This window comes from Gopherus flavomarginatus, chromosome 2, assembly GCF_025201925.1.
Source record: "Gopherus flavomarginatus isolate rGopFla2 chromosome 2, rGopFla2.mat.asm, whole genome shotgun sequence".
NCBI classification, from domain to species: Eukaryota; Metazoa; Chordata; order Testudines; family Testudinidae; genus Gopherus; species Gopherus flavomarginatus.
This window is the reverse complement of record NC_066618.1, coordinates 212,848,968-213,336,912: the sequence shown is the minus strand read 5'-3', so window position 1 is coordinate 213,336,912 and position 487,945 is coordinate 212,848,968. Positions and strand designations below refer to the sequence as shown.

Below are 487,945 nucleotides of genomic sequence, written 5' to 3'. Positions count from 1 at the left end.
ATTTACATCTGTTTTTTCTCACTGTAGCTTGTTCCTGGCTTGCTACCAAAAACTGTTGATGTTCTATTAACACTGCACATGTACCACACTCAGGAAGCCGCACAGCACTAACCTTCTGGATGGGACACAGAAAAAATGGCTCCACCTTTTCGCCAAATTTGGGAAGGAGCACAGGGCTAAGAGACTATGAATTCTAGACTCAGTCCTTCTCATGACTAGTGTTCAGAATTCTACTGATGGACTATTTTTTTTCCAGGCTAACTGCAGAGGAATGCTTCAAAAATATGGGAAGATGTTGTTTTGGAGAAATTAATACACCAATTACATACCCAGAAAAATTGGCTGAGGACAAAAATTAATTGATATTTGGTCACCTTTTACTCAGACAACATACATTCACATGCAAAAAGCCCAGTGCACCTCTCCAATTTCTTTAAATATTAACACAATAGACTTGCCTGTTCTGTTCAATATGTGTAATCAGAGATTCCACTCAATTTAATAAAATCACTAGAAACAACATGTCATAAGCGTTGTAGTTATGTCCACTCTGTAATATGGTAACACTGTTAAATAGAGAGATCTGATGACTGTATTACTGTATAAAGTCTCTTTAAACAAAAGCTCATGATTGTAATTATGATAGTTTTGTTTCTGATATTTACAATGCAAAAATTTGTAAACCTGTTAATACTTCCTAAATAAACAAACAATAAGAAGAGAGAATTCTGTGCTCTTCACAATCTTTATTATTGAGTAAGGCCTTATACCTCACTGAGGAGTTATACATGATGGGAAAGGAACCCGAACCTTTAATATGGCAAACCCAACCCTCAGCCATTTAACCACACTAGTTCTACAAACAACTCTATCAAATTTTGTACTTGGGTATGCAGTCTGTAAAATGTCGCTAATCCTGCAAATGTAACCTGCTGTCTCAGTTTGCTACAACTCATATGTCCTACATGAGAGGCTGGTTTGCATAAGATAACAGCCTTCTCCTACTATCAGCTAAATTACTCTCAGCTCAAGTGATGAGACCTAGGATTCTGTGCTGAAGGCACCACTTTAAAACTGTGATGATGATGTGTGACGAGGGATTGTTGCAATTGTACATCATAGGGTTTGTTTGCCTTTTTAAAAATAAATAAATAAATAGGAAATTACATTCAAATTAAGTTAAAAGAATGTTAAGTTTGCCAAGTCAAGCACCTAAAAATTAGGAAATGCCTTTAGAAAATGCCAGAATTAGGCCGGGTTGCTTATTCAACCTTAATTCTGACCCTTGCACTATGATACAGTCTTTAATTAGATGACCACATAATATTTTTTTCAATGCACAGAAAAGGTTTTTGCTAGGGTGGCCAAATTGTTCACCATCTCCTCTTAGTTTGTACTTTGCTGTGCAATTCTTAGAATATATATCCTTGTTTACTTTTCATCTTCTACTTTCCATTTGCAATCACCATTCTGTATGCTGATGTTGCTGGACAAGATTTGGCATAAGAACTTGCACCATGAAATTTGGCATGCAAAATCTGACATAAAGAATGAAGCACTAAAGCAGAAGTATCTTTTGCCTCATACATCAGGTTACCAATCTACACGCTGTCAGACAAGCAAACCCTATTCCTGGGGCTCACCAGTCTCTACCAAGGTCTTAAATGGCTAGGATATATCATAATTTGGCAGGTTGTTGCATGCATCAACAACTGATATATTGCCATTTTTGCTGAGTGCACAATTTAGGCCCTATTCTGTGGGCTGAGTTTCTCACCTGCCTCATTTCTCATTTAGCACTTCAGTTATTTTTAGGGGCAGTGGGGAGGGCAGATGTAGTAGTCCACTGGCACTAAAAATCATTCTTTAAAAATCTACGTGCTCTGTTACACTAACTATTCTGCTTCTCTTTGACTCAGACATCGCTACTGAATCTCCACAACTGGGAATTCTGTGGAGATTTTTATTTGCCTGAAATTTGACAGGAATATTTGGTACAAATTTATGGGAACATGGAAGTTGGAAAACAGAAATATTCTAACATTCCCCTAATTTTTTTTCCTAGATCATGGCTACTACTGTCTAGTCATAAATCAAAGCTAAATATGAGGGAGAGGAAGAGATTATAAGGACTTTCCTTAACAGAAAGAGCAAATATCCTGAGTAGAATCAGTAGTCATTGGAAGTCTATATGCTACTGTGCTTTTACAAGAAGTATCATTTTATATAGTACTGTCTCTCCCATCTGCCACTTTGTTTTGTATTTAGTTGGTTATTTTATTCAGTTTTTTATTTCTTGTTGGTTTTTGTTTTTTGCTCTGTTCTCATTTACCCTATCTCATAGACTCTATCTAGACCTTTTTCTGGGCTATCTATCCCTGATCTAGCTTGGCCTTCTCTGGGCATATTTGATTTCCATTTGTGTTTGATGTTATATCCCTTTTCATTTGGAAAGTCAGTTCAGGAGTTTCACTGATTATCATTCACTTTTATTTTTGCCATTTTATGACTGTGTAGTTGAAAAACTAGAAAGATTGAACTATTAACAATTATTTTCTTATCATATTGGAAACTAGCCAGGGAGATTAAAATACTTTTGTGAGCATAAATTAAAATATAAGTACTCTTTTAAGCAAATGTTTTTTGTTAATTTTTAATGAAAGAGATCAGCCTGGTAGTGAAAGAAAATAAAGATTTGATTGGGAGTCTGGACAAAAGCTCAGTGACTGACTTCCAGCATCATGCAAAAAGAGAGCTTGCAGGAGGAAAAACTGTCTCTGTCATGACTGAATCCTGCTCCCAAAGGCACTGCAGATTCTAAAGCACCAAATAAACATGATTTAGAGGAACTATGCTAGTATCTACAGATGATAATCAGTTGTCCATTGTTACTGTTATACCAATACAAAAATATTTTCCTCACTAGAAAAAAATGTAATCACATTTTCTAGGTTCATATCCAGTTTTTGTTTGTTTCTATAAAAGCAAATTCACCTAATTTCTGCTAGCAAAACAGTAAACACCACTATTTAATTGGCAAAATGATTCTGTTCAGCACAGCTCTCACTATCAAAGTGAGAGAATTTGGGCAGTTTGCCCAGTCTATCCCTATGTTATTCCAATGTATTAATTTGTTGCCATAGACAGAACTCTGGTTCATATTTCTTTTACAAAGATTTTAATCTATTATTCTCTGCTTTTTAGGGGTGGAGGGGGAGGTCAGGTGTAATAGTCCACTCTTTCTCTCTTTCATATTTTGCTGTTCACAGTATCAAAACAGTACTTGATTGCTTGGAGCGCTTTCTAAATTTTCTATACCCTACAGGGAATTACTATTTCGAATGATGCACCACTAGCAAAATATCTGAATCCAATGCCACTTCACTTGTGGTTTTCAATCAAGCTTATCCCTTATGAAGCAGAAGAGTATACAGCAGTATAACCCAATTATTTTGAGCTACCATAATTACCCATACCCTGCAGGTCTGAACTGAAATAAAAAATGGTTACCTGTGCTGGATTTTATTTGTACATTTCAAGAAATAGGAAGTTTAGAGTAATACTTCAATTATAAAGAAAGTTATCACAGACTGAAAATATAGGAAAATAAATATCTTGCACTAAGAAAGGCTGGATCTGAATGCTCTGTGCAAGATTTATCAATTGCTATTTCAAAAGTTCCTTTTTGTTGAATCTTCATTTAGTCAATATAGGTCAAATCTTCCATTATTTATTAAGGCAAAACTCCCTCTGAAATCAATGGGAATTTTCCTTGAATAAGGACTGAAGAAATTGGCACTAGGTGTTGAGGATGATGGGATGCCAATGCTAGACAACCAGAAGACAAAGATGCTTGTTAATCTTCCTAGCCTTATATTTGCTTTAATATGCATATTATTTTCCAAACCTTAAAGAACCAAAAGCATACTTTAAATTCATTTTGCAGTAACTAAAAATTGTTCTTATTGCTAAAATGCAATGATATATACATTTGTAGAGCAACCTTAATATACAGTTTCACGATATGCTTTCCATATAGGCAATATTGCTACCCCACAATGTTCAAAAATCATAAGGCTGGCCTAAAAATTATTAGGTTTGTCTAAAAGAGTGGTTTTCAACTTTTTCTCATTTGCAGGCCCCTAAAATATTTTGAAGGGAGGTATGGACCTTCTGGAAATTTTAGACACAGTCTGGGTACCCCAAGGGGTCCGCAGACCACAGGTTGAAAATCACTGGTCTAAAATAAATATCATGTTTTCTGGTCTGTCTTGTTTTTAAAATTCCCCCCTAGTCCAGCCCAGTATTGTTGGGCCAATTACAGTGTTTACTTTCCCAAATGCATAGAGTAAAGTGACTCTGGCTGCCACTGCAGGAACTCTTGCTGTCTGCCTGATGGCATAGAGCTTTTAGCTTCTTCCCAAGTCTCTAAATACTAATTAATTAATTAGGCCTGTGCCTATATTCCCCCACCTCTCACATCAGTTCTGCCCTGGAGCACCCATATTGCCCCTCACCCTTCAGTGCACCTCCTGCACTCAGCGAGTGCTTCAATATCCTCCCAGGTCTGGAGGTGCAGCTGCAGGAGGGTCCCCTTCTCAGGCCTGTCGGGGAGGGGCAGTTATCCCCCCCTCCTTCCCATATCTGGCGTTGCAGGGAGGGAGAGAGAAGGGGGGAGCAGACTGATCCATTTTTCACAAAGGGCAGCATAGAGACTGCTCCTTCCTTCCCAGTTCCCTCCTATGAAAATGGCATTGTGAGGGAGGTGGGGAAGGCAGCCAATCGGACTGCAAATGTTTATAACACTGCAAATGTTTAAAAAGAGCACATATTATAGAGTTGCCACCTCTGAAATGCAGAATAAACACCAAATGGTCACTTACATCCCCAGCAACAAAAAGAGTCTTAGTGCTGCTGGCTATGGCTAATTATTACTAAAACGTTTTAAAGAACTATTTTATACCACTCTACACACACACACACACTCTGTGTATTTTTTTATTTTATCATTTTTCTTTACTTATCTTATCCTAACAGTCTGCAGTCTGAATTATTGGGGTGTGAATTGTAGGGCATTCTACCATATCCCAAGTGAAAAAAACTCAGCCACGTGGCAATCTTACCATAAGTATGGATTCACAGTGACAGACTGATCCTTAGCCCAGCACCCAGCCTGAGTAATTGAACATGAAAGGAAGAAAGGAATCTTCCCCCAGCCTATGGAGCAGCTGCTCTGCTGCCCCACAGCAGCCAAAGCAGCTCTGAGGACTCAATAATTTCCAAAGAGGAAGGGTAAGGTCACTAGGTTCAACTGCTGCCAGGGAGGATTCAGCAGAGATGATATGGTTGATAATGATCCAAAGCAGTGCAGACCAACGCATGTTCATTTTCATCATCTGAGTCAGATGCCACCAGCAAAAGGTTGATTTTCCTTTATGGTGGTTCAGGTTCTGTAGTTTCTGCATCAGAGTTTTGCTATTTTAAGACTTTTGAAAGCATGCTCCATACATTGTCCCTCTCAGATTTTGGAAGGTACTTCAGATTCTTAAATCTTGGGTCGAGTGCTGTAGCTATCTTTAGAAATCTCACATTGGTACCTTCTTTGCATTTTGTCAAACCTGCAGTGAAAGTGTTCTTAAAATGAACAACATGTGCTGGGTCATCTGAGACTGCTGTACCATGAAATATATGGCAGAATGTGGGTAAAACATCAGGAAACATACAATTCTCCCCAAAGGAGTTCAATCATAAATTTAATTGATGGAATTTTTTTAACGAGCGTCGTCAGCAAGAAGCATGTCCTCTGGAATGGTGGTCGAAGCATGAAGAGGCATACGAATGTTTAGTGTATCTGTCATGTAAATACCTTGCAGTGACAACAGTGCCATGTAAATGCCTGTTCTCACTTTCAGATGACATTGTAAATAAGAAGCAGGCAGCAGTATCTCCGTAAATGTAAACAAAAACATATTTCTCTTAGCAATTGGCTGAACAAGAAGTAGGACTGAGTGGACTTACAGGCTCTGAACTTACAAAATGTAGATTTTTTTTGTTACATAACTGCACTCAAAAATTTGGGCCAGCCTCGCGCACGGAGGAGAAAGGGGGACCTCAGGCCAGCCCTGCAGGCAGGAGGTAGAGACAGCTGGGGGATGGGGGCGGTGTGTGACTTGGGTGGTGGGGGTCCTCGGGCCAGCCCCGTGTGGTGTCTCGTTTTCCCTTTAAGAAAATATGGCCATCCTAGCGAGGTCAGGTTTTAGTGTTTCTTTTTTTTAAATCAAATGAAAATAAAACATAACACCAGCCAAAAATAACAAACGCAAAATAATCTGTCAGTACTTACAGTCTCTGAACCAAAATGAGTTTCTTAACACTTAGCCACTTCTTGTTCTCAGAACAATTCCTTCTGCAGTGTCCACAACTGGAGTCAGTATTTTCTTCTGCTAGTTATTTTCATTTACCCTGAGTGAGTGGGCATGTGTTACTTCAGCTGGCTACTTTTTCTAGATGTCCACAACAAGCAAAGAGCCAGTATCCTCCTTGGTTTGTTTAGATGTCTTCCGTTCCTCCTTTAGGACTGATCTTCGGAGATTATGATGATGTATGACCTCAGTGCAACTGGTAGAGCTGTTACACTAACAGCGAGTCAACCACTTGTAGTGGGGATAACAATTTGTCATTCTTCTCACAGAATTCCTTCTGCTCTAGTTTCCTTGCATACACATCTTTGTGACTATTTAGGGTTAGCTGTCTTTGGTTCAAGAAGTATGTTGGATACTGGCACCAAGATTTTTGTCCTTCAGCCCACGAGTCTCTGAATCAGCAGTTTTGATAAAGCATTGGTTACATGCATTTGTCCATGTAACAAAGGATCATTTCCACCTCTCGAAATAATTCTCAGTGGTGTTGGTGAAGATTTTGGCAACTGGATGGACAGGTCTCTTCAACTGGATGGACAGGTCTCTTCTTGCTGGTTATTAGACATTTATCAGAAGATGTCAGCAAACATTAATTTCACTGTATACACACAAACTGACAAAAATGTATCACTAAAAATCTAAATATATGGGTAGACAAAGTAAGAAAAATGCTGCTTTAGAACTTACTAATGTCAAAATCCAGTGATTTAGACTTTGGAATTTGGCTGGTTACAAATGGACTAGTGAATGAATAGTAAGAACAGGTCTAATTTTTTATTTTAAGGATATTTACTTTGTATATTTTAACATGTGATGTAGATAATTTGTGTTAGTGGTTTGTAAGGCTTCAACTTTTTGAATCTCAGTACTATTGTAATTAAATCACCTGACCCCCGTAATTTCCCATAACTGTGAAAATTTAAATTGATAAAAACTGAAAAAATGCTTAAAATTCATAATTTCATGCAACTGTGAACATTCAAATTGATACAAATCCAAAAAAGTGCTTACAAATAAAATATTATCGGTCAAAAATATAAAAAAAATTGAATTCTGCCAAAACTAGTTGTTTCCCACTTTTGTACTGTTTACTCTATCAGTTCCTCAAAACCTTGCACGTTACACATGAAAAAAGAGCTGCACAAGTAATTTAGTTCCAGAGAAATCTATTCAGCATTGGTAGGCATGCATAGACACAATCCCAGAATACCTAACTGCATAACGAGAACACAGTCTATTTATCACAAAAGATATTCATGTTACATGACTCACTACATTTTAAACCTGACACAATTAATGACATTAACAATGAGAAGATGTTTTCCAGATTTATTGTCTGTAACTAGACACACTTTTTAGATTAGTTCAATTGAAAGAACTCTTGTAGTTAACAGTATAATTTTTCACATAGAGTAATTAGATCAGTGACTAGGACAGGAAGCACTTTGTAAGTTATAGAACAAAGTGTAAAAAATGTGGAACCTGCTTTTGTTATATTAAGAATGATATTGAGTTTAAAGTTAACAATCCAAGAAAGAAATATATGCAGCAGACGTGAGAAACATGGCATGTGAATCTTCTTCACTATTTATAGTCACAGGCAAAAAACGGTGAGGAAAAATTTGATCATCCGATATATATTTTATTTTCTATTAGATGGCTCAAATTTGAACCCATCTGTCCACCATTTGTCACCTAATGGCAGCTCTTTGAAGCTTAGCCATTGTTACTGTATTTGTACTTGCAATGAGATTCCCTTAGCTAAAGCATCACTTTAGCTCTGGTCAGATGCCAAAATAACAAAAGTTAACCACAAAGCAGAGACTGAAATGAATTGTTCACAAGCTTATTTTCACATTCTGTGGTTTCCTTAAGTAAAGCTTCATGTTGGCTAATTTCTTGGAGAGGTTAAAATTCCTGAATAATGTTCCAGCTTTAGCTGGATTTCTGTGGAAGGTCATTACAGCTGGTCTATATTAGGGAAGATTGCCAAGATTTTGGGACCAAAGACATATATTATTCCTTAAGATTTATGCCACTGTTTTCTTTATAATTATCAATGTTTTGTGTAATGAAACATGAGCTGTCACCAAACCTAGGACAGAAAAACTGGAAATTACTTTTTGTATATCCACTTTTGCAGATTTTCAAAATCCATTAAAATAAATGAAAATTTTCCAGTTTAGATCAAATTTCACTAATTTTGCCTGTGGAAAAAATAGCACAATTATTAATTCTACTACAATATTTTACATTGTACAGAGGTTTGAAAATTTCTCTTAAGATCATGAATGAAATTTGTTTGTGGCTTCATTATGAAAGGTTGCACAGGTCTAACAATGATCATGAAAGGCTGAATCCTCAGCTGCACCCAATAACCAAAGAGCTGTTTGTGGTTTCCAATACTGGGGCTGATTCTCTGCCATCCTATATACTCACTCTAAGCTACTCTAGTTTGCAATGGCCATCTTGGGTCTCATCTACACTCAGGAGCTTTGTTTGCATTGAGATGATGTGCACTAGTTGGTGCATAATACATAAGCTGCACTAATAGCATGCAAACAGGGCACCTGTGCCTTCTATCATTCTGTATCATTGTGTACACATGGCAAGGCCTTGGTGCACACTATGCATATGGCATATCAGCTGGGTATCGCATGATCCTTTGCTTTACTGTTGAGCTGTGTGCATTCTGGGACTTTTCTTGCTGTGCATTGTGGGATGCACAGTATAAGCCAGGTGGAAGTCAGTGGAATTCTGGGACTTAGTGGTCAAACTCCAGAAATCCTATGATTCCACTCTCTCCACCTCATGCTTTCTTTCTTTCTGGGTGGACAAGCATCACTTTTTAATTGCTGTTGACAGGCATGGATGCAAGAAAGCTCTGCACCACAATGCTAGCAGGTGTGAACAAGCAGAAGTTCTTTGCACTTTACATGCACTTTGGGCAAATTTGGTTTTGGAAGCCAACTGACCCACCACTGAGCAAATGATGTGACTACCACAGAGACTCATACAACAGAAAGGGGGAGGATTTCTCTTTCCTGCTCCAATGCCTGGTTAACCACAATGGCAAGTGTGGCAAAGTTCTGTCCTTGACTCCTTGTGTCCTGCATTTCCTGGCAGATTTTGCTAGCCTCAGAGGCTCACTGTGACCCTCCATGTAGCCCTTCTCTCTCTCTAGAGGTAAGGGTCACAGCTTACTGAGCCATTTTCATCATAAGCCAACAAGGGAGGTGAGGAGAAGCAACCCTCCCTCACACAGTCTCTGTTGTCTCTCAGTCTCAGAGATTAATCAGGGAGGGGAGGGAGAAGTCCAAGCCCACCCTCTACTCTAGGCTCCAGCCCAGGGTCCCTAAAATTAGCAGCTATGGTAGCTGACTTTTTGGAAATAGGATGTGTACAATTCCCTGGGCCACTTCCCCACAGCAGCCCCCACTCAATATCTCCTTCACTGTTACCTCAGGGCCTCCTTCCTTGCACCTGATATGGATTTGTACTGCTTCATTCCTATAGCAGATCCCTTCTGTAATTCCTAATACCCACATCTCACTGATTAACTGGGAGGCTTTTAACTAGTTTCAGCCAGGCCTTGATTGTCTTCAGGTGTCCCAATCAATCTAGCTACCTCTACTGCCTTCTAGAAGGATCTTAATTGGCCCCAGGTGTCTTGATTAACCTGGAGCAACTGCCATTTGGTTACCATGGTACCAGGGATTTGTTTAGCCTGGGGCTAACATACCTGTTCCACACTGCTTTACTGTAGCCAGCTAGCCTTGCCCCATCACACAGGTTTATAAACATACATGTAGGGAGGTCTGGAAAGGCCCACAATGCTAGGATCTTTCAGAACACACACTTGTTTATCTCAGTGAATAATGGAAAGCTTGCCCTCAGGATCACCTAGCTAATTCTAGAAGACCTAGATTCCCTGGCTAATGAATTTACAGGTCAATTGGACAGAAGAAATTAAATGTTTAGCTATCACCTCAATAGTTTCAGAATCAGCCGTGGAGTGGTGCTGGAATGCTCTAGAATGGAGCTCTTTTTGAGAGCTGGAATGGTGTTCTGGAATTTCTGACAGGGGCGCAATGAATAGGAGGGGTAAGGGGCACAGGCCTCCCCCATTGGCTGGCTCTGAGTGGAGACCCAGCAGTCACCATCTCCCCTCCCACCCATGCACAAGACAACAGTGCGGATCTGCTCTGTGGACAGGAACCCACCACCTATGCAGGAAATGATGGGCTGAGCTGCCCACAGCCCCACCCAGCAGGGGAGCCCCTGCTGGCTTTCCAGTACTGCAGGCATCAGAGGGAGGCCCTGGCACTTCCCCAAACTCCCTGCCCTGGATGAGGCAGCAGCAAGGAAGGGATTGCAGCCCAGATTCTGGGGCTTTCCACAGGGGTGCAGGGGGCCCACAGGGCTGCATGGTACCTCTCCCTGCATTCTCCGGGTTGCATCCTGTCCTGGCACTAGGGTGACCAGATGTCCCGATTTTATAGGGACAGTCCCAATTTTTGGGTCTTTTTCTTCTATAGGCTCCTGTTACCCCCCACCCCATCCCCATTTTTCACACTTGATGTCTGGTCACCCTACCTGGAACCAGGGGCCCAGATGTGGCACATCTCAGAACTCCCTTGGCTCAGCATGTCCCCTTCTCTTCTTTTCCTGCCTTACCTATGGTCAGTGTTGTAGGCACTCCTGTCTTCCCTCAAAATGGGGGAGAGCTTTTACTGCTACACAGGCAAAAGGATCCTGGCAGGAGTAGAGTAGCCCCCCCTCCTCCCTTTTGCTGCCTGTGATCAAGTCAACCCAGGCATCCAACTGAGAAGTGAGTTCTAGCACTTCTATTTTTAGGACTCAGGCACCATGCAGAATGATAGTTGAATGTGCATTTGGCCATCTCAAAGGTAGAAGGCACTGTCTTATGACTAGGTTAGAAGCTGCAGAACAAAACTTGCTTATGATAAAAGCTGCATGTTGTATTTTGCACTATATTTGTGAGAGGAAGAGAGAAGTTCTTAACAATAGGTGGGAGGCTGAAGTGCAGAGACTTGCTCAGTGGCATCCAGGTATCCGCTAGAAAGTGTAAACTTTCAGGGCAATGCTATCAGGGATGCCTTTTGTTCTTACTTTGAGTCTGGGGCCTGAAAATGTGCAGCTGTATTTGTATAGGCTAATAACACATTGCAAAATAGAAGATACATGTTTACATGTCCCCTCAATCAGATTCATAAGATCTTGCTCCTGTGCTGTGGGCTGAGTCTGGGGCTCTGAATCAGGATTGCTGCCTCCAAGGTCACCCTCTGGGTTCTAGATTCCAAAGAGATCTGAGCTGTTCAGGGAGATCGCTTCACTGTCTTCCTCGTTGTCCTTCTCCCACAATGAATCCTGTGGCACCTTATAGACTAACAGACGTTTTGGAGCATGAGCTTTCGTGGGTGAATACCCACTTCCTCAGATGCATGCATGCTCATGCTCCAAAACGTCTGTTAGTCTATAAGGTGCCACAGGATTCTTTGCTGCTTTTACAGATCCAGACTAACACGGCTACCCTCTGATACTTCTCCCACAATGAGTCTTGCTGCTGCTTTTGCTTGTCCTGCACAGCTCACATCTCCCCAATGGTGATGGGCTCTGTAGTGGCTATAAGTCCTGCCCAGCTCCTCAAAAATGGGACCGGTCAAATGTCCAGCACCAGATTTTCTTCTGTCATCCCTGGGGTCTTTGTACATTTGCCTGAGCTGCTCAGTTTTATAAGGCATTGAGAAGCATCCCAGGTGAGACCCTTTTAGCAATCAGCCTCCACAAACTGTTTCTGATTTTGGTGGCTGACTTCAAGAGCTGCCTGCACTGTTACTTCTCCCTAGCTAGTGAGGAGATCAAGAATCTTACCACAGCTCCAGGCCTGTTGTCAGGCTTCTGGAGTGATATCGCAGTAATGCTGATACATTCAAATCTAGAAGTAGAAGACCCAATCCTGGCCTCGTGCTAGTTTTTAAAGGCGGGGGGGAAAGACATCCAGTCAGCTAGACCCCAGAACAGTGGAGGGCACACAGATGAACACACAGGTCAGCCACAGACACCCACAAAAGCAGTGTGGAGTAGCAGCTGGAGCACATGAACAATAGGCCACACTAACTCAATACACATCAAATGTAGTATACTTTGGCCTGGTCTACACTATGCATTTATACCGAATTTAGCAGAGTTAAACCGATTTAACCACGCACCCATCCACACAATGAAGCCCTTTATATCGATATAAAGGGCTCTTAAAACTGATTTCTGTACTCCTTCCCAACAAGGGGAGTAGCGCTGAAATCGGTATTGCCATGTCGGATTAGGGTTAGTGTGGCTGCAATTCGACGGTATTGGCCTCCGGGCAGTATCCCACAATGCACCATTGTGACCGCTCTGGAAAGCCATCTGAACTCGGATGCACTGGCCAGGTAGACAGGAAAAGGCCCGCGAACTTTTGAATTTCATTTCCTGTTTGGCCAGTGTGGAGAGCTCACCATAGGTGACCAGGCAGAGCTCATCATCACAGGTAACAATGCAGTCTCCTGAGAATCGAAAAAGAGCTCCAGCATGGACCGCACAGGAGGTACTGGATCTGATCGCTATTTCGGGAGAGGATTGTGTGCTAACAGAACTCCATTCCAAAAGACTAAATGAAAAAACATTTGAAAAAATTTCCAAGGCCATGATGCAGAGAGGCCACACCAGGGAATCAGTACAGTGCCGTGTGAAAGTTAAGGAGCTCAGACAAGCCTACCAGAAAACCAAAGAAGCAAACAGAAGGTTCGGGGCAGGGCTGAAAACATGCCGCTTCTACGCTGAGCTGCAAGCAATTCTAGGGGGGGACCGCCACCACTACCCCACCCCTGTCCGTGGATTCTGAGGTGGGGGTGGTAATCTCAGCCATGGCTGAGGATTCTGCGGACAGGGAAGATGAGGAGGAGGAAGAGGAGGATGAGCTTGCAGAGAGCACACAGCACTCTGTTCTCCCCAACAGCCAGGAGCTTTTTCTCACCCTGACGGAATTACCCTCCCAGCCCTCCCAAGCCACTACCCCACACAATGAAGCCATGGAAGGGACCTCTAGTGAGTATACCTTTGTAAATATAAAACATGGTTTAAAAGCAAGCGTTTTTTAATGATTAATTGGCCCTGAGGACTTGGGATGCATTCGCAGTCAGTACAGTTACTGGAAAAGTCTGTTAACATGTCTGGGGATGGAGCGCAAATGCTCCAAGGACATCTCCATGAAGCTCTCCTGGAGGTATTCCAAAAGCCTTTGCTGAAGGTTTCTGGGCAGGGCAGCCTTATTCCATCCTCCATGGTAGGACACTTGACCACACCATGCATGTAGCAAGTAATCTGGTATCATTGCATGACAAAGCCTAGCTGCGTATGGTCCCGGTGTTTGCTGGCATTCAAGCAACATCCGTTCTTTATCTCGCTGTGTTATCCTCAGGAGAGTGATATCATTCATGGTAACCTGGTTGAAATTCAGGAATTTAGTTAAGAGAACAGACATGGCCATTCCTACTGGGCTGTTTGCTGTTGCTTAAAAGAAATTCTTCCTTGCAAGTAGCCAAGCAGGGGGAAGGGGCGGGGGGTGACTAGCGCTGATCTTTTTCGCGTTTGGCTAGCATGGATCTTCCCTGCTACCAGCCATGCGGTGTTGGGGGAAGGGGGTGTTTAGCAGTGATCTTCAATGATACCAGCCACACGGTCGGGGGATGGGTAAAGCAATCATCCCAGAGAATTGGATGCGGGGGTGGTTTCTGCTGCTGCATGTTAACTGGAAAGAAGCAGTACTGAATGGGCTTTGCTTGCTATTTGGTAAAGGAGGGCGCTGGATATATGAAGGCTGCAGAAGCCCAAAGACAATGGCTTACCATAGCCTCATGCAAGCCGAATTCTGCTGCCCGGACCTGCGTCTGTAAGATCTCTAACACCAGAGCCGCAGGCACTCAATATTAAGATGCAAAATAGGACCCTGTAGTGAAATCACATGTGCTATGTAAGGTGAATAGTGTTGTTCACCGTGAAAGAGTATAAGCATTGTTCTGTAAAATGTATCTTTTTAAATACTTCTCTCCCTTTTTCCCCCTTCCTCATGCAGCTGCAAATTTTTCAAGCCTCCCTACTCCATCCCGAAGGCTATCTCAGATAAGGCGGCGGAAAAAAAAAGACGTGAGATGAAATGTTCTCGGAAATCATGGAAGTGACCCGCAATGAAAGAACTCATCTGAATGAGTGGAAGGACATGGTATCAAATTACAGGAAAGATGCCAGTGAACGTGAGGACAGGAGGGACGCTCAAGATGAGAGGTGGCGGCAGGAAGATCAGAGGTGTAGGCAGGAAGATCAGCGGTGGCGGGATCCAATGCTGGGGCTGCTGCGTGATCAAACTGACATCCTCTGACATCTAGTGGAGTTTCAGGAACAGCAGCAGGGTCACAGAGTGCCACTGCAGCCCCTGAATAACCACCCTCACCATGTTCCATATCCTCCTCACCCAGACGTGTAAGAACGCATGGGGGGAGGCTCCGTGCACCCGCCCACTCCACCCCTGTGGACAGCCCAACCAAAAGGCTGTCATTATTTTGAAATTTTTTTTAGTGGCATTTTCCTTCCCTCCTATCCTCCTCCCAAACCACACCCGGGCTATCTTGTCAGTTCTCTCCCTCATTTTATAATGAATTAATAAAGAATACATGATTTTTAAATGATAGTGACTTTATTTCCTTAAGCAAGCTGTAATCGAAGGGGGAGGGTGGGTTGCTTACAGGGAATGAGTCAATCAAGGGGCGGGGGTTCATCAAGGGGAAACAAACACAGCAGTCACACGGTACCCTGGCCCATGATTAAACTCATTTTCAAAGCTTCTCTGATGTGCACCGCTTCGTGGTGTGCTCTTCTGAATAGCCCTGGTGTCTGGCTATGTGTAATCAGCGGCCAGGTGATTTGTCTCAGCCTCCCACCCCACCCCACCATAAAGGTCTCCCCCTTACTCTCACAGAGATTGTGGAGCACACAGCAAGCAGCAATAACAAAGGGGACATTGGTTTGGCTCAGGTCTGAGCAAGTCAGTAATGTGCACCAGTGCACCTTTAAATGGCCAAATGCACATTCTACTACCATTCTGCACTTGCTCAGCCTGTAGCTGAACCACTCTTGACTACTGTCCAGGCTGCCTGTGTATGGCTTCATGAGCCATGGCATCAAGGGGTAGGCTGGGTCCCCCAGGATAACTACAGGTATTTCAACATCCCCAACTGTTATTTTCTGGTCTGGGAAGTAATTCCCTTGCTGCAGCCGTTTAAACAGAGTAGTGTTCCTGAAGACGCGAGCATCATGAACCCTTCCTGGCCATCCCACGTGGATGTTGGTGAAATGTCCCTTGTGATCCACCAGTGCTTGCAGCACCATGGAAAAGTACCCTTGTGGTTTACGTATGGGTGCCCTGGTGCTCCGGTGCCAAGATAGGGATATGGGTTCCATTTATCGCCCCCTCACAGTTAGGGAATCCCATTGCAGCAAAGCCATCCACTATGACCTGCACGTTTCCCAGAGTCACAACCTTTCGTAGCAGCAGCTTAATGATTGCTTTGGCTACTTGCATCACAGCAGCCCCCACAGTAGATTTTCCCACTCTAAATTGATTCCCGACTGACCGGTAGCTGTCTTGCGTTGCAAGCTTCCAGAGGGCTATTGCCACTCGCTTCTCAACTGTGAGGGCTGCTTTCATCTTGGTATCCTGGCATTTCAGGGCAGGGGAAAGCAAGTCACAAAGTTCCATGAAAATGACCTTACGCATGCGAAAGTTTCGCAGCCACTGGGAATTGTCCCAAACCTGCAAAACTATGCGGTCCCACCAGTCTGTGCTTGTTTCCCGGGCCCAAAAATCGGCATTCAATGGCTAGAACCTGCCCCATTACCAGCAGGATCTCCAAAGCACAGGGGCCCGCAGTTTGAGAGAATTCTGTGTCCATGTCCTCATCACTTCTCGCCTGGTTTTGCAGGTCCTAGTTCAGCATAGACTGCACAATAATGCGCAAGGTGTTTACAACATCCATGATTGCTGTCTTGAGCTCAGCAGGGTCCATGCTTGCTATGCTATGGCGTTTGCACAGTTCATCCAGGAAAAAAGGCGCGAAACGGTTGTCTGCTGCTTTCACAGAGGGAGGGGTGAGGCTGTACCCAGAACCACCCGCAACAATGTTTTTTGCCCCATCAAGCACTGGGATCTCAACCCAGAATTCCAAGGGGCGGGGGGAGCTTGTGGGAACTATGGGATAGCTACCTACAGTGCAACGCTCCAGAAATTGACACCAGCCTCGGTACATGGACGCACACAGCCGAATTAATGTGCTTAGTGTGCCCGCGTGCACTCGACTTTATACAATCTGTTTTAAAAAACGGTTTCTGTAAAATCGGTATAATCCTGCAGTGTAGACATACCCTTTGAAACAGGATTCCAGAATTTGCACTGAATTGGGAGCTAGCACACTATAAGGGTTAGTGTCACGGGTACACAGGCTTTTTCAAGTTTTAAGCTTTGTTAAGTATCACACAGCTGTGTTGATAACTAGGGCTGCTAAAAAGCAACAGAGTCCTGTGGCACCTTAAAGACTAACAGATGTATTGGAGCATAAGTTTTTGTGGGTCAGGTCATTCTTGGCCGGGGGGCTCATCTGAGCCCCAGGCAAGGAGGTTCTGAGGGATCCCAGCCCAGGCAGGCCCCTCTGCTCCCACTCTGATCCCCCATCAACCCCAACTGTGATGCTGGCTCAGCCCAGGCAAGGTAAATAGCCACTGCCCAGCAGGCCGGTGAGTGTGGCTGGGGTGGGGGGGGGCAGGCAGGGTGTGGGGAGTGGGTTTCTGGGGAGTGGCTCTGGGCAGTGGGGGTCTGTGTGGGGCACTCCTGGGCCCCAGGGGGAATGAAAACAGCCCAGGTCCCTCTCCTGCAGCATTCTTTGCTTCCCTGTAGAAAGTGAAGGAGAAACAGGGGTGTGTGATTGGGAATGTTCATGGCATAGTTTGGGGGCATTGCCTCCCCATAGAGGCAACGGGTGGGGGCCACATGGGGTGCAAGGTCACATGCCACTTCCCCCCCCCTCGTTTCTGTGAAAGCAGAGTTGCTGCGCAGCCCCACTGACAAAAGGAGGTGTTGCTCAGCTCCCTGGACTTTGCTGCTGGACACCACCTTCTGGGTCCTAGTGTTGGTTGAGCTCCCTTCTTTGTGCTGGGAGCCATCCTTCATTTTGTACAACAGTGAGTTGTGGGGCAGGGCAGGGGGAAAGAAGGGGGTGGGATAGGGAGGAGATGGAGCAGTGGGAAAGAGGCATGGGATTGGGAAGAGAAGAGGATGGGGAAGCAGTGGCAGGGGGAAAGAAGCAGTTTGGGAAGGAAGGGGGTGCGATGGGGAGGAGATGGAGTGGTGGGGAAGGGGATGGGGAAGAAAAGGGGATAGGGGAAGTGGGAGCCCAGCATGCAGATCCTCTTGGCAGCAGCTGGGGCTCCCCTGTTAAGCAGGCCCATCAAACCCTCACTCTCACAAGCCCCACCTCCCCTGCATCTGTACCACCCCGATGAGCCCCCCGTACACCTTCCCCACTGACCCCCAACCACCTACACCTAGACTCTCACCCAAATGAATCCCACCTTCCCTGCACCCAGTCCCCCCTCTCCCACTGAATTCCAACCACTTTCACATGGTCCCCCCTGCAGACTCCCATTGCCCCTGCACCTGGAATCTCCCTGTACATCCAGATCCCCCACTGAGCTGCCTGCGCCCAGACTGCCCCACACAGAACCCTCTTACCCCCACCTACCTGGACCCCCCCAACCAATCGCTGCCTCCCCAGCGCTACACTTGACCTTTGTTGACTTACGTCAGTCATAGCACTCTTCCACCGCTGCGCTCCTGCTTGATTGGCGCTCTCTGTGCCCACCACATAAGGGCTGGGCTGGGGGGGGTGGATATGGGCCAGAGGGTCTCAAAGGCAGTCAGGGAACAGGAAATGGGGGTGTTGGATAAGGCGTGGGAGTCCCAGGGGGCCTGTCAGGGGCGGGGGTGTGGCTAGGAGTCGGTGCAGTCAAGGGGGTTGGATAGTTGGTGGGGTCCTGGGTGTGATTAGGGGGCAGAGGGGTCTCTGGAGGGGGCGGTCAGGGGACAAGGAGCAGGTGAGGTTGGATAGGTCATGGGTTTGGGGGGGCCTGTCAGGGGGCGGGGGTGAGGAGAGGGGTCAGGGCAGGCAGGGAGCAGGGGGAGTTGGATGGGTCGGGAGTTCTGGGGGGTCCTGTCAGGGAGCGGGAAGCAGTTGGATAGGCGTGGGAGTCCCAGGAGTCTGTCTGGGGGTGGGGGTGTGGATAAGGATCGGGGTAGTCAGGAGACAGGTAGGGGGTAGGGTCCTAGGGAGGCAGTTACATGGGGGGGGGGTCTCAGAAGGGGGCCATCATGGGGCAAGGAGCAGGGGTGGGTTGGGAGTTCTGAGGGGGGCAGTCAGGGGGCAGGAAGTGGGAGGGAGTGGATGGGGGAGGGGTGGGGCAAGGGCAGGGCTCCCTGAGTGCGCAGCCTAATGCGAGGGTCGACAACCTTTCAGAAATGGTGTGCCAAGTCTTCATTTATTCACTCTAATTTAAAATATATTACTGGCACGCAAAACCTTAATGTTTTTAGAAGGTCTCTTTCTATAAGTCTATAATATATAACTAACCTATCGTTGTCTGTAAAGTAACTAAGGTTTTTAAACGTTTAAGAAACTTCACTTAAATTAAAATGCAGACTAATGGCCAGGACCTGGGTAGTGAGAGTGCCGCTGAAAATCAGCTCGCTTGCCATCTTAGGCATGCGTGCCGTAGGTTGCCTACCCTTGCCCTAATGAAATGTGCTGCACACGCCTATGGCTGGGGCACTCTCAGGCCACCACACCCCCCATGTGGAAGGGGACACAGGGCTGGGGATTGGGGCATGGGAGCGGGTGAGGGCTCTGAGTGGCTTTTACCTCGAGGGGCTCCCCGGAAGTGGTGACATGTCCCTTCCTCAGCTACTAGGCAGAGGCGCAGCCAGATGGCTTTGTGCACTGCTTCTGCCCATAGACAGCACCCTCACAGCTCCAAATGGCTGTGGCTCCTGGCCAATTGGAGCTGTAGAGCCGGCAGTTGGGACGGAGACAATGCGCAGAGCTGCCTGGCTGTGCCTTCACCTAGAAGCTGAGGGAGGGTCATGCTGCCGCTTCCAGGGAGCCTGCCAGCCCCATCACCCCCAGCAGAACCAGCGGGCTCCCAGGCTGCACACTGCCACCCATCCCCCCTCCCCAGCATCAGTGGTGATCCTGGGCTGCTCCCCACAGAGCACCCATGGCATACACACCCAGACCAACCCCCTCCAAGCACCAGCAGCACCCCAGGCCACTCAAAGATTTTGTCAGGGTTATATAGTACAAGTTATGGACAGGTCATGGGCCGTGAAGTTTTTTTTTTTACTTTTACTAAAAGTACTCATGACTAAAATGTAGGCTTAGTGATAACCATTGAAACAGAATTCTCAGACAACTATCTGCCACAATTAGAGATAGTAAAACTGCTTGTCTCAAATTTCTGGGACCAGAAAGTAGGGAACTATCAACATTGAAGAAGAGTGAAGGTGGCTATTTTAGTAAGATGGACATTACACTGTCTGAAAATTCTCCAACAGTTACTATTTGATAGACATATAAACATAATGACAAATAACTGTTTTTATAGCAATAATGTACTAAATCTCCTGAAGAGTCCAGGTTTGTTCTATATCCCATCCCTCAAACCCATCTTAACCTGTTGGACTTCTATAGAACATATCCTTGCTATCCTTTCCTTTACAGAGCAAAGCAGGATTTAGCCCAATATGGAGTTTAGGTTTAATCAAACAATGTCAATTCTGCCAATTCCTATACCTAGATACATATTCTCTCTTGTCTTTTTTAAACCAAAGTGAAGAGCTCCCCCTGCTGGTTATGACTGATATAAATTACATAGAACTACTGGAAAACTATTTGCTGACAGTTAACAATGGTAGGATAAATTATGTGCTGGGCTCTGTGTCTGTCAGGGAGGTCGTGGAAGTCATGGATTCTAAGACTTTCTGTGACCTCCATGACTTCTTCAGGGGCCAGTGTGGCTGACCCCAGGGCTGCCCAAGCAGCTGGCTCCAGGGCCAGCTGCACAGGTAGCTCCCAAGATAGCCATACCAGCCACTGCTGGAGTGGCCCTTGGGACAGCACACCAGCTGCTGCTCTGGTGGCCCCAGGCAGCAGTCCCAGGGCAGCCTGAGCAGTCGCGATCCACCAGCCCCGGCAGTGGTCCCTGGGCAGCCAGCCAGAGCAGCCACGATCCACTGGGAGTCTGGCTGGAGCAGCCACAGTCTGCTGGCCTTAGCAGTGGTCTCTGGGCAGCCAGCCAGAGCAGCCACGATCCACTGGGAGTCTGGCTGGAGCAGCCACGGTCTGCTGGCCCTAGCAGTGGTCCCCAGCTGGGAAGCTGGAGCAGCTGCAGTCTGCAGCCCAGGCAGTGGTCCGGACAGAGCAGCCATGGCCCCAGGGAGTGGTCCCTGGCCAGCCAGCCGGAGCACCTGTGGTCTGCTGGCCCCAGGCAGTGGTCACCAGCCAGCTGAAGCAGCCACAATCCACTGGCCTGGGGCAATGGTCCCCAGGCAAAGCAGCCATGGTCTGCTGGCCCCAGAAGTGGGATCTGGCCGGAGTAGCTGCAGTCTGCGGCCCCCAGCAGCTGGTGCCACTGGCCCCAGGTGTCACTCCCCAGCAGCACCCCCTTAGGTTCCCCCATCAGTGTTCCCCCCCAACCTTCCTCCAGCAGTGTCTCCCCCCCTCCTCCCAAGATTTAATCACAGGTATTTTTAGTATAAGTCATGGACAGGTCAGGGGCCATGAATTTTTGTTTATTGCCCCTGAGCTATCCATGACTTTTACTAAAAATACCCATGACTAAATGAAGCCTTAATTACCTGTGCAGAGCTCATTTCCTTTAGAACTTTACACATTTTCTGTGCCTCTTATAATGATCTACATGAACCTCAACCAGATGAAAAAACATGCCTAACAATGCATTTAGGTCATAACTCAAGGCCTGAAACATGCTAAAATTAAAATTCTGCTCCATCCCTTCTAGCTCTTCCAGCAACCCTGACAGTAGTAGAACTGATGGGCTAAGGCAATGGGGAGTAAAATGTTAGCACATAAGAACGGCTGTACCGGATCAGACCAAAGGTCCATCTAGCCCAGTATCTGTCTACCGACAGTGGCCAATGCCAGGTGCCCCAGAGAGAGTGAACCTAATAAGCAATGATCAAGTGATTTCTCTCCTGCCATCTGTCTCCATCCTCTGACACACAGAGGCTAGGGACACCATTCCTTACCCAATAGCCATTAATGGACTTAACCACTATGCATTTATCCAGTTCTCTTTTAAACGCTGTTATAGTCCCAGCCTTCACAACCTCCTCAGGTAAGGAGTTCCACAAGTTGACTGTGTGCTGAGTGAAGAAGAACTTCCTTTTATTTGTTTTAAACCTGCTGCCTATTAATTTCATTTGGTGACCCCTAGTTCTTGTATTATGGGAATAAGTAAATAACTTTTCCTTATCCACTTTCTCCACATCACTCATGATTTTATATACCTCTATCATATCCCCCCTTAGTCTCCTCTTTTCCAAGCTGAAGAGTCTTAGCCTCTTTAATCTCTCCTCTTTGTATATTATTGCTCATATTACATTTTCAGCAAACTAAAATAGAGTAATCAGATTCCAAAATAAAAGTTAAATAATTAAAAACACATCCTAGCAATACATGAAATGAATGCAAAAATAAAATAATTAAATTGAATTAAATTAATTTGATGCTAATAAATCATAGATAAAGGATTCAGATTTTATGTTTCTTTTAATATCTAATTTGGTTTCCCATTTCATTCATGTGCTTTGTTATATTGCCATTTGGCCCCCTTTGTTCATTTTATAACTTTTTTTTGGTAGTTCAGGATTTGCTCGCTTCACTGGGATAATAGAGGACAGTGTCTCACCTAGTCCAAAGTTTGGTCTGAATGGGGTCTTATTCAAAAACAAACTGAACACTTTCTTCTCCTGCATCTGAGTAGCGAAAAACTAAGACAAGCTGGGAAACCCTGGACAGCAATGAGAAATTGAGAAGACCACATTTAAAAAAGTCTTGACTGCTACCAGGACAATGAAGGGCCATGAATTTGTCCAGTGTGGTTTAAATTTTGAATTGTATTTTGCAGAACCTTCAAACTTTCAATCAAGTCATGCTCGTTTTTTGGGCAAACTTTCACACACACACACACATACCCCACACATAGCCTTCTCTCTTCTCTCCCAGGGAATTGAACAAGGGCCTGTAGTCTCCATGGTTACCACAGTATACAAGCTGGGAAAGTGGCTTTCCAATCTCTATGCCCCAGTTCTGAGGCCCCAGTCGTATTTTTGTCTCTTTCAGTGCCTGACTAAAAATATTTTAAATCTTTATATATTTACTCAGAATGAGTGATATAAGCTTAGGAATGCGTGTGAGAGTGACATAGCATACTAATGAGCGAGCATCACACCCAATGAGTGAGACTTGACATGTATGGACCTATGGTAGCAGTTATAAGCTACTATTCTCTTAGAGAGGACATGTTCATGATAGGATGTGAAATGCTGGCCATTGACTTGAATAGGGCCAGGATTTCACCCTAAAGTCACATGCCAGCAACAGATTTTCTCTGTAAATTTGGATGATTAATTTAATGCTATTGTTGGGCCACACTGTAATAGCTTTCTTCATACTGAGTAGCATCTTACTCTACATCAGTGGTTCTCAACATCAGCATACGGCTGCAGCCCATGTGACATCCTCAGGCCATACAGGTAGTGAATAACTTGTGTGGGTGCGGCCTACATAACACAATGATAAATAGGCTGAGAACCACCGCTCTATATAATGTGCCATTTATTTCAGTGGAACTACTGATGAAGTAAGATAACACTCAATTTGAGAAAAGGTATTGCAGTGTGGCCCAAGACCACAAAGAAAGTAATGGTAACCTGGTGAAGATAACTTTATAATCAAGAATGCAGAAACCTTGTTGAGAATATATTGCACAATAAATACTCTTGTTTGTGTAAGGCCAGGAAGCCAGATTGTTTCCCCAAACAAACCAACGCATAAGGGACTTCCATTCAAATTGCCCCCATCCTACACAAAGTGGTTGAGTCAGCTGCTTCAGCAATACTGTCTCTGCATCAATGGGGCTACTCAGATGTGTAAAGTTAAACACATGCAGATCTCTATACAGGATCAGGGCCCTGCTGCAGGCTGATATGTATTCAACAATGGTTTACAAAGTCTTGAACAAACTTTTTCAGGTATCATACTGCTGTGGTCTAGTTGATAAAACATTAGATCTGACTCAGGACACCTGGCTCTGCCACTAGCCTGCTGGGTAAGGTGACCAGATGTCCCATTTTTAAAGGGACAGTCATGTTTTTGAGGACTTTTTCTTATATCGGCACCTACTACCCCCACCCCCATCCCATTTTTTCCACAGTTGCTATCTGGTCACCCTACGGCTGGGTGATTTTGGCAAATCATTTGAGGCTAGATTTTCAAAGGTGTTTAGGTGCCTTAAGGTGCGGATAGGTGCCAAATGGGATTTTCAAAAATGCTTAAGCCAATTAAGCACATAACTCCCATTGAAAGCAATAGGAGTTAGGCACCTAATTTGCTTATGTGCTTTTGCCTCAGTTTCCGTATCTGTGAAATGGGAACAATGATTCTTACCTACTTCGTAAAGTGCCTGGAAATCTACTGATGAAAAAATGATATAAGAACTAGGTATTATTATTTATTATGGAACAGAAGGGTAGGATTTGTGCATCTATCCTACTGCCTTCTGCATTTCCTAAAGAAACCTGGGATCAAATGAGTTTTTAGACTTCCTCCTCTCTTCTCAATATATAAGGTTATACATCTCTTCCTTTAAGGAATTTGATGCAAAACCCTCCCCCCCCAAAACAAACAAACTGTAGGTGAAGACTCTTTTGTACCTTTTCTCTCCTTGGGAGATGTATCTCTTTTTTCCACTTTCATGCATAAAGCCTTAAGGTCCTTTTAAATGACACTACATAAAATAAATTTCCTTTTCTCCCCACAAAATATTTTTTTAATATCCGAAATCACATAGTTAATATGAATCATTTTTACCAAAAGGTAATTGGTAATGAGGCAAACTTCTCTGCACTAAAGTCAAGTATAGTTCAAGGAATGTGAGGAAAGGTAAAGGGCTCAAGCTTCTGAGTTCTGGGGCACTAGGAAGCCCTCCTGCACTTCATGGTGTCAGTCTCTAGTCTTTAGTTTCGGGTTCAGTATTTATCTGACTTGAGCCTCTTTGTCCACTAGATTGTATACCTTTCCATATTACATATAGACTCATAGACTCTATATGTAATATGGAAAGGTATACAATCTAGTGGACAAAGAGGCTCAAGTCAGATAAATACTGAACCCGAGTATATTCATTAGCTTTCCACCAATCAACATTTAACATTGCAGATACCCAGTTATCCATGTACCAAACTTTCATAATTTTTTTCCATTCTCCATTCTGTCTTTATAAATCATTAACATATCAGCATTAAACTAATACATATTCCTTATTTTCTACCATTCAGCAATTTCCCTCATATTTTGGTAGATTAATCATTTATATAACATTTACATTTTTATTTAATATGAAATTATGGGGGATACCATGCCCTTAATCTCAGCATGGCATTATCCTTTTCAAACATAGCTTTTCAGGAGAATTTTTTTCAAAGCTCCTCATCACCCCATCAGGTTTGTAAATTATTAAAAGGCCTACTCAGTAATTTTACCCATGGCATTTTTGATGGGTACTTTTTATGTTAGAGCCTTAATAATCAATTGTTCCTTTAACAGTAGGCTAACATCTTCTGTAGTTGATTTAACTAGAATTACTAATGTTAAAAATAAAGGTGGACATTTTGTACACAGATTACAGCCTTACTAATATGTCTTTCTATACACTTTATTACCATTTTATCTTTAAAGTATTCCTCCTAATTATAAAATGTTAAAAAAATATAATTGTGGAGAAGCTAACAAATTAAAGATTTTAGGAGTGGTCATAGAAGTAGGGACATACTTAAAACACCACTGAATTCAGTTTGACAGAATATTTTTGTGAGGATAGAACTTAGAATATGGTTATTTATTTTTAATTATTACTTTATTGATCAATAAAAGATACTGTGTTCCTCTAAATATTCCAACATTCAATTTTTGTATGACACATAGCCATTTCTCTCATGCAGTACAAAGAGAAAAGTGCCAATCCTGCTTCCAGTAAAGTTAGTAGTTTTGCAAGTGACTTTAATAGAAGTATTGGGCTCAAGAAATGAAGATGAAGAAAAAAGGTCTAAAACAAGCACAAATGTTTTGGATGGTGTCACTGTGCCTTAGTGGGTCACAGCTGAGGATGCTAGATTCAGGACAAACTGCTGAGAAATAGGGCAGACTCATGCCAAATTGATGTTATTCTGTTGTTAGATATACCAAACCAGAAACAAAAGTAAGCTTCTGTGTCATCACACTGGTTGAAATCCAAAATACAGGCATCACAGCCCTTGTTTCAACCTTCCAGACACTAAACTATTATAATGAATGGTTATTGAAAAACAATTTCATCAAACAAAGGGTTCTTCTGATCTCAAAAGATCAGCCACATTCCCAAGTCAATATATAATTCAGATCTGACTCAGTAATCATGCTGTTGCCAATCCTTTAGTATCTAATATCTAAAGGTTTATTTATAAGAGAAAAAAAGAGTTAAAATGGTTAAGGAAATTATGCACACACACAGTCATTGCAAAGTTCTTCTATCAAGTTTGAAGCAGTGATGAAATAAACTGCTAGTTTGAAAAAGTCTTCTCTGGAAATTACCAAACACCTTGGGGGTCATCAGTCCTTGTTTAGCACTTCCTTCCTCATTAGAAGTCCAACAAATAGCCTTCCGAGGGAAGTAGTGGGGGCAAAAGACTTTCCTGGCTTTAAGACAAAGCTTGATAAGTATATGGAGGGGATGTTATGATAGGATTGTTAATTTGGGCAATTGATCTTGAATTACCACCACACAGGTCTGCTCAATGGTCTGCGGGGAGATGTTGGATGCGATGGGTACTGAGTTGCTGCGGAGAATTCCTTCTTGGGTGCTGGCTGGTGACTCTTGCCCACATGCTCAGGGTTTAGCTGATCGCCATATTTGGGGTCGGGAAGGAATTTTCCTCCAGGGTGGATTGGCAGGTGCCCTGGAGGTTTTTCGCCTTCCCCTGCAGCGTGGGGCACGGGTCGCTTGCTGGTGGTTTCCCTGCAGCTTGAGGTCTTCAAACCATTTTTGAGGATTTCAATAACTCGGTCCTGGGATAGGGGTTGTTATAAAATTGGATGGATGGGGTTCTGTGGCCTGCCTTGTGCAGGAGGTCAGACTAGATGATCAGATTGGTCCCTTCTGACCTATGAGTCTATGAGTCTATAAATGAAGCAGGAAATAAAGATGTTTCCAGGGTCTTTTATATCCTCTCCCATCTAGATGGAATTTTACTGTCCCAAACAAACCCCCAGAACAGTTTATGGAAAAATACAGGCACAAGAGGCTAAGAACCCTTTGGCCAGAATGAGTTTTTTCTGTGGCCCATTGTGAGAGTTAATTGCCTTAGATGGGTTATCAACACAAAGCTGTCTGGCTTCTATGTAGATTTGACCAAGTGGGTGTTACCCCAGGATCAAACACATTTGAAGTATTGGTTCATAGTCAGTATTCATAACTTTAGATACAAAAATGATACATCCATACAAATAGGATAATCATATTTGATAGATTGTAACTTTTACATTGATACTTTATATGACGTACTTTGTATAAGATTTGTTGCAATTGTATAAGTGGTATATTCCAACCATACAACATCACAGATGGCATGAGGAAGGGGTGGGTTTCTAGGTTCACAACAAGGCGGGTAATTACAAAATATGACAATTGGAATAGAGATTTCAAAATCAGAGAGAAATATCTTTCTCAAGTCTTACTGAAACACACAACAAAATGCTTCGTCATAGGACAGCTCCCTTTAAAAGTCTCCTTACAATTACTCCAAAATGAAGTATCTTTCCAATGTGTGAGACATGGCAGGTCTAAAGAAATCCTCAAACGCTCCCTCTGGTATACATAAAAAGGACTTGTGAGAGCTATTATCAGGTTTCACCAATACAATAAATAATCTTGTCAACAGCACTGCTAGTGACATGGCGTATCTAAGTTTTTATGTATAAATACAATCATGTATTTAAAAACTATGGAGTCAGAACATTTAACAAACATTGAATAATTAAGCTTATGAACAGTCCTTTGAGGTATAAAAATGTATTAGATAGATATGGGTCTGCTTCACTCACAACTGCTACCCAGCAGCTGTTTAATGATAAAATAGTTCAGGACCGAAAATGAAGAATATTGTATTAAAATTGAATTGTAAAGGTAAATGGACTTTTACATCTGCCTGGAGTGTGTCACAATTCCAAAGGTTTCATGATAGCTGAGAAGGTATTTGTTTTTCCTTGACCGTTGGGAATGACAGCTGACATTCCATGACACTTGCAAGACAGTTGCAGCTCTGTAACAGATGAAGATGACGTTTGGAAATAACAATTGTGGCTCTGTTGGCAGTTGGGAATGAGAGTTTCACGACAACTGTGGTTTTATGGGAGATGGAAAAGATAGTTGTTCTCTGTTGCAGCGGGGAATGACATTTAGGTGCTCATGAAATTTCACAAGTGTTTAAGCATGACAAATGTGAATTGTTAAGTAAACAGAAACTCAACAGCCAATTAATTCAGTCTCTTTCTGCATGTGGAACTTCTGTGAGTTGATCAGAATTTCCTTGACTATGTTTATTACTTTTTGGGTACTGTCAAGGTTTCTTTCCCCACTCTGAACTTTAGGATACAGATGTGGGGACCTGCACGGACACTTCTAAGCCTAATTACTAGCTTAGCTCTGGTATACCGCCACCACCCAGAATTCCCGTGTCTGGGGCACTCTCTGTTCCCCCAAATTTCATCCCCTCCCTGGGGTGCCTTGAGGGACTTCACCAATTCCCTGGTGAACACAGATCCAAACCCCGTGGATCTTAAAACAAGGAGAAATTTACCACTCCCCTTCCTTTCCCCCCACCAATCCCTGGTGATTCAAGATCCAATCCCCTTGGATCTTAAACAAGGAAAAATCAATCAGGTTCTTAAAAAGAAAGCTTTTAATTAAAGAAAGAAAAGGTAAAAATTATCTCTGTAAAATCAGGATGGAAAAGGCTTTACAGGGTAATCAGATTCCTATAGACCAGAGGGGCTCCCCCTAGCCTTAGGTTCAAAGTTACAGCAAACAGAGGTAAAATCCTTCCAGCAAAAAGAAACATTTACAAGTTGAGGAAACAAAAATAAGACTAACACACCTTGCCTGGCTAATTACTTACAAGTTTGAAACGTGAGAGACTGATTCAGAAAGATTTGGAGAGCCGGGATGTACCTCTGGTCCCTCTTAGTCCCAAGAGTGAACAACAAACAAACAAAGAGCCCAAACAAAGACTTCCCTCCACCATGATTTGAAAGTATCTTGTCCACCTATTGGTCCTCTGGTCAGGTGTCAGCCAGGTTTACTGAGCTTCTTAACCCTTTTACAGGTAAAAGAGACATTAACCCTTAACTATCTGTTTATGACAGATACAATTCCCAGCTCTACCACAAAATTTCTGCATGACCATGGGCAGGTCACTTAATATCCTCCAGCTGCAGTTCTCTGTTGCTAAAATGCGAATAATATTTCCTTCTTTCATCCTTTGTCTCAGGGCTTAAATTCCCAATATTTGTTTCCTGGCACCTCCCCACCCCATTTGAGGTTTAGTGCTTTAGCCCACAAGGGGGGGAGATGCCAGGGCTCAGGGTTTCAGTCCCCACAGCTCTCACCAGGGCTGTAGCACTGAGCCTTGATGCCTCCCACGGGGCTGAAGCCACAAGGCCCAGGCCCAGGCCACAGTGCTGAAGCCCTGAGCCCTAGCTTCCTTCTATGGGCTTGAAAATATTTACTCTGGCTTTGGTTGAATTTAAACCCTGCTTTGTCTGTGTTGTCTGTTTAGACTGTAAGGTCTCTGAGGAAGGCACTAATAGGACTTGTCTACATGAGAAGTTATACTAGTATATTTATATCTGTATAGTTAAACTGCTGTAGGTATAATCCTCCATATGGACACTCATAGGGTACATCTACACTATCTAGTGGGTAGTGATAAATCTATTGGGGATCGATTTATCGCATCTAGTGTAGACATGATAATTGATCCCCGATTGTTCTGCCGTCGACTACGGAATTCTACTACGGCGAGAGGTGGAAGTGAAGTCGCCGGGGAAGTGGCAGCGTTGGACTCACTGCCATCCTCACACCAGGTAAATAGTCCTAAGATACGCTGACTTCAGCTACGCTATTCGCGTAGCTGAAGTTGTGTATCTTAGGTTGACACACACACCCTTTGTAGACCTAGCCATAGTCTAGAACAGGGGTCAGCAACCTTTCAGAAGTGGTGTGCCAAGTCTTCATTTATTCACTCTAATTTAAGGTTTTGTGTGCCAATAATACATTTTAACATTTTTAGAAGGTCTCTTTCTATAAGTCTATAATATATAACTAAACTATTCTTGTATGTAAAGTACATAAGGTTTTTTAAACGTTTAAGAAGCTTTATTTAAAATTAAATTAAAATGCAGAGCCCCCTGGACTGGTGGCCAGGACCTGAGCAGTGTGAGTGCCACTGAAAATAAGCTCCCGTGCCGCCTTTGGCACATGTACCTTAGGTTGCCTACCCCTGGTCTAGTATAAGTGGCTTTTTCTGGTTTATCTTAATTTGTTTTCAAAGCCACCTAACCTAAATCAGTAAAAGGCACTCATATCAGAATAACATGCCCACACAGAGAGCTACACTAACATAACTACTGGTTTAAATTCACACTTTACTGTCTGTATACTCCTATAACTTCCCATGTAGACAAGCCCTTTACTGCGAGCATGAACAATGCCTAACCCAATGGGGCCTCAAGCTGGACTGGTGCATCCAGGCACTACTGTGATGTATGTAATCAGAAATGAAAAATTTCAGCTTGGTGAAATGGTTTTCACTCTGTGGATTGACACTCAATCACTATTGATTAGTTTGAGTGATCATGCAAGTCACGTGGTGTTGAGTCTGCTCCAGACACTTCTGGTGTGAATACTTTGTGCATGAAATTTTAAATACCATGGACACACACTATGAAATTAATTTCCTACCAGTGTATATGCTCGTAAGAATGCCTTGGTGACACATTCGCAGAAAGAATCCCAGAATAAGGTGGAGAAGCAGCGTGAGTGAAACAAATTAATGAAACTATGAGCGAGACTCCAAGAAAATACTGAGCTGTGCATGACAGTTGTGTCCCTCAGCCAGTTACCAACGGCAGATGGGGATCAGTGCAGTTTGGGGGTCTCAGGCAGTTGGGATCGTGGGACACTGAGCAGTTGGGTGACAGCAAGGGGGGTCCCTGGCACCTGGGATACTGGGACACTCCGTGGTTGAGTGACAGGTGCGGGGAGGTTCCATGGTAGCTGGGATTCCGGGACACTCTGTGGTTGGTGACAGTTAGGGGAGTGGGCCCTGGTAGCTAGGATCCGGGGACACTGCGGTTCGGTGCCACTTGCGACTCGGGCGGCTTAGAAACAGGAGTTCGGGCTCGCGCATTGCGTGGCCCTGAGAATTCCGCGAAGAGCCGCAGGAGGAGCCACCTCCCTGGGTGGCCGCATATTGCGCAAGCGCCCCGGGCCGTTGTATGTTTCTGTAGCGGGCGGGGCGGGTCTCTGCGGCGGCCTGGGAGCCCTCAGCGCCAACCTCCAGCTCGGGGTGCGGACGCTTCCGCCTAACCCGGGGCTCGAACCAAGCCTGTGTTGTAACAGCGACAAACAGGAAACGCCCTGCGATTCCCTTACAAGGGCATCTGCAGCTCCCTCTCCCCTGCCCCGCCCGCATGGTGGAATGCGGTGATCGCACAGGACTCCACCATCACATCACGGGGGGGAGGTGCCGACCGAACCAACTCTCTCGGGCGGGAGTCGTGAGCAGCAGGCTCACTGCGGAATAACCGCACTCTCCTCCCTGGTGTATGCGCTGCGGCAGCGCCCTGGGCCTGACTGACGCGTTCTCCCCGCTAGTGGTGTAGCCCGGGTCCCCTCTCCCCCCCCGCTGGCCGGGCGGTGGTTCGGTCTTGATCGCGCTCTCCGGAAGTGTCGAGGCAGCTGGAGCAGCCGCCGCTTTCTACCAGTCCCGTCCCGGCCGGAGTCTCCGCTGCAGCTGCCAGGTGAGGCCGCGTCTTGCGGGCCGGGGTCTCCTGGGTCCAGCGTCCCAGAGCTCGCGCTGGGCGGGCGGGAGGCCGGCCCGTGTCCGGCTGCCGCTGTGGGCGCTGGCCGGCAGCGGGTTGTGAGCGAGGGGCAGGGCTGGGTCCGGCTGCCCCGCGGTGGGGTGGCGGGGAGGGGGCAGAGTCGCTGCCCCTGTGCCGGGTGGGGGCTGCTGGGTGGGTCGCCGTCGGGCTCAGCGGCCCCTGTTGGGTGAGGAGGAGGCTGCCGGGGCCGCCCCGCCCGGTGGGCGTGGATGGGAAGGGCCGCGCCGCTGACGGGCCGGTGCGATCTGTCCCGGGCTGTTCTGAGCTGGGGCCGGTTTCACGAGAGCCTTTCCAGCGGCACCTTGCGCTGGGACTGCGCCTGGGCCTCTCGGCGCGGCTCAGGGTCGCTGCCTTTGGCCGAGCTGGCTGGCGCGCTGGGGGGAAGCGGAGCCCCGGTAGGAGTCTGAGCTGGGCAGCGCCCAGGGAAAGGGACTGGCAGGAAATGGCTGCAGAAAGCCATGGCAGGGCGCCACCCCCAGCTGGTGTAATGCTGAGCTCTCCAGTCGCTCACACTGTTTGGTGGCTGAGAAATTATAAACTTGTGCTCCGCAGCCTCTGCGAACAGGTTAGATTTTACCCTGTCCCTGGTATCACGTGACCCCGGCTACCTTTGGACTTCTCAGTATAAGAAATTTACACAGTTTGGAAACTCATGAAATAGCTCGGGTGGAAAGAGGTGCAGACAGCTAAACGTTACTACATAAGCTGCCTTAATACATCAACCTTGCAAAACTTGTTTGGGGTGAGTCTTATTCTCTTTTTGTTTTCTTTTCCAACAACTTAGTAAAGTAGTTTTTCTCATTTCAGTTATCATGGGACTCAGTGGGTGAATAGACTTTGTGCCTGGATGATGATTCTCCTATGATATTGAAAGGCTGACATTCTGTGTTTTTCATAAATGGAAAATGTATAAAGGTAGCCAGAGTAGTTGACAAAATAGCTAATGGTGAAAATGAGGGATGTGTGCCCAGATTAAGAGCACATACATTAATTTATTCTTCTGTAGGTCATATTTTAGCAGTGCATCCTTTGGTCATGATTCATGTTAAAGAAAAGTTCCAGTATGATGATATAATTGTGACTTCCATTTTCTAGCATGTGTACAGCCACATTGTCAATCAGAAGAGCTAAATAAGTTTAGAAGAGGAGTGATGTTATGTTTCTGAATAGGTAACACACAAAGGGTCTAGGTATTAGCTTGAGCTGAGGCATTTATATTGCCCCCATCTGTGCTTCACAATCTTTAATGTATTTATCCTCACAGCACTGCTGTGAGGCAGAAAGTTACTGTTATCTATTTACTATTACCATCCAAACCGGGCACTGAGTCACAGAGAGGCTAAATCACTTGCTTCTGCTCTAAAATATTTTAACTGGTTTCTTAATTTTTAGACCAATGTATGCTAAGATAATCAATCTGTGACCCTCTGTTGACCTAGGAAATTGAGTCAGATCCTATTCCCATTGACTCCACATTTTTAATGAGCCATTCTTAAACATACTGGAGGCTATACAAAATAAATAAAATGTGACAAACATCCTCTTTAAATTTTTGAAGTAAAATAAACTGAGATCATTGTGAATACCCACATGAGTAAGAGTTCAGCGAACAAGGCCACAACAACAGGGCTGTTTTGGAAGTTGATCACTGAGAAAGTAATAGAAGAGGATAATATCTTAATTTAGTAGTGTTCCCAAATAGTAGGGTGATGAGCATATTAAAACATAGCATTCAGTCCTTGACCTTCGTGTGGAGACTGCTATCCATGTTTCCAGTTGTGACTGGTAAGTTTCCTTGTGATGGGAATGCATATCACCAAAATGTTTTTTTAGCACCTCCCATGTTGTCAGATAGCTAACAGAAGGCAGTAATCTTTGGTCACTACCCAATCATTGGTTACTCCTTGATTCATAGCAGTACTATAGAAATGAAAAGCTTATTACCAATCTCCTAAACTATTTAGTCACTAGGTTTTACGTTTTTTCCCCTCTGATGTGGAGGAGTAAGAAGTTTTACTGTCCTCCTCTAATTATTTATATTCTCGTAGATGAAAGCCTGTGTTGTTTCACAGGTCTGGCAGCTGGGCCAAGTAAATCCTATCTGTGCACTCTCCCTTGTACAACTAATTAAGTTATTGCATGCAAATTAGCTGAAAAGTAATGGTGGTGATTGGCTGTTACCTCTGATATCACAATCTGGACTGATGGACACCTCCCCTACTGCATCCGTACACTACACAGTCAAAATGGCAGAGAACTTAAAAATTGGTAACACCATGAATCCCAGTGATGATTTAACCTGGTGAGCTCTCAACCATGCTTGTAGCTGTTTCCATCCCTTCACACTGACTCGGCAGACATTGTAGACTTCAGAGTGACATACGGACAGACAAGTGATAACCCTGGAATATCACTATATAGATGATTTTTATAGTTTTTTTCTATTAACCACATAGTATGGTTAAATGATCACCATAGCTTTAGTACAATTGCTGCACTTGTTATCTTTTAGATTTATCTGCACCAGCTTTCAGAATTTTTTGCAAAAGTCTACCTAAATAAATGTCATCTTGTGTGAAGGCCAACAAACTCTCAGAGAAATTACTACTACAGGTTAAGTCAGGCCTGCACAACTCGTAAAGCAGTGAGGGCCATATTACTCCAAAGAAGACAGCTGAGGGCCAAAACCCAGTGTCCCCTGCCCTGCGGAAACAAGCCCTCCTTCCCCAGTGCTGCCCTGCTGAAACAGTGGTATTGAACCTTGGTAATATGTCATAGCAGGCTCCTAAGGTAGTATAATTAAGGTAAAAGAAAAATGACTTTTTGCTAGAAGTAGAATAAGATCTCTTCCCCCTCCCCCCCATTTTGTAAACAATTGCCCTGTTGAGTGAATGAGGAAGGTGTGGAAGGCAGGCACCTCCAGACAGCTGCAACCCTTGGAGAGGGGATGGGAGCCAGATCAGATCAGGCCCAGTGCTGCTACAGAGATGCTCACCCAGATGTAATGGGCCAGTGGTAGCCACTCCATAGTTCAGACTGATCCTAACTTACAACTAAGATCCATTTTTAACTTCCATGTAACTTTTCCAAAAAATTACCAGATCCCCTGAGCTCTCCTAGGCCAGGTAGGATTTGTCTGGGAGGTTTGGTAATTCAGGTATTTCAGAAATATCCATCATTCCCTTTCTGAACATTTTCTTAACTTCCTATCCTCAAAATGGCTTGGCCCCAAACACCAGCTGTCTGGCTGAGTCGGATGGGGGCCTCTGGGTGTTGCTGGGGGATCACAAAGACCTGTGTCATATTGATAACATTGACTCTGTAAATTATTTAAACTGCCCTTCTGCTGAGTCCTGGCTCTGTGGCAAGGGCTGCTCTGCAGGGGAAGAGGTAGGGGCCTGGATAGGGTGGGATGTGGCTAGGATTCTTGGGGGCAGGGCAGGCGGGATGGTGAAGAACAGGGAAGAATGATATAGCTGTGGGGTTGGATCCCTGAACTGTTCGTTTCTAGACTGTCCTGCCTGTGGGTTTTTAGGGAAGCTGTTGAGTATTTGTAAATGAGATTTGTTGATGGGCTTTTAACTGGGCTCCTCTAAAATTTACAGCTTAACTCTTCAGCTAACGAAGTGGTTTGGATTTATGTGCAATATGTCATAGTTCTCTCTTCTCTAACGTGTGGATGAACATTTGGTTTAATCCTGTCCTCACTTTGCCTTTGAACTGCTGGGGACAGACTTGGCTGCACAGGTTCTCAAAGTGTGGTGGGATTGAGTCCATAGAGGTGGGTGTGTGCATGTGGGGCTAGCTTCTTCTGACTGCAAGATAGAAAGAAGCTAAATATACATTTAAATGTCCTCCTAAGGTGGCTTTTCCACGGAAGCAGTTGCTGCAGTGACGACAGGCACATGAACCCATGAGGCAGTCCCTGTCTTAACCAGTTTTCCACACTATGAAAAAGTTGAAGAACCCCTGATCCAAACACAGCAGCCTGTCTGGTCCTGGGATTAGCAGTGATTTTCCACCCCCCAGAGACTGTCAAGCCTTAATGACCCAGTTTTCTTTACCACCCTGGGACAGTTACTTGAACATTTGGTACTGTTGGGGACATTCTGCCATTTTCCTCTCTCAGTTGCCTCCCACTGCCCACCTGCTCGTCTCCTCTGGCCCTCCTCCCCTGCTGCTGGCTCACTTGCCCCCTGCCACTGCCCACCAGCTCACCTCAGCCCCCCGCCACTGCCTGCCTGCTTGCCTCCTCAGCCTCCCTCCCCTGCTGCCACTGCTCGTCCGCTCGCCTCCTCAGCCCCTCTCCCCTGCCACCAGCTCACTTGCCTGGCTTCTTACCTTCTGCTACTCGCCCCGCCTCCTGCCGCTGGCTCACCCTCACTCTCCAGCCTGCCACTGGCCGCTTCACCAGCCTGCCGGCCAGCCAGATGGCCATTAGCTTGCCTACTCACCCCTCTGTGGGCTGCACAGTGAGCCCATGCGGGCTGTTGTGCAGGCTTGGATTAAGTCCTTCTAAAAAGTTCCTAAATGGTTCCCAAAATAAACAAGATCTAGACCATTCAGAGCTTCATGTTTAGGAACAGACTAAATCCAGTTTAGTTTTATGGCAATACTGCATTTTTTTTTGCACTGACATATATTCCTTCCCTTTGGAAATAGTAAAATCAAAACCAGGATATAGTTATGAATCTAAGGAGGGTGGCTTTTGTAAGATCTGATGAAAATATTGGATTGTGAGATCTTCAGGGCTGGGACAGTCATCTTTTTCTATTTCTATAGTCCCCAGCACAATGAGGCTCGGGCTTTTAGGAGCTACTGCAGTACAGAAATTTATGATATTGTATAGCAACTAGAATTCTTTTGATACTCTTAAAGCATCATTTCTTGGTCACAGCTCTTACATAATCTCACTCCAAGTAATAAAATCTTTTGGGACTTCTCTGTTTTAAACAATAGATAATTACAAATGACCAGTTTGGGAATTTAGTAGATGAGCATTTAGGCTGGTATTTACAGTCTACCAGCGATCAAGAATATTGAGTGGAAATGATTCTTGCCCTACAATAACATTGCATATCTCTTCAGGACAAGTGAGGGCTTGAGAGGCAATGGACAAAGTAAGTGTACACTGGGGAAGGCAACTGTTGATGCTCTTGCTCTAATCAGTTTAGAAACTTACCTAGGTGAAAAATTTACTAAATGTTTCTAATCTATGTTCTGCCAAAGATTCTTTTTGTTATATTTTGTTCTGTTCAGCGTCCAGTATTCCAACTTGTTTGTAGAAGCCCTCCCTCATTTTCAACCTAAACTTAACCTATTTTAGTTACTAAGTGTACTTCCCTCTATGAAACTGAATCTGAAGACCTGACCCCGTTGAAGTCGGTGGGTGTCTTGCCATTGAGTTCAGTGGAATTGGGATTTCACCCATCCTGTGTCCTCTTTGCTGACCCTGAGCCACTCTGAAACCTGAGCTATACTTGTCTAACACTTCAGACTCTCATAAATTAATCCCTCCAGCTTCCTAAAACACTTTTTTGTTACTTTTCCCTGAATATCCTCCAGTGTGTTGATATCTTTCTAGTAAAGCGGTGCCTAGAACTGAACACTGTTCTAGACATGGCTACACCAGAATTTTGTATAGATGGGCTATTACCTTGTGAAACTTAATATTTCTCTCTATGCAGTCCAAAATTGCTCCTGCCTTTTTAATGCCATATATCAGCAGTTCTCAAATTGTGGTCCGTGAGCTCCGTTCAGGTGGTCTGCGGATAGTTTCCTGTAAGGTGCCGCCTGGGCAGCAGCACACAAGAGAATGAAGGGCCACCCACCTAATTAGCAGAGCCACGCTTGCATAGCTCCACTAGTTAGGTGCCTGGACCCTGGAGAAGATGCATGTAAGCTGAGGTGGTGGCCTTGGGGAGAATAGGGAGTAGGTGGGAGAGGGCAGTGGGCTGAGAAGAGGGGTTGGGGGTGGGGAAGAATTGGGGATGTGCAGGGCTGCCTCGGACAGAGAAAGAGGTGACTTTCCCCAGCTTCAGGGCTGCGGCTGCTGGGGAAAGACCCCCGCCCCTCCTTCCCAGCCCCAACTCACGAGCTGCTGCAGCAGGGGAGAAAGGGGACATCCATTGCATTAGAAAGGTGATACTGTGATACTAAAATATGAATTGTGTGCTTTTATTTGTAGAACAAAGTGTTGTTTTTTTATATAGCATTTTTATCCAAAGCACTTTTCAGTAGTTAGTTAACAGTATAAACAACATTTAGAAAGATCTTTAAGTGGTCTGTGGGGAAAAAGAAAACTTTGAGAACCACTGCCATATGTGACTGCAAATTCATGTTGAATGCACTGTCCACTATCACCTCTAAATCTCTGTAGCAAATTTCCTGGTGCCTTACTCTCGCTGAATCTGCTCCTCTCCCTCTACCCCTTAAGGTATAGAAGATTGCGAAGTAAAATGTTTCCAAATTGAACTATATTTGTGGGTGGTAGTTTATTTTTTCTCCATGGATTTATGTCTAATCTCTGTAGTAATTTGTTTTTTCTACATGCACAAAATAATAGACTTGTAGGAGAGAAATTGGCAAGGAAGTCCCTTCTGTATGTTTGATTTGCATGGCCCTTTTCCTTACAGTATAGTCTCAATTATCAGAGCACATTGAAGAACTTCAGATAATTACGGGGATTGTCATTCTAACCAGTTTTGAGGGCAGCATGACCTTGTTCTGGGTAGCAGTGAATCAAGAGTAGAGATTCGGATTATAAGGATGAATTGTTATTGGCTTGCTACCTGAAGTGTGTCCAATTTAAAATTTTAAGTCTTTCTCTTGTGTCTCAAAAGCAGATTGTTAGCTTATTAGCTTAATGGTTTGTAGTGAACTGTTACTTCAGAAATAAAATGGATTTCCTGACATTCAATCTAAAATTTTGTTTTTATTGTACTCTGAACACTTGTTTTAGGGAGATTGTTTTGTGACTGTATAATGAAGAGCATTGCTGGGTGACTTGCAGTTGAGTTTTGTTGGTTATTTTTAGTTCAGGGCATAGCAGTTTGTTTTTTGTATGTCGGAAGAATGTTGTATATGGAACGCAAGTTTTAAAAGTGGAGAATTAATCAGCAGATGAAATCAGTAATGCTATTTGTAGATATACTGGGAAGACTATAACCTATGCAGTGGCCTCTCTTTTCCATCTGGAGGCTTGGTAAAGCACTCACTCGCTCTCTTGGCTTTAAAGCAAGGTAAAATACTTACTTGACAAAGTTATGATCTTTTAGATTTAACTTGGTGGTTAATTACGTACTTTAATTCTGAATGCTTGCCAATGGCAGTTACTTAGCTGTATTTAGTTAACTACAGTTCACTTTTAACATGAACTAAAATTGTGCCCTTCCTTTAATTGCCTTTTATTTTGGATAGACTGACTTCTCCAAGGTCACTTTACAAGCAGTCTGTTTAAGGAGTCACTGAGACTATTTTTTTCTGTGACTCATTGACCAGCTCTTTTCAGAGGTGCAGTTAACTTTTAGAAGTAGCTTGTTTTAAAGATCAACATTTGATGATGTAAATTAGCCAAACCGGGATGTTGCAAGTAAACATAGGCTGGTAGTAATGGCTTTTTGGACACTTAATTGCAGGTGTTTAGGCTGAAGCTCATAATCAAAGAGCAAAGAAATTTATGGCATATAACAAAACCCAGTCTGGCTATGATGCAGAATTCTGTGGCACACTAAGTTGGCACCTTGTAGTTCGCTTTTGAGATAGCTTCAGTTTTTGTGAGAAAATTATTAAATCCAAATCTGGGTTGATATGGACAGTAATATAGATTAATGGGACACGATCAGCTTGAAATTTTTTTACATGAGCGGAGTTAAAAATAGTTTTAGGGTACATCTACTCGAGTAGAGCTGCCAATTTTTGTGGCTTTACAGTGGTTTTGTTGCCAAAACGTTTCTCTAACATATTGCTTGCTGTGTGAAGGATGAAACTAACTACATCGGGGCAAATAGGGAAATAGGTAGCACTCTTCATAGTCAGTCCGATGCCCAAAGTAAATAATCTGGAAAAGCATTGTTACTCTGTTATAGAGTTAGGTGTAATAACTAAGTGTGTTTTTTTTTTTTTTAATTTGACAAATCTCTTTAAATATTTAATCTTCTCTGCCAACAATTCTTATATTTTAACTAAACAGTAAGGCCCTGATTGTTCAGACAGAGCTGCATGGGCAGGCCTGAAATCAACAGGATATACCCTATGGGCATAAAGGTCCATCCATGCAGATCCAATTGTAGAACTGAGGCCTTAGTATTTCAGGCTAGTGGATCAGTTCCAGTATCATTAAACTGGCTTAAAAAGTAAATATTTAAATCACAATTGAATGGATACCATAAACTTGAAAGCTTCACTTCTGTCTGAATTATTTTACTTAGTGTTAGTTTACTTGCACATTTGAAAATACTTTGTGTAGTCAATTTCACTGTCGCCCCCCCCCAAAATTTTATCAGTTTCCCATTTCATACTTGCAATATTGTTGACTTCCTTTTTTTTAAAAAAAGAAAAAGCGTATTGTAAAACCACATAGGCTTAGGTAGTTTCAGGTACTACACTACACATTAAAGGGACGCAATCTCTAGTGCATATTGAAAAGCAATTTCATAGTTTAGAATGCACCTATTGATATGCTATATTAGTTCAGGCTTCTTGGTTACCTAACAAAACTGCAGTGCATTGTTTGTTTTGTAACTAAGCCCAGACTCTCCCCCTACACTCAACATACACCAGACCAGGGGTCAGCAACCTTTCAGAAGTGGTGTGCCGAGTCTTCATTTATTCACTCTAATTTAAGGTTTTGTGTGCCAGTAATACATTTTAAAGTTTTTACAAGGTCTCTTTCTATAAGTCTATAATATATAACTAAACTATTCTTGTATGTAAAGTAAATAAGGTTTTTAAAATATTTAAGAAGCTTCATTTAAAATTAAATTAAAATGCAGAGCCCCCCGGACTGGTGGCCAGGACCCGGGCAGTGTGAGTGCCACTGAAAATCAGCTCGTGTGCCGCGTTCGGCACGCATGAAATAGGTTGCCTACCCCTGCACCAGACCCTCTGCTTAATGATGCAGAAAGGACTTTAAAACACACACAACTTGCCTAGGATGCTGTGTTTTTGTTCTCAGCTGCCTAAACCAAACAAAAACATAAGACTCTATCTCTGGTGTCAGATTGCATAGGAGTCTTTTATGTTCTTCAACTAATATAACAAAAATGAGAATCACCTTTGCCAGATATTTGGGCTTACTTGTGAGCTCCTTGGCCCCACTCAGGCAAGGTAAGCAGACTATAATTCTAACTGTCAGGTTAGCAAGGCCCCCCAACCTGCCAAATATACCAATCTGTTTAACCCCTCACGGCTTGAATAATATGCTGAACTACCGGGACATAGGTACTGGGGATTTCTTTTCAAGGACCAGCTTGATGCAGTCTACTGTCAGCCCAGAAGGGTTTTCCTCTGAACCCCAAAGGGCCAGTACATATCATCGCAGTTAAGCTTCTAATAAAAGAAAATACAACAAAAGGTGGATGGTAAATTTATGGATCTATGTACCTTTGCACATTATTCAGAATTCAAACTTTTTTTCAATGAACTGTGATGTAGTTTAATACACAACTGTAATTCTTAGACATCTGTTGTTTAAATTTAATTTCCTACACTTTAGTCACTGTTTTTCTCCCCTAGAATCCAACAGCCATCATGTCTAGCAAAAGGGCAAAGACCAAGACCACTAAGAAGCGCCCTCAGCGTGCAACCTCCAATGTGTTTGCAATGTTCGATCAGTCACAGATTCAAGAATTCAAAGAGGCCTTCAACATGATTGATCAGAACAGAGATGGCTTCATTGACAAAGAAGACCTGCATGATATGCTCGCTTCTCTTGGTAATGTTTATTTCTCCAGCTATCTATTTATCTGATACTTGTGGCCCCATCATTATATTAACTGAGCATTATAAAATGGCTATATGTGCCTATTGCAATCATCATAATAGCATAGCTGTTAACTTTTTATACATTTTTGAGCTGCTTTATGAAAGGTGTTTTATTCTGTTTAAAATTGACAAATAAAATTGGTTGGATGAATAAACACATTATGATGACTATCGAAAATATGAATACTTTAATTGTAGGAAAGAATCCAACTGATGAATACCTGGATGCTATGATGAATGAAGCTCCAGGCCCCATAAACTTCACTATGTTCCTTACAATGTTTGGAGAAAAACTAAATGGCACAGATCCAGAAGATGTAATCAGAAATGCTTTTGCTTGCTTTGATGAAGAAGCAACAGGTAAGTAGGTGAAATATCAATGCTGGGTTATCTGCTTTTGAATCTTCATTAAAAGGATTTCTTTTATTCAGCCATGACTGTAAATATATAATGAATTTAAGTAGATCATTTGAGGTTATTATGGGCTTCTAAAAACTTGTCTACATGGTGCTTTAGTGCATGTCTGCAGGCATTTAAATCCCAATGCACACCCCTTTGTGCATTAACTGTCCCATGTGAACTCTGCTGGTGTGCAGTAAAGCTCCATTTGTGCACATTTAATGTAGTACTGCTGGACTTCACGTTAATGTGCACTAAAAGTTCCCTAGTGCACATCAGCAGATCCATTATGAGCCAGTTCGTGCTTCAGTGTGTTGTGCACTCTAGAATTTACACCCTTCAAGTCATGAATATACCCAGTATACAATTTACTGATGATCATTACTTATTTATTTTGCAAGATTAAACATTTAATGTAATTTTTTCATCTCTGCATCAGAAATGGTGAAATATTGGGCTTAAAGACTGTTAAACCTATACAGTTACTTAAAATTCATCTATCAGAACCCAAAATATTGAAAGATATCTTAAATTTCCTATAACTTTAAAAGCTTAGAACAGTAGTTTTTAATGGGTTAATGGAACACCAGTTGCCCGCAAAAGGCTTGCTGGTGGTCGGTAGAGTTGACTCCAAACACTTGCTGGCTCCTCCTTTCCTCATGTTAAACTGTATTTAAAAGAAAACTAAAATGTATAAAATATCTAATTTTTTATGTAAGAAAAAGTTGTTGCCATAGCAATGTTTGATCACCAATAGGAGTGGGAGAGATGGCTCACGTGTTATGGGAGGCTGCTCAAACACAAGCTTTATGATGCTGTATTCCATGCTGTGTCAGTTTGGGAACCTCTGGCTTAGAATTTGGCATTGAATTGATACTAACATACAACTATATCTGAAATATTCAGATTTCTTCACATCATTGGCCTTGACATTTAAGTTAGGCTATATTCAGCTCCCATTCAATATGAGTGGGATTGTATGCTCAACAGTTTTAAGTAGAAAATGTTTAAGACAAGTGAATACAGTCAGTTAAAACAAACCTCCATCTAGAAATGTGTTTTTTCTTAAGACTGTCTTAAATCTGTTTGTTTCAACCAAAATATAAACTTGCGTCTTTCCAGACAAACTGTTTTGATGCAACTTGAGTTCACTTCTTGCCATTGAATTTCTGGGATTATGATGTGTGGGAGGGAAAAAGCTGAGAGGTTGTCATGCAGAACGTACCAAATCAGGCCATTCATCCAAGTCTTATGGTGGCCATTACCTTAAGTGTCACGGGGAGTTGGAAGGTGTAGAGGCTGTCATAATCCTGTTGTAGCGCTCCAGCTTGACTCTGAAGCATGAGACTTGGATATAATCTTAGCTTGCATAATTAAACATGCTATTTTTTCTGCAATTAAAATAATCCAGCCCTGTTGTTAAATGCAGCTACAGTATTTAACATTGGCCTCCTGCAGTCTTACATTCACAATTGTCTTCCTTCTCCCTGGAGTTAATGCTTAAATGGGCTTGTAAATATTTATTCTGTCTCTCTTAAGCAATACATGTGTGGTGCTTATTTATAATGTGATTACTTAACTCCAAACTAGAAATTCTTTCTATTTGAAGATCCAGTAAGAAAACTTTTTTGGTTTATCCTGATTCACTGTGCACATTATATTCCAGGGGTCATTCAAGAAGATTATCTGAGAGAGCTGCTGACAACAATGGGAGACAGATTTACAGATGAAGAAGTAGATGAGCTGTACAGAGAGGCACCAATTGACAAAAAGGGAAATTTCAATTACATTGAATTCACACGCATCCTTAAACACGGAGCAAAAGACAAGGATGATTGAACAAAGTTTCAGACACCTGCAGCTAGCTCTAGTTTTCACTTGCGTTTATTTTTGAGGGTTTTTTCCTGGTAGAGCCTGTTGCATGCATCTAGCTTTTACAGCTTTTGCCTTTCTCAGTATATTTATCTATTCCAGGCCATTCTGGCACACTTGCACCTGTGTAATCAAGCTGGATGTGGGGGATATTGTAGTGTAAAGAATCTGGGGACAAAGATCAATGAATTTGAAGGCCCAGGAAAAAAGTCTCAATGTTTCTGGTTTAGCTGGATTTTTACATTTTTGTAATAAAAATGTCCTTTTGAAATAAAGATTGCTATATAAATAAAATACCTCAAACTGTTTTGTGAAGTGACATTTTCTTGTTATTAAATGTTTTCATATTTAAAAGCATCTGTACCTAATCTTGATATCTGGATAAGACTCAAGATGTTACAGTAAGTTTATAAAATGTTTGCATCAAGTACTGTTTCTTTATCCTTAAGTGAGGCAGTGATACTCAATTTTATTATAATGTGAAAAGTACTGGTACCTAAATTTTAACACTCACAACTAATAACTTGAGTCTCTGAAGGGAAGTCTGGCTAGTGTTTAATGTAGGCATAAACAGAATGAGTGGAGACGACTTGCAGTTGAAAAGCAACCACTTCTCCTCCCTGAATTGTGCTGCTGATGTAAACCGCTTTCATGATTTTTCTGTGTCCATGCTGATTAGCCCTTATTTATTTTCCTTGAAGAGTGAGAGCATTTGGAAAATTGTAACTTGGAGAACAGGAATACAGAAGATAAGACAACCATGATGCTGATGTTTCAAGTAAGAGGAGACATGTTTATATTTCCATTGTGCCTACTTCTGTCCCCTCCCCACCAATAACTTGTTCTAGACTGAGGTGTCTGCACTACCACTACTGAATGACTGCATTTTAAAAATGATATATTGTTGCTATACAGGCCCCTGGATTTCATGTGCAACTGCAGCATGATCAGAACTCACTTTTTCTTCAGCTACCCACTCTTAAACAATCGTGCTGATGTTAATAAGGGTCTTCCTTGTGTGATGAAGTTATCAGTTAAGTACATGTGCTGCTGTCATGTTCTAAAAAGTAGGGTGCAAATAGATGATTAACTATTTCATTTCTTGCGTGTGCACAGCCCCCACCTCCTTGCAGTTCTTGTAGGTCATCTTTCCTTAACTACCAGTTTGAATGGATTACAATCTGCTGTCAGTCCCCCCTACATTAACCTGGTCCCAGGACTGTTTGTGGAACCCATTGCACTCCCCTTGTATGAGGGTTAGGGGAGAGGGGGTTGACTTCTTGATGTCAGACATTAGGAACCCCAACACCCTTCCTCAGTTCCTATAGGAGATGTCGTCATTCTCCTAATTCACTTCTAATTCTGATTTATCTGGGAATCAGACTCCCTATTGAATGATTACATGCACTGGTCACCTGCCAAGTTGCAATAAAATATTTTTACAACCTAATCTATCCACTGGCTCATGGGACAGCTCTAGTGAACCTGAAAAAGGCCACCTACCCAGCTCAACTTGCCGCAGAGGGAAAAATTCCTTTCCATTCCCTAAAAAGGGATACACATGATACTCACTCACAGCAAAGCCTAAAAAATCTGCTTCTACTCTTAATTCCTAGAAGAGAGAAGATTTTTCTTTCCAGTGCAGACTAGTGTCTCTTCTCTTTACCACTCCACTCCTTGTGTGCATGGGAGCCAGTACAGCTTCTGCACCTTTCTGCCTGCCTACCTCAAGCCTGTAATGGGTGAAATCTTTAAAGCGTCAATAGGTTTTCTTTCCACTTCTGGCCCCCCCATGTCTGAGGCAGGGTGGGGTACTTGTGAAGTGTCAAAGTATAGTACTGCCCTCTAGCTACTTGTAGAAGCTCTGGACAGAAGTACTTAAACCTTTTGGTATTCCACTCCTCTAAGGCGTTATTCTTGCTAAGGGTTCTTAAGTGGGGAAGGGGGAATGTTTTAAGATGAGCATAGCACTGTGAAATAATATATGAAACGGCAGCTGTGGACATACCATATAGAGATTCCTTTCTCTAATATTGCTGGTGTTTCTAGCATGGTAATTCTCGGAGATGATCTGTTTCTTCTTTGTAAAATATGTAGTTTAAAATAACATTCAATAGATTTGCCTCAAATTTTTCTAGGGTGGCCTTTTCCCCCTCTATGCTTTAATTAAAACCAGTTATTTCTACATTTCCTAGTGTATTTTTATTCAAGTTGTAACTGGCCGTTTGCCTGTATTAATTGCTTTTCTTGATCATTTTGGGTTTGGTTTGGTTGTTCCTACTACTTGGGTAGTCTTTGTTCTTTAACAACATTGCCATTACAGACTACCCAGCTCCCTCTTCCTCCCCAGTAGCTGTTTTCCAATTGTCACAGTGCTCTTCAGCGTGATTGCTATAGTACACCCTGCTGGAATATCAGTAAGACCTCAGAAGCAGCACATTTTTGAAAAGCCATTTACCAAATATGCAATAAATTCTTTCCTACAACACCCTGACAGAGATGTTGCAGTTAGGAAAAGCAATCACCCAGACCTTAAAGAAACAACAGCAGAAAACGCATTTAAAAATAATTTGGTAACATTAAAACTAAATAATAAAACAACAACCTTGGCTAGGGCATCGTCCTTTCACATTTAAGCAACCCTCTGTGTAAATAAATATATAGAGCATATAACTTCACAAAATATAGACCTCATTATGCTTTCTGTTGTTTGTAGATGTGGAGGCTTTACCCTAAGTGAGTTGAGATCCAGATATGTTTTCTTCTATGTGACTTTTCTCTGCCACATATAATAATGGGTGTTTTTCTTAACAGTGGGTCTCAAAACTTGTCATATGATGGACCTCACACCTTATGTTTGAATTAATATTAGAAATTATTAATATGGGAGATCACCCCACACTAATTTAACCATGAATTCCTTGAAGTCCAAAGGCTAAACAGTATTTTATACAATTGTGCTAAACATGCTCACAACATAAAAACAAGCAGTCACTATACCCAATACATTAACAAAATATTCATGAGCATGTGATCAGTATACTTACAAATAGGCCAGACTTGGGGAAACGGGCAGCTCCAGGCACCAGCACACCAAGCACATGCCTGGGGTGGCAAGCCACTGGAGGCGCTCTGCTAGTCGCCGCAAGGGCAGCAGGCAGATTGCCTTTGGCGGCATGCCTGCGGAGGGTCCACTGGTCCCACGGCTTTAGCGGACCTCCTGCAGGCATGCTGCCGAATCAGCGGGACCAGGGACATCTCGCAGGCAAGCTGCCAAAGGCAGCCTGCCTGCTGTGCTTGGGGCGGCAAAATATCTAGAGCCGCCCCTGTGAGGAAAACCATCTCATTTTGGTGTACTCCAACATGATCAGGTTGGCTCTCACAAAGAACATTCAGAGTCATGGCTCTATACCCTTTGCTAACTTGCAAGCTTTAGCAGAAACTTAGTCCCAAACAACTTATCCTTGCTACTTTCCTTTCTCCAAGGCCTTCCTTTCTTATCTCTTTTCCTTCTTGCTGACCAACACCTTTTTCATTGCATTTGCATTTATGTAGGCTTTACTTTTAAGATAACATGGGTGGGAAGATCCATTGTGGCTCCTTTTAAGGCAGAGGTATTTTTCTTATTTAAAACCAGTTGCAGTCACTGCTAGCAGTCAGAGGCCTTTTTAAAATTTCCTTAGCTCATTCATTATCCTTTGAACCAGACATCCTCCCTACTCCATTCCTTCTGGCCTTATAACATTATTTTCAAGGCTTTCTATCTACTTGCTACCCGTAGCCTTTCTTTACAACACACATATTTCCTTAACCAAACTTCAGCTAACTCTAATTCTTTAATTTTGTATTTATTCTACACCTTAGCTCCTGATATGTTCCATTTGGTAACAAGTAGGTAAAGAACCTGTGGATTTCTCTCGTTCAATTAACCAAGATTTTGAAAACCACTGCCTTAGAATTAATATTTGTCAAGGTTCTTTATATCAAACTGAAAAGCACACCAGCTACCACCTAGTATGTTTGCCCACTTCATAAAGTGCACAACTTATGCTGTAAGTTCTCTTATGCTGTGATGAATATTGCTGTGATGCCATTCCCTATCATGGGTTTTCTTATTATAAAGTCCTGGTTGCCAATATTCTCATACAACCTGCATTTTGACAAACTGCTGCTCTGAATTTTCTAGAGCCCATTGCAAAACAATGGTTTTCTTGCTCATGCCTTTTATGCCTCCCTTTCTTACAGTGTGCATAAAATTTTGTATGTACAAACTGTAAGCATCTCATCAGGAAGACATTTGTCACTAAGGAGGAACTTCCAGCGATGTCGCTGTACTACTCATGCTGTCCTTCTGAGTTAAAGTTTGCCTGGTACCCATGCTGTAATGAAAGAGACTGACCAGCTTGCAAGAGGGCACAATACCATCCCAAGTCAAGGTTATCAACATAGGCAGTGAAGAGACCATATAAGACCATCAGATGCTTTTGTAACAAGCTAGCCAGGAATGTCTAGACAGCTGAAGTTGGATGCCTGGGGTCATGAGGATGTCATTACTAATCCACTTCCAAAAATAAAAAATAACTTGTTCCATCACTGAAGCAGAGTTTGAAACACTGACAATTTTGGTTTAGCATTGTGTAAGGAGTTAAAAAACTTGGAAGACGTAACACCAGCTTAACCTACTCTGAATTCTCCCATAGTGCTCCTATATAATGGTCTACATATTCCGCACAAAACTATGTTTCTGGTGAAAGGTTGTTTGGGTCTTTTGCAAGCTGACACACACATTTTATTTAGTAGAGGTTTAAATCTGCACTGACATATTAGTGCTCCATGAAGTCCCATTGAAAAGTGCAATGATTTATTTTATATGACAAATTTACCCTGAGTCTTTACATCTATGAAGGTCAATGTATTCAAAAAGCCAGTGAAGCTTCATGGAAAAATCTGAAAAGCATTCTGTTTAGAGATAATGCTGGTGATAAATATTTCCTGTATTTCTTTCTCCCTGATTATTACTGGGACTATGTACATGAACAAAAGATCTTTGTTCCTTAAGGCTACATCTGTTCCTCCTGCTAATTCTGAACTTGAGTTAATATATTCATACATATCGTGCTTACAACATTAAAATATTTGACAAACATTAAATCCATTGTAATACACTATAACAACAAGTTACCATGTCATAGAAATGATAGCATTATTTTGAGGTAGTGATGTTTTGTATGTGGTGAAGGAGGAGGAAATCTGTTTTACTGCAGATCTGAGGACTAGTTCTAGGTTGCTGTCAGATGGCTGGGTTCAGCACCATAAATTAAAAGGAGAAAATGTGACTAACAGGCCAGATTCTCAACATGGAAATCAATGGTGCTATTCTTGGTTACACCTGACTCAGTGTGCCATTTTGGGAGGCTGAAAATGGCCAGCAGCATTTTCTTTTAGTGTTGCCAGAAACCTATGATGAGGTAAATCCAGAAAGGAACACTTAATCAGACACGACACCGTTATCCATTTTTATCTTACAACTGTTGCTTTCTCTAATGGTAAAAATGGAGCAGTTAAGTGGGAAAGAAAGACAAATATACTACGTAAAAATACAAAAGCAAATTAATGGTTAGGTAAACAAACAGCAAGTGTAAGAAATGTCTTCCAGTTTGTGAGCTGATAATTCATGAAGTATATATTTTGTAATGTCAACCCTATATCACCCCACAAGTGGTGTAATGATTTTGAAATGGCCCCACCAACCAACAAAGCTTCAGGGGCACCATTTCACAATAAATTTTGAACAAAATAGTCTAACCTTTATCCTGAAAATCTAATTGAATACACTACAGTATTTTTTACTTTTTATTGTTTAAACAAAAAAAAAAAATTCAGTCCTATTGGCTCCAACCAAATTTTTGTTTTCTTAACTATTGTTTGGATATATACTATCAAATATGTATGAACACTTATTCAAGACACAAGGATAGGCCATAATCTGCAAACATTTGGGCATGTGCTCAACTTTTCCTTCATAGTAGAAAAGTTAAGCATGTGCATAAGTGTTTGTAGGATTAGGGCCTAAATCTCTTCTTTTAAGCTATGTCTGTCCTTATCAATTTACACTTCTTTACTTCTGTAAGATTTTCAGATTTTTAAGACCACAGATTTTATCTATATTTCCCTTTAAATACTGGTATGAAAAAGGTGTAACAGGCAAAAAAAAAAGATTTGATTGCAAAAAACTGAGGCAGAAAAACAATAAATGGAGTCACTGCTCAACTGGCACTATAATAAATGATACAAAATAGAAACATCAAAGGATAGAAATTATGGGGAAACCAACTTAAAAGTCACATTTCAATCTGATGCTTTTTAACTTACTATTCCTATACATAACACTGAAGATTAATATAACTGAAATGCAGTAGAAAAAATAATTAATTGTTCTATATTTTTTCAGGTTTTTTATTTAATGTATTTGACAGGATTTAGAGTCATTTTCATTGTTTTGTTGATGATCAGTTACACTTTTCTGTTCCAAGCACTAGCACATTCCTGTCATTGCCATTTGCTGCTCTGGTTGAGCTCATGTTCCCATTTTCCCCCAGGCCTTGCAAAGTAGTGTTTGCTAGCAACACAGCAGGCAGATTTACTTAGTTTGGGACCAGAATAGTGTCTGTCTTTCTCTCTGGACCCTGGGCTGGCCTTACCATGAGGTGAACTGAGGCGGCCGCCTCAGGTGCCAGACAAGGGGGCAGCGCCACTAGGACCCAAAGTGTAGAAAATTGTGTCTGCTGCTGGTGCATATGTATTCTCTCTGCTCTAGATGCACAGAGATGGTGGAGTGCTGGGCTGGAGGAAGGAGGGCACAAGAGACATAACAGGCAGGCAAAAGAAAAGGTGAGAGGGAATAACAGAAAGCAGCAGGAGCTGCAGGGAGAAAGAGGAGGAGGAGTCTCTTATGTACCTCTCTAGCACCCCGGACTGATTAACACCAGCTTCTCAGGGTGCTTCCTGTTTCCTGCTGCTTTCCTGAACCCACTTGAGGAGAACAGGCCGTCAACTGAACTAGTAGGAGCCAGTTAGGCCCTTAAGACACTGATATTTTCCCTCACTCAGGCCTTGCCACCAGCCTGCTTATTTGTCCCCTTCAACTGAGTGTTCAGAGTCACTATAGCTGGTACAGAACAGCAGTCATGAGTGAAAGAAGAAAACACCCCTCTGGGGCAGCATTCAGAAAAAGAAAGCAAGCAAAGGAAGCTTTTCTACCTAAGCAGGAAGGAGCTCTCCTGAGCTACATAGAGACAAATGTTCACAGTGAGCCTTCCGGCCCCAGTGAGGATGTGAGTGGTGAGGAAATGCCTAATCTTCCACTTAGTCAGAGTGCAGGTGACCTGGCAGCTACTGCAGCATCCATATCTCCATCTCAAATGGATGTAACCACGCACATTCCTGAAGAACAGTGTAGATCAGAGAAGAGCGTGGTGGAGGAGCAAGAAACAGCTGCTGCTGAGTTTAGTTCCTTAAGTCTAGATGATCCAGGACTGTGAACTCACTTGAGCAGTAGCCTGAGGACTTCCTTGTACTGCATGGGCCACAGCAAGTGAAAAATGTCATGTTCCCCAAAGACAATGAAAATAGAAGTTTCCATCCAACACATTACTGGCGTGAAATCCTCAATGATGACAAAGTGGAGAGCCCATGGCTTATGTACTCAAAAACTCAGAATGCTGCATACTGTTTTTGTTGCAAACTCTTCCAATCTAATGTTCCAGCCACATTGGGTTCTACAGGAACAAAGGACTGGAAAAATCTGGCTAGAAAACTGACATGCCATGAGAAGGCAGCAAATCACCAGAGAGCATTCCATAGGTGGAAAGAGTTTGAGATGAGACTAAGGTTAAAGGCCACCAAAGCATCAAGAGAAGATTGCATGAGTCTCTTTACTGGCAAAATGTTCTGAAAAAGCTCATTGCCATTGTGAGAATGCTTGCTACCCAAAACCTAGCACTGTGTGGCACTTCAGATCAGCTATATGTGCCAAACAATGGAAACTTCCTTAGAATTGTGGAGCTGATGTCTGAGTTTGATGCTGTACTCCAGGAGCATCTACAAAGAGTCACCACCCAAGAAATGTCCACACACCACTACCTTGTAAAAACAATTCAAAATGAGATCATAGAGTTACTGGCAACAAAAGTCAAACAGAAGCTGTGACAGAGCTGAAGTCAGCAAGATATTACTCTGTTATTCTGGACTGCACACCTGACATCAGCCATATGGAACAAATGACTTTAATGATGTGTTTTGCAACAATAACAGAACCCAGTGAAAATGTCCCTGCAATGGTGACTGTCAAAGAGCATTTTCTAGAATTTATTGACATTGATGATACTACAGGAGCTGGTATGACAAATGTGCTTCTTAAAAATCTAGAAGAGAAGGGAATTGCAATAGCTGATACGAGAGGTCAGGGCTACAATAATGGTGCCAACATGAGAGGAAAGAACAGAGGAGTGCAGACAAGATCCGAGAGTTAAACCCTTGAGCATTTTTTGTCCCGTGCAGTTCTCATTCATTGAACTTGGTGGTCAGTGATGCAGCATCAGCTTCTAGTGAGGCTGCTGAATTTGTTAATGTAATTCAAAGCATCTATGTATTTTTCTCTGCATCAACTTATTGATGGCAAATTTTGAAGCAACATCTGGGACCATCCTCTCTGACACTGAAACCATTGAGTGCCACAGGATGGGAAAGTCGAGTGGAGGCGATAAAGCCTATCAAACACCAAATTGGGAAGATAGATGATGCCATAGTTGCCATTATGGAGGATAATGCTATGACATGAACTGTTCATGGGAGAATAGTGGCACAGGGATATGGAATCACCAGAAACATACATAACTTCAAATTTCTGTGCGGCTTAGTGTTGTGGCATGACATACTGTTTGAAATAAATGTTGTAAGCAAGAGACTCCAAGGTGTTGACCTTGATATCTCTGGAGCAATGGAACAACCGGACAAAGCAAAGTCATACCTACAGTCTTACCGGTCAGATGGGGGATTTCAAAATGTTCTGTGGACTGCACAGAAGTTGGCAGAGGAACTTCACACTGAAGCTATTTTCCCACCTATTCAAGAATACAAGAGTCACCGAAGAAGAAGACATTTGATTACGAGGCATGGGATAATCCCATACGAAACCCTAAACAACAATTCAAAGTTGAATTATTTAACCAGGTGCTAGATTGTGCAATACAGTCAGTTGAAGAACATTTCATGCAGCTCAAGGAACACAGGAGTATATTTGGGGTGTTTTGTATGATGTTCCAAAACTCCCTCACTATACCTGAAGAAGACCTGCACCAGCAATGCAGGGCACTAGAGAGAGTGTTGACACATGATGACATGCGCGACATTGATGTGAGTGATTTAGGTGATGAACTGAAAGCCCTTTCAAGATACATTTCAACAGGATCAACTCCAAAGGCTGTTCTGGAGTATATGTGCAGAAATAAGATAACCACCCTTTTTCCAAATGCTTTTATTGCTCTGTGCATACTTCTAACACTTCCTGTAACAGTTGCCAGTGGAGAACGCAGCTTCTCCAAGCTGAAGTTAATAAAAACACATCTACGCTCCACAATGACACAGGAGAGGCTGTTCGGCCTTGCAACCATCACAATAGAGCATGAGCTGGCCCAGACTGTGGACCTTCAGGTAGAACAGGAAGAAGGCAGAACTGAGACCTTTCAAAGTTTTGGCCCAAGCAAGAGGGCATGGGGACATCATTTGAGCTCCCCACCTCAGTTGCCAAAATGTTATGGGCCAGCCCTGTCTGGACCGCTGTTGCACAGCCCTTTTCACTCCTCAGGCCTCAGCGCATTTCCTGAGAGTCTTTGGGAGCCCGTTTCAGCTTGGATCCCTTACATAGAAATAGGGAGGACCTGGAGCACAGAGGACTCCAGGGGAGCTTTCTTCATTCCCCAGATCCTTGCATGGAAATAGGAAGCATCTGCTAGCAGCAGCAGCATAAGCATCCTTACACAGGGCCCCTCTGTGGAGTCCCAGAGGAGACATCCATTAGAATCACTCTTCTCACTCATAACTTTCAATTTTTTTCTTTCGGACTGAAATATTTCACACTGCAGCACTACTGGACATAAACAAGGCTCCTTGACACATAACCCCTACACCCCTATTTAATATCATGGGTACAATGAGACATCTGTGATGTTGTACAATAATGCACTCTGGGATATCTTTATTGAACCAAAAGAATCCTGATAAATTTCATAAATAGGGTATGATGGAGGGTTAAAATATAGCTAGAACATTTTTTGTTCAATGTCCATCCAGATGGTATTCTAATAAAAAATATGGGATCAGCTAAATTTTCATTGTATTATCATTACTGTAAATATCTGATTATCATTTATTATTATTTAGTAAGCATTGACAAAGCACTCAGCAAAGCTAAGTAAAGTCCTATACATTTGATATATTCTTCAGTGCAACTCAACCTGTCACTGCTTTTTTAACCACTGATTTCATGTGAAAAGTTTTTAAATATTCTCTATCAACTAACTCTGCATTTCTTTTTATAATTTTGCTTCTGTTTCTTATGTGTATCATTGCCATTATTATTTCCATTATGCAGTTTTATAGCAAGTATACAAATCAATCGTCTCTCCCTGCTTCAAATCTAAATTCACAATGCATAAGTGGTCATTGTGGGTGGAATATTTTCATAAACTCTTCGAGGTTCACTGCTCCAGGCCAATGGGAGTGGCAGGAAGCGGTGCGGGATGAGGGATGTGCTAGCCGCAGCTTCCCGCCGCCCCCATTGACCTGGAGTAGCGAACCACGGCCAGTGGAAGCCACGACCGGCCATACCTGCGGACACGGCAGGTAAAGAAACTGGCCCGGCCTGCCAGGTTACTTACCTTGGCGAGCTGTGTGCCAGAAGTTGCTGACCCCTGCACTAGGGGATGATAATGCATATTACAAGTTGTGGGGGCCCATGAACTACCCTTCAAGGTTGGAAATTCCTCTATTAGGGCCATGGTTGTGCAGGTTTGCAAGCAATTAACATTGTGATTTCCCCACAGGTGGTTTCCATAAGCAAAGTTCCAGAAATAATAGCTAGATTTCAGAAGATGGGTTTTCTGAACTGCATCAATGGCACCCACATCCCTATACTTTGCGGACAAAAAGGGATGAATCACTATGTGAACCAAAAAGATTCCTGTTGACTTGTTCTGCAAAGATTAATGGACCACAGAGTAGGTATTCATGAATAACAACATAGGAAAAAATGGAAAGGTTTATGATGCTGGGGTGCTGAAATTAAGATTATACCTGAAGGGGAAAGAAGGGACCTTATTCCCCAGAAACTATATGGTGCTCTACAGTGTGTGAGTGCCAATATTTTCAGTATGTAGACTTGCTACAATTTAAATAATTTTTACCTAATCAGCGATGTAAATGGACATTTCAGCAATAATCCATTCAGTTTACATTTTTTTCTTTTCTCTAAAAGAGAAGTACAGTAACTCCTCACTTAATGTTGTAGTTATGTTCCTGACAAATGTGACTTTAAGCGAAACAATGTTAAGCAAATCCAATTTCTCCGTAAGAATTAATGTAAATAGGGCGGGTTAGGTTCCAGGGAATTTTTTTTCACCAGACAAAAGACTATATATATATACCTACACACACACAGTATAAGTTTTAAACAAACAATTTAATACTGTATACAGCGACGATGATTGTGAAGCTTGGTTGAGGTGGTGGCATCAGAGGGTGGGATATTTCCCAGGGAATGCCTTACTGCTAAATGATGAACTAGCACTCGGCTGAGCCCTCAAGGGTTAAGGCATTGTTATTAATGTAACTTCACACTCTACAAGGCAGCACAAATGGAGGGAGGGGAGACAGCATGGCAGACAGAGACATACACCGTGTGTGTGTGTGAGAGAGAGATATGCTGCATTGCTCTTTTACGTATGCTGACCCCACACTAAGTACACTGCCTTTTTAAGTAGATCAGCAAGTTGAGATGGCAGCTGCTGCTAGGAAGCTCCCTCCATCCTGAGCCCTATCGTGTTTCCCCCCTGCTCTATGGAAGATAGGGTAAGCGGGGTGCAGGAGCAGGGGAAGGGGGACACCCTGACATTAGCTCCCCTCTTCCCAAACCCCCACCCCCTGCCCAGCAAGCAGGAGACTCTGGGGAGCAGCTCCAAGGCAGAGGGCAGAAGCAGCACATGGTAGTGAAGGAAGGGACAGCTGAATTGCTGGCAATTAATAGTCTGCTGGGCAGCTTCTGCACAGGGAACTTAAGGGAGGAGCTGATGGGGAGCTGCCAGTCAACCCTGGTTCCAAGCCCCCACCAGCTAGCTGCAACAGGCTGCTCTTCCTGCAAGCAATGGACAAAGCAGGTGGCTACCAAACGACCTTAGAAGGGAGCATTACACAACTTTAAGCATGTTCTCTAATCAGCAATGTGACAAGAAACAACGTAAACCAGGAGGACTTTAAGTGAGGAGTTATTGTATTATATATCAAGACACTGATTTATTAAAAGAATCTTTATCAATCGCTCATGGATCATCTTCTCCTGTTTATTCATACAATTAAGTCTGGCTTCCTTTTTCTGCCATTACAGCTATCACTTTAATAGGCTGTCATATATAGTCATGAGAAAAGTTTAATGATGCAACGGATGAAAATGAAAGAAGATGCAGGAAATGAGATATGATAACAAGGTACGTTACTGGTAATGTATTTTTCTAAAATAACAATAATTCAGAATTCATTTTTTTATTATTCCTATTTTCAACATTGTAAACCATTTACAACTTCCTCACACTCAGACTCCTAACACTCTGCCACTTGAGTATGTAAAATGTAAATTAATCCAGCCCTTGAGCACATTAGAAAAATTCCAAAAATGCAGAAGCATTTGGATCCCAGACTAACAACTTTCCCTGAACACATTTCATTCCTCAGCTTCAGGAGAGTACTTACATTTGAACCAGTCCTACCACTTCTTCAAGGGGCTGCATTAATGGGATCATGGACTCCTTAAAGGCGATTGCAGAGGGGGGAAATGAGTTTGTGCCTTTTTTGTTAGTTACTTTTATGATGTAAGGGGGTTTCTGCTTATTTTTTACTTTAGAAATATTAGGAACATCATCTTGTTTATGCTGGGGATCACTGTTGGGAGACCCAGAGATGTGAACTGGGATCTTCATCAGCACTTAAATTGAGGGATGGGAGGAAAGGTTGACTCTTTATCAAAGACTTTAACAAAGAGGTCTTATCTTCCATACCAACAAAACAAACAAACAAAAACAAACAAACAAAAAACCCTAATAATAATAAAAATCACTTGTCCTCTCAGCTAATGAGGTTTCATTATTCTAGTGTCTGTGATGTCATAAACCTGCTAGTTCTCTCATCAGCCAGGAAAAACAGGGTAGATAAGACCTGAATTTTTAACATAAAACAAAAAAGCAGAAAAACATAAATTTTTGGAGGAAACCTTTATTCAAACAACATAAAACCAAAAAAAAGTTATAGCCCCACTTTTTCACTTCTGCAGGTCAATTTTAAACCATGCTGAACTTCAGTTTTGGCTTCCAACCACTAAAATCTGGCTCCCTTCGTTTTCTATAAGGTTTTCATTTGGTATCACGGGTGGGTGGTCGTTTGGCCATGCACGTCACAGCTTGTGCCCCTGTGAATCACATGGCTCAAGCTGCTGTGCGGAGAGTGTGCGGCTAAGAGCGAGTCTAGGTAGGGTTCCCAGGCATCCAGTATCTAGACCGGAACCCACAGTCAAAAAGGGACCCTGGTGACTCCGTTAAAAGTCTGGGTCGTTAAAAGTCTGGTTGACTGCCCATAGCGGGGCTATGGCAAGCTCCCTGTCTGCCCTACTTCTATGCGGCTCCTGGGAAGCTGCCAGTGTCTCCCTCCAGCTCCTAGGCATAGGGGTGGCCACAAGGGCTCTGCACGCTGCCCCTGCCCAGCCTGCTGGCTCCACAGCTCCCATTGGCCAGGAACTGCAACCAATGGGAGCTGCGGAGGTGGCACCTGTGGCTGGGGACAGTGTGTAGAGCCACTTGGCCACGCCTCCACCCAGGGGCCGGAGAGAGATACTGGCAGCTTCCTGGGAACTGCTTGAGGTCAGAGCCACCTGGAGTCTGTACGCTGCACTGCCTCTCATGCCCCAACCTCTTACCCCAGCCCTGATCCCCCTCCCACACCCAAATTTCCCTCCTGTAGCCTGCATCCCTCCCACATCCCAACCCCCTGCCCCAGCCCTGAGCCCCCTCTTGCACCTCAAACCCTCATCCCCGGCCTCACCACAGAGCCTGCAGCCCCAGCTGGAGCCCTCACTCCCTCCCATACCCCAGCCCGGAGCCCCCTCCAGCACCCTGAACCCATCATTTCTGGCCCCAGTCTGAAGCCTGCACCCCCAGCCCAGAGCCCATACCCCCTCCCACACGCTAACCCTCTGCCTCAGTCTGGAGCTCCCTCCCATACTCCAAACCCCTTGGCCCCAGCCTCCAGCCTGGAGCCCCCTCCTGGACGCCAACTGCCCCCATCTCCAGCCTCACTCCAGAACCCTCACCTGCTCTTGCACCCCAACCCCTTGCCCCAACCCAGTGAAAATGAATGAGTGAGCAAGGGTGGGGGAGAGCAAGCGATGGAGGTATGGAGCGAGTGGGAGTGGGGCCTCAGGGAAGGGCCAAGGCAAAAGGCAAGAGTGTTCAGTTTTCTGCAGATAGAAAGTTGGCAACCCTAGGAAGGGCACTGGTGCAAGCCCCTAGCATAGCAAGGCAGCTGTGGCATGCTGCACCCCAGGGTGGCTGAAGAGTAGTAGGGTTCTGTGGTCAGCCCCCAGTATAGCCTGTAAGGCCTGGCTGTGTTCAGGGTCTGCCCTGGTGTCACCAAGGCCTCTGAGGTGAATGGGGAAGCTACAGGGTTGGAAACTACCCCATGTGAGAGCCAACCCAGCCCTCATGCGGCCAACTCTAGTAGGTGTGTTCCTGGGTAGCCAAACGGCTCCACTACTTTACTTACAGAATCAGTTGCTGCCCTCACAGTTAGAGAGCTGAGTTTGAAAATGTGACCTGACTGCAGCTCATGGGCTCCACATGGGCAAACAACAGACCCCCACCATTCCCTTTATTAAAAAAAAAACAACCTCATGATTTTAAGCCAGTCTCCTGATTTGGCAGGGAAGGCTGACTCAAAACAGCCTTCATGCATGTAAAAGGTTGCTATAAAGAGGAGTGTGATAAATTGTTCTCCTTAACCACTGAGAACAGGACAAGAATATTATGGGCTTAAATTGCAGCAAGGGAGATTTACATTAGATATTAGGAAAAAACTTCCTAACTGGAACAAATTACCTAGGGGCAAGTTGTCGAACCTCTGTCACTGGAGGTTTTTAAGAACAGGTTAGACAAACACCTCTCAGGAGTAATCTTAATACTTAATCCAGCCCCAGTGCAGGGGACGGACTAGATGATTTTATCGAGTCCCCTTCTGGGTTTACATTTCTATGATTCTGAGTTTTAAACAGGCGAGATTGGAATAACACCCGCTCCCCAACTGCAGGGGGCGCCAGAGCAAGCGGGGAACCCTCGATCGCCCCCGTGAGGCCGCTACCGCACCTGTCAGGAAAGGGCAGCACCGCCCCGCCCCGCCCCGCCCCTTTCCTGCGCTAACTATACGAGTTGTGCGCGAGTGTGCTACAGGGCGGGGTTACCTGTGTACAAGTCCTCGCTAGTCCCGCCCCATGGAACGCAGTGAGCTCACCAGACTGCACTATCACAGCGGCGAGGGAGGGGGGGTTACGGCGCGAACCATCTCTGCCGGGTCGTGAGCAGCACAGTTACTGCGGAGCAGCCGCGCTCCTCTCCCCACAGTGTGCGGCGCCACCCCCTCTCCGCGTTGATGGTTTAGCCCCTGTTTCCCCCGTCCCTCCCCCGCTGGCCGGGCGATGGTTCGCTCCGGGACCGCGCTCTCCGGAAGTATTGGGGCAGCTCGCAGCACTGCTGGTTCCTGCCAGTTCCGACTGGACCTGAGTCTCTACCGCAGCCGCCAGGTGAGGCCGCGCCGCGGGGGCCGGGGAGCCGAGCCGAGCCCGGTGACAGCGCTGGGCCTGGCCTGGGCGGGGGGAGGCGAGGGGCCCCTTCCCCAAGGCTCTGGCGGGCCCCGCCCGGGAGCGGAGGGCAGCGCAGGGCCGGTCTCCGCGCCGCACCCCCGGGCAGGGCAGGACCGGACCCCGCCTCGCCTCGCCCAGGGGAGACACCAGGGTCCCTGCGCCTGGGGATCAGGCCCTGGCTCGCGCTGCTGCGCCGACTGACGCGGGGCCCTGCGCTAAGATCCCAGGCGAACCCGGCCTGACCGCCCACGCCCTGGGGGCCCGGACAGCCCGGAGCTGGGGCCGACTCCATCCCGGCCAGTTGCCCCTCCAGCCGTGACACCGCCGGGAGGGGGCGGAGGGAAGCCGCTTGTAGCCTCGTTTGTGTCTGTGCGGAGAGACGGGTCTGAGCCGGGCAGCGCCCGGGGCCTGGGAGCCCCGGTCTGTGCGTGTGGGGAAAGGGACTGGTAGGAAACGGCTGCAGAAAGCCATGGCAGGGCCTGGGAGCCACCCCACCCCAGCAGGGGTGATGCTGAGCTCGGCAATCGCTCGCACTGCGCCTCGGTTAGGTAGCATTTTTTAGTCCGGAAGGATCCGAAAACGGTGTATAAATTGTATCTACATACCCAGGAATTGGTTACAGTCATCAGTGCAGCGCAGCTGTAGGGCACGTGGTCTGACAAGAGTGAGAGAGCAGTGATGGAAGGGAACTAATGGAATAAAAGAGCAGAAAATAGGAGAGGTAAGACAAGGAAAGGAAAAACAAGTGTCCCATTCAAAGTGGTGGGTCTAGTAATTGAACTGAAGCGCTGACTTCGGAAGAAGATAATTCAAGCATTAGGAAGTTGTACCACAGGGTGAGATTACTCAGAGATAAGAGCCATGTAAGTGCCCCATATTCTGTCCCTTATGTTCTTTCCAATTAGTGGGACATTGGCATACTTTGACCTGCTTCCCAAATGGAACTGTCCTTTTTATTAAAGAGTTGAGGGTGACACTTTATTGATGAAAATACAGCGACCAAACTGAGTGTTATTTTTTAGTCTGACTGTTTTTAAACTTGAGTAACGTATTCATATAGCACCACAAACTACTATTTGCTGTGGAACTGTGGAGTTGAGCTGCTGAGCATTTTAAGAGGCAGACTGCTGATCAGTGCTCTGTTTGTTCCACCTAGTCTCAGTTAGTGAGTAAAATGCAGACCGCAGACCACAGACCACTCCTCATTCAGACTGTGCAAGCACATGGACCTAGCTGTCTTGAGAGCCTCTGGGTTTTATAGAGCCATGTGAAAATCCAAGCCAACCGTACATGATGGGGAAGAAGAAACGGGTGCAGCCCCAGAGGCTTACTATTTAACTGCTTCTCCTTGTGCCTTTTTGTGCAATCTTTCATGTTAGGAATAGCCCCTAATTAGTGGGAAATCGTCAAACTCTGAGGAAAGCTCCTCAGTTTGCCACACAGGTGGGAAAACTTGTAAACTTTAAATCCATGATATAGCGACTTCCTTGTTAACCTTGGGTTTAATTTTTTCCATTTACAGTTTCACTTAGAATGTAGTGAGGTGTTGCAGTTATATCAAAGAACCAGGTTGCAGATATAACTGTAGTCTTCAGAAATTAGGGCAAAACACAGTAACTCCTCACTTAAAGTCATCCTGGTTAACATTGTCACGTTGCTGATCAGTTAGGGAACATGCTCGTTTAAAGTTGTGTAATGCTCCCTTCTAAGGTCGTTTGGCAGTCGTCTGCTTTGTCTACTGCTTGCAGGAAGAGCAGCCCGTTGCAGCTAGCTGGTGGGGGCTTGGAATGAGGGAGGGCCAGCAGCCCCCACTAACTCCCCGCTCCCCTAAGTTCCCTGTGCAGCAGCTGCCTGCAGTTCAGCTATGTCCCTTCCCCCACTGCCATGTGCTGCTCCCACCCTCTGCCTTGGAGCTGCTCCCTGAGATGCCTGCTTGCTGCGTGGGGGGAGGGGGGAAGGAAGACAGGAGCTAATGTCAGGCTATCCCCCTGCTCTTGCACCCCACTTACCCCATCTTCCATAGAGCAGGGGGGACAGGCCAGGACTCAAGATGGAGGGAGCTTGCAGCAGCTGCCTATCAGCAAGCTGATCTAATTAACAAGGCAGTGTACTTAAGGGAAATGGGCATATCTCCCTCCATTCCTGCTGCCTTGTGTAGAGAGAGAGTTAACCCTTGAGGGTTCAGCCAATTGCTAGTTCATCATTTAGCAGTAAAGGAAATATCCCACTCTCTGACTCCTCCACCTCAACCAAGCTTCACAATCATCATCACTGTGTACCAATATTAAATTGTTTGTTTAAAACTTAGTGTGTGTGTATTGAAAAAAAATTTCCCTGGAACCTAAACCCCCGCATTTACATTAATTCTTATGGGGAAATTGGATTCGCTTAACGCTGTTTTGCTTAAAGTTGCATTTTTCAGGAACATAACTACAATGTTAAGTGAGGAGTTACTGTATTCAGGGGCGGCTCCAGGCACCAGCATGCCAAGCGCATGCCTGGGGCTGCAAGCATGGTGGGCGCTCTGCCAGCTGCCGCGAAGGCAGCAGGCAGGTTGCCTTTGGTGGCATGGCTGCAGAGGGTCGGCTGATCCCGTGGCTTCGGCGGACCTCCTGCAGGTGTGCTGCTGAATCCGCGGGACCGGGGACCTCTTGCAGGCAAGCCGCTGAAGGCAGCCTGCCTGCTATGCTTCGGGCTGCAAAATACCTAGAGCTGCCCCTGACTGTATTTGGGCTTCTAAATAAGTGATCTGTTTTTCTTTTTAAGCAATGAGCATCCGGCAGCTTAGGGTGAAGTTCATTTAGGCTATATCTTCACTGCATAATTAACCTGGCTCTTAATTAATAGTTTACCATAATTCCCCTCCCATGCACAAGCAGAAAAAGCTATAGTCTTCGGGGGTTTTTTGGTGCTTTCAGCCTGAGCTAGCTGCATTCACTCCAGCTGGTAACTTGCATACCTTACTATGAGGACACTGACTAAACCACTTGAGTGATGATAGTCCTCCAGTGCCTTCCCAAAATGCCTTGCCAGAATTCTGTCCCCGGCATGCCCAGAAGGATAGACAAATTCTTCCACAATTCATTAGGAAACAATCATAGATCACTTCAGCTTAGTGCAGCCCCAAAAACATGGAATTGCCTCCAGAAGTTGTCTGAACATGTGGGAGTGCAGCACTGCTGAGAACAAAGTAATTCGGATAAGGCTTTGCAGGAAGGCTACTCACATTTGGGCTAATGAAGCTAACCTGGCTTCTCAGGGATGTTAATCACTTGACTCAACTCTGTTGTGAAGACATAGAGTACTGTTTTGAACATTTGGTTTTGGGAGATTAGTAAACGTGCTCTAAAGAGGACTTTTCTCCTAGTTCATAGATGAGTGGTTTATATATTATTTAAATGTTCACTTTTAATGACAGGCACATCTTGTGTATTAGAATGACCACAAGTTTTAAAAGAATAATTTTTAAACAAAAGCAGTCATGCTATTCAAAGATACATTAGCAAGAATATAACTTGTGGGGCCTTGCTGGCTGGAGGTCTGGTAAAATAATAGGGGAGAGGAAAAGGAGGCAACTCCTATCCAAGTCAACACTTAACAGGTGCAAAACTTAGGTCCTCTAAAGTTTTCATGCGGATGAGTTTTCTCTCCGCTAACTATCTACATTTCCAGTGCAGATATAATCTTCCTTCCCATGCAAGCTGTCCTCCTGTGGACTTGGTCAAGTATTTAGGAGCAGAGCCTGGAGGCTAGTCTACACCGACAAGCCACGGCAGCGCTTTAATGTGGCTTGTGAAGTCACGGCAGAGCTCTCCTAGTGCTGTTAAAAAAACCATCTCACGCCCCTGAGCGAGAAAGTTGCAGCGCTCAAAAGTGCTAGTGTAGACAAGCCCTCACTTTGATGGGCCTCAAGGTCTGTAGGAGCAGAGCTTCCTTTCTGCAGATCTATGTAGTACCCCAGTTAAATTTTGGAACACATCTTAAGGCCATGCGTGGAATGGAAAATTCTAAACAAAAATGGTTACGCTTAAGCTTGAAAGTGTTTCAGTGGAATTCAGTTTACACTTACCCCTCCTTCCCAAAAATGTGCTTTTCAATAATAATGCAGCTTCAAAAAAGTTTCCAAATGTTAGATCTGGAACCTATCAGTTAATGGATCCAGCCAATTCCTTTTTATCCTTAATCTCACCCACCTTTACTTACCATGCTTATTTGACTTCAACTTTGCCCTTAAAGTTTTCAGAATTTACAAGCTCTAGTTACTCTAAAACAGGTTTTTAACATCAAACCAATTATTTTAATTTGTAAATATATTCTTCTATTCCACCAACCTTCCATCATATTAGAAGCCATAGAGCTTCATTATAACTGATGCACCTTGGAAATATATTCCTTCAAAACTGTCATTCTACATTTAATAAACTTTGATAGGATACATTCTACGGCATATTTTATTTCAGAACAAAACAAGAGAACAGAGTTAAGGCTGGGTTTGTGTTGTGAACATATTGATGTGATAGTGACTTGTGAATGATTATATGGCATTGGTAAACCGCTTAAATGTCTTAGCACATCATTTCCAGACTGTACAACTTAAACAAAAAAACTCCAAAATGTTGACTCCTCTCATAAAAAGCAAGCATGATATTTTTTAATTTTCAAACTGAAGTCTTTTAATTACTTTTTTGTTTCATTTGTTTTCTTGTATTTTTCTCTTCTTTCTCTCCCCTCTTTCCTGAGGAAGAAAAGGGGTTCTGATGATGAGTTGGGGAGTAGGGGAATGGTAAACCTTATTTCATCTGCTAGCAGTAAACTTTAACTGTAAATCGTCATTACAGCTGTTATGTAAGTTCTAAGTTTGTATTTCAGTGAATGTATTTACTTCCCCCTCCAGAATCCAATAATCAACATGTCTAGCAAAAGGGCAAAGACAAAGACTGCCAAGAAGCGTCCTCAGCGTGCAACCTCCAATGTGTTTGCAATGTTTGATCAGTCACAGATTCAAGAATTCAAAGAGGCCTTTAACATGATTGATCAGAACAGAGATGGGTTCATTGACAAAGAAGACCTGCATGATATGCTCGCTTCCCTTGGTAATGTTCTCCAGTTACAAAATTGTTACTTTCTGGTTAACAGTTGTCTCGGATAAGTCCAGTAGTTTGAATTTGTTAAAACTTCAATATGTGAGAACTGTGTTGTGAAAGATGAGTAACTTCTAAATGTATAACAGTGCTCTTCAATTTTAAGAAGTGACTTATTTACTTGTAGGAAAGGATCCCACTGATGCGTACCTAGATGCCATGATGAATGAGGCTCCAGGCCCCATTAACTTCACTATGTTCCTTACAATGTTTGGTGAAAAGTTAAATGGCACAGATCCAGAAGATGTAATCCGAAATGCTTTTGCTTGTTTTGATGAAGAGGCAACAGGTAAGTGGATGAAACACCTCTCTTGGGATTTCTGGTTTTTCTAGTATTGTTCAAGCCTAACAATATAATCTAAATTTGATACATAGGTGAGGATCTGTTTTGCTAACGGGCTCATCTTGATAAAATGTGGTATGGCACAGGGACAGTTGTCCTAACTTTCATGTCCTATCAAATTATAAGAAACTGATATATCAAACTTGGAGTGAAGATGAAGATTGTCCTCTTGTCTATTTCTGTGTGAGTATTTGCATACCAGTATTTGTCGCCTACGGTGGGACTTCAAGGAAGAACATGTAACTAGGCAATATGCAAACTCCCCAAAATGGAGCGTGAGATGTAACAGCCTGAGGAGGAATTCACCGAAGTAGAAGGCTAGGTGGGCAAATGTCAATTTCTGTGGCTTTTAAAATGTAACTGAGATGGGAGGCCTTTAGTTTGAAGGTAATTGACGTGGCCCGCTCTCCAGACCCATACATCCACGCAGTATCCAAGGCTCTTGTTCAGGACCTGTTGCATCTTAACTACTGTAATCTCCTCTTATCTAGTCTTGATGCCAACCACATTGTCCCCTCCTTAAGTCCACACAAAATGCCACTTTTCCTGGTTTGGCACTCTGACTACATCACCCTGACTGTGAATTCCCTGGTGTCTTGGAAAAAGGTCATTTCCATTGTCGCAGAATCACAAATCCATGGGGCCCAGGTTGAAAGAAATGAAGAGGTCACACCTGTCAGCTACTGTTTCAAGATTTCTGCTGATTCAGGCAGATATTGCATTGGTTTGCAGTCTTTTCATGGTTCAAAGTTATCTTTGAAACTGCAAGTCTAGAAACTTTTATTTTTTTTAATGACAGTTGAGATTCTGGAGCACAATCCAGTAGAAAGGGGTGAATTCCAGAGTATTCACTATACTTGGCAAATATAGTCCTATAAGCCCTGTGGAAACTGGGGTCAAGCCTTTTAGCTTGTTTTGAAATTACATCAGTTTCATACCACAGGTGTCATTACACATGACCTTATCTCACAATTGTCTCCTGTAGCATTTTTAATCTCATCTGTGGATATGCCATCTGAGCCTATCAAAGTGTATTGTCCAATTTCAAACAGCTATTTTGAACCTATATTTTTAGCACTTTTTGCCTTTTCAAGGGATATCCCCTTCCTGCTGGAGCTTAGGTAAACAGCCCTTCTTTGGTAAGGTCTTTTCAGATGTTAATTGACTTTCTCCCTCCCTGAGGAAATGTCTCAATCTTCTTCTAAAAGAGGAAGTCTGTTCGTAGAGGAATTATTTTCTCTCCACAGGTAGTCTTTCTTATTCACTATACCCACAGTTTAGTCTGTATGTCAAAAAAGAGAGCATATCAATAAGAACAGATAGACATTAACAATACTTCTTTCTTTCTTTCTTTCTTTCTTTCTTTAATCATCGATTGGCTTGAAAGGTGCCTCTGGTTCAGCCCCCCTCCCACCTACTGACAAGGTTGACTTCATTATCTGTAAAACATCCCTGATAGATCAGTTTTAGGCCTTGTCTACACCACAAAGTTGCAGCGCTGGTGAGGGGGTTACAGCGCTGCAACTTAGGAGGTGTACACATCTGCAGGGCATTACCAGCGCTGCAACTCCCTGTTTGCAGCGCTGGCCGTACACCCGGTCGAACCTCGGGTGTAGAGGATCCAGCGCTGGTCATCAGGTGTAGACACTCACCAGCGTTTTTCTTGACCTCCATGGAATAAGCAGGTATCCCAGCATACTTGAGGAAGCCTCTCTGGTAATCAAGCAGGTATCCTTCCCCGCGGTGTGCTCTTGCGTTCCCCGAACCCCCCCATAAGCAGGTCTCCTTCCTCGCGGTTTGCTCTTGCGTTCCCCGAACCCCCCCACAAGCAGGTCTCCTTCCCCGCGGTGTGCTCTCGCGTTCCCCGAACCCCCCTCCCCCCCCCGCAAGCAGGTCTCCTTCCCCGCGGTGTGCTCTCGCGTTCCCCGAACCCCCCTCCCCCCCCCGCAAGCAGGTCTCCTTCCCCGTGGTTTGCTCCGGTGTTCCCCGAACCCCCCTGCAAACCGCGGGGAAGGAGACCTGCTTACGGGGGGGGTTCGGGGAATGCGAGAGCAAACCGCGGGGAAGGAGACCTGCTTGCGGGGGGGTTCGGGGAACGCGAGAGCACACCGCGGGGAAGGAGACCTGCTTCCCCGCGGTGTGCTCTCGCGTTCCCCGAACCCCCCTGCAAGCAGGTCTCCTTCCCCGCGGTTTGCTCTCGCATTCCCCGAACCCCCCTGCAAGCCGCCCAACAGCGCTGCAGTGTGGCCACATCTAACACCACTTGCAGCGCTGGTTGCTGTAAGTATGGCCACTCTGCAGCGCTGGCCCTATACAGCTGTACTAATACAGCTGTAACAACCAGCGCTGCAAAATTGTAGACGTAGACATACCCTTAGTCCCGTCTTGAATTGATTCCACAATCTCCTTTAGCATCTTGCTCCATTGCCTAATTGTATACTTTATTTTTCTTGACATTTAACACATCTTTCCTCCTGATAGTTGTGCCCTTTTTGTCTTCATTGACTAATAAACATAAATGTTCTCTATAATATCAGTTCATACATTTTTGACCATTATGTTGTTGCCTTTGACTTGTTTTATTTCCTGAGGTCTGTACTTTGAACAATGTGTTATTAAGAAACTTATAGTTACCTTGAACAATTTTCAGCATTTATCAGTTGTCTCCATCTGCATGCATATGTATATATTCTGGGTTGACTAACTACTGTTACCTCAGTTCTACATTCATGTAACTCTGTGTGATGAATAATGCCAAGAAAGTATACAAAGGAATGGAGTTTTTAATGGTGTGAAACTAGAGTAATGCAGTTGTGACCCAGGCTGACTTGATATAGCACATCATCTTCCCCATTTGTTTTTCTCTCTTCTTCTGCAAAACATGTCATATCCTTCTATACTGTAGTTGTATGTACTACTACTCCATATCTCTCCAAATAGCACCAGGAACCAATCTAATTGTACTGGTAAAGTTTGTTCCTGTATTCTTAGTTCCCCCAATATCTGCTTTGTCTCTGATAGTGTGCCCCAAGATCAATTCTAAATTAGTTGGTTTTATTCTTTTATTCCATCTGCCTTAGTGAGGCTACTTTGTGGTATTCTGTCAGTATCCTGTTGAATCTCATTACCTTTGCAAACTTTTCCTAGTTTGGTAGCACTGTTCAGAGCTTTAATCTGTTACAAAACTATTCAGATGGAAGAATTCAGTTCCATGTAGATGAACCCCACCACCAAAAAGTCCTGCACTCTTATGACCAATAATCCCTATGCCGTCTCCTGTCACTCATTTACCTCTAAATATTCTACCAGTTCTGGGATGCTAATCTGTGTAGTCATCTCCTTCGGTTGTTGTTCCAGGTCTGTGAAGTGCTATGATCCCATCCTGTGAGCATCTGGCCCTGTTAATTTGGATGTGGATAATTGAAAGCTTCTCTCCTGCTGTTTTTTTAATGTAGAATATTGGTTTAAACTCTTTAACATTGCGACACCATACAAAGACATGTCCATCACTCACTGGTTGCTTTTGGTCCATTCTGCTTGTCTGGCTTTCTGTCCTCCGGTCTTCTCTGATCTCTGCTCACTGAGGTTCTCTAGTCCCTTTCTAAAGCATCGTTCTCTGCAGAACCTGTTTCTTCACATGCTGGTTGTTTACTCCTTAATCATTGTGGTGTACAGCTGTCTTGCACAGTCTAATAGTCCTTCTTGTAGCAGTCTGTCAGCTAATTTGTTTGACTGGTTTGTTTCCAGCTAGAGCTCAGTAACTTATCCTTGCATTTGAGGCAATGTAGGTCTCTTATCTTGACATCAGGATGTGGCCCATCCTCTGCATTCAGCTGCTTCTGCCATTTTTTTCCCCACCCTCCACTTTTTTGTACTTTCTAAACGTCTCTGGGATTATTTGCAACCAATGGCTCTAGTAATATCCATTGATAAGTTAACCTAACTTGATTTTTAGTATCCAAGTCATCTTAGTCATTTTATCTCTGTATTAATAATTTCCTTGTGTTCTGCTAATCTCAATTTATCATAAGATAAGTAGCTTCAGTTATCTCCTTCTCTGGCCCATTTCCCTTCTTCCAGTTCCTCATAGCAATATTTCCTGCCTCCTGATTTAACTTGCTCAGGCTGTCTGCAGGTCTCCTCAGTTATAAACCCTCCTCCTGGACTTGTGCCACATACTTTCTGTATCCAAATGAAACCCCCTTTAGCAACAGAACTTGACAGCAATGAAAAAGCCAAACTGCTGCTATTTAGTCATTAGAGGAAACTACTGGGTGTATTTGTGCATCTGCTGTAAGGTAAAGTTAAGAAGAATACAATCCCTTAAAAAATGCAAATTGCACAGTAAAGCAACAGTGACCTTATTTATTCCTGCCTCAGTTAGCAACGTCTTGGTGTTCTTCCATTTTAAAAATCGGTTTCAAGTGCCTGTATTTCCATGTACTATATCTTTGTAAAACAGTCCCTCTTTTCATGAATCCTTGTAAATTGTATCAAAGCAACTGCTTCTCTGGAATTTGAGAAGATTAGTTTATGGAAGTTTTTAATCGTGTCATGAAGAGCCATTCTGGTCTCTTGGGGCAAGTACACATTTATTGTATGCTATAAAAGGCAGATACATATCTGTTGCTGTTGGCATGACTGTTTATCCTATTGTTGACACATCTTTGCATTTGAGGAAGTACAAAATATTCTCTATCCTGATTCCTTGTATATATTGCATTCTAGGGGTCATTCAAGAAGATTATCTGAGAGAGTTGCTGACAACAATGGGAGACAGGTTTACAGATGAAGAAGTAGATGAGCTGTACAGAGAGGCACCAATTGACAAAAAGGGCAATTTCAATTACATTGAATTCACACGCATCCTTAAACACGGAGCAAAAGACAAAGATGATTGAACAAAACTGCAGACACTTGCATATAACTTCTTGTTTTCATTCATGTTTATTTCTCAGGGTTTTTTTGTTTGCTGGTAGAACCTGTTGCATGCAGTTTAGCTTCACAGCTTTTGCCTTTCCATGAATTTATGGATTTCAGACCATTATGGCACACTTGCACCTCTGTAATCAGACTGGAAATGGGGGATTTTATTGTAGTGAAAAGGATTTGGGGATAAAGATCAATGAATGTGAAGGCCAAGGGAAAAAGACCTATTTCTGGATTTTTACATTTTTATAATAAATATCATTTTGAAATAAAGATTGTTATATAAATAAAATACCTCATTAAACCTTTTCTTGTAAAGAGGCTTTTCTAACAATAGATGGAAGCATTTTCCCAAGTTGACAGTTATATCCACTTTTGACATTTTAGTTCAGAATTAAAATGCTAAGCAGTGGGTTTACAACTTGTAACGTACAAGTCTTCATTTAGGCGTTACCATTCTTGCACTTAAGTTGGGCAGTGATATTACATTTTGTGTAACATGGTGAGGAACCTCCTTTATTTAAAACTCTGGTTCAGAGCAAAGGAATGGTTCCAATCTTGGAAGTCAATTTGCTTGGCGTTATGAAAAAATCCTGGAGTTGTGCCCAGTGTTAACTGTACAGTATTTAATCTGGTAACTTTAGCTTTTTGTAGAATATGCTAGGCTTTTCCAACGGGAAAATATGTAAATGGAAGATTTTGGCTAGATGTGACCAGAACACCTGTTTCATGCTCCTTACAACGTCTGCAGGAGTGAGCCTTCTGGCAAATCTCAGACCTATGGTGGTACTAGGTTTCTTTTTAGTTGATGATGAAAAATGTTTTCTCCTTTTCCTCTCTTCTTGTCATCCTCTCTCAAAATTGTCTTTTGGCTTTGGGGATGGACAGAAAGTGTGAACTTAACTAATGTTTCTCTCTCTGCTTTTACAGTGTTATTTCTGCCTCTTTGGGGCAACTGGGAACATATACATTTGCTTTCAGAATGAAAGTTTATATTGGAAAAAGAGCTTCTGCCCACTTGCCAGTTGGGAGACTTTAAAAAAAAATAAAAGGCAAAATTATGGAAAAATATGACATGGGATTGGATTTATTCATAGCTTTGTGTTTGATCCTAGGCGTTCTGTAAATTTTAAGTTTGAAGGGTAAATTTTCTACCCACAAAGATTCTATTAAAAGTTCCTATAATTTCAGTAGACAGTTCTGGTAAACTTGATTCTTTCATCTTTTTCTTTATTTAAAAAAAAGTGTGTGGGTGGGGGGAGTGTTTATAACAATTTTTTTTATCCAAAACAACTTAAATAATTGGTATACCTTGGTGCTAATGTTTTTGTTCATTCTTGTGCCACAGCGTAGGGCATATATCATCATTTTATCCATTATTCTGCACACTTAGCGGTCACAACTTGTGTATTAGACTGTGTTGCCTTGGGATTTAGCTGCTTGTTGGCTTTAGTTTGTCGCTACAGCCTGGTTTTTGTGTAGAAGGTTGGATTGTAGCATTCCAATGTTACTATATTAGGACAAACCAAGTGCTCTTTAATATAGTAGCTTCCTAGCAAACATAACTTTTGCTCATGAGCTTTGTACCTTAAAATTAGGAGGGATGCCCTTAGGGGAAGCCTTGCAACTGGATCCCTCCGAGTGTGGGGGAAATTCAGTATCTGAATCGACGATGCATAGTGCTGCCCTGTCTGACTGGACCAAACTACTGAACTGAACACTTCTCAACTTTTGAGGGAAGGTCTAGGTATGAATTTTGCAACATACACTAAAAATAACTTGTGTACATCTCTTTTTGTTGTAATATGCATAACAGTAATAGCAGATTCAATAAAATATCCCCACCCATCTCTTTGAGATTTCTTGAGGTTCAGTTTTACTGTCTAGGATAGCTATGAGAATGGAGGCCCTGCTTTATTTACCACATTTCCACTTGTTTTTACAGTTATTGGTTATACTTTTGGAAGTGAGGTTACGGAACTGACCAGTTGACATTGGCTGAGACTGTTTTGCTGGTTCTAGAAAGGTTGCTGCTGTGAACTGAATTTTGGGAGAAGATCCATAACTAGTTTTGTTTAGAGGTAAGTTTGTGGCATTCTAACTGAACTGTCTTAGATTTCAAAGCTCAGTGAAAATTTATGATGCAAATGAACTCATTTTGAGCTTGGTGTTAGTTTGCATTTGATACGTTAGTATATTGAGATGGAGTAGTAGAGAAACTGCCTACAGTGAGTAGTCTTAAGAGTTATTGGTTCTGTTGATGTTTCATATAGGAAGCATCTCTTAAACTTTCTACTGGTTTGAAAGTTGACTAGTTTATAGTGCAACTGCTGTCCAGTGTTCACCAAAAAAGGCACAGTGCTAGAATGTTAACAGGGAGTCTGGTGGCACCTTAAAGACTTAACAGATTTATTTGGGCATAAGCTTTTGTGGGTAAAATGGAGATGCATCTGAAGTGAGGGTTTTGTGCTGCCGCCTCCCCTTCCCCCTCCCCCCCACGGAAGCTTATGCCCAAATAAATCTGTTAGTCTTTAAGGTGCTACCAGATTCCTCGTGTTTTTGTGGATACAGACTAACACGGCTACCCCTCTGATGCTAGAACGTTGTGAACTTACTCTGGTGGAAAGTGCTATATTTAAAGGTCTTGTCTTTGAGGGGTTTTTGACATATACCCCCAGCTGATTCTAGCCTGTGTGTAGGATTCAAGTATGGCCACTGATGTAGACTGGCTGCTGTGGGGGGTGTGTGTGTGTGTTTTGTTTTGTTTTTTTTACTAGCAGGTCTAGTTCAACTAGACTAGGGTTAGATACTACACTAACACTCCCTCTCACTCATGGTAATTGATAGCACCAGCAGAGCTGCAACAGAAGGATAATGTCTCAAACTACAGTGGGCACTTGTGATTTTAAAGATGTCTAGGCAGCATGATCATGACCTAGGTGTGGGGATTTTTCATTCCTAGTGTAAAGAAAAAATTAAACCAAAATATGAATGAATCTCACATGCATGAAATTCATATAACAATTAGTGATTTCACATGAGAAGTTGTCTGTAGCATCATTGACCCAGCCAACATTTTTCTTGATGGTTTCATTTATTAATCCCATTATATGAACAATTAGATAAGCCTGTGAAGAAATAATGTTGAATGTTTTATTGTATTAGGAAATAAATGCTGTTTTGAGTACATTCTAGCAGGATGAAAAACTCCTCACTGACTTTTTAATGTAATTTCAATAGCCAGTGAAATGTCCCAGAGCTCTGCCCTTCTTTTGGAGTTTGACCGCTGCATGGTCATTTGGTTGGTTATCCTTTTGAAAAAAAAATATTATCACCTGTATATGGAAATAATGCAGGACAGCTGCTCCTGCTCCAGCAGGCAGGAGGGGAGATGGGACAGGAGAAATAAAGGTAGGAAAAAACCTGCAACATAATGTCTCGAAGAAAGTGAAGTAATAGAAAAAGGCTAACGGAAGCAGTGAATGAGACACATACTAATGCACAGAAGGAAGCCTAGAAAATAAGGAGAAAATGGAAAGAATATAAAATCCAGGTTTAATTCTTTCATAAAAATCTGTGGAATTTGGCTGTTTTAATGGTGGTGTGGAATCTGAATCTTACCATCTGATTCCTTACAGAAAGTTTGTACTACATACCCTCTACAGTTTAAATGTTTTAGCACCCTCATTTTCATTTAAAACAAGTATTATTTTTGACTTTGAACAACATTTAAAACTATCACTAGGTGGCACTACCATTCCTAGTACTAACTTAGCTGTACAATATAATCATTACCTCAAGTAATGTAAGGGTACTGGTGCTGGACAACACATAGAGAAAGATATGGTCTCTGCCCCAAGGGATTTCCAATTACAGCAGAACTAATATCAGGATTTCTTGCCATGTACTGAAAGTTCACTCTAAGTTTAGTCTTTAGGGGAGAAGAAAGTGTTAATAGAATCACAGAATGTCAGGGCTGGAAGGGACCTCAGGAGGTCATCTAGTCCAACCCCCTGCTCAAAGTAGGACTAATCCCCAGTCAGATTTTTGCCCCAGATCTCTAAATGGCCCGCTCAAGGATTGAATTCTCAATCCTGGGTTTAGCAGGCCAATGCTATGTTACTTAAAGTAATGACACACTGGCATTTAATTTCAAAAAGGAGAACTATGCAAAAATGAGGGGATTAGTTAAACAGAAATTAAAAGGTACAGTGACTAAAGTGAAATCCCTGCAAGCTGCATGGACGCTTTTTAAAGATACCATAACAGAGGCACAACTTAAATGTATGCCCCAAATTAAGAAACACAGTAAAAGAACTAAAAAAGAGCCACCGTGGCTTAACAACCATGTAAAAGAAGCAGAGAGAGATAAAAAAGGCATCTTTTAAAAAGTGGAAGTCAAATCCTAGTGAGGAGAAAGGAGCATAAACATTGCCAAATTAAGTGTAAAAATGTAATAAGAAAAGCCAAAGAGGAGTTTGAAGAACAGCTAGCCAAAAACTCAAAAGGTAATAACGAAATGTTTTTAAGTACATCAGAAGCAGGAAGCCTGCTAAACAACCAGTGGAGCCCCTGGATAATGGAGATACAAAAAGAGCACTTAAAGACGATGAAGTCATTGTGGAGAAACTAAATGGATTCTTTGTTTCAGTCTTCACAGCTGAGGATCTTAGGGAGATTCCCAACACTGAGCCAGCTTTTGTAGGTGACAAAACTGAGCAACTGTCACAGATTGAAGTGTCACTAGAGGAGGTTTTGGAATTAATTGATAAACTCAACATTAACAAGTCACTGGGACCAGATGGCATTCACCCAAGAGTTCTGAAAGAACTCAAATATGAAGTTGCGGAACTATTAACTAAGGTTTGTAACCTGTCCTTTAAATCGGCTTCGGTACCCAGTGACTGGAAGTTTGCTAATGTAACGCCAATATTTAAAAAGGGCTCTAGAGGTGATCCCAGCAATTACAGACCAGTAAGTCTATCGTCAGTACCGGGCAAATTAGTTGAAACAATAGTAAAGAATAAAATTGTAAGATGCATAGAAGAACATAAATTGTTGGGCAAAAGTCAACATGTTTTCTCTAAAGGGAAATCGTGTCTTACTAATCTATTAGTTCTTTGAAGGGGTCAACAAACATGTGAACAAGGGCGATCCAGTGGACATAGTATACTTGGATTTCCAGAAAGCTTTTGAAAAGGTCCCTCACCAAAGGATCTTGCGTAAATTAAGTTGTCATGGAATAAAAGGGAAGGTCCTTTCATGGATTGAGAACTGGTTAAAAGACAGGGAACAAAGGGTAGAAATAAATGGTAAATTCTCAGAATGGAGAGGGGTAACTAGTGGTGTTCCCCAAGGGTCAGTCCTAGGACCAATCCTATTCAACTTATTCATAAACGATCTGGAGAAAGGGGTAAACAGTGAGGTGGCAAAGTTTGCAAATGATACTAAACTGCTCAAGATAGTTAAGACCAAAGCAGACTGTGACGAACTTCAAAAAGATCTCACAAAACTAAAGGTACGTCTACACTACAGGATAATTCCAATTTTACATAAACCGGTTTTATAAAACAGATTGTATAAAGTCGAGTGCACGCGGCCACACTAAGCACATTAATTTGGCGGTGTGCGTCCATGGTCCGAGGCTAGCATCAATTTTTCTGGAGCGATGCACTGTGGGTAGCTATTCTGTAGCTATCCCATAGTTCCCATAGTCTCCCCCGCCCCTTAGAATTCTGGGTTGAGAGGCCAGTGGCTGATAGGGCAAAAATCATTGTCGCCGGTGGTTCTGGGTAAATGTAGTCAGTCATTCCTTCCTCCAGGAAAGCAATGGCAGACAATCATTTCACGCCCTTTTTCCCTGGATTGCCCTGGCAGACGCCATAGCATGGCAACCATGGAGCCCGTTCAGCTTTTTTTTTTTTTTTTACAGTCACGATATGTGTACTGAATGCCGTGGACAGAGGCGATACTCCAGCGCTACACAGCAGCATTCATTTGTGTTTGCATGATAGCAGAGACGGTTACCAGTTGTTCTGTACCATCTGCTGCCAGTGTAATTTGGCAATGAGATGACAGTTATCTGTCCTTCTGTGCTGTCTGCTGCTATCAGGGGTGCCCCTGGCTGACATTGGCCAGGGGCGCAAAAGCAAAACTGGGAATGACTCCCTGAGTCCATGCCTCCTTTATGGTTTCTAAAAATAGTCAGGCCTGCCTAGAATATGGGGCAAATGTACTAGAGAAGCAGTGTATCAGAGAGCACAGGTGCTCCCTGTGAGATCCCGCAGAAATGATGAGCTACATGCCATTCACGGGGGGTGCCCCTGCAACAACCCCACCTGTTGCTTCCCTCCTCCCTCAACCTTCCTGGGCTACAGTGCAGGGTCCCCCCCATTTGTGTCATGAAGTTGTTATAAAGAATGCAGGAATAAGAAACAGTGACTTGTTAGTGAGATAGGAGGAGGCAGCCTCCCTGTGCTATGACAGTCCAGGCAGGACATTAAGGAGTGCGGGGGAGAGGAGCCCAGCATGCCGCTGCTATGATAGTCCAGGCAGGACAGAATCTTTTCTTTACACAGGAAAGGGAGGGGGCTGATGGAGCTCAGCCCTCAGTGGCTATGATGAAGACAGTTACCAGCCATTCTGTCCCCTCTACTGGGAATGACCAGGAATCATTCCTATTTTTACCCAGGCGCCCCTGAGGCCAGCCAGGGGTATTCAGCAGTTATCAAGCATGTACCGTCTGCCACCAGGGAGGGAAGAGGAGCGGATACTGCTCTTTACTGCCGCAGCATCGCGTCTACCAGCAGCATTCAGTAGACATAGGATGACATTAAAAAAAGTCAAACTATTTTTTTCCCCTTTCTTTCATGTGGTGGGGGGAGGAGGTACATTGACGAGCTATTCCCTGAACCACCCCGGCCAATGTGTTTGAACCTACAGACATTGGGAGCTCAGCCAAGAATGCAAATACTTTTCGGAGACTGCTGGGGACTGTGGGATAGCTGGAGTCCTCAGTACCCCCTCCCTCCCTCCATGAGTGTCCATTTGAGTCTCTGGCTTCCCGTTACGCTTGTCACGCAGCACTGTGTAGCCTGTAGATTTTTTTTTCAAACGCTTTGGCATTTCGTCTTCTACAACAGAGCTTTGATAGAACAGATTTGTTTCCCCATACAGCGATCAGCTCTAGTATCTGCTGTACGGTCCATGCTGGAGCTCTTTTTGGATTTTGGACTGCATTGCCACCCGTGCTGATCAGAGCTCCACGCTGGGCAAACAGGAAATGTAATTCAAAAGTTCGCGGGGCTTTTCCTGTTTACCTGGCCACTGCATCCGAATTGAGATTACTGTCCAGAGCGGTCACAGTGGTGCACTGTGGGATACCGCCCGGAGGCCAATACCGTCGATTTGCGGCCACACTAACCCTAATCCGCTATGGTAATACCGATTTTAGCGCCGCTACTCTCGTCAGGGAGGAGTACAGAAACCGATTTAAAGAGCCCTTTATATCTATATAAAGGGCCTCGTAGTGTGAACAGGTACAGCGTTAAATCCGTTTAACGCTGCTAAAATCTGTTTAAACGCGTACTATAGACCAGGCCTAAGTGATTGGGCAACAAAATGGCAAATGAAATTTAATGTGGAGAAATGTAAAGTAATGCACATGGGAAGAAATAATCCCAACTATACATACAATATGATGGGAGCAAATTTAGCTACAATGAGTCAGGAGAAAGATCTTGGAGTTATCATGACTAGTTCTCTGAAGACGTCCACGCAGTGTGCAAAGGCAGTCAAAAAAAAAAACGAACAAAACCAGTATGTTAGGAATCATTAAAAAGGGGACAGAATAAAACAGAGGATATATTATTGCCCTTGTATAAATTGATGGTGCGCCCACATCTTGAATACTGCATACCGATGTAGTCTCCTCATCTCAAAAAAGATATACTGGCACTAGAAAAGGTTCAGAGAAGGGCAACTAAAATGATTAGGGGTTTGAAGAGAGTCCCATATGAGGAGAGATTAAAGAGGCTGGGACTCTTCTGCTTGGAAAAGAGGAGACTAAGGGGGGGATATGATAGAGGTATATACAATCATGAGTGATGTAGAGAAAGTAGATAAGGAAAAGTTATTTACTTCCTAAAATATAAGAGCTAGGGGCCACCAAATGAAATTAATAGGCAGCAGGTTTAAAACAAAAGGAAGTAGTTCTTCACACAGTCAACTTGTGGAACTCCTTGCCTGAGGAGGTTGTGAAGGATAGGACTATATCAGCGTTTAAGAGAGAACTGGATAAATTCATGGAGGTTAAGTCCATTAATGGCTATTAGCCAGGATGGGTAAGGAATGGTGTCCCTAGCCTCTATTTGTCAGAGGGTGGAGATGGATGGCAGGAGAGAGATCACTTGATCATTACCCGTTAGGTTCACTCTCTCTGGAGTACCTGGCATTGGCCACTGTCGATAGACAGGATAGTGGGCTGGATGGACCTTTGGTCTGACCCAGTATGGCCGTTTTTATGTTCTTATGACACAGTTCACTTGTACGCTGTTATGCAGTGTGTGTATCCATTTATGTTTGCTAAGGACCAGATTTCTGAAAGATCTTTAGGGTGCATAGTGTTTTGTTTTTTTTTAAGCTTAACACTTTTGAAAATCTCACTAGGTGCTCATGTGCAGATTTAGGGGGCCTAAAAACCTTTGAAAATCTTTCCTTATTTATCTACTCTGATTTAAAATCTTGAAGCATTCTATAGATATGGTTAATCTCTGACTAGTAAGGACAAGACCTACACCAGGTGGGAATACGCTATCTCTCAGCTGCCTACTGTGAGATTTCTTACATCTTCCTTTGGAGCATCTGATACTGTTCTCTGTCTGAGACCGCTTACTGGACTAGAGGAACAACAGATATAATACAGGATGGCAGTTCCTATGTTCCATAATTCTTAAATATTTGATGTAATTAAAGCTATTTATCTTTAGGGCTACAGGTTTGTCATAGCATTTGTGTCCTGGATAGTGTGATTTTTGTCCATGATACTTTTATGGCTGTGATTTCATTAGGGTGAGCCCTGACCTGGGCCCTTCTGCATCCCACTCCAGGTTGGAGCAAGCTATTTGGCAGCTCCCAGGACAGGGTGAGGGAGGCCCTGTGTGCATGCTGTGGTGAGAGCCAACAGGCTGGAGGGGGGAATGAGGATCACCCCATGAAATAGTACCCACTGCTGTAGAGTGAGTGCACTGTAGGCTTACTCTGCTGCACTGCCCTGGGTCTCTCCCTGGGGACTGAACCCAACCCCTCACCCCAATCTGGTCTACCCCACTAAATGGCACACTTGTGCCTTTATACAATTTCCCCTAACTGCTCCATAATACATAACCTGAAATGTTCCAGGTGTCTCTAGCACTTATCTGCTCTGATAATAGGTGCTGGAGAGATTTATAAAATGAACTTCTGCGGGCCAATCCAGTGAGCTAGTATTCATGGTATTCAATAGTATTGTATTGCTATGTAGGAGACCTTGTCTAAAGCCTGGTCTACACTTCAAACGTACACTGTCATGGCTATGTAAGTCAGGGGTGTGAAAACACCACATGCCCTAGGTACATAGCTATGCTGCCATCCCCCTCGCCCTCCCCCCCCGCCCCTGCTGTAGGAACAGCAATGTGAACAGAAGAGGGCGTCTGTTACCATAGCTAACGTTCAGGACCGTGGGGTTCCTACAGCAAAAGAAAAACTTTCCCCATGTACTGCATCTACCCTAGAAGTTTGCTGCTGCCAATGCTACACGGTTTAGACATAGCCTCATGCCGCTGGTTTTGTCCCTTACACTTCAGGCTGGGAGGGGTGTGGTGTGACTTGAACTCTGCTGAGTTCTTCCATCACTGTTGCCCTGAAGTTGTATTCAGCAGTTTTGAGTTGCCCAGAAATAAAACCTGGCCAGGATTCCCAGGCAGAAGGACAGTAGTTGTAATCAGTAGCCAGAAGGCAGGCATATCATGCAAAGTAGCCATAAAGGAGAGGGATCCACAAAGCTTCAACAGGGCTGGCAAGTCTGAGTGAGTGGTGGACAGCTGCAAACTTTATAGTTAACTCATGGCCATAAAGACACCTGCAACCATGAGTCTTCTCCCCCAGTAGCTGTAGGTCAACATGACATTTGAAACTCTTGCCAAAAAGCTACAATGAGATATTTGCACAAACACTGCTTGTTAACCCTCACTGTGCTTCTCTGAAGTGATATCTGCACAGACTCCTACCATGGTCCTCATTCACCTTCGCAACCCCAGAAAGGTGTACCTAAATGACGAGCTTCAGAAAATCAGTTTTGTGTAAAAAAGCTAAAACTGACTTGTAGTAAAAACATTTTTCTAAATGACACGGAAAAGAGATTGAATTGTATAACCTTCAATTAATACTCTTTTGTATTGTTTCCTTCTGCTGGTCTTATCCTAATTTAGGTTGTGAGGTAGAGAAATGCTATTGTTACATTGTGCTGTAACTAACAAGTATCTCCCTGGCACTACAGTTTAAAAAAAAAAAAAAATTTAAGGAAGAGTGCCAGTATTCTATTGTTTACACAAGAGCAGTAGCAAGAATCCTAAGATGTATTTTTCCATAATGGCTAACACAACCATTACAAATAAAGTTAGTATTGATGTCCTCTTTAGCTACCAGAACCATTGTCTATCCCTCTTAGGTCTTTTCCATGTTACAACTTGTTGGGGTTTTTTTTATTATTGATTGGACATAGTAACCACAACCAGCTACAGGTAACAGTTTAGTTTTCTGCCTTCTCAGTTGTCCATGCATAATTAGGTTTGTATCAATATTCTCTGGGAAAACGTGGCCAGCTAGCTCATGGTACCTCTCCCAAGCCCAGGATGCCCAGAAGACTTGTACACAGCAGCACATGCATTCTGGGATGTTCTACTACAACTAGAACTGAAGGAGGACTTAGAAAACTGATTACACGGTCCTGTCTGCATGGCAGAAACCCACAGTGCTGTTCCTGTTATAAGAAGGCAGCCATAGGCAAACCATACCTCTGCTAAAGGACAAAACTGCTAGTTTATAAACTGAGTTTTTACTGTGTGGCGTGCAGAGGCAAACTGGATTTAGAGCCCACCATTACAATTTTAACCAAAGTTAGAATCTCATACAGATCACCAGGTTGAAGGCAATCGGATTACACAGGAGTAACGGGTTGCACAGAGTAACTGAGGGGCTATTTTGGCCTAGACAATCTTTATTAGTACGATGATGTCTGGAAAGAGATTCCTTGCTGAATTTGCAAAGCTGGATGGGACATGCTCCTCTTCTCCCACCATACCTCATTTTACTCACGCTCATTCTTAGCAAGAATTTTTTTTTTCATCTATGGATGGCTTTAAAAGCACTAAGATTACCTACTAGAAAAGTTCAAGGCACATGAGAGAGTGCATCATTATCAAAATTATTTTTTCTTCCTCTGAAACCAACTTAACAGCCCCAACCTGCAATGCTTATTCAGGCAGTAGGGTCTGCTTAAGGACTACTCTCAAAGGGGCACTTCAGTCTTCTGTGTTCATTTCCCATATTTATCTTTACAGTGCCAGTATAATTCCTTCTCATTCCTGCCTTCACCATTCTAGACAGTATCTATTATCCAAAAAATAAATGGTCAGCTGGCTGAGTTCCAGCCTTTAGTCAATAGTGTATTTATTGACATTCCTACACAGTTTGCCCATTTGTCTCTGTGTGGAACTTGAGATTTGTACTCAGTGATTCTCTTACATTTGTTTGTTAGACATATAGCTGACACAAGAAGGCTATTCTAGCTATCTGCATACTTAAATAATTCTTGGATTTATTTCAAGTTTTCTTTCCCAGATACTAAGCGGATGAGGGTGATACCAGAACTTAAATAGAACCAAAGAGAGATCCTATAAAAATATTTCAATATACTGCATATTTTCCTCTCTGGAAAATAAACCAACAGTGTATGAAGGTATTTGCAATATCGGTGCTTCTTAATGATGCACAGTCACTTATTTCATTGAAGGCATCAAATTGGTCTGTCACTTATTTAAATAATTAACTTTCAGTATAGAAAATTAAATTGCTTAAGATTACAAAGCTCTTTGAACAATACTTCTACAGTCTTGCTGTTTTCAGTGCTTTTCTGCCCTGGCATTTTGTATGTAGTCACTCAGAAACCATGAGATATTTTTTAAATAGATGGAGGCCCTGTACAGTACTTTGCACAGGGCAGTCTTATATAGTATCCTACAGTGTGCAGAGTTACTCTAGCTATATAATAATAGCAGCATGAGATAGACATTAAAAGCAAAGAAAGAGACATTATCCTGCATTCTTTAGTCAAGAGTGGTTTGAACTCCTGAAGTGGGTTATTTCTTTATTGGAGGAAAAAAGAGAGCAGACAGATTCAGGATAATTTGCTTTAGTAGTTTTGTATATTATGAATAGTCTGGGCATAGCTCCTGTTATTACCTTGAATCAAAATAGGTTGACAGCAAAGGCAGTGGCAGTGCTCACAGTTCACACGTGCAGATCGACTTTCAGAACTCCAGACTGTAAGCTCCTCAGGGCAGTGATTGTCTTCCTCTGTGTTTGTAGCATCTAGCACAATGGGGCTTTCAGACACTGCTGTAACAGAAATGAGAAGTAATAAAGGTATCTGTATTTGAAAAGCTTTAGCCGGTTTCTCTCTCTAGCCACAGTCTTAATAGGGATAAGAGTGTCCAAACACAGATTAAGTGAGCAATAGCTATTCAGAACATAAGAACATATGCACTTTCAGTCACACCCCAGCCTATTTGGAATAGCTTTCCTGTGTAGTAAAACCCTAACTCATTCTAACACCAGGATTGGAAACAGTATTGTGACATATTTTAGGGTATGGCTACATTTGGAATTTCAAAGCGCTGCTGTTGGCACCACGATTCTTTCATCAGCCTTAGATCAGGCTCCAAAGAAGCCTTTGGAGTGTGAGTGTAGTCAGAGCGGTGGTGCTGGGAGAGAGCTCTCCCAGCGCTGCATGTAAACCACATCCCTTACGGGTGTAGCGTGCAGCGCTGGGAGCCGCGCTCCCAGCGCTGCTGCCCTGACTACACTAACGCTTTACAGCGCTGTATCTTGCAGCGCTCGGGGGTGTTTTTGCTACAAGTGCTACAGCTGTGTCAGTAAAGCTGTACTGCTGTAGTGTCTAGAGTGGTTCTCAGCCTGTGGCCTGCATGTGCCCCAATTAGCACACAGCTGTGGCCCAGCTGTATGCTAAAAAATTCTAAATTTAGGCGCTGGTGCTCTGGTCTGGCAGCAGGCAGGGCTGGCTGAGGGGGAGATACCATCTGGCCGCCTGCAGGTGCACTCCTGCCAGCAGGGGGCTGGTGAGCGCTGTAGGGGGTAGGAGTGTGGGTCTTTGGGCAGGTTTGGAGGGGGCCTCTGGATAGTGACAGGGTAGGGGTGCTGCAGCACCCCCAGATTTTATGTGGGGCTCCACTCCTGGTCCCATGCCTCAGGTCCAGGCTGCTGGCCTGCGCCAGGGCTGCGATGGAGTCCGGGGTGCCAGCTGCCCAGGGCTCTGCTCCTGGCCCTGCTCTGTGGAGGGGTCTTTGGGCAATGGGTGTTAGGCATAGGGGATTGTGGTCGGTTTTAGCTATGGGGGAGGAGGGAGACACTATGGTTCTCAACCTGCAGTCCATGTAACACATTGTGAGCTGCATATGTGGACCACAATGATAAATAGGTTGAGAACCACTAGTCTGTTAGAATAGACACTTCCTACATCGACAGAAGGAGTTTTCCCTTCAAAGTAGATAACCTGCACGTGGAGAAGGAAGAATTCTCCCCTCAGCTAGCTGCATCTACATCTGGGGTTAGGTCAGCTAAACTGTGATGCTCAGGGGTGCGAATTCCTAAGTACCATAGCTATGTCAGTCTAACTTTAGTCTAGGCCTCGACTGTGGAGACAATACTGGCATAGCTATGTTGGCGTACCTAGGCTAGCATAATCCTGTAGTATAGATTTATGTTCCCACTTCCTGATCATCTCCCAGCCTGGATGCAAGCCTTCTGAGTTGCATAATAGCAGCTATGAGCCTAGTGAGGTGGCAGCATGATCTTTGGCAACCAGCTGCAAGTATTCCCCAGATATTCTGCACAGAAGACTGTAATGATGCATGATGTGTGTGAAAAGGAATGCTGGTATGGAGTTATGCTGGGTATAAAGAATGTTAAGTTTTGTATGGGGCAATTAAGGACCTGTGTGGCAGTGTATGCACATGGCACAGATGGGGGTACACTGACACAGCGGTTACAGTCTTCCAGATTGTCCTGGGTCTCACAACAGTGCAGCCCAATTGCCCTAGTCAATAGGTCCCGGATAGCATAAGGAAGTTCTGTTATGAGTCAGAGGGAGGGGAAGTAGTAATAGAAACTGGTGGGGCACAATAGGATGAGGTGTTTGAAGAGGGGGCAAATTTTAGATTGAATAAGGAAGCAAATTCTTTATGTGTGGCTAAAGGTAAAGGCTGAGAGGAAGAAGGTAAGTTTGGTGGAGAGAGAAGTTTATTATTTGTATTACTGTAGTAATGGTATTGAAAAGGGAACAAAGATTGTCAGCAACTTCTGAAATCAATGAACAACGGGAATTAGGCTGCAGCTGATCAAGAGAGCAAATCAGGCTAGAGTGTCTAATGGGATCAAAGTTTTTGAGAGGACCGAGAGATAGATGGTAACTTTCCGAGTGGGGAGGCAATAAAGAGAATGCTCAAATATAACGGAGGAGTGGGGGAGGTGAGAGCATTAGCAGCATAGGGAGCCCAGCAGGGAATGATCAATGATGTAATTAAGGGCATGGCCTCAAACAATTTGAATAGGGGTGAGAGAGAGTACACATTGAGTGAGACTAAAGAAGCCAAGAATGAAGACATAACATCATATCATACTGAGTTTCAGTTAGTTGATTTGGTTCATTGAGAGAACTGAGTTATTTTTACTTTGGTGTTTTGCAGCCAATTTTAAAGCTGTTTAGCATTAAAAATCTGACAACCTTTGTTAGGGCAGCTGTAAGCGACAGGTTGGAAATCAGATGCTTAAATACCTAAAGAACAGGAGCACTACATGAATTCCTGGTGTCATCCATTTCAACACTAGAGCATTAATAAGACAGCCCCACAAGGAACAAATTAAAAATAAAATTAATATTGAACCAAATCCATATTAAATTGTCAGGTAGTGTTTCTGTGTCTCTCTTGGCTTTGCAAATTAACAAAATGTCTGTGTAATAACAGCTCTTTCCTTTCTTTCTAATCACCCCTCTCTTCCCCTCCCTCATGTCATTTAGAGTCACATCCCTGCCCCTTACTCTTGGAGTAACCCCTTACTCTGCATGTAGTCCCACTGATTTGAACTCAGATGGTATAACTCACAGGGCAAGGGACTAGTCCATATGAGGAAGGACGGCAGAATCTGGATCTAAGTGATTAATTTGTTTCTTGTGGCAACAAGTAGCTGCTTGGTGGTAGGTTCCTTACATGAATAAGGAAGGAGAAGTAGGATATTTAGGACTAAATTATGGTGACCTGCAGGCGCTTGCTGGAGGCAGGGACTCCTACTCTCTCAGCACAGCTGTGCAGGAGGCAACTATCAAACGTCTTCACACACTCCCAGAGCATAAGATGGGAGGAAGGCTAATACCACCACTGGTGCTGAAAATCCTAAAGAGGGATTGAGGCTATGAACCTAGAGAACCAGTTAGTTCCTACAGGTCCACACTGGGGGGGGCGGGGGGGCACATTCTGTCTTAACAGTGATGCTGCTGCTCAGCACCCCCCCCCCTTCGGTGCACCTGATGCACCATGGCCTATACAGGAACAGTCCTTCCTCCACTCGTAACGGGTGCTGAAGGATCCCATGCACCTCGGTGGCTTTTTTATCTGACACACACTTAGGCCATGTCTACCCTACACAGTTTTGTTGACATAAGGCAGCTTGCATGGACCTAACTATGGAGGTGTACCCCCTGCAATGCTCTTCCTGCTGCTTTAACTTGCCTGCTATACCAACATCATAAAACCACCTCAATGAGAGTTGTAGAGCTTAGGCAGACGTAGTTAGTGACTCAGTCACTGTAAACGCTGTGTTGCCTAAGTTGCCTCTAGAAGGTATCCCACCATGACCGCTCTGGTCACTGTTTGGAACTCTGCCGCCCTGCAGCCAGGAACACAGGTGACCACCCCTTTGCTGCTAAAGCCCCAGGAAGTGTTGAACTTGCTCTTCCCGTTTGCTCCGTGCAAAGAGTTCACTTAGCATCTGTCCAGCTGAGCATGCTGGCTCCTGCATGGAGTCCACAGGAAGTGGTGGATCTACTGGGTCTCTGGGAAGAGGAGGCTGTGTACGCACAGCTCTGCTCCAGCTTCAGGAGCTTGGTCAGGGTATGGAGGAGAGAGACCACATAGGGACACGCAGCTGTGCTGTGTAAAAATCACAGCTGCAGCAGGCGTAGCAAAAGGCAAGGGAGGCAAATAGTCATCTCTGGAGCAGAGCCACAGACATGCCATTTCTATGAGGAGGGAGCTGGGGTTAGGATGGTGGTGAATAGTCATCCCCTCCCATCCCCTCATTGGGCTCCTCTTACAGCCTTGCGTTCATAATGCACAGCACAACACTGAAGAGCCATACCGGATCCATGCTGTCTGACACGGAGGGCTGGCTTGCAGGTTACCAGGGCAGTTGAAAAGCAGTTGGAAACCAAGTAGGATCCCATGGAATGATGGAATTGAGAAACTGGACTCGTGATGCTGAACCTGCCCCCCATGAAGCATTGCAAACCCTTCCCAAAACACCCTGCGGCCAGCTGCACAGTGGGATAGCTACCCACACTGCACTGCTCTCTGTTAATACAAGAGCTGCTACTGTGGATGCACTCTGCTAACACGAGCACAGTATGGACAACAGTGGCTGTCTGTTGATGTAACTTAAGTCGACTTAATTTCGTAGCGTAGACATAGCCTTAGTGCTACCCAATATAAGGGTTTCAGGACAGGTTCTGACAAATTAATCCTGACAATGTCCATCAGAGGTAAACAGGTAGGTAAGTATAATTCCCATTTTACACATAGGGAAACAAGATAGAAAGCCGCACAATGATTCCATGAGGAGCTGCAGTTAGAATTCAGCAGTTCCTGGCTCCATGGCCTAGGTGGAGACAGCTAGTCAATGGCACACTGTTTCTGATGAGAAAGGAGAATGGCTGATTTACACAGGAGTCTCTTTGGAAAGAACAGTGGAAGGCAGGGCTGGCTCCAGGCACCAGCCGACCAAGCATGTGCTTGAGGGGCACCTTGGGGCGGGGCAGACCTCAGGGTTTTTTGTTGGTTTGTTTTGGGTTTTGTTTTTTTTTGCTTCGTTGGGGCAGCGCTGGAGGGGCTTTTTTTGTTTCGGGGGCTGGCGCTTGGAGGGGGCGGGGGCTTCGGGCAGCACAGCACTGGGGGGGTTGGCGGCGTGGCGCTCACGGGGTGGGGGAGATGGTAAGGGGCGTCGCTCTTCTTTTTTGCTTGGGTGGCAAAAAAGTTAGAGCTGGCCCTGGTGGAAGGACAGGCTTGATGATTAATGTGGTTTTGATCAGATATTACAGTTTGAAAGTTTGCCTGAACGGAGCAGTAGCAGTGGAATGGTTTCTGTATTTAAACTCCCTAAAATTTAAAATAACCGTGTCTGCTTACACAAAGTTTAAAATGAGAGTTCAGTATTAGTCCATTCCTCTCCTAAACGTTCTCCCTTTTCTAAAACTTCTCACTCGAATATTAAGACACTCATGTGTAAAAAGAAACTTCATCAATCATTTACTTCTGTTTATTCACACTATTAAGCCAATATCTTTTTATTTTGTCATTACAGCCGTCCCTTTAGCAACAGATTGCCATATACAGGATAAGGTCATAAAAAGAACCTTAAAGATTAAATTGATGAAAGGGAAGTGAGGCACAGGACCTGAGATGGGAAAAGTTATTTTTGTATGTAATTATGCTATAGTCCTATTACTACAGTATGTTCTCTGACAAAATTCATAGGTAGTGAATGTTGTATAGTTAAGATTAGTTAGAGACATCCCTGATAACTCCTGCTTTCATATAACTTTCTCAGAAAGCCTGCTTTTCGGCAGAAGCATTCTGTGTTTGGCCTTCACCCAAAAGAGAAATCTTTTTTCCCCTTTTACCTAAAACTCTTTTCTGACAGATCTTAGGTATTTTTTTTTAGCTATGAACTTTTGTGGCTACATAGGACAAAACTTATGCTAAGTGTAGAATGATGATATCTACCTTATTATGGTAAACTAGAGAGAGGGCTGAACAAAAAAAAGTGGATACAAACTCTGGATCTGGGTTCAGATCCAGCTTCATAGCTTGAATCTCTTCCTCTTAAAAGGAGCTTCACCTGAACACCCCAAAATGGGGAATAACTAAGGTGACCAGATAGCAAGTGTGAAAAATTGGGATGGGGGGAATGGTAAATAGGCACCTATGTAAAAAAGGCCTTGAATATTGGGACTGTCCCTATAAAATCAGGACATCTGGTCTGGTCACCCTAGAAAAAACTCAGATGTGGAGTTTGAAAATTACTCCAAATTCAAAAGTGTTCAGATAAAAGATTTTGGTTCTGCTCATTAGAGAGAGATGTGGACAGATTCTCCCCATGTCTCAGGATTGGGGGAGTGCACAGTTAACTGAAAGCCACTTTTGTGCACCCCCTCCCCGTTGGAGTTACATCAACCACTCTGTGACCACAGGCAAGGGTCCAGACCATTAAGTTTGGATCTGGAGTTCAGATCAGAGGTTTCAAATCGGGGGTTTCGGTTCAGGACTCTACACACATAATTGTGTGGTTTGGGAGTTATGTAGGTTCTTCTGTGTTATGCGGCATTTCATACAAATGCATAGTGCTTTCTACCCTGATAAAGCGTGGAAGTGGAATCAATAGCACAATCAATATTTAAGGCCCCTGATCCTGAGTCAGGATCTGCTAACATGGAACATGTTGTTCAGGCAGAGTCCAAACAAAGTTATCACTACCAGATCCTGATTCAGGACTGAGGCCTAGGGGAAAAAAAGAAACTCTTACCTGTTTCTTTAAAAAGGATAATAGAAAATTAAATGCAAAATTAAGTGAGGACTAACCACCACCACATGCAAGCAGACCAGGCCAAAAAGGCAGAACCTGTGCCTGACCTAAGGATGCTGACCAAGTCCAAGACTCACAGAAGGAACGAGCTCAGACTCCAGGGGATTGCATTCAGGATCTTGTTATTTTTCAAAGATCTGTATCTCTAGTGTGCTTTGAAAAGTTAAGAAATTTCTTTGCTAAGCCTGTTTTCCTTGCTTGCCTGCCACATTGCCCCTAAAGGGTTAAACTACAAACAAGAGCTCCTGCAGCCAGGTGGACTATGTGGGGGAACATGGCTAAGCAACTGGGGGCTCAGGAGGGATGAGGCACTGTTTCCAGAGTCTAAGGCAGGCAGGCTGTAAGGTCCCACTGCCCAGAAGGCCATCAGCCACAGAGTCTGCAGCTGGGGTGTGTGCCTGAGACACCCAGAACTAACAACAGTGTACTACTAGTCACTGCCCAGATCCAGGTACTGGTGTGGGAGCTCAGTAGCATGTGGAGTCCGAAGGTAGGGTTGATTCACAACAGACCAGTGTCTGCTCAGTGAGAGGGGCAAGACCAGAGTGTAATAGCCTGTCATTATTGTGCTGAGCAAATTTAGCACTGTGATTTCCTTCCTGCTTTCTCTTTCTCCCCATCTCCTCTGTTGTCTCCAACAACAGAAAGCAAAAAGCCAAAGACACACCCATCTAGCATAACTGAGATGTCAAGACCATTTCACATCCACAGACATTCCTACTGAACATTACAGCAGGGGGAGCAGAGACCCATGTGGTTAAGATTGAATAACTGTTTCTGTTCTAACTCCCTGTTTTCAATCATGCCTAATTTTCTTAAATACTTAATTTTTGCAGTTGAAATTTTTCCAGGTTTGTCCTGTGCCTGAAGGAGATTTTATTTTTGCTTAAGATTGGACTAAACAATTCCTCCACTTTTGAGAGCAAGTAGAGGGGATGGGGCGGGGAGGAGATGAATACCTTCCCATTTAAAAACATTTTTATAATCTTTTTTGGATCAGCATTGATATTTCAAATTTGGTATCTAAGGAGCCCATCATGAAAAAAAAAATGCTTCTTAAGAGTTCTCATGAAATTTAAGTTTGATTAACCTTATAAACGCTGCATGTCACACATGCACAGTGCAGTTTTCACACAGGCCCTGATCCTGCAAAGACTTTTGCACAGCACATATTTAAACTTTATGCACCATGAACTGTCTGACTGATTTCAGTGGGACTATGCACAGTGTGCAAAATGTAATGGTGCGTAAGTGTGTACAAGAACAGGGCCTAAGCTTGTAAAGCATGCAGCTAAGGGAGGCTCCACTGCACATACTCTCATGGCTGGTTAAGCTGTTTTGTGTAGTGAAAAATGTACTGAAGGTGTAAAGAACAGCTACTCACTTTCTAAAGATACACAATTCTGAATACAGCTTTAGATACCCACGTGTGGTACTGTGTGTATTCCAGATAAATATCTAAATCAAAATAAGATATGAGAGCAATACAACAGTGAAACTAATATAAGTGTCCTTTCTATAAGGAGAAATTATTTTTAATGTGCTATATCCATCTAACAGACTCAGGTGATTTGGCTTTAATGTGACATTAGATAGTGTATGAATAGACAGTAAGGTGTTTAAAAATGACTGTTTTTTCTCTTTCCCAAATGGCATGAATTTCAGTGGTCTCCAGAAAGTGCTGGAGATGTTCCCAAGCACAGAAGAATAAGCTCCTAAAAGAGAACATACAAAAAATCTGAGCTACGTTGTTTGCATTGTGCTACATTCTGCTCTCATTTACACCAGTGTAACTCTGAAGCAACTCCATTGAAGCCACTTTGTATTTACACCAGTATAACTGATCTGAATACAGCCCATTATATTTAAAGGTCAGGTATGGAATGAAAATAGGATAACTGGTAAAAAGTGAACTAAGCTGCCATGTCAGTGACTATGAAAAAGAATGTACGGAATCTAACAAACTATTTTCTCCTTTTTCATATGTCATGTTACATCTTAAATCTATTCAGAAACTGAAACTGGTGCAGAATTTGGCAGGTCATTTGTTACAGGGCCCATCTTTCCTGAAACACATGATTCTTGTGCTTTTGGATCTAGACTGGTTTCCTATTAAGTCAAAGAAAATCAACACCTTAAATTCTGATTTAGGGTATGTCTGCATCTACAATTTTGCAGCGCTGGTTGTTACAGCTGTATTAGTACAGCTGTATAGGGCCAGCGCTGCAGAGTGGCCACACTTACAGCAACCAGCGCTGCAAGTGGTGTTAGATGTGGCCACGCTGCAGCGCTGTTGGGCGGCTTCAAGGGGGGTTCGGGGAACGTGAGAGCAAACCGCGGGGAAGCAGGTCTCCTTCCTCGGTTTGCTCCAGTGTTCCCCGAACCCCCCTGCAAGCAGATCTCCTTCCCCGCGGTTTGCTCTCACGTTCCCCGAACCCCCGTGCAAGCAGGTCTCCTTCCCCGCGGTTTGCTCTCGCGTTCCCTGAACCCGCTCCCCGCAAGCAGGTCTCCTTCCCCGCGGTTTGCTCTCGCGTTCCCCGAACCCCCGTGCAAGCAGGTCTCCTTCCCCGCGGTTTGCTCTCGCGTTCCCCGAACCCCCCTGCAAACCGTGGGGAAGGAGACCTGCTTGCAGGGGGGTTCGGGGAACGCGAGAGCAAACCGCGGGGAAGGAGACCTGCTTGCAGGGGGGTTCGGGAAACGCGAGAGCAAACCGCGGGGAAGGAGATCTGCTTGCACGGGGGTTCGGGGAACGCGAGAGCAAACCGCGGGGAAGGAGACCTGCTTGGGGGGGGATTCGGAGAACACCGGAGCAAACCGCGGGGAAGGAGACCTGCTTGATTACCAGAGAGGTATCCTCAGGTATGCTGGGATACCTGCTTATTCCACGGAGGTCAAGAAAAGCGCTGGTAAGTGTCTACACTTGATTACCAGCGCTGGATCACCAGCGCTGGATCCTCTACACCCGAGACAAAACGGGAGTATGGCCAGCGCTGCAAACAGGGAGTTGCAGCGCTGGTGATGCCCTGCAGATGTGTACACCTCCTAAGTTGCAGCGCTGTAACCCCCTCACCAGCGCTGCAACTTTGTGATGTAGACAAGCCCTTAGAGTGCCAAGTAATCTGGAGTCTACTTGTCTCTTTCCTTATGCCGTATGGCCACAGTTGAAATTGGTGCAGGTAACTGATCTGGAGCACCATTCACGTAAGTGGGGACAGCTGCCAGGGCCTTTTCTGAGAGGCACAACTCTACTTTGGAACTCACTCCCCTTGTCCCTAGTCTCATATAATCCTAGTTTAATTGACCTTCTGGCCAGCTACAAGACTTATTTGTTTTCTATGGCTGTGAGGGATTGGGAGAAGGCTTGTGGGAGAGTTTAAAGATCTTAAATAGGTTTTCTGCTCCTGTCCTGGGTTATTATGTATGAGAATTATTGGCTGAAAGGCAGTCACTAGATTGAACTATCTAAATATATTTTTAAAATAGATCAAGGAGCACCTAGAGAAAAAAGGATAGGTGCTGCTTTTTAGGAATGAGTGTCAACACCAAAAATCAAATGTTATCCAGCTCTGTTTTTCCCATGAAGGAGACAGGATCCTTGTAGATGCTTCAGGGACCACTTTGTATTTCTTGTTTCATTCACACATGCTTTTTAATTTAAAAATGGTGTATCTGGGATAGGTGTTTCTAACCTTTTTGTCCCTGTTTAGCAATTTTTAAGAGACTAGTGTGACTAGGGCCTTTTAAAAAAATAGTGGTGCCTTGATGTGACTATGACACATTGAGCCAACTCCTACCTCTTTCTTTTTGTGGCCTCCTTTAATCACAATCAGAGTAACACAGATCACAAGTAGGGTTACCAGTGACCAGTTTTCAACCGGAACAGCCAATGGAAGAGGGACCTTGGCAGTTCACTGACAGGGCTGTTAAAAGTCTGGTTGGCGCAGGGCTGGCTGGCTTCTCCCGACCTGGCTCTGTGAAGCTCCCCACAAGCAGTGACATATCCCTCAGCTCCTAGGAGAAGATGTGGCCATGGGAGCTCTGTGTGCTGCCCCGGCCCCGAGCACCAGCTCCGCAGCTCCCATTGGCCAGGAACTGCAGTCTGTGGGAGTTGTGGAGGTGGCATCTGCGGGTGGAGGCAGTGCGCAGAGACACCTGACCATGCCTCTGACTAGGAGCTGAGGGACATGTCGCCATCTACAGGGAGCCACCGGAGATGAGTGCCATCCTCACCCCCTCCCACACCCCAAACCCCAGCCGTGAGCCCCCTTCCACACCTAAATTCCCTCCCAGAGTATGCACCTCAACCCCCTGCACCAGCCCTGGGACCCCTCCCGCACCCAAACTCCCTCCCGAAGCACACACCCCTCCCCTGCCCCAGCTTGGAACCCCATCCTGCACCCCAAACCCTCAGCCCCAGCCCCACTCCAGAGCCCGTAACCTCAGCCAAAACCCTTGTCCCCTCCTGCACCTCAGCCCCTTGTCCCAGTCCAGTGAAAATGAGGGAGGCTGGGGGAGAGCGAGCTACAAAGGGAGAGGGGTATGCAGTGAGCAGGGCAAAGGGGGGATGGAAGGGGCAGGGCAAAGGTGTTCTGGTTTGTGCAATTAGAAAGTTGGCAACCCTAACCACAAACAATCAGACAGTTTACTGTAATAATCAAAGTTATGGCACAACAACCACTTCTCAGATGAATTTTGAAATGGAACCCACAGTATAAGTGGCTAATTTACCCTGTTTAGGATTTCAGCCAAGAGTCAGGCAATGTGGGCACTTTACTGCTGAGTCAGCCATTTTATCTGCTGACAGTCTGCCTCTCTCTCTGAAAAGCCAGTTCACTCCCACGGCTTCCCTTCACAAGCAAGAGACATGTCTGCTTCATCCCTCCCTCCGTCCCTAGCCAGCTGACTACTCCCTCTGCTGAGCCAAACTGTATTCTCCACTGGCTAGCCTATTCCTTTGATTGCTAAATAGCAGGAGCTTGTCCTACATAGTGACTGATTTTTACTGAATCTGAATGACTGGCAAAATTAAAGTTTTTAGTTTAAAAAAATGTGTCCTAACTATAGAAGTAGTGTAATAACTGGGACTTTATGTAGGATTCTAAAAACCCCAGTGATACTAGAAACTACAGTCACTCTTTATCTATCCTGTTTGTACAATCATTCTAAATAATACAGTAAATCTAAAGAACAGCCCTATTTTCAAGAGAGATTCAGCGTGGAAGGACTAGAGAGTAAAAAACACTCACTTGCAGATGTCTTGGCAACACAGCTGAGGATCTTGACAGAAACCTAAAGAAATACAATAGTATGGAGGCAAGGGATGCATCTCCCTAAAAGTCCCTGATCTGTATATAAAAACAAACCCAAAACTGGATCCCAGCCCCCTCCCTCCCTCGCACCTGCCACACCCCAAAAAAAGTTAAGATAAAGTTCTAAAGATGGATTACTGGAAGAAAATACATGAACGCCAGGAAAGTCTGTTTAAAGATTTTTTTTTAAATATGAAGATTTGGGAATCTCCTAACTCTGCCTTGTCCCCTTATTTTCTCATATGGCGCACAGTCCACAATATGGATTTCTCTCATTCAGAAATGTCACAATTAATTTTCAATATTTTGTCAACGTAGGTAAAGTCAGAGCCTGCTGAATGCATTAGGAGACTGAGCTATTCTGTGGCTTGTGGCTATTATTTGGTCAGTAGATGGGGTCCAGGGTTGAGATCTGATTTACGGATGCTAGATCTCAGCCCAAGGAGAATTAAGATAATGATAGTGGTACGTGCGTTCCGTACAGAGAGTAAACAGGGTAGATATGACTGTACCAACTCTGTTGCCTTGGCTATGGAACTTCTTGGAGTGGAATGCCTCATAATGGTGAACATATAGGGATTGTACCTAGCAAGTAGAATGTGAACATATTGTGGTCTCTTGACCACATGAGAATGTGAAATAGTGGAGGAGGCAGGTTTCTGGTAATTTTTTAAAAAGTATACAACTGCAACATTATATTGAAGTTAAAAGACTATTGAGGGTGCAAAGTCAAGCACTCAAAAGTTAGGAAATGCCAAAATTAGTGTTATTAATGCAGCAATAATTCAGCCCTTTTGTGCATATGCTTTATGATACAGTCTTTAATTACATGTTCATATCCTATTTTTAATACAGGAGTCCTGCCTCTTTCAGTGAATCAGTACCGGTAGTTATTCCGTATTTCTTTTTTATCTTTCACATTCAGTGGGTGGCCCCAGGTCTTATTTAACACACACCATCCAAACCCTGCACTGAATGCAAATGTGTTCATCTTCCCATGAAAATTTCCATGTACTCACACCACAATATCTAGGTGCTTCACAAACATTAGTTCATTTTCACAACCTCCCAGGAGAATAGGTGGTATTATTACCCTTTTAATTATAGTGGGAGAATTGAGGCAGAGAGAGATTAAGACCAGTATTGTCAAAAGTATCCACTAATTATGGGTAAGGCTAAAATTTAGTCATGGGTAATTTTAGTAAAAGTCATGGACAGGTTACAGGCGTCGTTTGCTGTCACGCAGGCCCAGGTGACACCAAATCCCTCTGAAGCTTTCAGTCCTGCGAACGTAGTTCTGAAATGGTATGAGAACTTCCAGAGATGACTGGCTCAGAATCCTTTCTTTTAGAAAACAAACTTCAGTCAGGTCTTTTGAAGTCCTTTCCAACTATAGTCATGTCTTAAAGATACAGTAAATTACTCCACCAATTTTCTTTAGTGGGGTGATCAAAGTCAAAGCAGACTACATGAATTTTATAGTACCACTGAAACTTATTTAAAATTGACATAACCTTAGTCCCAGATTTGGATAACCTTAGTCCCAGATTTGGACCTTAGCGTCCAAAATATGGGGGTTAGCATGAAAACCTCCAAGCTTAGTTACCAGCTTGGACCTGGTACCTGCTGCCACCACCCAAAAAATTAGAGTGTTTTGGGGCACTCTGGTCCCCCTGAAAAACCTTCCCTGGGGACCCCAAGACCCAAATCCCTTGAGTCTCACAACCAAGGGAAATAATCCTTTTTCCCTTCCCCCCTCCAGGTGCTCCTGGAGAGATACACAGACACAAGCTCTGTGAATCCAAACAGAGTGACTCCCCCTCTCCGTTCCCAGTCCTGGAAACCAAAAGCACTTTCCTATTCCCCCAGAGGGAATGCAAAATCAGGCTAGCAAATCCAACACACAGATCTCCCCGATTTCTTCCTCCCACCAATTCCCTGGTGAGTACAGACTCAATTTCCCTGAAGTAAAGAAAAACTCCAACAGGTCTTAAAAGAAAGCTTTATATAAAAAGAAAGAAAAATACATACAAATGTTCTCTCTGTATTAAGATGATACAACACAGGGTCAATTGCTTAAAAGAATATTGAATAAACAGCCTTATTCAAAAAGAATACAAATCAAAGCACTCCAGCACTTATATTCATGCAAATACCAAAGAAAAGAAACCATATAACTTACTATCTGATCTCTTTGTCCTTACACTTAGAAACAGAAGATTAGAAAGTAGAACTACTTCTCCAAAGCTCAGAGAAAGCAGGCAGCCAGAAAACAAAGACTCAGACACACAATTCCCTCCACCCAAAGTTGAAAAAATCCGGTTTCCTGATTGGTCCTCTGGTCAGGTGCTTCAGGTGAAAGAGACATTAACCCTTAGCTATCTGTTTATGACAAAAATTAAAAACAAAAACAGAAAAAAACCAAAAATTCACAGCCCCGTCCATGACTTTTACTAAAATTACCCCTGACTAATTTTGGGGTGTTCTGGGGGACTCCGGGGCTGCAGCTGCTGCTCTGGAGAGGGGGCTGTGGGGTGCCTGCTTATGCTGAAGGGGGTGGGGGCGATAGGGCCGCCCCGGGAGGGCAAATGGGGCAATTTGCCCTGCGCCCTGCAGGGGCCCCCACGAGAGTTTTTCAGGGCTACCGGAGCAGGGTCCTTCACTCACTGCGGGGGCCCCAGAAAACTCTCTTCTTCCGCTCTGGGTCTTTGGCGGCAATTCAGCAGCGGGGGGTCCTTCCGCTCTGGGACCCACCGCCGAAGTGCCGGGTCTTTGGCGGTGGGGGGCCCCCGCCACGGGTCTTCGGGGCACTTCGGAGGTCCCGGAAAGTCACGGAATCCGTGACTTCTGCAGCTGGCAGGTACAACTCCCGGAGCAGCTTGGGAGGCCCTGGGGCCAGCTGCATTGACCCCCACAACACCAGTGGTCCCGGGCCAAACCCGCCCCCCAGAGGATTCAGGGGGCCTGGGGTCTTCAGCAGTGGGGCCCCCTCCGCTTTGGTGATAATTCAGCAGCAGGGGGTCCTTCCACTCCAGGACCCGCTGCTGAAGTGCCCTGAAGACCCGCGGCGGGGGCCCCCCGCCGCTGAAGACCCGGCACTTCGGTGGCGGGTCCCAGACCAGAAGGACCCCCCACTGCCGAATTACCACCGAAGCGGAGGGAGCTCCACTGCCGAAGACCCCAGGCCCCCTGAATCCTCTGGGCAGCCCTGGGGGGCGGGTTTGGCCCAGGACCACTGGTGTTGTGGGGAGCCGATGCGGCTGGCCCCAGGGCCTCCCAAGCTGCTCTGGGGGTCAGTTGTACCTGCCAGCTGCAGAAGTCACGGAGGTCCCGGAAAGTCACGGAATCCATGACTTCTGTGAGAGAGTCGCAGCCTTAATTATGGTGCCCAACTTGAGATGCCTATGGCCTCATTTTTCAAAATATTTAGCATTTTTCCAGCACTTAATACAGCCAAAGCACAGCTCCTATCAACTTCAGTTGTAGTTCTGAGTGCTAAGTTCTTCTGCTAATCACACCCCAGGTGTGTCTCACTGGGCACCCACAAAATGGGGAACACACAAGTAATGACTACCTGTGAATATTTTGCTTTAAGTTACTTGCCTGACATCACACAGGAACTCTGTGGCATAGACAGGAATAGAATCTAATTCTCCCGGGTGGCATTCAAGTGTATTAACCATGAGACTCTCCTTTCTCTTCCTGCAATCCCCTGCCTCTTTCACTACACACCATCCAACTTCTATAACAAATGAGGTAAGGGTCTTACAGACAACAGCCTTGTTTACTACACATTGCCAGGGCAGGTCCAGCCTGTGCACTGAATGAAACAGTGGTCCTGTGGGAAAAATAGCACGTGGTCATGGAATTAAAGGGGGCTGAATTAAGTTTGCACAGGAAATTAAGGTAGCACTCCTGCCACCCCAGCAGATGTCTGGGGAAGAGGAGCTGTTGCTGTCATTGCCACCACTCAAACAGAGGATTCTGTGTGGGAGCCACCCCTGAAGCAGCAGTCTTTGGGGGGCAGGTCATTGGAAGAAAGACAGGAAGCCACCCAGAAAGCCATGCTTAGCACAGTGGTGTCAGTAAGGATTGATCCTTACAGAAGGCCTTATTTCCCTACAAGTCCAACCAAGGCTCTGTACCAGGGGGCTGCACAGGTCTGGCAGCAGAGGTGCCAGAATGGGGGCAGCCAAGGGGCCATGGCCCTCCCACTTTTAAAAGGCCTGTCCTGTCCATTTTTTGCCAGGGGCCCGGCCCCCTACCCTTCCTCTTCCTCCCAAGTCCCGTCCCCTGGCCAAGCCAGAAGCTGGAGCCCAGTCAGGGTAAGAGTGGCCTGGGGACCCCAGGCAGCTGCAGAGAGCCACAAATCCTCCACCTGCCTGGGGTGTCTGTCCCCACCCCCCCAAGAGCAGTCCCTATCCCATATACCTGCCCCAGAGCTGGGTCGGGGTAAGAGCCATGCAGGCAGCTGTGGGGAGCCATAAACCCTCCGCCTGCCCTGGGCAGGGCACCTGGGGGATGGAGTCACAGGCCAGGGGCTGTTCTCAGACACCCCAGACTGTTCTCAGACACCCCTAGGCAGCTGCAGGGTCCTGGCTTCCCTGGCCCAGGTCCAGCTTGGCTGGAGGCTACGGCCTTGGGGGGGAAGGAAGAAGAGAAGCAGAGCCTCATTCCCCCCCCCACACACACACTTTTAGGAAGAAGCCATCACTCCCGTCTGGCAATAATAAAAAAAATCCCCATTCATAGGTTTGGTTGTGCGGGTTTTTTTTGGTGCTACAGTTCCCTGATGCAGATAAGGCCTGAATCAGTCATGGCACTGGTGATTTCCCCAGCCTCCTGTGCAGCGCCAAGGTCTTGAGGATTGTTCAGGGCATTTCAGGATCCTGTCTTACAAAGGACACTTGCATGGACAAAACTTATCTTCAATGGAGGAGGAAAGAACCTCCCAGCACTACCTCCCCAAAGAGCTCCAATTACAGGTCCTGAAAGGACACTTTTAGAATTGTGTAATTCAGTCGATCCAATGGGGGTACTTATAAGCAATTTAAAACTTTTACATTTAATTCAATTACTGGTAAGCACTAAAATATCCAGTGATACTGCACCAATCAAATTCTGCAGAGGCATTTTTACTGCTCTTTGAAGTGCAGCACCATTTCAGTTCACCAGCAGGCCCCTACCTTTCCTGGGCCTGAGTCTTCTCTCACTTATACCAGGGTGAAATAACTGTGTAAAACCGGAGTAAATTAATCAATACCTTATTTTTAATTCCTTAAGGTACTGTTTCCGTGTCGTTTTTCAGCGTGACATGCAGCAGACACAGCACTTTTGCTAATTAATGTTCTGTTTGATTTTCAGCCCTTCCAAAAAGCCCACATTTCATTCCTGTCAATAAAGCAGGGATCAGCAACCTTTGGCCCGCAGCTCGCCAGGGTAAGCACTCTGGCGGGCCGGGATGGTTTGTTTACCTGCCAAGTCCACAGGTTCAGCCAATTGTGGCTCCCATTGGCCGCGGTTCGCCGCTCCAGGCCAATGGGGGCAGTGGGAAGCGGCGGCCAGCACATCCCTCGGCCCGTGCCACTTCCCGCAGCCCCCACTGGCTTGGGACGGCGAACCATGCCAGTGGGAGCTGCGATCGGCTGAACTTGCAGACGCGGCAGGTAAACAAACTGTCCTGGCCCACCAAGGGGCTTACCCTGGTGGGCCGCGTGCCAAAGGTTGCTGATTCCTGCAATAAAGGTTCTCCCAACCATTTTCAAAAAGTAAAAATTGTTCATGGGCAAAATTCTCAGTTGTTGCAAATTGATGTAGCACCATTCAAGTACACCATTGAGAATCTGTCCCCATGTCCTAAGGATGGTAGCCCTGATTCTTATAGGTTGGTATGTGCCATTGAAAACAAATATATTAATTACAGTGATTGCTCTTTATAGCAGAGGAAGAGGAGGGATTCTGAACAAGCCAGGAGAACGGTTGCAGTTTATCCAATATCCTACTGGGAGATATTGGCAGAGCTTCACTGTAATTAAGCTCCTGAAGTGTCTCAGCCCTGTCACTGATGGGTGTAGCTGCAAACATCAGAGGAAAGGAGATCTGAGGAGACATCAGGGTGGCAGCATCACCAGAGTTATGGGATAGCGTGTACCTAAAAGAACCTGATTCTCCCCTCATTTTTGAGTGTTAATTGGGAATAATAGTTGAAGTCAATCGAGTTTAAAAATTATGCACAATCAAAATCAGGCCCACTATGTCCACAACAGCAAAATACAAGATACAAATGTGTCGTGTCACTAAGCTCTGCTCCACGGAGTGTTTGTGAGAAAGTAAACACGAATTTAGATATTTAACTTTAACCAATGTTTGCTTCTCTGCCTGTTTTCCAGTCTGCAAAATGGGTATAGTGACTTGCCCAATGACATGCAGTAAGCATGGCCAGAAACAGAGCCTCTTGATTCCCAGCCCATTGATAAATCCACCAGACCAGAGCTACTCAAAGGATACAAGAATATTAAGAAGCTGACAAACCTATGGTCCAATCAGGATTACTCATGTGAGTCAAGGATCAAAAGGTTGCAAGATTATTACTGAAAATAAAACTATATTCATTTTTTTGTTAAACCAAGGGCAGATTCTCAGTCAAGGAGCTCTAGCTATGGAACAATCTTCCAGACATCAGACCAGTCCAGAGCATGACCATCTATATGAAATACTACCAATCTCTGTTACAGGCTGCCCCACTACTCCTCTATGCTCACCAATCAGTTGCAATTGAACTGAACTGCAGGGTCCAACATGTTTCCAAGCAAATTGGGTCTGGTCTGGGCAGAGCCTGGTCACTGTTCCTAGCTCTGCGTCTGTGACACATGCTCCCAGGTTCAGACATATTGTCTGAGCCCTTTCTTGCAATGTGGAACTCAGCATTCCGTACTCTGGAACCAGTGCCTCAGGCCTCTCAATCCCCCTAGTCACTTACAGGTGCTCCCTCAGAATCCCACTTAGCCTGTGGTCATGCTAGTTTAACCCCTTCAGAAACAACATGGCAGGACAGCAAGGAACACAGGCTAAGCAAAGGAATTACTTAACTACAATCTCTTTACTCTTAAAAAGTAAGAGAGCTACATATCTTTGAATAAACAAAAGTCCTGAGGCACCCCTGATCTTACCCCTTCTGAGAGTCCAAGGTTTATCAGTGTTTCAGTCTCCGCAGAGTCCCTCCTGCTCTCTCTCTCACTAGCTAGTCCTGCTTATAAATAGCAGTGAATGATCCCCTGCTCAGAGAAAAAAAACCTTTAAATATAGGTTCTCTTTTGTTGCCAGGTGCTCAGATTGAGCAGGTGCAGATATTGTTCCATTGGGTTGGGCCAGCAGTTGTGACACAATCAAAGCTGATGGCCCTAGACTGTTCTGTGATGGTTTCTCAGTGACAGTCCTAGCCTCTTTCCTGGGCAGGGCACCTGTCTGGCATGCATTACAGTAAGCCTGCCTTAGGCAAGGTTAGATGTGTTTAGCACATAAGACTAAATTCAGTTCCTAATACAAAATGGAGGCTACAAAGCTAAAAGGAATTCAAAATATAAGAGAGATTGTGATGAAAACCTAGTCAACTGATGGACAGATTTTGTTTCCCTGCCCTTTGTGCAGTTTACACCACTGCAAAGTGAGTGCAAATCTTTACCATTCTGAGGCCATGGCTACACTAGAGAGTTGCAGCGCTGGTGAGGGGGTTACAGTGCTGCAACTTAGGATGTGGCCACACTTGCAAAGCACGGCCAGCGCTGCAACTCCCTGGTTGCAGCGCTGGCTGTACACCCGGTCGAGCCTCGGGTGTAGCGATTCCAGTGCTGGTGATCCAGCGCTGGTCAGCAAGTGTGGACCCCACCAGCGCTTTTATTGACCTCCGGGGTATAAGGAGGTATCCCAGAATTCCTGTCCACAACAAACCGGAAGAAAGGGAGAGCTCGGAGTTCAGCCAAACTGCTTATTTAAAAAACAAACACAGCTCCTGCTTGCTGAACGAGTGGAGGCAGGCAGGGGAATTACTTTGGAATGTTCACAGCTGTTTGCTTGAAGAGAGAAACAGCACGCTCACACGGCAGAGGGGGAAGTCCATGTTGAGCAGATGCTTATCTGGTCTGACGGCTATTTAGGTGTACATAATTTGCATTTAGTGAATGAGAGAGGGGTGGGGGAAGGGGGTCAGAACTTTTAAAATGATTGAAGGTAGGCACTGTGTGTCTTCCAGTCCTTAGAACTTGCAAGGCAGGGAGCTGAGAACAGTGTCAACTCCAAAAATCCATTCTGTCTGTCTCCTCCACACTCCCTGTCACACTCCACCCCACTCCCCTCTTTTGAAAAGCACATTGCAGCCACTTGAATGCTGGGATAGCTGCCCACAATGCACCACTCCCAACAGCGCTGCAAATGCTGCAAATGTGGCCACACTGCAGCGCTGGTAGCTGTCAGTGTGGCCACACTGCAGCACTGGCCCTACACAGCTGTACGAACACAGCTCTAACTACCAGCGCTGCAGAACTGTAAGTGTAGCCATGGCCTGAAATTTAGTTATCAGAGGGATAGCCATGTTAGTCTGGATCTGTAAAAGCAGCAAAGAATCCTGTGGCACCTTATAGACTAACAGATGTTTTGGAGCATGAGCTTTCGTGGGTGAATACCCACTTCGTCAGATGCATGTAGTGGAAATTTCCAGGGGCAGGTATATATATGCAAGCAAGAAGCAAGCTAGAGATAATGAGGTTAGTTCAATCAGGGAGGATGAGGCCCTGTTCTAGAAGTTGAGGTGTGAAAACCAAGGGAGGAGAAACTGCTTTTGTAGTTGGCAAGCCATTCACAGTCTTTGTTTAATCCTGTGTCAAATTTGCAGATGAATTGAAGCTCAGCAGTTTCTCTTTGAAGTCTGGTCCTGAAGTTTTTTTTGCTGCAGGATGGCCACCTTAAGGTCTGCTATAGTGTGGCCAGGGAGGTTGAAGTGTTCTCCTACAGGTTTTTGTATATTGCCATTCCTAATATCTGATGTGTGTCCATTTATCCTTTTCCGTAGAGACTGTCCAGTTTGGCCAATGTACATAGCAGAGGGGCATTGCTGACATATATTACATTGGTGGACGTGCAGGTGAATGAACCGGTGATGGTGTGACTGATCTGGTTAGGTCCTGTGATGGTGTCGCTGGTGTAGATATGTGGGCAGAGTTGGCATCGAGGTTTGTTGCATGGATTGGTTCCTGAGCTAGAGTTACTATAGTGCGGTGTGCAGTTACTGGTGGGAATATGTTTCAGGTTGGCAGGTTGTCTGTGGGCCTACCTTCATGCCTTTAGCTTCCATCCCGGGCACATCATACGATCCATTGTCTACAGCCAAGCACTGAGGTACAACCGCATCTGCTCTAACCCCTCAGATAGAGACCAACACCTACAAAATCTCCACCAAGCATTCTCAAAACTACAATACCCGCACGAGGAAATAAGGAGACAGATCAACAGAGCCAGACGTGTACCCAGAAGCCTCCTACTGCAAGACAAACCCAAGAAAGAAACCAACAGGACTCCACTGGCCATCACATACAGTCCCCAGCTAAAACCCCTCCAATGCATCATCAGGGATCTACAACCCATCCTGGACAATGATCCCACACTTTCACAGGCCTTGGGTGGCAGGCCAGTCCTCGCCCACAGACAACCTGCCAACCTGAAACATATTTTCACCAGTAACTGCACACCACACCACAGTAACTCTAGCTCAGGAACCAATCCATGCAACAAACCTCGATGCCAACTCTGCCCACATATCTACACCAGCGACACCATCATATGACCTAACCAGATCAGCCACACCATCACTAGTTCATTCACCTGCACGTCCACCAATGTAATATACGCCATCATATGCCAGCAATGCCCCTCTGCTATGTACATCGGCCAAACTGGACAGTCTCCACGGAAAAGGATAAATGGACACACATCAGATACTAGGAATGGCAATATACAAAAACCTGTAGGAGAACACTTCAACCTCCCTGGCCACACTATAGCAGACCTTAAGGTGGCCATCCTGCAGCAAAAAAACTTCAGGACTAGACTTCAAAGAGAAACTGCTGAGCTTCAATTCATCTGCAAATTTGACACCATCAGCTCAGGATTAAACAAAGACTGTGAATGGCTTGCCAACTACAAAAGCAGTTTCTCCTCCCTTGGTTTTCACACTTCAACTTCTAGAACAGGGCCTCATCTTCCCTGATTGAATTAACCTTATTATCTCTAGCTTGCTTGCATATATATACCTGCCCCTGGAAATTTGCACTACATGCATCTGATGAAGTGGGTATTCACCCACGAAAGCTCATGCTCCAAAATGTCTGTTAGTCTATATGGTGCCACAGGATTCTTTTCTGAGATTTAGTTGCATTTTATTCCCACTTGTTGCACTGGTGTAACACTGACACAAGGGGCAGGGAAACAATAACGTAGACTAGAATCCTTTTTAGCTCAGGAGGAAATGTCAATGGTACAGATTTTACCTAGCACAACCACAAATGAAAAAGTGCTAATTGTTCTCCGGGAATGGGCAGGCTTGCAGGGCCCTCTGTCTTCCTGGCTGTAGTTCAGATTTACCAGTGACAGTTGCAGAGAAAAATCAAGAGTTTTTTCTGCTCAACATAGATCCTAACAATGTCTCAGAAGAAACTGTATATGGGGAGGTCCACATTTTCATAAAAAATAAATCCCCCATTGCCTCTAATAATCCTAGCGACAGGCTTTCAAAATCTGAATTACACTTGCTGTAGAACAGAAGTGTAAGCTTTCAGGATCTAAAGCAGAAGCTGAGGTAACCACTTCAGATGCTTTAAAGGGTGTATGTGCATTCTGACCTGAACTGCACTTCAAAGGCAATGAAAGCCAAGTGAAGATAAAAAGGAAAATGAAAAAGATTTCTGTGATCACTTAGCCCTGGAATTTCAGTAGTGGGGAAATGGCACATGCTTAGGATGAACCAGACTTCCAAGCTTCCTTTAAAATATCAACTCGCTGAATGATAAGTTGATATTTTAAAAGAAGCAGTGAAATCAATATTATTTTAACCATTTTAGCACATTCTTTTCATACCATGATACTTCATCAAACACTTTTGTTCCTGATCACAAAGATAATTTATAAATATTTCGGGGGGTGGGGGGAGATGATTGAATGAAGGTTAAATATTTTCTACCATATCATAGCCTGTATTCTATGTTTGTTCTTTGCTTAGGTCCTAATCCTACCAATACCTATGTATATGAGTAATTTCATACGCAACGTGTACCATGTATGTAATTTACTCTATATGAAATTTCAATAAAGTTTTAATTATCAGGTTTTAGTAACCTGTTACATTTACATATTAACACAGATTCAGTTATTAGTATTGTGATAGAACCTATGATAGACCCAGTAATGGACCAAAGGCTCCATTGTGCTAGGCACTGTACAAATACTAAACAAAAAGTTGACCCCGTCCCAATTAAACCAGTTTTACTGCAGACTGCAATTTATGGAAGCCATTGCAGTTTTCCTGCTATACCTGTGTGTGTGTGCATCTGTCCAGGTTCTTAATCCTTTAAAAAACATTTAATCTTTTCAAAAAGGAGAATTTTTACATTTTAAATAATCTCAAGGCATGTGTATGCACACACCTACAAAGATGATTTAAAAATCTCCCTGATCCTGCTGTATCTCTTTATTCACTGCTTCTCCGTGCTATGTTAGAGCAGCCCAAAGGCTATTCTAATTAACACTGGGCTGCAACCGCTATAAGGGTTTGAAAATGCAGCCCAGGATCAATGCAGCAATATGAGAATCCTTGCCACAGCCTTTTCCCTTTCCTTTCCTTCCCCTGCCCAAACACACACATGCCCCCCTGCTAGTCTGGCAGCATGCTGGAGTGCAGGGGAAGAAAGGAGCTGAGAAGTGCAGGTGAGTAGTGTCTAAAGTCCTTATGTCAGCTCTATATCACAAGAAGGTCACCTTTACGCTGGGTCAGACTAACTTACTCTAGGATCACATTATGTCAGCAGTGTGGTCCAAAGCATCTTGCCCAGTGTTTCTGACCCAAATACCAAACTGAGGTTGTATCAAACGAGAACAGCCCTGGTTTCCTAGCCATGTTCAATAAACAACGTTAAAATGTAAAAATTGGTAGGTCAATGATGCCAAAAGGTATTTACATGTGATGAATATTTTTTATGGAACGAGGTATTACATAGAACATAAGAACAGCCGAACTGGGTCAGACCAAAGGTCCATCTAGCCCAGTGTCCTGTCTTCCGACAGTGGCCAATGCCAAGTGCCCCAGAGGGAATGAACAGAACAGGTAATCATCAAGTGATCTATCCCCTGTCTCCCATTTCCAGCTTCTGGCAAACAGAGGCTAGGGACACCATCCCTGCCCATTCTGGTAAATAGCCATGGATGGACCTATCCTCCATGAATTTATTTAGTTCTTTTTTTTAACCCTGTTATAGTCTTGGCTTTCACAGCCTTCTCTGGCAAAGAGTTCCACAGGTTGACTGTGCATTGTGTGAAGAAATACTTCCTTTTGTTTGTTTTAAACCTGCTGCCTAATAATTTCATATGGTGACCCCCTAGTTCTTGTGTTATGAGCAGAAGTAAATAACACTTCCTTATCTACTTTCTTCACACCAGTCATGATTTTATAGACTTCATCATATCCCCTCTTAGTCATCTCTTTTCCAAGCTGAAAAGTCCCAGTTATTACTCTCTTCTCATAATCTCTTCTCTTACGGAAGCCACACCATACCGCTAATCATTTTTGTTGCCCTTTTCTGAACCTTTCCTATTCCAATACACCTTTTTTGAGATGGGAGTGACCATATCTCCACACAGTAGTCAAGATGTGGGCGTACCATGGATTTATATAGAGGCAATATGATATTTTCTGTCTTATTATCTATCCCTTTCTTAATGATTCCCAACATTCTGTTAGCTTTTTTGATTGCCACTGCACATTGAGTGGATGTTTTCAGAGAACTATCCACAATGACTCCAAGATCTTTCTTGAGTGGTAACAGCTAATTTAGACCCCATCATTTTACATGTTTAGTTTGGATTATAATTTCCAATGTGCATTACTCTGAATGTAACAACATTGAATTTCATCTGCCATTTTGTTTCCCAGTCACCTAGTTTTGAGAGATCCCTTTGTAGCTCTTTGCAGTCTGCCTGGGACTTAACTCTCGAGTAGTTTTGTATCTGTGATGTGTCATTCCATATTCTTTATGAAAATATGCTTATGACATGAATATGATGTAATCGATATACTTTATGACAGATGGCACGTGAGATATCATTAGAAAGGTTATGATTTACTGAATGCGATTATCCAATTTGTAACCCTGTATCAATATTGACTATGTATCTGTAGTCCAACTATGTGACTTTGGGTGATGCCCCCTGCTAACACTTCAGGTACAACAACAGAAAAGCCAGACAGGGTGGATGGCCCATCAGCAAGGACAATAGATTGTGAAAAGCTTGGCCTTTCTGGACACTCCACACTGCCAATGACTCATGGACACAGAGTCAGTTGAGTCAGGTGGTCTTGTCACCTGATACTAAAACATTACTGGAACGTCTTATAACTTTCCACTGTAAGGGAAGGGGTGGGGGTCAAGTTTGGGAAACAGGATTCCTGCCTTATGAAAATCCCATTTAAGGGTGGGGAGGAAGGAAAACAGGACTTCTCCTCTCCATGGCCTGTCTGCCCAAGAAGACTGAAGGCAAGGGGGGAGTTCAGACTGAGACGGGTCCAGTCTCAAAAAGGAATATAACTGGAACTTTGAACCACAGAAACTTTGCAATATGCCTGCAACAATATCTAGGGTGAGAAATACTATTTGTAACCAATTTCTTTAGTGAAACTAGCTTAGTTTTTGGGTTTGATTTCATTTGCTCAGTAATCTGCTTATTGGCTGCCTGCTTGTAAGATTCTGCGGAAGAGCAGCAACTTTACAAGGGAGCATTGCACAAGTTCCGCTTCTCTGCCTCCTCTCCCTCCCTCCCAGCACTCACCCCATGCTTAGGACTTTCTGAGAGGGAAGGGCAGAAGCGGGGACCCCCGTGTCTCCGCTCCTCCCCCCTCCCTCCCAGAAAGCCCTAAGCACCGCAAAAAAGCTGTTTGGCGCCCTTAGGACTTTGCGGGGAGGGATGTGGTGTGTTCTGGAGAGGAGGTGGAGCAGGGGTGGGAGGAGGTGGGCCTGGAGTGAAGCAGGGACAGGAAGACGTGGGCCTAGAACATTCCTGCCAAATCCGAGCCTGTTCTCCAGGGAAGCTGATGCTGCAAAGGTGCTTCCTAGTGTCCTTGCCTGCAGCAGGCTGTACCTGTGTGGGGTAAGCCGAGGCACTTCCCAACCACAGTACAGTACTGTAAGGTATACAGTATAATGCCTTTTGTCTGCCCCCCCAAAATTTCCTTGGAACCCAACCCCCCGCATTTACATTAAATCTTATGGGACAATTTGTTTAACATTGTTTCACTTAAAGTTGCATTTTTCAGGAACATAACTACAACATTAAGTGAGGAGTTACTGTATGTTGAATAGAACTGGTCCCAGTAGAGACCCCTGGGGACACCACTATTTACCCCTCCGCAGTTTGAAAACTGACCATTTATTCCTACCCTTCGTTTCTTATCTTTTAACCAGTTACCAATCCACGAGAAAACCTTCCCTCCTATCCCATGACAGCTTACTTTGCTTAAGAGCCTTTGGTGATGGATCTTGTCAAAGGCTTTCTGAAAATCTAAGTATACTATATCCACTGGATCCTCCCTTATACATATGCTTGTTGACCCCTTCAAAGAATTCTAGTAGATTAGTGAGGCGTGATTTCCCTTTACAAAAACCACATTGACTCTCCCCCAACAAATTACATTCATCTATGTGTGTGACAATTTTGTTCTTTACTATAGTTTCAACCAGTTTGCCCGCTACTGAAGTCAGGCTTACTGGCCTGTAATTGCCAGGATCACCTCTGGAGACCTTTTTAAAAATTGGCATCACATTAGCTATCCTCGAGTCATCTGGTACAGAAGCTGATTTAAATGATAGGTTACAGACTACAGTTAGTAGTTCTGCAATTTCATATTTGAGTTCCTTCAGAACTCTTGGGTGAATACCATCTGGTCCTGGTGACTTATTACTGTTTATCAATTTGTTCCAAAACCACCTCTAAGAACACCTCAATCTGGGACAGTTCCTCAGATGTGTCACCTAAAAAGAATGGCTCAGTTTTGGGAATCTCCCTCACATCCTCAGCCATGAAGATTTATGCAAAGAATTAATTTAGTTTCTCCGCAATGGCCTTATAAGTCTTCAGTGCTCCTTTAGCATCTTGATCGTCGGTAGCCACACTGGTTGTTTAGCTGGCTTCTTGCTTCTGATGTACTTAAAAAATTTTTTGCTATTGAGTCTTTGGCTAGCTGTTCTTCAAATTCATTTTTGGCGTTCCTAATTATATTTTTACACTGCATTTGCCAGAGTTTATGCTCCTTTATGTTTTCTTCAGTATGAATTAGCTTCCACTTTTTAAAGGATGCCTTTTTGCCTCTTACTGCTTCTTTTACTTGGTTGTTTAGCCACAGGGGCACTTTTTTGGTTCTCTTATTATATATATTTTGTATGTGTGTGGGGGGGTTTTAATTGATCTTAGTGTAGTTCTTGCTGTATATGTGGCATCACAAAACTCACCATCATTGGCATGCTTCCCCCCTACCCCCCCAGTCATAGAAACCAGGCCTACCCTGGCAAAATTCAGAGGTAATTCACTACTAGTGTAGTTCTATTAATGGTAACAGTGATGGAAGCTATAGCATAGGTTAAACCCTTTTTGCCATGGCATCTAGGCATTTCTACCCCCATGTCCTGCTCAGAGATGGGTGAGATGACACAATGGTGAAAAACCTGAGTATTGCCCACCCTACAACTTCCTCTATTACTTTCCCAGGTGATGCTGTTCCAATAGCGGTTATGCATCCAGTGCCTAGGTGCAGAGAGACCAGTGACTGAAAGGACTTGCAGAGTGAACTATTTTCATACCTAGAAGTGGTGCTGGTCATGTCTGCGGCACATATGGTGGGAAAACATTCACAGAAAAATGTTTCCCCATTATTTGCCCAGCCTCAGTGACTGGTGTGGACATGGTTTTTCAGACAGGAAAATAGACATGGCAAGATTTAAGGACTTTCCAAGGTGGCAGGAACAGAATTCCTAGTCTCCTAATCACTAGACCATACTTCACACGTTTACACAAATTCAGGTGTTTGAGGCCTTATTCTGAAAATTGCTGCCAACATGACTATTGCAAGTAATATTGTAAATACCAGATAAAAGCCTAAAATTAAGTTGATCTGAACTGAATCCCAGATGCCAGTGTGTAATCTGTCAGAGGATTATATCATACTCTTGTGGTTGGACACACAGAAGAACCTCAGAGTTACGAACTGACCAGTCAACCACACACCTCATTTGGGACCAGAAGTACGCAATCAGGCAGCAAAGAGGAAAAAAAAAGAAAAGCAAATACTGTATAGTACAATACTGTGTTAAACTACTAAAAAAAAAGGGAAATTTTAAAAAAAGGTTTGACAAGGTAAGGAAACTGTTTCTGTGCTTGTTTCATTTAAATTAAGATGGTTAAAAACAGCATTTTTCTTCTGCATAGAAAAGTTTCAAAGTCAATGTTCAGCTGTAAACTTCTGAAAGAAACCCCATAACGTTTTGGTCAGACTTCCGAACATTTCAGAGTTACGAACAAACTCCATTCCCAAAGCGTTTGTAACTTTGAGGTTCTACTGTATTCTTCTCAAGCTATGGCATTATGATCATAATCATGTTAAAAAACCTCTTAAAATACACTCCTCAACTGGTACTTGATGGAGAGTAATGCAGATTTGATAGTTTGGAGCTCAGAGATGGGTAGCTGCTCTGTTAAGTCCCAAACATTAAATATCTGGAAACCACTACAAGGCAGAATCAGATAAAGATGCCTAAAATAACCCTTTGTTTTTTGTGAAACAGCAAGAGAAGCTGGATGTCCTAATTGGCTTTCAAACATTAACTTTTATTTACTTTAAAAGATGCCAATATTCTTCTATCCCTTGGCACTTATGGGGAATGGGGAGAATTTCCTGCATGCTGAGCACTGAAACAAAAATGCAACAGCATATAGTTTTGGAAGCTCCCAAACTGCTAGCAGCAAGGGGTTATAAATAACCTCTCCCTTAGATGATAGAAATAAATAGTTATGAAATATATTAAAACAAACTATATACTCTTTGATCTGTGTATGAATAGAGGCTCTTTCTCTATTACCAAAGATGACATCATTAGAAATGGGAGACTGAAATAAATGGCTTGTCATCAGTTATCTATCATCTTTGTTTTGTAAACTTCACTTCCTGGTCTGTTATAATTTAAAAGTGAATGCAGGCTTTATCAATTTCTTCAAACAAGTTCTCCCACATTTTGACAAGGGCAGGATCAAAACAAGTTGAGGTAACAACTAACAGTGTTGTACAGAAATCAAAAGCCTGTTATTTCATTGCCAAAAAAAAACAAAAAACAAGCTTATTTCTTTTGGGAGGAAAAATGAGTCAACCTCAAACAGTGTTAATAAATTACCATCATCTGCATTACAGCTGTAGAATTCCTACAGTTAATCTTTACTCAAATATATTTTAACAGCAAAGCAGCACAACTGAGGCTTGTGTACAGATGGCCCATCAACTCTATAAAAAGACCTGCTTTTGAGTAAGTTACAACATGGTTGTCTCCTGACACAGTTTAAAAAAAAAAAGTTATATTTTGCAGTGACATGACAGTATTCTAGCAACACTGCAGAACTGCACAAGACAAGGTTAGGTCTAATCTTCACTGCAAGACAAAACTATGTTTTTACCATGGCATCAAGGGATAACTCTTGTAATTGGGTCCTATGTCTGCCATTTGTAAATTGTAGATGAGCCTATAGACTGACAGTGAAGTATTCCATCACCTTGTACTCTTGGACATCCTCTCTTTCTCTTCCCCAGTACAGCTCAGAATTTCTCTCTCCAATATATTAGTCATCTTTTATATCCTTTTGTCTATCCTGCCAAACAGTTACATTTTATCAACGTGCTGATCAGATCCATTCAGACTAGGGAGACTAATTTAACGAGAAGGGCAAACTATCTGTAGGAGCATAGGACTAGAAGTCTTGGAATCTTGCCCCACTGATTGAAGTCAATGGCAGTTTTGCTATTAACTTTGACTTGGCTAGGATTTCACCCAGGATTCTAACACCACTTCTAACACTGGGCAAGTAACTAAACCTGTCTGCAGCGGTTTTTCCCCTTGTAAACTGTAACGTACACTCCTAATAGGGTTATCATACCATATGAAATAGTAATAAAACAGTTTAATCTACGCTAGACAAGCACCTAACCCATTTTCACTAGCACCTCAATTCTGAAATCAGCCTGGTTCATTTTCCTAGTATAAAACCTCCCATAGACAACTGATATACAGAGGTCCATAGTTCTCCAGCAGAGGACAGTGCAACACATGTACAACATGAGGTTCATTATTTCTGACCATTTCATTTTGATTTAAATTTTGTAAAAATCCAATGGTGTTTCTATACATGTGTTCAAAATAATATCCTCTGAAAATCTTCTTGGCTACATATTATTATAAGAAGACAGCAATGAACAGTGATGAAACATTATCCTCTAGAATCTGTTTTATATTACAAAGTTATAACATTTTCATATATATAAAAAACTTCTGTACATGCAACTTAAGGATATGATCTTAGCTCTTTATCCAAGAACTTCTACCATGCTCACCACCTAAGCACCTCCTGCAATCCACACGCTCAATCATGTAAATAGTCCTTCTAAGTTCTACTCCCATGAATAAAGATTTTGGGTAAAGCTTGCCAAAGTGGAGAAAGTCTTATATGCAAGCTTAACTTTATACACTGAGTAGTGCCAATGTGTTCAGCAGAATTACTCACAGTGTATAAAATTAAACATGTGCTTAAGTCTTTGCGGGATTTGGTCCTAACTAATCGTTAGCATCATTGATACGCTTATGGTAATTTACAATTATGGTTTATACTTCTCAACAAACTAGCCAGAAAGCATACATTTCCCATCATTACAGAACCTATTCCTATGCAAACATCTCAAAATACCTTGCAAAGTCAACAAAAGTAGTTCTTCCTAGGAATGAGGGTCATTTTAAATTCAGGTATTCACTTGTAAATATAAAGTACACTGATCAACAGTCTATGGTGGTAGCTGTACCAACACATTGTTGCAATGAAACAGACAATACACATACACTCTATGGCCTTGTCTACACTACAAAGTTGCAGCGCTGGTGAGGGGGTTACAGCGCTGCAACTTAGGATGTGTACACACCTGCAGGGCATTACCAGCGCTGCAACTCCCTGTTTGCAGCGCTGGCCGTACACCCGGTCGTGCCTCGGGTGTAGAGGATCCAGCGCTGTCATCAGGTGTAGACACTCACCAGCGTTTTTGTTGACCTCCGTGGAATAAGCAGGTATCCCCGCGGTGTGCTCTGGCGTTCCCCAACCCCCCCTCCAAGCAGGTCTTCTTCCCCGCGGTTTGCTCTGGCGTTCCCCGACCCCCCCCCTCCAAGCAGGTCTCCTTCCCCGCGGTTTGCTCTGGCGTTCCCCGACCCCCCCTCCAAGCAGGTCTCCTTCCCCGCGGTTTGCTCTGGCGTTCCCCGACCCCCCCTCCAAGCAGGTCTCCTTCCCCGCGGTTTGCTCTGGCGTTCCCCGACCCCCCCTCCAAGCAGGTCTCCTTCCCCGCGGTGTGCAACAGCGCTGCAGCGTGGCCACATCTAACACCACTTGCAGCGCTGGTTGCTGTAAGTGTGGCCACTCTGCAGCGCTGGCCCTATACAGCTGTACTAATACAGCTGTAACAACCAGCGCTGCAAAATTGTAGATGTAGACATACCCTATGTATTAGTTACTCTTTCCCTTGAGTGGTAGGATTTACCACAAAAAAAAAAATAAGCCTTCTCTTTCATGTACACCCACATAGTTTTACTGTAAGGTAAGAGTCAACCTATGCTGTTTCATAGCATGTTAAGATAGCATTAATAAAACACCCAAGAAAACAAGCTTCTCACCTTAGTAGTATGTTAACTATCTTTATTAGGACTCTTACATCACCCATCATCTTGTATACGCTTTAACATCCTTGTTCAGTACAAATTACATGTGTCAAAATTTTAACCTCTGCAGTTTAGAACTATTCTAAAAACAGTCTACTCTGCTTTGGCTCATGAATGAGAAGTGTACCCTTTTAAACAGCAAATTTACTTCGAAATGCCTGCTTGGTAACATGATATTTAATAACACACTGATTCATTATCAGGCAATGAATGCACTGTTTTGTATGTAATCCTTACCTAGGATCAGATTTAGCCCTACATTTTAAAATGAAATACTAGTGCTGCTACCCCAAGTGCTAGACAAAACCCACAATCTCTAAAACCACACCTGGAGGGCTAGTATTTTTTGATTGCTAGAACAATCACCGCTTTAAGGATATGTACACGCACTGCTCACAGATCTTTTGGATTATTCAAATTATGAATGCTAGATATGACTTTATATATATGTAACCCCTTTGGGGTTTAGAGAGCATGGCCTCTTTAAATCTTTTTCCTAAGGGGTAGGGGGAGCAGTGAGAAAAAGGGAGGGAAACTCCAGGGTGTGGCTTTGCAGCAAGAGAGAGAAGGGCTACAGCAAGCAGGCCTCATAAAGGAAGCAGCAGAGAACCTGCCTGAGGCCTGGGAAGGACAGGGTGGCTGAGTGGGGACCCCCAAGGACAGGAGCCAGGAGGAGCTCTGTGCCAGGGAGGAATCGCCGAAGGAGGACAGGCCGGAGCTGGACCCAGTATCATGGCTGCCCAGAGCTGCATGGGGCTGTGAGTACTGGGGCTTGTGACTCTGCATGGGGAACAAGGAGCGAGGCTGCTAGCTAGTTAAGTGGGGAGGTGGTCACTTTGTGTGGCTTTGCAAAGACTGGCAGAAGAGGGCACCGGAGGGGGTCTGTTGAGCAAAGTTTACAGCCGCCGAAGACAACCAGGAGCACCCAAGACTCCTGAACTCTGTGTGCAGACACATTGCTCGGTGTCTGCCCTTCCAGACTGTGCTACCGCTGGGCCTGTGGGGGCCTTGCTTTGGATGCAACCCTGTTTTATCCATCCCCCTATATTTCCTTGTCTTGTTTTTCTCCTCTCCCTCTGTAAATAAATATTTCCCTTTCTTATATCCATTGTACTTCTCCAGTGGGTGGGAGCATTAACTCTGGGGCAGTTGGAACAGATGTGCCTGGGGTGGAAGGGATAGTGTTGACTTTGCCTAACTACACTACAATCAAGAGTACAGGGCTTTGTCCCCACTACGACTGACAGCAGGACAACTAATCAATGTTAGTTCTCCTATGATAAAAACACACCTTTCTTGGCAGTGAAGACAAAGCCAATGAAAGTTCTTTTCAAATAAATGAAACATCAGGACACAGAAAGTACACCAAATACATGTATTAGCTTTATTTTTCCCCCACTATGAGAAGGGCCAGTGAGCATTTAAGGATGTCTGAATTTAAATGCTACTAATCAGTGTTACAAGGTGCACTCACCATGGTGGTGCCTCCTGCTGGCCATCCTGGGAATTAGCTCTGGCCAGGCATTGCACCTTCTTCTTGCCTCTCATCCAGTGACCCCACTCATTCCAGGAACTGCAGCCTCCTTTTCATGACTCATCCCTCCAGGCAGGTCATGTGGGTCTGCCTTCCTAGACCAAGTTGTCCCAGGCAGACCACTCTCCACTGCCCGGTACTTGCCACATCACCAGGGACTGATAGGGGAATCTGGGCCCTCACTCTACTCCCGGCTCCAGCTCAGGGGCACTCTGGTTAGCAGCCAAGATCTGCACTATTTCTTGCTGCTGTTCCCCTGAGCCTTCTCCTATCTTCCTGGCTTCTCTTTGGGCTTGCCAGCCTCCCAATTCCCTCCTCCCAGGGAGCAACTGTGGACTACCCTCTATAGTCCCAACCCACCTCCCTGGGAGTGACTATAACCTACTTTTCTGCAATTCCCTTTTGCTTTCTGTTCCTGGGCTTTACACGGGCCCCTCATGTTCTTGCCTAGCCAAGCCTTATTTAACCAACCTCTGCTGCTCCTCCAGCTGGAGCCTGGGTCGTTAATTTGGCCTAATTTACCCACTCAGGGCCAATGTGGGAAGTACACCCCATCACAATTAGAGATAAGTCATTGTGATAAATATGACAGCTTTATACATCTCTGTGTTATTGTTCAGTATTTATGTTTGAAGCACAAATGGTCTCTCTCTACTGGGGAAAATTTTCTAATCAATCTGAATACTGGTTCAGCTAAAGCAATTTAAAAACCAGTCATACTACAGCGTAGATCTGGTTTTATGAAGCAAGCCTAGAGGTCAAAGTTAGTTACAGAAGAAATAAAAATAAATTTACAGTGTAAGTTCTACACACAAAACAGGATTTGAGTTAAGCAATGCCTCACTCTGACAGATGGTGCAAGCAGATTCAGATCCAGCCTGGGACCATCCTTCTCCATTTCAAAGTCTGTGTCCTCCAGATGCTCTCTTCTCCTTGCCCGCCCCTATCAACATCGGGAAGAAGGGGCCAAGTTATGTCACTTCCCCTCTTTTATATTTTCTTCTTGCTGGAAAGATCTTTGCTGTTACATGGGAATCAGGCAGTCCCCATTGCATACATGCTCCAAGAAGTCTTTGGGATTGCTGTTGGCCCATTAAAGGGACTCTACTCTCACATCAGCATTTCTGGCTGGTCCTTTGTTGCAATTGAAAGGTTGGCTGTGGACATCTCAACATATTTCCAGTCACACACATAGCAATGCTTCATAACGACACAATGATAGCACACACATCCAACAGGATATTAACCTTCAGCAGATCAAGACTTTTAAAACGACACTTGGAGGCATACTTTGCATAAAACAATTATATGACAGTGGTGAATATGAGGGTTCCAAGGTGCTACTTTGAGGTACAGAGCATCACAGTAATACTAACAATATACTTTGGGCATTTTCTCTCTCTCGGGAATTACAGCATATGAAGACAGAGGAAACAAGCCCCTTCGAGCTTACAGCAGAAGAGGAAGATTCTCCAGAAGCTTTGAAAAATGTTATTTGTCAAGAAATCAAAAGAATTCAAACTGTCAAATGACACCAGTTCTGGACAGAATTCTGAGATATTGGCAGCAGAAGCCAGGAGAGACGAGTTGTTTTGGCATGAGATGAATCTTCTAGTTCACATGATGTGCCACCAATGCTCTATCACAGAGGGTGCTTTCAGAACTACTCAAGCAAGTCAAATTTGGTACTTGTCAGAGTTGTATTGAACCAAGGAAAGAAATACTCTCTGATCCGATTCAGAGTTTATCATGTTCACCTGCTTCTATATCCACCAGAGCAAGCATGCCCTCCAGCAATTGGTCCTGGTGCATTGTTTGCTTGAGGGGGAAAGAAAAAAAACAAAAACAGAAAAAACCCAACCCCACACACACACACACACACGACAAGAAACGTCATAAAATAGTAACATTAGAGAACAACCAATCTAAGGGAGGGGCACTTCAAAAAAGGAGATGATCACACGTTCCACAGATATTCTGTGGAAGACTTAATTGCTAAGGATGCAGTTTAATCACTCAACATGCCTTTCTTCCTACTTGAGTAAAACAAATCTTAAAGCAAAGCCATCTTGTTACACTGCAGAAATATAATAACCTCATGATATTGCATTTTATCAGCTGATGGGGGGGGGGACAGAGAGAGACAGAGAGAGATCTTATGTATAAAATAGGTTCTTCTCCTGTCCAAGCTGCTACAAATTATAAAGCCCTACAACCTTCAGAAGTAGAATCAGCAAGCTATGCCAATAGCAAATTACAGGCAAGATTAGAAAAATACTGTGGTGCTGCAATTTCATTCCATGGACAGCATGGATAAGGCAAGTCTACCATTGTTCTATGCTGCGCAATAACATCAGCTGGTTCTATCCAAACAGCTAGTAATCTGAGGCAGGAACGCAAGTGACCCAAATGTCTCATGGGTGTCCTGGTGAGTGAGCTTGATGAACAGCTTTCAAATGAACAAGTTGGTTTGTATAAGGCCACTTCAGTCCTTTACTCTGAAATAGCCAAAATGAAAGCATCAGATCATTATCAAAAGCCAGGCAATTTCAGTTTACAGAGGTCAGCTACTTGTGTGCAGGAGTTTGTCCTTCAGTTGACAGATAAAGAGGCATATAATTCAGCCAGCAATGAGTATCATCCTTCAGAAGACATTCAAAGAAGGTGCCTCAATCTCAGAGTGCATAGTATTTAACAGTTCCAAAGTTACCACATCGTGGTACATAAGTCTTGCTGCATAGCTACACCATAAGTTTCGGTCCCACAATTAATTGACATACTACATCTTCAATTATGATGAGCTGAGGTGGTTCAACACTAATGCTGCAAAAGCTGGAGTAGAAAGACTCTTTAGGGTGTTCATTCCAGATGGAATTCTACCACTTCATGCTGGTGGAAATCTCATCCATGAAGGAGAGGATAATGTAGACAACATATGGATGGAAAGAATATCTTCCATTCAATGGCTAGAGTGGTTATTACAAGAACAATCTGTACAGAGTCCAATATCACAAGAAATATCACTGAAGTGTTGGAAAGTTTAAAAACAAAAAAACCCAAACATAATTCTGGGATGTATTAAAAGGAATGTTGTCAGAATTGCTTCTTGTCAAGTATCAGGAAGTAGCTGTGTTAGTCAGTATCCATAAAAAACAACAAGGAGTCTGGTAGCAACTCCTATTAACTAAACTAAAACGTATTAAAGAAAAGAGAGCATTGGTTAAAAGATCAGTATACATAACAGACATGAATATAATCTTGAGATTCAGATTCAAAGCAGAGATGGTGAGCTTCATAGATGCAGAGTTCTTTCAGAAAGAGAGTCTATAAGTTATAGTCCAGTGTTTATATTCAGGCTGGTCTAGTCAGAACTGGGATCTCAGTCCTTATGATTTAGGCTTCCCCTGCATGAAACCTCAAGCAGATCTGAGATGACAGGATCAGGATCCAAGTGATTTTTTTATACAGTTTCAGGCCTTCTTTGACAGCTCGGAGTCCTTCTGCGAACAATAGGCATGCAGAAGGGTGGGGAGGGATAGCTCAGTGGTTTGAGCATTAGCCTGCTAAACCCACAATTGTGAGTTCAATCCTTGAGGAGGCCATTTAGGGAACTGGGGTTAAAAAGCTGTCTGGGGATTGGTCCTGCTTTGAGCAGGGGTTTGGACTAGATGACCTCCTGAGGTCTCTTCCAACCCTGATATTCTGTGACAACTTTGAAGAGGCCTCATTTCCTAAGCACTGCTGGTAATTATTCACACAGATTAACATAAGGCAATTGCCTGTTTTTCCACCATTCACAGATGATTTGCTATGCATGTCAAAGAGATGAATAAGGCCATAGCCAATGTTTACAGTTCATTTAAATGTTAAAATGTCCTTTTGATCTCTGAATTAACAGAATATAGCATAGACAGAGAATGTTTGATTACATTGTTGACCTTTACCAATATATATGTGAAAAACAAATGTCTCCTCATATGTCTGTAAAGACTGAATTTGAGTCATTTATCCTTCAGGATGCTTAACCCTTTCTGGTCATGTATCATGACCTATAAAGGAAGATTGAAAAAAATGGGCTTGTTTAGTCAAGAACTGAAGACAGAGGACATAACCTTTTATGTACTTTAAAAGGGTAACATGGTAGCTGAGCTTTGTAACTTTGTCCTCACCCACAATTTTTTTAGGGACGATTTATACCTTCAAGTCAGCAGCACTGCTATGGGTACCCGCACAGCCCCAGAATATGCCAACATTTTTATGGCTGACTTAGAACAACGCTTCCTCAACTCTCATCCCTTAGTGCCCCTCCTCTACTTGCACTACATTGATGACATCATCATCATCTGGACACATGGGAAGGAGGCCCTTGAGGAATTCCACCAGGATTTCAACAATTTCCACCCCACCACCAACCTGGACCAGTCCACACAAGAGATCCACTTCCTGGACACTACAGTGCAAATAAGCAATGGTCACAAACACCATCCTACACCAGAAACTTACTACCACTATACTTACCTAAATGCCTCCAGCTTTCATCCAGACACAATCCATTGTCTACAGCCAAGCCCTAAGATACAACCGCATGTGCTGCAATCCCTCAGACAGAGGCAAACACCTACAGGATCTCTATCAAGTGTTCTTAAAACTACAGTACCCACCTGGGGGAGTGAAGAAACAGATTGACAGAGCCAGAAGGGTACCCAGAAGTCACCTACTACAGGACAGGCCCAATAAAGAAAGTAACAGAATACCACTAGCCATCACCTACAGCCCCCAACTAAAACCTCTCCAGCGCAACATCAAGGATCTACAACCTATCCTGAAGCACGATCCCTAATTCTCCAAGACCTTGGGAGACAGGCCAGTCTTAACTTACAGACAGCCCCCCAACCTGAAGCAAATACTCACCAGCAACTACATACCACACAACAGAAACACTAACCCAGGAACCAATCCCTGCAACAAACTCTGTTACTAACTCTTTCCACATATCTATTCAAGGGACACCACCATAGGACCTAGCCATACCATCAGAGGCTCGTTCACCTGCACATCTACCGATGTGATATATGCCATCCTGTGCCAGCAGTGCCCCTCTGCCATGTACATTGGCCAAACAGGACAGTCTCTGCACAAAAGACTAATTGGACACAATCAGACATCAAGAATTGTAGCATACAAAAACCAGTAGGAGAGCACTTCAATCTCCCTGGACACTCAATAACAGACTTAAAGGTGGCTATTCCTCAACAACAACAAACAACAAAAACTTAAAAAACACACTGCAATGAAAAACTGCAGAACTAGAATTAATTTGCAAACTGGACACTATCAAATTAGGCCTGAATAAAGACTGGGAGTGGCTGGGTCACTACAAAGAATAATTTTCCCTCTGTAGCTACTCACTCCTTCTTGTCAACTGTTGGGAATGGGCCACATCCATGATTGAATTGTCCTCATTAGCACTGACACCTCCCCCCCCCCCACCACTTGGTAAGGCAACTCCCATCTTTTCATGTGCTGTATATTTATATCCACTTACTGTATTTTCCACTCCATGCACCTGATAAAGTGGGTCATAACCCACAAAATCTTATGCCCAAATAAATTTGTTAGTCTCTAAGGTGCCACAAGGACTCCTTGTTGTTTTTACTGAAACAGAGTAATACGGCTACCTCTCTGAAAAATGATTAAAGGTCTAGAAAACATGAGCTATAGGGAATACTGACAAAAATTGGGTTTGTTTAGTCTGGAGAAGACAGAGGGGACATAACAGTTTTCAAGTACATAAAAGGTTGTTGGAAGGAGACCTCTTAACCTCTGCAGATAGGACAAGAAGCAGTGGGCTTAAATTGCAGCAAAGGCAGTTTAAACTGGACATTAGGAAAAACTTTGTAGCTGCCAGAGTGGTTAAGCACTGGAATAAATTATCTAAGGATGTTGTGGAATCTCCACCACTGGGGATTTTTAAGAGCAGGTTTAACAAACATCTGTCAGGGATGGTATAGATAATATTTAGCCCTGCCTTGAGCACAGGGGACTGGACTAGATGACCTCTCAAGGTCCCTTCCAGTTCTATGATTCTATGTCACTGTTTATCCTCATGTCAAGTGGTAACATTACCACTTGACAGCACCACATCATGACTCCTCTTAAAGTAGACATAAGCTTTCAAATGAGGTATAATGCATAGAGGGAGGTACACTAAATCAGCCAGATTGTAGTGTTTGTTGCTTGCCTACAAATTCTTGAGCTATGCTGAAAAACTGTCAACAAGGATTCCAGTTAAAATCGTGATGTTGATATAGACTCCTATGTTCTACTATAATACAAAGTGGATTTAAAACCAACAACAGGTTACACACAGAACACAAAACAGCTGAGAGACTTGTCAGTAGTAGACAAAAGTGGTCACTAATATAGACCCAGAGACCATAGGTTCCATATTTCCTGAGGTAGCCAATTCACTGACCACATTTTATTTTTTAATTCCTGAAAATGACCACCATCTAGTACAATTCATTATCCTAAATGAGATTAAAGAAAAATTTAATTCACTTTAAGAAAAAGTCACATCTGAATTTTAGTGGAGAAATTACCTTTCATAAACTTCCCCTATGGCATCTATGTGGCTTTTAATCTTTATGTAAATAAATACCATGTGCACAACTGGCTGATAAATAATGTATACTTCCAAAAAGCCTTTGACAAGATTCCACACAAGAGGCTACTACAGAAGCTAAATAGTCATGGTGGCCAGGGAGGCAAAATATTTTCACAGATCAAGAACTGGCTAAAACCCAGAAAGCAAAAAGAAGGATTTAATTAAAAGGTCAATTTTCATCAAGATTCCTTACTAGGTCTTCTGTTATTTAATACGTTAAAGATCTGGAAGAGTGGCAAGTAGTAATTCACAGATGATGCAAAGTTACTTAGGATTACTTAGAACGAGAGGACTGTGAGGAACTTCAGAGAGACCTAAATAAGCTAGGTGAAAAACCCTGGCAAATTAAATTCAGGGTTGAAAAATGCAAAGTAGAACCCAGAGGAAAAATGTTAAACTACTCATACACCTTCCAGTAAAATTGTTTAAGTACATCAGAAACAGAGAGCCTGCCAATCACTGGGAGCACTGGATAATTGAAATACTGAAGAGGCACTCAAAGAAGATAAAGCCAAGGCAGAGAAGCCTAAATGAATTATTTTTATCCATTTTCAATGCAGGGGATGCAAGGAGATTCCCACACCTGAGCCATTCTTTTTAGGTGACAAATCTGAGGAACTGTCCCAAATTGAGGTGTCAATAGAGATTTTGGAACAAATTTAAACAGTAATGTGTCACCAGGACCAGATGCTAGCCACACAAGAGTTTTGAAGACACTGTGGCAAATTGCCAGCACTATTATGATGGGTCTCACGCTGTCTGTTCTTTGGGGGTGGGTTCAGGGCACCATTTCTTGCCCCTGAATTGGAATATTAACTGCCCCAGTAGAGTGTTAGAGGAGAGAAGGGGAGGGCAGGGGAGAGGGAGGGACCTGGGCCCACCCTCTATTCCAGGCCCCAGCCCAGGGGCCCTGAAGATAGTGGTAAACCATTTGAACTGACAGTTCCTTCCCGGGCTACTTCCTTCTCCTGCCCTTCAGCTTGTGCGGGGGGCTTCCTGCCCTCCCTCTGTACTAGCCAGGTGCCCCTTTACCTAGGGTCTTGGACTTCTTAGCCCACCACAGCACTTCTCCAAACTGTTCTCTGCTCCAACACCAATCCTTTCTGTTCCAACTTCCACACTGTCTGATTGAAGCAGGGGGGTTTTATCATGTGACTGACTGCCAGGACCGGTGCTAGGGGTTTGAGCGCCCTAGGCGGACGGCAATTTCGCTGCCCTGTGCGCTGGTCCTGCGGCTCTGGTGGAGCTGCCGCAGTGGTGCCTCGGAGGGTCCGGTGCTCCGCGGCTCCGGTGGAGCTGCCGCAGTGATGCCTGCGGCAGCTCCACTGGAGCCGCAGAGCACCGGACCCTCCGCAGGCACCACTGCGGCAGCTCCACCGGAGCCGCCTGCCGCCCCCTCCGGCAAAACGGCGCCCACCATTTATTCTGGCGCCCTAGGCAATTGCCTAGGCTGCCTAAATGGTAGCACCAGCCCTGCTGACTGCAAGTGCTCTAATTGGCTTCAGGTGCTCTAGTTAATCTATAGCAAACTTTCTTCCCCTTACAGGAAATAAGGCTCCCTTCTAACCCTCTCCTGCTGCCCTCTGGCCATGCTGTATCACAGCACACAAATATGAAATTTCAAAACTATAATTGTGGTATGTAACTTATTTAAATCAACGTCTGTACCAGCTGACTAGAGGATAGTGAATGTGACACCAATTTTTTAAAAAGGCTCTAGAGGGGACCTTGACAATTACAGGTCAGTAAGGTTAATTTCAGTACCAGGTAAATTGGTTGAAACTATAGTAAAGAACAGAATTGTCAGACAGATGAACACTATTTGTTGGGGAAGAGTCAACATGGCTTTTGTAAAAGGAAATCATAACTCACCAACCTATTAATTCCTTGAGGCGGTCAAACATGTGGACAAGAGTAATCAAGTGGATATAGACTACTTGGACTTTCAGAATGTCTTTGACAAGGTCTCTCACAAAAGGTTCGTAAGCAGTCATAGGATACAAGGGAAGGTCCTCTCCTGGATCACTATCTGGTTAAGAGACAGGAAGCAAACAGTAGGAATAAACAGTCAATTTTCAGAATGGAGAGATGTAAATAGCAGTGTCCCCCAGTTATCTATACTATAAGCCGTGCTGTTCAACATATTATGAACATGATCTGGAAAAGGGGGTAAACAGTGAGGTGGCAAAATTTGCAGATAATACAGAATTACTCAAAATAGTTAAGCCCAAAGAAGACTGTGAAGCGTTATAAAGAAATCTCACTAAACTGGGAGACTGGGCAACATAATGGCAGATGAAATTCAGTGTTGATTACTTTGCATTTATGCACATTGGTAAACATAATCCCAGCTATACATACAAAATGATGGGATCTAAATTAACCCTTTCTTTACAGCAATGGGCAGCACAGCCATCCATTATACCAGGAGGAGGAAGCTAGATGATTGTGATTGTGGAGCTTATTTCTGTTCCCTTTTCCAGTGAGGCCTCCCAGCTAGAGTTGCCAGGCATCTGGTTTTCGGCCAGAACACCCGGTCTAAAAGGGACCCTGGCTGCTCTGGTCAGCATCACTAAAAGTCCAGTCAGTGGCACAGCAGGGCTCCCTGCCTGCCCAGCTCCGCATGGCTCCTGGAAGCAGATGGCATATCCCTGCAGCCCCTAGGCTCAGGGGCAGCCAGGGAGGCTCCAGACAGTGCCTCCACCCCGAGCTGTGGGGGCAGTGCTTGCGGCCAGGGGCAGTGCACAGTGCACAGAAACACCTAGCTGTGCCTCTGCCTAGGAGCCCACAAAGACATACTGGCTGCTTCTGAGAGCCACCTAAGGTAAGCACTGCACAGAGCCTGCACTCCCTCCCATGCCCCAACCCCCTGCCCCAGCCCTGAGCTCCCTCCCACACCCAAATGCCCTCCCAGACCCCACACTCCAAACCCCTCAGCCCCATCTTAGAGCACCCTGCTGTACCCCAAACCCCTAATCCCCAGCCCCACACCAGAGCCTGCATCCCCAGCCAGAGCTCTCACCCTCCCAAACATACCCCAGCCCTCTGCACCAGCTTGGAATCCACTCCCACACCTCAGCTCCCTGCCCCAGCTCAGAACCTCCTCCTGCACCCAAACTCCATCTCAGAGTCCCCACCCTGCACCCCTTCCCACCTCAAAGCCCTTACCTGCCCCACCTCAGAGCCCTCACCCCCCCACATACCCCAACCTTGAGCCCCCCTCCCACACTCCAAACCTCTAACCCACTGCCCCCACTGGGTGAAAATGAGTAAAGGTGGGGATAGCCCACAACAGAGGGAGAGAGGATGGGGCCTGAGAGAAGGGGTAGGGTAGGGGGAAGGGTGTTCGGTTTTCTGTAATCAGAAAGTTGGCAACTCCCAGCTGAGTTCTTCTGGGCAGTATCCACTGACCCCTTAGATAGCTCTGAGGAGCACTAGGCACTGTCAGTAGTTCTCTGCTTGGTGTCCCTTCTGGTTATCTGATTTTTACCCTGACCACCACTCCTGTCCCTGTTTTCTCCTTCTCAGAAATCACTGGTAATCTGTGCCTATTAGTTCCTCCCCCTTAGTTTTGGGTGGCCAAGAGCACCTGTCCTGGTAGTACTAATAATATACAACCCTCTAACTTCTAGAACAAGAGGAAGCAAGGGCATCTCAGTAACCATGATAGGCACACAACCCTGATTTATTTTCACCAAATGGCATTACTTGTTTTCCATATACTCATAATGTACAAATTAATATTTAAACTACTAACATGTTAGCAACTCCAAAGCCAATAAGAAACTAGTGAGTGAGAACATGTCTAGCTGTTATGTGGCATCTTCTAAAGCAGGGGTTCTCAACCTTTCCAGATTACCATACCCCTTTCAAGAGTCTAATTGGTCTTGCATATCCCAAGTTTTACCTCCCTCAAATACTACTTGCTTACAAAATCAGACATAAAAATACAAGTGTCACAGCACCCTATTACTGAAAAAATGTTGACTCATTTTTACCATAATTATAAAAATAGTCTACTGGAATATAAATACTGTATTTACATTTCAATATATAGCATACAGACTACAGTAATATAAAGTAGTAATTATATGAAATTTTAGTTGATACTGACTTTGCTAGTGGTTTTTATGTAGCCTGTTGCAAAAGTAGGCAACTATCTAGATGAGTTGATGTACCCCCAGGAGATCTCTTATTTATATTTTAGGATTACCTGGGAAAGATGTGCAAAACCCCAGTTATGAACTCAAATCTCTCAGCTGGGAACAGGAAAACATCAAACAAAAAATCTCATGAGTCATCACCAGTGCCTCAGAAGTAGTGTTATTTTATTTCAAGTTAAAAATACCCACTCTTGACTGGGTCTCTTGCTTTCACACTCTTAGGGGATAACTATCTGAGGCATGAATGCTTATAAAGCATCTTGAATTTTAGCTACACACTTACACCTCCCTCACCTGAGCCACAAAATTAGTCAATTAGTATGTTTTTTAAAGCCATCCACCCCCTGTGGCCAAAAAAAAACAAACGTAAGATCTACACAGCTAGTGGGAAAGGAAGCTGATTTCCCACTCCCCCAAGCTGAAGCTGCCCAACCCATCTAGTAACAACAGGAAAGTTTGAATAGCAATTTTGGTTCTGCAAACAGGTGACCCGCTCTGTTGCTGCTTTCATAGTTACACAGCATTCACTCCCTAACCCAGGCACTAGCCTGCACTGCTTGTCTCCTCCCCTACTCTCACTACACTGGCCCAAGCCTCCATGAGTCAGTATGTCTGACTGTCGCAAGGCCCTTCCCCGCTCGCTTACTCACTCGTTGCTCACAGTCTCTTTCACACAGACATACCGGATATGAGCTACCAATCTCTTTGCCAGATTGCCCTAAGTTACATAAAAGAGAACCACTAAGAAGGCAGCAGCAAACACTAGTGCCTTGTTAACTGAAATTGCTCCAAAGCCACCCTCCCCATTCCACATATGTCCCTCATTCAGAACGTCACCGCTCTTTTATCTTCAGCAATGGCAGGGTAATTACTCTATAAAAAACAGCTACAAGGTGTTTGAGGACATTTAAAAAAATACTATTGCTTCCCTTTCTGCATGAGGCGCGCATGGGCTTTTGTACCTAGCTGTAGGCTGCTGGACCTAAAGTAAAGCCATGGTTCCTGGTCTGTTTCATTGTGTAATTTAAAACCAGGTTTCCTTTTACAACCTAAACTATGGGGAGCGCTCCTTCCTTAATTCAAACACTCTTACGTGGTGTTGAGAGTGAGTGCACAGGGGCTTGTTTGCTTTCCCTGCTAAAGTTCAAGCAGAGGATAAGCCCGTTGAATTCAGCGCCTCACACGTTTTGTCAATTCTTTCATTTGTCCTGATCAAACAAAATCCAGTTTTGGAACCGATGAAGGCCGAGCACAAAGGAACTCCGGGAAAGCAGCCTTCCTTATTTTACGAGCTGGAGCCAGCTCCCATTTCAGTCAATAGAAAGACCTCGGGGGGGGGGGTCGAACCCGACAGGAACAGCTCGAGCTCCAGCATGTCTCATCTGAAAGAGTCAGACTCACAGCAAAATAAACTGTTGCTGAAACCACGTGATAACGAGAGGGATGAGTCGAGCTGTTTTTTTAAAAAGCCACGAGCGAGCATGTCTCATTGAAACGCCCAGCAAAGCCTATCAAAAAAAGTGAAAACAAACCAAAAAAACCCTTTAAAAATCGGCTTAAAATAACCCCATCACGAGAGAATCTTCTCTCACGCGGGTGGCCCTGACAAACCCGAATTAAGGGGGCTTTTGTGCTCGTTCCTCTAAAATACTAGGGGGGGTGGGAAAGAAAGAATCCCAAGGCCACCAGATCCGCGCTGGACAAGGGTCTGGCTTATTTAGCGGATGAGCCCCTACAGGCGCGTCGCGCCGTTTCCAGTCAAGGCAGCCACAGCTGGGGGCCGGCTGGGACTGCAGCGCGCTGACTCCGAGCACGCCACGCTGCGGCGCGCGCCGTGATTGAGAAGTTTGGAAGCATGTGAGGATGACAGTGTGTCTCGGGCTCCGGCGTGCCAGGAATTTCGAAACTGCCCTGCAAGCCCATCAGCATCAGAACAAGGCGGCTCCAACCATAACAACCCCCGAGCAGAAGGAGCAAAGAGCCTTCAGGCGTCTTAGTTATTTTTTCTTTTGGGGGGGGGGTCCGTGGGGTGGGGAGGAAGAGCAGGGCTTGTTCAATGCTATGCTAATCTTTTAAGCGCTCTTTTCTTGCGCTACGCTGCTTTTCTTTCTTCTCCATTCTCTTCACACTAAGGAGTGGGTGGCTCATCCGGCAGCAACAGGAGGAGGCTAAGTCAGGGGCAGCTGTCAAAATCCCCCTCTCCCTCCCCCTTCCCAGTTTAATGATCAAACGCCTGGCTAGGAAGAAAGGCAGGAACCAGAAGGCGCAGAGGCTCTGCCTGCCCTGCACTGTCACATCACACGCTCTGTTGTGTGTGTGAGAGTATCCCGCTCCCTCCCCTCCGCTGACAACCGTCTCCGCAGCCAGGGAGGAGGAGGAGGAGGCAAAGCGTCTATTGCTCTCAGTTACTCTCTCACTTACTCATTGCTGAAAGGTGGGCGGAGGGTACCTTTCCCCCTGGTGCCTTTTCTCACGTTGACAAGCTGGGGCCCAGCATCGGAGGGGGGGGGGGGGAGAAGAACAAAGAAAGAAGAGGGAAAGCACCAAATCCGGACCAACCATCCCAGGCAGAAGGAAGCTGTCAGCTCGCGGTGACACAACACACAGCCCATTGAAGCGCCCTGGGTAGCAGCCACGGCTGGGAAGGGAGCCCTCTGCCCGCCTTCCAAGTTGCAAAGCGGAGATTGCTCCGCAAGCAAGAAAAGGCGACTTGATTTGTGCGTGGGGTGCCCGTTGGGTAGCAAGCCTTGCCAGCTGGTGCAGTCCGGGGCTCGAGACCACGATGAAAAGTAAAAAAGGTAGGGGGGGTGCGTGTGAGTGTGAGAGACAGTGATTCCTCAGCGTGCTGTTGCTAAACCTGGCTGGGAAAGTGAAAAGCATGTTGCTTTCGCCATATGGAAATAACAGGCGTGTGGTTTAAACTTCATTGCAGTTTGATTTGGCTTATTAAATGAAGTGGAACCGGTTTTCTTCTCACCCTCCTTTTTTTCTTTCTAATCTGGTCCTTTTCCTCTTGTTGAGCTTATGTCTGAAATGGCAGTTGATAATGTTTCACTTCCAGACAAAACATGAGGGGCTGTTTGGACGCTGCTTTCTCTCCATGCTGCTTGGCTCCCTGTCAAAAACCGGTCAACTGCCTGCTTTGTCCCCAACAAAGTTTTATTTTCGCTTTTTAAAACAGCCTTTTTCTTCCCTCTTTCCTCCTCCCTCTCTCTCTTCACTCTAATTTCTCCAGTCCAGTCCCCAAGGATGGGACTGGAATTGTTTTCACAACTTTAAAAAGCAAATCCCAACCCAAATACAACTCTCTGAGCAATTCAGTCTGAACAACGGGGTGGCGGAGCTCTTTGTTTGCGAGTTAGGATGGGGAAAGGGGACAAAAGTGGGGGGCTGTCGGAGAATTTAAAGTGAGACTTTTTAAAATCGATCTGCAGATTCATCTCCTGCCTTTTTATCAAAGACACTTTTTTGGGTGGGGGAAGACGAAAAGTAAAGTGATTTAAAAACTAACCCACCACGTGGCGGGGAAGCAGCAAAAAAGACGTTTGAAAAACTTTTCATTGGTGTTACTTACGTAATTACCACTTGAACACTTTATAATCATGGGATTGTCGATATTTCCATCTGTAGTCCTCTAAGTATCTTGAAAACTAAAACGTGTCTGCAAAGAATTGGAAAACATTTTTAAAACGTTACTGCTGTTAAAAAAAAACAAAACCTTTTCGGATGTTTGTTTCCTTGTCAGTTCCCCATCTCCCCATTTTTAAGTGGCTAATCAGTAATGTATATTAAGGATTTTTGGTATTTAAAGACCTTTAAATTATCCAAATAGTGAGGGTTAAAAAAGGAGTACTGCGCATGCTTACTACTCTAGAGCAGTGTTGTTTTTCCTACTACACTCTCTTGTGGTTCAAGGGTCCAGAAATCTACTTCGTTGTTAATGTTCCTGGAGCCATTAGAGTATGTGTTTTTATACACCTATTAAGCACCTTCTGAGTTCTTGGTGTATAATTTAAAGATGTGCTCTAATATAGTTTGTAGTTCTCATAAGTAATCTTGGATTATACTGATTTAAAATAAAACACACAAAGGAAATTAAGCCGCAAAGGCAAACTTTAGACAACAGTCAGTGCGGAACCCGTTTACACTCTCAAAAAAGCAAGGAATTCAGAGTTCAAACCGAAACTTTGTATTTATATACCCCCCTCTCCCCCGCCAAATATTTCCGTGTTCTCCTAACTGGGGTGATTTTAGATAACACGTGTTGCATACCAAGCCCGGCCCTCTGTACCTAGAGACAGACAGTTACAGCCTTGACTCTAGATTTTCCCATTTTTGTAGATTTGTTCAGATTGTTAAGGTTACTGGAGGTATATGGTTTTACTGAATTATTTAGACTAGTTATTTTAGAACATTCCTGTGCTCTCTATTTGCACAGTAGTGGTGATGAGTTGGTTTCCTGTCTGCTGCTGCTTCCATTGTTCAGATTCCTCTCCCGGAGGGCAAGCTACTGGTTGTCTAAATACCAACTTCACGCACTTCCAACTCTTATTGTCATCGCCCCCAAACTAAATATGTGTGAAAAATGCTGAGGAGGTTACCTTGTCTGCCTATGTATTTCTCTCTGTGTGTAATCTGCCTTGTGATTTGGGAGTTCTGCACTGAAACAATGAAAGGCAGCATATTGGAAGGCAAACCTTTGAGACAGAAAACCATTGCTTGAGAGTTTATGTGGCAGAAATTAGGAAGTGGGAAGAAGCTCACAGATGCAAAGAAACTTTTCAAAGAAGTTAGGGCAATGATTTTTGTTGTTTCCTTTTTAATTAAAGGTTGGGCTTGCAGTTTGCATTTGTAGCCTGTATTTTGATACTTCAGTTTCAGAGCATGACCTGATTTCAGATTTCATTTGTTTTCTATAGTACAGCCAAGTTAGCTTACTTTGTGGAACCAGTAAATCTCAAGCAATGCAGAGGAAAGAAAACTGGTTCCTTCCAGTTGTAAAATCACATTTAAAGGAAAAGGAAAACTTTTCTAATTATCTGCTATGGAAAATTCCCTTACACATCCCCATAGCTCCTGTGTCTGATCTGGTTAATTATCGATACTATTTAACCTGATTATTTAAAAAAATAATTCACAAACCTTTAACTAAAGTTCCTTTCCAGATTGGTATATCTTAAGTTAAATCTCTGAAACCTCTTCCATGGATGGCAAAAGTTTATTTCCTAAATAATAATAATGAATGTAGCTCTTATAGCAGTCACACTGCAGCTTTCTCATGTGCCCTCCTTCCATGTCCAAACTTAATTTCCTCACCCACAAAAAATATCAGGGTACACTTTCATCTATAGGCTGGTATGTTTGTACATATTAATGACATATTCATACTATCTGTTATTTCTGGCCTACCCAGTCATTTCTGTGTTCTTTGTGGTGTACCTGCTAAGTTTGAAGGCTATATGAACTTAGGTTGCCTCTACTTATACTATCTTGCTTTTAACCATCCTCACTTATCTACGTTAAAGTTCACCTACATACATATATACTTATACATATATATATATAATCATCTCTCTAGGCTAACAGTCTCAAACATATGTATGGTAACTTGCATTAGCCCAGCATACAGGATGTGGCCTTGCATTACAGCCAAAAATATTCTTAATACAAATTTATAATCCTATTATGATAAAACAAATAAACCCATAAGAGAAGATACATAAGAAGGTAGGCTAGCCCTATAGATTACACTTGTAGCCTCCAGTCCTGCAAAGCTATAGCCCTGTTGAAGATTATGTATATGACTATGTGTGGTCCTAGTGAAGTCAATTACAGGAAGATTGGGGGCTTTTTAGATTGGAAATATTATCCAGATATAGACATATAAAACCCAACCAAAGAAATTCACAGAAACATAAAAATGGAGCTAGATTATCCATGAGGTGATCTAATCTATTCCTTCTGCCAAAGGAGACTGCCTTGCAGTATACTCATTTAGTTTCAAGTGATTCAAACAGTTGGTTTCTACTAGTTATCTTGAGAAGCTCTGCTACAATACAATAGGATATTTTTTCCTGATATTCAGCCCAAATTTTAATTTGCTTAACTTCATTCTATTTCTCCTAGTTAAGACCCAAATCTATCCCAAATAATTCTTTCTCCTTCTTGGTGTTCATACCTAATAAGTACTGATAGTTTTTTCCATATTAACTTTAGTTATCATTTTGAAAAACTATGCACATAATTATTTTTTTCTTCATCAGATTTGTCCCTCCAGCCCTTTAAGCCGGGAAGCTTTAACTGAATTCTTTCCTGTTATTTAGTATCATCCAGGTATTGAGGTGCTCAGAATTTTATGCAGTGTTTAAGGCATGATCTCCCTAGCAGTGAACAAGAAAAGGACTGAGGAATTCTTTGTCCTGTGATGTGATGTAACACAGTATGTTAAATTCTCTACATGCTGCCAGACTAGAAGCTGGGTGCAGGTAAATCAATTCACATTATATAAAAGAAGGGGGCCTGCCGATCCTACAACCTTTAGGAGTAGTCCTCGCTGAAATCAGTGAAACTATTTTTGTATGAATAAGGACTGCTTATCTGAGTAAAGCTGATAGAGTTAGAGACAGGGTCACTTCTTGTGTCTTAGGCCCTGTTTACATACAAACTGTGCACTAGTTCAGCTTAAGTAGTGCGAAACACTCTGTAGACATTCTTGCATCAGTTTAAGAGTGGCTTATTTCAGTTTAAACATATAATCAACTGAAGCTAACTTGTAAAAGCCTGATTTAAACAGAAATAAGTGTCCACAAAGGCTTTGATACAAGTATAACAGAATTAGTTTTAAAATCACAACTTAAAATAAGATGGAGGTATTCTGCATGTAGACAAGCCCTTACTCTGGGGTGCAAATAACAGTAAATGGTTCAGACATGGAGCCTAGGTGGGAAGCCTTTCAACTGTGCCCTACTAAAAAGGAAACCAACAGCATATAGTCTGATTACTAACAAAAAGAAAAAACAAAGCTGAGTTGCAATCAGCACGAATGCTCTAATGAAAACACAGGTTTTGACAGCAACAACGTGGCTTCTGCTCTCAGAGTATCAGCTGAGATTGTATGAGATCTACAGCCTTAACTTCCTGTTGCTACAGCTTCTGCACATGCCGTTGGAGATGTTTGTTAAGGGTTCAGAGGTCTGGTGCTCTTTTATTTAAATGAGAAACTGCAATGCCGTTTGTTCCTGTTTAACCCAAACCTGTTTTGTGTCATAAAATTGAGGAAACATGTCTCACACTAAGTAAGCAGATCAAAGGGCAGACTCCAGTGTTGTTTCATTTATTTTTTTTATTACTGCGTTACAGTTTGGAAACTTACAGTTGTGAAGGACAATTTTATTTGATTAATTTTTGAAAAAAGAAATGTGATCTCAGAAAGATTGCATTTTCAACAAATATTTTTGGTGGGGTTTTTTGAATAAATTTTTATGTCAAATTTTAGCAGTGGGTAAAGAGCAGCAGTTCCAAAACTAAATCTTTTTTATCAAAGCAGAACTCTGGTCTTACTGTTTTGAAAGAAGTTTTAGCATGGAATGTTTACTAAACCTTGAGAGTTTAATCTCAGATGATTTCTATATAACTGCACTTATGAATGTAAATTTACTCCTCTGAGTAGGCACAGTGATTGCACCTCTTTGGTTCCTGCTTTGCACCATTGGTGTGCCTTCAGCTCCTTCTTTTCCTGGCTCCCATGGTCTCTGTTTTGAAAACTGTCTCTGTAGCCTAACATTTTATTATCCTCTTTAAAAACGTTGCCGCGCTGATTTTTTAAATCTACCACAAGCAAAAACGGAAATGTTTGGAACATTAGATAAATTCATAGATTCCAAGTCAGACCTTCTGTATAGCACAGGCCATAAAACTTTCCCCAAAATAATTCCGAGATCAGATCTTTTAGAAAAGCATCCAATCTTGATTTAAAAATTGTCAGGGATGGAGAATCCACCACAACCCTTGGTAAATTGCTCCATTGGTTAATACTCTCACTGTTGTTAGACATTTAAAAACACTTTATTTACAGTCTGAATTTGTCTAGCTTCAACTTTAAACCATGGGATTATGCTGTAGCTTTCTCTGAATTCTGTAAACTAGTTTCAGCTAGTCATACGTCTACTTTACAGTTAGTGAGCTGCTGCATAGAGCCATCATAACTTACTTTTCAAGCAAAATAATATTGTAATGTGAAGCTGTTAGGGTCTTGGTAGATTTTTTCCCCCCACATGAAAATACCACATACATGCACTAAGAACTAAATCAAATATACAATTCAGAATTTACCTTGAGTTGGTTATTTAAATTGCATGTCATTGTTTTTGTACCCTGACTGGATAACTTATGTAACTAATCATCATAGTATGAATTGTATATTCAACTGTAACATTCAGAGTGTTGGTTAGTTACATAAATCATCCATCCAGGGAACAGAAACAATACTACACAAGTTACTTAAGTAACCACCACAGACTGAATTGTGAATATTCACAGAGTATTAACAAAAAATTCCCTGGATAAATCTGAATAATTGCAAATGACAAATTCAAGAATGCTGTGATTTGTTCATAAATAGAGATAAGGCAAAACTTATCAAATGCTCAACTCCGTCACACCTATGTGCATTTCATAGGTATCTGTGAAACTACTATGCAAAAACTCACAATTAGTTCTCTCTCTTTTGGGTCTGACATCAATTTAGTTTAAGTTCTGCCCATATGAAGCCTTTCTGCCTGGTTTTTAACTTTGCTTGCTTTTATAAATATGCAAGTTTCCTTTCTTTTTTAAATAAAATGGATGTTCAAACTAACTTAAAAGTGATTTAGGGCCTCATTTTCCTTTTGTCATTTCTAGAAAATGCTTTGGAAAGCAAACCTATTGTGAGTCAGAAAAGCTTCTGAACTGTGCTGATTGAATCTAGTGGTATCTGTGATTTAGATTTATATATGGTTTGTAAGATTCCTAAAATTTCTGGTGGAATTAAAGTACTTAAAGCCAAAGCAAAGTTTCCTTTATGGATTTCAGTGCTATTTGTTTTGTTTCCTCAGTCACACTGTACACTTTGCTGAAGAGCGGAATTGCAGACTGTTGTTCAGCCACAGAATATTTGATTGTTTACATATTGTAGTTCCAAATTATTAATAATATGGTTTACTGAATTAATTACAGAAGACAATGTCTAAATGAGATTGAAATAAATTCCTTCTCTATGGGAGAAAAATGTGCAGTAAAACTGTAAATCTAGAGTTCTTGCAGTAAACATATCTCAAAATCTGAATAAGTACACTACTTGAAGTGTGAGGGAAAACTATAAGGTTCTAAGCATAAGTAGTCAGGGCAAAGTTGAAGTGTGGCATGTTCTCCAGAAAAATAAATAATAGCAAATCTATACTACCGTGTGGCACTATTTAGGCACTTACTGTTACCTTGCTGTACACTTTTTCCTCAGTGAGTGAATTTTGTGTCACTTTTGAAGAACCAGCCACAACTTGCTTTCTGTTCTTTTCCTCTGCCATTCATTTTTTATTAGTAGTTCTGGAAAGCGCTGTTAAAATTTTAAACCTATAAAGCTATCCTTAATCAGAAGGAGATGCACCACCATGTTAAATTGTAATTCAATACAGCCAAGGTTTAGGTTGGGTGTATGTTTTGAAATTCTTGTCTATTGGCTTTTTGCCTAGCCATGAAACAGCCTTGAAGAAAAAAGATTGTTGGAGGCATACCACAGTAGCACCTTTTGCTGACCAACATTTGGCATGATATTGGCATCAGATGGAAGTTACTTATTGCATATGACCAAATAAAAGGTTGCTAAGGGAACCAGTAAATGAGGTTGTGTGGAGAGGTATCCCCTAGGAATAGGTAGTTGGTGCTACTTTTGTTACAGTACACATCCTCTAAACATGAGGCCTGGTTTGACTCACAATAAAGGCTCACAACATCTGAACTGGCAAGGAATTGTCCACTTGTTAATGCTTCATAAATTAAAAAAAATGTATACATTTCTCTATATAATTATATACAATATATTTACATTAGGAAGCATATATAGAGAGGGAGAGAGATAGAAAAGTGTTGAAGTGAAATGCTGTAAATAAGAAGTATTGAACTGAAGTGACTATTCTCACCTTTTTATTACTGTAGGTGTAGCTGCAATATCTGGCAGTGAGACGGAGGATGATGACACCATGGATGTTCCACTGGATCTTTCCTCTTCCACTGCCTCAGGCAAACGGAGGAGACGTGGTAACCTGCCCAAGGAGTCAGTGCAGATTCTTCGGAACTGGCTGTATGAGCACCGATACAATGCCTATCCATCAGAGCAAGAAAAAGCACTATTGTCCCGACAAACACACCTTTCTACACTACAGGTATTTTTAAAAGCTCCAGTTAAAATAAAAATGAGCCTTTGTTTTCGCATCTGAAGTTACCTACTTTCTAGTCTCTCTAAAAACGTTCATACTGCAAATGTAATTTTCTGTATGTGTTGTTACTGTTTGTGTTGTGGTAGCACCCAAAGGCACTGACTAGGATTAGGACCCTGTTGTTCTAGGTAGTGTACAAACATAAGCTTACAGATGATGTCCCTGATACTGTAGTGTCTTATGCACATGCTTAATTTTGCACATTGTGGCTAAAGTGACTTCCAAAAGTTAAGTATGTGCATTAATCTTTGCATGTAAGCAGAGTGATCAGGGTGATAAGCACATGTATTAACAGTATAATTTTCTTTACACTATTAAAATGGTGACTTTGGGTCTAATCCTACAAACACTTGAGTATATGTAACTTTTATTTATATGAGTCTTCATGATTCATAAAGCAGTGGGACAAGTCACATGGGTAAAGCTATTCATATGCATGAATGTTTGCAGGATGAAGCCCTTATTTGGGAATGGCGAGTCAGATGATTTGGATTTTGTTCTAGACTCTGCCACTGAAACATGTGTGACTCTGGGCATGGCACTTAGCCTTTCTGTGCCTCTCTTTCCTCCATTGTAGTATGGGTAACCTCACAGGAAAGCTGAGACACTTTAGGGCTTGTCTACACTAGCGAGTTTACAGTGGCACAGCTGTACTGAGGCAATTGCACTGCTGTAAAATCACTTCTGTAGCTGCTGTCCTGCCAACAGAGCGCTGTCCACACTGGTGCTTCTGTCAGTGTAACTTACATCACGCAGGCAGCGGTTTTTCACAGCCCTGAGCGACGTAAGTTATACCAACAAAAGTGATAGTGTAGACAAGCCCTTAGTGCATGAATGTTTGTGTATTTTAAAATCTTTGGATGGAAAGTTACATAGAATTGCAAAGTATTACTATTAGTAGTAAATTTAAATTTTTTATCTTTATAGATCAGTGTTTTGATATAAATGGTGCAATTAGTTAAGTAAAATTTCTTTAATAACATCATAACTTTATATAGAAATACTTTTTTTTAAAAAAGACGTTAAGTCATCTGTTATTGCCCAGGAAACTGGCTTGATATTTAAACAAGGATGCATTTCAATGAGGTAATTCATGTTATGTCTGTTGACACAGTCAGTTGAGCAGGAAAAATCAGTAACTGTTTGTGGGAGGAGTGGCTCTTTTCAGAGAGAAAAGGTTTTCCTGTTGTTAATTAACCTAAATGCAGAGAACAATAGGTAATAGGTTAATATATGTTCAGAGTTAAAAGCTGAACCTTTCACTTCAGGCTAGCAGTCTTTTTTTTTTTTTTTTTTTTTGCAATGGAGAGAGAGTTTGGGGAAGAAGAAAGAAGAGAGGTTTTTACTAGGTGTGTCAGAACTTGTCGATCAGTCTCTTTTGTTGTAGAGTTAAGGAAACTGCTTGGAGGGATTCATTAATCTAACTGAAAGACTGTAATGGCATGTAGTGCGGAAGTGAATGAAGGTAGAAATTAAGATATCATTATGTTCCCAGGTCTGCAACTGGTTTATCAATGCACGCCGCAGGCTTTTACCTGACATGCTGAGGAAGGATGGCAAGGATCCAAATCAATTCACTATCTCACGAAGAGGAGGGACCAAGATTTCTGAAGGCAGCCCAGTGGAGTCTTCCACAAGCACAAAAAACTACATTCCACTGTTGGAAGAGAACTCATTTCTTTCTGGTACCACAGGACTAAACAAGGCTGTCTCTTCTAAACCTTCTTCCCCAGGATCTGTTTTGGCTCGACCTTCAGTGATTTGCCATACCACTGTAACTGCATTGAAAGATGCCCCTTTCCTTTTGTGCCAGCCAGCTGGTGTAGGCCCGACCACTGACCTGCAGCAGACATCAGCTAGCAGATTCACAGACAACCCTCTTGAATACCACGAGGATGCTTCTAAACTAGGACCTGGTACAAATGCACAAAGTGGCCTTTTTAACACTCCTCCTCCTACCCCACCAGACCTCAACCAAGATTTTAGTGGATTTCAGCTTCTGGTGGACGTTGCACTCAAAAGGGCAGCAGAGATGGAGTTGCAGGCAAAACTTATGGCCTAATCCCCCTTTTTTTTTTCAGGCAGGAATTTAACAAATATGTGATTATTGCTGCCCATGTGATATCAAAAGACTAACTGCATTTTTTATTATTAATCTTATTTGCACAAGGAATTGCTGAAATGAAGCTTCCTGTCACTGAGGTGGTCTTCAGTGAAATATGGTCATTCCAAGAATTATAAACTTAAAGCTACTGTAGAAACAAAGGGTGTTTTTGTTTGTTTGTGTTGTTCTTATGTTTCTTAGTAGGTTTTTCATAATGTGAGATGGTTCCCAAGATCATGTGATTTTTGTTTTTGTTTCTTTCAGACTGTGCAATATCTAGTAATGATGTAGACTTCTTATCATTCCCGTGTGGAACAGAATATGCCAACATGCTGTCTAAAACAAATGTTCAGTTTTTTTTAACAATATGAACCTGAATGATTATGCTTTTTTTCCACGATATAATAAAATATTTTCTTTAAAAATGGATGCATACAGTGTGTTTTGTTGAACAGAAGCGTCATAGGAGACACCAAGTTATGCTCCAAATATAACTTAAATAGAAAGAAGCCAGCATGAGCTTGAAAATAATGCCTTCTCTCTGTGTCGATCAGAGACCTGCACAAGAAAATTATGAAGTTGTTGTAAAAAGGACATTTACAGGGATGATGTGGACCAGAGCTACCTGACAGTGTCCTCTTGGGCTGAGCTTTTCAAAGGAGCCAAAGGGAGTTATGTGCCCAACTCCCATTGACTTTCAGTGAGAGTTGGGCACCTCTCTACCTTAAAAATCCTTTAAAAATCCCAGCCTCATTCCTTAAATATTGCTGAGTTGATGTACGTGACAGCTCTGCGGAGAACATTCTCTTGAAGGTGAACTGAAAAGAGTAGACGAGTTGCCTTTTTGCTCTTCATTGGTCTTTTGTGATGTATGGAGATGGCCTCAGAATTATTTTCCTGCTTCTTTTCTTACACTAGTAATATCGGGGTTGGTTTAGCTGTTTTGTCAGGTATCACAATAAGTTGAAATCTGACATGCAGTTTTCCCAGCCTGGAAGAGAGACGAGGGATAAAATTTTCAAAAAGAGACTTGGACTCCTAAAGGCCAGATTTTCAGAAGTGTTGAGGCACCTTTCTGCTTAGGTGCCTAGTGGAATTTACAAAAGCTACTAAGTGAGTGAGGAATTTAGGATTCTTTGTAAAATCATACAAGGTGCCTAAATGTCTTTGAAAATGCATTCGAAGTCACTTCTGAAAATGGGACTTAAGCTTCCAAACCACTTACCTGTTTCTAAAAAAAATGTACCTTAAAATTTGCAGCTTGGATTTCAGTCTATTTGAATGTTGCTGCCCAACTCCAGTCCTCCAGTGAAAAAACTAACCATCCTTACCCTGAAAAATCAGTTCCCTAATAATTCTACTGTGTTTTGGGGGATGTCAAGGGGAGGGTCATTGAGGACATCTTTATATAACTAAAACCAATTTGTTTTTCTTTTGGTGCTTTGCAGTGGACTTTAATCTTTTGGAGATAGTAGTCATGTCTCTATCCTCCTGAGTGTTCTTTGGCTGGAAGTCTGGAACTCTTAAAAGCTTTGAACTCCATTGCTGCTTTAACTTTATTTATTCTGCCCATCTCTTGCTCTCCATTCACTTCCATATTAGGGGTTACATGTGCTGCACTTTTTAAAAACAAATTCAATGACGAGGCAACTCTTTTGGTTGCAAATATGACACCCCAAGGTCATCTCTTATGTTGTATGTTTAGAAAATACTATGTTTGAAGGAAAATAGAAGTATTTTGTATATAGGTAAAACTTGTAACTTTGAGCATAGGCAGACATAGCTGTATGCACCAGGGAGAATGTACCTTGTTTTCACATAACAGCATTTTCAGGTTCAGAAACTTTCTACACTGTTGTTGTTTCCGAACCTGTCTAGACACAGTTCTATCTCCTTTGTGCTGTTTTTATTGGAATAACTTTGCAAAATGTTTAAGTCCAGTTTTATAACTACCTGTAAATAAGGGTATTTCTTCATAAGTGTGAGGTTGACTCTCAGAAGGAAAAATCTGATCATAGATTGTAAGGTCAGAGGAGTGATCATGTAGTCTGACCTCCTGTATAGCATAGGTCATAGAACTTCCCTGAAATAATTTCTAGGACATATCTTTTGGGAAAACATCCAATCTTGATTTAAAAATAGTCAGCGATGGAGATTCCACCACGACATTTGGTAAATTGTTCCAATGGTTAATTATCCTCTCTTTTATGTCCAGTCTGAATTTGTCTACAACACCCCACCATTTCTCTGCTAGATCGACAAGTCCATTTATATATTTGTTCCCTGTGTAGGTACTTACAGATTGTAATCAAGTCACTCCTTAACCTTCTCTTTGTTAAGATAGATTGAGCTCTTTGTGTTTATATATCTCTATAAGGCATGTTGTCTAATCCTTTAACCATTCTCGTGGTTTTCTCTGAACCCTCTCCAATTTATCAACATCCTTCTTGAAGTGTGGGCACCAAAACTGGACACAGTATTACAGTAGTGGTTGCACTGGTGCCAAATATAGAGGTAAAATATCCTCTATACTCCTACTTGAGGGTCCCCTGTTTATGCATCCTAGAATTGCATTACCTCAGCCACCAGGACCCCCAAATCCGTAAGGGAGGAATTGTTTTCCAATCTTCTATATTCTGGGCATTGTCTGAAATGGTGCTAGAGGCTAATTATTTTGATGATCTTTGCTCTGAAGTTTTATGTAACATTCAAGAGGGAGATGGAGTTTGCTGCTAACTATCTTGACTCCCACGCCCCAGGCATTGGGAAGGAGAAACTGACCTCAAGCAAAAAATAAGCTACATTTTTTCTGAAGTGTGTAAACAAGCATCCATTTACATAGCTTTCCCGTGTTACAGATTACTTCTGGCTGCTGCTCGGGTGTTATGAGTTGGAGGAGGGGTGAAAAATGGGTGGAAACAAGACCATAAAAAGACAGTCTTTTCTGAAATCTTTTTTTCATTCCTTGTCCTTTGAAATGGGAAGTTTACTCAGCAGACTGACTTCTGCAGTTCCACTAAAATAGCAACAAGCATGAAGGTGCAGCAGGATGGGGGAGAAAGCTCCTTTGGTCATGGCTAAAATAGTCTTAGCTGTGAAATAAGAATGGTGGCTGTAGGTCTGATTTTCATTTACCCATATGTCATGGGATCAGACTAATAATCTCTAATGAATGGTACAGGTACCATTCTGCGGACTTCTTGAATTTACAACCGATTTTATTTGGGGCCAAACTTTATATATTATTGGTATTAAAGCAGGAGCTAGATGCCGTAGTCAGGAGTAGAAGCCCTTTGTGTTGGGTGCTATTTAACCATAGAGTCAGGACTCTCCCTGCCCTGAAGAGTTTATTTAATTTGGAGGTAAAAAATGTGACTCATTTTGAAGTGTCCACCAAAACAATCTCAAAAGGAAGTTTTATTTACAGTTTGTTGTAAATTAGTCCTGGTAAGCTCTGGGAAGACTGGAACAGTGGCGATGCAGTCACTGCGGTATTAGGCAGCAAAGGGACTAAGATGACTTCAGAACAAAACTGTGGAGATAAATTTGGGGTATCGGATGGAGCCAGAGTTCAAAACTGAACATGAGTCCCAGCAGCTAATGAGTAAGCCTAGGAGAAGTGTGCCAGCCACTCAGCCTTGAGAGAACAAAAGGAAAGTTTATTTCGGGAAACCACATTTAAAAAACATTTTAAAAAAAAATGAAAGGACAGAAGCAGCTTTGACAGTTTTTGCTGCTGGGATAACTGATGCTAAGGCTAATTAAAACAAAACTGTCAAGTACTGATCTCTACCTAAAATTCAAGCGGCACAACCAGATTGACATTTAGCACCACTCACAGAACCCAAGTAGAGGACATGCCACAGTTGTTTACCACGTTTGAATAGAGAGCAATAACGTATCATCTGCTGGAACAGAGTAAGTGACCTGAGAGGCACAATAGACCTATGCCAATAAAAACAGCTAACTCACAAATTGCTCAAAAGCGAAGAAAACGATGTTGCTGAATACGTACAGCTTGAGTGACTATAGACACAGTCTGTCTACTATGCAGAAATGATGAAACTAGACTCAGGAATCTTCAAATTGGGGCTGGTAGTACCACAGCTGCTGCTGTACTCTTAAGTTTAGTTCAGTGCACAGGCCTGGGAGCTTGAAAGCATAGCAGCCAGTTTCATGTGCTGAAGGGAGATAGGCTAACTGCCAGCACTGCACTCTCTTGTTGGTGCTAAGGGCTATCCTCATCCCACTTTCACCATCCTTCCCTTCTACCAAGCCGCAAGCGGGGGTGGAGCTAGGAACTGGTCTAACTCACTTGAAGTCAGATCAGCTTGTTTACAGGCTGCTCGGTGGCACTGACTCAGCTTCTGGAGTGCTGCCTGTGCGCCAGCAGAGCATGAATTGAAATGGGAGAGCGAGAAGTAAGGGTGGAGTTGGTACCATATTTAATGGGAAGAGGTTTGAAAGAGAAAGGAAGCAGAACTTGGGATCCGGAGGGAGCACAATTGGGTAGGAGTGGGGAGCATAACTGGAATATGTATGGCCTTGAGAGAGGGAAAGAATACCCAAAGTCTGTAACCAAATGGTGTAGGGATGTACTGCCTAGGTTGTATGTGTACAATGAACATACTGAGTATTATTTATACCTATTGTGTTTATGTCATTTACAGTTAGCAAATTGTATAACTCAAAAGTTTGTATTGTCAGATTATTGGTCTGCATGTTTCAGCATTCGCTGCTGGCTTTCTGCAAATGCAACAAACATATTTTGATATTAGCATGCAATTCTTTTAAGATCCATTTCAATTTTTTCTCCATGCTAATGACCATTTAAATCCCAGTGTGTGTTACATTTGTTAACCTTTTCTCCTTGTTTTTGCTAGATGTCAAGCCCACAAACACAGCCTATGTTCCTGGTGCAGAATGTTACTTGTCTTAAGTCTGTTTACTGAGTTCCCACATTCTTATGTCTTCATCCTGTTTCACTGGTTTAGCTGGATCTTTGCCTGTAGCTCCAGTATTTAGATTAAAAAGAAAAAGGTTATATTACCCACTGTCTAGTGCAATGTCACTTAATCCTTGTCCCATTCTTGACATAATAATTACATTCATGCATGCTGTATAGTCTCCACTGTCCACTTGAATAATCTGTTCCATGTCATGACTGGGATTTCCTCACAGTTCTGCAACATATTGACTTCCAGTATTACACAAAATGCTGCTGGTTATGTTGCAAACTCAGATCTCAGACCAGTTGTATCCAAAGGCTCACAAAGGTTTGTGCCAGACTCTCATGAAATTAATGATTTCATTGTGTTTCAATTTGAAATTAGATGTCAATCAGCCATTTTGCTTGACACACACTTTGAGATTTGGGATTCATTTGTCAGGGGTGCAGTTTTGCCAGCTCCAAGCATTCAAAAGTCAGGAGGCTATTCCCCCCGCCAAGTCATGAAATTAGCTTAAAAATTATTACATTTTTAAAAAATAAATAAATAAAAAAGGACTCTGCCTTTTTCATTTGCCTTCTTTTTTTGAGCCTTTAGGGTGTAGCTGGATCACATGTTCAAGCTTTTCTCCACACCCATGAGGACTAAAGGCTTGCTTTGTTCTTTAGAAGGAAGCTGAGATTCTTGCAATCACATGACTCCAGGAACTAGGGTTTAAGGGACCCCCCCCCGGCCCCCACAGAAAATATTGCAAGATTTACCATCCAATCATGAGAGTTTTCAGCACTGGGTTGCAAACCAATGAGGATATAAACTGAGGCAGGACTCTGTAGAAACTCCTGTGACGTAAAAGTTCAGAGTTGCACAGCTCTACAGTTAGGTTATACATATACAGCAGCCTGCCATAGTGAGCCTTGATTAGAAGGCTCACACAGTATGGATCAGATTTAGTGTGTAAATCAGACTTGTCTCACCAGCTAATCCCATGCTCGGAGGGTGGGCAGAGTTGCTGCCACCCTTCTTTAGTGTTTCCATCCAGAAAGAAACACTTAGACCCAGATCCTGCAAATACTGGCACACACACTTATCTTGGGGAACAGGGGACCACTCACATGTGTAAAGTTTCTTTCAGTGATTCCATAGGAGACCCATAGCGATTGGTTTCTGAACAGATGAGTTGAATTAGGGCATCCACTGGCTGTTCTGGCCATGCCCCCATATCCCTTTGGGGCTGCCTCTGCCCCTTGGCTGGTCCTTTCCAAAGGAGGCTGATGCTGCTTTTGGCCACTGCAACCTCCCCATCATTGCCCAAAGGCTTTCCATCAGTGGGACCTTGTCCCTGGGTTTATGTCAGTGGAGTCCAGTACAAACATAGGCTGAATCTGGCCATATAGCACATGTAAGCAACTCAGGCTTGGTCTAAATTACACAGGGTGACATAAGCTATCCTGTGTCTATGCTACCAGATCCCTTCTGCCGCCATAACTCACCTGCTCTGTCGACTGAATTACTCCACGTCCAAGAGAGGCCTAGCACTTAATTCAGCATAGTTAGGTTGATGTAGTAGCAGTGTAGACACTGCATTGCTTACATCAATTTAACTGGCCTCCAAGTGGTGCCCCACAATGCTTCACTGTGAGCACTCTGGTCACTGTTCTCCACTCCACTGCCACAATACATATAGTAATAAAAATTATGAAGCTGTGCTCCCTTCCCTAAAGCACTTACAATCCTGGAATTTAAAGATGGGGCGTGTGGGGGGGGGGGAAGGTATGATGTATATCCTTCAAGTTTGCCCCCACTTCTCTCCCACAAGTGGCTCTTCATATCTGCAAAGGGGCATCTGTAGCATCCCGGGTGGGGCTGCAGCCACATGGGGAACTGTGCTCATATGGGTCATGATGCATACATATAGTCCTTGGAAGCATGATCACCGCAAAGTGAGGAGAGCGGTACTAGAGGACGACCCCTCACCAGTGATTAGTCTTTGATTCATGTGACTTATGGACCATAACATTTGATCATCACATTGCTCATTTGTAGCAGCATTCTGTTGTAAGTTACAGATGCAAAACTAGTTCCTGGTTTGTTTGGTGACTGAACCTTTAATGCGTTGGGTATAGGACTTCAGCATTCTGAAAGTTGTGGGAGGGAAGGGAAAACTTTATGGTAATTTCCAAGAACCTGGATTTTTTTCAACCAATATATATTAATTAGTATTATAATTAAAGTGCATGGTTGAATTCCATCTATTTCTAGGCTAGGAGAAATTAGTTCTATTTGACACATTCCAACTTGCTTTGTAAATTTGTCTGGCTGCTCTCGAGATTGTAGATACTAGACACACATTCACTGTCAAGATGGCAACTGTTGTATTTCATTGAGTAAGCATTCAGCTATTTTGCCAGTCCTTGTTATTTCACTTCCTTTTCTAGCCCACAGTGTTCTGATTGACCTTGTGTTAAGCAGCTCTTATTTTTTCCTTTTGTATGCCTAATATAATCATGTGGTTGAATACTTCCCCCTATTGTGTCTCTCTTCTGTTTTATTTCAGAGTGCTTACGTAATATTACATGTAGTCTTTTTAACTAGTTTAGCTCTTATTTTGACTATATTTGTGTTGTTTTGAAAGTCATTAATCCTTGTGTTCTCGCTAACAAAAAACAGCCAATCCCTACTTTGCTAGAAAGCAAACATAAACAACCTAGTGTCCATATTGTATGAAAGGTGATTATACTGTACATGAGTATCATAAATTATTAGCGTTGGAAGGGACCTCAGGAGATCATCTAGTCTAACCCCCTGCTCAAAGCAGGGCCAATCCCCAGATGGCCCTCTCAGGGATTGAATTCACAACCTTAGGTTTAGCAGGCCAATGCTCAAACCACTAAGCTATCCCTCCTCCAACATGTGTGGCCTTTTTCTAACTTCTGCTTTGGTGTTACAACAAGGAACAGTTTAAAAGCAAACACATTAAGAAGGGCTAGGACTGGTAAAAATGCACTAAAAAACTGCCGACTTTTATTTTGATCAGTCAACTGTTTAAAAACTGGTTTGTGGCATCGTTGGTTTCACTAAAAAAATTATTCATCTGGACTGCTGAACTGCATGCCAATTTTTTATTCTGTTGTGATTTGCACCAGACATATTAACTGTCCCAAATAAGGTATGCAGTAGAAATTCCAGTGCCAAGCTTGACTAAAAGGTTAGTTCAAGTTAACGCTACTGATGTCAGCAGGTAGGTGCTGCTGTTATTCATGGTTCATTTTAACTACAGCCAGTTTTCATTCAGCTGAGGTGTTCTGAGCGATGTGCTGCCTAATTTTAACAAAGGGCTCCCTCAAAAAGTTCCATAGTTATACATGCAACATATGATCAGTAAAATACTTCACCACTATCAGAAAAATCCATTTATTCCATCCCAATCCCCACACTCTTCCTACTGACAGATCTAGCAATCCTTTCACTACCTTCTTCAGCCCAGTCCCTCTTGACCCACTGTACTTCGCCTTCATGAGCTCCTCCCTAGAGAGCCGCTACTCTTCGCAGTTCCTCAGAAGAGCAGCAACTACAGTGGCAGTAGATGGACTATGATGCAATGGCTGGCCTTGGTTAGACAGGGAGTGCATCCCCATTGGTGGACAGTCAGGAAATAAGTCCCCTTTGGTTTTTTAAGTAAGTGGGTAGGCCTCCTTTGACTTGTGAAGATCCCCTTCCACCCCCTCCAGCTCAGGGAGAAGGCCCAGCTTCTCCCCTCCCCTGGAGAGGGGGCCCAGGGTTCTTTGGGCTCTGGACTGAGGTTGGGTGAGCATGCAGACTCCAGCTGCAGTAGCTGCAATAGATACAAGACTTCCTACTCAATGCAATGGCATCTTGCTCCATGTAGTGCATGTGCTACTGGCGTGGCAGTGGTTGGTGTGGAAAATGCTACCCACCCACCTCAACCAATGGGAAACTTGAAGAGCCGGGCTGGTGGTGATTGGGACAGCCCCAGTTAAACGAGGGGAGGAGACCAATACACGAAGGGGACGCAGGAGTGCCCCTCACTGGCTAGCTTGGGGAGGAATGGAGCTGATTGACTCCTTGGCAGCTCCTTTCTTTAATTTAAACCCTAGCCTGGCTTGGGGACACAGGGAGCCTCTTTTTGCACAGTCCCAGCTGTCCCATCCTGTGCTGGTAGCCTTAGATGGAGCTGTGTTTTGAAGAGGCTGCAGGTTTGACCGATCGCCTGTTTTGGGGTGAGGAAGGAATGTATAGGTCAAATTGGCAGCAGCCAAGGGAGTTTTTCTGCTTTTCTTTCAGTGTCTTGGAGATGCAGTGAAGTTAAATGGGAACATTCTCTGCTGGAAGAGTCTCTGCACCTTGAAGTCTTTAAACCATGATTTGAGGACTTGAATGGCTCAGACACAGGTTTGTTACAGGAGTTGGGTGGGTGAGATTCTGTGGCCTGCATTGTGCAGGAGGTCAGACTAGATGATCATAATGGTCCCTTCTGACCTTCCAAGTCTATGAGTCTATGAGAACAGGATTAATAATTAGTGATAGTACTTGGTAAAGATGTTAGTTCATTGCAACTTGTGGCCGGTTTGCAGTGCAATTCAAAGGAAAGTAAAAGCCCTGGGATATTACTGGTGGGCCTTATGCTCATGGGGCAGGGCAAGAGCTTGTGGCCTTTGCAGGCCCTGCTTTTAGTACCCTCATGGGGTGGCAGGACTCAAAGAGCAAGCTGAATCCTAGTGGTAGGCTGAGATGAGTCTACCTCAAAGTATGGATTATATGGTAGAAGACTCGGAACCCCCACTGGAACCACTAAAAATACCTAGAAGGCATGGGTGACAGGGCAGGTAGCCCCCACCTTGTGTTAAGTTTGGTAAAGCTGTGGCCTGCCACTTCAAATCTGTCCCTTGGTTTGTTCTTGTTCCTGGCCGTGTTTACATTAATACATGTGCCTAGAGTTCTTTGGTGAGGGAAGACAAGAAGCGAGGTCTCTTGCAGCAGCTGCAAGAGTCACTGCACTCAGAGCATGCTGTAAATGTTAAGCAAAATCTGCCCGCTTTAGAGTGGGCTGCAAAACAGCTGTGCTTCTACGCCCCTTTTGTAATAGTCCCCTCTGTCCCATTGTCATATCATGGCTGCACAGAACCAGCTGAAGGGATGGATTAGAAACAGGGCCGGTGCAAGGATGTTTCGTACCCTAGGCAAAACTTTCACCTTGTGTGCCCCCGTGTCCCGCCCTGAGCCCCGCCCCGCAGCAGCTACCTCCCTCCACTCTGAGATGTCCTCCTTGCGGCATCTCCCCACCCTCCACCCTGAGGCAGCCCCCCCCCCCCAGCCCCAGCTCACCCCTGCTCTGTGCACGAGCACCCAGAGCACACCATCGCAAGCCTGGGAGGCAGGAGACGTGAAGCAGCCACGGCGTGCTCGGGGAGGAGGTGGGGCGGGGTGAGCTGGGGCAGGGAGTTCCCCTGTGTGCCATCCCCTCCCCCTTACTTGCTGCAGGCGACCCTCCCTGCGCTCCCTTCCTCCAACTCCCTCCACCTAAATGCTGGTGGTGACCAGGACGGCCGAAGATCTGACCGCCGTGGTCGCTGCCCAAGAAAATGTCGCCCCCCCAAATCCCAGTGTGGTCGCCTAAATGGTTGCACCGACCCTGGTTAGAGAGATGATTCTTTTGGCTGCTCCACAACCAGTAACTCACTAATTTAAATACATAACATTTATGGAAGTGGGGAGAAGGGGCATTTTGGCCCCTCTTGCTGGATATTTCTTTTAGTCTTTGCAATCACTTTGCATCAATTTTCAAAGCTAGCTTTAGCATGAAAAGGGCTAGAAACTTCTTCATTTATTTATTTATTTAAATGAAAGCTAAGATTCTCTACAAGGACAAAAAGATGGCTCTGGTAACAAGGGATTTTTCAACTAGTACGTTAGAGTGTGTCAGGCTCCCTTAGTGATTCCCTGAGAGAGTTTCTCGGGGCACAAAACAACACTAGGGTGATTCAGACTATTCTTGTTTAAATTCCTGAGGAACAGAGCTCAGCATCTCTCTCACTTCCCTTGAGAATCTCCTTTTATTCCCAGCACTACACCCCCACCATGCCATTGAGCTGACAAAGACTGTAAGAGCTTCCTTTCAAAGCTCATTAGCACTGCTTCTTAAATGGGCAGTGGGGTTGCTGTTGAGCAATTGGAGGCACTCTCTTCACCTAGGGACTAATTACTTCTGTAGCCTTTTCAGCTGGCCTGGGAAATGAGACTACACATAAACTGCTAACCACAGGTGCTGACTTTTGTTTTTAACCGGTGAGTGCTCCTCTCTGCTCCTGGGCAAGTGGCAGTTGGGACCTCGGGGAAGAGGCTGAGGCCATGTCTACATCTAAAGTTTTGCAGCGCTGGTTGTTACAGCTGTATTAGTACAGCTGTATAGGGCCAGCGCTGCAGAGTGGCCACACTTACAGCAACCAGCGCTGCAAGTGGTGTTAGATGTGGCCACACTGCAGCGCTGTTGGGCGGCTTCAAGGGGGGTTCCGGGAACGCGAGAGCAAACCGGGAAAGGAGACCCGCTTCGCCGCGGTTTGCTCTCTCGTTCCCGGAGCCACCCAGCAAACCGCAGGGAAGGAGACCTGCTTGCTCTGGGCTCCGGGAACGAGAGAGCAAACCGGGAAAGGAGACCCGCTTCGCCGCGGTTTGCTCTCTCGTTCCCGGAGCCACCCAGCAAACCGCAGGGAAGGAGACCTGCTTGCTCTGGGCTCCGGGAACGAGAGAGCAAACCGGGAAAGGAGACCCGCTTCGCCGCGGTTTGCTCTCTCGTTCCCGGAGCCACCCAGCAAACCGCAGGGAAGGAGATCTGCTTGCTCTGGGCTCCGGGAACGAGAGAGCAAATCGGGAAAGGAGACCCGCTTCGCCGCGGTTTGCTCTCGCGTTCCCGGAGCCACCCAGCAAACCGCAGGGAAGGAGACCTGCTTGCTCTGGGCTCCGGGAACGAGAGAGCAAACCGGGAAAGGAGACCCGCTTCGCCGCGGTTTGCTCTCTCGTTCCCGGAGCCACCCAGCAAACCGCAGGGAAGGAGATCTGCTTGCTCTGGGCTCCGGGAACGAGAGAGCAAATCGGGAAAGGAGACCCGCTTCGCCGCGGTTTGCTCTCGCGTTCCCGGAGCCACCCAGCAAACCGCAGGGAAGGAGACCTGCTTGCTCTGGGCTCCGGGAACGAGAGAGCAAACCGGGAAAGGAGACCCGCTTCGCCGCGGTTTGCTCTCTCGTTCCCGGAGCCACCCAGCAAACCGCAGGGAAGGAGACCTGCTTGCTCTGGGCTCCGGGAACGAGAGAGCAAACCGGGAAAGGAGACCCGCTTCGCCGCGGTTTGCTCTCGCGTTCCCGGAGCCACCCAGCAAACCGCAGGGAAGGAGACCTGCTTGCTCTGGGCTCCGGGAACGAGAGAGCAAACCGGGAAAGGAGACCAGCTTGATTACCAGAGGCTTCCTCCTTCCACGGAGGTCAAGAAAAGCGCTGGTAAGTGTCTACATTGGATTACCAGCGCTGGATCACCAGCGCTGGATCCTCTACACCCGAGACAAAACGGGAGTACGGCCAGCGCTGCAAACAGGGAGTTGCAGCGCTGGTGGTGCCCTGCAGATGTGTACACCTTCAAAGTTGCAGCGCTGTAACTCCCTCACCAGCGCTGCAACTTTCTGATGTAGACAAGCCCTGAGTTGGGGAGAGCCTCAGGGTGGAGTGGAGGGCAGGCCTTCAGAGGAAGCAGCCGAATGGGGTGAGGCCACAGTCTGGGCAGCGGGGGTCTACAAAAGTTTAATCCAGCCCTGCGGGTGCTGCTGAGCACCCACTGTTTTATTTCGGTGGGTGCTTGAGCTCCAGAGCACTCACAGAGTCAGCGCCTATGATTGCTACAGTGGCACAGAAGCAGCACTGTAGATACACACTACAGCAACAGGAAGGGTTTTCCTGGCACCGTTATTAGCATCCATGTCGCACTCCCCATCAGCACCCGACCTGGGGCCGGGGAAGCTAATGATCCAACCAGGGGACCAAATTTGGTGAAGAATCCTGGTCATGTGCCATCTAAGGCACCTTGTGCATATGCTAAGAAGATCAATCTAGATGGACAGAAGAATTCTTCTGTCAAATTAGCGCTGTGTAAACCACAGGGGAGAGGATTTTTCACATCCGTGAATGACACAGCTCGGTTGATCTAACTTGTTAGTTTAGACCTGGTCTGAAGTAATGTCCATGCTACCATAGGGTGGCCACCTATGCATTCCTGGAATACCAGACATTCCAGTACTTCTGGAACAGCATGGGACTGCCAGGACGACCTCACACACACACACACACACACACACACACACACACACACACACACACACACACACACAAAACTCCTTAGCCTCCTCTGTATTTCTGAGCTATGTCGTCTTCCGCCTTCAGCTACTGGCTCCCCTACACTGCACATCTGTCACCCATTGGCCAGTGCTGCTGTCAGGTACTGCCCACAAAACACTGATTAGCTCTACTCCTGAGTTCTGCCCTGCCTCACACCTATTGGCCAAGCTCCCCCAAAACTGCCCTCTTCCTATTTTCATTGGTCAGTGTTCCTTCTCCACCCAGCTTTTTGAAAAAGATCCCTTTAGGCCAGATGCCGTTTTCTTTGGCAACCTTGAGCATTCTCCTTGGCCAGCTTCTGTGCTGTTACCTGCCAGTCAAGGCTATTGCCTGCTGTGATTGGATGACACGGGATTGCCTGCTGAGGGACTGGAAGCATATGTTTCAAAATGGCTTCCCTGTCCAATACTGGACATCTGATTCTGTCTCTTGAAAAGCTGGACTGTCCAGTTTAATACCAGATGAGTTGCCTGCCTAAACTGTAGTATTGGTCACTACAGTAGTATAGCTATAGTAAAGCAATGGAAGGATTTTTTCTGTCAATGTAGGGGTAATCCACCTCCCTCAGAGGTGGTAACCATGTCAGTGGAAGAAGTCTTCCATCTCTTTAGCCATGTCTACATTGGAGGTTAGGTCAGCTTAACTATGGTGCTCAGGGCTGTGAATTATTTAACCTAACTTTTAAGAGTAGACCAGGACTAAGTCTAGCTTTGAACTTTGCTGAAATAGCCTCCTAGCGTAGGTGCAGCCTTGGAATCAAACATGGGTCATTTCCATACTAGAGCACCAGCAGAAATTTAGCCCTTGGTGCATTGCTTACTTTTTGCAATTGCTAGGGAAGGCCCTCTTATATCTCATCCAGGTGGAAAATAAACATTTTAACAGGCACACTTAATGATAAAAATTAACCTGAGGGACTTACCTTGTGCGTTTCAGTCCTTTAAACTACAGCCACTAATTACTGCATCAATAAAAGCTGTTGTGGATTGGGAGACATGTCATTGAAGCTGATGGGTGTAACTGCCGCCCTTCATTTAAGATAGCTATAAGAAAGAGGTAAACTCCTTTATGAAGCAATAGCGACCTCCACTCTGACGATAGGCATGTCACCACACAAAAAAAGGGCATATGTGAGACTGCTCAAGAAATTGAACTCTGTGGGAGAGGGGATTGGTTGGATAGTTCTTTCGAGAGAGAGAGAGAGAGAGAAAGCAAAGCAGGCAAAAGATCCCAGCAATAGACACCAAGAAGGACCAAAAAGCCAAACACAGAGTGAACAAGCACTGAGTGTGTGTTCCTGAGAAAAGCCTAGAGATAGCTCTTTGAGTGCTGGCTGTAAGGGCGCTGGAGAGCTGAGTAAAGAAACTAGCTCCTGTTTGTTGGATTCCTCCCGAGTTCAGGGAAACAAGACTTTGCACAATCTTTGTAAACAGGACTGCATCAAAGATACTTGACTCCATCATCAATTTTGCCTTCTAGTGGTAGCAACTAGCAAGACCCCAATATTGGCTAACTGCCCAGGCCAATAGGGATACCAATACAATGTCTGTGTATGTGTTTGGTGGGGAGGCGCATTTTTAAGTAGCTTTATTAAAAAATTAAAATGTAAACAAATTAAATACTCTATCCAAGAAAAATTGCTTAGTTAACTGTACTGCTCATTTAAATTTATATCCCTAAGAAATGTCAAAGTCAGGCAACACTTAGCAGTTGCATGAAAAAAACTTACCGTATAAACTCATTCATTAGTCAAATAGTTTTGATAAAAAAGTGACGCATCAAAGGGCGGGGGGAGGTCGGCTTATAAACGAGGTCTACACCAAAATTTGATTATTTTAAACTCTATGGACTCATTGAATAGCTAATACATTGTCTTGTTTTGTTTACCCGGAGCATCTGCAGGCATAGAGCTCCTCAGCTCCCTGTGGCTGCGGTTTGCCGTTCCCAGCCAATGCGAGCCACGAACTGCGGCCACTGGGAGCTGAGGGGCTCTGTGCCTGTGAATGCTCCAGGTAAACAAAAGGTCCAGGCCCACTAGAGGCTTTCCCTAATGGGTCAAGAGCCAAAGTTTGTCAACCCCTGAAATATAGGGTTGGCTTATGAAAGGATCATACAGTTTTTCCTAATTTTACCTAACCATCCTGGGGGGGTCAGCTTATAAATGAACGGGCTAATGAATGAGTATATATGGTACATGTAAAAATGAGCTATTATGCTACCATTGTAACCTGACCTTGATCATTTAAAGTCTCATTACCACACTGCTGATCTGAATTACTATACATTTAAGCAAATGTATATATATCAAAAGTGACAAAAATCCTCTAGTCCAAAAGTAAATAGGTAATATCAATTCTTGAAACCACGTACTAATACCTTGCAGCTAAATGGTTTGGATTTTCATATTATAGCAAAGATGATAAAATTGTTACTGAGTTCCAGTTTCTGTTATTTTTCTTAATGCTGATGACCATAATGATTCACAGTCCAATTGTGCAACCATTACTCAGGTTGGTGAGCACCGACAGGAGTAATTCAATTGACTGCAGTGGGATTGCTCCCAGAGTAAGGCGTGCGCATTTTGGCCCTTTGGCTGCATTTTTTGTCCTGGGAGTCACATGCATTGCCGGTTTCATGTTCGTGTTTAAATCCCCATGACTTTTGACATTTGGAGATTTTTGCAGTTGGGTGGGTGGATGTGATGGTAACAGACGAAACAATTTCACTGAGAACCTTGAGAGCTGCCAAGGCTGCATGGAAGACTGAAAGAGAGCAGCAGCTCAGCAACAACACCCTAGCAGCACAGACCCAGGTCAGAGAGCTTTAGGTCCCCTGAGAGGTATGAGCTTTCGCTTCCGCCAGTGTTTTAAAAGTAAGACTGTTAAAAATGTGGCGGTTGGGGTTGGGTTTATAATGGTCAATGTGGCCACTGCTGTATTCAAAACTGTAGTTACTCTACATCTCAAGCACAGCTCCAGTTAGCACTAAACCTGGGAAAAAATAAGTTATTTGGTGTACAAACCCATGTGCATGACACTGGACTGTTCATTTTTTTTTTAATTTGCATTTTAACCACCTTATGAATCTTGTTAGAAGACCAGTGCTAACCAGAATACATTCTTACTCATTTAGTCATAATGCCTCTTCCCAGCCCTTTTGTGCCTGAGGGATACATTGTTGGTTGATCCTATGGATCCTTCATTAGCTAATTATTTGTTACCTGCCTGGACTATGCAGAAATGTAGACACCATTCATTATACATAGAAGCAGCCACTAAACAGAGTACAGGTTTTTCTTTGTTCTTCTGGTTTTTTTAAATTTCCCTGTTAATCATTAATCTATGTCTGATATACATTACTACCGTCTGTGCTATACCACAGTAATTAAAAACGTAATAACTAAAACAAGTCTGGCACAGAGCTTTTTCACTACAAAAGAAACAAGATCTTTGCATTGTCATATGCTGACAATGAAACTATATTCCAAATTTTCAGCTGTGCCTCACTCGTCTCTCCTGTGTAAAGATACCAAAGTGTGTATATAGAAATCAGAGTTATGTCTGTGTTTGACAACATTGCAATGTTTTTGGTTATCCATGAAGGACAAAGCTGGCAGAGATCAGCACTTTTGGATGAGATCCCTCCTCTCTGGTTTCCCTAAAGGGAAGTGGTGGAAACAAACCTATAACCAATAATGTGCTGTGTGTAAGATCAAAGTACACGCCGCGATGGTTAGGGGCTGAAACATTAACCAGACCTTGGGAAATTGTCTGTAGTTGCCGCTTCATGTCCTCAGCAGCACTTTTGCAAATAGGGATACGAATCATCATATTACTGTGTGTGGAGAGGGCACAGCAGCGTTTGCAGCCAGAACTACTTGTTGTGGTACAGAAAAGTGTCTGGTGTGCTGTACAAACAGCAGTAATTAAAAGGTTTGTTCTTTCCTGTAAAGAGCAGCAGGAGATCTGTCAGATGTGGAAAGTCTCCTGAGTCAGAGTCTGGCTTTTGGTTCATAGAAATCATAGGCACATACTGTACCTAGTTTTGTGGGGTTTCTTTTTTTACATGTGCCCCTGCTTTAATAAACTTAGCTCACCTCCATGTGGAAAACTCACCCTTTTAACCCCCCAACCCCCTCCTTTTTAAAACAAACCTGAGCTCCCAGAGATCAAGAACAAAGATACAGCAAACCACCAAACACTGCTGAATGCGGGGATGTTGTAATCATCTTACTACTCCTTGAGCTCAAATTACATAGCTTTTCAAAACCAGTAAACAGCTTTTGTTGCCAGCGGAGGTGACAGTATATAAATCTTAGGCGCACACTTGGGAAAAACAAGTCTTTTGCAACGTTGTGTTTGAACTTTGAAACCGTTGTGTTTAGCTGATCTATGGCAGTGTTCAGATGGGCAATGTGGTGCCCAGATATCACTGCAAATGTTTTCTCCCCAGCTGGAGGGGATCCAACATGTACGTAACCACAGCCACTCACAGCTGTAGAAATTGTCATTCCCTTTACAAACACTCACACCTTCAGTGGGGCTCTCAGATTCTGCTTACACTCAGCAACTTGGCCATGGGCCATAAATGTCGCCTCAGGTTCCTATACTGCCTGCATGTGTAATATATCTAAAAGCATTAACTCACCTGAGTCCCACTTTTAGCTTTCTCAGCAGCTACTAACTATGCCTGCCTCACTAGTAGGGCTGTTTAGGAATTAGTCCCTTCCATTAATGGAGGAACAGCCAGGTTTAGCCTCCTTAAATTGTACAATGTCCTTGTTCTGGACTAGCAAAATAATTTTTGGTCAGTAGTGCTTCACTTGACGTTGTAAGATATTGTTGTTTGCCCACAGCCTCTGCCAAAGGACTAGCTCAAGATTGTTACCATATAGATAGACATTTTATTTAGATTGTAAATTTGTTCATGCATAGAACTTTGTCTTTATACCGCTCTGTAAGCCCTGGTCTACACTACGAGTTTATGTTGAATTTAGCAGCGTTAGATTGATTCAACCCTGCACCCATCCACACAACGAAGACATTTTTGTCGACTTAAAGGGCTCTTAAAATTGATTTCTGTACTCCTCCCCGATGAAGGGATTAGCGCTGAAATCGACCCTGCTGGGTCGAATTTGGGGTAGCGTGGACACAATTTGACGGTATTAGCCTCTGGGAGCTATCCCAGAGTGCTCCATTGTGACCGCTCTGGACAGCGCTCTCAACTCAGATGCACTGGTCAGGTAGACAGGAAAAGCCCCATGAAATTTAGAATTTCATTTCCTGTTTGGCCAGTGTGGAGAGCTGATCAGCACAGGTGACCATAGAGTCCCAGAATCACAAAAGAGCTCCAGCATGGACCGAACGGGAGGTACTGGAGCTGATTGCTATATGGGGAGATGAATCCGTGCTATCGGAGCTCTGTTCCAAAAGACGAAATGCCGGAATATTTGAAAAAAATCTCCAAGGACATGAAGGACAGAGGTTATAACAGGGACCCTCCAGCAGTGCCACATGAAGCCTACCAAAGAACCAGAGAGGCAAATGGCCGCTCTGGGTCAGAGCCCCAGACATGCCGCTTCTATGATGAGCTGCATGCCATTCTAGCAGGTGCCCCTACAACAACCCCACCTCTGTGCTTCCCTCCTCCCCCACCCCTCCTGGGCTACCTTGGCAGTTATCCCCCCATTTGTGTGATGAATTAATAAAGAATGCATGAATTTGAAATGACGATTTTATTGCCTCTGCAAGTGGAGATCAAAGGGTGGGAGGGGAAGGTGCTTGACTTACAGGGAAGTAGAGTGAACCAAGCGGGGGGGGGGGGGTTCATAAAGGAGAAACAAACAGAACTTTCACACCATAGCCTGACCAGTCGTGAAACTGGGTTTCAAAGCTTCTCTGATGCCCAGTGAACCCTGCTGTGCTCTTCTAACCACCCTGGTGTCTGGCTGCGCATTATCAGCAGCCAGGCGATTTGCCTCAACCTCCCACCCTGCCATAAATGTCTCCCCCTTACTCTCACAGATATTGTGGAGCACACAGCAAGCAGTAATAACGATGGGACTATTGGTTTTGCTAAGGTCTAACCGAGTTAGTAAACTGCCCCAGTGTGCTTTTAAACATCCAAAGGCACATTCTACCACCATTACGCATTTGCTCAGTCTATAGTTGAACTGCTCCTTACTACTGTCCAGGCTTAATGGGCCATGGGAGCATGAGGTAGGTGCGACCGCGTGGTGCTGCCGACTGGGAGAGCAGCCTGAGGCAGAAGCCTCCAGCTCGCATGATATTCCAGGCAGTATTGAATCTCCATTAGCTGAAACTTGAATGACCTGGAATCATTCCCATTTTTGTCCAGGCTCCTCCACCCAACCTCACTGAGGCTGGCCAGGAGCACCCACAGGACAATGACGATGGTTGGCAGTCGTATTTGCACCGGCTGCCATCCATAAGGCAAGGCAAAGGGATGCTGCTGTGTAGCACTGCAGTACCGCGTCTAGGGTGACCAGATGAGAGGAAGAAAATATTGGGACACATTGGAGAGGGGGCCCCCCTGCCGGAGGGAAAAAAAAACAAAACAAAACAAAATGGAGTGTGAAATATCAGGATGTCTGGTAACCCTAACCATGTCTGCCAGCAGCACCCAGGAGACATATGGTGACAGTGAGCTGAGCGGGCTCCATACTTGCTGTGGTATGTCGTCTGCACGGGTAACCCAGGAAAAAAGGCAAGAAACTAATTTTTGCCATTGCTTTCACAGAGGGAGGGGGGCCTGACGACATGTACCCAGAACCACCTGTGACAATGTTTTTGCCCCATCAGGCACTGGAAGCTCAACCCAGAATTCCAATGGGTGGCAGAGACTGTGGGAACTGTGGGATAGCTACCACAGTACAACACTCTGGAAGTCGACGCTAGCCTCGGTACTGTGGACGCACACTGCCGACTTAATGCTGTTAGTGGAAACACACACAATCAACTGTATCAAATCGATTTCTAAAAAATTGACTTCTATTAAATCACCCTAATTTCATAGTGTAGACATATCCTTTAGTGTCTAGCACACTGTTAGTGCTAGACTAGTAATATGTTAAAGAGGAATAATTACTGGGACTGCAAATAATAATATGCAGCTCTTATAGGACTTTTTGCATCAGTAGATCTTAAAGCACTTCACACACTTTAATAGATATATCTTTACCTGTGCGGTAGGAGCTATTACTATCCCACTATTACACATGGAGAACTCAGGTCGGGGGCTAAGTGACTTACCCAAAATTGTACAGGAAGTTTGTGGCAGAGCAGGGAATTGCCTTGTGGCCACCTGTGTCCTAAGTTAGTGGCCTAACCACTAGATCAGCAGTCCCCAAACTGTGGGGGTGCACCCTCCTGGGGGGTGGGCATGGCTGGGGCCCAGGCCAGCCCCCATGGGGGAGGAGCACAACCCAGCACCGCTCCTGTCCCCACATCCAAGGCTCCGTTCTCTGCCCTGGCTGCTTGCACTGAGCCTGACTCCTGGCCTCGACCTGTGGCTGGGCCTCCACCTCTGCCCCACTTCCAGCTGTGGCCTCAGCTTCAGTGCCTCTTATTCCTGTCCAAATCCCCAACCCTTTCCCCCAACCTCCCCGGAAGTGCCCAGACCCTGAAAAGTTTTGGGATCACTGCACTAGACCATCCTGCCCCTCAAACGCGTACATAGATAAATATCTCCTCCAAGCACAGCCATGTTAAATTGGGTAAAGGACTATTTGTAAATGCTTCAGGACAATGAACCAGCAATACTTTGCAGTGTGTAGCACAACATGGCTCCTAGCCTAGTTGGGCCTTTTGAGTGCTACTGTAAAATACTTCTGTAGAACTGATAAATGAAATTGTTTTCAATTGTTCACTTTATTAATGTAACTTCTGTTCACCATTCACTACACTTGCCTACACTGTAACTTCTGTTCCATATTGTAATTCAAACCCCATTTTAAAACACTCACTCCATTTTGTAAAAGCTTCCTCCAACCTTCATTTTTGCAAACCCTGCTGTAATCTTATTAGTTTAGTTTAGATGTGTGAATGAGGTATGTATGACTGATGGAATCAACCTCCAGCCCCAGCCTGTCCTGATGAGATAAAGTTCAAATACCAACAGCTGAAGACTAGACAACAGCCCTAAACAAAGTAAGAAGCATCCACCCTAAAAAGAAAAGAACAACAGAACAACAGAAGGAAGATCAAAGCCAGGTCCAAGGCTGAAAGTCAGGCCTGCAATTGATGGGTGATCAATCTAAACCCAGAGACAGTGTGACACAGCAAGACCTATAGATTTTGAATCCAAACTAAAAGCCTATAAAAAAAGAAGGGTGAGATGAGAGACTCTGGGTAACATTCTGCTGCCAACATGGAAGAACATCGGTGCCTGCCCAACAGAGATCCAGCTCAGCCTTGTGCCCAGCTTTCCCGGCCAGTTAGCTGCCACAAGCTACGAACCCAAGCTGCAAAATCAAGCCATGAACTTAAGCTATCTTCAGGACTGGTAACTATGCAGCAGCTGCAGGATACCTGATGAATGTGGGTGTGAATGTGTGTGTGTATAGGTATTAGGTATAATGTGTGTGTATAAGAATTAAGATATTAGTTATTAGTCATAAATTGTTATCATAATAAATGTGGCATCTTTGTCTTGTCCCCTTTAATAAGATCCTGCTGGTTTTTACTGGTCTAGTATAATTGGTACAACACTTCCCACATACACTATTTAAAGTTTGTTTTTAATTCCACGTTTGCTTGCATGGAATACTGTGGAATTTTAATTCTGTACTGTTGAAAATAATGTTCTGGGGCACTAATGCATCAGTGTGATGAAAGAAAGTTTTGATTATGTTAAGACCCTGGTCTGGTCATATTCGTTTTATCACGCTCATAAAGGAGTGACTGGATTTCAGATGCTGTCGCTAAATATTGCTAGGAATAAACTCATCAGAACTAGATGGTACCAAGAGAGGAAGGCATGCATAAATTAGCTGCATAAGATGCTACAGAACGTTCCAAGTATTCTGCAACCAAAAGAGGGCATTTGGAGCAGGACCTATGCTATAACAGCCTCATTTGGGATCAGTAATTTCTGGTCCCACCTGTGTTGAATTATTGCTACCTGGAGGTGTATAGTCAGTGCTGCACTTGCAGCAATTTCTGAATTAGCATGACTAGAGGACACAGGCTAAGACATGTAGGTTTTCTGTTGCCATGGCTCACTGGTATGTGAACAGGAAAGGGGACATAAAGGGAGGTTCTGAAATAGCAGAATCTCAGTTGTTGATTAGCTGGATGTTAGTGGGACTAGCTAGTTTTGTAGCAATGATTGCATTAGGAAAGTCCAATACTTGGCACATTAGCTGTGTGGCACCTGTTTTGTGCCCTCAGGTGGATGCTGGCTCTTCAGATCATGTTTACCATTCATGGCATGAGGCCACTGCCCATTAATTTTAACTTACGTGCCCTATTGATTGGAGTATTCAGCACATAACTCTAAAATTTTCAGTTTGAAACCTTTACTGCTCATCTTCAAATTGACACAAGCACAGGTTTATGATCAAAATATACTTTGCAATTATTAAAATCTAATGACAAATGTCATCTACATTTTGACAGCCATTTTATTTTAAAAGTTCATCCCTTTGTCACTGAAAATTTTTTGTTGTTATTTTTATTTTGGCACAGGTACAGCCAAATATACAGTGTCTAGTGCCTACTCGAGCTCCCGCTGGGAGAAACTAATGACAAACAATAAAAAAAATCAGTAACATCACTATTCACGCACATTGCATTTTTCATCTGTCTGAAGTGCAAAGTGGTTTGCTAGCGTATGGCAGAGTTCCTAGCTGTACATACATTTCTGCAGACATCACTGCTGTTGGTCATGAGGCTTTTACAAAGAAAGATGTAAACTAAAGGAAGTTGCTTTGTCAGCTGACATATTAGATTAGAGAAATATTAAATTGTAATTAGAGTCTTTTGGAGTGATACAAGCAATGAATGACACAAACCACTTGGTTTTACATTTTTGATCTCCAAGCTATTTACTAAGTGGAGAATAAGGACAGTGACCTTGTTCCCTTGCATATGATTGTGGCCTGAAATGCAGGTACTGTAAAAAAGCGTTTCTGGTTCACTTGGAAATTGATGAATGCACCTCTTCCATTGGAGGAGCTAATATGCATCATCGTTATAGCAAAATCAAAATGGTAATCACACAAGAGTTCTCCTTTCTCTTACAGTAGTGTATAGTAGGAGTAACTTCATTAAAGTCAAATATTGGAGTGAAACTGGATTAAAACTGGTATGAGATGTGAATGAGACCCATTCTGTCTACCTCAGTGGTTCTCAACCCATGGCCCGTGGGCCACCAGCAGCCCAATCAGCACATAGTTGTGGCCCATGTGACATCCTCAGGGCCATACCTATAGTATATATATTGTGTGGATGAGACCCACGTAACACACAGAGAGCTGCATGTGTGGACCACAATGGTAAATAGGTTGAGAACCACTGGTCTACCTGAATCTCTGCTACAGTTTTGGTTGGCTCCAGCACTATTCTTCTCTTCTTGGCCTAAAACTGGAGTGTACTGTTACTTGTGTTTAACAGCCGCCACATTCCATCCCAACGGCAGCTGCACTTCAGTAGGGTGTGATGAACTCTCTGTGTAGTAGAAGCCTACACAGATTTGCAAACATGCTGAACGTTTGCAGCTCCCATTGACTTGAAGGGGATTTTTGGGTGCTCAGCATTTCTGATGCACTTTGAGGCTCGCAAAAGGCACATCATCAATCAACCAACAATACTATAAGCATTACACTGGCATTGATGTTTTGGGAAGCTGAAATTTCTTCAGTAAAGCAGCATGTTTAAAAACTATTTTTGATGGCAAAGAAACAAGTTATTGAAAAATGGCTGAAACAGAAAGTTCCATCCCTGCGTACAAGGCTCAAGGAGCTTCAGGGCTACCTGCCTTCAGCTGTGGTTATAGACCAGTGGTGACAAACAGTTGGGTCACAAATGAAATTGACGCAATTCTCCAGTGCCAAACTTAATAGTGCTGTTGTTATCCATTCTCTGCCTTCCAGTGTCTCTCTCTTCCCCTATCACTACGCTGCTCCCTTCCTAAATCTGTCCTTGGAAGATCTCTGCTTCAGCTGTTCATACCAGTGGAATCACTTCCTGCCATGTCAGGTGGCCATTTCTCTCCTGGTGCCAGCCATGCAACCGGGCCTTGTTGCATCATACCTCTTCGGTATATAATTTATGGCCCATCGCTGGTACCAGTTTCCCCATCCAATGTCAATTATTCAATAGCGGGATCAGGCATCCCATCCTCGGGCATATCAACTACTGTAAATCTAGGATACATGAAGCTGGGCAATCACTTGCCATTATTGTCTACAGATTAACAAATGACTCAATACTGTTTTCTAAAAGGTGGAAAACTTTTCTACCTAAGATATCCCAGGCATTGTTGTGTACTCGGTTACAGTGTGTTAGAGAAGAACTTTATGAATGGTCTAAACCCTCCACCATGCACTGGGCTTTTAAAAGCTTTATTTCATTTGTTTGCCTAGGTTTTATAAAATAAAAAAGGAATGGTTTCAGCTGTATTACAAGAGCTGCAGTAGTTCAAGAATGATCACATTCTCATGCAGTTACCTCAGGCAGCCTTTCTGAGCCCCAGTAACAATAACATTGTAAAATGCAGGGCACATTATTTCAAAGCCAAAATATTGATACAGGACCCCTTCCAGGTCTCTCTCCAGAGTTCAATGAGAGAAGGAACTGGTCAAGTTAATACTTCCCTAGTTAAAATAAGTTATTGTATAGCAAGCTATAATATGTGAAGACAGACTGTAAAAGGAGTTCCTCCTTATTAAGTATTTAACATTCAGTCCCCGTTGTTATACTGTTATGAGCCCCAAAATGGGTTTTTACCTCAGCAAAGATTTTCTCCAAGTGACCTTTCTTACTTTGTGTGGTTTTACATATGATACACTCAGCCTATTTTTCACATTCTGGCCTGATCCTTTTTCTTCCGCTCAAGGCCCATTCCTTTCCCTATTTGAGTTCTCAAATGTACCGTCCACAGAATGGCAGCCCCCATTAGAAGCTCTGAGAGGCTGTATTGTTTGAATCCTCGAGAGGCTCTAAAACTCTCAGATATTTCTCTCTCAGTGGAGCCGGCAAAGCCAATAATTGCTTCCTTTCTGTTTGGATTAAAAAGGCACCCAGCCATGGGGATTGTTCCCTCCTGGGTGAGAAGATGGAGGCCTCACTAAGAGTCACACAGAGCAGCTTATGTCAGTGCCGCAGCTCAATTTTCCCACCTGGTTTTGCTGGGTGGAGCTAACTCACTGAAGTCAGGATTTACCTGATACAGCAGCACAATAGATAACAATCTTGCATTGGCAGAGGGATTAACACAATGACCTAATAAAGCTTTTCTGTCTCTAATTTCTATGATTATATTGTTACTGGATCAATGAAGAGAACCATGAAAAACAATTACCAGGAAGCCCCGTTCCTTTCCTTGGTTTCTTTGTCTTTGCGCAGACTGTACATGTGTCTCACAGAGAAATACAAGACCTGCTATATTAATTTGTACTAGTGAGAGGCTGTTGAATGAAGATCAGTCTTACGCGTGGGAAAGTCTGACTGTCCACTGAACATGCCAATCACATCATGATTAGCATCTGAAATGCAAACAAATCCTACAGAATAAAATAATAGCATCTACCTTTTTGCTATACACAATATCCGAGCAAGAACACAGAAGGGAACTGGGAAGCCACCTCTGTCAGCACAAAAGCATCTTAAAAAGAGAGAGAGAGAGAGATTGAGAGAGAGAATGTGTTTGTGTCACCTGCAGGTGCATGGAAGGACAGATTTTTTATTGATGCAAAACACACACACACAGTCTTTTTAATGTGGGTACTGGTATTTGGGGAAATGTTAATTTTTTGAAACACAACCTTCTCATGACATGCTGGTGAGCCTAGCTCTATTTGTGTAGCACGTGAAGCAAAGATTTTCCTAGCAAAGATGCATTTTTATTGACTAGATGAACAGCTGCATTAACCCATGACTTAGTGTGCCAGTTAAGATAATCTGCTCTTTGCCAGGGGTTGTTACATTGTCACTATTCTTTCAAATATCTTGAAGAGGAAGAACAGGAGGCTGTATTGTGTTGATTGAACACCACCAAGCTTAGTTACAATATACAAGGAAGCTACAGGTGCCAGTTTTCACCCAACACTGTTCCTATTTATAGCATGCCACAGTGCCCAATTACTCATAAAACACAAAAACTACAGGAGTTTGCCTTGATTGCATGTGTCACTTTTCTTCTGAGTGAAAAGTGTGACCGTTCCAAACAGTTAAGCACAAACCAACAATGCTTGGCAAATAACCTGATATTAAGTCACGCTTGCAGGAAGTAATCATAATTTGGTCTTGAAAAATAGGCCAAGTGTATTGCTAGCACAGATTGTATTCACCTTGATTAATCATGAGGGTGGGGTGGAAATAAAGACCTTGCAGAAGGGATCTGTACATTCTCCCTCTGGAAAACAGTTTGAAAATATCTGCTATTTGGTGCATTCTGGGCCATTTTGAATGCAAAAAAGTCTACTTCAGAAGGATTTTAATGAACCTCAGGGATATTACTTCTAGTAGAGACAGTTTAGCTGTATCCAGAGGGGACTGAATTCTGTCAAAGAAAGGGAAATTCTCTCCATCTGATGGGTGGTAAAGCTTTAACAATGGGTCCCCATCTATCACATCATTGACACAAACCTCCACTGTAGTCTTCCTGTGCTTAGACACTGTCTCTTATAGAACACAAGAGGTTAGTGTGGTTATACCGTCTGAGGGTGACAAATTAAAATATAATTGGCTTAACTAGTATAAGGTATGGTACATTGTGGAGTACAGACATGAAATTAAAATAATTATCCTCAATACACACCTCTACCTCGATATAACGTTGTCCTTGGGAGCCAAATAATCCTACCATGTTATAGGTGAAACCATGTTATATTGAACTTGCTTTGATCCACCGGAGTGCGCAGCCCTCCCCCCACCCCCGGAGCACTGCTTTACCGCGTTATATCTGAATTCGTGTTATATTGGGTGGCATTATATTGAGATAGCAGTGTACTGGCTCCACAGCCTGATTTATTTTATAATGTTGGCATTCATTTGTAGTGTTATGAAATACAGATGATAGGCTTAGAATTCAGATGGGCATTGCTTTAAGAATTACAGAATATCTTTGTCACATATACTGGACAAAGTTCATTCTGGTGTAGGTGGACAGAATTCCACAGAAAGGAATTCAGCTGTACTTGCTTATGCCAATTTGTCTCAACATGTTTTCAGCCACAAGTGAAGGTAATTACAGCATGAAGGGACCCGGTGTGGTGAAAAATAAAAATAGGGCTTGTCATCACTTCACTGAAGTCAATAGCAGAACTTCTGTTGTCTTTGTGGGGCTTAGCCCCATGTAGCTTTGCCTTTGAAAATATTTCTAAGGAGCCAGGCCTTGAGCCTGGTAACACTTACATATGTGAGTAACTTTATTCATGCAAATATTTCCAGTGAGTTCAGTGGGATTCTTCCTGTGAGTTGAGTTACTCATGCAAAGTCTTCGGAAGATCAGAATCTAAACCTCTGAATACTTAACAGTAGCACTCTGGTAGTTATGCTTTTATACTTGACCACATAAAATGAATCATTTTTACAGTTATGGGATTGTGAATTTGCATTGAAAACCCACAGCTCTTACAAGCAGTGCATTAATTATTTTATTAATTTGCTCTTTTTTTTACATTATGGGAAACATTCGTCTATTTACATTTTTCTGTCTACACACAAACTAGATAGATAATCCTATGAAAAACCAATTCATAAAGCCATAAAAATGCACTCCACCCCTTCGTCTAAAGGCTTTCAATTTTGTTCCTTTTTTTCCAAACCAAAAACACTTTTAAAATCACATTTGGGAATGCAGGTAGGCCAGTGATTTACATTCCAGTTGTTATTTAAAATATGCATTTAAACATTTTTTTTAAAAAAAGAAACAAATTCACAAAGATAAAATTTAAATTAAAGTGATAGTGCACATCAGAACATTAAGGGAACACCAATAAATAAACTGAAATATATTACAAATAAGTTATTTCTATTTACCTTTTCAAATATTAAAAATCTTTAATCCATTTCTTCATCATTCTTTACAAAAAGATTATGAGAATTTTATGGAAACATCTGCAAAAAATATAATAAATACTTTTTTTTAACCTTTCAATGCAGGAGACAAACACAACCTTTTCTTCTTTTAAATTTTCCCCCAAGGAAAAAAAAGCAACAATTTTATACCAAATTAAGTGGAATATATTCATTTTTAGTTTATATCTGAACAGATAAGAATAAAAAATAATTACAACGTACACTAAAATAAATGATGTAACAATTCTCTGTGGTGATATGTAATAAGTGGCTAATTAGTGGCGTTCTAGGGGGCAAAAGTAGTTTCCATCCCATATTTACCAATTTCTAAATTGGGTGTATGCTTCAAATTTTGCTGTAAAGCTAGGCAAATGTTATAATGGCGTGTCCACAGTCATTAGGAACCAGCAGGCATTCAACTAAGAATCAATTTTAAATACATACCAAAAATATCATATGATGTACAAATACAATTCATAATGTACAAGACTAAAAAGTCTTCTATCTTCTTCTATTTTTTGGAACTCACTATGGCATGACCTTTATATAAATTTCTGTAGCCCCTTCTTAATCTAAGTCTTAACTCTTCTTTCAGAAAACTTCAAATCAACTGAAATGTAGTTATGAACCTGCATCCTCACTTGAATGCTGCTTTGTACATCTTAGTACAAATGAGTTCCAAATATTTTTTAATACTTAACATGACTATATGTCCAAAAGTGGCAGTTGGCACTATATATACTGCAAACACTGTGATCTTTCATTGCTGCTAAAAGTTAAATGAAGTGGGTTCTTTTCAAAACTAGCAAATACACTGGTATTCAAATACTTATAGGGCCAACCTTTCAAAGCTCCCTTAACATGAAGCACTCAGTGGGGTTACACTGGATTTCTGATTACTGTAGTTAAAAGTCTTTTAAATATTAAATTATTAGCCCTTATCTTGTAAACCACAGCAGTAAATATTTGTGCCCTGTTTATAAAGACATAGCTCAGATATCAATGGCTTTGAGAGGTAGCAAATTCTCTAGTGGCTTTACAATGTTTTCATGAAACTATTTGGTGCCAGAACCTATTACCTCTCCTAATTTCTTGAATGAAATTAAATTAGCACCTGGCTATGTTACATTAAAAGAAGCTGTTTGGCATGATCTTAGATGTATATTTTCAGAAAGTGCTTAACTTTCTGGTGAGAATTTCAAATGTTTTAAGATGGGAGCTAAACAGTTAAGGCTACCATGCACTGGAGTTGTCATAGGTGGAATGTGCACACTGTTAAAAGAATAAGGGCATTTACAGCCAACTTTGGTTGGATGCAAAGTGCACATTAGCCACCACTCAGTGGACTCTGTTGCTGTACCATTTCCAGGTTAGAGAGAAAACATCTTTCTTTCTTGTAAGGGTCACACCCTGCCCGGTGCTATATGGAAGTCCAAGTGGGAGAAGAGATCATAAGAACCCACCCTGAGCGGGGCAGCATTCTAACCCAGAGCTGAAGAGAGCACTAACAATGAGGCATGGCTACTATGCCAGAAGACACACAACAGTCCCAAGAGGGCATGGTCTGCTGACTATGGGGCATAGCCAGGTGGGCCCGGCCAACTAGCACTAACGTTGCCTTCTGCAGCATATGCCAGTTGCTCATTTTCAGCGACATACCCAAGACATCCTATCCTGTGCCGGCACACTGGCTAGTGTCACTAATGCACAGCCAATACCTTCCTCCATCAGTGCAACTCCAAACAGCAAGGGCAAGATTTTACCCTAAGTATCAAATAAATTGCTGAAGACTAGGGAATGCATATTGTACATGATTTCAAAAGCTAGTGTAGTGAACAAATATAGGCTCATTATGGTCCCACTGCATCTGAAAAATCCTAATGTTTGAAAAATGGAGTATGTTATATTATTAAAAAAGGGACTAAAGGAGAAACTTACTCCCAGCTATGAACCATCTGATGGAAGCAGTCTGACCTGAAGCTTACTACCAGCTGTGTAGAAAACAAAACAAAGTCTTGCTTTGAAAAACAGCATGGATTCCATTTACAGTATTTCAGTAACGGGGTGGATGGGTGTGAAATCTGATAGTTTCACTAAGATTAAGACATCAACAAAACCAAGCTGTTTTTTTCTTTTTTTTCTTCTCTTTTTTTAAAACCAATAGAGTACAATACAATACGATAGGAACTGACAATACAGTACAGTTTTCTTATATTCTTATATAAATTTTCTTATATAAAATTCTTAATACTTTGACAAAAAAGTCCCTTTTTATATTATCTTCAATGATCATTTCTTCTTATCTCCTTTCCTTTTGCCTTTTTATTGCCTTTCAAAATAGATGATTTCCCTGGAAGATCAAATTTACAATCTTCTGCTGATCAAAATGTTTAAGTAGTGATTGACGAAAAACAAATGAGGCAGTTTGTGCAGCTGTGAGAGTGTGCAGGTATCTTTTGACAGGATCTTTTCTGTCCCTCACAATCTCACCTGCAGGATTTACCTCTCCCTCCTTTGCACCACACCACAGCTATCTCTCCCCCTACCTCGCCCTTTGTGACATCTTAAATTCAGGTGAGATATGATTCTGAGGTTTAGAATAAAGTGCGCCATCTGCTTAAAAAATAATAGTAATAAAAAGAAGGGAATCCGAGCCATAGCTCCTTTAATCTTTAATGAGGAAGACAGCAGAGTCCCAAAGGATCACCCTGTGTTACTGAATTTCCAAAATACTCTATAGTTTTATATTGCTGTACACCAGGTAACATACTAACTTTAGATAAACTAAAGATCATGAATGAGTTAAATGGTGTATTTACTATACAGGTGTGTGTGTATGTGTGTCTGTGAGTTCTGTATTTATTTCTTAAATAGAAAGGAGGATTGTACTCTCTTACATGAGGCAAGGTGGCAGCATCAATACATGTGACAAAGCATCATAATGACATGGGCAAACCTTTAGAAAGCAACAGTTATTAGAGGACATCTCTTGGAGGATCGACAACTACACCACAAAAGTGGAATTAATTGGGATCATTGTAGAGGGAGAGAGAGAGAGAGAAAGAAAGAAAGAGGGGAATACAAATTCTTAATGGTGGCTCTGAATAGGGACCTACAGGAGCAGATTATACAAGAGACTTGTCTTGCCAGTGAGAGTCCTCCTGGTGGGATCCCTTCATAGCCTTGTCTGGGCTTCGGGGATGTAAATCTCAATGCTTTCAGCGCTCTCAGTGGCGGAATTCTGGCGGATAGATGTGGCTCGTTTGGCAGCCATCAGCCGTTTCCGGGCCTCTTGACGCTGTGAGCTTTCCAGAGAACGTTCCCGTATGAGTGGCACCTGACCTTTCGCTGGCTTCTTTGGCACTGGAGGAGGGACCCTTCTCTCCTGATCAAAGCAGAAGGTTAATGACATTATACAGCTTCTCAGGGAAAGCTTGGAAAAAACTAGGATAGGTCAGTAGTTAGAACACACATTTTACCTAAGGTTTGTTAGTTCTTATCTGCATTTTTTTCTTCATTGAACTGGCTTTTGTATTCAAGGGTTCATAAAAATAATGTAAGCTTAAAGCAAAGGATAGTATTGATAGCAGAGCTAGTTCTCCACAGGTACGATGTGTATTAAACGCCTGGCGCTGAAAGGGCCGAAGCTCCCACAGCTAACCACTTAATGCGGTTCCCATTGGGGAATCCAGACTCCTCGTCCTGGTGCCAGGGATTAGAAAGGAGAGCATCTTAAACAGAACTTTGTAGCACTCTTTAAGCTAATACAGTTTCATAAACCTAATGTATAAATTCTACTACGGAATTAAAAAAAAAACCCAACTCCTATCAAACTCTTCGGGTTTGTTAATAAAATTAATTTACTATAGCAGCAATCCTGTGTTACAGAAGTGAAATACACAAATGACCTTGTCCCTTACACACAGTACATACATAGCACTAGATGGGCTTACAACACTGAGATTCAATGGATATATATCACACAGTAAATGTAATGTAAACTAGCAGCTTGGAGTTGGCGTACCACAGTTAGAATAAAAAACATGTGCTTAGTGGTGGCCGATCTTGGTAATAGCTCAAATAATCCATACTTTTCATGTCTTACTATAAAAATTCTTAAAATTTAGCACCATGCTGAATGAGCCTTAGGAATTACAATAACCTACAAACTGAAAATGGGTAGGAATTTTAAAAAAATCATCGAGAGAACATACACTAATCGTCACTTTGGTAGTCAAAGATGCATGGTTAACAAAGGGGAAATTTATATATTTTTATATATATAAGGATGGCTTTAGAAAAAGTGTGGATTCAGTTCTGAACTTCAGGCAGCTATAAAGTTTTTGTCAAGTCAATTTAGATTGTCTTTTAAATTACATCCCCTTCCAACTGTGAACATGGTTTCTGAGAGCAGGGATTTTATTACTACAAAGATTCCATTCTAGCCTTTAGTTTGCGCTCATGTTGATGACAACAGCCTTCATTACTTGAAATGCAAAGCTGCCTAGTTACACTTATTCACACTTTGCTTTTTCCTCTGCATCTAAAGATTAATCTATGCTGTTTAACAAGGGCCCAAGGGGGGGAAGACAGAGGCAAATGCAAAGATCAATTCCATAGGAAGTTTTCATTCTTTCTTTCTTTTTAAATAAGGAGATGAACAGTTTAATTTAAAATCACAGTTAAATGAAACAGGAACAGAGTCAGCGTAATTCTTTAAAGTGCATATCCTCTACCTTCCTGTTGTAGATTGTAAATACATACGATCCTTTCTTCATTACTGCTTAACTTCTTCTAAGCCTTTATAGTCTTCCTTTTGGTGGGAATTCCTTGAAATGTTTTCAAGGAAAATGAAAGGGACATATCTAGTAAAACGCTCTTTTCTTCATGCTGGAGACTGAACACATTCTTTTGCATTAGAAGCTAATGAAAAATGGTACATTAGCACGTGTGCACATGTGTGTTTGCAGTTTTACAGCTCCTTCTCAAGGAAGACATATTAAATAATAATTACCTGACTTCTGTATCGTGGCCTCAGAAAACAACCAAGGGCCACCCCCAAATAAAACACTAATGGTATTCCTCTGATGGTTTGGAATTAACCTGGAATTTAGCACTCCTAATTCAGGAACAAAGGGCATGATTTTTTAGTCTTGTTTGGTGGGAATAGGATGCTAACAGAACTGTATTTCAAACCTTCCTGCTGGAAGATTTGTGGAAATTTGTATTATTATTTGTCCAAAAGAAAATGCCACTTTGCTTGTCAGAGCTATTTTTAGGGGCAGGTAATCCAGACATCAGCATCGGCCACCCAAATGTATATATTACTTGAACAAGGCTATAATATAATATATATATATATAATGGTACACTCCTTGCTTCCTTGCCTTTTTGGTGTATGTTATATCCCTACCTATGTGTCATATTCATGAGCCAGTGCCCATTTCTGAGTCTAATGAGGCTAATGGAAACGCAGCTGTAGAGTTAGACAGCAGCAGGAGAATAGCATTAGATTGTAAGCTCCTCTGGACACAGATCTGGCTTTAAGTGTTTTCCGTGAAGTTTCTAGCTCACTTATGGGTTCTATAAAATAATCAATTATGACAACAATAGTTTTGGAGAACTGTATTGTGGCTCACCCAAGGTGCTGTTTGACCAGCTGATCAGATGTCCTGATGGTAAGGATTAAAAATAAGGATACGTGCCAAACCAGAATGGAAAAAGAAACATGGCTCACACTTGGAAACCTGGTAGTCTCTTTATGGCAACAATGGAAAACTCTGTTAAAAATAATTACCAGTGCTACAAATGATTTTTGGGCTATCTTGAAAAAATAACATTACCAGCAAAATGAACCTGATTACAAGAATTTCCATTTAAAAACAAAAGAAAGCAAACAAAAAAGAATGGCATGGAAAGGTTACCATGCAACTTGTAGGAAGTTTGTTTTTTAGGTCTGTATGACGGCAGTTGGTTATCACTGTACTTATGATCTGGTTACCAAAGTCAGTGATGATTACACTACTTCCCTAGTTTTCTCAGTAACAAAGCCTAGAGTGTGCAAGTAAACTGAATTCTTGCTATATGCAATAATATGCACCATAAATGTGATTTATTTAAATTTAAGAATCAATATATATGGCAGTTCCTTCCAATGACTGATCATCTAGTATGATTAAATGTAAAGTTTAACAACGTACTACATTCCCATTATCCAATTCACAAAGACAGTTTTGGTTTTAAAATATGCCTGAAACATAGCCTGAAACATATTACAGATAATATCCCAGATGATTATTATGTAAACATTGTTATTACAGTGAAATGAATCTGATATGAGCTTCATTGCACATTTTTAACATCTGTACACAGAGGACTATTTAATTTGTCCAGTATTTGTGCAGGGTTTTAAATGAAGCATACAAAATCTACATTGTTCTACCTTCTTGTCATGAGGATCCATCTGTTTCCAATTATTGGCCTTTAACTGATGAAGTTCATCAAATTTCATACTAATATTTTCTATGGACAACTGGAGCATATCCCAAAACCCTGCTAAATCCTGGGAGGTCGGCCTTGGATGTGCATTAGGATTCTGTACAACAGAAGAAAAAAATATTTTGGCTTTAGTATCTTCTAATGTAAAGCATTTGTGCAAATGGCTATGCATCTCACCAGAAAGCAGTTTACTTAGATTCAGATGATCAATGAGATACATAGAAGAAGTTAAAAGAACCGAGAAAAAACACTTCTTACTAGTATTTTTACTTATAAAGATTTAGGGCTAAATTCTGACAGGTGTGCTCCAGAAACCCTGTGCTTTCCCCTGAAGTCAGTGGCCTCAATTCTGGCTACCCATCAAAACATGGGGAAAGGTTGCTTTCCTGTCCAGGAGCAGCAGAGTGGCAGTCTTCGGCACAGCCCAGGGGTCTAACATGGATGAAATCCTGGCTGCTCTGAAGTCAATGGCAAGACTCCTGTTGACTCCACTGGTGTCAGGATTTCATCCCACATTTCTGCATGTGCATCTACTGATTCAAGAGGGCATTAATTCACATTTGTATAGTGTTTCAATGATATTAAGGACTATGAAAATACTACATTTTAAATAAATGTACCCTGGACAGATTATTTATATTCCTGGCAAAAATAATCTTTGCAGAGGGAAATAAATGGGGAAAGAGAATATGGATGCACATTAACCCTACTTTTGCAGGGCACTCTTTTGGAGAGAGTTATATGTTGAACCAGAATCTGGCCATTAAAACTTTACGTGTGCCACTGGCTCGTAAGATTTTGACCTTCCAGTCAAATGCTGCACACTGCTCTGGTGAAGTCTGTCTGACGGATCTCTTTAAATGATTTAAATAAAATAGACTGTTGGATACACTGGTTTACAGCTTGATTTTTCAGAAGTGCTGAACATCCACAACTTCACTTGAGGTAATGGGATAAGACGGTTACTCACCTTTGTAACTGTTGTTCTTCAAGATGTGTTGCTCATATCCATTCCAATTAGGTGTGTGCGTGCCGTGTGCATGCTCGTCGGAAGATTTTTACCCTAGCAACACTCGGTGGGGCGGCTGGGCGCTCCCTGGAGTGGCACCGCTATGGCGCTGGCTATATACCCCTGCCGACCCAACGGCCCTTCAGTTCCTTTTTGCTGGCTACTCCGACAGAGGGGAGGGAGGGCAGGTTTGGAATGGATATGAGCAACACATCTTGAAGAACAACAGTTACAAAGGTGAGTAACCGTCTTTTCTTCTTCGAGTGCTTGCTCATATCGATTCCAATTAGGTGTTTCCCAAGCCTTACCTAGGCGGTGGGGTCGGAGTGAGATGTTGCAGAATGCAAAACTGCTGAGCCAAAGGCTGCGTCATCTCTGGACTGTTGAACCAGAGTGTAATGAGAGGCAAAGGTATGTACCGAAGACCAGGTAGCTGCACGGCATATCTCCTGGATGGGTACATGAGTCAGGAAGGCAGCAGATGAAGCCTGGGCCCTGGTAGAATGTGCGGTGAGGTGGCTTGAGGGAACATGAGCCAAGTCATAACAAGTACGGATGCAGGCCGTCACCCAAGATGAAATCCTCTGGGAGGAGACAGATAGGCCCTTCATTCGGTCTGCCACCGCGATGAAGAGTTGGAGCGTTCTACAAGAGGGTTTTGTCCGCTTGATATAAAATGCGAGCGCTCTACAAACACCTAGAGAGTGCAATTGTTGCTCCCTTCGTGTTGAGTGTGGTTTTGGGAAGAAGACCGGAAGGAAGATATCCTGGTTGACATGAAAGGCCGATACCACCTTAGGGAGGAACGCCAGGTGTGGTCACAACTGCACCTTGTCCTTGTGAAACACAGTATATGGTGGGTCCACCGTGAGAGCTCGAAGCTCGAAGACTCGTCTGGCCGATGTAATGGCTACGAGAAAAGCTGTTTTCCAGGACAGGTATAGTAGCGAGCAGGTTGCTAGCGGCTCGAATGGGGCAGACATAAGTCTGGATAGAACCAGGTTGAGGTCCCAGGTTGGGGCGGAGTGGCGAACCTGAGGGTATAGGCGCTCCAAGCCCTTGAGGAACCTAGAAACCATAGGGTGCGAGAACACTGAGCGGCCACTCTCCCCTGGGTGGAAGGTAGAAATAGCCGCCAAGGGCACCCTCAATGATGATATTGCTAGGCCCTGCTGTTTGAGAGACCAGAGGTAGTCCAAGATGGTGGGGATCGGGACCTCGGTCGGAGTAACGTTTTGTGTTTTGCACCAGCAGGGGAAGCGCTTCCACTTGGCTAGATTCGTGGCCCGAGTGGAAGGTTTTCTGCTACCCAGGAGTACTTGTTGTACTGAGGCAGAGCAATGTAATTCTGATTGGCTTAACCACGCAGCAGCCATGCTGTGAGGTGAAGGGACTGCAGATCTAGGTGGTGAAGTCTGCCGTGGTCCTGAGTTATGAGGTCTGGGCGAAGAGGCAGGGTAACTGGGTTGGCTATCGACAGGTCGAGCAACATGGTGTACCAGCGCTGCCTGGGCCACGCTGCAGTGATCATGATTAAGCGAGCTCCGTCTCTGCAGAGCTTTAGCAGAACCCAGTGAACCAGCGGGAACGGCGGAAAGGCATAAAGCAGTTGGTCTGTCCACTGCATCAGGAAGGCATCCGAGATCGAACCCGGGGAGAGACCTTGGAAGGAGCAGAACATCTGACATTTCCTGTTCTTGCGGGAAGTGAAGAGATCTATGCGGGGAAATCCTCACTTCCAGAAAACAGAATGGATAACTTCCAGATGAATCGACCACTCGTGAGACAGGAAGGATCTGCTGAGTTGATCTGCCAGAGTGTTCCGAATGCCTGGGAGGAAGGACGCTACTAGGCCTATTGAGTGGGCTATACAAAAGTCCCAGAGCTGGATGGCTTCCTGACAAAGGGGGGAAGACCGTGTCCCTCCCTGCTTGTTTATGTAATACATGGCCGTTGTGTTGTCTGTGAACACTGAGACACAACGGCCTTGCAAATGCTGTTGAAATGCCTGGCATGCAAGACGGACTGCTTTCAGCTCTCAGACACTGATGTGCAAGGCCAGCTCCTGAGATGACCAAAGGCCTTGAGTGTGAAGATGTCCGAGGTGAGCACCCCAGCCGAGAGATGACGCTTCCGTTGTCAGGGACATAGAAGGCTGGGGCGGATGGAACGGCATCCCTGCACACACCAGGGAGGGCGTCAGCCACCAGTCGAAGGAGCGTATGATGCTCGGGGGAATGGTGACTATCATGTCTATGGTGTCTCTGCTCGGGTGGTATACCGAGTTGAGCCAAGTTTGGAGGGGACGGAGACGTAGCCTGGCGTGTTTGGTCACGAAGGTGCAGGCAGCCATGTGACCCAGGAGACCGAGACATGTGCGAGCCGAAGTAGTTGGGAAGTTCTGCAGGCCTTGGATAATCGCTACCATCGCCTGAAACCGAGGCGAGGTATTCAGGCTCTGGCGAGATTGGAGTCCAGAATGGCCCCAATGAAGTCTATCCTTTGTGTGGGAACCAGAGTAGATTTCTCTGTGTTGATCATCAGGCCTAGACGAATGAATAGGTCCTTGACGATGCCCACATGATAGGAGACTTGTGACTCTGAGGTCCCTCGGATGAGCCAATCGTCCAGATACAGAAAAACGTGTATCCGACGGCGGCGGAGGGTGGTGGCGACTACAGCCATGCACTTTGTGAATACTCTTGGGGCTGCAGAGAGGCCAAATGGTAGGACTGTAAACTGGAAATGCTGACAGTTGGCCACAAACCGGAGGTACCGCCTGTGAGGAGGATAAATGGCAATGTGAAAATACGCATCCTTCATATCGAGAGCTGCATACCACTCTCCGGGATCCAAGGATGGGATGATGGTCCCCAGAGATACCATGCTGAACTTCAACTTTATCATGAACTTGTTGAGTTCTCGCAGGTCTAGGATAGGTCTGAGACCTCCCTTCGCCTTCGGGATTAGGAAATAGCGGGAGTAAAACCCCTTGCCCCTTTCGTCGTTTGGTACCTCCTCTATGGCTCCCATGGCAAGGAGCGACTGCACCTCTTGTAAGAGGAGTTGCTCGTGAGAGGGGTCCCTGAAGAGGGATAAGGATAGAGGGGTGAAAGGGGGGGGGGCGAAATAAACTGGAGGTGGTACCCAAGTTCCACTGTGCGTAGGACCCAATGATCTGAAGTTAGGAGGGACAACACAGGGAGGAAAAAGGAGAGGGGGTTGGAAAAAGGAGGGAAAGGATCCTGGAATGTAACTGGTATGCCGTCCTCGGGCGTAACTTCAAAAGTTAGGTTTTGGCCCCGTAGGTGGTTTAGAGGGACCTTGATTTTGGCCTCCCTTGGGATCCTGACTGTCGTCTACGGCCAGCTCTACCCTGCCTTCTACCAAAGTCCTGCCTTTGTCTAGGCAGAGGGTACGGGCAGTGAGACTGGGGACGGAAAGGCCTGCGCTGAGTCACCGGCGTGTGCATGCTGAGAGAGCGCATGGTGACCCTGTTGTCCTTCGGGCTTTGTAGCCTAGGGTCCGTCTTTTCAGAAAACAGGCCTCGACCATCAAAGGGCAGGTCCTGTATCGTATGCTAAAATTCTGGCGGGAGGCCTGACACTTGGAACCATGAAATACGCCTCATGGTAACTCCCGAGGCCAGAGTTCTGGCTGCAGAGTCAGCTGCATCCAACGAGGCCTGGAGCGAAGTTGATGCCACTTTTTTCCCCTCCTCCAAGAGGGCTGCAAATTCCTGACGGGAGTCCTGGGGAACTAGCTCCGTAAACTTGCCCACCGCCGCCCAGGTGTTGAAGTTGTAGCGGCTAAGCAAGGCGTCCTGATTCGCCACCCGGAGTTGGAGGGCCCCTGCAGAGTACACCTTACGGCCCAGTAAGTTCATATGCCTAGCCTCCTTCGATTTTGGCGCCGGAGTTTGGCGTTCCCTCTCGTTGACGGATTGTACAACAAGGGAGCAGGGAGGAGGATGGACGTACAAGTACTCGTACCCCTTGGAGGGCACCATGTACTTGTGCTCAACTCCCCTGGCAGCGGGTTGAATGGAGGCTGGAGACTGCCAGATGGTATCAGCATTGGCCTGGATCATCTGGATAAATGGTAAGGACACTCTTGTGGGGGCATCAGCTGACAGAATATCCACCACCGGGTCCTCTATCTCCGGAGCCTCCTCTGCCTGGAGATTCATATTGAGCGCCACACTTCTCAGGAGGTCCTGGTGAGCTTTCAGGTCAATTGGAGTAGGGCCCGTCGAGGATGTCCCTGCCACCGCCTCCATCAGGAGAGGACGAAGATGAAAGGCCAGGGACAAGGGGGTCCTGTGGGGCCTCGTGGACATAGATGCCCTCTTCTCCCTTGGTAACTCAGACTCTGGTTGGGGAGCTGGCACTTCCTCCGTAGCGGGAGGAGGGGGGCGGCTGATGGTCGCCTCCGGCACCCAGTGCTCCGATGCGGCAGAGCGAGATGGGGCTGGAGGCACACCATGGGCCTGGTGATATGCCCAAGGCATCCAGAATGACCACTGATGGGGGCCTTGATCTTGGGTCTGGGTTTCCTGGAAGATCCTAGTGGGCACATACAGTCCTGTGTATTTGAACTGTCTGCCTGGGACGACACGGATGGGTGGCGGGATGGCCAAGGAGGAGCTGAAAAACCCTCTCTGGTTGTTTTTGCTTTATGAAGCCCTGGGGATCGGTACCGGGAGCCATACCGGTACTGGGAACGAGATCGGGACCTATGACCGGAGTGGTGCCAGGAGGTCGACCAGGATCTCGAAGCTCGGCATCTGGATCAGCTGCGAGACTCGCGGTGCCTGGAGCTGGATCGGTACCGAGAGTACCGGGCTGGCGAACGGGACGCTGATCTGCACTGCGAATATGACCGGTATCGAAGAGGTGATTGGTGCCGGGACTGCGAGCGGCGTCGGGACCGGGATCAGCGACGGGACCGGGAATGCCGGCGGGATTGTGATTGCGAGCGGTGCCGTTCTTCGGTGCCAATAGAAGGTGGTCTTATTAGGGCAGGCTTGTCCACAGACTGTATGACCTACACCGGCGGTGCCAGGGGTTGAGGTAGAGCAGACTCAGTCATTGCGATGAGATCCCTTGCCGTGGAGAATGTCTCCAGTGTGGAGGGAATCGTGAGCTCAACCACTGCTCTTGGCGGGGAGCTTTCAGGGACCGGACTCGATGGCCCTTGCGGGATCGGAATCGACGGTGCCAAGGTAGTCGGTGCCGTGACAGGAGTAGGTGCCGGGCGGTCCGATCTATCCAGGTGCTTCGGCTGCGGTGCAGAGGGCACAGAAGCAGTGGAAGTCTTAGGCCTCTTCACCCTTGGGGAAAGAGAAAAGTGCTGGAGATGGTTGGTGCCGAGGGGTCTTAGCGGTGCCGGCGCGATCCGGTGCCGAAGAGATGCTTCTGGAAGTAGATTGTCCAGCGCTCCGTGCCGAGGGCGGAGGAGTAAGAGCTGCCTCCATCAGGAGCTGTATGAGACGGAAGTCCCGCTCCTTTTTTGTCCTCGGCTTGAAGAACTTGCAAATGCGGCACTTATCGGCGAGGTGAGATTCCCTGAGGCACTTAAGGCAGGAGTCGTGAGGATTTCCTGTTGGCATTGGCTTGCGACAGGCCGAGCATGGTTTGAAACCTGGTGAACCCGAACCCCTCTTAACTATATACACTAACTAAGTAAAGAACTACTAAAAAATAATTGTAAGTATAGAAATTTCAACTATATACACAAGAATAACGAGAAAAACTATGAGTAGCTAGGGAAGTGGAGGTCAGCTAAGCTGTGCTCCACTGTTCCAACGACCGACACGGGCGGTAAGAAGGAACTGAAGGGCTGTTGGGTCGGCAGGGGTATATATCCAGCGCCATAGCGGCGCCATTCCAGGGGGCGCCCAGCCGACATACCGAGTGTTGCTAGGGTAAAAATCTTCTGACGAGCGTGCACACACCTAGTTGGAATGGATATGAGCAAGCACTCGAAGAAGAACTCTGGCTGCTCAGTGCCTCTTCAAATCAGACCTGTCCTGACACCCAACAATTCTGTATCTAATTCTGTAGATTATGGTTTTATGTCGCATTGTGTTAACATATCTTTCTCCAGCAAAAAATAAACCAAGTGTTGTTTATGAAACTGTTTCCCTAAAAAAGGAGAGAAGTCCTTGGGGCACCTTAGAGACTATCAAATTTATGTGGGTATAAGCTTTTGTAGGCTAGAACCACTTCATCAGATGCATGGAGTGGAAAATACAGGAGCAGCTATAAATACATGAAAAGATGGGAGTTGCCTTACCACATGTGAGATCAGTCTAACGAGACAATTCAATTAACAGTAGGATACCAAGGGAGGAAGAATAACTTTTGTAGTGGTAATGAGAGTGGCCCATTTCAAGCAGTTGACAAGAAGGTGTGAGTAACAGTAGGGGGAAATTAGTATTGGGAAAATTAGTTTCCTCTGCCATGTACATTGATCAAACTGGACAGTCTCTATGCAAAAGAATAAATGGACACAAATCTGACATCAGGAATGATAACATTCAAAAACCAGTAGGAAAACACTTCAATCTCCCTAGTTACCCAATAACAGACCTAAAAGTGGCAATTCTTCAACAAAAAAAACTTCAAAAATAGACTCCAACGTGAAACTGCAGAACTGGAATTAATTTGCAAACTGGATACCATCACATTAGGCCTGAATAAAGACTGGGAGTGGTTGGGTCATTACAAAACCTAAACCTGCATAGAAAGGATAAAGGTTATATTTCTTGACCATTGACATTATTAGGTAGGCAACCTGAAATAGTAACGTTTACATACACGTATATGGGAACAAAATACTTTTTCATTCTTCATGTTAATAAGAGAAGGACTAACTCATGCAGAGCTGATTTCCGTGGCATCTTGTAATTTAGGCAGATTTCTAATTTAGGTCCTGATCCTCTGAGGTGCTGCTTCATCTCCCTTTGTCTTCAGTCCTTTGCCACAGGATTGAACCTCTGATTACAAAATAGAGTTCAATATGGCATTTTTACAGTTATATTCTTCTCTTTAAGGCCCTGATCCAGCTCTCTTTGAGAGACTCCTAATGACTTGGATGAGAACGGGGTCAGCAAATGTCACATTAAAATACACACTATCCCATAATGTCAGCTTGGCATGATTTAAAAAGTGTTTTTGTAATAATGAAAAACAAAATCAGTTTATCTGTAATTTGGAGCCAAGGCAGTCTGATCTCAGTCTGATTGGATGTTTTAGGAAGAGAGCTTAATAACAGGATGGATAGTGCATTGGAAAGAGAGCCATAAGTTCTGCGTTCCATTCTCTGCTCTGGCCTGAACCTTTCTGTGCTTCAGATTCCTCAAGAGTAAATTTGGGATAATTGTCCTTATGTACTCCGCAATGGTGAATCATTAAACATTTGATAACCAAGGGTTCTTCTGTTTAGCAGACAAAGGTATAACAAGTTGAAGTTGAAACTAAATAAATTCAGACTAAAAATAAAATGAAAATGTTTAAGAGTGAGAGTCATTAGCTATTGGAACAACTTATCAAGAGTCATGGTAGATTCTCCATCACTAGACATTTTTAAGTCAAGATTGGCCATTTTTCTAAAACATATATTATAGCTGAAACAGGAATTAATTTAGGGAAGTTCTATGGCCTGTGTTATACTGGAAGGTCACACTAGATGATGACAGTGGTCCCTTCTGGCCTTAAAATCTAAGAATTACTGTATATACTAGTTCATAAGCCAAATGTTTTTGGTAAAAAAGTGATGTATCAAAGAGTGGGGGTCAGCTTATAAACATGGCTTTGGTCTACACCAAAGTTTGATGATTTTAAACTCTATGGAATCATTGAATTGAATTTCTAATACATTATCATTTTGTTTACCTGGAGCGTCTGAAAGCATGGAGCTCCTCAGCTCCCACTGGCTGGGAACAGCATACTGCAGCCACTGGGAACTGAGGGGCTTCGTGCTTGTGAACGCTCCAGGTAAACAAAATATCCTGGGCCACTAGCGGCTTTCCCTAACGGGCCAGGAGCCAAAGTCTTCCAACTCATATAGGGTTGGCTTATGAAAAGGTCATACAGTTTTTGCTAATTTTACCTAACCATCATGGGGGGTTAGCTTATAAACGAGTATATACAGTAGTGTAATACATGGTTTGAAATCTTTGATAAATGCAAAGTATTATCAACATTTTAGGTATGTGGTATACAATGTATTGTGCATTATTAGGGATAGGCAAACTGATTCTGAGAAATTAAGAACTTTCTTTTGCCTCTTTGCCTTTTTGGAGATTTGGAAGAGTTTGATCAGCTTCAATTATTCATTATTTTTCATTTTTGCAAAATGCTACACTTCCTTGGTTTGGAGGCAGATGGGCCAAAATTCCATAACAGATATTGCGTTATGGCACATCTGTCCAACTGAAAGCAAGCAGCACTGGAAATCCCATGAGAAATTGTCCTCCCAAAAGATTTCCAGTCCAATTTTGAAGACTCAAGAGGTCAACTCAGTTTTGAAAAGCATCCAAACGTTTGGGCACTTATCTGAAAAGAATCCAAATTCCAAGTGTGAAATCCTGCTGCTGTAGAAGTCATTGGCAAAGCTCCCATTGAATTTCATCCTGAGCCTTTTGAGTTTCTCTCTTTTTTAATTATTATGGGCCTCACACTGATCTCCCACTGTTTTGACACTGGTGTAACTCGATTAAATTCAATGGATTTACATTGGTTGGAGGAATCAAGCCCTTTATTGGAATAAATTGCAGATATTCTAATCTAGAAAAAGCTTTATACAACTTAAGGCATAGTGACTCACAGAGTAAATTTCTTAGCAATAACAGAGGCACAATCATATCTATAATAAACATTACATACCAGATTTTCTTCACACAGTTCTCTGAACTGGTAAAATTTCTGGGCCATAAGAAGCTGTGCACTGCCCACTGCAGTTCGAATTTTCCCTAGAACTGACAGGAAAGCAAAGATAAGTCAGCACTAGTTAGACACTGGTTAGACCAGCACCAGTTAGACCAGTGCCCTTCTGTAGTGACTGAACCATATATACCAATGAAGAAGTTATGGAGTAAACATCATTCATTTTTTAAAAGAATGTTACCTCTGACTCATGCATTCTAAAGCAGCTGATAACAGTTAAGTCCAACTGTACACTAGAAAAGTTTTGCCAGGATAGTTATACAAAAAGTGTTTTTTCTGGTATAGCTTATACGGGATCCCCAAATGAAAACATTGGTGTAACAGGGTGATCTGCCCTTTTAAAGGCCGGGGGGCTGGCGATCAGCCAACCCTGTTTGATTATCAGACCCAGTTGGGAAGGAGCCGGGTCATAATTACAAAGGGCTGAGAGCACTCAGTTGTGGGGACCTGCAGGACAGAGGCTGGCTCTTGTGACTGTCCCTGGAGTAGAGGTGTAGAGTGAAAGTTCTCTGGGCTCCTGTGTTGGTCAGGGGAATAGCTTTGGTTTGAGTTATTTGGTGAATTTTCTGTTTGAATTAATGAACTGTGCAAGCACACTTCTATGCTTGTATAACCACATCTACACAATAGCTTTTGCTGATATAGAAATGTTGTGAAAAATCACCCCCCTTTCTGAGGCCTGGGCTACACTAGCGGGGGGGTTCGAACTAAGATACGCAACAGCGTAGCTGAAGTTGAAGTATCTTTGTTCGAGTTACCTGGCTGTCCTCACTGTGGCAAGTCGACTGCCGCGGCTGCCCCGTGGACTCCACTTACTTCTCTTGCCGAGGTGGAGTACGGGCGTCGATTAGAGGATCAATTTATCGCGTCCAGACGAGAAGTGATAAATCGATCCCCAATACATCGAACACTACCCGCCGATCCAGCGGGTACTATAGATGTACCCTGACATTGTTATACCTGCCAAAGTTTCTAGTGTTGACCTGGCCTCACATGCAGAATGGTAAAGAGCTTTCAGAAAGTGTTACAAATGTGTAATTAATCATGTGCCATATTGGGGAAACACGGCTTCTACCAATACCTCTGCTGTTTCTTTCAGAAACAGAGGGCCCAGTTCTTGGGTCTGGCTGACTGCTGGCTGGTGCTGGTCCCAGGAGGAGGGAATAGTAGCTCTATGTCACATTTACAACCTCCACCCTGGTCCTAGGGCCATCCAGTCACCACTGCAACTTTGAGCAGCTTCAGGGCTGCTCTCAGTCATCCCCAGCCACCTATGACCCTAACTGGCCATTTCAGTAGCCAACGCTCACCAGAGCATAACGGTGCTCCATGCCATGCTTCCCCCAACTGCGTCTACTACATTGGTGAGCCAAAGGAAGGCAGCGTAGGGTCACTATGGCAGCTTTGCACCTCTTGGCGATTCCTGCACACTGGTCAGTTAAGTCAGCTTTATGGTCTCTTTGCACCATCAGAGTGGTACAATGAGTTATAGTAGACCCGAGAATCCAGCCCATAGTATATGGTTTTACAACAGTCTGGATGAACTTAAATTGGTATTTACCACTTAAGTAATGAAAGACATGAACAACATTCATTCTGCTTTGATTCGAACCATTAATATTAAAATAATTATTGTAGCGCCCGGAGGCCGCAACTAAGATAGGGCCCAATCGTGGTAGGCAGTGTACAAGAACAGAAAGAGAGGCAGTCCCTGAGGAGCTTATAGTCTAAATAGACAAGACAGACAATGTGAAGTAGGGAGAACTGAGGCACAGAGAGGTGAAGCGACTTGCCCAAGATCGCAGGTCAGTGGCAGAACCTAGAATAGATCCCAGTTCTCCTGACTCCCAAGTCGATGCCCTGTCTATGGACCATGCTAAACCCCTATAAATTCAAACACAGTGTTGAGGAGAGCTCAAAGGAGGAAAATCCCTTCCACACTTTGGGGTTGTAAAATCCGCTTTAAAGAACTCAGCCCACTCAGCACAGGCCAGACTTTAGAGGTGGCTACCAGAGCACTGCCACAAAACCATTTAACACTGAAAGACTGTTCTGGGTATTCACAAACACAGAGACACCTACTAAATAGGGACAAAACTAAGTTATGAACTGAAGTAGGCTTAAGTGAAGCCAGCTATACAATCACAGCTCCATGCTTTATCCTTTTAAAGCTGATTAATGTAGCACAACAACTTAGCCAGGTGGAAGTAAAGTTGGACATAGACTACACTGTAAATGTAAAAGGAACAGTAAAATAGTCAGAGGGGTGTTTGGGGAGGAGCCTTTTATGGATTCTCCCTTCAGAGCCCTACAGAAAAGAACGCCATGCACACACAAGCACAGTTCCAAGCCTCCCACTTTGCTCCCAGAGCTCAGCGCTGCCAGGAAATAGCTCTGAACTGGAAGATTCACTAAGTGAAATATTTTCAGCATGTTGTACTGGGAATTCTACTTACAACTGTCATTATTGTTAGTAAAGATTGTGTGTCTAACTCCCTGCGCACTGTGCTGAAAATGCACCCCTTGGAGTGTCTAGTCATTTATGCAACCCAGTGTGCAAACCACTCAACTGAAAGGAACTTTCAATGATGGGGAGGAGCTATTTTGAGAGCTTTCATGTGGTTCCCATTGTTATGAAAACTCTTCCCAGTGTGTATATTTCAGAACAGCTGCCTTCTCTGGAGCTTGGCCATCTGATGCTTCACAACACAGCTTAGTAGTTGAGAGGGGGGAAATGGTCCCTCAGCTTCTCAGTAAAAAGTTAAGATAGAACTTTATATGAAATGTACATTGATTGCATGGAGGTAATGTTGAGGTCTGTTTAGAAGTGAATTTAAAATACACTTTTGGTGGGGGATGCACCCTTTCCTTTTTGTTTTTAAAGAATACTTAAGTTTAATATTCTAAAATATCATTAGATAGAACTGGGGGGAAGGAAGTTCTTACCCCTGGCTGCCTATGACTGGCTAGTTCCTGCTGTATCTAGTCAAGTGTCACTGATTTTCCTAACCCTCGAAAACAAGCAGTCTATTAACATGTTACCAGTCAACAAGACCAACCCTGTCACACAAGTTAAAAAAAAGACTTCAAACAAAGCACCCGAAAGACTGAAAGGAATCTCCCAGAAGGCAAAAAGTCTTCTCAATAGCTAAATACTGCCTTATAACACTTGTTGCTTTTTGTTTTCAAGGCAGCATGCCCATTTCACTGACTCAGTCAAAATCTCTAGTGCCAGAAATGGGAGGGTTAAGGTGTACTGTGGTAAAAGAAATAAAAACACACTCATGCACTTTTCTGGCTAAAATTCTGAAAGGCTCCATTCTTGAATACAAGTTTGGGGACAAATACTAAGTGAATAACAGAAAGTGACAATATATCAGAAAATGACAGATGGAGTTTTAAGCAGCACAGGGAGGTGAGTGCAGGAAGAAAGTAGTATATATTAAAACATTAAAACTGACAACTTTAGTTCATAATGCTACAAACAAAATTTACAAAGTAAGCAAACAAACAATCCCTCCTGTTCATTAAATCCATCAAGACGCAGTCATAACAGACCACAACCACCATATACTTCTATTCCTAATAGCCTGGACATCCCTCCCCTCATAAAACCACTTCTTGTCCTTGCCTATGTGGGGAGAACTGCCCATCATAGCTATTGAGAAAAAGCTATCCCATTATAGTTATTCTCGAATAACTCCCCCATGTGGACACTCTCTTCTGGGAAAAAGGTGATTCTGCAAGCAAAATAATTATTCTGGAATAAAATCACTTTTATTCCAGAATAAAGTGTCTATATGGGGGAGGTACTGTGCAATAGTTATAGTGAAATATTTAATTTGGAATAGCTAACCTAGTCAATTTCCCAGGGCAGACATGGTCTTAATTTGGTAAATTTGCAGAGTGGTCTAGTACATCAAGCACTGGGCAGGGACTCAGGAGACCTGAGTTTTATTTCCATCTTGGCCACTGGCTGCTGGGTGACCTTGCGCAAGTCACTTCACCCCGGTGTGCCTCATTTTCTCTCTCTGTAAAATGTGAGTAATGATGCTGACCTCCTTTATAAAGCTCTTTGAGATCTACTGATGAAAATAGGTAGGTATTATTTAAAGCCATACAGACTATAAACTCTTTGGAGCAAGGACCATCGTTTCTAATGGTGCCTAGTACACATTTTGGATGATATATAAATAAACTCAGGGGCAGAGGAGGGAAAATCCACCCCTCCCATAAGACAAAAAGTGATTGCAAAAAGTGGAGTTTGGTACACATTGAAAGGAGTTTGCCTGCGTATGTATCAAAGGGTAACAAGAAATAGAAAAAAGTGACAAAGTAGTAAAATTGAGGTGATGTGGAAAGTCATAATATGATGAGCTTTTAAAAAATATTATTTGACCTCTAAACACCAGCCAAACTCTTTGCACTTTGATTATGATGGACCTAACAAAGTGTCTAACAAAGAACAAAGGAACCACTTTGGGACTGTGGTAATAAAATGCCACATAAAATATGAACACCTGATGTTTACAGTGTTGTTGTAGTCCTGTTGGTCCCAGGATATTAGAGAAACAAAGAGGGTGGGCAAACTTCTGTTGGTGAGAGAGGAAAGCTTGCCTCTTGCACCAACAGAAGCTGGCCCAGTAAAAGATATTATCTTACTCACCCTGTCCCTCTAACACCTGACAGCTGGATAACAGAAGACAGAAGACTGGCTGACTGCAAGGATGAGCATCAGGAATAAGGGGAGGGAACAGTGGCAGAAAATAAAATGGACCAAGACTGAGGTTTGTGTTGCAGAAGTTAGTTGTGCACTGTGCATGTGAAAGAGAACCCTGCCATAGAGATGGTACAATCCATCTCCCAGCCAGGATGAACCAATATTTAGCCTATTTGTATCAACAGACTTGCATTTAAATAACTCAAAGCATGACAAAAGCCAGGAAATTCAAAGTTAATGCTAACACTCCTGTCCTTAGTCAGCTATTAAGGAGAAAAAAGCTGAATGAAACAAGTTAAGGACTGATTCTACAACCTTACACTGAGTAGCATTTATTATTGTGAGTGATCTCATCGAAGATTAACAGCAGTAGTTGGGTTTGTAAGTGCCACTTAATATGAATAAGCACTGCAGAATCAGGCCTTTGGTCCTTTGATTTTCCTGGTTTTTATTAGTGTGACTGACAAGTTTTCTAGTTACACCTCTACCCCGACATAAGGCAACCCATATAACATGAATTTGGATATAACGCGGTAAAGCAGCGCTCCAGGGTGGGGGGAAGCTGCACACTCTGGTGGATCAAAGCAAGTTTGATATAATGCGGTTTCACCTATAACGCAGTAAGATTTTGGGGCTTCCGAGGACAGCATTATATCGGGGTAGAGGTGTATTGTATTTTGTAGCCTGTGGATATTTCACTTTTCTTTAAATCTTTGTACCCTGGCAAGGATAACAACTGGGACCTGGCTCTTCTGAGACTTTGGGAAATAAGCTGGTGTAGAGGGAACTAGTTGGGGAGAAGAGTTATAGAAAAGCAGAGTACAGGAAAGAGCCAGGGAGCTGTAGGAATAACTGATGATTTTATTTGCTCATAATTAGTACTACAGGAATACATCTGAGGGACAAGGAGAAATCAATGTTTAGTTTTATTTTCTCATGCATAATCACTTGCAGAAAGAAGAGTCACTCCTATCTCTCCCCAACCTTTCCTTCCTTAGCTTCACATTTCATGCTTTATTTAAAACAGATTACTAAAACTTTGCCAGTCCCACATTAATTTGTCACAGTTTGTTGCCTTTGCTTAGCAGAGACCTTAGATTTGAATACAGGGTTACTGCACATTTGAGGTCAACTTTTATGTCTAGACAAGCCCAAAGGGGTACAGTAGACAGGCTAAGTGATAAGATTGATGATGGGCACACCTTTAGTTAAGTTCCTTTGTTTTCTCTCTTAGTCTTTAGTTTGTTGGGTCTGACTCACCTCTCCATTTCACCAGTATTACACCAGTGTACACCTGCCTAAAACCCAATACTTGTGGTGAATCAGACCCACTGTTTGCTTTGGATGGTCATCTGAAAGTTTATGAGTCAATAAGCTACACTACTTCACACGGATTAAATGTTTCTTAAGATTTAATGAAATCAAATTAATTTTCAAATTCCTTTGAAACTCCACATGAATTCAGTAAATGGCCCAAGGATTGTAAGAATGCTTTTGTTTGTACCCACAACCAGCTGCAAATGTGCCTTGAGATCATATCTCTATTGATAAATAGTGTGAGAATGAGAATCTGGCCCACTGATGTAAGGTTTGTCAGTTTGTTGTGTGGTAGGGTCGGTTAAAGGACTGATACAAAGTCAATTAAAATAAATGGAAAGAATCCCATTGACTTCAGTAGGCTTTGGATGAGGTCCTTAATACATGGTTATGTTTGGATCTTTATTTCCAACTCTTTCCTTTCATAAAGAGAAAGCTCTAGAATCATTGCTGAATTCACAAAATAGTAAAATATGCTGAAGGAGTATCAGGTGTCCTGACTGTAAGAGTGAGTATACAAAGATAAAGTGGTATTAATCTGCCTACTACACATGCTACAGTTTTATGAGGAAATGTTTTCAGATCAAACCAGCAAATTCCATACAATAAGTACTTTACGACAAGAAAGTGGGGGGAAAGCCATATTTATGTATACTGGTATTTCTCCCTGGAATGACTGAAACCCTAACCTGTGTTTTTATACAAAGCAGTAGACTTCATTCCTAGCTAGAAACACTCAGTCCCATCTGGTAGATTCATTCCCAGTTAGATAATACCAAACGTATCTATGTAACATACAAACTACTGTCAAATAGCAGCGAGCCGTCTCCCAGAGACAGCTGTTTCACACAAGGGCTGCATTGTCTGAGAGAAGCTTGTATCATTTTACTTCAAGTGCTGACAGAACAAGCATTCTGTCAGCTGCCATGGCACTGAAGAAACCTCGCTCACTGCAGATTTTCATTATTTTGTTATCAGGCCAAAAACACACTGCAGACTGTCAGAGTTGAAGGTTGAAAACAAGAGATGCATTCCTTGCTCTACTTACATTTTCTCAATTACAAATTTCCTCCTTCTCTGCAGAGTTTGTGTGTGTTTGTATGAAAAAGACATGATTTGCTTCTGAGTTTCCAACAACAAGCTTTTGTTCTCAGCATGAGTGAGCTGGCTACTGTAGCCCTCACCATATGCTTTTATTTGGCTTCAGGTAGAATAGGAAACTCTGTCCTGCAGTGGAATGTCAAACACAATGTCCACAGGAAGCAGCTGTCACATTCAAGAATCGCAGATGACATCACAAAGAACCCAGTAACTCACTAATGGTTGTTAAACAAGGTTGATCCTTTTACCCCCTGTAACCTACACCAAAACCAGGAAGTGCCAGTTAATAAAGAGGCAGATAAATAATCTGCAGGATATATAAAATGCAACTTGTACTGTACAAGGAGGCAACAGTAGAGCCTACATAACTCCCACCTTACTCACCCCAAATTAGAATTTTTCCACTGATTGCTAAAAATTTAAAAACGTTATAATTAAAAAGTAAAATGAAATACATCAACAAACTTCTCACTAAAAGCTGCGTATAAATTAGCCTTACTAAATTCAATTTCCCCACTTGCCCTAGATGAGTAATTGTTTTGATGGGCAAGTAAAATATCATTAGGTTTTTTCATTATCATCAGTCATTATGGTAACAAGCAGGCAAGTATATTTTGTGATTGGACTGATATTTATTTTTCCCATATATGTATGTGTGCACACACTTTTCACTATAACCCCCACAGCCTAGTTCATGGGTTGTATCATCTGCATACCTACAGGGGGTAACTGTTCCATTCTGGCATGTGTCCTGTGCAAATAAACACTAAATACATTAAAGATGAAACCCAACCAAAACCCTGAATCCAAACACACCCCAAATGTGGGAAGTTTGGATCTGCTGCTGGAAGTTGTGGTTTGGGCTACAGTTTTTTGGATAGGTGGAATGGGTAGTTATATCCTATAGTTAAGGTTTTGGTGACACTTTGTTAGTAAACAACTGAAAATGGGTTTATATCTTGCCAAATTACAACCATTTGGTCTGAAATTCCCCATGGCTGGTTTCTACATTGGGTTGAATAGTTTCAGTAACAATAGTTCAGCCATTTCTGATAATGAGGCTAGTGAAAAATAAATAGGTTGCAGTATGAGTGTGCCAAATTTGTGTGTTATGTGCCTTGTACTCACAATGTTGTGTAATATTTTCATGTGCAAAATTAGAGGCCACATTCTGTATATATACACCTAGTGTGTGACGGTCACAGAATATGGGAGCCTGCAATATCTAGAGGACCAGTTCAGTGGCCAAAAATTAGCTGTGCAACTCCCATTTAAGATAAAGTTTATCTTATAATGAGGAGCATTTACCCAGAAAGCCGTGACTCTTGACAGCATCACATATAATATAACCCAGAAAAATGATTTCATATGCCAATCCATACACTGTGGATGTATATCTAAATAAGGCCCATGCATGTCATCTATACAAATGTACACAGGACAGCTTAATTTTCATCCACAACCTCTTAGGAACATGGTATCCACGGAAACTATTATGGCCTGACTTTCAGAGCTGATGAGCATCTGCAGCTCCCAACTTCAAATGGAGTTACAGGTACTGGGCACTTCTGATAACCAGGCCTATCATCTGATTATTGTACAGATAAATGGCAAATGGCCTTATCAAACCTCATAGGAGTCAATGGAAAGACTCCTGCTGACTTTAACAGGCTTTGGATCAGGTCTGAAATGACTATTTCTAGCAGTGATATTATTGTATTCAGTTACTTACTGTCCTCAGGTAAGTTGTTTTCCTGTTCTTCTCTCTCCATCTGTTGGCACCAGCCCTCCATACGATCTCTTTCTGCTTGAAGAAGCTTCAGAAACCAGTGCCCATCTCTGTGACAAACTGACCTTTGAACAGCCTCCAGAGGATCTTCAGTTATAGAATCAATCCAGGGATCCGGAGGAGGTAAAATTGAAGGATCAAAATCTGTATCAAAGTCGTCATCTACTGCACATGCATGATAATGGTTTCCTGAACCCTGTATGCTAACAGTGGAGGTGCTTGCATCTCGGGAATATTGTCTTGATATTTGCCCAGTGCATGTATTGTCTTCCTGAGGGTCCACTGATATTTCAAAATTCTCATGGAAGTCCAGGTCTGCTTGCACAGCTGCTGTTACACTATTAGATCGAGTAAACCTGCGGAAGCTTCAAAGAACATAAAAACAAAATGCTTAGTGTTAAAGAGATTTTCCGAGACAAACATTCCAATGATACACTGGAAATACAGTAACAGAGGATATTCTAAGATTCTGTCTCTCCTTGCAGAGACTGAGGGAATGGCTGTCCCTGCTATAGATTTGAAACAGAAAGACCGATTTTTCTTGTTCATAATATTTATCGGCATAGATTTTTTTCTTTGAACAAACATTTCCCCCACCCCCGCCAAATTATGATTTGAAGTTAGCGCTTGTGATGGTTTTTGGATTGACAGGCCTGGAGACTAGGTCAAGACTTTCAGAGATAACTATTGACTTTGGGTGTCCAATTAGACTAGACACTTTAAAGGAGCCTGATTTTCAGAAAGTGTTGAACTTCCATTCTCTGAACTTCCATTCCTTTAAGATGTCTCAAGTTGGGCATCCAAAAACTGAGGCAGCCAAAATTATTAGTGATTTTGTAGAACTGATAAATAAAATTGTTTTCAATTGTTCACTTTATTAATGTAACTTCTGTTCACCATTCACTACACTTGCCAATACTGTAACTTCTGTTCCATATTGTAATTCAGACCCCATTTTAAAACACTCACTCCATTTTGTAAAAGCTTCCTCCAACCTTCATTTTTGCAAACCCTGCTGTAATCTTATTAGTTTAGTTTAGATGTGTGAATGAGGTATGTATGAATGATGGAATCAACCTCCAGCCCCAGCCTGTCCTGATGAGATAAAGTTCAAATACCAACGGCTGAAGACCTAGACAACAGCCCTAAACAAAGTAAGAAGCATCCACCCTAAAAAGAAAAGGACAATAGAACAACAGAAGGAAGATCAAAGCCAGGTCCAAGGCTGAAAGTCACGCCTGCAATTGATGGGTGATCAATCTAAACCCAGGGGCAGCGTGACACAGCAAGACCTATAGACTTTGGGCTTGTCTACATCACAAAGTTGCAGCGCTGGTGAGGGGGTTACAGCGCTGCAACTTAGGAGGTGTACACATCTGCAGGGCACCACCAGCGCTGCAACTCCCTGTTTGCAGCGCTGGCCGTACTCCCGTTTTGTCTCGGGTGTAGAGGATCCAGCGCTGGTGATCCAGCGCTGGTAATCAAGTATAGACACTTACCAGCGCTTTTCTTGACCTCCGTGGAATAAGCAGGTATCCCAGCATACCTGAGGAAGCCTCTGGTAATCAAGCTGGTCTCCTTCCCCGGCTTGCTCTCGCGTTCCCCGAACCCCGAGCAAGCAGGTCTCCTTCCCTGAGGTTTGCTGGGTGGTTCCGGGAGCGCGAGAGCAAACCGCGGCGAAGCTGGTCTCCTTTCCCGGTTTGCTCTCTCGTTCCCCGAACCCCCGAGCAAGCAGCTCTCCTTCCCTGCGGTTTGCAGGGTGGTTCGGGGAACGCGAGAGCAAACCGCGGCGAAGCTGGTCTCCTTTCCCGGTTTGCTCTCTCGTTCCCCGAACCCCCGAACAAGCAGGTCTCCTTCCCTGCGGTTTGCAGGGTGTTTCGGGGAACGCGAGAGCAAACCGGGAAAGGAGACCAGCTTCGCCGCGGTTTGCTCTCTCGTTCCCTGAACCCCCGAGCAAGCAGCTCTCCTTCCCTGCGGTTTGCAGGGTGGTTCGGGGAACGCGAGAGCAAACCGCGGCGAAACTGGTCTCCTTTCCCGGTTTGCTCTCGCGTTACCCGAACCCCCCTTGAAGCCGCCCAACAGCGCTGCAGTGTGGCCACATCTAACACCACTTGCAGCGCTGGTTGCTGTAAGTGTGGCCACTCTGCAGCGCTGGCCCTATACAGCTGTACTAATACAGCTGTAACAACCAGCGCTGCAAAATTTTAGATGTAGACATGGCCTTTGAATCCAAACTAAAAGCCTATAAAAAAGAAGGGTGAGATGAGAGACTCTGGGTAACATTCTGCTGCCAACATGGAAGAACATCGGTGCCTGCCCAACAGAGATCCAGCTCAGCCTTGTGCCCAGCTTTCCTGGCCAGTTAGCTGCCACAAGCTACGAACCCAAGCTGCAAAATCAAGCCATGAACTTAAGCTATCTTCAGGACTGGTAACTATGCAGCAGCTGCAGAACACCTGATGAATGTGGGTGTGTGTGTGTGAATGTGTGTATGTATAGGTATTAGGTATAATGTGAATGTGTGTGTGTGTGTGTGTGTGTGTGTGTATAGGTAATAGGTATAATGTGTGTGTATAAGAATTAAGATATTAGTTATTAGTCATAATTGTTATCATAATAAATGTGGCATCTTTGTCTTGTCCCCTTTAAAAAGATCCTGCTGGGTTTTTTTACTGGTCTAATATAATTGGTACAACAACTTTTGAATATCTTAGCCTGAAGTTCTCTATGCACTAAGCAGGCATAGCCAGAGAAATGAGAAACCATGCTTCCCCGGTCAATATCATCACCTGTAGATGCCAGGGTAGTTCAGTGTCCATGTACATTCAGTCTTTGCCTCTCTGCTGAGATTGCCAATAAACTATGACCACCAAATTAATTACATAAAGCATTTTTATGACAGAGTGGGTAGGGAAAAGTATTTTCAGCATAAATATTCTAATATTCTAATTTCTAATTTACCTCAATCATGAATAGGTTAATTTACTTCTTCACGAAAAGTCATTATTGCCAACTATCATAATTGTATTGCAAGTCTCACAATATTGTTTTTTTAAGGGATTCTGGGATTTTCTAATTTCCTCCCTCAATATCACAATCTTCTGCCGATATCCGTAACGTCCGCCATCTCCCGTTACTGTCAGCAGGACTAAAGACACAGGCTACCTGCAGCAAGATGGTCACCACGTCCTAAGATTTGTAAATGATAGTGAAATTTCCCTCAGCAAATAAGGCCTTCATCTCCTATCATTTCTAATAGGGCTAAAGTCAGGCTCTTCTGAGGGAAGAAAGCAGCCGTTTAGTCAGCACGTAAGGGCCAGATAGGAGATGGGAGAATATGGAGATACAAGGAATGGGACTGTTGGCGGAGGAGAAACAGGGAGTGTGTTGAGGAAATAGTACAGGAAAGTATGGGGAGTCAGAGAAAGGCCGGGACAGTAGGCAGACTGAGGCTAAGTCTATACTGCTTACTAGTGTTGATGACGTACGGTACATGTACCTACACACGGCAGGGAAAAGCAGGCTGTGTTCGCAGTGCAGTGTGTAGCAACACATGTCAGTGAAAGACTATAGCAGCCTGGAGGTAGCGGGTAAAGGCTTCAGCAGCTCTCTGCCACAGGAGCCTCTCACTGTGGGGAGGAAAAGGGTCTGGTAGGGGAAGGAAGTGGGGAAACCCCCCCGCTACAGCCTTTAACTGCTGCAGGAAAGGGCACCAGAAAAAGCTGGTGAGCCTTCTCCTGCTGCCTCTCTGCCAGAGTGTTTTCCTGTGGCGGAGAAAGACTTCAGCAGGAGGGAGGTAGTGGGACATTACATAGCTGAAAATAACAATGTAGAGAGGGAGGCACAGCTTGGGTGACCAGAGAGCTGTGTAGGGTATGTACTCGAGTACATACCCACAGCCTTCTCAGGCACATCTTTACTTGCCTAAGCCATGCCTCACCAGGTACACTGCTATTTATACTCATGCTAGGGGGGCCTGCGCATATGTACACTCTGCACTCCCAAAAGAAGCACGCAATGTAGACATACCTTGAAAGGGGATGCAGCAGGAGAGCTTGAGGGGCAGGAGGCAGACAGAGAGGGCACAGAAGAGTGTGAGGGGAAGAGGCAAACTGAAGAGAACAAAGAGGAGTATAAGGGGCAGGAGGCAGACTGAAGGGTTGCAGGAGGAAACTGAGTGTGTTGCAGGAGAATGTGGCATGGCAGAGATGGTGAATCTGAGGGGCTGTAGATTGTGAAGAGAAACAGAGGGAAATACAGGGGTCAAGTGAATGTTGTGTGTAGGTGAGGTCTGGAGACCTGTGTGGGAACACAGAGGAAGAAAGCAACTCGGCAGCTGCCTAGCCTACCCCTTTAGGGAGGAGAACAGAGACAGGCAGAATAAATAAATAAGTAAAAAGGATAATATTTAAATTAACATAATTAGGCTTCAGAGTGAACATCCATCTGCAATGAGTACAGTTCATAGCTCTTCACATAGCTAATTCAGGGGGTCTCCAATTGTGTCTGTCTGAATCTCCGCAAGCCGGCTGCACAACCTGCAGCCGGTCCGTTCCCAAACTGCGCCAAGGGAACAGCTCTACGCGCTCGTGCTCCACACCCTTCACTTCCTCACCCTCGTGTCCCGCCCCGATACGAGTGGTGGGACCTCCTGCCACCTCTGGAGGGTGAGGAGCCCCGGTGGGTCAGCCTCTACTCCACCCTGGTCCCAAGGCCCACTGGAGATATCAGTTGGCGGCTCCTCCATGGGGCCGTGAGCACGGGCGTGTACTTGGCGCGGTTTACCCCTGTCCCGGACACCTGCCCCTTCTGCGGCGTGAGGGAGACCCTGGCGCACGTTTACTTAGAGTGCGCCAGGTTGCAGCCCCTACACCGGCTCCACATTGCCATCCTATTACGTTTCTGGTTGCACTTTTCCCCTCACCTCCTTCTGTACGCACTCCCTATCCGTGGCCCCACGAAGTCCCGGGATCTCCTGGTCAACCTCCTGTCTGAATCTGCATTAGTTTACACTTGGTTCACAATCTGACAGTAATCTCTGCAGCCATAAATCCTTTTGCACAGCTCCAGTGATGCAAAGTAGCCACAGAGCCTCACCCCCTTAATTAGCCTGAGTTAAGCCAGGTGTACACCTGCTCTATTGTGGGAGAAGTGCAAAGCAGCAATAGTGTACTGGTGAATCCAGCCCTTAATTTTGTTTAATGTAAACACAGATTTTGGAGTACAAGATGGCAATTGCCTCCTGCTTCTCACTCCCTTTCAAAGAAATGATCTGCTTTCCAAGCTGCTGTCAGCGAGCCCAGTTTGAATGCTACCCTTCGAAGACCATGGCTCTATTTTCAGGCCTAGTCTTCTACAGGGTGGGAATGCTGGAGAGGCACTAGGCTGAATTCAGACCTCATTTTCATTTGTTCTCATTTACATTCTCTTCTGATTACTCCACTGAAGAGTTAGTCCAGATTTACCGTATGTAACTGAGAGCAAAATCTAGTCAAGTGTATTTAATCCCTGGTGGAGTGACAGATGGGAGGATGGTGAGAGAGAATCTTGCATCGTTTAATAGTGACCAGGCAAGGAGCCTCACTGACAGACTTCAAAGAGAATCCTCTTTAATCCTACTGGAGTAGAAGAAGAATGGCTATTGATATGAAGCTTTGAGAGAGGCACAACAAGATGAAATGGGAGTTGGGAAGGGCTCCTCAATACTAAAACTGATATATGGATTATGCAGGAAATTATTAATGGTATCAGTTGTCTTCTCAGTAAAACAGATACGTCTTATCTGCATCTGTCAAGCTTATTATAGAGAGACTTTTTTTTACATCATACAATGTTTTAATAAAACAGCTGCTTTTGTACACTTGCTTTGAAACAAGGTTGTTAGGTGATGGAAAAGTCAGTTATCCAATTAAAGTTTTACATGATAGGCTCCATTTGCACCGACAAACTACAAAATATGATGTAGACAGATCTCTTCAGTTTTAGGTATTTATTTATTCTTTAATAAGCAAAACTCTTTCTTCACATTTTCTCACTTTATATTTCTTATTATTTCCCTCTTCCTAGAGTGCCCGCCCCCCACAAAAACACACACTCTCCCCTTTCGGTTGTTCAGTCAGGATCCACAGAAAGCAGAAAAATAAAAATAAAAAAGCATTCCTCTTCTAATGATACTTAATATCATGGGACAGCAATCATGGGGGAAAGCAATTCCTTTAATATGGACAGCACATCTTCTCCAGGCCCCTCAGGAAGTCTCTTGTGATTTCAGCACAGTTTGTGTGTCTTAGGGCTTGTCTACTCTTACAGCACTGCACCAGTGCACCCGTGCCCCTATAGAGCTTAGTGAAGATGCTACTATGCCAACAGGGGAGCTTCTCCCATTAGTGTAGGTACTCCCCCTCCTCAAGAGGTTATAGCTATGTCAACAGGAGAAGCCCTCCCATTGACATAGCCCTGTCTACATCAGAGGAAAGGTTGTTGATCGGGAGTGTGGATTTTCCACACCCTTAAGCAACGTAGTTATACTGACATAAGTTGGTAGTGTAGACCAAGCTCGAGTTAAATGCTGATATGATTCTACCTTAGCATCTGTGCGAACGGAATGACTATTTGAACTGACTTTCAATACACAACAAATCCCACAGGTGAAAACATCAAGCTCTGCTTACCAGGATGACGTATTGCCAGAGGCATCACATTTTCAAACTTTCAGGAGTACATCCTTCCTATTTTCAATATGTGCCACCAAACACAGACTCTGCTATAAAAGAGAATGGCCTAGTTTTGCTTGCCTTTGTTTTTATCTAATAAAACAACGCTACGTGCTTGCCTAACAGACTATTCTTTGCACTGGACTGAGTAAAGATATCTGCCTTCAAAAGAAAAACGACTTGTCAACAGAATACAGCATCAGCTTAGAATTAAATAACTCAAAGCTCTGTCACTTCAGCGTAGACACTCACTACAGCAATCAGAGGGGTTCTCCCCCTTTGCCATAGTTAATCCACCTTCCAAGGGCAGCCAATCCATGGATGGTGCCATAGCTAGTCTTCCCACTGGGGAAGGGAATGGTATTGGTAACAACTGGAATTTAACATCCCTAGCAAGCGAAAGGAAAACTAAATCTGCCAAGGCATGTTCTGCAGAAATAGGTAGCCCAGCATCACAAAAGAAAAGACAGACATAGGAGTCAGCATGATATACCAAACAGTCAAAGATTAGACTCTTTAGATGAACAAATATTCTCAGGGAAGCAGTTGTCACAAACACACTTGAATTCTCTTACAAGCGATTATCCACTAGAATATGAGAATGTGTGCCACTATGAAGAAATTCCAGAGTATGAAAACTTGCCTTTCATTCACTCTTCTGATAAAAATCCATGCTTTGAATGGCAGAATTCCAGCAGTGTGGTGGAAGATCATGATACAAATGTACATGGGGTGGAAGAACCATATGATGCTACAAGCAGCCATTCAAGACATGTCAGGTAATGTAGGAGGAAAGTGTGTGTAAAATAGATCCAGCTCTGTGTGCTTGATACAGACAAGATTTTAATGTTGTTTGAATGGTGAATTTAGGAAATATGCTTGTTTCATTATGTGTTGGCAAAGCAATATAAACTGACTATCAGGAAGTTCAGACTTGAAATTAGACAAAGGTTTCTAACCAGTAGAGGAGTGAAGTTCTGGAACTGCCTTCCAAGGAGAGTAGTGGGGTCAAAAGACATATCTGGCTTCAAGACTAAGCTTGATAAGTTTATGGAGGGGATGGTATAATGGGATAGCCTAATTTTGGCAATTAATTCGTCTTTGACTACTAGCAGTAAATATGCCCAATGGCTTGTGATGGAATGTTAGATGGGGTGGGATCTGAGTTGCTACAGAGAATTTTTTGGTGGGTGTCTGGCTGGTGAGTCTTGCCCACATGCTCAGGGTTTAGCTGATCACCATCTTTGGGGTTGGAAAGGAATTTTCCTTCAGGGCAGATTGGCAGAAGCCCTGGGGGTTTTCTGCCTTCCTCTGCAGCGTGGTGCATGGGTTACTTGCTGGAAGATTCTCTGCACCTTGAAGTCTTTAAACCATGATTTGAGGACTTCAATGGTTGAGACACAGGTTTGATACAGGAGTGGGTAGGTGAGATTCTGTGGCCTGCATTGTGCAGGAGGTCGGACTAGATGATCATAATGGTCTCTTCTGACATTAAAGTCTATGGCCATGTCTACATCTAAAATTTTGCAGCGCTGGTTGTTACAGCTGTATTAGTACAGCTGTATAGGGCCAGCGCTGCAGAGTGGCCACACTTACAGCAACCAGCGCTGCAAGTGGTGTTAGATGTGGCCACACTGCAGCGCTGTTGGGCGGCTTCAAGGGGGGTTCGGGGAACGCGAGAGCAAACCGGGAAAGGAGACCAGCTTCGCCGCGGTTTGCTCTCGCGTTCCCCGAACCACCCTGCAAACCGCAGGGAAGGAGACCTGCTTGCTCGGGGGTTTGGGGAACGAGAGAGCAAACCGGGAAAGGAGACCAGCTTCGCCGCGGTTTGCTCTCGCGTTCCCCAAACCACCCTGCAAACCGCAGGGAAGGAGACCTGCTTGTTCGGGGAACGCGAGAGCAAACCGCGGCAAAGCTGGTCTCCTTTCCCGGTTTGCTCTCGCGTTCCCCGAACCACCCTGCAAACCGCAGGGAAGGAGACCTGCTTGCTCGGGGGTTCGGGGAACGAGAGAGCAAACCGGGAAAGGAGACCAGCTTCGCCGCGGTTTGCTCTCGCGTTCCCCGAACCACCCTGCAAACCGCAGGGAAGGAGACCTGCTTGTTCGGGGAACGCGAGAGCAAACCGCGGCGAAGCTGGTCTCCTTTCCCGGTTTGCTCTCGCGTTCCCCGAACCACCCTGCAAACCGCAGGGAAGGAGACCTGCTTGCTCGGGGTTTGGGGAACGCGAGAGCAAACCGGGGAAGGAGACCAGCTTGATTACCAGAGGCTTCCTCAGGTATGCTGGGATACCTGCTTATTCCACGGAGGTCAAGAAAAGCGCTGGTAAGTGTCTATACTTGATTACCAGCGCTGGATCCTCTACACCCGAGACAAAACGGGAGTACGGCCAGCGCTGCAAACAGGGAGTTGCAGCGCTGGTGGTGCCCTGCAGATGTGTACACCTCCTAAGTTGCAGCGCTGTAACTCCCTCACCAGCGCTGCAACTTTCTGATGTAGACAAGCCCTATGATTCTATGAATTAGGTTGATGGAAGAATCGGTCCATCACTAGCGCTTCTGTCATCCGACCTAGCGCTGTCTATACCAGGGGTTAGGTGAACTTAATTATGTCGCTCAAGGGTGTGGATTTTTCACACCTCTGAGTAATGTAGCTGGGCTGACCTAACTTTTTAGCGTAGACCTGGCCAAAGAAATACAAAGGAATTAAAATGAAAAAGCCTGTAGGTGGAAGACACTGCCTTTGTGCCCAGAGCATACATATACAAACTGCCTCAGCTCATGTTTGTTTATTCCTGAAAGTAACTTCTGTCCTCCAGCCATTTCTAAGATGTTCTATTCTTACAAACTACTATTTGTATCCAAAACCTCTCTGCTTATTTAATTAAAATTTCATGCTGCATACATGACTGCACTACAGCAATACAAATAAATAATAATATAACAATAATAATGCAGGAGAGTTTCTACAGCTAATGTGCAAAGTTTACAACATCTTTATGCGTACAGAGCATTCACAACTAGATAAGTCTGTCTGGAAAAAAAAGCTTCATAAATTGCTGACTGTTAGAGTAAGGATCTAAAAACATGAACTCATGGACTTGCCTCTTCCCCTGCTTTTAGATTCTGTGCTTTCATGCTCGTTTGTGCCCTGCAGGTATAAGGTGTAATAATTACAACTTTGGCAAACAGCAGCAGATATCTGGCCTAAGGTGCAGAAAACCATGAAACCGCAGACTGGATAAACCAGTACGGGGCACAATACAGTGTCTGTTCTGAACAGCAACAGCAGGGTCATTCATTAGCATTCATCTCTCTGCTGCTTCTCTGTGTTCCTTTTGAGAAACGTGTTTACATTTCTACTGCAAGAGGCTCCAAAGCGTCTTACAGATGGCAACTCACAAAAGCAGTTCTAATAATTTCAACTGGCTTCATTATGTACCTATCGGTTCTGTTGCTTCTTGTATAGTGCTTGCTTGCCAAGGTTATGGTGATGCTAACTAAAAAAAGCAAGTTGTGGAAAAGGCCAGCAGATTCAATATCATTGATAGGTATTGTAATGGCAGGATCCTGAAACATATATCTTCAAGATTCATTTCAAACATAGGTAATAGACTAACAGGTCTATCAAGCTATGGAATCTTTTGTTTGTAACTATCTTTCGTCTAGTCCTCTATTGTTGTTCTACATTATTACAATCTTTTTAAATTGTTCAATGAAACTTTTTCCACTGACAGAATAAGTGGGGACAAACAATACTCCAGATCAGAACCAAGTCAATATGAATCCTAGCATCTTAGCTCAAGTATAGCTTGGAGATGCCTCACCTAAGGATCTAAGATTTGAGAAACTTTGACTTGCAACAGAGAAACAACAGACTACAAACATACAACAACAAAATCCCAATAATTTGCTGGCAGATTAATTTTTGTGTTAAAGTGACACAAGCAGGAACCCATGTAAGTTTGTTTTAATGTTAATGCAAGAGCATCTAAGCTACAGCCTAAGTGAAAAAGGCAGCATAGGAAGGATTGTGCTCCACAAACTCACAAAAGCCAGAGTAAAAAGAGGGCTCTCTTTCTTTTCTTCTCATAACATTTACAGTGATCGTAGAGGTCTTGGTCGATTTTTCACATTTTGCTGGAAACATTTTGCTCTGTAATTTAGACTCGTTAGAATATGTTATTGTTCTATTTTAGTCGGTTAAAACCAAAACTGAGATACTATTCCTTAATGTGAAATAGTCTCAGTCTACATAGTAGATAAAATCTAATGTACTAGACAGAGCAGAAGTATATCCAGGAGAAGAGGGCAGCTTTCCCTGGCCAGGAAAGGTGGGGAGGCACTTATGTGGGTGTTAATACCCCTGTTTTGCCCCAAGACAGTACTCTTGGTCTATGAACTATCGCTGCATGTCTCTAATAAACCATTTATGACAGGCTTACATCCAGTGAACCAATAATAGTACCAACTTAGAATGTGAATGAGAGGTATGATAAGGGCAGACCATAGAGAGAAAGATGGGAGACATTGGGGGGGATACCATGGAGGCCTATATCAGGATGGAGGGGACAATGTGAGGGTAACAGAGACAGTGAATTACCATCGAGCAGTGAGACAGGCACCCAGCAAGGATACCACAGTTGAATCAGTCTAGAACAGTACTAGTGGGGATGTGTGACAATGCTTAAACCTATTCAGAATGGCACATGTGAGTGCACTGAATAGCTTGTGCTTCAATTCGTTTGATACAAGTAGTTGAAGCACAAACAATTCAAGTCTCTGGTGTAGACAAGGCCCTAGAGGTGGTCCTTTCAGGTGAAGATCGAGTCATAGGTGAATGGAAAGATCAGGAGAGGAGTGAAGAAAATGTAGGACCACAAAATAAGTGTCCATGACCCTGATCCAGCCTATAAAAATGAAGACAGCAGTTCTGAAATTTCTCCTTAAATGAGTGGGAAGCCAGTAGATTCATCAGAGGACTGGGGTGATGTAGTTAGCAATGACGGGGGAGAAGGGAAGGATGAGGGGTGGGTGAGTTACTGCAACCAGTTCATAAGGCTACACATGATCTTTGGACATATGAAAAGGTGGACAAGGCATCTATAATTGAGCGACATTGCAGAGCTGGGGCTTGGGAGCCAGTATGAAAGAATCATAATAATAAAGGGGAAACAGGACACAGGGTTGGATAAAAAAACATAACAGATTTGGACCCAAGGCATTTTGTATATGGACAACGATGCAGAGATAAAGATGGGCAAATTTATAAACACAGGTAGTGTAGGAAGAGAGCTACGAGTAAAAGATGCATTCAAGGTCATGTATAGTGGAGATGAATGGAAGTCTGAGGCCTGCTCTACACTTAAAAATTAGAACAACCTCCGGCACTCATGGCTGTGAAAAATTTCATGCCGTGAGTAATTAGGTCAATCGAATGGTTAGGTCAATCTAACTCTTGGTGTAGATGCAGCTAGGACAATGGAAGATTGTCTCTTGGAGAAATGGATTTATTATAGAAAAACCCCTTCAGCTGATGTAGGAAGCATCTACACTATGGTGCTGTAGCTGTGACACTGTAGTGCAAACACTACAAGAGGAGGAAAATGGAAGAGATAGAGCTGTGGGTTGAGGATGCTCCCCTTGCATGAGCACTGGCCTGCTAAACCCAGGGTTGTGAGTTCAATCCTTGAGGGGGCCACTTACAGATCTGGGGCAAAAATTGGTCCTGCTAGTGAAGGCAAGGGGGCTGGACTCAATGACCTTTCAAGGTCTCTCCCAGTTCTAGGAGAGTGGTATATGTCCAATTATTATAAAAGAAGCAATTCTGGTTTTTGAGCCTTTTAGATGGAGAAACTGAGACAAACCCTCCTGTTCACTTGGTCCAGACACAGAAGGTGAAGGAGGAGGAGTCATTAAGGAAATAAAAAGAATGGAGAGGTGAGGTTCATCAGCATCAGAATGGTGGTGAAGATTGAGGGTAGTAGTAAGATGACCAAGGGGGACAAAGTAGATAGAATGAAAGAAAGGGCTGAGAAATTATGGACTTTGTAGAATGCCACAGGGGAGGGCTCCTGATGCAGAGGGAGGCCAATTTTGTTGCTTCATGACGTATGTTGATTTGGCTGGTGCACAAAGAAAATAATTCAATTAATATATTTATCCTTTTAGGGTCAGCCTTCTAGTGTATTTTATCTTTCAGTGTCCTGGAAGAAGATTTAACACATTTATTTCTTTATCACGTATCCATCTGAAATGGGTTCTCTGTTTTTCTGCAGATGTTGTGGTTTGGGGCCAGGAAGAATGCACTCCATTTACAAGTCTATTCCTTTAAGAGATATTCATTAAAAGTCCCTCCCACTGTGTTAACAAAATGCATAGGAATCCAAATCGTGATGATAAGCCCTTTGTGTTTTGAGTGCACTCATTTTCTGACTATTAGGTTGCTGTCTTTTATCAGTCAGTTCATTTCTGGAAGTACATGATGGATTACTATTTACCATTCTGCTCAAAACAGCAGCAGCCTCAACTTTATCAGCAAGGAATCCTAAAACACAGCTGTCCTTAGGTAATGCAGAAATAATGCTATCTCAGTATAGACCTTGACAGGAAAATCCTATCTCTTGATTTTGCTCTCTAGAATAATAAAAACAGTAACAGAGAGAATACTGCTTAAGTACGGTATTTACTATCAGTGGTTGGCTTATTTTGGACACTTATTTCTTTTGTCCTTGGGGAGGAGTTAAGTGGCTGTCATCACCTATTTAAATGTGCTAATTTACTTAACACTAGAAAAGCAGTGGGGGGTGGAGGCTCAGGATGCATATGTAAAGGAATGTCTTCCAGAAAGAGATGTTTTAACAGTTAACAAGGACCTTGCTTAGCAACAGCATAACAAGGTCACTACAGTTCACATTTCCCCTCTGAAGTCCCCTTAACCTTTTAGAACCACAGCAGAAATGCTCAGGTAGAAGATAATGACAGTCTGGTCTATTTAACAATAGTGTAAGCAATAGGTGATTTGGTTATTATCTCAGCAAATGCGCAATAGTCAAATATAGAAAATTAGTGCTTAATACTTTTCTGACCCACTCTCTACTACTGTCAATGGGCCAAATCCTACAGACTGTAGGATGGTGCCAGGCCCCAGTTGGAAGTGGTTCATAGTTGCTTGGGGGAGAGGGAGTTCTCCATCATGGAGAGTCTGCACAGGGGAACTCTCCTCCTACTGCCTGGAATGAAGCAATGCTTCACAGTGGCTTTATGTTACTGCACAGTGGCTTTTGGGCAGTGTGGCCCATCGAATCACAATTACTCCAGCCAAAACTCCCCAGTGAAGGGGGATCAGAGGGACTGTGTCCACCTCTGCAGCCGTGGAAGTAGAGCACCTCCGCTGGTGCTCCATGTCCTGAGAGGAAGGAGAAAATTCTGCCCCTCACCCAACCTTCATATAAAACCCATTGAGTCAGGTTTGTGCAGGGATCAGGATTTGCCTTATGTGTTTGGCTGGTCATAGATGAAATGGACAAGGTAAAAGTCCCTTTGACAATTTCTAGACAGAGATGGTCCCCTGAAATGTGCTCCAGGTGGGGGGAAGGGAAGCATAAATGCCAGGGGTGGCCTTCTTTATTTTTATTTCAAGCACTAATTTAATAAACAACTCTAGAAGAGATTCACGTTTTATAAACTGATGTTTTACTTTAGATACCGCAAAACAGTGGGTTAAAAAAAAATCTCACTGACAGATAATTATTCAAAATTTTATGAGGAATACTTGTAGCACCTTAGAGACTAACCAATTTATTTGGGCATTTAGTTATTTGTTAGTCTCTAAGGTGCCACAGGTACTCCTCGTTCTTTTTGCTGATACAGACTAACACAGCTACCACTCTGAAACCTGTCAAAATTTTATGGATCTCTAAAGTACATAATGTTTTTCATTTAACTCTCCTACCACTCCTGAAAAATCAGCGCCTGAAAAAATATGCGACACAATGCTGAATCATACTCAACTTTCCAGTACAGCAACCCAACAACAGCCAATCCAGAAGGTAAATTTTATCATGATTGCAGGCACTCAGGCACTTCAGCTCCATCCCCTGCTTAACCTATTTGTTAGAGAGACAAGGCGGATGAGATAGTATCTTTTATTCGACCAACTTCTGTCTCTTTCACCACCTTATCTCTCTAATATCCTGGGATTGACATGGCTAGAACAATGCTGCATATTACCTATCTGTTATCCTCTTGTGAACGAGTAGGGGGATAGAATGTAAAAGAAGCCAGCTTTTAGCTTGTACTCATGTACCCACTAATTTAAAGATGGTGCATTTAATTCTAGACTATCAGATTCAATACTAGCAATACATATTGTCATTGTATTGGTCAACAGGGCAATAACACAGTATTATTTTTGCAGTATTATTTTTAAAGTGGTTTACAGATATTACTTTATAATTAATCCTCATAGTATAGGCAAGAAAATATTACTATCCATCTTTTACTGATAGGGAAACCGAGGCAGACGAATTAATTGACTTGTCAAAATCCCCCCCGAGATCAATCTCAAATCCAACACTAAAACTCAGGCCAACCTGATTCCCAGTCCTGTGTTCAGACCATTAGACCACACATCTGTGCTCAGCTGCCATTCACCTATGATTTCAGACTACAGTGTTATACTGAGAGAGATAATATCAACAGAAATTATCTCCTATGGCAAGATTTATATTATTTTTAAGTGACATTGTTTTGTTTGTTTATTCTTTTAGAAAAGATTTTCATAATGTTTTTATACCTTTTAAATTTTGACATTCCAAATGAACGTGCATCACTTTTAATGTAATTGTAAAACAGGAACATAATGAATTGTGGAAACATATACATGTTTTACCTTTGTTCAGATCTACTCTTTAAAATACTAAATATGATAAAAACCTCAAAAGGATGCTGTCTGCATGCCAGGCTCTTGGATATTTGGTCTCATTGGTGTGATTTTATTTGAGATATTTCTGTTAAAGGCACGAAAGAGAATATTGTACATGAGCATTCAGAAAATCAAATGAATGTTTACTCACGACTTCTCCTCCTCTACTTGAACACCTATGGATTGGAACTTACTGGTTGCTTTATTTTCACCTGGTTTGGTGGATTCTTCAGCGTCATCAACCTGAAGAAATAACCAGATATAAATTCTACTGTCTACACCAGGACAGCTGACATTTCATAGCTCTGTTTAAAGGTCTGGTTAACAACAGCAACAATAACAAAATTAAAGCGACCTGCCACAAAAATGTTTCCTTCTTTCTGACCACAGTTGAATTTCCCTCTAAAGTTACTATTATTTGAGATTTGCGTGAGTAGTAGACCCGGATCAGTGAAAGGTTTAAGGTGCAATATCTCTCAAAACATTTAAGGGAGCATCTCAACACTGTTGCTTGAGACAGACAAGTTCACGGGACACTGTGACAGTTTATAAGTAACTAACATTCCCACCGTATTTTCAATATGCCTGTCACACTTTGTATAAGGAATATTATTACTTGTAATCAGTATAGGTCAATATTTTAGGGGAAAATTTCAAAGTCACAAACAACTGCCAGTTGTGCCTTTGAAAATCTCCCCCTTAATGGCTACTGCAATACAGTATTAAGTTCGAAGGTATTTTACTTACAGCAACAGTTATTTTAAGAATGGATTGGGAGATCCGTAGACGTCCTTTTAAGATTAAGGATTACAATACTGTTGTTAATTCAGGTTTCCGCCAATGTAATCCACATAGATTTTTGTTAGTATTCCAATAATTTTACTTCTAGCTTTGTAATTTTTTCCCCTGTAGGATGGTCTTTGTCAGCAGTAAAGTCGTTCACTGAAATGAGGGACACAGGGCTAGACTGTGCCATTGCCTTATATGACTGATTAGGGGAGTAAGCAGAATTAAGGGCTCCCCAGCTTGCTCAGCCTATCTGGATCTTGGTTTCAGGTCTAGTGCTGACCTGTGGTTTCAGGTCTAGAGCACAGGTCCAGGTATCTGGAGACTCTCTCCTGCAACCAAGTGGTTAGGGAGGAACTAATGGTACAAGGGAAGCAATAAGCTGCATACTTTCAAGGGCTGCAGAAATTTAGGGCTGGTCTACACTACCACAGTAAATTGATCTAACTTACGCAACTTCAGTTATGTGAATAACGTAACTGAAGTCAACACAGTTAGATCCACTTACCGCAGTGGCTACACTGCGCTGTGTCGACAGGAGAACATCTCCTGTCGACTTCCCTTACGCTTCTTGAGGAGGTGGAGTGCTCTCCCATTGATTTAGCCTGACTTCACCAGACCCGCTAAATCAATACTTGCTGCATGGATTGCAGGAGTGCCAATCTGGTAAGTGTAGACACGTCCTTACTCACCACACCCCTGAGCGTAAGGACCTGGTCGGCTACAGCCTGGGTGTGCAAGGCTCCAGGTGACTGACACTTTCATGCCATCACCTGGCAGCCACAGCCAGGGCTGGTTCTACAGTTTTCGCCGCCCCAAGCAGCACACCGAATAGCCACCGGGGGCGGCAGGGACAGTCCGTGTGCCCTTAGGGCAGCAGGCACGTTTCCACGGCGGCGACAATTCGGCGGCAGCGTCTATGTTTAGCTAAAGCCGCCACGGACATCTAAACATAGAAGCTGCTGCCGAACTGCCACCACAGTGGAAACGCACCTGCCGCCCTAAGGGCACACAGACTGCCCCAGCTGTCCACGGCGGCAATTCGGCGTGCTGATTGGGGGCAAAACAACAGGGACTGCTGCCCCTTGCAGAATGCCACCCCAAGCACCAGCTTGGAATGCTGGTGCCTGGAGCCGGCCTTGGCCACAGCACAGCCAAGATCACTGCACTGTAAATCCTGGGAGACGAGGCGAGCCATGAAAACCTGAATGGCAGCACCCACTTTGATGCTGATTGGTTCATGTGCCACTATTTAAGCATGGAGGGGGTCCCAGGAAGCTGTGTGTGCAACAAGACCGATCCCTGACCTGCTGCTGAGACAGAACCTGCCTAGTTCCTGCTTCCATGCCGCCTTCTTGATCCCTGTTTCCTCGTCTTGTTCCAGTCCTGTCCCAGCCTTGCTCCTGCCTTGAATCCAGCTAATCTGGTTCCAATTCCTGGTTCTGACTCAGGTTTGAATTTGGTCTCAATCTGGTTCCAATCCTTGATTCTGTTTACCAGTCCCTGACTCCTGCTCTGACCAGTAGGCCTGACTGCCAATAACCCAGTTTGTAACAGATTGCACAGACCGTCTCTGATCCCCCCCATGGACGATGCCCCAGTAGTTAGATGGAAAGGATGGGCCTCCTGCTGCCTGGCACACCACGCAGGTCACCAGATCCACAGAAGCAGGTTGTCTGTCTCAGACTGAGGTTCAGGCTCTGCGGGCTCAGGTGATGCAATTTTGGGGAGAAAAGCAAGCCCTCTGCAAATCAGTGGGTAGCTCACAAGACAAGAATTTATATTCCAGGCCCTCTGCGAAATAGTGAGCCGCTCGCAAGAGAAGAACATTCCAGGCATGAATGGTGGCTCAACCACTCAAACAGGGGCCTGTGGTGCCTCGACTCAAATGCCTTGACGGAAACTGCCAAAAATTCAGGGGATTCCTTAACTGGTGCCATCTACTTCAGCTCGTTCTCTGAGCATTGCCAACAGATCTGCCTATGCATCGGCAGCGATGAATTGTTGGATCTGGGAGCCCATCCCAGGCAGCATCAATCCCTCCCTTGAACAAATCTCAGATTGTGGCATCTGGCAAGTGGGACCACCCCAGCTTTGACCTCCCATATTCCTGATAAATACCAATATTATGCTGACATTTTTCAAAAAAGAAATCTAGACACACTACCTCTGTACTGGGATTATAACTGCCCCATTGACCAAAAGCCCCGGGTGAAAGTCTGTTATGACTGAATTTATGCAATGTGTTGATTACTTTGTTTTGAACCAAAACCGATATTCCTTGCCTCTAATATAGAACTATTGGATCATGAGCAATCTGTATAGATTATTCACCACAGTGGACCTAGTGCATATCTAGATGGGGTACAAGTGGGAGACCAACTTCTGGACCCGTTATGGCACTTTGAATACTTGGTAGTGCCATTCAGACTAACTAATGCACCTACAATCTTTTAACACTTTGTTAATAATGTGTTCAGAGAAATTCTGGACCAGTATGTAGTAGTCTACCTCAATGATATGCTTGACTTTTCAGAAAACCATGAGCAACACAAATGCCACCTTAGGTCTGTCCTGGAGAGACTACGACATCATGGCCTGTATGCAAAATTAGAGAATATACCTTTGACCAAACTTCCAGAGTTTTTGGGGTACATCCTCTCCCCAGAAGGCTTTAGAATGGACCCCCCAGACTGATTAAGAATCAGGACCAAGAGGCAACATTTCATGCAGGACAGAATAATTTATGTTGATGGTTGCATATAAGTTCTGCAGTTGGAGGTCCTGTATCACAATAACCTCCTAGCAGGCCATTTTGGGTGCCTCAAAACCCACTGTCCAGCCTTCTGCTTCTTTTGGTGGCCCTGAATGTGGGATGACATTGGAGTTTATAGTCACCTTTGTGACCTGTGTACCCATACTAAGGTACCACACCCCTGTGACACCAGAAACCCCATCCAGGCCCTGGGCCGCTGTCAGCATGGATTTCATTGTAGAACCTCCTGAATCTAACAGCTTCATGGCAGTATGAACGATCGGGGATCAGTTGACCAAGATGGCACATTTCGTCCCTTGTGACCACTCGCCCTCAGCCAAGATGACCGCTCAGTTCCTACTAGTGCATGTCATTCACCTCCGTGGGTTTCCTGATTGCATCAGATCAGATCAAGGACCACAGTTCATCTCGTGCTTAAGGTACAAAGCCCTCCGGTTACTAAATGTCCACTCCTCTGAGTATCACCCCCAGACGGCTGGCCAGACAGAGAAGGTGAATTAAGTATTATAGCAAAATCTCTGACGTTTAGTTAACTATCACCAAGAAGACTGGTCCACCTCCTGCTTCTATGCTGAATTTGCATACAACACCGACCATGCCTCCACTGGGCAGAGCCCCTTTTTCTTGCAATTACAGGTGTGATGGATTGACATTATCCTGTAAAATCCTGAATTTTATAGAATTACATTAAACTTTACTGAATGAAGTTAAATCTTATTGAAATATGCTTAATATCTTTGGAGTTCATTGTATTACAAATGCAAATGTTTATGTACTATTGTAAGATTGTATGGAACTTCTTTAGTACAAAGACAAGATTAATGCAATTTCTGGAAGTTCACAGGTCATTTTGGAACAATATGGGTGAAGTGGGTTTTCTTAGGAAATACTTTGAGATGAAGGGAATGCAAATTCTCTCCCTTGTGAAGCGAAACTTGGGGAGAGAAACCTTTTGTAAATTAACTGATTCTGGAAACTCCAGTTCAAAGACTCCTGAACTGTACAAAAAAGGAAACTGAACATGTTATGAGTGTGCTTAGTCTGAGCTGAAGCTATGATAAATATTTAACCACAAGGAATTCCCTAGGGTAGGGTATTAAAAGAGAACACTTGCCAGAGACCATGTGAGAATTGGAATGGTCTCTGGTAAACTTATTAGAATGGGTTTAGGTCCTTTTGTTATTTTAATACGTTTTCTCTTAATGCTTTGTATCTTAAGAAAAAAGTAGGCTTGCCTAGGAAGAGCTGTGGGGTAACTTACAGCTGTAGCAACCGCACTGTATTTGTTTCTCAGGAGAAAGCAAACAGGGATCCTTGGGCAAACTGTTTTTGCAGGGAATTATACAGTGAAGACAAGGTAACTATCCAGCCTGGATATACCTCGGTCACGTGTCTCCATCCAAGAGAGGCAACAGCTGGGGATCTGAAAGCCAAGAGTGGGTACTCTTGCTGAACCCCTGAGGGGACATACAGACACAGTTGCCCTAAACTGTGCCAATGGGTTCCCCCTGCAATTCTACCCCGTGCTACTGACAGTCTCCCTGAACTCAGCTGGGGTGGACTTGGTTCGGCAGATTTGCCACTGTCAGAAAGAAGGAAAAGGGCTACCTTGAGGATGTTAAGGCGGCCTAAAATGGCACATAAAGCACCAAAGACAGGAAGCACCAACCTTTCCAGTAGGTCAAAAGGTTTGGCTATCTGTCAAAAATCTCTACACAAACAGGCCATCTCACAAACTAGACCATCAATTCCTTATCAAATTTGTCAGAAAATCAATCCGGTTACTTTCAGGCTCCACTTACTTAGGTCTCTCAACCTGCACCCTGTCTTTCATATTTCCCTCCTAAAGCCATACATGGAAAACCCATTCCCCAACCAGATGCAGCCGCCGTTCTGCCAGTTCCGTTTCAAGACCATGAAAAGTGTGAAGTCCATGCCATATTGGATTCCAGATTGAAATTAGGCAGGTTGTGGTACCTCATAGACTGGGACAGTCCTGAGAGCATGCTAGTAAGGTCTACACCCCAGAACAGGTTGAGAGTTTTCACAGGGAACACCCAGATAAGCCTGGCCTAGCGTTGATGACCCAGGGGACCTGAAGCGGGAATGATGTAAAGATCTAGTGAACTAAAGCCTGAGTGTGCAGGGCTCTGGGTGATTGACGCTTCCATGCTGCCACCCGCCAGCCATGGCAGATCCATGAGCAATGTGAACCCTGAGAGACGAGGCACCACTGGAAGTACTGCCCACGGCAGACCCAATTGTTCTTCTTAACCTTTGAAGATAGGGCAAGAAACAATGGACTTAAATTGCAACAAGGATGGTTTAGGCTGGACATTAGAAAAAGCTTCCTGTCAGAGTGGTTAAGCACTGGAATAAATTGCCTAGGGAGATTATGGAATCTCCATCATTAGGGATTTTTAAGAGCAGGTTTAACAAATACCTGTCAGGGATGGTATAGATAATACTTAGTCCTGCCTTGAGTGCAGGGGACTGGACTAGGTGACCTCTCGAGGTCCCTTCCAGTGCTATGATTCTATGATTCCTATGATCAACAGAAAAACCTCTTCTGTCACTGTAGGAAACATCTACGCTATGGTGGCATAGCTGCAATGCTGAAGGTGTGCCACTGTAGCACCAGTAGTGTAGACACGGCTTCTGTCACAATTTGATCCATGGGCTGCTCCCAATTCCACACCACACGCAGCCTAAAGTCTCAGCCTTGCCCATAGTAATTAGATAAACCTAATAAGACCAACATACTGGAAATCTGTGAGAGACCATTCATGTGCAAACTTCATCTTTAGGAAAAGACTAACCACTTTTTCCAGGGGGAGGAGGGTTGATCATTTGAGAACACTGCCCTATTTGCTTGCCATTTATTTTCCCTGCAAAAACCAGAGTTGAGTCTTAGCTGACTCCAACCCAGACTGTCTTGTTCTAACAGCATGAATGAAAAAGTAGATAGTGATTATGGGTATGTCATACCTCTACAGTCATTATCTTAAGGGATGCATAAGATAGATTAATAAAAAAACTTAGATCAAATCTAAAATGGAAATATATAGCTTATTTACATTTCTCTTTCCCCTAAGCTTCAACTGAGTGTGGTTGGATTAGTTTTCTTGTTACATTTCACTAGAGGTAACAAAGTTTAATTTATTTTAAACAAGGGCAAATCAGAGGGATCTTATCCTGTGCTCTTGAGGCTGAGATAACAGCTAAGTGGAACAATGCTGCCTCATTCAAATGACTAACAGTTGTTTCCAAATGCATGAATAAGCAGTGACAATTCAGCTACGCTGGCTGAAAATATTTTTCTGGTGATAGTGCAGTGTAAATCATTGTTTTACAGATTCTCTTTCAATGATATCATTGACCCCTGCTGTGATATGATTAGTCTGTGCTCATGTGTGCAATTTAACAGAGCTGAATAATAAGTAGCAAAAAGACTCAAGAAATCCTTACATCTGATATGTTTAAAATTAATTAGGAAAACATCACCAGCAACAGAGAATAATTAAATACTACTGAAATGTCTACAGTCACCTGATAGAAATGGGTAACTAACCAAAAAAGGGATTCAAAAGAGAAAAAAATGGACCACTCCATAAGTAACAACACCACCAACAAAAACAGACGCTTATCTGCTACTATACTTTACCTGTATTCCAATGGATAAACATCTGTTTTTCTTGAAGTGATCCTTCTTTCTGTCTTCTACACCAACAGTGGCAATGGTGGTGGTTGTGGTGACAGTTGCATTATTGTTGCCTACATGCTGACTTGCAGGGCCATGGATCTGTGCATTAGCAGCCTCAATAGCAGCAGTTAGGGCCTTCATACTGTCCAAGCTTTCTGTAGAGTTACTAAGTCCAGACTGACTGATGATATCACCCCTTTGTCCCTGCCCATCCATGTATGCATCTTGGGCAGACTCTGTGCTGCTTTGGGCTGTGATGGAAATAAACGGTTTTGTGGTGGTTCTTGGTGGAACAGGAGGTGGTGTCTTCTTATACGTGGTAATGCAGGATGACACTGGAAAGAGTAAGAAAGATTCTGACATATTTTGGTTTTCACATTTTAGCAGCAAACCAATGGGGAAAAGAATGGATTCCAACCATGCAAAGGTCAATCTGTATGGGGGTGGCGTGGGGGCGGGGGAGAAGGTGAGGAGGGCCCTGTACATCAACAAGCCACAGTAGGCTCCAGTTAGAGAGCTGCATTACCCTACTTAATACTTCTACTCATTCAGATGTGAATCACATGATTATCAATATAGGGGTCGGAAAAGACACTGACATCTAGTCCGTCCTCTGCCAGTTTATTATTTCCTTCACTGGATTTTTCTATTAATTTGTGTCAGTCAAGTTTTTAAATGAGTCAAGCAATGGGGCTTCCTCCAAAATGGCATGGTTTTTAAACAAGATTAACAGAGATTGGCCCCCAGACACTCACTCTGGCTAAACTGTATTATATGCAAAGTTTTACTGAAGCCAGGTTTTCTCTCTCTCTAGGTACTCTTACTATACTTATCACAGTGGTATCAGTATACTACATTAGACCCTAACTCCAGGTGTAGAGGAAGCAAGGTCAATAGAAGAATGCTTCTGTCGACCTAGCTACCGTTTCTCAGGGAGATGGAAAAACTCTTTCCATAGCTATAGGTGCATCCATGCTATGGGATTATGTCAGAGTAGCTATGGAGCCACAGCAATGCCACTACAGTGCCTGTAGTATAGGCATGGCCTAAGAAAATCAAAGAGCATCGTAAGTTAAAGTCTGTTACCACTAATCATATGAAAATGTATGTCTATGCATCTGAAAACAATAGATGTCTCATTCTTTGCCAAAGGTCCTCAGGTCTCTTTGAAATATTTATTAAACATGAAAAATAACTGTAGAAGCCACTTTAAAAAAAAATTGCCAACCATTATCACAGATTTCTCCTGTGCTAATGACAGCCCCAATTTTGCAAAGATTTATGCACTTCTTTAATTTTACACACTGTGAGTAGTTCTATCAGACTGTGCTGTATTGGGGCCTAGAAAGAAAGACCATGGTTCATTGGGATTCTGGGGCCCTGCTTTTCAGAAGGTCAGACCACTTTTATTCAGGTGTCTGAATATGAATTTGGAAGCTTAACTTTAGGTTCCCCCAGGTTTGAGAATTATGGCCTGTGCATACAAAATTAAAGAAATAAATAAAAATCTATCCTCAAAGGCCATTTGGCTGCTCTGTATTAATGAAATCCTGGAATGCTCTAAAATGAGAAAAAAAGCTTATTAGGAACCAAAACCCAATGAAGCAATATTTTATTTTATTTAAAAAAAAATAAATACAGGCATTAATCTGTGCATAGTTCAGATGCAAACATCTTCATATACATTCTTATTAACAACAGTCACAAGACAAGACATGACTTATCAGAGCCTCTTAATTGGCAGACGATTTGTGCCACCCACATAAAAGGTAACTGTACTACAACTGTTCTGCTGCCTGTCTGCACTATGTGCTTGTTGAGCCAGAAGCCATTATGATATTAATCTGGCTAACCCAGATCCACACAACTCATATCTTTTGGATGGCTGTATGAAGGCATTTTCTTTGCTGTGGAGTAAAAGGCATCACCAGGTCACGAAATCACACATGGATTTTTTTTTAATGGATTCCAATATTTCTGATATGTCTGCAAATATAAAATTCTCCATCAGTAGATCCATCAAGCATATGAAACAAGGATGGAAAAAGAAAAGCTCACTGAAGTAGTTAGGGTTTTGAAAGTGTAATAAAGCAAACTGTGATTGGGGCTGGTCTTCACTATGGGGAGTTCAACGCTGCTGCAATCGATGTACCAGGGGTCGATAAAGTGGAATTAGTGAAGACATGCTAAATTGACAGTAGAATGTTCTCTGGTCAATGCCATCCAGCTCTCTGAGAAGAGAAAGGGAAGTCGATCCAGAGAGCATCTCCCATTGAAGCAGCGCAGTGAAGATATTGGGGTAAGTCGACCTAAGCTACGTTGACTCCAGCTGGAGTGGAGCTTATTCACAGAGCTGGAGTAGTGTAACTTAGGTCGGCTTACCCCTGTAGTGAAGACAAGCCCTGATTTGTGATGTAGCTGCGAGAAACAACAAATTCTTTGTAGGATGGAACTAGTGTGGGGGAATGAATAAAAACAAGCTCCTAATATTTTAAAAACAGTGCATTTAGTAATTTCCTATGTGAACTAAGGCCTGGTTTAAACAACCCATGAAAGGACAAGTTGGTGGTGCTAAAGAAAAGGTAACAATTTCTGAACAGGACAGAATATTGTACAACTCTTGACCAGTTCTGGAGCAGCCAAAAGCAGCATGGCATTTATGATGCAAAACCTATCGATATTCAGGAGAGTTAACTGCTGTTGATGAAGCACATGCAGATGGACTTAAAAAGAATGATGGAGAATGTGGTTTGTATACTGATGAAACACATCTGCACCAGAAGTGACTGAGCTGATTAATGGCCAGGAGAATGTCCTTGGAGTGTTAGGGTATGGCTATATTTGGAATTTCAAAGCACTGCCCCGGCAGTGCCGCGGCAGCGCTTTGAAGTGTGAGTGTAGTCGGAGCGGCAGCGCTGGGAGAGAGCTCTCCCAGCGCTGCATGTAAACCACATCCTTTACGGGTGTAGCGTGCAGGGCTGGGAGCCGCGCTCCCAGCGCTGCCACCCTGATTACACTGACGCTTTACAGCGCTGTATCTTGCAGCGCTCAGGGGGGTGTTTTTTCACACCCCTGAGCGCGAAAGTTGCAGCGCTGTAAAGTGTGAGTGTAGCCATGGCCTTAGTGGCAGTACTTTGGATGATCCCCCCTGGAGGCACAGCAATTTGCACTTTCCTGTATGGAGTGAATTTGATCCATTAAATAATTAATCCTCATAACACCCCAGCAAGGTACATGTAATTTCCCCTATTTAACAGATGGGGAAACCATGAAAAACCTTGAGGAGAGGTCTCAAATGGGGTAAGAGCCTCCAAAATAGAAGAAAAGCAGTAATAACACAAGCTGCCTCATCACTGGTCACTTCACCCTAAAAAAGAAGCCAATATCTACTATATGGTGGTATCTACCAGCAATCTGGACACTTCCTGATAGCAGGTAAGCATCTGGTTTAGAAGTATGTTATTCCACTGCTCAATGCATCCAGTGCGGAAAACAGTTCACATTGTGAGGAAAATGCCTGCACCTAGTTAAACACAACATTGATCTCGAGAGGAGCAAAGAATCGAGAAGTCACACGCTGAAATTGTAAAAAGAAACAGAAGAAGAAAAAGACGAAGTTGTTTTAATAAGCCAATACATAGCCTCAGTTTCCTGGAGTCACATGGCACATACTGAGCAAATCCAGGCAGAGTGCAAGTCATAAAAAAGCCCCAGGCACTTCATTACTGGAAATGAGGTAAGCTGCTGCCACTCCTTTGCTGAAAGGACAACAAAACAATCCTAAACCTGCAATCTGTAGCAGCTGCTCTCTAAATGTCAGAGCTGACTGAGCCCTTCAGAAGTCTGCAACATAACAAGCAAATGGACTTTGTTCCTCATTGTTCTTCCCAATCACTTTCAAGAACCTGGCAACTTGTGATGTGGCAACCGGTAGGGTCTAAAAAGGCATTTGGCTTTTACGTTTGCTACCACATTTGAATATTAAAAAGGTGTTTAAAAATACTCAAAAACCTGGCACTCTCTGCCCAGCCTCACTGGGGCTGAGCGTTCGGTCAGTGCAGGAGAGCATGATGTCGCTCTCCTGGCCATTCCAGGAGCTGTGTCAGTGGGGGCCAAAGAGAATCCCTCCCTGCTCTTCTCTGTCAAAAAAGACCACTAGGAAAGTGGGCTTTGAGGGAGAAGGTTGCACACTAGTGGATGAATGACAAAGACAGGAAATCCTTCACTCAAACCCAGAACATTACTATGGTTTTCTAGATACAAAGCTGTTTTTCATATTATCGTATAGGGCCCACAGTCTGCAAAAGAGTCTATTCTTTCCTTCCAGGGCATACTTAGGACCTGACCCAACCAGTGAAGTCAGTGCAAAGATTCCTGCTGACTTCAGTGAGGTTTGGATCAGGCCCATCATTCTCACTTGTATTAATGGACTAACGAAAAAAGTCCTAATCATTAGTTTTGCTCTTTTCCTATTTTTGTGGCACAACTACTTGTGATATTTTGATCCCAAATACCTGGTGGTACAGTTTTTTCCAAGGTGGGAAAAAAGTGAGAATGTTTCTTCTATTAGCTAATATTTCTGAAGTGCTAACTCACAGGACAGGAATTTGCAACAAGGAGTGTCAACCAGAAGGAAGTCCAATGGTTAAAAAAAAAACCCCAGGCTTGCTTAATATCAAGACTTGAATTCAAACTTTTCATTGTAAGAGCACTTCTGTTGTTTAAACAAGCTCATTAGGAAGATGAATGCTAGGGAACAAACACGAACACGCAGTCACAGGCTTGCTGTATAAACCAGTGACTGGTGCGCTACAAAACCCACAGGCAGACAGATCAAACTGTGCAATGGGATCAGTTTCAGACAGTATTTTGGACAGCGAATGAGACAATATGTAAGCCATGCAATTCCTTGTCTAAGTTGACAATTTCATATAAGCATGGTTAGCAAAAGGAAGAATAAGAGAATGCAGATTTAAAGTTAAGTAACTAATAGTCACTCTCTCATGGGGAAAAAAAGCAATTAAGTCCACAATTTACAGGGTGCAGTAAAGGGGTTAATCAGTACTTATATAACACAAATTATTAAACTATAAAGCAAACATAGTTACTTGGCCACATACCCTATAGACGGTGGCCACTTTTCTCATTTAACTATTGTTAAGTATCTGTACTGTATTACAGCAGTGCCCATATATCCCACTCAGATGCTGTACTGCACGTGGGTAGATAGGGACCCATTTGTAAAGATCTTACAAACTAAAAAACAAGCCTGAGCCTCATAATTCAGATTCGAAAACTCCCCAAATTCTGGGGTGTTCAGGTATAGGCTTTTGATTTGGCCTGTTACAGAGATAGGACCCAGACATGAAATTTGGATTACAACTAAGATGTTCACCTCCTTCCCTCCTACCCACACTCTACCCTGTTCCATCCAAGTGTGGGGGAGTGCTTGGAACTGGAATTTTGGTTTGGGCCGATATTTTATATACTTTTGTTAACACACAATGTTTATGCTTTCTTAATAAAAAAAATTACTGATTTCTGGATGGCAGATGGCTGCTGAGACAGCAAAGCTTTGCAATTAAAAACAAAATTGAAATAAAGCCTTCCATAAGAAATTCTAAATGGCCTGTCAGCATAATATCAGTGTCAGTAAAAGGTATCATCCCAAATGAGAACCACTAAAGCCATCATGTATTCTGGGTATGTCACATTTTTTCCATATCCATGCATTGTAAAGCCTAGTGCCTTAATTATCATGACCTAACCCTCTACAGGATTTGGAAAGAGACAAAATTTGAAATTAGCAAATGGTAGAAAGCTGAACAGATTATCTGAAATAGCTGTAGTATACATAATAAGTCACAGTATTAAGGTCCAGTATCTCAGGTTCTTCAATGCTTAAAAGCAAGTGCTGCTTCTCCTAATGAAAAGCTGGTACCATACAGCAGCAATTTCTAGCCCTGCAGGGAAGCAAGAAATGAGACCAGAAACTTGTCACAAGTATAGGGCTGAATATGGCTAACCTGAAACTCAAACTATACTGAGCAGAAAAGATGAAAATATTTCTCTGGTACGTTTTTTCTTTTCTAAGCTGTTTGAAGCTGCTGTGATGTTCAGAAATTTAATCACTGTCCCTGTGGAGATAAATTAGTGTGCGGAGTATAAGTGAGGCCATGAAAGGAGTCTATGTGCAATTTATTACATGGATATTGCTACTATCTAATAATTACATATAAGGAATTATATGCACACAGTTGGCTCACAGGAATCATTCACTTGTTACTGAAATTTAGCCCCCTTGCGCTGGAACAGAGCAGAAGGTTAACAGTACATGGCAGACATTACACAACAGCTGTAGGAGAAGTAAAGAAGCCCATGCACAACTGAAACTGCAGGGGGAGTTTTATGTAGACTGAATGTAATTACAGTATCTAAATTACAACTTGGCTAGAACAGAGTATAACACCTTACTCAAGAAAAAAATGCAATGTAATCTTTAATGGTTTCAAGTAGTTACGACTGATTTTCTCTATCTGAAGGACATAGATAAAACAGATCTGTAACTGTGCATGGTCAAATCTAGAATTCATCTCTGAATGAAAAATGAGCATATTTGCTTTAACATACTGTCTAGTGAAGTAACAAAGGAGATGAATGGCACCTGTCTCTGCTTTGACCTGTGCCAGCCAGTAATTGTCTAAGTAATGCTAAACTATTTAGAGACAGTGTGTTTCTACTTTTCACAAGGACTGTATGGATAATATCAAATCAGCCAGTAACCTACATACATCAACGGGCAACTGAATGGGAATTCACTCAGGCTGATGACTTATCAGTAACCTTTGGCTACTGGCAAACCATCTGGAAAAAAAAAAGCCCAGAACGGCAGAAACACAGAACCACTATAAAACAATAATGTGGCACTCTTCCAGACAGATTCTCTCAAAGGGAAACTGGTTTAAAACCACTGTGGCAGGTTATTCACAATACAAAACAAACCTCTATGCTCAGTGAAATCAGGGTGTGTTGGGAAGGGAAGAAAAAACAGAAGACTATTATTTCTATTAGTTGACACAGGTATGAAATCATTACGCAAGGTTGCAACAGGGGCTGGTGTGTATGGAATCCAGCATTACTGTCCTATTTAGTCAGTCTGTAAATTATTTACCCTCTCTTTTCATCTTTACAGTGTTAAACTGAGCTAATCAGGGAAACACTGTTTGAGCTATAGCTTAGTCCAGTGAGCTTTCTTAATTCTTTCCAAACTTAAATACCTTCTCAAACCCCCTTGATTTATTTGAAGAATACAAGAGCAATATATGAAATATTCGATGAAAAAGGGTCCTTGAAAAGTATATTATCCTACAGAACTTAAACGTGGTCACAAACATTACAGTAAGAAATTGAAAAACTTTTTTGAATACCATAAATTTGTTCTATGAAAAAAAGTTTTTAAGGTGAAGAGAAGACACTATATTAAAAATGGCAGTTATCACTGAAGTTGATGAATGTAATAACCTGGTTTTTAAAGAGATCAGGTCCTTTTCCTGTACATCTTCTAGGAGCTGCATATCTCCAGCAAAACACTTTATTGGACACTGGTATTCTATTTATGTTAAGTTTTACTACAATGCACATAAACACCAAAGAGTTCCCAGCATTTTCTATCAGGTAATATTGTCAATAAATTGAAATGGGCAAAATTTTCAAAGTATGCACAAACAGTATTTGTGTGAGAAAAACCTGCATATGCATATACCCAGAGCCCATGTTCAAAATAACACAGCTTTGGATAAGATTACCAGTTCTTGTACTGCTTTGCCACTTTCTGGTGAAAAGTTTTAATGACCTCTTTTCCCCCCACTTTGGACCAATGTTCCCTGTAAACTGTGCGTCCACACAGCAGGCAGGGGTGGCTCTAGAAATTTCACCGCCCCAAGCACGGTGGCAAGCACGGTGGCGGGGGGTGCTCTGCCTGTTGCCAGTCCTGTGGCTCCGGTGGACCTCCCGCAGGCGTGCCTGCAGACGGTCCGCTGGTCCCGCAGCTCCACCGAAGCCGCGGGACCAGCAGACCCTCTGCAGGCACGCCTGCGGGAGGTCCACTGGAGCCGCGGGACCAGCGGACCCTCCACAGGCATGCCGCCGAAGGCTGCCTGCCTGCCGCCCTCCCAGCGACCGGCAGAGCGCCCCCCCGTGGCATGCCGCCCCAAGCACGCGCTTGGTGTGCTGGGGCCTGGAGCCGCCCCTAACAGCAGGCTTGTAGCTGCTATGCACATCACATGGTAGAAACATGGACCGCACCTGGGTCTCCCTCTCTGGGCCAGGTCCTCAAACAGCTGAAACTGTTGTGGTTCCTTAGCATTGGCGGCTGGAAGTAGGATGGACCCGAGGCTCACGAGCGGGCAGGGATAAAAAACGGGAGAGGAGACAGGGACTCTTGTGGGGAAATTAGCCATAGCTGACACTAGGACTCTTTGGCCTGGTCCACACTACAGCGTTAAATCGATTTAAACAGCGTTAAATAGATTTAATGCTGTACCCGTCCACACTACGAGGCACTTTAAATCGATTTTAAGGGCTCTTAAAATCAAATTCTGTATTCCTCCCCAACGAGAGGAGTAACCTTAAAATCGATATTACTATATCGATTTAGGGTTAGTGTGGACGGAAATCGAAGTTATTGGTCTCATTCTTTTACTGAGCTACCCAGAGTGCACAGCTCCGGAAATCGATGGTAGCCTAGGACCATGGACGCACACCACCGAATTAATGTGCCCTAGTGTGGACGCGTAAAATTGATTTTATAAACCAGTTTTATAAAACCGGTTTTAATAATTTCGATTTTATGCTGTAGTGTAGACGTGGCCTTTGTTGGTAGGGGTGGCCAGCAGCTGGTTTTTCTGCATGCTGGAGGTGGCAATCCTGGGGCTGGACCTTTTTTCAAGTACTCAGCACCCACAATTGAAGCCAGATTTTTAAAACAGCTCAGCACCCAAACTGGTTTTGAAAATCTGGTCACTTATGTTGACGCCTAGATATGAGCTGAGCTCTGATGGTGAGCTAGCACGTTGAGTGCTACACTTTTTTGAAAATCTGGCTGTGCGTGTCACAATGGGAGATATTTGGGTGCAAAGCACTTGAAATTAACCCCTATTTAGAAGCCTAAATGGGAGCAGGACCCTGTTGACAATCTGACCCCAACTGTGGTTGCTGAGCACTTTTGAAATCTAGCACACACAAGCACCTGTTTCTATGCCAGAATACCCATTCTGAGCATGCCAATGCAGATTCTAAGTGCACTTACTTTATTGTATACATCTATATTTTTTGCAGGTGCAACTTAGGTGCCAGTTTAAAATTTTTTACTCAATATGTGCAAGAAAAGATTATGGTATTAGCCATTTTCACCCATGCCCCCATTTATACACAACTGGAAAGAATACTTAAAACGTATAAGGGGCCACAGTCAACATACTGATAGCCAATGTAAATCAGAAATAAGTTCAGTGAAACTGGGTAATAGACCTGTAAGTGAGCTCAGAATCAGGCTCATAGTTTACTAAACTTGTCATAAAAGAAAGCACTGAAGGTCACGACCTCCTTCACAGTTCAATTAAGGAGCAATTTTTTTGTTCTTGATGTTCTTCTGTTATCTCCTCTCTACCTGATGAATGTTGATGAAACAATCAAAGCTGCAATTTCAGCCAGTCATTTTAGAAATAGCTAGGTCTACCAGCAATAATTGGCCTCGGTGCAGGAAATACTATTCTATGGCCTATGTTATTTACACAGGAGGTCAGACGAGAATGGGGTTCTCAAACTGGGGGTTGTGACCCCTCAGGGAGTCGTGAGGTTATTATGTGGGGCTGGCAAGCTGTCAGCCTCCACAGCCAAACTCCACTTTGCTTTTATTAATAGTGTTTTAATAAAATGTGTTTTAATTTATGAGGCGGGGGAGACATACTCAGAGGCTTGCAGTGTGAAAGGGGTTAGTAAACAGTACTAATGTTTGAGAACTGCTGAAAAATCTATAGGTAATGTCTTTGCATACAGTCACAAGAATTCATGTGTCTTTCAGATACTAGATTACTTGATTTAGCCAGTTAGATACCACATGATCAAATTACTCACAGATAATCAGGTTGGATAGTAACATATCTGTCCATCTGTGTTTTAACTACATCACTGCAAGTATGGACTGCACAGCAACCATCTTTAACTGGACTATTGACACTTTAAAGCAGTGGCCTCCAACCTTTTTACGCACAAGATCACTTCTGGAATTTAAGTGCAATCCAGAATCCCACCACTTCCCCGAGGCCGGGCCCTGCTCACTCCAGTCCCCTCCCTCCATCACTTGCTCTCCTCCACCCTCACTCGCTTTCACTGGGCTGGGGCAGTGGTTTGGGGCACTGGCTCTGGGGCTGAGGAGTTTGGAGTACGGGAGGGGGCTCTGGGCTGAGCCTTGAGCAGGGGGTTGGGGTGCAGGAAGGGGTGAGGGGTGCAAGCTCTGAAAGGGAGTTTGGGTGCAGGAAGGGGCTCTGGGCTGGGTGCAGGAGGATCGGGGTGCAGGAGGATGTTTGGGGTGCTGGCTCTGGAAGGGGGCTCAGGGCTGAGGCAGGTGGTTGAGATGCAGGCTCCTGCCGGGCAGCGCTTACCTCAGGCAGCTCCCAGACAGCAGCGCAGCAGAGCTAAGGCAGGCTCCCTGCCTGCCCTCAACCTGCATTGCTCCTAGAAGCAGCCAGCACATCGCTGCGGCCCCCGGGGGGTGGGCAGTGTGGCTCAAGGCACCGCCCCCACAGCTCCCATTAGCCACAGTTCTCTATTCCCGGCCAATGGGAGCTGTGGGGGCGGTGTCTGCAGACAGGAACAACATGCAGAGACCCCCTTGTTCACCCCAGGGGCCGCGCTGCCGCAAGAACATGCCAGCTGCTACCAGGAGCAGTACCGGGCCAGGGCGCCTAACTGCTGCGCTGTTGGACTTTTAGCAGCCAGAGATCATGATCAACTGTCAGAGGCTCCAGGATCGACCAGTCGATTGTGATCTACTGGTTGATAACCACTGTTTTAAAACATGATTCTTTGCTGAATGCAAATGTTAACAACTGCTCCTTCCTCCTCCTCAACAGAACAGCTCCATTTGTGAATTCAGAGTAATTACTGCAGACGTTAGCAACAAAACAAATGTTTACTGTTTTTTACTCCCATTAGCCCTGCAGAGCCAATTCAATTATGACAGAATGAGCATGATTCTATTTTATTATGTGCATCATGAACAGAATTGTTTTCAAGGAGATGGTCTATCCATTGTTTGAGCACCAATTTAACTAAACTGGTTTAGAAACCAAATAGATTAAATTGGTCCAAACCAGTCTCTTGCATGGATAATTTTATTCTGGATTAGGCTATTAAAAATTAAACTAAATCAAAATAGGGCTGAAATAAAAGTGCCTACACAAGAAATGTATCCCAACTGGACTCAGTGTATTGGTTTCTAAATGGACTCAGTTACATTGGTACAACTTTTGTGTGTTGACAAGCTCTAAATTCTAATAAATTACACCTGTGCTACCCCACTGAAGTCTGTACAGGTGTAAATTAACTTTTATTACTGATAAAAACAACAAGGAGTCTGGTGGCACCTTAAGGACTAACAGATTTTATTACTAATGGCAATGAATGAAATGGAAAGAATCCAGCTTGACTTTTAGATCCCAGGCTCAGTTTGCAGAACGGGCATACGTTTTACCTGTAAATTGAACACATTTGATCCTGAAATCTCTGAAACACAATAAAAATGAGGCCATTTTTACAAATTTGCTTTTCAGAGTAGAACCTCATCTTAGAGAAGTTATACTACATGTGATAGATATATTTATATTAGATACATGCAGCAAACCTAGGAGTGTGTATTGTTCCACAAGCATTGTATGTTTGTCAGCATTGAGGTTGTTCAGATATATGCCATCATGTGCCAGCCTTGCCCCTCTGCCATGTATATTGGACAAATTGGACAGTCTCTATGCAAATAAATACGCAAATCAGACATCAAGAATTATAACATTAAAAAACAAGTAGAAGAACACTTCAATCTCCCTGGACACTCAGTAACAGACTTAGAAGTGGCCATTCTTCAACAAAAAAACTTCAAAAACGGACCTCAACGAGAAACTGAAGAACTGGAATTAATTTGCAAACTTGACACCATCAAATAAGGCCTGAATAAAGACTGGAAGTGGCTGGGTCACTACAAAAAATAATTTTCCCTCTGTTGATATTCACCCCTTCTTGTTAACTGTTGGAAAAGGGCCACATCCACCCTAACTGAACTGGCCTATTAACACTGAACCCCCCACTCAGTAAGGCATCTCCCATCTTTTCATGTTCTGTGTATTTATACCTGTCTCCTGTATTTTCCACTCCATGCATCTGATGAAGTGGTTTTTAGCCCACGAAAGCTTATGCCCAAATAAATTTGTTAGTCTCTAAGGTGCCACAAGGACTTCTCGGGTTTTTTTTTGAGATAAACATAATAAACAAGTTATTTAGCATAAAGTATGTAAGATGCAATTTAATATTTTAAGTAGCTGCCTATATTATTCTTAAGCAAACTACTTGATTATGTTGAAAGAGAGTTTTCCTAGGGCTTCTTCACAGTGCTGAGCACTTTGGCCATGATCCAGCAATGCTCGTAAGCACCTGCTTAACTTTAAGCATACGAGCAATCCTCTTGAAGTGAATGGGTGTAGTTACATGCTTCAAGTTAAGCACATGCTTAAGTGCTTTGCTGGATCAGAGCTACAGTGCTCAGCACCTTGGAGGATCAAGCCCTCAGTGAGTTGAGTATGTGAGGATCTCCATTTCTGTTTGGTTTGGGAATTTTATTTTATAATGCTTCATATTAATTAATAGGTTGGTCATCATTTAAAAAAGAGTTACTTAGATGCCAGGATGAGGAAGGACTGCCATTTTCTAATCAGAATTATTCTGGAAGAAAATTCTCCAAATGCCAAAGACAAGAAAATAAAGCTAACATAAATGAAGAAGAAACAGTAGTTCAGATAGGTCCTCAGACGGTGCAAATCAACATAGTTCCATTGAAGCTGATTTATACCAACTGAGGATCCATTTCTACATATTTTATTGTAAGTTTAGTATGAGTTGGGTCAAGTAAATATGCTCTCTTTATTTTTCTTAGAATTAATAGGAATGATAATAAAAACAAAATATAACAAGCAGCATTTTGGAAAGCAACTATCACATGTGTATTGTGTAATAGGGTTCATTCAAACAGAGAAGTATTGACTTGTTTCATGTTGTTCAGTACGTCTGTCATTTTTGGGGTGTTCCATACAGTGATCAAGAATGTCTAAAACAAGCATTTTGTGTGTTCATTTTTCCCAGGAGAAAATGAAATGTTAAGGTTGCCTGCAGAACAGAAAAGAAAGAAAAGATGACAAATTGGAAGTGAACTAAGTGATTTTTGGTGGCAGGAACCAGACATTGGCACCAGAGACTGGGAGAAATCTGACACAGCTCAAAGGTTCAGTCCCTCTGCAGTTACCGATAACCTTATCAATGAATCCACTAAAAGCACAGTTTGCCATCCTCAGTCACCTGTCTGGGGCAGTTCCTTTATCAGCCAAGGGAGTAGTTGGTCAGATCACAGTTAAATGTAGTCATTTGCAAAGAGGAGGAAAACTAGAAAAGAAGCATAAGGCAAGAAAATATATCTGTTTTCACTGGTTTGATTTTGAGAAAAATAGCAAACTTTTATCAAGACTGAGGAAAATTAACTTTGTCCAGAACTGGGAAAACAGAATTGTCTTTCTGACAAGGTCTGCGTTGGAGCACTCTGTGTGGTTATGTTTATTCCACAGAGAAGAGAACAGGCAACTGAAAATTTATGCATCTGAATATCTAAAAAAGACCATGATGATCTTCACATCCTAAATGTACATTAATTAGTTACCACCTCATTAAGTAGGATAGTTGAAGTCACTATGAGTGATCTCATTTTATTTTTACATACAACAAATTTGATGAGACCCCTAGTTAATATACCAACAAATCAGTTTGAAATACTAGCCCAGTGTGAAAAATTCCTAGTCATCAGATTGAATGTCATCAGCACAAAAGACGTTATATTGACATCTCATTTACTATCACCCCAGGAAACAGATAAGACCATTTCCATAACTCACAGCTCAGAGATCACCTATTGTCTAGAATCCTGGGCTAACACAAGGGAGGTAGCCACTCCCTGTTGTTTCAAAAAGTAAAAGACAAGGAAGGACTGGGGTCCTGGGATACATGAAAAGAGAAAGGGTAAAACCAGCCTCAACAAGAGCTGTGAAAGAGATTTTCGTTTTTTTTCTAACCCCCACAATATCCCTGAAGTAATGCATGTAAAATGGGTTATGCATGGGGGCAGGGGGTGACGGAGGAAATTCTAATCCATTGCATGTAAGAGACTTCAGACACAAAATCTTGTAACTTCTATGCAGGCTACATACTCAGCATCAGCTGCCTGTGATAATGGGCTGCCAGCTATACTTTATCTACCTTCATAATTTTTTAAAAATAATTTCAGTTTCACAACAAAGGAATTTTACATTTTGTCAAGATGATGATCATGGTGCCCTGAAGTCTGAATGTATCGCATGTCATTCCAGTGGCAAAAACCAAGGTATATTACCATAGTTCCCAGCATTAGAAAGTAGAACCATTATAGCAGAGAGACTGTTGCTGATTTGATTATATATTTCTCTCTCTCCATGCTCCCTCCCCACCCCGTCCCAACTTGCCCCCAAGATTCAACTGCAACTTGTCTAAAGCAAAGATTTAGGAATTTTTATTTAAGGTCTCAGCCTGGATGAACGCTGCCCCTCATTACCCCTACCCAACACAACAGTTTTAGGATTTCTGAAATTTATACGAATATAGGAACCTAAAGATACATTTTTGTGCTGCATAATTGAAAATTAAGGCTGGGCCATCAGTTAAAAGATACAGCCCCTCTCCCCAATAAAAATACATTGAATGTTGACAATTTGAACTAGTTAGACCATTTTTAACCTCTGGAAACAATTTTGGAGATCACAAATTCACATGGAATCTTTGCAAACTCCTGCAAAATTAGTCTCACAAATTCATAGAATCCCATAAACACTTGTAACACATTCTCCTAAACTGCAAACTGAGGGCTTGGCTACACTAGAGAGTTGCAGCGCTGGTGAGGGGGTTAGAGTGCTCCTGAGGTCCCTTCCAACCCTAATATTCTGTGATTATCTTGCATAACTTAGGATGTGGCCACACTTGCAAAGCACGGCCAGCACTGCAACTCCCTGGTTGCAGCGCTGGCTGTACACCTGGTCGAGCCTCGGGTGTAGGGATTCCAGCGCTGGTGATCCAGCGCTGGTCAGCAAGTGTGGACGCCCACCACCGCTTTTATTGACCTCCGGGGTATAAGGAGGTATCCCAGCATACCTTAGAAGCCTCTCTGGTAATCATGCACACTCCACTGCCCTGGGCTCAGCTGACCCCTCCTTTAAATGCCCCGGGAATTTTAAAAATCCCCTTCCTGTTTGCTCAGCCAGGTGTGGAGTGCAATCAATCATTCAGTCAATCAGCGACCATGCCTCCACGCCCCAAACGAGCCCCAGCATGGAACAATTCCGAGCTGCAGGACCTCATCAGTGTTTGGGGTGAGGAAGCTGTGCAAGCACAGCTGCGCTCCAGAAGGAGAAATTATGATACCTATGGGCAGATATCGCAGTCCTTGCTGAGAAGGGGCCATGAACGGGACGCGTTGCAGTGCAGGGTCAAAATAAAAGAGCTGAGGAGTGCTTACTGCAAAACCCGTGAGGGAAATCGCCGCTCAGGAGCTGCCCCCACAACCTGCCGTTTTTACAAGGAGCTGGATGCCATACTTGGGTGTGACCCCACTGCCAATCCGAGGACCACGATGGAGAGTTCAGAGCAGGGAGAAGTGGGGGAGGGTGTAGAGGAAGCCGACAGTGAGGCTACTGGCGTGGAGGGAGACACCCCGGAGTCCCAGGAGGCATGCAGCCAGGAGCTCTTCTCAAGCCAGGAGGAGGCTAGCCAGTCGCAGCAGCAGGAAGTTGCTGGTGAGGAAGAAACTGAGGAGCGTGCTCGGGGTAAGCAGATTTTTATGTTTTGGGAGAGGAGGGTTTGGGTTATGGCTGCCTGCATGCATGCCTAAACGTGGAATAGCCCATTGATTTGCTCTATCACGTCTCTGTAATCTGCCTCGGTAATCTCTTGAAAAGTTGCAGCCAGAGCGTGCACAATGTGCTTTCTCAAGTTTATCGGGAGAGCCACCGTGGTCCTTGTCCCGGTCAGGCTAACTCGTCCGATCCACTGTGCGGCGAGGGGTGGGGGGACCATGGCTGCACACAGGCAAGCTGCATAGGGGCCAGGGCGGAATCCACATTGCTGTAGAAGACCCTCCCTCTCTTCCCAGGTAACACGGAGCAGTGATATATCTGGCAGTAGGAAACCCTGTTGAGAATTTAGGGATACTTGAGTGCAGGGCGCCAGGTTCGCGTTCCCCCCCCAGCCCCGCGGTGCGTTCCAGTCTCCACACCCCCTTCCCAGCAGGCAGCCAGCCCCGCGGTGCGCTCCAGTCTTCCCCCCCCCCTTCTCAGCACGTAGCCAGCCCCGCGGTGCGCTCCGGTCTTCCCCCCCCGCAGCAGGCATCCAGCCCCGCGGTGTGCTCCGGTCTTCCCCCCCCCTTCCCAGCAGGCAGCCAGCCCCGCTGTGCGCTCCAGTTTTCCCCCGCCCCCTCCCAGCAGGCAGCCAGCCCCGCAGTGCGCTCCGGTTCCCCCCCCCCCCAGCAGGCAGCCAGCCCCGCGGTGCGCTCCGGTCTTCCCCCCCTCCCAGCAGGCAGCCAGCCCCGCGGTGCGCTCCGGTCTTCCCCCCCCCCCTCCCAGCAGGCATCCAGCCCTGTGGTGCGCTCCGGTCTTCCCCCACCCTTCCCAGCAGGCAGCCAGCCCCGCAGTGCCCTCCGGTTTTTCCCCACCCTTCCCAGCAGGCAGCCAGCACAGCTGTGCGTTTCCCGCCCCCTCACCAGCAGGCCGGCAGTTACGCAGACCGCCCCCCCCGCCAGCAGCTCGCCACCTCCCTGTTCACTACTGTCCCCTGTGCAGGACACCAGCTACCTCCTGTACCCAGTGCAGATAAACCCCAGTGACCCATCGGTTAATTCCCCCTCCCAGGTGCACTCGGGGCAGAAACACTCACCCCATTGCTCGCCATGCCTTAGCTTCCCTGGCCTGTGTTATGTGAGGTATGTGGGAAGGATGCTACAAAAAGTCTAAAAACTCCTTCACTGTGTGATAATAAACAATGTAGCCTCTGTGTATTACATGTTTCTATCTATGTTTTTTTTAGTGACCTTGACTAATGCAGCCGGATCACCGGCCTCATGTCGCTTGCAGAACTTGAGAAAAAATCCCCGAAAATCAAAAGAAGAATTGATCAAAGCAGTTATGATTCACTACAACAGAGAAAGTAGGAAGACACAGGAATGGAGAGAGAAAATGTATGAATGGAGAGAGAAAATGTATGACTGGAGGCAAACAGAAAGCAGGAGAAAGGAATTGGCTATCAAAAAAACCTCAAAGCAGATGATAAGCCTCCTGGCTCGCCAAACTGAGTCTTTCGAGTCTCTCGTAGCCATGCAGGCAGATCTGTACCGTGGTAACCCACACCCCTCTCAAAGCTCTCTTTCTTGTTCCCCAGTATTTGCACAAAACACCTTTCTCCACCAGCCAGTTTCTTATTACCCCCAGCTGCCCCCAACACCTGTACGATCACCTACCAGCCCTGATAACTATAATTCTTACCCTGTGCACTCCACCCCCATTACCCTGCAGCATAGTAATCCTGAAGTGCAGCAGACATTGAACAGTAATCAAAACAGGACATATTCAAACCTCTGAATGTACAGTCCACCACCCTAACCCCCCTGGCCTTTTATGTACTGTACTTTGAATAAAGGATTTTATGGCTTTTACAATACGTTTTATTATTGCAGGAAGTGGTAAATATTGTACCCCAAGGTAGGACAAAGCACAGCAAAGGCACCAAACATTACTGTTGGCTCTCAGCATCAAATTGCTCCCTTAAAGCATCCCTAATCCTTGAAGCCCTTTCCTGGGCCTCCCTAGTAGCCCTGCTCTCTGGCTGTGCAAATTCATCCTCTAGGCGTCGAACCTCGGAGGTCCATTCCTCACTGAATCTTTCACCCTTTCCTTCACAAATATTATGGAGGGTACAGCACGCGGATATAACAGCAGAGATGCTGCTTTCCCCCAAATCTAGCTTCCCATAAAGACACCTCCAGCGGGCTTTCAAACGGCCAAAAGCACACTCCACAGTCATTCTGCACCGGCTCAGCCTGTTGTTGAACCTGTCCATGCTCCTGTCAAGCTTCCCTGTATACGGTTTCATAAGCCATGGCATTAAGGGGTAAGCGGGGTCTCCAAGGATCACAGTGGGCATTTCGACATCACCTACTGTGATCTTGCGGTCTGGGAAAAAAGTCCCGGCTCTCGGCCTCCTGAACAGGGCACTGTTCCGAAAGATGCATGCATCATGCACCTTTCTAGGCCATCCTGAGTAAATGTCAGTGAAACGCCCACGGTGATCCACAAGCGCTTGCAGAACCACGGAGAAATACCCCTTGCGATTAACGTACTCTGATGCCAGGTGGGGTGGTGACAGAATAGGAATATGCGTCCCATCTATTGCCCCTCCACAGTTAGGAAACCGATTTCTGCAAAGCCATCCACAATGTCCTGCACGTTCCCAGAGTCACAGTTCTTCTTAGCAGGGTGCGATTAATGGCTGTGCAAACTTGCATCAGCACCATTCCAACGGTGGACTTTCCCACTCCAAACTGGCTCGCCACCGATCGGTAGCTGTCTGGAGTTGCCAGCTTCCAGACTGCAATAGCCACCCGCTTCTCCACTGGCAGGGCAGCTCTCAATCTTGTGTCCCTGCGCCGCAGGGTAGAGGCGAGCTCAGCACACAGTGCCATGAAAGTGGCTTTTCTCATCCGAAAGTTCTGCAGCCACTGCTCGTCATCCCAGGCTTGCAGGTCGATGTGATCCCACCACTCAGTGCTGGTTTCCCGAGCCCAAAGGCGCCGTTCCACGGTGCTGAGCACGTCTGTTACTGCCACAAGCAATTGAGTGTCTTGAGCGTCAGGCGTTTCAATATCATCGTCTGACTCCTCACTGTCACTTTGCAGCTGAAGGAATAGCTCCACTGCCATGCGTGATGTGCTGGCAACATTCATCAGCAAGGTCCTCAGCAGCTCAGGCTCCATTTGTAACAGAAATCTCAGAAATCGCGCTACAGACTCGCAATGCCGCCAAACTGCTCGGAATGTGTAGCAAAGCACCACAGGGCGTTGGAACAGGAAGCGGAAAGACCCGCACACTTCTTCCCCTTCCCACAAGCCACAGCGCCAAAATGGGAGAAGGTGCTCTGTGGGATAGCTGCCCACAATGCACCACTCCCAATAGCACTGCAAGTGCTGTAAATGTGGCCACACTGCAGCGCTGGTAGCTGTCAGTGTGGCCACACTGCAGCGTTGGCCCTACACAGCTGTACGAACACAGCTGTAACTACCAGCGCTGCAAAACTGTAAGTGCAGCCATACCCTGAGATGAGAGGAAGACTGACTCAGATTTTCAAATAAAACACCTTTTCTTTCTCCCCCTTTCTCTCCCCACAACTTTCAGCGCTGACTCTTTGCTTCTTCTTCCTGAGTCCCACTCCTAACAGATCCCACTACCTACAAAAATGTATTCTTTCTCTAGGTCTGGTGTCTCTTCTGCAGTCAATATTTCATATTCTGGGACTTCACTGGCCAGTGCTGCCCCAGAAGACAACCTTTGACACTGGCTGGAAAAGTCAGAACACATGGGATTTAAAAGAGAAAGCATCCTTACGAGTCTGGATCCTGTGCCCAAATCTGTTAGCCATAACTAATCACATAATCCAACATTTCTTTTTACTTTCCTACAGAAATTATAAAACAGAGATTACAGTCAGAATATTGACAGATCTGGTAGAATACTGCAAAACAGTGCTAGCCAACACTGATTCAGAATGGAAATAGCTGTCCTATTTGACCATGCACACACCTTTTGTTGTTTGTCACTTGCAAATATTTGTGTGACTTGAATTTTTGTTTGCATTAAAGTTTTGGGAATGGCTGTTCTTCATCTTGAGACCTATATGCATGCGAACCCTGGCATGAGTTTATTCACTATTTGTTATTCTCATCCAATCATGGAGAGGAAACATTACCATAGTTAGATGACCAATCACAGAACACAAAAGACAAATAGTGAACAGTTCATGAATAATCCATAGACTAAAATTTGTTTGTATAAACTGCTTGTGGACTAATTATGAACAAATAGATTTGTAAAAATCAATGAAGCATCTGAAATCAGGGAAAAGGGATACATTGGCAATGAATGTTAGTCACAATGAATAATTCAATCAGCTCAGGTTAGTAATAATGATCATATAATTTACATTTGTCTAGCACCTTTTATCATAAAGGATCTGAAAAGATGTACACACCACATGTATCAATAAATCACAGTAGTGTCACCCACTGCTCAAATGCAGTCATGTTTGGGCACCACACTGAGGCACTGGTTCATTAGGGCTTGTCTACAGTAGGAAATTTACTTAAATAGTTATTCCAGAATAATTATCACTTTCAATGTGGATTAAGCTAAATTGGACAAGGTACTCTTATTCTGGAATAAGTGTTCCCACAGCCACTTATTCTATAGCTGTTTCAGTAAATTTCCAAATGCAGGTAAGCTTTATTGATGCAGAGGGAAGGCTGCAACTTAGTGAATCACCAACCCTACTTCTTGCTGCTACCTTTGTTTTGTAGAGATCTCCCATCAAAGTGCTAACCAGCTTAACTTTGTTTAGCTTTTGAAATCTGCTAAGAGCAATAATTCAAGATGGTTTGGCCAAAATCTGGGTCAGGCAGGCTTTTTGGAACACAGGAACGATGTAGATGAAATCAGCCCCATCCTAGAATTATCAGGGAACAGAATTATTAACAACCTCCAATATAAAACAATTAGATAGTCATACAATTCAAAGGTAATTTGCCACAGTAATATCTGTATTATTCTGTATATAACACTGGTGTTTAATTAATGTAGTAAATTTTAGGAGTGAAATTCATTTCATTTGAGAAGTGAAATTTACTAATGCAACAGGTTTCAGAGTAGCAGTTGTGTGAGTCTGTATCTGCAAAAGGAACAGGAGTACTTGTGGCACCTTAGAGACTAACAAATTTATCTGGGCATAAGCTTTCGTGGGCTACAGCTCACTGTAGCCCACGAAAGCTTATGCCCAGATAAATTTGTTAGTCTCTAAGGTGCCACAAGTACTCTTGTTCTTTTTACTAATACAACAGAAGTGAATATTTTTAGAAGAGCATTTTTCCTGACTATATCCCACTTTATCCCATTTAGTTGACTTTTCTATACATGATACGAATGTGCGGTATATTAGCAACCGACTAGGTCATCGCAGCTGCTTTCTCTGAGACTGGAAACTTGCTGATTTGACCTGTTCATCAAACGCATCATCTCAAAAGGCCAAGATTGTTTTAAACATTTCCTTCCTGTTTTTCCCATTTCTGAATATTTTTTTTTTAAAAATACCCTGAACTACAGAGCCAGGTTAAAATATAAAAACATTCTAGGACAAAACCTTTCCCCCTCTTGGTTTATAGAGTTTGAATTTAGCTGACCCTGTTTGCAACCATTGTTCTTCCAGATGTGATGCACGTATCCATTACACTAGATGTGTACGTATGTTTCATGTGCTGGTGCCAGGGAGTTTTGCCTAATGGTATCATATGGGTGACATGTGTGCGCTCTGCTGCTCCTTGTGCTCCAAGATGAGGGTATAAAGCGTAGGGAGCCCCCCCACCCCTTCACAGTACCTTCATATTGGATCCTTAGATGAAAGACTCTGGTGCTTTGGGGGAAGTAGGGCAGATTGTGTAATGGATGTATGCAACATATCTCAAAGAACAACAGTTAAGAAAGGTGAGTGTTTTTTCTTCTTTGAGTGACTGCATATGTACATTAAATTAGGTGATTCACAAGCAGTTTCCAGTGAAAGTGGGGCTGGAAGCCTCACTGGAAGAGGAACTGGAGAACTGCTTTCCCTACATTAGCATCTTCCCTTGATGTGTGAGTAACTGCATAAAGTCTAGCAACAGTATGGGCTGTGGACTACATTGCTGCTCTGCAAATGTCTACAGTCAGGACCTGACTCATAAATGTCCTGGATGCTGAGTGAGTTCTGGTTGACAATTTTTCTGGAGGAGTAACATCCTTGGCATTGTAACACATGGTGATACAGCAGGTGATCCATTTGTACAGCCGTTGTGCCATCACAGGATGCCCTCTCATTTGTTATGGGTAGGAGATGAACAGATGGGAAGATACAGGAGGGGACTTTGCTCTGTCTAGATAAAATGCCTGGGCTCAGCGAACATACAGAGTCTGGGACTTTTGCTTTGGAAAGCAAACCTGTAAATAAAGAGTGGCTGAGATTAAAGTCAGATATTACTTTTGAAAGAAATTTAGGATGTGGCCTAAGCTGTTCATTGGAGAAAAGAGCATTTGAAGGATCTGTTACTAGGCAAGCAGCTCTCCTACTCTCCTCATGGACATGGTGGCTACTAAAAAGGACCCCTTCACTGAAAATTGTAACCATGAGCAGGAGGCTAACGGCTAAGTTCAAATACGATTGGGGAGTAGGGTCCCTAGAGAAGGTGTGAAAAATCTATCTACAGCTTTTAAGAACTGGTAGTCACTGGATTAGAGAAAACAATTCTGAGTCTGCGGCCAGGTGCACTTTGATGGAGCTCATATCAAACCTGACTCATTAATTAACAATTAATGCAAGATCTTTTGAATCACAGTCTGGGTAGGGGACACACTGCAGTTAGTTGCTGAGTTAGAGAACCACTTCCTCTAAAGGTAGAAAGCCCCTGTAGAGAGTTTCCCACTATTAAGCATGGCATTCTGGACCACTTTTGAATAACGTGCTTCCTCAGGGTGTAATCAGGAACTGGGCCATGAGGTATAATGCCTGAGGATTCTGGCCCAACACCGACCTGTGACCTTTTGATATCAGGTGCTTGACTGGAGCTAGGGGAAAGGTTCCTTGACTGATAGTTCGCAGAGGTCCAAATACTGCAATTATCTCGCCCACATTGGCACAGTGAGTATCATATTGTCTCAGTCCTGCTTGGTTCAGCTTGAGGATGACTTGGGAAAGCAGCAGTCCTAGGAGTAGTTATAGAGCAGGTCTTTGTCCCAAGAAAAAAAGAAACACATCTGAGATGAAACCTGGGCTGTGACCCGCCCTTGAACAGAACTGGGAGCATTTCCTATTCTGACGGGATGTGAATAACTCCAAGAGTGGACACTGATCTCAGAATAGTCATGTCGAGGGACTACTCAAGATCCAAGGTGAAGGATCTGCTTAGCCTGTCTGCTAAGCCATTCTGAACCCTCAGCAGGTATGATGCTGAGTATCAATGAATTAGTATACAGAAGCTCCACAGCCTGACTGCCTCCTGGCACACGTTGTTTGACCCACCTCTCCCCTCACCCCAATTGACATAGAACAGTGCTCTCCTATGTCAGTAAGTATTTGGACAAGTCTGTCGTGTATGTGGGGCAGGAATGGTGACACTCTGGAGATTGCCCCTAGCTCTAGAATGTTTGTGCGTAGTCCTGTCTCTTGACTGGATCACAAGCCTTGAATTGCAAGTCTCCTGGATGCACTCCCCACTCCACAGCTGAGGTGCCTATCACTAAATTCTTGGAAGGAATTGGTGAGGAGGAAGGAACTCCCCTGCAGACGTTGTCTTGGCTCATCCACCAATCCCAGGAGGATAAAACTTTCTCAGGGATACATACTGGTCTTTCCAGATGATATATGTAAGGGTGGTACACTGACTTGAGCCATGCCTGTAACGCTCTGAGATGCAGCCTGGATGTGGGGTCATGTAAGTACATGCTACCATATACCCCAGGAGCCTGAAGTAATTCTTTAGTGATGGTTCTTGAGGGACATGCAGAGGTCTCATATAGTTAGGAAACGTGGTAGCAGCAGAAAGGCCCTAACTACGATTGAATCTGGGACAACTGATGAATTCCATTCTCTGGAGGAGTGCTAGGGTCTGTTTCTCTCTGTTCACTGTCAGGCCTAGGCATGAAAACAGGGGGAGAGTTCAATGAATAATTTCTTCCATCTGCTGATGGCAATGGCCTTGCAGCAGCCAATTAGCTAGGTAAAGGTATACCTGGCCATTCCAGCAGTGGAGGAAGGCAGCTACCACTGCCATGCATTTTGTGAAAACCCTTGGTGGAGACAATAGGCCAAAAGAACTGTAAACTGGAAGTGGTTCCCTTCTATTATGACATTTTGTGTTATGGGGAAATAGCTATGTGGAAATATGCAACCTTCAAGTCAAGGGCAGTATAATCTCCTGGATATAATAAAGGGATAATAGTTGTGAGGGAGATCATGCAGAAATGATGTAGTTATTTCAGTTCCAAAGGTTCACAATTGGCTTGAGACTTCCTTTTGCTTTGGCTCTTGGGAATAGAACCCAGTACAGCCAGTTATGGGGCTGGCAGGGTAGGGACAATTGTGCCTGCACCAGGCCCACCAAACTCTTGATCTGTTTTTGCAAAGATGACACCAATCAAAGCAGTAACGATCCCTGGAGGATGCCCTGGATTCCCGGGAGTGGGAGACTTAGTAGTCCACTTTATACTCTGAAGAGTCTGAGTACTCCACCAGGCAGGGAGGCATGATACCAGACAGCGTAATTGGAGATCGGGACCAAGATCTATGACTATTCTGTGGTACTGGCGGCCACATTGGGGGCTTCCTGGTTATGGTACCATGCCCTGAGACAGAGTGGTTGCCATTGGTCTCAGAGCCAGCTTAATGATGGATGGATGTAGTAGACCAGACCAGAAGACACTGGTGCCATAATGGACACGAACAGAAAGAGCAACATAATGCACCCCATGCAACAACCTTGGCAAGACGTTATCAGTCTGAGTAATTGGTGAGGGCCATACCAAAGGGCTGATGAGATCTTTTGCAGCTGCATAGGCCTCCAGGATGGTCAATACCAAGACAGGCCTTTGCCCCACTGTGATCAAGAGCGATGGTCTAATGCCTGCTCTAAAGCAGCAGCTGGCCTCAACAGTTCTGGCTTGGTAACTGGATTCAATGGCTCTGCTATGATTAAGCCAAAGTGGTACTGTGGGGCAGTGAGTGGAGGAGCACTCTACTTCAGTCCTGAAGTGGATGCCGTCCCTTTCTTTGGCTTTGGAGGCTGAGAGGGCTCTGAGTGCTCATGTCTTTCTGAAGAGTGCCTTGATGAAGGGGATCTCCTTTCTCTGCCTCTTTGTAAGGCTGGGAGAGCACTCCTGGATGGGGAGAAACTCCTTTCTAATTGACTAATGCCAGGCAAAGCGTGGCTTCCATCAGAATATACCCAAGGCATTCTTTTCTTAGCTTCTTGTTGACCCAAAGCTTTGGCAAACTGGACACCTGGCCCTGATGTGATCCTCATCCAAGTATTTCATACAGCAAGAATGAAGGTCACTCACTGACACTGGCTTGTGACATGCAGAGCAAGGTTTGAAGCCAGGGGACCTATGCTGCCCAGAGTTCACTGATTGACCAACCGTGGAAGGAAGAAAGAATGAAAGAAAACGGAGTTTGAGGACCCAAAAATGAGTACCACTGGCTAGCCAAAATCAATACTTGCATGTTCACAGAGGAACAACTGACAGCACTTGGCTGCCACTGACCAGGGATGGTAAAGAGGAAGGGAGGATGGGGTGGTTCTCAACCTATGTACCATTGTGGGCCACATATGCAGGTCTCTGTGTGTTATGCGGGCCACATCCACACAAAATATATACTTCCTGTATGGATATCCCATGGGCCATACATGTGCGCTGATTGGGCCGCAAGCAGCCCATGGTCCGCAGGTTGAGAACGACTACTCTACCTTTTATAACCTCTGCTCAGAGCATCAGAGGCACCCGGGCACAGGTGTAACTGCCCCTATGAATACAGCTAAAGAAAACTCTCCAGTATTGGAGCATGAGACCCGCACACACCTAGTGTAATGGGCATATGCAATCACTCGAAAATGAAAAGTTTCTTTTCTTTGTTTAAAAATAGACACTAAAGATGGAAGGGCTGAGCTACAACCTTTATTTTACTTCTGTGCAAACCACAACTTTATCTTTATATGTGCTTTAAAAAATGTATTCAGTGAGTGTTTGACTCTTAAAAGAATAAATAAATGTTAGCAGGCCAGTACTCATGAGCTGCTTTGCAGTGATAAATCAGTGTGCATGGACAAAGATGGCAGAGATGAGCTTCCAAGGGTTTAAAATATTTTTTTATATAAACCACAATGAAAAATGCTATTTTAAAAATTATATGAAATATCCTGAAAGAGGGTATCCTTTAACAAATGCTGGTGGTAAATGGATGATCCCTGGGGACTTCAGAAGAGGCCCAAGTCTGTAAAATGTTTTACGTTTTCAAGATGGAAGGCACTACATTTCTGTATATATATGTTGTTGTTATAGTCAAATATTTTTGTATGCTATAATCTGCTGTGGAATGCTTTGCAGATTCCAAGGGCTTAATTTTCCTCATATATTCCAGTATAAATCAGGAATAAAATCCATTGAGGTCAATGGAATTACAGTGGTATCATTTAGGAGAATCAGGCCCAGTATCATCTTGTTTTTTGTTTAAATCTGCAGCTAACTTTTAAAAAGCTACTCTTTACATAGAACCTAGCTTTTCACAATGTTGCAATTTACCCACATCAACTGAGAACTGAAAACCCATGTGAATGCACAGCTTGCCATGTGGGATATTAGGCCTGTATGACATGTTCAAATCAGTGCATAATGAACACACGTCTGTCTGTGCAACTTTTTCTGCATTTCTGCAGATTATATGGAGGCAGAACTGAGTAATGATTGTTACTGTGTAAATATAATTTTCTAATCGCAACAGTCTGGGCAGTTCTCAGTGCATTATCTCTCTGAAATACAGTAGGAAAAACTCACTGTACAGTATACAGTATATATGACCGCAGGCCTAGTGGGGCACTGTTAGTATACGTACAGTGAACAGGCAGTCTACAGACCACTCTTTCCGCACTAGTGCTTGTGTGTATATGCATGCACATCCCCCCACTATTCAAAGTGAATCTCTTCCTGAGTTTTGTCTTTTTCCTTAACTGAAACTGCAGTGTAAGTTTTCTCCTGAGCTTGACTTTGTCCTTTGAGTTTCTCCCACCAAGGCCCATCTGTATTTCTGCCCCTAGTTCCACCCTTCCCCTCTTTAACACATGAACTCCTCTGTACCATAGATTAGAGCTAGTGAGACCTGCCATCCAGGCACAAACCAGTATGACTCAGAAGAATACAACTGCCTCTCCCTTCAAGTTCCTGACGTTTCACATCCTTTCAGAATGGGCATATGGAAAGGTCTTTAAAAATCATTAAATCTTTGAAAAATAAGACAATTTTCTTCTGTCATATAGAAATGCATGTGTGTTACTCTTGTTGCTTGGCCAATTTGATTTGCCCCTTATTCCTTTAAAATCTGTCCCTTGATGTTTTATTTTCTGCAGATCCAGACAGCCTGTCTGTCACAGAGGGCAAGAGGGAGCACAAGTTTTACTAATACATCTTACTCACTAAGCAGTTCTGCCATAATGCTGCTATGAGGCCTAGAATACCTAGCAATTCTGTGGTCAGAGGATCAAATCTCAGCAGGGTTGTCTTACTGTCTATGGGTCCCTTTGAACGAAATCTTAAACCCCCCCCCCCAACATCCTGTCTGCTCTGGGTGGGTATTAAATAGAGAAACTGCTGAGCTTCAGTTCATCTGCAAATTTGACACCATCAGCTCAGGATTGAACAAAGACTGTGAATGGCTTGCCAACTAAAAAACCAGTTTCTCCTCCTTTGGTTTTCACACCTCAACTGCTAGAACAGGGCCTCATCCTCCCTGATTGAACTGACCTCGTTATCTCTAGCTTGCTTGCTAGCATATATATACCTGCCCCTGGAAATTTCCATTACATGCATCTGAGGAAGTGGGTATTCACCCACGAAAGCTTATGCTCCAAAACGTCTGTTAGTCTATAAGGTGCCACAGGATTCTTTGCTGCTTTTACAGATCCAGACTAACACGGCTAACCCTCTGATAAATAGCCCTTGGCAGCTTTGTAAGAGTAGAGGTTTTCTCTGTTGTTGGCCATGTCCAAAATTTACACAATTCTCTGTCTGTAACCTTCTAACCCAGAGTGGCTGCTTTTTGTATGTCTGGTACTTTATATAGTTTGCAAAGTTCTTTAGGAAGAAAGGCACTAATATTAATATGCTATTAATCTGGAAAGCAACGCACCACCAGGGCCAGCTCCAGCTTTTTTGCCGCCCCAAGTGGCGGGGGTGGGGGGGAATGTGCTCGGCGGCACTTCGGCAGCTCCTCTACCACCGCCACTCCATTCTTCGGCGGCAATTCGGTGGCCAGTCCTTCCCTCCGAGAGGGACTGAGGCACCCGCCACCGAATTGCTGCAGAAGACCCGGACATGCTGCCCCCTTTCATGGGGCAGCCCCAAGCTCTAGCTTGCTGCGCTGGTGCCTGGAGCCAGCCCCGCACACCACAACCATATTACGAAAAGATACATGAAATGTTTTAATTAAAAATTATAGGAAAACAACAGCTGCAGCAATGTTTGTTCTTCTTCATACAGAAAATCCATTTGGTTGCAGCTGATGTAAGCTAGTAACATGTCAATGAACATACAGTCTCTTTCAGTTTTAAGATAAATGAAAATGTGCTGCATTATTTTGGGGGGAAGGAGGAGAGGAAGTGACTGTAGTCTGAGAAGTGATAAGATCTTTGATGCATTTGGAATTTCAGTTACCACCACCAGATGAGTGAGCCCTTCCCTGTGTTTTACTGGCTTGGGTGTGAGAACACAAACAAAAGCTGCATCTCACTTACACATGGAACCGGACTACTGTGACAAAAAAAGTTCAGCTCAAGATACACATTATTTCACTGCTTATTCTATCTGAACTCCATAATTACAGTATTCTTGACCATCATCCACGTTCCCTGACTCCCCCTTGAGAGGTGGATTACAAGCTTTCCAGTACTGAATACTAATTCAGTGGCATGATTACCATTTCCACAGGATGCCAAAGTGGTGGAATGTCTGATATAAGTATGAGGTAGATTCAGTTACTTGAAGAGAATTTTCTTTGCCTTTCAGACTATTCATCTGACAAACACAAGGAAAAATATCCCAGAAGAAAGTCCTTTGCAACTTAGTTGGTTTTTCTGAGAGATTGCTACTAAAACCCTAATTTTAAAATTCCAAAGTTAGAGTGTTTAGACTGGGCATTTTGATTGGCTCATTTTAAAGAGGGTTGTCATTTGCTGAATTTGCATTCAGATTCAGACCTCGGTTATATGGTTTACTGAGTGCTTGATGACCTTTAATTCGCTAAGAACTCTGGTGTCTGCAGAGAGACAAGCAGCCATTTTGTGTTCACTGTGGTGCAGAAAGTTAAAGAGGAGACACACACAAGTCTTGGAGGTTATAGTTTTGTCTTTTTCTAAATCTAAAAAAGGTCATTTTCACTGAGAGTAAAATATCTGCTCTTTACATACAGAAAAACTAACAGCTTTTAATCTGAAACACTGCCAACATTTAAGGGAGTTTGGATCTGAGGTTCTGGTTGATGCCCACCTCTAGTTTTTGCGTTAAAAAAACATGATGAGAAAAAGGGTTCTATTAATATTCTTTTAAAAAGTTAAGGGCTAGATCACTGGTATGCACCTTCTGCTATAACGTAACACAAAGTAGCCACAACCCCACTTTAATTGGTAGGTTAAACTGGGTTTATAGCCTGAGCAACACAAAGCAGGCAGAGCATGTAGATCAGTGGTTCTCAAACTTTTGTACTGGTGACCCCTTTCACACAGCAAGCCTCTGAGTGCAACCCTCCTTATAAATTAAAAACACTTTTAAATATATTTAACACCATTATAAATACTGGAGGCAAAGCAGGGTTCAGGGTGGAGGCTGACAGCTTGTAATAACCTCCTGACCCCCTGAGGAGTCCTGACCCCCAGTTTGAGAAACCCTGATGTAAGTGAATCTAGCCATATGATGAGTTATGAGATTAATATGATTCTGGATTAAATTATATTGAGAATTTTATGTTTTTTCTTGTACAGTAACACAATCAGAAAAGGCCTCGATGGTTTATAAATAGAATTCAGAAGTGTGTCATCAAGGAAAAGCGGGTTTGACTTTCAAAAGCATTTTAATTCTTGTCTAGATATAATGATATTAAATAGAATATTCCTCACATTGCTTTTGTCCTGCCAAGGGCTCGGGGCAGAAATAAGGATCTGCCTGTGAAGAGTTCCACTAAAGTCAATGGGACTGTGAACTGGGAGAGCCTTACATTCACAAGCAGCCTTTGCCGTTTGTGGCTTATGTTTGTAAAATTTATTTCCTGCTACATGCAACTGGAATCTCTAAGCCATTCCTTGTATACTCTACTCAATAAAGAAACGTTAAAAAGACAGAGAGGTACAAAGGAAGCTGTATATTTCTTTTTGACATGTTTCATGACATAGGCATGTTTATTATTTGACAGACTACACGCTAATACACTGAAAATAATTTGTAAAAGGCTATTATTTAATTAATAACACTTTCTGCAAGTTATGTCCAGAGAAGTTTACAAGAAATTGTGGTTAAAGAAATATCTCCTTGTAGTTTTTGTTAGATAGTATGTGTCTGCAAACTGTCAAAATCTGTCAGTGGGCTCCAGCTACAAAAATATGACACACCCACATCCCTTTTCTCCTGATTGTTATTGCCAGGACTTTGGTTCCCCGCTCTAACAAGGTTTTAAGCAAACAAAAAGACCATAGTTGGGTTACAACAGAAACTAAACCCTAGAAACATCAGTGTCAGCCTCATAGTGGGAAAACAAACTGAAATACCTGTCACCAGTGTCCGTAAATCAGAGTCAGATAACAGGACTAATTTATGAGTCATGGAGGGTTAGGCAGTTAAATATTCAAAAACAGTACCCTCAAATTTATGCAGAATTCATTTTGCAGATGCAAGTTTTGGGAGTCCAAATTGTACCTGCAAAGAAGTCTTGTATTATTTATTTTTAAAATTACTAATACTTTAATTTAGCTGCACTAAGAACAAGTCTTTTTGTAATGTAAAATTTGTACTCACAAAACTGTAACTGCCTGGTTTACCTCTGCACCCAGGTAGAGGAAGTGAAACTATTTCGATGTGTGCCTGTAATAGATTCACCACCACCACCCTCCGATATAGCCTATATTATATATCATGCACCTAGAGATTATATATTTTATAAAATACTTTGGAGGAAAGGTGCTATATAAAGATATGTTGATTATAAATACTTCCACATTTGGAGATAACTAAACTTTTCCTAACTGTCTTTAATATTATATATAAATTTGCTGTCACACTGAAGTTCACTGACACTTAATTCACTTCACATATCCTGTAACTGCAAAAGAGATATTATTCCAAGTGCCCTTTTGATGTTACAGACTATTTCCACTCCACATGACTAAATCAAAGCATTCCAGAAAACCAAAGGGACGGTTAAGTCTCTGGAATTTCAGAGCAAACATTTCTGTATGTCTGGTGCTTCAACTTCTGCCAACTAATTCCTCCTAGTAGTTGTGCATTTTGTTTAGTACACTAATACTATTACTGGTGTGCTAGTACACTAGTACTATTAAACTCATCTTGATTCATTTTGATTCTGATCTCCTTATGATTAATTTGCATTGGTTTAATTCCATTGATTTCAGTTGATTTATTCCTAGTGTACATGTGATCAAAATCAGGCCTCCTACTGCTCTTTTAGTAAAATGAATCAAGAGCAGTAGGCCTGGCTTTGATCTCAATTTACACTAGGAATAAATCAACTGAAATCAGTGGAATTATACCAGTGTAAATTAAGCATAAGAAGATCAGAATCAGGCCAAAAATGTATAACATGGACTCCCATTATTTTTTTTAACATAAAGACAGTAATAAGTTCACCGACTTAAATCTGTGCAGCATGGTAATATAGAAACTCTAATGAAAAAATAGTACACACTTAAACTTGGTCTATAGTATTTATGTCCTACAGTGGGAATAATAGTTCATTATGATAATACTACTATTTACTGTAGGAACTCATGCCCCAAAGCATCTGGGTATCTTTACAGAGGATAACTAAAAATATAATTTTCAATCTAACAAGGCAACTTGCCTACAGAACCACAAAACTTGAGAGAAGAAATAACCCAAAGTACCAGCTCCATATTTAGTAAATAATCAACATTTAACCTACAAACAACAAAACCAAAATTGTAGGTCCTGTACCTAAAATGACCAAATAATATTTGCCCCCTATAAACTGACTTCTTTCTTAAAGTTACACCAGTGAAAGGTGTGTGTGGAGGTTTTGTTGTTTTTTTTTTTAATTAATGGAGATATCCTATCTCCTAGGACTGGAAGGGACCTTGAAAGGTCATCAAGTCCAGTCTCCTGCCTTTACTAGGCAGCACCAAGTACTGATTTTGCCCCAGATCCCTAAGTGGTCCCCTCAAAGACTGAACTCACAACCCTGGGTTTAGCAGGCCAATGCTCAAACCACTGAGCTATCCCTGCCCCCACTGGGTTACAGTAGGAAGGTTTGGAAAATGGGATGAATATTACTGATGTCCAGAGAGCTGATTTAAGTAAGACTTAACATGGAGTAGAAAGGGCTATTTTAGGGAAACATAACTGGGAAATGGAATGGGGTATTTTGGTGAGGGGTCACTGGAAGTGGTATGTATCTACGTGTTTTATTATTATTAATAGAAGTAAATATTTGTACTATGATAGTGCCTGAAGCCCCAATCAAGAACTGGGCTCCATTGTGCTGAGTACTGTACAAACATAAAAAAGAGTTCCCTGCTGGAAGGGCTTACAATCTAAACAGGTGAATGTGTTACTACTCTATCTGGTTTCCAGAGTGTCAACAGGCTGCTCGGAGGGGAAGATGTGCCAGAGTACTTGGGGGAGTCATTTGGGTCAGTGAAGGGGCTGCTTGCCCCTTCGGTCTGCCACCTTTCTGTCCCATCTTATGTTTCCAAGGCCTGGTCTACACTTAAAATTTAGAGCTATGCTTAAAATTTAAAACTAGTTATATTGCTCAGGGATGTGAAAAATTCACACCATTGAGCATCGGACTTAAGCTAACTCAGTGTAGATGCAGCTAGGTCAATGGAAGAATTCTTCTGACAACCTTGCTACAAAGGTGGATTACCTACATTGACGGCGAATCCTCTTCTGTCAAGGTCGGAAGCATCTGCACTACGGTTCTACGGCAACACAGCTGCAGCACTGCAGCCCCTGGATTGTAGATGTGGCCAGAATGCTCAGAGTAAGACTTTGAATTACATTTGGCAAATAACAGACAGCCTGTAGAGCAGACACCATTGTTTCTGCAGGCCCTTGAGAAGTTGTACTATTGGGCGCTGCAGTTTGTGTCTGGTTTTCAACGGTATCCACTAATAAACCACATTCCCTAGAAGTCATGAAAATGGCAATAACTGAAGCTTTCTCATAAAAAATTCAAGATGTTAGCACACAAGACACCTCTTCACTGCTAGCATGGTGAGATCTTACTTTATTACCAGTTCTCCTTTGAGACATTTGTTCCAATAGCTGCCTAAATACTCTCCCCTTTCAATACATTGAAAAATAATAATGAACAGTCCCCCGCTGCAAAGGATACATAGCACAAAATGCAAAGCATTCTACCCCACACCACCACCTAAGGCATTTTTCTCTGGTTCACTATATTCCCTACCTTTAATATGTTTCAGAAGTGAGCAATACCAGCTAATTACCGCTAGTTGAAAAACAAAAGAGTGAGTATTTCAGATGGAGGATATAAACTGTTTGATATTTCAGAGTGTTAACAAGGCCCACAAGCTGTTAAAAATTTAGACTGTGTAGGATCACTTGTGGGAATAATTAATACAAACTATGAATCTAAGTGAGTACAAATACAGCATTTATCTATATAAGATTCAGTGTCTTTTAGCCGTATGTCCTCTGTAAAGATAATCATAAGAACTTGAACACTTCAAATATACAATATAAGGCCACAAGTTTTAAGAATTTAATGAATGTGTTCACTACAGCACTTTTGAGGTTCTACAGTTTCTTTTTGTTCATTTTAAAAGCAAATTTTTGTGGCAAGGAAAAACGATCAGCAACAATATTTGTTGGAACTCGGAAAGCTGTGCATGTCAGTAAAACTACATTAAGTGTGTAGCTGGGGAAAATTTTCATAACAAATAATTCGTTAATTTTTTTTCTTTTTTACACAAATTATGAGTAAAAATACTTAGATATTTGTGTATTTGTTTGTTATTCAGAATCATTCCATGTACACTTTGTATGGAGCTATTTCAGGTTAGAGGTTGTTCTCAAATTATTCACTTTAGCTATATCTTGAAGTATTCAGTATTTGTGGTGTGTGACTGGTCCTCTTTATCACATAGGACTGTTTTGGCTTCTTGTTTGGATGACAAACTTTCTTCTACAAAGGTTAGAAAGATCAGAGGCTTCAAAATGGCCGCAAGAACAACCCTAGCATGAACACACATTCCACTCAGGTTGCTGAGAGACATTTTTGCTTTCTGACAACCAGCTTTTACTCATACAAACATTTGTGGAAAATATATGACACAGGCAGAAATACTGTCAAACAAATTCATACTTTTTATTAACAGGTTTCAGAGTAGCAGCCACATAAAACCTACATTAAGGAAGAGTTAAGGCTGAGAGTGCATATCAGTGACTTAGGGTAAAACATGTAATTATTCTTAAACTAAGCATTATAAAACTTAGGGTATTCGAAGTTAACGCTAAAACCTAAAATAAATCCAAATATATTAAGGAACGGAACGCACTGTTAGGACACCAAATAACCTAACCTCTGCCCCACAGTGATACAATGCAATAGCCATATTCTTGTCATGATGGCATTTTAAAACTTGTGGATCCAGATTAGATTAAACAGATTTTAAAGACATGTTAGATTTTGTTCTCTCCTTCCTCGCACCCCTACTTTGTGCCCCTTGCACCTCCTTACATTCCTCTGTGCACACACCAGTTTCTCCCTCCATCATGTTCCCCCAGCACGCACTCACATATCTTTCCTGTTGAGCAGATCTTGTGTGGTGAGTAGTTAATAAAAAGATTTTTAGGATGAGTGGTCATTTTTCACCATTGTTTTTGAAAAATGATAGTTTATCCATCAGCAGCAGCTGGTGCCTAAAGTCACTGCCTTCTGAACAACTCAAGAAGAATTGCTGCCATTCAAAGTAACTGCTGTCTCCGAAGGTTCTCAAAGGGACTCGGCCACCTCCTCCCAATGAAAGTGAAGCCAAGATGCCATCACTTGTGCCTGCATGCTGTTAGGACGTGGAGATCACCAGACAGACCCATTGAGAATAATAGGAGATAGGTATCTTTCTTAAAAGGGCCACCTGAGACTCCTGGTCTATTGAGAGCAACACGATGGAAATGCTTTTTGAAGGTGGCAGCTCTTCATGGCATCCTCTGTAGTTGAAGATTATGCGTCAGCTCTTGCAGAAGGATTCTGCATCGCCAACTCTCCACAATGTGATTTCAAGCCCTGCTGAAGCCACTCTCCTAATCATGGAAATAACCCTCTAACTGGCCACCTTCCTCCCTTCCCCACCTCCTGGGGAAGAGCAGTCTATCAGAGCTGCCTCGGAGGCAGGCAGAACTCTGCCCCCTCCCATCAGGAGCCACAGGAGTTTTGGGGTAGAGGAGGGAGCAGCCAATATCATTTTCATGAGAGGGCAAGGCAAAGAAGGGAGAAGAAAGAGCTCCACATCTCAGAATGGTTCTTTTCCCCTCCTCACCCCTACTGTGAGACATGGGTCACTCTGCTCCTCTCCTCTCCATTACTGCAATTCCAGGCCTGTAAAGGGGCGGGAGGAGAATCACCTCTGGAGCTGCAGGAGGAACATAGGTGTGTTGGGGGCAAGGGGCAGACCTGGGGATGATGTGAGAATTGAGGGGGGCGGGGAGTTGCTGGAGGGTGCATAATTAATTGCTGAGCTGGGGGAGGACAGATGTGAGCAGAATTAGTTAATTAGTACTTTGGGGTTTGGTGGGCAACATTATATACAAATCTTTATAATCTGATTGCAGTGGGGGCCCAAATCACTTTGCTCTATACATTTTGGAGAGTAGGTGATACTAAGTGTTACATGCACACACAGAAGGGAGGGGCAGGGGAATTCAAATATTAAAAGACAGACCAAAAATACTGTTTTCCTGATTGTGTGTATGTGTATAAGGGGAGGGGAGGCTGCCTTATGAATTTTGAACTTTTGAGGGGTTGGCAATACTAAGAACATGAGAAAATTAACATTAAACCTAAAAAAACCCTTCAAATGTAGGCCATGAACAATATTTCAGTGGGTTTAAGTCTGAAGCATTTGTATTATTCTGTTAAGATAATTCAGGACAACAAAAAAGGTCTGTGACCAAGTGCTACATTTCTTAAAAGACACATTTTAAGATTAATTTTAACTCCTAAACTTATTAACAGATTTACTTGTAAATTGTCTGAACATTTGTTCTAAACTCAAAGGGCAAAAGTGCTGTAATGTTGGGAGGCTATGCTGTACTTTTCATACATAGAACAAAGATGTTGAATCCCTGCTTGAGGTGAAAAAATTCAACCTTTACTGTGCAGTTGCAGCTGTCACCTTTATAAGGTTTATATTTAAATAAATGTTTGCAAATACTTTTTGCAATATTTGCCCAGCTATGTGTCAATGTGATGTGATGTCAATTTTTCTACTATAATCCCATTTGTTGCTGCTGTCTGAAAGTACAGAAAAAAACTCACTAAATTATATACACTAGATACAAGTGCTTCACATAATCCAGCTGTTGATAATATGTGCAAATAAAAGGCATATTCCCTCTAAATTTATATTTTGATTTCTCTGTGTATACTTTTGCATTTATCTAAACACTTGCCAGGACCTGTCTGTTTCAATATGAAACTTGCTTCATGACAAAGTTACACACCACCTACACAAAGTTTGTTGTGACCCTTCTCCTCAGTGTGTACTGTTCCATTTGACTACATACTAGATCAAATTACTATAAATAGATATGACATGATAGGAAAAACATAGTTGAATTTATCCATGCTTCTTAATGTTCCTAATTCCTTACTGAATGGGGGAGGCAACCTAGTGACAGATGATGTGGAAAAAGCTGAAGTACTCAATGCTTTTTTTGCCTCAGTCTTCACAGACAAGGTCAGCTCGCAGACTGCTGCATTGGGCAGCACAGTATGGTGAGGAAGTGAGCAGCCCTTAGTGAAAGAACAGGTTAAGGACTATTTGGAAAAGCTGGACATGCACAAGTCCATGGGTCTGGATCTAATGCATCCGAGGGTGCTGAGGGAATTGGCTGATGTGATTGCAGAGCCATTGGCCATTATCTTTGAAAATCCGTGGCAATCGGGGGAGGTCCTGGATGATTGGAAAAAGGCAAATATAGTGCCCATCTTTAAGAAAGGGAAGAAGGAGAATCTGGCGAACTAAAGACGCATCAGCCTCACCTCAGTCCTCAAGGAATCCATTTTGAAGCACTTGGAGGAGAGCAAGGTGATCAGGAACACTCAACATGGATTCACCAAGGGCAAGTCATGCGTGACCAACCTGATTGCCTTCTATGATGAATAACTGGCTCTGTGGATATGGGGAAAGCGGTGGACGTGATATACCTTGACATTAGCAAAGCTTTTGATACAGTTTCCCACAGTATTCCTTCCAGCAAGTTAAAAAAGTATGGATTGGATGAATGGACTATAAGGTGGAAAGAAAACTGGCTAGATTGTCGGGCTCAACAGGTAGTGATCAATGGCTCGATATCTAGCTGGCAGTTGGTATCAAGTGGAGTGCTCCACGGGATTGATCTTGAGGCCAGTTTTGTTCAACACCTTCATTAATTATTTAAATGATGGGATGAATTGCACCCTCAGCAAGTTCAAAGATGACACTAAGCTTGGAGGGAGAGGTAAATACACTGGAAGGTAGGGATAAGGTCCAGAGTGATCTAGACAAATTGGAGGATTGGGCCAAAAGAAATCTGATGAGGTTCAACAAGAACAAGTGCAGAGCACTGCACTTACGAGGGAAGAATCCCATGCACTGCTACAGGCTGGAGACCGATGGGCTAAGCAGCAGTTCTGCAGAAAAGGACCTGTGGATTACCGTGGATGAGAAGCTGGATATAAGTCAAAAGTGTGCTTTTGTTGCCAAGAAGGCTAACAGCATATTGGGCTGCATTAGTAGGAACAGAGGTGTAGCGAGCGCCCTCCGTACCCTCTGACTGGAGGGGGCCCCGCAAGGAAGGGGGCCCCTAAAAGTGGCAAAAAAATGTAAGGTATAACGGCAAGTGACATTTATTGACGCTACTGCACAATCCATGTCAGTTTTACTGACAAAACCGTGAAGTCATTATGATACATCATAATGCTATTGGCTACATCAGTTGTCTGTCGGTCAGTTTCGAATTTTAGTTGGATCCATTCAAAGAATGTGTATTTGCGTTCATAATGGCAGTCGGCGGATAAATGTTATTAATTTAGTTGTTTAGTTTTTTATCGTTTCCAACGCAGAAGCATGCTTTGTGATGTCTAAGAGAATGTATAAGAGCGGAGCTAGTAAACGAAAGGCAGCAAAAGATGCCGAGAAGGAACTTGAGAAAATTCCAAAGTTATCAACGTATTTTGCGCTGCAATCCAACGTACAGGTACAGGCACATGAAACGGACAGCGCTAGCAGCGACGAATCGTATCCAGAAGTGCTTCAAGTGAGGTCGAAGGTGAAGCCAGTTGTTCTACCAAACAAACTGTGACAGATATTCCAGCTGCTGCCGGAAAAGAAGTATCTGAATCTGAACCACTGACTGATGATCCAGGAGATTGGCCGTCTATAATATCGGACAGGCAAGTGTGCGACTTTGTTGCACGTGACCCACCGCAGCAGAATGAAAGTTACGAATTTCCATTTAACGAGGAAAGATGGAGGTTCACAAGTACTCATTTATATCGAACCATGGCAAATAGCGAGAAAATAAGAAGTTCATGGTTAATGTACTCAGTTCAGAAAGATGCCATTTTTTGTTTTTGTTGTAAATTATTTGGCACTGGCGACATACCGCTACGTCGTGGAACATCTTCTTGGAAACCACTGTCAAAAAGACTTCAGCAGCATGAAACAGGCAAAGGTCATCAAGACTGTATGGTGAAATGGTTTGACCTTCGGTCAGGCATAGTAAACCGTACATCTATTGACCAACTCGAATGCAGGCTTTTCTGAAAGAAAGAGATTTCTGGAGAAATGTTGTCAAACGCACGGTTGATGTCGTTATTTTCTTGTCCGAAAGAAACTTGGCATTTTGAGGAAGTAATGAAAAGCTCGGCGATCCTTCGAATGGCAACTTTTTGGGACTGTTTGAATTGCTTGCAAAGTATGATACTGTCCTCAGCGAACTTTTACAGAGGATTAAGAAGGCAGAGACACATGTTCAGTACCTCAGTCCACAGATCCAAAACGAGCTGATTCAACTTGTTGCCAGTAACATTCAAGAGGCCAACATAGCGCAGCTTAAAAAAGCAAAATATTATTCAGTTATTTTGGACTGTACTCCCGACGTGTCACATGAAGAACAGATGTCTGTGGTGTTACGCTTTGTTGAATGCAACGGTGAAGATGGTGTCAATATTCGTGAAACGTTTGTTGGTTTTCTTAATGTTCATGATACCACTGGCGAGGGCTTATTGGAAGCGTTTCTTGAAAAGGCAAACAATTTAGGAATAGACATTGCTGACATGAGAGGCCAAGTTTATGATAACGGTGCAAATATGAGAGGAAAGAATAAAGGAGTTCAAGCCCGCATGCTAGAAATAAATGACCGTGCCTTGTATGTACCATGTGGAGCTCACACTTGGAATCTTGTGATCTCAGACGTGGCAAAGTCATCGAAATATGCCGTTGACTTTTTCGGTCTGATTAACAGAATATATGTTACCTTTTCTTCTTCACCTTCACGTTGGGATATACTTCAAGAACAAATGCCAATATCTGTTAAAGGGTTATTGGACACTCGTTGGGAGTCGAGAATTGATGCTGTGAAGCCATTGCGTTATCACCTTGAAGAATTGTGCAATGCTTTGTCATCTTTGCGAGAATATGCGCTCGAAAAGAAAGATGGCAATACAGCAACAGAAGCCGGTGCGCTTTTAGACCATGTTACTACGTGGCCTTTTGTTCTGACTGTGTACACGTGGTATGATATACTATTTCACGTCAATAAAACCAGCAAATTAATTCAGTCACCAGATGTGTCAATTGATGTACTGCAGGCAGAAGTTGGTGCTACAATGAAGTTTTTGGAAGACTATCGAAATACAGGATATAACTCTGTGGTCACAAATGCACAAATGCACGTGAAATAGCAGAGCATATGGGTATTGAGCAGGTGTTTTCAGAAACCAGGGTGTGACGTAAGAAGAGAATGTTTGATTACGAATGTGCTGATGATTCGAGTTGTCTTTCTGCCGAAGAAAAATTCAAATTGCAGTTCTTTCTTGTTCTCACTGATCAGGCCATATCTTCTATTTCGTTGCGATTTGACGAACTCGTGGAGTGGTATAAGTTGTTTGGATTTCTGTACAACGCTAACAGCCTGAAGCAGTGTCACAGAGAAAATGAACTGGAGAATCACAGCAAAAATTTTGAAAGAAAAATGGGAGACATCGATGCCAACGAACTCATAATGGAATTGAATCATTTTATTTATGTCATCAAGAAAGAGAGAGGACTTGTCACGGCAAACAATTTTTTAACGTACATTTACAAGAACAGTCTTCAGGAGATATATCCGAATATTTGCATTTGCATCAGAATTCTTCTGACCACACCAGTTACTGTCGCTGGTGCTGAAAGGAGCTTCAGCAGAATGAAACTGATCAAGAATATCCTGCGCTCAACCATGACAGATGACAGGCTTTCTGCGCTTGCAGTTATCTCAGTCTAAAACAAGATTGCCAGATCTCTGGACTATGACGCATTGATTAACCAATTTGTGGAGAACAAGGCTCGAAAGAAGCGCTTTGCGTAAATACGGAATACATGTGCACTGTAGGCCTATGTATACATAATATGAACCCTGTATATTGTATCAAATAAATACCGCATTCCAGTTTCTGCATTGTAAGGGGCCCCGGACATATGTTCGGAGGGGGCCACGTTCTTTGTTGCTACGGCCCTGAGTAGGAACACTGCCAGCAGATCAAGGGAAGTGATTATTCCCCTCTATTTGGCAGTGGTGAGGCCACATCTGAAGTATTGCATCCAGTTTTGGGGCCCCTCAACTACAGAAAGGATGTGAACAAATTGGAGAGAGTCCAGCGGAGGGCAACAAAAATGATTAGCACATGACTTACAAGGAGAGGCTGATGGAACTGGGCTTATTTAGTCTGCAGAAGAGAAGAGTGGGGGGGGGTATTTGATAGCAGCCTTCAACTACCTGAAGGAGGTTCCAAAGGGGATGGAGCTAGGCTGTTCTCAGTGATGGCAGATGACAGAACAATGAGCAATGGTCTCAAGTTGTACTGGGGAAGGTCTAGGTTGGATATTAGGAAAAGCGATTTCACTAGTAGGGTGGTGAAGCACTGAAATAGGTTACGTAGGGAGGTGGTGGAATCTCCATCCTAAGAGGTTTTTAAGGCCTGACTTGACAAACCCCTGGCTGGGATGATTTAGTTGGTGTTGGTCCTGCTTTAAGCAAGGGATTGGACTAGATGACCTCTTCCAACCCCAATCTTCTATGATTCTATGTTCCCATGGCACATTGCTGCCAACTTCTGAAATTTTTTAATGAGACTTGTGATATTTGGAGTCTTTATTAAAACTTGACCTTCTGGAGTCATGTTAATATGTGAGAACTCCAGCTTTCTTAAAAAAAAAAAAGAAAAAAAAATGGAGGTAAGGTTTTTAGCCCTCATGGTTGCAGAGAAAAATGTGACCCTAAATGCGATCCTAAAGGCTGAAAAACCAGATGGAAAGTATGCAGAACCCTGAATGTACTGTTTTTTAATTTCTTGATTTTTAATTCACTCAAACTTTTGGATGCCTCACAAATGATATTTGAATAGCTGGGCTAGCAATACTACAGCGTGCCACGGACAACTGGTTCTGTACAATGTAGAATTTTTAGCAAGGGAAAAAGCTCACATTCTATAAATACAGGGCCAAATTCAGACTTTCAAAAAGTATGTGTAGCTCTTTTTGACTTTGCTGGGAGTTGCTCCTGGCTATCTTCGGATGGGAACTAAAACCCTGTAGTCAGTATTTTAAAACCTAGACCTTTCAACCCCCACATCTACTCCAAACTCAGCAAAATCAAATACAAACAAAGTTCGATAGGACAAAATAAAAACATAATATTCTCTCAAATTCATTAGTTCTAAAAAAGTTCAAAGGTAGCATTTTCCTGTCTTGCAGCTCCTATATGGAATTTTGCATTGAATGTCACAATAAGAAAGCATACAAGCAAAAGCACTCTTGTGTCAGGTCAAATGAGAAATGAGGGGCCTCAAAGTTACAAACAATTCACTATTACAGAAGTTTTCAGGGAAGAACCCACTACATACCCCTACTCCATTCCCTAGCACCCTGTAACATCCTGATGCTCACAATCTGTTACTTAGGTGTTGAGAAGCATAAGCACAGACTGGAATATTATTGCTAGGAGAACCATATTTTGTGCAAAATATATTTTATAGGTCTTTAAGGGAATTTTGGAACAAGGTATCCCAATAAATGATTTATCAGGACAGTAATAAGAGCAAGAAGATTGGAGTTGGCTTCTCAGACCAACTCAGCCCTTCACACCCACATCCCCTTGAAGCCCATTCAAAGCTTCTTGTAATGATTAATATGCCTGAATTCTAAAGTCTATTTAAAAGCATGGCTGGGAACTCAAGACAGCACTCATTATAATCACATTCTTAGATGCTCTTGATTTGGACCTACACAAATACAGATGTACATAGCATATGAGATTTTTTTAACTTTAAAGTTGCTGAAACAATCATAGTTGGTACAATATTTTAAAACAAATTACATTTTTCTTGAAAACAAAACACCTAAGACTGATGTGTTGCTCCTTTTATATTAATTGATGATAAATTATTTCATACATTGTAAATGCAAAAATATATTAACTGCAGAGACTTGGGCTGGGAAGGGGAGAGAGAGGCACAGAGAAAAGACAAATGGGAACAAAAAAGCAATTGTACTTTTTTGTTCTGTGTTTGCACAATGTCCTGGTCCATAACTGGAGCTCCTAGTGTAGAACTGATAAATGAAATTGTTTTCAATTGTTCACTTTATTAATGTAACTTCTGTTCACCATTCACTACACTTGCCTACACTGTAACTTCTGTTCCATATTGTAATTCAAACCCCATTTTAAAACACTCACTCCATTTTGTAAAAGCTTCCTCCAACCTTCATTTTTGCAAACCCTGCTGTAATCTTATTAGTTTAGTTTAGATGTGTGAATGAGGTATGTATGAATGATGGAATCAACCTCCAGCCCCAGCCTGTCCTGATGAGATAAAGTTCAAATACCAACGGCTGAAGACCTAGACAACAGCCCTAAGCAAAGTAAGAAGCATCCACCCTAAAAAGAAAAGGATAACAGAACAACAGAAGGAAGATCAAAGCCAGGTTCAAGGCTGAAAGTCACGCCTGCAATTGATGGGTGATCAATTTAAACCCAGAGGCAGCGTGACACATCAAGACCTATAGACTTTGAATCCAAACTAAAAGCCTATAAAAAAGAAGGGTGAGATGAGAAACTCTGGGTAACATTCTGCTGCCAACACGGAAGGACATCAGTGCCTGCCCAACAGAGATCCAGCTCAGCCTTGTGCCCAGCTTTCCTGGCCAGTTAGCTGCCACAAGCTACGGACCCAAGCTGCAAAATCAAGCCATGAACTTAAGCTATCTTCAGGACTGGTAACTATGCAGCAGCTGCAGAACACCTGATGAATGTGCGGGGGTGTGTGTGAATGTGTGTATGTGTGTGTGTATAGGTATTAGGTATTATAATGTGAATGTGTGTGTGTGTGTATAGGTAATAGGTATAATGTGTGTGTATAAGAATTAAGATATTAGTTTTTAGTCATAAATTGTTATCATAATAAATGCGGCATCTTTGCCTTGTCCCCTTTAATAAGATCCTGCTGGTTTTTACTGGTCTAATATAATTGGTACAACACTAGGTGCTACTGCAATGCAAATAATAAATAAGAAAAAGAGAGAAGAGAGCCCACAAAGTACCATAGAGGGAGAAGAACAATTAACATGGACATGCAAAAACACCATGTCCAACTGCACCTCATCAGAGACACACTGCGATAAAGAAAAGTAATATCTATAACTGGTTTCAATAATCTCCATTGTCTTCATTTACTCTAATTTCTTTTATGGTAACATTGCTTTATGATGTGAGATATTTGTATGAAAGAGGAGTTAGACAATTAAGTTCTACTATGTTTAACATCCATATGTTTAACAGTGTAAGTTACACTGAACAACACAATGAAAGATAACTAATTTTTCCATTATTTCTTATATGCTATATATCCCTTTATCCCTGGCCAGAGGAGATACAGCTAGACATCCTTGAGCCAAGGGAGCTCAGTTGGAGGGAGAAGTCCCAGAAGAGAGGAGGTAGGGAGGTCTTTCCTGCTCTCTCTGGAAAAGGTCTGGGGTAGGAAGATTGAGGAAAGCATGGGGAGAGAATGGATCCTTGCTGTGGGCCCTGGAAAGGGAGAAAATCCAGGCAGAGACTGCAATGGAGGCAAGCCTCTTCTACAGAGAGAAATCTACAGGGAGCAGAGTAGGTTCCTGTGGGGAAGCCCTGAGTCAGAGCCTACAACAGGTGGAAGAGACCCACAGGGAGCAGAGTAAGCTCCTGCGGGTTTGTAAGTGGAAGTAGAAGACCTCAGTAGCCTAAATGAGCAGAAGAATTATTCAGCTTTGTTTGGACTTTCTTTTGGACTTATTCGTGATACTCCGGAAGGGGTGTAAACTCCATGTGACTTGGCCAGAGCGCTGAGTCACAGAAGACCTGGTGGGAGGCAGATGGGCTGCAGGAGGCACCGGAGCTGAGAATATCAGTGATGTTACATGTGGATGGAAGGATGCCCGAAGGATGAGTGTTTCCCACCTCACTGCCCCAAAGAGGTTCTGGTCTAAATAGCCCATAGCAGCTCATGCTGGTAACAATGAACTTGAGACAATGCTCTTATAGCAATTTGAATAGTGGCATATCATTTGTCATAAAACCAATACTTTAGGCTCTCTGTTATTTCCATGCAGGAACAACTTGCAGGTTTCAGTATAATGTAAAAACCCAGTGCCTGCTGCTCCACCTGCAATTTTAAGCTAAGAGTGTCCATGTCTGATTGTCACCAAGAAAAGCTATTAGTGGGAGATTTTTAAAAGGCACAAATGGCAGTTCGGCCCCTGATCTAAATGGTAGTTACTGATTTTCAGTGGCTGTTGGGTACAACTGCCATTTGTGCCTTTGGAAATGTCCTCTTTACTGTACAGAGAGTTTTAAAAAAATAACCATCCCTCATAACACCGCTGTAAATGAGAATTATGAAGAAAATTTGATTTCATAGACTCAACTCCATTTTCAGACATGTTGACTTGGCTCTCATGCAGGACAAATATAAAGACAGAAACCATTAAAAGGACAATGACAACCAATTTAGGTCACAGAACTGACAAGCAGCATCTTTGGAGAAAGCCATTTATACATTTCAAAAAGAAAAACACATGAAAAAAATCAACATTTTTTGGAGTGGAGATGTGTGTGAAAGAGCTATTCAAGTATGGATTTTATGCTGGTTTGTCATGAGCGCACTTTTGCAGCATGAGATCCTCCTTTGGAGCAAGGCCCCAGTTGGCTATAAAACAAAACTCGAATGAAAATGTAGTTCTAGAATCATGTTTTGTTCTTTTAGCCCCTGCCTCCAGTCAGCAGAGGCGAGACGCTTCCTAAAATTGGGAGGGCTACAGGAGCCTGAACCATGGCCGCATCCCCTGTGCTGCCCCTTCCCCCAAGTTCCTGCTCCCTCCTCTCCACCTCCTCCCCCCGTCACTCGCCCATATGACCGACTGGTAAAAAGTTGTGGGATCATGGTCCCCTGGCCCCCCTTGTTCTGGTGCTCCTGCCTCCTGTTCCTTGTAAAAATCAGGGGCTGGGGTAGTACTGTGATGAGTGAGGAGTGGAGCATTCAGTATTGCAGCACAGATGATCTTGGGACACTGTAGGAAGTAAGTAAAAATATCCTCCACTGCTAAGGACCTAGTTGGGGAGGGCACTGAGGGAAGAAAGGTACACAGTACTGGTGCGGGGGAGGGGCAGGGAAGTGAACCCTTTAGCTGCTGGGAGCCTGGCAAGGAATGAAAGGGTCTAGGGATGCTGATAGGCTATGGACCAGCTGCTTTTCTAGCTGCAAGGAGAGCCAAGTGAAGAGTCTTTGATCTACTGACCAGGTCTGGGCTTGCAGCCAGGAGCTACATCCTTTCTCCACCAGCGGCAGCACACTTCCTCACCAGTTCCTCTCCTACCGCCTGGTCAAAAAACAAGTGACGTATCTGGGACTGGGATTTCACTGAAATTTTTCTTCTGTTTCTGCCATCGCAGCAGAAAACATGTGCTATAAGCCCCTCAAAGAACCTGAAATCATTTTCTCATTCAGAGGAAAAAGTATCATAAAGTGTTCTGGATTTCATTTTGGGGAGCCTCGTTAACCAAAAACCACAACCCTCAGACATACCAGTGAATTAAACCAAATCCACTGAATGTACAACTGCAGCACTGTTGTTGGATAAGTACCTTGGCATGGTAAAGGGAAGCTGCTTTTTCAGGTTATCTTAACTGTTGTTATGGGTGTTTTGAATAGGCTGTTACTTCCAGACCTACACATAAAACCACATAATCAAGAGATTACTTTAATGTGATACATTACGGGCTGTTTCCAGAGAACTCTCAGCAATTTTAGAGACAGAAAGTGAGACTTTGGGCCTGATTCTGTGCTGCATTTCTTTAGCAGCATTGTACTGGCACATAGCCCAAGGGGGGGGGCAAGTGCACCCCCCTTTGTGCCTCCCAAATTTTGGATACGTCGGGTGGGCTAGTGTGGCTGCAGCATAAATCAACCCCTCGGGCTGCTCTAATTTATGTTGCTCCTCATGGCTCCCCATGAGGCTGTCTCTCAGTCCAGAATAGCTGGAGAAGAGAATCCTCATCACTCATTAATATGTTTCTACGTTGGCAGCTATGTGGGGGCAATGCAGCTTATGCCACACCTGCACTGTGGGAATTCCTGGTAGGGAGGATCTGCCTGGGTTTACCAGAGCAACTGATGGGAGCTGGTCCCATAGCACAGCCCAGAAACAGGGTCTATTTTGTGAGACTGAGAGGTTTAAATGTTGGAAAGGTGTTAGATTCATTCTCCCTAAGCAGCGTTTGGATTGTTATTTCACACGGTTACATGGATCTTGATGGTTACCATGTATGCTGAGAATGCAGAAGAATAGGATATAATTTACATATTGCCTCCAGAAGTTAGGATGTTTCTCTTAAGTCAATCCAGATCTGCTGGAGGCTCCTGCTCAGGCACAGTATCCTCCCACTCCCTTACTCGAAGAGATCTTGGCCTCTCCTTATGAAAGTTACTCTAAGAGTAGTGGCAGGTTCTCTCAAGAGGCACCTGGGAAAATGTTCCTCACGTCCAACATCTTTTCCTTATTCAGAGGCGTAGCCCCGCACAGGGGGACTCAATTACTATTCCACTGGGCATGTTACTTTCACAGCTTTAAGTCCCAATACAAAGCCCACTGAAGTTAATAGGAGTCTTTCATTGGAACAGTCTGTCAGCTGGCATAAATCATCAAAGGAAGTCAATGGAGCTATGCCAATGTATATCATCTGAAGATGTGCCACACTGACTTCAATGGACTTTGGGGACATTCCTACAGGTAATGCCCTGCAATGCACTGTGTTGCTGCCTTTCATTTGGGCAGATTCTGTAGGGGGTTTGCTTTTTTGCTTCCTATTTTTGATTTACTTTTACAATAATATCTGGCATTAAAATGTATGACATGAGGAGAGCCTTCAAAAATACAGTTATTAATTGATGAAAGTGAACATCTAATAAATACTTGTAAACACACTCAATGGCCAGTACAAATCTGTAGAAAAATCAGACAAAATCAGACAAATTTCCCCCCACACTATAGCATAATTTCTGTTACCAGCCCTGTGATTTGAAAGCTTCTGTTTTAAATAAGACAATGAGGACCAGTTCTCGCTGACAGCATAAGTTCTAACAAGGAGCCCAAGCCACAAAATAGGAACATCAATAGTTCTGAAATCACAAGCCCAAATTCTACCTTCTGATACATGCACCCAACTCCCATTGATTCAATTGAATCTATGTACATGAACTCAAGGCAGTATCTGGCCCAAAGTGTTTAGTCTGCACAATTTTAAACATGAAATGTTCTGAATTTTTTAACACTCGTGACACTTCCTGGTGTGGACCTACTTGCAAGGAAAACCTATATATTTAGAAAAGCTCATATTTGGAGTCTATCCATGCTGACAATGACCATTTTGGTCAAATTCAAAGACTTACTTTGCTCATTACCATATTTGAGAACCTAAGTAATTAAACATGTATTTTACAGGTTGTATACATATATGCATGTATATAGATGTAGTGAATCTTCTTCCTCACTGTCAATGAACAATTAATTTACTATTATTTTGGTACTGTTACAAGCTTAACCATCACCCTTCATTTAAAATATGTTAATCACAAGTCCCCACCTAAGACAAAGGGTATGTGAGCTAGCCCAGAAATTAGCACAATGTGGATGGAGGGTTCCACTGGGTATTGTATAACTAGAGTGACGTGTGTGTGTATGTATGCGGTATGGAACGGGGTTAGTCTATTTGTCAAGATTCAAATTTCTTGGCCAAGGTAGAGTCAAGGCCCAGATTCCAGAGAAACATTTTTCACACCTCAATAACAATAATGATAATAATAAGTAAATAAAAAGATTTTTCAGTCCATTTAAAAGTGTCTGGCAGACTGGATTTGGCCCGCGGTCCACCTACTGACCACTCATGGTATGGGATGTGTGTGTGAGAGAGAGAGACAAGATGAAGGAGAGATGAGAAAGAGAGACACAATGACAAGCAGCTGGCAACTCACCACTGGAAAAAGCCTAGAAGGCAAGCTTTTGGGGTGCTGGCTGAAAAGAGTGCTTTGAGGGCTTTGAGCAGGGACACTGTCTCCTGTTAAGTTTTGTCTGTGTTTGAGGAAACAGGACTTCATACGTTCCTTGTAAATGAACAAAACTGAACTCAAAACAAAAAAAAATCCAGACTCCATCATCAGGTTCTGCTCCCAACTGGAACACTCGCCAGACCCTGAACTTTCCAACCCAGATATTCTATGACATCTCTTTACAGTCAGCTTTGGTCTATGACTAGCCACTCGGGTCAAAACGGATAATAGTATGATCAAACCAAAATGCCACATATGTTCTCTCTCCTCATTTCTCTTTTGTTCCTGGATTATTCACATTACTGCTGACATCACTGGTTGATGCAAAAACAGAAACATAAATGAAAGAGAGACATTTGCAGGACCAGAAACATTGCCAAATAAAGTGTTTGCCAAACGGAAAAGGACAAAATGGATAGTGAAAGATAGTTTCCAGCTTCTAACTGTGCGTATTACAAGACATAGAAAGACTGTTAAAAAGAAACAGCTCTGATAAAAGTAGTTGACACTTTCACTTTGTAAGATGTAAAAGAGATAAGATTTTTTGTTGCACAAATGCTTGAAACTTCAATTTTAATTTGCCATCAGTAATAAACATGAGAGCTGTAAAACTGTCAGCAGGGTTTGTATGAACTTAACACGAACATAGAGCTATCTCTGCAGAGTAACAGCGAAAATACAACAGTCAAACTCTTTTCACTCGAAGACTTAGTTTATTAATTCTTCTTCTTTTCTGGGTACAATGGTAGTGTATGTAGGTCGGTCTACATATAGTAAGTCAGAAATACCAGAACCTTGTTGGCATATCAGCTGGAAGAAATATCAAAGAAGAAATGACAGATTTTAAAAATCATTTGTAATAAAAACAAACACACAACCTTCTTAAGGGCTTTACAGAGTGCATGGTGTATGAGAGACTCAGGCCGTGATTCGACAAAGCACTTAAGCATGTGTTAAGTCCAGCCCAATTCAGCATAGTACTTAAGCATGTGGTTAAGTGCTGTCCTGAACAGCGATGCTTTCTTGACACTAACAGAAGGTCCACTGCTTAGGGAAGATCGTAAATGGCATAATCTGGCCTTAGTAAGCACAATACACTCCCAGAATATAGATGTGAGGCTCGCTCAAATGGGAATCCTGAACCAGTGATGGATGTCTGTTTTAGCAATGCGGCTGTAATGAAAACCACCAGCCTGTCTTCTGAGTCCCTACTTCTGACTAGTGATACTTCTGTAGATCCAGGCTGTGGCTGGCATCAGACAAAAGGAGGCAAATGTATATAATCAGAAATAAAAAACAGTCACAAAAACATTGCTATTAGCATATTTTTCACTTATTGCCGAACATATATTTTATGCTGGCCACTCAGAAATGTGATCAGCTGTAACACATGAGAGATCATCTCCCACACCTGCACATTTCAAAAGCTCCACATTTTGTAGCCTTCACACAAACATCTGCAACCATTTTAAGAAATGAAATAGTCTCACTATCTTGCCTAGGCTTTTAAAAGGAAGGTATAGTTGATGTCATTCTGGTAGTTTGGATCTTCAAAAGAAACAAATAGGTTTGTAGGCAAACCACATCACAGGACATGCCATGGTTATTAGCTCGAATTGCTTGATCAGCTCATCTGCTGCTGCTGTGTTTCATCATGTCTCTCTGAGGTCAGGCAGAGAACTGTTAGCCCCAAAATATACAGCTGTGTATACAAAAAGCTTCAGGCTTGGCGTATTTTCACCTCTAAAATAATCCTCTGCTTACAACATATCAAAATGGTTTAGTACAGGCTTGGCCCACGGTAGGATTTAACATGAATCATGGACGAATTTAAGAGTGGGTGTTTTGTGCTGTTGTTTTTAAGGATACAAGAAACAAAGATGAGGTGAAATGCACATTCTTACTGCACTGTCCTGTTGCTTCAGGCAAAAGAGTTACTCAGACTTATTAACTTACGTACTGTTTGCACTTTGTTCTTTAAACTAGTCCATATCAGAGACAGAAAAAGAAATAAACCCCTATGATCAGGTCCCTGGTGTGAGAACGTAAATTAGATTCATACAGATCTGTTGGTTAGACCTCAGTTTCTTTAAATGTTGCAAAGTATATGGGACACATTTTGGGGCCCTGCAAGGACTCAATGCTGATTCAGGTCTCAAAGTGTGACAGATTAGGTTGGACATGGCAGAGAAAGCTAACACTCTCTGGGGCTGTTCTCAGCTACCCTGAAAATACTTTAAGTTAGCAGCCTCTGAAAGAATCTGCCTGACTCAAGCAGAAAAGAGATAGCAAATCCAGAGTTAATTCCAGTGTAGCTTTGTAAAGGGAAAGGTGCTGTATAAATGAAACGAATAAGATCTGATGATGGCGATAATGATAATTTATCTGCCAATCATTGATAAAAGATACTTGTTGACTAAACCTAACTGGCCAGGCACTGTAGTAATACAGGTAAACTAAATGTTGGTAAATCCGTGCGTTCAAAAACTTTGGGGTACATGCCCTAATTTACCATCAGTCTGGGAGATATGAAGGCTTTTTGAGTTTTGGAAAATCAGGCAGTAAGATTCTTCCACCTTACTTCAACAGGACTATTTGCAGAGTAAGGTACTACTCCAGTAAGTGAGTCTGTGTCTACACTTGGAGCTGGGGGTTGATTCTCAGCTTGCACAGACATACCCTAACTCTCATTAAGCTAGTGCACTAAAAAGAGTAGTGTGTCCATGTAAGCATGGGCAGCGGCAGCGGTGGCACAGGTTAGTCATGTATCCACGGGGCCCAGGCGGATTTGTACTTGGGGGTAGCTAGCCTGTGCTGTTGCTTGCCCCTGCATATGCTACTGCAGCTACATTACTATTTTTAGCATGCTAGCTTGATGAGAATTAGCGTGAGTGTGGCTATGTGAGAACCATACCCCCACCTCCAAGTATAGATATAGACTGACTCAGATTTTGTAAACCTGGGTTTTCAACCAACAGTTCAACAGGCTGGTATTGCAGGCAGGAGAGGCATAAATAGGACATTTATAAGAGCTAAATTCTGAAAAGTGAACACACACACAAATTAAGTGCCCTAACTCCTTGGTGCAAAGACTTTAGACATTAACAAGAAAGGAGTCACAAAGCACACTCATGCAGACTCTGACTCATCTGCCCAAGTTAGGACTTCACTTTTGAAAATCTGAGTTTATTTTGTTGCTAGGATTATTGTCTCCAAACCTGGGCTTCTTGACTAACTCCTGGTCTTTCTACAGTCTGAAGTATGCTGAGGGTTTGTGGAAGCGACTGGGTGACATCTCATGATACGAGATTGGCTTTAATGAAAGCAGCCCTCTTAATTCTGTCAGGTGATTTTCAACATAGGCACATATACACAGATTTTTAAAATGTATTAGATACTGTATTATTTTGCAAACTACAGTCTCCAAAAGGTGAGTTAATTTTTTTTATTTTCTTTTTTCTCCTCAAACATGAGGTTTCTTTTCACAGTGGAAGCCTCTGAGATAATTGTAGAGAGGGAGGGCTCTTTAAATTCAAATGGCCCTCATTTTACAGACCACCCTACATACTGCTTGGCAAAAGATCCTGAGGCTTTAAGGTAATACTACAGCAGACTAGACAATGGTGACATCTAAGGGCTGGTCCACATTACGGGGGGGAAATCGATCTTAGATACGCAACTTCAGCTACGTGAATAACGTAGCTGAAGTCAAATATCTAAGATCGGATTACTCACCCGTCCACACCGCGCGGGATCGATGTTCGCGGCTCTCCCTGTCGATTCCGGAACTCCGTTGGGGTTGATGGAGTTCCGGAATCGATATAAGCGCGCTCGGGGATCGATATATCGCGTCTAGATTAGACGCGATATATCGATCCCCGAGCAATCGATTTTAACCCGCCGATATGGCGGGTAGTCTGGACGTGGCCTAAGTCTGTTGAAAAAGAGAAGACATTTCAATCCAAATCTGAGGAGGCATTGGAATGCATAAGGCACTTCAAATACCTGGGTGGTATGACTGCAAGGGATATGAGATATTACTTAGCAATCTGACACAGAATTTGACTTGTGACTGCTGCTTTGGTGACATTCAGCCACTTCTGAATACGGAATTACCGTGAAGTGTGAAATAAAATTGCTGTAGTCTCGTGTCATCAGCATCTTGGTATATGCATGCAAGCATAAGGAAACAGGACATTAAAGGCTTTCTGCCTTCAAATTGAAATGCTACAGGTGATTGCCACGTGCTAGCTGTACCTCGCATGTGACTAACAAGGAGGTACTTGCCCAAATTTACAGCATAACTAGAGTGAAACTGGATATCATCAACATGATCAGACAAAGAAAACTTGAGATTGCAGGAAAGATGGGTTGGATGAGCATAAGAAGATTACCGAAGCAAGTTTTGCAGGGGCTGGTGCCAAGTGCCAGGGGCACATGCTGTGAGTGTGGATCAATTATGTGGCTGACTGAATGAGATGTGGTATGGCTTCTCAAGGCTGTGTGAAGACCATGAAACATGGAGGACGATTGCTCGTCAATGACCTCAGGTGTTGCGTTTCCTGTTTATTGTGATGTGACTGTACGGCGCTTTGCATGATGACAGAATGCAACAGCTTCTTCAAACATAACCCGTTCCTGGGACTGCCAAGTGGCAATATCCTATTTTTAACTGTTGGTAATGATATAGATTTGTACAAATATTATTCCAACAGTTAAAAGTGCCTGCACTGAAAAATGGCCAATGCCAGCATGGCTCATATCCACTCGCATCCTGTTTGACAGATTAATTCAACATTTCGAAACGTGATCTACTGCAGGCCTACTCTATCTCAGATGCATGCATTACAAATCCTGCCACATCATATTCTTCCAGGACACCAGCAGCATTCGGTATAAAACTTGTTTGACAATATTGATGGTGGAAGGAAACTGTGTAAATCAACGTCTGCACTCACATCTGCAGGATACCTAACCTTATTTCTATACTTTTAAAATACTTTTAGGGTCTATTCTCCCACTGGCTATGTGAGCAATTCACATAGGTAACTCTGAACCTACAAGGCAGTGATGAAAAGATCCCTATTAAAGCGTATGAAAATTACAAGTAGGTCCCCCGCATAGTGATGGAAGACTAGGGCCAATCTTCTGATTCTGATCTCAATTGTATCTATGTAAATCAGGAGTAACTCAATTGGCTTTGAATTAATAGACTTAGGGTCAGATTTACAAAGGTACTTGAGCACCTAAAAATACAGACAGGTGTCTAGTGGGGTTTTCAAAAACACTTAAGCAGGGAGTTAAGCACCTAACCAGCTTAGACAATTTTTGTATTTCAATTGGTGTAACTGAGATGAGAATCTGGTCCTAGATCTCTCAGATTTTTTATGTATTGAAAGAAAGATTTATGGTATGGATATTTTGTGCATGGATCTGACTTTCTGAGGTCAACAATTAAATTGACATCTAATAATGTTCCCATAGATTATTAAAGATTTTTTTTCTGAAGATCAACTAGAAAAATGTTACCTTCTTCCTCACTAGAGTTGCCACCTGAGTGTATTAAAAGCTCTTATCTCCTCCGTTAGTCAGAAAACTATGATTTGACTATGTTTTATTGCTATTAGCCCCATAGAGCTAACACATTTGAAAGAGTAGGAGCACTATGTTCTGTTGTATACCACACAATGGCAATGGAATTGTTAACTTAGTGCAGAATATTTTTTGGAAGTGGTGACACGTCAGCCAGAAAGAAGACAGCTTGACTTTCAGACCCCAGGTTGGCTCTTAGGAAAATTATCTCGTTACTTGTAAAGGAGTAAATTTGTTATGAAAGCCATCAAGAGACCATAAACATGAAAACCCATAATGCCACTTTTACAAAATCCCCTTTTCAGACTACAGCTGCACTTTGAGGGCCTCCCTTTTGAAAAGGCAGCTTGTTTCTGCAATGAGCTGCTTTATGTTTTTACTTTGTACAGGTGAAACTCAATTCTATGGCTACGGAATGCTGAGTACCTTGTAAATAATAGACCCTAACAGCCAGAGTAAAAAAGCAGCAATTTCAAGTGGGTGAGGTCACAGAGAGTCTACATTTATATTATTGTCTTGGAAGTTCAAATGGAACTATCAGAAGTCCTCCTTCAGAAATAGTGCTGTGCAAATGGCTGTGGAGTTGAATCTGTTTGTACACTGAAACGTCCTTCTAAAAAATGCACAGATTCATCTTTGGATTTTCTTGGTGCTTTGACATCTGCTTAACAAATAGTGGAAAGTCATATAGATAGCACCAATATATATACAAAGAGCCCAGTGGCCTGCTTTTCCTGGATCTGGACATCCCCCTTAGCATGAGGGAGTTTGGATTTTAGCTGGCACAGAGACAACATGGCCAGCCCCTATGTTGATCTCAGCCTCACATTGGGAGTGGAAAGAGGCATGTCTGTAGGAAGGCTGAAGCAGATTGCACCTTAGTAATCACCAGACCCAGAGAATCAGGGAGCCTTAACTTACAGCTCCACACCTCTTGGGCCAAGTGCATCTTGGTGCAGGAGAGAATCTAGCTCATTTGTTGAACAGTGCCACAGAGGCAGAACTCCTTCACCAGCAAGGAAAATGCTCCACAGGTGGCTAGTAAGAAGATGACCCGGGTCTATATCTGTGGCAATGTAAAGGGAGAAGATTTGTGTGGGGGAGTAGGGTGCTGGGGTGAGAGAAGAGTGCAAGGGACAATAATATGTGTCTAGAATGAAACAATTGGGAAAATATTAAGGGCTCAGTCTACTGGGTTCATTGATTACGGCCAGGTTTAAGACTTGTGCCTAAATGCCTGGGGGACTGGGCAGCATCATCATGCATAGAGGGAGGATGCACTAGAACAGTTCAACAACAGTGTTATTTAAATAAACAAGCAAGAAAGGTTGTTTCTTATTTCCTATTTATCTGGCTCTGATTGCTAAAGTGTCATTATTTTATTATTGCAATAGTATTTTAGAGCAATAGTACCATCATATAAAACAAACAGTACATTACAGCCCTAAATTATGCAGAATGTAACCTCTATTAATCTCCACAGAGCAATCAAGAGAATGTGAATGACAAACAGTGAAAGCAGAGCTCCTTCCTCACAGATTTTTTCTTCAGTCAAAGACAGAGTGCAAATCTGACCCAAGTCTTGCCTTTTATAATTCTTCAGCAGAACTACAACTCCCTCTGGTGTTTGCCAGATATTGTTACTTCTTCATCCACAGCAGCGGAAAAGGCTGACAGATAATTTATGTATTACAAAAGTGAACACTATACCTTCTGACTGTATACTGTACCCTTCCCTGAATACGGGAAAGACAATTTGTGCACATCAGGCAGACACCCATCCAAAACACACACATATTCAGGTGAACATCATTCTAGACTGAAAAGTCCATTGCCAAATTTTCATGGGAAAACTGTGCTCCTACCATTCTGAACAGTTCTCCTTGTCAATGAATCATTAATCTGCTGCCTGGAGTTATTTAATTATACAAACATTCAGCTAATAGTATTGTTTCTGGATGTAAACAAAAATACAACTATTTACTTTTGCCATGATGATCTCATTGTATCCATGATCCAAGTACCCAGTATAACAGAACACACTTCATTGTCAGAAGGCCAGCACCTTGTAGACTTTCACAGGTTACATATCTGCATTGGTATTGGGCACCTGTCTCTGTAGTATCCAACCTCCATCCATAACAAAACAACACCAGACATGGCCCAAACTGGGGACTATATTTTTACCTCCTTCCTAAGAGGTTGCTGGAAATTCTTCTGCACACTGCCTTCTTTCAGGGTGTGCGCATGCGCTCTTGTTTTCCTCCCCATTTATTTTTTCTTAACTATTGTTGAGAGAAAGCTAGGCTACAGAAGTCAGTCTTGCCTTTATAGAAAGCTGGTGTGGTCTGTGGTCCAGAAGGGGGTTACAGAATTTTAAGCCAATGACTGAGAAAGCTCTGTCCTCAGATTCATGAATCTATCCCTTGATGTTGATAGCTTCATGCAGCGGGGGCCGGAACAGTTTTTATAGTGGGGGTGCTAAGAGCTATTGAACCAAACTGTAAACCCTGTATATGATGGAAACCACTTCAAACCGGGGGGTGGGGGTCTGGGAGGAGGGGTTTGGCAGCAACCCCAGTTCCAGCCGGGGTGGTTCTATGTATTTTGCCGCCCCATGCATGGCAGTCAGGAAGCTTTCGGTAGCAAGCCTGCGGGCTTTCCGCTAGTAACGCAGGTTTGGCAGCATGCCTGTAGGAGGTCCACCGGTCCCGCACCTTCGGCATACCCGTCACTGAATTACTGCCAAAACCACAGGATTGGCGGACCTCCCGCAGGCATGCTGCCAAAGGCAGCCTGACTGCCGCCCTCATGGCAACTGGCAGGCCGCTCCCTGCAGCTTGCCACCCCAGGCACGCGATTGATGCGCTGGTGCCTGGAGCCGCCCCAGGTTCCAACATCTATGGCTTCGTGTTCTCAAGCTGTGTAACTGTCAAGGAAGATCTTGATCCAATACCATTAAATTCATGGCAAAGCTCTCAAAGATTTCAGTGGTGCAGGATCGGGCTCTTAAGTATGAGGATCACACTCTTGAAATCACTCTGCTGTTCTGTGGAGAGCCACTTTAAACATGCAAGTTAAAAAACTAAGGACTTTTTTTTCCACTTGAATATCCCTGATTTCACCTCCATATTATGATCTTCAGTACCACATGCGCTGTTTACTAATACCTAACGCTGGAAGGGAGGGGGAGGAGCGGGAAAGCGCCATGTCTCCACTCCTCCCCCTCCCTTTCAGAAAGTCCTAAGCACTGCCAAACAGCTGTTTGGTGGCGCTTAGGACTTTGGAGGGGAAGGGATTTGGCATGCTCCGGAGAGGAGGTGGAGTGGGGGTGGGGGTGGGAAGAGGTGGGCCTGGAGTGGAGCAGGGACAAGAAGATGCAGGCCTGCAGCATTCCTGGCAAAGTCTGATCTTGTTCTTCTCCAGGGAAGCTGCCGCTGCTGCTGCAAAAATGCTTCCTAGGATCCTTGCCTGCAGCGGGCTGTGCTTGTGTGGGGTAAGCCAGGGGCACTTCCCAACCACAGTACAGTATAGTACTGTACAGTATATAATGCCTTTTGTCTGCCCTCTCCAAATTTCCTTGGAACCTAACCCCCCCCATTTACATTAAATATTATGGAACAATTGGATTCGTTTAACATTGTTTCACTTAAAGTTGCATTTTTCAGGAACATAACTACAATGTTAAGTGAGGAGTTACTGTATTTGCTTCAGTTTGGGGGCTGTCTGTAGGCGAGGACTGGCCTGTCTCCCAAAGTCTATGAGAATGAGGGATCGTTCTTCAGGATAGGTTGTAGATCCTTGATGATGCGCTGGAGAGGTTTTAGTTGGGGGTTGTAGGTGATGGCTAGTGGCATTCTGTTACTTTCTTTGTTGGGCCTGTCTTGTAATAGGTGACTTCTTGGTACCCTTCTGATCCTCCTCAAATATTGAAGAAGGATTTTGGAACCTGGACGGATTGGATCCAGACCCCTGGAACTGTGACCCCCCTTTTTAACTTTGTAACTAGCTGAGGGCCATTCCAAATACTAGAAATTAACTTCCTTGAACTCTTTGAGAATTCAGATCCAGATTATTAACCATGTTTGTGGCTCTATGGGTACATCTGCACAGCAGCTGGGAGGTTTAATTCCCAGTTTGGGAATTAGTCTGTTTGTGCTAGTGCCTAAAAATAGCGGTGTGTGTCTGGCTACATGGGTGGCAGCTTGATTGAGCTAGCTGCCTGAGTACGTACACATAGGGCTAAGGGGGGATTATACTCAAGCTCCTAGCCTGAGCTGTCGCCCATGCTGCCATGGTCACACTGCTGTTTTTATGTGCTAGCTCAAACAGAGCCAGCACATGAATGTCTACCTGAGCTGGGAATTATATCTCCCAGATGCTGTGTGTGTGTACCCTAAGTGATGGAAACTTTTCAAGAGGCCTCCCAGCAGTTCTGCTGGAAAACCACCATCTTCGTTAAATCATTCAAAAAGACAAATGAGTATTGTACTAGGTTTTTGAAAATGTGAGCTCTAAATTTCCTGATGATTTCAAAACTGGTGAAGCAAGTCATTAGTACGAAAACAGGGTAATAGATTACTGTTGCTTAAAATGTGGCATCACTTTGTTTGATGCACCTCTAGAACTTAACTGCATACTCCCATTTCCAGGGTGACCCAGCATACGCATAAGGATATGTCAAATAACTGGACAACAGTTCAGGGAGTCAGTGAACTATCATGCAACTTTGTAACACTCCTAGGGACATTATCAAAGCTTTCCGCCCTAGAATTTGATCTACAACTTATATTTTTAAGTTGTATCTGCAGGCCCAGGTAGCAAAATGAAACACGAGAATCCTGCTCCCTGAAACACTCATTGCCCCAGTCTGCACTGACACCCATTTATTTTGTGCTATTAAATGGTAATAGCAATTTTGTTGTAATTTAACTTTTCAGGTAGTTGCAAGGATCAACTGGGATACAATTTACATGGAAAATTAAGAGAAATTCAGATGTTTGTGATGTAACCATGTCAAAAACCAGGAGGGCAGACGAGCAATGACTGTTTCTACAAAGAGCAATGCAATTATTTTTTCCATTGGATAGTCTTCATCCACCAAGGGAAAGGCTATACTATTTGACCTAAATTTCTGGATTTTGTTTTTTTTAAACACACCAGAGGCCAGGAATCTGTAAGAAGATTATTTTTTGTTGTTGATGCACTTCTGAATGCGTATATAGCTTGCAGTTTGTTTGCTTCAAATGCTGATGTATAAAGCTAAAAGCACAGAAGCAAAAGTTAAAATGCTTTCTGTTCTAAAAGCTTCTGCTAATTCTAGCTGTCTGGCACAGTGCTCTGTTTTACAAATAACCCAGCTGAAGAGGCTTCCACTGCCAAGAGCCTAGTACAGTGTGTGTGTGTACAGTATACCTCTGTATGTAAAATTACGCTGCATAAATAACCTGTAGTCTGTGACTCTCTTTGTCTCTCAAATAATAATCCTCTCTGTATATGGTAATCCTCCTAAAATCACATATGCTCTTTCAAGCTCTTTCATCATACCGATTTTTCATATGCAGTTTTCTAGGTGCTAGCTACTGGCTGCTAGGGAACATACTTTTCCCTTTATTTGACCATTATAATTAGAATTTTAAAAATGAATGAAACTGTGCTGGAATTGATACTTGGCTGGAACTAGATCAACGTAGCAGTTTTCTATTGATAACACCACTTTTTGTTGTGTCAAAACTGGGACATTACATTTCTGGGAGAATGGGCGTCAGGCTCTAGACCTGGTGGCTGGAGCCGGCTGTACAGTCGAGACTGGGACAAGGGAAGCACTGAAACATGACACTTAAGAAGGTGCACGGTATGGAAAGGAGAATGAGGGAGGAAAGATTCAGAGAAAAAAAGTTCTTCAGAATGACAAAAAACCCCAACATTCCTCTCTCCTTTCTTGGACCACTGGAATAGGAGAGGGATAGAGAGTGCCCCATGTTAACTGATGGCCACTTGCTAGCAAAAATTAAAAAGTTGTTTACTGCTCTAGGTTTCATTATTATGATATTACAGATTTGCAGATGTTGCAATACTTCACATGTAAAAACTCTGAGTGCACTTCACCAAAAGTTGTCTGTTGAACCACAGTGGTCTGCTTAGGAAAGTAGAGGCTGTATCATCACCTTGTTGTCTCATTTTTGTCCCACTGGGTCTACATCAATGCTCTCTCTTCTCTCTCTGGCTCAGTAAACCAGGAAGGATGAAAGAATCATCTAGAGACTTTGGGTCTGCTGCTGGCTCATGCCAGCAGCTACCACGGTGGATGAACAAATATTGTTGTGCTAAACAGCACAGCTATCTGGCAAATTTGTTTGATTTGCTCATCCCTAGTTACGCATCATAACGTGGGTTGTTTTAATTTTGTGACAAGGAGACAAAGCTGTCTTCTGAAGACACGTGAAACTATAAATGAAATAAGCAATAGAAGTCATCGTCAAGTCCATTTACTTATAATTGAGAACTGGTGACATCATAGAAGAATTTTCAGAAGACTTCTCAATCCAGAGCTAACTTCACACACTCAACAGCTGACCTCCCAATGATCTGCTACACACCATCTCTTGCTGGTCGTCCCCTGCTACAATGACCTGTCACCATTCCTTCCATGATAGTTTCTCCAGGTTATTTCCACCTCTACACCTGATGGAAACAAAATATACAAGTTTTTGCTTGTTAATTTCTGAGGGCAGAGTCCACTTCTCCCCAATAATATTTCTAACTTAAGCATTAGTCTTCTTTTCCATCCAGGATATATGCAGCACCACATCTCAAAGGCAGACTTGGAGGCAGAATGCGCCCTTGTCTAATACTCTGCCCAACGGAAAACCATATGATGGTGCTGCCTGCTGCTGTTCTCATCATGATCTGTTAACAGCATAGACTTGAAGTAAGTCCAATAAGATGTTTTGGAATCCTCATGTCCGCCAATCTTCTGCAGAGATGGTCATATTGCATGGTATTGAATGCTTTGGAATAGTCAGTGGAGCCCATGATCAAAGGCTGATTGTACTCCCTGCATTCTTCAATGATATGACAGATATTCACACTTTGATCACGTGTGCCTCATCTCTCTCTGAAACTAGTTTGTAGTGGTTGTAATTTTGCCTCTATCATTCACTTCATGAGATCCTGAATTATATAGAGTGGCACTTTACTTGATTGCAGTATCATGGAAATGGTACAACATTTATTGTACTTTGTTATATATTCTTTCTTTGATAAGGGCAGAAAGATTCCCTTCATCCAGTCGTCAAGCCAATTTCTAGTCATCCAGACGCTGTTGCAAATTTTCCACGAGATCAATATTGCGGTCAATAATCACTTTTAGCAATTCTGCTGATATATTATCTATCCCTGGTGCTTTCTCAGGCTTCATTTTCATAACAGTATGCACCCCTTCCTCTCACAGGACTCTGTACTCTCTTTTCTGTCATGCTGCAGTGTAAGCAGCTCTAATGAGGCATACAGATTGGCACAGTAATCTCTCCACCTGCGTTTGATATCATGATCTTTTATAATGCGCGGTCGTGGAAAAGCTCTATGGTAAGAATTCTGACCACTGTGAATATACCTTATGTGTTATTACTCTCTTTATAATTCTCAAGTTCCTCGCATTTTGCTTGGTGCGTTCATTCTTGTCTCATCCCGACTGCCTTTGAGTCTGTTTCCTCAATTCCTTGTATTCCTTGCTATGATCTTCAGTCTCTAAGATGCTCTCTTTTACTCTGCATCGTTTTTTACCATCTTCATTGACAACCATGGTGTGGTCCAATAATGAGTTTTCTCAATGTGTGTCTTTGATCATAACAGTTTTCATTTTATTCCAAAGTTTGTTTGGCTTGTTCTCTTCTTTCACCTGTGACAATGACCCTAACTGCTCTGTAAAGAAGTCATATGGTTTTCGTTGATTTTGTACAAGTCCAGATGCAGTAGACCTTCCAAAGATCTTATCTTTATTTATCTTCATGCTAAGGAGGAGTGCAGTGTATGCACTCTACATGCTGCCATAATGAGCATGGCCAGCTCCAGCGTTTTTGCTGCCCCAAGCGGTGGGGAAAAAAAAAAAAAGCCGCCATCGGCACTTCTACCTCCGCCGCATGATAATTTGGTGGCAGGTCCTTCCCTCCGAGAGGAACTGAGGGACCCGCTGCCAAATTGCCGCCGAAGAGCCAGACGTGCCACCCCTTTCCGTTGGCCGCCCTCAGCACCTGCTTGCTGCACTGGTGCCTGGAGCCGGCCCTGGTAATGAGTGTGCATCTTACAACTTTCCAATTATTTGGTCACTATGCCAAGTTTTCCTTCATACATACTCCTCATATTCAATGTTCCTACATGATGATTCGTTTATGAAGGTTCAGGTCTTAACATTCAGGAAATAAATACATAAGGATATTTAGTTAATTTGAGATTCATATAATAATGACAGCTGGATTCAAGTCACAAAGTTGAATGTGAACTTCTCCAAATCTGAAGATGTTTGGGGGATGTGTTTTGGTTCAGGTTATTCTAGAGAGAGACCCAACTTAGGCAAAGATCCAGATCTGAACGTTGCCTAAGATTAAAGGGAATTTGGATCTACTGCACTGCTGCAAAGTCTGTCTCTAATCATAACAGTGAATGGTATGATGGTCATACACAGACTCCTATGCTAAAGACTGCAACCTGAGCATAACAGCAGTGATGTACAGCACTGATAAACACTCATAACCATATACACCTGCCTAGCACATGGGAATTAGGCCATTTTATCTCTTGCAATAGGAGAGGAATATAAAAATTGGCCCTCTTATACCATTTCAAATGTTCATAATAATCAGCAAAATTAATGGCCCTAGGAGAAAGACACTCTTGCTCATTAAGAAATCCGCTGCACTGCCAGTAAACTTGGCAAATATTAGTTTCCTTACAGCTGTTCCAACATTTATTCCCTACATTTGCACTAATTAAGTCATCTGAATTTTCTCATGAGTGCAAACGTTCATTTGGCAAAAAAGACAAGTCAAGTAATAAATAAAGGTAACTTATCAAATATAAGCATCTAAGCTGTGGCTGCAAAATATGAGTACATGTATGCATAGAGACATACACACAGGCATACACACATATAGTTGTATGTACAAAATGAGCAAGAAGTAGAGAGAATGTTAAAGCTTATATTACTTGTATGAATGTCACACAAATACAGCCCCTCCAATTCCCCTCCTCCTCCAAATACCCCAAACAGGACAACTTTAAATGTTGAACATCAAAATATCTTGACTGTTTGTATGCAGTTAACACTTCTGGATTCTAAAATTCAGCAGCAAATATACCTTTGTAGCTACTAAAAAACTTAAAATGAATCAGTTTCAATTTCGTGATCAAAGTTATTGAAAGCCAGAAAGCTAAAACAATGGTGTTTTGAGCAAGTCATAGATGAAATGGTGTACAAAGTTTCTCATTTTGTTAAGCCAGCACACCTTGAAACCAAATCATAACATCCTTCCTTTCCAGTTCTGGCCTTATCAGGGCAAAGAGTACCAACCCTGGCTGCTTGCTAAATATTAATAATTAACAAAATAAATATGTTAGCAAACATTTTATGTAGTATATCTTAAAAAAAAAAAAGAACACATTTTGTATTGTAACACGCTTTGCCACAGTCTCTTCCCATCTGTAAAATGGGGATAATGAAACTAATCTTTGTAATGTGCTTTGTGATCTATTGCAGGAAAGAATTATATAAGAGCTATTATTATTATTATTATTATTGTTTCATAACTCATCTGACTTCTGAAATATAGTAAGGAGATGGAATGGAAAGCGATCAGAACAGAATATATTTATATCTGAATATATTAAAACTAATCCAAGCACAAACCAATGCTTTAGACCTGGGTAGGGCATACAATATGCACAATTTGCTTGTTACTGTTCTACAGGTCAGTAGAACAACAATGCAATTAAAAGCCTTATAAATTCTAGGCCAGATCCCCAACTGGTGTAAATCAGCATAGCTGTATTGCCAATTTACACCCCTTTGTTAAGTCTGGTCCCCTTTTCACATCACTGACACTATTTTTTTGGTTATTATTTCTTCTTTACACTGCATTTTTCAGGATTCTGCCCACTTGCCAAATTGGGATTGCAATGCTGTACCCAACAGGAGAATCTGGGTCTTTAACTTTATTATTCCGAATCTCAACAAAACTTCCTGTTGAAAGATCATGTTAACCAGATAGCTGCTGATACAATGAACATGATGCTGCTTTGTGAAAATTAACAGAATTCTCCCCTACTTCCAGGGCTGGATTAACCTTTGTGGACCTGGCATCCAACATATTTGTGGGCCCCCACGGAGGCAACGGAGCATGGCACAGCGAGTCAGTCCGCAGAGTGAAAGGCCAGCCAGGGGCAACGGAGCATGGCATGACAGGGACAGCCCTGCTCTGCTCAGCCAGTGCGAGGGCACTATTTACAAATTGGCAGTTGTCAGATGTACAGTGGCCCCCTGGCCATGTGCTGCCAGCACGCCCCTTCTCCTTGGGGGTGGGCCCATGCCATGACACACAGCCCTCACCCCCCGCCCAACACCCCAAAGGTGCCCACTCTGTGGGTGCTCCAGAGCTGGAGTGCCCATAGAAAAAAAATAGTATGTGTCAGCATTCACTGGTAGACCCGCCGATCAGTTCCTCCCTCTCTTCCGCAGCTGTTCATTGGCTGGCAGGAGGTGCTGCGGGGGAAGGGAAGGAGCAGGGGAAGGAAGAGGTGGAGCAGGAGTGGGGTCTAGGGGAAGGGGTGGAGTTGGGGCAGGGCCTAGTGCAGAGTGGGGGTTAAGCATCCCCAAGAGAAATCAAAGTCAGAGCCTCTGCAACCCTCTCCCCCGACTCCCTATGGCCAGAGCCCCTCCAGACCCGCTATGCCCAGCACCCCCCCACAAATGCACAGCACCCTGTACAACACAGCAGCTCCCCAGCACTCCCCTGTCTACACCACAACTACCCAGCACTCCAACACACACAAATCTCCCCGCTCCAGAGACCCACTCCCCCATGCCCTGACTCCTGGCTGCACTCACTGGCCCTGCTGGGATGTACTGTGCCTGCTAAGATGAGCCAGCAGCCCAGTCAGGGCTGATCCTGGGGCAGGGAATCACTCTGGTCCCTCAGGAATGGCGTGGTCAGCCAGGCCAGGGCCTACCCCATCTGGGCTCCGTCAGGACCCATTTGCCTGGAGGGGCCCAGCCAAGCCCCCTCACATTCTCCCCTCCTCCACCCCCGAACTGGCAGAGACTGGCCAGGCTTCTGCACCAGTCCCAGGTGGCTCAGCTCCGGGGAGACAGGTGAGGCCCCGCAGGTGGTGGGAAGCAGAGACTGTCCGCAGTTGGTGGTGCAAACAGGGGGCAGAGAGGAGCAGGTGGGTGGGGCCAGGGGAGGAAAGGAGCCCTCAGCAGATCGGTGGGCACCCGAGAGGAGCAAGTGGTGGGCAGGGGGTGGGGGGGAGCCAGTGGGCGGGCAGAGTCTCAGGGCGCAGTGCAAGCAGAGCAGGCCGGGGACCCTTCTGAGCGTGGACTCGGCTCCATGGCACCACTGGTGCCATTGTAAATGCGGTACTGCCTACTTCCCAAAAAAGAGAGTCAACGTTCAAGGACACTACATTCAGAACACCACATTGTTAAGCTGTCACTAGCTGCCATGGGCCATAGGCAGGGATAGTATTTTGAAGGGAGAAGGAAGAATTTTTCCACATTTGGGGGAGGAGGAGGAAGCACTTTTGAGAGACAATTTAAAAAATGGCAACTGATTGAAGTTGCTTTTAGATGTCTGGAATATTAAAATAAGCAGATTCCGCTTAACCATTTACCCCAATATAATCATCCTTTCTTCAACTTCTGTTTTTTATACTTGTTTACAGTACATTTTAATGCATCTGTATGAGACACATGGTTATACACTAAAGGCAAAGCACCAGTGCATCCAGCAGTGCTATGTTGCTCCAGCACCTTTCACTTTCATTTGCCAATATATGTTTAATAGCTAACTTTGTTTTCTGTTTATTTGCAATCTTATGTTATCATCAGTTGCTTCTGAGACACACTGTAGGCCCTTACATATTGCACAGCTGATTTTACAAAAGTATTTTACGTCTGACGTTACTGCCTAAGCTGTGTGCTCTGAAAGTGGGTGAAATACTTTGTAAGAGCAGACTTGGTAACAGAGGACCCCTAGTGGTGCTGATCTCTCTTTGCATCTTCTGTCTACATAGGAATACTATGGGACTGTAAAAAGACTAGAAATGAAGAGTATTGCTCATTAGCAGACTGACCTGTTAGAATAAGATTTACAGGAGCTTCTAGATGGAAAAACACACACACTTAGGGTATGTCTACACTACAGACCTTACAATGACACAACTGTACTGCTGCAGTTGTGCTGCTGTAAGGTAGGGTGACCAGATGACCTGATTTTATAGAGAGAGTCCCGATTTTTGGGTCTTTTTCTTATATAGGCTCCTATTATCCCCACCCCGTACTGATTTTTCACACTTGCTGTCTGGTCACCCTTTGTAAGGTCTCCTGTGTAGTTGCTCTATGCTGACTAGAGAGAGCTCTCCTGTTAGCATAATTAAACTACGACCACCGAGCGGCAGCCGAGCTATGTTGGCCAGAGAGCGTCTCCTGCCGATGTAGCGCTGTTCATGCCGGTGCTTTTGTCGATGAAACCTGTGTTGGTCAGGGGAATGTTTTTTTACACCCCTGACTAACAGAAGCTTTGCCGACCAAAGTGCTAGTGTACACTTAGCATTAGTCTGCAACGTAATGCAAAGTAATGGTCAAAGGTCTGAAAGTTAAGTATCGCACGTACATACTGTAATAAATGAAAGGGGGGGGGAAGGGAAGAAGGTGGGTAGCTCCCTTTTATGGATACCCAGACAGACAGTTTGCTATAAAATTCCTCTTAGTAGTAGTTCTCTACTTGCTTTAACTGTAAAGGGTTAAAAATATCTCCCTTCTTAGGTAAAAGGAAGGGAGTGGGCACCTGACCAAAAAGGCCAATGGGAAGGCTAGAACTTTTTAAAATTGGGAAAAAACTCCCTTTTGTCTGTTCTGTTGCTGTTCTCAGGGAGAAGCAGAGAGAGGGCTGCAGCTATGTTGTAAGAGCTTAGGCCAGGTATGAAAAATCATCAGATCAGTACCTAGAAACTATTCATTTGAAACCCCAGATATGTAAGTAGATCAGGAAATGTCTAGGAAGATACAATTAGATTTATTTCTGTTTATTTCTTTATGGCTTGTGGACTCCTCTGTGCTAACCTCAAATGCTTATGTTTTGCTTGTAATCTTTAAGCTGGACTTCAAGAAGGTTATTCTTGATGCTTAATTATTGTAAGTGGGGTTTTTAAATCTAGCAGTAGTGTGAGTTTTCAAATGTATTTTCTTTCTTTTTGTTTTTAATAAAATTTACCTTTTTTAAGAACAGGACTGGATTTTGTGTCCTAAGAGATTTGTGCATATGTTGTTTAATTAGCTGGTGGCAACAGCTAATTTCCTTTTTCTTCTCTCTCAGCTCTTCCTGGGGGTGGGGGGGAAGGGCTTGAGGGTATCCCACAGGAAGGAATTCCCAAGTGCACCTTCCCGGGTTCTCAAAGGAGTTTTTGCACTTGGGTGGTGGCAGCATCTACCCATCCAAGGTCAGAGAAAAACTGTAACCTTGGGAGTTTAATACAAGCCTGGAATGGCCAGTATTACTTTTTAAAATCCTCACAGGCCCCCACATTTTGTACTCAAAGTGCCAGAGTGGGGAATCAGCCTTGACACATACATGTAATATATATTTGGATATTACCCCCTCACTATATTTATCTATATCAATATAATATACATTAAAAACTATTAAAATAACATTATTAATGTTGCAAAATTAAGTATTAAAATTTTAGGAAAATCCCAAGCTTATAACTTAATCTCCCCCCTAGTGCATATGCATTATGATACAATTTTTAACTATTTTTTCTAGAGGACCCCTGCTTCATTCAAGACACAGGATGGACAATTCTGGGGAGTAAGACTAGATGATCCTTGTGGTCCCTTCTAACCCTATGATTCTCACTTAATCAGCAGCTATTCAATATTCTATTTTCACTTTTCAGTGTGTCGCTCCAGCTTTATTTACTGCACAGTATTCAAATAGACAATTATGAACTTAATTAGTGGTGTTTCTATGGTTGCTCATCATTATAATATCTGAGTGCTTCACAAACATTAATTTATTTTCACATCCTGTGAAGTAATGGGTGATATTTCCCCTCATTTTACAGAGGAAGAACAGAGACACAAAAGGTAAAAAATACTAATTTTGGGTGCCCAATTTGGGACCTGAATATTTAGCATTATATAGTAGTTTATATGTTCCAAGTACAGCACCCACTGATGTCAGTTGCAGCTCTGAGTGCTGAGCTCTTCAACAAATCAGACTGAAGAGTCTCAAATCAGGCACTTGTAAAATGAGGAACACACAATTAGTGACCACATAAGAAATGTCTGATTCACTCAGGAACTCTGTTGCAGAGGCAGGGACAAAATTAGTTCTGTGAAAATAATGAATTTTTTGGTTCATGAGCTGTTGAAAAAAAAAGTTGGTGCAGGTCAACTGAAAGATTTTTTTTTTCTGAATTTGTGGCAAATTAAAAAAAAAATTACTTTTGGGTTGAACAAAATGCTTTTTTTGACCTGAAATGTTGCTTTTTAGTGGTTTTAAAAACATTTTTACATTTTTCAACATAAATTTGAGGAAAATTCCAAAATGAAACATTGTTTCAAACCCCAAATCAAAATATTTCATTTAGAAAATGTTTTCAACTTTTTCCAATTTTTTTTTGAGACAAACAGTTCAGCAAAACAACACAAATCCATGAAAGATTTCAGTGTTACTGTATTTGCATTATTTGTCAAAAAACGTTTCAGCTGAAATTTTTTTTGCCATTCTAGATAGAATCCAAGTCTCCCAGGGCAGCATTCAGCTGCTTTCACCATGATACCCTGCTTTCTCTTCCTGCAATCCTCTACCTCATTCACTACACATCTTCCAACTTCCACAACATATGAAGCAAGGGTCCTACAGACAACAGCCTTCTTCACTACACACCGTGATTAATTCCCACAGCAGTTCCATCTTGGTACACTGTGGGAAAAATAGCATGTGATTATGTAACTAAAGACTGAATCATAATGCATATATACACAAGGGGGCCAGAATAAGGTTGCCCTGGCAACCTTAATGCTGATGTTTCCTAACTTTGGAATGTTTGACTATGCAAACTTAGTAACATTCTCTTACTGTGGTTTTTTGTGTGTCATTTCCTGGTTGTTTAAAAAGTAAACTGAAAAAAACTCCAACAGAAATTCCATCACATGGCACCATATTGACACCCGTATGGGTCATCAGCAGAATTGGAACCTTCAGATCCACTGCTCAGACCTGACACTTGAGCTAACAGAGTAACTGAGAGCAATAGTAGTTTTCATCCTCTATAAAGACCAGCATTAAAGGGGGGCTGAGACACACCTTCTGCCAGTGTGTCCCTCAGACATTTCCTTATAACAGAGGAATGGCAAGACTCAGAAATTCTGGGTTCCATTGCAGGCACTGGAGATGAGTGTGCTCTAGCGGGCCCAGACTCCTCTGACCACTCCCCCCATGCTTGATTCTTTCTGCTCTTCCTCTCCAACCTCTCCTTTTCCTAGTCCTGTCTCTTCCCCACCCCTCACTCCAGTCCCATTCTCCTCATCTAGTCAGTTCCAGTCTCCACTCCTCAGGCTTCTTGTCCCAGTCCCAGTTTTGCTTTACCAGTCCCATCTCTATTTGTCCATTTATCTATCTCTCTTGTCCCCTTCCCTGCTTTCCGTCCCCATGGGCTTCCAGTCTTCCTCCCACCACGCTTCTCCAATCCCAGTGTCCTCCTCGCTGCTTTCTTGTCCCAGTCACTTTGCTCCTCATTCAATAACAGTCTCTCCTGCACCCTGGTTCCTCGTCAGATGTGTCTCTTCTTCCTCTGGACTTCCATCTCACTGATTGCCAGTCCCAGTCTCCTTTCCCAATTCATCCCAGTCTTCACAAAGCTCCTCATCCAGTCTCAGTCTCCCCTTGCATTGGTTTCCAGTCCCGGTCTTCTTCCTAACCAACTCCGGTTTCCTTTGTCCCCTGGCTCAAGCCAGTCCCAGTCTCCCTCCACCCCAACTCCCGGGCCCAGTTTCCCTTTCTTCCCTGAAACCCTTCAGTCCCCATTTCCCCATCCCCGTCCCAATCTATTCCTATAAGCACCTCAGGTGCTGTTCTTGTCACATCGCATTAGAATCAGGCAGCCTACTCCCTCTCAGTGCCTGAGTGTTAGCAGAAGGGATATCAAGAGCATGGAAGAGACAGATCCCTGCTTTCAGTTCTGGTGCCCAGATCTGGCCCCAGCCTACACCAACAACTGAAGAGAAATTCCTGCTCAAAGCCAGATGGGAGCATGCCTAGCGCAGACAGAATCTTGGGGAACTTAGTAAGTTTCTACTGAGCATGTGTGAATTGTATTCACAAGCTTAAAAGTTCAAATTTGGGGGGATTTTCAGGGGAACATTAAAAAACGTATCTTTTACACAAAGGCCTCCATTTCATCAAATTTCAAGTCCCTGCTCCAAAGCATGGGGCTTCTAGAGCTTTTAAAATAAAAGTTCATTAGAATTTTTTAACATGGGCAAAACAAAGTATTTTTTCTCAAACCTCATTCTTGGAAATAGCTGCACCATTTGGGCTGAAATTTAAAAAAAATCAACCTGAGGCAGATACCTGACATGGAAAATTTGAACTGGATGGATAAATTTGAGCAAAGTTACAAGCAACTGAAAACAGGATTGTAAAATCGGATGTGCCAGGCAACCTTAGTAACTGGTAGTGCTATCAGCTCCACCTAAAATACACAAAGAAATGTCACTTATTAAAAAATTGTTAATTAAAAACTGTCTTATGTATAGATGTATTCTCCTGCAGCAAAGAGGCTAATAAGAGAAAAAAGACGGTTACTCACCTTTGTAACTGTTGTTCTTCGAGATGTGTTGCTCACATCCATTCCAGTTAGGTGTGCGCGCCGCGCGTGCACGTTCGTCAGAAACTTTTTACCCTAGCATCTCCAGTGGGCCGGCAGGTCGCCCCCTGGAGTGGCGCCGCCATGGCGCTCAATATATACGCTTGTCGGCCCACCCGCTCCTCAGTTCCTTCTTGCCAGCTACTCCGACAGTGGGGAAGGAGGGTGGGTGTGGAATGGATGTGAGCAACACATCTCGAAGAACAACAGTTACAAAGGTGAGTAACCGTCTTTTCTTCTTTGAGTGATTGCTCACATCCATTCCAGTTAGGTGAATCCCAAGCCATACCTAGGCGGTGGGGTCGGAGTGAGAAGTCGCGGCATGGAGCACTGCAGATCCGAAGGCCGCGTCCTCTCTTGACTGCTGGACCAGGGCGTAGTGGGAAGCAAAGGTGTGGACCGATGACCAGGTCGCTGCCCGACAGATTTCCTGGATGGGCACACGGGCGAGGAAAGCCAGCGACGACGCCTGCGCCCTGGTAGAATGCGCAGTCACACGGCCCGTAGGAACGTGGGCCAGCTCATAGCAGGTCCTGATACAGGACGTTACCCATGAGGATAACCTCTGTGAGGAGATAGGAAGCCCCTTCATGCGGTCCGCTACTGCCACGAAAAGTTGGGGGGACTTGCGGAACGGTTTGGTCCTCTCCACATAGAACGCGAGAGCCCTACGGACATCAAGCGAGTGGAGCTGTTGCTCCCTGCCTGAAGAGTGAGGTTTCGGGAAAAAAACCGGGAGGAATATCTCTTGGTTGATGTGGAAGGTCGAGACCACCTTGGGGAGAAAGGCAGGGTGTGGCCTCAGCTGCACCTTATCTTTGTGGAAGACTGTATACGGGGGGTCTACCACAAGAGCCCGGAGTTCCGACACCCGCCTAGCTGAGGTGATAGCTACTAGAAAGGCAGTCTTCCAAGAGAGATAGAGTAGGGAGCAAGTAGCTAATGGCTCAAAGGGGGGCCCCATGAGCCAAGACAACACCAGGTTAAGATCCCAGGTTGGAGCAGGGAGTCGGACGTTAGGGTATAAACGTTCCAGCCCCTTCAGGAATCTAGACACCGTCGGGTGAGAAAAAACGGAGCGGCCATCCCCACCGGGGTGAAAGGTGGAGATAGCTGCCAGGTGGACCCGCAACGACGATATCGCCAGACCCTGTTGTTTGAGGGACCAAACATAGTCTAAGATATGGGCCACCGAAACTTCCATAGGGCGGAGACCTTTCTCCACGCACCAACAGGAGAAACGCTTCCACTTGGCCGAGTATGTCGCTCTAGTGGAAGGCTTCCTGCTGCCCAAAAGTACCTCCCGTACCGGGGTGGAGCAGCGCAGTTCAGAACCGGTCAGCCACGAAGGAACCACGCCGCTAGGTGCAGCGACTGCAGGTCCGGGTGACAGAGAGTCCTGTGTTCCTGGGTGATCAGGTCCGGGTGAAGGGGCAGGGGAACTGGGTCGGCTATGGCCAGGTCCAGCAGCATGGGGTACCAATGTTGCCTGGGCCACGCCGGGGCTACCATGATCACACGAGCCCTGTCCCTGCGCACCTTCAGAAGGACCCTGTGGACCAGTGGGAACGGGGGAAAGGCGTAGTACAAGTGGGTCGTCCACGGAATAAGGAAGGCATCCGCTATAGACCCGGGCTCCCTGCCCTGAAAGGAGCAGAACGCCTGGCACTTCTTGTTCCCCCCGGACGCGAAGAGGTCCACACGGGGATAACCCCACCTCTGGAAGATTGAGAGGGCGACGTCCGAGCGAAGGGACCACTCGTGTGATAGGAAGGATCTGCTCAGGCGATCCGCCAGCGTGTTCCGTACTCCGGGGAGGAAGGAAGCCGTGAGGTGAATGGAGTGGCCTACACAAAAGTCCCAGAGTCGCATCGCCTCGTGACATAGGGGAGAGGATCTGGTGCCGCCCTGCTTGTTGATATAGTACATGGTCGTCGTGTTGTTGGTAAACACCGCGACACAACGACCCCGAAGCTGGTGACAGAACGTTTGACAAGCAAGGCGGACCGCTCTCAACTCCCGCATGTTGATGTGCATCTTCACCTCCTGCGGGGACCACAGGCCCTGTGTTCTCAGGGTTCCCAGGTGGGCCCCCCAGCCGAGATCTGAGGCATCCGTTGTTAGGGACACCGAAGGCTGAGGTGGGTGGAAAGGGAGCCCCGCACACACTACGGACTGGTCTAGCCACCAGCTGAGAGAATCTAACACCCCCTGGGGGATTGTGATCAGCATGTCTAGCGGTTGCCTTGCCGGCCGGTAATGTGCGATGAGCCACAACTGGAGGGGCCTCATGCGGAGCCGAGCGTAACCGGTCACAAATGTGCATGCTGCCATGTGGCCTAACAGGGTTAGACATGTCCGTACTGATGTCAAGGGGGCTGCCCGCAATCGCTGAACGATCGCCGACAATGCCTGGAACCTCGGTAACGGCAGAAGAGCCCTGGCCACGGTGGAGTCCAGGACGGCCCCGATGAATTCCACCCTCTGCGTGGGGAGCAGGGTGGACTTGTCTATGTTGATCATGAGGCCCAAGGTAGCAAACAGGCCGGTGATCACGCGGACGTGGCTGCAAACCTGTAGTTCCGACGTGCCCCGAATTAACCAATCGTCTAGGTAAGGGAACACGTGGATACGACTGCGCCGAAGATGTGCCACAACGACTGCCATGCATTTTGTAAATACCCTCGGGGCCGTAGAAAGGCCAAATGGGAGGACTGCAAATTGGTAGTGAAGGGGGCCCACCACGAATCGAAGGAAACGTCTGTGGTGTGGCCAAATGGCAATGTGAAAATAAGCGTCCTGCATGTCGAGGGCGGCGTACCAGTCTCCCGGATCCAGGGATGGGATAATGGTCCCCAGGGATACCATGCGGAACTTCAACTTCACTAAGTATTTGTTGAGCTCTCGCAGGTCGAGGATAGGCCTGAGGCCTCCCTTGGTCTTGGGGATCAGAAAGTAGCGGGAATAAAACCCCTTGCCTTTCTCGTTTTCCGGAACCGCCTCTATAGCTCCTTTGTTGAGGAGCGTCTGTACCTCCTGTCGAAGGAATTGCTCGTGAGAGGGGTCCCTGAAGAGGGACGAGGAAGGGGGGCGGGAAGGAGGAAACGATATAAACTGCAGGCGGTATCCCGTCTGCACCGTGTGCAAGACCCAGCGGTCCGATGTTATTTGGGTCCACGCCGGAAGGAAAAACGAAAGGCGGTTGGAAAACGGGGGGGAAGGATCCGTGGGGGAAACTGTTACTGCGCCCTCGGGCGCACCTTCAAAACGAAGGCTTGGGTCCAGGCGGGGGCTTAGAGGAGCTTTGATTCTGCCCCCCTTGGTTCCCCGAATGCCTACGCCTTCCATTCCTGCCACGGCGCCTATTGAGGTCCTGCCGTTGGCGGAACTGGGGGTATGGCCTGCGCCGCTGCTGCTGCTGTGGCCGGAAGGGTCTGCGCTGCGTTCCCGGCGTGTGCATCCCGAGGAGCGCATAATGACCCGATTGTCTTTGAGACTCTTAAGCCTGGGGTCTGTCTTTTCCGAAAACAGGCCCTGGCCTTCGAACGGGAGGTCCTGGATGGTATATTGGAGCTCCGGTGGAAGGCCAGAGACCTGCAGCCAGGAGATACGGCGCATCGTTACCCCCGAGGCGAGGGTGCGGGCAGCCGAGTCTGCAGCGTCTAAAGAAGCTTGCAACGAGGTTCGTGCAACCTTCTTGCCCTCGTCCAGAATGGCCGCAAATTCTTGGCGGGCCTCTTGTGGCAGCAGCTCTTTGAATTTGTCTGCTGCCACCCACGAGTTAAACGCGTATCTGCTGAGCAGGGCTTGTTGGTTTGAAACCCTGAGCTGAAGGGCCCCAGCTGAGTAGACCTTGCGGCCAAGGAGGTCCATACGTCTGGCCTCCTTGGATTTGGGGGCTGGAGCTTCCTGCCCATGACGCTCCCTCTCATTCACCGACTGCACCACCAGGGAACACGGTGTCGAGTTGACGTGGAGGTACTCGTAGCCCTTGGAGGGGGCCATGTACTTCCTCTCGACGCCCCTCGCCGTAGGGGGGATGGAGGCCGGTGACTGCCAGATTGTATTGGCGTTGGCCTGGATCATCCTAATGAAGGGTAGGGCGACCCTGGTGGGAGCATCAGACGAGAGGATGGTGACGATAGGGTCCTCGATCTCAGAGACCTCCTCGGCTTGCAGGCTCAGATTCTGAGCTACTCGCCTAAGGAGGTCTTGGTGCGCCCTGAGATCCAGCGGGGGAGGGCTACTGGAGGAGGTGCCAGCCACCGCTTCATCAGGGGAGGAGGATGAGGAGACCCCCGGCAAGAAAGTGTCCAATGGGGGGTCTCCCTCGGCCCTCGCCTCTGTCTCAGGAGCCAGAGCAGAGTCTTGCTGCTTGGATCCTTCCTCTCCATCCGGGGAGGGAGGGGGGCGAGACAACGAAGCTTCCGGCACCCTGTGCTCCGCCATCGCAGGCCTAGCAGGAAGCTGTTGGGGGCCCTGGGCTTGATGGTATGCCCAGGGGGTCCAAAACCCCCACTGCTGCGGACCTTGGTCCTGTTGCGGAGGGTCTTGAAATAATGCCGCCTGCCTGTCGGTGCCCAGCGCATACACGCTGTCTGTTTGAGAAGACACCGACGGCTGCCTAGAAGGCCATGGCGGGGCCGATCCCGGCTGGTAAGGGTCTGCACGGGTCGGCACCGAAGATCTTCTCGGTGCCGGGGAACGGTACCGGGAGTCATAGCGGTGCCAGGATCGGGACCGGGTTCTGTCTCGGTGCCGGGATCTGGAACGGTACCGGCCGCTGCTTCGGTGCCGGGATCGGGACCGGGACCTGCCACCAACGCGGTGCCGGGAGCTCGACCGGGACCGGGACCTGCCACCGACGCGGTGCCGGGAGGTCGACCGGGACCGGGACCTGCCACCAGCTCAGTGCCGGGAGGTCGACCGGTGCGGTGAGTGACGGCGGGACTGGCTCCTGGAGTCACGGTGCCAGTATCGGCGGCTGGAGTCAGACCGCGACCGTCTGGACGTCGATCGGTGCCGCGAGTGCGACCGGTACCGCCGAGGGGAGCGGTGCCGGGACTGCGAGCGGCGGTGGGATCTTGATCGACCGTGGCGTCGGGACCTGGATCGCGAGCGCGAGTCCCGAGACGGTGCCGACATCATGGGTTTGCCTCTAGATGCGACCCGCACCGGAGGTACCGGGGGTGGCAGCTGAGTAGACTCAGTTAGGGCGATAAGGTCCCGTGCCGAGGCGAAGGTCTCCGGCGTGGATGGGACCAATAGCTCAACCCCAGATCTTATGGGGGAGCTTGGCGGGACCGGACTCGACGGACCCACCGGGCCCGGAGTCGACGGTGCCGGTGGTGCCGTGGCCGATGTCGATGCCAGGCGCTCCAATCGGGTCTGCCTGGCTGGAGTAGCAGACGCTGACGGTCTCGCCTCTGCACCCGGTGCCGGGGAAGGTCGGTGCCGGGGAGTCTTCCCGGTGCCGGTGCGATCCGGTGCCGGCGCCGAGATCACGGCCTGTGAAGCTGCCAGGTCAAGTGCCGCCTCCATGAGGAGAGTCCTGAGTCTTTGGTCTCTCTCCTTCTTTGTCCTGGGCTTAAAAGCCTTGCAGATGCGGCACTTGTCTGACCTGTGCGATTCCCCCAGGCACTTCAGACACGCGTCGTGGGGGTCGCTGGTAGGCATAGGCTTCTTACAGGCCGCACACTGCTTAAAGCCCGGCGAACCAGGCATGAGCCCGGTGCCGGGTGCCGGGAAGGGCTACAGCCCCCGGCGAACAACTATCTACAGTACTATTTACACCTAATTACTTAACTAACTACACTTAACGATCTAACTAACAACTGTAACAATAACGATAGTTAACAAGGAGAGCTAGGGACGTGGAGGACAGCTATGCCGCGCTCCACAGTTCCAACGACCGACACGGCGGTAAGAAGGAACTGAGGAGCGGGTGGGCCGGCAAGGGTATATATTGAGCGCCATGGTGGCGCCACTCCAGGGGGCGACCTGCCGGCCCACTGGAGTTGCTAGGGTAAAAAGTTTCCGACGAACGTGCACGCGCGGCGCGCACACCTAACTGGAATGGATGTGAGCAATCACGCGAAGAAGAACCAACTTTATTTCTTGATGCACAAGTTATTCGGTGAAGAATTCCAACACGTTTTTTGTCTTCTGTAACTCACCTAAAGAAACGTCTATTGTTTTTGTTTCCTTGACTGCTTTTAGGTGACCTCTTTGCTTTAGGTGAAAGATATTCCTCTCCTTAGTTATTTCTTTGGATTGCCATAGTCTCTGAAAATCAATGTTTTCCAAAGATTCTATTTATTTTCCTCCCCCCCCAATTTGAATATAAAATAAATATTAACAGCATCTGATCCTAAAATATGAAAACAACAGCATGACCTCTGCAATCTCCTGGATTTAGTTCCAATTCTAATTTATAAAGTATATTGTAATATTTCATATTATTCTGTAAATAGATAGTACAGCACATTTCATATTGATGCTTCAATTTTAATTCTTGAATAAATTTGTTTCCTAGATGAGATTAAAATATAGTTGTACTGGATTAGTTTATTTTGCCCTTTAATGACTCTCCAGAACAAAATATGAGGGGGCATATGAGATCGTGTGGGAAACACCGAGCTAATAAAATACTCTTGTTGCTTAGGAAAGAGAAATTCTTCAATAATTCTGTAAATCCTGTCATAACCGATCAACTCTATTAAAATCTATATAAATCAAAATCTGCCCGCTATATTCTTTCATGCAGGTCACCAGGAAAATACTGTACTTTTCCCTTAGCAGTCTCATCTGTGTGTTGCTCTAAAAAGGAAGAGAAGCTGATTTAATACTACTACTGTGTGCAACTGATATCTCAGAGCGGCATAATTAGAGTCCTGGCTCAAAATCCTGGACAAGTTCACTTTTAAAACATTATAAACAGATCAATGGCAGCTTGAAGAACACATAATGAGAAACGTAGAAGAGAAAAAAGCGACAAAACAGTGAAGCAACCACTTTACAGTGTGGTCCTGAAAATCTCCTCCATTAAAGCATTACAATTAGATGAAACTTGTTACTCCTTATATTAATCAGCAGCTGTAAAATGTAAAACAAACATCGTATTTAACATGACGTTTATTAATATCCTATCTATACTGTATAAGCACACTCACTACTTATTTACAAATTGTCAATCACCAATTTCAGCTGGCTTTCTGCATGCTCTCATGAAGATACTTTTTAACATTAAGTTTTGAAAAACCACTTACACAATAGCAGGGGAATCACACCCCTTAGTTGTAGTTTAGACATATCTTCAGACTATACATAGACTCTGTGTCACTAATTTCTCTTTCACTGAGAAGCCAACCTGGAAAAAAGACGGTTACTCACCTTTGTAACTGTTGTTCTTCGAGATGTGTTGCTCACATCCATTCCAGTTAGGTGTGCGCGCCGCGCGTGCACACTCGTCGGAAACTTTTTACCCTAGCAACTCCAGTGGGCCGGCAGGTCGCCCCCTAGAGTGGCGCCGCCATGGCACCCGATATATACCCCTGCCGGCCCACTCGCTCCTCAGTTCCTTCTTGCCAGCTACTCCGACAGTGGGGAAGGAGGGCGGGTGTGGAATGGATGTGAGCAATACATCTCGAAGAACAACAGTTACAAAGGTGAGTAACCGTCTTTTCTTCTTCGAGTGATTGCTCACATCCATTCCAGTTAGGTGAATCCCAAGCCATACCTAGGCAGTGGGGTCGGAGTGAGAAGTCGCGGCATGGAGCACTGCAGATCCGAAGGCCGCGTCCTCTCTGGACTGCTGGACCAGGGCGTAGTGGGAAGCAAAGGTGTGGACCGATGACCAGGTCGCTGCCCGACAGATTTCCTGGATGGGCACACGGGCGAGGAAAGCCAGCGACGACGCCTGCGCCCTGGTAGAATGCGCAGTCACACGGCCCGTAGGAACGTGGGCCAGCTCATAGCAGGTCCTGATACAGGATGTTACCCACGAGGATAACCTCTGCGAGGAAATGGGAAGCCCCTTCATGAGGTCCGCTACTGCCACGAAAAGCTGGGGGGATTTGCGGAACGGTTTGGTCCTCTCCACATAGAACCCTACGGACATCAAGCGAGTGGAGTTGTTGCTCCCTGCATGAAGAATGAGGTTTCGGGAAAAAAACCAGGAGGAATATCTCTTGGTTGACGTGGAAGGCTGAGACCACCTTGGGGAGAAAGGCAGGGTGCGGCCTCAGCTGCACCTTATCTTTATGGAAGACTGTATACGGGGGATCTACCGTGAGAGTCCGGAGTTCCGACACCCGTCTAGCTGAGGTAATAGCTACTAGAAAGGCAGTCTTCCAAGAAAGATAGAGCAGGGAGCAAGTAGCTAACGGCTCGAAGGGGGGCCCCATGAGCCGAGACAACACCAGGTTAAGATCCCAGGTCGGGGCAGGGGGTCGGACGTTAGGGTATAGACGTTCCAGCCCCTTCAGGAATCTAGTCATCGTCGGGTGAGAGAAAACGGAGCGGCCATCCCCACCCGGGTGAAAGGTGGAGATAGCCGCCAGGTGGACCCGCAGGGACGAGATCACCAAGCCCTGTTGTTTGAGGGACCAAATATAGTCCAAAATATTGGCCACCGAAATTTCCATCGGGAGGAGACCTTTCTCCATGCACCAACAGGAGAAACGCTTCCACTTTGCCGAGTATGTCGCTCTAGTGGAAGGCTTCCTGCTGCCCAAGAGTACCTCACGTACCGGGGTGGAGCAGCGCAACTCAGAACTGGTCAACCACGCAGGAGCCATGCTGCTAGGTGCAGCGACTGGAGGTCCGGGTGACAGAGAGTTCCGTGGTCCTGGGTGATCAGGTCCGGGTGAAGGGGCAAGGGAACTGGGTCGGCTATGGCCAGGTCCAGCAACATGGGGTACCAATGCTGTCTGGGCCAGGCCGGGGCTACCATGATCACGCGGGCCCTGTCCCTGCACACCTTCAGAAGGACCCTGTGGACCAGAGGGAACGGGGGGAACGCGTAGAACAAGTGGGTCGTCCACGGAATAAGGAAGGTGTCCGCTATAGACCCGGGTTCCCGGCCCTGAAAGGAGCAGAACGCCTGGCATTTCCTGTTCCCCCTGGACGCGAAGAGGTCCACTCGGGGACAACCCCACCTCTGGAAGATCGAGAGGGCGACGTCCGGGCGAAGGGACCACTCGTGCGAGAGGAAGGATCTGCTCAGGCGGTCCGCCAGCGTGTTCCGTACTCCGGGGAGGAAGGAAGCCGTGAGGTGAATGGAGTGGGCTATACAAAAGTCCCAGAGTCGCATCGCCTCATGACATAGGGGAGAGGATCTGGTGCTGCCCTGCTTGTTGATATAGTACATGGTCATCGTGTTGTCGGTAAATACCGCGACACAACGACCCCGAAGCTGGTGACAGAACGTTTGACAAGCAAGGCAGACCGCTCTCAACTCCCGCATGTTGATGTGTAGCTTCACCTCCTGTGGGGACCACAGGCCCTGTGTTCTCAGGGTTCCCAGGTGGGCCCCCCAGCCGAGATCTGAGGCATCCGTCGTTAGGGACACCGAGGGCTGGGGCGGGTGGGATGGGAGCCCCGCACACACTACGGACTGGTCTAGCCACCAGCTGAGAGAATCCAACACTCCCTGGGGGACTGTGATCAGCATGTCTAGTGGTTGCCTTGCCGGCCGGTAATGTGCAATGACCCACGACTGGAGGGGCCTCATGCGGAGCCGTGCGTACCCGGTCACAAATGTGCAGGCTGCCATATGGCCTAACAGGGTTAGACATGTCCGTATCGATGTCAAGGGGGCTGTCAGCAAGCGCTGAACGATCGCTGACAACGCCTGGAACCTTGGCAACGGCAGAAGGGCCCTGGCCACGGTGGAATCCAGGACGGCCCCAATGAACTCCACCCTCTGCGAGGGGAGCAGGGTGGATTTGTCCACGTTGATTATGAGGCCCAAGGTAGCAAACAGGCCGGTGATCCTGCAGACATGGCTGCAGACCTGCAGCTCCGACGTGCCCCGAATTAACCAATCGTCGAGGTAAGGGAACACGTGAATGCGACTGCGCCGAAGATGTGCCACAACGACGGCCATGCATTTTGTGAATACCCTCGGAGCCGTAGAAAGGCCAAATGGGTGGACTGCAAATTGGTAGTGAAGGCGGTCCACCACGAATCGAAGGAAACGTCTGTGGTGTGGCCATATGGCAATATGAAAATAAGCGTCCTGCATGTCGAGGGCGGCATACCAGTCTCCCGGATCCAGGGATGGGATAATGGTCCCCAGGGATACCATGCGGAACTTCAACTTCACTAGGTATTTGTTGAGCTCTCGCAGGTCGAGGATAGGCATGAGGCCTCCCTTGGTCTTGGGGATCAGAAAGTAGCGGGAATAAAACCCCTTGCCTTTCTCGTTTTCCGGAACCGCCTCTATAGCTCCTTTGTTGAGGAGCGTCTGTACCTCCTGTCGAAGGAATTGCTCGTGAGAGGGGTCCCTGAAGAGGGACGAGGAAGGGGGGCGGGAGGGAGGAAAGGATACAAACGGCAGACGGTATCCTGTCTGCACCGTGCGTAAGACCCAGCGGTCGGATGTTATTTGGGTCCACGCCTGGAGGAAAAACGAAAGGCGGTTGGAAAACGGGGGGGAAGGATCCGTGGGGGAAACTGGTACTGCGCCCTCGGGTGCACCTTTAAAACGAAGGTTTGGGTCCAGGCGGGGCTTTGGAGGAGCTCTGATTCTGCCCCCCTTGGTTCCCCGACTGCCTGCGCCTTCCATTTCTGCCGCGGCGCCTATTAAGGTCCTGCTGCTGGTGGAACTGGGGGTATGGCCGACGCTGCTGCTGTTGCTGCGGCCGGAAGGGTCTGTGTTGCGTCCCAGGCGTGTGCATCCCAAGGGAGCGCATAATGACCCGATTGTCCTTAAGACTTTTCAGTCTGGGGTCTGTCTTCTCCGAGAACAGGCCCTGGCCTTCGAACGGGAGGTCCTGGATGGTGTATTGGAGCTCCGGTGGAAGGCCAGAAACCTGAAGCCAGGAGATGCGGCGCATCGTTACCCCCGAGGCGAGGGTACGGGCAGCCGAGTCTGCAGCGTCCAAGGAGGCCTGCAACGAGGTTCGTGCAACCTTCTTGCCCTCGTCAAGAATCGCCGCAAATTCTTGACGAGCCTCTTGTGGCAGCAGCTCTTTGAACTTGTCCGCTGCCACCCAAGAGTTAAATGCGTAGCGGCTAAGAAGGGGTTGTTGATTGGAAACCCTGAGCTGAAGGGCCCCAGCCGAATAGACCTTGCGGCCGAGGAGGTCCATACGCCTGGCCTCCTTGGATTTGGGGGCTGGGGCTTCCTGTCCGTGACGCTCCCTCTCGTTCACCGACTGCACCACCAGGGAACATGGTGTCGGGTGAATGTGGAGGTACTCATAGCCCTTGGAGGGGGCCATGTACTTCCTTTCGACGCCCCTCGCAGTAGGGGGGATGGAGGCCGGTGACTGCCAGATTGTATTGGCGTTGGCCTGGATCGTCCTAATGAAGGGTAGGGCGACCCTGGTGGGAGCATCGGAGGAGAGGATGCTGACGACGGGGTCCTCGATCTCAGAGACCTCCTCAGCTTGCAGGCTCAGATTCTGTGCTACGCGCCTGAGGAGGTCCTGATGTGCCCTGAGATCTAGCGGAGGAGGGCTATTGGAGGAAGTGCCAGCCACCGCTTCGTCAGGAGAAGAGGATGAGGAGACCCCTGGCAGATAGTGTCCAGCGGGGGGTCCGCCTCAGCCCTCGCCTCTGGCTCAGGAGGGAGACCAGGGTCTTGTTGCTTCGATCCGTCCTCCCCGTCCGGGGAGGGAGGGGGGCGAGACAACGACGCCTCCGGCGCCCTGTGCTCTGTCGTTGCAGGCCTAGGAGGAAGCTGTTGGGGGCCCTGGGCTTGATGGTACGCCCAGGGTGTCCAGAACCCCCACTGCTGCGGACCCTGGTCCTGTTGCGGAGGGTCTTGGAAAAGAGCCGCTTGTCTCTCGGTGCCCAGCGCGTATACGCTGTCCGCCTGTGATGACACCGACGGCTGTCTGGAAGGCCATGGAGGGGCCGACCGCGGCTGGTAAGAGTCTCCGCGGTCCGGCACCGAAGATGTTCTCGGTGCCGGGGACCGGTACCGGGAGTCATACCGGTGCCGGGATCGGGACCGGGTTCTGTCTCGGTGCCGGGATCTGGACCGGTACCGGCCACTGCCTCGGTGCCGGGATCGGGACCGGGACCTGCCACCGACGCGGTGTCGGGAGGTCAACCGGGACCGGGACCTGCCACCAGCTCGGTGCCGAGAGGTCGACCGGTGCGCTGATCGACGGCGGGACTGGCTCCTAGAGTCCCGGTGCCGGTTTCGGCGGCTGGAACCAGACCGTGACCGTCTGGAGGCCGATCGGTGCCGCGAGTACGACCGGTACCGCCGAGGGGAGCGGTGCCGGGACTGCGAGCGGCGGCGGGATCTTGAGCGACCGTGGTGTCGGGACCTCGACCGTGAGCGTGAGTCCTGAGACGGCGCCGTCATCATGGGTTTGCCCCTGGACGCTACCCGCACCGGAGGTACCAGGGGTGGAGGCTGAGTTGACTCAGTCAGGGCAATGAGGTCCCGTGCCGAGGCGAAGGTCTCTGGAGTCGATGGGACCAATAGCTCAACTCCAGATCTTATGGGGGAGCTCGGTGGGACCAGAGTCGACGGAACCACCGGGCCCGGAGTCGACGGTGCCGGTAGTGCCGCGGCAGATGTCGATGCCGGGCGCTCCACTCGAGTCTGCCTGGATGGAGTTGCAGACTTCGAGGGTCTTGCTTCTGCACCCGGTGCCGGGGAAGGTCGGTGCCAGGGAGTCTTTCCGGTGCCGGTGCGATTCGGTGCCGGTGTAGAGATGACGGTCTGTGAAGCTGCTGGATCAAGTGCCGCTTCCATTAGGAGAGTCCTAAGTCTCTGGTCTCTCTCCTTCTTTGTTCTGGGCTTAAAAGCCTTGCAAATGCGGGACTTGTCCGACCTGTGCGATTCCCCCAAGCACTTTAGACACGCGTCGTGAGGGTCGCTGGTCGGCATAGGCTTCTTACAGGCCGCACATTGCTTAAAGCCCGGCGAACCAGGCATGAGCCCGGTGCCGGGTGCCGGGAAGGGCTACGGCCCAAACCGGCTAACAACTATCTACAATATTATTTACACTATTAACTATATAACTAACTATACTTAACCACTAACTAACAACCGTAGAACAAGGAGAGCTAGGGACGTGGAGGACAGCTATGCCGCGCTCCACAGTTCCAACGACCGACACGGCGGTAAGAAGGAACTGAGGAGCGGGTGGGCCGGCAGGGGTATATATTGGGTGCCATGGCGGCGCCACTCTAGGGGGCGACCTCCCGGCCCACTGGAGTTGCTAGGGTAAAAAGTTTCCGACGAGCGTGCACGCGCAGCACGCACACCTAACTGGAATGGATGTGAGCAATCACTCGAAGAAGAACCAGAGAATCCGACCACTTGGCAGAAAGTGGACCCCAATATTGGCTATGGGACGCTAGTTTCAGAAGAGTGGGCAACACTATGGGATTTTATTTATTGTGGTAGGACCCCTATCGTTATGGATTTTGCAGTAGCCTCTAAAACAGTTCATTTCTCCCTTTAAATTAGTAATAAGCCTTTACCAAAACCACAAATGACTTATACTTTGAGAAATTAGAATTCAGATCTGAACTTTTGGCTTGGACCTATCTCTACACTAATTTAAAGGCAGATGCAAATGAACACTTTGGCTCAAAGGATGTAAAAAACAAGAGGACAACTTCAAATGCAAATCCTTACAATTCTTGCCAAGAAGAAACAAAAATGATAGACTGGCTAAAAGTTAATATGATAGAAACACATTAACAAAACACAACTAAATAATAGTCGCATAATAGTACATTCTTATACCTGTACAATGCATATTCTTTCTCAGAACTGGAAGTAGGAGTGCATCTGTTAAAAAATTTTATCGTTTTAATTCTAGACCAACTCTACACACTGGAATGATCTAACCTCAAAATTTACTGTTATCTGTGAAATTCTGAACTATATTTTGGCTGTGGCAAGCCCAAGCTTCTTGTACAACTGTGCATCACAGTCTGTGAAACACCCATATTATACTGGGAGGCATGGATAAATGTTCATGTCACACTCCTTCTCAGTACCTGGCCTGGGGAAGTTAATGATCCAACCAGTGGACCAAATTCAGTGATGTATCCTGGTCACATGCCACTTAAGGCAGGTTGCACATACACTAAGAAGAAGGTGCTAACACTTGTGGTGCTTGCTCAGTTATGTTTTGATTTCCCAGATATCCTCACAGATTTCAGTTTCAAAAGACATGACACAATAGCATTCCCTTAAGCTATTTCAGAAGGATTATCTGGGTCCCCTTTATTTCAACGACAAATTCATTCCACCTATTAGAGACACTGCTGCCTTTAGTACTTGGCAGGGATATTATTGTATTTCACTCAGAATGTGCGTACAACAGAAAAAGGGGGATTAACCCAGGACTTTCCAGACCATCAGTACTGTACATAATTCATAGGTGGCCCTGAATATGAATCAGTCCATACACTAAAGATTAGGCAGTTGTATTTAGTTTAAATAGAGTTAACAGATGTGCATTTTTGTGTTGAACTCAATCCTTGTAATGAGTTTTGACATATAATGAAACTCCCTTCAGGCAATCAAAAGAGATGAGACAAATTGACCTTAGCACTTCTGTATGCACGTACAAAAGCACTCCCATCCTTGGCCACACAGGAAATGGGTTTGAAATGTAACACAGCTTCTATGTTCCCAATTCCATCTACCTTATGCTCACATTTTCTAATTTACCAGTTGAAAGAATGCAACATATTTAATTATACTATATTTATAATACTTTGTTCAAAAATGGATTTCTGTGAAAGGCAAATCATAAGGTGGAATGGAGCCATACAAATTACTTATGAACTTCCTGCTACAAATGATTAGATAAAGAGAAAATGGTTATAAAGGAAAATTGATTCTCTCAGCTAAACTTGGTATAATTACACTAAGGGTGCTGTATAACTGTAGGCTCAGCCCTTAAAGGGCTTAAAACAGCCAAGCAGAGGGCTGTGGCTAGGAGCAAGCAGTTCCCAGGCTGATTGGGGAAGCAGACTTAGCTGTGGCCACTCCCCTATCAGGGCTCAGCCAACCCTTATAAGAGGGCAGTCTCTCTCTGTCTCTAGAGAGGTAAGGGCCTGGCTGCTTAGGAGCTCCCAGGGTACCTACAGTGGAGCAGGGCTGAGGGAAGGCCAGAGGAGCGGAGGAGCTCTGGCCTGGAAATCCCCCAGGCTGCAGACCTTGTTAAAGGCCCAGAAGGGTACTGGGTTTGCAGATGGCAGTACAGGGGTAGGCCAAAGCAGCAGGTCCAAACCCCCCTTGTATGTGATGAGTGGCTTGTATACTGCAGTCTGCCCTAGTGAACGGGGGCTAGATGGTGACTGGCAGTAGCCTAATACTGAGGCGAGGTGGGGATAGTGGGTGGGGGTTCCCCTGGGTGGGGAAACCCAGATACTGCCAGGGGGCAGCCCCCAAGAGAAAGGGGCACCGGGGTCCAGAAGGGACATGGGGGCCAGAGAAAGGTGAGACACCAGCTGGCAGAGGGCATTCCGGAGGCTGGCGAGTTAATTCCTCAGGAGGCCAGCAGGAGGCGCCGCGGAGGTGAGCATCGCCCCATTACAATAACCTATTATTTTACGACTGAATTCTGTGTGCCTCATGAGATGAAAGGAAAACACACAATCTGTATGCTTGACCTATTCTATGCAAAATAAGGACCAGTTGGTGGAAATGTGACATTAGAAGTAGCACCCTCTCCTCCATTGTTTGGCTGAATAATCTGTCACCTCCCCTACTCTCTCTCTGCTACCACCCTATGATCACACAATTTTGAGTGGTGGGACTGTGACCCCGGCAGAGAGGTTTCTGAATTATCCAACAGGAATTTTGCCTGCTGTATGACATTTTAAATGTGTGTGTTCTGTATTCTTTTTAAAGATACATTTCCCTACCCTGGGCTCTGCTGAAAGTCTAACTCCTTTTTCATAGAAATAAAATATGATTTATGGTGCAATTCTGAGGAGCTTGCTGTACAACAAAGCAGCAAAATTCAAATGTAATCAAGACTTACAGGCCTCTAACAAGGGCTGTTATGGCCATGGTGAGGCTGGGGATGAGCTTCCAATTTCTATTAAATGCCCCAAATGGTCAGCAAAACCAACCACCCCCAAGAGCCAAATTTTCTTTTAAAAGGCAAGTGTCTGGTCCCTTTTAAAGGAAACCAGACTGTTCAGGTTAGGTGAGGCTCTTCATCCTTGGCAGGCAGCCACCTAGGAGAAGAAAAACTGCAAGTTCAAACCAGGGGTGCCATGCTCCTTGAAGTGGATGATCATGCTTGGAAACAACAGCAGTGGATACTGGAGAGGAGATGGACACCACCATAATTACTGTCCATAATCACTTACAATCAGGGGCGGCTCCAGGCCCCAGCATGCCAAGCACGTGCTTGGGGCGGCAAGCGGCGGGGGGCACTCTGCCAGTCGATGCGAGGGCAGCAGCCAGACTGCCTTCGGCAGCTTGCCTGCAGAAGGTCCGTTGGTCCTGCGGCTTCGGTGGACCTCCCGCAGGCACGCAGCTGAAGGCTGCCTGCCTGCCGTGCTTGGGGCGGCAAAATGCCTAGAGCCGCCCCTGCTCACAATGCCATGGTGACACTTCAGCAGAGACAATACAATATTTGGGAGGAAGTGACATGTTTGCACTGGATAATTCCATTGAAGCATTTGAGAAGGGGCAACTGGATTTCAAACAAATTAAACTGGTTAAGCAAATGTTCTCCACTGGTACATGGATTGTTTGTACCTTGAAAGCAGGTTACCCCCAACTAATACAAAATGAGCTCTTGTCCTATAAGTAGAATTTGATTGGTTTGTGAGACTCCAGATGCACTGGGAATGGGATGATGATTACTGCGGAAAGAAACATGCTAATCTGAAGTGGGGGTGGCAGAAAAAAAGGCAGCATGCAGTTGTGCTGCTGATCAGGAAGTAGATCCGCTCCTACGTGATGGTCGAAAAACTGGGGCTGATGACCATCAGATTGGCAGCTCATTCTTATAATATAATTGTTTTTCTAGTGACTGAGGCTGAAAAATTCTATGGTAACATCAATAAGAAGTTAGCAGCTGTTCAGTGTAGATACATCTTAAATGTACAAGGTTCCTGGAATGCACACATTGGCCCCCGAGTTACCCAGAATGGTGCAGCTGTGTTGGAGGTTTGGGAATGACAAGGCAAACAGCAGAGGATTGAAACTCATGCAATTGGTAACTGAAAACAACTTAGGGCATGGCTACACTTGCAAGTTAGAGCACATTAAAGCATCATGATGCAGCCACACTGGCAAGGCTCGTAGAGCGCCTGGACTCCGCGCCTGGAGCGCTCCTGGTAATCCACCTCGACAAGAAGGATAACGCTTAATGCATCCTGGCTGGAGCGCTGTGGAGCCAGTGTGGACGTCCTAGTCTGTTAATTTGTTCTGATCAGTTTCCAGAAGTGTCCCACAATGCCTGTTCTAGCCACTCTGGTCATCACTTTGTACTCTACTGCCCTGCCCTCAGATGACCAACCGTCAGACCCACCCTTTAAATTCTCTGGGAATTTTGAAAATCCTGTGATGGGTTGAATCACAGAAACCCCCTTGGTGTTGCCAACTGATGTGACAAGACTACTTCTGCCCCTGCTTTCCTGCCCTGGCAGCTTAGGACTTCAGTGCCTGCCTGGTTTGAGCCAGACCCGCTAGCCTGCTGCAAACCCAGACCCAGGGTCTGAACCATGTCCCCTAACAGCTGTAGGCTTAAACTGAAAGCAAATTACAGAAGTGTTTCTGTCTTTAACACTCAGATGCCCAACTCCCAATGGGGTGCAAACCCCGGATAAATCCATATTACCCTGTATAAAGCTTCTACAGGGTAAACTCATAAATTGTTCACCCTCTATAACACCGATAAAGAGATATGCACAGCTGTTTGCCCCCCCTCCAGGTATTAATACATACCCTGGGTTAATAAATAAGTAAAAAGTGATTTTATTAAATACAGAAAGTAGGATTTAAGTGGTTCCAAGTAGTAACAGACAGAACAAAGTGAATTACCAAGCAAAATAATATAGGACACGCAAGTCTATGTCTAAGAAACTGAATACAGATAAAAACCGCACCCAGTAAGCTTCCTTTTACAGACAAGTCTCCTTCTAGTCTGGGTCCAGCACTCACTCACACCCCCTGTAGTTACTGGACTTTCTTTCAGTTCCTTTCAGGTATCCTTGGGGTTGGAGAGGCTCTGTCTTTAGCCAGCTGACAACAAAATGGAGTGGCCTCCCAGAGGTTTAAGTAGACTCTCTCTTGTGGGTGGAGACCCCCTTCTCTCTCCTATGCAAAGTCCAGCTCCAAGATGGAGTTTTGGAGTCACATGGGCAAGCCACATGTCCATGCATGACTCAGTTTTTACCAGACAAGCCACATTCCTGGGAAGGCTCAGATGTGGATTGGCATCTTCAAGTTCATTGTTGGCTTAAGTGGTTTTTGATTGGGCACTTAATTTGCACTTTTCTCAATAAGCTGACTAAATGCTCTACTAGGCTAGTTAAAATCAAGCCAGTACAAAGGCAAGATTCGTAACTTTGAATAAAAAAATGATATATGCATACAAATAGGATGAATACATTCAGTAGATCATAACCTTTACATAGATATGTTACATGGCATATGTAGCCTAAAACATATTTCAGTTATGGCACATATACATGGTCATCACTTTGAACTTTACTGCCCTGGCCTCAGATGACCAACAGTCAGACCCACCCTTTAAATTCTCTGGGAATTTTGAAAATAAGCATATTCCAGAAAGCCTCATGGGGGGCACCATCACATCACCTTTCTGTTTGCTCAGCAAGACATGGAGTGCTCTCAGTGTATCTTTCTAGGTGACCACGCGCCAGGTGATCCCCAGTATGGAGCAATGGTGAAGTGCTGGACCTCATCAGTGTTTGCGGGGAGGAAGCTGTCCAGCCCCAGCTGCACTCCAGCTATAGGAATTACGATATCTTCGGGCAGATATCAAGGGGACATGATGGAAAGGGGCCATGACTAGGACGCACTGCAATGCAGGGTTAAAGTGAAGGAGCTGCGGAATGCCTACCACAAAGCCCGCAAGGCAAACTGCTGCTCTGGTGCTGCCCCTGCGACCTACTGTTTCTATAAAGAGCTGGACACAATATTTGGGGGCGACTCTACCTCCACTCTGAGGTGCATGATGGACACTTCAGAGCCCAGTTGAACAAGGCAGGAGGAGGAAGAGGAAAGTGGGAGCGAGGGTGCGGAGGAGGAGGGACACATTCCAACATTCCTAGATGCATGCAGGCAGGAGCTGTTCTCAAGCCAAGAGGAAGGTAGCCAGCCGCAGCGGTTGGTGCTTGAGGAAGGACTAACACTAGAGGAGGTGCCCGGTAAACGGCTTTTATTTTGGGAAGGAAGTTGTTTGGTGCAGGCTCTTGGGGCAAGGAGGGTTAGGGCTGCATGCATGCCTAGATGCAGAATAACCCAGAGGACAGTATGGCTGTGAAACAATCAGTCCTCCTTGCCCCTGTGCTTACTCACCATTTTGGGGCTCCTGTAGGTTGTGTGTGCTGGCTTTAGGACGGGCAAATTCTGCTACTGTGTAGACTGTGCTTGTCTTTAAGTACAGGTGAATCATTGCTCTGTCTTGTGTGAACAATGCTGCCTCTGTTAAGTGTTGCATTTTGCCTTTACAGATGCAACCTTGAGATCTCAGCTGTCATTATCATCACCGGTTGAAAGACTCCAAAAAATTAGGAAGAGGCCACGTAAAAGCAAAGAGGACATGCTGCATGAAGTAATGCAGCAGTCCCTCAATGAAAATCAGAAAGCGCAGGAGTGGCGGGAGAGTGAAACGAGGGTCCACCAGCAGAATGCAGATTACCGACAGCAAAGCACGGATTGGCTATTAAGCACTATGGCTCACCAAGCAGACTCAATACAGGCGCTCGTAGCCATGCAGGCAGAGCACTACCACGCCCGCCCCCTCTTGTCCCAAAACTCTTTCCCTTGTGCCCCCATGTCACCTCCAACCCACATTCCCCCACATCTGGGTTCTTATTACCACCAGCTGCCTCCAACACCTGTAGCTTCACCACCAGCCCTGCAAATTATGACCCTTACCCACTGCACTCAACCCCCATCACCATGCAGTATAGACATCCTGAAGTGCAGCACTCATTGCACAGCACTCCAGACAGGAAGGCTGAGTATGACAACAGGACATACGCACATCTGTGATTGTACCATTCCCCATCCACCCCCTTGCCACTTCTGTTTCCCTAGCAGTTGTGTTTCTTTTCAATGAATGGATTTTCTTTCCAATAAATGATTTTGTTGGCTTTGAAAACATCATTATTGCCTAAAGTAAAAGATACCTTAGCCCAGAAAAGCAATAGGCACTTCCTAGCAGTTAGTGCATCATACGTAGCAGACACAGATTCCTAACATTGGAGCCACAGTGCCGCACTCCCGTGCAGGGCACCAAAAATTACTGGTAGCTTTCAGCCTCAAATTGCTCTCTCAAGGCATCTCTAATCCTTGCAGCCCTACACTGAAACCCTCTAATTGCCCTGCTCTCGGGCTGTTCAAATTCAGCCTTTAGGTGTTGAACCTCTGAGTTCCATGCCTGAGTGAATCTTTCACCCTTCCCTTCACAAATGTTATGGAGGGTACAGCATGCGGATATAACCGTGGGAATGTTGTCATTGGCCAGGTCCAGCTTCCCATACAGACAGAGCCAGAGGCCCTTTAAACAGCCAAAAGCACACTCCACAGTCATTCTGCAAGGGCTCAGCATGTTGTTGAACCGCTCCTTGCTGCTATCAAGGCTCCCTGTGTAGGGCTTCATGAGTGGGTAAGCAGGGTCTCCAAGGATCACAATGAGCATTTCAACTTCCCCTACGGTGATCTTCTGGTCTGGGAAGAAAGTCCTGGCTTACAGCTTCCTGAACAGGCCAGTGTTCCAAAAGATGCGTGCGTCATGCACCTTTCCGGGCCAGCCTGCGCTAATGTCAATGAAATGCCCATGGTGATCCACAAGCGCCTGGAGAACCATAGAGAAATTAACGTACTTGAAGGCTAGGTGGACTGGTGCCAGAATTGGAATATGCATCCCATCTATCGCCCCTTCACGGTTAGGGAAACCGATTTGTGCAAAGCCAGCCACAATGTCATGCATGTTATCCAGAGTCATGGTTCTCTGAGCAGGATGCGATTAATGGCCCTGCAAACTTGCATCAACACAATTCCAATGGTCAACTTTCCCACTCCAAACTGGTTAGTGACCGATCGGTAGCTGTCTGGAGTTGCCAGCTTCCACATTGCAATAGCTACGTGCTTCTCCACCAGCAGGGCAGCTCTCAATCTCGTGTCCTTGCACTGCAGGGCTGGGGCAAGCTCATCACACAATCCCATGAAAGTAGCTTTTCTCATCCGAAAGTTCTGTAGCCACTGCTTGTCAGCCCAGACTTGCATGACGATGTGATCCCACCACTCAGTGCTTGGTTTCCCAGCCCAAAAGCGGTGTTCCATGGTGTTGAGCATGTCCGTGAATGACACAAGTAATCTCGTGTCGTATGCGTTACTCAAGTCAACATCATTGTCAGACTCCTCATTGTCAGTTTGTAGCTTAAGGAGTAACTCGACTGCCATTCATGATGCGCTGGTGAGACCGTCAGCATATTCCTCAGGACTTTGGTGTCCGTTCCCGCAGACCAAAAGAGAAGACAGAGCACGCAGTACAAAAAACATTGAAAGATGGCACCAAACACAGACAAAGCACAAGGATTGCTGGGATGCGAAGCAATGCATCATGGGGCATTGGGACAGAACCCAGAATGCCCTTCACCCTCCCACCCCCTTCCCACAAGTCAGAGTGCCAGAATGGGAAGAGGTGCTCTGTGGGATAGCTACTCATAATGCACTGCTCCCAATGCCGCAGCAAGTGCCGCAAATGTGGCTATGCCAGTGTGCTTGTTGCTGTCAGCGTGAACATACTGCAGCGCTTTCCCTACTGCACTCTCTGAGGGCTGGTTTAACTCACAGCACTCTACATCTGCAAGTGTAGCCATGCCCTTAGTATTAACGAATACCTTGTTCAAGCACAAACCGTCAAGGCAATCGACTGATTTGTGGACTCCGAACCAGATTAACTTCATCATAATGTATTCAGTTCCCATTAAAAAAAAGGAGGGACTTGGCTCGTTAGATAGACATATATGAAGTAAATAATCAGACAAGACTCAGTGGAGCAGTTTTCGTTTCATAAAATGAATGCACTGACATTAAACAGTTTTTGTTAGGCTAAAGTTTTTCCTAATTTAATCTAATTTAACAAACTCTAAACTTTTCCTATGAAAACCTGTCATTTTGTGACTTATTAATAGTTTTTTTTGGGGTGGGGGCTTTGCACAAATTTAAGTTTTGCAAATGTTCATTGCTGCAAATTGCCCCAGTGAAAAGGTCTGCGTCCCTCACACATGTATTTTTGCTCAATTGCCAACAATATGCTCCAATTTTAGTTTACATGTAAAATGTTTTCCACAACAATACAAATGAGCTAGATATCGCTGACAGCCTGAATTAATGATTTTCCTTGGCTTCTTTTTCTCCTAAAGAAACACAAGGTCATGCTCCAATGACAATAATACATTTTTCAGGAGGAAAAATTAGTTGTAAAGACTATGCCAGATGATGCCAGCGTGGTACAACATCAGAAACTGACAAAGTAGTCAAGGCCTCAGGGCTAATTGAAATAATTATCACATTGCCAAGCAATTAAAGAAAGAAATAGGAAACCTTTTGGTGCATATTTTTGAAATAGTGACAGACATTCTGGAAGTCCAGGAAAAGTAGTGTCTAATACTGTTCTCATGATTAAGCCCTTCAGTGATTCATGCCGCATAGCCAGAATGATGCCATTTGTATAGTCCTAGAGATGCACTGTATGTTCTTATACATCCGCAGAGATTGTTATTATTACTTATACAGGGCCAAATTCTGCCCTGGAACAAGAAGCTTTAATCCTTCCTTGTGGTTCTGCAGAATATATTGGCCAGAATACATACTGGATGTGTCATCCTTGCTCCCTCTCAATGGATGTCAGGTTCTGGAGAGGTGGTAGGTGAGGCTGGAGACGGGGCTTCTCCAACCTTCTGCAGTGGTCAGCAAAATAACTTCTTGCAACTTCTTCAATGGTGGGAAAAGTGATGGGGCATGTTTGCATCGAACTTGGGAGGATCACAGACTGTAGGAGGGAAGAGTTTGGAGGAGGCAACAGGAAGTCAATCTCTGTGTGCATATGGCTAGGATACAGCAGGAGAATCTTTGAAAATAGTCTCTTAATAAAGAGCCAGTTAAGTTTTACAAGCATGGAGTACTTTCATGTTATTATCCAGAATGTAGTACATGAAACATGGTGGTAGCGATCAGTCTAGTGAGACCTACAGCAAGGAACACAGTGTGAACAACAGGAAAACAAGGCAGTATTTAGACTAGAACAAACAAACAGCACGGAGGGACTCAGTTCACTGGGAGTACTGGGTTTCCAGACCAAAAATCTTGGGAGAAAGAATGAGTCTGTATAAAGAGTTGACCATGGAGGATAAAGAGGAGAAAATGAAGGTAGAGCTTTTTTACTATCTCATATAGAAAAAAGGACGAGAAGTGAGTGAGAGGCAGTTGCCAGGAATAATACCTGAAACACTGGAACAACTGATAAAGGGGTTGATGAGTATTGTGACCAGGGCTTTGGATCTGTGCTCCGGCTCTGCTCCAGCTCCAGGCAAAAACCGGCTGCTCCACTGTTCCGGAGCTGCTCTGCGCTCCAGCTCTGGGCTCTGCTTCAAAGTCCTGATTGTGACCACAGACAGAATCAGGGTATAGAGAGATACTGTTTATTTTTTAACTTTGTGATGAAGCTGAGAAGCCTCACACCAGCACAGAAAGGATTAAAGAGAGCCTGTGGGCCCAGCCTCACTATACTTGCAGTAAATGCCAGGCATGAGGGGGAGAAGAAAAGGAGAGAATGTGGCCCAGTTCAGGGCTGACTGGCGAAGAGGCAGGAGCAAGTTGCTTCCCTACATGAGGGGAGCATCACTAGGAGCCTGAAAGCCAGGACAGCCACTAAGGAAGAAGCACCGTGGTCTGACTGAGGAGCACCTAGCAGTAAGTGAACAATGCGAGTTAACTATAGAGACATTGTGCTCCACCAATCTTACAGCCACCATGCCCAGAGGGACCTGAGACTGCAGCAGGGCACCACAAAAGGTTCCCTTGAGTTGAGCCACTACAGACGCCACACCCCAAACTGAGAAGACAAATATAGAAAATAGCCAAAGCCAATGGATTTAGACTTTCTGCTGGGAGAACCCTGTCGGTGTTGCTTCACACTGGGCCCTGGGCTGGGATCTAGTGGAGAGGAAGGGCCCGAGTTCCCCACCACACTTCCTTAAGCACTCTGGCACCTCTGCCAGGGAAGAGAGGGGCCAGCAGTCAGGCATGCCTACCACTGGGCTGCCCAGCCCTCTGAGCACACTGTTACAAACTTTAAACCAAGAAGCAGAAGAGGGAATAGATACTTATGATACACAGCTGAGAAATCTGGCATCTACATGTAACTTTGGAGAGACTAAAGATTTCCTAATGAAAGACAGAATCGTTTGTGGGAGGCCAGAAGAATAGACACTTAAAAGGCAAGCTGAAGTTAGAAATATACTTCCACATGCAGCCTGTGAGATTTCTGAAATGGAGAGTTCCATTAGTCCCGGTGGAGTCAATGGAGGACCTAGCAAGCCTTCAAAGAAGAGGCATTATTTCACCAGTTGAAACTAGCACAGGCCACATCAGCAGCCTAGTAGCGGTGCACAAACCATCAGATAAACTGAGGCAGCGCTTTGACTCAAAATCACTGGCAAGAGCAATGAAAAGAAGTCACTGCTCATTACTACTGATTGGTACCTGATTTATCCAGAGCAAAAGTCTTCACGGTTTGTGATGTTAAGAATGAGTTCTGGAATATTGGGCTAGATAAGCCATCCAGCCACTGGACAACCTTTGCCATACCTTTGGCAGGTACTGCTGAGTACAAATGGTTATGGGCATCAGCCTGGCTCCAATGGTGTTCCAGTGTAAATTGAACCAGGCTCTCCCAGGAATCAAGACTGTAGCTACCATACTCCTATTGTAGGAGAAGGAGGTCTCAGTGAAGAGGCAATCCATAACCATGATACTAAGCCGTGACAACTCCTAAACAGGTGCTGGAAGTGGAATATTGGGCTGAATGCAGACAAGCTGAAGCAAAGAACTGAGGTCTCCATCTCAGATACCTGTGGAATTCTGAGAAATTGAGAGCCATTAAGGAAATGATCAGACCAAAGGATGGTAAAGGAGTCCAGTGATTTATAGGGATTGCCAACTCTCTTTCCAGATTCTGTATACACCAGTCAAAAGCCTACAAACTCTTGAGGCAATTAACACATGAAAATGCAGAATGGCGAGGAACAGGCATTTGACAGAGTAAAGAAAACCACAAGAGGCATCAGTCCCAAAGAACTACAACCATTCGGAACAGCACTGATGCAAAACCAGCAGCCCATAGCATTTGCTAATAGAGCCCTGAGAGACACAGAAAGGGGATATGCTCAGATAGAAAAGGAGCTACTGGCTATGCTCTTGGAATGGAATGATTCCATCAGTTCACCTGTGGCAGGGTGACCAGATAGCAAGTGTCAAAAATCAGGACAGGGAGTGGGGAGTAATAGGCACCTAATATAAGAAAAAGCCCCAAATACTGGGACTGTCCCTATAAGATTGAGACATCTGGTCATCCTAATCTGTGGTCATAAGGTGGATGTGCATTTTGACCACAAGCCATTAGAAAACATCATGAAGAAGTCACTGCTGAGTGTACCCAAGCAACCACAATGTATGTTATTGAGGCTCCAGCACTATGCGGTGAAGACAAGGTACTTCCCAGGAAAGTCACTCTTGGTGTCAGATATAATAGGACATACCTTACAAAGTACATACCTTACAAAGTAAAACACAAATAGTTCGGTGGAACAGGAAATTGAGTCTATCAACATGCTACAATATCTCCGCATCTTTGATGGGATGCTCCAGGCAATCCAACACAGCATTGAACAGGATGGGGTGCTACAGGCAATAAAACAGTTCATACTCCAAGGTTAGCCAGACTGCAAAAAGCAAGTGCTACTGTAGGTTTCTCTTTACTCCCAGGTAAGGGACAAGCTGCGTGCACAAAACTGGATTTCATTAAAAGGGGTCTAATAGTAATCCCAGCCAATTTAAAATCTAACTTCATGTGACAGATACATGCTTCATACCTGGGAATAAAGGCATGCCTGAGATGAGCCCAGGAGTAAATGGCAAACTGAGAGGTGGGGTGTGCAAAGCGTATAAGGATTCACAACACAAGAGTATATGGCCACATGAAATCCCAGCCTTGGTAAAAGTGTAGGTTTGTGCATTTTTAACAGCAGGAATTACATCATCATACTAAATTCTACTCCAACTTTTTGTGGGAGGGCAGACTGCCTGGAGAATGCTTGGACAAGAACTGTGATCAGAAAAATGAAGGGGCATTTTGCAAGGTACAGACAATTCAGTGCCAAATAGGAATTTAAGCACATGAGGTGTTTCTTTACGTATCCGCAAAGGAAGGCAGAGTCAGCACAAAAGACAGCCAAGAGACTGCTGGCAAAGGCAAAACAGATAGGGAAGGATCTCTACCTGGCATTGTTGAACCATGGCAATACACCCTCTCAGGAACTAAATAGTAGCTCAGCACAAAGACCGATGGCTGGAACACCAAGACTCTGCTTCTCACCATGGATAGTATACTGAAGCCTAGCAGAGAACCCACAGACAGTAAGCAGAAGCAGTTAAGCTAAGCAGGGGCGGGCAGCCTGCTACAACAAAGGAGCTCTGGACCTGAGGCCACTATGCACAGGGCAGAAGGTCTGGATCCAATCATCAAATAGCCGCAAAGTGCAATGGTAAAAGATAACAACTGTCCAAGCTACACCGGGACACAAATCATAGGTAGTAGTTACACACTCTGGGTTTGTCTCCACTGCTCTCCTAAGACAACTGCTGAGGAGTGACAGAAAACCAGGACCAGGAGGACATAGAAAGAGCCTCAGCCATCAGCTAGCTTGACATAGGAGAGCCATAAACAAGGTTTATAAGCAAGATAGAGGACCAACAGGGCACCACTCAACAGAATGAAGATGGCAACAGAGTGGAAGCACGTTCCCCACCAACAGTAATAACAAACAAGAAATGGGAGACTGGTTTGAAAACCGTCATACTTGACGGATTATCATAGAACCACAGAACTCAAAGGGACCTTGAGAGGCACTCATGGCAGGACTAAGTATTATCTAGACCAATGATTCTCAAAGCTGGTCCACCGCCTGTTCAGGGAAAGCCCCTGGCGGGCTGGGCCAGTTTGTTTACCTGCCGCATCCGCTGATCACGGCCTCCACTGGCTGCAGTTCACCGCTCCAGGCTCATGGGGGCTGTGGAAAGCGGTGTGGGCCAAGGGATGTGCTGGCCACTCTTCCCACAGCCCTCACTGGCCTGGAGCAGTGAACCGCAGCCAGTGGGAGCCGCGATCAGCTGAACCTGCAGATGCAGCAGGTCAATAAACCGGCCTGGCCTGCCAGGGGCTTTCCCCGAACAAGTGGCGGACTGGCTTTGATAACCACTGATCTAGATGATCTCTGACAGGTGTTTGTCTAATCTGCTGTTAAAAAATTTCCAATGACAGAGATTACACAACCTCCCTGGGCAATTTATTCCAGTGCTTAGCTAGCCTGACAGGAAGTTTTTCCTAAAGTCCAACCTAAACTGCCCTTGCTGCAATTTAAGCCCATTGCTGCTTGTCCTATCCTCAGACATTAAGGAGAACAGTTTTCAAGTACAGAAAAAGTTACTATCATGTCTCCTCTCAGTCTTTTCTCCAGACTAAACAAACCCAATCTTTTCAATCTTCCCTCACAGGTCATGTTTTCTAGACCTTTAATATTTTTTGTTGCTCTTCTCTGGACTTTCTCCAATTTGTACATATCCTTCCTGAAATGTGGCACCCAGAACTGGACACAATATTCCAGTTAGGCCTAATCAGCATCGAGTAGAGCAGAAGAATTACTTCTCGTGTCTTGTTTACAACATTCCTGCTAATACATTCCAGAGTAATGTTTCTTTTTTTTTGGAAACAGTGTTACACACTCACATTTAGCTTGTGATCCACTATGATCCCAGATCCCTTTCTGTAGTACTCCTTCGTAGGCAGTCATTTCACATTTTGTATGCATGCAACTGATTGTTCCTTTCTTTGTGGAGTACTTTGCATTTGTCCTTATTGAATTTCATTCTATTTATTTCAGACCATTTCTCCAGTTTGTCCAGATCATTTTGAATGGATTGGAGTACAATTACAAATTATGAGGCCCAATACACTGCAATGGGAGGGTACTAAAGGCTATGTCCCTATAGTGAACTATATACTAGTACCTCTGGCCCCAACAAATCAACAAATTTGTACAAAATACACAACAACAACAAAAGTTATTACAAGGAAAGATGTAGCAATCTGCAGGGGATTTGGAGGGAGGAGCACAGGTTGAAGGAAGGAAGAGTTTGCAGGAGACACCAGAAAGTCAGTCTGTGTGTGCAAATGGCTAGTTGCAGTGACAGCATGTCTGGAAATAGTTCTCTTAATAAAGAGCCAGTTTAGTTTTACAAGCTTGGAGTCTTTTCATATTAAACCCCGTAAAGCTGCCCTTCCCACTCTTTTTGTCCCCCAGTTGGGATCTGACAGATTTTGGGTCTCCTTCATTCATGTAAGCAAAGGGGATGATCTAGCCATTGGTTAAAAGTCAATGGCCCTTGCTTTGTGTATGTTGTGGCATGATTGCTTTCCGAGACAGGTAAGCAATAGAAGGTTTACATTACCCAAGATTTGTTATCTAGTAATGTAATGGATAACAAACAATTCCATTTGAAGAGATTGTCCAGAAATCATGAGTTACAAATCATGCTTTACATCACTCCTATTTTCCAGAGGGAAGAGAACAATGAAAAAAAGACGGCTTTTAACGACTCTCATAGATCAGGAGTGATTGGAATCTTTTTTTATATCACTGCTTAGGGAACTTTTCTCGCAGGAAGACAGATAAAAGCTTAAAGCTTGCCTCTGAGATTTAAGCTTTCATCAGAACAAGAACTACAAAAGCTAGGTTTATATTTTTCAAAAGACACTGTAAGCTGGCTTCCCACACATTTATTCCCCTGACCCAGTCTCTTCTCATCGCAAAACCCTCTGTAACAAAGGAGATGAATGAGATGCTTCTGTGAAATCAAGCATAAGGAAATTATGGACCAGGCCTGTGGTGCTGGATACACAGCATCTCACGCTAGTAGGCCATAAAACAGCAAAACTTGTCATATAAATTCTAAAAGAAAAATCTAGCTCACTTTTACAGCATGACAGAGTGCACTGCATTGTAATTTTATACTTAAAAATCTAGTAAACATACTGGGGAAAAAGCAAGTGTGACCAGGCCGGAGGGGTGGGGCGGGAAGACACCTGAACCTTATATTTCCATTTTAAGTTTACCGCTCCTCACCCATTGTTATCTGTCATATTTTATATTTTCCATTCACTGTTTGAGTCTGTCTTTTCAAAGTCACAAGGAGACTTTTACAGAAGGCATTACTTTTTATGCCTACCAAACACTTGCTGTGTATCTACTCACTAGAAGGGAAGCCAGCAAACACATTTTTACACATGTGTTTGTTACAACGTGTTAGCTAACACATTTTTAAGTGCACCTTCTGTTCCTACTCTAGACATGGCCCATGGGGATCTTGGAAGGAGAAAGAAATGTCCTGCTATGTCACTGCACTACAACAGGGTTAATAAGTAATGTTTTGGTTCACTGACAGTGCTGAAAAATGGAAAAGAAAAAGTCGGTTTGACCTGAACTGAAACTAAAACTTTTCAAGCAGCAAAGAGTCCTGTGGCACCTTATAGACTAATAGATGTTTTGGAGCATGAGCTTTTGTGGGTGAATACCCACTTCGTCAGATGCATGTAGTGGAAATTTCCAGGGGCAGGTATATATATGCAGGCAAGCTAGAGGTAATGAGGTAGTTCAATCAGGGAGGATGAGGCCCTGTTCTAGCAGTTGAGGTGTGAAAACCAAGGGAGGAGAAACTGGTTCTGTAATTGGCAAGCCATTCACAGTCTTTGTCCAATCCTGAGCTGATGGTGTCAAATTTGCAGATGAACTGAAGCTCAGCAGTTTCTCTTTGAAGTCTGGTCCTGAAGTTTTTTTGCTGCAGGATGGCCACCTTAAGGTCTGCTATAGTGTGGCCAGGGAGGTTGAAGTGTTCTCCTCCAGGTTTTTGTATATTGCCATTCCTAATATCTGATTTGTGTCCGTTTATCCTTTTCCGTAGCGACTGTCCAGTTTGGCCGATGTACATAGCAGAGGGGCACTGCTGGCATATGATGGTGTATATTACATTGGTGGACGTGCAGGTGAATGAACTGGTGATGGTGTGGCTGATCTGGTTAGGTCCTGTGATGGTGTCGCTGGTGTAGATATGTGGGCAGAGTTGGCATCGAGGTTTGTTGCATGGAATGGTTCCTGAGCTAGAGTTACTATGGTGCGGTGTGCAGTTACTGGTGAGAATATGTTTCAGGTTGCCTGTGGGCGAGGACTGGCCTGCCACCCAAGACCTGTAAAAGTGTGGGATCATTGTCCAGGATGGGGTGTAGGTCCCTGATGATGCGTTAGAGAGGTTTTAGCTGAGGACTGTATGTGATGGCCAGTGGAGTCCTGTTGGTTTCTTTCTTGGGTTTGTCTTGCAGTAGGAGGGTTCTGGGTACACGTCTGGCTCTGTTGATCTGTTTCCTTATTTCCTCGTGCGGGTATTGTAGTTTTGAGAATGCTTGGTGGAGATTTTGTAGGTGCAGAACGTAATGCCACCCACAGCCTCAGAAACCACCCAGACATTATCATCAAAGAGGCTGATAAAGGAGGTGCTGTTGTCATCATGAACAGGTCTGACTACCAAAAGGAGGCTGCCAGTCAACTCTCCAACACCAAATTCTACAGGCCACTTCCCTCAGTTCCCACTGAGGAATACACTAAGAAACTGCAACATCTACTCAGGACACTCCCTACACTAACACCGGAACAAATCAACATTAGAGCCCCGACCAGGGTTATCCTATCTACTACCCAAGATCCACAAACCCGGAAATCCTGGACGCCCCATCATCTCGGGCATTGGCACTCTCACTGAAGGACTATCTGAATATGTGGACTCTCTACTCAGACCCTGTGCCACCAGCACTCCCAGATATCTCTGTGACACCACTGATTTCCTGAGGAAACTACAACGCATTGGTGACCTTCCAGAAAACACCATCCTAGCCATCATGGATGTAGAGGCTCTCTACACGAACATCCCACACACACAGATGGAATACAAGCTGTCAGGAACAGTATCCCTGATGATGCTACAGCACAACTGGTTGCTGAGCTCTGTGCCTTTATCCTCACACACAACTATTTCAAATTTGATGACAATATATACCTCCAGATCAGTGGCACAGCTATGGGCACCCGCATGGCCCCACAATATGCCAATATTTTTATGGCCGACCTGGAACAACGCTTCCTCAGCTCTCGTCCACTCACGCCCCTTCTCTGCCTAAGCTACATTGATGACATCTTCATCATCTGGACCCGTGGGAAGGAGTCTCTGGAAAAATTCCACCATGATTTCAACAACTTCCACCCCACCATCAACCTCAGCCTGGATCAATCTACGAGGGAGGTCCGCTTCCTAGACACCACGGTGCAAATAAGTGATGGTCAAATCGCCACCACCCTATACCAAAAACCTACCGACCGCTATGCCTACCTTCTTGTCTCCAGCTTCCATCCCGGGCACATCACACGATCCATTGTCTATAGCCAAGCACTGAGGTACAACCGCATCTCCTCTAACCCCTCAGACAGAGACCAACACCTACAAAATCTCCACCAAGCATTCTCAAAACTACAATACCCGCACGAGGAAATAAGGAAACAGATCAACAGAGCCAGACGTGTACCCAGAACCCTCCTACTGCAAGACAAACCCAAGAAAGAAACCAACAGGACTCCACTGGCCATCACATACAGTCCTCAGCTAAAACCTCTCTAACGCATCATCAGGGACCTACAACCCATCCTGGACAATGATCCCACACTTTTACAGGTCTTGGGTGGCAGGTCAGTCCTCGCCCACAGGCAACCTGAAACATATTCTCACCAGTAACTGCACACCGCACCATAGTAACTCTAGCTCAGGAACCAATCCATGCAACAAACCTCGATGCCAACTCTGCCCACATATCTACACCAGCGACACCATCACAGGACCTAACCAGATCAGCCACATCATCACCGGTTCATTCACCTGCACGTCCACCAATGTAATATACACCATCATATGCCAGCAATGCCCCTCTGCTATGTACATCGGCCAAACTGGACAGTCGCTACGGAAAAGGATAAACGGACACAAATCAGATATTAGGAATGGCAATATACAAAAACCTGGAGGAGAACACTTCAACCTCCCTGGCCACACTATAGCAGACCTTAAGGTGGCCATCCTGCAGCAAAAAAACTTCAGGACCAGACTTCAAAGAGAAACTGCTGAGCTTCAGTTCATCTGCAAATTTGACACCATCAGCTCAGGATTGGACAAAGACTGTGAATGGCTTGCCAATTACAGAACCAGTTTCTCCTCCCTTGGTTTTCACACCTCAACTGCTAGAACAGGGCCTCATCCTCCCTGATTGAACTACCTCATTATCTCTAGCTTGCCTGCATATATATACCTGCCCCTGGAAATTTCCACTACATGCACCTGACGAAGTGGGTATTCACCCACAAAAGCTCATGCTCCAAAACATCTATTAGTCTATAAGGTGCCACAGGATTCTTTGCTGCTTTTACAGACTAACACGGCTACCCCTCTGATACTTAAAACTTTCAGAATTTCCAGCAAATCAAAGAAGTTGACAAAATTTTTGTTTTGGGTCAGACAGAATATTTTGTTTCTTGGCATTTATATTTTTTATAAAAATAATATAGACAAAGGAAATGAAGGGCTAGATTGACAGAGGAGGTGGTGGAGATGATGTAGATGTAGAAGGCCTAGGTACAAATCCCCACTCTGTAGCAGGTGAGAGACCCAAGTCTCTCCCATCCCAGGTGAGTGCCCCAACCATTGGCTATTAGGCTATTGCTGCTGCTGCCACCTCCTCCTCTGATTTTGTGAATGGCTCCTAAGTCTGCTCATGAATTTAGAGCATTTTTTTTGTCCCAAACTGTTCTACAAATTCATGTAAAATTTGCAATTAGTATTGGTCAACCTGGCATTTTTCACTGAATAAACTATTTGTTCAAAACATTTCATCCAGCTCTGCACAGCTGTGAAAGTGTGTGCTGGAGTTAACAGGGAGTAAGTAAGATGAAAAAATTGAGCACCCATTCCTCCCTGTAGGATCAGGCATAACTGAGAACTACATTTTTGGAGCAAGCTATTTTTGTGTGATGCAGCACATTTCTATATTATAAAATGAGTCCAACCTTTCTTGGTCATCTGATAACTCAAAAATAGCTTATTTTTACACCATCAAACCAGTTGCTCCTTGAGGAGGACATGTTCCCTGGAATACTATCAACAATTCTTGGTTAGAATATTAAAAGCTAGAACTGTATAAACTCCTACTCCTTTATAGACACATGAGCTTTCATTATGTGAGCTCAGCATCTCCTAAAATTGTCATCCAGGAGTCCCACCCATGCTTACAGGACATACTGCTAGTCTTTGCACTGAAGACTCCTCCTAACTTTCACAGATCCTCCACAAGGAAAGTATATAGTCCAGGGGTAGGCAACCTATGGCACGCATGCTGAAGGCGGCACACGAGCTGATTTTCAGCGGCACTCACACTGCCCAGGTCCTGGTCACCAATCCAGAGGGCTCTGCATTTTAATTTAATTTTAAATGAGGCTTCTTAAACATTTTAAAAACCTTATTTACCTTACATACAAAAATAGTTTAGTTATATATATATTATAGACTTATAGGAAGAGACCTTCTAAAAACGTTAAAATGTATGACTGGCACACAAAACCTTAAATTAGAGTGAATAAATGAAGACTCAGCACACCACTTCTGAAAGGCTGCCGACCCCTGATATAGTCCCAATCCAGTACTGGAAAAATGGAGGGGAGACTACAGGGAGTCTGGTAGCCTGTACCTGAAGGCTGGAAGGCATGAGAGTTGCGAGGACAAGCAGAGTTACAGAAGGGGTTTCAGGTCTTGTCTAGAGTGAGAAATTACATTGTATTAGAACAGGTGTTAATTAATATGATGTAAAACACTCAGTGTAGACAAAGACAGTCCTTTTTAACATTGTCTCCATGACCAAAAGACACGATAAACACAAGTGTTTGTTTATAATGAATTCACCGTATTAACACATGTTCTAACATACAGTTCTCCCGTGTAAATAAGGCCTCAGTGAAACGTGGAGCAAAGCTAAGAAGCATAGTGGTAAGGCTGACAGTGGAAGCTTAATAGCTAACTTCTTGCCCTTAACACTATGATTAACTTGCCTTTTCCATGGAGAATAAAATGAGTTGTGCATTAACATTTTAAAGGAAACACAACTCTTTGTGTATGGAGAATGGTGATAACGCTGCACCCTTCTTATAATAACATCCCAAGAAAACAAGATGTTGAGCATTGCAAAAAGATTGTACTATTGGGTTTAATCCACTTCTCATTGAAGTAAATAGTAAGACATCCATTGACTTTAATTGGTGTTAGGTCGATCCACAGTGAAAATAACGTGAAGGAGAGTTTAACAAAGTTGAGTACCAAGGTGCAGTAGCCTTATTGAAGAGAGTGTGTTAACACAGAACAGCCATACAGAAAGTGAAGCGCAATGCAGTATTTACACATTTTATTCTTAGAACCATTTTTTACAGTGTTAAACTTTAGACATTTTTGACTTGCAGGTAAAACGCCAAGTAAGAATTCATAGAGCTGAGTGAGGGAACACCTCTTTAAAAGTGCAATACCAGTATGACAGGTGTAAATTATTTTTCATACACTACACTGGGTCCAGGGAGTGAGATTTTCTAAAGGCATTTTGAGACAGAGAGATTATTTTTATAATGCCTGGGCTGCCTCAGTTTTATGCACAGCTTGTTAATTTCTGACCTGCTGAAAGCATTTATAAAATAACTTAGTATTAATGATACTGTTTCTGACATAGTTCATTTTATCTGGCAGTTTACAGAGTAAACCACTTACAGATAACACACTATGCTAACTGAATTGAAGGAAGCCAAGAAGAAAGCTACAACTTTTAAAGCCCAAAAGTCCTAACTTACTTTAAGGAAAGTGCATCATAATCATCATCTATTTTGTTATAATATTGCAAGAACTTTGACTTTTTTCTCAAACTTTCCAACCTAAGTTTTATTTTAACTGAACAGGCAGCTTATTGGAGAATCATTACGACAAAAAGAATGCGATTATTAAGTCAGGTTTCACTATTCCCTTGGCTGTACTGATGAAAAGCTTCAGGACAAAAATTGGAAGTCTTTTGCAACAGAACAAACAGAAGATTTCTCCTACTATAGGGATCTGCACAATTATTTGTCTTGCTCCTTTGATAGTGTAGTTCAAATCCAACCTTGATCAGAGTGACTAGGAATTATTCTTATTAGACAGTTTACTAAATTTTAAGAGGAATTCAATTTTAGGGCACTCCCAGCTGACCAAAGCCAAATTCAATAGGGAAAGTAATTTCTGAAGACCAGAATCTCTATTTACTCCATCTAGAGGAGCTCTAGGGAGAACAATGGTTGGAGGAGCATTAGGATCAAATACCAGCACCTACCAGTAATGTCTTTGATCAAGCAGATACCAGGCTCTAATCAGACAGCTAAATGTTCTCTCTTTACAAACAATAACATTAGACTTTTTTCACATCCCTGTATTTTTAAGTCCTATTGTGCCTTGTTATTGCAAGCGTCTGAAATCAGCGAGGAGCATACCAAGGCATAAGAAGGTAAATTACATTTGGATGTGTATGTCATGTCCTTACCACTTATTAAATGTATGTTTATTGTTGCTGCTGCATTTCCTTTGGGTTTCTCCTTTATGGTATTATAAAAAACAATAGAGTATTTGCTTTGAGAACTGCTTAATAATGTATGTGCCAATAGTGCACAGCCGCTTCAAAAAGCCAATTACTGTTATGAACTGTTGCATAAATACATATTTAGGAGGTTTGAAAATATATAATATGTATAGGATCATGTAAATAAATATCCAAAATGGGAACTTTGAAATGGGAAGTATTGACATGATGAAGTGTAATGGCTCCAAAGGAGTTGTTCTGTAGTAAAGAGACCCTGCAGGAGCTGTGCTCATTAAATCCACTTATTAAAAATTCTTACAAAGTTTTTGATTAAAAACAAAATGACTCAGTTGTTTCAAAAAACCAAAGAAACCTGTTTGTGAGTGCTTGCAAAGTACAAGAGTATCTCAAGGTGCTAAAATTATCATCTGTGGATGACACAACATTATTCAGGTTAGTGAAGTCTAAAGAGGATTATGTGAAACTTCAGAAGGATTTAAAACTAAGTGATTGGGCAACACATTGGCAGTTGAAAATGAGTGCAGAAAAGCACCTGGTAATGCACATTGGAAGGAACAACATGAATTATTCTTACACATTGATGGATTCTAAATTAACTGTAACCACTCAGGAACAAGCCCTTCTAGATGGCTCGGTGAAATCATCTGCTAAATGCACAGCTGTATTTAAAAGAGTGAACAAGATGTTAGGTTGTATTAAAAAGGGAACAGAGAATAATACTGAAAATTTAATGCCACTATAAAAATCTGCAGTACATCTTCATTCAGAAGACAGTTTGGTCATTCTCATCTCAAATTTGCTCAAATTTGGGGGCGGAGCGTGGGCAGGGCCACACTAGGCTTTTGGGGAGGCACAGCCTCCCGCTACCTACAATACCCGCCACCCATGATTTTAGCCCAGATTAGCAGAGAAAATTTGTTTCCATGAGATTGAATTCTCTTCTTGTATCAGAACTGATGCCTAGTCCCACTCGTAGTTCAGGCAACCAAAGAAGTTAGTTGAAAATATGTTGATGCCAGCCTTCAGTTATTGATTTGAAACAATATTTAACCAGGGGACCACTGACATCATTAACATTTCCAATTTATTGATCTCCTTAAAAAAATAACCAATAACCAACTCTCAAGCCTGCAACATGTGCCCATGGCCAGCCGATGGAACGACCTTTCAGCCACTGTTACACTCATCGCACCTTCTCTGTTCCCTCTACTTGTTTCTTATATCAGCTTGTTGCATTTCGTCTCAATTTAGGCCCTGAGCATGCAAAACACTATGCATATATTTAACTTTAATCATGTGATTAGTGCTGTTGAGGTCAGTGAGAATATTCATGAGTAAAGTTAATAACATGCATAAGTGTTTGCAAAACTGAGGTCTCAGACTGTCAAACTGTTAGGTCACAGACTGTCTCTCACAGTGTCTTTGCTCAGCACTCAACACAATGGGATCTCAGTCTCACTGGGGAACTGGGTGTCGCTGTAATAAATAACCATATTGGGCAAATTTTGGTCCATGTGAACTCACACACTCCTGTTCTGATGAAAAAAGCCTATATCACCCCAAATTTGATTCCTGAGTCTGCACAAAATGGGTTTGGCACCTCTGATCACACAATGATGCATATAAATTTCACATAAGCATGTTGTGACTGTAAGAGAACCCCAATGCCAGAAGGCAAGGGGCTCCCTGGTATCTAGCAGTGAGTCTCAGCTAGCCTGACCAGCTCAGCGCGCCCCAACTCACTGTTGTTATAATCTGTATCTAAAAGGTGTCATGTAAGGTGTCACATCAGAACTGGTAGCATGTTGGTCATTATTATTATGTGGTGTGTGTATGGGTGATATATGAAAAATTCTACATATATGCTGGAAATATGCTCTTAAAATATGTTTGCAGGTAGGGATTAACTCACCCCACCTTAAATGAAGGAATGTGGTCCTGCCTGCTTGAATGTGTCTCCAATGTAAATTGAGCAAAGAGAAACAAAAGAAGTACATATACATAAAAAGTAAACAAGGCCATCAAACCAGCCAGTGGGGGAGATGGCTGCTTAACTACCATGATGACAGCAGGAGACTGCAAAAATTAACATGGCATTAGCTCCGTGGTGGACACGGCAAGTGGAGCACCCAGGAGGGCTTCCTGACTTTGAAAACAAAGATAAACTTTGAGGATATAAGCAGAATGAGAAAGCCATTTGAGCATCTTTCACTGGATGGGACAAAGAAAGCAAGCACTTTGAGCTCTGTGTTGGATCTGGGCTAAGAACTGCCCAGCCATGCTGGAAGAACAACTGTGGTGAGAAAACTACTTTGAACAAAAGACGCAAGTTTATTAAGTAGCATATTTTCACTTTGTTTGTAACAATTTCTAAATTCCTTCTACTTGGTAACACTTAAATGTCTGTTTTTTGGTAATAAACAATCCTGTTTTATTCCACAACCCTCTCAGTGTTTCAAACTCAAGAGCAACATTCTCAGCCAACTGGCAGGCTTGTACTGTGTACTGTCTACATAGCAGCAAACTTGCTAAGGTTTTCTGAGTGCTACTGAGCATTGCAGAGGAGCTGGTTTGGGGTAGACTTGTGACTGGAAGGACTGTCGGTGTCACTCTGCTAGAAGTCACCAGGATGGTGGAAGCCAGGATGAGGTCACTGGGCTGTAAAAGCAGGCTACTGGTGTCAGGGCTCTGAGCCAGAGCTGTCCAGCACTTAAGCACCCAGGGTTCTGAGGCAGGGGGTGACACAACCCCTTACTTGTATGCATCTCTGATAAAACCACCTTCTCTGAATAAATCCATGCTTTCTTATTTCATTTAATCCTGTCAAACCCATAATAACTCTAACAATCAGATATTCTATAGTTAGCTTCATCAAAATGAAAGACACTTTCAACAATTCTTACACATAGAGCATGTAGCTGAATAATACACTTTTCCCCCCAAGATAATTTGGCAAAAGATAGTATAGACAAAAAGCTCTTCTAAGCATGGATGGCTAACCAAGGAAATAAAGAACTCGCTAAGAGCAGGCTGACCTCAAGAAGCTAAAGAGGGAAAGGATAAGTGACATATGTAAAAAGAAAAAAGAATCTTACATGACAGTCATAAGAGATTGCGAAAAGAATCACAAACAGTACTGTATTTATCTGGTATATGGATATACTGGCTGATGTAGAAACAAACTCTGAGTTGAGAACAAGGGAAATGGGATTAAAAGTTAAAAAGACAGTTAAATAAACTAATACCTTAAATTAGCGATCAGATGGATGGAATACTACATGATGAAATAGAAAATTTAGCTACTGAAGTCTGGCAAAATTTTTGTGAATTCTTAGAAGACAGTTAAACTGCAGTTGAAACAGGCTTTCCACATAAAACCATACTTTATCCTTGCTTTTAAAAGTAGCCTTTTTAAATGAAAAATCAAGAACATGATCTTACTACTTGATATAGAGATGGAGACATGCATAGAGTATGAAGAAGACATTTAGGAAGCAAAAGCCACATTATTATTGTAGCTTGACTGGAAAGCTAACAACCAACCAACCAACCAACCAAACAAAACATTCGTCTTAGATTTTGCTTTATTAATCCCTGTTTTATATCATGTAGCTATGAAGAGAGCACACCAAGGAGCACTTTGCCAGGCTAACAAAGCTAGAAATTACTTTAAAGTAAGGATCCCAAATATGCTTTTAAATTTATATTTAATAAAATGATATTGAATATCACATAAACATTGTGACGGATGCGAAGCTGCTATGCATTAATATATGATTGCTGACATATAATAGAGTGAGATATAATAGTGTGTAATAGTATGAATATTGTAAATGTCCTAGTTAGTGAAGTAAAGGTACTGTATAACTATGGTGGGTTAGTAGAATTTTCTGAATGAATGTATCGATCTAAGTTAGTGAGGGACTGCGGGAAGAGCAAACAGGAAAGCCACACAATAATAGAGCTAGTTAGGAAATGGTTTTTCTGTCCTGTGAGGGTTTTTGAGATTTCAAAAATTTCTGTTTAAAACAAAAAACCAAAAACAACTGCCAACCAACCAAAAAAAAAACCTCCAAAAACCCACCACCCAAGTTGTTGGTCCCTTTGTAATCTGGTGGCTACACAGTACATCAGTTGTCGCACAGATTCAACTGGGATACAAGGCTTTCTTGTTTTGGAAAGGGAACTTAATTATGACTTTAAATTTTAAAAATTATTTTACTCAGTACTTGCTCATTTAGATTCTTTGGCTAAATAGGCTGCTTTTATTTCCTCCTTTCGATATCCGGCCAAGACAGGTGAGGTGTTTTAAGTACATATATCTAAGGCAGTGGTTCCCAAACTTGTTCGTCACTTGTTCAGGGAAAGCCCTTGGAGGGCCAGGCCGGGTTGTGTACCTGCTGTGTCCGCACATTCGGCCGATCGCAGCTCCCAGTGGCCACGGTTTGCTGCTCCAGGCTCACCAAAACCAAATCTAAAATGGCATCTCCTCTTGTTGGTTCTTCAACTATTTGGTGTAGGAATCCATCAGCTATCGCATCCAGGAAAATCTGAGCCCTATTATTATTACTAGCACTTGTCCTCCAGTCTATATCTGGGAAGTTAAAGTCTCCCATGATCTCACAATTCCCATTAGTGTTTTCTCCATTAAAAACATTAAAGAGGTCTCTATCCATATCCAAATCGGATCCCGGTGGTCTGTAGCACATGCCAAGCACTATCTCAGGGGAGGCTCTAGTAGCTTTCTTTCCCAATGTGATTTTTGCCCAGACAGATTTTGTATTATCCATTCCATCTCTTATTTCTTTACAGTCTACCTCATCATTGATATACAATGTTACTCCACCAACTTTGCCTTTATTTCTGTCTTTCCTAAATAGCACATAGCCTTCAATACTTGTACTCCAGTCATGACTACTATTCCACCATGTTTCTGTTATCCCTACAATATCGGGTTTCACTTTCTGCACCAGTAGCTCTAGTTCCTCCATTTTGTTACCTATCCTCCTCGCATTAGTGTACAAACATCTTAATTTTTGCCATTTGGCTTCACTGACATTCTTTACCCCATTAGGCACAGACATTCTACCACCAGTATCACCTATTAGACTGGTATCTACACTACCCTTCCTCCTTATGTCCATTCTCATACCCATGGCTGTATCCTTTCTTACTTCGTTTTCTTCCCTCTCAATGTTAAATTCTGGTGTGGAGATTACCTGGACATCTCCCAACCATCTCCCCCAAATTCCTAGTTTAAGGCTCTCTTAATCAGTTGTGCCAACCTCCATCTTAGAAGTCTATTTTTCAGATCACTTATGGATAAGTTGAACAGCACAGGTTCCAGTACAGATCCTTGGGGGAATCTCGCTGTTCACCTCTCTCCATTGTGAAAACTTACCATTTATTACTACTCTTTGTGTCCTACCTTTCAATCAGTTACCGATCCAGGAGAGGACCTTCCTTCTTATTCCATGGCTACATAGCTTTCTTAAGAGCCTTTGGTCAGGGAACTTGTCAAAGGCTTTCTGAAAATCAGTGTACACTATATCAACTTGGTCACTCTTATCCACATGCTTATGGACTCCCTCAAAGAATTCTAATAGATTGGTGAGGCATGATTTCTCTTTACAAATGTTGTGTTGACTCTTCCCCCAACAAATTATGTTTACCTAAATGTCTGATAATTATGTTCCTTACTATAGTTTCAATCAATTTCCCCAGCACTAAGGTAAGACTCACCATCCTGTAATTGTCAGGATTCCCTCTGGAGAACTTCTTAAAATCCGTAATTCATTAGCTACCTTCTAGTCATCTGGTAAGGAGGCTGATTTCACTGACAGGTTACATACTAAAGTTAGTAGCTCTGAAATTTCATTTTTGAGTTCCTTCAGCACTCTTAAGTGAATATCATCTGGTCCTCGTGACTCATTACTGTTTAACTTATCAATATGTTCCAAAACCTCCTCTACTGACACTTCAGTTTGAGACAGTACTTCAGATTTGTCATCCAAAAAAATAGCTCTGATGTGGGTATCTCCCTAACATCCTCTGCAGTGAAGACTCATGCAAAGAATTTGGTCAGCTTCTTTGCAATGGCCTTGTCTTCCTTAAGTGCTATGTCATCTAGTGGCCCCTCGGCCTAGTAGGCAGGTTTCCTGCTTCTGATGTACTTAAAAAATACCATTAGTTTTTACCTCTTTAGCAAGTTACTTCTCAAATACTTTCTTGGCTTGCTTTATGATACTTTTACGATGTATTTGCCAGAGGTTTTGTTCATTCCTGTTTTCCTCCTTAGCTACCTACTACTGACAGTGAAAGTGTGAATTGATAGGCCAGTACTTCTGGAGTAGGTGGAACATGTTTCTAGTCCTGGACTATTAAGTGCATGTAGATTTTATTATAACTGTGTCTGATGTCTGCAGCAAATATATCTGTTACACCTCCTACAGGGAGATATACTCGCGACTCCTTTCCCCTCCTTCTGTAACTATCTAACAGACCTACTATCTGTTGTTATGGAGTAGAAGTTACCACCATCTTGCATGATGGGTGGTAGTAAGAAATGGTTAAATTCCTTTATAGAACCAGAGAGCTGAAACAATAGGGTTCTCCACCCCAACCCCAGCCACATCACTACCCAAGACAAAGATACATGCAAGGCACATGTGGGCAGAAGGGTTTTGGTGTTTATAATTTTGTGAAGGACTGAGCGTCTATGAAAGAAAGCAAAAAGGTACAGAGAAGTTTAGAGAGAAAGCAGCAAGAAAACACCTGACACAGCTCTAATAAAAAGTAGGAATGTGGCCCTGAGAAAAGCCTAGAGAAAGAGCACTTTTTGAGCCGAGTGCTGGCTGAAAGGGTTTGGAGCTGTGAGCAAGAAAATCTCTCTCCTGTTGTTCGATTCCTCCTGTGTTCACAGAAACAGGACTTGTTTATTTACAAAGAATGTACACAAGATTGCATCAAAATTACCTCATTCCATCATCAATTTCTCCTCCTAACTGGAAGAACCTGCAACCCCGCTGAATTTCTGGCTAACTAGATGGGTCAAAAAGGATCTTCTTTTTTCTACACTACACGAATAGGAACTACCTAGGCTGACTATTGCATTACAGCCTATCTGTGAATTAGCCTGAGGCAAGGGCAAAAGAGAGTACATGGATGCCCTAGGATGAAATTAAACTACCAGTTGAGGTTCTGAACCCCATAAGAGGTATGGTTAAAGTGGTAATAAAGGACAAATGTGACCCTGAAGAGCCTGGAAAGACATGCATCTGAAGAAGTGGGTATTCACCCACGAAAGCTCATGCTCCAAAACGTCTGTTAGTCTATAAGGTGCCACAGGATTCTTTGCTGCTTTTACAGATCCAGACTAACATGGCTACCCCTCTGATACTGGAAAGACAAAATAACCCAGGGATTCCTATAATACAGGAGAAAGAATGGAAACCTGCAGCAGTCTTTTAAATCCTTCTGCCATGTCCAGTAAAGGGCTGCAGGTGCTTCCCTCTCTGGACTTTACAGAAGCACCTGGAAAAGGAGTAGCAAATGACTAAAGATCTGTTTCTTTATAGTTTTAGGGCCATATTTTCCAACCCACATTCTCTCCTCAGTCCTCTGGGATCATCTGCAAACATCTTTCGTTCTCTTATTCTTACCTTACCCCACCCACATTTTTTCTTAACCACCAAAACTTCTGTTTGAGTACAAAAAGATGGACCTTCTTCTTATGTGGGTTGATTATTAGTATTATTTTAAAACAAGAAACATTTTAACATGACTTTTCTCATTCTTAAGAAAAAAATCAATTTATTGAAAAGATATCTCACACTCCCAGGCATCCATTACAGGCTAATAATGGCACCTACATACTGCAAGCTCTCTGCCATCAGCTGCATGTTTCCCAACACATTGGAAATGAACTATTACTGTATGATGAAACAAAAGACGGTTACTCACCTTTGTAACTGTTGTTCTTCAAGATGTGTTGCTCACATCCATTCCAGGTAGGTGTGCGCGCCGCGCGTGCACGTTCGTCGGAAACTTTTTACCCTAGCAACTCCAGTGGGCCGGCAGGTCGCCCCCTGGAGTGGCGCCGCCATGGCGCTCGATATATACCCTTGCCGGCCCACAGGCTCCTCAGTTCCTTCTTGCCGGCTACTCCGACAGTGGGGAAGGAGGGCGGGTGTGGAATGGATGTGAGCAACACATCTCAAAGAACAACAGTTACAAAGGTGAGTAACCGTCTTTTCTTCTTCGAGTGATTGCTCACATCCATTCCAGGTAGGTGAATCCCAAGCCATACCTAGGCGGAGGGGTCGGAGTGAGAAGTAGCGGCATGGAGCACTGCAGATCCGAAGGCCGCATCCTCTCTTGACTGCTGGACCAGGGCGTAGTGGGAAGCGAAGGTGTGGACCGATGACCAGGTCGCTGCCCGACAGATTTCCTGGATGGGCACACGGGCGAGGAAAGCCAGCGACGACGCCTGCGCCCTGGTAGAATGCGCAGTCACACGGCCCGTAGGAACGTGGGCCAGCTCATAGCAGGTCCTGATACAGGACGTTACCCATGAGGATAACCTCTGCGAGGAGATAGGAAGCCCCTTCATGCGGTCCGCTATTGCCATGAAAAGTTGGGGGGATTTGCGGAATGGTTTGGTCCTCTCCACATAGAACGCGAGAGCCCTACGGACATCAAGCGAGTGGAGCTGTTGTTCCCTGCCTGAAGAGTGAGGTTTCGGGGAAAAAACCGGGAGGAATATCTCTTGGTTGATGTGGAAGGTCGAGACCACCTTGGGGAGAAAGGCAGGGTGTGGCCTCAGCTGCACCTTATCTTTGTGGAAGACTGTATACGGGGGGTCTACCACGAGAGCCCGGAGTTCCGACACCCGCCTAGCTGAGGTGATAGCTACTAGAAAGGCAGTCTTCCAAGAGAGATAGAGTAGGGAGCAAGTAGCTAACGGCTCAAAGGGGGGCCCCATGAGCCGAGACAACACCAGGTTAAGATCCCAGGTTGGAGCAGGGAGTTGGACGTTAGGGTATAAACGTTCCAGCCCCTTCAGAAATCTAGTCACCGTCGGGTGAGAAAAAACGGAGCGGCCATCCCCACCCGGGTGAAAGGTGGAGATAGCTGCCAGGTGGACCCGCAAAGATGATATCGCCAGGCCCTGTTGTTTGAGGGACCAAACATAGTCTAAGATATTGGCCACCGAAACTTCCATAGGGTGGAGACCTTTCTCCACGCACCAACAGGAGAAACGCTTCCACTTGGCCGAGTATGTCGCTCTAGTGGAAGGCTTCCTGCTGCCCAAAAGTACCTCCCGTACTGGGGTGGAGCAGCGCAGTTCAGAACTGGTCAGCCACGCAGGAACCACGCCGCTAGGTGCAGCGACTGCAGGTCCGGGTGACAAAGAGTCCCGTGTTCCTGGGTAATCAGGTCCGGGTGAAGGGGCAGGGGAACTGGGTCGGCTATGGCCAGGTCCAGCAGCATGGGGTACCAATGTTGCCTGGGCCACGCCGGGGCTACCATGATCACGCGAGCCCTGTCCCTGCGCACCTTCAGAAGGACCCTGTGGACCAGCGGGAATGGGGGGAACGCGTAGTATAAGTGGGTCGTCCACGGAATAAGGAAGGCATCCGCTATAGACCCGGGCTCCCTGCCCTGAAAGGAGCAGAACGCCTGGCACTTCTTGTTCCCCCCGGACGCGAAGAGGTCCACACGGGGATAACCCCACCTCTGGAAGATTGAGAGGGCGACGTCCGGGCGAAGGGACCACTCGTGTGATAGGAAGGATCTGCTCAGGTGATCCGCCAGCGTGTTCCGTACTCCTGGGAGGAAGGAAGCCGTGAGGTGAATGGAGTGGGCTACACAAAAGTCCCAGAGTCGCATCGCCTCGTGACATAGGGGAGAGGATCTGGTGCTGCCCTGCTTGTTGATATAGTACATGGTCGTCGTGTTGTCGGTAAACACCGCGACACCACGACCTCGAAGCTGGTGACAGAACGTTTGACAAACAAGGCGGACCGCTCTCAACTCCCGCATGTTGATGTGCAGCTTCACCTCCTGCGGGGACCACAGGCCCTGTGTTCTCAGGGTTCCCAGGTGGGCCCCCCAGCCGAGATCTGAGGCATCCGTTGTTAGGGACACCGAAGGCTGAGGTGGGTGGAAAGGGAGCCCCGCACACACTACGGACTGGTCTAGCCACCAGCCGAGAGAATCTAACACCCTCTGGGGGATTGTGATCAGCAAGTCTAGCGGTTGCCTTGCCGGCCGGTAATGTGCGATGAGCCACAACTGGAGGGGCCTCATGCGGAGCCGAGCGTAACCGGTCACAAATGTGCATGCTGCCATGTGGCCTAACAGGGTTAGACATGTCCGTATTGATGTCAAGGGGGCTGCCTGCAATCGCTGAACGATCGCCGACAACGCCTGGAACCTCGGTAACAGCAGAAGAGCCCTGGCCACGGTGGAGTCCAGGACGGCCCCGATGAACTCCACCTTCTGCGTGGGGAGCAGGGTGGACTTGTCTATGTTGATCATGAGGCCCAAGATAGCAAACAGGCCGGTGATCCTGCGGACGTGGCTGCAAATCTGTAGTTCCGACGTGCCCTGAATTAACCAATCGTCTAGGTAAGGGAACACGTGGATACGACTGCGCCGAAGATGTGCCACAACAACTGCCATGCATTTTGTAAATACCCTCGGGGCCGTAGAAAGGCCAAATGGGAGGACTGCAAATTGGTAGTGAAGGTGGCCCACCACGAATCGAAGGAAACGTCTGTGATGTGGCCAAATGGCAATGTGAAAATAAGCGTCCTGCATGTCGAGGGCGGCGTACCAGTCTCCCGGATCCAGGGATGGGATAATGGTCCCCAGGGATACCATGCGGAACTTCAACTTCACTAGGTATTTGTTGAGCTCTCGCAGGTCGAGGATAGGCCTGAGGCCTCCCTTGGCCTTGGGGATCAGAAAGTAGCGGGAATAAAACCCCTTGCCTTTCTTGTTTTCCGGAACCGCCTCTATAGCTCCTTTGTTGAGGAGCGTCTGTACCTCCTGTCGAAGGAATTGCTCGTGAGAGGGGTCCCTGAAGAGGGACGAGGAAGGGGGGTGGGAAGGAGGAAATGATATAAACTGCAGGCGGTATCCCGTCTGCACCGTGCGTAAGACCCAGCGGTCCGATGTTATTTGGGTCCACGCCGGGAGGAAAAACGAAAGGCGGTTGGAAAACGGGGGGGAAGGATCCGTGAGGAAAACTGTTACTGCGCCCTCGGGCGCACCTTCAAAACGAAGGCTTGGGCCCAGGCGGGGGCTTAGAGGAGCTTTGATTCTGCCCCCCCTGGTTCCCCGAATGCCTACGCCTTCCATTCCTGCCACGGCGCCTATTGAGGTCCTGCCGTTGGCGGAACTGGGGGTATGGCCTGCGCTGCTGTTGCTGCTGTGGCCGGAAGGGTCAGCGCTGCGTTCCCGGCGTGTGCATCCCGAGGGAGCGCATAATGACCCGATTGTCTTTGAGACTCTTAAGTCTGGGGTCTGTCTTTTCTGAAAACAGGCCCTGGCCTTCGAACGGGAGGTCCTGGATGGTGTATTGGAGCTCCGGTGGAAGGCCAGAGACTTGAAGCCAGGAGATACGGCGCATCATTACCCCCGAGGCGAGGGTGCGGGCAGCCGAGTCTGCAGCGTCCAAAGAAGCTTGCAACGAGGTTCGTGCAACCTTCTTGCCCTCGTCCAGAATGGCCGCAAATTCTTGGCGGGCCTCTTGTGGCAGCAGCTCTTTGAATTTGTCCGCTGCCACCCACGAGTTAAAAGCATATCTGCTGAGCAGGGCTTGTTGATTTGAAACCCTGAGCTGAAGGGCCCGAGCTGAATAGACCTTGCGGCCGAGGAGGTCCATACGTCTGGCCTCCTTGGATTTGGGGGCTGGAGCTTCCTGTCCATGGCGCTCCCTCTCGTTCACCGACTGCACCACCAGGGAACACGGTGTCGGGTGGACGTGGAGGTACTCGTAGCCCTTGGAGGGGGCCATGTACTTCCTCTCGATGTCCCTCGCCGTAGGGGGGATGGAGGCCGGTGACTGCCAGATTGTATTGGCGTTGGCCTGGATCGTCCTAATGAAGGGTAGGGCGACCCTGGTGGGAGCATCAGATGAGAGGATGGTGACGATAGGGTCCTCGATCTCAGAGACCTCCTCAGCTTGCAGGCTCAGATTCTGAGCTACTCGCCTAAGGAGGTCTTGGTGCGCCCTGAGATCCAGCGAAGGAGGGCTACTGGAGGAGGTGCCAGCCACCGCTTCATCGGGGGAGGAGGATGAGGAGACCCGCGGCAAGAAAGTGTCCAGTGGGGGGTCCCCCTCAGCCCTCGCCTCTGTCTCAGGAGCAAGAGCAGGGTCTTGCTGCTTGGATCCTTCCTCTCCATCCAGGGAGGGAGGGGGGCGAGACAACGAAGCCTCCGGCACCCTGTGCTCCGCCGTTGCAGGCCTAGCAGGAAGCTGTTGGGGGCCCTGGGCTTGATGGTATGCCCAAGGGGTCCAAAACCCTCACTGCTGCGGACCCTGGTCCTGTTGCAGAGGGTCCTGAAACAATGCCGCCTGCCTGTCGGTGCCCAGCGCATACACGCTGTCTGCTTGAGAAGACACCGACGGCTGTCTAGAAGGCCATGGCGGGGCCGACCCCGGCTGATAAGGGTCTGCGCGGGTCGGCACCGAAGATCTTCTCGGTGCCGGGGATCGGTACCAGGAGTCATAGCGGCTCCGGGATCGGGACCTGTCTCGGTGCCGGGATCTGGAACGGTACCGGCCGCTGCTTCGGTGCCGGGATCGGGACCGGGACCTGCCACCGACGCGGTGCCGGGAGGTCGACCGGGACCGGGACCTGCCACCAGCTCGGTGCTGGGAGGTCGACCGGCGCGGTGAGTGACGGCGAGACTGGCTCCTGGAGTCACGGTGCCGGTATCGACGGCTGGAGTCAGACCGCGACCGTCTGGAGGTCGATTGGTGCCGCGAGTGCGACCGGTACCGCCGAGGGGAGCGGTGCCGGGACTGCGAGCGGCGGCGGGATCTCGAGCGTCCGTGGCGCCGGGACCTGGATCGCGAGCGCGAGTCCCAAGACGGTGCCGTCATCATGGGCTTGCCTCTAGATGCTACCCGCACCGGAGGTACCGGGGGTGGCGGCTGAGTAGACTCAGTTAGGGCGATAAGGTCCCGTGCCGAGGCGAAGGTCTCCGGAGTGGATGGGACCAATAGCTCAACCCCAGATCTTATGGGGGAGCTTGGTGGCACCGGACTCGACGGACCCACCGGGCCCGGAGTCGACGGTGCCGGTAGTGCCGCGGCCGATGTCGATGCCGGGCGCTCCATTCGGGTCTGCCTGGCTGGAGTAGCAGACGTTGACGGTCTCGCCTCTGCACCCGGTGCCGGGGAAGGTCGGTGCCGGGGAGTCTTCCCGGTGCCGGTGCGATCCGGTGCCGGCGCCGAGATCACGGCCTGTGAAGCTGCTGGGTCAAGTGCCGCCTCCATGAGGAGAGTCCTGAGTCTCCGGTCTCTCTCCTTCTTTGTCCTGGGCTTAAAAGCCTTGCAAATGCGGCACTTGTCCGACCTGTGCGATTCCCCCAGGCACTTCAGACACGCGTCGTGGGGGTCGCTGGTTGGCATAGGCTTTTTACAGGCCGCACACTGCTTAAAGCCCGGCGAACCAGGCATGAGCCCGGTGCCGGGTGCCGGGAAGGGCTACATCCCAGACCGGCGAACAACTATATACAATACTATTTACACTACAACTAATTAACTAACTATACTTAACGATCTAACTAACAACTGTAATAATAACGGTAGTTAACAAGGAGAGCTAGGGACGTGGAGGACAGCTATGCCGCGCTCCACAGTTCCAACGACCGACACGGCGGTAAGAAGGAACTGAGGAGCGGGTGGGCCGGCAAGGGTATATATCGAGCGCCATGGCGGCGCCACTCCAGGGGGCGACCTGCCGGCCCACTGGAGTTGCTAGGGTAAAAAGTTTCCGACGAACGTGCACGCACGGCGCGCACACCTACCTGGAATGGATGTGAGCAATCACTCGAAGAAGAACACATATTTTATGTAAATCCCTCAGCTGCGATTGGGTGCAAACTACATGGCTGAATCATCTACACAGAAAAATGACCTTTCACATTCATAACACTGTAGTTTGGAAGTTGTTTCTTACTAGCCATTCGTTTAGAAGAGAACTGTACTATCACAGTTGTGTTGGGATTTTGTGGTTCCCAGTGAGTCTGATGCTGGGTAGAATCAAGGGACTTCGATGCGATGCGATATGATTCAATGCAATGCGATTCAATTCAAATCAACAAGGTTTTATTTAATATGTGCACAAGGAAAGCCCCTGCTACAAAGAATCAGGCACAGACCCTCCAGCAAAGAGCCCCTCCCTTTGCTATTTTATAGCACATGGCACTTACATAACAAGTTACATAACATGAACCTCTAACCAATCAGAGTTAACCTTTCCATATATGGATCTGTTTATCACATGCTCATAGTTCTCCAGTCCACATGCTGAGTTCAAACCCCCTCCCCCTGGCCCTCTAGAATGTTCCTAGGCTGGTGAGCCACAACATACTTCCCTATGCATAAGCACCCTGCAAACCACATTTTATCCAAAATGAGCACAAGCATACCCTTCAGTTGTTAAAGATGTTTTGAAGTTTATGATGCATTGCCAACATACGTCCAATAATGCTTGCACTTCATATTGTAAATGGTATAAATTAGGCGGCACATTTTTGATAAAAGGACCAAAAAAGTCTTTTGATGATGAAAACCAGTTGAAAAAGTGGCCTTGTAGAGGGAAAGGGGTCAGAGACAAGGAACTCAAGCAACTGCAAGAGTGAGATAACACACACAAAAGGGAAAAAATTAGGGAAGACTGTAGAATTAACAGAACATGGGAAAAATGGTAGATGGAATATGAAATGGCTTCTAGCAACTTGAATGTAAAATGAAATGATGCTTGCGTGAGGCAGTAGAATGGATTCAGACGAATAAGTCAAAAGCAGTGGGCTCTTTTCAATACTCGTCTGGAGAAAACAGCTTGAGAGTCCTTGTTTCTGGCTCTCCTGAATAGGACTTTGAAAATACAGATTTTGCTTTTGTTCCCTGATCTGTTTTTTTCCCCTTGAGTATGAATTCTGGTGATACTGGTTAGTGGACATCATGGTTATCTTTGCATGTCAAACAGGAAGGTTTTTTTGTTTTTTTTAAAGCAACTATAAATAATTTAAAATATTTGAAAAAATTGTCAACCTCATATCTTCTGGTTTCTGTTACAAAGCCAGAACCTCATTAGGATGATGGGCAGGAGAGTGAGACGGACATGCCCCTCCCCCACTTTTTGCTATCCTGTTTAAGCAAAGTGGCTGAAGGAGTAATTCATTATCACCCCTCGTCCCCTCCAAATTTTAAAAATGTGCTCACACCACCACAAAGAGGAGGACTTTGTGCAGGTTTTATTGTGCAAGAGGATCCTCCCAACTTATCTGCAAGCAAAGGGCCAAATCCTCAGCTTGTATAACTCAGCATAGTTCCACTGAGTGCATTGATTTACACCAGCTGAGGGCTGTTGGGATGGTGTTGAATTATTGTGACTGATATGAGTGAATGTGATGAACATGAGTTTGGTATGGCATGATATGTTTGAATTTGCTGGAGGATTCTGGGAGCAGGGTTCTCTTAGCATTAGACACTTGGTATGGAAATTTACCAAGAGTGATCGGAGGCTCTATCTGTGTGTTTTTTTCAACATGGAACTTCGGAACATATCAGCTTGAGGCCAGCTCACCAAGTAAAGAAAACGCAAAAAACATACGATCGGTGAGCTTGGCACAGGCTGACCAGGGTCAAAATGACCCTTTTGGATAGCACCGCACTAAGAGCTTGAGTGAATGATTTATGAGAGGGTAAACAGCAATTGATCTTTGGTCTCTGTTTTGCAGTCCCTTTTAAAATATTAATTAGGGAAAACCAGTAATGAAATGTCAACAAGACATATTTCGAGGACATGAGACTTCTGTGAGAGCAGAGGGTATAAATATTAAGAATATCATATGTACAGTTCTTAGTTCCCAATTAACATCTGAAGAGTTCTGTGATGCTGTAAGACAGAGGGTCCCAATGTAGCCAACACCCTGCTATGAGGGATTTGTGGAGAACTTTTGAACCACAGGGCCTCGAGGTAACCAAGACCCAGCTTTGGGGGACATTTGGCAGAGCAAGTACTTGAGAGAAAAGAAAGAAGAGAAGAGAACAGAAGTCTCCATCTAGGACCGGTAGCTCTACCTGCTTTGTTTGCCAGTCAGGATACTGTATAAGGCCAATATAGTTACAGAAGGTTTATGCTTGAGGAATTGAGGTTTATTAGGGAGACGCATTATATAATCTTTTATTGCCTGTGTAATTCTTTCTCCAATACACTGCTGTGCATTGAGCAAACTGAATCTAAATTTTCACTGGTACCAGTAACAATTTGCCCAGCTGTGGGCCAATAAAGGTCAATTTCAACAAGGGCCAGAGTGTGTTGCTCCTGCACAGCCTAGCTGTAGCTGCATTCCTGGGAACAGGAAGAGTAGCAGATGTGACCTCTTTGTTCTCTCCACCCCTGTGTTTTTGGGTCAGTGGATCTGCATGTCTCTCTTTACACTATTGGGTTTCCTGCTCCCAGGAAAAGCATAGTTCTATGGTATGTGGGGATATGCAGGTTTCCTACAGTCTGGTCCATATATGCAGAAGAAACATAGCATCTCCAGTGCATTTCATGCCTAGCACGGATTTGGAGCAATTATTTTACCATTAGTGTAATATATATATTGTGCCAACTGGTGCTTTTATTTTTCCCCCTTCTGAATTCCCTCTTTGTTACTCACCAGTACTGCTCTGGATGGTCCTCACTGTGGTGGCCGTGCGTGGGGGAGATGAGGACCTCAGCGACACGCATTCATCATCTTGGGAACAGCCCTTCTCAATTGCTCTCACATAGCTGTGGCTCCTCATGCGGAAGCAGCCTGGCATTGGCAGATCCAGGGCCTCTACGGCCTGAGACTCTAGTTCGCTGAACACTGACTCGCAGACTGATTCAAACTGACCATTTACTTCCATCTCACTCACCTGCAGGCCAAGAATAGGTAGTTTCCTGTAATCATATCCCATTAGAGCAATCTATCCTGTAATAACATTTACAAAGATGGAACAATACTTAAAATTTCCATTAAAAGTTCCCTTTGAACAGCAAGTGATTTACACTTTAAATCTTTTTTTTTAATGCAGTAACAATTCTCCAAGAAAAATATACAACGTGCATATTCAGAGTGAAGAAAATACAGAGCTATGGACACTGAGGGCTCAGTCCCGATCTCATGTAACTAACCCAACTTGGGCCAACAACAGGGATTAAATCTGGGATTTCTAGTATTAAGAGTCTGCGCCTCTCCAACTTGAATGAAAAGGACTAACTCCCTTGGCTGGCAGCTATAATAGGCTATTTAACCCTTATTTTGTGAACCAGTTGCCAGAGAATAACAAAGAGCCAGGCTCTCCTAGCCTGAGTTACACACAAAACCACATGGCCTTGCAAACTTTGCAGCCATTTGCCTATGTTTATATGGCAATGGGCACCCACATTTCTAAACTCAGGATTGAGCCTTGAGATTGGCATTAAAATTATAATAATCACCATAGGAAAAATGCACATCTGAAACAATAATGTATACCATGATTTCATTATTTCTCAGACATTCTAAATGCACAGAGACCAAGGGAAGATGTGAATGGCTTAGGATGGTCTAGGAAGAAATGAAAGATGCTATACTGGGATGAATTTTAAGAAAAAATAGGTTGAGTATCAGGCCATATTTCTGAACAGTGAAATCTATTAGACTGTGGAATAACTTCCTATGGGAAATAGTAGAAAGAGATTGATTGCTTTAAAAAACACTGGACAAAGCACTGGATATTATGTTGTAAAGAACAATCCTACATTGGCAGGGGATAAACTAGATTGTCAGACAGGTGCCTCCCAGAGCTCACTTCTAGGATTTATTTTAAGCTTCCTATTTTTACTGGCAAGGAAGCCTACACTCTTTGGGGCATGGACAGCTTCAATCATCTCACAAATCAATCCGTCTAAATTGGAGTCAAATAGTTTTATCCCATGCTTACAATTTCAGTTTGCCGTTTTCTGCCAGCTTCCCTCATAACTCTGTTTCTACAGCACCTGCTTATACTTTGTGCTAGTGCTATAGACTCCTACAGTGTATAGTAAGCAGATGATGCCTCTGAATGTCCAAATTCAGCAATCCCTGCCTGAGCAGTGCAGACTTAATCTTGGATCGAAGTCACTCCTCTAGCCCTTTTATCCTGCATAAAAGTCCATGAGTGAAATCCTGGCCGCACTGAAGTCAGTGGCAAAAACTCAGTGACATCAATGGGGCCAGGATTTCTTAAGTCCAACCAGCGATACTTTTAGATTGCCTTGATATTTATATTATATGAACACAGAGACAGCATTATTTTTATTCCATGATTACTTTAAAATGAAAATTGATCTAAGTCCAAAAAGGAAATCTCTACTGAAAATGTACTATCCAGTTAAATTGGCCTTTACCTTTGCTGGCATAAATTGGAGGTTCAAAATTGTAACAGCAGTGATGGTCATCTACAACATGAGTTATTACCAGAGATTTAGAGTATTGTCCCAGGGTCAGGCCAGATGGCTACAGGAGAGTGATCGAAGACAGATATATTAGCCCCAGGTCAAGCAGGTCTCTTTTCCCTGGGTAAGGTAACAGAGGTAGTTCCAGAACAATTAGGAACTTATTGGAACAAATTAAGGCAGACAGGCTAATTAGGACACCGGGAGCCAACTGAGAAGCTGCTAGAATCAATTAAGACAGGCAGGCTAATCAGGGCACCTGGTTTAAAAAGGACCTCACTTCAGTCAGTGAGGGGAGCGTGTCAGGAGCTGGGAGCAAGAGGCGCGCAAGAAGCTGAGAGTGAGTAGGCGTACTGCTGGAGGACTGAGGAGTACAAGTGTTATCAGACATAAGGAGGAAGGTCCTGTGGTGAGGATAAAGAAGGTGTTGGGAGCAGGCCATGAGGGAGGTAAGCCCAGGGAGTTGTAGTAGTCATGCAACTGTTACAGGAGATACTAAAGACAGCTGCAATCCACAGGGCTCTGGGCTGAAACCCGAAGTAGAGGGTGGGTCTGGGTTCCCCCCATCCTCCCAACTCCCTATTTGATATAAGAGGAGTTGATCTGGACTGTGAGTCCCACCAGAGGGAAAGGTCTCTGGCCTGCCCCCCGACCCATTAGGTGGGCCAGCAGAGACTGCAGGGATTGTTCCCCTCCTTTTCCTAATGCTGGCCAGTGATGAGGTTAGCCAAATGAACAGCAGGTTTGTGCCACTAACAAAAGGAGCCAAACTGAGGACTGCTGTGAACCTCTGAGGTGAGCAAATCTGCCAGAAAGTGCAGAACCCACCAAGGCAGAGGAGGAACTTTGTCACAGCACACACCACCAAATGAAATGCAGTGCCTTACACTAGTTGGCAAAAAATACATAACATGCCAGAATACCCTTGCAGAATAACATATCTGACTATGATATTTTAATGTGTATATTCATTCAAGTTTTCCCAAAGAAAATTACCTTCTATCTTAGCACTATTTTAGGGTCCAACTCTGAAGTACTGAGCATCCTTCGCTCCCACTGTTTTTAAGCAAAGTTGAGGGTACTCAATACATCCCTGACCTGCGTCCTATTTTGCATGCATGGCAGCTAGACAGATGTGACAGCATGACCGCTCCATATGCATATTTTATATAAGGGCAGGCTATCCCACTCTGTCAACACTTACAATTTAAAATGACCCAAAGTGCACAATATTCAACTGACAGACTGTAGCTGGCACAAAAGAGGATGTTATGATTTTTCAGGAAAATAATGCACATCTTCATAATTAATGTGTGACCCAAACACATATGTACCATGTACATCATAAAGTCAAAGTTCTATCAGAATTTAAAAAAACGTGTAAAAGGAGCTAATTAATCCAATATTTTGAAATGGTTTATGTCAAAACAATTGTGGAATAGAAAATACCAGTAACCTTTATTCTTTTTCCCCTCAAACATTTTATGGTCCCCACTCCTTAAAGGAAGACTCATTCTCAATAGGACTCCAAGTCCTACATTTTTAGAAGTGACTTGTTATTTTGTATGCTAAACCTGAAACTTGTTAGAGGGAGTGCTGAGCACCTGTCCACTAAAAATCAGGTCCCTTTAAGACATTTCATGTTGTGCAACCAAAATCACCAAACAATTTTCAAAATTTAGACTATGACATTTTCAAATCTTATTCTTTCACAAAAATGTACACGAAAAACATCCCCATAAGTCCTTTTAAAATTCAAATGCTTTTGAAAATATGTAATTTGTTGCATGTCTGACTTCATTGCACAAACAAAAAGGGTTTCTGGTTCTACATATTGCACATACAGCTGCATTGGCTGGGGCCTGATTTTGATCTTGTTCTTAGATGTGCATGCTTGCCACCCACCTGACTAATCGTGCTCATGGCTCTCATGTAGCTCTCATTCCGGGAACGGAATTTAGGAGAAGTTAACAGACTTGCAGGGTCCAGACTGTCCAAACTTCTATTGATTGAGACTTCACTCACTGCCCTCAAGTAACTGTGGCTCCGGATTTGAAGTTTCGGAGAGTGTTCGCTGGATATCCTTGAAGAAAAGAATGGGAAAGAGACATTTCATCAAATGCAAATAGCTTAACTGTGACTGGGAATGACAGTAAATTGTCCTGCAGGAAAGTAAAACTCAAACCAGAAATTATGTTACCCTGGGGCATATATGAATTCAGTATAGTACAGCAAATTGGCCAGTTCCAGTTCGTTTATAAGTAAAAATTTGATAAGTGCTTGTATACACATGCTAGAAATCTAACTACTAAGATTAGTGAACTTGAGTGCCTGGTATTAAATGAGAATATTGATATAACAGGCATCAGAAATGTGGTGGGATGATGATAATCAATGGGACACAGTAAAGACAATCGAGGTGCTAAAGAAGCATTCGAAGATAAAGCCATTGCGGAGAAGGTAAATGAATTAGTGGCATCAGTCTTCACTGCAGAAGATGTGAGGGAGGTTCCCACACCTGAGCCATTATTTTTAGGTGAGAAATCTGAGGAACTGTCCCAGATTGAGGTGTCATTAGAGGATGGTTTGGAACAAACTGATAAACTGATATTCACCCAACAGTTCTGAAGGGACTCAAATGCAAAACTACTAACTCTGGTATGTAACCTATCATTTAAATCAGCTTCTGCACCAGATGAGTGGAGAATAGCTAATGTGATGCCAATTTTTTAAAAAGCCTCCTTATCCCAGCTATTACAGATGAGTAAGCCTAACTACTATATCAGGCAAATTGGTTGAAACTACAGTAAAGAAGAGAATTATCAGACACATACATGAACATGATTTGTTGGGGGCAGAGTGAACACGGCTTTTGTAAAGGGAATTCACGCCTCACCAATCTATTAGAATTCTTTGAGGCTGTGAACAAGCATGTGGACAATGGTGATCTAGTGCAGCAGTTCTCAAACTTTAGTAACCTGAGGACCCCATTTTGATTTAAAAATTTGCTGTGGACCCCCAAGCCCCTTGCTCAGCCCCAGGTCCTGCCTCCACTCCACCCCTTCCCCCAAGACCCCACCCCAAATCTTCTTATCCCTGCTCCATTCCTGCTCCTCCTGTTCCCCGTCTCCCCCAAGTGCCCCAGTCCCCCCTCCTCCCTCTCAGCACCTCCTGCACTCCAGGGAACAGGTTCCCCAGTGTTCAGGGGGTGCTGTGAGGGAGGGGGACGAGTTAATCAGCAAACCTCCTGGAGTTCCCTTGTGGACCCCAGTTTGAGAAACGCTGATCTAGTGGATATAGTGTACTTGGGCTTTCAGGAAGCATTTGACAAGGTCCCTCACCAAAGGCTCGTAAGCAAAGTAGGAAGTTATGGGATAATTCAAAATGATCTGGACAAATTGGAGAAATGGTCTGAGGTAAACCAGATGAAGTTCAATAAAGACAAATGCAAAGTGCTCCACTTAGGAAGGAACAATCAGTTTCACACATACAGAATGGGAAGAGACTGTCTAGGAAGGAGTATGGCAGAAAGAGATCTAGGGGTCATAGTGGACCACAAGCTAAATATGAGTCAACAGTGTGATACTGTTGCAAAAAAAGCAAATGTGATTCTGGGATGCATTAACAGGTGTGTTGTGCGCAAGACAGGAGAAGTCATTCTTCCGCTCTACTCTGCGCTGGTTAGGCCTCAACTGGAGTATTGTGTCCAGTTCTGGGCACCGCATTTCAAGAAAGATGTGGAGAAATTGGAAAGGGTCCAGAGAAGAGCAACAAGAATGATTAAAAGTCTTGAGAACATGACCTATGAAGGAAGGCTGAAAGAATTGGGTTTATTTAGTTTGGAAAAGAGAAGACTGAGAGGGGACATGATAGCAGTTTTCAGGTATCTAAAAGGGTGTCATCAGGAGGAGGGAGAAAACTTGTTCACCTTAGCCTCTAATGATAGAACAAGAAGCAATGGGCTTAAACTGCAGCAAGGGAGATTTAGGTTGGACATTAGGAAAAAGTTCCTAACTGTCAGGGTAGTTAAACACTGGAATAAATTGCCTAGGGAGGTTGTGGAATCTCCATCTCTGGAGATATTTAAGGGTAGGTTAGATAAATGTCGATCAGGGATGGTCTAGACAGTATTTGGTCCTGCCATGAGGGCAGGAGACTGGACTCGATGACCTCTCGAGGTCCCTTCCAGTCCTAGAGTCTATGAATCTATGAATCTATAAGAGGGAAAGTCCTCTCATGGATCAGTAACTGTTTAGAAGGACAGAAAACAAAAGGACAGGAATAAACGGTCAGTTTTCAGAATGGAAAGAGGGAAATAGTGGTGTCCTCCATGGGTCTGTTCAACCAGCGCTGTTCAACATATTCATAAATAATCTGGAAAAAGGGGTAAACAGTGAAATGGCAAAATTTGCAGACGATACAAAATCACTCAAGATAGTTAAGTTCAAAGCAGACTGTGAAGAATTACAAAGGGATCTCAGAAAACTAGGTGACTGGGCAACAAAATGACAGATGAAATTCAATGTTGATGAATGCAAAGTAATGTACATTGGAAAACAGAATCCCAACTATACATATAAAATAATGGTGTCTAAATTAGCGGTTACCAATCAAGAAAGAGATCTGGGAGTCATTGTGGATAGTTCTCTGAAAACATCAGCTCAACATGCAACAGAAGTCAAAAAAGCTAATGGAATGTTATGAACCATTAGGAAACAGATATATAATAGGACAGAAAATATCATATTGCCTCTATATAAATCCATGGTACTCCCTCATCCTGAATACTGTGTGCAGATGTGGTCACCCCATCTCAAAAAAGATACACTGGAACTGACACTGATTAAGGGTATGGAACAGCTTCTGTATGAGGAGAGATTAAAAAGACTGGGACTTTTCAGCTTGGAAAAGAGACAACTAAGAGAGCATATGATAGAGATATATAATATCTTGACCTGTATGGAGAAAGTGAATAGGGAAATGTTATTCCCCCCTCCACAGAACACAAGAATTACGGGTCACACAATGAAATAAATAGGGAGCAGGTTTAAAACAAACAAAAGGAAGTACTTCTTCACACAATGGACAGTCAACCAGTGGAACTTGTTGCCAGGGCATGTTGTGAAGACCAAAACTATAACAAGGTTCAAAAAAAAAAGAACTAGATAGGTTCATGGGGATAGCCTCATCAATGGCTATTAGCCAGGATGGTCTGGGATGCAACTCCATGCTCTGAGTGTCCCTAGGCCACTGTTTGCAAGAAGCTGGGAGTGAACGACAGGGGTTGGATCACTTGATTGCCCGTTCTGTTCATTCCCTCTGAAGTACCTTGCATTGGCCACTGTTGGAAGACAGGATACGGGTCAGATGGACCATTGGTTTGACCAAGTATGACCATTCTGATGTTCTTATTTACCCAAACTGACTTTCCATTTTGTTTGGTAGGTGTTGGGGTTTTTTTGGTAAATCAAGGACAAATCAGTTACAACATCATAATCTGCACTATATTTATTGACAGATTAGTCCAAAGCAAAGCTTCATGCTGTAATGACAACAGCAGAGGTGAGCTTTATGGGAACCATCGCAAGTAGTGCAATAGGTGTTACTTTTAAAGCAATTAGACAATGGACTACTGTTTGCATAAAAGTAAAGTGCTGAATTCCATTATTAAAAGAGCAGTGAAGATGTGGTGAGTGCCATCAAAGAAATGGCTATTTCAAACATAATATACTGAAGGAATCTCATTACAACAACCATCAATAAGGGGGCCGAGGAGGCCAGAAGAAAAGACCTAATGGAAAGACATATAGTTGACTGGATCATCAAGCACAGAGCTGCTAAGCATCTACTGTTTGCACTGAAATCAGTGGGAGTTGTAGGTGCTCAGTTCCTCTTAGGGTTTGTCTCATAGGGAGGTAATCTGGTGCTAATCTTTCGCAATATACATTTGAGACCCTATCTATGTATGTATTTTATAGCATATTCCAGTTTGACTTGACAGCTTGCTTCTTAAAGAACTGTAGGAGACAAGGGCTGCTAACTGTAAATCAATGACATATAATGTATACAAAATGCAGCTGGGGTCATTGGACAACCTAACCCTATAATAAATCATTCCAAGACTATACTGCTACATGGGTGTAATTTGGTTACTTTCAATAGTTATTTTGGATAGTGACAATAACTGCCAGGCTGTAGGCATTTTTCATGTCGAACAGCTATTTTCCATTTTCAGGAAACACATTAAGTAGCTTGTAAATGCAAATTCATTTAAATTCAAAAGTTTGAAAAGTCTATTTCTGTTTTTCCACCTATAATGAACACATCATTAAAAAAATGGGGAACTGGCTAGAAGTAATATAGCTGAAGGTCCTCTTTCATCACACTGGGTCAGACAGACAAACAATAAATACATTTTCTTAACTGATGTGTTATTTGACCCAAAGCAACAATATTGTCACCGTAAGTGGGAATAATATTTTGTATGGATCCCAGTGTCAAAAGTGACCCTCTGGTTGTGATTTTGTATACTGAAATTGTAGCAAAGGAAATCATCTCTCTTTTACAGGACAAATGCTATTTACAATTATTGCACTGCCTTGTTCATCATAGTTATCTGATCATGCACATTTCAAATATTTCTGTTAGTAAAACATTTCAGAGATGCTGTTTTGGGACAGGTCAGAGGGGGTCCCTTATGCTGGGGCTGAGGGAATCGTTTTTAGACTTGTAATTCATTTGATGTTTTGCTTAGGCTTGACACTGAAGAATTTCTTGAAAGGAAAGAAAACTTATTTTAGTTTCCACAAGTTTATCTCCAATAATGAGGGGATTTGGAGTATTTGAAAAAACAATTATAAATTCAGTTCATCCTTTAATTTCTGTCTCTTTGAGTTTGTACCAACTATATTTCTGTTATCCATTGGAGACTCATTTACTGAGGTGAGTGTCCAAATTTTATATCAGCAGTGGCTGACAACACTGGAACCTTAGTAGGCACAGCAGGGCCACATATTCTTTTGCCCCAAATGGAACAAATTGCAGCCTCAGCCATTCAAAGCTACAAGTACCTATACAAAATGCTCAATCTGAACAACTTTCTACGAAGATAAAGATGGCACAGTATGGTCTCCATGGGCTGTATCACAATATAAAGAGGATGGTAGCCACACACCAAAGTGGTCTCCATCATGGCCTTCCACTTAAACAAACAATTTCAGAGATTTTTTTTTTGATTTTTTTTTTTTAAAGAGCACTCAGTGCAGCAAATGTTGAAAGGAACAGCTCTTCTACAACTAACATGACCTCTCCCCCGTGGGGGAAGGGAGGAATACCCTCAGTTTCTTACACAGTTGGCTTTGTCACAACATTGAACAAATCAGTTTTCCATTTTGAAATGGAAACCTCACTACTGTGTGTGTATGTCTGTGTATGAATGAATGAGAATGAGAGACAGAAAACACAAAAAGCGACAAAGAGTCCTGTGGCACCTTATAGACTAACAGAAGTATTGGAGCATAAGCGTTTGTGGGTGAATACTCACTTAGTCAGACACAAAATTAATGATAAGAAATACACACACAAGTGTGACTTTAAAGAGAATCTGTGTGCCATTCTGTGTCTACTTTCTGCAAGCAATTACAGATATTGTGCACTCAAATAACTAATAGTAGTTATTTGTATGTGCAGTTTCCCAACTGCACACATAAGTCTGGTAACTGTCTACATATATTAGGTGTGTACTTTGATTGTGTAATTGTACACATAACTAGTTTAATGGTTAGACCCCATGTGTAATTATGACAATACTGTAAAATCTATTAATAAGGGTCACAACTGGAATGCCATGTTCTCTGGATGATCTAATAAAAATGAATTTGAACTATTTATTAATTATTAGAGAATTCTGTCACCATTTGAAGACTGGTCATTTATTTGCCTTCTTCAAGCAGTGAGTCAATAATTGGATAGACTAAACATAAAAAATGTTCAGATTACACACACACACACATTGAACACTAAAAATAAAATGACTGACCTACCTATCACCTCTACTTGTAGCTGGCAGAGTCTTTTAATAACAATTTACCAAAACCTGATCAGTAGATCTCTTGGAAATAATTAATTGTATGTAATTTACTTGGAGCACTGAAAATATGCATAAAATCCAAGTTAAATGAATAATTCATCACAAAAAAATTATTGGATGAATACTATTACACTGCTCTCTTTTGAGCTGCAAGCAGATCAGAAGGTCCTCAAATACATTTGTTAATCAAATTAATTTGTTTTTTGTTTTATTTTATGGATTGATTGTAAGCCATTTGCTGATCGTATTCAATATTTGATATAAAAAATTCAAACTGTGTTGATTTGCAAATTAATCAAATACGTCACCTGTTGTTTCTGTTCATTGATTGGACGAGCATGCAAGCACTGAATATAACAAATCACAAAACTCAGTGCACAAGTATTGTCAAATTAAAAATTGTTTTTTGTAAATATCTAGGCATGCATCTTTGAGATTTGCTTTCTGCAAATGTCTGGTCCACTGTAACAAGTCATACAGATACTTTAGTCATCAACAGGGAACAAATTTGGGCTATTGAGTACCAAAAAAAAAGACCTCACTGGCTTGAGCTAAAAGGGATCTCCTCATGGCTATAAGAAGCAAGTTGTTCTAGTCAGAGGGACCTGCCATCAGATGGAGACATGATCATGTGCACTAGGCACCACTAAACTTTGATTGCTTGAATGTTCATGGAAAGCAAATATAAAAGAGGCATGAATCCATGTGAAAATTTGAGCACGTATTTGAACATTTTTTTGCAGTATTTTCCCAGTTCTATACAAAATCACCTAATTTCTCTGCCATGGTATATGCTTTCTTATTGTTTCTGGATGTGGGTGGTCGAAGCAAATAGATTCTTTTTCTGACTTATTTTGTCAGATAGTTGGTCCTTAACTATACGACTGACCAGTTCAGCACGTGTCTGGGAATGTGTTTCACAGGTGGCTACTTATCATACTGCTGGTTTACATGACAGATGGGGAGCCACGCAGGGACTGAGATTTTGGCAGCCACTAGAGGAGGTGACTGGTGCTCACTGATGACCATATTCACAGGTTTCAATATGTTTAAAAATGGTGGAAAAAATAACTAAGGTTTAAAATACAGGCAAGAAGTACATACAGGTAGCAAAATTGTTGTTAAAGGCATCCCTTATATATTTATTAGCTCCATACATGTTCAGGACTGGCACTTTACAAATGTGTAATAAATCATTATCATCATCACATTCCACAACAACTATACAACAGTCTTTAAAGAGTAGCTGAAAAGCCACAGGAAACTTTGAAAAACATTCTGTTTAGGAATAAATCTGCCAATATATCATAGTTTCAAATATTCACTTCCTTAGTTTATTATCAGCAACTTCAACCAATTATGATTCACAGAGGATGATGACTATGGGCAAGATCTATACCTGAAGTGAAATGGCTTAGCTAGCTCCACTGACTTCAGATTAGCAGCACGACCACCTGAACTCAGAGATCCTGGAACCAGCCCCTCAGGTATGCTGCATCCTCTTTGCATTGCGCTGCCTGTCTACATGACTCAAGGATGATCACTCAAGTACAAGCGTGGCCCTGAAGGGAGAGGCAAAGAGCTTACTTACACAGGGCTTGTATACCACACCCCCTGCGACTAGTAGGATGGAAAGATAAAGGTGTGGTTGCGGTGCCCTTAAGCTTATCTTGATTTGATCTCTTGTGGCCATTGCATGATGGTGTAATTTAGAGAAGCCTTCAGGCAGCTTTAACATAGCACAAAGAGGACAACTTTTATCTATAATATCTAAGCACCCTACAAACAGTAGTGAATTCATCCTTACCAAACCGCTGTGAGACAGGGAGTATTATTAGCCCCAAGATGTAGAACTGAGGAAAAAAGAAGATGTAGGGCCTGGTGCTGCTAGCCTTACTCACACAGCGCAGTGTGCTCCTTTAATTTGCATCGTTCATTTCAATGGGACTACTCACAGAGTAAGGTACTGCTCAATATAAGTAAGTGTGGGAGAATCTAGCCTAAATGATTTTCCCAATGTCACACAGGAAGCCTGTGACAAAGGCAACAAGTGAATTCTAGTCCAGTGTCTAAACCGGGGTGGCCAACCTGTGGCTCCAGAGGCACATGTGGCTCTTCAGAAGTTAACATGTGGCTCCTTGTATAGGCACCGACCCCAAGGCTAGAACTACAGGTGCCAACTTTCTAATATGCTGGGGAGTGTTCACTGCTCAACCCCTGGCTCTGCCACAGGCCCTGCCCCCCCTCCACCCCTTCCCACCCCCTCCCCTGAGCCTGCCATGCCCTCGCTCCTCCCCCACCCGAGCCTCCTGCACGCCATGAAACAGCTGATCAAGAGGTGCAGGGAGGCGCTGATCGGCGGGAGGCGCTGGGAGGAGCCAATGAGGGGCAGCTGACATATTACTGTGGCTCTTTGGCAATGTACATTATTAAATTCTGGCTCCTTCACAGGCTCAGACTGGCCACCCCTGGTCTAAACCATAATATAATTGAGGATCAGAACAGCGTAAAGGAAAATGTTTAGCCCTCTTTGCACATCACTTCGTGACTAGTGCTCTGTGAATATTGGCCATACCCAAGGTGGCCCCTGACTTTTATTCAAATACACTTATGGGGTAAAACTATGTTAGCAGGATTGTGTCTGAATGAAGTGCTTCTGAATGTTTTACAGGAAGAGCCACTATATCTTCAAATTGACTCTGAAATAGAAAAGGTAAGATGGACAAGGAGGGCTTTTCTATTTGCAAAAACAGGGAAAATCTGATGATAGGAATATTTCCTTTTATTTTTGAGAGGAGATTGAAAAAATTTTACTTGTGCCGTCTATGGCAAATGTATTAGATGATCATATGATCAGTGCAGACAGCACTTCCACCAATAGGTGATGCAGTGTCTTTATCACAGTGTTAAGATGTTGTGTACTTTGATATTATGTTGTTGTCTTGCTTTGGAGCAGGGTGAGACAGGGGCACTAGGATATTCAGTCCTGCCCGGGTGTGCTAGGGTTGGTACTTGCAGTGTTCCAATAAATCCTTTGACTTCTGTAAGCAAGTATTACAATATTTCACTTGTGCACGAATAGGAGTGTAGAGTCGGGAGAATGTGTTGGCAGTGACTGCCTTTTTTTTTTTTTGAAAGCTTGACAATAAAATAAGTTATCCCCGAGAAAATATAATTAGATGGTTGTCTGTGTTTCAGTGTGCAAATTCATGGCACAAAACAGTGTTGTGCCACATGAGTTCCTTGTCGTGTCAATATTAAGTGTCATAGCTGTACAATACAAAAGGAAATGGTGCTGTGTCCAAAAATATGTAATGAATACCTCCACTAGTCAGGCTGTGAGGAGCAGCCAGTGTAGAAATATATTTTAACTCATCTTTAAAAAAATAAAAATCTTTGCCTCTTGCTGGTTAAACATCCCAGAATTCATTTTTCTAGGCTATCCCTGATAGCCTAGTTCCCATGGAGCTAATTAATTCTATGCTGAATGCCCCCTTTCCCCCAGCCTGGCTGGTGGGAGCATCCAGCACATAGCTCTGTGTTTAACTATATTTTCATTGTAGCTTTTGCTTTAAGGGAAAAATCATCTGCCGTCTGATGCTAAGTAAAAGCAGAAGGACACCAATGAAGAACATGCACAGAAAAAAGCCATTCAAGTGTATTAATCTTATTCCAGTCATGACGTGGATCATCAAACGGGTAATTTTATTGCTGTTGCTCTTGCATTACGTTGTGTTAACTTTTCACTGTCACATTACAGAAATTGGCAAGGGCAAAATATCAGCTACATTGTGCATTTGTTCTCACTAGAAGTTTGCCACGTTTTGAAAAACCTCCTTTCCCATATTTTTTAAAAATAATATGATTGTCTTGCTAAGGGTTTCACACTTTGAAGATAAAATCTTAGTACATGTCATGGTACAGTTGCTATGGAGCCAGCCATGAGAAAGAAAAACAAAAACTTGCACATAACGAGAATATCTTACTTGCTGAGCAGAAATTCAACAGCAATAGTACAAAAGTGGCAGCTGTTTCCCTTTTGATTCTAAGAATCCATTAATCAGATTATAAATCATTCTAACTATACAGACCAATTGGCATTGATCTCCATTAATCATGTGGGGTATGCATTATTTTTTTAATAATACCTTACACATCCTTTTGAGGTGGATTAGATGTCAGACGGAGACAGGGTGAGAAGGGGCAGTAACTTCAGTGTTTTTGCACACACATTTGTCTCTCTGCCTGATAATACAGACTGTAATATGGCTGAGCAAGAGATCACTTAAAAAAATTAATCCAAAACTCGGCTCAGTTAAATGCCACACAGCTTTCTGATGTCTCTCTCTCCAGCTGGCAAAATGTGCTGTTTTTCTGTATAAGCACATGCTGTTCTGCCAGAGAGCCCTTACTTGTTTGATAGATAAAGGACAAGAGGACCTTGATCAATTTATATTTATAAACATTTTTCAAAAGCACAATTTCTTTAAAGCTACCTGTGACTGGCTGGCCATGAAGTCATTGCCAGAATCAATCTAGAAACCATTCACCTACAACTAGCTGTGATCCCAGATAATGTCATGATGGTCTTTGTTTCTGAGGTTGTGCTGTTAGGACCATGGGCCAAAATGAAAAGGCATCTTCAGTCTTTCATTTTGATATCACTCTGTGCTTCGTCTATTAATGTCTTAGCTCTTATTATACAATGAAGCCATATATGTACATAGTGCCTTTCACCCCAAAGGATCCCAAAACATCATATACAAACAAAAGAATAGGCCAAATAATTAGGGATGCTTTCACCCACTACTGGAATGCAGTTGCCCTTAGGGTGAAATGCAGCAGTGTTTAACTGTGCACAGCAAAGCTACACAACAGTTATGGACAAATTAAGCAGAGAATATGATACTGAATTGAATCTACAGGGGAAAATCTAGATAGGCATGATATCATGCAGGTGATATTCTCTTCAATCCTTCCTGTCAAAGGTAGGAGCCTAGGCAGAGACAGGTGCATTGTGGAGGTGAATGCCTGGCTGCGAAGATGGTATTGCCAGGAGGGCCTTGGCTTCCTCGACCACGGGATGCTATTCCAGGAAGGACTGTAGGCAGAGATGATGTTCACCTTTCGGGGATGGGAAAGACCCTATTTGGACACAGATCAGCTAACCTAGTGAGGAGGGCTTTAAACTAGGTTCAATGGGGACAGGTGAGCAAAGCCCACAGGTAAGTGGAGAACATGGAGACCTGGGAGATGGGTCAGAAATAGGAGGGAGCGTGGGCTATAATGGCAGAAAGAAAGGAGGGGTCAGGGCAAAACAGGGAGGCAAGATCAAATCAGTATCTTAGATGCCTATATACAAATGCGAGAAGTATGGGTAATAAGCAGGAAGAACTGGAAGTGCTAATGAATAAATACAACGATGACATTGTTGGCATCACTGAAACTTGGTGGGATAATACACATGATTGGAATGTTGGTATGGATGGGTACAGCTTGCTCAGGAAGGACAGACAAGGAAAAAAGGGAGGAGGTGTTGCCATACATTTTAGTAATATACACACTTGGACTGAGGTGGAGATGGACATAGGAGACATAAGTGTTGAGAGTCTCTGGGTTAGGCTAAAAGGGGTAAAAAACAAGGCTGATGCCATGCTAGGAGTCTATTACAGGCCACCTAACCAGGTGGAAGACGGGGATGAGGCTTATTTTAAACAACTAACAAAATCATCCAAAACCCAAGATCTGGTGGTGACGGGGGACTTCAACTATCCAGATATACGTTGGGAAAATAACACAGCAGGGCACAGACTATTCTTTAAGTTCTTGGACTGCATTGTAGACAACTTTTTATTTCAGAAAGTTGAAAAAGCTAGTAGGCAGAAGCTGTTCTAGATTTGATTTTAACAAATAGGGAGGAACTCATTGAGAATTTGAAAGTGGAAGGCAGCTTGGGTGAAAGTGATCATGAAATCATAAAGTTCACAATTCTAAGAAAGAGTAGAAGGGAGTAAAGCAAAATAGAGACAATGGATTTCAGGAAGGTGGATTTTGGTAAGCTCAGAGAGCTGATAGGTACGGGAATCAAGATCGAGGGGAAAAACAACTGAGGAGAGTTGGCAGTATTTCAGAGGGCACTATTAAGGGCCCAAAAGCAAGCTATTCTGCTGGGTAGGAAAGATAGAAAATGTAGCAAAAGATCAGCTTGGCTTAACCACGAGATCTTGCATGATCTAAAAAAATAAAAATGAGTCATATAAAAAATGGAAACTAGGACAGTTTACAAAGGATGAATATAGGCAAACAACACAGGAATGCAGGGGCAAGATTAGAAAGGCAAAGGCACAAACTAATAAGCTCAAACTAACTACAGGAATAAACGGAAACAAGAAGACTTTATCATCAATACATTAGAAGCAAGAGGAAGACCAAGGACAGGGTAGACCCAGTGAGGAGGGAGAAACAGTAACAGGAAACTTGGAAAAGGCAGAGATGCTTAATGACTTCTTTGTTTTGGTCTTCACCGAGAAGTCTGAAGGAATGCCTAACATAGTGAATGTTAATGGGAAGGGGGTAGTTTTGGAAGATAAAACAAAAAAAAACCAAACAAGTTAAAAATCACTTAGAAAAGTTAGATGCCTGCAAGTCACCAGGGCCTGATGAAATGCATCCTAGAATATTCAAGGAGCTAATAGAGGAGGTATCTGAGCCTCTAGCTATTATCTTTGGAAAATCATGGGAGACAGGAGAAATTCCAGAAGATTGGAAAAGGGCAAATATAGTGTCCATCTATAAAAAGGGAAATAAAAATAACCCAGGAAACTACAGACCAGTTAGTTTAACTTCTGTGCCAGGGAAGATAATGAAGCAAGTAATTAAGGAAATCATCTGCAAATATTTGGAAGGTGGTAAGGTGATAGGGAATAGCAAGCATGGATTTGTAAAGAACAAATCTACAGAGAATTCTTTCCTGGGTGTCTGACTGGTGAGTCTTGCCCACATGCTCAGGGTTTAGCTGATTGCCATATTTGGGGTCGGGAAGGAATTTTCCTCGAGGGCAGATTGGCAGAAGCCCTGGGTTTTTTCGCCTTCCTCTGCAGCGTGGGGCACAGGTCACTTGCTGGAAGAGTCTCTGCACTTGAAGTCTTTAAACCATGATTTCTAGACTTCAATGGCTCAGACACAGGTTTGATACAGGAGTGGGTGGGTGAGATTCTGTGGTCTGCATTGTGCAGGAAGTCAGACTATATGATCATAATGGTGCCTTCTGACCTTAAGGTCTATGATTCTATGTTAAACCAATCTGATAGCTTTCTTTGATAGGATGACAAGTCTTGTGGATAAGGGAGAAGTGGTGGATGTGGTATACATAGACTTTAGTAAGGTATTTGATACGGTCTCGCATGATAGTCTTATCAATAAACTAGGCAAATACAACTTAGATGGGCCTACTATAAGGTGAGTGCATAACTGGCTGGATAACTGTACTCAGAGAGTAGTTATTAATGGTTCTTAATCCTGCTGGAAAGGTATAACAAGTGGGGTTTCGCAAGGATCTGTTTTGGGACCGGCTCTGTTCAATATCTTCATCAACGACTTAGATATAAGCATAGAAAGTACGCTTATTAAATTTGCAGATGATACCAAACTGAGAGGGACTGCAACTGCTTTGGAGGATAGAGTCATAATTCAAAATTATCTGGACAAATTGGAGAAATGGTTTGAGGTAAACAGGATGAAGTTTAATAAAGACAAATGCAAAGTGCTCCATTTAGGAAGGAACAATCAGTTTCACACATACAGCATGGGAAGAGACTGTCTAGGAAGGAGTATGGCAGAAAGGGATCTAGGAGTTATAGTGGACCACAAGCTAAATATGAGTCAACAGTGTGATGCTGTTGCAAAAAAAGCAAACATGATTCTGCATTAACAGGTGTGTTGTGCGCAAGACAGGAGAAGTCATTCTTCCGCTCTACTCTGCGCTGGTTAGGCCTCAACTGGAGTATTGTGTCCAGTTCTGGGCACCATATATCAAGAAAGATGTGGAGAAATTGGAGAGGGTCCAGAGAAGAGCAACAAGAATGATTAAAGGCCTTGAGAACATGACCTATGAAGGAAGGCTGAAAGAATTGGGTTTGTTTAGTTTGGAAAAGAGAAGACTGAGAGGGGACATGATAGCAGTTTTCAGATATCTAAAAGGGTGTCATAAGGAGGAGGGAGAAAACTTGTTAACCTTAGCCTCTAAGGATAGAACAAGAAGCGATGGGCTTAAACTGCAAGGGAGGTTTAGGTTGGACATTACGAAAAAGTTCCTAGCTGTCAGGGTAGTTAAACACTAGAATAAACTGCATAGGGAGGTTGTGGAATCTCCATTTCTGGAGATATTTAAGGAGTAGGTTAGATAAATTTCTATCAAGGATGGTCTAGACAGTATTTGATCCTGCCATGAGGGCAGGGGACTGGACTCGATAACCTCTCGAGGTCCCTTCCAGCCCTAGAATCTATGAATCATTTTCTTAACCTGTTATCTTGTCAAAAGTGGTATGACGATGCTGTCTCTTTTACATACAGTCTGAGAGTTTATAAAAAATACTGCAATACAGTATTCCACAGTTTCCAACAGTATTATTATGGTGGTGTGTAGGGCATTACTGTAGAATACTGAAGTATTTTTAATATCTCCCAGAAAAGAAACTCATCCTGTTTAGTCACACTCAGTCTGGCAAGGTAACAAGATTGGTAAGGCCTGGTCTGCACCTAAACTTTGGTGAACCTAGCGACATCACTCAGGGGAGTGAAAAATTCACTCCAAGAGACATGGTTAAGCCAATCTAAACCCTGGTGTAGACAACGCCAAGGTTGATGGAAGACTTTTTCTGTTGTCCGAGCTACTCCTCTCGAGGGGGTGGATTTACTTGCAGTGATGGAAAACCAATTCATTTGCTGTAGCAAGAGAGTCTATGCTACAATTCAGTGGCACAGTTGCAGTGCGGCAGCTGTAGCACTCATACCACAGACATGCCCAAAGCGGCCCAGCTTGAGGTGTATTGAAGCTTTCCTCTCAGTACATATTACAGAGGATCCACTAGCATAGCTTATGACCTTCTAAGAAGATTTCATGTTTGCTCTGGTCATTTGGGATTATTTTGCCATGTTCACAGTAATTGATTACTGTCACAGCACAGGTGTCAGCTACACCTTTACATTTCTTCATCTCTCAGGTACTTGGTAACAGCACTCCAAGCATAGCCTCTTAAATATTAGCAGCAGCTTCTCAGCATTACTCTGCAGCAAAGAAAATTAGGCCTTAGTTTCTTTTCTAAGGGTTTGACTAGATAGGTAAAGAGGCTGAAGTTTACTAATCCACCACCATTTCCCTAGTCTAGATGCCGAGTAACACATTTTATCTCAATTTAGCTGGTCAAGGGGGTCCTAATTTCAACACAGTTTACAAATTTAGACAGTCCAGCATCTTCACTGTTCCTCTCAAGACACTTTACAATCTAGGGGACTGATTTACCTTGGCTAGTAGAGGGAGGAGAAAACTGCAACTCCCTGCCAACTACATCAGTAAAGGCTGCTACTTGTCAGGAATATCACCTTAGAGAGCAGTAGATTGTATTTGCATTGCTGCACTCCCTGGGAGTGCAGCACCCCTCTTTGGCAAATGGCTCCCGTTTGTGAGACAGCATTGGTCAGCTTTGGAATCCACTGAGGAGTGGGAACAGAATGCTTCTTTGCAACAAAAAACATCTTTCCGGCTGACTTTCCACCACTGGGTGGGGGGGGGGAGGCCCTCCAGTGTGATAGCACTGTATGATGTTGGTCAATATATAGCATATTTTGTCTTTACTTATACTGGTAAAGGCATGAAAACAATGTTTGCTAGGTGCAGACTATAATATTAAAAAAATAAACAAAACCACAATCCAGTATTGAGTGCCATGATTACTTAAGAGTAAAGCAAAAAACTTCCTCTTCTGAGAACCTTGGCATACTTCCCGCGTAGCACTCTCAGCCCAACGTGGCCTGGAAAACGTGGGATCAAATCTGGATACCTCAAATTCAGGGAGATCATTAGACTACAGGACCTGCCAGTATTTTTGTTTCTCATTTACCTTTTTTGTAGGGGAGAAAATGTCTAAATATCTTATTTTGGTCTGTCTAGTTCAAAGTAGATAAGATTAAGAGCACTTCTTGGATTCACCAACCAAGAGCACTACCCAAAGTTTCACAAATGGTAGAGTGAATGTTTATGTGAAACTTTACGGCACAAGTGCACTGCTTGTTATTTCCTATTTATTTTTCTCCAGTTTAAACATGTCAGTCATCCAGTGATGGAGCAGAATCAATACCATGTGACTTATGTAACTAACCACACAACACACATAGCCAGTCAAATTACTTGGGAAAATTCTTACAAATGGAAGTAAATGGGGATTGGCTTGGGATTCCCTAATGAAAACAGCAGATAAGGGCCTTATCTTGCCCACAGCTGCTCCTGGGTGCAGTAGTACTTACCACTGTGAGTGGTTCCATTGATGTCAGGTAAACGCTTGAAGGAGGAGAGCCTAGATTCGTAACAAATATTATTTGTAACAAATACTTTGACTAGTTCTCAACTCTGAGTAGGCATTTTCTGGTTAACACCTGCAAACTGTGGAGTTGTGCTGAACTATTTTTCTTCATTTCCCCCCTCATGGCATAATTTGGAGATTGCATGTGTGCACTTTTACAAAGTGGTTATTTCAATGTCCTCCATTTTAACTTGTTTGTATTTTAAGAACACTAAAGTCTTCAAAGGGCCTGCAGAGGAGTCTGCTTTTCTTCTTTGCAGGGTACTTTTTTTAAGCAAGTGGTTTGGATTTGGTAAATTTTCTTTCCTTTTGAACACCTGTGAGCTGTTGAGTTTAATAAGGATAGAGCTGCTGCTGCCAACTGTGTGTGAATTGAGAACATGTTGGAAGCAAGGATCAGTGCCTACTGGATGTCATTACATCTAGTTTCTCTAGCTGTGTCTTAAAAAGGGTCATTTGAAGCTCAAATATGACCCGGATCCGCGTCCCCCTTCAGCTGCAAGGCCAATGTAAAGGTGTTCAATTGAGTTTACTGTTAGCTAAGAGAAAGCAGCAGCAACTTGTACCTATATATCAAGGAAGATAGAAATACAAAAACACAGTGTTGTGTGCATTTATTTGTGATAAAAATAAACCCAGCATCTAAGTAGCTATGAAAATTAGAGGGATCCTTCAGTTCCTGCCAAGTTATCTATGATACTCAGGGCCCAATTCTTTATTACTTTAAGGACCTTCTGCTTTTCAAGTGATCTAGGTGATCATAAAGGCAACGTCCCTGGAGCACAGAGATTTCCCCTCAATGCCACTCAAAGTATCTCCCTAACCAGAGCTATTGTTCAATTAGCAGATCCATTGCTTTTCTTTCAACTTTTCTCTATTGAAAGAAATCCAGATAATTCCAGATAGCCCAGTTGTCTGTGTGTGTTTCACAATTTCCCGCCCTCTTCTCTTAACAGCTTTGCTTTGTTGAAGCTATCAGGGACTTATCAGCTATAGTGAGGATTCAAGAGAGTGGTAACCTGTTATTTCAGATCCGTGTGAAATCTAGTGTTGCGAAGGCAACATTAGACTGTTAAACAGCCTAAGGTAGAGTGTACATCTTATTTTCACATTGCAAACTCTTAAAAATCTGAACATGCTCAAAAAGACTCAGAATTGCATTCAATGAAAAAAAAATTATTTTCAAAAAAATCCAGATACTTTTTGTATCCTCAGGCCAGCCCTGTGCATAGTCATTCATGGCAGACAGGAATTGGTTACATTTTTGAGTGAGAGAGAGTACAGCAAAAAAATAACTTTGCAAGCTTGCCTAAAAATGCCAACTATAGACTTAAGCACTCTCCCTTGCAATCACTTAAAGTGTATAGTTTGTAATCTTATGAAAGTGAAAGAAACAAACATTCACTTGAGCTTGGGAATAAAGGGGTGAATTTTTAAGAATCAGGGAAAATGTCATTGGGCTGCTAGAGACTCAAGTAGTGCAGGGCTAAAAATGGATGTGAAAACTGTGTTCAAAGACTAAATATCCTTCAAGACTGGAATCCTGCAATCTGGTGCATCTGGTATGAGGGGATGAGCATCCTCAAATCCCAATAAAGGAATTCAGGAAAGGCATTCAGTCATATTTGCCTAACCTTCAGTGGGATTTAGGCATCATGCTTAAAATTAATTATGCGATCAAGCGTTGCTTGTGACTAAGTGCTTTGCCATAGTCTACACATTGCCGATTTAAAATGAAAAGTCAGAGGAAATTCCAAGCAGGGTGGATAAAAATCGATTAAAAAAAAGGATTTGAGGGGGGAAACCTATCTATAGATCGTTTTAATTAAGATACATTATAGCTCAAAGATATCGCATCATGGAAAAGGGATTATAAAGTCTAATTCTATAGTATGAGACAATATATTCATATAATGTTTAAGAAAAGTTTTGTAAAATTAGTTCCAATAATTCATGGATTAGGGACCCAATCTTATGGGATTCCAGGGGCTTCTGTATAGATTATTTGGGTTAGTCTTTCTATCTACCCAATGGGACTCAGTGCTTAGTCTAGAAGATACCATCAGAGATGCTCAGTTTTGCAGTTCTCAAATTGTGGATCAGTGTCTCCAGAGATAACATGCTTGTTAACAGCAAAAATGTTTTTAAAAAAATAAATAAATATATAGATGTGAGAAATAACAGACCTCAACCCTATTGTCCCTCTGCAAATTTGCGTACACAGAGTCAATTCCTTAGCTCTCTCTAAAAGTGCAAAATTTCAAAAAGTTCAATGAATAGAAGATTGTTGGGGGCAGAATAGATCTGAACAAGGAGAAGTCTGGAGATAAATGTGAGAAGGGAGGGACAGGCAGTAGAAACAAAAGTGAAGCTGTTTGAGCAGCATATTCTAGAAGTCTTGAGGTCTTTCTGGGTGTAGCCTTCATTGATTTGAGATCTACCATACCATTCTCTCACTAGAAGGGAAAACCTACAATGGCAGGAGGCCGTAAGAGAGACCCAGTTTGTGAATATTTTAATGAAGTTCCTCTAACTGTGGGTAAGACAGGCATGCGTGCAAAATACAAACAGTGCAACAAAGAAATGTAAGGCCTGGTTGCCTGAATGAAACAACATCATGAGCAGTGTTCCTTCTCAGGAGGAAGCGGCATTGAAGATAATGAAAGGAACATGTCTGAACATGAAGGATCTTCACGTTGGTAAACCTTTTTTATGTAATACTTCTTTCTTAAGGACTGCCTGTCTTCCTTCTGGACTATTCTTGAATTCTCATGTTTGAGCAAAAAATATAGCTGTTCCTCTATGGTACTATCATTTTAGACACAGTTGTGATAAAAAATAAATAGCTGAAATAGGCAGATCTTCCTGTTACAAATTCACCTTTAAAGTAGTACTGAGTGTCAGTGGATGCCATGAGTAATACTAAATGAGCGGTATGGTAAAAATAATTAAATAACTGCATTGATTTATTTTGTTTAGGAGAATCCATCCTCAACATACAGGATTCTGAAGACTATCCACCTTCAAGATCACCATCATTTTCTATAGTTTCAGAGTTATCTGCCAATGATAGTGTTTCAGTCACATCCTGTATGTCACATAGTCTCAGTATATCACCTGTAGCAAAAAGAAAAAAAAAATCTCCATCATCCAGAAACAACCATAGATAAGTTTGTGATAAGAACCAGCAGATTTACTAAAAGAGATAATTGGTGAAAAAATTGCTCAGTTTGTTTATGCCACAAACTCTCCTTTCCATATGATTGAGAACCCACACTTCATTAAACATGGTTCAGCCATTAAGGCCACCCAGCAGAGCAATGTGGCAGGCAAATTGCTGGATAAAGTGTATGAAAGAGAAATTGGGCAGCGTGCAAAAGGTCTAGAGGGTGAAATTGTTAACCTCTGTCTTGATGGGTGGAGCAATGTCCACAATTATCCTGTTGTATGTGCTTATGTGACAACCGAAGAAGGGAATGTCTTCCTTACAGAAACAATTGAGACATCAGGAAATGTACACCCAGCAGAATACTTACAAGAAGTAACACTAAAAGCTGTAACAAACTGTGAAAAAAATACAAATGTCTAGTACGCAGCTTGGTCACAAAGTATCCAAGATGAGAAGAAATTATTTAGAAGAGAGTCCCAAGCTAATAACATACAGTTGCAGTGCTCATTTGATGAACCTCCTAGCCAAAGACTTCAGTGTTTCAGAAATAACGGCTAATGTTGTTGAAATTGCAAATACTTCCATAACAACCACTTTGCAGCAGCTGCTCTGAAAAAAGTGGGAGGAACCAAGCTAACTCTCCCACAAGATGTGTGATGGAACTCAGTAGTGGCCTGTTTTGAGCACTGTATCAAGAACTGGCCTAATCTGATGACATTTTGCAAACAAAATCGTGATGGCACTGTCACAGCCAAAGTTCTCAACATCAGACTTAAGAGAAATGTTGAACACATGCTGAGTACCCTGAAGCCTATTTCTGTAGCCTTGAACAAAATGCAGGAAAATAGCTATTTTATTCCTGATGCTGTTGAAATCTGGAAGGAACTGAGTGAGATCTTAAAAAGAGAACCATACAATGACAGTTAAATTACAAACATTAAAAATAAGAATGGGACAAGCACTATTTCAAGCTCATTTTCTTGCAAATATTCTCAGTACTCGGTACTACAGTCAAACCTTAACTGCTGAAGAAGAGAAGCTGGCTATGTCGTGGAATCCAGCAATCATCCCTCCATAATGCCAACTATAATAAACTTCAGAGCTAAAGGTGAACCATTCAAGAAATATATGTTTGCTGATGATGTTTTGAAGAAAGTTACACCAGTGAACTGGTGGAAGTCACTTAAGCACTTGGATTCAGAGTCTGTTGAAGTGATAATCTAACTTTTAACAGCAGTAGCTTCTTCTGCCGGTGTAGAAAGAATATTTCTTCCTTTGGACTAATTCATTCCAAATTGAGAAATCATTTGGGACATGAAAAAGCAGGAACCCTTGTTTTTCTTCTCCAGATTATGAACAAACAGGAAAATGAAGATGAAGACGACAGAGTTAGCTGCAGAAGCCAATATTTTAGATTTCTCATGCTGACCTGGCTGACACAGTAGATTTATTTTTTTTAAAATATTTAACAATTTTAGTGAAAAACAATTTTAACAAAAACATCCCTGTTTTTAAAAAAACGTGAATGTTTAACTAAAAACAAGCATGTGAATTTCTGAATTGTTAAAGTATTATAAATTTGCTGTTGAAGGGAAAAAAACAGAATACATAACGTTGTTTTAGTTAAATAAAACAATTTAAATGTCTGTCTGGTAATGTTCTCCTCCTAATACATCATGGCAAGAAAATCCTCCAAATATTAATGATTAACCTGTTGAATTGGAGATAGTTCACCTTCCAATGACTTCATAAATATCTGCTTCAATTACCTTTGGTAAATGAAATAACTGAACAATCATTCATCTTCTGAGATAGCAGTAAAACTAATCTGAAAAGTTTTCAAAATAAATCACTTAAAATGTATAGTGTGGACCCCTTCTAAAAATGAAACCTACATCTATCTCTGAGTTGTGAAAAATATGTATTAAGGTTATAACCAGGGCCAGCTTTAGGATGTGTGGGGCCCGATTAGAAAGAGCTGCAGCCGAAATGCTGCCGAAGACAGTGGTAGTGATTGAGCTGCTGCCGAAGATAGTGGTCGCAATTTGGCGGCAGCTCAATTGGTTGCTGCTGTTTCTGGTGGCACTTCAGCGGAGGGTCCTTCCTCGACAGCGGGGCCCCTCTTCTGAACACTGAAGGGCCCTCTTAGACACAGGGCCCGATTCACGGGAATCGGCCTAAAGCCAACCCTGGTTATAACAAGAATGCACTTTTATGTAGAAATCCATGATTAAATCGAGTCTTCCTGACTAGTGATTTAAATCATGATTTAAATCAAATCCATCTTGATTCCAAGCAATCCCAAGACAGGAAGAAAGGGGAAAAACAGATAGGGGAAAAATAGAGGAAGAGAAAATGAACAAACACAAATTGTATGAAACTCATAAAGTAGTGCCAAAAGTGAGACAGACACACTTTCATTTAGGCAGCATAAGAACAAAACTAAATATATGTTTGGGCAGTGTTGATTAACAGCATAATTATAAGGTAAAGCCAGATATCAAACCAAAAAAATGATGCTCCTTATCACAGTGTAATGATAGGATATTTGCTGACATGGAAGACTTTCAAGACATGTCTCAGTTAACCAAAGAGGCGCCAAACATCTTTGGGATCTTGTTTAAAATACCATTAAAATTTTTGAAAAAGAAACTCTGCTTTTTCAGGGCAAAGTACTGTTGTCTAGTGATCAAAGGACAGGCCTCCACACCAGGACTCCTGAATTCAGTTTCCACCTCTGTCAGAGATTTCTTATGTGACTTGGGGGAAGGTCACTTAACCTTTCTAACAGTGCAAAGACGTCTGATAATGCTTCCTTACAGTGCCTCTCTGGTATGCTTTGGAGGTTTAAATTAAAGTTAGCAAAAGTGCTTGAGATTCTTGGATGGAAGGGGATAGCAAACTAAGATTATTTTTATTTATACTCCAAAGGCAAAACTGATTAAATGACTGAAATAATAAAACTCATACAGCAGTTGAGTAGTAGTTTAGTAAAGACAAAAGAATGTGTGGGATGATAGTCAAAATCTGCTTTAGGAAAAATAAATCTATCCCTTAGATTAAAAACACTCACTACAGATGTGCTGATTTGTTCAGTATTTTTGTTGATGTTTGGATTATCTTCCTAGAAAATGTCGGCTGAATAAAGACTTGGAGATTTAGAAAAGTTATGGTAAGTTGAGCTGGGGGAAATTTTTTGGCCAGGTATGCAGGTTTGGGTTGACTGAAAATTTGCTGAATATTTTTGGACAAATTTCTCTTCCAGCAAGATTCACTTAGGCACCACTCAAGGAACAGGAGGTGGCCAGGATTCCCCTCCCCCATCCTTTATCCTAAAGCCCTGTGGATAGAGCACTCACCTGGTTTGTGGAAGAACCAGGTTCAAGTCCCTACTCTGCATGATTCAGAATACGGATTGGAACTTGGGTCTCCCACATGCAGATCAGTGCTCTGGATATTAACTATTAATTGGAGCAGGGACTGAAACCACTGGGCTATACGATAAAAGAAGGAACCGGGCTCCCCAACCTTCTCTTACAGTTTTGTGAATGTCATTTCATAAATATGAGAAAACAAAACCTTTTAACTGACCACAAATGAATTTTGGTGGGTTATTTTGGGGGGAAGGACACTGGGTTTTTTCTGCCTAAGAAAACTGAAATTTTGTTTTGGAAACAATTTTTTAATGTTTTCAATTTGGGCAGTGAACCAATCAATCAGTAAATAAAAAGTCTCACAGCTCTAGTGAGAAGTAAGGAAAGAGTAAAATGCTAAAATGACCCACTTTAAACAAATTACAATAAAGTCTACATTGCTTCCCAAAGCCCCTGAGCTCACACATGGATTTCTGAACATTAAAGGGGGGGGTTACAGTTTTACCCTGTGTTTTCTTTAACTGAGGCCTGTAAATCCCTTATTCTCATCTAACTTACAGATAGATATCACATCTTTGTACAGTTGACCTTTTCCTTACTTGGCTGCTTTTGTCTGTGTCAAATGTTTGTCATCACTTACATTTTAATTTTCTTGCGTAGAAAAATAACACAGTCATGACAATGTATTAATCCATTTCCCATTGGCAGGAACCACAGACCGAAGACATATCTGATGACATCTGAATACAGAGACTTGCTTGAGTTTATACGGGAGATGGATCTTCCAAGCTCAGTTCCAAACGCTGAGCATTTTGCCTTAAGGCCCTGTGGCATGCCCACTATGCTGCAGGCCAAAGAGGACTAGATGTACCTCCTTCTTGAATCCATTAATTCTGCTCGTAACCAGCAGGAGGTTATTATAAAACAAAATTAGGTTCTCCCTCTTGCATAGGACCAAGCATGCCACTCCACAGCACATCTAATCTCTCCTGTCCCAGCCTTGAAGTGATGAATCTGATCCCTTTTATGTCATCAAAAGGTCAGTGCTGCCCTATGCTAAGTGGATGTGATGAAGTGGGAAAGGGCTCAAGGAGCTCCTTCCACTACTAATTCACCCATGTAGTTCCAGAAGTTGTTCATAGCAGGGGGCTTCTAGACAATCCACCCAGCCCAAATCCACCACATATTAAGTTTAAAACAATGTGCACAAGATGCTGTACAGACTCCTTGTATTTAATTATGTTGTGTGTTAAATTAGCCAAAGTATAGTATACTGCAGAATCTTAGAAATATAATAGAAGCAGACTGATAAGGTGCTCTTCTGGGCACCTCTAATATTAGAAACCTATAGAGTTTGTAATATAGTTAAATGAAATTAATATCGAAATCCAGCAGCACTGTAGCACAGGTAGCCTGATAAAGATGAAAGTGGTGTAATGAAGACATGGCCATATACATAAACAATATGGGTTCCCAAACAGGCCCTGAACCAGAAAACTTTAGCATCAAAAGCATAAGCCTGCAAAATCTAGGCTAAAGTAGTAATTTGGTTAGATGTCAATAAGTAGCTGGTATTATGCTCATCAGGACTAGTCAGCCATTAGAAGGAGAAATAATCCATTCTTACCAACTCTTGCAATTTTTTAGTGAGTCTTGTATTAGCGTATGCTTTTCTTAAAGACCCAGCTCCTGGAGGCATTAGATTCTCAACTTTCACATGAAGAAAAAGTTTCTAGCCATTCAGGTTGCAGAAAAAAACCCTGAATGCATGAACGCTAAGACTCTAAAAGCAGAAGGCAAACAACAAAACCTCCAAATGTATTTAAAAATATATTCTGACTTTTATGCAAATTTTGGTATTTTGAAGTCTGACTCCTGAACGTATAGGGCTGGCAGTGCTGATGATCACACAAGATGCCAATCTGCAGCAGTTTTAAATAGCTGCAGTGTTAAAAGATTTTTATGCACTCTTCACGGAAATTACACTTCAGTTATTTTATATTTATTCTATTTTTTCTGGTCAAGAAGGAAATGTTGCTGATGAAAAAAGGAATAGACTTTCTTCTCCAGAAGCTAGCAGACCTGTTAACATGGTAATCTGCATATGGCTGAGCAGTGAAGCTCTATGGAAGCGGAAAATGGAAAGAGCCCAATGTAATAATATACTTATGATGACAATATCTATATTTCCTAACATTTGTTTGCCTAGAGATAGGAATGCTAAATGTCCATTTGTAGGTATGGCAATCTGGATACACATAGGCAGGCTTTTTCATGCACACTTCTTCACTAATCATCCTTGTGTAGCAGCCACTCAGCACTTGAAAATATACCATAAGCGGATGATAAAAATAACTTTTTCGTTTTATGCAATATCTGCAGCTATAAAATCCAAATACTTAGTACAGGGGCGACACTGACCAACATGACGAATCAGATACACAGTTTCAATTATTGATAATGGATCAAATCCTGAGGTCTTGACACAGTTTGTCAACGGAGAAATCAGTTTTAAAATGGACGGTAAAATACAGCTCCCAGTTATTATTCAATTCTGACTCAGACAAATGTCGCTGAAATGAATGGGACCAATCGTGCCCCCATTGACTTCAATGAGAGCAGGTTTAGGGTCAGTGGGCATCTGGCTGAGGAAATGGGCTAATAACAGTAATAAAAAGTGACTGTGTCAAGGAGGGTAAGGGAACTTGGCTGAGCCCAATGGCCTGCTAGAAATTCCCTGAGGATCCTGGGACAGCTGCACAAAACACCTTTCCTTTCATATGCTATTCTGGGCTGTCCTTTCCCCATCAGCATGGTCAAGTCACAGATAGTTTACTACTGGCACCTTGTCATGGCGGCTGCATTCTACTTTCCAAAAATGGTAAAAGCCACAGTTTGGAAACCTGTGGATTTTCTGACAGTCTCTCCTTTGAAAATTACTTCTGCTCAGAGCAACATTAATTTCCCTTGAGAACACAATTCATACAGCATGAGTTGGCAACTCTCCTACCATCCAAACTGTGACCCTTCCAGTGTTACAGTGTATGCATTCGTTCCTCTCTGCCATACACATCCCAGGCAGGGTCTTGGCAAATTATTTTAAAACATCTTGTGATACCTATAGAGACTTTACTTTTCCTACTATACAATAAATCCATATATTCCCATCTGCTGCAGTGCGGAGGAGAACAACTTCAAAGAAAATCTGTAGCTAATGGGTTAGGGGAGTTGCACTGAAGGGAACAGTGTCTACTGATCATACCTTCTCTCCTCCACCACAGATCCATCTGTGGGCTCTCTGTGACATATGTTAGCTTTGGGTGTGGGCAGAAGGGGTCAAGGATGCGGAGACATGCTTGCAAAATGCAGTATAAGATACTGCTGCTCCAAGCAGTGGTAATTCTCTCTTCTGTGGCTATTAGACATCATGGAGGGAGGGAATATGTACAGTGGATAGGAAGGCAGCCAATGGTGTTATGATGCATGTGGGAAGATGACTAACAAATACAGGAACTGGCCCCTTTTGGCTCATGGATACTGTCTACCTTCATTTGAAGGGCCCTATCCCTGCTGATTCTTCAACCCTAACCACTTCCCATCCATGAGAGTGCACATGCACCTCTTCCCAAAGTCATGCATCATCTGCCTGTGAAATCTACAGGGGAGTTTTCTTACACCTTGGTCAACAGAACGGAATATAATTGCAAGTATTTCTTTAGGAATAAAAATCAAGAGCTAAAAGTATAGTACATAACTAACAACAACAATTGGCTGCACTTCTATAGTCTCCTCAATACACGGTTCTCAGACTAAAGTACTAACATTAATTAACTGATTCTCCTAACATCCCTGATGTGAAGCAGGTAAGTACTATTCCCATTTTACTGCTGGGAGACAGAGGAACTGACAGGTTTAATAACATACCCAAGGGCACCCATGAAGCTTATGGTAGCACTGAGAATAGAACCATCGCCTGACTCTCAGTTCTTTGCTTTAATCACTAGACTGTCCTTCCCCTTCCCTACTTTAATGTTGTGAGCCAAGTATTCTCATTCCAGGTGCACCCATCGTGTTCTTTTTGAATGTGACAGATGCTGAGAAGACAAATCATACCTTGTGGTGCTCCTGCACTATAATTAACCTTAGTGTATCATTTTATTGAAGAGGAAGCTGTTAAATTTGTCTACGCTGAAAAGAGCCTAGAAGAATAGCAGCAAGATACTGTTTTTACAAGCAGTTTGGTTTATTCATAGTAGATGTTGTCCTCTGTTTAAAGAAACTGTATTTGTATGGGGGGGGAGATGGCATTTTAAAATTCAAATCTACTTTGTTGATACCCTCTCTTCCCTGCCCCCTCCAAAAAAACTTGCAATTTTAAATACTACAGATGATGCAACTAACAACATTGTAGATTAAGGACAGAGGGTCCAGATCCTGCTTGCACTGAAGTTCCCAAGGACTTTAATAGGAAAAGGCTAGGATCCACAGCTTGACACTAGTTTTTCTTTATCATTATTAATTCAAATGAATTAGAACTGAAAGATATCTATATAATATTGGTTTTGGTGGACTGCATATACTGGGTATGGAAACGTGCATAGGTATGACAACATGGCTGTTATACAATCAAAATCCAAATACAACCACACATACAAAAGTGCAATGTCCAAGTGTTTCTCTGTGAGAGTGCATTTGAATTTTTTATTTATACTCCATATGGAGGTATATATTGTGTACACGATTTTTTTTTAAAGCTGTTTGGATTATATTATCAGGGACAGGTCCAAATGGAACATCAGATCTGATTTCTACCCTCAACTTTTTGTGACGGAAAGAGGGCAGAGGGTTTGCCCTTAAATCCCCACATCCAAAGTGGAAGGAGGCTAGTCCTCCTAATCTGGTTTCAATACAACACAAAACTGCAGAAGCACCAGGGGAATAGCTTGCAAGATTTCAGCCTAATCATATATGAAACATAGCCTTCGTCCACTCTGGAACTGAATTTTAAGTGTTATCCTAAATCTAATCCTTCCCCTACGCTAGGGAAACTACCTTCTTAGCTGATCTCTGGGTAATATATGTAATTTGCTTAAAGGACCGTCTTCAGAAAAAAAAATTAAGCTATATCATTCATGTTGATAATTTAAACATTTTTTTTCAAATGCACTGTCAGTAAGTTCCAAAAAGTTCTGAAATGGATGCTTTAAGTAGTATTTTACATGGAAATTGTATTTGTTCCTATTTCCTTAAAGATAGAATACTTGTAGAAATGACTGAGCCTCCTTCGTAAACCATATGTATAAAGTACAATTCATATAACATCTAACCTCGAAATGGATAAATGGATAAAAAATTCTCAAGAGACTAGTAACAAATTAGTTAAATTTTTTCCATAACAGAATAGTTATTTTTGTTCATGTATATAAATGTTGAGTTGATTTTTTTTTAACAGTGACTTAGACTGTTGCCTTAATATGAAATAGCATAAATTAAAGAATTATCTGTATCATCATATAGATCTAGTAATTTGAGTACAGGAGAAAGAGCAGCTTGGAAGACAATAGACATACATCTAACTTCAATACAGACAAGAAAATCAAGAGTTGTTTATATTATGGACAAATCAGAACACATGGACAAGCACATACTGGAAAAAGGAAGTCACCATGGATACATAAAGGATAAATCTGCTACACAGATCTGATTGAGGAAGAGACAATGAGAGTTAACAGGAATAAAGTCACATACTTTGGACTTCAGGCAGGTATTTGATACAATGCAGCATTCAGAATAGTATATACGGTTAATAAGAATATTACTGATAGTGGATAACAGGACAAACAACTGCTCAAGAACAGAGTATTCACAAATGGGTACAGATCACGGAGGGAAGTGGAGAGCAGAGGTCTGTGGAGATCAGTAATAGATTTAGTGTTGTTCACATTATACCTTAACAACCCTGAAGATAGGACCTACCATAAAACACCTCAAAACAGATAATCAGCACAATATCTTGCTTCAGTAAAGAAAGGAATTAAGAAAATCTTAAACACCGCCTTTGGGAATTATGCTCAACTCTACCGAAATGCTATTCATCATTTGCACAACAAAACATTTATTTAAACAAAAGTAAATAAAATAGAAAACAAAACTGATAACTGGGATATGTGAATATGTATAGGGGATGGTGAGAAGACAATACTAGGGGTTTTCCATGCACAAATCTTGACAATGTGTTAGTGAAAGAATAGTGGAGAATTAGTAACAAATTCAGAAAAGGGAAGCTAGGAATGTAGATGGGCTTTGGGAAAACTCAGAAACGTGAGGCCTTGATTCTGCAAAGATGCATATGCTTAATTTTAAGTATGTGATTTTTTTCCTCTGGAGTTCAATGGGATGACTCAAGTGCTTAAAATTTGGGAACATGGGGCTTTTCTATTATAGGTTTGCATGACTCCTAAGAGATGGAAGCCCAGATCTTTGTGCTGCACTGCTGGAGGATTGTGGATCTAAAGCCAACATAGCGCCATGGGAGAATTACCCTCCTGGAGATTGAGCCTTCACTGACAGCAGGCCTAGTGCTTCCTAAACCTCCCACCCACCTCCGTGGTGCTAGCACAGGGAAAGGCAGTAAATGGCTAGGACTTTCCTATGCTTTGCTGATCCCTAGCTCCTATATTAGCTGCATGGCACTGACGGCAGTTAGATGCTCCCTATGATACAGCATACACTAAATCAGGCTAACAAAAAGGCCACCTTTTGAGCCACTCCCGAGCGCTGTACTGTGTTCCTTGGCTGGAGACATGGATTTTGGCTTGAGTTTAAAACTGGCTAAAAATAAAATCAATATGTCAGGACTGAAACTTGGTCAAGCTCTTTCTAAATAGAACAATTAACTTCAGAAATTGTGGGAGCTATGGACACGTTTCTTGGGAATACGTGCAAGGCTGAGTAAGGAAATTGATGGGATTGTAACCTGCTTTCTTGTATTTCGTTTGTGTTAGATGTTAATTTTACATACACACATAATATGTTATATATATTCCTGCGCTGTTTTGCAATATTTCAGAATGTTTTTGTTATATTCTGTTTTCCTTCATAAGATAATAAAAATATTCATTTTTAACAAAAGAAAGAACAAGAGTAGAACACAGATGCTGAGAAATCTCACGCTGCATGCTTGAAACACTTTTCACTGATTTTATGCCATCACAACGGCATAGAGTGACCACAGTGCACACACATAAGGAGTGAGCTCAAAGTGTCAAATTAAGGCTTTAATACTATAATATGGTACTCCTTCAATTCAAATGCCACTTTTTGGAGAAAGTAAATGGCAATTAACCCATGTCCTACTTCACACAGGACAGAATGTACCTAACAGAGAAAAAGACAGAGTTATTGCTATGTGAGAAATTCTGTTCTATCCAATAGCAAAGGACTGAACAGCTGTGATGGAATAATCTGCCTCCACAGAATTTCAACAAAACCTGAGCAAGAAGTACCTGACTCTTTCCAAAGTACGGAGTTCTATTTGACTCTGGAGTCTAGAGTTGACTGTACATGAGTCAAAGTGGCTCTGGATCTGGATCAGTCTTAGTGGAGGTTCAGGTCTGAGGTAAAATCAGATCTAGGGTTCTGAGCAGACAGTGCCAAAATACTAAGCCATTTCCAACATTTTGGACCGAAATCTCATAAGAATGGCCATTCTTGTGATATTCTGGCTGCATTCCCACCAGAAAATATACTCTTCAGTTTTAGAAGCTGAGCTACCATCCCCTCCCTTGAAATTCAAACAGGTATGGATTTAAATTTTGAATAAACATCACTGTAAATACAGATTTACTTTTGGTCCAAAATCCTTGTTATTATAGCAGCACCATTTATGGGATGAAATCTTGACTCCACTGAAATCAATGGTGCCAGAATTTCACCATAGGTGTTTGTAGTCTTTGTGTATTACTTACACCCATTTTAAGGTCTTAATACAAGTATATTCTTGACTAAAACATGGCAAAGCAAATCTCAGTCCAGAAATAATTTATTTCAGTAAATGTGATAAAAAAGCATTACAGCAGCTCTTACGTTAAAAAACAAACAAGCACAAACCAGATGCAGTCAGATCCTTAATGTTGTTTCACAGCTGATTACACGTCTCAAATATTGTCACGCAGACAGTGAATGGAATGATGAATAATACTGGGTATTACTATAAGGAGAGAATTTTGACCGGCTTCTGTCTAATTTACTGACTGCATTATCCCTACGCTTGTATGACAAAATTATAAGTTCCTGGGACCAGAGTACAACATTTTTGTGGACGAGCCCAGCAGAAAAATGAGTGCATTTCCATGGGAGTTTTTCAATATTTCCTTTGAAGTGTGCAGATCTGCAACACCAATTGTCAGATATGAAATGGGAGAGATTTATGTGCTGACCCTGAAAGCTCCTGAACCTGCTTTCAGCATGATACATCATTGTCAAATTGCAGACATGCACAGACAAAAAAATAAAATAAAATAAAATAAAATAAAAAAACATGGCTGTCACTCCTGCTTTATTAAAGCGGGGGGATTTTGAGTGTTCTGGATGCACCTACTGGCACCCAGAGATGACAAAGTCAATCAAGGCTGGCTAGACTCTGTGGGCTTGCCACGGGCCAGGCTTTGGGCAGCAGGAGTAGAGTCTTATCAGGTATGATAGTCTTTCTGCATGGTAGCTGGAAATTACTGTGAAACTTAGAAGATGTGACAACAGAAATTTCTTAAATAAGCCAATGACTGTTGTGGTATCTTCAATAAGCACCTTTTCTTACATGAACAAACACAATGAACAATGACCATGTTACTGATCAGACACAATGGTTCCATGACTTTGCAGCATCCATTTAATTAGAAAGCAAGCACATTTTGAGAAAAGTCAAACAGGTCCCCCACAAAAGAGAATTATTTACATATTGGTTAGGGAGAAGAGGCCGATCATTAAAAGCCAATCTGATCAAATGAACATTGCACTCTCTTATCTACCTGGGATAAAGAGCAATATTTGAAGTTATTCTTTTTCATATTATTCAATATTTGTTCCTGCAGTGTGCCAGGCTCTCATATTCTGCCCTCTCATTCGTGAGATTATTTAAAAATACTTTGAGTAACGTTTCAGCTTCGTATATAAAACAACCATGCAAAAGTATATGATATAAATGGATGTGCATCAATGTATCTTCTTGCATTCTCAGTCAAAGGACAGCAGAACTTCTCACATTCATGTCTCTCTCACCTAAGACTGTTTGAGTCAACAGTCTAAGGCCATGTTTACACACGAGTTTGGGGTATCATTTCCAGGTAGGTGACATACCTGTGTTAACTCTGATTGAATTGGCATGCAAAAAATAGCAGTGTAGTTGCTGCAGCATGGGTGGCAGGATGGGTCAGCCATCACAAGAAAAATCCTGTGTGAGACCCCAGGTAAATACTTGGAGCAGCTGGCCCATCCATGACCACAGTATTCCATGATCAGAGCTAGTTCATGTATGTTTACCTCCAATTCCAGTGCAGATGTATCCTTCAAGCAAAAGTTACCAAAGAGTTCACAGAGTATGAGATATGTTCACCTTGTAGGAACACAGTATTAAAAAACTCCAACAAAACCAACTATATATTATAACTACTTTTGCAGTTGTAATATAAATGTGCCAGAGTTTCATGGTGAACTAAAATCTACATTCTATTACTTCTAGTTGCTCAAAACAGAAAATTACCATGAATAATTAACCATGTTATTGTTGCCTGTTTGCTCACCTCATTATACTGGATGATAAGGGCTCTACACAGAATTTTGTGTAAGTGCACTTCTCTTTTTAGTCCTGTGGCAGGGTAGGGGCAAAATCCCCTTTAAAGCCCTGCCCAAATGCTGGCTGCAGCTTGCTCTCTGGCCAGGAGGCCAGGTGTAGAGATGCAGGTACTCAGCAGGGAGCCCAGCTGCAAGCCCTAATGAGGGCTGGCTCAGAGGGACATACTGAGCTAAGTAGTGACAGCTGGGCTGGAGCAGGATTGGGCTATAAAAGCCCTGGGCAAACCTCAGTGAGAAGGCTAGCCTGGGAGGAAACAGGAGGGCAGTATCTCTGTCTCCGTCTCCTTGCCAACAAGGAAGCCTCAAGGACCCGGAGATGCAGGGGAGGGTCTATGGGGCACTAACTGTTGGGGGATCTGGGAACTGCACAAGCACTGTAAATAAAGACACTGGGGTGATCCAACAAAAAGAGGGGTGGAAGACTTTTTGTAATACCAGCCTAAACACAGGGTGCAGGCCCAAAAGTGGGAGAGCCTGCACGGGACCCTGTGACAAGTCCTATGAATTTTCTGCATGGCAGGTTTAATACATCAGCTGTACTAATAAGAACATAAGAAAGGCCAGACTTGTTCAGATGAACAGTCCATCTAGCCCAGTATCCTGTCTTTCAACAGTGGTCAAAGTCAGTTGCTTCAGAGGAAATGAACAAAACTGAGCACTTATTGATTGATCCATCATCCAGTCCCAGCATCTGGCATTCACAGAGTTAGGAACGCCCAGAGCATGGGACTCCATCCTGATCATCTTGGCTAACAGCCCTGGATGGATCTATCCTTCATGAACTTAGCTAATTCTTTTTGAACCCAGTTATATTTTTGGGCTTCACAACATCTTTTGTTTGTTTTAAACCTGCTGCCTATTAATTTGATTGGGTGAATCCCTTTAGCAAACTAAACCAGAGAACACATGACCACACACTGAGATGTAAGTGTGGTGTGGCTAGCAGCATACTAGAGTACAGTTTCCAAATGCGGGCATGGGGATTCCACTTAAGGTATATGACGGAATTGTGCAGGTCTAAATGCAGGCTGAATACCTGTACTTATTATTCAACAACAGAGAAGCAGTCTCCATGACCATGTAGAACCTAGGGAGTGATTAATTTCACAGAACAGGATTGGAGAACTGCTTCATCAAAATGCATCAGTGCCAACAGTCCTTAGGCCAGTCGTGATCCTCGAAAAATTACTCCCTCCTCTTCCACTGCGGCATTCAGGGAATGGGCATTTTAGTTTTGAAAGATATAACTAAGAGAGCAGATTACTAAGCACTATCAGCACTTCGGTGATAGTACTGACTGGATGAGGATTTACAAATCTACAAGTATGGAGCATAGTGCTGAACACAATCAATAGCCTGTGTTACTAGAACATGGACATGGGTGGAGGAGGTTAGAACAAATGGAGACAGTTTTCAACAAAAAATAGATCTGGTGCAGAAACAGACACAAATCTGAAAGACCTAAATGCCTGATATAGATGTAAAACTTGGTTTTGTCCAATTAATCACAATGGAGTTTCTGAAACTATGTCCCACAGTTCTACCCCTAAGATACAGTGACAGTCATGTCCTTCCTGATGGTAAATGATTTAAAGAGGGGATGGTATAATTTACTATAAAGTTAGTAAATAAATACCAGTAATAAATTGAGAGTATGTAAGAATTCCCGACTCTGTTACTTTCTACTTACCACTAAACACCAGATATTGCAAACAATTTTCCACATACTCAACTTTAAGAACTCCGATTGAGTAAAGTGAATCATGTGTGTAAGTGCTTGCAAGATCAGGGTCTTAACTGTTATAACTGGGAAAAAAAATTAAGATACGCTGACAATAGTAGTTGCTGGTCATATAAGCCACCAAGAACAGTCTGATGGTAAAGAGACAGCAAACAGCCATTCTATTTCCTAATATACTGCTAAATTACCCCTCCGAAATTACTTTTAGCAACTCCTCTGAACTATGACTAAGAAGGAACTGAAGAATAGGATTTATATAGTCTCAAATCCCAAAAGAAAAGCAAAGGCATCACAAAATACTGGGTTTTGTATGGAGGAAGAGGTAATTTTTACATAAAGAACCAAAGTTCTCTGTACTCTTCTACTTAAACAGGATATAATAGCAGTGAATGATGCATTTCTATAAAGCAAGCCAGACTTGGTCAAAACCCCTGCAGACTAGCTCCCCCTACACCTCAGTTTAAAAAAAAAAAAAAGAGTCAAAAACCATTTCAATAATATTTAGATAAAACTTAAAAAAAAATGGGCCTGTTCTGAACTCTTTGAAAGAAAAGCAACTTTCAAATTTTGATTTCTCCCTCCAGCAGTTATTTTTTAATGTTCAATCATCTCTGCTGCAAAGTTTGTTCATTTAAATTTGCTCTCAGCATGTTTGCAAAGAATCACTACTTTGTAGGTGTACAGTGGGGTAGTGCAAATTAAACAGTCCTTCATGCTCCAACGAAAATGAGAGAAAGCAAATTGGGAAGGGCTAGTGCCTGGGAAGGGAAAGAGAGAAGAGATAGGTAAGGAAGGTCCACTTTAGTGCTGACAGCTTATACTTATGAGTAAAGCTCATTCAATACATGACAAAGCCATGATGTTGTTGTGTGAAGATTACCTCGTGTTCTGGCTTCTGACTGATTACAGCTGCTGGTACTGAGTACAACTGCTATTAGATAGCCAAGCTAGTCTCTCCTCAGCATTTATCCTAGAGATGTGGACTGCAAAGTTTAGACTGGGGTCTGAACATTCCCAAAGTTTGAGGGTGTTTGGATCCAGGCTTATTCCAAATGTATCTTCTGGGCAGCTGGGTATCTTCTTATTAAGCAATGAATAAATGTGAATTAAGTGACATTGTTAAGAGAAAACATTTCCTCCAAAAGAGGTAGCTTTTGCTGCTGCTCTACAGTTGAGTGAATAGTATCACAAATAATTTATTCAAATGTTTTAGCCTCTTTTTCTGCTCATGGGTTATCTGCAAGAGGTTTATGATTTTTTTGAAGGTATGCATTATTCAAATTTATTTGACAATTTTTCTTTTCACTCTCTGGATTAATCACAAACATTCTATTGCAAGCATTTTATGTTAATTATTTAAAATGTGAACTGCCTTGCTTTGTTATGATTGGTCACATAAGTTCCGTGGTATTGTTTTTGTTCCCAAATTGCACAACTTGCTTGCACTTATAGTGTAAATACTAATACACACATTTAAAATTCAGTTTCCACAAATATTAGCACTTGGGTGCAAATGTGCAGTACAGTATTCATCTAACACTAATGTTGAGATAGATAGTGATATTAGTTACAAAATCAAAAGGTCACTTTAACCAACTGACAAGGAATCCCCTATTGGTTCAAATCCCGACAATGCATAAAATGACCAAAAGAAATTGGGTGGATATTTGGTACATCACTCCAGTCCTTAATGATCACATTTCCAGTTCACAAACCACCATGCCTAGTAGTAGCAGAACATGAATGGACATGGAGACTGAACTAACCTCACCTCTGCTCCTCTGTCTACACTATGAGCTAGGGGTGCAATTCCCAGCTCACATACACATGCTCAGCCATGTAGCATGGGCAGCAGCAGCACAGCTTAGTTGGGCTGAGAACAAACCTGGCTGAAGCCCATGGGTATGTGTTCTGCACAGCTAAGCTACTGTGGCTATGCTATTTAGACTCGCACTAGGTCTAAGCGAGCTTGTGCCACACGAGTATGTGTTCACAAGCTGAGAATCCCACGCATAGCTCATAATGTAGACATAGTCTGAGGGTACATCTACATTGGAGCTGGAAGGTGTTAATTCTAGCTTGAGGACACAAACTCACACTAGCTCTCATTGAGCTAGCATGCTAACAGATAGAAGTGTAGCCAAGGTAGTGCAAGTGCAAGGTGGGGAAGGGCTAGCTGCTCCAAGTATGTATTAGGACCTCGCTCCTCCTGCTATCCTGCAACCATAGCTACACTTCTATTTTGAATGCACTAGCTCAATCAGAGCTAGCATAGTTATGTCTCCAAGCAGGCATTATCATCTTCCAGCTCTACTGCAGACATATCCATAAAGTGGTTCTCCCAGGTCAGGACTGAGCCACTGTGGTAGAGGACTGTCGGGGAAGCTTGCCTATACTGTACCTGTTCTAAGGATAAACAAAGGACTTCAGTTTCCAAAGACATCAGTCTATAACTTTCACAAACATTAAAAAATTCATTTCTTAACATGAAACCCACAATACCCTTGTGCCCCTTAACTGCAGTTACTCTCCTGAGTGAAACATGAGTGAATAAAATATGGGTGAGGCATCAGTCATAATATTACCAAACTTGTAAACAAAAAATTAAAAAAAACCCAATCATAAGTCTTAAATTAATGAGGGAGAAACATAATTCTGAGTGTATTTGCATAGAAGCAACAATAATGGCTGAACAAAGGAGAGGGTAGGGCTACATCTTCACTCTCAAAAAAGGATATTTTTTTACTATGGGATAACTAATGTATTAGCTATCCCGCTGTAAAAACACAGAGATGGCAAGACATTGTAGTTCTGAGAGGCAAACTAGGACATGAGTAGGGAAGGATATAGTGCTGACCTCACCTAACTACCTTAAAGTAAATACTACAAGTGCCTTGTCTCCAGTAGGACTTTCCAGGTATCTCATTGTAAGAAAAACAAACAAACCCACCAGTGCCAGTGAAGACAAAGCCTGCAAGAGAGGAGCAGTGTTCCTGACATTTCTGTTAGTAAAAGCAAGGATTTAATGACCAAACATGTTTTACATCTAGAATAACTGTGTTCCGCTGCCAGTGCGAAGTTATGATAGTTGGTCTCCTATTGCCAAGGCTGTCTCATTCTAAGTTCCCACAAGATATCAATATTCTCTAATCCTTTAATTAGTTTTATATATGTGATATGATATATTTGAGCTGCCAACAAGGAACCACTGGCTCCACAACAGCTTTCAGCACCTAGTACTTTTTTCACCCAAAATGTCTTCTTGTCAATTTTCTTTTCACTTTTACATTTGCCAGAAGCTGGGACTGGATGACAGGGTATGGATCCCTCAATAACTGCGCAGTTCTGTTCATTCCCTCTGAAGCATCTGGCACCAGCGTCGTCAGAAGACAGGATACTGGGCTAGATGGACCATTGATCTGATCTAGGGTGACCAGATGTCCCGATTTTATAGGGACAGTCCTGATATTCGGGGCTTTTTCTTACGTAGGTGCCTATTACCCCCCACCTCCTGTCCTGATTTTTCACACTTTCTACCTGGTCACCGTCATCTGACCCAGTATGGCCATTCTTATGTTCTTATCTATTAACCCTAACTGAGCTATGTCTAAGCTCATCAGTCTGAATAGAGAAAAAGCTTGAAAACAGGCTGAGCTCTACCTTACAGAGAGAAGAGGTGGTTGCTCTGAGTTACAAAGTAATAAGGACAGTAAAAAGTTTAGCAATAGATTACTGTGCCAGTAACTGGGGCTGAGAAGGTTATTGAAAACCAACTTTGTTTCTTAAATTGGGAGTCTGGCCTTCTTGGGGATGCTGCATTTTCTTTCTTGTGAGGTTCAAACAAACTCAAAGAAAACGAGAATGAAATATTTCTCTCTCTCTCATTTACTAAAGACTTGACAAAACTGAAGCCTAGTATTAAACCTTACTAATACTAACTACTCAGTGGAAGATTCCTCTTGTACCGAGCCCTAACTGGAAATCACCCAACAAGAAAGCAAACTGAACAGGCTGCCCTGTTGATGTTGAGAAACACATCCCTAGAAAGGAGTCACATCAGTTTAGGAAAAGCAGAGAACAATGTAAAAATCATTAATTTCATTATCTTATTGTACCCCTTTCTCCTGAAATATTGAGCATAATGTCAAAACAGAATCCCAGATATGAAAGCTCACACACCGACTCTGTCTATATTTTCCAAGCAATAATCTTTTTGGCACTCTTCTTCTCTTCTTTCATTTGGCAGCATCCCAAGTTTCAAAATGTGTTTCATGAGCTAATATAGAAATAATCCCATTGCTGTTGTATTACAATGGTGGTCCTTATTGTGCAAATGCAGCACACTTCCTCCCAGGTGTGTGGGCTAAGCGTGTGTGCACCTGCCATCCCAACTCTTCCCTCCAAAAATTAACACCGGAGCAAACTCTCTGAGACCTGTGTAAATTATGTAGGATGTTCTGATGTTATAGCTCCTCGTACCAGTGATCCTGGTATCTCTCTGCCCTTCTATCTCCAGTGGCTTTTTTTCAGCCTAATAATAAATATCGCTAGTACGTTTATTTGGTTATATTTTATTATAAAGTAGGGGTGGATTATCCCAAAGGGTTGCTTTCTAGCTGTAAAGTTTAATGCACCCCAAATCTGAACCCAACCTGGGTCCTGATGCAAATGTCAACATGTTGCAATACAAAGCTTGCCCTCTGGGAGTCCAGGTGGCAGGAGAGTAATAACCCTGGGAAGCAGCAGCCAGGGACAAGCTTCTAAAGGAACTACACACCACACAACAAAAACAGTAACCCAGGAACCAAGCCCTGAAACAACCCCAGTGCCAACTTTGTCTGCATATCTATTCAAGGGACACCATCATACGACCTAACTACATCAGCCACATCATCAGGGGCTCATTCACACACATTTACAAATGTGATATACACCAACCTGTGCCAGCAATGCCCCTCTGCCATGTACATTGGCCAAACTGGACAGTCTCTATGCAAAAGAATAAATGGACACAAATCTGACATCAGGAACTGTAATATTCAAAAACCAGTAGGAGGGCACTTCAATCTCCCTGGTCACTCAATAACAGACTTAAAAGTGGAAACTCTTCAACAAAAAAACTTCAAAAACAGACTCCAATGTGAAACTGCAGAACTGGAATTAATTCGCAAACTGGACACCATCAAATTAAGCTTGAATAATGACTGGGAGTGGATAGGTCATTACAAAAACTAATTTTCCCCTACTGTTACTCGCACATTCTTGTTAACTGTTTGAAATAGGTCACAATCATTACCACTACAAAAGTGATTTTTCCTCCCTTGGTATCCTACCGTTAATTGAATTGTCTCGTTAGACTGACCCCCCCATTGGGTAAGGCAACTCCCATCTTTTCACGTTCTCTCTCTCTATATATATACAAACACCTGCTACTATATTTTCCACTCCATGCATCTAATGAAGTGGGTTCTGGCCCACAAAAGCTTATACCCAAATAAATTTGTTAGTCTCTAAGATGCCACAAGGACTCCTCATTGTTTTTGCTGATACAGACTAACACGGCTACCACTCTAAAGGAAAAAGGGCTTGAGCTGACTCTTGCAGTTTGGTTCTCCAGAGACAGGCCCAGGACCAACCCATGAATAGTTGTTGGGAGACTTAATTTCATGATTTTTAATCAGCTGCCCATTTTAAAAAAACATATAAACATTAAGTTTTGCGGAGGTGCGTGGGAGTGCCTCCATTATTTTCTTTGGGTTCATATTATTATTGAAATATTTTATTCTGTCAATGAATATCCACTGTAGCTCGCTGTACACTGAAACAGTGGCTTTGGGATATGAAGGGGTAGAAGACTAGGCCAATCTCTGCTACAAGTCTGCTGTTGCCACTGCCATTACTGGGGGTGTGATCTCGTTCTCTTTCTGTATCAATATATCATTATCGTTTGAGATGGTTAAATAGGTTCTTAGAAGACAGGACACAGAGATTCTCAGTCCCATCTCATCTTGTTTTGAGATTACATCCTAAAACACACATACTCACACTATATAAGTGAGTGCAAACGCACACACATTATATAAGTACATCTCTACCCCGATAAAACACAAATTCGGATATAACGCGGTAAAGCAGTGCTCTGGGGGGACAGGGCTGCTGCGCACTCCAGTGGATCAAAGCAAGTTCGATATAATGTGGTTTCACCTATAACGCAGTAAGATTTTTTGGCTCCTGAAGACAGCGTTATATCAGGGTACAGGTGTATATAATAAGTAGTTCTTTTTACATAAGTTTTAATGCATTGCTTCCAGCCTATGATTAGCAGAAGGGAGTGTTGGCTCATCCTATTTATGAAGTACGATTTACATTGATAAGTGGGAGGCCACTGGAAGAGACACATTGATGATGTAAGTTACATAACAGAATTCTGTAAATTATAAATCCTTCCTAACACTTTTCCCAGACATATGCTACTTCTCCTGTGTGTTACTTTCTCATCATCACTGATGTGACTAATTGTGTAGGGTACAGCTCAGTAATGCTGTACATGCAACTGGGAGGAATAAAACTAACTTATCCATGAAATGGTATCTTGAAAAAAGTACGGATTTGTGAGACTGAATTTCTTCTTACTTGTCTCTTTGTAAATTCTCCTTTTGCAAGACTAGTGAAGAAAATGCATCGGTGATCGAGTTGGACTTTCTTCCACAACATATACAACAATGCTTTGATCAGATATAATCCAAAATGCAGAGCAAATGACTGGAAATGTATCCACATTGTGATATTTTAAAAACATATTCTGAGAGGTAAGTAAAATCCTAGAAGATTCAATAACTCTATGCCCCCAAACCAGCAAGGATGTTGAATTTGGCAAGCAGAGCCAGAAGCCCTGTTTTAAACAGGGAGTTTGTATGTTGGGGCTGTCACAATTCAGGGCCATTGCACCTGTATATCCCCTCAGTGGTCCAGCACAGGCAGCCACTCAGCTTCCAGCTCTCAAGCTGTTGCCTGTCTTGGGTGGAGATGTCTCTCTGTCCCTTCTGACCAGGCTATTCCCAGGCTGGACAGCTGCCTTTCCTTTACTGTTGCATACAGTGTTGCTGTAGAAGAAGAGTTCTGTGTAAGCTCGAAAGCGTGTCTCTTTTTCCTTCACTGAGTCATTCCCAGCACAGAGATGTTGCCCCAGGACATCTGCTTGCTTTCTCTTACCAGACAGCTCCTTCTAAGCAAGCCTACTTTATTAAGGTACAAAGCATTACAGAAAAAACATATTAAAATCTATAAAAACCTACACACATGCTAATGTGCTGTCACGTGATTAAAAAAAATCATCACGATTAAAATTTATCGCAATTAATCGTACTGTTAAATAATAATAGAATGCTATTTATTTAAATATTTTTGGATGTTTTCTACATTTTGAAATATATTGATTTCAGTTACAACACAGAATACGAAATATACAGTGCTCACTTTATATTTATTTTTTATTACAAATATTTGCACTATAAAAAAACAAAAGAAATAGTATTTTTCAGTTCACCTAATACAAGAACTGTAGTGCAATTTCTTTATCATTTGCAGAAGATAAAGCTGCCTGCTTCTTGTTTATGTCTCCTGAAAGTGAGAACAGGTATTTGCATGGCAATGTTGTAGCCAGCGTCGCAAGATACTTACATGTCAGATGAGATAAAGAGTCATATGTCTCTTGATGCTTCAACGACCATTCCATAGGATGTGTGTCCATGCTGATGATGGGTTCTGCTCAATAACGATCCAAAGCAGTGCATACTGACGCATGTTCATTTTCATAATCTGAGTCAGATGCCACCAGCAGAAAGTTGATTTTCTTTTTTGGTGGTTAGGGCTCTGTAGTTTCTGCATGAGAGTGTTGCTTTTCTAAGACTTTTGAAAGCATGCTTCCACCTCATTCCTCTCAGATTTTGGAAGGCATTTCAGATTCTTAAATCTTGGGTTGAGTGCTGTAGCTATTTTTAGAAATTTCACATTGGTATCTTTGCATTTTGTCAAATTTGCAGTGAAAATGGTCTTAAAACGAACAACATGCGCTGGGTCATCATCTGAGAAGGCTATAACATGAAATATATGGCAGAATGCAAGTAAAACAGAGCAGGAGACATACAATTCTCCCCCAAGGAGTTCAGTCACAAATTTAATTAATGCATTATTTTTTTTAACAAGCTTCATCAGCATGGAAGCATGTTCTCTGGAACAATGGCCGAAGCATGAAAAAGCATATGAATCTCTAGTGCATCTGGCACGTAAATATCTTGCGATGAAGCTACAACAGTGCCATGTGAATGCCTGTTCTCATTTTCAGGTGACATTGTAATTAAGAAGTGGGCAGCATTATCTCCCGTAAATGTAAATAAACTTGTTTCTCTTAGCAATTGGCTGAAGAAGAAGTAGGACTGAGTGGGCGTGTAGGCTGTCAAGTTTTACATTGTTTTGTGTTTGAGTGCAGTTATGTAACAAAAAAACTACATTTGTAAGTTGCACTTTCATGATAAAGAGATTGAACTACAGTACCTGTATTAGGTGAACTGAAAAATACTGTTTCTTTTGTTTATCATTTTTACAGTGCAAGTACTGTATTTGTATAAAACATAATATAAAGTGAGCACTGTACACTTTATATTCTGTGTTGTAGTTGAAATCAATATATTTTAAAATGTAGAAAAACATCAACATATTTAATAAATTTCAATTGGTATTCTACTGTTTATCAGTGCGATTAACCACAATTTTTTAAATTGCAATTAAGTTTTTGAGTTAATTACGTGAGTTAACTGCGATTAATCGACAGCCTTAGCTAATACATTTACCAGAATTCATCCCAACTGTCACATGAGCTTTGGCAAATGCAGTCTTTTAATACCCCACCCTGGGAGCATCCTTGTGATTACACAAGTTCATCACAGCTTCAGCGCACAATAAGCACACAGTCTTATGAATCTCCAATAAGACAAGTCCCTCCATTCTTGCCCTAAGGACTGGGATCATGGATAAGGGGTTCTGTCTGTTTGCTGGAAAAGGCAGATTGCCCTGAGGCAGGTTAAACCCCAGGCTTTTATTAAAAAATCTTCTCTGTCTGTTGGTCCCAGGAAAATCCAATTTGAACTAGTATATGCATAACTTCCTAAGGAGGTGTGGAGGTGTTTAATGGAGGAAGTACATACGCAACGCCCCCCACCCCACTAGAGAGGGTACGTACAGTGTCACAACAACATAAACAGTTGCATTTGTAATTGTTCTTCAAAGGCATTAACCCTAATCCGGTAAAGCTTATCTTAATTCCATAAGGTATGGTTCAGTATATTACAAGATATTGCCAGTCCGTCAGAAGGGCAGAAGGGAAATAGTGTGCATAGGAGGGAGGCAGAGAGAAAACTTCCTTTGATTCCAGGTATCAAGAGAACATATGCACCTCTCACTGAATATTTTACTTACACATTGGCTCAAATAGACATGGATGGGGATAAAAATTGCCTTATATCTTATACTTTTATACTACTTTTCTTACCATAACTAAAATAATTTAAAGATGACTGCACATAATAAAGGGAAAGGTGCTGGTTCAGAACAGATGCACCAGGAACATCAGTCACCTGTTTTGTGCACATTCCTTAAAAGTCAGATTAATAAATCCTGTTTCTATCTGTTCAACAACAAAAAATAGTCAAACTATTTATCACTTTTCAGTACTAGGCAGAAAAATGTCACCTTTTCTGAAGGGCCAGATTTTACTAGTTTGTTAATTGTAAAAATCCAAGGGGATATTTATTGCCAGCAAAAAAAAGAAAAACCTTCTCACTTCCTGGTAGGATAATGGGAGTGCAGCAGTGGAGGTGTGGATTTCAAGATCACAGCAAGCTGTGCTTTATTCAGAATTTTACCCATAGCATTTGAAACACGTTCTGTAACCACATGGAAACCATGGCATGAGAGGAAGATTGTAGGAGGGAGATTGTATGGTATAACAACAAAAATCAGCAGAAAACAGAAAATAAATTTCATATTACATAAAAGAGATATGACACAGTTGTGCTTTTAAAAGCTTGCTACTTATAGAAAGAAAAACACAGATAATGAAAACCATTTCTTTTCTTGGAAGAGAAGGAGCGTGAGCAATGGTAGGTAGGTGGGAGGGAGTGTGTGGGCTGTGGGACCAATGTGAGGCAAAGTGCATTTGGAGAGAAAAAAATCCCACATAATGAAAGCAAAACAGGAGATGGCTTTAAGTTACCAGGCCCATTTTCTCCCAAAGATAAAGTTAAGACTAACTAGATGTCACACAGGAGTTCATACACGGGGCGGTGGGGGGAGAGACGAGACAAGCAGAAGGGAATGCAAAAAGTCCCTGAAACGTTACCACTGCTGTCTCTTTACAATAACTCCTTTCACATCCATCACTTTCTCTTCTTCACTGTTAGAAAAGACAAGATTGGCGAGGGGAGAGGAGCTCAGCTGCAGGATATTGGTAATAGAATTTAGAGTCTGATCCAAAGCCCACTGAAGTCAATAAGAGAGTCTCCATTGACTTGAATGGATTTTTGATCATTCCCATAAAGTCTTTTATTTGTGGACAGATTTAGCTTGAGTCAACAGTGACCAAAGGAAGCAACTTGTTGTGTATCACACCACTTCTAGGTAGCCTATGATTTAGGGGCTTAGTGAAGTCCCCAGCAGACATGTTGACAAAACTGAAACTATAGATCCATATATTCCAAGGCCAGAAGGGATCATAGTGATCACCTAGTCTTTATCTCCTGTAAAGCACAGGCCACAGAACTTCCCCCAAAATAATTCCCAGAGCATATCTTTTAGAAAAACATCCAATCTTGATTTAAAAATAGTCAGTGATGGAGAATTCACCATGACCCCTTAGTAAGTTGTTCTAATCGTTAATTACTCTCAGTATTAAAAATTGTGCCTTATTTCTATCAAAGCTGTAGGTTTAGAAGACTCAAACTCAAAGACTTTAAAGGTCAAAAGGGACCATTGTGATCATCTAGTCTGACCTCCTGCACACTGCAGGCCACAGAACCTCACCGACCCACTGATCAAGGAAGCCAAGGAATAGACACACACAGAAAATAAACTATCCTCAACCCCCCTGAGATTATCTCCTTTAGGTCAAGATTGAATCATTAATAGAGCAGAGAGAAGGAGCTTGCATTGCCACTGACTGGGCTGGATGGAGCTTGTTATATGGAGCAGACTTCAGTTCCCAGAGATTAACTGGATCCTTTTCACAAAAATTCTCATGTAAAAAAAAATATTGTAGAAGTATGTTTCACACATTAAGACCCTGGCAACGGTGTGGCATGATTTCAAACAAAATGCCAATCTGAACTGTCAGAAAACGATTCTATTTAACAATATTTCATATTGAAAAGTATATAATAAGGAAAAACATTTTTTACATTTTTTTCCATGTTAGTGACTTAGGTACTGCTTCATCAAAGCCCATAAGTTTATGACATCAATGGGATTTAAAGGTGCTTAAAATTAAGCATGTGCTTAAATGCTTTCCTGAATAGAAAAGGACTTAAGAAGAACTTACTTTAAGTTAAGCACAGGTTTAAGTACTTTTCTAAACTGAGGCCATAATGAAAATAAATCTCCTGCCCTCCCCCTTTTTTTAATCTCTGGCTACTACAAACACTTCTGCTGCTTCGCACCTTAGATTTCACTAAAACCCTTTTTAAGTGGTGCAGAGAACTTGTGTTTTTATTTTTTAATTAATTCCATGCATTTTTACTAACCTTGCCTCTCCTGTGTCCAGGAGGGAGTATATTTGATGTGGAGTATTTTAACCTCTCACCAAACAGCATCTGTATTGTGAATTTTAGTGTTCCTGGAACTGACTGTGGACTTTGGGTCCGATATATTCCAATGGCTTCATCAGAAGAAGTCAGTATCAATCCTGATAATTTCTCAGCATAAAGTCCACCTGAATGTGGGGTTTGTGGTGGTGCAAAGTGTTTAGGTCCACTCTCTGACCGGTACTATGCCAGTACTGCCCCCAGAAGCGGAAAGAGCTTCGGTGGAATGTGCTGATTCACTGTAGACTTTGAGCAGTCTCCACTGAGCCTATGAAGCTCCCTGCAGAAACTAAAGCTGTCCTCCCCAATGGACCCCAGGGAAAGACAGTAATGGAAACAGCACCAGGCTTCCCTTGGGTCAGAGTGGATCAGGCTGGCATGGAAAGGCACAGTTGGCATCTCCTTGTGACAGAGGGTTTGAATTTGTCCTCCTGTCTGATTCATTACTAATGTCAAGAATACGACATTGTTAACAATGACCAATGACCACTATCTCAGACGAGGTGTCCGAGACAAGTGGAGGAGAGCAGGAAAGGGGAAATTAATAAGGGAAATGCAGAAGGATACTTTTGTCACTAATCACAGACAGAGGAGACATAAGTTAAAAAAAATTAAAAGCTGTAGCCCCAGGCATCTTAAATTAATTTTAGGTTATTTTTTTGGTTCAGTGAGTTATGATTCACTATTACAGCTGTGAAGTTCTGCAGAGAACAAGGAGAAATAATTGTTAGCTTAAATCTCAGGCAAGTACACCATTCTCTTTTATGGAACAGCATTTCTTTTACAGATTTACATCAATTCACCAATATAGAATCACTTTACTATACATGGACCAGTTCTAGCAATTTTCCTGTGACTCTCATGACATTTGGAGTATTTCTCAGAGCCCTAGATCCTGATTGATCTCAGCTTTCATTTTTAAAAAGTAGATTTCTAGCTCTCTTGGCTGCAGAGAAAAGGGTTTGAAAATGTGAACCCTAAAAGCCGCAACACCAGAAGGCAACTAAAATGAACCTAAATTTTATTATGTTTAACATCTCCAAAGCCAAAGTGTAAAAATCCCAACATGTATTAAAGCCCATCATGAGAGTTTTTCTTGCATACTTGGGGTTGGTGGCATTGAAGTCCAATGAAGCCCCGAGTAAGAGAGAAGGCATAAACTGCATGTAGAGATTACAGAGACTTTGGCCGTAAATATTCATAACTAAAGCTAAGATTTTGTCATGGTTTTCTTAGTAAAAGTCATGGACAGGTCATGGGCAATAAACAAAAATTCACGGAAGCCGTGACCTGTCTGTGACTTTTGCTGCTGCAGCTCCATGGTTTCCCCCACCACTGTGGTGGCTGGGAGCTGTGGGGTTCCCTCTCCACCCATGGCGGCTGGGAGCTGCAGAGTGACCAAATTTCCCAAAGAGAAATTGGGACACCCCAGCCACTCAGCTGAGGCATCCCCCTCCCACCGTGTGAGGCTGTTGCCCGCCGCTGGAACTTTACAGGGGCCCCCTATCACTTGTTGCTGCTGTCACCTGTCACTGGAACCCTGCCAGGGCCCCGCTGGCTGTCAGTTGCAGAGTCCTGCAGCCCCTGGGGCTGAAGCAGAGAATGTCATGGAGGTCTCTGGACATCATGGATTCCATGACTTCCATGACCTCCGTGACATAAACATAGCCTTATTCATAGCCAACCCCAGGAGTGGCACCCAGCATAACCAGGGTGGATTTGTGACTGTGAGCGTCAAAATTCCTCACAGGGCACCCTTCTTATCCCCAAAGGAGGGTAATTTACTGTGGCTGTGAAGAGGGTGCAGGTTACTTTCCCCAGTCTGTCCAGCTGTGTGGGTTCGCATATAGGAGCAGAGCCTGCCTGCTCCCTGCCCCTTTTTTTCCCTCATCCTAGTCACTTTATGGGTGGGAGCAGCAACCGTTCTCCGAACCATTCTCAAGATCCTTACTTCTTCACCCCTACTTCTCTGCATTGGTCTATGACAGTTAGGTACAATCTAGTGCTCAGTGAATTCAATTAAAAACGTAGTTACCTGGACAATATCACAATGGCACTCTAATACTCTGATGAGATACTGACAGACAGACAGAAGTTGATCAATCTTGGTGCTGCTAGCAAGCCAAAAACACCAGTGAAATCTATGCTTAATTGATTCATGGCCTCTCAGATGAACCCACAGAACAAAAGTGACAGTTAAGAAACTGGGTTCTATTCGTAGCTTTGCCATCCATTTACTGGGGGATAGGGGCGGGGCAGGAGTCATAGATTTCTGTTTTTTCTAACATGTAGTTCGTTCTCTCTTTGCTCCCAACTTTTCTTTCATTTATATCATTTTGGTGGCATGACTGACTTCAGTGGGACTATTCATATGCTTATTAAGCATGATGCTTAAGTGCTTTATTGGATCAGGGCCAGAGTGCTCAGCATTTTGTAATACTGAGCCCAATAAAATTAAGAAGCAAGAGAGTAATTGGAATCCATTTAGATTAGGCCATGGAGCCCCAGGCCAGAACATGGCTTTGCTGCCACAACAGGAAAAGGATGTTCAGTAACAAATTCTGCAAACTAAGGCTTCTGAAACCTGAACACAAGGCCACAGAGAGAATGTGAACAGTATCTAGAGTTCCAGGAGAGAAGAAGCCAAAGGGCAGGGAATAACAGACACTGATCTTGGATGCTGAATTGCCCTGCCAACACTCGGAAAACATTTAATGATTTCCCAGTATTGCTAACAACAGTTCTGCTCCACTGCTATTAGCAATGTTCGGAGCCATAAATTCTGAATTAGCATCTGGCAGATATTCCTGCTTCCCTGGAAATAATAATTCATTTAGAAACTTTTCACCTGATATAAATCTAGGGAAAAGTTACACTAGAGTTCTCTGGCTACTGCCACCTGTTTGCAGTCACTCCCTGCAACTGAACACATTTAACTTAATCTAACCTAATTTAATATAATCTGGTCTATTATCTTCTGAGAAGTGATTGCCACGTTGGTATCTCAATGCCTCCCAAAATTATGAAGTATACACATGTTTTCAGTCTCCTTAGTAGATGCTTTGGCTCACTCTCCTCAGTTGTTGCTTGCATACTGTTCCTTTCCCCCTCTTTCATAGTGCATTGCATAGTAATCAGTAACATGTTCCCTCAATTTCCACAACAACATTTTTCAAATAATTAATTTGCGTTATTAAGGATTTTTACTTTGGGTCCCAGCTGGTAAAATATTTTACAAAATGTTATGACATTCTCACAAAGAATCTTCAGAATGAATGTTTGAAACATTTATCTAGCTCTAGTTAGATAAAACTATTTGATTTTCAGTTAGTTTGGGTCAAATCCTGCTTTGATGTAAATCAGTTGAAGTTTTGCCACTGATTTCAGTGGCAGAAGCAATGGGCTCTTGTTCTTTCATTGTTGTTTTTGTGTTCTGACCCAGCACAAATGTAGATTAAATATATGTTATGCTGCTTGGGTTTTTTAAATTATACACTGAATGTTTTCTTTGGTCTTAAAAAACAATCTATTTTGAGTGCTGCTTTTAACTCAAAAAACACATTCCAAGCAAGTTAACATATCTCCAAAGCTGTTTCATCTAGCAAAGCTCTATCCACAGGCTATTACCTCCTCCAGTATATTGACACTTGCCTTCTCCATTATCTGAAACTCCTGAGGGACTTTAGCTTTTGTGAAAAGAGCTACAAATATTAAACAATGATGATTTTAGATTCTCTGTGTCACTTGGTAACTTTTTTTTTTATCAAAATCTCTTTAAAGCAATTCTCAGACTTAATTTTTTGGTCGTGGTTCTCAATTAAATAATAATGTACTTTTGGATGGGTGGGTTGAAGATATGGACTTCTCTATTTTACAATGCCCACTCTTCAGGGCTTAATGTCAAAGGATTTACAAAGACTTATTTAGGGCTAATTTTACATGCCTTGCTCACAGAAGCGGCACTATGTTTTTTGCTGCCCCAAGCACAGCAAGCAGGCGGCTTTTGGCGGCGCGCCTGCAGGCGGTCCGCTGGTCATGCGGATTCTGTGGCATGCCTGTGGGAGGTGCTGCACCATTGGCGTCCCTGCCACCAAAGCCGCGGGTCTGGCGGACCTCCCACAGGCGTGCCACCGAAAGCTGCCTGCCTGCCGCCCTCACAGTGACAGGCAGGCTGCCCCCCGTGGCTTGCTGCTCCAGCACATGCTTGCTGTGCTGGTGCCTGGAACCGCCCCTGCTCGCTCATGTTAAATTTTACTCACATTTGCATAAGTACATACACAGTAAGGCTTGTGGAATATGGCACGTAAGGTTCTAATTCAACAAGGTGTTTAAAGAATGTATGTAATTTTGAGCATGTAAGCAGTCTCGTGGAAATCAACCAATTTAGGTGCTTTGTTGGTTTGAATCCTAAACATTAGTACCCCAGTTCAGAAAAGCACTTAAGCATGTGTTAAAGTTAACCCCATTCAGGAAATCATTTATGACGACTTAATTGGGACTTTAACACATGCTTAAGTGCTTTCCTTACTTGGAAGTGGAGAAAGGAGAGAGGAACAGAAATGTGTTTCTCTGAGGCTCAGTGGTTCATTCTGACAACGTCTTACTTGAGGGTGGTGAGTTCCGTAAGTGAGGGCTGAGTGGCCTTGAGATAGCTCTCCCTTCGTGCTGCGATCTTTGGTGATAGCTTCGGGCTGGTGTCTGAGTCCCCGCTATCATCGTCCCCCATTGCTTTAATGTAACTGCCACTGCGCATCCGCCGGCATGGAATCTCGTCATCTTTGCCTCGCGGAGCATAACCGGTCCATTCATCCTGGGGAACCTAGAGTAATAAACACAATTCACATATTCAATATACCTTCTTCTGTAGCAACAGTAAGATTAGAAAACAGTAAATTGCAGCTGAGCTTTCACTGAAAGGATATATGACTCTGATCTTGGGTTTCTAAGTAAAGCCTAGCGGCTCTAGTATAGTTAACATATTTGCAGGGAAGAAAAGGGTCAGCCCTTGCATGGTACAGAGGTGACAAATCTAGATTCTTGAATCAGAATCTCTTCAAACGGGGTGTGTGTGTGTGTGTGTTCTGATCTGAATCCAACCCTAGGGTTTTGGTTCAGGATATATTCCACACCAGGCAGCCTTACTTTCCATTTCCAGTTTAGATGCACGTTAAATGTAATGAAGCAGCATGTATCGTTGTGTGACTCTAAGGCTGTTTTTAATGTACTACACCTTTTTCTAGTAAAGTGAACCCAATAGCCTGCCTGCAGAGATGCTCCCCCTGAGTTTCAGAAGTTAAAAATGGCTGTGTGTTCAAAATCACACTTATCCACTCCTCTCTCTCTTATGGTGACTTTATATTTGTTCTTTCTCCTTGTTATTTCCTTTAATCTAAAATAAATTTATCCAAACATTACATTTGCTCCTTGTTTATAGAAAATCATAATAATCAGAATGTGTTTTCAGACAACTTTGGAAATTCCCTGATAGGGTGACCAGATGTCCTGATTTTATAGGGACAGTCCCAATTTTTGGGTCTTTTTCTTATATAGGATCCTATTACCCCCCACCCCATCCCAATTTTTCACACTTGATGTTTGGTCACCCTATTCCATGAGGACAGCTGCCTTGTTCATGCCTTGCCTCCCATTACTATTGGCCTGGGGTTACAGGCCATCATCTTGGGATGTGAAGTTGAGAAAACACATGCTTGCCGGAATAACAGTAGAAATAAGAGCAGATGTGAAGTGGAACAGGGTTACTGAAGGAGTAGTCCTGCAGTCAGTTCTTTGATTGCAGCACCCCAATTTTTCCAGATTGGCAAAATTTTAGTAGATACTCCAAAATTATTAAAGCAAGTAGGCAACATTTTAAAGAAATAATGTACCTGTAATCTTTAGTTTTCCCACCTATTCTTTTCTCCTTCCCTTTACTGCGATTAACATATAAAGGCAATTTATATGGCTCGCAAAGTGACCATTATATGTTATACTAAATGGACACTGTCAAATTTTAGGGGTCAAAATTTGACCTGCAACATTTAAATAGTAGTGTCCCCCTAATAGGGATTATAATCTGTAGTCCCTTTTCCTGTGGAAATTGGTGCTATATAAATTGTTAAATGTTATCCCACAAGACACAACTTTCAATGCAGCTTACTGCTTCTTATGTACTGTCTCCTCTTAGAGCACTGACGCAGCAGTTTGTTTAACCTGTCATAATGAAAAGTCAAACATTTACTTAGTTGTTTGTTAAATTTAAATTAATGTTCAGTTGCTGACTCCCCATAACCAGGAACATGACAAGTCCTGAAGGCAAATAAGCCCTTTCAAATGTAACTGCAGCCAATGCAGGTCAAGCTTTATGGCATACAAACTCTGGCGATGTTGCTATAAAACTTAACTCAACAAAACACTGCACCAGATGAAGAAAAAAGTATTCCACAGACCCCAAATGATTATAATTAGCCACTCAAACTAGTTGTAAACCACCTTGGTATAGTTTTTGGTTCCTTTATTTCTTTTCCTGTCACATCCAAGACCTCATCAAATCCTGAATCCTTTTTTCACAATATTTCCAAAATTCATTCCTTCCTCCCTCCCTACTGCCATGACAATATTTCATTCTTTGGTAACTTTATGCTGACAATTGCAGCTTTTTTCCTTTTGACTTCCTCCAGTTCATCCTCCTCCTTTGGTACTATTATTGTATCATTGCCTTACTGGAATTTCTGCACTGGCCCTCCTCCTCTTCTGTATTAAGCTTCTGTTTCTCTTCCGAAGTATGCCATGGGTGCAAATCCTGGCCCTACTGAAGTCAACGGGAGTTTTGCTACTATTTCAGTGAAGTCAAGATTTCACCCCATAAGTCTACTCTCGCCTATCTCTCTGCCAGAATTTCTTTTTACCACTCCTGACTGCCCCTTACTCCTCTGCACACTTCTTTCTTCATGCCTTCTTTTACACTCATCTATATCCTTGAAATAATTCCCATTTACTGCCCTGAAAACTCTAGTTCTATGAAGCTTTACAGTTCAAATGTCCACACAGCACACTGAGTTTGTTTTGTATTGTGTTGCACTCTACTGTACCTATCAATGCCTCAGGAATTTAAGCTCTCCAGAGAAGAGACATATTTTGGGTTGGGCCTAGTTCACCTATTAAACAATCCCATGTGTATTTACATTGCCATATGAAAAAAAACCCACACATTTAAATAAATCTCTCTTTCACCCCTCTCCTTCTGAGTAACTGGTGCAGGACTTGAGAGGAAGGTACTTTCAGCAGGATGTACCAGATAAAGGGAAGGTGGGCACCTGGAGATCAGTAGTTAAGAAACCAAACAAGAACCGTTAATTAGGCCCAAATCCAGCTTTGGTTTCATATGAACACCCCAGGGACTGACTTAGAGCTGATGCCCTGAACATGATACATCTAACCCCAAATTTGGAGTTCCAGTTCATGCCCACTTCTTGTGTGTGTATATTTATATATGTACATATCTTTTGATATTGGCTTTGACTTTGGATCCACAGCCTACAGAAATAGGGAGTATTTTACACTTTTTCGTTTTCACCAGTACAATTATGACACACACACAAATCTCCTTTTCAGCTTAGATTCGTGCACCGTTTGTAGGGCAAATAAAATAAAATGAATGCAGTTCGTACCCTCAGTATTTCTCAAATACACCTAGGACCATGCAAAATCACCCCTTCCTCCTACCTCCTGTGTTGGGAGTAAAGAGTTGCGTTTCCAAATTGTTCATAAAGAAGTTGACACAAGATTAGTAAAATCAGGGCTTGCTGACATTGTGAATGAAAAGCTGGGACACCTCACAGGAACTTTACAACATATAAGAAAAGCTCAAGAAAATAGATTTCTAGTCACTCTTAGGATAAAGATTATTTAAAGTTGTATTATGTACAGTACATCTGAATGCTCTGAGGGAACATTTACCTCATAGATCTCTTCCGTTTAATTTCCATTCATTATGTTTGATTTTAGTATCTATGCTTACCTTGTTATACTAAATTAATTAAAAACAAATTACACTGCATTAAATTAAAAACCTATGTTAATGCAACATTAAGGCTGAGCCTTTTAATTGGTCAAAAGTCTGGGAATTCAAAGTTACTATACATCATCCACATCTCAGCCAAGTTGTGCGCCTGTAGTTTTTGCAATACTCTATGTATAGTTGGATGTAATGTTTTAGTATTTAGCTGTAATACAGATGAGACGTAGTTGCTGTGGGAATCAGAACTCTAACACAACAACTTAAGAAATTCGATGTCTTAGTGCATACAGTGCCTTTTGTCAAAGATTATCCCAGTGGTTTAGATACTACTGAACAAGTTTCCGAAGCTGGTTGCAATGGGTTTGCCACGTAAGCTCGTACTTACACACGCACATGTGTAATTCCATGCATGAATGGGGGTCCTGTCCAGCTTTGAAAATTTAGCTGTGTGTGTGTGCAAGTGAACACAATGCATCAGATCATCATTCAGAAGTCTAGGCTCTTCTAGCTCAGTGACACAGGCTTATTTAGTGAAAAACAAGAAAAAATCTTGTCAACATCCACTTTGCTGTTGCAGAGCTATTGAGATGTGAAGGTAAAGACAGAAATCAGAGGTCCAAAGGCACCAAAAAGACAACTGGTTGCTGCTGTCTGAACAATTCCAGAATGGGGGAACTTGCTGGTGTAAAAATAAGAAGGTAAAAAATTTCAAGTACCCATTACTACACTGAGGCTTGTAGGGGAAGTCCATATTTGACAAAGAAAATGACAATATACATAGGTGCTGGAAGTAGGGGTGCTCAGGGTGCTGCTGCACCCCCTGGCTTGAAGTGGTTTCCCTCAGATATAGGGTTTGCAATTTCAATGGCTCTCATCACCCCCACTACGCAAATTATTCCAGCACCCCTGACAATATGGTAAGGGGAAAAACTGAGCTAAACACAGAGTTATGTGATAACCCAGAATGCAGCACCACAAAGAGAAGTCTAATTTCAATTCATGGCATTTGGGAAGTCAGGATATGATACATACTGGTCAAGCTTCAGTGAACAGGGAAGTACAAGGACAATTCCACAAAAATAACCATTCACTAAAAAGGGGTGGTGCTAGTTACAACTTTTTTTTTTGGCTTACATAGTTTGCTCAGCTTGCTTGCAGAAATCTGTTTAAGCCAATTTTCATTTTTGCTTTGCAGGTATCAATTTTCTAAGAAAATATTATAATATTATGCAGGTCCTGATTCACTACCACTTTACTCCAGTTTTATGATGGAGTAACTATCAATTTTAATCACGTTACACCACAGTGAAACTAATGAGGAGTCCTTGTTGCACCTTAGAGACTAACAAATTTATTTGGGCATAAGCTTTGGTGGACTAAAACCCACTTCATCAGATGGAGTGGCCCATTTCAAACAATTGACAAGAAGGTGTGAGTATCAGCAGAGGAAAATTACTTTTTGTAGTGACACAAAGATACAACCATATTTGCTCCAATCCCTGAGACAAACACCTACAGGATCTCTATCAAGTGTTCTTAAAACTACAATGACCACCTGGTGAAGTGAAGAAACAGACTGACAGAACCAGAAGGGTACCCAGAAATCACCTACTACAGGACAGGCCCGACAAAAAAAGTAACAGAACGCCACTAGCCGCCACCTACAGCCCCCAACTAAAACCTCTCCAGCGCATCATCAAGGATCTACAACCTATCTTGAAGGACAAGCCCTCATTCTCACAGACCTTGGGAGACAAGCCAGTCCTCACTTACTGACAGCCCCCCAACCTGAAGCAAATACTCACCACCAACTACACACCACACAACAAAAACACTAACCCAGGAACCAATCCCTGCAACAAACCTCGTTGCCAACTCTGTCTGTATATCTATTCAAGGGACATAATCATAGGACCTTACCAGATCAGCCACACCATCAGGGGCTCATTCACCTGCACATCTACCAATGTGATATATGTCATCATGTGCCAGCAATGCCCCTCTGCCATGTACACTGGTCAAACTGGACAGTCTCTATGCAAAAGGATAAATGAACACAAATCAGACATCAGGAATTATAACATTAAAAAAACAGTAGGAGAGCACTTCAATCTCCCTGGTCACTCAATAACAGACTTAAAAGTGGCAATTCTTCAACAACAAAACTTCAAAAATAGACTCCAATGAGAACTGCAGAACTGGAATTAATTTGCAAACTGGACACCATCAAATTAGGCCTGAATAAAGCCTGGGAATGGATGGGTCACTACAAAAAGTAATTTCCCTCTGCTGATAGTCACACTTTCTTGTCAACTCTTTGAAATGGGCAACCTTGATTGCATTGGCAGCAAAGAATCCTGTGGCACCTTATAGACTAACAGACGTTTTGGAGCATGAGTGAAAGCTGCTTTTACAGATCCAGACTAACAGGGCTACCCCTTTGATACTTGATTGCATTAGCCTCATTAGCACTACAAAAGTGATTTTCCTTCCCTTGGTATTCACCCCTTCTTGTCAACTGTTGAGAATAGGCCACTTCCACCTTAACTAAATTGGCTCATTAGCACTGACCCCTCACTTGGCAAGGCAACTCCCATCTTTTTATGTGCTGTGTATTTATACCTGCCTACTGTATTTTCCACTTCATGCATCTGATGAAGTGGGTTTTACCTCACGAAACCTTATGCCCAAATAAATTTGCTAGTCTCTAAGGTGCCACAAGGACTCCTTGTCGTTTTTGCTGATACAGACTAACACGGCTACCACTCTGAAACCTATCAGGGTAAAACTGTATCACAGTGATGAATCAGAGTATTTGTACAGGGAAAAATGCTGATAAAGTAGTTGACATTTAATTTATTATTAGCTATGTCTTTATAACACCTTATATGAAAGGATCTCAAAGTGCTTCACAAACAATAAATTAAACCACACATCCTCCTTACATGCTAGGCATTATTATTATTCTCCCTTTGCTGATGGGTAAATTGAGGCACAGAGCATGTAGGTCAATATTTTCATACTTCATATAAAGTTACGTATCTAAATCAACACAGAACTTAAGCTCTAAAATAAGTGCCCTAATTTTCAGAGCTCATTTAGAGAGTCCCCATTATAGCTGATCTAGTATAGATTTACACGTTAAGTTTAGGCATCCAAATCTGATAATTTCGGTAGAAGCTATATAAGCACAGTCTTAAAAAATGAGTTTGTGGCAGAGTGGAAATAGAACTCAGGAGTCCAGCTGAATCCCAATCCTCTGTCCTACCTACTAGATAAAACTCCTACTATATATCAAATTCTTATTTTTAAAACTCAACAACATTAGATGTATTTCTTGTATTGCTACTTCTACACATCTTTTTAATATAAACAACAATTTACTAAAAGTATTTCAAATCAATGCTGGGTTTTGCTTTTCACTTACTGCCTCTACTTAGGCTCTTAAAGCAAAAAGCTTCTGTGGCTTAGGAGACTGATATCATCTGCTGTCACAGAAAAATGTTTCAGATTCTGAGGAAAAAGAAATATACTGAATACTCAGTCCTTAGAGAACTAAAAATAAAATTGACTATATATAACCAAAAATAAAACAAACAATAATATTTCCAAGGGCCTTATTATTACATTCTCAGATACGGTGTCACATATTGCAGGGCTGTGCATCCAAAAGTACTGGGGAAATGTTGAGGATAAGTAGTTATGTGAGTTTTCAGATCATTTTTTCTGATTGGGAGGTTTACTCAGCCCTGGCAACTCTTGATGGCCAGCATGTATCTTGCAAGGTCAAATACTATGCTGCACATAAGTATATGTAGATAGCGGCTGCTGCCTTTGAAGATACAGGGGAATAAGAGCGCTATACCTGAGAAAGTACCTTCACTTTTCTTTAATGTTTAAGGATATTGTAATATCCAATTGCCTCAACAATATACTTTTTTTCAGCATTGGGAATATTATACTACAGCCTAACTAAATTAAACCATCCTGCATCACATAGAATATTTTTACTTCCAGAAGAGAGGGGGAGAAGGAGAGACAGAGAGAGAAAGATAGCGAGAACAGTGGAAAATAAAAGCCAAATCCAAAGAACGTCCCCTCTTTAATTAAAATCTCATTTTTATTATCAAGCTGTTAAACAAAATAATATGGAGACTAGAGGCATTTTATTTTGCAAGTGGGCTTGAATAAATTTAAAGTGAGATCTTTCATAGTGATTTTTCATTCTTTACAGAACTAGTAAAGAAGAATGTGCTTTAATTAAACAAAAAAGTCTGATGAAATAGAAAACAAATATAAGGAAGAAAAAGAGCACCTAACAAAGGCCTCAGAACTGGGTCAGCTAATGAAACACATCACTTCCATTATGAGTAATCACGTAGAAATATAATGTTCCTTACAATTATGAAAAATAATATTGACTATGGTTTCTTTCTTTCTGCTCAAACATCAGCTATTAGATTTACTGTACATAAACAGACTATGCAAAACACAAACAGTCAATAGCCAATCCCTTCACTGGTTTCAGTTGCATTTGCTGTGCCATTTACATGCTCTGATCTTTAACTAAATTTACTTTGCTCTGAAAGAGACTAAATTTATCATTAGCAAGCTTGCAGTGACTGGTACATTTATTTTCGTATTCTTTTTTTGTGTAAAAAGTTGGATTTTTCTTATGTATATTTCTGGGTCCCCAAATAAACAAAAGACAGGTATCTAGTGGCATTCAAGTGCTAGATTATTCATCTCTAATTCACACGTTGGATGAAATTTGAAATAAACTCCAGCATGTGAGGATAAAAATATGGATTTTATTCAGGCTTTAAACAATAAAAAAAGAATATTTTCCTTTCTGTTGCCTAGAATGTTTATTAACTTACCTTATTAGATGAAATATCAAACAGACTGTCTTTTTTGCAAATTAAGTTCATTATTCATCTCAATTTTGATTTGGTTTACTGCAGCTAACAGCATTAAGCTTCTCCCTGTGCTTTGCCAATGCAATGTGGGTGACTGGAAGTAAACACAAGGGCTGGAGGGGAGTGGCTGGCCATCACTCAACAGTAGACTCATAACTTTAGCTTTCTATTAGTATGCAAATACTTAATGAAATGAAATCACACAACTAAGAACAATACCTAATGACTGCTCAGTGCAGATTTTGAAACCCATGCAATTTGGTTCTCTTAGCAGTTATCATGGCTATTTTGTATGTTAGAGAAAATTCAATTGCCCTCTTCCACTTTCTAGGTCTATTCTTGGCAATCATGAATACTGAATTCTTAGAACAACAAAAACGAATATCACAGCATCCTTTCAATGTGCATGTTTTAGGAGTCACTGAAATATGCAAAAAAGGAGGACTTAAGATATAATTAACACTACATGTTTTACTGTATTTAAAAATAACCTTCAGCAGTTTTCAGAAAAGCAGATATATAAGCAGATATAGGAACTTAAGATATATAAGTTGTTTCCATTTAGAGAAAATCAAATATCTGCAATATTCTTGCCAATATTTGTTTCATCTTGTGGGATTTTAGCAATGAGGTTTTATTTTAAAATCAGTTCATCTGACTGAATTATGTGCATGCAGCTTTACATGGGGAAAAACTGGTATTAGGTTCCTAACAGCCAAGACCAACAAGACTGAGTCAAACTGTTCTTAGGTTAGACCAGTCTGTCCGCATTAGGTAATGCAGTTGTGGTGCTTTTTGAGCTCTTCTTCAATCTTGGAACAAGAAGCTTAATTTAAAATAGCAGAAATATTCCTTACTCCCCACCCTGAAAAAAGAGAAGCATCACTTTCAACATTTATCTCCAAACTACTGTACATGTCTCCATTAGAAATGGGTCCACATTGTAGAGTTCAGACCAGATTTAGATCTGGAACCAAACTGTCCCTGAGGATGGGGTTGTCCAGAATAGGGTTTGGTTTGGGCCCATTATAGAAAGACCCAATCCACAAAATTCAGATTAGAACATCCTCAGTGTTCATGGTGACAGGACAGTATCAGGGTTCTGAGATGGGACCACATCTAGTCTGTCTTCTCTCTTAGTATCAACTGGAGTTGGAGTAGTTAGCAGGCATCAACATTAATGTCTTAGATACAGTCTCCACAAACACGTCTCACAGCTTCTAAGGTACTTTATGATGGGATAACTCAAATGGCTGTATTTAATGGCCCCTTTATATTATATACTAACATCACACAGCTGAGAGGAGGCATAAATCCAAGTGATAGAATTTTATACAGAGTGGTAAACATGCTGTTGGAATGAAAGGATGTTCAAGCAAGACGGACAGTGGTACTAAAAGTCAAACTAGAACAATGTGCTGTGTATATGTGTACAGTCACCAACACTGAGAAGTAATGGAACTGTGAAGCAACTAGTGGATGGGAAACAACAATCTCAAGTACAAAGCCAGATAAAATTGCAGTCATGATCATTAAAGAGCAGACATTGTCATAGAAGATCTAGCTAGGTATTTACAGGGCCTGCATCAGTGGAGTACTGAGCAACTAAGATGGGGCAGCTATGCCAAAGACCAGTCTTTAACTAATCGTATGAGAAAGTGGTGGTTGTGAAAGTGAAATATACAGTCATGTCATTCTTATCAACTGCAATAACTAAGGTGATGGAAAGTTATTGTAGGGTAAATTTAAAAAAAGGTTGCAAGAGGAAGACAGGATTACCTAGAAATGTTCTGCTACATTTATGGTTTATTTTCATAAGAAAGATTTTTCACTGCACAGCAAAGGTGTCTTGGATAGATACAGAATTAGGCTGAAGACTATGTATGCCTAAGTAGAAGACCTGGTTGAATTATTCATTATGAACATATTTGTTGCAAATTTAGCACCCATTTGTGAATCATTTACAAACCCATCCCAATTCTACAGATCTGCTCATTATTCATAAGCATAAGTACTCCTGTTCTTTTTGCAGTTATGCTACAGTTCATGAAACTTTTGGGATTCACAAGCATTTCATGAATACCTGGAGATCATTCAAATACTTGAGAATAATATAATCCCATTATTATATTTGGTGTTTTATTTGAAAGTATATTTTTCTTCTCAATTATTTCACAAGCTTTATTAAGAAGACGTAGAAATCAGGATAAAATTATAATAGGATGCTTCGACTTCAGCTGTTTTGCAGAACTGATAAGAAAATTGCAGCTGTAAAGGATAGATTTACCATTCAGTGGAAGAAAGGAATGGAGAATCAAGTCCTACATATGTAAGCTGCAGCAGAGAACAAATAGCATCTCCCTTAGATATGTATGCAAGACAAGGACACATTGAGTAAATTAATTTAGTAATCACTTCACCATGACAGAAATGCAAACAAAGTTCACATGAAAAACAAGTAGAGAATGATTGCAAATTCAAATGAATGTGCACAGATAAACCCAGCAAAACAGATTTTAAACAAATTACTATCCCAGAAGAATAAACAATTTACCAGGTGATTTAATAGACTAAATGATCAAATAATATGATAGCTCACAATACAGATTAGCACCAGGAAGTTAAGAAATAAACTCAATTTAGCCTTACAAAGAAATGGGACCAGAGAAGCTACGGGATACCTACTGAACCATTTTACAAAGGAGGTGCCTGGTCCTAAGAAAAGAAAGCAGGATTTACTGAAGCAGAAGAGTTTCCTTACACTGAGTAGATTATGGATATTGTTGATGGCCTCCACCAGGGACTAAGCAATAAGAAAAAATAAGACATAGGCTCTGGAACAAATCAGGCTCTTCTTTACCTGATCCAAACTACAATAAACTAGCAAATATGCATCTCATACTCAAGCCTTTTGTATTACAAGTTTTACAGATTTTTTTCCATGTCGCTTGTTCATGGGCTGCTGGAAAAAGCATGGTATGTTGATAGCTGCACAGGCTTCCTCACCTACTTGATATCTCACTTCCCACCCCACCCTGCCACTTTTCTATTGCTGAGTCTTCCTTGAAGTTCTACGTTTTCTGCTTCCCTGTGCCAAGAGTATAAAATCATTATTTATACTGTGGTAGTGCCTGGGGCCCCCAGCCAAGGCCCTCACTGTGCAAGGCACAGTACAAACACATAAGAAAAAGTCTTTGCTCCAAAGAGCTTAGTGAACTCTAATTAAAGCCAGGAAATAATAGCTTACTTTCCCTATCCTGTGTATCTTGATGCAAATGATTACAGTGCGTCATGAAAAAACATGACTGACCCAAATAAAAAAAAATGGGGGAAAATATGAAAAATGATCTGTGCATTTTTTCTCTCTTTACAGATAGGCGAAGGCTATGAAAACAATTGTGGACAATATCCAGCAGTAAATACATCGTTAGAGACTAACTGTGTAGTGTGGTAGTGCTGGTGCATGAATTACCATAAATCCATAAAATTAAGAATGGTAAAATATCTATGCCTTTAGACCGTTTTTTGGTCAGGGAAGTATTGTTTCCTATGTTACAAATTCTAGTGATATGTCTAGCTTACAACATTCCAATGGACTGTCTACCATAAGCCCTGGGAAACTGTTCCACTACCTAACAAATCTCACTGTCAAGGCATAGGGAACTATCATGGATAAAATAAGAATGCTCCTTCCCATCACCTGCTCTCTGCTGCTTGGATCATTCCTAGAGCTGAACCAAATCAGAGTATTTTCTTAAGGTAAGGAAAAGTTCAATACCAGATTGTACCCTATTCCCTTCCCTCCCACCAACACACACCTACTTCCCAGAGAAGAGATGGGACAGTTCTAATTTACCCTATGCCCACATAAAAGAATCATCTATTCTTTCCCAATGTCCACATTAATGAAAGCACCTGTGCATGGACTCCATCCCCAGTTATGCTGCAGAAGCACAGAAGTATCACCCTAAGAATACTGTGAGATTTAAAGGAGCAGATGTAGCAGGACCTAAGAGTGAGAATCTGCCTTTCACCGTAGAAATGGTGGGATGGCAAGTTTCCCAGCCCCTATAATATTTCACTTAGGACTTTATCGGAGCAGGTTTACCAGAAACACCATCTCCATAGGAAGCAACGGAGACAGAAGGCAAGACACCATCCTCTTAGAACAGCAGGTGAGAGGTGGTCTATCAGCCATCCCCCTAAAATAGCACAGGGGAACTCACAGCTACTTGTATAGAAAATAGTGTTGGGAGGGGGTCCTACTAGCCACTTCCACTTAGCTTTCCTACAGCTATTGGAGAGAAGAAAGATTGTATTAAAGGAAAGAATGGGTCCTTGAGGAACATCCATAGGTTTTGGATAGCAAAGATCCTGAGGTTTGGAGTCTGCTCTGAATCCACACTCCAAATCTTCAGAGATTAAGCCATCTCTAATATGGAAAAATGCGAACTGAGGACTATACTGAAATGATCAAACTTAAGTTATTAATTTTACAGAGTGAGATTGCTATTGCTTGTTATTTCTACTTCTAAATAATGAGGTGTTCTGATACTACAGTACTAGCCATAAAAACAGGCAGGCATGGGGTGAGGAGAAGGGCTGAGAGAACGATTTCATTCGTGACCTATGTCAGACTCAAGCCTGAAGCTTCACAGAAAAAAAATTCTTATTGAATATTCAGTAGAACAAAAAAATCACGTATCCATTGTGTTCAAACATTTATATCACAAGGACAGTTTGCATAAATAAAACACTAGCCTCATCCAAGGATCATGTAGTCCACTTGCTGGGTCATCAATAGTAACTGAAATTATATATGAGTTGAGAAGAACATCTAGTAATCTGGTTAACGAGTTAAAAAAAGCAGCAAAGAAATACCACATTAGTCAAAGTCATTATCAGAGTTGTCCAACACTATCATGGCTTTGTAATTAACTAGTTTTATCTCAATTAATACATTTCAAATTGTCCTAACACAGGAAACCAGCCTACCTATGTTTCAACAGGAAACATAAAAAACAGTTGAAACATATCAACATTTAATTGACAGAAGGATACTGATTACTGCAATATAAATATTATAAATAGAAATAGAGTTTACAGGCCCCAATTAGGATTGGGGCCCCATTGTTCTAGGAGCAGTACAAACAAAGAAAATATTGTACATGCCATAAAGGGCTTATAGTCTCAGATGACAAGTGATATGTGAAGGGGAAGGGAATGGGAAGCAGTTAAATATGCATAATTTTTTAACAACATGTACATTGCTATTTTTTAAAATTGTCAATAACAGTTTCAGACTGTCTCATACACTAGCAATTATTACCTCACTGATGTCTTATAATGCTAGCAATGTAAATTAGAGCTTGATTAAGATTTTCCTCTGCTTTTTAGCAAATTCCAAACACTGACATTTCACTGTTTTTTTTCAAAGTATATAATAATAATAAAAAAAAATAACAATCTGGACATAAATAGAATGGCATATGTATAAGAGAACATTCAGTCACTCTAATTCCATGCATTGTTGGACACATTTCCATGAAGATACAGATATTATCCCTCTAATTCCATTTATAAGCCTATTCCTGTCAATTAAATATTATGTAACAGTCCCTATGGAAGTGCTTATTTGAAGCTGATGTTGGCATAGTTTTTCACTCTTTTCTATCCATCTGGTTACACACTGAATTGTCAGCTATTTTATCAATACCTGCCTGGAAACTGAATGAGTAAACAAAAACATCAACAACAAAAAACTTCAAATCCAAAATAACCAAGACATTCAACTCCAAAATTAAAATTTCTTCTAGCTCCCAAAACTCAGATTGAAGAAAACTACTGTATCAAACCTTTAAAATTGTAACTCAGCCCTAAAGTCCCTCCCCACTCCATACACGCATCTATACACACACCCTGAGAATATATACTTTCTCCATTTCCCCTTCCCCCATTGCTATAAATTAATGGAAAATATACACATCCTTTTTTTAAACATTGTGAACAGAGTTTCAAAGCCTAGTATTCTAAATGATTTTATATGCCATTTAACCTATAGAGCTCAAGTTTAAAATGTGGGTGCCTTAATAGGACATCTGAATCCTGCCCTTTATCTGAGTAATGACCTGAGCAACAAAATGTGGCAACGGAATGTCCCAGAAAGGTAATCACATTAGAAAAATGGGCTGCTGTATACATATAAACATGCAAGAGTTCCATTATTTTAAAGCAAAACAAAGTTCTCTTCTCAAACCTCTTTTTTCCTCATGGTCTTCTCTCTTCTCTGTGTAACGTTATTCCATTTTACACATACACTTAGATGTGCCATAACTGCTTTGTTTAAAACGCATAAAAGCTATCCACAGCTCAACTAAGAATGAAACAGTTTTAATATTTTCTGATCCATGTGTCTGCCACACACATTCACCGGCAGTGTGATAGCTCCAAGAGCAGACATCTGATTCTTGACATTTAAAGATACAATACTGGTGAAAAATAGTGACGCTTTATTAACTGCAAACAGCTTGTGAGGGAGTAGGTGATGTACTCTTAAAGTGTATAATCAGAACAAGCAATCATTACAGCCTTTCAATTTTATGTTTTTGAATCAATGCCATAAGAAAAAGAGAAATAGCCAGAGATACAAATCTGGACACTTCACAATAACTAATTCATCTTTTGTGGAAAAACAGATAGCAATTTTTTTTACTGGTGTATAAAGGATTAAGACATCTCAAAGTTTCCAAAGGGTCTCCAATTTTCATAATAAAACAAGAACTAATGAAGGCAAATCCTGAAATTACAGAAACCAAAGAATTTATATACTGGTAACCATCGGTGCTGGAACAAGGGTTGCTGGGGGTGCTGCAGCACCCCCAGGCTTGAAGTGGTTCCCATTATATACAGGGTTTTCAGTTAGGTACAATGGCTCTCAGCATCCCCACTAGAAAAATTGTTCCAGCACCTCTGCTGGTAACATCCTGTTGAGTGACATTGTAATGCTAAATACAAGCAAAGCAACCTCCAATTCCCTATGTCCCTGCTGTGACTGCCTTTTGAATCCAACCCCCCCCCCCCACAAAGCTCTCATTCTTCCCACACATGCAAAAAAATAAAAAAAAATAAAAATCAGCCTGTTGCCCACTGGAAAAGTTCATTTGAAACTTCACTTTTAGCAATAAAATGCAAATTTATTTTAAATTTTATCTGGATTACCCCTTTCCCTTTTCTACGTCCAATGACCTCTGAAAACATGATAGACGATGACCTCTGAAATATCAGAGTGAAAAAACATCTGCAAAAAGAACAATTCAGTAAACAGCAATCAATACTACATACTATACCTGAAGGTATTGACAAGATCGCTCCTGTTGACATGCCTCTGACTTCACTAGTGTCTGATCCATATTAACTGAAGCTTTCTGGTAAACCTCACGGGCTCTGCTCACTGTCAATGTAGAGGACCAAGAGCTTTTCTTCATTAACTGGGCATCCAAATTCACGGGCAGGTTTGCACAAGTAGAGCATTTGACATCATTATTGCTTTTGGATGACTTCACAGTATGTTGACTTACAGTATTATAGGCTTCCATAAAGTACTGAGAAGTGGAACGATCGGGGCACCTTCCCATAGTCATAACTCCACTGGGACCATGATAAATGCAAACATCATTGTCCAAGTTATCATCTGAACTCCACCATCCTGGTGCATTGGATCTGGACTTGCCGTCTGACCTCCTTTCTTTACTCTTGCTACGCTTCCCATACCTCATAGTCTGAGTCTCCTCGGGGCTTGCTTTGCCACCATTGACACTTCCCTTTGATGGTCCTTCAAGAGAATGAGACTTTGTGAAGAGCTTTTGAACAGAGTGAACTAAGTGGCGGATCCTCCCTGGACTGTCACTGCGATGTTCCATGGCAGTCCGTTTGTATTGTAAGGTATGGTAGCCATCACGATTAAGAGGCAACTGCCTTTCAAACTGGTCCAAAAGATTGGCAGGAATGCGATTAGTTTTGTTAGCTGTTCCATGGGGAACAAGAGCACACTCGTCTTTAAGTTCATGGTGGGAACTGTAATGTCGCCGAGGAAATGTGCTGCTGGCAATTTGATCATTATAAGGTACCATGCATTCTGCCTGAAAAGAGTTCCTCTGAGTATAATAAGGATGATCTGCAGGGTGAGGGTCCACTGGATTTAACAAATATGGCTGCCTGTCTGGGTGATGTGGCAGACTGTCACATGGCGCATCACAGGTAATCCCATGATGATGACTGCGGTTGCTGGATAATCCTTTCATTGTTGATGTAAAGAGTATCTCGAAGTCATCTAATATGTTTAGTTATGTTACAGATAGCTCTCAGAGAAAGGCCTAGAAGAATGGAAAACATCAGAAGATGTGAGATATTTAAGCCACTGCAGTAACTGACATGCATATTTTTCATATAATTGCCTTTAATATCAAAAATCTTAAACATAAAATCCTTTCTCACACCCCTTTGTTAGACAGTTGGTCACCCTTTATGCATGGCCTTATATCATCACACAAAGGATAGCTCAACAAATTACAAAAAAAGTGAACTTGTTCTAAAAAGTGAAAACTAGACAAGGGAAGATTTTCTTCTGTAAAACCCGCCATTGCTAACTGACTAACAGCAGTAAAAATGCTGTATTGTACTCTCTAAGGCCCCAGTCTTACAAACACTTATGCATGTGTGCAAATCCTTATATGTATATTCAGTGGATCTCAAATTACTCACATGCATATTTTCAAGATCAGGCCTGAATTCATTAAACAAAATCATGCTCTTTCAGAACATTTTCTGAGTTACTTATGGCCCAATGCAAAGCATAGTGAAGTCAATGAGAGTCGCTCCACTGACATCACTGGATATAGGATCAGGCTCCAAGTGTACTTTCCATTCAGTTTATGTCTTGTCTACTTAGATTGTAAGCATCTTTTCTTTCTTATACTACACTAAGAATAACTCACATGTTTTATATTGCAGCATGAGACTATTTCTTTAGGGCAGAGAAGCAGTGTGGAAGACATGCATCTCAGCTGGATAGTCTGTGTCTTTGCAGAAGAGCAGAGAGAAGGTCAGGGTAACACAGAAAGACCCAGAAACTTCCACAACATGGTGTGGTAATTACCATATATGGTTAGTAGCTGTTCTAAGGCTCTATATGATGTTTTCATTGTGGGCAACTCGCCTGGCAGGTGATAGGTTTCAGAGGATGACTAGGTTGACTCAATCAGAGAGCAAGGTGGGTGTGTGGGAGGGGGAAGGTTACAGACAAAAGTTAAAAACAGCCCAGCAGACTCAGTTGATTGACACAGGACCAGGAGGAAAGTCTGTATGAGAACATGTAAATGTAGGTAAAACACCGTAAATTTACTGCTTAATAGCTTGTGTTTAAAAGTTATTCATGTACTCCAAATACTATTTACAAGGTGTTTGTGTGTGCATTAAATGTTTGTTTTTAGTAAAAGTAGGGTATGCACTCTTTGAAATCAACTGGGAACTATTAACATTCATTTATCAGGAGTTTACATACAATAGCCCTGAGGTTTAATTCTGTGTAATGCTTTTTGAAAAGTCTTGAAAAGACAGAACCCTGGCCAGTGCTTGAGCAAGGCATAAAGCTGAGGTGCAGGAAGAAGGGGATGGTCATAGATTTATGCAGTATATTGTCTGAGCATTTCATCCTCTTCCCCGCCCCAGTATATAAGCGCAATATCAAATCAATAATAAAATAATAATAAAGGTTGCGGACTCCATGAAAACATACCCCAGCTGTAATTGTTTTACAGTACACACCTTTGGAACCATTACATACCTATTGACTTACTTCTACTCTTTAACAGAAATATTTTAGACTTACAGTGGACTGGTATTTGGTGTTCAGACTTTAGTTCTTTGAAAATTTATGAGAATAAGTGTTTCAGTATCACTGCCCCCTCTAAAGTCAATGGGATTTGTACAACCAAATCTCTTACATTGCTTTTTCAAATCCAAAAGACTATGTTACTTGAGTGGATTGGAAATATTTGGCCTCAGAGTGACTTTCAAAGGTTACAGTACTACAACTCACAGCCAGATATATTCCTTTAGCTCAAGTGATTCAATAACTACAACCTTTCAATCTACATGTCCCCAGTTCATATCCCACCAGTGGCAAATTTAGCAGTCCAAAGGACCAGTTGAAGTAATGTTGCTGCAACATCTACACTGCTAATGTATGAATTGCTAATGTTGTAAAATAATTCATAGCAATGTCTAAGGAGCTGGTGCATAGAAGGGTGATGCAGCAGCATTGGGCATTTTTGGGGAGTTCTCCTTGTGCAGTCTCTTTGCAGCTTCTTTTAAGATAAGTGAACGGGAACTTTCTCACCTACACTATTGTTTCCATTGGGCTAATACTGCATTGTATTTCTTGGAACACTATTTCAATCTGAGTCTTTCTTGGGAATGTGGAAAGACTTGTGTAGCACCTGCAGTGGCAACTGTAAGATATTTTCATCAGGTAAATGTTTATGTTTTAATGACATCTACCGGAAAATCAACCACAAAGACAGCATTAAATTAGTCTTGATCTAGCAAAGCCTGTTTTGCATTAACCAGAACATATTTTATATTTTCCTCTGAATCTCCAGCAAGCTAAAAATGTTTCTCGATATGCTTCAGATCTGATGTGGATGTGCTGCATTTCACTCTTCCATACCACCTCTGTGCAATGCAGAAAATGTTCACTGTCCGGAGATCTTGAATGCTAAAAAGTTTTCAAAATATCACAGATGGCATTTGAAATACTCAAACAAGATGAGCTCACTGGTTTACTCAAATAGAGACATGACCTAAAGTACTTTTAAAAGCACTAAAAGAGACTATATTCAGAGCTCAGGTCTTGTCAACTACACAGTACTGTACTTAAAGTATCTAGCAGTTGTAAAGAGCACTTTACAGCTTTACCAACATGATCTATTAGGCTGTGGAACAGCCATGATTCCCAAGGCAAATGGTAGTTGCTCTATTACTTGAGTAATTTAAAATGCAACTTGACAAAGACTATACTGTCAAGAACAGTTCTGCAAAATGGACCTGATGACCAAATAAGTCTCCCCCATTCTTTAATATCTATGAATAAAGGTTCACACTATAAATCTTGGCAAATGGGGGCTTCATCCATGTAATAATGTTGACAAAAATCCCTTCATGTCATATTGTGAGCCTTAAGATTACATAATTATTATTATTTTAGCGCTAACAAAATACAAGTTCACCACACAAGAAAATGATCGCAACAATTCCACTCCCAAAGATCTTACAATCTAAAATATAGACCTAAAGGAGACAGGGTGGAGTAGAAAAATCCAGAATGGTGAGTGAACAACTTTTATTTTTTAGTTATTCATGTTGTTATGAATTCCCAATGTGTGGGTATTGTCAAAGTAGCAATTTCATGGAATCATAGAATATCAGGGTTGGAAGGGACCTCAGGAGGTCATCTAGTCCAACCCCCTGCTCAAAGCAGGAGCAATCCCCAGACAGATTTTTGCCCCAAATCCCTAAATGGCCCCCTCAAGGATTGAACTCACAACCCTGGTTTAGCAGGCCAATGCTCAAACCACTGAGCTATCCCTCCCCCCAACTGGTAGTGGATTCCTTAAAAAAAAAAAAGAGGAGAAATTTGAATGGGGGAGGGGAGAAGAGTTTGAAGACTTTATAGGGAGGCCATTCCATGCATAAGGGGGCAGCATGGAAGAAGTCTTGGAGATGAGAGGGAAGGAAATGGATGGCATATTTAGGCTGGTGTCACTGGTGGTGTGGAGTGGTTGTGGGAAGGAACAAGAGCACCATAAGAGGAAAGGTCTGATTTGTAGGCTGCAGCAGAGCTGTGTGGGAACCAGAAGGCAAAGATGCTAGATGCGGTGTGCAAGGTGGAGGGCTTCAAAGAGATGGAAGATATGGTTTGACTGATGGAAGAGAAGAATAATTTTACTAATGGACATTCTGTGGTCTTGGACGACCGGATCGTGGAGAGGCTTAGGGGAAAGTTAGAGTCCAGTTTCATATCCATATTAAGTCGGTGTTGTCAATGAATCATCCAGGAGAAAATGCGGGATAAACAGGAGAAAAGGGACCGGACCGAGAGTGAGAGAGATTTGAAAGTCACTGCCATGAAGAAGATAACCCTCTCCACTCACAAGTGTATGCAGGGTTACAGTGAAGAGGAGGTGGCTAAGAATAAGGCCTGGCAGGACCACTACAAAAAAGGTATCAGAGATGAAAAGAAACACCTAAAGCAGTGCTGAAGATCTCACAATGGTAGGAGAACCAGAAGAGGAAAAACAGGCTGCCATGGAGAAGGGAGTGATCAGCAGTATCTAAAGATATGGATACAGATGGAATAAAGGCCAGAAATGTGTTCTATATAATGTAAAGGCAGAGTCAAATTTTTTTTATTCTTAACTCGTAGGCTGTTATTCTATTATAGAGGTCCTTACATTGCATTGAGTGTTGTGAAAATGATAACGCTGAAAATATCTACCCAGAAATGAACTCCATTCTTTTATTATAAATCAAATATCGAATTAACAAAGATATGTCCCACTGTACTTTAATTATTCTGCTACTATAGGAGGACCTAACAAAAACAGAAAAGAATCAGGCTAAGTTGGTGCGCTAATGTACATTACATTGAATAAAGCATAGTGGTGATATATTTTCCCTATTTACAGAGGTTTATAGCACTTATACTACATATTTAAAGGACTATCCTTATGAACAGTATAAAGCACATTTGTTTTCATTACTATGTAAACTCCATTCAGAAAATACTTGAAACATTGACAAATGATATTAAACAACTGCATCCCCTCATCTCATTTGGAAATGATTTAATATGATTATATATTATTTTACATAACAGAATTGGTTAAACCTATCAAGGAATTTTTCAGTGTCATTAATAACCAATGGGGAATCTGATCATATCACGAGTAGCTGAGATGAGGAAAATTGAGTTTGTGCTGTATTGTTATACCTTGGCCAAACCACAACTGTTTAATCAATCATAAAAAAAAAGGATACTTTCTGAAGATATTACAGATTTATAAACAATGGAAATAGCAGCTCTGTGACTAGAAGAACAAAAGACCACTCGATAGCATAGTGATGGATGACATAATAGAGAAATAAAACATTATCTTATAAGGCTGCAGAAGTCTAATCTTATTTAGAATCAGTATTATGTTTGCCACTGTTATTTTAAGTATGCCTTAGGAGAGGAGATAAAAACCTATTCATACTTATTTCTGACACAGTATGACCACACATATTACAGTACATAGTACATGTATCAGTTATATGTTGGTATGATGTAATGTGCTGGAACATTGTGCCCTAGATTATTCATATACCACTAGCATGGTTTGGAATCAAACTGGCATACAAACCATCAGAACCTGTATTTGTATTAACTGATACATAAATCATCTATATTCTGTGTTTATTAATGTGCAATGCTTTCCAGAAACCTGTTTCCTGTTTTAGATGTCTGTGGAAACGTCTCCCTTTTAAAAAGATTTAGTGATATGTAGAACAGCCTCTCCAGTTTTATCTGAGAAAATCACACAACTACATTACTTGTGTTTCATAAAAAACATGAAGAAACTATGAGGTAGCAAAATTCTTTAGTTACAATCATGTGCAAATAATATTTATAGATAAGGCTGTGAGTCTGTCATGGAGATCATGGGTTCTGTGATTTTCTGGGATCTCCATGACATCTGCAGCAGTCAATGCAGATAAACCCAGGGCTGCCCAAGCAGCTGGGGCGGCCCCAAGGTGTGCCGCACTGGCTGCTGCTGGAGCCACGCTCAGGGGGTCCCAGAGCCAGCAGCAGGGCCCGCAGCAGAAAAAGTGCCAGGACCCCCCCAGAGCACCAAAGATTTAGTCAGGGATATTTGTAGTAAAAGTCATGGACAGGTCAGGGGCTGTGAATTTTTGTTTATTGCCCACGACTTGTCCATGACTTTTACTAAAAATACCCATGACTAAATCGTAGCCTTATTTGTAGAGGGTAGGTAATGCAGCAGAGTACAGCAGAAAATATAGAATGTAGAGTTAACATTTGTGTATTCTTATGTATTCAGAAATAGGTTATAGTTAGTATCTTACAAAGTATTGCATTATAGGTTAGATGTTTCTTTCATGTGGACAATATATTATATGTAGTAAATGCTGATTATTTTTCTAGTAATCTCAGAATTTGATTATGCAACAACAACATAAGATTCATAATGAGACAAACTCCATAATATACAGAAGTACAACTGATATTGGAGAGGTCATTTGAAGGAACCACCACCTAATTATATTTGTATATATATTGCATATTTTAAATATAGAAAAACTTCAAGGAATTGAGAATTTTATGAGCAACAAGTGAACATGAAAACTGTATAAGCAATATACAATACTGAGACCAAATAATTACTTTATATGCAATGTATGATCTCCTATTTAAGGGTAAAAGTCACCTAACCACATTACGTAATCCCTGCAGTACACATCTGTTGAGAAAATGAGGGCCAGACTGCTCTGGAGGTTGCATTTTCTTTGTGCAGTGAACATAATTCTTTTGAAATATCATACAGTGAGTCACAGTCTGATTTTGAAATCTCAGTTTCAGACTGGGTCAGACTAAAACTATGGCTCTGATTCAGGAAAGCACTTAAGCACCCTTCCTGTATTGGGATGCTGTCCTGAACTGGGACCTCTATGTCTAAAAACAGAATAGTCTTACCAAAGGTATTGTGTGTGGCTATTTGGAACATATGAACACATTTCCCCCCATAAATATGCTTTTTAATGTTGTCATCTATAACAGTTCTCACATTTGATCCTATTGTATCCATCCTGGACAAATGGAGGAAATTCTCCTTATCTTCATACTAAATCCTGAGGATTTCATCCATATACTTAATGTGTGTCACCAGAAAGAATAGCTGTTAACAGAGAATACCAGGGATTGAAAATGCTGCCTCAAGAGTTGACACCTCTTACAAACACAGGAAAAATACATTTGGACTGAGAATCAAACTGCCATACACTTCTCAGTCATAACGCAGAGCACTGATCTCCCAAGTCTCGATATTTTACAACCAGTTATTCTGGGCTGGCCTTTCTATTGGCTTTAATAATGTCAGTGTTACATCACAATCAAGCAGGTATAAAAATAAATACAAGGATACGTATGTAAAAAGATGTGCCCGTGTACTTTGTTAAAGGTATCCCGAGTTCAACAAAAAGAAAATAAGATGCCACATTAATTTTTCCAATCCTTTTTGACATATGTCCTGAAGTGAAATGTGTTTAGGGTAAACGTCTCAAAAGAATGCACAGATTTTGGTGCCATGCCAAGCAGTCAGACCAGCCAAATGACATTTAAATTATAATTACAGCTTTGAACAGCAGAAGAGAATCCTCAAGAGAAGCGTTCTGCTTTTTCCAACTTTATAGACAGATCAATAAATGGGAGAGACACTCAAAGAAAAGAATCACACTCTGGTTGATCTTTGAGCAGTGTATTGAAATTGGCATAGCACTGAAGAAAACCTCACAACAGAGAGAAACAACAGGATTATGTGATTAGAATGGATAGATTATAACAAAAACACTTTTTTTGTCCTTGTCTACTTTTCCTATCTGCATTATCGCACCCCAACATTTTTAAGTTCACAAATGACTGTGGTGAAGGGTGCCAGAAACTTTTATACCTTAGAACAATGATTCCCAAACTTCTGTACTAGTGACTCCTTTCACATAGCAAGACAATGAGTGTGACTCCCCCGCTAATAAATTAAAAACACTTTTTAATATATTTAACACATATAAAAGCTGGAGGCAAAATGGGGCTTGGGGTGGATGCTGACAGCTCGCAACCCCCCATGTAATAACCTCACAACCCCTCGGGGTCCCAACCCCCCAGTTTGAAAACCACTGCCCTAGAATGTGATCTCAAATGACTCACTGCATTAGATACACCTAATGGAAACAGCTAAACGTACACTTGAGGGGTTCTACATGTTATATCCACATAGGAACCAGATTTTCACCAAAATGGGTGTTTGTGGTGAGACAGTATTGAAGTCCAAGCTTACCATGTTATCTGTCTCTGGTAGTTTTCTGTCTTTATGGCTAATAATAAATTAATTCTTCTCTGAGTGTGTCACTAAGATTGTAGTCACTGCAAGAACTTTCTAACACATAATTAATCTGTGAGTCACATTCAAATACCATTACAAAGTCTGCAAAAGCTGCAACAGTAATACATCTCCGCGACATTTTGACATATTGAGACTGAATTTTAATCATGTTAGCTGTGCAATTATTTGGATTGCATGCACAAATCTGGGAACTGCCTATAAAAATGGCAAACAGTGATAATTTTCACTCCCATTTACCTCATTCACACACATACACAATTGATCCTTAATGTGTTTCAAAGTCAGGTCCATTATGATAAATAATGATATACTATATAATTAGACTGCTCGTAGTCATGCATTTTCTGTGGTACTTCAGTACAGAATCTGTCTCTCAGAGTAGGATGCAGCATATTGTATGTAGAATTTCTGGTACTGTAGGTCCTATCGCAGATTCATAATTGCCATTTTCTATTCTTGCCTCTGAGGAGGAAAATGACCCAGCTGCTTTTGATGCATTAAAATGACTAGATGAGCAATATATTATGTTACACACATTATTATTATATAATTGGAGAGTTTGTCTTGTTATGAATTCTTTATTATTGTTACATAATTAAATTCTTAAATGACTAGAAATGTGTATGTATATATACACAGAGAGAGAGGGAGAGGGAGAAGGATGTGTATTGTGTGTGTGTAGGAAAATATATGAAATTGTACTATCTGGGAAACACTATGTGAATATACATTTAAAGACTATACTGTAAAGGATATGTATAAGGAGATCAGTTTAAGGTCGCATATGAAGCTCTAATTCTATTTTCTGACTTTTGAATGCTACCTTAGCATTCTGTTAACAGTGTTTCATGAAAGTTCAAGAGGGATATTTGAGAAGAAAAGCAAAATACCATAATTTGGAACTATATGGTTATATACCACTTGGCTGTCTTGTGTCATTTACCTCACTTCAAACCTAAGGATCTGCAAAGTATCTGTTTTGGTTGCAAATTTTAAAGATCTTTCACTTATTGTAGTGGCACACAGATTCTCTATTATTTCACAGCTAGACATCATAAAGGGAAAGGAGAACCTGGATCACTGCTGGTCTCATAGCATTCAAATGACTGGAACTGTTCAGGATCACACAGAGAAGGAACTTGTCTTGCATTCTCAGTAGAGGCAAGTCCCAGAATATACCCTGGACATCCCAACAACACGGACGGTCTTGTGAACAGGGAAGTACTGCCACAAGAAGTGCTACATTAAGAACTTACACGCAGAGATATGAAAGGACTCATTTTGTATAAATTATTCACTTATAAACTGCTGAAGGCTCATGTTTTCAATCAGAATGCGATGCTCAGCAGACAAAACCCACATACAATGCACGTAATGTACAATACTATAAAAAGTCAGGTATTTTCATGTTGTCAAATCCCGGTCATTTTTTTTTTAAAAAGGTAACCTTTAATGTATATTATAAAAGCAGGATTTGATCTGAGTAATCCCTACACTACTCATCACTGATAATAGGACAGCCATTTGGTAATCGGTAATTATTTTACAACAGAATAATGAACACTGCTGATCAAAGCCTATGTGGGGACTTCCACTAACATTATCCACAGTTGCATCTGCAAGATTACTAATCCACTTTTTGCTCGCTAGTTTAATAGTCTGAGCCTCGTGAAACTCTGTAGCACTCCATTTTTGCAGCAAGAATTAGGGCTAAATTCTGACCTCAGATACTGACCACACTCCGTTAACTTGCGGGACAGGGGGAAGAGGCATTGTCCATCTTGCTGAGAGAAAGGCAACAGTGATGGGGGAAGGGGAAGTGGAGGGGAAGAGGTCAGAAGCTGCTGCAAAAGGAGGTGTGGATACAGCGCAGTACTGCAGACTCATTGCCTGGGACTGGAAGGGCAGGGGGTTGGAAAGAAGCAAGCCCAGGCATGAGAAACCCTTTTTCCATGGAGCAGGTGAGTCAGCATGTGTTGGTAAAGGATTTTAAAAGGAGGTATTGCTGAAAGGAACAGAATGTGGGGAGGGGTTTGAGGCTCCTCTGAATGGTACGGCAGGGAGCCACCTGCCCTTCTGATTGCCCACCTTAACTCTCATATGAGGGTGGTGGTGGTAAGGTCCCAGCAATGGGCTGGCTGGGGCACCTGGATGGATAAAATGAAGGGAGGAGAGGCTGGCGGAAGCGCCCCTGGGTATTATTGAATGAACATGTAGTTACTTGCACTGTACATTTTTATCTGCTGGGTAGTTCCAGACATCTAATAATAAAGTTCAGCCTGATTAAAGCTGTATCAAATGTCTCCTGTCTTCCTTTCAGTATAGCCAGACAATTATTTGTGTGGTTCTAAGAGGGTTACTGTACGCTATCCTGAAATCACAGTATTCACATTCATGTCAGGTGCCTGGCTTTTCTTAGTCCTACGTGCAGGGGTCCACATCATGCACAACACATACTAGTAGGCCTAAGTTTTTATAGTGATGGGAGTTTGTGTGTATGTGACTTTATATGCTTTCAAATAGTGATATATTAAATTCAGAAATTCATTTTACTAAAATGGCTCTTATTTTTAGATTCAGATCTAAGAATATTATTTAAAATCAAACTGAACATTGTTTTAAATAAAACACTTCTTCATTTTTTTCTCCCCCTCAGCTGAGAGCGCCAGGCTGTCTTCAACATAATAAAATATAGTTTTATGAGGCACTTTCCATTGCTCTTGCTTTCAGCATGGAGTGCTTGTAGGCCTTGACCTACTTAAACAGAAATATAGTATTCTTTGTTTCCTTTCACTATCCACTGCCAGTGACTCTTTACTTCTTACATGGTACACTTCTAAGTCCAAGCAACATTATATTCCATACAGCATGTCAATATCACATTCTGTAAGCTTTCCATTTGCCTCTTGTCCTGGACCAGGTTGTCAACTGCTGGAACTAATGGTGGAATAATACCAACAACCTCAGTTCTGATGATGCTTTTCCTGAAGGTTTGCTACCTACCCCTCCATTCCAAATAAAATATAATTGAGCGTCTAATGGAACAGCCTCACCAGGGCAACATAAGAACTTGGAAGGGCTTAGTGACATGACAAGAAAGATGAGACCATTGGCCTTAGTAGCTGGGAATTCCATATGCTGCCACCACAAGTCCATCAGAGTGTCACTGGACAACCAATTGTAAGGAATCATAAAAATACCCTTGAAAATATCATCAAGGGAACCCATTTCACAGTCAAGCTAGGTATTATGCAGCCTTGAGTATATTCAGAATTTTGCCAGCGTGGTTACTTTGCACTGTCATGGTCTGGGCTCTCCTGCTCCCTAAAGGCTAGCAAGGCATAAGGGTGCTGTGGAAGAAGTTCTATCCTTGGATCAGAAAACTATCCATGAAATTGCTCGTTACAGACTATGATATGGTGCTGATGGGTTTTTAGTTCTTGGGGAAAAATATTTGTAAGGTAGGACTCAGTGACAGTGTTGTGAATAACATATGAATGCTTTGGAGAAATTAGGGGGACCCTGAAGATTCCTCATAGAGCTCTGATTCGTACCAGTTATCTGGCCAGACCACATCTCTTCAATGGGACATCAAAGAAACCAAGCCAGAGGTACAGATGTGAGGAAGTTTCACTTATATTAAGGCCTAGCAACTGCTGCAGGAAATATGCTTGAGGAACTACCCTAAGGAACTTTTTGAACTACCTCATATATACCACCTTGGCAAAGACAGTTGATAAAATAAGAACAATATACCTTTGCTTAGCTCAAAACTGGAATTACTTTTTAGAATGCCCTCTTCAAAATCATCTTCTACAAACTCCTCATTCCAGAAGCAACAGGAGCCAAATAATTAATACTGAGTTCATCTCACTTTTATGTAAATCACAAGATCAGAAGGAGCTTGGATTTTTCCTGAGCTAATTTCCACACACCCTTTTATTAAAAAAAAATGTTAATATGGTGGACTCTTGAGATTATTTGACCCACATAAAAGGATTATCTGAAGGTACTGGTACTGGTAAATGTATCATGTTGTTTAAACAGACAATTAACAAAAAGAAATGTAAGGTCTCGTACAATTCATGAAAGGATTTCTAATTCACTTTACTGAACTGCCAAAACCTACTATATTACTTTTTGTTGACACTGTACTGCTTGATTGGTTTGTTCCATAATTTACAAATTTAATATATCTAACTATATTCCCAGATTAAAACAAAAACAAACAAAAATCCTGCAGCAAATTGGCACTAAAATTGAGTAAATATCAAATATAAGGGTAAAATAGAACAGGGATGCTATAATTATCACCAAAAGAAGCATTATAAATTCAAAAGAAATCCAAACATGTTAAGGTATGAAAATGCACAGTTGGGAACCATTTTAAAATTAATTTTAACTTAAACTAATTAATTGAATTACTTATAAATTCTTAGAAAATGCATTCAATGCTCAAACAGTAAGTGCTGTAATTTTAAGGAAGTTAATCTGTATTCATATGTAAAGATCAAATCAACTCCACCTTAAATATGGAAGCACTTAATATATATATCTTAAATAAATATAATTTAAAGGCTTTTAAAAGCCTACAATCACAATTTTGGATTCTCTTTTGGCCATCAGCCTGACTGGGAAAATTGAAGATTTGGCTGAATACATCAAAATATTTCCACTAATATTTGTCCAAACAAAAATGTAATTTGCTTCAGCTATGATCATGGCCTTTTTGTGTTCTTCTTTCATGAATATTTCAGTGACCTGAATGTGTATGCAAACTGTTAATTTTAAGACAGCAGCATAGAATACTCATGGAAAGCAAGTTTTGAACTTCCGTAATCACAAAAAACCCCTGATTTTAAGAGTTATGCTCATCCAGTTAAGTAGCAGAAAAGAATGCTGGGTACTCCATGGGTCAAATCAAAACTAACATAGCTCAAACATTGGATTTTGAATACTTGCAATGAATGACTTGCAAATAACAAAACTAAAAATCACTCATAGAAACTATTCAATTAATAATTTAAAATATTGAACGAGTATGAGAAATCCAGAAATTGCTTGTGGACAATTAGCAAACGAAGACGCAAAATCCACTGCATCAATTATTTGCTACCAGTTATTTGCTCAGTTTTGTAAAAATAGGGATGTAGGAACTTGACTAACATCGTTAGCTCAAAAGAAACAATGAATAAACTCTCTGATATTCTGGATTGAACTGGCCAGCGCTACAGTTCTGTGTGTAGTTGATTGACTGATCTTTATTTGCATGGTCTGGGACTGATTTTTCATCAAATTAGTGAGGTCACAGATGGTTAATTCTGAAGCACTGGTTCTCAGAAGAAAAAGATGGAGCCTCCAGTGGAGGCTTGTTAGATGTACTTATTGTTCCTATATACATGATAAACAGAATTCAAGCCATGTAGTCTCAGTCACGGCATATGTTCTCTCTAGAAATGAATCGTAAACAGCAGAGGTGAAATATCATCAATAGGTAAATGGGCATGTTATTACTGAAGGATGCCTGACTTGGTCACATCTCCAGTCTCATTACTGTATGTTGTCTATTTAGCTCTACAGGACAGGAACAATGACAGCACTGTACCTTAAGCGATGTGTGTGTGTAGAAACTGTCACACTTGCCAGGGAGCTTTAAGGCAGGGGATAGAGAGGCATGGACATTGCTGCAGATGCAGAATGGGTTAGCATGACAATGCTCAGGGGACCACAAGAGAAGAAGTTGATAAAGGGTGAGGCTGGCAGGAGATAACCCTTCTTTCCCAAATCAGGCAGAGCACCCTGCAACCTCGCAAGTAGTGAAATACCAGGTTTGGTCAGGATCTGCTGTGGGCACTGTGCTAGCCACTCCTTTCTCAAGGGAATGAGAAGAAATTTTTTCAGAGTAGAGACTATTTCGCCTGCTGCCCAGCAGGTTTGGGGAAGGGCTTAGTAAGAGTGAGTAGGTAACAAGAGTTAGGCTATGATATCGCAACTCATTACATAAGTGAGGGGCGGATGTCCAGTGCAGGTACTCCATCAGGAAGGGACACAGTGCTCAGATGAATGGTTTGGTAAGGGATTTAAATGAGATGTTTGTTACAGGAGTGGAAACATGGTGGTGGGGGGTGTGCAGGGCTCCTATGATTGGCACGGCAGAGAGCCAACCCCCATTTTATAGCCCACCTTAACCCTAATTTTTGGGGGGGACATGGTAGGGTCCCAGCAGCCATTGCCTGGGCATTATGATGGAAATGGCTTCTGTCTTGGCTTTCATCAGACATTCACTGGTATAACTCTATGGACCTCAGTGGAGTTACTCCTGATTGACAATTTAGGTAACATGAAAATCAGTCTTAGAGTGAAAAGGAACAGAATATGTTTAATCTTAGAACCTCTCTCAATAAGACTGAGAAGGTTCACTAGTTTAAAGGTAATAATGAAAATATTTATTTTCTATGATATTTGGTAAATATAATGTCAGAACAACTAGTAACACATCCTTAAGGGGTACAATATTAGTGTGTTATCACTTCATCATTAAAAAATCATAAATAAGATGTATGTTGTAAAAGATATTGTAAGGAGTTTATTAAATTTGTTCTGTATGATGTGTCCTAATGCCATATGATAAAGCACACATACATGTAGGATAATGTAGACTCTCCTTATCAAGTGCTGTATTTGAATAATGTGGCAAAAGTGAACAGGGAAGTATTTATCTCTTCACTAAACACAAGAAGCAGGGGTCACCCAATTAAATTAATAGGCACCAGGTTTAAAACACATATAAGGAAGCACTTCACACAACATGCAGTCAACCTGTGGAACTCATTGCCAAGAGATGTTGCGAAAGCCAAAAGTATAACTGGGTTCAAAAAAGATTTAGATACATTCATGGAGGATAGGTTCATCAATGATTAATTAGCCAAAATGGTCAGAGATGCAACCCTATGCTCCAGGTGTATCCAAACCGCCAACTTTCAGAAACTTGATCAACAGGTGGTTGATCAACCAATAATTGCCCTATTCTGTTCATTCCCTCTGAAGCATCTGGCACAGGCCACTGTTGGAAGACAGGTTACTGGGCTAGGGGGACCGCTGATCTGACCCAGGATGGTCATTCTTATGTTTTTATTTGTAGGTCTTACGGCAGAATGGCTTGACCTGAATGTTTTAAATGATACAAGCTAAATGTACACTTTGATCTGTAAAAATTGTTTACATTTCTAACAATATTTGTATTAAGCAGTTGCAAAGCACTCAAAATGCTTCAGAGGAACTATGCTTGTTAGGAAGTGCTAAAACCTTCAAAATGAGAAAACCATAGAATTCAAATCAGTCTGCACACAAAACACCATGGTAATTTTTTTCCATCCACCTTTCCCTGTCTCCATCACATTTTATTTCAGGGGTAAGGGAAATGAAGTTCACATCAGTGTTTTGTATTAATCCTCCAAATTATGTGTTTCACAGGAACTACTGAGCAGGGAAAAACCTAATTTAAAATATACAACAGAAGTTGTCAAACAATATTTTCACTTTGATTATTATGTCTTTGCTATTCAGCAGAAATCCTGCCTTTCCATTCAAAACACTGGGCATATACTCAATTGAATACCAGAATAATCAATTTTTAAGTGCAGAAGGGATATAATCACTATGTAGTTAACCCTCCTGCATAAGACAGGCCATAGAAATTCATTCTTTAATTCCTGCATCAGGTCCACAACTTACGGTCCATATAACCTGGCTGATCCACATCACATCTTTTAGAAAGACATCCACTCTTGATTTAAAGACTTCAAGCAATGGAGACCGTACCACAAATCTTGGAAAGATGCTCTAATAGTTAATTATCCTGACGTTTAAATATCTGTATCTTATTTTCAGCCTAATTTCATCTAGTTTCAGCTTCCAGCCGTTTGCTCTCATTATGCTTTTGTCTCCCAGACATAAGAACCCTCTGCCATCAAAAATCTTCTCCCTATGTAGGCACTTCTAGACTACGATAAAGTCACCTCTTAAGTTTCCCTTTCATTAGCTAAATGGACTGAGCTTCTTAGTTTCTCATAGTAAAATGGGTTATCCAGACTTCAAATCATTCCTGTAGGTCTTATTTCACCCAGACCTTAAATCAATTTTGTATGTATCAATCCGAGATATCACAAGGAAAAAAATTCCAATAAAATATACAAATGTGCCACCAGAAATCCTGTCAGTTTTAAAAGCGAGCACAAGGAAGCAGTATGACATCCATACAAAGATATATCACTTCACCAAACAATTGAACTATTAACTCGTCTATTTTTATACATAAACACCATTTACAACAATCTGTAATTTACAACTGTTGGCTTTTCTCCCGTTATTGAAGTGGGTATTTACAAGCATAACTTCCACCAGTGATTGTATCAAAATAAGCACAGATGGATAGTACTTCTGATGTGGTGAACTGTCCATTAAGAACTAGAATGAACTCAGACTGTAAACTCTGCAAAGCAGGGATCATGTCTTCTCATGTGTCTTGTGTCCCACACCTGAATGTGGTCTGAGTGCTACCACAATACAAGAAATAAAAAAAAATAATTAAAGCAAACTCATTTCACAAATATTATTTAGGTTTTGGTCACTACCATCTGGATCAGATGTTGAACTGATGCCAAACAGTAGTAGGGCTGTCCTCTACCATTATGTATCCCTAAATCACCCATGCCCCCTGAATCATTCAAGATAACTTGGAAACATTTACAATTTGTTGTTCTTTAAAAGTTCACAAAAGCAGTTTTTTTCTTCCTAAAGAAACATGAAATTGGAACACCTGAAATCCAAAAAGTGTGACAGAAGTGTTAACTGCATTGGCCAAATTCTGTTCAAGAATACAGGTTCAAGCAAATAGCTACATTAGCACATTATCCTCTATTAATAACAATATGAATCATCACTAAAAATCCACAATGGACAAATTAAGATTATGGCTATGTTGTGCAGTATGATCAGGTTTTGAAATGAACCGATATGTAGATTAGGCTTGTCATCAGTTCTGAAAATAGGCTAAGAAATGTTCATATGTTTGAGATTGAGTGTTAAACAAAAGCAATATTCTTCATATTCTTAGAATAGCATCACACGATGGCCAACATTCTGATCTCAAATAGAACATGTAAATCTAGAGTAATCCTACTGAAACCAGTGACATTGTTCTAGATTTTTCCCATTGTAACTCACAATTACAACCAGTGTCCTGGCTGTACTTTTAACTTACATTCATGACTACAGCATCAGTGCTTATTGACATGTAGTTTGCATGATACAGAGAGCAGTGTGAAATGAAAGATTCAGGGCTGTGGTAAACGCTATTTCAGACTACATTTCTTTTGCTTGCGAGGTTCGCAATAAAGCCAGACCTAGAAATCATCATCATCAAACCTCACATTCTAGAGATGTGGCCAACCATAATTAAAACAGTGATGCAAAGCAAAGTATTGTATGCACTAGAGTTATGAAATCTGAACTACAGCAGCATCAAATCACATTATTTTAAGACACTGCAGCTGAACCCCCCGTCTCCACCAAAAACCCAAACAATCAAAGGCCTACAGAAGGGACATGAGCAAATGTAAATTTGTTGTTTTAGAGTCTGGATTTAGTAGTTATCTGTTCAGTGGATAAATGGAGGGCACCTGTTTCTGAAGTGTCAATCTGACACTTTAAGAGCATTAAATTCACTTAACATTTCAGACATTTTAAAAAGAGAATGTTCTTTAAGTTAAGGTAAAAACTACCACAAAATATAAGTAAATAGAACTGTTTCTGTTTCTTTCACCTCAATTATCTATGTGACACAGAAGTTCCTAGGCAAAGGGTCCGCTGTTCTTTGCAAACAACACTCACCCCAAACCTGACAAACTCACCACACCAAACATGTTGTACAGGATATTTATCCATAAAGAGTAACATGTAAAATATTTACAGAAAGCTCATAACTTGTCATAATCATTGTGAGATACATGTATGGGTGATATTTAAGGGATAATGTATTTATACTGAAAGTATGCTTTATGGATTTGGACTAAAAAGTAGCCACTGGGGATAATAAATTTCAGTAGTGACCCATTCAGATAGAAGGAAGTTGTCACCTGAAGCTATTTAGCTGGTGATATAATGCAAAGCTCAATTGTTCAGCTTTGCTCAATTCCAAGACTTTCAACGGAAAACCATCAGAGACAAATGCAAACAATCGAAATCTCTTGAAGACATCTTGAGGAGCAAGAGGTTCTCATTAAAAATTGAACCCTGCTTCCTATGAAGCCGGACAGCATTGCTACACACTGAACTTAGGTGGGGAGGGAAACCTACTTATTAGATAGAAAAGGTAACTGTTAAGAAGTGCAGACCCAGGTTCACAACTTATGATTTTGTTTTGTGCTTCTAGGTTAAAAATTTATTCTTTTATTACAAGCGGTCATAAGTGCTCTGTGATTTCACAGGAATAGCGATACAAGGTAAGACTAATCAAATGGGGCACACGGCCCTTTGAGGGCAAAGGAGCTGGGATTTCTGTGAGTAGCCAGTGTCAGTGGCTGGATACCACGGGGGAATGATTCAAAGGGACTCAGGGACTGGGTTGCACCTATTATTAACCTGCAAGATGAAGTGAGGGCTGGCGTAGCTCAGAGAAGAGTGGTTGAGTGGCTTGCGATTAGCAAACTGACACCTAGTCAAGCGAAGGCAAGACTCCCTCATGCTAGAGGCAGGGAGTAACAAGGTGACTCACAGTCTTGGGTGCCCCCAGAACCATCACAGTTTCCTAGGAAAAATTCTGGTTACATTATTCATATATCATATGGTATCTACTTAGGGAGCTGGGTTTCAGTGCCTGCCATTCTCAGAAAAAATGAAAGTAAGCCAGAATTTATTTCTACTAGTGATTAAACCACCCCTCCCGCCCCTTGTTAGTCTGAATTAGGTGAATATAAAAATAGCTACAAAAAGAAATGAAGGAAAGACATAAGGAGACAAAATCTCTAGTGGTGTAAACTGACACAATTCCATGGACTTCAATGGAGCTGTAGCAATAACAGCAGCAGAAAATTCGGCCACTGCACACAGAGTTTCTATACTTCTTGCTCAGTTTGATTGTACTATGCCACTCATAAGCATACTGGGATACATATATATCTTTTATCAAATCTTATCCTTCCTTTATGCTTTGGGTTCAGAATACAGATTCAGAGAGAAATATGGTTGAGAGGTAGGGTGGGGCAAAGGCCTATTATTTTACCTCACAATATCCATTAGAGAGTTCTGTAAAGCACCATGCATAGGGAAGTTTAAAATACACAAACTCACATGCATCATATAAGCTATTGAAAATGCTGCTTTAAATCAGAACACATAAGTAACATCTGTCTATCCTAGTAATTTTTATATCAGTGGAGATGTACAATGCTAAGAAGCAGTGACTCCGGTCTCCCTAAGGGAAAAAGGAGATTACAGGATTTTTTTAGGCTGCATTCACTGCCAGATGATTACACAGTTGTGTTCATAATACCTTTAAAAAAAGTCATTCATCTCCTCTCCCAGCTGAAAAGTGAATGATAGGTCAAGGGCATCTGGGCAGGAGGTTTGGGACAGAATCTGGGAACGAGCTGTTATCAAAAGAAAAGGATTGCTGATTTCTGCCAGAATAAATAGACAGAAGAAAACTCTGTTAAGACCCTTAATGTTGGTTTAATTCCATTACACTGTGGTCTAAAAGAGACTTCTATGGTCTTAACAGAATAGTGATGAGGGTGATCTCAGACCATTATCAAAAAGCCTTTGAAGACTACCAATGAGATTCCAGATGATAAAAAAGACATGTTAAGTATTATTTTATGTTACAACAATAAATATACTTGTGTTATTACCTGAACTGTTTTTGTATCCTGACTTATGACAAGGCTAAATCACTACATCAATGACAGGAGGACTGGACACTGATATCAACTGGTCTAAAGCAGCGTTTCCCAAACTTGGGACGCTGCTTATGTAGGGAAAGCCCCTCGTGGGCTGGGCCGGTTTGTTTACCAGCCGCATCCGCAGGTTCAGGCGATCACGGCTCCCAGTGACTGCGGTTCGCTGCTCCAGGCCAATGAGGGAAGCGGGAAGCGGCGGCCAGTATGTCCCTCGGCCCGTGCCACTTCCAGCAGCTCCCATTGGCCTGGAGCAATGAACTAGAGCCAGTGGGAGCCGCGATCGGCCAGACCTGCGGATGGGACAGGTAAACAAACCGGCCTGGCCCACCAGGGGCTTTCCCTACAAAAGCAGCATCCCAAGTTTGGGAAACACTAGTCTAAAGGAACAAACAATAAGTTAATTTAAACCAGACATTTATTTAATGACTGCTGCTCTTGACCTGGCTCAGTAACATGTGGCATTGCTGAGTGTGTCATTAAATGAAACAATAAATTGGAAGAAGAATTTCTGATGTATTATTGTACGGGGAGACTTTGGCAAACCAGTCAAGTGCCTGAAACCACTATGGCTTATTGTTAAAGACAGCCTAGTCAGCAAGCTGTTAAAAGCAAGTCTCAGCTTGACCAAGGCAGGAAGAGAGGGGGATTTAGGGTGCCACCGAAAGGGCGGCTTGACCCTGCGTCCTTCCTGATAAGAATTGGGTTAAATTTGCTGATACATGCGTCTTCAAAGAGTAGGATATGTCCCAGAAATGTCTACTGAGGTCTCAAGGCTGCAAGTTCTGGAAAGACCCACACCTGGTTAATCAATAATCAGAAGGAACCTCTTGCTTGAAACTGCTTACTTAACAAGGTTTCTTTAATTACTGATGTATAAATAAGGGGAAAAAGCTTGAGACAAGTGGGACTCGTTTCGGGACTGGCCTCTCCCTCTGGATGCATTTTGTGTTCCCCAGCGGCAGATGGGCTGCTGTTGTATCACTCGAAAGCCACACTCAACTTTGGTAATTATCAAGGGTTTGAGGTGTTTTACTAACTTGTTGTGGACGTGTGTAAGTGCTTGAGACTAAGTAGAGTTTAGCTTTAAGTGAAAGCACTCTTGTGTTGTCCTGTTTGTGCCAGCCATCTATCGGTCGCACGGCCATGTCTCCCCTGATTTATTTCCTGACACCTCCTCGCACAGAGTAAAGTTACCAAGAGCTTTGGGCTGAAAGAACCCTGGGTAACATCATGACCATTATAAACAAATTATATCTATGTCTCTTTCTGTAAGGGATCAGGGCGTAGGCAGCCTGGCTTAGAAATCACAGCTAGGCTGAGGTTTGCCCAGCAGAGACAATAGTCACTGGGCAGGAGTTGGAGGTAGGGTTGGCAACTGTCTAATAGCACAAACCCAAACACCCTTGCCCTGCCTCTTGCTCAGAGGCCACGCTCACTCCATGCCTCTCTCCCTCGCTTGCTCTCCTCTCTCACTTTCACCATGCTGGGGCAGGTGGTTGGGGTGCAGGAGAGGGTGCAGGCTCTGGGAGGGAGTTTGGGAGTGGGGAGAGTACAGGGTGCGGGCTCTGGGAGAGAATTTGGGTGTGTGAGGGGGTGAGGGCTTTGGGAGGGAGTTTGAGCGTGGGGTGTGGGCTCTAGGCTGGGGCAGGGATTGGGGTGCAGAGTGCAGGCTCTGGGAGGGAGTTTGGGTTTGGGGTGCAGGCTCTGGGCTGGGGCAGGGGTGTTGGGTGCGGCAGGAGTTGAAGGGTGCGGGCTCAGGCCAGGCGGCACTTACCTTGGGTGGCTACTGAAAGAGACCACCGGCACATCCCTCTGTTAGTGGCTCAAAGGTGGGAGGTCAAGGAGGTCTCTGCACTCTGTCCCTGCAGCTCCCAGCCAATGGGAGCTGCAGAGTTGGCACTTGGGGTGGGGGCAGTGTGCGGAGACCTCCTGTTTCCCCCAGGGGCCACAGGGATGTGCTGGATGGTTCTGGAAGCAGCATGGAGCCTGCCTTAGTCCTGCTGTGCCTCTGGACTTTCAGTAGCCTCTGCAAGATAGAGCCTGATTCTGGGAGATTGCCAGCAAAACCAAGAGGGTTGGCAACCCTAGGAAGCTCAAGAGTCTGGTTCCGTGAGCAACAATCAGGGTCAGAGTCAGGCTGGGTTGGAGACTAGAAAGCAGGAGATCAAGCAAAGTCTGGCTTGGCAGCGAGGCTGAAGTCTGGACAACTACACAGACAACTTCCTAGAGCAACCCCTGAGGATAAAAAGGGTGCTTGGCAGAGTGTCACAGGTACTGTCACCTGGGCCTCTTGGGTGGTACTTCCTGCAGCGCCTACTCTTTTTAGGTTTCCTGGCGGTGCCTCTGCATGGTCTCCCAATGGCATAGTGGGAATATCAGCTGTCCCCGAGTCCTTACATTTTCTTTCTGTGTATTTATTTTGTAAATATGAAAACATCACAGAGTAGAATGTACAGTATTAAGAAGTTTTGAAATTTGACTTCCTTTGATAAGATGTTTAAGGGTCTGATCTAAAACCCAGTGAAGTTAATGGAAAGACTCCCACTAACTTAAATGAACGCTTAGTTATTACAGCAAGTATAGCTAACGTCCCATTGAATAAAGATTACAAAACAGTTTCCCTAAAAAGGTCATTCTCAGGTTTGTTTATAAATGATATTTTCATACTCTCATAATGCTGAAATCTTCATTTTGGAGCTCAAATGTATCAAGTTTGGCCTCTGCCCAAAGGTTTTTAAATGTAAGCAAAACACAGTAATATATTTTCCCCTTTGTATAGTCTGGTGCATTTGGACAAAAAAAGACTATTCCCCTCCTGGGTGATATGTATATGCATATCAGAGAGCAGGATTTGGACTACTATCTAAAAACAGTTTTTTAAATTTTACTAACAACCAAAATGGAGATTAATTTCCCATGCAGTCAAAACAAACATGCACTGACTAGCATTATTACAATAAAGAGACTATGGGCCATCCATGACATAACTCCAGTGACTTCAATGGAAACAACAGAGATAATTTTGGTATAAGATCTCTATTTTAAGCCCCTTCTAATGACTAGTTAGAACAATTGGCAGAATTAGGACAATTAACTGACTTTCCTTACAAGTTATTCATTGAAGATTTCTCTATTAAATATTTAGTGACAGGCTAGTTTTCAGAACTAACTAAACTTCACAATGTATGATTTTCTCAGCATCTGTCTGGACAAATCATCCAGGCTAGCAAGACTACTCTGCTGTTCAGTAAGCTTATTGATAGCTCTAATATGGAATATTCAACAGGATTTGAAATAAACAACCGTTTCACAGTCTCTTACTGAATCCTACTGTATTTTGAGCTGCCAAAGGAATGAATAACTAAAACCTAGCTCTCTATTATTAAACTAGAATATGCTAGACTTTTTTTTTTTTTAAGGGTAGAAATGATCATACCTTGAATATATTTGGCACAATCTTTAGTCTCAGATGATCATCTCAGCCTTTAAAAAAATCTGTCAACTTCCTATTCATTTTTGAATACTACAAAATTCAATAGTACTTGAATGTAAACAGATATGAAGATGGATTAGGCAGCAAAAATGGAATGAAATAGGTTACAGAATGCCAAGTCTTATTATTACCTCTATCAACAGGAAAAGTATAGCTTTTAAATATCATTTATTATCATTTATTATTATTCCTCTTTCTAGATGCCTGGCTGGAGCATCTTACTCTCATGCTCAGGGACACACTGATCAATAGATTTGGGTTTGGGAAGGAATTTCCCCCCAGGTCAGATTGGCTGGTATATTGGTGGTTTTTCCCCTTCCTCTGTCATGGTTAGAGTGCTAAAATCATCTGGGTATATCTCACCTAATCAATTCCTTGCCATTGTAGGGGCTCTGAGTGCTGGGGGTACCTGGGTCTCTCCTGTTCTCTCCCTGTGGCACACAGTTTAATTTCCTGAGGATTAAAATGCTTTAGTCTAATTAAAATGTTTGGGGTTAATATAGGAGTATCTGGATGAAAAATAATGACCTGGGAGATACAGGAGGTTGGACTAGATGATCTAATGGTCCCTTCTGGATTTAAATGCTATTAAATTATGAATTATTCTGTATTATTATTAAATATTTACAAACTGCTGAAAAAATAGTAGGCACTTCACAGGTTTCAGAGTAGCAGCCGTGTTAGTCTGTATCCACAAAAAGAACAGGAGTACTTGTGGCACCTTAGAGACTAACATTTATTTGAGCATAAGCTTTCGTGAGCTACAGCCCAATTCTTCAGATGCATCTTTACAGACACAAAAAACTCCCCCCTCGCCCCAAAAGATGCCCATTGAGAAGACAGTGTTTACCAACTGTAAAGACACTGCAGTGCACAATATCTGAGGTACTGCTGCTATTTCCCTTTGCTAAGAACAGGAAATAGCTGTGGTACCTCAGACATGGCAGTGTGCTAAATATTAAAATTTGCCAACAGTTAAGGGGGAGATTTTCAAAAGCATCCAATGTATTTTTGAAAGCACATTAAATGGTGATTAATGTTTTCCACATAGGGGAAGATTTTTCAAAGCAGTGCAGTGGCTTTAGTCACACGTCTCATTATCTGTAATGGAAAGATGGGTAGCTAAGTTCCCCTGCACTGATTTGAAAATCTCAACTGTATGTTTTTTGTTGGTCATAATTGGTATAAATTATAAAGCCAGAGGATCATAAAACAACAACAAATAGATGTTTTTGGCTATTATTATAAATCTGTGTTTCAAGTTTTCTGGTTGAGCTCTGGATCTCCCAAATGCTACCAACACTCATGCACTAGTTAGGAAAAGGCATTCCATCCTCAGTTGCATTGATGCCCAGGCAGAAGCAAGGGTAGGGGATTGGTAGCTGTGTGGAATTACTTGCCACTGAATGACTGTAAATAGGCACACAATTGCTGAAAAGAGACTTTAGAATTAAGGCTGAAGCAGTAGCCAGAGAAAGGCTTACCTCTTTCTTTGTGACCTGAGGAAGGATTTCTTCCCTCCAGAGATCTTCAGCATGTAGCTCTGCCCCTTGGTGCTGTGAACATGATTTGTCTAAAAAATATATCCCAGGGTATCTACGACAGCATTATGAATTTTAGTAATACCCAAGGAGGAAGAGAGGAAACAAAGTATACTAAGGAATCCTGTAAAGGGTATACTAAGGTATCCTGTAAAGGGATGGGGAGTCAAATACTAATAGCTACATGACCAGTAGTATTAGCTGTCTCTGCAATATAATAGTGAACCTGGAAACTCATGCTGGTGCTCAGGAGCATTGTATGTCAGTGTTAAACCATGCTAGAAAATTTTTTCCTACTATTAAAATAGCAGTATTGACCCACTGTTCCATGTACAAGCTATATTTCTTAATTTATTGGAGTTCAGCTCCCTGTGCAGTGCGAAGAAACAGAATGTGCACAACTTCCCAGAACATCACGTGATATGAGATGAAGGAAAACAGCAATATCTCAGTGACGCCTACAGGAACAGTAACAATTGCCAATTTGTTACCAGGCCTCTGCAATCCCAGAGCACACATGAGCATATGGATAACTTAGGCTTTATGCCATCAACCTACAGTGGGGAAGCATGGTTCATGCAAATACAGTCCGGATCTGTGTCAGTGGAAAAATATCTCCATTATGAATGGTTTACTGGACTCAAGTAAGAAGGGCCTTGCACTGTGGCAAGCTCTAGTAAAAACTGCTGTCCTCCACTACAGAATACTATCTAGTGCATCAGAAGGTTTCTTCAGTGCTTTCCTGTGAGAAGTGCTATACATGTGGCATATGATTGCACATCTGAGATTATGAAACGATATGTGAAACAGGAAATCCTTGCCTTCTGTAGAATGAATAATGACAGTGCTGCACAGATCCTGCATAGAGCCAACACTGCGGAGGGTTTTATTTTTATCACAATTAATGCAGGCCGTGATGTAGTAATGTGTGTACACAGCGCTTTCAATTATCTGTATTGGCAGTTGGAGTACTCCTTAGTATAGGATAGGCATTACCAGAACCCTTAACAGGAAGCTGCATATGCACATCTTGGAAGGGAAAAATAAAACATTGTGGAATTGTTACCAGCACGCTTCAAAGTACAATTTCCTTGGCAAAATATTAATCCCAGGTCTGTATAAGAACCACAAAGGGGGATGACACAGTGGATAAGTGACCTAGTCTTTCACTTCTCAAGCAATAAATCCCAACTTGTTCTTCAGTGACATTATCCACATCATAAAATGACCATTTGGTATAGTTTCCTACCACAATCTGAAGACTTCAATAACTCAGACATAGGTTAGGGGTTTGTTATAGAAGTGGATGGGTAGGGTTCTGTGGCCTGCCTTGTGCAGGAGGTCAGACTAGATGATCATATTGGTCCCTTCTGATCCTAAAGTTTATATTTGTTTAGAGGAAGGTTGTTTTTAAAGGAAAACGTTAATATAGCAAAATTTCCTTCCTATGTATCTGTATGACCCATAATATTTGGGGATTTCTAGGACAGGTTGCTAGCTGACAACTCGTTTGATATTTTGGTGGCAATAATGCAGTTATGATATTAATGGAATATCTTGGTCCATTACAAATAAGAAGTAGAAAAATATAAAATGGTACAAGTTCAATTAATTACTCATCATTAGCATACAGCCATATAGTCCTCAAGATGCCCCAATCCTGCAAACACTTACACGTGAATAACTTTTACCACACAAGTAGTCTCATAACAGCTAATGGAACTACTCACAACAGAATAGTAATGCATATGCTTAAGTGTTTGTAATTTTGGGGCCAAAATGTTCATAACAGCCTTGCAACTGAATATGGAAATGTTTGAGAATACACTTTTAGCCTCTGTATTCCATTTTTCAGCATTTTAATTCAGTTTCCTTTGCACTGACTGACGTACAGAGTGCAAGGAGGATTTGATCAAGAACTCTTTAAACACTAATAATCAGCTGGAGGTGTCCTGAAGAAGAGAATCTTGTCAGTTACAGCATAGATGCATTACTTATTTTCCTAAGTGAAGCTTAAGTGAGCAGCACTGTGATTTTATATACGTTTCATATGTTCCTTTGAACATGTATTGTATTGAAATGTATTGTGTTAGGTTAAAGTGGAAAACCATTCATTGCTTTTCAATAGGCCAACACTTAAACACTTGCCACATTTTCATTAAATATTTACGGAGATTCACCTACAATTATTAAATGGATCTACTGCACCCTAGATTAATGCATTTACTAGGGTTTAAATTTAACTAAAAACTGAACATGAATAATTTCATACAATCTAAGTAATGCTGTTAAGTAAAATAAAACATATCAGGAAACATTCCTTTTATTATCTATAGACCAGGTAAACAGATATGTGAGGCCAAAATTTCAAATATGGGAAACCGAATTGCGCTTGCAAAATTTGCACATGCACCATTGCTTGTAAAGCCTCATTAGTAATGAGTTGCACAAACAGGTGCATATATGCCTATTACCCATTATGTGTGCACAGAAATCTTTAAGCATAAATTTAGCAAAATATATAAATGCAATTTTTATGGGTACAAATCAGACAACAGTTTTGAAAATCTGGTTCACGTATTCCAACTCTGTTATGCCAATATGGTTATTTTATATAAACAAACAAGTGGTCAGGATGGTCATGTTTATTTGGTAAATGTTGTAACGAGTTTATTATAACCTTTTACATGCTCATAACATTCAGAAAAATGCTTCTTATTGCCAGTTCACATCTACTTTGAGGACCTTATTCTCATTTACACTAAGGCACTTTTATATTGCTCTGGCAGTGTAAACGGGCCTTAGAGAGGACACAAATTACACTTTCCCACCTCTTTAAGGTTTCTTCATATTGTTAAAGTGGTGCAAAAAAGGCCTATAATGTAAATTGTTCCATCCTAGCCAAACCTTATTGAATTAAATTAAACTCTACTTAACTGAATCTAGCATCTTTGGAGTTCATTGTATTACAAATACAAATGTTTACATATTATTGGGAGATTGTATGGAACTTCTTTAGCTGGAAAGAATATTAATACAATCTCTGGAAGGGATAAGGAAGTCCCAAGATCTTTTTGAAACAATATGTGCGAAGTGAATTTCCTTAAGAAATAATTTGAGCTGAAGGGAATGCAAATTCTTCCCCCTGAAGCCAACCTTTTGAAGATATGCCCTGGGAGAGAGACCCATTGTGTACTAATTACCTGCTTCTGGAAACTCCAGATCAAAGACCTCTCATCTGTATAAAGGGTGGACTAAACTTTTTCATGAGTGTGCTTGTTTTGAGCTAAAGTTGTGATGAACTGGTAAGCACAAGGACTCACCAGGCAGGGCTGTTCCTGTCAGAATCCATGTTAGGGTTGAGGTGAATTCTAGCAAGCTTATTAGCATAAGTGAAGGTTCTTTTATTGTTTTTAGTATGTTTTCTCTGTGATGCTTTTACCATAAGAATAAAATTGTGGTAGCATATCTGTAGCAATCACTCTTAGTCTCTGAAGAGAAAGTAGGCAGGTCTGCTTAGGCAGACTGTCTTTGTTGGGAAATACACAGTGAAGGCAGGGCGTGGTAGAGCCTGGAAATACCCCTGTCAGAAAAGAGAGAGATGCAGGCCTCCACTCAAGAGAGGCAACAGCTAGGGAGCTGGAAGCCTAAGGGTGGTTTGCCCATGCTGGACCACTAAGGGGAAACACAGGTAGAGTTCCCCTTAACTGTGATATAAATGAGAATTGGGTCCTGAATGTTTAATATTGGTTTAGCCATCATGTCGTCTCAGAGTTGTGTTGTAAGATACTCTAGGCCAATGGGAGCTGCTGCAAGCAGCACGGGCCGAGGGATGTGCTGCCCACCACTTCCAGCAGCTCCCATTGGCCTGGAGCAGTGAACCGCGGCCAGTGGGAGCCGCGATCGGCTGGACCTGCGGACACGGCAGGTAAAAACCTGCCTGGCCTGCCAGGGGCGCCCCAAGTTTGGGAAACACTGCCGTAGAAGCATTTTACTTGTGTCCATTATTAGGAGTAAATCATCACCCACAGATAACAAAAATGGGAAAACTGAGGCATAGAGTGGTGATGTGACTTGCTCAACATCACTCAGTAGCCAGTGGGTGAGATGGGACTAGAATCTCAGTCTCCTGATTTCCAGTCCACTAGGACACACTTCCTCCAAGTTATTAATACCCCAAAATGGTTTCTTGGATTATGGGCCTTTCCACTATTTGCATTTACCAAGAGAAGTATTTACTCAATCGCATTAATAATTAGCCTCAAACTTCTCAGTTGTTCTTTTACCAGGCACAAGATGCCTGGATCAAACCTGCAGGCAATCTAGTATAGTTTCCCAACACATTTAAGAAAAAAACAAAACAATATGAAACTGAATCACAGAATGGAAGTGCATGCATTGACTCTTTTTCTGACTTTTCTCATCACTTTCACTACCGCCTCCTGTTTATTTAGTTCACTATCTTCTTTCTTCAGACTCTTGCTCCAGCGCCTTTCATCTCCAGAAATATCATCTGTTCCAGATATTCTGAAGCTTGCCAAATTTGATGGAGATGAGAAACTAATGAAATCATTAGTCAACATTTTTTTTGTAACATCAGCTAAATAAAATGTTTCTGAGAAATAGAAAACTACTAATGGGTCTGTTCACAGGACAGCTGTGCTTAGGCTGAGATTCTCTGCTACTCATAGCCATTTTTGCAGCTGCATACTGCAGTCACAAATGAGTGTTTTGGGGTGCAATTTTGCATCCACCGTTATCCATACCTGCAAATGTGAAGGGCTGGTTTGAACTGGGCTGGTAATTTGGCCTCTAATTTCTTAAATTCAAATCCTGTTCATAATCCATTATCAAAGGAAGTTTGGATTCTTTGTAATTAATAATCATAATTTTTAGTTACATACTACAAGGACTCAATATCAAGCCCATAATGGAAGCATCTCTCTCTCATACTACCTCTTCCTATGTTCTTTGCAATAGATCATTGATATTTTGCAAAGCATATGCACTAAAGCAGATGTCCACTATTGCAATACTGACTGATTGCCCTGTGACCAGAATTGCTGTGCAATGTTTTCTTCCTTAATTTATAAATACATAAGAACGGCCAAACTAGGTCAGACCAAAGGTCCATCTAGACCAGTATCCTGTCTTCCAACAGTGGCCAATGCCAGATGCATCAAAGAGAATGAACCGAAAAGACGGTTACTCACCTTTGTAACTGTTGTTCTTCGAGATGTGTTGCTCACATCCATTCCAGTTAGGTGTGCGCGCCGCGCGTGCACGTTCGTCGGAAACTTTTTACCCTAGCAACTCCAGTGGGCCGGCAGGTCGCCCCCTGGAGTGGCGCCGCCATGGCGCTCGATATATACCCCTGCCGGCCCACCCGCTCCTCAGTTCCTTCTTGCCGGCTACTCCGACAGTGGGGAAGGAGGGCGGGTGTGGAATGGATGTGAGCAACACATCTCGAAGAACAACAGTTACAAAGGTGAGTAACCGTCTTTTCTTCTTCGAGTGATTGCTCACATCCATTCCAGTTAGGTGAATCCCAAGCCATACCTAGGCGGTGGGGTCGGAGTGAGAAGTCGCGGCATGGAGCACTGCAGATCCGAAGGCCGCGTCCTCTCTTGACTGCTGGACCAGGGCGTAGTGGGAAGCAAAGGTGTGGACCGATGACCAGGTCGCTGCCCGACAGATTTCCTGGATGGGCACACGGGCGAGGAAAGCCAGCGACGACGCCTGCGCCCTGGTAGAATGCGCAGTCACACGGCCCGTAGGGACGTGGGCCAAGTCATAGCAGGTCCTGATACAGGACGTTACCCATGAGGATAACCTCTGGGAGGAGATAGAAAGCCCCTTCATGCGGTCCGCTACTGCCACGAAAAGCTGGGGGGATTTGCGGAACGGTTTGGTCCTCTCCACATAGAACGCGAGAGCCCTACGGACGTCAAGCGAGTGGAGCTGCTGCTCCCTGCCTGAAGAGTGAGGTTTCGGGAAAAAAACCGGGAGAAATATCTCTTGGTTGATGTGACAGGTCGAGACTACCTTGGGGAGAAAGGCAGGGTGTGGCCTCAGCTGCACCTTATCTTTGTGGAAGACTGTATACGGGGGGTCTACCACAAGAGCCCGGAGTTCCGACACCCGCCTAGCTGAGGTGATAGCTACTAGAAAGGCAGTCTTCCAAGAAAGATAGAGTAGGGAGCAAGTAGCTAACGGCTCAAAGGGGGGCCCCATGAGCCGAGACAACACTAGGTTAAGATCCCAGTTTGGAGCAGGGAGTCGGACGTTAGGGTATAAACGTTCCAGCCCCTTCAGGAATCTAGACACCGTCGGGTGAGAAAAAACGGAGCGGCCATCCCCACCGGGGTGAAAGGTGGAGATAGCTGCCAAGTGGACCCGCAACGACGATATCGCCAGACCCTGTTGTTTGAGGGACCAAACATAGTCTAAGATATTGGCCACCGAAACTTCCATAGGGCGGAGACCTTTCTCCACGCACCAACAGGAGAAACGCTTCCACTTGGCCGAGTATGTCGCTCTAGTGGAAGGCTTCCTGCTGCCCAAAAGTACCTCCCGTACCGGGGTGGAGCAGCGCAGTTCAGAACCGGTCAGCCACGCAGGAACCAAGCCGCTAGGTGCAGCGACTGCAGGTCCGGGTGACAGAGAGTCCCGTGTTCCTGGGTAATCAGGTCCGGGTGAAGGGGCAGGGGAACTGGGTCGGCTATGGCCAGGTCCAGCAGCATGGGGTACCAATGTTGCCTGGGCCACGCCGGGGCTACCATGATCACGCGAGCCCTGTCCCTGCGCACCTTCAGAAGGACCCTGTGGACCAGTGGGAACGGGGGAAACGCGTAGTACAAGTGGGTCGTCCACGGAATAAGGAAGGCATCCGCTATAGACCCGGGCTCCCTGCCCTGAAAGGAGCAGAACGCCTGGCACTTCTTGTTCCCCCCGGACGCGAAGAGGTCCACACGGGGATAAACCCACCTCTGGAAGATTGAGAGGGCGACGTCCGGGCGAAGGGACCACTCGTGTGATAGGAAAGATCTGCTCAGGCGATCCGCCAGCGTGTTCCGTACTCCGGGGAGGAAGGAAGCCGTGAGGTGAATGGAGTGGGCTACACAAAAGTCCCAGAGTCGCATCGCCTCGTGACATAGGGGAGAGGATCTGGTGCCGCCCTGCTTGTTGATATAGTACATGGTCGTCGTGTTGTCGGTAAACACCGCGACACAACGACCTTGAAGCTGGTGACAGAACGTTTGACAAGCAAGGCGGACCGCTCTCAACTCCCGCATGTTGATGTGCATCTTCACCTCCTGCGGGGACCACAGGCCCTGTGTTCTCAGGGTTCCCAGGTGGGCCCCCCAGCCGAGATCTGAGGCATCCGTTGTCAGGGACACCGAGGGCTGAGGTGGGTGGAAAGGGAGCCCCGCACACACTACGGACTGGTCTAGCCACCAGCCGAGAGAATCTAACACCCCCTGGGGGATTGTGATCAGCATGTCTAGCGGCTGCCTTGCCGGCCGGTAATGTTCGATGAGCCACAACTGGAGGGGCCTCATGCGGAGCCGAGCGTAACCGGTCACAAATGTGCATGCTGCCATGTGGCCTAACAGGGTTAGACATGTCCGTACTGATGTCAAGGGGGCTGCCCGCAATCGCTGAACGATCGCCGACAATGCCTGGAACCTCGGTAACGGCAGAAGAGCCATGGCCACAGTGGAGTCCAGGACGGCCCCGATGAACTCCACCCTCTGCGTGGGGATCAGGGTGGACTTGTCCATGTTGATCATGAGGCCCAAGGTAGCAAACAGGCCGGTGATCACGCGGACGTGGCTGCAAACCTATAGTTCCGACGTGCCCCGAATTAACCAATCGTCTAGGTAAGGGAACACGTGGATACGACTGTGCCGAAGATGTGCCACAACGACTGCCATGCATTTTGTAAATACCCTCGGGGCCGTAGAAAGGCCAAATGGGAGGACTGCAAATTGGTAGTGAAGGGGGCCCACCACGAATCGAAGGAAACGTCTGTGGTGTGGCCAAATGGCGATGTGAAAATAAGCGTCCTGCATGTCGAGGGCGGCGTACCAGTCTCCCGGATCCAGGGATGGGATAATGGTCCCCAGGGATACCATGCGGAACTTCAACTTCACCAGGTATTTGTTGAGCTCTCGCAGGTCGAGGATAGGCCTGAGGCCTCCCTTGGCCTTGGGGATCAGAAAGTAGCGGGAATAAAACCCCTTGCCTTTCTCGTTTTCCGGAACCGCCTCTATAGCTCCTTTGTTGAGGAGCGTCTGTACCTCCTGTCGAAGGAATTGCTCGTGAGAGGGGTCCCTGAAGAGGGACGAGGAAGGGCGGTCCGACATTATTTGGGTCCACGCCGGATAGTTAACAAGGAGAGCTAGGGACGTGGAGGACAGCTATGCCGTGCTCCACAGTTCCAACAACCGACACGGCGGTAAGAAGGAACTGAGGAGCGGGTGGGCCGGCAGGGGTATATATCGAGCGCCATGGCGGCGCCACTCCAGGGGGCGACCTGCCGGCCCACTGGAGTTGCTAGGGTAAAAAGTTTCCAACGAACGCGCACACCTAACTGGAATGGATGTGAGCAATCACTCGAAGAAGAACAGGACAGTTATCAAGAGATCCATCCCTGTCATCCAGAACCAGCATCTGGCAGTTCAAGGCTTAGGGACACCCAGACCATGGGGTTGCATCCCTGGCCATTTTGGCTAACAGTCATTGATGAACCTGTCCTCCGTGAGTTTACCTAATTCTTTTTTGAACCCAGTTATAGTTTTGGCCTTCACAACATCCCCTTGCAATGAGTTCTATAGGCTGACTGTGCGTCGTGTGAAGAAATACTACTTTTTCCTTTGTTTTACATTGATGCACATTAATTTCATTGGGTGACCCCTTATTCACTTTCTCCACACCAGTCATGATTTACAGCTCTCTATCATGTCCCCCTTCAGCCTCTTTTCCAAGATGAAGAGTCTCAGTCTTTTTAATCTCTCCTCATATAGAAGCTGTTCCATACCCTAATCATTTTTGTTTGCCTTTCTCTGTACATTTTCCATTTCTAATGTGTCCTTTTTAAGATAGGGTGACATGACCTGCATGCAGTATTCAAGGTGTGGGTATACCATGGATTTATATAATGGCATTACATTTCCTCTTATTATTTATCCCTTTCCTAATGGATACTAACATTGTTAGCTTTTCTGACTGCCACTACACATTGAGCAGATGTTTTCATACAACTAATCACAATATTCCAAGATCTCTTTCTTGAGTGGTAACAGCTAATTTAGACCCCATCATTTTGTATGTATAGTTGGGATTATGTTTTCCTACATGCATTACTTTGCAATGATCAACAATGAATTTCATCTGCTATTTTGTTGCATGGTCACCCAGTTTTGTGAGATCCCTTTGTGACTCTTTGCAGTCTGCTTTAGACTTCACTATCTTGAGTAACTCTGTGTTGTCTGCGAACTTTGCCACCTCACTGTTCACCCTTCTTCAATATGTTGAACAGCACTTGTCCCAATACAGATCTCTGTGGGGAACCTTGCTATTTACTTCTCTACACTGTGAAGACTGACCATTTATTCCTACCCTTTGTTTCCTATCTTTTAACCAATTATTGACCCATGAGTGGACTTCCCTCTTATCCCATGACTGCTTACTTTGCTTAAGAGCCTTTGGTGTGGGATACAGTCAAAGGCTTTCTGAAAGTCCAATTACCCTATATCCACAGGATTACCCTTTCCGTATACTTGTTGACACCCTCAAAGAATTTTAGTAAATTGGTGAGGCATGATTTCATTTACAAAAGCCATGTTGATTCTTCTCCAACAAATCATGTTAATCTATGTGTCAGATCATCCTGATCTTTACTATAGTTTCAACCAATTTGCCTGGTACTGAAGTTAGGCCTACTGGCCTGTAATTCCTTGGATCACCTCTGGAGCCTTTATTAAAAACTGGCATCACATTATCCATCCTCCAGTCATCTGGTACAGAGACTGATTTAAGTGCTAGGTTACATACCATACTTAGTAGTTCTGCAATTTCATATTTGTTTTCTTTCAGAACTCTTGGGTGAATACCATCTGGTTTTGGTGATGTATTACTGTTTAATGTATCAATCTGTTCCAAAACACCTTTATTGACACCTGTAGTGAGGCAGTTATACCACTCTGGTGGAGGAAGGCTGGGCTGATTGGGGAGGCAGCCACAGCTGGGGCCACGCCCCAATCAGGCCACACCTGGCCCTGTTATAAAGGCCCAGGGAAGAGCTGGATGAGTCTCTCTAGCTGTGGAGAGAGAAGGATCTGGCTGCCTGGGAGCTCAGGGTACTGGGAGTAAAGCAGTGCTGGGGAAAGGCAAGAGGAGCTAGGAAGCTCCAGCCTGGCAAATCCCCAGGCTGCAGGCCTTGTTAAAGGCCAAAGCAGGTGCTGGGATTGCAGAGGTGCAGCCCGGGGTTAGGCAGAGGCAGCTGGTCCGACCCCCCCGGCCAATGATGAGTGTATTACAGATTGCAGTCTGCCCCAGTGAGCAGGGGCTAGATGATGACTGGCAGTAGCTGCTGAAGCAAGGTGGGAATAGAGGATTGGGGGTTCCTCTGGGAGGGGAGACCTAGAGTCTGGGGGTACTGTGGGGCAGAACCCCAAGGTAAAGGGCACTGGGGTCCAGGAGGGACACGGGGCCTGAGGCAGGTGAGGCACTAGCCAGCAGAGGGTGCTCTGAGGCTAAAAAGCTAATTTCCAAGATGACCAGTAGGAGGTGCCGCACCGATAAGTCTTCGACTTTGCTATACGTGGTGGAGACTGTGGGCATAGATGGTCACCCCTGATACAAGGGGCAGGGACTAGAGGAAGAGGGGACAATGGACCCAGCATATACAGAGATGTTCTTTACTAAAGGCTCTTGTGCCATTCCTGGCTGGGATCCGGTGCCAGGGCCCCGACAGAAGGAGACTGACGGAACACAGGAGAGGCATGAGACCTTGCTATGTGTGGTCCAGGAAAACCAGGAGAGACAGTGGGTCTTGCAGGCACAGTTGGGGCAGCTGGCAAAGAAGCAGCGGGCCTTGGTGAAACTCCTGCAGAGGAAGTTTCAGAGAGACTGCTGAGACTGGTGGGAAAAGCCCAGAGCCTGGGCCAGGAGGCCGGTGGGGGACTGCAGGGCTTGTTATGCCTGTGGGCGGCACAGACATGTAAGGGTGGATTGTTCCTACTGGGATGGGGGCAGGGAGCCTCACCCAGAATGGGGGAAGGGACAAGCCCAGAAGAGAGGCCACCTGCTGAGGGAAGTCAGGAGACAACAAAGGTGTTGGGCCTGCGGGCAGTGGGGGCACCTATGGAAGGAGTGCCTGGCCTCAAGGAGTCCGACCCAGGGCAGCCCAGGGAGGGCTGTCCCTGAGAAGGACCAACAGAAGAAGCCATGGCCCAGGGCAGCAAAGGGGCAGGGAGCTGCTGAGACTGCCATATACCGGGCCACCTTAGGAGGCACTGCCCCCTCAAGGGAACTGAGGGGTGGCTGAAGGAGGTGCCTGGAGGTCCGGAAGGGACAAAACTGACGAGTGGAGACAGCAGGAATAATGGCTGACCGACCATTGGGCCACCCATGAGAGGTGGCGGCGGCAGCAGGAGGTCGGGACCCAGACCGTCACCGAGCTGGTCACACATAAAGAACCTGAGACTGAGTAGACCCAGCATGAGGCCGGGACTCAGGTGGTCAAGGAGCAGGCCAACAAATGGCCCCAGAACCTAAAATTGGAGAGTCAGGGGGATGCAGACCTGCGGGCACAGCTGGAGGCAGCGGAGCAGGCCTGCCGAAAGGTGGAGATGAACATGTGGGAAATGGCCAAAGGGTGAGAGGTGGCGGAAAAGAAGTGGGCGGCCCTGGAGGCGCAGCTTTGGGAAGCCAAAGGGAAGAGACCTCCCTACCCCCAGGGGTGGGGATTTTTGGGGGAGGGGGTGTAGCAGGGCAGTTACCCTGCTCTGGTGGAGGAAAGCTGGGCAAGGGCTAGATGATGACTGGCAGTAGCCACTGAGGCAAAGTGGGAATAGAGAGATTGGGGGTTTCCCTGGGAGGGGAGACCCAGAGCGTGGGGGTACTGCAGAACCCTGAGATAAAGGGCACTGGGGTCCAGGAGGGACACAGGGCCTGAGGCAGGTGAGACACTGGCCAGCTGCGCTGGTGAGTCCACGCTCTGCTATAACACCTCAATCTGAGACAGTTCCTTAGCTCTATCACCTAAAAAGAATGGCTCAGGAGTGGGAATCTTCCTCACATCCCTTGCAGTGAAGACTGATGCAGAGAATTTTATCTTCTCTGAGGCTTTTTTAAATGCTCCTTTAGCACCTCGATTGTCAAGTGGCCACACTGACTCTTTGGCAGGCTTCCTTCTTCTGATGTACTTAAAATAAATTTTGCTCTTAGCAAAAGACCCAAAAAACTAAGTACTCTCCAAAATCTTTTTTGGCCTCCCTACTTATATTTTTACACTTAACTTGCCAGAGTTTATGTTCCTTTCTATTTTCTTCAGAAAGGTTTGACTTCCAATTTTTTATCTCTAATCATCTTTTACTCTGTTGTTTAGCCATTGTGGCATTTTCTGGTCCTCTTACAGTTTTGTTTTCGTTTTTATTTGGGAGTATACATTTTTGTGAAGTTCCTCTTTTGAAGTTAAATGCTACTTTGGTGGTCTTCATTGGTATTTCCCCCATGTCAAGGGATATTAAATTTATTTGTATTATGATCACTCTTACCTAGCAGTTTTGCATTCACCTCTTGGACTAGAACCTGTGTTCTACTTAGGACTAAATCAAGAATAGCTTCTCCCCTTGTGGGTTTCCAGAACTGGCTGCTCCAAGTAGTAATCATTAATGGTGTCTAGAAATTTCCTCTCTGCATCTCATGGCTATAGTCTTATTATTTAAGCAAGAATATCAATCCACAGAGATTCTATGGTAAAGTGTGATTCATTTAAGATTTTTGCTATATTTGACTCTGCTTTATTTCACATACACCTCTACCCCAATATAACATGACCCGATATAACATGGTAAAGCAGTGCTCTGGGGGAGGGTGGAGGGGTCTGCACACTCCAGTGGATCAAAGCAAGTTCAATATAACACAGTTTCACTCATAACGTGGGGACAGCGTTATATCAGGGTAGAAGTGTATAGTGCCACTCTCCCACCAAACTTTCTTAGCTCAATATCCCAGAGGCATCCTACTTTCTTCCTTGTTACCCATCTTGAAAATCCACTCCTTCTACAACAATTACCCTCCCCCCATATGGGCCATCATAATTAAAAAAACAAACAAGACCATCTGAATGAAAAACAAAAACAAAAACAAAACCTTTTAACAGTTCTCAGGGTCTCCCAGCATAGATTGTCTGTCTTTCACATGTACAGTTCTTGAGCCAGACACTCTAGCATCAAACATTGTACAAGTCAAATAGAAATAAAGTACATGCTTAGTTATTAGAAACAGATGTGTAATTCATAACAAACCATTCATATGAATAATTTCATCTTTTTTTGTTCTTCAAATGTCCACAGACAGATTGTGATTGTCTTGAATCTATTCACAACATGAAAGTATTTGACAAAATTTTTCAGGAAGGTAGTTTATTTTTAGCCTTGCTGTTTGAAATCTGAGCTGTATTTCTTATTTTTGAGTAGGAAAAAACTAAAACACCACCATCCTCATCATCATTCTTTTCTCTGACAAAGTCAATGTAATTCTTATCAGACTGCTAGCACAAAAGCTCACAAAAAGCTAATATGAATTGGCAGTGGGATCAAAGACAAGAGTAGAACCTAAAAATTGAGTTAGTTTTTTTTCACATTGACTGGATTTTAAGTGTCTCTTTATGTCTTTTATTTTGTTGCCAACAAGCTTTTGAAAGTGTACCGGCAGCCAGTGCTGCTTTTTCTATCATTTCCAACTTAGTTCTTTTTTCTTGAAGAGAAATACTGACACTTGCTTTCCTTTGAAAAACATCACAATATGAAGAGTGAGATGATAGGGATAATTAGACTAAATGGTGGTGCAAATCACAATGGGAAAAATATATTTTTTGAAGACCACCTGACTACTCATTTTTGGGCACCAAATGTTTTGTTTTCTTTTGTTCAGGGAAACACAGTCAGTTAAAATTCAAAACACAGATGGTAACTGATAGAAAAAACACAACATATGATGTTGGTTTTAAGTCATTTGAACTTGGAATGGAATGGAGATATAAACTCCTTTCTGTGTCCATTGCTCTCTCATAGTGGTTGTCTCTGTATTGCAATCTGGGAGTTCTCTACTGGAGTGATAATTTTAACTTTGAATGTTTGGACACACAACTTGTTTTATGATGCTTTCAGCTTTACTCATGCAAATTTGTTTCATGCATTTTTCATTAGTTTATTGTAAACATTTGGGAAAAAATGCTTGAATCCACTGTATTTATACAAGTTGGTTAAAATCACTGTTGATTGTGCTCCTGACCTGAAGAAACTGCTTCCCCTCCCACAAGCACAGATTCAGTCCATAAATTAACATTTGCATTGGTTCAAGAAAAGATATCAGATTCTCCTTCTTAGCCACTCTGTCTCAGGATGAGCCATTAAATCAGCTGAAACTCAGATCGATAGGAAATGTGAAGTGGCATGGTTTTTTGATTAGATACACACAACAAACATCACAAATAATCTAAAGACAAAGAGTTGGCTAAAGAAATTATTTATTGAACAAAGAATATGTTTCAGAAATTCACAAACTGTCCTTAGAAAATTCATGAAGAAAGGTGAGATTTGTCTGATAGATTCTTTGGTATGGATTAGCCACCCAGCTGTACTCGTGAGGGTCTGAAGCTGGATTTTTGATTAGGGGAGTTCTTGGTGGTGACTTGATGGCAGTACAGAAGGTTTATTGGCTAACTGCACCAATCTGGTATAAGTCCCTAAAATACATTAATCTAAATTTTCTTTTTAAACTGGGAGGATAAAACAAGGAATCTGAATGGCCAGTGAGTTTCTAGGCTAGTTATCAGATTAAACTCTTTTTCCTAAAAAGCAGAACTATGTTTTGAGAAATCAAATTATACATGAATATAGCCACACTTTTTGGACCTGATCATTCCCCTGAGACGTATAGAGGGAACCACCATATGCAAATCTCATTCTTTGCTCATGGAGGAGGGTTAGCTATTTACATGCCACTAAACACTCTTCAGTCAGGGATCTGTGGTTAGAGAGGGGGGCAGGCTGGGGCACCAGAGGAAGTATGGGCAAGTCCAGAAGGGAATTTTCCATCCAGTGCTGTGCAGAATACACACACAACACACAATCCAGCAGCTTACAGCTGTTAAGCTTTCACATTTTTGCACTGCATACTCCGCACCTGACTTCCTGGACAGGCACAGTAGCTGGTAGAGAAAGCCCTGGCTGAGTGCCAGAGAAAGGACAGTTGACCACAGAGCTGGTGTAAATGGTCCTCAGAAAGGGATTCATAGTTTCTTAGAGCAGAACTCCTTGGGTGTTCTAAAGGGACATCATATCTTTCCACCGCGCACACAAACAATTGGGAGGCACTCATGGAGTTTTCCTCTCACAGGATCCCTTCCAGCAAAGTTTTTCACTCAGAAGGCTTGTGACTCATAACATACAGGCCCTCTTAAAGGTCCTTTTGCTTAATGGATTTTTAGGCAGTTAGATAACTCAGGAGACTGAATGGCCATAATAGTATAATTGGGAATGTAAAATAATTTAGAATATTATAACTAATGAAGCCTCAGAGTCCTGAAGGTAACAAACTATATCTACACAGGTTAGGACTCAGCCAGATTGCAATTAGCTGTCTAATAGCAATAAATCAGTAAAAGGGCAGAAAACGAGTACTGTTTTCTGTTATTTAAACTCACTGTAAATTAATATTGTAGCATTATAGGGTAGGATTCTCATTTAGGCTAAGGTCCCTTTATACCCCTCTGGCAGTATATCCATTTTAAGACCCCCTACACATTGTCAGACCAGTATAGTGCCTTAGTATAAATGAGAATCAAGCCTTATAGACTTTAGAACTGCTGCATATTGTTGCCGGAGCGGTTATGCAATATTCAGGGCCTTGCTGGTTTGTTACTGTTAGGAAGAGACACTGATGATAGAGTCAGATATTTCTTTGGTGCAATCCTGTTTATTTACAAACAACGTACCTGGAATCTTGTTTCGCTCTAGGGAAAAACAACAGCAGGCAGTTTGCTTGCTCGCAGTTTCCATACCTGCCTCTCCAGCCATCACTCTTCCCAAAAGAAGCTCTCTTGGCTTCCTCCCAGGGCTAAACTCACACTATCTGCTCGCTTTCACTTCTGACACACACAGCTCTATCGGTCAATGCTGCAGCCACAGCTCTTCCCATCAGTCCCAAGGAAACCCCTCTTATTGTCCCTGAGTTCTTGCTCATGCCTTCTCATGTGACTCTGTGCCTTGGGCAGTGGCTTCTCTATTGTTTCCGTTACCTTGCTCCATAAATAAGCTCAAATGCTTCTTTGATTTGGCCTCAATGAAAGGTGGCTAGCATGCCTTTCAGTTTCAGGGATGTATGTGTTTGCCTATAGATCAAAGACATGTTTATTAGTAGCCACCAACAGTCCTCCAGCACAATATTAAAATTCAACTTCACCAAGAATTGTGCATTGTACGGCTGTAGATCCCAAAACCTTTAACTCCTGTGCTCTTAATCTGCCTGTAGGGTTTGAATTTGAGTTTCAGCAGAAAATTATTTTTATGCAAGTTACTCTCTGAAACCTACCTTTCACTCTCTTCAGTGTGTGTCCATATTAACCTTCACCTTTTAGCTAAAGCCCTGATCCTGGCATCACTGAGCCCCTGCAACTCTCACACTGATGTGATTGGGAGCACTGAGCACCTTTACCCCCCAATAACTTCAGTTTGCTAGGTAGTGGGGCTCATCTCCTCCCAGGATTGGATCTGCAAGGCAGGGAAATAAAGCTTTTCATTGTATAAATACTGATTGGTGTTAGAATGTTATTTATGTTAAGAATGAAGAATTATTAGTACATTTGTATCAATTTCAAAGTCTGTGGGCAAGGCTGGCCTTACCATGAGGCGAACTGAGGTGACCACTTCAGGTGCCAGACTGTGGGAGTGAGGGTGGGGGCGCACCACTAGGACCCAAAGTGTAGAAGATTGTGTCTGCTGCTGGTGCATATGTATCCTCTCTACTCGAGATGCACAGAGATGGTGGGGTGCTGTGCTGCAGGAAGGAGGGCACAAGAGACATAACAGGAAGGCAGGAGAAAAGGAGAGAGGGAATAACAGAAAGCAGCAGGAACTGCAGGGGGAGAGGAGGAGGAGGAGCCTCTTATGTACCTCTCTAGCAACCCCAGGAGCCTGGACTGATTCACACCAGCTTCTCAGGGAGCTTCTTGTTTCCTGCTGCTTCCCTGAACCCACTTGAAGAGAACAGGCAGTCAACTGAAGTAGTAGGAGCCAGTTGGGCCCTTAAGACACCAATATCTTCCCTCACTCATACCCTGCTACCAGCCTGTTTATTTTGTCCCCTTCAATTGAGTGAAAGCCACTATAGCTGACACAGAACAGCAGTCATGAGTGAAAGAAGAAAACGCCCCTCTGGGGCAGCATTCAGAAAAAGAAAGAAAACAAAGAAAGCTTTTCTATCTAAGCAGGAAGGAGCTCTCCTGAGATACATAGACACAAATGTTCACAGTGAGCCTTCCGGCCCCAGTGAGGATGTGAGTGGTGAGGAGATGCTTGATCTTTCAGTTAGTCAAGAGTGCAGGTGACCTGGCAGCTACTGCAGTATCCATATCTCCATCTCAAATGGATGTAACCATGCACATTCCTGAAGAAAAGTGTAGATCAGAGAAGAGTGTGGTGGAGGAGCAAGAAACAGCTGCTGCTGAGTGTAGTTCCTTAAGTCTAGATGATCCAGGACTGTGGACCCACCAAAGTCTCTTTACTGGCAAAATGTTCTGAAAAGGCTCATTGCCATTGTGAGAATGCTTGCTACCCAAAACCTAGCACTGTGTGGCACTTCAGATCAACTGTATGCGCCAAACAATGGAAACTTCCTTAAAATTGTGGAGCTGATGGCTAAGTTTGATGCTGTATGCCAGGAGCATCTAAGAAGAGTCACCACTCAAGAAATGTCCAGACACCACTACCTTGTAAAAACAATTTAAAATGTGATCATACATTTACTGGCAACAAAAGTCAAACAGAAGATTGTGGCAGATCTGATGTCAGCAAGATATTACTCTGTTATTCTGGACTGCACACCTGACATCAGCTATACGAAACAAATGACTTTAATGGTGCGTTTTGTAACAACAACAGAACCTAGTGAAAATGTCCCTGCATTTGTCGGAGCATTTTCTAGAATTTATTGATATTGATGATCCTACAGGAGCTGGTATAACAAATGTACTTCTTAAAAAGTTGGAAGATACGGGAATTGCGATAGCTGACATAAGAGGTCAGGGCTACGATAATGGTGCCAACATGAGAGGAAAGAACAGAAGAGTGCAGACATGGATCCAAGAGTTAAACTCTCAAGCTTTATTTTGTCCCATCCAGTTCTCATTCATTGAACTTGGTGGTCAGTGATGCAGCATCAGCTTCTAGTGAGACTGCTGAATTTTTTAATGTAATTCAAAGCATTTATGTATTTTTCTCTGCATCAACTCATCAATGGCAAATTTTGAAGCAACATCTGGGACCATCCTCTCTGACACTGAAACCATTGAGTGCCACACAATGGGAAAGTTGACTGGAGGTGATAAAGCCTATCAAACATCAAATTGGGAAGACAGATGATGCTATAGTTGCCATTATGGAGGATAATGCTATGACAGAAACTGTTCATGGGATAACAATGGCAGAGAGAAATGGACTCACCAGAAATATGCATAACGTCACATTTCTATGTGGCTTAGTGTTGAGCATGACATACTGTTTGAAATAAATGTTGTAAGCAAGAGACTCCAAGGTGTTGACCTTGATATATCTGGAGAAATGGAATGCTCATCTTTATTTTCCCACTTTGCAGCTCAGGCCCATCTCTAGCTTTACAGCAGTATAAATTCAATTTTAAATAAAGGGCTGAATTGTGGTATTGTTGTGCTGCATCAGGAACAGCCTGTAAAGGAGATTGTGACTCACAGTTAACCTGTCTCCCAGTTCCCCCTTTCCCTTGGTGGTGGGAGATAGCCCCACAGAAAGCCCAAGACTCCACCTGTCTCCACTCCCACCTACTCTCTTCCCATTCACCAGCATGGGAGGGGAAGCAGCAGCTCTGCAGAGGCTGCTTCTTCCCTTACACTATTACCTGCAATACAATAGCTGCAGTGCTGCAGGAGAGTAAGGAGGCACCTTACAACCCCTTCTTACCTGCATGGACACGCAGGACAAGGCACAATCATGCCAAAACTTTACAAATGATTAATGAAAACAATCAAATGCTATCTCCCCTCTGCCAAGCCACAGCTTCCTCCACCTAGCACCTTAAACAACAAAACTAGCCACAACATGTCTCCCCAAGACTGTACAATTGCTCACATGCTAAGCAAAAGACCTTGGAAGACTATGCATACCAACACCTCCTGGTGACGCCTGCCATAACAATACATATAGCGGAAGTATTAGCAAGTTAGAAGGGAAATGGGAATCAGTGCTATATCTGTAATATAAGTAATTTTGGAGGATAAAATTTTCAGAAGCACCCAAGTGACACAGGAGCCTAAAATCCAGTGAAAAACAATGGGACTTATGCACTTAAGTCACTTACTTGCTCTTGAAATTTTACCTATTTACAAATAAACCCTATAGATTTAAAATACATGACAATCACTATGTCTCACTTTCGTGAACACCAAAAGTCACCAAATTAAGCATCAATTCTGAAAATAACCCTTATCAAGACCTGCTTGAAAACCTAAAGCAGTATTTAACTTTTAATTTTTGTTCCTTGCCAAAGAATTTACTGAAAAGCAGTAGTGGGCCTTCACCAACTAATAGAGACTTGCTGGGATATTTTCCCCTTACTTAGAAAATTAATAATTTTGAAAGCATCTTTTGAACATTCAATTTCAATATCTAAAGAGCATCAGTACTTTGGAATTAATGTTATGCACTCTAAATCTCTCAGCCAACCAACCAACGGAGCAGAACGTTACTTATCAATTTGCGGCAATTACTGCACAACATCCACTGCTCACAAATCCTTTAGTGCTCATAGAATCTCTTGTCTTATTAAGGCTGAATACCCAGCCTACTATTTTAGCAGAGGCCGTGTGTTAATTCTCAGCATCTGTCTTTTGCAGACACTGTTTATTACAGCCACTCTCTCTGTCCAAGGTTCTGAATCTGCCAAATTCTCTGAGGGTTCTTTGAAGAACGAGCGGGGGGAAAAAGAACAGACAAAATCCCCATGATTAGCAGCAAGTTACTTAGTCATCTACATTTATCAAATTACTTTATCTTGCACAATGTCATTGTCATAATATATTCTCTTACTGATGGATATTTCTGAGACTGTAGTTCTGCATTTCCACTGGGTGCGTGCGCACACAAAAATATCAAAATATTTGACTGGATGAAAGCCGATATCCTTAATCACTGAACATCTGCCTACATTTACTGTAGGTTTTTAAGCAGCACCCTTCTAACACTTGTTAGAGAATAATTTAATTGGATTGAACATTGTTTTATAACACTAAAACCCAATTAGAATGGAAGTTGATGGGAAATAATTCTTGGTTCTGGCACTAAAGTGCACTTTAACTAAATGATACTTTGTCCACATGATGAATCCATGTAACAAGCTAGGAGCTGCCAGAAAGACAAATATTTCACTGGCATTGAAAATATACCCTCAATTAAAATATCACTGAAACAAAAAGATGCATTACAGAGAGTTGATTTAGCTGGCTGAACTTAACACGGTTGCACTTTTTAAAGAAAATCACACAATCATATTTGTAAAACAAAGAAAGCATTATACTCTAAATAGCTCACAGCAAAATGATATAAACATTTTCATAGTTTTATGGATATATTTTTTAAAAGGTCACAATTTCTCATTTAGTGCATTCAAAATTGTGTTCTCCTTACTGAACCGACATACATTTTTGACAATGTAACATTTTAAAGCATGTTATCTGTACAACAGGAACTAAATTAGTAATGGCAAAATGGACCTTCATTTTTAGATATTTTGTGTAGATGTGTGTGTGTAGCCACAATAATTTCTTAAATATAAAACACAGTGTATCTTTTTCTCTATATGTGAGAGAGAGAGAGAGAGGGAATGAATGAGACTCTGGTGTGGCTTTATTAATAAACTGAAAAGTTTGCATTATACTTGCTCATGAGCAGTAAACCATGAGTGAATTATGTAAGCTTACCCCAAACAAGCGTGGACTGAATCATGGAACATAGGGTCAGAAAGGACTGCAAGGGTCAAAGAGTCTAGCCCCTTCCAAGATGCCGGATTTGTCGTGTCTAAACCATCCAAGGCAGGTGGTTACCCAGCCTCCTTTTGAAAACCTCTAGCAAAGGCACTTCCACAACCTCCTGAGGCAGACTGTTCCATTGTCCTACTGTTCTTACAGTTAGGAAGTTTTTGCTGAGATTTAATCTAAATCTGCTATGCAGTAGTTTGAACCCATTGCCTCTTGTTCTGCTTTATATGGCAAGAGAGAACAACTTTTCTCCATCTTTTTTATAGCAACATTTCAAGTATTTGAAGACCACTATCATGTCCCCCTTAATCTCCTCTTTTCCAAACTACACATACTCAGTTCCTTCTAAAATCTTTTATACTACACCAAGCCATCATCCACGTAAGTCTGGAAGCAAGAGCTTTTTAAACTGTAAATCTCATCTTTACAGTGACAGAGATCTCATTACCGATGCTGAAGCAGCAGCACAAGATAGCAGAAGTTAAATCTGTCAATCATGCTAGACTGAGTATGACCCATTCTGGATTTTGACTCTGTGTTAATTTGGGGAGAAAATTCATATACGAGGGAGAAGGAGAAAATATATTTCTCCAGCAATATTTCTCTAGCAAGTTAATTAAGAAATGGTGGCTATCTGAACCTATTCAATTTTGGAAAATTGGAAGCAGACCAAGTAGAGATGGATTAGCGAGTAGAGTACAAGTCATGCAGTCAAAGGTCCATGATGGTCATATGCCTATCACCACACAAGATGTGTGTATATTATTATATATGATGTATATTTTATTATAATTATATTATTCATTTTTAGAAATAAAAAATAGCTAGTTGCCTGCCAAGTCTACTTGCCTTTTCTTCAGGATTAGCTGTTCTTAGTGTTTTACCTCATAACAGCTCAGCCCACAGTCTAGATCCTCTCTATCTTGACAGCCATCCTCACTTTCCTTTGAGTGGTATCTGCGTGGGATAATGAGCCTTTTGCCTCACTAAGGGCATGTCGACAGTAGCCAGATAAGTTGACCTATATTAGGTCAACTTACACCCACTGCAGTAATTACTGCAGCGGTTCATGTCCATACTGTCCTCCTTCTGTTGGTGGAGCCTAGCATGGAACCATGAAATTGACAAGAATTACAGCCAATGTTATGCTCATTACGCCACCCAGATACAGCCAATGTAAGTAATGCAGCATATACATGGACATTGCGTTGCTCTAACTACACTGACATAAGCCTTATGCCTCTCATGGAGATGGAGTTAGGATGTTGGTGTAGTAAGGCTCTTACATTGGCGGGGGAAAGGCTATTGTGTGTACACTGACATAAGTAGGTTGATTTAAGCTGCCTTACAAGGACCTAACTCTGTAGTGTAGATCAAGCCTCAGTCAATAGAACCCACTTAACTTTTTCCCCACCAGGACCAACATCTGCACACAAGGTGGGATGTTTCATACAAACACTGCCAATCTATGACAGATATACTGTAGTACTGGCATGTTTTTCGTTTGACGTCTCTATGAAAACAAAGAAAATCCTTCCTACAAAATGTTATTTCCAGGCTATGATGTGACAAGCTTATAGTGCAGCTAAAACTCTTTTCTCTGTACTCATCTACATTGCCAGGGCCTGCCTGATTCATCACAAGTCATGTGAGATGTGGTTGCTTCATTTTACAAGTATGAGGAAGGGAAACAAGCACACTAATGAAAGCATGAGAAAGCATTTCCAAATTTGCACTCTTAAATCACTGTATACTGGTTTTACTATATGCAAAGTAAAATGAGAATCAAGCACAAGAAAAATAACAATCTCTAGTAAATCTGTACAAAAAGACAAATGTCATTTTCACAACATCTTAATGAACACACTTATGTCTTATAAAACTTGCACTCCTGCTGAAACAGTGCAGGCTGTGTTAAAAAGAAACATGTAAAGAAGCCGCTTGAGGCTACAGATAAATAATAGATGATGTTTTTCCCAAAGGAGAAAAATTAAGTGCTTTAAAGCACACCAAAATGAAGAAAAGCCATGCTAAGAAGAGGAATAGAGCTAAGTTTCATGTGAAAAGAAAGTGCTATTCTGTTTAAATTTGTAAAGTTGCTATGATCATCGGATTTCTTGGTCAGTGTCCACTCCTGAGGTAAAACAACTTTTGACACATTTTGAAGAGCTAGTCTCGCTATATCAAAGGGCAGACAGAAAAAAATAAATCTCTAGTGTTTAGCATAGGACCCAGTCACTTTCTCTTAAAGTTGCAATAGACAGGAAGCCTCTGCATGCTTGAAATTTCAAGTGACATGATGGCTTAACACAGTAAAGGGCAAGACTTTATTGCGATCCAGACACTGTCTTTCATTTCTTGGTACTTCTATTCTAAATGAAATCACAGGAGTTAGCCATCCTTTGGGGGTCAGGCAAAGATTCCCCCACTAAGCTTAATGTGCCTGGCTTAGGTTCAGACTTTGCTACGGGGCAGGTGGACTTCATATGCAGTACATACTAAATGCCATTTTTGCTTTCAGTTTACTCTAGCCTCATTTTCTTTAAACAGCTTCTATATTCTTGAATGCAAAAAGTCAGACATATGAGAGGGCAAAACCATAAAATGATTCAGATTTCTTAGCTCTTTCATGACTAAAAGCTACAAAGTCTCTTGTTTTCACATGAAAATTGCTGTCAGAATACCTTCCAGTTAGAAAGCTACTGAAGGGGAACCCCCTAGAGGGATTGGGAATATTTTGTGAGGAATGATCCTCGCCTCTTCTTCACACTAATTTTTGTAGGGTTAGAGTATGTTGGCTCATTCTCAGCAATGGCAATGTTAAGCAGTGAGAGAAGAACTGCTGTATTACCAGCCTCAAGTGTTCAAATAGCATGACTCAGGTCTCTTCCCCCGCAAAATGATGAGATTTTTAAAATCAACACATTTTGTGTGCTTTTTATTTGCCTTCTGTTTTTCAAGCCTTTAGGGTTTACATTTACAGTGCACCGATAAGATACCTGTGCCATGGTAATCTGTGCTTGAGATAGCTGAGAAAAGCTCAATGAAGGGTGCAACCTGTTAGAAGACCAGCTGTACGAACAACAACAATCTCCTAACTTCTGAACTGCAACCTTTCAAATACTATTCCTATTAAGTGACCTTGGCTCGTTCTGTCCAAATTTTGCTTCGATTTTTTCTGTGTTTGCACAGATGTGAAACTGCAAGTGAAACCGGCAACAATGGCGAACCCATCCAGACTGAAACCAAAGAATATATGCCCATGGTCCCCCATGATGCAAAGGTGCTAAATTTCACACAGCTTTTCATGTTGTTCATTCCTTTGCCAGGGTAATAGAATGGAAAGTATATTCTGGACAGGGGTGTTAGACTGACAGCGGTCTTAGTGATACCTGTTTAGCTCCTTGGCTCTCCAGTATATTCTTAGTACATGCTGCTTTCAGTTCAATTTGAATCTGCTCAAGCTATGGGAAGACCATTTCAGAGTCTAGCACTGTTAGGAATTCAGATTTAATACAACCACTGCCTTTAATAAAATGGCATTTGGGAAAATTGAGGCTGATCTGTATTTTCATTTATTTAGAGATAACTCATTTCTCACAAAACCAGCTATTCAGAACAAAACTTCAGGGCAAACTGCTAGTCTCCCTCGGTTTGAGTATAACCAACAATATATGCCTTCCTGAGAATTTTTGCCCACAGTGTAAGTTTGATTTACCTTTGGCCTAGAAAACAGACATAGGATCAACCAAGGCAGAGTAAGAATGAACTTTCCATACCTCATTCAGCTTGCTTTCTTATCCAGTCAGTTATATGGGGACACTGCACCAGTCTGAATGGTCCCCTGCAGACATGATCAAGCAGCTTTGGTTTTTTTAGTTAAAAAATTGGAGAAAACAGTAGGACAGCTCCTCAGTGGTATAATATTTGCATAGCTGTAAGGATCTGTGAGACTAGAACCTGGGCCTACAGGGCTACTAGGCAACCAACTACTACCACCCAGCAGCAGCTATAACCTAGTCACTCTTTGAGACTCACAATTTGCAGAGGTTCAATGCCACAGGAAGTTCCACCTAAACTGACCTGACTGACAATGGTCTTAGTGATCCCTGATTAGCTCCTTGGCCCTATATAAACCCCTGGGGCATACCAGGAAGTGTCCAGGCAATGATGTGGCTTCTAGCTAGCTGCCATGACTGTACTGTTTCTTTGTTCCTGAACTCCTGGTACTGACCTCCATTCTGACTTGGATTATGACTTTTGATTCACCCCCGGAACTCCAACATGGACCCTGATACCCAGTACTGACTCTCGGCCTGATTCCTGTCTCTGCCTCTGACCCTTGGCTTAACTCCTGACTCTGACTTGACTCGCAGCTTGACTCTTGACCTTGATACTGGCTCTGATCTCTAGCTTCAGTTCTGGAATCCCAAACTCCTGCCACTAGTCCTGCCTAGCTTTGCCCGGGATTCTGACAGCAGCTTCATAGACTTCAGTGGAGCTGTACTGATTTACATGTGCTGAGGATCTGGTCCAATATGTTTACATTTGTTGAATTGCATGTTTAGTGGGTATCTGCACCCTCAAAGTTTCTCAACTCCCAATTGACAGTATTCTGTTTAGACCAACAGGTAAGATTACTCACTCCAGAAACAGATGAAATCCTGGCCCAATGAAGTCAATGGCAAAGCTCCCATTTACTTCAATGGAACCAGAGTTTCACCCAATATTTTATAATGTTTGAAGAATCCCCTGAATGCCTAAAGGTTTTATTAAAAACATTAACTGTAACATTAGCCACTAGTCTGAACCTTCCGCCTTCCCCCTCACCCCCGTTTAGTACAAAGGTCTATTGACTACATGAGATTTATATTTAAAGAATGAACAAAGTATCAAACCTACACAGATTAATGGATTGAAAACACCAACTTTTTCCTATAATTGTCCAGTGGATAGGATCCAGAATTGGGAGTCAGGAAACTTGAGTTTCCTTCCTTGATACTGACTCACTGGTAAATCACTTAATTTATCAATTTGTAAAATTAAGGATTCAGAGCTCTAGGCAGGGCTTTCACACAGCCTGACTCCTTATTAGAGCTGGGTGAAACGTTTTGGCTGAAACGTTTTTTGGCAAAAAACTGCAGATTCAGCTATACTGAAACATTCAGCAAACTCATGCTGATTTTGCCAAATCATTGTGGCTGTAGGAAAAAAAACAACTACAAAATTATTCTGAAAACAAACATTTCACTTTGATATTTTGGAAACATTTAAAATGATAAAAATGAAAACAAAATATTTTGATTTTGTAGACACAAAATGTTTTGTTTGACACTTTTTTTTACTTTTCAATTTGCTGAAAATTGATTTCTGTTTGATCAAAACATCTTCCCATTGCCTGAATAATCTACTAGCAAGGTGAAAACTACAGCTGGTTGAAAATTTTATTTTCTCCTACAGAAAATATCAAAAAGGAAAAAATATGTCAATTTTCTATTGATTTGGTGGGGGGGGGGCAGAGGGAGGGAAGAACCCTAAAGATTTTGGCCATAAAACAAAATGCCTTGAATTGTAAGTGCCACCACTTTGAGTTGTACTTTTGGTTCGTCATGCTTTCATTCTCCTCTATAAGTTGGGCTCTATGCTTGGGCGACATCTCCCATGATGCACTATGGTATCACCTCTTGGTGATGTATCATGAGAATCCCTGGCTTTGGTACATTATGGGAGATGTAGTTTGGCTGAGGAACCTGTCCCACAGTGAAGAATTGGGACCTGAGGCATCCAAACTACAATTCCCATGAGGCCTCCATGGCAGCATATGTGAACTGAAATATTTTGGGTTTTAGCTAAAATATTTCAGCTGAAAACCAAAACCTTTTCAGTTTTTGAATGTTAAATTTTTTGTCAAAAGATATATAATTTCCAAGGAAAGGAGATTTCTTTCATGAAAATTTTTGTTGAAAACACTCTTTCACCACTTTTTAAAAAGGTACAGCTAATGAAAACATTTTTCAAAAATTTTCATAACAAACATTTCAACAACTGAATCTCATCCTCAGCAATTAGCAATGTATGAAATGGAACACAGAGTACCACAAACAGAGTGCTTTTAACTAAATCATAATTAAATTTACATGAAAATCCATCAGCTTTGTTTGGATGTGCAATCAGTTGACAAATCACAGCGGGGAAAAGTTGAACCTGTTACTACACTGCAAAATCAACATCCAGGTCTTCTCCACACCCTAGTCCTTTTGCGATCTCATTTCACTGCACAATACACTTTTAATCTCAGAATGGATTTTCAGAGACAGTTTATGATCACATTTAATCCTGCAACACAAGCATAAGGTCTAAAACTGCACACAGAGTAACAGGTTAGGTGCTCACGTACAATGGTGATGGGTATGGAAGATGAAGCTAAATAGAACAGAATAGACTTTTTCTAGAATTGCACAGTGGAAGGTGTGGGGAATGGACTGTGGGAGTTTTAGAGCAAGAAGTCTTCCAGCCTGCCACATAGGCTAAGCACAATCCTAGTCCTTATGCTCCTAGGGTCTGATTCAAAGTCTACTGAAGTCAATGAGAGTCTTTCCACTGACGTCAGTGGACTTTGGACCAAGGCCCCTGGTGCTCAAGAACTGGAGGAACCTGGCTCTAGATTTCTCAGAGTGGGTAGGAAATAAATGGGTAAGGGTGATGGCCATGCCCCTTCTTTACATCAGCTAGCAAAACTGGATGACTGAAGGCACTGTGCCTTCCTCAGATACTATGCCTCGGGGGATGGTCAAGTAATTGCAGCCTTCCACTGACCCTGCAGTGTAAAGATATTTTAACTATCAGAATTCTATATATTTGTGTCAGAGTATGTAGTGTTACTTGTGTAACAGAAGCCAGGGGTGGGAGCATGGAAAGTCAATGAGTCGAGGCTCCCTTAATGGGCAAAAAAATTCCTCTCCTCACCTGGACCTTTATAATAGCGGTATCCAATGCACATCTTAACTTATCCAATTCTGATTCTGCTCCAATGGGTCTTAAAGTTAAATACCCCAAAGGATGAGTGGAGGAGAATCCTGCTCCCATTTCCTAGGTGTCTTAGCAACCACTCCATTGTTTTGTTTCTCCTCTCTAAATTGGGAACACAATGGGGCCAAGTAGTCTGCATGAAAGCAAGTGGCAGGTAAGTATAAGTACACACGAGCTGAATCTTTATATATCAACACTTGCACTTCTATTAATTCTCAAAGTGCGTAACAGATATTCTTGTGATGGCTCTGGCTATTTATAGTCCCAGTATTCTAATAAGGAGCACACGCAAAATATGCTTATTTACAAATATTGCAGCCTATTGTAGATACTGTGTTTAAAAACACTGGATGTAGACACTGGGTTTGTGGAAACAACCATGACAAAGAAATTGTCATTAAGCAGGAGTGTCTGGGCCAGTTCAAGAATAGTAAGGTCAGAGGGCAGACAGACTTGCATAACAGTTTCACACCCCAGCCAGCTAATGCTTCCTAATCATGATAAGCTTCCAGCTAAACTGACCTGCAGGATATAAAAAAGCTGTGCTGAAAGGAGCTTTTACCCTGCAGATAACTCAGAGCTGGACAATCTCACCAGTTCCCAAACTGTCTGATCCACTCTGCTACCACTGAGGTCACCCCTCCACTGCACAAATTTCTCCCCTGCCCCTTTCCAATTCCCCCTCCAGCCAAACTCACAGACTGACTTCAAGAGATGACATTATTCCAACATAATGGAGACTGGGTGCCTCATTTTAATTTGAAATGAGATATACTCAAATGAATAATTAAAAGTGTTGTTCTATTTCCAGTTCCAATCATCAGTATTTAATAATACTGCCTTTTTATTGTTACAGTTCTGAAGAGACAGTTGAAAATACTAATAGAGGAGTACTCTAAATAATAAAAATACTCTATATAAGCCTCAAAAGTCTCTCTTATAAAGTCAATAAAAACATGCACCCCATATTCCTGGAGGCTTAAGACATTCTTCATACTTAAAAAACCCGGGACTTAAAGTTACACCTCCCCCCAATGTTATAGAATACTGATACATTTAATACAAGAAAACTATGGTAAGAGTTTCCATTCATTATGAAAAAAGACTAATTGACTTCGAAAGATTTTGGATCAAGTCTTAACTCCATAGGTACCATAGTATGTAAAAGATCAGAGGAGTCTTTTGTTTTCCATTCCTAATGAGTCCTACTTTTGGCCCATACAAAGGACAAATTCTGGCCCTATTGAAAGGAGTGGGAATTTTGCCATTGACTACAGTGGGGGCAGAATTCAGCCAAGCGTTTAAGCTTGGTGCTATACACATTATTGAACCTGGCTCAGAACAATCTTGGAAGTGGTTATACACAGACACCCATTAATGTGCAAAACATAAAAAATACTGTACAGAAAAAAACAACACTGCTGATTCCAAATATGCAATTTTCTTTTCCAGGTGGAAGCGATTTAATAATTTACATGAAAACACATTCAAGAAGATAAACACCTTGCCAACTAAAATGTGTTAAATAAAATTCATATATATCTGCATAATAAATTACCCTTTTCTTAAAAATATATTGTCCACTGGTGGTGAGCAAAGTGAGTTCAAGTGATGCCCTTTAATGCCACTTGAAGCATTTTACCAATCATACAAAAATGTATTCTCTGTAGTACTGAATAGTTAAAACCTTGTAACAAAGTGTTATGTTGAAGCCAGGGAAATAAGAGCTAAAGCACAGCACTGAATTGCTGCAGGATTCTATGAAGCTAGTGAAAATGATATATTTCCTATCAACTATATATTTCATTTGGAAACTAAAAGTCAATCTACTTTCATTCTGTGCATGAACTTCCAGGTGTATCATTTTTGTGCAAAGCCAGAGAATTATACACCACTACCTCGATATAACGCCACCCAATATAACATGAATTTGGATATAACAATGTAAAGCAGTGCTCCAGAGGGGTGGGGCTGCGTACTTTGGTGGATCAAAGCAAGTTCAATATAACACGGTTTCACCTATAACACAGTAAGATTTTTTGGCTCCCTAGGACAGCGTTATATTGAGGTAGAGGTGTATGTACCTTTGTTCAAACAACTCCCAGTTGTCCTCTCTGAAGCACACAAGTGTGTGAAATTAGAAATTTTAAAACTAACATTTGTTTGTACGTTTGTGTTTTTTTAGTTATTCAATTGTAAAGAGGGCTCCTCAAACACTTGCTAACAAGCTAACATTTAATTTAGATGTACGCTCCTTGGGACATGGATCATGTCTTCCTCTAAGCCAGTTTGTGTGCAGCCCACTAAAAGATGGTGGAGGTAGGAGCTTTCCTACCCTTTTGTACCGATACAGAGGAGGAGCAAGAGAGGAGTGGAAGCAGCTGCACTTCTGTAACACTGGCAGCTGGGCAAAATGACTATAGAAGCTCTTGCAGGGGAGGCGTTTTTCTACAACTTGCCTTATTATTGGCTGTGGCTTAAAATGACATATAAATAGGTTTAGAAGAATTAGATTTATATTGTGAATGTTGATTTCTCCGCACACACACAAACTGACAACAACATATTCCAGCGAAATAATCAAAACTGACAGATGGGCAAAGAAAGAAAAACACTGCTTGAAAATTTAAATCAAACTAAAGATATTTAGTTTGCATATTGTGTCATGATGTGGACAATTTGTGTTTTAATGGTTACTAACCTTAAACTTTTTGAATATCAACATCTATCATTTAATAATTGTCTGACCCCCCTCCTATAATTTCCCTAACTGGGAACATTTAAAATCAATAAAAATAGAAAACAGATGATTTAACTACATAATTTTGCACAAGTATAAACATTAAAAGTGATAAAGATCAGAAAAAATGCTAAAAATAATCAATATTATTCAACAAAATTATAAAAATTGAGTTCTGCCCAACCTACTTCTAAACTCTTTAGGATTAAACAGTTGGATATCTAAAAATGACCAGTTAGTTGTAAAATATCTTTAAATGTAATTTCTGCGATCAGATGAAGCATAAGAAAATTACGTCTCCACAGTTATTGTTTAAACTAAGTTAACGTTAAGAGGCACTAGAACAGGGCATTGGAATGAAAGCATCAACCCATCCCAATAGCAACTATTGCATCAGTATTGGGAAGCTGAATATATATTATGGAGATGGGTGAACTGGTTCAGAAATATAAGAAAAGACCTTAAGATTCACTGAAAATGTAAAAGGAACATTTTTGAGGGTTCGTAATATTTGGCTTCCTATTCCAATTTTTGTTTTTTGAAAGTGATAATATGCAACAGTTAGAGAAAATAAAGAATCTCTCATCGGAATGAGTATTTCTACCAAGAGAATTTAGGTAGGCAGAAAACAATTGCACAATTTGAATTTGGCTATGCTACCAGGCTGGCTAAACTCACTAAGGCATTTTTAATAACAAGTGCATCCAAAAGACATTATTTAAATTGGCCACCCATTTGCACAATTAAGCGATGTGAAATTTGAAAAAATGTTTAGAGAACGCTTCTTGAAGAGAGAACATCAATACTTCAAAAGAAAATTTCCTATCTATTTAGTTACAATGATGAACACAAAACAGCTAGTGTAACCAATCTGTCCATAAATACACAAATACGAGAAGAAAATAAAAGGAAATCCCAAATGCACATTTCAGAAAATCCAGAGTGTAAAGATAGTAGTCAGAAATAAAGATCCAGTTGCCACCCAATGGCATTTGGAGACAAGCTTGGTGTTAAAACTGCCTGACGGACAGGTTGTTTTACTTTCTAATGAGAAATTGATTGCAAATTGGTAACTGGACAAGTTGTCAAAATGCAACCTTCACTTTTAAGTACTTGTTACCCACCAAGATATGCCCTGAACTTGTGTGGAATCTTAAGGCATGAAATGGAACCAGGGGACATTTACAAGGCTGAAACACAGTTTTCTAACAGCTTCCCCTCCCCCATCATATTAGAAGTCCACTGCAGATACTAGTCTTGACCTTATGCAAAATCTGAAGGAATGTATACATGAAACAATGGTGCATCTTTGAAATTATTAATTTAATCAGCGTAGCAATAAAAAGAAATCTTGCCATTTTAGTTCTTAAACAGGGTATTAAAAGCTCAAACGTTTCTTCTTCTATCTAACTCAACATTCACCAAATGCTAGAATGCAGTCTCTTTGCTTGCTGGGGAGAAGGGGGCTGACTGAACCAGCATAGGAGACTCCTGTGTTCCTAGTCAGCCTGATTGATTGCAGCCCTCCTTCCTAGGATGGCCTCATGCAGCCAAGGCAGGCTTGGTGTCACATCTGACTTGCTTCCCCCATGCCCCAGTTAGCCAATAGTTGCCTTAATGTGACAACCCTGTTGCACGTTTACAACGAGGGAAAAATCCTTCCTACCCCGACAGGCTGCTGGTAGCACCCAGAGCACAGGTATCTAGTAGCAATAAAGAAACTGAAATGAGTGGCCTTTAAAGCCTCCTGCTTTCATTTCCCTGAGATTTTGTTAATTGCTGCAATTTCTTTATTACTGCTGGACATGTGTGCTCTGGCTTCTACCAGCAGTCTCTCAGGTGCTAGGAAGGATTTTCCCCTCATTATACCATGGTACAGTGTGAGTTTTTGCATATTAGCACACAGGTGGTTTGATTTAGGGAGCATTTACCTGCTTTCTCTGATTTTATCTCAGTGGCTGGGATCTCATCTTGATTTAGCAAGAAGGGTAACCTCCTCTTAAGTCTTATGCTTGGCTGGGAATCAATTGGATTTGCCTCAGACTGATAAGACTGAAATACTCCATCTAGTTAAATTGACTTTTATTAAGAAAAACAATGTGATTTTTTGAAGAGAGTTAATAACTGCCATGTTCAACATTTAAATAATTCTCATAATCCACACAGATTACTCAGGCTGAAGCGGCACCATGGTCAACATGTTCTGTCTCTTTAAAAACACCACCACTTGAGTGGTAGTGAGCGTATCACTGTGTTCTGATTTTCTGGAAAAAAAACAACAACGAATGGGTAATGGGTACGTATTTGGATTTGTAATTCATACAGCAAGAGTTTCTCAACTTCTCCATGGCAGTGTTGAAATACCAGGTAAAGTGAGAGAGTGGCATTTATTATTCAAAAGTTAAAGCAAAAGTCATTTATATCTGCTACTAAACCTAATGAAAAATACAGAATTTATTTGCCTACAAATATCCAAATTCTGTACAGGAAGGGTTTTATTATCTGCTACACTGATCTGTAGGTTTCAAGTGAATTTACGTTTGTTCTAACAGCATAATAAGAACAACACATGACTGAGATCATATCTCTGCTTTTGTGAAGTTAATTTAATCCAATGTCGAGCTTTCCAACTGACTTCAGTGGGCACTGGGTCAGGTCCCTAAGTATTTCCTTCTCAAACAGCAGATATGACATATCAAAATTCAGTTAAGAAAAAAATCACTGGTGGGATAATATTTTCATTCTGAAATGATTAGAAATGTCATCCTTCTCAGATAGGGTGACCAGACAGCAAATGTGAAAAATCGGGATGGGGCTGGGGAGCAATAGGAACTTATATAAGAAAGACCCAAAAATCAGTACTGTCCCTATAAAATCAGGACATCTGGTCACCCTATTCTCAGATAACATATGCAATACAAAAGGAAAGTCAGTCCATGCTATGGCCCCAAGCAGGAACTGCTTTAAGTCAGTGGCCATCACACCTTAACAGGACTTCTCTTCTTGGTACTTTCAAAGGTGTTTTCAAATGTCTTCAAAAACAGCCAGGTCTGGAAAATATGCATCCACAAAACTATTTCAAGTGCGCTAGTGGGTGTATGTGTAAACTATGGTCAGTGTGTTCTGCCTGTCCCTCCTTCCTGTGCCTGATCCATACAGGATGCATGGCAATTACAGCCCACAGCTACAAAGCCTGGTTCTCCATCTCAGGCTATAAAGACTGATACTGTACTTTCAACTCTGTATTTCCCTGGTTCAATCCCTGCATGTTTCGCCTGCTGCCTTTAGAAGCATTGCTTGTAAAGCTACAGCAAATAATTATAAACACAGAAATATTAAGATATATGCCTCATACAAAACTCTGAAGCATCTGAATTTACACATGAAAAAATAATATAGTCTATATAACAGTCAGGCCTTAGTAAAGTTCCCCAGCTGCATCTGTTTATTGGCTATTTTTAGAGCGAGTTGTGAATTTAGTCATCAAGGGCTACTTACTCGTCTGTCATTGGGTGTTATTTTACATAAAAATACTTATAAGGTTTGTATTCTCTCAGTTAAAATATGTATTTTCTTCTTGAAATGGTGTTTGTGGATAACACCACATGTTCATAGAATCTGACTAACAAAGAATGAGATGTGTATACATGTCCTAAGGGCCCCATCTAGCTGAAAATACTCATGACCTCTGCTGCACATCCTGGCTCTGGGAATCTGGCCTATCCAGCAGAAAGATCAGCTTGTCATCAAAATCCTCCCCTGCCTTAGCACCCCCTTATAAAATAAGTAACTCATCCACAATTTCAAGTTATGGAATCTCTGAAGAGCTCATTTTGTATTCTTAACAGTTCCTGTTCAGGACTGTTTCAAATCTCACTTCTCACCATGTGCCCTTGAATCAAGAATTACTGTAGCTCGAAAATCTAACCTGTGTTGAAATCATTCTCCTATGCAGCTCACCACAGGGAGAAGGAATTTCGCAGTTCAGAGGGAGGTATTACACATTGCTGACAATTAGTATAACCCCTTTTTAACTTCTTCCAAGACCAGCAGTTTCAGCTCTCAGGGTGTCCAAGGAAGAAGTCTAAAGACATGGTAAGACTGAAGCTTATTCAACAAGAGATTGCAAAAACTGGGAATATTCAGCTTGGAAAGAGGAAAATAACTTGAGTGTGAGACACTCAGAAAAGTACAGCGAATATTACATACGTGCCATGAAGGCATAAGAGAGTGTTGGAATCTAAACCTTGATTTGGATCCAGTTCTTGCTGCTGGCCCCCTTTTTATTGGGCAGAAGCAATACTACAGATTTAAACCCCTGAGATTTGGGTATTTGAAGTCCAGATCAAATTTTGATGATGTGGGCCCATCTCTAGTGAAAACTGATCAGTAATTCAATGGCAGCAAAACTTAGAATAAATAGAAGAAAATGGGACAATCTGTAGAAATAAACATTTCAGCAGGCTAAGTCAAATAGTGTGGCTACTTTTTAAAAAAAGGGCAGAATATTACAACCAAATTAAAACTTGGGCTTTGAGATGTAAGCTGACAACCTAGTGCACTGTGGCCTTTTTTAATCCATCTGAGATATCAGATAATGGATACTGCCAGAACCAGATTCTCATACTTTATGTCATACAACCATCTGATGTATTACGGCAAATACTATGTTCCAGTTTCTGATGTTAATATCACTGGTAAAAGTTTACGTAGCATGAAGAATACATTCAATATACCTAGTCCAAAAAATCAACAGATTTTCCTGTATCAAGCGATGTTGCAATGGAATGGTGTAATGGAAATCTATGGGTATAATTTTTCCATCTTCAGAATGGGAGATACAGTGGAGAGGTATAAGAAAGAGGGAGAGAAACTTAGCCATTCAATTATTATTCAATGACTGGAGGATCAGACAGCTAAATCCTTCTGCGCCACTTTAACAACTCAGAACATTGTTTAAGGACATTTATTAATGGAAATTGACACAGCTTTGGCTTTAGAATCATGTGGTTAAGGTGAATTATATGCTTTATAGGTTTTTTTTAAATCATTTTGCAGAGCTTTAGTATCTTGAAGATCATGTCAAATACAAATAATAATAAAAAAATCTGTAGGTCAGCTTCACTCAGACTGATGCAGAGAAGAGCTGTTGCACCTCCATACACCTGCTCACTCAATGGGATTGATCCTAGTAGGGAGCAGGTGGCAGTATTGCCACTAACTACTGTTTGAGTTTTCTTAGCAGGGGAAAGCAGTTTTAGGTTACTGTCAAACTTCTAAAGTAGCTCCACTAAATAACGATACTGAAAGGATGAGTTGATTCGCTTTGGCCATCTCACTCTTCCTGGCCAACCTAGCAATTTCCAACCTAGCTCAACAGCTGGACATCTATAACCCCTCTCTCAGAGATGGGAAATTGCAGCTGCTTTCTACTGCAGCAACCTTCCTTTGGATCCTTTTCTGCTGCCAAAGCCTTGTCAACGGTGTAAACCCAGCTAAATTTAACTCTGTGGTCTACATTTAGTAGAATTCTCTATAGGTAATTAGCATTATTGAAATGGATTCTTAGGAATTCTTTTTATTAACGAGAAATTATGCAGTCTAAATGTAGAATGCGTTAGCAAAGCTGTAAATGTTTTGCAAAATTTCTTGAATGGGTCAACTAAACCTGTTTTCCATCTATGCAGAGTTTTGCAGAGATTTAACCTCTTCCTAAAAGTGTTTTTTACTGTTTTGAGACTGTCATGTAGATTACATGTATTCAAAAGATTCAGTTCATTAGAATGGGTAACACATTTAAAGCTGACATAATGCACTGTGTATATGTACTGCTGCCCTTTACTTAGGTTTGGCAGAATTCAGTTTTTATTTTTTATAATTTCAACGGATATTGATGCTAATTTTCAATTGTGTAAAATTATGGGGGCATTTTTTTTCTATTTTTATTTATTTAAATTTTGCAGTTGTGGGAAACTGTGGAGGGATGGTCAGGCAATGGGGAGGAGGTGTCAGACAATTATTTAACTTTTAGAATCTCAATGTGTCCTGTCATTAAAGCTTTATAACTATTAAAACACAAATTGTCAACATCCCATCAAAATATGCAAAGTAAATATTCTTAAATCAAACTCGAATGTGTTTTCAGGTAGCATTTTTCTTACTTTATCTGTCTGTAAATTTCAACTATTATTGATAGGACTGTGTGAAATCAATATTTATTTATAAAATTCTAATCCTTCCAAGCCTACCTTTGTTGCTTAAAATGTCAGACTTGCACCAGTGTTAGTGACTATGTTGCTCTCTACTGCTCGTCTTACACTGTTTTATAATATTAAGAATAAACTTAATAAGCCTTATTACCGAGTAACTAAGTTTATTCATAATAAGTCTTAATAATACTATAACTAACAGAGATTGTCCTCTAACTCAAGTGACAAATGCTTGTGGGTTTTGGAACCAAAGGTCTACCAGCATGCAATAGTAATGAAAATAATGAAATTGTGGGGGAGGATAATGGAAAATCATGGGCCCAGATCTGATCTTTCTTAAAATACATATTTTATCAACCCCCTGCCCTCAAACTCCACCACATGTCCCTTGGATAAGAGACCCAGAGCTCATCTCCCATTTTACTTAGGACCGTTTCAGATCTGAGTCTTTAATTTGTTTTTAAGTTTTAATTATGAAAATCCAGTTTGTTAGACACCTCCCCACACATACACTCTCTTATTCTCATCACAACTGTATGATGAAAGTCATAGAAGCTATGACTTTTGTGATCAAACCATGCAACTTGCAAGGATCATTTCCTGATTTTAATTTACATGCATTTAGGTAATTTATATTTTTAGAATGTCAGGTTTACTTTTAAAGCAGTTTTTTACAGCTCATTAGTGGTCAAATAATTTTCATTCTTTTCTTTCCCAATCAACCAGGTTAGCCATTTTGTAATCTTACGTTCTACATATCTAGATCCCTGGGTTACATCTGATTATACATCATTTGTCTGGATTCAAATCCAGAAGTGAAGTAATTATATTTTATACCATCTATGAAACCAGAAGCCACTGATTTTTCCTTATCTCAAACATATCCTTGTTTTTCCTGTTAAATTTATCATCTTCCTCTTTGATTTTGCGTAAGCGTGAATATGATTTTCAACAAAAATAGCAGCAACATCAGTTGCTAAGTTGAACAGTAATCATCATCATGCCTCCTACAGAAGGCTAAAATAATGAACCAGAAGAGGAATTTTCCTTCAAATACAAGTTTACATGATGAAAAAACATTACATAAATTTTATCAGGCATCAATTGAAGATGTACTCAGTCTCCATAGTTCAAGCTGCCCTCTTTTCAAAATCCAATCTATTTTCATTAATAATGCAAAGGGAACTGAGAGGGCTCTACCCAAACACTCTACGTGGCCAGCTCAGTGAATAAATTCCCATGTTATACAGAAAAACAGGCAGGTTAATTGAATATAATTAGCTAAGATGGAAAAATAATACTCACTCTCTTCTGGACGTTTTATCCTCTGAACCTCCAAGAAAACAATTACTAATACTCATTGTCAGAAATTATTCATAGAAGATTATGGTTTGGCTTATTAAGACTTTATTCAATATTAAATCCTAGAGATTTAAATATTTCCAGTAATCATAGTCCATGCCAGGAAGTTGGCAACATTTATTAATGCGTCTGATAAGAATCAGCTGGTACCTCTGAAGGATATAGAGTGGCAATTGTTAAAAAACATTTCAATGACTCAGATAACTAATTCAAAAATACTGTCAATTGTGAGGAAATGCTACCTAGTCATTTAAGTCAACATTGAAAAGATTTTAAGACTGAGTACTACAATTCACGATTGGGATAGGTTTGCAGACCACAAATACACTTTTCCAGCAGTATCACATCCACCTGAAAGATTGGTTTAGCTATACACATTTTAAAGAATTGTTAGGAGACTGGTATTCTTTCAGTCAGTGTTTTAAAGGCATTGGTCAGCATTCTCTTTTTAAATGAGCAATGTTTAGCTGAACAAGATTCAATTACGCTATTCCTAATAATTGAGTTTTAGCTTGTATGACCCCAATTAAACTGATAGCAGAAAACAAAAATACTTACATTTTATTCATGTCATAGGAAAACAGAGGAGATGTTCAAGGAAAAAGCAATAGGTTGCAGAACCTCTCGCCTCTTTACCATTTCAAATTCTGCCAAATTTTGTAGTGACAAAGTTGATAATCTCTGGCCTATGTAAAATGAGCATAGTGGTCTTTAGTCTGGTTATAGCAGAGATGTTCACATCGGAAAGCCACCACCTCAGCTGACAAATTTCTTGGCATGTTTAAGGCACGTCAGCAAGGCATTGTGGGGAATTTGTACTGCCACTGCCCATGCTGGCCTGGTTGATAGATAATTTCAAGACTCAAGGACACTCCTCAGAATTAGTAAATTCACATTTCTGAAAGATTATATTAACACAATATATGTATTACACACTCACATAGACACTACAAAGAGATGATATATACAAAAATAAATACTAATAAAAAGCTAACTCCGTCTATGTAGATGTTTATTCACTCTACATCCTTATTGAGATGACACTTTAGGAGACTGAGGTGCAATTCAAATACAGTGTTCAAAATTCTTTTTAACTCCCTCGGAACTCCTGTGCTGTATTTGTGTTCTTTGGCTGCTCTTAATTCCTTTGACACTACAACAAGAGCAGGAGACACCTTTATAAAATGCATTATTTTCATTGCAGATCAGAAGAAGAATTTTACTTCTCCTATTTATTCTGCTTAGTAGTTTGCTGGTACAGTATTCCACAGAGGGCGTGGAGAACTTCCAGTTGCTTTGTAACTAGGATACTTTAAGTATCTTGTTACCGTTTGCTATCTGGGTGAAATATAGTTAGAGTGATTTTAGCTAAATTGTCTGTCTGACAACTTCCTCTTTTTTCCTAGTACTGAGAGTTTTGTTCTCTGTACAAATTGACAAGATGGGCTATAATGTGCCGGAGGAAATCCTCTACTGCTGGCATGCTCCAGAGAGGGATGGAGTCTACATGAAGTGTTAAGGAAAGAGAAGATTAATTAGATCCAGCAACTCATGTAAACATATTCTAATTAAAATATTTTATTCCTGTACCTACCAATCTGAATACTGTTTCACCTGGAGCAATTCTCTAAATCAACTACTATCAGCTGGAGATGGACAGCTACTGCATGCTGGGCAAATTCAATTTTGTATTTTACAAGTAGCTGCAACTGTCCTTTAGCTTGGTTATCCATTTTTTTATGCTGGTGAAATCTTGCTGATATAGAATATATGTTTATAATCTAAATACAGTACAGACTTTCCACCAATATTTCTTCAACTTCTCATGGCCTTTTTCCCTTTTATTTTGATTATCAGGGTAATTTGTCTATAAGCCTAGAGTAACTAAGCATGACATGGCCTGATATAGTGACTGGATCTGTAAAATGGAGAATCAAACCAAATGAGAGAGAATTAGGCCAGTGTGTAGGTAGACAATATGTACTCCTAGGCAATCAAGTAGTAACAAACCTCTCTATATTGCTCCATGTTTGTGGATGAGCCTATTTTCCCAAACCAGCCTGTTATCTCTATTTTTAAAGGCATATAACATTTTTCTCCAAGAGCGTTGCAGAAAATACAAAATTAAATATAAAATACACACAGAAGGGCGTCTTAAGGATGATCTTTTGGGTTTTAAGTAGAAGGACAAGCACCACATGATGTGACCATCTCAAGTGTAGTTTACTCATGATTCAGAGAACTGCACAGCATACAGATCTACAGTAAAGTGTGAACAGATTTTAAAAAAAATAGATAAAGAGCTTGCTCTTGTTCCCATTTCAGTCAAAATTCCCATTGACTCCAATAGGAGCAGGAATAGGTTCAAAATAGAACAAAGCATAACACTTATCCTAGGACAACAGTACTTTTCTCTCACTTTCCCCACTCCTGGTCTATTTATTTATTTTTCCTTTAAAGCACATGGCTTTCTAATGCATACACGTTCGGTTCACCTCTGAAGCTATAACCTATTGTACTATATGAACGAGGAGTGCAATTTACACTGAAAAGAACTGACATTTCACCTGACAATTCCAGTAAAATTCAAATAAAAGTTTCAAAAGTGTGTGTGTTTATTTCTCTGAACTTGATTTTCTATTCTCCTTGCTCAGCCTATAAGTTGAAAGCACTTAAAAAAACAAAACAATAATACAGGGCCAAATTCACAGCCCCACTTCACTCTCTCACGTAGTTCAGGTAATGTAAAAGGATGGAAACTGTACACTCCACACTCCTACTCGCTAGGAGGCAATCTCCTGGTCTGAGGGAACTCCCTGTGAGTTTACAGCTGGTTTGTACATGACCATGCAATGGCCACTGGAATAGGGGCCTACAGAGGTGTGGCTGGAGTGTGATGTCCCTTTGCCATCCCCAGATGATCCATTAGAAAGCACTGACAGCTAGCACAATTTACAGTTGCCACCCAGTCTTTAACCTACACTCGTTCCAAGATCAGGCAGAGAATTGGGAACCGGTTACAGTCCACTGAAGGGTCCCATCCTCTGCTGAACTGAAAATCTAGCCCAAAGTTATTCTTTATTATTCTTTATTCAATAACCTTATAAACTGTACTAGGTCTTGTCATGTCCATAGTTTTTCTATTAATGACAAAACACCAATTCACCTCAGTATTTCGGTTTAAGCATCTGAACATTATCTCACAATTGACTCTGGTCTCCTTCCAATTCAAGGGTATTTTTAAGAGACTTTAAATTGTGTTCTGATTATTTAACAGAAAAGCCCTTATCTGCTCTCTACACCAATGAAGTAGAAAAATAGCAGGCAGTGGTAGAATGTATCCATGTAATTTCTTCTGAACATAAATTTACCTTATTTACATATAAGAGAAGCCTGAGTCCTTTCAGACACTTACTGGAAACAGCTGTTGTAGCGCTTGAAGCATTTAAAGGTTACATATTTTAAACAACAGCTTTTAGAAATATTCTAAAAGCGAGTTGAAAAGCAGGATTCTCCAATATGATGAGTGCAGAATTAAAGAGAACTGCTCAATTGCCTAATCCTCTAGAGTGCTACTTTGCACAAAGTGGCACTAAAGGTCCTACAAATCTTAAAGAAGCATGCACTGTTTGCACTACACAATTTCAAATATGTGAAGAGACAGAAACAGAGAACAAAAGCAACAAAAATATTTCTCTTCAATTTTCTCCTTTGATCTGAATATATTTCCCTGTTATGTTTATAGTCTATGTAACCCGGAGACGGGCCACTAATCTAACACCCAGAAGAGTTTGTGCTAATCTAGGCAGGAGAGAGTGAGTAAGAACTGATGAGTAGTACCTGAGAGCAGGAGAGACACATTTAGTCTGTTTCACAGCTGGGGACAGCAGAGTGGGTTAAAAGAAACCTAGAAGATGCCTTGCAGTGCTCAGCTAGCTAACAAATAACCAAAAGAAATGCACCAAAACATGAGGCAACATAGATTCAGTGGAATAATCCCATAAATTTACAAGTCCGAACACTACTGTCTATATCATCCATACCAGACTCAAGGTTCAAATCCTAGCTGATATCAATTAGTATAGTTGATTTACACCAGCTGAGGATTGGCTCTTACAATTATATGAATATGATACTTCTGAAATCTTATAATGGTATTTCTAAATGGAATCTATGCCATGTAGAAGGCAGATTAAAATGTTTCTCTACTTTTTCTTTTTGCATTTGCAATATATTTATATAGCAACTCATAAGAAGAAAAGATTACAGATGACTCCTCTGATCCTCAGCTAAGGTCCCAACTACAGTACATTTTATGCCACCTCATGCTTTAATTGGTTGCAAATCAGTCATTCTTTATGAAATAAAGTATATGCAAAATGGAGCAATTTCTTTTGCAGTGCTACATTACATTATTATTCTCTAATAAATACTTGTTAGGATTCAGATTTACCTACTTATCATTCAGTTTTGAAAGATAAACTGTTAAATAAGAACAGGGTTCAGTCTTCAACATTTTTCATGGACACAGCAGCAAAAACATCTCCTTTTCTGTCTTCATTTTTCTTTTTAAGTTTCTACAGGCTTGAAAAATAGTTATGCACCATAAATATCTCTGTATGAGTCATTCACATAAGTGAACAGCTGCCTGCTAATTAGTCAAATGTTCTTCATTTTAAATCATACAATTAAATGAACATCCTGCAACAGGCAGTAGAATGAAGTATAGGAGCTTTTCTGCACACTTGATATGGAGCAGACTTGTCATTAGTAGTAGAGGTCAGCAAACTGACCCAGTTCCCAGCGGCTATTACAAACACTCCTGAGGTTACTGTGAATGCACAGTAATTCCTATTACAGTAGGTGGTAGTCTGAACATGACAAATAAAACTGGTTCACATAGGTGATACTGTTTTTGGTTAAATATGTGCACTGATACAGCTAAGAAAAGCTCATGGCTGGCCCATGCCAGCCAACTCAGACTTGGAGGGCTTGGGCTGAGGTGTTGTTTCATTGCTGTATATAGACTTCTGGGCTTCGGCTGGAGCCCGACCTCTGGGAATCTCCCACTGTGCAGGATGCTAGGGCCCAGGTGGCAGCCCGAGCCCAGAAGTCTACACAGCAATGAAATAGCCCTGCAGTCCAAGTCCCATGACCCCAAGTGGGCGGGCTCAGGCCAGCAGTGGGCTTTTCTTTGCTGTGTAGACAGCCACTGTTGTCCTTTGTTCTGATAACAATTATTTCACTATTGTCACATGAACAGCCAGATTAAAAGTTGTTAGGAAAGACAGATCCAGTTAGGTTGGCCTAAACAGAGGGTCTTTTATGTAAGGATAATGATTTATATTGTTCATGAAATCTGGCGTCAGGACCAACTACATGTGCTTTTCTTTAGGAAAAAAGAACGCCTTCAGTGGATCTGAATGGAAATTTTGTTTAATATAATAAAAAAATATATGACATAGACTCATGTTTCAAGCTAAAGTTAAGTGGTAGCCATCCCTAGAGGATACATTTAAAATAACAAAATCTCTGCTCTATTCCCCACTGAGTGTAATCAGATGTGCCTGCTGGCTCTCTCCTCTTTCTCTCCCACTTACACTACATTGAACTTTTTGCTAGGCACTGTCATATCTCTGGCATGAAAGTGGATAATACTTTATGAGGATAACACTTGCATGCGTACAGGGTTAGCTGCACCTCTGCTCCCTTTCTGATCCCTCGAGTGTCAGGTCTCATGACTTTACTTCTCTCGGAGTAGAATTCTGCAATTCCCCTAGTTTAAGAGGATGCCTACACTACAAGCTAGGGTTATGATTCCCTGTTTGACGAGACACACTCATACTAGATCTCATCAAGCTAGCATGCTAAAAATAGTAGTGCAGTCAAAGTAGCCTGGGCAATGGCGAGAGGGGCTAGCCGCCCAAGTACTCACCCTTGGGGTCCAGATGGGTTTGTACTTGCGGCTGCTAGCCCCTCCCACTGCACACCACTGCCTATGCTACTGTGGCTATACTACTATTTTTAGCGTGCTAGCTAAAGCAAGCATTTCTGTGAGCTGGGAAAAACACCCCCAGCTCCAAGTGTAAAGATATCTTTAGACCGAGCCTTGCGCTACAGAACCCTGTGTATCAAACAGGCTTACCCAGTGTGTTTAGCTGAGTTTGGGCATTTGTGGTCCTTCCTTCCATGAGTCTGTGACCAGTGGTTAACACAGTGACCAAGCAGTCTTCTTTAAACCAGAGTGGTGATCCAAGAACCTCTTAACGTGAACTGGCAAGAGGGTTACAGGTATATCCAAATTCTGGTATGAATATTTTGGGTCACCAAAGAATGTTATGTGCAGAGGTGCTGGAACAATTTGTATAGTGGGGGAGCTCAGAGCCATTGAATCAAACTGTAAACCCCATATATGATGGAAACCACTTCAAGCCAGGGGGTGCTGCAGCACCCCCCCTGCGCCCCTAGTACTAGCACCTATGGTCATGCAAGGTCCCAAATAAATCCAATGTCACACTGGTTATAATTATCATTGTGAAATGTATGTACAGATACTACACAGGGAGTTATGTATATATACTGAAAATATGGTACGTTCTCAGAGTCCGAATCAAGGTACTACTCACCAGCAGAAGTGAAAAACAGGTTTTGTCACACAACAGATGTTTGTTCACCTCTCTCTTTCTAGGGATGTAAACTAAGCATTGTAAGCTAACACAATGGATATCTATTTGCATACAAAGGCAAATATTAACAAAAATATGAATCCAGGGGAAAGGGGCACACAGGAAAAAACATGCCACAAGAGATTCTCCTGTCTATGAGTAAAGACAGTAAACTTCAGGTGTATTTCTGGAAGGCAAAAAAGACACCCTGTCATCCTGCACCTAGGAAGTAAAGGAACAATGCATTTAAATTCATGAAAACAGAGTCTCAGACAATCTTGGTTGAAAATGCTGAAAAGGACTTTGGGTGAGAAGTTTCTTTTGACAGATTAACCTATTAGTTAAGTTTAGTCTCTAGAAAGCATATTATTATTTTGTTTTATATGTAAGCATTTGTTTCCAACATCCTTACTCACTATCTTCTGAATGTCTAGTCTTGGATGATAAACTTATTATTGTTTTCACTATAAATATATCTCAGTGCTGTGCTGTTAAGCTAAGCGCTGGTCCTGAATTGACTCTTATAAGCTAGTGTGTATACTGTCTGTTTGGTAACAATAGACCTTGTAATTCTTTGAGCGTTCAGCAGATAAGGGGGCTGAATACTGCAGGGAACACCCCGAGACCCTGGTGGTTGGTGTGTGCCTACTGTTACCCCTATAGAGACGCTGAGCTCTGGAAGGTACTGCTTGTGTTGGAGAGGTTGCTGGATTCAGGGAGCTGATCCATAGTTGGAACAGCCAAGGCTGCTTCATGCTAAGGGCAGGTAATAGCGAGGTGCCACACAACCCTGTATATCCTGGGGAGTGACATAAAAATATTGATTAATTTCAACAGTAGGAACAAAGGGAAAAATATTTTAAAACAACAAGCATGTCTATCTTACCCAAAGCGTTATACCATCCTTTAACGGTAGCCTTGGCAGGCTGAGCTTCTTCCAACACTCCAGTGGGTGCCTGTGTCTGTCTAAACAGCTTCCCAATCTCCGGAGAGAGGGAGAGGGAGTGGGAGTCCTTTTACCCCAGCCAGAATGCATTTATTCTTGTAAGTTCCTGAACTTTTGGCTTCTGGATCAAGGCAGTGTGGTAAGACAGCTGGAGGTAGGAGGTAACGTCTTCACATCTAATAGTCAGGCACCGTCTCTTACAGCAACTCTTAAGCATGCACCAAGAAGTGACTTATCTGGAGCCACTGTTTCCTTCCTACCTGCTTTTTTCCTTATAGCACACTATTAAACTAAATCAATAGTAAACATCCTGAATACCTAGTCAATATACAGTATTCTAAATTATTATTGTGCTGCTCCACATCGGTGGCAAATAAATCTTTCTTTGTGTACCTAAGCAAATGGATTTTGACCTCACCTCTCAGAATTCCTGTTAGATATCTTGGTGTTTTTCTAGTCTGCTCTTCTTCCTTTGAATTATACACAGTAAAACTGCAATATGCATTTTCTATTTCACGTACTCTCAGAGCCATTAAATAGAGAGTTTAAGTTATCTCTAAATTTGACAGCGCTATTTAAACTTATAAACTTTCCATTGTTACAGATGGACAGTCTTACTCATTATAATCACTATCCTATCCAGAGCCTCAGAGCTTTTCCAAATGAGGATTATATTGCTGCCATTATCCTTCTCTGGAAGTGTGAATTACATTACTAGCTACTTCTTCCGCTGGAAAAAAACTGCCTTCACTTCTATGAAAAATACCACATGGTAGTTTAATTTCTATCACCATATATTACAGGCAAGGTTAATAATAATTTACACTAACAGGGTACTTTTCATCTAAGGATCTCACAACAGTTTAAAAAGGTTGAACTCCACAATATCTCTTTCAAACAGAGAATATAGAATTGGAGGTTTTTACTCGCCTATCTCAGGGGGTGATTTCCATTTAACTACATTGACAGGTGGAAGTTTAAGGCTCCAAGATTGTATTATAGCTAGTTTTCAGATTAGCAAATTGAAAGGAGAGAGTTTTAGGCCGTGATTGTCAAAAGAAGGCAGCTTTGGAAGTCAGTAGGATTTGGGCACCTCACTCCCTTACACTCCTCTCACTCAGGCCTGGCCTACACTATGCATTTAAACTGATTTTAGCAGCGTTAAATCAATTTAACGCTGCACCTGTCCACACAACGAGGCCCTTTATATCGATATCAAGGGCTCTTTAAACCGGCTTCTGTACTCCTCCTCGACGAGAGGAGTAATGCTGAAATCGGTATTGCCATATCGGATTAGGGTTAGTGTGGCCGCAAATCAACGGTATTGACCTCCGGGTGGTATCCATTGTGACTGCTCCGGACAGCAATCCGAACTCGAATGCACTGGCCAGGTAAAAAGGAAAAGCCCCGCGAACTTTTGAATTTCATTTCCTGTTTGCCCAGCATGGAGCTCTGATCAGCACGCGGGGCGATGCAGTCCCAAATCCAAAAAGAGCTCCAGCATGGACTGTACGGGAGATACTGGATCTGACTGCTGTATGGGGAGACAAATCTGTTCTATCAGAG

At 42.9% G+C, this 487,945-nt stretch overlaps 5 protein-coding genes and 2 long non-coding RNA genes across 11 annotated transcripts; 5 read left to right on the top strand and 2 right to left on the bottom strand.

The window, feature by feature from the left end:
* The first annotated feature begins 41,767 nt into the window (after window positions 1–41,767).
* LOC127045736 (myosin regulatory light polypeptide 9) lies at window positions 41,768–44,579 on the top strand. The gene is made up of 3 exons (XM_050942207.1): window positions 41,768–41,951; window positions 42,200–42,361; window positions 44,067–44,579. Exons 1-3 carry the CDS (start codon window positions 41,768–41,770, stop codon window positions 44,237–44,239), a joined length of 519 nt encoding a protein of 172 aa, XP_050798164.1. The 3' UTR covers window positions 44,240–44,579.
* A 15,583-nt stretch (window positions 44,580–60,162) lies between these two features.
* Window positions 60,163–71,160, top strand: LOC127045733 (myosin regulatory light chain 12B-like). 2 transcript variants are annotated; one of them, XM_050942200.1, is made up of 5 exons: window positions 60,295–60,383; window positions 61,053–61,164; window positions 65,338–65,536; window positions 65,712–65,873; window positions 70,656–71,160. In XM_050942200.1, exons 3-5 carry the CDS (start codon window positions 65,353–65,355, stop codon window positions 70,826–70,828), a joined length of 519 nt encoding a protein of 172 aa, XP_050798157.1. In that variant the 5' UTR covers window positions 60,295–60,383; window positions 61,053–61,164; window positions 65,338–65,352; the 3' UTR covers window positions 70,829–71,160. The 2 variants fall into 2 exon arrangements, with proteins under 2 accessions (XP_050798156.1, XP_050798157.1); XM_050942199.1 differs by lacking the exon at window positions 61,053–61,164 and having other exon boundaries at window positions 60,163–60,383.
* A 96-nt stretch (window positions 71,161–71,256) lies between these two features.
* On the top strand, window positions 71,257–140,983 carry TGIF1 (TGFB induced factor homeobox 1). Of its 2 annotated transcripts, XM_050942184.1 has the most exons (4): window positions 71,257–72,603; window positions 72,802–72,937; window positions 138,170–138,396; window positions 139,946–140,983. In XM_050942184.1, the coding sequence occupies exons 3-4, from the start codon at window positions 138,214–138,216 to the stop codon at window positions 140,510–140,512; spliced, it is 750 nt and encodes a 249-aa protein (XP_050798141.1). In that variant the 5' UTR covers window positions 71,257–72,603; window positions 72,802–72,937; window positions 138,170–138,213; the 3' UTR covers window positions 140,513–140,983. The 2 variants fall into 2 exon arrangements, with proteins under 2 accessions (XP_050798141.1, XP_050798140.1); XM_050942183.1 differs by lacking the exons at window positions 71,257–72,603; window positions 72,802–72,937 and adding an exon at window positions 130,491–130,779.
* A 7,662-nt stretch (window positions 140,984–148,645) lies between these two features.
* Window positions 148,646–163,683, top strand: LOC127045746 (uncharacterized). Its single transcript, XR_007772812.1, has 3 exons — window positions 148,646–148,708; window positions 149,806–149,913; window positions 163,607–163,683. It is a non-coding gene; the product is annotated as an uncharacterized LOC127045746 (long non-coding RNA).
* Window positions 163,684–171,405: 7,722 nt separating this feature from the next.
* Window positions 171,406–415,048, bottom strand: DLGAP1 (DLG associated protein 1). Of its 3 annotated transcripts, none has more exons than XM_050942123.1 (10): window positions 414,029–415,048; window positions 398,351–398,565; window positions 347,001–347,178; window positions 343,312–343,552; window positions 217,409–217,782; window positions 210,334–210,425; window positions 194,491–194,912; window positions 185,561–185,652; window positions 175,605–175,757; window positions 171,406–172,547 (listed from the first exon to the last, which is right to left on the bottom strand). In XM_050942123.1, the coding sequence occupies exons 1-10, from the start codon at window positions 414,980–414,982 to the stop codon at window positions 172,338–172,340; spliced, it is 2,931 nt and encodes a 976-aa protein (XP_050798080.1). In that variant the 5' UTR covers window positions 414,983–415,048; the 3' UTR covers window positions 171,406–172,337. The 3 variants fall into 3 exon arrangements, with proteins under 3 accessions (XP_050798080.1, XP_050798083.1, XP_050798082.1); XM_050942126.1 differs by lacking the exon at window positions 414,029–415,048 and adding an exon at window positions 412,939–413,011; XM_050942125.1 differs by lacking the exon at window positions 414,029–415,048 and adding an exon at window positions 406,644–406,741.
* On the bottom strand, window positions 202,930–203,658 carry LOC127045744 (uncharacterized). Its single transcript, XR_007772810.1, has 3 exons — window positions 203,460–203,658; window positions 203,242–203,354; window positions 202,930–203,136 (listed from the first exon to the last, which is right to left on the bottom strand). It is a non-coding gene; the product is annotated as an uncharacterized LOC127045744 (long non-coding RNA).
* Window positions 232,889–235,505, top strand: LOC127045719 (zinc finger and SCAN domain-containing protein 29-like). Its single transcript, XM_050942177.1, has 2 exons — window positions 232,889–233,610; window positions 234,866–235,505. Exons 1-2 carry the CDS (start codon window positions 232,962–232,964, stop codon window positions 235,414–235,416), a joined length of 1,200 nt encoding a protein of 399 aa, XP_050798134.1. The 5' UTR covers window positions 232,889–232,961; the 3' UTR covers window positions 235,417–235,505.
* Window positions 415,049–487,945: the final 72,897 nt, after the last annotated feature.

Excerpts from the sequence above, each read along its gene's own strand:
- TGIF1 (XM_050942183.1), top strand. Across the intron at positions 138,397-139,945 it reads CACACCTTTCTACACTACAG|GTCTGCAACTGGTTTATCAA; the intron begins GTATTTTTAAAA and ends TTATGTTCCCAG.
- LOC127045733 (XM_050942199.1), top strand. The coding sequence starts at position 60,279 with ATGGTTCGCTCCGGGACCGCGCTCTCCGGAAGTATTGGGGCAGCTCGC. Across the intron at positions 65,537-65,711 it reads TGATATGCTCGCTTCCCTTG|GAAAGGATCCCACTGATGCG; the intron begins GTAATGTTCTCC and ends ATTTACTTGTAG. Across the intron at positions 65,874-70,655 it reads TTTTGATGAAGAGGCAACAG|GGGTCATTCAAGAAGATTAT; the intron begins GTAAGTGGATGA and ends ATTGCATTCTAG.
- LOC127045719 (XM_050942177.1), top strand. The coding sequence starts at position 232,962 with ATGCACACTCCACTGCCCTGGGCTCAGCTGACCCCTCCTTTAAATGCC. Across the intron at positions 233,611-234,865 it reads AACTGAGGAGCGTGCTCGGG|TGACCTTGACTAATGCAGCC; the intron begins GTAAGCAGATTT and ends TGTTTTTTTTAG.
- LOC127045736 (XM_050942207.1), top strand. The coding sequence starts at position 41,768 with ATGTCTAGCAAAAGGGCAAAGACCAAGACCACTAAGAAGCGCCCTCAG. Across the intron at positions 41,952-42,199 it reads TGATATGCTCGCTTCTCTTG|GAAAGAATCCAACTGATGAA; the intron begins GTAATGTTTATT and ends CTTTAATTGTAG. Across the intron at positions 42,362-44,066 it reads CTTTGATGAAGAAGCAACAG|GGGTCATTCAAGAAGATTAT; the intron begins GTAAGTAGGTGA and ends ATTATATTCCAG.
- DLGAP1 (XM_050942123.1), bottom strand. The coding sequence starts at position 414,982 with ATGAAAGGATTATCCAGCAACCGCAGTCATCATCATGGGATTACCTGT. Across the intron at positions 343,553-347,000 it reads CCATGAGCACGATTAGTCAG|GTGAGTGAGATGGAAGTAAA; the intron begins GTGGGTGGCAAG and ends CTTGGCCTGCAG. Across the intron at positions 194,913-210,333 it reads CAAGTAGAGGAGGAGAAGTC|CTTCCGCAGGTTTACTCGAT; the intron begins GTGAGTAAACAT and ends TGTTCTTTGAAG.